The sequence below is a fragment of the Kogia breviceps genome, chromosome 2 (genome assembly GCF_026419965.1).
Source record: "Kogia breviceps isolate mKogBre1 chromosome 2, mKogBre1 haplotype 1, whole genome shotgun sequence".
Classification (NCBI taxonomy): Eukaryota; Metazoa; Chordata; class Mammalia; order Artiodactyla; family Physeteridae; genus Kogia; species Kogia breviceps.
Genome location: NC_081311.1, coordinates 174,943,679 through 175,517,309, shown reverse-complemented (window position 1 = coordinate 175,517,309; position 573,631 = coordinate 174,943,679). Strand labels below are relative to the sequence as shown.

Genomic DNA, 573,631 nt, shown 5'->3' with positions numbered 1-573,631 from the left:
TTTGTTTTGTTTTGTTTAAACTAAGGATAGAATTAACCACAGGTCCCTGCAGTGCAGGATGGAACTGGAGGTGGGAACTGAAGGAGGGCAGGCCACAATATCACCAAGGAGTCCAAGAATTACAACCTGGCCTTCCAAACTATTATGAAGCTATATTTGTCAAGGAAGTTCCAGAGTATATATTATGTAACAGTTTATTAGTTTGATAACTTTTAAGTACTTAAACTGATGATTAGTGGACCTCAATTTGAACTCTTGCCCCAGGCCTGCAAACATAGGGGAAGACCTGCTGAGAAAGGATAGAACTAAGACTTTTCAGGGACAGATCCTTAAGTTGCCCATAAATACTCCAACAAACACCAGAAATCCCTTGAACTTTTAAAAAACAGTAACAGGGCTTCCCTGGTGGCGCAGTGGTTGAGAGTCCGCCTGCCGATGCAGGATCCCACATGCCGCGGAGTGGCTGGGCCCGTAAGCCATGGCCTCTGAGCCTGCGCGTCCGGAGCCTGTGCTCCGCAACGGGAGAGGCCACAACAGTGAGAGGCCCGCATACCGCAAAACAAACAAACAAACAAAAAACCAAAAAAAAAAAAAGAATAAGGAGCAGGACAAAAGGCAGAGGAGGGATTTGTCACCAACAAAGCCCATTAACAATTCCCAGGAAACATAAGACAAAATCTAGGTGATAAGATAAGGTCTAACCTCTTCTTTTGTGCATAGACTGTTTTCACTTGCCTGCGCAGAGGCCTTGCACCTCACACGTTGAATTAGAGTTCCCAGCACAAAGCCGCTGCGCCTGACGCCTCCGCTTAGCGAGCCTGCACGGCTACTGCAATTCAAGATGGCGGCCGCGGGCTGCGTGCAGAGGCGTGGTGCTCGGCGCTGCCGTCTAGGTGAGCAGCACAGCTGTGCCCGCCCTGCAAGAACCCCGCCCCCTCCCACCTCCCGACCCCCGGCCCCAAGATTCGTATAAAGCAGCCCTGCCCATGGCCTGTTGGGGAGAGTAAGTGGTCTAGAGCGTGACCTCACACCTCTCCATTTTCTGATCGAAGAACAAAGTTTTTCTTTGCTTCTGAGCTGAACTTGGTCTCCATCTATTGGCACGAGCGACACCAGGTAGGATGACCCTTGCTGGGGCCTGACTGAAAGTTCGGTAACAAACAGACTCAGATACACAGAACAAACAGTTGGTTGCCAGAGGGGTGTGTGTGTCGGGGCGGGAAGGGTGCTTAATAGGTAAAAGGACTTAAGAGGTACAAACCTCCAATTACAAAATAAATAAATTACAGCGATGTAATATACAGCATAAGGAATATGGTCAATAATATTGTAATAGGGCTTCCCTCGTGGCGCAGTGGTTGAGAGTCCGCCTGCCGATACAGGGGACACGGGTTCGTGCCCGGGTCCGGGAAGATCCCACATGCCGCGGAGCGGCTGGGCCCGTGAGCCATGGCTGCTGAGCCTGCGCGTCCAGAGCCTGTGCTCCGCAACGGAAGAGGCCACGACAGTGAGAGGCCCGCGTACCGCGAAAAAATAATAATAATAATAATATTGTAATAACTTTTTATGGGGACAGATGATTACTAGATTTATGGTGGTGATTAGTTCATAATGGATGTAAATGTCAAGTCACTATGTAGTGCATCTGAAGCTACATAATATTGTTATGTCAACTATGTTTCAGTAAAGAAATAATAACAAATTCCTTTGTCAATAATCACATCGGTGACAAAGAAGAATTAAAGTAGCAAATAGGTTAGGCTTTTCTTTCTATCCTTGAAAAGACAAAAGAGGTTTTTCTTTTCCATTTTTTTTTTTTTTTTTTGGTATGCGGGCCTCTCACTGTTGTGGCCTCTCCCGTTGCGGAGCACAGGCTCCGGACGCGCAGGCCTAGCGGCCATGGCTCACGGGCTTAGTTGCTCCGCGGCACGTGGGATCTTCCCGGACTAGGGCACGAACCCGTATCTCCTGCATCGGCAGGCGGATTCTCAACCACTGCGCCACCAGGGAAGCCCTCCTTTCCAGTTTTATTTCTCCAACCTGTGAAGGAGAAAATCAACTCATCTTGTAATAGTCATTATATAGGGTGAGAAAAATGTACTGCTATAAGAATAATAGTAGATAATAATTTTTAGGTGGTACAATTTTACAAATCAATTTAAAAGCAATAAGTAAAAATATATTTGGGAAAATATTTTTATACTTTTAAAAAGTATATTAATGACAACTCATCTATAAAAGCATACATAGTGGCAATCATTTATTTAATACCAACTGGGAAAGTTTAATTGGAACTATAATTCAGCAGAAATGGCCAAACGGCAAACACATACTCACTCTTGCTTACTTTTCCACCTTCATCAGTTAGACTTTCTTAGGAAGAATCAGAGCATACCTTAAGGAGCAGGTGCTTTAAAGTCAGGCTTAGGTTTGAATCCTACTACTACCACTTCTGAGCTGTGTGACCATGGGGCAATTATTTGATCTTTGCAAGTCTCAAGTTTATCTTCTATAAAACGTCATTTACAAGGGCTGTTTTGTGAATTAAAATAAACTAAGAATGTGAATTATTTGGCATGTAGCAAGCACTCAAATATTTTTCTTCTCGGTTTCTTTACTACTCTCCTCTGGGTTTTTAATGAAGTATTGGATTAAATCTTTAATAACTCCCCACTGCCTAGGGGATAAAGTTCAAAGATTATCAAGACATATAAGGCCTTTTAGGAAATTTTTCAGTTTTTTATCCCGCTCTTTCTTCTTAATTACTCTTCTGCTGAATGGTACAGTGGGTAAGAGCAGACTTGGGTTTCAGTCTGTTCTGTCACATCCTAGATGGGTAACTGATTATACTATATATAAAATAGAATACTTAGGAAGCCCTGATGTAAGAATTAAATGAGACAACACAGATAAAGTGCCTATGTAAGGGTTGTTTATTGTAAGGACTAAATAAATGAAATCATGGCTTTTATTTTATCACCTCCTGAAATTGTTATGAAAATGCCTATTCGGAAAAATTATTTTACCTCTTCCAAGACTTTGCTCAAGTATCATTTCTTCCACTGACATTTCCTCACTTCATCTACTCACAAACACCCACCAATGTGTGCCTATAGCACCTTGTACCTATTATTATATTTATAATATAGCATAATTATTTGTTTACATCACAACATAGCCATGTCCCCAGAACCTAGAACAGTGCCTGACACATGGTTGGCACTAAATAAATATTAACACTTGTATCCTAAATGTTTAAGTGAGTAATATAACCAGTAAATACCCAATAAAAGTTTTGCAAATGTATTCATAAATTAATGAACATAGGAATGTATTAATAAATGAAAACTCCCACAATTATAGGTAAGATAACCCTGAAGTATGTATCTTCCTTCTAGAACTAGATGGCAAATGGGTACAAACTCTTTTCAATTGGTAGTGTTTGTCTAAAACACGTTTTTTGCCAGCATTATGTAGTTATGCCCAAATTTAATAGGAAAGAATGTTGTGCGTGATTAGAATTGAAAGAATTTTTGTGAATGTTATGAAGTCTGCCATAAGGTAGGATGGGGCAGCAGTAGCGTGCATGCCATGAACTTGCTGCTCCTGAGGGTGTAGGGGGTTTTCTTCATCAAATGAGTCTATTTCAGTAATGTTAAATATTATAAAGACAATATTGAACTGATCACTTTTTAAATTATTCATTTGGGCTCTGTTCTATCTAGACACATCAGTGAACAAAATATTTTAAAAAACCAGCGGTCCTCATGGATTTACATTCTGTTGATAGGGAAAAAATAAGTAACCAAATATATAAGTAAGTAGCATAGGAAGTTAGAAAGTGATGATGCTAGAAAGAAATATAAATTAAGGAAGATGGAATAGGGATCCCAAAGGGAAGAGGAGGGCTTGGGGCAGGAAAACCAGGGAAAGCCAGAGAAAGTTGAGAAAAAAACTCAGAATAATTTAACCCTGTGATTGCATGTCTTTTAATTCCAAAAACAGTTTCTTCTCTATAGCTAAGTAATCTAAATGATTCCTTTATTTCCCCTTACTAATATATGAGTTCAAAGTTTATCTGTCAAATTCCTTAAGCTGTAGTCCCTGAACAGTACATGGCAAATAAAATCTACCAGTATTAATCCAGTAAAATTAGTGCATTTCTGCAGTTGATTTTTTTTTTTTTTTTTTTTTCTGTATGCGGGCCTCTCACTGTTGTGGCCTCTCCCTTTGCGGAGCGCAGGCTCCAGATGTGCAGGCTCAGCGGCCATGGCTCACGGGCCCAGCCGCTCCGTGGTATGTGGGATCTTCCCAGACCGGGGCACGAACCCGTGTCCCCTGCATCGGCAGGCGGATTCTCAACCACTGCACCACCAGGGAAGCCCTGCAGTTGATTTTTGTATCAGTATTCCAAATTCAAGTTCCATTCGTTTTAACAAATAAAACACAATAAAACTTTATGCTATAAAATGTGCACACATACTCAAAGGGTTGAGAAAGATACCAAAATGTCATTAATGGTTATGTATAGACAGGTATAATTATGAGATTTTCCTCTGTTTGCATGTTTTCTTTATGTAGGCATTCTTGACTTTGCATAATTGGGGTTGTATTGCTTTTGTAATTAGCAACTAGAAACAAAATTAAAGTTTCTTTTGATTTTTAAATCACATAATAGTAGTACAACTAAAGGAAGACGCAGTAAAAAAAAAAAAAAAAATTTTTTTAAAGACCGATGTTTTGCTTGCAAAAAAAAGAAGTTTGCAAAGAAGTCTAGGTTTTAAAACAAATGTGTACCCAAATAAAAATTAAATAGATACTGAATGAAAACTTTCATACCATTACCAAATAACCCAGTTTTCATTCAGTTTGTTTATGGTAAAAAAAAAATTCTCCCATGATTTCAAACAACAGAATTTAAACTATTTCTGTTAAGAAGTACTTTATAAGAAGGCTCAAGTTTTCATTTATTTTGGAAACTATTGCTAAACAAGGCGGTCCTGGTTTGTTGGTTTCTTTGCTTAGCTTTTGCTCTCATGGTGTTTGTGCTATCCAAGATGAAGATAGAGCCAACTGTCAGATTTCTTCCAAGTAAAATGATTTGATTTGCCTTTTGCTTTGGTGGTTGGAAAGCTCAGAACAAATTTAATATATTTTACAATTCTCCCCATATAATTATTTTTTTCTTTACATCTTTTTACCTCAATTTTTACCTTTATTTTTAACTGCCCTATTGAAAATGCTTTTATTGTAAGCCATATCAAATCTGTTTGGAAAAATTGGTGATATAAACTATAATAACCATATTGATAGACTTTGTGGTTTCATCTTTCCAGATATAAACTTTATTTACTACCTATGAAAATCAACTTCCTGAATCAAATTTTAAAAAGATGATAAAATCATTCATAAGGTTTCCAGACATCAAGAATTTTCTACCAAATAATATTTGAATGAGTAACATATAACTAAATCAGAAAGATTTAATTTCCCTTGAAATTCACATGGTTTCAGACTAACAGTTTAACTCATTATTTGCTGAGTTTGCTAAACCCAGATAAAAAGAGAATTAGTTAAACTTTTCTAAACAGTCAAAATTCTCATTTTTTTCTGTTCCAACTGAAAAAAAAAATCAAAAGTGAGAAGTGTCATAATAATATAATAGAAAATATGAAGAACCTCAAGGGAGTAATGATGATAAAATGGACCTCTAATTGTGAGTTTCCTTCCTTCAGAGAAAAAACTGACATTTGAAAGTTCCTTTATAATAACCTGTAAGTAACCGAAATTGAAATTAAAATCCTATGACACTTCTTTCCTTGATTGTGGCACCATCACTTCCTCACGTATGTTATTTTTCTCTTGAACTTCTCTAAACTTGAATATAACCTAACATAATTGTACCTAACATAAACTTGTTTCCAGAGAGGCTTAGAGGTCAATCTTGTCATTTGATGAATTTCTGTACTTTATTAGAGAGGTTGTGGAGAACAAAGATCAGTTACACACATTGAAGACATTTTTCCAAACGGCAAACTCTTGATTCCTAAAGGAAGGGAAATTAAGTATTCATATCACATAGGTTTTCTCTTTTTTTTTTTTTTTTTTTTTTTTTTTTTGCGGTACGCGGGCCTCTCGCTGCTGTGGCCTCTCCCGGAGCGCAGGCTCCGGACACGCAGGCTCAGCAGCCATGGCTCACGGGCCCAGCCGCTGCGCGGCATGTGGGATCTTCCCCGACCGGGGCACGAATCCGTGCCCCCTGCATCGGCATGTGGACTCTCAACCACTGCGCCACCAGGGAAGCCCAGGTTTTCTCTTTGAAAAAAGGCTCTCTCCAAACCAGGAGAAGTTATCTTGGACTATGGATATTTTTTTCCAACTTATTGTAAAATCTGTAACTAATGTTTTTTTTCTCTTTGCTGTGATCTTTTGGACACATTTGCAACGCACCTCTAGCATCTGTGTAGGAAGGATTCTATGACACGCGTGTCTATGTATGAGTCTTTGAGGTTTGACTTTTGTACATCTTATTTTTTTGGACACTATTTGGTGACGTTCTTTAACCAATTCTTATATACTAACTTTTATTCTTTTTTGGTCTCCAGTCAGATTGCTGCTTCCAACACTTTTTGTGCTGTTACATACCAACTAACAGTTCCCCTTTGTCCAGCAATACTATCTGGGTTTGTGCAATGGATTGCACCTGTCTTTCTGAAATTATTTGAATATTTATTGCATTTTGTACATATTCTATAAAAATGAGTTCAAAACTGAAAACTGAAAGTGTTTATGATATTGATAAGAAGCATAGTTTCCATAAATTCAAAGCAAATCAACAAGGATGAAAACTATTATGTACACCAAAGCAGCAAATCAGCCTCAATTATTTACTCACATGTTGTTTGACTAGCTATTTAATTATGAAGTAAAAGAACAAAATTAAAGAAGTTTTATGAAATACTGGGAATGTATAATTAAATACTGTGACTAAAAGGTGAGGAGGATTCCCCTTATTATGTAAGTCTTTAGGTCCACACTTGCAATGCAGCTTTTCTACATACTTTATTACTATAAAGTATTATCTCTCTTGATTCACCTATTTTGCTTTCATTTTTCCTGTACCAAGTTTTCTTTTTTATAGCCTATTGAGTTTACTCTATTTGCTTTGATAAGCTTCCGCATCCTTTTTGGAATGAGATGGAATATACAATTATAAATTAAATATTTATTGAATAAATGATGGCTTGCTTACCATTTTATAAAGTGCTGAGGAAAGTAATTTGCATTTGTTTTGCTCTTTGAGCAGAGTGTTTTGATAGAAGGTTATGAGCTAAAAAGCCAGGAAGATTTAGATATGAGATTATAGGCAAGCCACTTAATCTTGCTGAATTTCTTTTTCTTTTTCTATAAAAACGGGGATAGAAACACCTTCCCAGGTATGGTGGGGATTAGACAGCCTGCACCCTAGGTGGCCTTGCCTGCATTTGCCATATTTAGTAGTTATTCTCTGTGTATATAGAGATAGATAGAGAGACGTATATACAGATATAGATGTATGAAATATATAATAAGTGTCAGTAATTATACATCAAATAATTGTCAGTAGTTAATATAAGCTTCTATGATGTGTGTGTATATATCTATATGTATATCTATATGTATCACAGCAAATATCTCTGATTTCTTCAGTTAACTTTTCTTTAAATATTTGTGGTGAGTTCTTTCTAAAAGATGCTTTCAGAATCTAATACAAAAGATACGAGGGAATGAACTATCATAGCTTTGACCCTGGCTTTTATTTGGTTGTCTGTCATCCTAAATATGCGTGTCACTATATTGACAGGGCTAAAATGATTCTGGAAAAGAAAATATAAGAATTGGCCTCTTAACAAATACCTAGAAAGTCATGAAAATGGCCTGCCTCCAAGGAGAAATTCGAGTTGGTCTCTAGTGACTCCCTGTGGAAAGAGAGCAGAACTGATGTGCAGGAAGCAGCAGGCAACTCGCGGAGAAGGTCATTGCAGTGAGCCAAGCCTTTGAAGAGGAGGAGAGGGGAAGTGGCATTAACTGTTTCCAAAAGTAGGATGAAAGCGCTTCTCCAAGGAAAAAGCCCCAATTTACGTAATTACTGACACTTACAATCTCACCTTGAAAGCTCCAATTATCTAAAGCAAAGGCATTGGTGTTTCCCTTTAACAAGTGCTGTTTTGGAAAGTGACAGCCATTAAATCACTTAAGAACTGTAGATGTTCTCTGTCAGGAAGACTCCTCTAATCCAATGCATATTCCATCAGACAGGGGACAAAGTTAACAGATGAAAGGCTCATTTTTCACAACTTCCAATCTCCTTGTCCATTTAACTCTACCACTCATGTTTTATGTAATGAGATGGAGAAAACTATATTGAGTAGAACTTTTCTGGGGAAGAACGTTGTATGTACTTTTAAGGAATGCTTTAATAGTCTGACTAAAAGTAACAAGAATGTTTTTACTACGTAAGAGTGACTGGAAAACTCTCTGTAAATGATGGAAGATTTGACCCAGGAAGGAAGATATTCAACAGAGAGCCTCTCCAAAGGAGAGTGGTGAGACTGAATCAAGCTGTTTCCTGCTTGCATCCAATCAATGCCAGCCCACTTAAAACACAGTTATTTTTGGACTATAATTCCTTGTTATCCTGCCTCCATGATATAAAAAGATAATGATGCCTATGCAGCTATACCACTGCCTCTATATTGTGGCATGTTACCTTTCTGCAAAAGTAATCAGTAAATCAAATACCAAAAAAACTTTTCTAAGGGGTTGTCTCACCTCCTCAATAGTCATTTTCTTCTTCATTGAAACTGACCAGCCAGTTAATTTCTAAAATCTGTTTGTGCATCACTTAGTCAATGACCCCTCCCCCATCACTGCCTTGTCATTTTCACCTGTTCAGCTAGCATGCTTTTATTAAAGTTATTTATGGAGTGTGGAGGATCATTTCTTCTTATATTCAGAATTTATTGTAGGATTATTTGGATGTGGCTTGTACAAAAGTACAAAAGCCTATCAAATTTTCTTTCGCAGAAAAAAAGTTAAAACATTCCTATAGGAATAACACCAGGTCACATTTTTTTCTAAAATTGTTTTAATCTCTAGCCAAATATTAAGGATGGGCTTCATTAGGTTGTGTATCTCTAATGTTTTATGTGTGTAATCTGAGTTACTCCAGGCTTCCTACCAGATTGTGGGAACAGATGGGCAGACAGTAACAGCAAAAAGCCAGATCTCACTAATGTTTCACTACCACCACCATAAGATAAAACCTCCAGGCTCCTACATAGGATACTCCCCTCAGCAAGTGTTCTGGGGGTCCTCAGGGTTGTTTTGCAGATGCACATGCACGTTCTTCCTGCCAAGCTTCACAACGGCCTTACCGAGCACCCAGTACAAACTGCGCCACACTTCAGCTTGGTGGCACCTGCTGGATGCTACCAAATCTGCTGTGCACTTGCCACTTTCCACAAGTACCCATCGGGCACCAGCATGTCTGGTGGACACTCACAGTTCGTCACTGTGCCTCTGCTGCATTTGGCCATGTCAGCTGGGCACCATCACCTCCTGCCCCTATTGAGTCATTGAAGTCTCTTAAGTTGTCAAAGAAACACGTTTTTCTTTTTAAAAGGAGTCGGTGTCATTCTTCCCTTATATTAAGTGCTATTGAAGAGTCCCTACACACTGCTACTGATATGGTCAATACTTTACAGTTTAAATGAAACCAAGTTTTGTTAAGGTATGATTTTATACCAGCCCCAGAACAGGGCACACATGAGGCACTTCCTGACTGTAAAATTTGTGCCCAAATGAAGAGGTGAGTAGTTGTTAGCCTATGCACTGTGGGCCAGCCCACTGGTGAGGTACTTCATCTCCTTGGAGGAGGAAGAGCCTTTTTTCTTCCCACAAAGGCTACATCATCTTGCTGAGCAACCAAGCCCTGTGCTCCTGGGACTGCATCTTCCCAAAGGAGGTGATTTTCCTAGTTGTACTAGGTAACATAACAGTGCCACAAGGGTGGACAGCACCCTAGGGCACGTGCATTCACTTAGTGGGGCTAGAGTGAGGAACCAAATCAAATGACAGGCACCATGCAGGATACAGAACCATCCTTATCTCCATCCCCTGAACCAAAAACCAAGGCTTTCTTACTTAGCCAAATGGATGGTGCACAACTCCATTTTTTCTCAATGAGTTACCCCAGAAGCTTCTAGGTCTTCATGCAAAGAAGCTTCTGGTGAGCCCTCTCACCTAACTTAAAGATGTGATTTAATAGTCCTGTGCAGTATCTGAATGTTTTGATGTAATTTTTCATAAAATCCTTTCTGAAATAATAATTTATATTTTGAATAACACCTTTCTCCATAATTGAAGTAAGAGTAAATAATAAATATGGCCAGATATGAACTATACTTCCAGGGTCCACATTCATCTTGGGTTGTATTCTCCTACCCCTAAGATGTGCCAGTCCTGATTCAGGGGTGGCAAAAAGCATGGAGCTACAACCTGTTCCTTTACAGGTAGTTAAGCAACATTTTCTGACTTAAAAAGCACTTTGATTTAGTCAGAGGAGCACTAAATTCAACATCAGAAAACTTGGGTTCTAATTGCCACTGGTTCTGGTCATGGCCAGTGTTTTAAGTCACAAAATTATGGCCAAACCAATTCTTCTTATTTCAGTTGGCTTTTGTGAACATTGAATGAAAATATTTGAGAAACTATAAAAGCACTAGATACATGTAAATTATTGTTATCCTCTTCTATCCACAAGGACATAGAAAATATTTTATAATGAAAGATTCTTCATATAGTGATGCTTAATTAAATGGGATATGTTAAAGTATACAAATAGAAAAAAATAGATATTGATAACATAGATTTAGATTTACATATAATCTCTCCATTATTGCAGCATATTTTCAAGAAGTACTTTTACTACAATTAAATTTCAAAGGATAATTATTCCTTTCATTAAAAAATTATTACACCACTTGCTAGTGTTGACAGTGTGTATGTATATGAGCAATTCATCTCCCAACCTCATGAAATAGTTGAAAAAAGCACTAAAGGAGGAGTTTGGCTGCCTGGATCCATTCCTGACCAGCTGCACGAATTTGAGCAGAGTCTGTCTCTTCAAATCTTTCCTTCTGAATCCTATGATTGTGAGAATTTAAATAAATAAATTCACCCAAACACTAGCACATAGTCTTGTGAACATATTAACAATGCATTGCCTTAAGAAAAGCTGGGCTCTTTCTTAGGACCTGCTGTAGATACCTTTCCCCATTTCTCCTTTAGGTGATTAATGAAACTATAGAGACAGAAATTATTCTGTGAAAGAGATACTCTGAGTTGAAGAGAGTTGAGCAGAGGCAGCCTGCTCTGGAAACAAGAAATAAGCTGACTCAAGTCAAATGCGCATGAGAGGTGGTAAAAAGATAAAGTTAATTACTGAAAAACCTAAACCAAGAGGGCCACAGAAGACCCAAAGTCAGGGTAAGTGACAGAGTACTCCTCATTTACCTCTAATGACATTTCAAAATCTGTACCTTACTTATGTATGAAAGTAATTCCTTTTGCTCCTGCACATAAACCTTTTTGTGTATCTTATGTATTAACTCTGAACTTCCAAAGAGTCAAGGCCAAAACAGAAGCAATGGAGTGCATCACTATCATCATCTGCTAAAAGAAGCATTAGCAATTCTTCTGCATAGAAACATATATTTTATGGAAAATCATGTCACAAGCATAGAAAAAAGGCTAGATAATGATGGGTTGATAAGACAACTTGTGGAAAGTTTTAAAAGTAATTTCCTAGCCTGTTAAATATCGGAGAGTCAATTGGAATACCTGTCAATTGTTTGTGTTACACAAGGCATGAAAACAGGAAGTCTTCTTTAAGTATTACTTTTAAATTTCATACCATTCTTCCCCCACAACCCACTATTTTATTTCTAAATTATGTGTCCATTGATTCCTGCAGTATTTTCGTTTGTTTTTTGTGTTTTTGGGAGAGCTAGCAGGACTTTTGTAAACTTTTAATTTCTGTATTTGCACATGAGGTTGCACATAAATATACAGGGAAGTGCCATGAATCCTTCATTCTTCCTCACCTAATACTGACATTTTGCATAACTACTGTACAATAACAAAACAAGGAAGTTGACATCAGTGCAATCCACAGAGCTTATTCAGATGTCACCAGTTATACATGCACTCGTGTGGGTGTGTGTGTGTATGCATGGTTCTGTGCAATTTTATCACATGTATAGCTTCATGTAACTACCACCACAATCAAACATAGAACTATTTCATAACCACAAGTTTCCCTCTTGCTACCCTTTATAGCCATACTCACCCTTTCCCCCAAACCCCTAACTCTTAATCTGTTCTCCATCTCTGTAATTGTGTTATTTGAAGAATGTCATAAAAATGAAATTTTTCACTCAAAATAGTTTTTCACTCAAAATAATTCCCTTGAGATCCCTCCAAGTTGTTGTGTATGAAATTGAGTTTTTAAAATCTAAATGAAGTCATCATTCTTCAGAAGTCTTATTTGAAAGTCAGTCCGTGTAGTTACAAGTGCTTGACCTCATTTGGAAGAAAAATAACTGATTTACTTTTAGGTGAGGCAACTATTTATCCAGAGTCATCCTACTATTCCTGTCTTATCTTAAGTAATACTGTTCCTTATCTGTTCAGATAATTATGCTGAAAACATTTGACTAGCTACCAAAAAAATCTTGTTCTTATATCAGCCTTCTAGGTTAATTAGATCATGTCTTACATTACAGTTCATTAGATCATTCAACTTCAATTTCTATTACCAAAAATCGATGCTTCATAAGGAAAATATAGATTACTTCATAAACATTTCATCTCCAGTTAATATAGCAATGATGGGCAGCAACATTCTTAAGACAGACAGCTTGTGGTAGAAGGAACACTTCTTAATCTCTTAAAGGAAAATGCACTGAACAGAGAGACAGAGAAAGTATATATCCTCAATCTCTTCAAGTTCCCTTCATCTTACTCAAACCAAAATTTGGCCTTTCCCTGCAAACTCTGCTCCTCCTGCAAGTGGGACCTGTTTACTTTCTGCACCTCCTATATACAAGGTCTGGAGATGAGTTGAGTCACTTCCAGAACATTCTTCTCTGCCCTAGAACGCTCCAGCTTTGAAGTTCCTGCCATCAAGCCATGTCAACTGCTGTCTCTCCTTGCTGTAATCATCTACGGGTCCCCAGATCACTCACCCTCACAAGTACCGAGGATTCAAATATACATGCAGATGATCTTCCAACATCCTGACCTCACAGTACCATGGCCTTTTCTACTCCAATGATCATGTCCTCTAATCTTACCTCAGCCACCTACTCATGCAGACATGCTCCTGGACATTGCCGTTCTCAGTAACTGCACACCCTCCAAAATCTCAAATTCAGACATCATAGCATTTCCTCACTTTCTACCTCACCCTCTTTAGCAGCTTGATCCGACATCTCTGCAAACCTCTGATCCCAGTTCCATTTGATTCCCCACTGCCCTTACATGTCCTTACTTCACAGTTTATCTGGCTTAGCTTCCATAGTCCATAATGATAATCACACCTCTACATACCTTTCCCCTTTTATCATCTGTAGTATTCCCACGCCAACCTCAATTTTGGTGAAATTCATTGTTCAGTCTATTGCGTGACACCTGCCCAGCTGACAGTGGCTGAGAAAACAGTGACTGAGCTCAATTTAAATGTATGACCTTACACACCCTTAATCTAGTACAACTATTACATTTCCCTCAGACATTTACTTTTTCACTCTAGTGGATGATTATTTCACACTTTCTCTTCTTCTCTCAGATCTCCAACACTTCCTGCCTCATCTCACTTTCAGAGGATGTCCTTGCTTTCTATTTCACTGAAAGAATAGAAGAAATTAGAAGACAGCTTTCATAAGTGCTCCCCTCATCTCTACTGGCTTACATGCCTCTCTGCTCATATAGTCCACCTTCCCTCCAGTTATTATGGAAAAGCTGGTTGTAGCCACTTTGCTCACTTGTGCGTGGATTCCATTCCCCCTTGCCTCCTCAAGGACATAGCTTCTACAATTCCTCCACCCCCCAGCACTGTTAATTTTCCCTCTCTACTTGTTCCTTTCCATCAATATACACACCTGTAATTTCTCCTGGGTATTAAAAAAAAAAAAAAAAAAAAAACACTCGACCTCACTGCCCTCTCTAGCTCTTCCCCCATCCTCTGCCCCTCTTCTCAGAGAAACTCTTTGCAAGCATTGTTTCCACTCACCAGCTTCAATTCCTCTCCTCTAATTCTTCTTCTTGAGCCCACTGGCCTTTCCCTTTCATCACTCCACCAAAACTCCTCTGATCAAGCAACAATTCACCCCCATTTCACAATTAAATTCTCAGTCCTTAAATTAACTGACCTATCAGTTGCATTTGACAAAATTGATCACTCTCTTCTCAAACACTTTCTTCAGAACTCTACTTTCTCCTGTTGTTGTTTCTTTATCTCCTGAAAGTTCTTTTATTTTCCAAACCTTAGATATCTGTTTTTCTCTTCATTCACTTCCTAGAGGATCCCATCCAGTCTCATTACTTTAAATACCATCTATATACTGATAACTCTCAGATCTATTCTCTAGCAGAGTTCTCTCCCCTGAACGCCAAGCTCACATATCTAAGTTCCTGGTGAACCTATTCTTTTGTATGTCTCATAGTTAGCTCAAACATAACATATCCAAAAATGAAATTCTTATTTCGCTTTCCAAAGCCTCTTCCTCACACAGTATTCCCCATCTCAGTGAAAAACCTTGGAATCTTCCTTGATTTGCCACTTCTTCACACTCCCAACATCCAGTCTATTAACACATCCTGTCTTCTCTGTCTTCAGCAGAGTCTCACATTCTAACTACTCCTCATTCCACTTGTACAGCTAGCAACCTGGTTTTCAAGCGACTCAACTAGATTATCGCAATAGCCTCAGAATTCACCTACCAGGTCTCAGCCTTATCCATCTTACAATCTGTTTTCTACAGCATAGCCACAATTATCCTCATAAATGAGATGATCTCACTCCCTGATCAAAACCCTCCATTTCTAGGTCACTTGGAGTAAAAGCCAACAAGCTTACGAAGTCCTATAAGGTCTCATGTTATCTGGCATCCACTACGTCTTTCACTTTATCCCTTAATCATTCTCCCTCTTTCACATTCTCTTCTAGCTATTCCAGTCCCCTTTCTGCTTCCTAAACATGATAAGCACATAAGGCCTTTACACCTGTTATTCCCCCACCTAGACAACTCTTCCACTAACTACATTCTTTTTTTTTTTTTTTTTTTTTTTTGTGGTACGCGGGCCTCTCCCGCCGCGGAGCGCAGGCTCCGGACGCGCAGGCCCAGCGGCCATGGCTCACGGGCCCAGCCGCTCCGCGGCACGTGGGATCCTCCCGGACCGGGGCACGAACCCGCATCCCCTGCATCGGCAGGCGGACTCCCAACCACTGCGCCACCAGGGAAGCCCGTGACTACATTCTTTGCTCACTCCTTTACTTTCCCTGATTCTCTCCTCAGATGAACCCTATCACCAACCCTAACCACCTGTCATTTTTGCTTCATGTGTCCCGTTAGACCTTATCATCTTCAGGTATGCCATCGTTTGCTTGTCTATTCTCAGCACTTTCCTTCCCTCACAGCTTATAAGCTCCATAAGGGCAGGAGCTATGTTCAGCACCTTGAACAGTGCCTAGCACAAAATAGGTTCTCAGCATTTGTTGGAAAATATTTATTTCAGATACAAAAATAGAAGAGTTGGCTATCCAAGTAATTTTTAAAGATGAATAAATATTTTTATTGTTCTTTTTTTTTTTTTTTGCCACACCAAGCGGCTTGTGGCATCTTAGTTGCCCAACCAGGGATTGAACCAGGACCCTCAGCAGTGAGAGCACAGAGTCCTAACCACTGGACAACCAGGGAATTCCCTAGGCATTATTTTCAACACAAAGAGTTGAAGGAAAGATTTTTAATTTTAAAAAATTTTATCGGGGCTTCCCTGGTGGCGCAGTGGTTTAGAGTCTGCCTGCTGATGCAGTGGACACGGGTTCATACCCCGGTCTGGGAAGATCCCACATGCCGCGGAGCAGCTGGGCCCGTGAGCCATGGCCACTGAGCCTGCGCGTCCGGAGCCTGTGCTCCGCAACAGGAGAGGCCACAACAGTGAGAGGCCCGCGTACCACAAACAAACAAACAAACAAAAGAACGAAGCCCCTTGTAGACAAACCTTTGGCTGAGTGGTTGTCACACGTGGGAATTAAAGGTGATTTTTTTAAAAAAAAAATTATCATTAAGCAATTAAACTCTTACAGAAAAGTTGCAAGAATAGTGCAAATAACTCCCATCTATCCTTCACTATGCTCATAACCATTAACGTTTTCTGTATTTACTTTATCATTCTCTCTCATGCACACACACAAAGCAATAAGTTGCAGACATCATGCTCCTTTATTCCTGAACACTGGCATACATTGCTCTGTACATACTGGCTTCTTAATATCTTCCAATTTCAAATAGAAATAATAAGTAAACTTTAAAAACCATAAGCTGACTAACATGGAACATTATAAGCCCACATGCAATTCTTTCTGGCTTTATGAATAATTAATATTATTTAAAAGACTTTATATACTGAGTTCTGACTCACTTACTTGATGAGCAACCTGTATTCTTTATATCATTCCTCTCAGAAGAGTGTATAGAAAAACCTAATAGTATAAAATAACTAGGTGAGCTTGGGCAATAAAAAAGATATGTTGTATAGAAAAAGTAACTTGAATTGGAGCTGTTTGTCTTATGCATTAATATTGCTACCAGAAAAACATACGTGCAGATAATATGTAACAAGTATAACAGGAGATGATCACAAAGCTCTAGGAAAAAAATTTCAGTGATAACAAGTCCTTATAGCAATTCCCAAGTAGAAGAGATTATGCTGAGTAGAGATAAAAGGGCTCAGAAAGGAAGAGGTATTTGAGCTAAGTGTTAAGGGTAGCTTGGCTTCCAATGAATAAGAAAAGAAAAGGAGGGAATACCTCCCCAGAACACAGGGCAAGGGCAAAGCCCCAGAGGTAAGAAAGGGAAATGTGTGCTCAGGGAGCAGCAAGAAAACCAGTCTTGTTGGAGTGGGAACGTATATGAAAGAGAGCAGCGCAAGAGAATGGTGGCAAGAGAGGTGGCTGGGACCTGATGGGGAAGGACCCTGCATATTGGCTTATGGGTTCTGAACAGACTGAAAGTGTTCCAGCAGAGAAATGAAATGGAAAACACTGAAGATATGTCAGCAGAAATTTACAGTGCTTAGAGTGGGACTCTAGGAATATGTTTAAAACAAGAGAAATTGAAAAATTCTTGGGAGAATATCACAGAGATCCAGTTGTACTAGAGCCATTGGGAAGGTAAACTATTAAGAACTTATTCAATGAATGAGAAGTGATTTATTATTTTAACCTTTTGGGCCTAGATATTGAAAAAATGGTAACAATATTGTAATTAGGAACTTCCTTAGAGGGAAATCTGATAAGAAAGTGAACCACAGCATCTTTGTTCACCCATGTATGTATCCCTAGTGGCTAGTATGGTACCTGGTGGTCATTCAGTACATATTTGTTGAAAAAATGAATAGATTCAGATAATGAATTAAAAGATCAGTTCAGGACAAATTAGATTGTTGAGAATGTGTTGAGATAACCAGTGGACAATAAGAAAGAAAGAACTGAACCTTGGGGGATTGTCAAATTGATTGTGAGAATCAATCTGTGAGATTGTTTTCAATTGATATAACACTTATTGGATCTTTTTAAATATACTAACACTCAAGATTTTTAAAAAAGAATAGTAAGATACTGTTCCTACCCTCGAGGTGCTAATGGTTTATTAGACTGGAAATTCATTTTTAGATTGTTTTTCTAGCTGGAAGTGATCATTTGATTAGATCTTCAAGGAAGGGAGTGCACAGAAAAAAGCCAGAAGTTTGATATTGGATTATTTAAGAGCACCTAATTAATGAGTGAGAGGAAGAATAGCTAAACAAGAGATAGACAAAGACTTCTCAGAGAGGTCAGGGGAGAATGGAGGGGATGTAATGTCACAAAAGCCAGCAGAAGTGAAGGTATCGGTGCATGTGATAGTGTTGAGAAATCAGGTTATTGAAAAGCAGGTTATTGGTGAGCCAGAAAATGTTAGCGGTAAAAACAGATGCTACAATGGAAAAAGGTTAAGAAATGCATCGGGAACTAGTGGCATGAATGTCAATTACCCTTTGAAGAAAGTTGGCACTGTAAGAAAAGACAGAAGAAAAGGGCAATTAAGAACAAAGGAGGGCTTCCCTGGTGGCGCAGTGGTTGGGGGTCCGCCTGCCGATGCAGGGGGCGCGGGTTCGTGCCCTGGTCCGGGAGGATCCCACATGCCGCGGAGCAACTAAGCCCGTGAGCCATGGCCGCTGGGCCTGCGCGTCCGGAGCCTGTGCTCCGCGGCGGGAGAGGCCACAGCAGTGAGAGGCCCGCATACCGCAAAAAAAAAAAAAAAAAAAGAACAAAGGAAAATCCATTGCCATTTAGGATATATAAAACTGACTTTTTTTTGGCATAGGAGGAACTGGGTACAGAAAAATTGACAATCACCTTCTTTTTTGCTACTTCCATGTTCTTTACATATTTCCCCATTGTCCAAATCACACCACAGTATAATTAGGTCTATTTTCTGTCTCCCCTTCTTGACTGAACCTCTTGAGTGTCTCTTTCTCCTTTGAAGACCTAGCACCTGACACATAGGAGACATTCAAGAGTTTGTAGAGCTTGAAGTGAAAGTTCAAGACCATAGAAGATAATTGAAGGAGCATGGTCCTGAAGGAAGTAGGCTAGTTTAAGGTGGAGGAGAAAGCTTTGAAAACAAAGCATGAAGACACTTCTGCCTTTGAGGCAAGGGATGAAAACTGGACCTGTGAAGTAGAGGCACATTGGGGTGTAGAGAGATGGAAAGCCGAGGAAATCCTGTCAGATGTAGTAGATCTGGTTAAGAAGAAGGTCAGTGCAGGACATTTGCAAGAGAGTTAGAGAAAAATGGGATAGGGAATTGTTCAGAGCCAAGCTAGAAGTGCTAACTTCATAATACTTAGCTCAGTTGTTCCCAACCCTGGATGCATATTAGAATCAACTGGGAAACATTTTTTAGAAAATAATTTATGGGGGACTTCCCTGGCAGTCCAGTGGTTAAGACTGTGCTGCCAATGCAGAGGGCACGAGTTCGATCCCTGGCCGGGGAACTAAGATCCCGCATACCACACGGCACAGCCAAAAAATAAATAAATAAAAATTTAAAAATAATTTATGTTCTTGCTTACAGAAATTTTGATTTAAGAGATCGGGAATTAGACCCTGGCTTTGTCATTTTTAAAATACCCATGTATTGCTAATGTGAAATAAGAACTTCTGACTTTGGTATTTAAACAGAGAGTGCTTAGAGTCAATTATTGGTGCTGTCTGGATTTCAAAGAGGGGAAAAACGACAGTAGACAGGTAACATCATGTCTATAAAGACAGTGAATGGGATAATTCTATATATTACAGTTCACTGACTCTCATCTCTGCTCTAACTACTTTGAAAGAAATTATCAATTATGGTGCTTGTTTTTCTCTACAGGCTCACTTCACTTTGTAAAGTGGTATCTTAACAGCATCTTTCTGTCTCTCTCTCTCCTTGAGAGAGGTTGGAGCCCCTCTGCTAGCCTGAATGCAGTTTGTTATTTTATGCAACTTAAAATGCAAAACATCATATGTTCCTGTTGAGTACCAGATAGCTCAGAGAGAACAATGGAAAGAGCTTGGTTTATTATTATATTTTTACTATCATCAGCAGCACAAATAAGATCACTTCACATAGTCCTGCTCCATAAAACTCTAATTCACATCGTCAGTGAATGGAAATGAGCCTGTATTTACTGATTAGAGGAGACAATGTAGTGTTAAGGATAATGTATCTGTGGCCTAAAAAAAAAGGGAAACACTGTAAATAAAACACCAGTCTCTACTTAGCTCTGTCATAATGGCAGAAGTTAGTTCACTATAAATAGAAATTTATAACATGTTTAAGGAAATTTTTATTTCTCTTTTATTTTGTTTCAGTTGCATATTTCACAAGCAATAAAAAAAAATCTGATACAATCCAATTATTAGTATTCTTTGAAAACTAATTATTGACACAAAGCAAATTTCTTTCATCCACATTTAGTGGGAAGAATAATTTTTAGCTTCCTATTACATGTCAGACACTGAGCTAAATGTATAATTTCATCTAATCCTTATAATATCACAAGATAACAGCTATTATTACTCCTATTTTACAGAAGAGGAAATTAACTTTCAGGAAAGAAAAACTTGCCCATGATCACAGAGCCTGTAAATGATAAAATCAGGGTTGAACGCAAATCTTTCAGCAAGCCCAAGTACTTACCCATGATGCTTTCAGAAATTAAGGCTGAAAGCAATTCCTAAGGGCAAGTCTCTAGATTATTCTAGGGTGTGGTTCTTTCTCTGGACAGTCTTGCTGAGAAAGAGTTCTGGATATTTTGTACAGAGCAAGAGAATGCTGATAATATGTGGGGTTTTGTTGTTGTTGGCTTTTTAAAATTTTTTTTTAAGTATGCATTTCAGCCCACTTGCATAAAAAGCTATTTGTAGGAATTACGAGACAAAAGGTTAAAGAAGTAGTCAACACAAGTATATTGAAGGACAAATGTTACATAAAACTACATAAAGTGCCTCTAGTGTTTAGATTTATGTTACTCTATTGCCATCTTCTGGTTTTGTTCTAAAATGCATTTCATAAATGTTAATCTGGTTGTGCAGATAGGTGAGAAATATTTTTATAGCGTTATGTATCACAGAATGTGAATTCTGAAGGTTGCAACAGACAGCATAACTTTAGACTAAGCTCTTCATTTTTATTTACTAGTTTACTTATTTGTTAATGCATTTATGAATTAAAGAAATATTAACGAATCTCGGACTCTGTGATAGGGATGGCCAAGATATGGTTCATTCCGTCAGGAAAAACTAGAGCCTTAAGGAAAGTAAAAGACGTATTCCAAGTCACCCAGATGTTCCACAGACATATGGTAGCCAGAGTTTAACTTCACATAGGTAAATGTATACATGTTATGTGAAGCACTTCAGTACTCTTTGAATAGTCATATAAAAGCAATACATGAAAACACCATCTTGCCCTTGTCTACACCCTTCCACTCTTATAGCCCACCATTCTTCCCTTTGAACTTAATGCCCAGCACTACTGAAACAACATAGCTGCACACAAAGCTGGAGAACACTGTCCATTATCATACTTAAAACATACTGAAAACTATAGCTATAATGCCATCCAATATACTTGAATGTATATATAGGGTAACAAGGCAAATCTAAAATCAAAACTTTTAATGCCTTAGAGTTAGCGTATGTATACTATAGAAGAAGAAGTAAATTGGTAACCCGCTAACTACAGTCCTACTTTGTTAGATATGCAGAGCGGGTTTCTTTTCAATTACTTACAAATATTCAAATATTTAGGGCATTTCATATAAAATTCTAATTTTTAACAATGTTTGAAAAATTGGAAGATCTGCAGTGGTGTGTATGTTACTGCATGGTAACGAGGAGCTAGGCTTGAGTAGAGGCTGTCCCATTTGGATGGGAATGGATTCCCAGTTTGCCTCAGTTGCTACCATATCTCCCCACATAATACATTTTATATGTAAAATTATTCTCTCTTCAATATAATATTAAGACATACAAATATATATAATTCTAGTTCATCCTTTTAACTCTAACATTGTATTCTATTGTAGGACTATGACAGAGTATTTATATACTCTTACATTATTTATCCTTTAAAATATTACATTATTTATTCATTATTTTATACTAATGAACATTTAGGATACTTCTAATTTTTCTACTATTATACAGAATTCTGCAATAAACATTCTTGTAGAAGTCTCTTTACAGACATAAGTGATTTTTCTCTAGGGTAGTGATCTCCAACGTTAGTGTGCATCAGAATTACATGGAGGGCTGGTTAAAAAAATGTTGATGGGGCCCACCCCAGGGTTTCTCCTAAGAGATGGGACCAATAATTTTCATTTCTAACAGTTCCTACAGTTACACTGAAGCTGCTGGTCACTTTGAGCACCTCTCCTTTACAATCTATACTAAGGAGTGGAATTGCTTCAAGATAAATGTATTTTATTTATTTTTCTTACTAGTTATCTATTTTACGCATATTAGTGTGTACATGTCAATCCCAATCGCCCAATTCTTCCCACCACCACCACTTTCCCCCTTGGAGTCCATACGTTTGTTCTCTACATCCATGTCTCAACTTCTGCCCTGCAAACCGGTTCATCTGTACCATTTTTCTAGGTTCCACATACATGTGTTAATGTACGATATTTGTTTTTCTCTTTCAGACTTACTTCATTCTGCATGACAGTCTCTAGATCCATACACGTCTCTACAAATGACCCAATTTTGTTCCTTTTTATGGCTGAGTAATATTCCATTATTATGGAATATATATATGGACCACATCTTCTTTATGCATTCATCTGTCGATGGGCATTTAGCTTGCTCCATGTCCTGGCTATTGTAAATAGTGTGGCAATGAACATTGGGGTGCATGTGTCTTTTTGAATTATAGTTTTCTCTGGGTATATGCCCAGTAGTGGCATTTCTGGATCATATGGTAATTCTATTTTTAGTTTTTTAAGGAACCTCCATACTGTTCTCCATACTGACTGTATCAATTTACATTCCCACCAACAGTGCAGGAGGGTTCCCTTTTCTCCGCACCCTCTCCAGCATTTGTTGTTTGTAGATTTTCTGATGATGCCCATTCTAACTGGTGTGAGGTGATACCTCATTGTAGTTTTGATTTGCATTTCTCTAATAATTAGTGATGTTCAGCAGCTTTTCATATGCTTCTTGGCCATCTGTATGTCTTCTTTGGAGAAATTTCTGTTTAGGTCTTCTGCCCATTTTTGGATTGGGTTGACTGTTTTGGGTTTTTTTGCGGTATGCGGGCCTCTTACTGCTGTGGCCTCTCCCGTTGCAGAGCACAGGCTCCAGACACGCAGGCTCAGCGGCCATGGCTCGTGGGGCCCAGCCACTCTGTGGCATGTGGGACCCTCCCAGACCGGGGCACAAACCCGTATCCCCTGCATTGGCAGGTGGACTCTCAACCACTGCGCCACCAGGGAAGCCCGGGTTGATTGCTTTTTAATACTGAGCTGCATGAGCTGTTTATATATTTTGGAAATTAATCCTTTGTCCATTGATTCGTTTGCGAATATTTTCTCCCATTCTGAGGGTTGTCTTTTCATCATTTGTAGTTTCCTTTCCTGTGCAAAAGCTTTGAAGTTTCATTAGGTCCCATTTGGTTGTTTTTTTGTTTTTATTTCCATTATTCTAGGAGATGGACAAAAAAAGATCTTGCTGTGATTTATGTCAAACAGTGTTCTTCCTATGTTTTCCTCTTAAGAGTTTTATAGTGTTCTGTCTTACATTTAGGCCTCTAATCGATTTTGAGTTTATTTTTGTTTATGGTGTTAGGAAGTGTTCCAATTTCATTCCTTTCCATGTAGCTGTCCACTTTTGCCACCACCACTTATTGAAGAGACTGCCTTTTCTCTATTGTATATCCTTGCCTCCTTTGTCACAAAGTAGTTGACCATAGGTGCGGGGGTTTATCTATGGGCTTTCTACCCTGTATCACTGATCTATATTTCTGTTTCTGTGCCAGTACCACATTGTCTTGATTACTGTAACTTTGTAATATAGTCTGAAGTCAGGGAGCCTGATTGCTACAGCTCCGTTTTTTTCCTTCAAGACCGCTTTGGCTATTTGGGGTCTTTTGTGTCTCCATACAAATTTTAAGATTTTTTGTTCTACTTCTTTAAAAAATGCCATTGGCAATTTGATAAGGATTGCAATTGAATCTGTAGTTTGCTTTGGGTTGTATAGTCATTTTCACAATATTGATTTTTCCAACCCAAGAACATGGTATATCTCTCCATCTGTTGGTATCATCTTTAATTTCTTTCATCAGTGTCTTTTTTTGTGTGTGTGTGTGTGTACAGTATGCAGGCCTCTCATTGTTGTGGTCTCTCCCATTGCGGAGCACAGGATCCGGATGCGCAGGCTCAGGGGCCATGGCTCACGGACCTAGCTGCTTCGCGGCATGTGGGATCTTCCCAGACTAGGGCATGAACCCATGTCCCCTGCATCGGCAGGCAGACTCTCAAACACTGCTCCACCAGGGAAGCCCTCATCAGTGTCTTATAGTTTTCTGCATACAGGTCTTTTGTCTGCCTAGTTAGGTTTATTCCTAGGTATTTTATTCTTTTTGTTGCAATGGTATATGGGAGTATTTCCTTAATTTCTCTTTCAGATTTTCATCATTAGTGTATAGGAATGCAAGAGATTTCTGTGCATTAATTTTCTATCCTACTACTTTACCAAATTCATTGATTAGCAATAGTAGTTTTCTGGTGACATCTTTAGGATTCTCTATGTATAGTATCATGTCATCTGCAAACAGTGACAGTTTTACTTCTGCTTTTCCAATTTGTATTCGTTTTATTTCTTTCTCTTCTCTGATTGCCGTGGCTAGTACTTCCAAAACTATGTTGAATAATAGTGGTGAGAGTGGACATCCTTGTCTTGTCCCTGATCTTACAGGAAATGCTTTCAATTTTTCACCATTGAGAATGATGTTTGCTGTGGGTTTGTCATATATGACCTTTATTATGTTGAGGTAAGTTCCCACTATGCCCACTTCCTACAGAGTATTTATCATAAATGGGTGTTGAATTTTGTCAAAAGCTTTTCCTGCATCTATTGAGATGATCATATGGTTTTTATTCTTCAGTTTCTTGATATGGTATATCACATTGATTGATTTGCATATATTGAAGAATCCTTGCATCCCTGGGATAAATCCTACTTGATCATGGTGTATGATCCTTTTAATGTGTTGTTGGATTCTGTTTGGTAGTATTTTGTTGAGGAGTTTTGCATCTATATTCATCAGTGATACTGGTCTGTAATTTTTTTTTTTGAAGTATCTTTGTCTGGTTTTGGTATCAGAGTGATGGTGGCCTCATAGAATGAGTTTGGGCATGTTCCTTCCTGTGCAATTTTTTAGAAGAGTTTGAGAAGGATGGGTGTTAGCTCTTCTCTAAATGTTTGATAGAATTCACCTGTGAAGCCATCTGGTCCTGGACTTTTATTTGTTGGAAGATTGTTAATCACAGTTTCAATTTCATTACCTGTGATTGGTGTGTTCATATTTTCTATTTCTTCCTGTTTCAGGCTTAGAAAGTTATACCTTTCTAAGAATTTGTCCATTTCTTCCAGGTTGTCCATTTTATTGGCATAGAGTTACTTTATTGGCATAGTAGTCTCTTAGGATACTTTGTACTTCTGCGGTGTCTGTTGTAACTTCTCCTTTTTCATTTCTAAATTTATTAATTTGAGTCTTCTCCCTCCTTTTCTTGATGAGTCCGCCTAATGGTTTATCAATTTTGTTTATCTTCTCAAAGAACCAGCTTTTAGTTTTATTGATCTTTGCTATGGATTTCTTTGTTTCTATTTCATTTATTTCTGCTCTGGTCTTTGTGATTTCATTCCTTCTACTAACTTTGGGTTTAATTTGTTCTTCTTTCTCTAGTTTCTTTAGGTGTAAGGTATGGTTATTTGAGATGTTTCTTGTTTCTTAGGGTAGGAGTGTATTGCTATAGACTTCCCTCTTACAAGTGCTTTTGCTGCATTCCATAAGTTTTGGGTCTTAGTGATTTCATTGTCATTTTTTTCTAGGTATTTTTTGATTTCCTCTTTGATTTCTTCAGTGATCTCTTGGTTATTAAGTAGTGTATTGTTTAGCCTCCATGTGTTTGTTTTTCTTTTTGCAGTACACAGTCCTCTCACTGCTGTGGCCTCTCCAGCTGCAGAGCACAGGCTCCAGACGCGCAGGCCCAGTGGCCATGGCCCACGGGCCCAGCCGCCCCGTGGCATGTGGGATCCTCCTGGACCGGGGCACGAACCCGCGTCCCCTGCATCGGCAGGCAGACTCTCAACCACTGCGCCACCAGGGAAGCCCCATGTGTTTGTATTTTTACAGTTTTTTTCCTGTAATAGATATCTAGTCTCATAGCGTTGTAGTCAGAACAGATACTTGATACGATTTCAGTTTTCTTAAATTTACCAAGGCTTGATTTGTGACCCAAGATATGATCTATCCTGGAGAATGTTCCGTGTGTACTTGAGAAGAAAGTGTAGTCTGTTGTTTTTGGATGGAATGTCCTATAAATATCAACTAAATCTATCTGGTCTATTGTGTCTTTTAAAGCTTGTGTTTCCTTATTAATTTTCTGTTTGGATGATCTGTGCATTGGTGTAAGTGAGGTGTTAAAGTCCCCCACTATTATTGTTACTATCTATTTCCTCTTTTATAGCTGTTAGCAGTTGCCTTATGTATTGAGGTACTCCTATGTTGGGTGCACATATATTTATAATCGTTATATCTTCTACTTGGATCGATCCCTTGATAATTATGTAGTGTTCTTCCTTGTCTCTTGTAACATTCTTTATTTTAAAGTCTATTTTATCTGATATGAGTATTGACACTCCAGCTTTCTTTTGATTTCCATTTGCATGGAATGTCTTTTTCCATCCCCTCTCTTTCAGTCTGTATGTGTCCCTAGGTCTGAAGTGGGTCTCTTGTAGACAGCATGTATATGGGTCTTGTTTTTGTATCCATTCAGCGAGCCTGTGTCTTTTGGTGAGAGCATTTAATCCATTCATGTTTAAGGTAATTATTAATATGTATGTTCCTATTACCATTCTCTTAGTTGTTTGGGGTTTGTTTTTGTAAGTCCTTTTCTTCTCTTGTGTTTCACACTTAGAGAAATTTCTTTAGCATTTGTTGTAGAGCTGGTTTGTTGGTGCTGAATTTTCTTAGCTTATGCTTGTCTGTAAAGCTTTTGATTTCTCCATCGAAACTGAATGAGAGCCTTGCTGGGTAGAGTAATCTGGGTTGTAGTTTCTTCCCTTTCATCATTTTAATTATATCATGCCACTCCCTTCTGGCTTGTAGAGTTTCTGCTGAGAAATCAGCTGTTAACCTTATGGCAGTTCCCTTGTACGTTATTTGTCATTATTCCCTTGCTGCTTTCAATAATTTTTCTTTGTCTTTAATTTTTGCCAATTTGATTACTATGTGTCTTGGCGTGTTTCATCTTGGGTTTATCCTGCCTGGAACTCTCTGTGCTTCCTGGACTTGGGTGGCTATTTCTTTTTCCATGTTAGGGAAATTTTCGACTATAGTGTCTTCAAATATTTTCTCGGGTCCTTTCTCTCTCTCTTCTCCTTCTGGGACCCCTATAATGTGAATGTTGTTGCATTTAATGTTGTCCCAGAGATCTCTTAGGCTGTCTTCATTTCTTTTCATTCTTCTTTCTTTATTCTGTTCCACAGCAGTGAATTCCACCATCCTGTCTTCCAGGTCACTTATCCATTCTGCTCAGTTATTCTGCTATTGATTCCTTCTTGTGTATTTTTCATTTAATTTATTGTATTATTCATCTCTGTTTGTTTGTTCTTTAATTCTTCTAGGTTTTTGTTCTTTAATTCTTCTGGGTCTTTGTTAAACATTTCTTGCATCTTCTCGATCTTAGCCTCCATTCTTTTGCCAAGGTCATGGATCATTTTCACTATCATTATTCTGCATTCTGGAAGGTTGCCTATCTCCACTTCATTTATTTGTTTTTCTGGGGTTTTAACTTGTTCCTTCATCTGGTACAAAGCCCTCTGCCTTTTCATCTTGTCTATCTTTCTGTGAATGTGGTTTCTGTTCCACAAGCTGCAGGATTGTAGCCAAGATAAATGTATTTTAAACTTAAGTATTGCCACTTTGCACTTCCAATGAGAGTGTAACAATTGAAATCTCACTATCAATTTTTGAAAATTATCTTTGTTCGGGATTTGGAAATGTCCTATTTATAATATTTGCCAATTTGTAGGGTTTTAAATATTATCACATTACAGTTTTAATTAGTAATTTTCTCATTACCGAAGAGTTTGACCATTTTTTAAGGTATTTATTGGTCATTTGGTTTTCTCTCCCCTATAAATTTCCTATTCATACCATTGTCTATTTTGGGGAGGGTTGTTTGACATTTTATTAGTGATTTGGGGGAGTATTTTTAATATTTTGGATAATAATTCAAATGTCTTTTATTACATAGAATATTTCAATTTTAACTTAATAAAACTTATCAATCCTTTCCTTTAAGTGTTTTTTAAAATGTTTTAAGAGAATCTACTTTGAGGCCATAATGGTATTCTTGTCATCTCTTCTAAATGTTTTATAACTTTTATGTACACCTGAAATTGATTTGGGAATGGTATGAGCTAAGAATTTATTTTTCCATATAGATAAGGAATTGTCCCAACACCACTTAAAGAACAATTCAGCCATTTTCACACTACTTTTTAATGCCATGTCTGTCATATATTAAGTTTCCATTAATAGAGGTATGTTTTGAATCTCTATAAGTTGTTCTATTGGCCAATTGATTGATCTCTTCATTAATAATTCACTTTCTTAATTTTTTAAAACATTTTTATTCAAATTTTTATTTAAAAATACAAATTTATTTTATTTTATTTTTATTTATTTATTTTTAACATCTTTATTGCAGTATAATTGCTTTACAGTGGTGTGTCTCTGCTTTATACCAAAATGAATCAGTTATACATACACATATATCCCCATATCTCTTCCCTCTTGCATCTACCGTTCTCCCACCCTCCCTATCCTACCCCTCTAGGTGGTCACGAAACAGAGCTGCTCTCCCTGTGCTATGTGGCTGCTTCCCACTAGTTATCTGTTTTACATTTGGTAGTGTATATATGTCCATGCCACTCTCTCTCACTTTGCCCCAGCTTACCCTACCACCTCCCCATATCCTCAAGTCCATTCTCTAGTAGGGCTGCGTCTTTATTCCTGGTTGCCCTCAGGTTCTTTATGACCATTTTTTTCTTAGATTCCATATATATGTGTTAGCACATGGTATTTGTTTTTCTCTTTCTGACTTACTTCACTATGTATGACAGACTCAATCCACCTTATTACAAATAACTCAATTTCTTTTATTTTTATGGCTGAGTAATATTCCATTGTATATATGTGCCACATCTTCTTTATCCATTCATCTCTTGATGGACACTTAGGTTGCTTCCATGTCCTGGCTATTGTAAATAGAGCTGCAATGAACATTGTGGTACATGACTATTTTTGAATTATGCTTTTCTCAGGGTATATACCCAGTAGTGGGATTGCTGGGTCGTATGGTAGTCCTAATTTTAGTTTTTTAAGGAACCTCCATAGTGGCTGTATCAATTTACATTCCCACCAACAGTGCAAGAGGGTTCCCTTTTCTCCACACCCTCTCCAGCATTTACTGTTTGTAGATTTTTTGATGGTCATTCTGACTGGTGAGAGATGATATCTCATTGTAGTAATGATTTGCATTTCTCTAATGATTAGTGATGTTGAGCATTCTTTCATGTGTTTGTTGGCAATCTGTATATCTTCTTTGGAGAAATGTCTATTTAGGTCTTCTGCCCATTTTTGGATTGGGTTGTTTGTTTTTTTGATATTGAGCTGCATGAGCTGCTTGTAAATTTTGGAGATGAATCCTTTGTCAGTTGCTTCATTTGCAACTATTTTCTTCCATTCTGAGGGTTGTCTTTTCATCTTGTTTATAGTTTCCTTTGCTGTGCAAAAGCTTTTAAGTTTCATGAGGTCCCGTTTGTTTATTTTTGTTTTTATTTCCATTTCTCTAGGAGGTGGGTGAAAAAGGATCTTGCTGTGATTTATGTCATAGAGTGTTGCTTGTAGTAATCTGTCATGATCTTTTGTATTTCTGCAGTGTCAGTTGTTTCTTCTCCTTTTTCATTTCTAATTCTATTGATTTGAGTCTTCTCCCTTTTTTTCTTGATAAGTCTGCCTAATGGTTTATCAATTTCCTTTATCTTCTCAAAGAACCAGCTTTTAGTTTTATCGATTTTTCTATCATTTCCTTCATTTATTTTTCATTTATTTTTGATCTGATCTTTATGATTTCTTTCCTTCTGCTATTTGGTGGTTTTTTGTTCATCTTTCTCAACTTGCTTTAGGTGTAAGGTAAGGTTGTTTATTTGAGATGTTTATTGTTTCTTAAGGTAGGATTGTATTGCTATAAACTTCCCTCTTAGAACTCCTTTTGCTGCATTCCATAAGTTTTGGGTCTTAGTGATTTCATTGTCATTTTTTTCAAGGTATTTTCTGATTTCCTCTTTGATTTCTTCAGTGATCTCTGGGTTATTAGTATCTCTTGGTTATTAGTAGTGTATTGTTTAGCCTCCATGTGTTTGTATTTTTTACAGTTTTTTTCCTGTAATAGATATCTAGTCTCATAGCGTTGTGGTCAGAAAAGATACTTGATATGATTTCAGTTTTCTTAAATTTACCAAGGCTTGATTTGTGATCCAAGATATGATCTATTCTGGAGAATGTTCCATGAGCACTCGAGAAGGAAATGTATTCTGTGGTTTTTAGATGGAATGTCGCTTAAATATGAATTAGGTCCATCTTGTTTAATGTCTCATTTAAAGCTTGTGTTTCCTTATTTATTTTCATTTTGGGTGATCTGTCCATTGGTGAAAGTGGGGTGTTAAAGTCCCCTACTATGATTGTGTTACTGTTGAGTTCCCCTTTTATGGCTGTCAGTATTTGCCTTATGTATTGAGGTGCTCCTATGTTGGGTGCATAAATATTTACAATTGTTGTATCTTCTTGGATTGATCCCTTGAACATTATGTAGTGCCCTTCTTTGTCTCTTGTAACAGTCTTTATTTTAAAGTGTATTTTCTCTGATAGGAGAATTGCTTTCTTTTGATTTCCATTTGCATGGAATATCTTTTTCCATCCCCTCACTTTCAGTCGGTATGTGTCCCTAGGTCTGAAGTGGTTCTCTTGTAGGCAATATATATACGGGTCTTGTTTTTGTATCCATTCAGCCAGTCTATGTGTTTTGGTTGGAGCATTTAATCCATTTACATTTAAGGTAATTATCGATATGTATGTTCCTATTACCATTTTCTTAATTGTTTTGGGTTTGTTTTTGTAGGTCCTTTTCTTCTCTTGTGTTTCCCACTTAGAGAAGTTCCTTTAGCATTTGTTGTAGAGCTGGTTTGGTGGTTCTGAATTCTCTTAGCTTTTGCTTGTCTGTAAAGCTTGTGATTTCTCCGTCAAATCTGAATGAGATCCTTGCTGCGTAATCTTTTTTGTACGTTTTTCCCTTCATCACTTTAAATATGTCCTGCCACTCCCTTCTGGCTTGGAGAGTTTCTACTGAAAGTTCAGTTGCTAACCTTGTGGGGATTCCCTTGTACATTATTTGTTGTTTTTCCCTTGCTGCTTTTAATATTTTTTCTCTGTATTTAATTTTTGATAATTTGATTAATATGTCCTGGCGTTTTTCTCTTTGGATTTATCCTGTATGGGACTTTCTGTGCTTCCTGGACTTGATTAACTATTTCCTTTCCCATATTAGGAAATTTTTCAACTATAATCTCTTCAAATATTTTCTCAGTCCCTTTCTTTTTCTCTTCTTCTTCTGGGACCCCTATAATTCGAATATTGGTGCATTTAATGTTCTCCCAGAAGTCTCTGAGACTGTCCTGAATTCTTTTCATTTTTTTTTTCTTTATTCTGCTCTGCAGTAGTTATCTCCACTATTTTAATCTTCCAGGTCACTTATCCATTCTTCTGCCTTAGTTATTCTGCTATTGATTCCTTCTAGAGAATTTTTAATTTCATTTATTGTGTTATTCATCACTTTTTTGTTTGTTCTTTAGTTCTTCTAGGACCTTGTTAAACATTTCTTATACTTTCTCCATTCCAGTTCCAATAGTTTGGATCATCTTTTGTATCATTATTCTGAATTGTTTTTCAGGTAGACTGCCTAGTTCCCCTTCATTTGTTAGGTCTGGTGGGTTTTTACCTTGTTCCTCTGTCTTCTCATTTTGCTTAACTTACTGTGTTTGGTGTCTCCTTTTCACAGGCTGCAGGTTTGTAGTTCCCGTTGTTTTTGGTGTCTGTCCCCAGTGGCTAAGGTTGTTTTAGTGGGTTGAGTAGGCTTCCTGGTGGAGGGGACTAGTGCCTGTGTTCTGGTGGAGGGGACTAGTGCCTGTGTTCTGGTGGATGAGGCTGAATCTTGTCTTTCTGGTGGGGAGGTCACCATCTGGTAGTGTGTTTTGAGATGTTTGTGGCCTTATTATGATTTTAGGCAGCCTCTCTGCTAATGGGTGGGGTTGTGTTCCTGTCTTGCTAGTTGTTTGGCATAGGGTGTCTAGCACTGGAGCTTGCTGGTCATTGAGTGGAGCTGGGTCTTGGCATTGAGATGGAGAACTCTGGGAGATTTTTGCTGTTTGATATTACATGGAACTGGGAGGTATCTTGTGGACCAATGTCCTGAACCTGGCTCTCCCAGCTCAGAGGCACAGCCCTGATGCCTGGCTGGAGTACCAAGAGCCTGGCATCCACATGGCTCAGAATAAGAGGGGGAAAAAAAACAAAGAAAGGAAGAAGAAGATAAAGTAAAATAAAATAAAATAAAGTTATTAAAATAAAATATAATTATTAAAAAAACATTTTTAAGTAATAAAAAAAAAGAAAGAGAGCAACCAAACCAAAAAACAAATCCACCAATGATAACAAGCACTAAAAACTATACTAAAAAAAAAAAAAAAAAAAAAAAAACGGACAGACAGAACCCTAGGACAAATGGTGAAAGCAAAGCTGTACAGACAAAATCACACACAGAAGCATACACATACACACTCACAAAAAGAGAAAAAGGGAAATATATATATATATATATATCGTTGCTCCCAATGTCTGCCTCCTCAATTTGGGATGATTCGTTGTCTCTTCAAGTATTCCACAGATTCAGGGTACATCAAGTTCATTATGGAGATTTAATCCGCTGCTCCTGAGAGTGCTGGGAGAGATTTTCCTTTCTCTTCTTTGTTCGCACAGCTCCTGGGGTTCAGCTTTGGATTTGGACCCACCTCTGCGTGTAGGTCACCTGAGGACGTCTGTTCTTCACTCAGACAGGATGGGATTGAAGGAGCCGCTGATTCCGGGGCTCTGGCTCACTCAGGCTGGGGGGAGGGAGGGGTATGTAGTGCGGGGAGAGCCTGCGGTGGCAGAGGCCGGTGTGACTTTGCAGCACCCTGATGCGCGCAGTGAGTTCTCCCGGGGAAGTTGACCCTGGCAGCGGCGGCCTGTACAGGCTCCCGGGGAGGGGGCGGTGTGGAGAGTGACATGTGCTTGCTCAGAGACTTCTTAGTGGCAGCAGCAGCAGCCTTAGTGTCTCATGCCCGTCTCTGGGATCCATGCTGATGGCCACGGCTCGCGCCCGTCTCTGGAGCTCCTTTCAGCAGTGCTCTTAATCCCCTCTCCTCGCACACCAGGAAACAAAGAGGCAAGAAGTCTCTTGTCTATTAGGCAGGTCCGGACATTTTCCCGGACTCCCTCCCTGCTAGCGGTGGTGCACTAGCCCCTTCAGGCTGTGTTCACGCCGCCAACCCCAGTCCTCTCCCGGCATCCGACCGAAGCACGAGCTTCAGCTCCCAGCCCCCGCCCATCCCGTCGGGTGAGCAGACAAGCCTCCCTGGCTGGTGAGTGCTGGTCGGCACCAATCCTCTGTGCGGGAATCTCTCTGCTTTGCCCTCCACACCCTGTTACCGCTCTCTCCTCCACAGCTCCGAAACTTCCCCCCTCCGCCACCCACAGTCTTCGCCCGCGAAGGGCCTTCCTGGTGTGTGGAAACCTTTCCTCCTTCACAGCTCCCTCCCACTGGTGCAGGTCCCGTCCCTATTCTTTGTCTCTGTTTTTTCTTTTTTCTTTTGCTCTACCCAGGTACATGGGGAGTTTCTTGCCTTTTGGGAGGTCTGAGGTCTTCTGCCAGCGTTCAGTAGGTGTTCTGTAGGAGTTGTTCCACATGTCGATGTATTTCTGATGTATCTCTGGGGAGGAAGGTGATCTCCACCTCTTACTCTTCTGCTATCTTGAAGCGCCTCCCACTTTCTTAATTAATATGATTTTTTAAGCCCCCCTCTACATCTTGTCCTTCTTCAGAACTGTCCTGGTTTTCTTGGTCCTTTGCTACATCGTATGTATTACAGAATTTTTGGTTTGATGGGAATTTTATTAAATTTACAAAATAATCTTGGAAAAAGAAACATTTTCTCTTCTCAACCAGCAGCAGTAGTCTTAGGTATGGACTGGCAATTAAATTCAGAAGAAATAATTGCCTTAATCTAGCACCAAATTTAGTTAACTGAAGAAAGAATATACAACAACCAACAATGCAGCATACATGACAACAGCATAGAGAAGTTTGGTGACTGCCAGGTCTGGCTTCCTACTTTCCAAAAATCACCATATGGGAGCCAAGTGGTCATGAAAGGCAAAACGGAGTATGCAAGAACAGTTCAGGTCAGTCAAGTCATCAGCACTGGAGTCCTTCAGGTTTCACTTGCTCTGGAAGCCTCAGGGTTATGTGACTAGCGCCTATTCTTCAGTGAAACTGCATCTCATCAACACTGATTACTCATCAGTTGCAGGTTACATAACAATGTCTTGACAGTGAAGACCAGGGCTTGGTCTTGTACACAGTCACCTCTTCCACATTCACATTTTCTCACTGTTGTTGATGTATAAGAAAGCAATTGAGTTTTTAATATTGATCTCATATACAGTAAACTTTATGAGATCTTATGTCTAATAATTTGCCCCAGTATTCTTTTGAATTTTTCCATATAGGCAATCTTTATCTGCTAGTAAAACAACTTTTGTACTTCCTATTAAGTCTTTATAACTTTTATTTCTTTTCCCAATTTTATCATTCTAATAACTGGAATTTAATTTTAGATAGAAGTGATATTAGAAAGGAAATTAAAGGAAATACTTGTGAGGTTTTGACATTTATTGTAGTATTTGGTGCAGATTATATTGTATATACCCTTCATTGGGTTTAAGATTTCCTCTTCTACTTCTGGGTTACTAAAAGTTTTTTTATCATGATTGGAATTGGATTCTATCAAATGAGCTTTTTATTCTTTTTCATTTTTTCCATTAATCTACTTTGTCTGATCTTGATATAGCTACATTGGCTTTCTACAGGTTTTTAGATATAGAATAACATTATCTGCAATTATTTTTCTCTTTCTTTTCAACTTTTATGTACAGTTTATATTTATTTTTCTCTTGACTCCAGTAAAATGTTAAATAATGTGGCGATAATGGACAGACTGGCCTTATTCTTTTAAATTATTGTCATTCTTCTGGGTGCGTATTTGAAACCTAACCCAAGTGAGGTCAGGCCAATTCTTATGAATCCTTAGGAGAGTATTTTTCCTGTACCCAGAGCCAAGGCTGAGATATATAAGCTTCCTGATCACCTACCTGCTTGTGCTTGTGGGCAAACTTTTATCCTTTTCTTTTTTTATTGAGATGTAATTACCATATAACATTGTATTAGTTTCAGGTGTACAACATAATGATTTGTTGTGTGTATATATTGCAAAATGATCACCACAATAAGCCTAGTTAACATCCATCACCACACAGTTACAAGTTCGTTTTTCTTGTGATAAGTTCTAAGATCTATTCTCTTAACAACAGCAGGCTTTTTCTTTGCCTTTTCACTTAACATGTAGCCCCTTAAGGGTTCCAATTTAATGCAGGATCTTAGTTTCTGCTCCCCACCTTTTGGATAACCACTTAAACTCAAGCCCTAAATTACCAAGATCAGGGATGCTCCCTTCCTGCTTCCAAAGGCAATGAAATTTCCAAGTCCTACTTATTGTTTGTTTCCCCTTCATTTTTGACAGCTGGCCTTTCACTGACTGTTTTGTAAACTCACTTATGAATTTTAACTTAACTTCGAAAATGTAATACATTGCTGTAGCATAATAAAATTTAAGTAAAAAATGAAAATTTTCTCTTACCCCAGTCCATCATCCACACAGTTTCCAACACTACCCTCTCCCCAGAAAAACCCACAGGTAACAACTATTGCTTCTTGTATATCTTGCCATATTTTCTTCATACCTTCAATCAAATATAAAATATATTCTAATTATCTCCCCCCTTGTTACTCAAAAGGTAGCGTACCACACACATTATCCTGTACCTTGCTTTTCTTTTTCACATAACAATATATCTTAGAGATCTTTCCATACATACATAGAGTGTATTCTCATTTTTATACAGCCATGTCGTATTAAATTGTATGACTGTACATAGCTTAGCTAATCAATTCCCTATATTTGTAATATTTATATTTTCTTCTACTACAAACTATGTTGCAAAGAATAATTTATATATAGATCACTTACCAGGTATGCAAGTATAGCTATAGGGTAAATTCCCCAAAATTGCATTACTGGGTCAAAAGGTATAGGCACTTGTGATTTTGATAGTTATTACTAAATTTTATTCCTTAGAGGTTGTAACAATTTGCACTTCCCACCAACAATGTATAATCTGCTTAGTGGTACTTCTGCTTACTTAGCAGAAGTCCATGGTAGAAAATTAACAGGAATAATTAGCTCTGAGTTTGGGCTCCTACAGATTTCAGTGCTCCTTACCAGTTTATGTACAACCATTAAAAGTTCAACTGGTTTCTCCTACTGCTAGTTCTGTAGGTTTCCTCTGCCTATGGTTGCTCCTCAGCTGCCTGCCCCACCTGTTGCTCTGCTCAACTTCCCCTGAGGGTAGAAATGGCTGCAGTTCACACTGACGTGCCACCCAGATCTCCTATCAGGTTCATCCCTCTCTGAAGTTCAGTTTACTTGTTCTTCTTTGTGTCTACAGCTCTTCAAAAGCTCTAAAGATAAATAGTATTGTTTACTTGTTTGTTTGTTTGTTTGTTTATCCAGGTTTTCTCATTAGAGATGTAGGAAGGGTATTGCCCTTACACATCTTACTTGAAAACTTTCTTGTCTTATTTTTAACATGAAATGCCTCTAGTCTTTCCTAATAATCATGATACTGATTTGGGAGCTGAAATAGAATATTTTATGATTTTGAGGAAGTAGTCATCAATTCCCATGTTACTGAGAATTTTTTTATTTATCAACGTTTGTTGCATTTTGTCAAAAAGTTATTAGTACATACAGAGAAAATAAGAAAAAATTTTAATATATGATATTAAGCATTCTTACAAGCTTATGTATTAATAAATTTCATCAGTGTTTCATGGACACTCAAAGAATATATGCACCATAGTACAAGATTTAATTTTGCTTTGTAAAGTATTCTGAAAATGTTTTTTCTAATTAGTAGATGAGGTAAGCCGATTTAAATATATGGATCAATTTATTTTTTTTTTCTAAGTTCTTTACTGTGTAAAAGTGATTTTTCTATACACTTACTTTGTTACCTAGAAAGTTTTATTTTTTGTTCTAGTAACTATCATTATAATTACACTACTGTGTAGGGAATTCCCTGGCAGTCCAGTGGTTAGGACTCCGTGCTCTCACTGCTGAGGGCCCAGGTTCAATCCCTAGTTGGGGAGCTAAAATCCCATAAGCCACACAATGTGGCATAAAATGAATGAAATAAAATAGAATAGAATAGAATAGAATAAAATAAAAATAAAACCATTAATCCTCTAGTAAGTCTCTTACAATGAAAAAATTAGCCTGTTTTCTCCACTTGTCCCCTAACCTCCTTCTTTCACCACTCAATTTTGGTCAATAATTTTATATTTCTAATTGTTTTCCTTTGTACTATTAAATATGATTCTCCAATCAAGATTTTATATGGCACAACAACCATTCATTACAAAAACTCTCCATAAACTAAGAATGTAGGTGAATTTTCTCAACCAGATAAAGAACATCTACCAAAAATCTACAACTAACATCATGCTTAACATTGAGAAACTCAAAGCGTTCCCACTAAGATCAAGAACTGGGCAAGGGTGTCCCCTCTTAACAGTCCTTTTCAACATTATACTGGAAATCCTAGCTATAGGAAAAGGAAATAAAAGGTATAGAGATTGAGAAGGAAGAAATAAAACTGTCTTGTTCACAGACACCTTGGTCATCTATATATAATATCCAAAAGAATCAACAAAGTCCTTGAACAATAAGCAATTACAGCAAGATACAAGATTAATGTACAAAAGTCAATTACAATGAACGTGAAAGACATGGAAGAACCCTATATGTATATTACTAAGTAAAAGGAGCTAATCTGCAAAGGCCCTATATGGTAAGATTCCAATATGACATTCTGGAAAAGGAATGGTTGCCAGGGGTCAGGACGTAGAGAGGAATGAATAGGCAGAGCACAGAGATTTTTAGAGTGGTGAAAATACTCTGTATGATACTGTAATGATGGATATGTGTCATTGTACATTTGTCAAAATCCACAGAATGTACATCAAGAGTGAATCCTAAGGTACACTCTGAACTTTGGGTGATAATGATGTATTAAAGTAGATTGATCAGTTGTAAAAAATACGCCATTCTGTTGCAGGATGCTGATAGTAGGGGAGGCTGTGTGTGGGAGTAGGACATAAGTGGGGACTCTGTGTACTGCTTGCTCAATTTTTCTATAAACGTAAAACTGCTCTAAAAAATGAAGTCCATTTTTAATGCAAATAAATAAATTGATTGATTGATTAAATATTTCATTCAGGCCTTCTGCCAACAGCCCAGCTGCCAATCCATTTTTGCAAGCAAGGAATATTGCCTTTGTAATTCAGAGTGAATCCCTCACCTTAGGAAGTGTATTTTTCCTGGGACTTTCTGAAATCTGTCACTGGGTACTCTATCTTCTGTGCTTTTTTCCACTATTGCCCATAAGCTTCCACTTGATTTCAACCTTACTCACACCATTTCCCACTCTATTTTTGCAAACAGAGGAGAGAGCTTTTACACTCAAGAGGGAGTTCCTTACTTTCAGGAAGCATACCTGTATGGGTTTTGCCCAATTGCATCCTGCACTTGGTTGGTTCCCATTTAGAAATATACTTCTGTAAGCAGCTACTTAGAGCCATCACTACTGAGCCCTCTCACCACGCTACGTACTTTTTCCACTTCTTTTTTTGAGGTTTCTATCAGATCACAGATGCTTTATAGAAGTTTTGGGGACTTCCCTGGCGGTCCAGTGGTTAAGACTCCGTGCTTCCACTGCAGGAGGCACGGGTTTGATCTCTGGTAGAGGAACTAAGATCCCACATGCCACGTGGCACAGCCAAAAATATATATATATGTTAAAGTCTGTAAAATATCCCCGTCTCCTAATTTATGAAATAAGTTTGTGGGTAGTTGTTCTCTTTGTGTTTTTGCATGATTTTCATGAGGGGAAAGAGAGAGAAACTGACTTATGTAGCCAGGTACGTACCAAGTATCTTACTGTGAATGCTAAGGATATTTTCAATACTTTATCTGGTATTTCTACATGCTTTATAGAAAGAGTAATGCATGCTGTGTACTGGCAAGATCCCCCCTTTAAGATGGAGGCTGTCATTCTCCAGCTTTTGAGAGTGTATAGATCTGACACCTTTCTGCCCCACTTTCAGTGGCAGCCCACATCCAACACCAGGTCGATGCGGCTCTATAAAGACCTGGCATCCTAGTCTCAATTCAGAACAACTTTGAAAGGTTGTCTCCACTGCAGATTTCCGCATGGGATTGGCTAAGGCCTTCGTTGCAACTGCATTACAGTTTAACTCCTACCTCTGCCCAATCTTATTTTCTTCATTCTTCACAGGTATTAATCCTAGAAGCACCCCAAAAACCTTCTACATGCTAATCTCCATCTCAAAATCTTTTCTAAGATATTCAACCTAAGACCTTTGGTTCCAGGTATAGACTCTAAAAACAAAGTAAAATGAGATTTTGAAGCTGGATCCCATGCCACCCAAGTGGCAATGAGGATCCCATCACTGGAGGGAGGAGAAGAATGAATATCCCCTGGCATGCTGTACCAGTGCAATTGTTTAAAATGTCATGAGTGGTGAACGAGGATGGAATATTGATTAAAGGGAGTATACTGCAAAGGACAAAATCTGAGGCATTTGTGGAATTCATGGGAAGTAGTAAATATTAAGCCTATAGACTTAGATGGTTTAGGGGGATGTATTCATTTGCTAGGGCTACTTTAACAAAGTACCACAAACGAGAAATTTTCCATCTCAGTTCTGGAGGCTAGAAGTCCAAGATCAAGGTATCACCAGGATTGGTTCCTTCTGAGGGCTGTGAGAGAAGACTTGTCCCACACCTCTGTCTAACTTCTGGTGGTTTGCTAGCAATCTTTGGTGTCCCCTGGCTTGTAGAAGCAGCACCTTGAAGTCTGCTTTCATCTTCACATGGTGTGAAGTGTTTTTGCATCCAAATTTCCCCTTCTTAAAAGGACACCAGTCTTAGTGAATTTGGGACCCACTCTATTCTTAACTAATTACATCAGCAAGGACCCTATTGACCCTATTTACAAATAAGGTAACATTCTGAAGTACTAGAGGTTAAGACTTCGAATATGGATTTTGGAGGGAAGAGGAACACAATTCACCCTACAGTAGTGGGGTTACCAAGCAGAAGCCTCTGAAATTGCCCCATCATGCTCCAGCCAAGATAGTAAATCAAAAACAGTATACAGGGCTTCCCTGGTGGCGCAGTGGTTGAGAATCCGCCTGCCGATGCAGGAGACACGGGTTCGTGCCCTGGTCCGGGAAGATCCCACATGCCGCGGAGCAAGTAAGCCCGTGAGCCTGTGCGTCCGGAGCCTGTGCTCCACAACGGGAGAGGCCACAACAGTGAGAGGCCCGCATACCGCAAAAAAAAAAAAAAAAAAAAAACAGTATACATCCCAGAACAATGACATGCCACCTTTAAAGACCTAAAGGGAGTGAGAGTAGTGGTCCTGTTACTGACCCTTTCGAGTCTGGCCCAAGCAAGCGTCCTCCCAGTGTCATTTGAGCCAATAGAATGAGACCGAGTTTGGTTCAGAAGCAAAGGAAACCCTCATTCTTTGATCAGAGAATGGACAGGAGTGTGCTCATGCTCTCTAGAGCAGGGGTCCCCAACTCCTGGGCTGTGGACCGGTACCGGCCCTCAGCCTGTTAGGAACTGGGCCACACAGCAGGAGGTGAGTGGCGGGCGAGCGAGCGAAGCTTCATCTGCTGCTCCCCATCGCTCCCCATCACCACGTTACTGCCTGAACCATCGCCCCTCACCCCCCAACCCCCCATCCGTGGAAAAATTGTCTTCCATGAATCTGGTCCCTGGTGCCAAAAAGGTTGGGGACTGCTGTTCTAGAGGACTCACTCTCCCCCAAAAGGCCCTCAACAGGGCTGCTTTACAGGGATATCGTCAGCAGGGAGGGGGCGGTGGGCGGGGCTGCACTGCTCATGCTCCAGATCGAAGTGCCAGGGACAGTGTCTCTGCACACAGCCTGCTGTCTTCATTTTATTTTATTTTATTTTGTTTTCATAAATTTACTTATTTTATTTATTTTTGGCTGCATTGGGTCTTTGTTGCTACACGCAAGCTTTCTCTAGTTGCAGCAAGAGGGGGCTACTCTTCGTTGCAGTACACAGGCTTCTCATTGCGGTGGCTTCTCTTGTTGCAGAGCACAGGCTCTAGGCACGCGAGCTCAGTTGTTGTGGCACGTGGGCTCAGTAGTTGTGGCTCGTGGGCTCTAGAGCGCAGGCTCAGTAGTTGTGGCGCATGGGCTCAGTTGCTCTGCGGCATGTGGGATCCTCCCGGACCAGGGCCTGAACCCATGTCCCCTGCATTGACAGGTGGATTCTTAACCACTGCACCACCAGGGAAGCCCCGTCTTCATTTTAAATTGCATTGTCAAGCCCAGTGGCCTGCCCAGCTTAGGTGTCATCGGTGTAGCCATTTCACACAAGGATCTCTGGGCTGAAGTGCTGGCTGCAAGGCCTCTGCATGTATCCCCCTATGAGCAAGTGAAACTAGACTAAGCACCAAAGAAAAGAAAAAAGGTTAGACTTTATTTTATTGTCCAGCTTTTATTTAATTGTTAATGGTCTTTGCCGGTGACAGTCCCAGGCATATCTCCATTTAATTTGCCAGTTTGGCCCCTACAAAATTCAGAAGAAAGATAGAGAATGACAGTGAACTACCAAAAACCTGGCACATTGTAGTAGCCTCAGCTGTATTGTACACAGCCAGTGATCTGGCCAGTTTTTCATTCCTATCCAGGACAATAATCAACAGTTTTCTTTCTCTTGGAACAGAATAATACACATTTTTGGTCTTACCTCAAGGCTATGTTAAGTCTCTCTTCTCTATCATAAGAGAGTCTGAAGGGACTTAGACAATCTGGATATTCCACACTGCGCTTTACTCTATAAAAATGACAGAATGTTAATCAGTCAGATGAGCAAGAAATGGCAAGTAAAACACATATGTCCCAGAGGGTGAGAGATAAAACTCTCCAAAGAGACATTGCATTCCAGCAATACTGTTCTGACTCATATACCAGTGACCAAAATAGCTGCCAACTTTGAGAGAGGCTAGAGAAAAAGGCTCTGCAGTAGGTCCAGGCTGTGGTGCAAGCAGTTCTGCCACTTAGGCTCTATGACTTAGCAGATCGAATGTTATTAGAAGTTTCAGTTTTGAGAAAAGATGCCATGTGGAGTTCATGGCAAGCCCCAATGGAGAATTGCACTAAATACTCCTGGAGTATGAATCCCAAGGGCGTTCCCCCATAAACTTCCTTCACACAATTCTCTGTCCCAAAATTAAAGTCTTCAGATGATCTAATCTCTAGAAGATCCTAAATACCTCCATCTGAAATTGTTCTCTAAATTGCTTACACTTAGGCAATATTTTAAAAAGATATATGTTTTTCTGTAATGAGACCGTCACCCCACCCATTAGCCCTAGGTTCATCGTCAGCAATCACTTTACTATACTGGGTGCCTGTATGACTTAATGAAAAATCTGGACTTCTGGACTGACCCACTGGCTCATGCAGTCTCTCCCCAGATTCCCTCCCTCCTTACTCTATCCTTTATATCTACCATCCCTGCATTAAATCCCTGGAGAGTTTATAACACAAGAGAATGGTATCCTTCCCATATGAAGGATACTACTACTAATCCCAGTAGCTGTTGTTTAAATAATGTCACATGTTATTTAAAAGAGTAGAATGATTCATTGAACCAGTCTCAAAAATGACAGACTTTTCCATATACTACTTCATTACTCTGAAGTGACCATATTTCCAACCTGCTAATGAGCCATATCTTCTATCAATATTCAGGTGAAATTGTTACTCCCACATCCAATCTGTTGATGCTATTGTCTAAATGTTCGTGTCCCCCCTCCACAATTCATATGTTGAAATCCTAATGCCTAATGTGATGGTATTAGGAGGTGGGGCCTTTGGGAGGTGCTTTGGTCAAGAGGGTGGAACCCTCATGAATGGGCTTACTGCCTTCATAATAGAGGCTCCAGAAAGATCACTCATCCCTTCCACCATGTGAGGATACAATGAGAAGTCTACAACCTGGAAGAAAGACCTCACCTGGCCATGCTGGCAACCTGATCTTGGATTTCCAACCTCCAGAACTGTGAGAAATAAATTTCTGCTGTGTATAAGCTACTCAGTCTATGGTATTTTGTTATAGCAACATGAATGGACTAAGACAGTTGGGAAGCCCTATCTATTCTATCTCAAAATGTATATGTATTGAGAATATATTCACTTCCTTCCATCTCCACTACCACATCTATTTCCAGGGACCACATCTCTCACCTAGAAAGCACAGTAACCTCCTAAGTGGGCTCCATAGAACCACTCACCAATCTCTTCTCCACAAACGAAAAATAATCATCCCCCTCCACTGCTTACAACCCCTTCGTGGCTTCTTTTCAGTGCTAAAATGAAATCACAAATCTTTATCCTGGGCTCCCGCACCCTGCATGGCCTGGCCCCACATGCATGCCTCCTCCCCATCCCCATGTCTCAGGCCACTCTCACACTCACTACAGTACACTGCAAACATGTCAAACTTTCAACCTGTTCTCCTTCCAGGACTTCCTTCCAGGCTTTGCACCTGCTCTTCTCTCTACCTGAAAGATAGAGATGATCCACAAAACAAGAAAACATCTGCTATTCCATTTTAAGGTCTCATACATCTTTTTACTTTAGCCAAGAAATAGTATATACATTAAGAATTCACTCAAAACTAATGGGGTAGGTAAGAAAGAAAAATGGGGGGAAATAATAGAGACAGTACTATATCACAGAATCCTAATGAGGATATATTTAGCATTGGCTGGGGGGTATGAGGAAAAAGTTAATAAGCCTCCACTCCTCTAGCCTCCTAATTTCCCCACTTGTGAGAGAATTAAGAGCCATAAACAACAAGGAAGTTCTCTCTGAACTAAAGTACTAACCAATACATGACTGTGCTTCCTCATTTACAAATTTAGACATTTAGAGCTGTCATATTTAATGCCACTTTCCTGTTAATATCAATAATTAGACCATTGATGGGACTTCTCTGGAGGTCTAGTGTTTAAGACTCCAAGCTTCCACTGCAGGGGGCACGGGTTCGATCCCTGGTTAGGGAACTAAGATCCCACATACTGCGCAGCATGGCCGCACACACACACACACACACACAAATAGACCATTGATATAATTGTAATGATTCTAGATGGAACAGGAAAACTGAATTACACATGAATGGGTTTTTCAAAATCATCCACCCTCCCTAAAAATATGTTTCAGGGAATTGAACTACTTAATCTTTATAAGCCTGACAGCTTTCAAAACAGGAATTCTCTAGGTTCGTATTCAGAAACAAAATTTATGTTATTTGCTTTCTACAGTCCTAACTGTTGCTTTACTCCATTTTGTTTAATTTATTTTTGTCAAGTATAGTGGATTTACAATGTTGTGTTAATTTCTGCTGTACAGCAAAGTGATTCCATTACACATATATATACATTATTGTTCATATTCTTTTCCATTATGGTTTATCACAGGATATTGAATATAGTTCCCTATGCTATACAGTAGGACCTTGTTTATCCATTCTACATATAATAGTATGCATCTGCTAATTCCTAACTCCCAATCCATCCCTCCCCCACCCCTCTCCCCCTTGACAACCACAAGTCTGTTCTCTGTGTCTTTGAGTCTGTTTTGTAGATAGCTGCTTTACTCTTGATTGAAGTCAAAAGAAAGACCATACAAGTGGGGCATATGAAATAAGAGGGCATAATCTTAGCCTGCCCAGCTCATTAGTTAAGTTCCAACTGACCATAAATGAAGAAAGTACCACCAGGATTCCAACAGAATTCTAAATTTTCAATATATATTAGGATTCTCCAGAGAAACAGAAAAATACATATATGTATGTATGAATATATATAAATATATATGATATAGATGGCTCATACGTTTATAGAATATAAGGAAACAATGGATTATAAGGAAAAGTTAATATGCACCCACTGTAGATAATCCATATTCATTCACTCATGTAATAACTATTCATTGAACACTTACCATATGCAAGACAAACGTGGCAGTGAATAAGACAAGAGGATGCTGCACTCATCAAAATTCTATTAAAAAGCATATAGTAAAAGTGCAATAGCTAGCATTCCTTTGCTACTGATTGTGTCAGAGCCTATGCTAAATGTTTTATTCACATGCATTTATCATTTATTCCCCAAAATCGAAATTAAACTTCATATTTTAAAAGTTATACATGAGGAAAATGTGATAGGCTAAATAATAGCTTTCCAAATATGTCTGTGTCCTAATTCAGAGAACCTGTGAATATGTTGATTTATATGATTTATGAGGGAACTTGATGACATGATTAAATTAAGGATTGTGGATTCTGGATTCCAGGTGGGTGAACATAATCATAAAGATCCTTATAAGAGAGAGGTAGGCAGATCAGAGTCATTAACAGATGTGAAGACAGAAGCAGAGGTTGGAGTGATTGAAGAGGGGCCATCAGTCAAGAAATGCAGGCCACCTTTAGAAGATGAAAAAGGCAAGGAAGGGTCTCAGGGGTTCTGCACGCTGGTATGGAGATGTGCCCTTCTGGGGGGCTTTTCTGCCCCTTGACAGGCTTTTGGAGTTGGAGTCACAGGAGCCAATAACTCATCACACCAGTACTTTGGAGGTTGCTGCTCTGCTGGGGACTCTGAGGAATGCTTCATCTCCCAAGCATTCAAAGTTGAGCAGGGCAATTTGGTTTTGATGCTGTGCCAGAAATCTTCTGACAGTGAGCTATTGGAACTTGGAGAAAAGGAACTGTGTGCAGTACCACAGGCATTTTCTGGTGGACAACAGTCTGTTTCATGAGCCTCAGTCAGGTTAATCAATCCAATTTAAGGGAAATCTGAGCATATGCCCAGTCTGGGTGAATCCTGATCAGATAGCTTATTCCAGTTTCCTCTGAATAATTGGTTGTGGGCAGGGATAGATGACGGGGAAATCACTTGAGACAGAAGGGGAATATCTGAGGCTGTCGGAGGAGGGTGAAACAGCCAGTCTGTATCAGACAGGACAGAGTCAGACCTACACAGACGGTCCATGCCACAGCCCTGCACACCCCAGACTGGGACGTGTGTGCCAGTGCACACGGGGGCTGAGAGCTGGAATGTGGGGATTGGAGAGCAAACCTGGGGGGAGGACTTCTGTTGGCTGCAAGGAGACAGCCTGAGGGGATGGGAGGGAGGAAATCTGCAACCAGGAATGCTTGTGGAGGAAACCATACTGCCACAGAAGCCAGGCACCACTGTTGAGTGATGTGCAGGGGGTGGAGCCACCATTGCAGCCTCTCTCCCACCATGCACCGGCCCTTGTCTCACCAGGCACTAGGAGAACCCTACAACAATGCTGGCTTTCACGCACCTGCCACCAGGTGCTAAAAAAAGCCCCCACCAAGGCTGATCTTCTCACACCCACCTCCAGGCGCTAGGAAAAGCTCACATTAGGGCTGGATCTCTTGCACCTGTGGCCACCAGCTTTCCCGTGCACCTGTCACCACCAGGCCCACCATGACCCAAGCAGTTGTGCCACTTCTGCGCCCTGTCCTCTTGGGGGCACACCCGAGTGCTCCAGGGCAGCATCAGGAGCAGACTCCTGTGGGTGGCCCACACTCAGAGGTGGGGCTAAAACCACAGCTGAGCTGCAGTGGAAGGTGACTAAGGAAGATGAACAAAAATCTTTCCATGCAGCTGCACAAATGACAGATTAAATTCCCATGATCAGCTTGGTAAGTCCTGCATTTATGGAATATCTGAATGGACACCAAGTGTTCCCAAAACTGAAACTGCTCTAGCTCTAGCAACTGTGGACGTTGGGGACTAGTACACGCAGGAGTTGGGCCAGGTCAGAGTCTGAGCTGCCCCCACAGAGGGACCAGAGACCTACCTAGAGGTTTTGGAGGCCTCCTGGGGAGGCAGAGGTTGGCTGTGACTCGTGGTGGGGGCAAGGACACTGACAGCTGAGACTCTGGGAAAATGTAATCATTACTATTTTTTAATGTTTTGTTCCGTTATTTTATTATCATTTGTTTTTTTATTTAGTTTTTTCATTTTTTAATACATTTTTAATTATTTTATATTTCTATTTCTACATTACTTTTTCTGTTTTTTCTTTGTTCTATTTTGTTTTTATCTTGCTTTCTTCTAGTTGTTCTTTTTTATCTTTTAAAATCATTTTGGTGGCTTTGTTTTGTTTTCTTTGCTTTTTCCTTCAGTTTGCATTCTGCTTTGTTTTATTTTTTGTTTTTGTTAGTGTTGTTTTTTAATTGTTTGATTTCATTTTAGGATTCTTTTGTTTGGTTCTCTTGTTTTTTGTTTTCTCTGTTTTTGTTTTTGTTTATTATTTTGTATGTGTGTGTGTTGTTTTTTTCGGTTTTATTTGTTTGGTTTTGCTTTTAGCATTTGTCTGGGCTTTTGTTCATTTGTTTGCTTGTTTTTAATTGTTGCTGTTGCTGTCTGCTTGCTTTTGTCTTTGCTATTTCTCTTGGATTTTGTATGTCTGTTTTCATTTGTTTTCTTCCTGCCCTTTTCTTTTCTTTTTCTCCCCCCTTTTCTGCTGAGCTGTGTGGCTTGCAGGGTCTTGGTTCCTAGGCCGGGGATCAGACCTGAGGCTCTGGGGTGGGACTGCTGAGTCCAGAACCTGGAACACCAGAGAATTCCTCGACCCAGGGAATAATAATTGGGTGACAGCTCTCCCAGAGGTCTCCATCTCAACTCCAAGACCTGGCTCCACCCAACTACCTGCAGGCTCCTGTGCGAAACGTCCCATGCCAAACAGCAAGCAAAACAGGAACACAAATCCACATATCAGGAGACAGGCTGCCTAAAATCATACTAAGCCCACAGACACCCCAAAACACTCCACTGGATGCAGCCCTGCCCATCAGAGGGAAAAGATCCAGCTCCACCCACAAGAGTGCAGGCACCAGTCCCTTCCACCAGGAAGCCTACACAGCACACTGAACCAACCTTACCCACTGGGGGCAGACACCAAAAACAACTGGAACTATGAATCTGCAGCCTGCAAAAGGAGACCCCAAACACAGTAAGTTAAGTAAAATGAGAAGACAGAAACAGCAGATGAAGGAGCAAGGTAAAAACCCACCAGACCAAACAAATGAAGAGGAAATAGGCAGTCTACCTGAAAAAGAATTCAGAATAATGATACTAAAGGTGATCCAAAATCTCGGAAATAGAATGGAGAAAATACAAGAAACGTTTAACAGGACCTAGAAGAACTAACAAGCAAACAAACAATGATGAACAACCCAATAAATGAAATTAAAACTTCTCTAGAAGGAATCAATAGTACAATAACTGAGGCAGAACAGATAAGTGACCTGGAAGATAAAATAGTGGAAATAACTACTGCAGAACAGAATAAAGAGAAAAGAATGAAAAGAATTGAGGACAGTCTCAGAGACTTCTAGGACAACATTAAATGCACCAACATTCAAATTATAGGGGTCCCAGAAGAAGAGGAGACAAAGAAAGGGACTGAGAAAATATTTGAAGAGACTATAGTTTAAAACTTCCTTAATATGGGAAAAGAAATAATCAACTCCAGGAAGTGCAGAGAGTCCCATACAGGATAAATCCAAGGAGAAGCACTCCAGGACACATTAATCAAACTATCAAAAATTAAATACAAAGAAAAAATATTAAAAGCAGCAAGGGAAAAACAACAAATAATGTACAAGGGAATCCCCATAAGGTTAGCAGCTGATCTTTCAGCAGAAACTCTACAGGCCAGAAGGGAGTGACAGGATATATTAAAAGTGATAAAAGGGAAAAACCTACAACCAAGATTACCCAGCAAGGATCTCATTCAGATTTGAAGGAGAAATCAAAATCTTTTACAGACAAGCAAAAGCTAAGACAATTCAGCACCACCAGACCAGCTTTGCAACAAATGCTAAAAGAACATCTCTATGCAGGAAACACAGAGAAGAAAAAGACCTACATAAACAAACCCCAAACAATTAATAAAATGGCAGTAGGAACATACATATTGATAATTACCTTAAATGTAAGTGGATTAAATGCTCCAACCAAAAGACACAGACTGGCTGAATGGATACAAAAACAAGACCTGTATATATGTTGTCTACAAGAAAACTACTTCAGACCTAGGGACACATACAGACTGAAAGTGAGGGGATGGAAAAAGATATCTCCATACAAATGGAGATCAAAAGAAAGCTGGAGTAGCAATTCTAAAAGTAGCAGAGTTTAGAATAAATACTGGCACAAGAGACAAGGAAGGACACTGCATAAGATCAAGAGATCAATCCAAGAAGAAGATATAACAATTGTAAATATTTATGCACCCAACATAGGAGCACCACAACACATAAGGCAAATGCTAACAGCCATAAAAGGGGAAAACAACAGTAACACAATAATGTTGGGGGACTTTAACACTCCACTTACACCAAAGGATAGGTCATCCAGACAGAAAATTAATTAGGAAACACAAGCCTCAAATGACACATTAGACCAGATAGACTTAATTGATATTTATAGGACATTCCATCCAAAAACAACAGAATACACGTTCTTCTCAAGTGCTCGTGGAACATTCGCCAGGATAGATCACATCTTGGGTCACAAATCAAGCCTTGGAAAATTTAAGAAAATTCAAATCATATCAAGTATCTTTTCTGACCACAACGATATGAGATTAGAAATCAATTACAGGAAAAAAAAACTGTACAAAACACAAACACATGGAGGCTAAACAGTATGCTACTAAATAACCAAGAGATCACTGAAGAAATCAAAGGAGGAATGAAAAAATACCTAAAAACAAATGACAACAAAAACCTATGGAATGCAGCAAAAGCAGTTCTAAGAGGGAAGTTTATAGCAATACAATCCTACCTCAAGAAACAAGAAAAATCTAAAATAACCTAACTTTACACCTAAAGCAACTAGAGAAAGAACAAACAAAACCCAAAGTTGGTAGAAGGAAAGAACTCATAAAGATCAGAGCAGAAATAAATGAAATAGAAACAAACAAACAAACAAAAACAATAGAAAAGATCAATAAGGCTGAAAGCTGGTTCTTTGAGAAGATAAACAAAATTGATAAACCTTTAGCCAGACTCATCAAGAAAAAAATGGAGAGGACTCAAATCAATAAAATTAGAAGTGAAAAAGGAGAAGTTACAATTGACAACTCAAAAATACAAAGGATCCTAATAGACCACTACAAGCAACTATATGCCAATGAAATGGACAACCTGGAAGAAATGCACCAATTCTTAGAAACATACAACATTCCAAAACTGAACCAGGAAGAAATAGAAAATATGAGCAGACCAAATACAAGCAATGAAATTGCAACTGTGATTAAAAATCTTCCAGCAAACACAAGTCCAAGACCAGATGGCTTCACAGGCAAATTCTATCAAATATTTAGAGAGGAGCTAACACCTACCCTTCTCAAACTCTTCCAAAAAATTGCAGAGGGAGGAACACTCCCAAACTCATTCTACAAGACCATCACCCTGATACCAAAACCAGAAAAAGGTATCAGAAAAAAAGAAAATTATAGGCCAATATCACTGATAAACATAGATGTAAAAATCCTAAACAAAATACTAGCAAACAGAATCCAAGAGCATATTCAAAGGATCATACACCATGATCAAGTGGAATTTATCCCAGGGATGCAAGGATTCTCAATATCCATAAATCAATCAATGTGATACACCATATTAACAAACTGAAGAATAAAAACCATATGATCATCTCAACTGATGCAGTAAAAGCTTTTGACAAAATTCAACATCCATTTATTATAAAAACTCTCCAGGAAGTGCTCACAGAGGGAACCTACCTCAACATAATAATGGTCATACATGACAGGCCCACAGCAAACATTATTCTCAATTGTAAAAAACTGAAAACATTTCCTCTAAAATCAGGAATAAGACAAGGGTGCCCACTCTTGCCGCTATTACTCAACATAGTATAGGAAGTCCTAGCTATGGCAATCAGAGAAGAAAAAATAAATAAAAGGAATCCAAATCATAAAAGAAGTAAAACTGTCACTGTTTGCAGATGACATGATACTGTACATAGAGAATCCTAAAGATGCCACCAGAAAACTACTAGAGTTAATCAATTAATATAGTAAAGTCACAGGATACAAAATTAATGCACAGAAATCTTTTGCATTCCTATACACTAACAACAAAAGATCAGAATGAGAAATTAAGAAAACAATCCCATTTAGCACTGCAACAAAATGAATAAAATATCTAGGAATAAACCTACCTAAAGAGGCAAAAGACCTGTACTCCGAAAACTATAAGATACTGATTAAAGAAATCAAAGATGACACAAATAGATGAAGAGATATACCATATTCTTGGATTGGAAGAATCAATATTGTGAAAATGACTCTAATACCCAAAGCAATCTACAGTTTCAGTGCAATCCCTATCAATTTACCAATGGCATTTTTCACAGAACTAGAACAAAAAATGATACAATTTGTGTGGAAACACAAAAGAACTCAAATCACAAAAGCAATGTTGAGAAAAAAAAAAAAAAATGGACCTGGAGGAATCAGACTCCCTGACTTTAGACTTCACTACAGGGCTGCAGTAATCAAGACAGTATTGTACTTGCAAAAACAGAGAAATATAGATCAATGGAACAAAATAGAAAGACCAGGGATAAACCCATGCACCTATGGTCAACTAATCTATGACAAAGGAGGCAAGAATATACAATGGAGAAAAGACAGCCTCTTCAATAAGTGGTGCTGGGAAAACTGGACAGCTACATGTAAAATAATGAAATTAGAACACTTCCTAACACCACACGGAAAAATAAACTCAAAATGGATTAAAGGCCTAAGTATAAGGCCAGACACTATAAAACTCTTATAGGAAAACACAGGCAGAACACTCTGCCATAAATCACAGCAAGACCTTTTTTGACCCACCTCCTAGAGTAATGATAATAAAAACAAAAATAAACAAATGGGACCTAATGAAACTTAAAAGCTTTTGCACAGCAAAGGAAATCATAACAAGATGAAAAGACAACTCTCAGAATGGGAGAAAATATTTATAAACGAAGCAACTAACAAAGGATTAATCTCCAAAATATACAAACAGCTTGTGCAGCTCAAGATCAAAAAAACAACCCAATCAAAAAATGTGCCGAAGACCTAAATAGACATTTCTCCAAAGAAGACATACACATGGCCAACAAACACATGAAAAAAATGCTCAACATCACTAATTATTGGAGAAATGCAAATCAAACCTACAATGAGATACCACCTCACACTGGTCAGAATGGCCATCATCACAAAATCTACAAACAATTAATGCTGGAGAGGGTGTGGAGAAAAGGGAACCCTCTTGCACTGTTGGTGGGAATGTAAATTGATACAGCCATTGTGAGAACAGTATGGAGGTTCCTTAAAAAAGTAAAAATAAAACTACCATGTGACCCAGCAATCCCACTACTGGGCATATACCCAGAGAAAACCATAATTCAAAAAGACACATGCACCGCAATGTTCATTGCAGCACTATTTACAATAGCCAGGATATGGAAACAACCTAAATGTCCACCAGCAGAGGAATGGATAAAGAAGATGTGGTACATATATACAATGGAATATTAATCAGCCATAAAAAGGAATGAAATTAGGTCATTTGTAGAGACGTGGATGGACCTAGAGACTGTCATACAGAGTGAAATAAGTCAGAAACAGAAAAACAAATATCATATATTAACGCATATCTGAGGAATCTGAACAAATTGGTATAGATGATCTTATTTCCAAAGCAGAAATAGAGACACAGACATAGAGAACAAACGTATGTATGCCAAGGGGGAAAGGTGGGGGTGGGGTGAATTGGGAGATTGGGATTGACATATATACACTATTGATACTATGTATAAAATAAATATCTAATGAGAACCTACTGTATAGCACAGGGAACTCTACTCAGTGCTCTGTGGTGACCTAAATGGGAAGGAAATCCAAAAAAGAGGGGCTATATCAATACATATAGCAGATTCATTTTGTTGTACAGTGGAAACTAACACAACATTGTAAAGCAACTACACTCCAATAAAAATTTAAAAATTTTTTTAAAAAGGCAAGGAAACAGATCCTTCCCTAGAGGCTCTAGAAGGAACACAGGCCTTCCAACACCTTTGACTTTAGCCCAATGAAACTTATTTCAGACTCCTAATCTCCAGAACTGTAAGGTAATAAATTTGTGTTGTTCTAAGCCACTAAATTTGTGGCAATTTCTTATACCAGCAGTAAGAAGCTAACATAGAAAGACAGCATTTTCAGAAGGTGGGTGCAGTAAACCACTGGCTCTCAATTAGGGCTCTACCTTCCAGTGAGTGATTTATGAAATCTGATATGGGAGCAGGCTATTTTTTTTAATGTTCCTCAAGAGTATCTAGTAGTAATAGTCAACTTACAGTTGGATGAAAGCTTTTGGTAGATAAATGAGAGACCAGAACTCTCTCTCTTAAAATTTCACACAGGAGGCAGAACTTCCAGGCAAATCTACATTTCATTGCATCATGGTGATTAGTTATAATTTTTTTAAGTTGCTAAATACCTCTGCCCTTTGAAGTTGAGTATTGTAACTAAATATGTTGTGTATGAGGTCAGAATCATAAAAAGTATAATCTTGTACTCACAGAAATTGTACTCATAAAAGTACAATTTTGTGAAGAGCATTTTATCTCTTCAAATATTTACCCCCTTCATAAATTACAGATGGAATCACTTTGCCAATGTTCTTTAAGACTTTTCAGCAATTTACCTTCGTACATGCCTAAAACCATCATTTAAACTTTTTGTATATTTTTTGATTGATATTTAATTATGATATTTAATTATTGATATTAATTATTTGATTGATATTTAATTATGATATTTAATTTAATTAATTTAATATAATTAAATTATATTTAATTTATGATATTTAATTATGATATTTAATTTAAATATATTTAAATATTTAATAATTAAATATTTAATAATTTAATTATTGATATTTAATTATAAATATTTATTTAATTAAATATCAATTATAAATTGATATTTAATTATGAAAACAAAAACCCTTTCTGTATAGGTCCCTCTACACTCTACCTCTATATATCTCAAATGTATTCATCTTTTCCCTTTTAGCTCACTTACTTATTGGTATTCACTCATCAAATAGAATTAAGTGTTTAGCATGTGCAAGACTCCCCTATACATTTCTTGTACTTGTGGAGACACACAGACAAATAAGTTATAGTCCCCACCATCAAAAAACTATTTCCTCTACTTTATTAGCAATTTGTAAGTACCTTTATAGCTGTGCCTTTTACATAAGATTTTGGTTGTTTATGTCTATGTCTCTCACACAACAGTGAGTTCTTGTAAGCAGTGAGCAGGTCATGTTCACCTTTGTGTCTGTGGAGTTCAATAAATGTGTATTTACACTTAAAGGAGAATAAAGTAAACACAGAGAAAATTCACTCTACAAATCAAATTTTTAAAATGAGAATATGGAAAATCGCATTCTTTGGGGAGGGTTTTACCAGATGGAGATGGAAGATATGGCAGAGTCAGTGCAATATGATCACCAATTATTTCTTTTTCCTCCGGAGCACAAAGGAAAAACATATTTTCCAGTCTCCTCAATCTAGCCAAGTAAGGCCACCTGGGATCATGTGACTAGTTATGACCCATGGAACGTGGGTCAAAAGAATGTTGGCTACTTCCAGCCCTGGCCCCTAAAGTCAGTCTCCCTTTAGACTTTCCCCTACAGTCTTTAGACTTTCCTATCTTTTCTTCTTTTTTGACAACCCGAGAGGCCACAAGTCAAGGATATTAGTGTTATAAAATAGAAAAGGTCTGGCTACCTAAAAATCTGCATGTAGTTAACCCCCTCTCCCCTACCCATTGCAAGAAGTGTGATAAAAGCAAACAATGAACTTTTATTGTATGAAGTCCCTAAAATGTTGAGGTTGTTTTTTACAGCACTTATGCCCTGGCTAATACAGAAGACGATGGCTTTCCAGGCAGAGGGCCACATGAACAAAAGTAGAAAGTCAGGAAAACACATTGAATGGATGGAAAACCTAAGTGAGACAAGAATCAGAAATCAACCCTGATGAAAAACTGAGAGCCAGATGCCAGGAAAGCCTTTATTGATGAAGTAATCTGAAGGAAAATGAAGAGCAATAATTTTCTAAAAGTGACACAATCAAAATATTTTTGAATATTTTAGGAATTTAATTTTAGTATATTAGGAAGTATAGCTTGGCAGAAATGTGATCTGGATAAAAATTTAAGTTCTTTTAATGGGATGAAATCCCAACCTAAGTTAGGTTATTAAAAAAAGATTTTTTTATCACTGACTCATGTAACTAAAAAGTCAGGCATAGTTGAATCCAGAGGTTCAACTCAGGACTCAGGACTCAGTCGCTCTCTCAGTTACTCAGCTTTCCCCTGTAATGGTTTTGTTATCAAGCCATGGTGATCCCAAGCAACTCTGATCTTGCTTTCCATTAGCATCAAGCCCAGCAGAAAGAGATTCTTTCCCAACTCTCAGAATTGAGCTTATTTTCATAGGACATGATTAACATGTGCAGCTCTGAAATAATCACTCTGCTCAGGTCCAGGTCACATGGTCTTGGATGCAAGAGAATAGTAAACCTGTTGTATTCATTACCCGTTTCTGTAACAAACAACCACAGAGCTTCAAGGTCATATAATGATAAGCATTTATTGCTCACAGGCCTGGGGTCTGTAGGGAGTTGGCTAGGAAGTCTCTAGTCCCTCTCATGGCTTTCCATGGATAGCAGGAATGCAAAAGAGGAAAGCTTCTTGAGGCCTTGATTCACTTTCACACAATTCTATTGGCCAAAGACATCACATCAGTCAGGGAAATAAATTCCAACTTTAAAAGAGAAACCCCAAAGGTACATACTAAAGCGTGTGATGCAGAGAGGGATGAAGAAATGGGACCATTTGATGCAAACAATCTACCACACCCATCAGAACTCCATGGGCAGAGTGGGAGAGGAATGTTTCTTTAAAGAAAACATACATCCTATTAATGGAAAAAGTGATGAATAGATTCTGGTTGGCAAAGTCAACAGATGGCTACTTCTAACAGACACATTACAGTGGAAAACAGTGTCTGAAAATAGATGCGATATTAGTTTCATAGGGCTACTGTAACAAATTACTATAAACTGGTTGGCTTCAAACAACAGAAATTTATTCTTTTACAGTTTTAAAGGCCAGAAGTCTGAAATCAAGGTGTCAGCCGGGCAATGCTCTCTTCAAAGGCTCTGGGGAGAATCCATTCTTTGCCTATTCCAGTTTCTGGTGGTTCCTGGCATTTCTTGGCCTGGGACTGCAGAACTCCAATGTATGTTTCCGTCGTCTCATGGTTTTCTCCTCTGTATGTCTTCTCCTTTTCTTATACAGTAAGCCCCCTACATATGAACGTTCAAGCTGCAAACTTTCAAAGATGCAAACATGTGTTCGCATGTCCAATCACATGTTAGTTCACGTGTCTGGCATACATTGTCACATGCATGCATCCTCTACAAGTGGTTGTGCTTTTGTGTACTTTACTGTACACTACTGTTTAGCATACAGTAATACAGTAACTTTATTTCAAGCCCAGGATGTCCGGAAGCAAGTGTAAAAGCAGTGGTGATGTAGCTGGTACTGCTAAGAAGTGCCAAGCGATAACAGTGGAAACAAAAGTGAAAATAATTGAGAGGGTGGAGCGAGGCAAAAAGATGGTAGACATCACTCATTCTTGTAACATGAATCGTTCAACCACTGGCACAATTCTAAAGAACAAGGACAAGATCATGGAACGTGTGAAGTCTGCTGTGCTGATGATTGTGATAATAATATCAAAGAAGCATGGAAAAGTGATGGAGGAGATGGAGAAACTTCTCAGTGTGTGGATGCAGGATCAGCATCAGCATCGAGTCCCGCTCAGCTTAATGCTGATGCAAGAGAAAGCTAAAAGCCTTTATGAAGACTTGAAGAAGAACCACGGTGAAGAATCAGAGGGCACATCTTTTTTTTTTTTTTTTTTTTTTTTTGTGGTACACGGGCCTCTCACTGTTGTGGCCCCTCCCCTTGCGGAGCGCAGGCTCCGGACGCACAGGCTCAGCGGCCATGGCCCACGGGCCCAGCCGCTCCGCAGCATGTGGGATCCTCCCAGACCGGGGCACGAACCCGCGTCCCCTGCATCGGCAGGCGGACTCCCAACCACTGCGCCACCAGGGAAGCCCCAGAGGGCACATCTTTTAATGCCAGCCATGGCTGGTTTCATCATTTCAAGGCTAGAGCCGACCTTCACAACATAAAAGTAAGTGGTGAGGCAGCAGATATGGTAGCTGCCTGGGAATTTCCTGAAAGTCATTGAGAAATTATTGATGAAGGCGCATATTTACCCAAGCAGGTTTTTAATGTGGATGAGACAGGACTGTATTGGAAGAGGATGCCAGACCAAAGTTACATCAGGAAGGATGTAAGGATGTTGATGCCAGGCTATAAAGCAGCAAAGGATAGGCTAACTGTTGTTTCGTGGCAATGCTTCTGGTGAATTGAAGCTGAAGCCTCTCTTAGTTTATCATTCAGAGAAGCCAAGAGCCCTTAAAAACATAGCCAAGTACTCTCTTCTTGTTGTGTGGAAGAGTAACCCTGAGTTACACAGGCCATTTTCCAGGACTGGTTTTTCCACCACATTATCCCATAGGTAGAGAAATACTGCTCAGAGAAGGACATCTCATTCAACTTTCTTTTGTTGGTCGACAATGCCCCGGGCCACCCCCATTCATGGATGACTTTCATCCCAATGTCAAAGTAGTGCATCTGCCACTGAATACTACGTCGCTCATCCAACCAATGGACCAGGGAGTTATAGCCACTCTCAAGAAATATTATTTACGTCACACTTTTCATCAGGCAGTAAAGGCGAGTGACGAATCAGGAACAACCTTGTGGCAATTTTGGAAGGGCTATAACATCTACAAGACCATAAGAAACATTGACTTTGCTTGCCGTGAGGCTATGGCCGTCACCACGAATGGGGTTTGGAAGAACCTTTGCCCACAGTTTGTTCATGATTTTCGTGGATTTGAGAAGGTGGTTGAGGAGTCCAAAGAGGTCTTCAGCAACTCCCCGAGAAGCTGGAGCCAGATCCAAAAGAGGACGACTTCATTGAACTCTTTGCTGTGCAACACAAAGAGCTTACTAATGAAGACCTGATGGAATTGGAGGCTCAGAGAAAGGACAAAGAGAGACAAGAGGAGGAAGAAATAACTGAAGAACAAAAGAGATTCACGACGCGGGAAATGGCAAGGGGATTTTCTTTATTTGAGGAGGCACTGTTAGTTTTTGAGGCACAGGACCCAAACGTAGAACGGTACACGAAGTTTGCAGCAGCTGTTCAGAATGCAATCCAGTGCTACTGTGTCATCTATGATGAGAAAAAAAAGGGCTACTACCCAGACGTCACTGGATCATTTTTTAAAGAGGGTAGATAGAATTGAATCCAGCAAGTAACCAGAACCTGTGTCATCAACGTGAGGTGTGAGTGAAATTGCAGCTTGCCCTCCGTCTCCTACTGCTGAGGATCCTTCAGCTCTACCATCTGCCACCTCCTCCCCCTCCTCCAGTCAGTAACTCTTCTTGCCTGTTTCCTCGATGCCAGCCCCTGTATGCCAGCTGTTGTACTGTACTGCTGTACTTCTCAAGGTACTCTATTGTGAGATTTAAAATGTTTTCTATATTTTTTGTGTTTGTTTTTATGTATTATTTGTGTGAAAAGTATTATAAACCTATTACAGTACAGTACTATATAGCCAGTTGTGTTAGTTGGGTACCTAGGCTAACTTTGTTGGACTTACAAATTGGACTTACAAACGTGCTCTCAGAATGGAGCTCGTTTGTATGTAGGGAACTTACTGTAAAGACACCTTTTTGAAAAATGAAAACGAAAACAATTCTTTAGAGCAGTTTTTAGGCTCACACAAAACTGAGAGAAAGGTACAAAGAAAAGTACATATACCCACTGCCCCCGCACATGCATACCCTCCTGCATTATCAAGAACCTGCACCAAAGCAGTACATTTGACAAACATACATTGACACATAATTACCCAAAGTCCATAGTTTATATTAGGGTTCACTCTTTTTTTTTTTTTATTGGATTACAGTTGATTTACAATGTTGCATTAGTTTCAGGTGTACAGCAAAGTGATTCAGTTATACATATACATATATTCATTCTTTTTCAGATTCTTTTCTCATATAGGTTATCATAGAATACTGAGTAGAGTTCCCTGTGCTATACAGTAGGTCCTTGTTAGTTATCTGTCATATGTATAGTAGTGTGTGTATGTTAATCCCAAGCTCCTGATTTATTGCCCCCCCCCCCACGTTACCCCTTTGGTAACCATAAGGTTGTTTTTGATATCTGTAAGTCTGTTTCTGCTTTGTAAATAAGTTCATTTGTATCATTTTTTAAAAATTAGATTCCACATATGAGTGATATCATATAATATTTGTCTTTCTCTGTCTGACTTACTTCACTTAGTATGATAATCTCTAGGTCCATCCATGTTGCTGCAAATGGCATTATTTCATTCTTTTTTATGGCTGAGTAATAGTCCATTGATTATGTATATATGTACTACATCTTCTTTATCCATTCCTCTGTTGATAGGCATTTAGGTTGCTTCCATGTCTTGGCTATTGTAAATAGTGCTGCAATGAACATTGGGGTGCATGTATCTTTTCAAATTATGGTTTTCTCCAGATGTATGCCTAGGAGGGGATTGCTGGATCATATGGTAGTTTATTTTTAGTTTTTTAAGGAACCTCCATACTCTTCTCCATAGTGGTTATACCACTTTACACTCTCACCAACAGTGTTGGAGGGTTCCCTTTTCTCCACACCCTCTCCAGCATTTACTGTTTGTAGATTTTTTGATGATGACCATTCAGACTGGTGTGAGGTGATACCTCATTGTAGTTTTGATTTTCATTTCGCTAGTAATTAGTGATGTTGAGCATCTTTTCATGTACTTTTTGGCCATCTGTATGTGTTCTTTGGAAAAATGTCTATTTAGATCTTCTGCCCATATTTTGATTGCGTTGTTTGTTTGTTTTTCTGACATAGAGCTGCATGACCTGTTTGTATATTTTGGAGATTAATCTCTTGTCAGTCACTTTGTTTGCAAATATTTTCTCCCATTCTGTGGCTTGTCTTTTCGTTTTGTTTATCGTTTCCTTTCCTATGCAGAAGATTTTCAGTTTAATTAGGTCCCATTTGTTTATTTTTGTTTTTATTTTCATTACTCTAGGAGGTGGATTTAAAAAGATATTGCTGCAGTTTATGTCAAAGAGTGTTCTGCCTATGTTTCTTTCTGAGTTTTACAGTGTCCAGCCTTACATTTACGTATTTGATCCATTTTGAGTTTATTTTTGTGTATGGTGTGGGAGAATGTTCTAATTTCACTCTTTTACATGTAGCTGTCCAGCTTTCCCAGCACCACTTATTGAAGAGACTGTCGTTTCTCCATTGTGTATTATTGCCTCCTTTGTCATAGATTAATTGACCATAGGTGCATGGGTTTATTTCTGGGCTTTCTGTCCTGTTCCATTGATCTATATTTCTGGTTTTGTGCAAGTACCATACTGTTTTGATTACTGTAGCTTTGTAGTATAGTCTGAAGTCAAGGAGTCTAGTTTCGCCAGCTCCGTTTTTCTTTCTCAGGATTGCTTTGGCTAGGGTTCACTCTTTTAAAAAATAAATAAATAAAATATTTTAAAAATTTATTTGTTTACTTGGCTGCACTGGGTCATAGTTGCGGTATGCAGGATCTTCATTGCTTCATGCAGGATCTTTGCTGTGGCATGCAGGGTCTTTTTTTTTTAGTTGCAGCATGCGGGATCTTTAGTTGCAGCAAGTGGAATCATAGTTGTGGCAAATGGGATCTAATTCCCTGACCAGGAATCGAACCTGGGCCCCCTGCATTGGGAGCATGGACTCTTAACTTCTGGACCACCAGGGAAGTCCCTAGGGTTTGCTCTTGATGTTAAACATTCCATGGGTTTGGACAAATGTATAATGACATGTTCATCATTACAGTATCATGCAGAATATTTTCACTGTCCTAAAAATCCTCTGTGCTCCACCTATTCATCTCTACTTCCTACCAATAATTACTTTTCTTGAGATCATATACTAGAAGAAAATGTTTTAAGGATAACATGAGCCAAGGGGTTTACAAACATTACATTTAGCTTCACAACAGTCCTCTGCAGCATCCCTATTTCACAGTAGAGAAATATGAAATCTGAGATAAGCAACTTGCCCGGGGTTGTACAAATAGTATTTGGTAGAGTAGATAGAGCCCATTCACTCTTCTATAGTAGCTCTTTATTTAACATACTCTCTGTCTCTTTCTCCGCAAGTTCCTCCCTCTGTCTTCCCCTCCCTACCCCTGCTCATCTTCTTTTCAAGATCAAAATTCAAAATAATTGGAACAGTGGATAATTCGCTCATGAACAGACACATGACTTATGTTCATTGCACTATCAGCACCTGACTTGTGTTTATTTATCTATTGTCTGCTTCCACAGACAAGCTCCACGGGGTCAAAAAACACAATTTGTTCACTTTTGTCTACAGCACCTGGAAAAGTGTCTGGCATGTAGGCAAGTATAAGGCTTCCCCCAAATATCTGCTGAATAAATGAATGAATGGATAAGCAGATGAATGGAACAGAAAGTCTAGAAATAGGTCTAGATATATTGGGTTGGCCGAAAGCCTTGTTCAGTTTTTTCCATGAGATGGCTCTAGTGGCATTTAGTTGTCTTTAACTTTATTCGAAACAATTTTGTTAGACTGTGACAGATTTCATATCAGTGTGCATTTAAAAAAAGACGTCAAAATTGGTGAATTTTTTGCAGCCATTTTAATATTGAAGACGGAAGAAAAAAATCAACATTTTCGGCATATTATGCTTTATTATTTCATGAAAGGTAAAAACACAACTGAAACGCAAAAACAAAAGATCTGTGCAGTGTATGGAGAAGGTGCTGTGACTGATCGAACATGTCAAAAGTGGTTTGCGAAGTTTCGTGCTGGAGATTTCTCACTGGACTATGCTCCATGGTTGGGTAGACCAGTTGAAGTTGATAACGATCAAATGGGGACATTAATTGAGAATAATCAATGTTATGCCACGTGGGAGATAGCCAAAATACTCAAAACATCCAAATCAAGCGTTGAAAATCATTTGCACCAGCTTGCTTATGGTAATTGCTCTGATGTTTGGGTTCCACATAAGTTAAATGAAAAAAACCTTCTTGATCATATTTCTGCTTGTGATTCTCCACTGAAACATAATGAAAACATTCCATTTTTAAAACAAATTATGACGGGCAATGAAAATGTATTATGCCATTCATTTATTGTATTATACTGTACAATAATATAGAACATTGGATTGTGGGGCCAGTGAAATGAACCACCACCAACCACACCAAGGCTGGTCTTCATCCAAAGAAGGTGAGGTTGTGTATATGGTGGGATTGGAAAGGAGTCATCTATAATGAGCTCCTCCCAGAAAAACAAACAATTAATTCCAACAAGTACTGCTCCTAATTAGACCAACTGAAAGCAGCATTCGACGAAAAGCATCCGGAATTAGTCAACAAAAAATACATAATCTTCCATCAGGATAACACAAGACCACGTGTTTCTTTGATGACCAGGCAAAAACTGCCACAGCTTGGCTGGGAAGTTCTGATTCATCCGCTGTATTCACCAGACATTGCACCTTTGGATTTCCATTTATTTAGGTCTTTACAAAATTCTCTTAATGGAAAAAATTTCAATTCCCTGGAAGACTGTAAAAGGCACCTGGGACAGTTATTTGCTCAAAAAGATAAAAAGTTTTGGGAAGATGGAATTATGAAGTTGCCTGAAAAATAGCAGAAGGTAGTGGAACAAAAGAGTGAATACATTGTTCAATAATGTTCCTGGTGAAAATGAAAAATGTGTAATTTATTTTTACTTAAAAACAGAAGGCACGTTTTGGCCAATCCAGTAATACATAGGGGAATGCAAATGATAGAAGTGGCATTTTAAATCAGTAGAACAAATGGATTATTCAATAAAATGTTGCTGGGAAAAATGGTTAGTCATCTGGAAAAAAAGATGTATCACTATACCAAAATAAGTTTCAGAGAGATCAAAGATTTATATATAAAAAAATGAACGGAAACAAGCATCTGGACAGGCTGACGAGCTCCAAGACGGAGTAAGTCCAACAGTGTGCACTGGGCAAACCTCTCTTTTGAGCATGAAGTGCTATTTGGGCATTTAGCCAATTGGTTCTGAGGTAGGAGATAGATGGGCCCCTGGGCAGGACAGCTGGTGTTTGTCAAGTGGAGTAAAATTGAAGCTTTGTTCTCACTCCAAGGGCAAAGCTAGTGGCAGAAGCTTAGCTCTACTGAAGTAAAGAGATAAGATACCCTCTCCTGAGGTCAAGGAAAACTTCCCTGTCTGCACATGCGTAGGAAGGCTCCTTGGGGCCAAAGAGGGAGGGGGTGCAACCCCATAATCAGTGCGGACATACACCCACAGGCCTGGGCCGTGGGGTCCATCTTAGCAAAAATTACACACGCGTGTTGGGGAGGGTCCTAGGACCCATCAGGTGTGAAAACAGAAACAAGATAATGGCCAAAGGTAAACAAAAAGCTGGAGGGACTATCCTATATAAGGAATTTAAATCATCTCTTTACTGCACTCCTCCTCATTAGGGGGGATGCCCATACCCCTTCTCTCTGGGTGTGTATTTCTGCCTTGCTTCTGTCTTAAATAAACAAACTGTTTCTCTGTGTGCTCTCCCATATGTTGTGCCTGTATTTTTTTTACAGTGTTTGCCTCCTTGAAACATTCTTGCTTTCAAATGGGGGAAAGAGTCAGGGCCGCTTTGCTTCTAGCCTCTAGCCCCTGGTGGTCTAGTGGCTAGGATTCCTGGCTTTCTTCAGGCTACCCAAGTTCAATTCCTGGGTAGGGAACTAAGATCTCTCTTCAGGACCACTCACTGCTGTCTCTCCGAGATCAGTTCTGATGTGTGTCTGCCAGTTGCCAGCATCCAAAATAAAGCAAATTTTCCTTACCACCAACCTTGCCTCTTTATTGGCTTTTGAGCAGTAAACAGCTAGACCCCATTTTTGGTTACAAGAGGACATATACACTTTTAATGAGCTGTGTACAAAATAGATATAAAAAACACAGCAACCCTAGAATATAAGTTTTATAATCCTCTTTACATTTAAGTGATGATTTATTGTTTAAAAATGTGTACAACTAATATTTTTATTATGAGTATGGCCTAGAGGAAAGCAAGTTAGAAGTAGGTCAGGGTTCAAAGCAAGGTTTAAACAAATCAATTTTTGGGCCTCCCTGGTGGCGCAGTGGTTGAGAGTCCGCCTGCTGATGCGGGGGACACGGGTTCGTGCCCCGGTCTGGGATGATCCCACGTGCCGCGGAGCGGTTGGGCCCGTGAGCCACGGCCGCTGAGCCTGCGCGTCCGGAGCCTGTGCTCCGCAGCGGGAGAGGCCACAGCGGTGAGAGGCCCGCGTACCACCAAAAAAAAAAAAGAACAAATCAATTTTTAATCCTGACAATTAGATTTTCTAATACTTAAATTGCTTTTTTTTTAAGAAAAATATTATGAAACATAAAACATCAACTAGTTTTGAAACTATTGTCCTCTGTAAGGAAAAAAAATTCAGACAAGTTTAGAAAAACAAATTCCAGATTAAGTTTTCTTAATGTGTCATCAAGATATTCTTCAAATCAAATAGCAAATAATAAAATAACAGTTCCCAATCACTCAGTTTTTGCACATTTATAAACAAATACGTAGTGACTACAGTTAGAGAAGCTGGCATTTTCATCAGTAAATAACATTTATTAACAGGTGTCAGAAGAGAAGCATAAGCAGCCCCTATCTTCAAACATTTACCCTCTAATTAAGAGGCATGGCACACAAAGACAACAGCTGTTAAACACACAAGGTAGTGTATCTTTGTATAATATAAAATAAGTACTATCAGAGTCAGAGAGGGAGTGCGAAATATGGTTAGAAGCTGTTTTTTCCTTCACATACTCCAATGTGTTACTCCAAGGATACTTATATTTCAGTTGGGGAACTAGGGATAATTTATCTTCTTCTTTGAACTTGAAGGTTTTTTTAAAATGTGTTTTTAAAAGTTGCTCTTCCTTTTTTGTACTCCAAAATAGGGATATTTCTGGGAATTCCCTGGTGGTCCAGTGGTTAGAACTCTGTACTTTCACTGCCAAGGGCGCAGGTTCAATCACTGGTTGGGGAACTAAGATCCTGCAAGTGCACGGCGTGGCCAAAAAAAAAAAAGGTGTGTGTGTGGGGGATATTTCTCAATGATAGCAATAATAATTACTATTTATTGAGTGCTTATAATTTTGTCATTGTTCTAACCATTTGACCCCCATTATCTGAAAAACTCCTCACAACAACGCCATGATATGAAACTTCTTCATTTACAGGTGAATAAATGGAGGTTCAGAGAGTTTATGTTGTAGCTATGAAGTCTGTACCTCCTAGTAGTTGGCCTGTTCCAATCAGTCTGTTGTGTACAAAGGGACCTTCAGAATATTCAGACAGCCAGAGTAGTTTCCCAACATTTGGCAGATTCCAGCTGAGCCCCGCCCTTGCCTCACCTTCCCTTTTCTTTGTTTTCCTTAACTTTCCTGTTGTCTGACATGTGACCCTGTGACACTGCCCTGTTCATCATCATAGCTAGATGAATGTTAAAGCTTCCAAAGATCTGGACAACTCTGTTCCTTCATGGTCTGGAATCATGTGCTCTCCTTTGAAGAATGAGTGCTCTGCCCTCACAGAGGTAAAGAAAGCTTAAAGTCTAACATTCGCAGAGATTGCTTATACTAGACCAGAACATTTAGCCAGAATTAATACTTAATTTTAGAATCTGGACAAATAAACTCTTTTGCACCTTAGCTTATATTGGTATTAGTTTAAAAAATCCCTAGTGTTGATTACAAACTCCTTGGAATGAAGGACAAGCAAGGACAACATTTTCTTAAAAGATATTAATCAAGTGTCTTTGCTTTCTTTAAAATGGGAAGAACACACTATTGAAAGAAATGAACAAAGAAGAGAGTTAAAGCTGACACTGGTAACCCTTCCTCACCCTGGGGGAAAACCACAACGCAAGGATGATATAAAGTGTCCAATAAAGATATTGGCATAAATATTGGGACCTAGAATGAGCAACTGCTGCAAATCCTTTTTTGAATCAATGACAGCTAACTAAATCTGTAGGATGCGTCAGGTTCTATGGGTTTTATTTGTTTCCCTGGCAATTCAGGAAACATATGGCCTCTCCTAAGAATTAAGGTAAGGAAAAATATTGAATAGTAGTAATGATGTTACTATATACTGGGCTCCTGTTGCTGCCAGACTGGATGCTTTACATATTTTGCCTTGTTTTAGCCTCACAATAACCCTGTGAGGTAGATCCTGTTAATATCTCCATTTTACAAATAAGGGAACAGAGATGTGGAGAGATTCAGTAACTCAAGAGAGAGGTTTCCAACCTTGGTCTTGGTCTGTGGAATTCTATAGCCCATGTTTTTTCCACTATTCCCTAAAAATAAAGTGGGAAAAAGAAGTAAATCAAGTTGGTCACCCGAAGTGTCACTTCCCTCCCTGGAGCTGCTCCTATGTTTATCATACTCTGTCTTGTATTTAAATCACCTCATACAAGTCTCATTTTCATAACTATATTTCAGTCCCTTTGAAAGGAGAGATTTTATCTTGTATGACATTGTATCCTCAATTTTAGGAGGAACTCAATAGGTATTTAAGAGATAAGAGAATGAATGAATGAATGAATGAATAAATTTCACTCTCCTAGGCTTTAAGAACTAAGAGTACTTTTATCTCTTACCATATCAAATCTAAATTCCCTGGTGTAATTTTTTTTTTTTTTTTTTTGCCACTCTGTGTGGCTTGTGGGATCTTAGTTCCCTGACCAGGGACTGAACCCTGGGCCTCGGCAGTGAAAGCATGGAGTCCTAACCACTGGACCGCCAGGGAATTCCCTCCCTGGTGTGATATTTAATAATAATAAAAATACTGGCCAATAATAACTGAATAGTTCCTAATTTTGTTTTATGTTCTTCTAGATCCAAGTTCAAGATATATGCATCAACTAGACAGGGCCCTGACTATTCTGGCCCTAACTGACCTTTCAGTTAATAATAGCATGCCTTGTAGAACTCTCAGTTAAAAGATGTGACTTATTCCTGCCAGGGAGATATAAATGGCTCAAAGAATTTGTGAAATTCTGGGTAATTTGCCTGAATTATCTCGGTAGTTTATTTAACCTTTCATGTCATTTTAGCCCACATCATTCTACATTCAGAAGCATATTTGTTCTTACTTCACAAAAGGAAACATAGTAACTTTACAACAGACAAATCTGGTGGACACCATCTTAATGAAATTAAGAAGTTAAAACGAAGGTGGTTCAAATTAACCTCCCCAAGAGCGGGATAATCTAGCATGAAGGACAGTCTGATGCGATGTACTGAGAGGGACATCATGTTACTGAAGTACCAATTCTCCTGTGAGGAAACCTCAAAAAACCCAAACTAAGTTATTCCTACAAAATACCTGGCTTTTACTCCAAACAATGTCAACGCTACGAATGATAAAGTCAGAAGGAACTGTGACAGGTTAAAGTATACTAGAGAGGGCTTCCCTGGTGGCGCAGTGGTTGAGAATCCGCCTGCCAATGCAGGAGACACGGGTTCGTGCCCTGGTCCGGGAAGATCCCACATGCCGCGGAGCAACTAAGCCCGTGAGCCATGGCCGCTAGGTCTGCGCGTCCGGAGCCTGTGCTCCGCAACGGGAGAGGCCACACAGTGAGAGGCCCGCGTACCGCACAAAAAAAAAAAAAAAAAAAAAAAAAAAAAAAAAAAAAAAAAAAAGTATACTAGAGAGACATGGGAACAAAAATCCTAGACTGGATTTGTCAAAAGTTCATAAACAGCCAAAGTAAAACCAGTTAATCACCAAAGCAGTAATTAGTAAAAGTTTATTGTGCACATACCAAAAAGACAGTTCTCGAACCAGGAGCATTCCAACCAAGATGGGGTGTGTTACTATAAGGCATCTCATATGGTTGTTACGGAATGTAAGTTTGTGTGCCCCACGCACAGTGCAGCCAAACAAACCTAAAACATCGGAGTTTGGAGCAGAGAAAGGTTTATTGTCCTGCTCGGTTTCACCATTCCTGCCTGCAGAGTCACTGGCATTATCTCAAGCCCTGGGCCCCAGAAGCTGCTGAGGATGACTGCTATGGACTACTGCCACATAGGCCAGAGGCTGCACTGAAATCCTAGGCAACTTCACCAAGGCCAGCTTTGATGCCATCTCCAAGATCTACAGTTATCTCACCTCACCACCTCTAGAAAGAGATCCTGTTCACCAAGTCTCCCTATCAGGAATTCACTGATGTTCTAGCAAAGTGCAGAGGACCCAGAAGACCCAGGCTCCAGCTGTGGCCACCACAGAGTATTTTTATGTGAGAAAAGTAAACTGAATTAATTAAGCCTAATTAAAAAGTCACTGGTGAGACATGTTAAGAATACAGAACCCTGGACCTCGTCATCAGATATTCTGATTCAACAAGTGGTGCTGCTGTAGTGATACTCAGACCACACTGAGGCACACCGAAGTAGTGTTGTATTATTATCCTCACTTTTCAGAGGCTCAGCAAGATCATGCAGAAAAGGGTCTCATGGCTCCATACTAGCAGGTTACTTGATCAGCTAATTACCATCTTGAAAAAACAAGTTTGGTCCCATGAAGCAAGTAAATACCCTGGCACAGACTGCTAATGGTTGAGGTGGCTTAAGAAGGCTGGCAAGTCCAGAATTCTAGCAAGTCTACATGGAGTCCTGTGCTTCCCCGGCCAACTAATAATATTCACATGCTTCTGTATGGAATTAAAACTTTCTTTTTTTAAAACTTCTTTATGCTGCATTCAGATAGTTAGTTCTTGATTTCTAACACAGATGTCTCTTTCACTTGTACCATTTCAGTCCCTTGATAACTGGCCTCGACTATTAGAATGGCCTTAATATTTTGCTTTACCTCCTTAGAAATCCACTCTGCAAACTCTTTAGAGTTCAAAAACTTTCACAGATTTCCTATTACCAAAAAACCAAATCCATAAATTTCAAAAGCTCAGATTTCATTAAATTGAAATGTAGATTATTAAACAGTATTTGATGACTTGAGGTAAAAGGAAATGGTAAGACATGAATTCAAATAAAATACTATTGGAGAACTGAACTAAAGTTTTTCATTTGCATACTGAATATATTTTAATTTTTTCCAGGAAATGGCTACTAATTTTTGCAAGAAAAAAATGATAACGCCACACTTCTTTGAAAATAGTATTTGCATATATGAAGTAAATCAATCTCCAGTGTTAGAAAATAAATTTTCATGGAAGAGTATGGAGGTTCCTTTAAAAACTAAAAGTAGAACTGCCATATGATCCAGCAATCCCATTCCTAGGCATATACCCGGAGAAAATCATAATTAGAAGAGATTCGTGCACCTCAATGTTCATTGCAGCACTGTTTACGATAGCCAAGACATGGAAGCAACCTAAATGTCCATCGACAGAAGAATGGATAAAGATGATGAAGTACATATATACAATGGAATATTACTCAGCCATAAAAAAGAAAGAAATAATGCTATTTGCAGCAATATGGATGGACCTAGAGATTATCATACTAAGTGAAATCAAAGACAAATATCATCACATATATGTGGAATCTAAAAAAATGGTACAAATGAACTTATTTACAAAACAGAAATAGAGTCACAGATGTAGAAAACAAACTTACCGGGGGGAAAGGGGAGAGGAAGGATAAATTGGGAGATTGGGATTGACATATACACACTACTATATATAAAATAGATAACTAAAGAGAATCTGCTGTATAGCACAGGGAACTCTACTCAATACTCTGTAATTACCTATATGGGAAATGAATCTAAAAAAAGAGTGGACATATATATGTATAACTGATTCACTTTGCTATACAGCAGAAACTCACACAACATTGTAAATCAACTATACTCCAATACAATTTCTTTTTATTGGAGTATAAGCTATACAACTTTTGAATTGGTATGTTTTTCACCTGCAGCTAATATTGTAAATCAACTATACTTCAATTTAAAAAAAATAAAGAACTCCACCCCCCCAAAAAAAATAAAAGAAACTTCATGTAAGTTTGTGCGTTTGTGTTTGGCTTCATTTTTGAGGCTCCATAGCTTAAACTCGTTCCTCAAAGCGGTTCAGAATTCTGAAAAGAGCAGTTACCAGACTCTTACACTCTGTCATGCAGCAACCATTGCAACATCTCTGAGCTTTCCCAAGCAGCATGCCTTGCTCCTTTTCCATACCATATACAGAAAGGTATGCATCCCACTGGAAACATGCAGATCCTACCCAATCAGCGGGTGACAGAAGTCCCTTGTTCTCTGGCTATAAAAACAGACAAGCAGGGTATATGCCCAGTAGTGGGATTGCTGGCTCGGATTAGCTCGCTGCTTTGTGACCACCTAGAGGGGTGGGATAGGGAGAGTGGGAGGGACAGAGACGGAAGGGGGGGGGATATGGGGATATATGTATATGTATAGCTGATTCACTTTGTTATACAGCAGAAACTAACACACCATTGTAAAGCAGTTATACTCCAATAAAGATGTTAAAACAAACAAACAAGCCAGACAAGCAACCCACTCTCAGGGTCGGCTTTCCCTGGCTACCAGTAAGTCGGCCAGGTGTTCTTGCAGCGACCCTTCTCTTTACTAAACTCTATCTTCCTCACAAAAAAAAAAAAAAAAAAAAAGAACAGCTTAGATATACAAAAACGCCGCAGGGAAAAGTTGAACCATTTTGCGTTTAGAATCTTTCCATTGGTAAGATTCTAGAGAGGGGCGTGTCCCCACGCTCGGCGACACTCCACCCGCCGGACCACAGGGGATCGCGGCTCCGGGCTCCGGAAGGGCGCCCAGGGCGCATTTACCAGGGCGGCTGCGCGACGTTTTTCCGGCGGTACTGCACGGAGGAAGGTCCTGGGGACAGTCTGCTGGCCCGGCGCCTCGCCTTGCGCGCTCAGAGTCACCGAGAAGACGAGTCCGTCCACCCTGCAGCCCCTCGTTGTCCCAGCCATGGCCACACGCCTCCTCCGCGGGGCCCTACGCTTGTGGGGCGGCCGCTGTGCGCCGAGCGTGCCGCCGGCCTCGAGGTGAGTGCCCGCCCCGCTCTAGCTGCGCCGGCCGGGAGGCTGCAGGGCCGGGCCGCGACACGCACACCGCTCCTGGGGGCTGGGAACCAGGCGGCGCGCGCTCGAGGGGCCGGCTGCATCGGCCCCCGGGGCTTGGGCTGAGCTGTTGGGGCGAGAGAGGGTGGGAGAAGGGGCTGGGCCTCGCCCCTTGGCTCTCAGAACCTGGATCGGACCCACTGGGGCGAGCGCAGGGGCACCGGACTAGCAGCTTCAACGCGGGGACAGCCGAAGGGTGGGGGGGCTTCCCTGAATTCTCCCTCTCTGGCCCCAATCCAACCCGTCTGGTTCCGAGGCCTGCGGTCGGCACCGTGAGTCTGCATTTCGAAGAGTTCCTGCGAGGCGAGGGCGGGGAGTCACCCCTTGGCCACAGTTGCACGAGTTCGAGCTACGACCTTTGGCCCAGTTAGATCTGTGGCAAAAAGGCACCGCCCCATAGTGAACTTGGGAGCTGGACTCCCACCGCCAACCAGATCTTGAGAAAAGCACTTGCAGCGACGCTGACCTAGAGAAGTGCCATGGAGAAGACATCCTGGGACAGGAAAGACCTGGCGATGGCCCGTTAGACAATGAAATTAACTTGATATTTAACAAATCCTTTAATTAAGTAAATGCAGAGGAATTAATGGAGAGAGTTTCTAAGTGGCTCAGTGACTATTAAGGTAGTGTTTATAAGATCAAAAGCTTCCTGTACCGTCTGACACCTCAAATACAGTCATTGGATAAACAATCTGGAAGCACCGAGGATTACCTGTTTAATGAGAGTGACAGGATGGATAAATTAGCTCATGGCGGACTTATGGTAACTCTAAGATGCTATGGGAGCGGGAAACAAAACTGCTGCTCCTGAGGAGGGCTGGGAAGGCTTCACCGAGGAGTGACTTTACATTCGGATACACATGCTTTTCTAAGCTCTTCCCCGAACTCCGTAAGACAGTGATGCTCAATTTTTTTGGTATCAGGACTCCTTTGTGCTGTTAAAATTAGACGACCTCCAAGATCTTTTGTTTACGTGAGTTTTATTTATGGACATTGATGTCAATAGATATCCACAAAACTGGGAAATTTTACAAATATTTAGTTTACGTAAAAGTAACTCATGACATATTAACATAAATAACATCTTTATGAAAAATAACTTTCCCCCCAAAAAGTGAGATGAGTGACATTGTTTTACATTTTTGTAGATCCCTTAATGTCTGGCTTAATAGAAGACAGTCTGATTTTCATACCTGCTTCTGCATTGTCAATTGTGATAAGTTATTTTGGTTGAAGTATAGGAAGTATATTGGAAAAAGGAGGACCTGAGGGACCCTCTGAATAGGTCAGAGACTCTAGTTTTATTATAACAGGCTTCTTAAACTGTAATGTGCATATGAATCACTTAGGAATGTTATTAAAATACAGTCGACCCTTGAACAGCATGTATTTGAATGATGAGGGTCCACTTACATGGGAATTTTTTTCCATCGTAAATACTACAGTACTATACAATCCATGGTTGGTTGAATCTGAGGATGCAGATTCCGTGCTCTGGAGGAAGCACAAATATGGAGGGCTGATGGTGGGTTATACATGGATTTTCAACTTCATGGAGGTTGGGCGTACCTAACCCCTGTGTGTTTCAAGGGTCAAATGTACAGACTGATTCATTTGGCCTGGAATGAGGCCCGAAATTGTGTATTTATAACCAGCTCCCTACCTGAAGGTGCTGGCAGAGACTGTCTCCCTTTTATAATGTAAATGAGGCTTTAAAAATAATGATAATAATAATAATTAGAGCCTAGCCTGTTAGATGAGTAGCAGTTTAATGCTTTAGGAAAACAATGGACAATTTACTCAGTACAGATTTCCTGGTTTTTATGGGGAGAAAAAGGCCGATTTATTTTGTATGGGTTCCTTAGTCTTGGCAAAAAATAGATATTCCAACAAACCTACTGCCAAGTGTTTTGATTTTTCTTCCCTCTACATGTTCCCTCTTGAAGACTTTTGACTGATCTGAAAATCTCTGTTCTTTCTGGCACTTCTTTCACTTTCCTGTGTCTTGGTGTGTTTTACTTAGAAATGTTCCAAAGATTTCTTTAATGTTACATGGGATATAAAATTTTAAGATCCAGGCAGACTTGGATATAAGTTCCACTCTATTATTTACTAATTATGTTGACAAATGATTCAGTGTCTTAGAGCTCCAGTTCCCTAGTCAGCACATTTTTTTCCTTGAGGAAAAATCCCAAGTATGGACCAATGTGTGCATTTTGAAAAAATTGGGAAGAGTCATTTCAATATAGGATGAAGTAGATTTTAGTCTCTTTTACTGTAACATTACAGTGGTGTGCAAGGCCCTTGCTCATTGTTGTATCCCAAGTTACCCAAACGGTTCCTAGTATATATTAGGCACTCAGAAAGTATTTGTTGGCTAAATGAATAAATAAGCTATTAAAAATGATAATTTGGCTGACAGAGTAGCAAACCAGAAAAATGTGAAGATAAAAGGCAGACCAGGTATAAAATGTAATATTAAAAGTTCTCAGCTAAAGGTTACCACTTAAAAGGCATTTCAGATTGTATTAACAAATAAAACTCAACTAAAAGTTGTATATAAAAGATAAGCCTAAAGCAAAATGACACAAAATACACATTAAGTGTATTAATCAGCTCAGGCTTCCATACCCAAATACTATAGACTGGATGGTTTAACAACAGAAATCTATTCCTCATAATTCTAGTGGCTGGATAGTCCAAGATCAAGGTGCTGGCCAGTTCATTTGCTGGTGAGAGCTCTCTTCCTGGCTTGTAGATGGCCCCCTTCTCCCTATGTCCTCACTAGGCCTTTCCTTGTTGTGTGCACACAGAGCTATATCTTTCTCTTCCCCTTCTTATAATGTAAGCCATGCCTCTTGGTTTAGGACTTCACACTTATGACCTCATTTAACTGTAATTACCTCCTCAAAGCCATATTTCCAAATACCATTACATTGGGAGTTTGAGCTTCAACATGAATTGGGTTGGAGGAGGGGGCGGGCACAATTCAGTCCATTGCATTAAGGAAAGGTATATAAACTGGAAAAAAATAATCCATTTCAGGGGAAAAAAGGTTGAAATAGCCTAATTGCCAATAAATAAAACTGGGTCTTTTCTGGACTAAGAAGAAGAAGAGGAAGAGAAAGAAAAGGGAAGGAAAGGACAGGATAGGATCAGATCAGGTCGGGGTCCAACTAAGGAAGAGAGAAACCCAAAACAATATGATGCAAAACAGAAAAACATCTTTTGGCGATATTTATATATATGATATAAAGTTTTTTTAGATGTGAGCTTAAAAATATACAAAGTGGTACACAGAGTTTCAAACTCTTTTCAGGCATACCCCCGGCCGGGGCAGGGGGCGATCTGAAGAACATTGAACAAAAGGAACTACAGAGCAGTCTCTTTTTAAGCTTAATATGGGGGGTTGGGGGGGTGCGGGGAGAGGAAAGGTCAGTTTCCAAAGATTTTGAATAATTCTGGACTAATCCCTACAGAGACTGGTGGGCACTTTGATTTTGCTTTACACCCAGATTGTAAAGTGGCAATAAAAGTCAACACACTTTGCATCCTATACACCTGCCATTTGAAATTGTATGATTCTGGATAAACTATTAATGGGAGGGGGTTCATTATTTTAAAAATTGTACATTACATGAAAACTTATCAGTATTATTCTGTTGTACTATTTGAATTTTACATTATTTAATCAGCATCACCATACATTACTATTCTACTTCAGCTCAAACATGTGATTAGTTCTAGGCATGACATCCTCTGTAGGGATTTGGAAGTGAAGACTGAGTTGAATAAGGGTAAACTACTTCTTAGTCTCATTCAGTCGCGATAGAACCTAAAGTGCTGCTGCTCAAATTTGAACCAGTTTGTCAAATTTCAGACTCTTCCTTTCATGTTGTTCAGTGACTTTAATTTGGATGTGAAGAGTAACAATTCACTTAATTTTCTTAATGTATGTATATTTTTAAGATGTTCTCATTCTGGAGGGGAGGAACGTCTAGAAACTCCTTCTGCTAAAAAATTAACAGATATAGGAATTAGAAGAATCTTCTCTTCAGAACATGACATTTTCCGGGAAAGTGTAAGGAAGTTTTTTCAAGAAGAAGTGATTCCTCATCATGCAGAGTAAGTTGCACATTTTCTTTGAAAGTAATGCACGTTAGAAGTCCAAGAAGGACCATTTCCTAGAATGCTTTTCATTGTTCTCTAGAAAAAGTACTGTGTTCAGAGCTTTATTAACATTTTACCACTCTTCAGTATAATACTGTAAGATTACGGGATTCTTAAACTAGTTCAAAGCTTCTTAAATGAGTTTTAAAATATACAGTTAAAAAGTATGTTGACCTAATCGACTGCCAGGTTTTCTCCCTCAAAAAATGGGTTTATGGTCCACAACCATGGTGATCTATGTGCAAGTTGCTGCTCAGAAAGGGAAGGAGAGCATTTTCATAGGAAAAAGAAGTTGGGAGGGCTAGAGTAAACAAGGAGTCCAAGGCTTTTCAATGACTGAGTCTTTGCTGGGAAAGAGGAATATTTCTTTTTCTTGTTGGACCCTGCTATTGTCACAGGGTGTCAGAGCAGCCCCTTTTTAATTACCTTAAATTAAGGGACCATACCTGAACAAAATCATTCATACATTCAAAATATGGCCATTTAAATAATATGAAAAACATTTTTCTGATTTTAAAATGCTTGTTATTTGCAGATGGGAGAAAGCTGGAGAAGTGAGTAGGGAGCTTTGGGAAAAAGCTGGAAAACAAGGACTGCTTGGTGTCAATATTGCAGAGCGTCATGGTGGCATTGGGGGGGACTTGTACTCGTCAGCTGTTGTTTGGGAGGAGCAGTAAGTATGGAGACATTTGAAGTTGAGTCTTGTTTTGTCAGTTCACTTTTCTGAGTGATGATTTTAAAATGTTTTCTAATCTTCTTATAAGATTGAAAATCCTCTTTTAAGTTGTTAAAATAGGTGCTTCATTTCTAATTGACCCATGTGTCTGTTTCATACATAAGAACAAATGAAGATTTCAGTTGATAAATGGGCAAAAGATTTGAACCAGCAATTCATCAAAAAAGAAATGAAAATAGGTTTTTTAGATGAAAAAAGTTTATCCTTACTACTAATCAGATGCAGATTAAATTAATCTGGAGGTATCATTTGAGTACAAAAGTTAGTGAAAATGAAAAATCATAATAACCAGTGTTGACAAGGTTGCAGTGAAAGTGACAAATTCATATACTCTTGGTGACATTATATATTGGAACAATAAATGCCTTGGACATTAAAAGCATGGATACATAAAAAATGAAAGTATTTCTGCTCTTAAATATTGGGTTGGCCAAAAAGTTTGTTTGGTTTTTTCCATAAGATGGCTCTTGTAGCACTTAGTTGCCTTCAGCTTCATTCAAAACAATTTTGTTAGATTATATTGTGACAGCTGTCATATTAGCACGCATTTAAAAAAAGACATTACAATTGGTGAATTTTTGTGTAGCCATTTTAATATTGAAGGTGGAAGAAAAGAAGCAACATTTTTAGCATATTATGCTTTATTATTTCATGAAAGGTAGAAATGCAACTGAAGCGCAAGAAAAAAAGATTTCTGCAGTGTATGGAGAAGGTGTTGTGACTGATCGAATGTGTCAAAAGTGGTTTGCAAAGTTTCATACTGGAGATTTCTTGCTGGACGATGCTCTGCTGTTGGATAGAGCAGTTGAAGTTGATAGCGATCAAATTGAGACATTAGTTGAGAACAATCAATGTTATACCACCTGGGAGATAGCCGACATACTCAAAACATCCACATAAAAGGTTGAAAGTCATTTGCACCAGATAGCCTCATCCACCAGAGGGCAGACAGCAGAAGAACTACAATCCTGCAGCCTGTGGATCAAAAACCACATTCACAGAAAGATAGACAAGATGAAAAGGCAGAGGGCTATGTACCAGATGAAGGAACAAGATGAAACCCCAGAAAAACAACTAAATGAAGTGGAAATAGGCAACCTTCCAGAAGAAGAATTCAGAATAATGATAGTGAAGATGATCCAGGACCTCGGAAAACCAATGGAGGCAAAGATAGAGAAGATGCAAGAAATGCTTAACAAAGACTTAGAAGAATTAAAGAACAAACAAACAGAGATGAACAATACAATAAATGAAATGAAAAATACACTAGAAGGAATCAATAGCAGAATAACTGAGGCAGAAGGATGGAAAAGTGCCCTGGAAGAAAAAATAGTGGAATTCACTGCTGCAGAACAGAATAAAGAAAAAAGAATGAAAAAAAATGAAGAGAGCCTAAGAGACCTCTGGGACAACATTAAACACTACAACATTTGCATTATAGGGGTCAGAGAAGGAGAAGAGAGAGAGAAAGGACCCGAGAAAATATTTGAAGAGATTACAGTTGAAAACTTCCCTAACATGGGAAAAGAAATAGCCACCCAAGTCCAGGAAGCACAGAGAGTCCCACACAGGATAAACCCAAGGAGAAACATGCTGAGACACATAGTAATCAAATCGGCAAAAATTAAAGACAAAGAAAAATCATTGAAAGCAGCAAGGGAAAAATGACAAATAACATACAAGGGAACTCCCATAAGGTTAACAGCTGATTTCTCAGCAGAAACTAGAAGCCAGAAGGGAGTGGCATGATATACTTAAAGTGATGAAAGGGAAGAAGCTACAACCAAGATTACTCTACCTGGCAAGGATCTCATTCAGATTTGATGGAGAAATCAAAGGCTTTATAGACAAGCAAAAGCTAAGAGAATTCAGCACCACCAAACCAGCTTTACAACAAATGCTAAAGGAACTTCTCTAAGTGGGAAACATAAGAGAGGAAAAGGACCTACAAAAACAAACCCCAAACAACTAAGAAAATGGTAATAGGAACATACATATTGATAATTACCTTAAACGTGAATGGATTAAATGCTCCAACCAAAAGACACAGGCTCTCTGAATGGATACAAAAACAAGACCCATATATATGCTGTCTACAAGAGACCCACTTCAGACCTAGGGACACATACAGACTGAAAGAGAGGGGATGGAAAAAGACATGCCATGCAAATGGAAATCAAAAGAAAGCTGGAGTATCAATACTCATATCAGATAAAATGGACTTTAAAATAAAGACTATTACAAGGGACAAAGAAAGACACTACATAATGATCAAGGCATCAATCCAAGAAGAAGATATAACAATTGTAAATATTTATGCACCCAACATAGGAGCACCTCAATACATAAGGCAACTTCTAAGAGCTCTAAAAGAGAAAATCGACAGTAACACAATAATAGTGGGGGACTTTAACACCTCACTTACACCAATAGACTAACCATCCAAACAGAAAATAAATAAGGAAACAGAAGCTTTAAATGACACAATAGATGAGATAGATTTAATTGATATTTATAGGATATTCCATCCAAAAACAGCAGGATTACACTTTCTTGTCAAGTGCACACAGAACATTCTCCAGGATAGATCACCTCTTAGTTCACAAATCAAGCCTCAGTATATTTAAGAAAATTGAAATCATATCAAGCATCTTTTCTGACCATAATGCTATGAGATTAGAAATGAATTACAGGGAAAAAAACCTACAAAGCACAAAGACATGGAGGCTAAACAATATATTACTAAATAGCCAAGAGATCACTGAAGAAATCAAAGAGGAAATCAAAAAATACCTAGAGACAAATGACAATGAAAACACGATGATCCAAAACCTATGGGATGCAGCAAAAGCAGTTCTAAGAGAGAAGTTTGTAGCTATAAAAGCCTACCTCAAGAAATAAGAAAAACCTCAAATAAACAATCTAACCTTCCACCTAAAGGAACTAGAGAAGAACAAACAAAACCCAAAGTTAGCAGAAGGAAAGAAATCATAAAGATCAGAGCAGAAATAAATGAAATAGAAACAAAGAAAACAATAGCAAAGATCAATAAAACTAAAAGCTAGTTCTTTGAGAAAACAAACAAAATTGATAAACCATTAGCCAGACTCATCAAGAAAAAGAGGGAGAGGACTCAAATCAATAAAATTAGAAATGAAAAAGGAGAAGTTACAACGGACACCGCAGAAATACAAAGCATCCTAAGAGACTACTACAAGCAACTCTGTGCCAATAAAATGGACAACCTGGAAGAAATGGGCAAATTCTTAGAAAGGTATAACCTTCCAAGACTGAACCAGGAAGAAATAGAAAATATGAACAGACTAATCACAAGTAATGAAATTGAAACTGTGATTAAAAATCTTCCAGCAAACAAAAGTCCAGGAGCAGATGGCTTCACAGGTGAATTCTATCAAACATTTAGAGAAGAGCTAACACACATCCTTCTCAAACTCCTCCAAAAAATTGTAGAGGAAGGAACACTCCCAAACTCATTCTATGAGGCCACCATCACTCTGATACCAAAACCAGACAAAGATACTACAAAAAAAGAAAATTACAGACCAATATCTCTGATGAATATTATGCAGAAATCCTCAACAAAATACTAGCAAACAGAATCCAACAATACATTAAAAGGATCATACACCATGATCAAGTGGGATTTATCCCAGGGATACAAGTATTCTTCAATATATGCAAATCAATCAATGTCGTACACCATATTAACAATTTGAAGAAGAAAAACCATGAGATCATCTCAATAGATGCAGAAAAAGCTTTTGACATAGTTCAACACCCATTTATGATAAAAACTCTCCAGAAAGTGGGCATAGAGGGAACTTGCCTCGACATAATAAAGGCCATATAGGACAAACCCACAGCCAACATCATTCTCAGTGGTGAAAACTTAAGACATTTGCTCTAAGATCAGGAACAAGACAAGGATGTCCACACTCACCACTATTATTCAACATAGTTTTGGAAGTCCTAGCCATGGCAATCAGAGAAGAAAAAGAAATAAAAGGAATACAAATTGGAAAAGAAGAAGTACAACTGTCACTGTTTGCAGATGTCATGATACTATACATAGAGAATCCAAAAGAGACCACCAGAAAACTACTAGAGCTAATCAATGAATTTGGTAAAGTAGCAGGATACAAAATTAATGCACAGAAATCTCTTGCATTCCTATACACTAATGATGAAACATCTGAAAGACAAATTAAGGAAACACTCCCATATACCATTGCAACAAGAAGAATAAAATACCTAGGTATAAACCTACCTGGGCAGACAAAAGACTTGTATGCAGAAAACTATAAGACACTGATGAAAGAAATTAAAGATGATACCAACAGATGGAGAGATATACCATGTTCTTGGATTGGAAGAATCAATATTGTGAAAATGACTATACTACCCAAAGCAATCTACAGATTCAATGCAATCCCTATCAAATTACCAATGGCATTTTTTACAGAAGTAGAACAAAAAATCTTAAAATTTGTATGGAGACACAAAAGACCCCGAATAGCCACAGCAATCTTGAGGGAAAAAAAACGGAGCTGTAGCAATCAGACTCCCTGACTTCAGACTATACTAGAAAGCTACAGTAATTAAGACAATATGATACTGCCACAAAAACAGAAACATAGATCAATGGAACAAGATAGAAAGCCCAGAGATAAACCCCTGCACCTATGGTCCACTAATCTATGACAAAGGAGGCAAGGATATAAAATGGAGAAAAGACAGTCTCTTCAATAAGTGGTGCCAGGAAAACTGGACAGCTACATGTAAAAGAATGAAATTAGAACACCATACACAAAAATAAACTCAAAATGGATTAGAGACCTACATGTAAGACTGGGCACTATCAAACTCTTAGAGGAAAACATAGGAAGAACACTCTTTGATATAAATCATAGCAAGATCCTTTTTGATCCACCTCCTAGAGTAATGGAAATTTTAAAAAAAATAAACAAATGGGACCTAATGAAACTTAAAATGTTTTGCATAGCAAAGGAAACCATAAACAAGATGAAAAGACAACCCTCAGAATGGGAGAAAATATTTGCAAATGAATCATCGGACAAAGGATTCATTTCTAAAATATATAAACAGCTCATACAGCTCAATATTAAAAAAACAAATAACCCAATCCAAAAATGGGTAGAAGACCTAAATAGACATTTCTCCAAAGAAGACATACAGATGGCCAAGACGCACATGAAAAGCTGCTCAACATCACTAATTATTAGAACAATGCAAATCAAAACTACAATGAGGTATCACCTCACACCAGTCAGAACGGCCATCATCAGAAAATCTACAAACAACAGATGCTGGAGAGGGTGTGGAGAAAAGGGAACCCTCCTGCACTGTTGGTGGGAATGTAAATTGATACAGCCACTATGGAGAACAGTATGGAGGGTCCTTAAAGAACTAAAAATAGAACTACCATATGACCCAGCAATCCCACTACTGGGGTGGTGGGATGAATTGGGCGATTGGGATTGATATGTATACACTAATGTGTATAAATGGATGACTAATAAGAAAAAAAATACATAAAAGTCAAGTGGAAATGTAAAGAAAATTCCTAGAAAAAAAAATCATTTGCACCAGCTTGCTTATGTTAATCACTTTGATGTTTGGGTTCCACATAAGTTAAGCGAAAAAATCCTTCTTGATCATATTTCTGCATGTGATTCTCTACTGAAACGTAATGAAAACATTCCATTTCCAAAACAAATTGTGACGGGTGATGAACAGTGGACACTGTACAATAATGTGGAACCGAATGATCATGGGGCAAGCGAAATGAACCACCACGAACCACACCAAAGGCCAGTCTTCATCCAAGGAAGGTGATGTTGTGTATATGGTGGGATTGGAAGGGAGTCATCTGTTATGAGCTCCTCCCGGAAAACGGAACGATTAATTCCTCCCAATTAGACCAACTGAAAGCAGCACTTGACAAAAAGTGTCCGGAATTAGTCAACAGAAAATGCATAATCTTCCATCAGGATAACACAAGACCGCGTGTTTCTTTGATGACCAGGCAGAAACTTTTACTGATTGGCTGGGAAGTTCTGATTCCTCCGCTGTATTCACCAGACATTGCACCTTCGATTTCCATTTATTTAGGTCTTTACAAAATTCTCTTAATGGAAAAAAATGTCAATTCCTTGGAAGACTGTAAAAGCACCTGGAACAGTTCTTTGCTCAAAAAGATAAAAAGTTTTGGGAAGATGGGATTATAAAGTTGCCTGAAAAATGGCAGAAGGTAATGGAACAAAAGGGTGAATAGGTTGTTCAACAGAGTTCATGGTGAAAATGAAAATTTTATCTTTTATTTTTACTTAAAAACCAAAGGAACCTTTTGCCAACCCAATATAAAAAATAATGTCTATGTACAAACATCATTGCCATGTTAGATCATAATCCCCCAAGTTTGGCAGCAATCTAAATGTCCAGCAGTAGGACAATGAAAAAGTATATTGTAGTACATAAGCAGTTTGTAATATTTTGCAGCTACTTATTGTGATAAATTTTGTAAGTACAAAATTTATACCATGACTGCAGTTATATTAGAATACGTATATCCTTATGGCAAAGATCATTTGCTAAAATGAAAATGGTTACTGTGTTAGGGTAATACAGTGATAGGTGGTAAATTTTTTAAAACATTTTGTCTTTTATTTCATTACATAAGTGATCATTGAGCTCTGCTAGAGCACTGTTACTATGTTAGAGCCAGAAATTAAAAGGTTAGTTAAAAAAAAAAAAAAAGAGAAAACCTTCAGAAACTTCATAGGTTTGCGGGGAGACAATCTATTACCACATAATGTGATAGGACCTTTCGTACTTTGTTGTTTTCTAATTGAGAAATCAAAGAGCTAAAAAGAACAAAATAACTATGTTGTGCCTTAAACTATCTTCTCTTTTTTCTTTCTAAGAGCATATTCGAATTGCACAGGCCCAGGTTTTAGTCTTCATTCGGATATTGTCATGCCCTATATTGCAAACTATGGCTCAGAAAAACAGATTAAGCACTTCATCCCCCAGATGACTGCAGGGAAATGTATTGGTGCCATAGCAATGACAGAGCCTGGGGCTGGAAGGTAAATCAACATTTGGTTGGTTTTGAAATGCTGGAAGCAATGCCTTAACAGCAAATGTTTTCTCAGTACCTGCTTTATACAGCACTCTCAGTGATATGTTAAGACAGATACAAAGATGAACACATTGTCATTTCCAACCTGAGGTAACTTCAAATTCCAGTAGGAAACTAAGGCCTTATCGTATACAAATAACAACACAGCAGATTGTATTTTATGTTGTATTTGAGATATCAACATAGTGTGATGTAAATAAAATGTTAGAATATGGGGCATATTGAATGTTGAATTTGGGGCATGTTGAATTTTAGATGTGGTGTGACATTTCACATGGAAATGTCCATCAGGCTATTAAAAATATGGATTTGGAAGTCTGGATACAGGCTGGGGGTGGCAATAGGCTTTAAAACCATTCATAGACAAGAAAGAATTGAAGCAAGGGAAATGAATAAATCATTTAGTCATCTGATGGTTACTTAATAAGTACCTTCCATGTGCCAGGTATACAGTGGTAATCAAACCAGATGTGGTCTCTGGGCTTATTGAGGAGAAAGACAAGAAACACGTAAACAAATATATTTAAATCATGAATAAGTACTGTGAAGGAAACAAGGTGCTGTGTTAGAGACTCAGGGTGCATTTGTGTTTGGTGGGGAAGGGAAAAACTCATATTTAGATATGACTGCTAGGGAAGGCCTATTAAAAGTGGTTATATTTAAACTGAGATCTGACAATTGAGAAATTTGCACAAACAGCCATGTGGTGGGACCTGATCCTCAAGGGGTAAAGTGAACGGATGAAAAGGAGACCAAGAAGAAAACCTGAGGCATTGCATTCCATTTGGAACTAACTGTACAAAAGATGTAGCGACAGAGACAGAAGGATTGAGTTTGAAGGAAATCTAGACAACTGCTATTTCATGAGCTCGAGGGGAAGTGAGTTTGAAAAGGCAGTAGGAGAGGAGTGAGAAGTTAGTAATGTCAAGGCCACAGAGTTGTTGAGAATTGAGAAAGAGTCATGGCAGCCAGTGGTGATCTTTTGATTGTGATTTCAGGAGAGTGGAGAGGCAGAAGTTACTTTCGAAGGGAGTGAGACGGGTATTGAGAAAACAGAGGCAGAAAAGAAGGACTGATTTTTTTCAGAGTTGTGTGTTATATGGCGAAAGAAAGTATAGAGAGGGGACAGTAATTTGACAAGCCAGCATGGTCAGGGAAATGGCTTATGTTGAAGAGAGCAGTGACTAACAGGCCAATGGGAAACAGGCAGTGCAGAGGAAGAACTTAAAAATGTGGCAGAAGCAGCAATTGAAAATTCAAGACTTGTTCCTGCAAGATCAGGCCCTGATATTTTAAATATTTTGTCAGTGCTGTTTATTTATTTATTTATATGGCTGCGGTGTGGCACGCAGGATCTCAGTTCCCTGACCAGGAATCAAACCTGCACCCCCTGCAGCGGAAGTGCAGAGTCTTAATCACTGGACTGCCAGGGAAGTCCCAGTGCTGCTTATTTTTAAATGTCTTAGTATGCCATAGTGTTACTTGGCAATTTGCTTAAATTGTACTTATCTTTCCCAAATATAAATCTAGAATTAAAGGCCAATATAGAAATTTAATTTTGCCAAGATAAAAAGGTTTTGTTGGCAATTCCCAGTGGTTAGGACTTGGAGCTCTCACTGCCAGCGGCCTGGGTTCAATCCCTGGTCAGGGAACTAAGATCCCACAAGCTGCACGGTGAGGCCAAAAAAAAAAAAAGTTGTGTTTACTTTTTTGCCTAGAATTGTGACCTAAAAGAAGTAGGAATTTAATCTTCTTCCTTTGCTTTTAAGATCACTCTCTAAGATAACTGGCCTAATGCCCAATATTCTGATTGCATCTCATTAGCTCACGATCAGTATGTTTTAGTTCCCACCCACTGTATGTCGGCTCTCACCTAGAAGCAAAAGCATCAGTGAGAGATCTTGATTTATCCCCAACTTAAACACCTACCCACAAAGGCTTGCTTGATTTGTGTTTTCTTGAAAATTCTCTGTGCTTCTGTAACAAATTACACAAATGGGTGGCTTAAAACAACAGAACTTTATTCTCTCACAGTTCTGAAGGCCGGAAGTCCAAACTTGGTATCAGTGGTCCCAAATCAAGGTATCAGCAAGGCCACAGTCCCTCCAGAGGTTCTAGGGGAGAATCCATTCCTTGATTCTCCCATCACCTGGGGGCTGCTGACATTCCTTGCTTTGTGGCCTCATGACTCCAATCTCTGCCTCTGTGGCCATGTTGTAATGTCCCTCTTTAGTCTGTGTCATCTCCCTCTGCCTCTGTCTCACAAGGACACTTGTGATTGCATTTAGGACCCATCTAGATAATCCGGAATGATCTTCCCATCTCAAAGTCCTAAATTAATCACATCTGCAAGACCCTTTTTCCATATAAGGTAACACTTAACAGGTTCCAGAGGTTAGGACCTGCTATCTCTAAAGGTCATTATTTAGCATGATACAGAGAGTGATAAAGTGCCATGGGATATATAATACAAAGTCCATGTACAAAAAGGAGAATCAGAAAATGTTCACAAAATAACTGATGTGGACTGTTTAATATATGATGCTGTTCATTGTAGGATATCTTTGAAAATTGGAAGTGGAAACTACCTAAGTCTTCAACAATAGCAGATTGCTGTAAAAGATTCATGATGAATCCAGTGCATTTGGTTTCAGGTCCCTTCCCTGATCTTTGGTCATGATTGAGTTTGTCAGTGTCCCCCTTAATTTCTAGTTTTAGAAATCATACTTTATTACTTTACAGTGTATAAGAGAAGGATATCAGATATCTACCCCCTTGAGTTCTAAGTGGTTGTATCACCATGGCATGAGGTCTAGAAAGGCATGAGGCAGTAGTCACAAATGGGGCAGTTCATGGGACCTATGGAAGCCCTGGAACGTGTTTAATTTGGTTAATCTATTTAATTTAAAAACAAACCTTGGATCAACTTTAAAAGCCAGAAAAATGCACATAAACATCCATATTCCTGGCTTTTCTTGAAAATTTGGAACATCTGACAATACTATGTTTTTCTTATTTCTGATTCCTTATTCCTATTGGCTGGGACATAGCCCTTTAGATGGGATATGAGTTCTCCAGTCTTTTAGATGCACCGCCACTTCCAGTTGTCTCCCTGAAACCATCTATTACTGAATCCTACCTGCTGGATTTCCTACTGTAAAGAAATCTCTCTTAAAAGATAAATGAAGAAGGCTGTCAATGTTTCCAAAAAGTGAGACGGAATACTTGTTTGTGGAAATAAAGAATGTTCTTGTGTGTTTAAAAATATATATCATAGGGCTTCCCTGGTGGCGCAGTGGTTGAGAGTCCGCCTGCCGATGCAGGGGACGCGGGTTCATGCCCCGGTCCGGGAAGATCCCACATGCCGTGGAGCGGCTGGGCCCGTGAACCATGGCCGCTGAGCCTGCGCGTCCGGAGCCTGTGCTTCGCAACGGGAGAGGCCACAACAGTGGGAGGCTTGCGTTAAAAAAAAAAATATATATATATATATATATATATATATATATATATATATAATAACAGTAATTCATATGATGAAATTCTATACTACCAATAAAAGTTTTCTTATAGAAAAACATTAGACATTATTAAAAGATCAGGATCATATGTATGGTTCCAATTTTATAAAAATACATATATGTGTGTATCTGTTTCCATAGAAAAATACTGGAAGGTTGTATTTTTAAAATGTTTATTACAGAAGGTAAAATTGTTTTTTTAATTTTTTCATTTTTCTTCTTTGTCTTGAATATTGCCTGTATTTTTCATATTTAAATTATGAATATTTGTTTAGTTTACAACTAGAAAAATAACCTATTCTACTTGTAGATCAGGCTTGTTAGAGGACATGGCATTTGAGACATATTTTTTCTCTTTTTGGCCATGCTGCCTGGCTTGTGGGATCTTAGTTCCCCTGACTAGGGATTGAACCTGGGCCCTCAGCAGTGGAAGCATTAAGTCCTAACCACTGGACCAGCAGGGAATTTCCGACATAGTCTTTTAAATAGCTAAGCTTTTGAACAGTAGAGATAGGGAAAGGAACCAAAGTAAACAGAGGCAGGCAAGGTACATGGGCAAACAATCTGAGGTATATAGTAGGCATTGAAATGTCTTCTTAGTCCAGTCTGAGGGTCTTGGATGCTAGCTGGGCCTTGTTATGCTCTATAAAATCTGGTTAGTCTCTGTAATCTCAATCAAATATTCATTTGTATAAATAGTTTAGCATATATCAGACATGACTTTTCAGTGCATTTGTGTGAACGTTCCTAATATTAGTTAAATGTCAATTTTTATAGTGGTGTAACCAGTTTGAATTATCACAATAGATACATACTTACATAACAACATTTGCATAGTTCATTTATTACCAATTAATGAATTTTTTATCGTCTCAATTATAGTGATTTGCAAGGAGTGAAAACAAATGCCAAAAAAGATGGAAGTGACTGGATTCTCAATGGAAGCAAGGTGTGTAAAGATGGGCTTCCATAGCCCTCCTCCCCGGAGTCATGCTGTGGGTAACAAAGCCTCAAAGACTACTCATCATTGAGTCTCTCAGATCTAGGGACTCACACAGGAATTGAGTTCACTTGAGTTGGCACAGGAATTGAACTGCTTTGTTTTGGAGACAGTAAGAATTGTACAACATTTATATTACGTGAGATCTATTCCTCTTCTACGTTCCTTTCGCATGCCCCCTCAATAATATGAAAAACGTTTTAGCTTCCAAACAGCCCTTATCAAACCAGAAAAGGAAAAGGTGAGGTTCACGTTGTCCAAATAGGGGACAAACAATAGTTAATAGTTAATGAATTTGATGTTGATAAGAAGTGGAGGAAAAGACTTATAAATAAATATCAAGAAGAGTTTCAAAGGATTTTAGGAAAGATATTTCTGATGGAATTTGAGAGCCCTTCAACCTTTCTGAGCCTCACATCAACCCACTGATAAGATTGGAGAGCACCTCTGATTAAGGTTACAGACAGGCTCAGAAGTAATTATATCCTTCAGAATCTAATATCACTGATGGCAGAGGTTTTCGTTTACCTAAAACTGTGTCTAGTATACACTCAGTAACTATTTGTGGTTGACTGAATTATTAAGTGAAGAAAAGATATTCATTGTCTACACTAAGGAAATCTTGCTAAAAATGTTTCAAAGCCTGGTGAAGAACTAATTTTTGTTTTTTATCCTTCAACGTTTAAAAAAATTTCTTATTAGTTTTAGACTAATACCTTTCCATTTGCAAAATCACAAGCTTGAATGTTGTGACACTTAAATTGCTATGAAATTTTCTAAACACTTTCTGTACTTACATTGTTAAAGACTAATAACAGTTTGTGGACTGACAAACTGTTCATCAGTCTGATGAATATGTTTTGAGTAGCCCAGTTCTAAAGACCATTCCATTATCTAGTTTCATAGTTATTATACAGAAAAACAATGTCTGTGGTGTCAAATAAATTTGGAAAACATGCTCTACTTCTCACTTTCTGAGAGGCTGATATGCATCATGAACTTCTAAGAGTTGGATATAGTATGTCTTTTGCCCTAGGAAATTCTTTTTATAGACTATCTTGAGTTACTGTTGTTTTTCAAATATACTTTATGAAATATTCATCTACATTATTCATACTAAGGATTATAATAAAGCACTAACTGTGATATATAGTCAATTAACTCTTTGCACACAGAAGGCTTGTTTTGACAGAAGAATAGGGTATTTGGTCAAAAGTGAAATGGGAACCACACTCTTCTATGACTCCAGCTTTCTAAGCAGGCCCAGTCTGCTCAATTAGACTCTTCAGTGGGAACCACCCAGGAAAGTACCTCTGATTTTCAAAAATTCTATTAGGAAAAACAAAAACTTTAGAGGAAGCAAAAGTAAAAGAATGAGTAAGTAAATATACTACATCAATAAGATGATCTAATATGCACCCATTAAAGCATCAACACAAAATTTTTAGTGGTATAGGAAAATAATTATATTAAGTGAAAAGATTATGCTAACAGTTAAGTGAAGTATGCATATAAAATGTAAATATAGAATAATTTCAACTATATTAAAAGAAAAAAAGACCAGAAAGGAAGTTCACAATGATATTTATATGATAGACTCATGGAAGATTTTTTTTTCCTTTTTCTTTATAACACTTTTTCTTTATGTACTATCTACACAACATCTACAAAGAGCGTATGGCATAGGCATTCAATACCAAAAAATAAAATAAAAATTAAAAAAATAATGACCTCACTAGGGTTAATCTCAGCCCTATTAAAAGTTTTGACTGTCGTAATTAGGAAAGAAATCAAGAAAGCCCTTTCTTACAAAGAGAATTCTCTTATAATTTTATTAGAAAAGAGGATCAGTCATGGTAGAAATACTCACATTAGATATTAGTAACATAAAGGTACTAATTCCTGGGTGCTCTGTGATTAAAAACAAACAAAAAAGCACTATTTCAGCAATTCAACTGTGGCAACTACACAAATGATCATTATTATCTTAGACAGTTAGGAAATGGGGAGACCTGAATGGTTTTTGAGGAAGGGAGTGGTGTAATGGAAAAACACTGTAGAAAAAATTTTTACCATGATTTTTTTTTTTTTTTTTTGGCCTGCTGTGTGGCATGTGGGTTCTTAGTTCCCTGATCATGGATAAAACCTGTGCCCCTGAAGTGGAAGTGCAGAGCCCTAACCACTGGACCTCCAGGGAATTCCCTAGAATTATTTTTGAGGAATATATTTTTCTCATTTATTCACCAAACATCCTTGAAGGCCTCCTATATGCCAAATACTACACTAAGCACTGGGGATAGATACATGAATAGGAAATAGTCCCCGCCCTCAAGGAGCTCCTAGTACAGAGAGATGTTGAGGGTCTTTTATTATTGTGTCACTTACAACCATACCATCATCACTGCCTTTATTTGCTGTCATGTAGATGACACTAACATCATTAGCCTGCTTCCCATTATTTGTAAGAATCAGTGCTCTGGATTTTAGAGCATAAATCTTATTATAAAGGACTTGGATGGTAGGTGATGAGAGTAAGCAACACCATTTTATACCTGTACTATTTCAAAGGGACAGAGACAAAATTAGATCATTTGAATATAGCTTGGAAAATGCTAATATGATGGTAAATTCAGGGTGCTATGGGGGCACTTAACCCAGCTTGGGGAATTTGGAAAGACTTTTTGTTTTTTTCAGCCACGCCGAGTGGCTTGCAGGATCTTAGTTCCCTGACCAGGGATTAACCTTTGCCCCCGGCAGTGAAAGCGTGGAGTCCTAACCACTGGACCGCCAGGGAATTCCCTGGAAAGACTTTTTGGAAGAGGTGATGTCTGAACTTTGTCCAGGATGAGTAGGATTCATTGTAGCAGAGTTGGGAAAGAGCCCCCCAGGTAGAGGAAACAAGATTTCCAAAGACCCATAGATGAGGAAGACCTTAGAATATGGGGGACAGCAAGTAATGCAGTAGAGCTTAACCTACAGAAAAGAAGTGAGGGGAAAATTGGATAAGAGATAAGGCAGGAATGTAAGCTAGTGCCAATTTGTGATGAGTTTTATATGCCCTGCTAAGATTTAGAATTTATCCTGAAGCTATGAGGAGGTATTCAAAAATTTTCAGATGTGAAAGTGGTATGATTAGATTGCTTTTTTTTTTTTTTTTTTTTTGCAGTACGTGGGCCTCTCACAGTTGTGGCCTCTCCCGTTGCGGAGCACAGGCTCCGGACACGCAGGCTCAGCGGCCATAGCTCACGGGCCCAGCCGCTCCGCGGCATGTGGGATCTTCCCGGACCGGGGCACGAACCCGTGTGCCCTGCATCGGTAGGCGGACTCTCAACCACTGCGCCACCAGGGAAGCCCTAGATTGCATTTTTGAAAGATTCCTCTGACATCATGATAGATAATAGAGTTGCACAGAGATCAGTTTTAGGAACTTAACCAGGAAATGATGAGGCCCAAAGTAAGGTAGTGGCAATAGAAGTGAAAGGAAGTGAATGGATTTTTAAAAAGTGTTGAAATGGGTTAGAGAGAACTAGATGTCAAATTGAATATGAAGCAGGATAATAATGTGATTTACTGACACCATTCACTGACACAGGGAAAATAGATTAATACTCAAGATTAAATAGGAGTAGGGGTGAGAAGGTATGTATTCCTTGAGTCATCAGGTGGAACTATCCAGAAGCAGGTGTGTATACAGGTCTGGAACCTAGCAAGAAATATGGCTTAGATAAAGATTTCGAGTCATCAGCATATGAATAGCAACTAAAGCCATGGAAAGTGGCTGAGAGGACCCAGGAAAGATACAGAGTGAAAAGATAATTATTCATATTTGCTCTGTGTATATTTGTTCTCTGAATAAATACTATCTGATAAACTAATATCTCTGTTATTTTATCCCTTCTCAATCAGCATCTTCCTTATTTAGGCCATTTGGAAAGAGGTAGGCCATCATCATGAAATCGAAACTATGCCTTTTCAAAAACTGATAAATCTGAAAGTACAAATACTTTAATAGTATCATGCCATTCAAAGGAGATTCCGTTTTCTCACCTGAAACTTCTTTCTAAAATATGGTTTATCATTTTTATAGACAATTTTGTTTTAATTGGAAAATAACATAATAATGTTAATTATTATTAATATTTACAATACTATTACTGGGAAGAAAATGAATAGAGTTCATTCTTTGAAGCATTGGATAATTTCCCCCTACTCTTTAATAACCTCATGTATGAATAATCAACACTGCAGATATTCAGAGAGAGTACAGAGAGAGGTATGAAGCATGTTTTGTCTGGTTTAGTCTTCTTGAGTATACTTTCCCCCGATCATGACTTACACACGGACCTGAGTTATTGTGGAGCATCACAGTATACTTGGGGTTTTTCAGGTATTCATCACTAATGGGTGGCTAAGTGACGTTGTGATCGTAGTGGCAGTCACAAATCGTGACGCTCGCTCTCCTGCCCATGGCATTAGCCTTTTTCTGGTGGAAAATGGAATGAAAGGATTTGTCAAGGGACGAAAGCTACATAAAATGGGACTAAAAGCCCAGGTAAGTCGTAATGTAAATTTGTTTTCATAATATAAATCATTTATAAATATAATTCATATTTATTATTTATAAATAATTGAGTTTACTCAATTATGCTTTATATATAGAACTACATATAGCACAATCATACCTTCCTTCCTATGCTGGATTCTTAAAATATGCTTTTCAGAAGTGATTATGGAAATTTATTCCACTGTTTATGCAACTATGGTCAGCAATGGAAGTGAATCAGGGTAGTTTGAAAATCTGCTTTAGCAAATTAACTGCATGACAATACCCTCTACTTTTGAAATTGAAGAAAATTATGAAATAAGAACAGAAAATATTTTTTCTACTATTTGGTAATTATTTGGTAATTTTTCATTACCAAAAAGAAAAACATGTTTTACTTGATATGCATTAGAAATCCTTAGTCCTCAATACCTGCAGAACTGGACAGTATTAGAGCTAGAATGACAGTGTATTGTAGTCGGAAAGCCGCTTTTGGAATCAGATAGACCTGGGTTTGAATCCCTGGTTTACCACTTACCAATTGTGATCACAGACCACTCCAACTTGGCTTCCAGTTTGTTTTGGTTTTGTTTTTTCAATGGAAATAATAATCACCTCATCAGGTTATTGGGAGATTTCAGTGAGATAATTCTGTACTCAGTTGTATGCTCTCTTAGGATACTGCAGAATTATTCTTTGAAGATGTACGTTTGCCAGCGCGTGCCCTACTTGGAGAAGAGAATAAAGGCTTCTATTACCTCATGCAAGAGCTTCCACAGGTCAGAAGTATTAAAGAGTCCGTCTTTTGATTAGATAATGGACTGGAATAGAATAATATAGAACTATATAAATCCATGCATACAAAACTTGTGAAATAGCCAGTCATTTGAGTACAACTTGAAGTTGTAAAAAAATATACACGACTTTTGTAGGCTGGACATGTGAATAACTGAACTCAGGGATATCCAGTCAAAGCTTATAAGTGAGTCAGGAAAATAAGATTTTCAGTTCTATGATTCTTTCTTGGAATGATTTTAGTGTCTTAACTACAAATCAAGAATTTTTAGCTCTTTGTAACGAAATATCAGCCAAAATATTTACCAGGGTTTTTTTGTTTTCTTTTTTAATAATACCTGGGAATCAAAGAAAGCTGTTAAGTTCAGACTAAAAAGTTTTAGCCACATAGGGTCAGCCCTCACTTCTGTGTTTTCTGGTGTGAGTGATTATTGAGCCTCAGATGTCAGCATAAGAGGATTCATCTGTCTGGTGACAACCACAGCATGCACTAAACATGAAATGGGACAGGGACTAGGAACCCTGGCACAGGATAGAATATGAAACTCACCAACAAGATGGAATTAAACTGACTATGGATACTTTGCACTAATTCACCCTATGCCCTTTAAAATGTTGACTTCCTCAGGTATATTACATGTGTGGTATGCAGAGATCAATAAATAAAAATCGACAACTGGAATTTCTTTTCCCATAAATGAGTAAAGAGAAGAGGAAAATAAATTACTTATATACCTATATAAAGACAGTCATTCATAAAAATAAAAGATTTTTTAAGAGACATATGTGTCAAGATAGTCTTAGAAATCTCAGTGGAAGTCTTTTCTTATAAAGAGTTAAGAAATAATCTTTAGGAGTTTTATAAAGATTATGCAATTTATTTTCATTGAAATCATGTGAAAGTCACTTGTGTAATTAGAATAATGTTCAAGACCTAATTTTGGGGTTATAGGAAAGGCTACTGATTGCTGACTTGGCAGTTTCAGCCAGTGAATTCATGTTTGAAGAAACCAGGAACTACGTTAGACAAAGAAAAGCTTTTGGGAAAACAGTTGCACATATACAGGTAAGCTTGTTATTAGTATTAGATAGTATCAATTTACTCATCTGAAATGGGTCTAGGCTAAACATGAATATGGAGTAATTTTCATACAGGTGGTATCGACTGAAAAAATATGCACAACTTAAAAGTTGAGAATTATGTTTTATTTGGTACACAGTAAGCATGCAAGCACGAAATACAGCCTCTCAGATAGCTCTGAGGGACTGCTCCAAAGAGGTAAGGGAGGAGCCAGGGTATATAGGAGTCTTGCAACAGAAACCAGGTAGTCGGAACATCAAAAGATCACTGTTAATTAAAGAAAACCAGGCTTCTCAAAGTAATGAATGTATCGCTTATCTATGTATGGGAAGATCCAGGAGTCTGGGCTCATTGAAATTACTCCTGTGATATGCACCTTAACTATCTAGGGCCAGTATCCTGCTTTTCTCCATCCTGACTCCCCTCAGGGTGCACATTTGGGGGCCGCTGCAGTGGCTGCTGGCTTGACGGCTGAAACATCCATTGTTTATCTATGTGGCAGGCAACATTTTTCATCCACGGTGACGTTAGAATCCATGGAAGTGGATGAGATCACTTAGGGAGAGAGTAGAGAGGATGAGATCACTTAGGGAGAGAGTAGAGACTAAGACAAAAGAGATCCTAGGACAGAGTCCTGAGAAAAAAATTACAAGATTTAAAGGTAGAACAGGAAATTAAGAGCGTACAAAGAAAACTGAGACAGCTAGAAAGGAGAAAGCAAATCAGGCAAGTATTGTTGTAGAAGCCAAGAGAAAAGAGGATTTCAAGTAGATGGAAGCTACTTAGAGGGAAAATGAGATGAAGGTCAAAGAGTGCCCATTGGACGTGATGATATGGAGGTTATTTCATAAGAGCCATTAATGGACTGGTGTGGTGCCAGACCCCAGTGAGTAGAGCAGTGAATGGAAATGAGGAAGTCAAGATACTGATGACTGGAACTCTTTCCTGAGTTTGGCTGTGAAGTAGCTGAGAGAAAGGATGGTAACTAGAAGGCAGGAAGAGGAGGGTGGGGAGGGAGTGAGGGAAATATTTGGAGATCAAGTGAAATATTTGGAGGTTATTAATTTTTGTTATTATTATTAGGATGAGAATGCTAGAGCATATTTTAACACCTAGACAAAGGATTTAGTAAAGAGGGAAAGATTGTACGTATGGAGAGCAAAATTAACTGCATATGATCTTTCTTTGAGACAGTGTTGAAGGTGTGGATGCCAAAGTTTCAATACATGGAAAGATAGGTCTTCCCATCCTGACAGGAGAGGAGTTTCCTCCACTGAAACAGGAAGGAAAGAGGAAAGGATGAGCAAGGGTTCAGCTCCGTTGGTAGAAAATTGCAAAAGCTCTCTTCCAGAGACTTCCGTACCTTTCCTTATCAATAGGGAAGAAAGAGATGTGAGTGAATGGGGCGTGGAGGTAAGGAAGGTTTGAAATACCTTCTTCAGAGTGAGAGACTGAACTAACTAGAGACACTTACAGTAAGCTTCCTGGCAGTATTGAGGACCCAAATCAGGTTAGTGGTCATGCACTTATAGTGGAACCTTCTGCTTTTTTGTGTATTAGCTTTACTAAAAGGGTTTTGCTCCCCATGTTCAAACACAGAGAAAGGTGGATGATTGTGTTTAAACTTCCTGGGTTTCGCCAAGAAGTTTAAGTTATTTGCAAAAGAACTCAGTATATGGTAGCTGTTGTCACTAAAATATCAATCAAATTTTAGACCCTCTAGTCTCTCCTTAAAATGAAGGAACAGCTTTCAAGTAATGCAGTCATCAAAAAAACTGGAGTTGGAAGTCTAATTGAAAATTTCTAACTGGACTATCTTGGCTGAAAGGTGTTGTGAAGGGAAAGGGAAAGATGAAATACTTTGGTAATATTTTAGGACAGCATTATAGAAGTTAAGTTCAGGTGTGGTTTAAATCCTAGTGCAGCTACTTAAGTCTCTGTGGTCTATGCAAGTTTTATTATCTCTCTCAGAAGTACTTTCTTATTGTTAAGATGTGAGTAATATGAGTAGCTACCTCATAGAGTTGTTATGAAGATTAGGTGAGATAATACGCTTCTAATAAAGTGCTTAGAATATTGCCTGGTAAAGCGCGCTTTCATTAAAGTTAGCTATTACAGTTGACCCTTAAACAACACAGGTTTGAACTGCACAGGTCCATTTACATGTGGATTTTTTTCAATAAATACATTGGAAAAACTTTTGGAGATTTGTGGCAACTTAAAATAGGCAGACGAAATGTATAGCCTAGAAATATCAAAAAAAAATTAAGAATAAAAGTATGGCACGAATGCATAAAATATGTGTAGATACTAGTCAATTTTATCATTTACTACCATAAAATATACAGAAATTTATTGTGAAAAGTTAAATTTATCAAAACTTATGCACACAAACACTTATAAATCATACGCAGAACCACTGATTACAGTAGGCTACCATAAAGCAATCATATTGCTGTTTCTTTGTTATCGATGCACGAATCTTTTTACCGATAAATAAATTACATTTCTTTTTCATGTAATCTTTTCATTTTGAGAAATGTTGATATACATGATTTGTTTCACTGAGCAAGTATGTATTGATTGCCTTCTGAAGGTTGTGTGTTCAAATGTAATTTGATAGGCATGACTCTGGAAATACACATTATAACCTCCTAGCAACACAAAGAAAGTGATACTACTCGGTATCACTCTGACTTTCCCAGCTGTATCCGAAGTGGAATTAATGTCATTTGCTTCTCAAAATGTTTATTAAAATACTCATGCCTTTAGCCCTATTCTGGATACTATAAAAAGTGAACCAGACAGACATATTTTTCCATCCCCTTGGTAATCTACACTTCCTGCATTTATGAACTTCATATAAAATTACAGCAAAAATGACTATAATATTACCGAGATTGCCTGTATAGCTCAGATCATTAAATGTTATTTGACATTTAACCATGAAAAAACTAGAAAATCGGTATAATATTTACCCATAGGAGAAAAAGTTTCTTCCAAAATATTTATTTTTTTAAATTTAATAATATATATGTGTATATATGTATTTTGATAGCAAAAAGAAAAGAAATATTCTTAATCCTTTTCAAAGTAAGTGCCATTTTATTGCTGCCTTCTTTCAAAGGTAGTTTACTAAAATTTCACTAGGTGGCAGTAGGATTCTGCTTCCACACGTATCTATAGCATTGGTGGGAGCCGTATTGTTTTCCAAGTAAACATGTGGTTCTGAGATTTCTGAGATATTTCTTCTAATCTTCTTGTTTATATAAATAAGTATCTTTGAATAATACTTTCATATTCAATCTAGATACGTATTCAGAGAAGATGAATAACCAATAAGTGCTTATACCTCCTGTCACAGAGCTGGATATACAATGGTTCCAGTATTAAATTGAAATAGGAGACCTTTAAATGTTATATTATATTTGGCCAAATCTCATTTTTATGACCATATAATGATTCAGTTTCCTTTTTCTTTGATATTCTTGAATTTTGAGACTTCTGACCACTTGGATGCATTTCACAAAATTTATTTTCTTTTTTAAAAATGTTTTTTAGTAGATCTTGAGTTTTTAACTTAATTGTGATGCTGTTTATTTATTTGTGGCTGCTTTGGGTCTTCATTGCTGTGCGTGGGCTTTCTCTAGTTGTAGCGAGCGGAGGCTACTCTTCTTTGTGGTGCGTGGGCTTCTTGTTGCCGTGGCTTCTCTTATTGCGGAGCACGGACTCTAGGCACGCGGGCTTCAGTAGTTGTGGCTAGTGGGCTCTACAGCGCAGGCTCAGTAGTTGTGGTGCGTGGGCTCTAGAGCGCAGGCTCAGTAGTTGTGGGTCACGGGCTTAGTTGCTCCGCAGCATGTGGAGTCTTCCCAGACTGGGGACCAAACCTGTGTCCCCTGTATTGGGAGGCAGATTCTTAACCACTGCGCCACCAGGGAAGTCCCTAAAATTTACTTTCTTTTTAGAATGGAGACCTACCATACTTAAGTTGCGATAGTTATAGGATTTTCATGTTGTCTCATCCATACTCTCTATAGCTGCTGTGAAGTCTCATGATTTTCTATGGAATGGACAATACAATAGTAAAATTCAGATATTACATAATGATAATGTCTGTCATTGATTGATGTTCCCTATATGCCAGGAACTGTGCCAAATGGATTGTCTTTTTTTTCTTCGCAACTTCATATAATAAATATTATATTTATCCTTATTTTACAGATAAGGATATTGAGGCATGGAGAGGTTAAATAACATGCCCAAGATTTTAAAAGTATTTGAACTCTGGAACCTACGCGGGCCTCTCACTGTTGCGGCCTCTCCCGTTGCGGGGCACAGGCTCCGGACGCGCAGGCTCAGCGGCCGTGGCTCACGGGCCCAGCCGCTCCGCGGCACGTGGGATCTTCCCGGCCCGGGGCACGAACCCGAGTCCCCTGCATCGGCAGGCGGACTCCCGACCACTGCGCCACCAGGGAAGTCCTGGAACCTACACTCTTAACCCATTCACAATTTTTACTACCCAGAAATCTAAGGTAGATAGACTTTTTCTTTTCTCACCTCTTTCACCCATGGACAATGAAGTGAAAATTCAGTGTTCTTTTCTAACACAAGCTTTAGTTATTTCTTGTGTGGTATGTGCTCTTGATTTTAAGGGGACAAGGTATTAGGAAAAAAATAGGAGAGGTAACAAATAACACTTCTTCTTTACATTTCTCCGAAAAGGGAATATTTAGTTCTTAGACCTTGAGTGTGGGGTTAATTAACTACAAAATCAGGTAGCAAACCTAAGTTTTGTAGTTTATACTTGAGTCGTAATATATTAGAGTACATCTAATGGTGATGTTTAAATGGAATCCTGGGCTCAATAACTTCTCCAAGGGGTCTTCCATTTCCATAATTCTATGATTCTAAGAACTGTGTTATTCAGAACTCTGAAAGAGATGCTATCTGATCCACTTTGCAACTTTAGGGAAATTTTTTTTAATGAAATGCTAGCTACACTGTTATCTATGAGGGACTTAATAAATGTTAAAAAATATTGCTGTGAGCATGCTGATCATTCACCAAAAGCACCTGCTAATAATGTGTGGTACAATTATTACCTACCATTCATTAGAGAACAATTTCTGAAAGCATGATGCAGTGTTTGCAGTGAAGAGCAAAGACTAAATCTGTTATTGGTAACACCCAACTCAATGCCAAGAGTATGTAAATATTTTATCTCTTATCCCCAAGAGAGTAACTTATGCACTCTTGGTGGCATTAATTCTGTCAAACCTGTGGACCTGAATGCACTGAAGCAAGAATTTTCTAAATGAGCCCATTCTGGTCTGAAATTTAACTTCAGCTTCTAGAAGCTCCTAGCATTTCCATAGAAACAGCTCTCTTATGAGATAATTGGGCTTAGAGATCTTGATTCTCTCATATTGTAAATAGTGAATAAGTTCTCAAATGTGCCATTGCAGGGTGGGGAGGTGGTGTGTAATAATATCTTGAGACTTGTCAGACTCCCTCTTATGTTCCAAATGAAGTGTCATGGGCAGTGTCATTGACCTACACCAAGAGTAAGCTAAGACCTCAGTTTCAGGGATTTTCATGGAATATATAGTCATCTATGTTCAATATATGGAAGGGTATTCCCCTGCTTTTTCGTTTCCTGTTGCATCTTCAAATTCTTCTGTGAGTACACTTGGATGTGTGGGGTGGGGGTGGGAAACTTTGTGATGATTAAAGTTTAGAGATTTGGCCTTATTAAATAGAAATGGATAGAAAGGGAGGTAGAAAAAGTAGGAGAAAGTATGAGAGAGGAAGAAAGTTTTGGTAAACCTGGCATGTTCTAAATTAGAGGCCAGGATGCAAGAGGTGGAAAAGTGTGGTGCCAGCCTCCCCACTGCTTGGCTTTAGAATCATTAGATGCCAGTCACATTGTCTATTTCTAGAACAGGATGGAGTAAGCCCAAGGGAAAGGCAGTCAGTTTGGGTTTTCCATCAGCGTAGTAGTTATGTTGGTACACATATGAGGAATCTGTCCCTCAGAGCTCCTTCTCCAGCTGACAACACCCTGGTCTTGCCTGTCCTGGGTCTTATTATACTCCTTTTCTACTCTTTTCCAGAAATGGTAAGAACCCAAACTGTCTCCACTACAATGATGCTTTTAAGGTTTTGGTTTTGTGGTTTGAGATTGCTGTAACAAGTAGCAAAGGCAGGTCAAACATCCTCTGAATATCTGGTCCAGGAAGCCTTCTTTTGAGAATGAAATCATGGCTTTGGACTTGCCATTGCGTACGTTGGGTGCATTCATAATTTCTAGTTTGAGATTCACTGTGCCACCAAGTTAGTGCCATTGTCATTAACTTCCATGCCTTTTATTAGCCACAGTGAAGGTCTCACTCATAAATTTCAAGCAGAATGATCAAAACTCTGTTCCTATCTGAATTTCCACAAGGAAGATAGAGCCAGCTGACCATAGCTAAGCCTTGAACTTGAGATCAACTAGAACGGGGTGTATTTCTGGAGGTTATCCAAAGTGGAAAGCCAGTAGTATTTCAAATTCAAGCCAGTTTCCTGAAGGTGGTTCAAGAGTTGGTGCCAAAGAGACCACATGAAAACTCAAGAGTTCAAGGTGTGAGAGCCAAGAGTCAGGAATGCAAGAAAATTTGACTGAAGTTAGAGCAATCAAGAACAATTGAGGATGGTCTAGATAGAATGATTTCCAAGAATACTATTGGTTGTCTGTGGCCAGCAGGAGGAGGTATATAGGTATGTTATCGTTGACAATTCCAGACCATTCACTTCAAGTTAGAGACTGTGCAAGCTATTGAGAGAGATAAGAGGGAGGGCGGGGAAAGGTGGAAGAGGTTGGAGGGTACTGGACTTTGATGTCTTGAGTGTTCTGATTCTGTTATTCTCCCATTGCATTCTACAGATCTAGATTAAATACTTTGCAATATAAAATAATAATGTCTAATAAATATTTTTGATGTCCCTCCAGCTTGTTATTTTATTACTTTACTCCAAAACAAAAAAGCAGAAAATGTGTATACTTAATTTCATTAATAGAGAAAAATTCTTCATGGATTTAGATTCTGGACAAAAATAAGTGTTTTCAACAGCTGTACCTAAAGGACTGTACCTCAAGATGGTGTTCACCCATTAAAGTCATGCTGTTTTTCGAAAAGTTCCCTAGGGGCTTCCCTGGTGGCGCAGTGGTTGAGAATCCGCCTGCCGATGCAGGGGACACGGGTTCGTGCCCCGGTCTGGGAAGATCCCACATGCCGCGGAGCGGCTGGGCCCGTGAGCCATGGCCGCTGAGCCTGAGCGTCCGGAGCCTGTTCTCCGCAATGGGAGAGGCCACAACAGTGAGGCCCACATACCACCAAAAAAAAAAAAAAAAAAAAAAAAAAAAGTTCCCTAGATGGTCTAAATTTTTTAACCTAAAACATGAAATGTTATTTATCTATTTATCTACTTTTGCATCTTATCTTTTAGTACAAGTTTTCTTAGCAATGAAATATAGTGGGTTTTTAATTTGAGCTGTTTAGTTAAAATATGCCTCTTTTTTGGAGAAAAAAACAGTAATTCCACTTTTGTTTTGCGCTAAAGATATTTTACTGTATAATTTTTGATATGCTAAGTGACTCAAAATATGCTCTTCTCCTATGCTCATCTTTTCCTTTCATTTCCTTTAAACTCAAGACAGTGCAGCATAAGCTAGCAGAATTAAAAACACACGTTTGTGTAACCAGAGCTTTTGTGGACAGCTGTCTCCAGCTGCATGAAATGAAACGTCTGGACTCTGCCACTGCTTCCATGGCGAAATATTGGTATGCATGCTACGGTAATTAAAATGTGGTGCTTGCACAGATTGTTATGGAAATCTTCCAACTTGAAACTCAACCTTGAGGGTCATAAAGGAAGAAGGCTAAGTAAATGAAAACTAGCAATAAGAACCACCTTTTTAAAAAATGCTGAAGGGCCCCATTAAACATATAAATTTATAATGTGCTAAAACTTACTCAAGTTGGTTTTTAACTTTTAGCTTGCCACTGAAAGTAAAATATTAAGAGACTAAAATAGGATGACTGATTAGTTCATTCAAGTAGTAGTTTAATCTCAAATTATCTGAAGAGTGGCAGTATAGTGAGATCACAAAATTACAGTAATACTTAGAGTCCCGAGACAGAGTCCCAATTCTTTCATTAAATAACTGCAATTAAATTAAATGATTTGGGGGCCAACATTTTGATATCTGTGAAATGAGTAGATTGGGCAGGATTTTTCTATTTAAGATGTTTTCTAGATCTAAGAAGAATTTCTGAATATTTGACTGTCCAATCAAAAGTTGTACATGCTCTATTAAGCAAAAGGAAAAAAAATGTCCTATAGAATGACTTTCATTTGTATTAAAGATGATTAGCAATGGTATTAAAGATGTGTTAATGAAAAAAGACCCCTATAAGGCTTTTGTGTATTTTAAGGTTTAAGAACATAGTTTAAATCAAATTCTGGAAATGGGTTTTGTTTCCTCTTTGAAAAACAAACATTCTCACATCTCATTAGCCCAAAAATAACCTGGAAAAAATTCCTGTCATTATTCATTAACTTGTGTTCAGTTCAGTCAGCAGTAGAATGGGGAAATATGCAGAATAGTGGTTTATGTAATGATTCCAAAATAATAAAGTTGCCAGGTTGAAAAGTCATGTGGAATTACTAGAAACTTGCACTTTTGGGGGAGACATTTTACCTTTACATTTATAGCAAGTTTTTTGACTAGTGGGAAAAAGAGTAAAAATATTTTAGATATTTTTGGAAAAAGAGATATTTGGATAGCTGTTGGCCTTATTGGTTTTTGAAAACACCAGGTTTATAGACATACTTGTATTTCATTTTGCAGCAGAGGGAACAAGTAGTTTCAACCCAGCAAATATTTTACTAAAATACTCGCCAATACAAAAATGTATAGAATTCCAAATATCACTGCCCCCTGAATCTTGTCTGTTAATCATTATATTGTTACTGTATTTCTCAGGAACATCCTGACCTGTCCTATGACTTGAGTTAAAAATTATTTTTTATAGGAAAATGTGTCTATGCTTACCTTTTCTTTATATTTCCCACTGTTGAAAGTAAGCAGAAAAGATTTTGAACTAACTTGTATTTTATGTTAAGATGAATAACGTTCCTACCAGTCATCTCATGGATTTTAACAATAGTTAAAATGGTTGTGATAAGATCAGAAAAGGGTATTTCTCAAGCACCTCATGTTAATATACATATACTTCAGGAATAATAATTCCAAAATAATCTTTAATAAATTTCCTATATGATAGTAGGTACTTTAATAGAGGTCTGCCCTCTTAGGTTTTCACTTTTACTTTCAGTTTATTTCTGAAAACAATTTTTTGTCAGTTACTAAAATTCAGAATTGCAACCTTTAGGTAGGAATTGACACATTTGAAGAAAAAAAAACACATATTACACAAGGCAGAAGAAAATAGATGACTGTATAATTATTCAGTTAACTTCTATCACATAGAGAATCTGCATAAATTAGACCAAATTCAAGTTTTTACTATATTCTTTTCAGGCTTAAGGTAGCCAACACCTAATAAATAGTCTAAGCTTTCTACATTTTGTTTCTAGACTTAACAAAAACCCAGCCAGAAGTATAATTGATGAAGAAAGTATTTGTTATATGAAAATTCTCTTGAGATATATATCACGTGGAATTTATATCAATCTTCTCTGGTTGGCTAATATGCCTAATTTTAATTGTTTGATAAATGTAAGCATTTAAACAATCATAAATAATTTGTTTCCTGGTTGTAAAGCATCTCATGAAAATTCATTTCAAATGTTCCTTTTCTGTTTTTTATTTTGGTCATCTAGGGCATCTGAGTTACAGAACAGTGTAGCTTATGACTGCGTGCAGCTGCATGGAGGTTGGGGATACATGTGGGAGTACCCAATTGCAAAGTGAGTATGCCTGTTGTGTTACACTCTTCTGGGTAACGTGAAGAGAAAGGAAAATTTCTTTAACTGTCCTTTGTCCATTGAGTACAAAGGGAAAGGAGGTGCAAAATCTTTGTATTTTCCAACTGACTATGGAGTGTGTTCAAGTAGATAGAAACAGCTTCATGCTATCAAATCACCACTAGGATTTTGTCATATTTTTTAAAAGTGAAGATGTAGTGCATTATACAATATACTACATATAAATGTAAATAAATATAAATATGTAATATACTAAAGCTTTATTTGAATCATTATACAGAGGGATTAATATCCCTATTTTATTGTTGAATAATATTTTATTATAAGTGATTATAGTTAATCATTCAGGTTTTTTCTAGTTTTCTACTGTGACAATGCCGCAATAAGCGCCTTCATACATTTATCTTAGATACGTGTGTGTTTGATTACAACAGGACAAAGTCCCAAAAGTAGTACTGCTAGTTCAAAAGTATGTATATTTTAAATTTTAATGCATTTCCAGATCATTTCCTCCAGTTTGAAGCAACTCATACTCAAATGAACAAAGTCCAAGGATGACTTCTCCTCCTAAGCTATGAATGTTATTGCCCTTTAAATTTTAAGTGAATCTAATGGGTAAAAAATAGGTTATTATTCTTCCTTTAATTTGCATTGACTATTAATTATTTTATTTTGTTTTATTTTATTTTATTTTATTTTACTGTAGTAAGAGCACTTAACATGAGATCTACCCTCTTCACAAAATGTTAAGTGTTCCATACAGTATTGCTAACTGTAGGCACAGTGCTGTACAGCAGGTCTCTAGAATTTATTCATCTTGCTTAACTGAAACTTTAGGCCCATTGATTAGTAACTCCCCATTTCCCCCTCCCCTTAGCCCCTGGCAGCCACCATTCCTCTTTGAGTCTATGAATATGACCATTTTAGATACCTAATATAGGTGGGATCATGTAGTATTTGTCTTTCTGTGACTGGCTTATTTCACTTAGAAGAATGTCCTCAAGGTTCATCCAGGTGGTGACATATTGCAGAATTTCCTTCTGTTTAAGGTTGAATAGTATTCCATTATATGTTATACTACAGTTTCTTTATCCATTCATCTGTCCGTGGACATACAGGTTGTTTCCACATCTCGGCTGTTGTGAGTAATACTGCATTGAACATGTGAGCGCTAGCATCACTTGGAGCTCTTGATTTCAATTCTTTCGAATAAATACCTAGAAGTGGGATTTCTGGATCATATGGTAGTTTTATTGAATTTTTGGATGAATTTCCATACTATTTTTCATAGCAGCTGAGATGCACCACTTTGCATTCCCTCTACCAGTGTGCCAGTATTGCAGTTTCTCCATATCCTCGACAACACTTGTCTTTAGGCTTTTTTGTTAATAGCCATCCTGACAGGTGTTAGATGATATTTCATTGTGGTTTTGATTTTCATTTCCCTGGTGATTAGTGACATTGAGCATTTTTTCATATACCTTTTGGTCGTTTGTATGTCTTCTTTCAAAATATCACTTTTTTAAAACTAAAAAAAAAAAATAGACATTATAGAAAAATTAATCTGCATATAAAAAGGATCTAAGTTGTCGTGTTTTAAATTTTTTATTGTCTATTTTGCTCTAAAAATAAATCAAAAGTATTATTTTTTTCTAAGTAGAATTTGTACTTCCTTCAACTTTAAAATAAATTAAATATAGCCTTTTTATTGTATTACATATGAATATTCTTGTTACCATTTCGAAGCAGTACCAGTTTGTCAGTAGGCAGCATCCTCTTCCATATTTCTTCCTCCATCTCCATAATTTCTTCTTTCCCTCTTCCTATAGTCTTTTGCCTCAGTAATCTCTCCATGGCATTTCTCCTCCTCATAGCAGAAGATATATTTTTCCTCTTATTTGGCAATATTTTCAGTTTATAAATTTTCTCAGGGAAGTTTTTTCTATATAGAGAGAAGTCCAATTTAGTTTTGAATCTGAGAATGAGAATGCTATGAGCTTCCAAAAACTTCTTATAATTTTAATCTAAATACAGAGTATCTAAAAGAGAAAAATTATCAAACTAGTATTCAAACTTACTTTCAAATTTATCATTTTGGCAAGCATAATTGAAAACATTTGATTTGCTTATAGTCCTTAATGAGGAAAATAAACATTTTATTCAAGTTACATTAAAAACAGAAGCTCCAGCATAGAGTTTCTGTTAGGTATAATTTACTAATTTTCTGTAGCCACTGGGCAGCTCAGAAAGCTTTAATCACAGGGTGTATATAATTTATAACCTTTTATAAAAACTCAGCAACAAGTAGGGTTTTTCCTTCCTTCAGAATGTAGGCATGAAGTAGCTAAATGATTTCCTTTACTTTATCAATCCTTGGACTTGGATTATTGGTATATCCTTCCAGAACTACTTCAAACAGGACTTAATCAAGAGCAGATTTATTTTTTTTAATCTTTGTATAGTCATGAAATCAAAGTAAACACTGAGTTATGCTAGCACAAATTAAATCACCTCTGGAATTTTTCCTGTGTGTTTTCATGTTTTAGTCATAATATTAATCCACCTTATTGACAATATTCAAAATGCTAAGGAAGTAAAATAATAATGGGTGTTTATATTTTTCGACTTAACTGTGCTATTATAACTGCTGCAGGGTGTGTAGACATGTCATGGCTCAGTGCTTGTCTAGTTTGGTTCGGTTCCTAAGAAAGGCATATTAGGTGAAGAGGAGTCAACCATCTACATGGTCCAAGATTAGAGCGTAGCAGAAGTCTTGGTCTCTGTTTTCTCAGAGGCAATTCCATGAGGTCAATAGCAAGCAGACATTTTAACTTGATGGCTTATTTGAAATCCCTAGTTTCAATCTGAGAGACTTACATTTCCTTTCAGGAATAATCATCCCCTTCTTGGCCAGCTGGTTGGTTTAAAGACTGTAGGAACTTTTAAACTAGACTGCTATTTCTCTCCCCAAAGACATAGGGAAGGAACTTTTCATAAGATAACGAGAGAGAGTAGTAGGATAATATCAAAAAAGCTAATTAGATACATTAGGCAGTATGTGGCTGAAGTGTACAGACTTTGATGAGATAGAAAAAAAAAATCATTCTAATTGTGTTTTTATATCCTAAGATTAAGCTATATTATTTGTGTGTGTGTGTGTGTGTGTGTGTTGCTGAGTCTTGGTTTCACAGATCAAAGAGGTGCTTTTTGCTTTTTGGTTTTGTTTCATTTATTTGTTTTCTGTTTGTTTAAAAATAACCAGCCTTAAGCATGGGAGTTTACTTCAGTCTTACTCTTTAGGCTTGGGCCTATGACAAGTGAGGCTTCAGTTTTGCCATTTCAAGAACTGTCTGCAGTGCTAGGAAGAGCAGCCTGAGACAGAGCGCTTCATCACTGTGGGGTTAAGCATTCCTTCTGCTGCCATTCTCTGTTAATTTTAGTTGATGACTGAATTTAATTAGTAACCTATAAAAGGGCTACTGATCTCTGTCAGTTACCTACTCCTCTGGAACTTCATTAATGTGAAAAAAAATATGCCCAACCTGATCCAAAAATGTCTAAAAGCACTGAGATGGCTGAAGTAGGCTGAAGTGCCAGGTAAGTCCTCTAAACGAAAGTGCTAGATTTTGTGGGCAACAGTGGGATCTGTTCAAAAGAAAAAATATATTTGAAAACACATATGTCTCTAGATTTCAAGTGTCATAAGAAAGTAGCTATTGAGATTCTAAAATTCCTTTGTAATATAGGAAATCAAATCAATAAATATTTACTGAGCGCTCAACAGTTTGTAAAGTACCATGGTGAACGTGGACAAGGAAAAGTTCAGAATCGGTCATGTTTCTAGAGAGCTTGCACATTTAATTTGTCTCAAATTAAATTAAAAAAAAATTTTAATGCTTGAAAAAAATGCCTTTGAATTTGTCTACTAGAAAAGTCCAAAGCTCAGTAACTAATCTTAACATTTCTGGGCCAATGAAAATGTTGAGATGTAATAAAAAAGATACTTGCCAGAGTGGCAGGATACCTACCTTTTCATTCCAGGCTGCCAATGATCTGTTATGTGACCATTAAATAGCAACCGTTAATTAGTATATGTATTAACTTTTCAGCATCTCAGTTCCTTTACCTGCAAAACAATAATAATATTTATCCTCCCTAATTCCAGAGCTGAGAGGATAAAATGAGATGAGAAAAGGTAAAACCAGCTATATAGTGTTATGGTTGCTGTCATCACTACCAAAAGTGAATTCCTTCCTGTTTTTGTATGTCAGTATACTCAGCCACTCAGTATTTCAACCTCATACATTACTGGAGTGACTGTTAATCATTTCCAAAAAATAAGTTACTTGTTAACTTTGTGAAGTAATATTTTCTGAAGCATCAGTTTATACTGCTGATGGCAGCAGTAGTGATGGGAATCTAAAGGATGTTAGAAAATATGTACTTTCTTTTCTCTTTTGTTTTTTATAAAACCAGTAGATTTCAGCTTTTGGGGGGAAACATTAAAGGTAACAAGATATTAAGACATTCCATCCATTTCTAAATTTACAACTGCCCTTTTTGGAATGTTATTATATGTGCTGAATTTTACAAAATTAAGTCAAAAGAAACATACTTAGAAATGTTATTTTGAATTTGTAATCTCTTCAGGCAGGCTAAAACAAAACTATTCAAATGATCAATATCTTAATAGAATTTTATAATTATGCCAATCTAGGGTGGATGCCATATGGAAAAATAAAATAATTTACGAAGAACTTCTCTTGTTTGGATTTCATTAAATGAACACTTTAAAGTAATTAATAGTTACCTGGTGAGACAAAATTTATAATTTCTAATATCTTTTGTTTGTTCATTCAATCATCTTCTTATTTATCCAGAGCTTATGTGGATGCCCGAGTTCAGCCAATCTATGGTGGTACCAATGAAATAATGAAGGAGCTAATTGCAAGAGAGATCGTCAGTGACAAGTAGACATCTGCCCACATCCTGGAATCCTATTACAACTAATCTGGTTTTAAATCTACTCAAGATAAAATACAACCTGGAAAGGGAGGGAACACTAAACATGTTTTTATATGCTCTCTCTACAGAGAAAGAAATCAAATACAAATACAAGATTAACACAGTGGGAGGAGAAATCTTTGAATCCAAACATCCTAAAGTTTTCCAATGTAAAGGTTGGTAGGATCCTAAACCTTTCCAATTAAAAGGTTTAACTTTTAATTTTTTATATAGCTAAAAGGCAAAGATTTTCTGATTCTAGAAGCCTTAATGTTTCATGTATCCTTAAAATTCTGAAAGAGCGTAGTCACTTAGATCTTTAAAATTGAGGCAGAAATAATTTTGTTATTATACTATAAAAATGGGATTAATATGCACAGCACATTGACTTTAAAAAGGAAAAATAAATATAATTTATAATGCAAAATACGTTTAGCTATCTCTTAGTCCAAATTCCCCGGAACAGTGGTTTCTACCACCCTATCCTAAACCTCTGTTTTTAAGTAATGAAACACTTTCTTCAAGCCAAAGCTTATGCCAAGTCCTTGTGAAATCCTGTTGTGTGAAGAACTGCTCTGGTTGAAGCAGGAAGCCTTCCTAACTTATGGCCTTAGAATCACTAGACTCAGCTAAGCAAATCCCCACTAGAGAATGCCAGTGGTTGCCTCGACCACTGACCCCTGGGCTTTCAACAGATGTCCATCCCAGTTTAATTTCTAGGAGAACACAGAATAATCCATCATCCTTTAGTTTCAAGATATTGATGTATTTATAGGTATCAAAACAGTGACTTTTATTTTGGAGCAGTGTAATTTTTTAATTAATTTAACAGACTTATACTTTGTGTCATCTATAAACTAGGCTGTTAAAAATATGATGAGAAATATGATTTTAAAAATTGGCAAGATCCCTGCTAATGAGTGAAGAAATAAGTTGTAATAAATAAGGTAAGAAGCAAGTAAATAAACAAAATAATTTCAAATAATGATAAAGGCAGTAAAGGAAATAAAGTAAGCATTTAAAGTAGGAAAGTGAGGAAACGACGTTTGGTTTGAGACTATTATCAAAAAATAAGCCATTGATTTGTAAACTGATAGCATCATTTTAGTACTTGTTTTTCTTTGCATATATTGCTGAGACAGTGAATAAAGTCGTTTCTAAATGGAAATAAATAGGTGTATTCTTGTTTAACTTAGAGAACCTAAACCTTTTATTTGGTGTTGTGGGTATTAAGCATTGTTTTTTAATGCAGTCTTTACAACTGGGTAGAGCAGAGAGTAGAGAAAATACTTTGATACCATTCTATCCTAGTCTTATATACCTTCAATTTGCTCTTGAGTTGAAGTTTGTATGATTGCCAACTTGAGTCCTTGCTCAGTAAATACCATGCAAAATTGGTTAAAATAAATTCTTATTAGATATTACTGTATTTGCCACTTTCACCTCACTTCTACTACCAGGAAACAATAGAGAATTAGACCAACTGCCCAGCCCCAGCCCCTTTCCCAGGTTTAAAGGAAACTAGATTTTAGGAATTAAACATCTGTAGGATAAACAGTAAAGTAACATAGTAGGAAATGCCTGCTACGTAGAGGTGGACAAACCTAGGTTTGAATGATGACTCTACCATTTAGCAGCCATTGGACCTTGGGCAAATTATTTAACTTCTCAGGATTCTTTCAGGTACAAATGACAAAGAAACCCAATTCAGACCATCCTAGGCAAAAACTTGTGTGCTAGCTAAAATGAATTGTGGAGTACCTCATACAATCTAAAGAACTGTAGGAGCTCGTGTCTCAAGGGCCTGATTGAGGTTCAGGACTGTCAGCACTTACACTATATCCGTTTATTTCTACTTTTCTTTGCAAATTGGCCTAATGCACACTGCAGAGAAATTTCATCACAGGGCCTGTAAAAATGACCTTGGGCTGCTCCAGGCCTACATCCTTCAGCACAATATCATTATAAGGTGGGGAAAGGTGCACTATAATTGACAATCTCATCAGGAGCACACAGACTGGGGGAAGCAGTTCCTGAAGCAGAGAGTGGTATTATCAAAAGAAAGGGAACAGAAGGTCTGCTGGGCAGCCCTTAATCACGCTCACACACACGCACAAAGTTATTACAAAGTTATTATTATAGGTTCCTGTAATTTTTATATATCAGAAAGTGAAAGGATTTCTAAGGTAGGATATTTTCTTGGAATGATCCCTGAGATCTCTTTTCTGTCTCTTCTAAGCTAGTCGTTTGGGTTTCCCTGGTGGCGCAGTGGTTGAGAGTCCGCCTGCTGATGCAGGGGACACGGGTTCGTGCCCTGGTCCGGGAAGATCCCACATGCCGCGGAGCACCTAAGCCCGTGAGCCATGGCCGCTGAGCCTGCGCGTCCGGAGCCTGTGCTCCGCAATGGGAGAGACCACAACAGTGAGAGGCCTGCGTACCGGGGGGGGAAAAAAAAAAAAAATATATATATATATATATATATATATATATATATATATATATATATATATATATATATATATATATATATATATATATATAAGCTAGTCGTTTATCTTGCAAATTCAGTCTTCTTTGCATCCTCAAAAGAAGCAAGTGTTGTAGCATGAGCTTACAGCAAAAAGCAAAACAGGGAGCTCAGAATGTGTTCCTTAACCTTCTATTTAGTTTTCATTTCTTAAATAGCTAATCTTCGTGTTTTGCTTGTATGGCTTTGATAGTTGTCCCCTAGGGAAGGAATTTATCATCTGTATCTCATGCAGTGCTAAGTGCTCAAGAAATGATAAATAATAATAATGCTCAAAGGAACAGACTGGGCCAACACAGCAAGAAAGCCACACTGGGTAAATAATTAATAAGAATCAAAAAGCCCGAGTAATTTTGGGTTTTGGCTGAGATTTTTAGAATCATAATTATTGCCTTAAAATTATTTTTGCCCTTTAGTTCTTTGATGTTGTCATTGAAAATGACAATATATAGAAGAAGCTGTTTTGATTTGCTGTTTTAAAAATCTAACTGCAAATCTTTACAGCAATCTAGTAATTTTAGTAGTTTATTGCTCAAGGTATAAAATTTCTAGGAGACTGGTTTTTTTTCATATGTCAGTATTATTTTTGGCACACACAGCATTTATTTATTTGGAGTCATTGGAAAGATTTGACATTGAGATGGAAGCCAACTGTAGGCCTATCATGTCTACTGCTTTATAATAAATGTTGAAAAGGAGTTTTACACTATTTTAAAAATCTCATTATCATGAGAAACTTTTTAAAAAATTACAGAAAAATTCAAACACACTCAAAAATAGTGAAGATAGTGTAATGAGCCTCTAGCTTCAACATTTGCCAGTGATCTCCCTCATGTTTTTTTCTCAATAATTTTGAAGCAAATCCCAAACATGATCCTATTTCATACACATATATATTTCAGAATATGTATCTAACTGATATATCTAACTGATGAAGGTTATTTTTGTAACCACAAGGTCATTATCATAATTTTAAAACTTAAATTTAAAATATAGTTCCAAATTAACAGTAAAGTTTTCTCAGTTGCGTCAAGAATGCCTTTTGTAGTTGGTTTGTTCAAATCAGGATCCAAGCAGGGTCCACAAATTGCATTTTTTGGTATTGTCTTCTATATATTTTATAACAGTCTTCCCTTCTCTCTTTTTCCTTCTCCCTTTCTTTTAAATTTTACTTTTTAAATGAACATACAGCAAATTTGCTTGTTTTGGGTATATATACATATGATAAAATTACCTTTTTTGGTACTCTGAATTTTAGCACATATATAGATTAGTGCAACCACCACAATCAGGATACAGAACAGTTTCATTAACCACAAAAACTACCTCATGCCCTTTATAGTCACATCATTTCTGCTTCTCTAACCACTGGCAACTACTGATATGTTCTCTGTTATTATATTTTTGTCATTTTGGAGCTCATTAAAATGGAATCATATAGTATGTAACCTTTTAAGAACAGCTTTCTCTTAGCAAAATGCATTTAAGATTCATTCATGTTGTGTGAATTAATAGCTCGTTCCTTTTTCAGTGCTAAATAGAGTCCAGTGTAGGGGTGTACCACAGTTTATTCATTCACCTTCTTAAGGATATTTTGATTGCTGAGATTAAATACCCAGGCAAGGAATTTTGGGGTCATAAAGGTAAATGTATGTTTAACTTTATAAGAAACTGTCAAGCTGTTTTTCCAGAATTCCTGTGCCATTTTGCCTTCCCACCAGCAATATGAGTTCCAACTGTTCTGCATCTTCTCTAGCACTTGTATTTTTTTTATTTTAGTCATTCTAATAGATATGTAGTGGTATCTCATTGCAGTTTTAATTTGCATTTCCCTAATGCCTAATGATATTGAACAGCTTCTCGTGTGATTATTTGCCCTTCACATATCATCTTTGGTGAATTATCTGTCCAGATCTTTTACCTATTTTTAGTTGGGTTGCTTGTTTTCTTAATATCGAGTTTTGAGAGTTTTTTACATATTTTAAACTGTCGAGCACAAGGCATATTCAGGCTGACAGATTCAGCCAGTAAAGAAACAACGAGCCCTTTATAGACTCAGTTTTTTGCTTACATAGGGAGTGCAAAGATGAGTAGCCAAAGGTGCCAGCCCTCTGTGGCCCTTGCACAGGATGACACAAACAAAAGAGGCCAGATGACTGCAACGAGAATTATGGGATAATCCTGCTGAGGATTTCATTCCATGATACTGCTAATCAGTTTTATAGCTGCAGATTTGCCTTAAGGATGGTGAGGCAGAAAGCCTCATACCCCACCAGAACCTGAAAACAATGAGAAACTGCCTAATGACAGCCCTGTGGGTAGATAGGGAAGCGAGTGAGAAATAGCATTGTAGCAGCACCTCGCGGGTCTCCCATGCTCTCCTGTCCCAGGAGGGTCACAAGGCATTCTGTCATTCTGTCAAGATTCAGCCGCCGTCCAAGCCTTGCCTATGTGGCCTGTGTGGAAACATGCAAGGTCGTCAGGCTCTGGCTGTTCCCCTAGAGATACAAGTCCTTTCTCCGATATGTGATTTGTAAGTATTTTCTCTCTATCTGTAGCTAGTTCCTTCATTCTTGTAACAGTGGGTTTCATAGAGCAAAAGTTTTTAATTTTGATGAATTTTGATTTATCAATTTTTTCTTTTATGGAGTACATATTTGGTATGTCTAAAAACTCTTGGCTCAAACTCAAATCATAAAGTTTTTCTCCTGTTTTCTTTTAGGAATCTTATATTTTGTGTTGTTCACTTAGATCTATGTTCCATTTAGTAATTTCTTTAGGGGTGAGATTTATGTCAAGGTGCATTTTTTTTTTTGCATATAGATGTATAGATATCTAATTCTTCTTATAGCACTTGTTGAAAAGAGTATCTTTTTTTCATTGAATTGCCTTTGTACTTTTGTCAAAAATCAATTGACCATATTGTGTGGATCTACTTCTGTACTCAGTTCTGTTTCATTGTGTATCTTCCTCTTTATCTTAGTTACAGTAGCTTTATAGAAAGTTTTAAAATCAGATAATGGGATTCCTCTAACTTTATTCTTTTTCAAAATTGTTTTGGCAATTCTGATTTCTTTAGCTTTCCAAGCAAGTTTTAAAATCAACTTATCTATATCTACAAAAAAAAAAATCCTGCTGGGTTTTGATTGGAATTGCAGCAAGTCTATAAATTTGGAGAGAATTGCCTTTATTTTATTTTTTTGCGGTACACGGGCCTCTCACTGTTGTGGCTTCTCCCGTTGCGGAGCACAGGCTCCGGACGCGCAGTTTCAGCGGCCATGGCTCATGGGCCCAGCCTCTCCGCGGCATGTGGGATCTTCCCAGACCGGGGCGCGAACCCGTGTCCCCTGCACCGGCAAGCGGACTCCCAACCACTGCGCCACCAGGGAGGCCCAAGAGAATTGCCATTTTTGCTATGCCGAATCTTCCAATCCTGGAATGGGAATGTCTGTTTATTTAGATCTTTGGTTTATTTCTTCAGTATTTTGTAGACTTCAACATAGAGATCCTATATGTGTTTTGTTATATTTATAATTAAGTATTTCATTTTGGGGGGGCAGCTACTGTAAATTGTATTAATGCTTAATTCTGGTTTACAATTGTTTATTGTCAATATAATTTACTGTTCTTTGTTGACCTTGAGTCCTATTGCCTACTAAACTCACTTATAAATTCTAGGAGTTTTTTTGTAGATTCCTTGGGATTTTCTACATAGACAATAATGTCATCCATGAATAGGGACAGTTTTATTTCTTTTTAATCTGTATACCCGTCTTTTTTTTTTTTTTGCGGTACGCGGGCCTCTCCCATTGCGGAGCACAGGCTCCGGACGCGCAGGCTCAGCAGCCATGGCTCACGGGCCCAGCCGCTCCACAGCATGTGGGATCTTCCCGGACCGGGGCACAAACCCACGTGCCCTGCATCGGCAGGCGGACTCTCAACCACTGCGCCACCAGGGAAGCCCTATACCCTTCATTTCTTTTTTCTTTCTTTCCTTCCTTCCTTCCTTCCTCCCTCCCTCCTTCTCTCTCTTCCTCTTTCTCTTTCTTTCTTCCTTTCTTTTTTTCCTTTCTTTCTCTTTCTTTCTTTCTTTCTTTCTTTCTTTCTTTCTTTCTTTCTTTCTTTCTTTCTTTCTTTCTTTCTTTCTTTCTTTCTTTCTTTAGAATGGACATGCTTGTTTGTTTCTGATCTTAGAAGGAAAACATTCAGGCTTTCACATTAAAAATGATTTCTTTAAAGTAGATTTTTAGTAGAAGATTAGATTAGATTGAAGAGATTCCATTCTGTTCCTAATTTGATGAGTTTTTATCATTAATGGATATTGAATTCTGTCAAATATTTACTACATCAATTGATATGATCATGTGGTTTTTTTTCTTTGGATTATTAATTTAGTGAATTACATTGATTGCATTTTGAATATTGATCCAACCTTGCATTCCTGGGATAAACCCCACCTGGTCATCATGTGTCCTAATTTTTACATATTACTTGGTTCTATTTGATATGGTTTATTGGGAATTTTTGCATCTGTCGTCATAAGAGATATTTGCCTATAATTTTCTTTTCTTGCACTGTCTCTGCCTGGTTTTGTTATCCTGATAATGCTGACCTCATAAAATGAGTTGGGGATTATTATTTTCTTTTTCCTCCATGCCATTGATTTGTTGGAAAAAACCTGGTCATTTATTTTATAGAATGTCCACCATTATTGATCTGACTGATTTCTCATGGTGATTTCTAATTTAATCCTCTATTCCCTGTGTTTCCTATAAACTGATAGTTAATGCTAGAGGCTTGATTACACTCAGGCTCAATATTTTCTGCCCTGGAAACTTAATATGCAGTGCTGTGAATATTCTATTGCATCACACCATGAGACATAATATCTAGTTGTCTCACTTTTAGACACACTGAGATTGATCAGTAGATTCAGACAGTATTAGTCTTATATCTTTGTAAAATTCCCTAAAAACGTTTTACCTAATGGTTTTAACATCCATTGATAGTTATTTACAAGATCTATTATTTAATTAGGAGTTGTAAAGGATGACTTTCTAATTTTCTAACTCCTTTTTGCATTTATCAACTTTCATGAAAAAGAACAATCAACTTTTTGAATAGCTGGGTACTCTGGGAATCAGAAGACACAGAAGTGCAGGAGGTTTGTTGAGAGGTAACATCTATCAAAGATGGACAGGGAAGGAAGTCATATTGGGCAGAGATAAATAATGGAGTCTTAGTCCATGAAGCAGATCTGACAAAATCTTGTCCAATCCAGGGAGGAGCTCTGGAGTAAAGGCTGCCCATTAAAGGAGTCCCACATTTGGCAGAAATGGTTAGTCCCTGGTTCTGCGCTGCTCAGTCATTGTCCAAGGACTGCCTGGGGAGGGGGTGGCCTTGGCTCAAAAGCTAATGTGAATTCTAAAGGTACTAACAGCTGGAGGCAAGTTGTTTCTTGAAGGGAGATCTGGGTGTTGCACCTACATGGCTGCCACATGCTGACATAGAATTTATAAATAAAAGGAAGAATAAATTCTAGATTTTTTTTTCCTTTTATCAATTTTAAGAGTAATGCATAGGTGCCCTAAGAACTTCTGATGGTAGTGATTTTTTTAGTATAAATAAGAACTCATGGATTTTGGAGATGTTGATACATTTTAATTACTACAGTCATTATTCTTTTGGGTACATAGATAGTTTCATCTTAGGTCAATAAGAACCTCTTCAAGTTTTTATATTTTTTTCCTTTTTATTATGGACAATGTCAACATACACAAAAGTACAGAGAATTGTATAATGAACCGCAATGTATATACATCACCTAGCTTTGACAATAATCAATTCATGACTAATCTTTAGTCATCTATATCCCTATATACCCTCTACTCTCATGGATTATTGTAAAACAAATGCCAGACGTCATGTAATCCTGAATCATTTCAACATGACACCTTTTTTTAAATGATAGTGTCCTTGCTCTCTGGCACAACAAAAATTTCCATACCCATTGTATACAATTTCTGCCCTAGAGTTGAAATCAGCCATTTTCCCAAAGATCCCTAGTTTATTTTAGTTGGGTTTTTCTAGTTTCAAGCTATTACTAAATTTATTTGTTTATTTTACATTCTGTTTCATGAAATTCCTCTTGAAATTATTTTGATTACTAAAAACTGTATTTCTTATTCAGTCTTTTTCTTAAATTTAAACTCACCAGAAGTTTATCTTACTATATCCCAAGAGAAGTTATGTTCCATTTTACAGTAGAAAAGTGTATAGATAGAATGTTTTCTGGTGTAAGAAACAGAAAACCTAAATCAAATTTGGCTTTAAAAATTGATGGAAGGGCTCACAAAACTAGAAAGCTCAGAGATAGGGCAGGCTCAAAGGTGGTTGACTGCACAGCTTAGCTTTTCACTAAAGACCCACTTTACCAGTTTATTTTCATCTTTGTGTTCTGTCATTTAGAGTGTAGGGCTAATTTTAAAACTGGCTTCTCTAATGGTGATGGGATGGACTTTCTTATTCATATCTAGAGTGACAGAATGTACTCCTGACCAGTCTTTTGGGCATAAGAGCTGAAATTCACTCTCATGGGGTTCGTTAGTTAGTCCCATGCCCATCTCTGAACCAATGATTGTGTGACAGGAAATGGAATGCCTTAATTGGCTTAAGGCAACTGGGGTCCACTTTGGGACATGGAGATAGTATTACATTCACTCAAAGCACATGAGCTGGGTGAAGAGCTGCATAACAGCATGAAAAACAGGAAAAATGTTAGGAAAGGGAAATTGTGGAATAGAAACTGAATTAGGCAACTAACAATACCTACTATAACAACTACAAACTAGACCTGGTTGTTAGGATCTGTGCCTGAAGACTGTCACATCTTTCAACATGACTTTTGTCGTAGAGTTTTAATATTAGCCCATGCACAGATCTCCTTTCTGGGCACGTGAGAAGTTTATATTTCCTGGTTCCCTTGTAATTGTGTGACTAGTCCTTGCCAATGGATTGTGGGTGGAAGTGTTGAACCCTGTGGCAGGAATTGTAGAGGTGTTTTGGGGGTAACATATGATCAAAGTATAGAATGTAGATTCAACTTATGGAAGACAAGCACTCTGGAAAGTTACCTGGACCTGCAACAGACTTTGTGTGAGAAAGAAAGTTTTTTGCGTGTTAATTCACTGTAATTTGGGGGGTTGTTTGTTACTGAATCATAACTTGATCCATCATGACTGATAAAACTTCCATACGTTCTTATACATGGTAAGTAATTGAGGAAATAGAACCGGTGTTACAATACATATGTAACGCCTTCAGCGACCCCAAGAAATTGCCCTGATATGCATACTTCGGATGAAATGAATCAGAATATTGGGACAGTTTTCTGACCAGTATTTCTGGATATGCCTGTTTAGGGTAAAGACCTATAGGAGTAGTGTCTGAAAACAACACTTTTATCATTTTACTTCCTTAATGCAAAACTCTTCAATGGTTCCACTATTACCTACAGAATAAACTTTACATTCCTTACTTAAACTTCCATATTTTGGTCCTAATCTACCTTTGTAGACTGCGTACCATTATTCTTTTTAATTGCATCCGTGTGTTCAGCAATCGTAACATCCGTGGGCACAGCCACAGAGCCTGAAAAGGGGAATGTAGTTCAGGAATCTCTTTTCTGGGTCTTTTCGTTTGACACTCTTCCCCGACACTGGGCTCCCCACCCCAACCAGTGTGCTACTTTTAGCTGACTCTGATTTTAGACGTTTTGCTTTGGAAACTGAAGACCATTGACTAACATCTATTTTCCCCTCCCCAATAATAATAATTCCAATATAGCAGAGGTGACAAGGTGTTCAAGTTAGCTGTATTTCCTAGTCTCCCTTGCAACTAGATGTATACACATAATCAAGCTGTAGACTTGTTGAGAGGGACATCAGGAGAGGTACTTTAAAAGGCCCTGTTTGCCTAGAATCCCTTTCTTGACTGCTGCTTGGGAAGTGGATATGATGGCTGGGGTTCCATTAGCCCTCTGGCAACATGAAGTCACTTTGAGAATGGAAGCCAGGGCTGAGAATGGCAGAAGAGAATAATAGGAAGGAGCCTGCATTCCTGGTTACCTTGTGGAGCTGATATATCAGCTCTGGGCTGTCTCTCAATTTTTTTTTTTAAACCACATTTCATTAACTCTTAAGATGCACCATTATCTATATATTATTAAGAAGAAAAAAAACCACTGCCAATCAAACTGATACAATGCTTTTTTATTGCATCCACACTGAGGTCACTCTGATTTCAGAACTGTTAAACTGTGAAAAAATGTGTCTTAGAATCAATAAAATATGTTATAGCAGAGAGTATTAACCCCTGTGTTTTAAGCCATCATTATTTGGGGCTTTCAAATGCATTTCACACAGACTATGTGCATCGTAACTGATGCAGACTAGTTTTTAATTTTTCTGCCTGTCTTCATTTTGGACTTAAAACTCCTTGAGATTTCTGAGTCACAACCTTCATCAGGGAGCCCTTGTTTTAAACATCAACTTCATTGAAGTATAATTCTCATACAATAACATGTAGCTGTTTTAAGTATACATTTTGATGAGTTTTGGCAAATGCATGTACCCATTTGACTTCCACCTTGATCAAGGTAGAGAGTATTTCCATTACCCCATATACCCTTCCCCCTCAATTCCCCATACTCCAAGCCTAAGCAACTGCTGCTCTCCTTTCTGTCATTATGGGTTAGATTTGTCTTTTTTAGAGTTTTATATAAATGGAATCATAAAATATTTCTTTTGTGTCTGACTTCTTTCACTCAGCATACTGTTTGAGACTCAACTACGTTGTCCTATGTACCAACAGTTTGTTTCTTTTTATTGCTGAGTAGCATTCCATTATATGGATGTACCACAATTGGTTTTTCACCATTTAATGGATCTTGGGTTGTTTCCAGTTTGGGGTTATTGTGAATAAAGGTGCTATGTATATTTGTATACACAGGGAGTCATTTTTTGGCCCCTCTAAAGTCATGGGCTTGTTCTGACTACTCTTGTATCCTTCCCTTGTTCTAAGAATCCTATAGCTCTTACTGTGTATCCCTACCTTTTGTCTGCTTGTCTGTTGATCCTGGCTAGTTAAAGCTAAATCTGTCCTGAATAGGAATTATCACCTTTAGCCCTGCTACTTTTCCTATTCCACTTTTTAAACATGATTATAAAAAGAAAGAATTAAATATACTAGAATATGACAGGGGAGGACAGTTGCCCTGGGTACGGAAATATAGAGGAATAATAATTCAGGCTTCCAAACTAGCTTTCTATTCTATGAGAGGTAGTGGGGAAAGAACTCTGGCTTTGGAGCCAGGCAGGTCTGTTTTTCAAATCCTAAATTTGGCCATTTTTTAGTGTGAGAATCGATATATTATCTAACCTCATTGAGTTTTTTTTTTTTTTCCACCTGGAAAATGAATATAACACTCACTTTGCAGAATGTGAGAATTAAATGCACATATTCATTTAACAAATATGTGTTGAAAACCTACATCTGTCAGGTCCTGTTCTGGGCTCTGGGGATATAGCAGTAAGCAAAACAGCAAAAGTGCCTGACCTCATGGAGCTTACATTCTGATTAGAAAGGCAAGACAACACAAACGAAAGAATCAAAATCTGTGTTACATTAGATGGTCATAAATCCCATAGAGAAAAACAGAGCAGAGAAGGGGGATAGAAAAGGCTGTACTTGTAACCTCTTCTTGGCTGTGAGCTACTTAAGACTAGGTATGATCTTTCTTCTGTATCACTAGCATTTATCATAATGTCAGCTGTATATTAAGTGCTGCACGCGTTTCCTGAGTGAAAGGAGTGACTGAATAAAAACCAGTGTTGAGGAGAGATTATCTCATGAAATCACTATAATACTGCTTACATGGACACTTTTAAATGCTTCCAGATAGGTAATAATTCTGTCAGCAAGAATGGTGCCCTTCCCTTCTCCTTGTTCTTGCTGGTTCTGGAAGTCTCCTAGCCAGTGTTATATTTTTTCTTGGAAATCAGATGCTTTGAATGTACCTTCTGAATAACAATATATCCTTGATGTTTAAAAATTAACTACATGCATTTTTCAGACTTTTGCTGAATGAATAATATAGAAAACAATTTGACAAAGTTCAGTATGTCAATTTTTCTATTAAGGAGCTTTGGTATTCTACAGTCTCTGGAAAACTGGCATGCATCTGCTATAAATATTGAAGTCATGCTTTAGAATAATATTCAGTGTCAAGGGACAATGTCCTTAATATGTGGTTAAATGGGGTAAAAAAAAATAGGGTATGCAGTGTCATTTCTTACACCTCTACTCAAACTCAAAGATACTATCTTCTGAACTATTGATGCCTTCCTTCTTTCACTGCCTAAAGTCCTTTAAATTACCCAGACCACATAAAATCTTTCTTTGAACTATCATAACACTTGCTTGACTTCTCAGATTGTTCATTAAAAAATTTTTTTAATGCCTTATTCATTTTTGTATTTCTGACCGCAGGGATACGACAGCCTTTCCTTTGAATATCCAATAAATATTTGTTGATTTAATTATTTTCACAACACATCATTCACTTACGATTTTTATTCCAATGATGGTAAATCGATTTCTGAAACACTTCCCTTATCCCATATGAAGGTGCGATTATTGTTCTGAGCAATTTTAAAAAAGTATTCTCTCCTATAAATGCAGCTTGTCATAAAAATCATTGCAGTTATGTCACAGTCTACTAAAAAGACCAAAAACAAGCCGGTTATTTTTCAATTCCAGTAATTTGCGTCATGTCTTATGTTTTGCTAAAACTCCAGTTCCTTGTTTTCCACGCCCCCTCCCCCAGATCTTATCCTATTAATAAGGGCAATTGTCTTTGCGGATCTAAAATTTTAGTGCGCTTCATTCCCTAAATGATTCCATGTGTAAATTAGTTGCTTAGGAAAGCCTGTAATCCGTCTACAGCCTAAGGAGCTATATTTAGTGCTCAGTTATTTAAACACACACACACAAATTGAGTGCGTGGCTGGGTAAATGCCTGGGTGTAGTTTCGTGGTGAGCGGAGCGCTGGGCCAGGTGCAAAACTCCCAGCGATGTTTTTCTGTGTCCCTGGCCAACTATCTCCGCGTAAAACTCCATCAATTTATTTGACTGCGCTACTGCAGAACGGAGTTAACTCCAACGCCACTCAAGCCAGCTTTGTACAGATTTTTTAAATGTTTGAGCTGACCCTTACTGATTTTTTTTACTATAAAACGACCCAGCTAGATCCAAGACAGATTTGCCATCCTCTTTCAGGGCCCCTCGGGGGTGGTACGGAATTACGACTTTGGATTTGAGCGCAGAGCCCAAAGAAATGCAAACGCACGGACACGTAGAGACTTGGCAACAGTGACAAAGCTTTGTTAAAACTTGCCCCTCCAGCGGCGGGGCGGGATGGTCTGGCCGCCAAGGAGTCGGCGCGGGCGGCAGGGCGTAAGGCAACCTGACTTTCCTCTCGCTTTGTTTTTGCTGTCAGGGTGGTACAGAAATAGCAAAGCAGGGGCGGGAAGTCGCCCGGGTGTGTGTGTGTTTTTCCCCGCTGGCACGGGGACCGCAGAAGGAGGAAGCAGGAGCAGCGCGGAACCCGCCCGCCCCCTATGCAGCAGCGTTTGGGCGCAGACCTCCAGCCGCTTCCAGAACGCTCAGTGCCGCTTCTGCGGGCCCCGCCCCCTGCCGGGGTTTCCCCGCCACCCGAGCTCATTTGCATGGGGCTGCCCCTCCCCCGCTGCTATTGGCCAGCGCCGCGCCCCGCCCACTGCCCCTCCATCACGGCAGGGTTCCGTCCCCGAGCCGCCCGGAGCTGCGGGCAGCTGGCGGACTGTTAAACCGCGGCGGCGGCGGCGGCGGCCGGGGCGGGAGCGGGACGCGCTCTGGATACCAGTCAGCGGCGCCCCGGGTTGGGGGAGGCGGGCGGGCAGCTAGAGATCACCTCAGCAGCCCCCACCACAGCCGGACCGAAGGTGCGGCGGCGGAGGGGAGCCAGGGCGCCCCAACAGGCGAGTGGCCGGCGTTTTAGCGGCGGGCTGAGCGGGGTGGGTCTGCTCAGCCGGGGACTGCGGCAGCGCGGGAGGGAAGAGCGGAGGAGACCGCTGGGTGGATTTGCGGGCCAGGCGACCGATCGGCAGCCCTTTCGCCCCCCACCCGAATCCTCTGAGCTGTTGGATTCTACGTCCCAGCACCGGATCGCGCTCTACGGCAGGGGTCGGACCGCAGCCAAATTTAAACGGCTAAACCTAACAGCTTTGGCAGAAGCTGAGGGGAGGGAAGGGGTGGAGGGAAGGGTGGGGGCGGATCTAAGCGCTGTCACGTGGGTCAGGGGCGGGGCTTGGCAAGTCTCCCTTTTGTTTTGGCTGGCGCGTGCGCAGAGGGCAGGACACGTGGTTTTTCTGGGCCCGCCCCTTGCCTCGCTGGCCGCGCCTTGCTGGCCGTGGTTGTGGTGTCGGTTCTTTGGGGGAGTCTCTGAGGCCGAGTTGTTTGCGTTAGATGGGACCTTTGTTTTACTTATTTATCTTCACTTTATTTCAGGCAAACGTTGATTTGGCCTTTAGAATTACGTGGGATGGAGGAGAATCTAGAGAATTGTTGAGGAATGGTGTTGCCTCGTTTGTACCGTTTCTCTGCGTGCTGAAGGGATTGATGTTGCCGGAAAATTTGAGGATACGTGGTGGTTGGTAGCAAGAAATACAAGACTATGTTCTGGTTATTAAAGAAACTACTGGAAAGGAAGAGGCTAGCTTTACAGCCGAGAGGGAAGGCACTGGCTGGATCTTGCGATGTTTTCTTACTCCGAGAGAATTAGTATTTGGTTCGTTCGCTGCCCGCTCTGCTCCGGGCAGGACCCACTTGTCCCCTTACCCTCGGATCAGCGGTCTGCGGGGATTGATTTTTTTTTTTTTTTTCTTTTTAAACTGTGGGGAGCACGTTACTTTTTGATTAACCCAAACTTTAGTCAACTGGCGAGATTTAAGAGGATTACTTTCTTCGTCTTTCCTTAACCAGTTTGCTTAACTTCGTGCTGAGTTTGGGTCAGTAGGATGTTATTTTAAATTCCGACCGGATGGGGCAGGTTTATCAGCAATAAAAGCTAAGTGAGATATTTACCAGTACTGCATGCAAAACCGACAGTGTTTTAGACTAGGAAAAAGTGGCTCAAAAACTAATTAAACATTAGCGAAAAACCTGGTGTTCTGGAATGCGGATTGTTTGAGAAAGGCTTAGCAGTGAGTGGTCTCGGCTGTTTCCAATTCTTACTGGCTGTTCTCTTGGTCAGGTTACAACCTCTCGGATCTCAATCTGTTTCCTCTTGTAAATAGTTTCATAATGCTGTCCTTGCCTTAAGAGGTTGTTATGAGAATCACATGTTTTGTGTTAGTAAAAGTGATTTATAATCTTTACCAGTACTACAAATACAGAAATTGACAATACGGTTTTATAACAAAAGTCCGTTGTTTTTTTAAGCCAGCATGCTGGAAGAATATAAACGATAAATGGATCATGAAATAGGATATATTTGAATATCTTCAAAATCTGTTGTAACTGTTATCTTTGATTCTCTGTTATTTTCAACTTTCTTAATCAGATCAATGTCAAGCTTGCTGCCATTTCCTCATAGTTTTAAACTAGATAGATTATCATTACTTCTCTTACCCAGCCCTTCTGGGTTAATTTTTTACATGAAATTTTTCTTAATCCAGGCCGATTTTGTCACACTGATTTTTTTTTTGTTTTTTACATTTACCATGTGTGTGTGTGATATATGCCTTTTCAAATAACAATTGCTTATTTTTAAATAATCTTATAATTTGGAAAATGAAGACGGGTGCAAATAAGAAAAACAAATAATTTGTATTTTTAACTATTTTCCTATGCATATTTGTGTATTTTTTCTAAAAGTATCATTTTAACTTTACCTCATAAACAGTCCCATGTCCTTAGTCATTGAAAAAATTATTTTTGGCAGCTCGATGTTATATAATGTAACTTTCATATTTAAAATTTTTCCTGTTGGCAGATGTTTGGGATGTTTCTAATGTTTTGCTGATGTAAATTTCACTACAGAGAATAGCCTTTTACATAAATCTTTGGAAAATTTTCCCCTAGATTTGTAAAAGAGGAATTACTGGGGGGGTGGGGTGTGTGTGTGTGTGTGTGTGTGTGTGTGTGTGTGTGTGTGTGTGTTTTAAGGCTTTTGCAACATCGCCAAATTACCTTCGAGTATTATATTGTTTAATACTCATCTAATGTATGAGCGTGCCTCACATTACATCTTTATTCATCATCTGGGATTAGCAGTAAAACAAAAAAAACCTTGCTTTCGTTAGCATAAATTTTTTTTTTCACGTGTGTCTGTGATACATGTGTTTTATTGTCTTAGAAGCTGCTTGAGGAAGATGAATATATTTATTTGATGTGCTGCAAATCACATAGTGGGTGCTCAATAAATACTTGCAAACTTGACCATTAATATTTATCTTTTTGACCTCTGAAAGGTCAGGAAATTATATCTTGCTTTTTTGTCTTACTCAGTTTAGGAGTACATTGTTGGCAGTATACTAATATTGTTCGATTCATTACTTTGAGTACTTCTCCATTCAGGTGGGGCCTCACTGACCTTACCACAGTTGTCTTCTAGTGACTTCCCATTGTCCAACTGCTGCATTATCCAATAACTCCATCCAGTTTTGATGCCATTTATCATAATAACTTGGATGAATGAATAAAGGAAATAGTCTATCTTGTGTAGAGTTCACTTACAAATTTCACTTTAATTGCTCCATATTCACTTGTAGCCTTTTCTGTGTTTGAAGGAAAAAAAGCCTACTGTCTAAAGTTACTTTGTTTCATTATTCAGATTGTTCTTGATAGCACAACTATTAATTACCTTTAACATCTTTTACTGCCTTTAACCTTACTTGTCATATGTAATTTTTACTTGTTCAGTTATTTATCACTCTTCCTGTCCTTTTACATTTGTCTGTGCTGTATTAGTAGTTGAAGGAGGCCGAAAGCTGTCTCTTTCAGGTTTAGAAGATTGTTTACTGATTGGGTTCCTCAAGTTATAAACAGCAAAGAATGAGACTGCTTGCACCTGAAGTGTCTGCTAATAGGAAATTAGCAACCCGTTTACTGACTTTAAAGCATACCGTCTATTATACCTCTATCGTTAAAGTCCTTACTATATCACAGGACTATAATGGAATACTGTACATAATGATGACCCTCAGTCATCAATACAATCCTACATTACTTTCAGTATGTTTGATTTAGAAAGGCAAGGAAGGTGTATTCATTTCCAAAAAATTTACTTTTTTTTTCCCTTTTAAATGTTCTGAAGAGATTGCACTGAACTGTGCTTGTTACTCTGTGTGGGATAAATAAACCAGCAAGTGTTAATAAAAATGGAATATTGCACTTGCTTGTAGACAGTCTGTAATGAAAATCTGAAAACGATTCATAATGAAAGTTTTTAAAAGTTGGTAATATTTTTAGGTTTTCAGGAACACTTTATTTCTATATGGATGTGACGGTTCTCTTGCAGAATTGGGAGAAAATGCTATCATTTGTAATATTAAGGCTTTGTTAATATCTCTAATGAATTTTTAATTGTTTATTTCTAATCCTATAAGATCAAGAATCTTCAAGCATGTTGTTTAAAGTAATTTAAAATTTTTTTTTTTTACTTGGTAGTAGATCATTAATCAGTGTTTAACCACGTGAAATTAAGTTGGAGCCAAAATGTATATAATGAGCAAATATGATAGTGTGAAATCTAAACGTAAATTTCTGGATCTAAGTTGATGTACACAGAAAAAAAATGACTCATATTCCTATGAGTCATGCATTTATAACTGAATAGTAATAATTCTGCTTGAAGTTTGAAGTATGATCTGTTTGATGTGTTATGTGGCCACCCAAGTGGCTTTATCTTTAATTAAATTCCTTTAGTCTTCAAAGAGAATTCCTTTTTAGGCATAGTTTTCAAAGTGGAAGGAGTTTTAGCTATAAACATTATTGAATAGAAAGTACTGAGCTAACTAGTAATTGGTCATGCCAATTACTACAGTGTTTTCTGCTGTAAATTGACAATGCCCATTTGTGGCATAAAGAGATCTTGAAAACACAACAGTGTATTTAGTATCTTCCAGTAATTCCTATATTTTTGGGGAATAAAATTATACGAATGTAAACTGTTTCTCATTACTTTCATTGACTTAATTGGTTTAATTGACTTAATTTAACTTTATGAGTTACAAATTAGAAACTTTTAGTTCCCTTATATTTCAGTAATGTTTGAAAGAGCTGCTCAAATTTTGCTAAAAGAATTTTTTTCCTGCTCCTTCTCTTTTATTATGATGGATCAGCTATCTGAAACACATTGAAATTGTAAGTGCAGAAATAATTTAATATTTGTCTCTGCCTCAGGGTTCTCCCCTCTCTCAAAATGCTGCTGGTAGTCTTTTCACTTTCTTTTAACTTAAGGATGAATCTGCCTTTTTTATGATACTTTTATTCCTGATTTGTTACTGCATTGAAGAGAATTGGGATTATCCAGATTTCAATTGAAAGAGTTAATTTAATGTTCAGAGGGTAGGTATTGATTTGATATTCCCCATGGACTATATGGAATATACATGTGCATACTAGAATGTAAGTCATAATCAAATCTGAAGTAGTATTTTAGGGGATGGAAAATCAGATTTGGTTTTTAATTTTTAATGTTCATTCTCAGGAGGAAGGGTGGTTCTTATTTATAATTGTCTAGATTCTTAGTTTCAGCTCTGAGGATAGACTAGATTAGCTAACTTTTGATTTTCTTCAGACCGTATGCCAAAAATTATTTGGTATATGTGACCTGCACAGTAATTGTAAAGACCTGGTTACTAGTGTTGGGATCAATTCAATAATTATTGTTATCATAATGATCTCACTGTAAATGCAGCGAGGGATGACATGATGGTATTTACTATATCTCATGATGTCCAAGGGACCAGATTACAGTTAATTAATGCTAAATTCATAAATACATATGATTTCTAAATCTTAAAGATTAAGTCAATAGTGGAAGCATTTTGGAGACAACAGGGCAAGGCTCCTTATTTTTAGTAATGTAATATCAGAATAACTAATTTCTTCCTTAATTCACAGTGAATGTTCTTTGGATTAAATTGTAGACCCCAAATTAGAATTTGTAGTATAGACTTGACTTTACAATTCCCCCATTTTTCTGAATTTGATTTTTATTTATAATAATGAAATTTAATATAGCCAAAAAGAAAAAAACTGTTTTGATTCTTTGTAGTTTTTAAATGCTTGTAATTTAAATGAATAAACTTTGGCTTGTGTTACTGAAATTTTCTCTCTGGTTGGTAGTTTTTTAAGATACTTCTAAGAAAATGTATATATGTTGAAATCTGGACTTTTTGCTATAGGGTTGTTTACTTGGTGGATTACCTGTAATAGTTTTATAATGGATTGGTTTTGGGTGGGGTTTTTTTTTGGGGGGGGTTGGCCACCTCTAAAATTTCTGGGCTGTGGATGTGCTAAGGAATTATTATTATTTATTTATTTTTACTTAAATTGGAATGCAGGTTGAAAACTCTGTTGTACAACATGAAAGTGAAGTTCATGCCCAGGAAATATAATTGATTTTTGGATTATCTAGAACTATTGCCTCTTAACAGATAATCAGAATAATCTATCTGGTTGCTTTCTTTGAAAGGGTGATATGATTTCTTGCAGTTTTGCTTCTTAAATCCTGTTGTTAGCTTACTATTTTCGTTTCTGTGTGTTGTGGTTAAGGAAGTTTAGTTGTTTTTTTCTCAGTTTTATTCTTTCCAGTTTCTTTAAAGTCCTATATCATGGACTGACTAAATTCTTTTTAGAGAAGGGACCTATTTTCGTTGAGTATCTTGGGTGTATATAAAATAAATAATCATCAAATATGATAGTGGTGCCGAGAGTAAATAGAATACAGTGTTTTAGCAGCTAGAAAGAAATTTCTTAGATTTAGGGAAGATCCAAATACTTTTTTTCGACCCAATATGTGCATAATTAGAAACCAAATAATTAGAAACCAGAATAACTGGAAACAATATTCATAAGAAGAACAAGATGCTTAGAAAACTGTTTGAGGATTTGCTTTTTTCACATTCTTTTTGTATAACCTAAGCATAGGTGTCTAAAAATACTAAATGGTATATTTGGCTGAGAACTTTGGGACTGAAATATTTTAGTTAATGGTTGATTCCTGTTTACTTTAGGGGTACAGTATACTTTATACTGTCCAGTACAGTAATCCTTAACCACATATGACTATTGAGCACTTGAAATGCAACTAGTCCAAATTGACTTGTGCTAAATGTAGACTAAACACTGTATTTTGAGACTTTAGCACACATAAAAAAAATATCTCAAAGATATTTTTATCCTGATTACAGGTTGGAGTCATATTTTATATTTTCTATATAATGGGTACAATGAAATTCAAATTTCATATGTTTCTTTTTACTTTTTAAAATATGTCTAGTAGCAAATTTAAAATTACATATTTAGCTCACATCATATTTCTATTGGACAGCAATGTTCTATACTAATATTTCCTAGCCTTAAGACCCCTTTCACAATAAAATATCTTATGAGTACTTTTCCTTGAAATTTTTTAATGATTTTATTATTTTGGATGGTATTTATTGAGGAAATATTTATTAAGGGCCTACTATGTACCCAAAAATATTTTAGGATACAGCAGTGAATGAAAATATTCAGATCCTGCCTCCATGCAGCTTTCATTCTAATGGGAAAAATGTATGATAAATAATTTTTAGTAAAAAATAATTTAATGAACTATTATTTGTTATAAGCATACTATTGGCTATTATATATAATTTCATGTAATATAATTTTAATACAGTACTTCATTTATTGAATGACATATGCTATTTAATTTGACATTTATCTTGCTTTGTGTTCTCTCCATTTCCTGGATCTGTGACTTGATGTCTGACATTAATTTGGAGGAATTCTCAGTCATTATTTCTTCAAATATTTCTTCTCTCTTCACCTTCAGTATTCACATTACATGTATGTTAACACTGTTTGTAGTTGACCCACAATTCTTGGATATTCTGTTCCTTTTTTTTCAGTCTTTTTCCTCTTCGCTTTTCATTTTGGAAGTTTCTATTGACATACCCTCAAGCTCAGAGATTCTTTTCTCAGCCATGTCCAATCTACTAATGAACCTATCAAAGGCATTCTCATTTCAGTTATGGTGTTATTGGTCTACAGCATTTCTTCTTGATTCTTTCTTAGAATTTCCATATCTTTGCTTACATTATGCATCTGTTATTGCATGTTGTTTACTTTTTCCATTAGAGCCCTTAGAAAATCATAATTTGTTGTTTAAGTTCTTTTAAAGCCACAGTCTGATAATTCCAACATTCCTCTCATATCTGAATCTGGTTCTGATGCTTGCTCTATCTCTTCAAACTGTGTTTTTTGTATTTTAGTATGCCTTGTAATTTCCTGTTGAAAGAGGGGACATGATATACCTAGTAAAAAGAACTTTAGTAAATAGGTTTTTGTAAGATGTGAGGTATAGAGGAAGCATTCTATAGTCTGATGATTAAGTCTGTCTTTTAGGGAGGCTGTGCCCCAACTTCACAAATGCTTCACAGATTTTTCCACCTCTTAGGTGGCATAGGATGGCTAGATGGGCCTGGGGTTAGGTATTTCCCTTCCCCCACATGGAAGGCTAGTAAAAGCTGGAGTGGGGTATGTCTTTAATTTACTTTTAAGAAAAAGCAAGACTCTTCAACAGATTTCTTAGAAAGTAATATATCATCTATCACTTCTTTATCTTCATATTATTTGACCTCACTATGGCATTTGATAGAGCTGCCCATGTCTTTTTAACATACTTTTGAACACTTTGGAATCTCAATTACATACACTCCCTTTTCTCTCACTAACTGTACTTTCTTTTTTCTTTTTTTTTTTTTTGGTTTTTGGGGTTTTTTAATGTTTTAATGAATGGAAGTGTGCATTTAAAAATATTATTAGGCTTCCCTGGTGGCGCAGTGGTTGAGAGTCCGCCTGCCGATGCAGGGGACGCGGGTTCGTGCCCCGGTCCAGGAAGATCCCACATGCCGCGGAGCGGCTGGGCCCGTGAGCCATGGCTGCTGAGCCTGCGCGTCCGGAGCTTGTGCTCCGCAACGGGAGAGGCCACAACAGTGAGAGGCCTGTGTACAGCAAAAAAAAAAAAAAAAAAAAAAAAAAAAATATTATTTATTTTTTGGCCACACCGTGCAGCATGCAGGATCTTAGTTCCCTGACCCGGGATCAAACCTGTGCCCCCTGCATTGGGACCTCAGAGTCTTAACCACTGACTGCCAGGGAAGTCCCACTAACTGGACTTTCTAAGTCTCCTCTTAGGCCTTTCCTCCTTTGTAACAACACCTCTTCCTTTGTTCAGATAAATGTGAGTGAACCCCCTGGCTTGATCCTAAACTCCTTTCTCTCTCTGGCTCATTATGTCTAGAAAAGTTTGTAATTTTTGTTCCACAAACACACCGAATTTATTCCTGCTTTGCAGCTTTCTATTAATTGTCTTTTTTCCTTGGAAAGCTCTTACCCCAAACCTTGGTTAGCTTGTTATTGTCATTTAAAGTCTCAGAGCAGATGTCACCAACACAGAAGTCTTCCTTCATCTACAAATCTAAATTAGCTCCTACTGCAGTGTAGTTATGCTCTATTACTCTACTTTGTATAATTTTTATAAAAACACTATGAGACCGCTATTTACTTCTGATCTTTTTGTTTTCTTGTTTGTATATTCTCTATCTACCATTTGCTAGATAGAATGTAGGCTCTGTGAGAATAGAAACCTTATTTGTCATGCTCTCTACAATCTTTCTAGTACCTAGGGTAGTGTCTCTTACATACTTCTCAATAAATATGTGTTAACTGAACTGTTGAATGTTTGATCTTAGATCAAATATATGTTAAATGGAGTTTAAAATCCAGCTTCTACCAAAAATAGACAAAACTACATTTATGTCTTAATGTTGGCCGTTTCTTCATTTTCTGCTTTTGAAAAGTCAACTGGTTAATTTCCATATTTTTGGAAAATTTTTATTTGTTTTGTTTTTAAAAGATGAAATAGGTTTACAGCTGTCATTCACAAGCACTTCTCTATAAATAACTTGTTGTGGTATAGATGGATTTATACCCAAATGAAAACCAGATGGTCAGTCTTGTGGTTAGTTATTCTCACTGTCTTAAATTGGCCTCTGAAATACTGGAGATACCTTTTAGATGCTATAAAATAATTTTGATCATTAGTTATGGAACTAATGGAGATATCGTCAGGTGAATTTGCAGAATTATTATTTTATGCTCTCAGATCAGTATTCCTTATGCATTCTGCCTCTAACCAGTTGTCTATTATGTGTAAAAATGAAATACCATTGAAAATAATTGCAATTTAAAACTGTATAATGGTCAAAACCATTATTCAGAGTTAACCTGAATGGTAAATTCAGTGACTTTCAGGAGTTTTGCACGTCTGATTTCCACTAATTCCTAGACATATTATCTTCTGTATGTGTATGTCAAAGGCTCCTCAATTGTTATGTTTTAAATAGTTGTTAAATGTTTAATTTATTGTTTATTTTAATTTTGAGGAAGTGCAAGTTAACCAATTTTTTTCTCGTATGAATAATGTTTTTTGTGTCATAGCTAAAAAATATATTTGCCCAACCCAATATCACAAAGATCTCCTATTTTTTAATAGACATTTTATGGTTTTTTTTTCTTTTTTTCGGTACGCTGGCCTCTCACTGTTGTGGCCTCTCCCGTTGCGGAGCACAGGCTCGGACGCGCAGGCTCAGCGGCCATGGCTCATGGGCCTAGCTGCTCCGCGGCATGTGGGATCTTCCCAGAGCGGGGCACAAACCCGTGTCCCCTGCATCGGCAGGCGGACTCTCAACCACTGCGCCACCAGGGAAGTCCCATTTTATGGTTTTAAGTTTTACATTTAGGTCTATGATCCATTCTGATGGATATGACTGTTTTTGTATAAGGTATGAGGTGTGGATTAAGGCTCAGGATTTTGCATATGGATGCCTTACTGTTCCAGAATCATTTGTTTAAAAATAACTAAGTCTTTCTGCACTGAATTGCCATTACATCTTTGCCAAAAATCAATTGACCATATACGTGTGGGTCTATTTCAGAGCTCTCTATTTTTTCCATTGATCTATCTGTCCATTCTTTTGCCAATCCATGTTCATTTTGACTACTGTAAATAGATAGGTAGTATGAGTCCTTCAGCTTTGTTCTTTTTCTTGTTTTGGCTATTCGATTTGCTTTCCCTTTCCATACAAATTTATGAATCAACTTGTTGATATTAGCAAAAATTCTGCCAAGATTTTGATTGGGATTGTGTTAAATCTATAGATCCGTTTAAGGAGAATTAACATTGTAACAATATTGAATAATTAATCCATGAACACAATGTGTCAGTCCATTTATTTAGATCTTACTTGATTGTTTTTCATTGGTGGTGGTTTTTTTCAGTGTGTAGATCCTGCACATTTTTTGTTAGATTTATACCTAAGTATTTCATATTTTTAAGCTATTGGAATTAATACTATTTTAAAAATTTCTATTTCTTGTTTTTTTCATTTCCAGTATCTAGAAATATAAATGATATTTGTATCTTGACCTTATGTCTGCTACCCTAGTAAACTCATTAGATCTAGGAGCTTTTTTTTATAGATCCCTTGGGATTTTCTGTGTAGAAAATCATGTCATCAATGAATAGACACAGTTTTACTTTTTATTTTCCAGATTTCTATGCATTTTGTTTCTCTTCTTCTGTTCCACTGGCTAGGACCTCTAATGTGATGATGAATAGGAGTGATGAGAACAGACACCTTGCCTCATTCCCAATCTTATAGTAAAAGCATTCAGTCTTTCATCATTAACCATGAAGCGGTCTCTAGACTTTTGTGTAGATACTCTTTTTCAGGTTAAGCAATTTCCCTCCTTTTCCTAATTTACTGAGTTCTTTTTTTTTTTTTTTCTAATTATGAACAGATACTGGATTTTGTTAGATGCTTTTTATTTGTTTTTTTTTCTTTAGTCTTTTGATATGGTGAATTTCAATGATTAAATTTTTTTAAATGTTGAACCAGTCTTACATTCATGGAATAAGCCATACTTGGTTGTGACTTATTATTCTTTTTATACATTGCTGTGTTTGTAACATTTATTTTAAAAATAGTAACTGAAATAGGTGTTGTTACTACTTTTACTACTTAAGTTCTGGAATACCTTTAAAAATCATGACTCTTGTCTGTTTGTTTATTAATTCAGCCAACAAATATCTGACAGTTGTGTGCTAGACATTGTTTTAAGTGCTGAAGATTAGAACATTGAACAAAATTGAGTTCTGCCCTTAGACTATATTACTTTCTAGAATGTAATATAAAGTCAGGTTCTGACATTAGCACCCCAAGGAACAATAAAACAGCGTAGGGGAATGGAGAATCATGAAGTGAGGGGCTAAAGCTATTATAAATAATTAGTCAAGGCAGGACTCTCTGAGGAGATGGCTGTAGAGCAGAAACATGAATGAAGTGAGGGAGCTAGCTATCTTATTTGTGGAAAATTGTTCCAGCAAATAAGAAGTCCGGAAGTAAGGACTTGTTTGGTGTGTTTCAAGAATAACACAGAGGCTAGTGTTTATGGAGTGCAGTAACCCATAGAGATAGTTACAGGAGGCTAAGTAGTCAGGGGCTTGATAGTGTAGAACTTTGTAGGCCATGGTAAGAAAAACTTTGGATTTTAAGTATAATGGCAACCACTTATTTTTCACCAAGTATTAATTCAGTATCTGCTATATGTTAGATACTTTTGCATCTTGACAACATAGTAGTTAACAAAATAGTGAAAAATCCAAGCAGTTGTAGATCTTAAAAATATTAGTAATAAGTGTAGTTGTTTATGTTAATATGGAGGTAGTCAGAAGTGGTAGAGTTTAGAATGATCAGTAAGCATTGTTTATACACAGTGATTACATATTTAGGTATTTTAAAAAATTGGAATAAATGGACTTGAGGTTTATGCTAAAACTATATGAACATAATTTAACCTTTTTTAATAATAGGAGACAGTTATTTTTGTGAGTTTCTTTTGGTTGCAAAGTAGAGAGACTTTCAGGCTAGGGTTTTTTATTAAGGATAGAGTCGGGAATAGAGTACAGAAGAACTTCATGGAAATCCTAGAATAGGAACTGTGATATGGCTGGGCCTTCCAGAGTCCAGAATCCCCAAATCTTTATATCCAAGTGTTTTAATTATTTATTGCTATGTAACACATTACTCCAAAAGTTAATGGCTTAAAACATTTATTTCACAGCTTCTGGGGGTCAGGAATCTAGACATGGCTTAGCTGGGTGCCTCTGGCTCAAGGTTTCTCACAAGGCTGCAATCAAAGTGTTGGTTGGAGCTGCAGGCATCTGAAGGCTTGACTGAAGAAGGATCTGCTTCTCAGATCACTCACATGGCTGGTTGGCAGGCTTTAGGTCATTGCTGTCTGTTGGCTGAAGACAATAGTTCTTTGCCCTAATGGTCTTCCCAGCTGACATCATGGCAGCTGGTGCTCCTGAATGAGAGGGGTGACAAGATGGAAGCCACAGTATCTTTGTAACCTAATGTTAAAAGTGGCATCCCATTATCTCTGCTGTATTCTGTTTGCTAGAAGCAAATCACTAAATCCAGTCCACACTTGAGAGGAGAGGATTACACGAAGGCATGAATACCAGGAGATGGGGATTATTAAGATCACTTTAGAAGCTGCCTATCATACCAAGTAAGCCCTAGAGATCTTACCAGAGTTTTTATGTGTATGTTTTATTCTAGTTCTCTACCATAAAGGTTCCTTAGCCACTCTCAATGTCTACATTTCTTTCCCTTCTCTTTTTTCTACCAACTCCATTTCTTATCTATTAATCTAGTATCTTTTTTCGGCTTCTTATTTTTAGTTTCCCCTTATCTTTAGTTTATCCAGGGCCTAAGATGAACTCCACTGCTTCTTCTTATTTCACCTTCTGCCCCTGCTGCTAGCCACTTTGATTATATCCTTAGCACCCTGTTCAAATTTTTGAAAGAGAGAAGGTGAGTAAGGAGGGGATAGAGTATAGTATCTTTTGAATATGATTACCTCAGAGAGAACTGTGATTAGGGCAGTTTCCCTCAAAGAGCCAATGTAGTTATTTAAATACTATTGTAAATGTTTATAAATTAGAAGTTATAGGTCATTGAGTTGATCAAGTGACAGACTGCATCTTGAAAAAAAAATTTCCCAACGCTAGCTTGTTTTATAATTATTTTTCTATTTCTCATAAAAGTAGAGTGCAAAATATATTTTTTAAAAGAAAACCCAATATTATGGTTATTTTTGTTTTCCTATTTGTTTTGGACTTAGAATAAATGAAAATCTGTTACATATAAGATTTATTATTTTTGAGGCACTATATAAAAGTGTATAAATTTTGAGATAGAAAATTACACAGAAATCTACATTTTTTGGAGACATTATACAGTAAAAAAAAAAGCAAACATTTATTTTTATCACAGAATTAACAACGGTATATTTCATTTAATCTTTTTCCCCCAAGTAATAAAATATCGTAGTTAAAATTCAGCTCCTCTTAAAACACCATTCTTAGTTCTGTTTCATGGAACTTACCTGATGCAACTACTGTTACAACTTTGGTGGGTATTTTTCTGGTTTGTTTTTTATTCTTGTAAACACATAAACATACACATGTATATGTACATAAATATGGTATGTTTTTCTGTTTGTGTTTTATTTATATGGTACCATACTATATATATTCTGCATCATTTCTTTTTTTTTTAAACTTTATTCTGTTTTTGAGGTTTTTCCATATTGATACATACAGATCTAGGTCATTTTTTTTTAACTGCTATTCTAGTATTCCATCATGTTTTAATATCCATTCTCTCACTGTTAGATATCTAGGTTGCTTTGGAAGAGCGTTTTGCTCATACAAACACTGGTCTCTTGTGTACCTGTGACAAACACATTTTCCACATTATTGTCAAATTATAGAATCAATTCATAGTTCAAATAGATGTGAGAAATCTTATTTACCCATGTTCCCATGGTAAGTGATATTTTCAGACTTAAAACCCTCTTTTCAATTTGGTGATTAGAAAACTTGTCTCTTGCATTATTAATCTGCATTTCATTTATTACTGGTAAAGTTGAGTATATGTTTAATGACCATTTGGAGGTCATCATCCTTGAAGTGTCCGACTGTTGTAACCTTTGCCTGTTTCTAGGAGTTCTTAATATATTCTGGATACTAATCCTTTGTCTAATGATATATGATGTAGTTATCTTCTAGTCTATCACTTGCTCTTAACCCTGTGTGTAGATTTTTATTTTAATTGCATAGAAGTTTTTGTGCCTTTTGTTCCTTTTGATCATTCTTATTAGTCTTTGCAAAGAATCAGTTTTTGGTTGTGTGTTTTTAAACAAGAATGAAGGGTCTAGAGTTACAGCTACCTCCTGGGGACATACAGTATGGGAGTGTGGCCATTTAAATGGCTATTAACTGTCATGTGCATTGAAACAAAAATTATGGAGTATCATAGTTCCACAGTATCTTCAAAAACTTGTAATTGTTAATGAAGAAAATGTTTTTCACTAACTCTTCGATCATAATTTTTAATAGTACTAGATTAACATTTTTATGAGTCAGAATATATGGTTTTATACTTTTTCTTTTGATAAAATACAATAAATATTGTTTAATTATGGGATTAATCTTTAGTGTCATCTGTTACATTCCCCCCTATTTTTTCAGGCAGGAGTAAGAGCTTCTATAATGATAATTGGTGACTATCCATTTGTGAAAAGGAAAATAATGATTGCAGATGCTCTTTCAGAAAAAAAATTTTGCACACTGCAGATTAGGCTAGTTTTTACTACCACATTATTTTTAGCACCTGTGAAATTATATACTTTTTTTTTTTTTTCTGTGCTGTGAGGCTTGTGGGATCTTAGTTCCCCGACCAGGGATTGAACCCTTACCCTGACAATGAAAGTGCAGAGTCCTAACCACTGGACCACCAGGGAGTTCCCAATTATATACTTTTTTTGTAGTTCAGTTCATTTATATCTTATTACCGTATTTCCTACATTTTAGTTATTATTATTAATACTGTTCAGATTGTGAAGTTTAAATTGAGAAATGAAGGTTTTGAGCAATTTATTATATTTTATAAAAATAATACTTTTGGCTGAAAGTGTGGGATTGAGTCACATTTTCAAGTATGAATCCCAGTTTGGATTTTTCTTTTAAGTCTCACCAAACATTGTCCAAAAAATGGAATCCTGAGATGGAATTGCATTCACAAATATTTGTCTAACTCTTAAATACTAGGCACTGTGCAACTTTCACTGGAGTTTTGGGTATTAGGCCCACAGTCAGAATGAAGAATAGTCCTTATTGAATTCCTTATGTGCTAGCAAAGAGCAGAGATAATGTTAGGAGTTGGGGAATAGAGGAGGAATTTAGTTCCATTCACTTTTTAATCAGAGACATTGAAAGTGTTGCCCTTGGGGAAAGTATAAGCATAAAACTTTTTTCTTGATATTTGATCATTTATTTTTACATTATTTTAGGTTTGCAGTAATTATCTGCAGGATTCGCCATGACCCCAGCTCTGAGGGAGGCAGCAACAAAGGGTATCTGCTTTTCATCTTTACCAAGTACCATGGAGTCGGACAAGATGCTATGCATGGAAGGTCCAAGAACTGTAGATGAAAAGCTAAAAGGAGACACTTTCTCTCAGATGCTGGGATTTCCAACTCCTGAACCTACTCTTAGCACTAATTTTGTGAATTTAAAACATTTTGGCTCCCCTCAGTCTTCAAAACATTACCAGACTGTTCTTTTAATGAGTTCTAATGCTACATTAAATAAATACAGTGAGAATTATAAACAAAAGAAATTAGGGGAACCCCACTGCAATAAGCTGAAAAACATAGTGTGTAATGGTAGCAACATTCAGCTCAGTAAAATCTGTCATTCTCCTTCTGAAGAGTTCATCAAAAAGGAACCTCTGTCAGATACCACAAGTCAGTGCATGACAGATGTACAAACTATTTTGGATTCAGATATAACCAAAGACACTAATGTAGATAAAGGACAACTGAAAAACTGTAAGTGGTACCAAAAGAATGCACTTTTGGGTAAAGATAGTGACGCTGAGATTAAAAAGGGTTTATTGCACTGTGCTCAAAACAAAATTGGGCCTGACCACTCAAACGTGCCTATTAGTTCCTCAACTGCTGGAAAAGAGGAGGAAGTGAATGCTCGTTTACTTCATTGTGTAAGCAAACAGAAAATTTTACTTAGCCAGGCTAGAAGAACTCAGAAACATTTGCAGATGCTCCTGGCAAAGCATGTTGTTAAGCACTGTGGTCAGCAAATGAAATTTTCTATGGAACATCAACTCCCCAAAATGAAGACTTTTCATGAACCTACCACAATTTTGGATAACAGTTTACCTAAATGCACTGAAATTAAACCAGACATCAACTTATTGACTGCAGAGAATAAATTGTGGAATGATACAAAAAATGGCTTTGCACGGTGTACAGCTGCAGAAATCCAAAGATTTGCACTGTCTGCTACAGGGCTGTTGTCTCATGTTGAAGAGGGTCTGGATTCTGATGCAACTGATAGCAGCTCTGATGACGATTTGGATGAATATACCATTAGAAAAAATGTGTCAGTGTAAGTGCCAAATTATTATTAGACCTTTTACTGTTATGTATATAGCAGCAATTTTGTCTTGCTTTCAATATATGTTGAAAAGAAATAGATTTTCTAAAATCTTAATGCCATAATCTTTAAGTTATAAAACTTTGGTGAATTTTTAAAATGTTTCTTTTGTTAAAAATGACGGTCTGTGAATATATACATACTATTTAAAAATAAGTTATCCAACTGCTCTATCTAGGAAAAAAAACCCAGATAGGAATAATGAAAAATAATTAGCTATAAATATATATTTTTCCTGTTCTTGAATAGAATAGGCTGTGGACAGGGCTTAGAATTTTGCTTAAGTTATCTAGCCAAAATGTATAGCTAGAAAAATTTAAAGTCTGTGTAGGTAGCCCTCACTGGAGTTTATCAGTTGGCAGTACATATATATTGACCTGCTACTTAAAAAAATTTTTTTTAACTATTTATATGCTCATATTCACAGCTTTCAGCTCTGGTCTTTACCAATTTAGACAATTTTTGCTAGATTAATGTAACCAAAACAAAATTATAATGTCAGCTCTTAGATACCTATTGAATGCTTATTATGTGCTGGACCCTAGAGATTCAGTGATAGGCAAAATATTCACATCCTCTATCCTCTTGGGAATCTGCTTCAAAGAGAGATACCTAGATATTTTATAAAACAAAACAAAACAGAAGCACAGAGAAAAATAGTTTTACTTATCATACCATTTTAATACTCCAGAACAGCTCTGATAGAAGTTTCTGGGATGATGGAAATGTTCTATATCTGTGTTATCCAGTAGGCACTAGCCTCATGTGGCTATTGAGCACTTGCAATGTGGCCAGTACAATTGAAGAACTGAATTTTTTTTAAATTTATTAATTATTTATTTATCTTTGGCTGCATTGGGTTTTCATTGCTGCACACAGTCTTTCTCTAGTTGCGGCGAGCGGGGGCTACTCTTTCATTGCGGTGCACAGGCTTCTCATTGTGGTGGCTTCTCTTGTTGGAGAGCACAGGCTCTAGGCACGTGGGCTTCAGTAGTTGTGGCACATGGGCTCAGTAGTTGTGGCTCACAGACTCTAGAGCGCAGGCTCAATAGTTGTGGCACATGGGCTCAGTTGCTCTGCGGCATGTGGGATCCTCCCAGACCAGGGCCTGAACCCATGTCCCCTGCATTGGCAGGCGGATTCTTAACCACTGTGCCACCAGGGAAGCCCAGAACTGAATTTTTAATTTTATTTAATTTGAATTAATTTTATTTTAAACAGCCAGCTAGAATATAGTTTCTAATCTATCAGAGAATCTGTTAATGTCCCTAAATTGATGCAAAATACTGTGTATATATGTGGTATTTGGGGAGGAAGAAGTTCATCATTTTTATCAAATTCTCAAAGATAAGTGAGAATCATTATAGAATTAGAAGTGGAATACATTAATTTTTACTAATAAATAGAAGGTCAGTATATTAATTTTTATAGTGAGGAGTAAAATATAAAACAAATTGAGCATTCCAGGCTTTTGGTGTTCTGTTATCACTATATTTGAAATGGATTTGAACGAGAGCTAATAGTTATTGAGGACATACTTTTCTAACTGGCATTGTGCTATTTACTTTACATTTGATATATTATTTAATCCTTTCAACAACCATGGGAGGTAATTGTTGTTATCTTTATTTCGCTTAATAAGAAAAAGGCTCAGCATGGCTAAGTGACTTTCCTGTGGTGAAAAAGCCAGATAAGTGGTGGAACTAGGCTTCTTGCCCATGTATGTGAAACTTTAAACCTATGCACTTTCTGTTGGACCATCCAACTTTGTCAACATTATATCAATGATTCTTATACATTATTAAGCAAATGTGTTCTATAAGAAGTCCAGAAATTTATCAGGTTTTCTATTTATAATGTTTTTGAAGTAATTCAATTTAATAACATTTAGTAGGTAAATGCTGTAAGTTATTTACATTTTGTTGTTGAGAAGAGCTAATGGGCAGGGTTTTTTATTATTGAAATATAATTGATGTACAATATTATGTTAGTTTTGGGTATGCTGTGTAGTGATTTGACATTTACATGCATTTTGAAGTAATCACCACAGTAAGTTTAGTAACCATCTGTCCCCATACAAAGTTATTACAATATTATCAACCATATTCCTTATGCTGTATATTACATCTCCGTGCTTTATTTATTTTATAAATGGAGGTATATACCTTTTTAATCCCCTTCACTTCTTTCCCCCACCACCCCACACCCTCCCCCTCTGGCAACCACCTTTTTATTCTCTGTATTTATTAGTCTGTTTTTGTTTTGTCCTGCTTGTCTTGTTTTTTAGATTCCATATATGAGATCATATGATATTCATCTGATTATTTCACTTAGTATAATAACCTCTAGAGTCATCCATATTGTTGCAAATAGCAAGATTTCATTTTTTATGGCTGAATAATATTCCATTGTATGTATATATGTATATATATTTTAAAAAAACTTCTCCATTCACCTATGGATGGACACTTAGGTTGCTTCCATGTCTTGGCTCTTGTAAATAATGCTGCAATGAAAATGGGAGTGCACATATCTTTTCGAGTTAGTGTTTTCATTTTCTTTGGATAAATACCAGGGAATGGATTGCTGGATCATAAGGTAGTTCTATCATTAATTTTTTGAGGAACCTCCATACTGTTTTCCATAGTGGCTGCACAAATTTACATTCCTAACAACAGAGCACAAGGGTCCTTTTTCTCTGCATCCTCATCAACACGTCATTTCTTGTCTTTTTGATAATAACTATTCTAATGGTGTGAAGTGATAGCTCATTGTGATTTTGATTTGCAGTTCTCTGATGATTAGTGATGCTGAGCACTTTTTCATGTGCCTATTGGCTATCTGTATGTCTTCTTTGGAAAAATGTCTATTCAGGTCCTCTGCTCAGTTTTTAATCAGGTTGTTTGTTTTGATGTTGAGTTGTATTAGTTCTTTGTATATTTTGGATATTAACCCTTTATCAGATGTATCATTTGCAAATATATTTTTCCATTTAGTATTCAGCCTTTTGATTTTTTGATAGCTTCCTTTGCTATTCAACTTAATTTTAAGCAACTTAAAGGCAAGTACTACTTTTTCTGTCATTGTATACCCAGTTCCTAGCACTGTCTGCTTTTTAGTGGTTGTTTGGTGTTTGTTGAGTAAATGAATGAATTTTTCTGTTTTTGTGTATGTAGCTGTAAAGGTACAAATATTGAGGTTGGCAGTCTGTAAAATTTTCTCTTTCTATATGTTTTATTTTTTCTTCTTCCATTCTGCAGTATATCTTTACTTGATTTTTCCCTCCTTTCTTCCTTGGTCTCTAGTAAGAAACTGGTCACAGGATGTATCTTATACATCTTAGAACATGCATGAGTGTGTGTTGGATGAATGAATGAATAAAATATGCCAAAATATGGACATTTGAAAGTCATTCTTTTATTCTAATATTTAAAATTTTAATTTTGATAAGCAAAATTGATATGTGTATTATGTTTATCTTAAAAATCTTAGATTATATGATAACTAATGTCTCTCTTTTTTTTTTAGTTTATAGCTCATATAAGAAAAACAAATTCCTTCACTCCATCACTCTCATCAGGAAATTTACCTGTGAAGGAATATGATGGTTTTAAGAAATTGGAAAGTACTCACATTAGCCATTACTAGTTATTTAAAATATATATTTATGTGTAGACAGTAGATTAATTTATAATGACATTACTGATACACTTTAAACATAACTTTTGGCTGAAAGACTAGTGTGCATTAGACACTTTTAAAAAAAGTCAATTTACTTTGCAAAGCAAAACAGGAGGACTTTATATTTTTTGTAGGTTTGAGATATAATCCTTATAATATGAATGGAATCTCCCCCCTCCATGTTCTGTCCCTTTGTTGAAGGAGCACAAGTTCTGGACATACTTGTGTTACAGTTGTGGCTTGCTCTGTGACTCTGAGCAATGGTTAGGTTATTCTTAACCCACTGAATCAGATTCCTCTTTTTTGGTCTACCTTAAAGAGTTCTGGAGATGATTAGATGAAATAATAAATATAAAGTACCTATGCCTAATAAGGCACTGATTTGATAGCCAATAAAGAGTGCCTTATTAAGCAGTTTGTGGTTGTAGAAGACTGGAGCTTAATATCCCATGGAAAACTTGGGGAACCAGTGTAAAATACATGCCTGAGTTAATCATTTGAGAGGTGAAGAAGCTGGAGTATTTGTACATCAAATCCCATCAGTTACTGGGTGAAGACTACTCCTGTCCCTGGTTTTATTAATTCCCTGGCAGTTCTGTCCTGCCACTTGAGTGACAAAGAATGCTTAAGCACCAACACCAAAAAGCCCTCAAAGAAATGCATGTTCTGGCAGTTGGAAGTCAGGTCTGTATCTGCTGAACTGGTATGTGTGAAGGGATGTGGGTGGGTTCGACATACTGTGCTACAATTATGTTACCTCTCATCTGGTGGTAAGGCCTTAGAGTTCTAGCTTTTATTTATTTGTTTTTTCTTCTCTTCTGGGAAATGATGATTAGTTACTTTCTTCCAGGATGCATGTGGGAAAACTCATAGATTTTAACAAAGGCATGTTCTGATCCTTCAATGTTGTAAGAAAAAGGAAGAAACGTGGCTTCTTGTCTTATTTGAGGAAATCTGCCAGTATCTTCCAGATCACTCAACCATCTTGGATGTTTGGAGAAAAATCTGTTCTTTTTTCCAAATTAGTTTCCATGTATTCAAATTTTCTTTTTAGTTTTTACTTCAGTGTGTAAATTGGCTGTCTTGATAAGGAAATTCTTTTAAACAAAATCAGATATTTACTAAGAAAGAAGGGAGAGTTGTTTAATTATAAGCTGTGAGGTGACTCTGGATTGAAAGACGGGAAAGAGCTAAGTAAATAGTTTCTTGCAGAGCTGCAGAAATGAATACTCAGTTTTCTATATAAACACTTCCTGTTTTGCCAGTAGAAAGAAAAAAAACAGGTGATGAATTTCCCTTTGAGAAATTTGATAAATAGGAGTATGAGCTCAGTGTGACATTCAGAGAGTAAAGAGACAAATAACATTATATTAATAAATTGCAAATAAGAGTACTTTTATACCTGTGTAATATCAAGTTGACCAATTGTTTTGTATTTATCACCTTTTAAATTCTCTACACTTCATAACTAGATGGGGGAAGTCTTATTTTATTTGTTTTATTTTACTTGTTGGGAAACAGAAAAAGTAGAATGGAAAACAGTCCTTGAGAAATTGCAATGATAGTTGAGTGACAATTTGTGACGAAAGGGAAGTGAAGAGCAGAAATTCAAAAATGTTATTGTGAAACAGATTAATAGCTACAAAATAGTAAAGAAATATATTGTGGCATAGGTACATTGCTGAGGAAAGTAATACTTCAATTAAAATAAGCTCATTGTTTTATTTTTTTTTAACTAGTAAAATTTATTTTAGAGCAGTTTTAGGTTCACAGCAATATTAAGCAGAAAGTACAGATAGTTCCCATATAACCCTTTCCCCCTCAACTCATACAAACTCCTCCCACTATCAACATCCCCCACCATAGTGGTACTATTTGTTTCAATCAGTGAACCTCCATAGACACATCATTATTACCCAAAGTCCATAGTTTACATTAGGGTTTACTCTTGGTATTGTACATTCTATGGGTTTGGACAAATGTACAATAACATGTACCTACCATTGTAGTATCACACAGAATAGTTTCACTGCCCTGTAAGTCCTCTGTGTTCTGCCTGTTCATCCTTTCCTCCCTCATAACCCCTGACAACCACTAATCTTACTATCTCCTTAGTTTTATCTTTTACAGAAAGTCATATAGTTGGAATCATACAGTATGTAGCCTTTTTAGATTGGCTTCTTTACTTAGTACTATGCATTTAAGTTTTTCCCTTGTCTTTTTCCTGGCTTGATAGCTCATTACTTTCTAGCACTGAATAATATTCCATTGTCTGCCTGTAACCACAGTTTATCCAGTCACTTGTTGAAAGGTGTCTTGGTTGCTTCTAGGTTTTGGAAATTATGAATAAAGTTGCTATAAATATCTGCATGCTAGTTTTTGTGTGGACATACATTTTCAATTCATTTGGGTAGATGCCAAGGAGTCCAATTGCTGGATTATATGGTAAGAGTATGTTTAGTTTTGTAAGGAACTGCCAAACTGTCTTCCAAAGTAGCTATACTATTTTGCATTCCAGCCAACAATGAATGACAATTCCTGTTGCTCCACATCTTTGCCAGCATTTGGTGTTGTCAGTGTTTTGGATTTTGGCTATTATAACAGATGTGTAGTGGTATCTTATTGTTGTTTTAATTTGCAATTCCCAAATGACATATGATGTTGAACATCTTTTCATATGCTTACTTGCCATATATATATATATATATATATATATATATATATCTTCTTTGGTGATGTGTCTGTTCAAGTCTTTTGCCTGTTTTTTAATTGGATTGAGTTTTAAGAGTTCTTTGTAGATTTCAGATAATAGTCCTTTATTATATATATCTTTTGCAAGTGTTTTCTCCCAGTCTGTGGCTTGCCTTCTCATTCTCTTTCAAGTGTCCTTTACAGAGGAGAAGTTTTTAATTTTAATGAAGTCTAGCTTGTCAATTATTTCTTTCATGGATCATGCCTTTGTTTTGTCTAAAGTGTCATCACCATATGCAAGGTCACCTAGATTTTCTCCTATGTTATCTTTTTTGGAATTTTATAGTTTTGTGTTTTTACATTTAGTTCTATGATCATTTTTGAGTTAATTCTTGGGAAGAGTGTGAGGTCTATGTCTAGATACTTTTTTTTTTTTTTTACGTGTAGATGTCTAGTTTTTCCAACACTATATGTTGAAAAGACTGCCCTTTCTCCACTGTATTGCTTTCACATCTTTGTCAAAAACCAGTTGACCATATTTTTGTGAATTTATTTGGGGGCTTTATATCTTTTATTTGGGGGGTTTATATGTGTCTGTTCTTTTGTGAATACCACATTGTCTTGATTGCTGTAGCTTTATACTAAGTCTTGAATATGGATAGTGTCAATCCTCTGACTTTGCTGTTCTCCTTCAGTATTGTATTGGCTATCATGGGTCTTTTGCCTCTCCATATAAACTTTAGAATCATTTTGTTTATTTCCACAAAACAGCTTGCTGGCATTTTGATTGGCATTGCATTGAATCTATAGATGCAGTTGGGAAAAACTGGTGTACAGACAATACTGAATCTTCTATCCATGAATATGGAATATCTCTCTAATTTTTTAATTCTTTGATATCTTTAATGTTTTAGTTCTTCTTTGATATCTATTTCATTTTTGGGGGTGGTAATGTGCTTTTAATTCAAATTCTGCTTTTTAACTGCTGGTATATGGGAAAGCAGTTGACTTTTGTGTATCAACTTTGTATCCTGCAACCTTGCTATAATTGCTTATTAATTGTAGGCTTTTAAAAAATGATTCTTTTGGATTCTTCCCATAGATAATCATGTCATCTGTGAACAGTTTTATTTCTTCCTTACAAACTTGTATATCTTTTATTTCCTTTTCTTGTCTTATTGCTTTAGCTACGATTTCCAGTACAATGTTGAAAAGGAGAGATGAGGGGATATCTTGTCTTGTTCCTGATCTTAGTGGGAAAGGTTCTACTCTCTTACAATTAAGTATGATGTAGCTGTAAGTTTTTGGTAGATAATCTTTATCAGGTTGAGGAAATTCCCTCTTTTTCTAGTTTACTTTTTTTTTTTAGACTCTATTTTTTTTTTTTTTTTTCGGTATGCAGGCCTCTCACTGTTGTGACCTCTCCCGTTGTGGAGCACAGGCTCCGGACGTGCAGGCTCAGCGGCCATGGCTCACAGGCCCAGCCACTCCGCGGCATGTGGGATCTTCCCGGACTGGGGTACAAACCCGTGTCCCCTGTATCGGCAGGCGGACTCTCAACCACTGCACCACCAGGGAAGGCCCCTAAGAGTTTTTATTGTGAGTGTGTGTTGTACTTTGTGAAATGGTCTTTGTGCACCTACTGGTATGGTCATGTGATTGTTTTCTCTTTGATGTGATATAATGTAATGATGTGATATTGATATGATAATATGATGCCTGTTGATATGATGGATCACATTAATTGATTTTGAATGTTGAACCAGCTTTGCATACCTAGGATAAATCCCACTTGGTTATGGTATGTAAGTCTTTTTATACATTTTAAAATTCAATTTGCTAACATTTTGTGGTTCTTTGTGTCTATCTTCATAAGATTGTATTTTTCTTGTAATAGCTTTATCTGGTTTTGATATTAGGGTAATGTGACCTCATAGATGAGTTAGGAAGTAGTCACTCTCCTTCTCTCTTCTGAAAGAGATTCTAGAGAATTTGTAAAATTTCTTCTTTAAATTTTTGGTAGAATTTATCAGTGAACCCATTTGGGCCTGCTGCTTTCTGTTTTGGAAGGTTACTAATTATTGATTTAATTTCTTTAACAGATACAGGCCTATTCAGATTGTTTATTTCTTCTTGTTTGAGATTTCGCAGATTTTACCTTTCAAGGAATTGGCCCATTTCCTCTACATTATCAAATTAGTGAACTTACAGTTGTTCATGATACTCCTTTTTTATCTGTTTAGGGTTCATAGGATCTGTGGTGAAGTCTCCTCTTCCATTTCTGATATCAGTAATTTCTGTCATCTCTCTTTAATTCTAGTTATCCTGGACAAAGGTTTATTGACTTCACCGATCTTTTCAAAGAACCATTTTTTGGTTTTGTTGATTATTCTCAGTTGATTTCATGTTTTCAGTCTCATTGATTTCTGCTCAGATTTTTATTTTCTTCTACTTACTTTGGATTTAACTTGCACTTCTTTTTCTAGTTTCCTAAAGTGGAGCTTAGATGGTTGATTTTTAGATCTCTTATTTTCTAATGTATGAATTCAATGCTGTAAATTCTGTTCTTTCTCTTATGCTTTTCCCTGTAAGCACAGTTTCCACTGTATCCCACAAATTTTGAGACTTGTATTTGCATTTTCCTTTCATTCATAGTATTTTAAAATTTCTCCTGAGATTTCTTCTTCACCCCATGTATTAATTAAAAGTGTGTTGTTTAATCTCCCAAGTATTTTGGGATTTTCCGGTTAACCTCTCTGTTAATGATTTCTAATTTAATTCCATTGTGGCCTGAGAGCAGACATTATATAATTTCTGTTTTTTAAAACTTGTTGAAGTGTGTTTTATGGCCCAGAATATGGTCTCTTTTGGTGAATGTTTAATGTTAGCTTGAGAAAAATGTGTAATCTGCTGTTGTTGGGTGAAGTAGGCTATAGGTGTCAAATATATCCAGCTGATTACTGGTGCTGTTGAGTTCATCTCTGTCTTTACTGATTTTCTGCCTGTTGGATCTGCACATTTCTGACAGAGGGAATGTTAAAGTCTCCAGTATAATAGTGGATTCATCTATTTCTTCTTGCAGTCATCAATCAGTTTTGCCTTACATAGTTTGATGCTCTTTGTTAGATGCATACACATTAAGGATTGTTATCTTCTTGAAGTGTTGACCCTTTCATTATTATGTAATACCCCTCTTTATCCATGATAACTTTTCTTGCTGTGAAGTTTGCTCTGCCTGAAATTAACATACCTACACCCACTTTCTTTTGATTAGTGTTAGCATGGCCTAACTTTCTCTGTCTCTTCAGTTTAGTTTTTTTTTCTTTTTTTTTAAGTATAGTAGTTATTTATTAGTGAGATTAATGGTTACAGTTCTCCCTCTGGACCTGTTAGCCTTGTACATTAAAAAATTATTATTTTTTTTAATTGAAGTATAGTTAATTTACAATGTTGTGTTACCTTCAAGTGTACAGCAAAGTGATTGAGTCATATATATATTTATGTATATATTAGGTTATTTTCCATTATAGGTTATTACAAGATATTAAGTATAGTTCCCTGTGCTATACAGTAGGTCCTTGTTGTTTACCTATTTTGTATATAGTAGTGTGTATATGTTAATCCCAAACTCCTAGTTTATCTCTCCCCCTCCCTTTTGGTAACCATAAAATTGTTTTCTGTGTCTGTGAGTCTGTTTCTTTTCTGTAAGTAAGTTCATTTGTATCATATTTTAAGATTCCACATATAAGTGACATCATATGATATTTGTCTTAACTCTGTCTGACTTACTTCACTTAATATGATAATCTCTAGGTCCATTCATGTTGCTGCAAATGGCATTATTTTATTCTTTTTTTATGGCTGGGTGATATTCCATTGTGTATATATATACCATATCTTCTTTATCCATTCATCTGTTGATGTTGCTTCCATGTCTTGGCTATTGTAAATAGTGCTGCTATGAACACTGGGTGCATATATCTTTTCAAATTAAAGTTTTCTCTGGATATATGCCCAGGAGTGGGATTGCAGGATCATATGGTAACTCTATTTTTAGTTTTTTAAGGAACTTACATACTGTTCTCCATAGTGACTGCACCAATTTACTTTCCCACCAACACTATAGGAGAGCTCCTGTTTCTCCACACCCTCTCCAAGATTTATTGTTTGTAGAGTTTTTAATGATGGCTCTGACTGATGTGAGGTGATACTTCATTGTAGTTTTGGTTTGCATTGATCTAATAATTAGTGATGTTGAGCATCTTTTCATGTTCCTGTTAGCCATCTGTATGTCTTCTTTGGAGAAATGTCTATTTAGGTCTTCTGCCTATTTTCCAGTTGGGTCGTTTGTTTTACTGGCATTAAGCTGTATGAGGTGTTCATGTATTTTGGAAATTAATCCCTTGTTGGTAGCATCGTTTGCAAATATTTTCTCCCAGTCTGTAGGTTGTCTTTTTGTTTTGTTTATGGTTTCCTTTGGTATGCAAAAGCTTTTAAGTTTCATTAGGTCCCATTTGTTTATTTTGTTTTTATTTCCATTACTCTAGGAGACAGATTGAAAAAGATATTGCTGCAATTTATGTCAAAGCGTGTTTTGCCTATATTTTCCTCTAAGAGTTTTATAGTATCTGGTCTTACATTTAGGTCTTTAATCCATTTTGAGTTTATTTTTGTATATGGTGTTAGACAATTTTCTGATTTCATTCTTTTACGTGTAGCTGTCCAGTTTTCCCAGCATCACTTATTGAAGGGACTGTCTTTTCCCCATTTTATATTTTTGCCTCCTTTGTTGTCAATTAATTGACCATAAGTGTGTGGGTTCATTTCTGTGCTTTCTCTCCTGTTCCATTGATCTATGTGTCTGTTTTTGTGCCAGTACTATAGTATTTTGATTACTGTAGCTTTGTAGTTTAGTCTGAAGTCAGGGCGCCTGATTCCTTCAGCTCCATTCTTCTTTCTCAAGATAGTTTTGGCTATTTGGGGTCTTTGTGTTTCCATACAAATTTCAAAGTTTTTTTGCTCTAGTTCTGTGAAAAGTGCCATTGTTAATTTGCTAAGGATTGCATTGAATCTGTAGATTGTCTTGGGTAGTATGGTCATTTTAACAGTATTGATTCTTCCAATCCAAGAACATGGTATATCTTTCCATCTGTTTGTGTCATCTTCAATTTCTTTCATCAGAATATTATGGTTGTTTCCTTACTTTCTCTTTTAGAGTATAAAAATGCAACATATTTCTGTATATTAATTTTGTATCCTGCAGCTTTACCAGATTCATTGATGAGCTCTAGTAGTTTTCTGGTAGTGTCTTTAGAATTTTCTGTGTATAGCATTGTGTCATCTGCAAACAGCGACAGTTTTATTTCTTACTTTCCAATTTGGATTCCTTTCATTTCTTTTTCTTCTCTGATTGCTGTGACTAGGACTTCCAAAACTTTGTTAAATAAGAGTGGTGAGAGTGGGCAGTCTAGTCTTGTTCCCGATCTTAGCGGAAATGCTTTCAGTTTTTCATCATTGAGTATGATGTTAGCTGTGGGTTTGTCATATATGGCCTTTATTATGTTGAAGTCAGTTGCCTCTGCCTGGTTACTGAAGAGTGTTTATCATAAATGAATGTTGAATTTTGTCAAAAACTTTTTCTGCATCTATTGAAATGATCATGTGGTTCTTATGCTTCAATTTTTTAATGTGGTGTGTCAGATTCAGTTATTTGCAGATATTGAAAAATCCTTGCATCACTGGGATAAATCCCACTGGATCATGGTGTATGATCCTTTTAATGTATTGTTGGGTTTGGTTTGCTAGTATTTTGCTGAGGATTTTTCATCTATTTTTATCAGTGATATTGGCCTATAATTTTCTTTTTTTGTGATATCTTTGTCTAGGTTTGGTGTCAGGATGATAGTGGCCTCATAGAGTGAGTTTGGAAGTGTTCTTTCCTTTGCAGTTTCAGGAATAGTTTGAGAATGATAGATGTTAACTCTTCTCTAAATATTTGGTAGAATTCACCTGTGAAGCCATCTGTTCCTGACTTTTGCTTGGTGGGAGTTTTTAATTACTGATTCAATTTTGTAACTGGTAATTGGTCTGTTCATATTTTCTGTGTCTTTCTGGTTCAGTTTTGGGAGATTGTACCTTTCTAAGAATTTATCCATTTCTTCTAGGTTGTCCATTTTATTGATGTATAGTTGTTTATTGTAGTATCTTATGATCCACTCTATTTCTGTGGTGTCAGTTGTAATTTCCTCTTTTTTCATTTCTGATTTTATTAATTTGGACCCTCTGTCTTTTTTCCCTGATGAGTCTGGTTAACAGTTTATCAATTTTGTTTACCTTTTCAAAGAACCAGCTTTTAGGTTCATTGATCTTTTCTGTTTTTTATTTTAGTATCTATTTCATTTCTCTCTGGTCTGATCTTTATGATTTCTTCTACTAGCTTTGGGTTTTGTTCTTCTTTCTCTGGTTTCTTTAGGTGTAAGATTAGGTTGTTTATTTGAGATTTTTCTTGTTTCCCGAGGTACGGTTGTATTGCTAAAAACTACCCTCTTAGAGCTGCTTTTGCTGCATACCATAGGTTTTAGATTGTCATGTTTTCATTTTCATTTGTCTCTAAGTATTTTTTGATTTCCTCTTTGATTTCTTCAATGATCCATTGGTTGTTTAGTTAAACATATTGTTTAGCCTCCATGTATTTGTGGGTTTTTTTCTTGTAGTTGATTACTAGCCTCATAGTGTTGTGGTCCAAAAAGATGTTTGATGTGATTTCAGTTTTCTTAAATTTACCAAGGCTTGCTTTGTGGCCCAGGGTGTTATCTATCCTGGAGAATGTTCCATGTGCACTTGAAAGAAAATGTGTATTCTGCTGCTTTCAGATGGAATGCTCTCTAAATATCAATTAAGTCCATCTGGTCTAATGGGTCATTTAAGGCTTGCCTTTCCTTATTAAGTTTCTGTGTGGATGATCTGTCCATTGATGTAAGTGAGGTGTTACTATCACGCCACTATTATTGTGTTACTATCAATTTCTCCTTTTATGTCTGTTAACATTTACCTTATCTATTGAGGTGCTGTTATGTTGGGTACATATATAGATTTCCAATTGTTATATCTTCTTCTTGGATTGATCCTTTGATCATTATGTAGTGTCCTTCTTTGTCTTGTGACAGTCTTTATTTTAAAGTCAACTTTTTATGATATAAGTATTGCTACTCTGGCTTTCCTTTGATTTCCATTTGCGTGGAATACCTTTTTCCATGCTCTCACTTTCATTCTGTATGTGTCTCTAGATCTGAAGTGAGTCTCTTGTAGGCAGCAAATATATGGGCCTTGTTTTTGTATCCATTTAGCCACTCTGTGTCTTTTGGCTGGATCATTTAGTCCATTTACATTTAAGGTAATTAATAATATGTATGTTCCTATTCTCATTTTGTTAATTATTTTGGATTTGTAGGTCTTTTTCCCCCCTTTCTTCTTTTACTCTCTTTTCTTGTGATTTGATGATTGTCTTTTGTGTTATGTTTGGATTCCTTTTTCTTTTTTGTGAGTATAGCTACTATAGATTTCGTTTTGTGGTTATCATGAGGTTTTTGTATAGCAGTGTATATTTTTATGTGCTATTTTAAGTTGCTGATCTCTTAATTTCAAACTCATTTTAGATACCCTGCATTTGAACTGTTCTCCCTTTATGATTATTGTTTTTGATATATTTTATATCTAATGTTTTTGTATATCCCTTAACTGCTTATTGTGGATACAAATAATTTTACTACTTTTGTCTTTTAACTTCCCTACTAGCTTTGTGCATGGATTATTTCCTACCTTTATTCTATGTTGGTCTTTACCAGTGAGCTTTTCCAGTTTCTAATTTTCTTGTTTCTAGTTGTGACCATTTCTTTTTTGCCTAGAGGAGTTCCTTTAGCATTTGCTATAAAGTTGGTTTGGTGGTCCTGAATTCTTTTAGCTTTTGATTGTTTGTAAACCTTTTGATTTCTCCATCAAATCTGAATGAGAGTCTTGTTGGGTAGAGTATTCTTGGTTGTAGGTTTTTCTCTTTCATCACTTTAAGTATATCATGTCACTCCCTTCTGGCCTGCAGAGTTTCTGCTGAAAAATCAGCTGATAGCCTTATTGGAGTTCCCTTGTATGTTATTTGTTGCTTTTCCCTTGTTGCTTTTAATATCCTCTCTTTATCTTTAATTTTTGTCATTTTGATTACAATGTGTTGTGGTGTATTCCTCTGTGGGTTAATTCTGCATGGGATGCTGCACTTCCTAGACTTGGGTGATTGTTTCCAACCCCAGGATAGGGAAGTTTACAGCTATTATCTCTTCAAATAGTTTCTGAGGCCCGTTCTCTTTCTCTTCTCCTTCTAGGATCCCTATAATGCGAATATTAGCATGCTTCGTGTTGTCTCAGAGGTCTCTTAAACTGTCCTCATTTCTTTCCATTCTTTTTTATTTCTATTTAGCGGCAGTGATTTCCACTACTCTGTCTTCCATCTCACTGATCTGTCCTTCTGCCTCATTTAGTCTACTCTTGATTCATTCTAGTGTATTTTTCATTTCAGTTATTCTTCAATTTTTTTTTTTTTTTTTGGCCACACTGTGCAGCATGTGGGAATCTTCGTTCCCTGACCAGGGGTTGAACCCGTGCCCTCTGCATTGGTAGCACACAGTCTTAACCACTGGACCACCAGGGAAGTCCCGTATTTTACAATTCTGTTTCATTCTTTATATTTTCTAACTCTTCATTAAAAACTTCTAATTTCTTGCTCTATGCATCCATTCTCCTCCCAAGTTCTTTGATCATATTTATGATCATTACTGTCAACTCTTTCTCAGGGAGACTGCCTCTCTCCATGTCACTTTGTTCTTCTTTTGTGGTTTAATCTTATTCCTTTGGCTGAAGCATATTACTCTGTCGTGTAATTTTGTGTAAATTGCTATTTGTATTTTTATGTATGTGGTAGGTTGGTTACATTTCTTGATTGTGGAGAAGAAGCCCTCTATAGGAAACATTCTATTCATCCCAGGAGTGCACTTCCCTGTAGACAGCCAAGGTCCAGGAGCCAGCTGGTCCCAGGCTAATGTCTGGCCTGCATTTGGGTGGAGCTGGGTTTTGGTCCTCTGGTGTACAGGGCTATATTTAGGGACATATCTAGATGTGGCTGTGAGCTTAGGAAGTCTTTAGGTAGCCTGGCTGCTGATTGGTGGGGCTGTGTTCCCGCCCAGTTTGTTGTTTGGTCTGAGGCATCCCAGCTCTGGAGCCTGCAGGCTGTTGGGTGGGGTCAGGTCTTGGTGCCACAATGCCAGCCTCCTAGAGAGCTCACTTGCTGATGAATGCTCCGTGATATATCCACCACCAGTGTCTATGACCCTGGAGTGGGCCACAGCCACCCCCTACCTCCCCAGGAGACCATCCAAAACCAACAGGTAGGTCTGGCCCAGGCTCCCATCAAATTACTGCTTTTGCCCTTAGTCTTGGTGTGTGTGAGATTTTGTGTGTGCCCTTTAAGAGTGAAGTCTTTATTTCCCCCAAGCCTGTGGAACTCCTGCAATCAAGCCCCACTGACCTTCAAAACTAAATGCTCTGGGGGCTCCTCTTCCTGGTGCCAGGCCCCTAGATAGGGGGGACTCACATGGGGCTCAGAACTCCCCTGTGGGAGAACTCTGTAATATAGTTATTCTCCAGTTTGTGGGTCACCCACCAGTGGTATGGGATTTGATGATATCACGAGTCTGCCCCTCCTACAAGTCTTGTTGTGTTTCCGTCTTTATGTCTTTAGTTGTAGAGGGTGGTTGTTCTGCAGATTGTTGTGATTTTGGTGTTCTCACCAAAGGAGCTTAGGGTCCTTCTACTTTGCCCTCTTACTTTTAACCTATATGTGTCTTTATATTTAAAGTGGGTTTCTTGTAGACAACATTTAGTTAGGTCTTGTGTTTTGATCCACTCTGACAATCTTTGTCTTTTAATGAGTGTATTTAGACCATTGATGTTTAAAATGATTATTGATGTAGTAGCTTAATATCTACCATATTTGTCACTGTTTTCTATTTGTTGCTCATGTTTTCTCCTATTTTTGTCTTCAATATATTTTCTGGCTTTTGTAGTTTTTTGCCTTTTACAATTTTAATTGAACATTTTATATAATTCTACTTTCTTTCCTATCTTATCATATCAGTTATACTTCTTATTTATTTTTTTAGTTGTTACCCTAAAGTTTGCAATGTATTTTTATAGCTAATCCACCTTTACTTTCAAATAATACTATAACTCTTCCCAGTTACTGCAAGTACCTTATAATAACAAAAAATCCTGTTGTCTTTGTCCCTTGTATCACTCCTTTCATTCATTTCATTTATACTTATAAGCATATGTAGGCATTTATAAGCACACACACATGTGCATACCTAATTGGTTACATTGTTGCTTGTTATTTTGAACAAATAAATCCATTATCTGTTAGATCCATTAAGAATAAGAAAAATAACTTATTTTACCCTTAGTTATTCTCCAGTGTACTTCTTCTCTTTATGTATATCTAAGTTTCTGACTTAATTTTTCAGAGAAGGAAAATCGTTTTCTTTTAACATTTGGCATACAGGGGAATGATGTCAATAATATGTGGAATTCAGCTTGGATTTTTTTCCCTCAAACAAGTTCGAACCTGTTATTGTTTAGGAAATATCAGGGGCAAGCTTTTTCACAACTAAAGAGAAAGCGTTAGTAGTATAAGAAAAATGCTGAATATTCTGTAAAAGTAACCTTTTATAATACAATAAGGTGCTGGTTTATTGGCACCTTAACAATTTTAACAAAAAATTGCTGTATATTCTACTATGTTAAAAGATCTGAGGAAGTTACAAGTTTCGTTGAAGAAGTTGTAAAGATAGCCTTATCAATCAATTTCTTTTTAATACAAAGGAACTATCTCCAGATGATATTTTTAATTTTTATTAAACTGGTCTCTATTAGAAGTGAATGTCTTCAAGGACCCACATCAAAGGAAAAAACGAGCTCCAGGAAATGAAGCTTTAAAGGATGGATTGACTTACTCTTAATACAAATGCCAGTAGAAACTCAACTGTACTCATATTTTTATATGGCTTGTTATTGTTTTGTTAGGACTCCATAGTCCTTAATTCCATAGATTTTGAGTCCTCTCACTCCAATTCTACTTTTTCCATAGGTTTAGCTCTTTTTATTTTACAGAACATGGAGTTATTCAGGAATGCATATATGCTGTTATAGCATAAATGCCTGCACTCAATTCTGAGTTAGTGGTAGCCATCTTTTTGAGTAACAAGGGTAGTCTAATCCTCTTTTATCTCATTTATTTTCAGTGCTTATTATAGTGGCTGGCAGGGCTATCCCAAGCCCTTTTGTGTGCAGTAGAAAAAAGTGATCCTTCCTCTGAGTAGATTTAGATTTGTAATTGCAGAGCTTGGAGTACAAAACTCTTGCTGAATTCCTGCTTGCCCTTTCAGCCACGCCCGTATTCAGTGTATAGTTTGGAAGCACTATACCATGTCCTGGCTTCCTGAACAAAAGAGTCATGCACACATATAAACGCATGTACACACACACACACACACACACACACACACACACACACAGTGCTTGTTGAACTGATGATGTGCATGACTTCAGACTGTTCTTTTAGCAAATATATTTTGATTAGTTTGGAAATCATTTATTTCCTTTATTTGTATGTCCCTAATTGTTAATTTTGATGTTATGTGAGGATTTTTAAAATACAGGTAAGACAATTTAACAGACTATTAACTTTCAAAATTCTTTTCATACAAGAGAAACGGGGGTCGGTATTGATAGAATGTATAAGTATTCCCCAACCTCTCCATTTTTTCTTTCTCTCTTCCTTTCTTTGAAGGGGAGGGAGTGATAGATGGTAGGAGAGCAAGACCATATATGCCAATCTAATGTATGAATTCTTTAAACTAATACTGAAAATTTCAGTTTAGATAGATGACAAACTGGGTTTTGCCAGATTTCTAGGCAGTATTGCACAATATATTAAGATTGTGACTCAAAGCCACATTCAACAGGTGGTGTAAAGTCCTCTCTTTCGGTTCCAGATGTGGTTCCTTATATATGGTAACCTATAAACCCACAGACAACTTTTCTAATGTTCTTGCCTTGTTTCTTGTATGTATGTTGAAGTAGGGACAGGAAAGCTACTATAAAACTCCTACTGGGAAGAGAAAAGGATGGGATACACATGAAAGTTCCTGGTCCTTACAATAATTAATAAGACTTCTTGCTTTGGAAGTGGAGTAAGGTCTTGATAGGATCCTAATTCTGCTTTCTGAGAGAAGTTCCATTGTCCTTTGTTTTCCATAGTCCCTGACTTTGCTTTTTTGGGAATTATTCCTTATCTATCATCCTTTGTGTCTATATTGGAAATGGGTGTTGGAGAACATACCCTTATGTGAGGATGCACTGGATTCTCACCCTGTGTCCTGTCAGTGCAAACTTGGGCTCCCTGGGTAAAGCATGCTAGGCTTGTGGTATTTTTTGCTAATAGAGTTGCCTCAAAAATGTAGGTTTCGGGCTTCCCTGGTGGCGCAGTGGTTGAGAATCCGCCTGCCGATGCAGGGGACACGGGTTCGTGCCCCAGTCTGGGAAGATCCCACATGCCGCGGAGCGGCTGGGCCCGTGAGCCACGGCTGCTGAGCCTGCGCGTCCGGAGCCTGTGCTCCGCAAAGGGAGAGGCCACAACAGTGAGAGGCCCGCCTACCACAAAAAAAAAAAAAAAAAAAAAAAAAATGTAGGTTTCAATTCTGTTTGCCTCCAGTCAGCTATATGTGAAAATACCAGTACCAAAGATCTCACTTGGTCATAATTGTTAAGCCTACAAACTAGTAACTTTACTAGTTATTTTCCTCAGACCATCCAACTCTCCCTTAACTTAATAACATACCTTGTGGCCACTTGAAACAGTACATTTGGGTAGGGGTTAATCTGACTTTTGCTCCTAGGCAGGCTCTCGTTATGTAGCTTAGAACTCTTAAGAGAGATTGTTGGAATACAGTTTTTTTGTTGTTAGCTGTAGAGAAGCAACTGGCTTTTCTATTCCTTCAAGGTATCCTGTATTATTGGATTATCCATTAAGTTAGAAGTAGGCTGTAGTCAGAGAGAGCCTTCCTAAGCAGAGTTGTATTCTTTTTTTCTCTGCCTGTAAATGAACTAATTCTTGCCTAAATTCATTCATTTATCAGGCCTAAAACAACAAGTAATAGTCAATTCATTACAATATTATGACTTTTTCTAGCTGCTTCTGCTAGAACTATAGTCTTGGTAGGCACTTGGTTTCTCTTTTAACTGGTCATATTTTGCTAGTATAATGTATATAGTATAGTATAGTTTAGAAAGGATCACCAACCTATGTCTCTTTCCTATCTGCTTTCTGTCTTACCCCTAAGTTAATAGAAATGCTTTGGATTTATCTTATAACCCACTCTATTGGTCCTAAGAATTTCTATAACATTTAGCATAAAGGCTAAGTTGTAAAAAAGAGACTTAAAACTATAGTGGCTCAAACATAAATTAACTGTTTTTCTTATAGAACAGTTGAAAGGTGGATAGATGTGTGATATAAGATGGATAAACATCTCTGCTTTCATGAAATAGTCCAGGAACACCCAAAAAAGGAATCCATGAAGCACTTTCAATTGTTGTTGTTGTTGTTGTTAAGATTCTGGTCTTAAACTGCAACTGTAGTTTTTTTTTAAAAGGCAGTGAAATTTTGAATGTGAAATATTTGAAAGAAAATAGAAACATTTTTGAGAGATCATACATACAAACACATATAAAAGTTCTTTGATTTCTAACCATAATGGAGTGGAATCACTGGTGCTGTTCTTTCTCTTTGGCTGTAAATATCTAGACAGAAATATATGAAACAGTCATTATTTTCAGAAAATGGCAGCAAAGGTCAGAGGTTCAGTGATTCCTGAGAAAAGAGAAACAGATGAGGTGAGCCCTGTGATTGCCCTGGTTTTCTGCCTGGAGGCACTTTCAGATATCTGGTGCAGGGAGAGGAAAGCCAAGTAGAGCACAATGGTCCTGCTTGATTGAAATAAAGATTAGATTTGGGGAGGATGATATAGCTGGAATCGTTAGATCAGAATACTAAAAAAGGGACCTATGTATGCAAAGAAAGAGCATCATAAATCTTCATGTGGTCGCCTTGAAACCTTCGTTAAAGCTGTGTGTGTGTAGGTGAAACTCCATAAGAGCACACAAAAAGTTATTAGGAAATGTAATCTGAACAACTTCCAATGCTCATACAAGGTTAAGAGATGTTTGAGTTCTGAATAAGCAGAGTGGAGAGACTTTGTTGAACATCTGGAGCATTCAGTAGAGACCCCAGATTGGGCACACCTCAAAGAGTAAGGCTGAGTCTGACCTGATGACTAATGGCTACTCTGTACGTGCTCTAACAAATCTTAGAAGGAAGCTGAAAAGAATGAAGTTGAACATTAAGTAATTTAATAACCTGTTGAAACAAAATTTATCACTCTTTAAAGGAAGGCCATAAAATCCAGAAATTCAACAATATCGTATTCATAGTGTCCATAATAAATGTGTGTGTATTTACATACATACATACACATATGTATAAATACACACGAACTACTAGACATACAAAGGAGGAGAATAATCATCAATAGAAACAGACAGGAATGACAGAGATGAGATTAGTTGGCAAAGACTTTAAAATATCTCAAATATGGTAAGTATGCTCAAGGACTTAAAAGGAAAAATCATAAAATTACAGATCTAAGAATTCCAATAAATCACAAGCAGGATTACAAACAAAACCACACCACCGTGTATTGTAGTCAAATCACCAAGTTCTAGTGATATAGAAAACAATCTTAAAAGCATTAAGAGGAGGAAAAAAACCATTTTATATAGGGAAGCAAAGAAAAAAAAAATGACTGCTGACTTCTCATCAGAAGGTAAGCAAGCTAGAAAACAGTGGAATGATATATTTAAAGGGCTGAAAGGAAAAAAAAAAAATCAACCTAAAATTATTTTAAAAAACAAAAGCAAAATAATATTTCCAAATAAGCAAAGTGAGAAAATTTCCTGTCAGTATACCTATATTATAAGAAATCTTAAAATGATCTTCAGGGTGAAAGAAAATAATACTGAGTGAGAAAACTCAGTTCTACACAATGGAAAAAAGAAGTAGTAGGAAATGGCAAATATTTATGTCTAAAAATATATGGAAATTAAACTCTACATTTCCAAGTAATGCTTAGATCAAAGAAAAAATCACAAGAGAATCTATAAAGTGTTCTTAATGGAATGATAATGAAAATACAGCATATCAAATTTTGTGCGATGCAATGCTTACATGAAAATTTATGGTTATAAATGCTTATATTAGCAAAGAAGGAAGGTGTAAAGTTTATGGCATAAGCCTCCCTCTTAAGAAGCTGCAAAAAATGAGCAACTTGAATCCAAAGCAAGAAGGAAAAACTGATAAGTGAAATCAATGAATATAAAACACAAAAGCAACAGAGAAAAATCAGTGAAACCAAAGCTGGTTCTTTTAAAAGATTAAGTTGATAAATATCCAGCTAGATCAACCAGGAAAAAAATTACCAATAGCAGGAAAGAAAAGCATCACTGTAGATATTATAGGCATTAATAGAATAACTGGGGAATAGTATGAACAATTTCCTACCAGTAAGTTCAATAACTTAGATGGACTAAGTGCTTGAAAGACACAAATTACCAAAACTGACAGAAGAAGAAATAGAAAACTTGAAAAACCTTATGTCAATTAGATAAATTAATAATTAAAAACTTTCCATATAGGAAACTCCAAGCCAAGATGGCTTCACTGATTAATTTTATTGAAACTTAAGGAGTAAACAATTACAATCTTATACAAACTCCTTCAAAAAATAGAGGAGGGAACACTTCTTGACTCATTTTATGAGGTCAGCATTAGCTTGATTTTAAAATCAGATAAAGACATTACAGGAAGATAGATCAATATCTCTTTTGACTGTAGATGCAAAATATCCCTAATGAAATAGCATACAGACTCTAGCAAAACATATTACAAAATGCATCATGACCAAAGGGGTTTATGCCAGGAAGCAATGTTGATTTTAACATTTAAAACCAATCGGAGAAAAAAGGAGAAACAGCATATGATAATTTCCAGAGATACCAAAAAATGTTTTGACAAAATTCGAACCTACTCATGGTAAAAATTCACAACAAACCCAGAATAGACAGAAACTTCTTCAATCTGATAAAGGACATTTATAAAAAGTATACAGCTAACATTACATTTAATGATGAAAGACTGAATGCTTTCTCTGTAAGATTAGGAAGAAGGTAAGGATGTCCATTCACATAGCTTATAATTAATGTTATACTGGAATTCATAGCCAGTGCAGTAAGATAAAAATAATAAAAAGAATCCAGATTAAAAATAAATCAAACTGTCTTTATTTGCAGTTGACATGATAATATACATAGAAAATCCTAAGGACTTTGTTATGAGGAAGCTACTAAAACTCCTAAGTGAATTTAACAAGGTCAAAGTATATAAGGCCACCACATAAAAATCAACTGTATTTTTATATACTATCATCCAAACAATTTATGAATGCTATATACTAGCTTCCATAAACATGAAATACATAGAGATAAATTTTCAGAACTCTACAAAACATAGCTGAGAGAAATTACCAGTACATAAATACACAGAGAAATAATACCTTATATGTTGATTAGGAGATTCAGTGTTGTGTTAATTATCCACCAATAGATCCATGGATGCAATGAAATCCTTATCAAAATGCTCTTTTTTTTTAAGAGATTGACAAGCTGATTCTCAAATTTAGAATTGTCAAAACAATATTGAGAAATAACAAAGTTGAAGAATTTACTGGATTTTAAGAATTACTCTAAACTACAATAATAGTGTCATATTGGGTCATGGTGTTGACATCAGTAGGTAGATAGATGATAGATATCCTAAGTGCTCTCTGTGTGTATGTAAGTGTATATACAACATGTAGTATTTGTATAGTCTTTTATCTATTCATGGATAGTTTTTTTTTTCTATTAAAGGATTATAGAATCTTTTCAACAAATGGTTCAGGGACTAGATATCCTATAGAAAATAATGAATCTGGACCCTTACCTGGACCAATACACAGAGCTTGGCTTGAATTGGATTATAGATCTAAAAGTAAAAACTCTAAAACTTTTTCATATTTTAGAAACATGAATAAATCTTTATGACTTCATGTTAAGCAAATATTTCTTAGGACATAAAAAGAACTATCTATAAAAGGGAGGTTTGAAAAATTGGGCTTCATCAAAATTAGAATCTTTTACTGCTCAAAAGACACCTTTAGGAAAATGAAAGGCCAGCTACAGATTGGGAGCTATAAGTATTTCCAATACATACAGTCTGACAGTCTTATATGAACAAGAAGGTAGCCAATTAAATATGAGCAAAAGATTTAAAAAGACACTTCATTAAAGGAAGTCATAATCCCTTGAGAAGCATAGGAAGCATATGAAAACATGTCCCACATCAGGAATTGGAAAACTATGGCCCATGGACCAAATCTGGCCTATTGTCTGTTTTTGTAGACAAAGTTTTATTGAAACATAATTACACCCATTCATTTATGACTGCTCTCATGCTATAACAGGAGAGTTGAGTAGTTATTAAAGAGACCCTGTGGCCACAAAACAAATATTTCCTGTCTGCCTCCTTACAGAAAAATTTGCTATCCCCTGGTCTAAAGGAATCAAATTCCAGGGAAGGCTAAGCTCGTACTATGTGAGCAAACACCAGTGGAGAAGTTTGGCCTAATTTAATGTAGTTTTCCCCAGGATAAAACTTATTTTTCTTGGAATTATAATTTTTTACAGTTGGATCTTATTTTTTATTTTTTAAATCATAGTTAATTCATTTTTATTACTAAGCTAACAAACTCTATTAAAGGCAAAATTATATGTTTTTCTTTAAGTCTTGGTAACTTAAGGTGTACATTAGAAAGCTCTGTCTTATTCTGAGGAACAAACTACACTTCAAGGTTAAAACAGTGATGTAGAGAGAGAACAAAACAAACAAAACAACAACAACAACAAAACAGTGATGTAGATTCATGATGTTGACCAGAAGTTAGTACCAAGGGAAATTGTACTGAAAACCACTTGGTTTAAACAGCTTGTACTTATTTCCATCAGTAAGTTAAGTGGTGACTCCAAACAAGTAAGGATGAGGATCGAAGGCATGTGCTGCCTTTCTGAGGACTGACTAGTCTCACTGCCCAGGTGCTCTCCACTCATAGATGTATTTTCCCTGATCTTCACTAGAAGTAGGGGCTCCTGTTTCCAGTGAAGATCAGGGAATGTGTTGGTCTTTGATCAGTTCAACACACTCCAGAGAGATGTAGGGAGTAAATCTTCTTAGTGGCCTGGCAGGCCAGGCTTATATGCTAACTGAGGAGTCTAGACACTCTGGGTTTGCCTCAGATTCTTATTAGTTTGTTGTTGCATCAGCTGTGTTCTGATTGGTTACACTCTAAGATATAAGCCATTACATCATTGGTTATATAAATTGTTTACATAAAACGTTTTGTGTTTGGGGTACAACAGGTGTCAGTCTCCTTTGAATGAGCCATATACTTATCTGTAACATGTTTACAACCATAGGTATTTTTTAGAAAGACATTTTTTCAAGCAAGAGAACATTTTTTTTTTTTTTTTTTTTTTTGCTGTATGCGGGCCTCTCACTGCTGTTGCCTCTCCCGTTGCGGGGCACAGGCTCCGGACGCGCAGGCCCAGTGGCCATGGCTCACGGGCTTAGTTGCTCCGCAGCATGTGGGACCTTCCCGGACCAGGGCACGAACCCGTGACCCCTGCATCGGCAGGCGGACTCTCAACCACTGCGCCACCAGGGAAGCCCAAGAGAACATTTTTGATGGAAAAGATTGGTTACCATTTTTAAGCATAGTGAACAGATTTTACTCCTGTTAAAATGTAGAATAAGGTATCCTTTACAGAAAATTCATTTCATTTATTACAAAGCCCCAGTATTATTTAGTTTACTTAAATCTGATATTACTACTTTTTCTATATTCGGATAATTTAATGTCACATATGAACATAAAAATGATTTTGTAAGCTTAGTTTCAGTATCAGTATTTTTACTAGAAGTACAATAACATTAACCTCCATAAACTTTTATTTTTCTCTATTTCCATGAGCTGATAATCAGTTTGACAACCCAGCAAAGTTGCATGTTATAGGGAAATTTTCTGACTGGAGCAAAATTTAATGAAACAATGTTTAAGGTCATCTTTGATTTCTGCATGCTTACTTCCACATCATACTTCTTCAAGTCCTATCTACTTTTTTTTTTTTTTTTTTTTTTTTTTTTTTTAGCGGTATGCGGGCCTCTCACTGCTGTGGCCTCTCCCGCTGCGGAGCACAGGCTCCGGACGCGCAGGCCTAGCGGCCATGGCTCACGGGCTTTGTTGCTCCGCGGCATGTGGGATCTTCCCGGACCAGGGCACGAACTCGTGTCCCCTGCATCGGCAGGCGGACTCTCAACCACTGCGCCACCAGGGAAGCCCAGTCCTATCTACTTTAAAGTCAACCTTGAGTCCATCCTCTTTATCTCTTCTTTATCTCCCACCCTATTTCCAGTCCAGGCCATTTTCATCTTTTATTCATTGTTTTAGTCACAGTAAGCTCTAGAGTAACACATTAACCTTCTAATCTCAGTAATTTTGCACAGCAAAGGTTTACTGTGGCTTACATAAAGTCCAGTGTGGTTTGAGCTGTGATCCTCTTCCATCTTGTAGCTATAATATCTGCACAGTGGCTTTGAAGTTGGTCAGGTGGACTAGAAATGACTTTATCACTTTTGCTCACAGCCTGTTGGCCAGAGCTAGTCACATGGCTCCAACTTAAGTGAAGTGAAGGCTGGGAAATGTAGGACAGCACATGAAATATTTAGACATCACAGTTATCTGTAGCACATTTAGATTATTATAGATGCATCCTAATTGATTTCCTTATTTACTCTCACGTTCCACTACAGTGCTTTCTCTACCTACTAGCTAGATTGCTTGGAAAAAAAAAAATTGATACTATCTCGCCAATAACTTCCTTTTTGCATAAAATCCAACACTTTGCCCTTATCTGTGCAACTACTGCATGATATGGTCCTTGCCTTCTTCACTAATTTCATGATTGGCAGTTAGTATTGTTATCTGTGAATAGTGTATTTTGAATAGGCATTTTTTATTTTGTCCATAGTTATGAAAATGTGATTTAAAATAGTGTCACGTTTACAAAATTACAATAATAACTATAAACTGAATAATAATACCAAGAGAAGTCCTAATTTCAGTCTCTGCAGTCACATTGTATGTAATTAGAATCTGAAAAAAAAAGCCTTTTGAGAACATTGACATAAAATCTGTTATAAGAATAAATTCTGTGTATTAGAGTTACAATAATTGTTTCTCTGACAACAAATGTTCTCTTAGCATACATGTTTTCTTTGGCTAAAGTTTATATGAAAGATATTTCATTATGGTTAAATGTGTAAAAATTAATAAAGTTTATTTTTTAGAGCAGTTTTAGGTTTACAACAAAATTGAGTGGAAATTACAGAGTTCCTATATATCCCCTGTCCCTACACAGATATGACTTCCCCCACTATCAACATACTGCACAAAGGTAGTGAATTTGTAAATGATCTATGAACCTACATTGATACATCATTATCACTCAAAGTCCATAGTTTACATTAGGTAGGGTTCACTTTCAGCGTTGTGCATTCTATGGGTTTTGACAATAAATGCAATTTTTAGACAAGTTTTTCATGAAGTTTGTGTTTTGCAAGTAAGTAGTTACTTCCCTTCAGTTGTACTTTCAATTTCTTCTGTTATGCCTTCTTCAATTTCTTTCTTAGCAGTATGAAGCTCCTAATTAATTATCCCAAACACCACACACACACAAATACTCTCTCTCTCTTTCTGTGTCTGTCTCTCTCTCCCTCTCCTCCCCACCTCACTCTAAGTGATTGTTTTCTAGTTGGAGTGGTTGAAATATTTTCTTCAGGTAATTAATTTTTAATCTCACAAACTGTGGATTAGAGCAGTGCCCTTGCCAAAAGATAGAGGAACTAATTAAGGTTCAACCCCTATTTTCAAATATGCATGAAAGAAAGGCTGTATATAAATTCTTTCTCATCTCTGAGCTGTGAATCCTAGGAATAAAGTTTTTAACAAACTTTATCTTAATAAACATCTCAGGATTTATATATTTGATATGTTTATTGAAATGTAGCAGAGCATTCATATTTTTGATAATTTTTGACATTAAAAAATTGATTCCTGTTCTAGCAAATGAAAATTACATTTAGTAAAATTGAGTGCTCTATGGTTTGTTACATGGATTTAGATCTAGCACAGTTCAAATGACTTGTCCTATACTTGACATCTACTTACATATGAAAGGCTCATGTAACAGTTTTTACATGGTGTTAGTATTGTCATTCTTGTTTCTTTTCCTTTGCTGGCCTACTTCTGTTTCAGCCCTTAACCATTAATAAAGTATTAAATAGCAAGGAGATTATCCTACTACTGGGTACACAATATTGAATAAAAACAGGTGTTTGTGGGATAGAAAGATAAGGAAATCAAATCTTTGAGAAGTTGATATACCTTTCTTCTTTCATATAATTAGATGTTTTATAAAGTAATTTGGGATTGTATGACAAGAGTCAAGGAAGCTATTAAGCAATCTCTGTGAGAACTTGATTGTGTTTGTGCTTTGACTAACTGTGTTTGTCTTGTTCACAGTAACTGTAGTACTGAATGGAAGTGGCTTGTAGACAGAGCAAGAGTTGGCAGCCGTTGGACGTGGCTTCAAGCCCAGATTTCAGAGCTAGAATACAAAATCCAACAACTAACAGATGTTCACAGGCAGATTCGTGCCTCCAAGGTATTGTGTGTGCTCTTCTATTTAAAAAAATATTATTAGTTTTAGTTTCTTCTCATCTCTCCACACAAAATAATTGTTATTAGGCTTTATAAAAATGTAGTTAATGTTAAGATTTTGATATATTAATTCTGTAAGTTGAAACTATTTTTGTAACTTATCACAAACATTTTATCATATTGAGCAGTTAAGAATTTCTTTATTGGATTCCAGTTAATAGAAATGATAAATATTTTTTATAAACCTCTATTTTGTTGGCATTTATTTGAACATATGTGAGAAATTCTGAGTGTATCTTATTGGAATCTCTTTAGAGTTTTTTGTTTGTTTTAAGAAAAATTGTAAACACATAAAAATGTTCTAGAAAGCAATATAATGAATACCTGTGTACCCACCCCCAAATTTATCAAATATTAAATTTTTACTAGTTTGGGTTTTGTTTTTAGAATAATAAAGCATTACCTTACAATTGAAGTACTTGTATAATCCTTCTTGATCCCGTTCCCTTTCCCTATGCCACTGATTCCAACATATTTTAAAAGATTTTTATTTTACATTGGTGTATAGTTGATTAACAATGCTGTGTTAGTTTCAGGTGTATAACAAAGTGATTCAGTTATATATATACATGTATCTATTCTTTTTCAAATTCTTTTCCCATTTAGGTTATTACAGAGTATTAAGTAGGGTTCCTTGTGCTATACAGTAGGTCCTTGTTGGTTATATTATTTTAAACATAGCAGTGTGTACATGTCATTCCAAAACTCCCAATCTATTCCTCACCCTCCCCCTTCCACCGGTAACCATAAGTTTGTTCTCTAAGTCTGTGAGTCTGTTTCTGTTTTGTAAATAGGTTTATTTGTATCATTTTTTTAGATTCCTCATATAAATGATATCATAGGATATTTGTCTTTCTCTGTCTGATTTACTTCACTTAGTATGGTAATCTCCAAGTCCATCCATGTTGCTGCAAATGGCATTATTTCATTCTTTTTAATGGCTGAGTAATATTCCATCATATATATGTTCCACATCTTCTTTATCCATTCCTCTGTTGGTGGACATTTTGGTTGCTTCCATGTCTTAGCCATTGTAAACAGTGCTGCAATGAACACTGGGGTGCATGTGTACTTTTGGATTATGGTTTTCTCCAGATATATGCCCAGGAGTGTGATTGCTGGATCATATGGTAGTTCTGTTTTTAAAGGAACATCCATGCTGTTCCATGAAGTTTATGTTTGTTCTTATTGCCATTTTGTTTTGGATTTGTTTGTGTAGGTGTTTTTTCTTCCCTTCATCTTTTTTTCTCTTCTCTTGTGATTTAATGACTAACTATAGTATTGTGTTTGGATTCGTTTTTCTATTTTCTGTGTGTATCTATTGTAGATTTTCAGTTTGTGATTCCCATGAGATTTTGATATAGCAGTCTATATATAAACAAGATTGTTTTAAGTTGCTGGTCTTTTAATTTCAAATGCATTTCCAATACCCTACATTTGTGCTCTCCTCTTACAGTTGCTGGTTTTGATTTGTGTGCAGGTAATTTCCTACCTTTACTGTATGTTTGCCTTTATTGGTGAGCTTTTCCATTCATAATTTTCTTGTTGCTAGTTGCAGCCTTTTCTTTTCCACTTAGAGACATTCCTTTAGCATTTGTTGCAAAGCTGATCTGGTGGTGCTGAATTCTCTTAGCTTTTGCTTATCTGTAGAGCTTTTGATTTCTCCATTGAATCTGAATGAGAGCCTTGCTGCATAGAGTATTCTTGGTTGTAGGTGTTCTTCCCTTCATCACTTTAAATATATCATTGCACTCCCTTCTGGCCTGCAGAGTTTCTGCTGAGAAATCAGCTGATAACCTTATGGGAGTTTCCTTGTAAGTTATTTATTGCTTTTCCCTTGTTGCTTTTAATATTTTTTCTTTGTCTTTAATTTTTGTCAATTTGATTACTATGTGTCTCAGCATTTTCCTCCTTGGGACTCTCTGTGCTTCCTGGACTTGGGTGATGCTTTCCTTTCCTTAGAGATGTCCTCTTTTCTTTTCATCCGTTTTTTCTTTATTCTGTTCTGCAGCAGTGATTTCCACCATTCTGTCTTCCAGGCCCCTTATCCATTCTTCCACCTCAGTTATTCTGCTATTGATTCCTTCTAGTGTATTTTTCATGTCATTTATTGTATTGTTCATCTCTGTTTGTTCTTTAGTTCTTCTAGGTCTTTATTAAACATTTCTTGTATCTTCTTGATCTTTGCCTCCATCCTTTTTCCAAGATCCTGGATTGTCTTCATTATCATCATTCTGAACTTTTTTTTCCCAGAAGGTTGCTTATCTCCACTTCACTCAGTTGTTTTTTCTGGGGTTTTATGTTGTTCCTTCATCTGAGACATAATCCTCTGCCGTCTCATTTTGTGTAACTTTCTGTGATTATGGTTTCCGTTTTTCAGGCTACAGGTTTGTAGTTCTTGCTTCTGCTGTCTGCCTCCTGGTGGATGAGGCTGTCTAAGAAGCTTGTGCAGGCTTCCTGATGGGAGAGACTGGTAGCTGCCCACTGGTGGGTGGAACTGGGTCTTGTCCCTCTGGTGGGCAGGGCTGTGTCAGGGCGTGTGTTTATTGGGCAGCTCTTTACTCAGAAAGACTTTAAGCAGCCTGTCTGCTGATGGGTGGAGCTGTGTTCCCATCCTGTTGGTTGTTTGGCCTGAGGCATCCCAGAACTGGAGACTCCAGGCTGTTGGGTGGGTCCAGGTCTTGATGAGAAAATTGTGGCCTCCAAAAGGGATCATGCCAACGAGTACTCCCCAAAACTGCTGCCGCCAGCATCCTTATCACTGCAGTGAGCCACAGCTGCCCCCCACCTCTGCAGGAGACCCTCCAATACTAGCAGGTAAGTCTGGCCCAGTCTCTTATGAAGTCACCACTTTTTCCCCTGGGTCCTAGTGTGCTCTAGGCCCTGTGTGCACCCTCCCAAGAGTAGAGTTTCTGTTTCCCCCAGTCCTTTGGCATTTCTATGATCAAACCCTGCTGGCATTCAAAGCCAGATTCTCTGGGGGATCCTCCTCCCATTGCCAGACTGCCAGGCTGGGGAGCTAGATGTGGGGCTCAGAACTGTCACTCCTGTGGGAGAACTTCTGTGGTATAATTATTTTCCTGTTTGTGTGTAGCCCACCTGGTGTGTATGGGATTTGATTTGATCATGATTGCTCCCCTCCTATTGTCTCCTTGTGTCTTCTTCTTTGTCTTTGGATGTAGGGTATCTTTTTTGATAGGTTCCAGCATTTTTTTGTCAGTGGTTGTTCAGTAGTTAACTGTGATTTTGGTGTTTCCATAAGAAGGGGTGAGCTCAGATCCTTCTACTCCGCCATCTTCTCTGCTCCTCCTCCCTGACTCCAACATGTATTGATAGGTGCTATTTTTATGAATATTTATTGGCCCATAGGTATTTATCTGTATCTATAAATAAAATTTGTTTTTCATGCTTTTAAAGTCTATATAAGTGATATTTATACTACAAACTCTTTTGCAACTTGCTTGTTTTTGCTCAGCATAATTTTTATACATATTTATACTTCCTGTATGACATTTAATTGTATGAATGGAATGGAATTTTATAAATACAGTGGATGTTTATCTCTTCTCCTATTTTCTATTAATAGACATGCACATTGTTTCAGTACTTATGCCAGTAAAAACAATACATCAGTGACTGTCTTTTATGTGTTTTTTGGTGAACCTATGGAGAGCTTTTCTTGGGTATATGCCTAAAAGTGGAAATGCTTGATCTTAGTCATGGCTTTATATGCTTTCCTATGCCACTTATGTGATTGGGTTATCAATATTCCCACTGGCAGTGCATGAGAGCTCCTGGTTTTCCACATCCTTGTGAACTTTTTGAATTTTTTTGTGTCTTAATTTTTGCGGTATAATAAGAGTGAAATATTATTACTGTTTTAATTTAATTGTTCCCAAATATAATGAGATTGGGCCTCAGTTTAATTAACCATCAAATTTTGTTGTTTTATTTTTTAGATTCCACATATAAGTGATATCAAACAATATTTGTCTTTCTCTGTGTGACTTATTTCACTTAGTCTAACATCCTCCAAGTCCATCCATGTTGTTGCAAGTGGAAAAATTTTATTCTGTTTTATGAATAAGTCGTATTTCATTGTGTGCTTGTGTATGTATGTGTGTGTGTGTATCTCACATCTTCTTTATCCATTCATCTGTTGATGGACACTTAGTTTGCTTCCATGTCTTGGCAATTGTAAACAATGCTGCTATGAACATTGGGGTGTATGTATCTTTTTGAATTAAATTTTTTTTCAGATATATACCCAGGAGTGGAATTCCTGGGTCATATGGTAGTTCTATTTTTAGTTTTTTGAGAAACATTCATACTGTTTTCCACAATGGCTGCACCAAAAATATGTACATATACATTCCCATCAAAAATGTATGAGGGTTCCCTTTTCTCCACATCCTTGGCAACATTTATTATTTGTGTTCTTTTTAATGATGGCCATTCAGACAGGTGTGAGGTGATATCTCATTGTGGTTTTAATTTACATTCTCTGACGATTAACAGTGTTGAACATTTCTTCATGTGCCTATTGGCCACATGTATATCTTCTTTGGAAAATTTTCTGTTTAGGTCTTTTGCCCGTTTTTTTGATTGGGTTGTTTAGGTTTTTTTGCTGTTGAGTTGTATGAGCTGTTTATAAATTTTGGATATTAACCCCTTACTGGTCATATCATTTGCAAATATTTTCTCCCATTCACTCAGTTGTCTTTTCATTTTGTTGATGGTTTCCTTTGCTGTACAAGAGACTGTAAGTGTAATTAGGTCCTATTTTTTTATTTTTGCTTTTATTTCCTTTGCTTTTGGAGACAGATCCAAAAAAATATGTTACAATTTATTTCAAAGGGTGTTTTGCCTATGTTTTCTTCTAGGAGTTTTATGGTTTCCAGTCTTACATTTAAGTCTTTAATCCATTTTTAGTTTATTTTTGTATATGATGTTGGAGAATTTTCTAATATCATTCTTTTACATGTAGCTGTCTAGTTTTCCCAGTACCACTTAATAAAGAGCCTGTCTTTTCTCCATTGTATATTTTTGCCTCCTTTTTTATAGATTAATTGACTATAACTGCATGTATTTATTTCTGGGCTCTCTAGTCTATTCCATTGATCTATGTGTCTGTTTTGTGCCAGTACCATACTGCTTTGATTATTGTAGCTTTGTAGTATAGTCTGAAGTCAGGGAGTGTCATTCCTCTAGCTCTGTTACTCTTTTTTAAGATTGTTTTGGCTATTTGGGGTCTTTTTTATTTCCATACAAATTTTAAAAGTTTTCATTCTAGTACTGTGGAAAATGCCCTTGGTATTGTATTTTGATAGGGATTGCATTGAATCTGTAGATTGTCCTGGATAGTATGGTCATTTTAACAATATTAATTCTTCTTCTTCTTGTTTTCTTTTCTTTTTTTTCTTTCTTTTTTTTTGCTGCACTGCATGGCATGCAGGATCTTAGTTCCCCGACCAGGGATTGAACCCATGTCCCCTGCAGTGGGAGTGCAGATTCTTTTTTTTTTTTTTTTTTTGCGGTATGCGGGCCTCTCACTGTTGTGGCCTCTCCCGTTGCGGAGCACAGGCTCCGGACGCGCAGGCCTAGCGGCCATGGCTCACGGGCTTTGTTGCTCCGCGGCATGTGGGATCTTCCCGGACCAGGGCACGAACCCGTGTCTCCTGCATCGGCAGGCGGATTCTCAACCAGTGCGCCACCAGGGAAGCCCCTGGAAATTTTTCTTGTTTCATTAGGTAAACTTGTATAGCTATGAACTTGTCTCTTAGAACTGCTTTTGCTGCATCCCTTAGATTTTGGATCATTGTATTTTTGTTTTCATTTGTCTCCAGGTATTTTTTTGATTTCCTCTTTGATTTATTCAGTGATCCAGTGGTTGTTTAGTATCCTGTTGTTTAGCTTCCATGTGTTTGTGGGGTTTTTTTCTTGTAATTAATTCCTAGTCTTATTGCATTGTGGTCGGGAAAGATGCTTCATATGATTTCAATGTTCTTAAATTTACCACGGCTTGTTTTGTGGCCTAGCATGTTATCTATCCTGGAGAATGTTCCATGTACACTTCAAAATCATGTGTACTCTGTTGATTTTGGATGGAATGTTCTATCTATCTATCTATCTATGTATATTAAGTCTCTGGTCTAATATGTCATTTAAGGTTAGTGTTTCCTTATTGATTTTCTGTCTTGATGATTCATCCATTTATATGAGTGGGATGTTAAAGTGTCTACTATTACTGTGTTACTGTTGAGGCCTCCCTTTATGTTTGTTAGTATTTGCTTTATGTATTTAGGTGCTACTATTTTGGGTGCATATATATTTACAATTGTTATATCTTCTTCTTGGATTGATCCCTTGATCATTATGTAATATCCTTCTTTGTCTCCTGTAACAGTCTTTATTTTAAAGTCTATTTTGTCTGATATAAGTATCCCTACCCCAGCTTTTTTTGATGTCCAGTTGTATAGAATACGTTTTTCTATCCCCTCACTTTCAGTATGTGTGTATGTTTAGATCTGAAGTGAGTGTCTTTTAGACAGCATATATACAGGTCTTTTTTTGTATCCATTCAGTCACTCTGTGTCTTTTAACTCGCCTTATAACTCTGTTGTCAGCTCATGTTTAAATATTACTTTGAGTGCATAGCATGTATTTAATTCTCTCATTGTTCTGTTCTTAATATGGTTTAATTTCCAATGTGATTACCTTTTTTCCATGATCTATTATTTTTTATTTTATTTTTTAAAAAAATTTTTAGCACTTTTAAAAACATGTTTATTGGAGTATAATTGCTTTACAATGGTGTGTTTGTTTCTGCTTTACAACAAAATGAATCAGTTATACATATACATATGTTCCCATATCTCCTCCCTCTTACATCTCCCTCCCTCCCACCTTCCCTATCCCACGCCTCTAGGTGATCACAAACCACCTAGCTGATCTCCCTGTGCCATGCCGCCGCTTCAAACTAGCTATCCACCATACGTTTGGTAGTGTATATATGTCCATGCCACTCTCTCACTTTGTCACAGCTTACCCTTCCCCCTCCCCATATCCTCAAGTCCATGCTCTAGTAGGTCTGTGTTTTATTCCCATCTTACCACTAGTCTCTTCATGACATTTTTTTTTCTTAGATTCCATATATATGTGTTAGCATACGGTATTTGTTTTTCTCCTTCTGACTTACTTCACTCTGTATGACAGACTCCAGGTCTATCCACCTCATTACAAATAACTCAGTTTCTTTTCTTTTTATGGCTGAGTAATATTCCATTGTATATATGTGCCACATCTTCTTTATCCATTTGTCTGTTGATGGGCATTTAGGTTGCTTCCATGTCCTGGCTATTGTAAATAGAGCTGCAATGAACATTTTGGTACATGACTCTTTTTGAATTATGGTTTTCTCAGCATATATCCCCAGTAGTGGGATTGCTGGGTCGTATGGTAGTTCTATTTGTAGTTTTTTAATGAACCTCCATACTGTTCTCCATAGTGGTTGTATCAATTTACATTCCCACCAGCAGTGCAAGAGTGTTCCCTTTTCTCCACACCCTCTCCAGCATTTACTGTGTCTAGATTTTTTGATGATGGCCATTCTGACTGGTGTGAGATGATATCTCATTGTAGTTTTGATTTGCATTTCTCTAATGATTAGTGATGTTGAGCATCCTTTCGTGTGTGTTGGCAATCTGTATATCTTCTTTGGAGAAATGTCTATTTAGGTCTTCTGCCCATTTTTGGATTGGGTTGTTTGTTTTTTTGATATTGAGCTGCATGAGCTGCTTTTAAATTTTGGAGATGAATCCTTTGTTAGTTGTTTCATTTGCAACTATCTTCTCCCATTCTGAGGGTTGTCTTTTGGTCTTGTTTATGGTATCCTTTGCTGTGCAAAAGCTTTGAAGTTTCATTAGGTCCCATTTGTTTATTTTTGGTTTTATTTCCATTACTCCACGAGGTGGGTCATAAAGGATCTTGCTGTGATTTATATCACAGAGTGTTCTGCTTATGTTTTCCTCTAAGAGTTTGATAGTGTCTGGCCTTACATGTAGGTCTTTAACCCATTTTGACTTTATTTTTGTGTATGGTGTTAGGGAGTGTTCTAATTTCATACTTTTACATGTACCTGTCCAGTTTTCCCAGCACCACTTACTGAAGAGGCTATCTTTTCTCCACTGTATATTCTTGCCTCCTTTATCAAAGATAAGGTGACCATATGTGTGTAGGTTTATCTGTGGGCTTTCTATCCTGTTCCATTGATCTCTATTTCTGTTTTTGTGCCAGTACCATACTGTCTTGATTACTATAGCTTTGTAGTATAGTCTGAAGTCAGGGAGCCTGATTCCTCCTGCTCCATCTTTCGTTCTCAAGATTGCTTTGGCTATTTGGGGTCATCTGTGTTTCCATACAGATTGTGAAATTTTTTGTTCTAGTTCTGTAAAAACTGCCAGTGGTAGTTTGATAGGGATTGCATTGAATCTGTAGATTGCTTTCGGTAGTAGAGTCATTTTCACAATGTTGATTCTTCCAATCCAAGAACATGGTATATCTCTCCATCTATTTGTATCATCTTTAATTTCTTTCATCAGTGTCTTATAATTTTCTGCATACATGACTTTTGTCTCCTTAGGTGGGTTTATTCCTAGATATTTTATTCTTTTTGTTGCAGTGGTAAATGGGAGTGTTTTCTTCATTTCACTCTCAAATTTTTCATCATTAGTGTATAAGAATGCCAGAGATTTCTGTGCATTAATTTTGTATCCTGGTACTTTACCAAACTCATTGATTAGCTCTAGTAGTTTTCTGGTAGCATCCTTAGGATTCTCTATGTATAGTATCATGTCATCTGCAAACAGTGACAGCTTTACTTTTTCTTTTCCTATTTGGATTCCTTTTATTTCTTTTTCTTCTCTGATTGCTGTGGCTAGAACTTCCAAAACTATGTTGAATAAGAGTAGTGAGAGTGGGCCACCTTGTCTTTTTCCTGATCTTAGTGGAAATGGTTTCAGTTTTTCACCATTGATGACAATGTTGGCTGTGGGTTTTTCATATATGGCCTTTATTATGTTGAGGAAAGTTCCCTCTATGCCTACTTTCTGCAGGGTTTTTATCATAAATGGGTATTAAATTTTGTCAAAAGCTTGCTCTGCATCTGTTGAGATGATCTAATGTTTTTTCTCCTTCAGTTTTTTGATATGGTGTATCATGTTGATTGATTTGCATATATGAAGAATCCTTGCATGCCTGGAATAAACCCCACTTGATCATGGTTTATGATCCTTTTAATGTGTTGTTGGATTCTGTTTGCTCGTATTTTGTTGAGGATTTTTGCATCTATGTTCATCAGTGATATTGGCCTGTAGTTTTCTCTCTTTGTGACGTCTTTGTCTGGTTTTGGTATCAGGGTTATAGTGGCCTCGTAGAATGAGTTTGGGAGTGTTCCTCCCTCTGCTATCTTTTGGAACAGTTTGAGAAGGATAGATGTTAGCTCTTCTCTAAATGTTTGATAGAATTCGCCTGTGAAGCCATCTGGTCCTGGGCTTTTGTTTGTTGGAGGATTTTTAATCACAGTTTCAATTTCAGTGCTTGTGATTGATCTGTTCATATTTTCTATTTCTTCCTGTTCAGTCTCGGCAGGTTGTGCATTTCTAAGAATTTGTCCATTTCTTCCAGGCTGTCCATTTTATTGGCATACAGTTGCATTTAGTAATCTCTAATAATCTTTTGTATTTCTGCAGTGTCAGTTGTTACTTCTCCTTTTTCATTTCTAATTCTATTGATTTGAGTCTTCTCCCTTTTTTTCTTGATGAGTCTGGCTAATGGTTTATCAATTTTATTTATCTTCTGAAATAACCAGCTTTTAGTTTTATTGATCTTTGCTATCATTTCCTTCATTTCTTTTTCATTTATTTCTGATCTGATCTTATGATTTCTTTCCTTCTGCTAAATTTGAGGGGTTTTCGTTGTTCTTTCTCTAATTGCTTTAAGTGCAAAGTTAGGTTGTTTATTTGAGATGTTTCCTGTTTCTTAAGATATGATTGTATTGCTATAAACTTCCCTCTTAGAACTGCTTTTGCTGTATCCCATAGGTTTTGGGTTGTCATGTCTCCATTGTCATTTGTTTCTAAGTATTTTTTGATTTCCTCTTTGATTTCTTCAGTGATCACTTCGTTATTAAGTAGTGTATTGTTTAGCCTCCATGTGTTTGTATTTTTTAGAGATCTTTTCCTGTAATAGATATCTAGTCTCATAGCGTTGTGGTCAGAAAAGATACTTGATACGATTTCAATTTTCTTAAATTTGCCAAGGCTAGATTTGTGAACCAAGATATGATCTATCCTGGAGAATGTTTCATGAGCCCTTGAGAAAAATGTGTATTCTGTTGTTTTTGGATGGAATGTCCTATAAATATCAATTAAGTCCATCTTGTGTAATGAAATGTATCATTTAAAGCTTGTGTTTCCTTATTTATTTTCATTTTGGATGTTCTGTCCATTGGTGAAAATGGGGTGTTAAAGTCCCCTACTATGATTGTGTTACTGTCGATTTCCCCTTTTAAGGCTGTTAGTATTTGCCTTATGTATTGAGGTGCTTCTATGTTGGGTGCATAAATATTTACAATTGTTATATCTTCTTCATGGATTGATCCCTTGATCATTATGTAGTGTCCTTCTTTGTCTTTTGTAATAGTCTTTATTTTAAAGTCTATTTTGTCTGATATGAGAATTGCTACTCCAGCTTTCTTCTGATTTACATTTGCATGGAATATCTTTTTCCATCCCCTCACTTTCAGTCTGTGTGTGTCCTTAGGTCTGAAGTGGGTCTCTTGTAGACAGCATATATATGGGTCTTGTTTTTGTATCCATTCAGCCAGTCTGTGTCTTTGGGTGGGAGCATTTAATCCAATTACATTTAAGGTAATTATTGATATGTATATTCCTATTTACCATTTACTTAATTGTTTCAAATTTGTTATTGTAGGTCTTTTCCTTCTCTTGTGTTTCTTGCCTAGAGAAGTTCCTTTAGCATTTGTTGTAGAGCTGGTTTGGTGGTGCTGAACTCTGTCAGCTTTTGCTTGTCTCTAAAGGTTTTAATTTCTCCATCAAATCTGAATGGGATCCTTGCTGGGTAGAGTAATCTTGGTTATAGGTTTTTCTCCTTCATCACTTTAAATATGTCCTGCCACTCCCTTCTGGCTTGCAGAGTTTCTGCTGAAAGATCAGCTGTTAACCTTATGGGGATTCCCTTGTGTGTTATTTGTTGTTTTTCCCTTGCTGCTTTTAATATGTTTTCTTTGTATTTAATTTTTGACAGTTTGATTATTATGTGTCTTGGCATGTTTATCCTTGGGTTTATCCTGTGTGGGACTCTCTGTGCTTCCTGGAATTGATTGACTATTTCCTTTCCTATATTAGGGAAGTTTTCAACTATAATCTCTTCAAATATTTTCTCAGTCCCTTTCTTTTTCTCTTCTTCTTCTGGGACCCCTATAATTCGAATGTTGATGCATTTAATGTTGTCCCAGAGGTCTCTGAGACTGTCCTCAATTCTTTTCATTATTTTTTCTTTATTCTGCTCTGCAGTAGTTATTTCCACTATTTTGTCTTCCAAATCACTTATCCGTTCTTTTGCCTCAGTTATTCTGCTGTTGATCCCATCTAGAGTGTTTTTAATTTCATTTATTGTGTTGCTCATCATTGCTTGCTTCCTCTTTATTTCTTCTAGGTCCTTGTTAAATGTTTCTTGCATTTTTTCTATTCTATTTTCAAGACTTCGGATCATCTTTACTATCATTATTCTCAATTCTTTTTCACGTAGACTTCCTGTTTCCTCTTCATTTGTTAGGTTTGGTGGGTTTTTACCTTGCTTCTTCATCTGCTGTGTGTCTTTTCATTCTGTGTGCTGTCTTTTCATTTTGCTTATCTTAGTGTGTTTGGGGTCTCCTTTTTGCAGGCTGCAGGTTCATAGTTACCATTGTTTTTGGTGTCTGTCCCCAGTGGTTAAGGTTGGTTCAGTGGGTTGAGTAGGTTTCCTGGTTGAGGGCACTAGTGCCTGTGTTCTGGTGGATGAGGCTGGATCTTGTCTTTCTGGTGGGCAGGTCCATGTCTGGTGGTGTGTTTTGTGGTGTCTGTAGCCTTATTATGATTTTAGGCAGCCTCTCTGCTAATGGATGGGGCTGTAGTCCTGTCTTGCTAGTTGTTGTGCATAGGGTGTCCTGCACTGTAGCTTGCTGGTCATTGAGTGAAGTTATGTCTTGGTGTTGAGATGGAGATCTCTGGGGGATTTTCGCCATTTGGTATTACGTGGAGCTGGGAGGTCTCTTGTGGACCAGTGTCCTGAACTTGGCTCTCCCACCTCAGAGACACAGCCCTGACGCCTGGCTGGAGCACCCAGAGCCTTTAATCCACACGGCTCAGAATAAAAGGGATAAAAAATAGAAAGGAAAGAAAGGAAGGAAGGAAGAAAGGAAGGGAGGGAGGGAGGAAGGGAGGGAGGAAGGGAGAGAGGAAGGGAGAGAGGAAGAAAGAAGATAAAATAAGGTAGGATGAAATAAAGTTATTAAATTAAAAAATAATTATTAAGAAGAAAAATTTTTTTAAGCAAAAAAAAAAAGCGGGACAGTCAGAACCCTAGGAGAAATGGTGAAAGCAAAGCTATGCAGACAAAATCTCACACAGCAGCACACACATTCACACTCACAAAAAGAGAAAATGCGGAAAATAATAATATATCTTGCTCCCAAAGTCCACCTCCTCAACTTGGGATGATTTGCTGTCTATTCCGGTATTCCACAGACGCAGGGCACTTCAAGTTGATTGTGGAGCTTTAATCTGCTGCTTCTGATGCTGCTAGGAGAGACCTCCTCCTCTCCTCTTTGTTTGCACTGGCTCCTGGGATTCAGCTTTGGACTTGGCCTTGCCTCTGCACGTAGGTCGCCCGAAGGCGTCTGCTCTTTGTTCAGACAGGATGGGGTTAAAAGAGCAGCTGATTCGGGGGCTCTGGCTCAGGCTGGGGGACGGGAGGGGTAAGGATGCGGGGCGAGCCTGCGGCGGCAGAGGCCAGCAAGACGTTGCACCAGCCTGTGGGGTGCCGTGCGTTTTCCCAGGAAAGTTGTCCTTGGATCCCGGGACCCTGGCAGTGGTGGGAGGTGTGGAGAGTGACCTGTGCTCGCACACGGGCTTCTTGGTGGCAGCAGCAGCAGCCTTAGTGTCTCATGCCCATCTCTGGGGTCCGCGCTGATAGCCACGGCTCACGCCCGTCTCTGGAGCTCCTTTAAGCAGCGCGCTTAATCCCCTCTCCTCGCACCCCAGGAAGCAAAGAGGGAAGAAAAGGTCTCTTGCCTCTTCAGCAGCTCCACACTTCTCCTGGACTCCCTCCCGGCTAGCCGTGGTGCACTAACCCCTTCAGGCTGTGTTCACGCTGCCAACCCCAGTCCTCTCCCTGGGATCTGACCTCTGAAGCCCGAGCGTCAGCTCCCAGCCCCTGTCTGTCCTGTTGGGTGAGCAGACAAGCCTCTCGGGCTGGTGAGTGCTGGTTGGCACCGATCCTCTGTGCAGGAATCTCCCCGCTTTGCCCTCTGCACCCTGTTACTGCACTCTCTTCCATGTCTCTGAAGCTTCCCCCTCCACCAACCTCAGTCTCCGCCCATGAAGGGACTTCTAGTGTGTGGGAACCTTTCCTCCTTCACAGCTCCCTCCCATTGGTGCAGGTCCCGTCCCTATTCTTTTGTCTGTGTTTATTCTTTTTTCTTTTGCCCTACCCAGGTATGTGGGGAGTTTCTTGCCTTTTGGGAGGTCTGAGGTCTTCTGCCAGTGTTCAGTGGGTGTTCTGTAGGAGCAGTTCTGTGTGTAGATGTATTTCTAATGTATCTGTGGGGAGGAAGTTGATCTCTACATCTTACTCTTCTGCCATTTTCTCTCGCCCCTTCTGTGATTACCTTTTTAACCTGAATTATTTAATAAAACATCTTTATGTTCCTGAACTCATGAATCCTTTTTTTGTTTGTTTTTTTGATATTTTGTCATTTAAGTGCATTGTAATCTGTGAACTGATTATCTTTATGGATTTCATTCTTCATGACCAACTACTAATCAAATTTTGCAAATGCTCAATGTATAGTAGAAATAATGTATATGCTTTATTTGTTGATTATAGAATTCTCTATTAAACTTGTTGACTTTGTTGTATACATCTGCTATATCTTCATATTTCTAGATCTTTCAATTCTAATATATATATTTGATATATATTTTTTAATATTTGTCATCATTTTGAATTTTTCAGTTTCTCCTAGTAATTCTGTTTTTGCTTCTTACACTTTGAAATACTAATGCTATTTGGTAGATACAATTTTTTTTTCTTCCAGGTGTTTGTTTTATAAGGTACATTTAGCTAGGTTTTTTAAATCCACTCCGAGTAGTTTTAATTTTCATTTTCTTTTATTTTCCTCTCTTTGTGTTTTGTTTTTCACTTGTCTTTCTTTGGATTGATGGAACTTGCTTTACTCATTTCTTCTCTCTCTGCTCTTCTGAAGGCTATACATTATAGTCTTATTCTTTGTCATTACTCCTAGTTTGTAACATACTTTCTTAAGAGCAAATAATTCTAACAATGACTAAAAGTACTCAGTATTTTTATATATTTTTTTTCTTATGTTATGGATCTTAATGCTATTTAACTATGCATTATATATATCTGCTTCAATCTAGTTACTTATTTTACAGTTAGTAATTACATTTCTAACAGATTTCATTAAAAATATGCTTACTATTTTTTTTGTATTCTGTCTATAAAATTAGGTTACAGAGTAAGTTTCTTTAACAAAGTAACTCACAAATATAATGGCTTTATAAAGATACATAATGCTTCAAAAATAAAGAGTGAGCACATGCTGGTAGAGCAACTTGGTTGAACAGGGTCATTCAGGGACTCAGGTTCCTTCTGTCTTGCTTCTTTGACATACTCTCAGGTGTGTTGACTGCACTTTTGAACAGGGTTGTAGTCTTCTCATTTGTGCTCTCGGGAAGTGCAAAGAGAAGTGTGGTGTAGTTTGTCTTTAAGTTGGATGTGACTTGGAAGTTGCACTACTTTGTTTCACACTCCATTAGCCCAAACTTAGCCACATGAGTACAGCATGAGTACACTCCATGTGCAGGAGTGAAAGCTGAATAATACTGTCTTTCACTGAGAAGTTGTATGCGTAGCTACAACTCTGGTAGGGATGGGGTCTTGAAAAGAGGGGGAAAATGGGTACTGGGAAGAGTATGCAATATCTGGTACTTTATCTTTTCTCTCTTGGTTTGCTTCTTGCTGAAGTAAATTCTTTAGTATTTTTTGATATTAATCTCTGAACATTTAAACTCTCTTTGTATTTGTATGTCTCAAAATACTTTTATACTACCCTCACTCTTCAATGATATTTTAGGTTGATAGAAAATTCTGATTTGATAGTTATTTTCCCTTAGGCATTTAAAGATAGTATTTCATTGTTTTCTTTATAATGATGAGCAGTTTACTCTCAGTGTAATTGTTTTTCCTATGTAAGTAGTCTGTCCTTTCTAGCTGGTAACTTAAAATTTTTCTTGTTTATTTGATTTTCTACATTTTTTAAACTAACAGGTGTTTAATTATGGATTTATCTTTCTTTATCTTGTTTTCAGAGTATATCTTTTTAACTGTACAATTTGCTGAATTTGACAAATATATAGTTGTGTAAACATCACCATGATCTACTCTCTTAATAATTGAACTGCTGTTTCCAGGAAAGGACAAAAAGTGCTTATTTTATAGGGAATTTGACAAAAATAAGCTAACTTTCTCACACATTGATTTGCAAGTTCTGTCAGATGTTCATGTTGAGATGTCCTGATAGAGTTAGAAATATGAGATTTGGAGAAGGCAGGTTTATAAGAAGATGTAGATGTAGAAATGGCAATTAAAGCTATGCTATTATAGCAGTTTTTAAAATAAAATTTTTTCATCTCTCTTTCCTTCCTTGTTTTCTATCTTTCCTCCTCCTTTCCTTCCTTCTTTCCCTTCTTTCCTTTCACACACAGTTATTAGGTGCCTAATATGTGCTTAGGGTATACAGTGATGAATAGATCAACAGAATTCTTATATTTTTAGGGTTTAGTCTTATGGGGGAAAAATTGAGCAGATGATTACAGAAATAAATACTGTTTTATTTCCCATCAGGGGAAATTTAACACGAAATTTCCCTAGCTTAAGCATATATTGTTTCCCCCAAATTATAGGCTGTTTACTTGGAACTTGAAGTATATTTTCCCATAGAAGTAACAATATAAAGAGTTCTTATGCAATCCCATAAGTCCTATTTAGTCTAAATATTGCTAAATATCTCTTTCTATCTTTTTTTGAAAGTTAATGCAATTTTTTATTGAAGTATAGTTGATTTTAGTATTGTGTTAGTTTCAGGTGTGCAGCATAGTGATTTAGTATTTCTGCAGATTATATTCCATTACAGGTTATTACAAGAGATTGGGTATAATTCCCTGTGTTATATAGTAAATCCTTGTTGCTTATCTATTTTATGTATAGTAGTTTGTATCTACTAATCCTATACCTCGAATCTGTCCCTCCCCACACCCTCTTCCCTGTGGTAACCATAGGTTTGTTTTCTATGTCTGTGAGTCTGTTTCTGTTTTGTATATACATTCATTTGTATTACTTTTTAGATTTTACATAAAAGGGATATCATATATATTTGTCTTTGTCTGACTTCACTAAGCATAATATTCTCTAGATTCATCTATGTTTTTGCAAATGGCAATATTTCATTCTTTTTTATGGCTGAGTAGTATTCCATTGTGTATATATACATATATACATATGTATATATACACTGCATCTTCTTTATTCAGTCGTTTGTTGATGGGCTCTTGGGTTGCTTCCATGTCTTGGCTATTGTAAATAATGCTTCTATGAACATTGGTGTGCATGTATCTTTTAAAATTAGTTGGTTTGCTTTTTATGGATATATACCCAGGAGTGTGATTGTTGGATCATATGGTAACTCTATTTTTAGTCTTTTAAGGAACCTCCATGCTGTTTTCCACAGTGGCTGCACCAATTTAGATTCCCACCAACAGTGTACCAGGGCTCCCTTTTTTCCACATTCTCTCCAACACTTATTTGTTATTTATAGACTTTTTGATGGTAACCTTTCTGACAGGTGTGAGGTCATATTTCATTGTGGTTTTGATTTTCATTTCTCTAATAATTAGTGATGTTGAGCATCTTTTCATGTGCCTGTTAGCAATCTTTATGTCTTCTTTGGGAAAATGTCTATTCAAGTCTTCTGCCAATTTTTTGATTGGATTATTTGTTTGATATTGAGCTTTATGAGCTGTGTGTGTGTGTGTGTATTTATACACACAGATATATATTTTATTCAAGTATAGTTGATTTATAATGTGTGAGTTTCAGATGTACAGCAAAGTGATTCAGTTATACATACATGTATATCTAGTGTTTTCAGATTCTTTTTCCTTATAGGTTATTACAAAATATTCAGTATAGTTCCCCGTGCTATACAGTAGGTCCTTGTTGGTTATCTATTTTATATATAGTAGTGTATATATGTTAATCCTAAACTCTTAATGTATCCTTCTCTCTCTTTCCCCTTTGGTAACCATAAGTTGGTTTTCTATGTCTGTGGGTCTGTTTCTGTTTTGTATATAAGTTCATTTGTATCATTTTGATGAATGATAATGAAAAAATGCCATTTGCAGCAACATGGATGGACCTAGAGATTCTCATACTAAGTGAAGTAAGCCAAATATCATATGATATCACTTATATGTGGAATATAAAAACAAAAAAATTTCTACCTTTGTTTTTGTGAGAAACTGTATTCTACATGGTGAAACCGTGGACATAATGGAGATAATATTATAAGGTTGATGGTGACTGGTCTGAAATGAAATAACTGAGAAGGGAAGGAATTAGAGTCCTCAACCCATGTAGTTAGCCTAACCCCACCTAGGGTCTGCATATCCATAAAGATTAGTGAATTTTAAATTCTGTCTATCATGAGTTTATATTCTGGTAGGGGAGATAGAGCATGTAAATATCATTGATTACAATATAATGCAATATGTGGAATGATATGTGTTTTTAATAAGATATAGATGTGTGGCATAGAGAGAATGTTTCACTCTGTCATTAGGGGTTTGCAGATCAGAGAATACATCAGTAAAGAGGTGGTGCCTCAGTATGACTTTGGAGGATAAATAGTAGTTTGCTTAATGAACCTATGAAACTGGAAAAGGGATTCCTTAAATTTTGAAGGCATACAACATGATCTGTTTTAGGAATGACGTATTAGTATGTATTCAGAGGAGCAGAAACTTGGAGCTGTGCAGGGATGGGAGAAGAAGCTAGGAAGTCATGAATATTGTTTAATGCTTTGTAAAATTTGGTTGTGATGTCTGTAGGAAGGTGGATAGAAACATAGACATAGAACCTTAGGCTTACCCATTCTGTCTGTTGGATTTGAGGCAACTATGTTCAGGAATAGTTTCCTGGTGGAAGTTTCCTATTCAGTTACTCTTTCTCCTTTTTAACTGTCTTCACCTGGGCCTTAAGTTGTAGTGATCTCCCAATCTTCTCAAGATAACCAGATAGTTTTATTTGGTGATTTTGTTTGAAAGATGTCACAAGTAGTTTTTATAGCCAGTAGAGTTCTAAGAACAAATCAAGTTTAAAGCAATTTGGAAATTTCCAAGAAAGTGGGTTCCTAGTTGAATTGATAACTAAGTTTTATATTTGAATCTAGGCAGTCTGGTTCATTTTGCTTTGACTTGAGAAAGGGTGTTTTAATAGTCTCTGTGTTCTAAGCAATGCTTTATACTTGTTGTTTAAACATTTTTTGAAGTTTGATTATATCTTTATATAATATCTATTTGTAATAAATTATTTTAAGGAAATAAATCTTTCCAGCAATTATTTATGTAGCCTTACATTTTTTCTTGGTTCAGGCTAGATGTGATTCTGGCCCTTTGTTCCCTTAAGAGTCATATTATGTTTATTTTATGGAAGATATCATTATAATTATGCTAGCAAAATATAATATTTCTTTACTTTTATAGCTTCTGCTTACCTTTCTTAGAAATTAATCCAGATGTTTAATTGCTTATTTATGTGCAGTTTAGTTGAGTTATTGTATTGAATAGGGAAAACAACACTTTTTTCTCTAATACCTTCTTGAATTATTGTAATTTAAAAATTGAGAAGAGTGGTTTAATGCATTTTAAGTGAGACAGAACTTTTTATTTAATGTATCTTGAAATGAAAAAAGAAACTTTTCCTCTCAGTTAAATTAGAGATAAGGAAAGGGGAAAGAAATTGAGATGCTCTTTTATAAATAGCCTTTTAAAATAAGTGCTACTTTTGTGTCTCTGGTCGGGAAACACACAGTGTTTTAGTAGTGTAAACTAAGGGACAAATGACCTAAAGTGTGTCATTTGCCCCTTCTTTGACACACTCCAGGTGGTCTAAATTTTGCTTAAATTCTTAGAAGAAAGCAGGTATTAGCAACATCCCTTCCTTGTTCTTGCAGCAGCTTTGTCAACACGCTACAACTGCCATATTTCTCTTTTTCTCTGCTCCAGCTTTTACTGAGACAACAGCTTCTTCTCACTTTCAGAAGAAAATTTAAAATAGTTTTTCTTAGTTGGAGAGGCTGGCTATCCTATATTAAATGATTTCCCCTTTAGATTTCTTTTGTTATCCTATAATAGGGTCTTCCACATCTTAAATTGTACATTTTGTTTGTTTTAAAGTTTTCATTTAAGTTTTTGCTTAAAATTAGTTTTGATGACTTTATATAAATAATAAATATGTTGCTGATGAAACCATGCATCTCAGATGGGACTTGAACCCATTGGCCGGGACTTGAACCCAGGCAGAACCCAGATTGGGACTTGCACTCACATGCTGGGACTCGAACCCAGCCAGAACCCAGACTGGGACTTGAACCCACGGGCTGGGACCCGAACCCAGCCAGAACCCAGATTAGGACTTGAACCCATGGGCTAGGACTCAAACCTGGCCAGAACCCAGATTGGGACTAGAACCCATGGTCTTTTAATTGAGAGCACACTTGGTCTCAGGACTTAGTTAACCTCAGGTTCTCGTCTCATTGCAGAAAGAATTCAGTGAGAGACAAAGTGATAGATAAGAAGTGGATTTATTTAGAGAGAAACACACTCCACAGACAGAGTGTGGGCCATCTCAGAAGGTGAGAGTCCCCGAAATGCAGCATGGTTAGTTTTTATGGGCTGGGTAATTTCATAGGCTAATGTGGGTGGGTTATTCCAACTATTTCAGAGAAGGGGCGAAGATTTCCAGGAATAGGGCCACTGTCCACTTTTTGACCTGTTATGGTTGGCCTCAAAACTGTCATGACACTAGTGGGTGTGTCATTTAGCATGCTAATGTATTGAAAAGAGCTATGATGAGGCTCAAGGTCCACCGGAGGTCGAATATTCTACCATCTTGGACCTAGCTGGTTCTAACCAGTTTTTGTCATGTCCTATGGCTATGTCATTCTTATTTATTTATTTATTTATTTATTTATTTTTGTGGTATGCGGGCCTCTCACTGTTATGACCTCTCCTGTTGTGGAGCACAGGCTCCAGAGGCGCAGGCTCAGCGGCCATGGCCCACGGGCCTAGCCTCTCTGCAGCATGTGGGATCTTCCCGGACCAGGTCACGAACCCATGTCCCCTGCATCAGCAGGCGGACTCTCAACCACTGCGCCACCAGGGAAGCCCAGCTATGTCATTTTCCTGAAGGTTGTGCCCTTCCCCCTTATCTCCTGTTTCACTGAGGCAATTGTTTATTTTTTCACACTATGTCATCTCTATGAGGACCCTGGGAGTGGAGGTGGGGATCTCTCTAGTGTTATTATTGGGAATAGTTGTCTTCTCTGAGCAGCTGATTTGTTTTCATCTTCATCTATGCTAAGGTTTTCACTTGTTTCAGTTAACATAACTCATCCTTCTAAAAAAATTTTATGTCTTTGTTATTTACTTTATTTTATCTATCATTAGACTACTTTCCTGATCTTTTAAAGAATTCAGATTAATTTAGTTATAATTAACAAAACTGTATAATATACATCATGGTGACCCAACACATGTATATTCTTTTCCTGATTTTTTATTTATCTTTTTAACATCTTTATTGGAGTATAATTGCTTTACAATGGTGTGTTCGTTTCTGCTTTACGACAAAGTGAATCAGTTATACATATACATATGTTCCCATATCTCTTCCCTCTTGCGTCTCCCTTCCTCTCACCCTCCCTATCCCACCCCTCAATGTGGTCACAAAGCACCGAGCTGATCTCCCTGTGCTATGCAGCTGCTTCCCACTAACTATCTATTTTACATTTGGTAGTGTATATATGTCCATTGCCACTCTCTCACTTCGTCACAGCTTACCCTTCCCCCTCCCCATATCCTCAAGTCCATGCTCTAGTAGGTCTGTGTTTTATTCCCATCTTACCACTAGTCTCTTCATGACATTTTTTTTTCTTAGATTCCATATATATGTGTTAGCATACGGTATTTGTTTTTCTCCTTCTGACTTACTTCACTCTGTATGACAGACTCCAGGTCTATCCACCTCATTACAAATAACTCAGTTTCTTTTCTTTTTATGGCTGAGTAATATTCCATTGTATATATGTGCCACATCTTCTTTATCCATTCATCTCTTGATGGACACTTAGGTTGCTTCCATGTCCTGGCTATTGTAAATAGAGCTGCAATGAACATTTTGGTACATGACTCTTTTTGAATCATGGTTTTCTCAGGGTATATGCCCAGTAGTGTGATTGCAGGGTCGTATGGTAGTTCTATTTGTAGTTTTTTAATGAACCTCCATACTGTTCTCCATAGTGGCTGTATCAATTTACATTCCCACCAGCAGTGCAAGAGTGTTCCCTTTTCTCCACACCCTCTCCAACATTTATTGTTTGTAGATTTTTTGATGATGGCCATTCTGACCGGTGTGAGATGATGTCTTATTGTAGTTTTGATTTGCATTTCTCTAATGATTAATGATGTTGAGCATTCTTTCATGTGTTTGTTGGCAATCTGTATATCTTCTTTGGAGAAATGTCTATTTAGGTCTTCTGCCCATTTTTGGATTGGGTTGTTTGTTTTTTTGTTATTGAGCTGCATGAGTTGCTTATAAATTTTGGAGATTAATCCTTTGTCAGTTGCTTCATTTGCAAATATTTTCTCCTGTTCTGACGGTTGTCTTTTGGTCTTGTTTTCTTTTCCTGATTTTTAAGAAGAGGAATTATTTCTGCAGTGTCTCCAGAGGATTTAATCTTCTTCCCTTTCTCCTCTATTCTCAATTATGGCAAAGAAAAATCATGGGCCATTCTTACATTGTGAGAGTTTTGTCCAGGGTAACAGTTTAAAAGAACAAAATAGGTTATGAAGTTGACTATGAGTGTCTCCCCTGTTGAATCTTTAAAATATTATTCTTCAATGAATTAACTATAGCAGGCCTCCTACTTATAAAAAGTATTCTTATACTATCTTTTTGAAATTCAGAATCAATTTTTTCATAGAAACAATATTATAAGTAGGGATTATGAAATCAGGGTAATTCACAGAAGCCTGGCACATAATATAAACTGTAATCAAGCCAAATAGAATTTATAATTAATATAATAAAAACTTATATTCTTTTGTATATAGATACTTGTGAAAAACCTACTAGAGACTTGTACAAATTTTGGGTAGATATTTCAGATACTTTCAAGAGCTTTTGGATTGATGATACTGTCTTTCAAGTCTAATTTAATTTTTAAAATATCAAGTGAAACAGAAACTTCTTTTAAATGTATTTCTTCAGATTTCTTGACAGCCGTATTTGTGCATTCTATGAACATAGTCATTTACATGGGATCAACAGTTGGGTCCTTATATCTTTGTAAAAGTTAGTAGTGCTGTTACAAGTATAGGTAAAAAAGAAAATGTTACTTTTTCTTCAAGCATCATTTGTAATATATTACTATAAAATAATAAAATGTATGTTTAATACAATATCTGAATATGTTAATTCTAAAGTGATATATTCTCTAAATTATAGAGTAAACTAAGACTGCTTATATATAACATATAATCTATAGGTGGTTTCCATCCTATGTATAGTACTTATACATGATGCAAACTAGCCCACAGCAATTATATAATTTGTCCCATCTTGAAATACTCTGTTTATATTAATGTTTCAGTCTATTTTTCATTCAAGAATATAATTTTTTTAGCCACATTAGGCATTTAATACCTTTCCAACTAGCCTATAGGAACTTACTGACATTTTACCCCCAAAAAAGTATGTAGGTATGTGTGTGTGTGTGTGTGTGTGTGTGTGTGTGTGTATATACATATATATATATATGTATATATACACACACACACACATATATTTAATACTAATATGTATTATTCTTTGCAGGGGAAGTGTAGTAAAAGGGGTAGGAAGGGAAGAAATTTTATGATGAGAACTGTGAAACCATTAAGATCATATCTGTGCAATCCTTTTTCCCCTTTCTCTCCTGTTTACATTACCTCTGAGGGACTTAAGGGTGAGGACAGTTGGAGTGAAGAAGCTAGGGAATGTGGGGAAAGTTCAGCAAGCCAGTTGAGGAATGTATATGTGTGAATGGTAGGCAGGGAGTACAGAGGCAGCTAGATCCCTATTCATTTCTCCAGTTATTTACATTTCAGAAAATACTCCATCAAAGTTGAAAACCTGTGTCTTTATTAATAACTCATCTACTCTGTAAGCAATGAGAACTTTGGCCTAGAGAGTACTTTTTCTCAGTGGTGCAGTCCTGCCAACCCTGGCTGGCAGCAACAGGGTTGGGCTTCTTTAGAGTGCTCTGAAAGAAGTTAATATAAAGTTAGATTACTGTTTGGATGTTTGTAACTGATATTTTGATTTATGAAATTAGGAGTGCTTAAATACAGAACTCAAGTGGGAATGCTAGTGACCAAAATATCAGAAGGTTATATCTGATAATGTTCTAAATTTTAGTCAGAAATGTTCATATTCTGCATATAAGCCTTTTACTTTATTCTAAATGTATCATGCTTTTAATGCTAATAACTAAAACCAATAAGAAAAATAACTTCTTATATGTAATTTATGACTATTTTGCAAGCCTAACCCATCAAATATACATTATTTTATCTGCACATGTTTTAAATCAGTGACTTTTTTACAGAGTTAAACTGTACTTCCAAATGTCTATTTTCTGATTTCCAAGGAATAATAAAAAGCACGGTTCGAGAACATTGTAATGTTAAAGTTCATCTAACAGTCAATTTGTTTTCATTGCAACTCTTTAATTGCTATTTATCTAGGGGATAGTGATCCTAGAAGAATGTCGACTTCCAAAAGACATTTTGAAAAAGCAGATCCAATTCACAGACCAAGCTGCTTCATTGAACACTACAGGGAGTCCCCAGATTCCTCAGGAGTGTCAAGATCCTTTACCAGAGCAAGATTTTGAAATGTCACCAAGTAGCCCTACACTACTTCTTCGCAATATAGAAAAACAGGTAATGTGAAGTAAGAGTAAAGTGTGAGTGGCATCAAAATGACTTTTAATTGATTTTATAAACTCTTCAAATAAACGTGTCTCTGTTTAAGATATTGGTTATTAAAGTTGGCTGTTTGACGTTAAATACAATTAAAATATTTAGTATACATAGTCTCTATTATAATATTGATATAATTAAGGTTATTTAGATATAATATGTGGGACTTCCCCAATGATGCAGTGGTTGAGACTCCACGCTCCCAATGTGGGGGCCTGGGTTTGATCCCTGGTCAGGGAACTAGATCCCACATGCATGCCACAACTGAGGAGCCCACGTGCCACAACTAAGGAGCCTGCCAGCAGCAGCTAAGACCCTACACAACCAAATAATAAATACATTTTAAAAATATTAAAATAAATAAATAAATATAATATGTAAAGTGTTGGTACATAGCTATAGGGTGATAACTCATTTATACTAGGGTTGGAAAATCTTGTTTTCTAACAAAATAGCTCATCATTGGACTTTTCTCATGGGGAAAGAACAGTGGTACCACTTAATCGATCTGAATGGGGTGTTTGATTAGTTTATTGATAGAAAGTTTTAGTGAAAGATAACTTTAGAATATGGATTCTTTCATTAAAAAATGATTGTGGAAATAGAGAGTCTAATAAACTCCTAATAAACTACTTTGATTCCAAAGCTTTTCCTGGTATTTAAATCCTCTTATGGATGACTCCAGAAGTTTAATTATTCTGTCCTATATTTATCCTTTGAAATCAAAACAGTTTTTTGCAAGATTAATATTTAAAATTTATTTCATATTATTTATAAAATTTAAATGAAGAAGAGGTTACATATATAATAGCCAAAATATCAAATGTATAGAAATAGACATGAAATATTGAAGGTATTTTATTAAAAAATAAATATCAACTGCATTACATAAAATAAGAATAATTGAGTCATAACTTGTACTTGAATAGGAAAACACATCACTGAAAATCACAGTAAATTTATTAGCCCAATGTGAACTTAATAAAAAATAGCAGTAAGACTTTTTTGAAAGCTGATTATGTTGATAATAATATCTACAAAATATTAAATGTGCAAAAACTTAGATACATTTAAAATACTGAATGTAATATAAATCAAATATTTTATTTGGTAAGCAGAGTAATCGAAAAACTAAGGAAATAGAAAAAATATAAGCCATTTATTTTAATTTAGACTTCGTTGGCTCTTAAACAAACCTGGCTTTCTAAGAGTTTGTTAACTTGCAACCAGATTGAATCTGCCAGAATATACTCAGTTGGGACCACAGCTGCATGATTACATTATTCCAGTGGGTAATATGTATTCTCATCCCTGCCCACATTTAATTTTTCTGTTGTTGTTGTTTTTCTGACATACATTGTGAAGTAATTTAGTACCAGATTACTACTGTCTTGATCCTGGTAAGTCAGAATGTGGGGTAACTTCTCCCACCCCATATTTGTTAAGTTTGCAATTGCCTAGAGTTTTTCTTAATTTTCCAATTTCCAATGCATTGTCAAAATACTATTATGAATATTTTATAATTCAGAAAGTTATTTTGTAATTATCTGGTGTTAAACTGGAATGCACTTTACCATAGAAGTGGTGTTTTAAATCAATACTGGTTATATTCCTCTTCCTTCCTTTTTTTTCCCTCCCCTCATCCCTTAGGATCAGTACCTTTTCAGTTTGATCCTAGTTATTTCACACAGAATAACGTGAGCACTTGATCAGTCAGACCTTTGACTCTTTTTACCTGTAGGTCTCTACTTATCCTTTGGAAAGAGGTTTCTTGTATTTTTTCTTTCTTTTTGTTTAATATTTATTTGTTTTATTTAGGTATTTATTTTTTTGGCTGTGTCAGGTCTTAGTTGCGGCTCGCGGGGTCTTCGTTGAGGCACGCAGGATCTTTCGATGTGGCACGCAGTTTCTTCCTTGCGGCGCTTGCTTCTCTCTAGTTGTGGCGTGCAGGTTTTTTTTTTTTCTGTAGTTGCAGGGCATGGGCTCCAGGGTGCATGAGCTCTGTAGTTGTGGCCCATGGGCTCCAGAGTGCATGGGCTCTGTAGCTTGTGGCAGGTGGGCTCTCTCGTTGAGGTATGTGAGCTCAGTAGTTGTGGTGCGCAGGCTTAGTTACTCCCCAACATGTGGGATCTTAGTTCCCCCACCAGGGATTGAACCCACTTCCCCTGCATTGTGAGTAGGATTCTTTACCACTTGAACCACCAGGGAAGTCCCTCTTGTATTTTTTCTTTCTCCTTGGTAGCACCAGTTTGTTTGGTTGGACCTGGGTTCACATCAGAACTGGCTAGTTTGCTGGGCCCAGGGCAAAATGAAATCACACAGCCCTTTGTTAAAAACAGTTTTAAGTTTTAAGCCAGTGACAGCAGAGCATTAACCAAACATAGGATCCTTCTGAGTGCAGCCCCATGTTACTGCACAAGTTGCTCACCTATGAAGGTGGCCTTGGGTATCATGTTCATTTTAAGTCCCATTGCTGACAGGAGTGTCAGAGGCTTTGGGAGGGAAAGGAACCAGGAGTTGTGAGAATACTAATGGCTCTAGACATGGAGAGGAAAAGGATGCAGAAAGGGGCAGCACCAATCACTTATAGAGGTCATTTATAAATTACCTGTGAACAGGTAATGTGCTCTTGAAATATATGCTAATAATGGTTTTGTAGGTCAATTAAAAATTAAGTTGTTTTCAAATACTCATTGAAGAAGACAGTCTAGGGCTTCCCTGGTGGCGCACTGGTTGAGAGGCCCCCTGCCAATGCAGGGGACGTGGGTTCGTGCCCCGGTCCGGGAGGATCCCACCCCGTGAGTCATGGCCGCTGGGCCTGCGCGTCCAGAGCCTGTGCACCGCAGCAGTAGAGGCCACAACAGTGAGAGGCCCACGTACCAAAAAAAAAAAAAAAAAGAAGAAGAAGATAGTCTAGGGGTGAGTAAATGGAAGAAAGAGTGGCAAGCGTGGTATTACACATGTTTTTTAAAATATAATCTATTGGTATATAACTGTTTGCCTGCCACAGTGGAACTTGTAGATAGATCAGGTAATCCTTTGACTTGATTAAATTTACTGTTAGAGGAATGTTTTGCTTACCAAACTTATTTATGTTCCTCAAAAACAAGTAAAGAGTTGGCAGTTAAGATATAAAGGCACTATTGGGTTGTAGACTGATATGTGTTTTAAAAAATAACATTGACTCATAGTATTAATGCATACTTCCATTATTAGATAATATATTTTGTTCATAAATTGAAAGGTGACATTATTTTAGAACTTCAGATAATTTAAAATAAATTTCACACTGGTATATTTACATTAGAAACCTCATTATAAATAGCTAGTAAGTGTTTTGACTTTTAAAATTGATTTTTTTTCAGAGTTCAAATTATGCCTCTCCTAATTTTACTTTTATATTCATTTTTACCGTGAATTTTCTATCCCAAATATGGACTCAAGTATATGAGGTTTTATTGGGCAGGGGTGGGGTGGTTGTTAGGGTAAAGCTGGAGGTTGGTTGTGATGCTGGCACTCTGGACCAATTATTCACACGTACTGATGAGTGACCTCCAATGGCTAAGAAGATTTTTAGATATTTTTGGAGGTGGAACAATGAGAAGAGTGTACTCTATAAATTTCTTTGTATGACCAAATTAATGAATACTTGATAGATGGATAAAGAATGTATTGGTGATTTTGAAAACTAAGTTTAATCTAAAAATGTGTAATAATTTTAAAATAAAGTCATTAGATATGTATTATTTTTCAAGAAAATAAGTGGTGAAATCATTTCAGGGTCTTTTTCATGGAAGACTTTGAAGAGTTCAAATATTATATTTAGCTCTATCATATTCTTTAGTCTCATTTCTAATAGCATGTTATTTGTTTCATACAAATAGTTTCAAAATAATTATTCCATACGCCCTTGTATTTTAGAATAGAATATCTTTCAGTTAATAAAACAGTGAAATATGTCTATATATTTTAAAAATGTAGTCACACTATATTAAGTAAGAAAACCAGATTTTAAAAAATTGATGCAGCATAATTTACTTAAACGGATGTGTGTGTGCATGTGTGCATGTTGTACATACACTCATGCTCGCATGAATTCAAAATAACAAGTTTTTTCTTGGGGTATGGATCTATACCAAGATATTAGCAATGGTTTTCTCTGTGAAATATGATTACAGGTTATTTACTTTTCATTTTTGAAACCCCTTCATACTTTCCCTTTTTCCTACAATGAACTACGATGGATTGCATGTGTAATGAAAAGTGTTGTCATTCTTTTGTAGAAGTGTACTGTTTTCCATTGATGTGGCTTATGCTTATTATAATTGTTGTATGTGACTGTTTTGAGAATAATATAATATTTATTGTATATTACAAATATCTTACATATAAGTTTGGGATAAGGGTCAATGAAAGTTTGGGGTACCTGAAAAAACTGGTATATTCGAATTAGGAAAAATATTGAGAAGCAGTATGGTATAGGATTCAAGCCTAAGTTTGAATTCTAGCTCCATTTCTTACCAATTTTATAATCCATGATCAAGCTGCTTAATCTGTCTTTGCTTCAGCTTCCTCATCTGTAATTGATTTTAATAACAGTAGTATCAGTAGTACTAATATTATCTACTTTGCAGGTTGTAAAGATTAGAAATATTCTATGCTTAGTGCTTAGTATAGTGCCTGGCACATAGTGAGCACTTAATAAATTATAGCTATGAGTTTGTTATTATTAATTTGGCTGCCTCAAAGAAAATATTTATGTAGATTCTATCAGCTGAGATTAAATGTTTTACTCTAATTTTTTTTTTTTTTTTTGCGGTACGTGGGCCTCTCACTGTTGTGGCCTCTCCCGTTGCGGAGCACAGTCTCCAGACGCTCAGGCTCAGCGGCCATGGCTCACGGGCCTAGCCGCTCTGCGGCATGTGGGATCCTCCCAGACCAGGGCACGAACCTGTGTCCCCTGCATTGGCAGGCAGACTCTCAACCACTGCACCACCAGGGAAGCCCAAATGTTTTAGAGGATAGGATGAGTAGACAAAAGAACTGAAGCAAAAAACGATATGGAAAAAAAAGGAGTACTTTAAAATGTAGATTTATTTATAATAATGGAAAAATCAGTAATGGTGTAAATTGTCTTTGTAGAGTAAAATATTTACTAAAACATAAACATTTACTTGTTTCATGAGAAGTTAAACTTTAATAGGCACTAAAGTTCTGAGATTTAACCATATTCCTTACTTAGCAGTAGTAAAAGATTTACTGTTTTCTTGCAGAGCGCACAGTTGACTGAGATCATCAGCAGTTTGATTGCCCCTCTCAACTTCTCTCCAACGTCATCACCCCTCTCCTCTAAATCCTGTAGCCATAAATGTCTGGCTAATGGCATTTCCAGGAGGTAGGTGTCAGTGGGATAGTTTTGCTTCTAAATTTGGCTTTGCTTATTTTGTTTTTATTTTGTTTTGATCTTTTAAGTATTATAGCTTCTTTTTTCTTCTTAAGCATTATTAGAGTATAATCAATAAATCATGGATACATTTTTAGATAACATCGAACTTTTATAACTAAGGGAACTATAAACCTGAGAATGAGGGAAAAAGCTTTCCAGGAAGTTTTATAATGTTTCTAAAAATGAAAAACAGTGATACCATTTGCTATAGAAGTACTGCCATATTTAATATACCTTCCATTTTATACATTTTATAGTCTTCAGCTCCATACTGCCCTTGCAATACATTTTAAGAGTGAAAGACCCTACATATAGTTTGGGCATGGAAGATTGATTGGTAGATATCATCCATAAAATTCAGCTTAACTTTTACTCATGTTGTAAATGAGTCATTTTGGTGGTTTTTTTTTTTTTTTTTTTGGCCGCACTGCATGGCATCTGGAATCTTAGTTCCCTGACCAGGGATCAAACCTGCGCCCCCTACAGTGGGAGCAGGGAGTCTCACCCACTGGACCGCTAGGGAAGTTCCCCTAAATGAGTCATTTTGTATCTCAGCTTTTATAAGGTAAAGTTTTTACTAAATGTAATTAATATAATAATTCCTATAATCCTTAGCAATTTATTATATCATGTTAGCAAAAAATATAGATATTACAAATCCTCTTTTGGGAATAGCATTTGTTTTCTTCATTTTGCTTACATTTCTCTTTGAATCTTCCTTTTAAAAGATGCAGTTAGAATTTAAAAGCTATTAGAATATTATTTTGTGTGTGCATCTAATTTTTTTTTCAAATAAAATTGCAGTGAGGGCTTCTTTGCTTTAAGTACCATAAAACGACTAAGTGTAATTTAGTATCAGAAATATTTATATTAATAATTATATGATTTATTATTAAATTAAAAAATAAAACAAGAAAGAAAGATTCATACCATGGTGAAAATTATGCGAAGTAGCTATCACCTTCTTAATGAGACTAGTGGATATAAACTAAGTCTTAAAATAAAACTGCTGTTATTTTATTTTTATTTCGAATTTATTATTTTGAAAGTCTAATTTTTAATACTTTTACAGTTTTGTTTGTGCTGGGTCATGTTTACATTGTTCTATTATGGAAACAGTTATTCTACTGGTTTTGCTTTATTTTTGTTAACTTTATATTCATTCCTTATAACACTGATGATTCACTTTGAAAGGAAAGATTCTCATATGTTATATAGGATAACTATAATATCTTCATTAATGAGAACATTTCCTCATTAAGAAAGTCATAGTTACAAGTTGAGCCATTAAACACCATCAGATTGTGATTTGGGGCTAAATCAATTTTAGGTAATATTTTGTTTACCTGACTAGGCATTACACTATTATACATATACGTGTGTGTGTGTGTGTGTGTGTGTGTGTGTGTGTGTGTGTGTGTACTAATTTTCATTTTAATGTACTTACCTATATTTTTGGTCATTTATTCACAAAGTATTTATTGCATAACTGTTTGCTGTATGCCATATAGTCAGAGTCCTAGGAATACAATGATGAAGAGAAAATCTCCACTTTTAAATAGCTTACAGTCTAGTCGATGAAACATGTCATTGTTTAAACTAACATATAATAATGATGGAATTGTGTACAGTTGTTTGAATGTTTGGTTTAAATAACTGTCATAATTGAAAAACATACCTCATAAAGATATATAAATCCAAATGAGAGGCCAGAACCAAGATGGCGGAGTAGAAGGACGTGCTCTCACTCCCTCTTGCGAGAACACCAGAATCACAACTAGCTGCTGGACAGGAACACACTGGAACTCACCAAAAAAGATACCCCACATCCAAAGACAAAGGAGAAACTACAATGAGACGGCAGGAGGGGCACAATCACAATAAAATCAAATCCCATAACTGGTGGGTGGGTGACTCACAGAACGGCGAACACTTATACCACAGAAGTCCACACACTGGAGTGCAGGTTCTGAGCCCCACGTCAGGCTTCCCAACCTGGGGATCTGGCAACGAGACGAGTAATTCCTAGAGAATCAGACTTTGAAGCCTAGTGGGAATTGATTGCAGGACTTCGACAGGACTGAGGGAAGCAGAGACTCCACTCTTGGAGGGCACACACAAAGTAGTGTGTGCATCGGGACCCAGAGGAAGGAGCAGTGACCCCAGGGGAGACTGAACAAGACCTACCTGCTAGTGTTGGAGGGTCTCTTGCAGAGGTGGGGGGTGGCTGTGGCTCACCATGGGGACAAGGAAACTGGCAGCAGAAGTTCTGGGAAGTACTCCTTGGCGTGAGCCCTCCCAGAGTCTGTCATTAGCCCCACCAAAGAGCCCAGGTAGGCTCCAGTGTTGAGTTGCCTCAGGCCAAACAACCAACAAGGAGAGAATCCAGCACCACCCATCAGCACTCAAGCGGATTAAAGTTTTACTGAGCTCTGCCCACCAGAGCAACACCCAGCTCTACCCACCACCAGCCCCTCCCATTAGGAAACCTACACAAGCCTCTTAGATAGCCTCATCCACCAGAGGGCAGACAACAGATGCAAGAAGAACTACAATCCTGCACCCTGTGGATCAAAAACCACATTCACAGAAAGATAGACAAGATGAAAAGGCAGAGAGCTATGTACCAGGTGAAGGAACAAGCTAAAACCCCAGAAAAACAACTAAATGTAGTGGAGATAGGCAACATTCCAGAAAAAGAATTCAGAATAATGATAGTGAATTGATCCAGGACCTCGGAAAAAGAATAGATGCAAAGATCGAGAAGATGCAAGAAATGTTTAACAAAGACCTAGAAGAATTAAACAACAAACAAACAGAGATGAACAATACAATAACTGAAATGAAAACTACACTATAAGGAAAGAATAGCAGAATAACTGAGGCAGAAGAACGGATAAGTGACCTGGAAGACAGAATGGTGGAATTCACTGCTATGGAACAGAATAAAGAAAAAAGAATGAAAAGAAATGAAGACAGCCTAAGAGACCTCTGGGACAACATTAAATGCAACAACATTCACATTACAGGGGTCCCAGAATGAGAAGAGAGAGAGAAAGGACCCAAGAAAATATTTGAAGAGATTATAGTTGAAAACATCCCTAACATGGGAAAGGAAATAGCCACCCAAGTCGAGGAAGCACAGTGAGTCCCATACAGGATAAACCCAAGGAGAAACATGCTGAGACACAGTAATCAAACTGGCAAAAATTAAAGACAAAGGAACATTATTGAAAGCAGCAAGGTAAAAACAACAAATAATATACAAGGGAACACCCACAAGGTTAACAGCTGATTTCTCAGCAGAAACTTTACAAGCCAGAAGGGAGTGCCATGATATACTTAAAGTGATGAAAGGGAAGAAGCTACAACCCAGATGACTCTACCCAGCAAGGATCTCATTCAGATTTGATGGAGAAATCAAAAGCTTTACAGACAAGCAAAAGCTAAGAGAATTCAGCACGACCAAACCAGCTCTACAACAAATGCTAAAGGAACTTTTCTAAGTGGGGAAACACAAGAGAAGAAAAAGACCTACAAAAACAAACCCAAAACAATTAAGAAAATGGTCTTAGGAATATACTTATCGATAATTACCTTAAACGTGAATGGATTAAATGCTCCAACCAAAAGCCACAGGCTTCCTGAATGGATACAAAAACAAGACCCATATATATGCTGTCTACAAGAGACCCACTTCAGACCTAGGGACACATACAGACTGAAAGTGAGGGGATGGAAAATTATATTCCATGCAAATGGAAATCAAAAGAAAGCTGGAGTAGCAATTCTCCTATTTGGTAAAATAGACTTTAAAATAAAGAATATTATAAGAGACAAGGAAGGACACTACATAATGATCAAGGGATCAATCCAAGAAGATGATATAACAATTATAAATATATATGCACCCAACATAGGAGCACCTCGATAAATAAGGCAACTACTAACAGCTCTAAAAGAGAAAATTGACAGTAACCCAATAATAGTTGGGGACCCTAACACCTCACTTACACCAATGGACAGATCATCCAGAATGAAAATAAGGAAACAGAAGCTTTAAATGACACAATAGACCAGATAGATTTAATTGATATTTGTAGCACGTTCCATCCAAAAACAACAGGATTACACTTTATTCTCAAGTGCGCACAGAACATTCTCCAGGATAGATCACATCTTGGGTCACAAATCAAGCCTCAGTAAATTTAAGAAAATTGGAATCATATCAAGCATCTTTTCTGACCAAAATACTATGAGATTAGAAATCAATTACAGAGAAAAAAACTTAAAAAAAACAAACACATGGAGGCTAAACAATACGTTACTAAATAACCAAGAGATCACTGAAGAAATCAAAGAGGAAATCAAAAAATACTTAGAGACAAATGACAATGAAAACACGACGATCCAAAACCTATGGGATGCAGCAAAAGCAGTTCTAAGAGGGAAGTTTTTAGCTATACAAGCCTACCTCAAGAAACAAGAAAAATCTCAAACAATCTAACATTAGACCTAAAGTAACTAGAGAAAGAAGAACAAACGTAAACCCACAGTTAGCAGAAGGAAAGAAATCACAAAGATCAGAGCAGAAATAAATGAAATAGAGCAAAGAAAACAATAACAAAGATCAACAAAACTAAAACTTGGTTCTTTGAGAAGATAAACAAAATTGATAAACTATTAGCCAGACTCATCAAGAAAAAGAGGGAGAGGACTCAAATCAATAAAATTAGAAATGAAGGGCTTCACTGGTGGCGCTGTGGTTGAGAGTCCGCCTGCTGATGCAGGGGACATGGGTTCGTGCTCCGGTCCAGGAAGATCCCACATGCCGCAGAGCGGCCAGGCCTGTGAGCCATGGCCACTGAGCCTGTGCATCCGGAGCCTGTGCTCCACAATGGGAGAGGCCACAACAGAGGGAGGCCTGCGTACCACAAAAAAAAAAAAAAAAAAAAAAAAAGAAAAAGAAAATGGAGAAGTTACAACGGACACCACAGAAATACAAAGCATCCTAAGAGACTACTAAAAGAACTCTGTGGCAATAAAATGGACAACCGGGAAGAAATGGACAAATTCTTAGAAAGGTATAACTTTCCAATACTGAATCAGGAAGAAATAGAAAATATGAACAGACCAATCAAAAGTAATGAAACTGAAACTGTGATTAAAAATCTTCCAACAAACAAAAGTCCAGGACCAGATGGCTTCACAGGTGAATTCTATCAAACATTTAGAGAAGAGCTAACACACATCCTTCTCAAACTCTTCCATAAAATTGCAGAAGAAGGAAAACTCCCAAACTCATTCTATGAGGCCACCATCACACTGATACCAAAACCAGACAAAGATACAACAAAAAAAGAAAATTACACACCAATATCACTGATGAATATAGATGCAAAAATCCTCAGCAAAATACTAGCAAACAGAATCCAACAGCACATTAAAAGGATCATACACCATGATCAAGTGGGGTTTATCCCAGGGATGCAAGGATTCTTCAATATATGCAAATCAATCAATGTGATACACCATATTAACAAATTGAAGAATGAACCATATGATCATCTCAATAGATGCAGGAAAAGCTTTTGACAAAATTCAACACTCATTTATGATAAAAACTCTCTAGAAAGTGGGCATAGTGGGAACCTACTTCAACATAATAAAGGCCATATATGACAAACCCACAACAAACATCATTCTCAATGGTGAAAAACTGAAAGCATTTCCTCTAAGATCAGGAACAAGACAAGGATGTCCACTCTCACCACTATTATTCAGCATAGTTTTGGAAGTCCTAGCCACGGCAATCAGAGAAGAAAAAGAAATAAAATGAATAGAAATTGGAAAAGAAGAAGTAAAAGTGTCACTGTTTGCAGATGCCATGATACTATACATAGAGGTTCCAAAAAATGCCACCAGAAAACTACTAGAGCTGATCAATGAATTTGGTAAAGTTGCAGGATACAAAATTAATGCACAGAAATCTCTTGCATTCCTTTACACTAATGATGAAAAATCTGAAAGATAAATTAAGGAAACACTCCCATTTACCATTGCAACAAAAAGAATAAAATACCTAGGAATAAACCTACCTAGGGAGACAAAAGACCTATATGCAGAAAACTATAAGACACTGATGAAAGAAATTAAAGATGATACCAACAGATGGAGAGATTTACCGTGTTCTTGGAGTGGAAGAATCAATATTGTGAAAATGACTATACTACCCAATGCAATCTACAGATTCAATGCAATCCCTATCAAATTACCAATGAAATTTTTTACGGATCTAGTACAAAAAAATCTTAAAATTTGTATGGAGACACAAAAGACTACGAACAGCCAAAGCAATCTTGAGGGAAAAAAATGGAGCTGGAGAAATCAGACTCCCTGACTTCAGACTATACTACAAAGCTACAGTAATCAAGACAGTAGGGTACTGGTGCAAAAACAGAAACATAGATAAATGGAACAAGATAGAAAGCCCAAAGATAAACCCACACATCTATGGTTAACTAATCTATGACAAAGGAGGCAAGGATATACAATGGGGAAAAGACAGGCACTTCAGTAAGTGGTGCTGGGAAAACTGGACAGCTACATGTAAAAGAATGAAATTAGAACACTCCCGGGGCTTCCCTGGTGGCGCAGTGGTTGAGAATCCGCCTGCCGATGCAGGGGACACGGGTTCGTGCCCCGGTCCGGGAAGATCCCACATGCCGCAGAGCGGCTGGGCCCATGAGCCGTGGCCACTGAGCTTGTGCATCTGGAGCCTGTGCTCCGCAACGGGAGAGGCCACAACAGTGAGAGGCCCGCGTACCAAAAAAAAAAAACAAAAAAAACAAAAAAAACAAAAAAGAACACTCCCTAACACCATACACAAAAATAAACTCAAAATGGATTTGAGACCTAAATGTAAGACTGAACACTATAAAACTCTTAGAGGAAAACGTAGGAAGAACACTCTTTGACATAAATCACAGCAAGATATTCTTTGATCCACCTCCTAGAGTTATGGAAATAAAAACAAAAATAAACAAATGGGACCTAATGAAACTTCAAAGCTTTTGCACAGCAAAGGAAACCATAAACAAGACAGAAAGACAACCTCAGAATGGGAGAAAATATTTGCAAATGAATCAATGGACAAAGGATTAATCTCCAAAATATATAAACAGCTCATGCAGCTCAATATTAAAGAAGCAAACAACCCAATCCAAAAATGGGCAGAAGACCTAAATAGACATTTCTTCAAAGAAGAAATACAGATGGAACAGAAGTACATGAAAAGCTGCTCAACATCACTAATTATTAGAGCAATACAAATCAAAGCTTCAATGAGGTATCACCTCCCCCCAGTTAGAATGGGCATCATCAGAAAATCTACAAACAACAAATGCTGGAGAGGGTGTGGAGAAACGGGAACCTTCTTGCACTGTTGGTAGGAATGTAAATTGATACAGCCACTATGGAGAACAGTATGGAGGTTCCTTAAAAAACCAAAAATAGAATTACCATATGATCCAGCAGTGCCACTACTGGGCCTATACCCAGAGGAAACTATAATTCAGAAAGACACATGCACCCCAGTGTTCATTGCAGCACTATTTACAATAGCCAGGTCATGCAATCAACCTAAATGCCCATCAGATGAATGGATAAAGACAGATGAATAGGTAAATATGTGGTTCATATATACAATGGAATATTACTCAGCCATAAAAGGGAACAAAATTGGGTCATTTGTTGAGATGTGGATGGATCTGGAGACTGTCATACAGAGTGAAGTAAGTCAGAAAGAGATAAACAAATATCATATATTAACACATGTAATGGAACCTACAGGAATGGTACAGATGAACTGGTTTGCAGGGCAGAAGTTTAGACACAGATGTAGAAAACAAACGTATGGACAGCAAGGCGAAAAAGCCGTGGGGCGATGGGGATGGCGGTGTGATGAATTGGGCTATTGGTGTTGACATGTATACACTGATGTGTATAAAATTGATGACTAATAAGAACCTGCTGTATAAAAAAAAATAAAATTAAACTTAAAAATTAAAAACAAAAGAATCCAAATGAAAGAAATGTACCATTGGCTGTATTTACTAAATTATTATACTTTTTCAGTCCTATCTACTAATAGTCAAAGGTTCTTGTTGAAATCAGCTAGTAACTGCCATCTTTCCTGATGTTAAGTAGTTGTTCGTACAAACTAATTTGGAAGTTTATAACAGGTTCAAAACCTACTAAAATTCTTTGATAGAGTTAAGCACAGATAATAATTCATCCTCCAGTTTTTTGAAATGTGCTGACCTATGTGTTTTAATTAATTTTATTTATTTCACTAATGTATTTATTTTTGACAACAGTCAACATTTTTTACAAATCCTTTGTACATAACATGAATTTTTTTCAAAAAGCACTTATTTTCACATTTGCTATCAAAATATAATATTTCCCTCGAAGGAAAGATTGTATTTATTTTCTAACATTTGCTAGAAAATGTAATACAGCTACCATTCATCAACTTGGAGAGGTGAGAAAATGTAGAGTGTTAGAGTTTTTTTAGTGTATAATTGATCTTTAAGTTTAATAAGTCTTGGTACCAGATAATAACCAAGCTGTTATGTGTAACAAAAGATTTGGTGGCTATTCCAGGTCTCATTAAAATTTTTGTAAAAAATTGTATTTATGATAATATATAACATAATATACAAATATATTTAACCAGGAACCTAGAAACTGGAATATATTACAGATAAGAGAGTAATAACACTGAAGGAAAAGTAGAAATTTTTGAAGATATGTGGTCGTTGTGTCTGATGTCAAAGAGAGGTACTAAAAAATATCTCTTGGTTTTGTCAGTTATAAGTTGAGACCTTAGCAAGAATGTGTAGCTGCATGACAGAGATGAGAGTGGGTTAAGGGAATGGGAGATGAAATAGAGAGGAGTCAAGATTATATTTTTAAGGCTGCTGACTGTAAAGGCTGTAATAAAATGTACGTACAAAGTCAAGGAAGGTATTTTTTGCTTTTAAGATGGAAGAAATGTAAGCATCTTTATTAAAATAAAGAGAAGGGAAAGAGCTAGAGATGGGAAATGTAGAGATACATACCACAAAATATGGAGGGACCTTATGACAGGAGAAACCTACTTGTTCCTTGAAAGTAGAGTGAAAGAGATTAAAATGGATACAGATGCAGTTGTTTATAAAGTGACTATAGCTAAATTAAAAGTAGGAAAGGGGGCTGAAGGAGTTTGGTAAAGTTTCCTATAGACATTGACAAGTAAAACATAGCCCCTTCCCTGTGTTTTCCTCTATTCCCTTACTTATTCAGTAGCAGAGAAGCCTACCCCTGAAGAAGGATGGTATGTGGTTTCTAAGGGGTTTTTTGGTTTTTTTTTTTTTTTAGTATCTTAACTATATTGTGAAAAGTATGTGTATTTGTAAAACTATTAAAGTATTATTTAATTGAATTTTTAATAAAATAAATGCATAGTAGTGAAGTTCTATAAATTTAACAGATTATTTTACATTACTCATATTTAAGAATGTTACTATAGATTTTGAAAATTAATAGGATATATAATTTCACATTATAGTAATATATGAAAAAGTTTTGACTTAGAGGTATCTGTATTGAAGCAGTGTGAAATTTATTTATTTATGAACCTTCTGACTCTGGGAGTAAAATGGCAAATGAGGCCTAGTTTTATTTCTTGTCTCCTTCTGTTTTTCCAATATTATTGTTATTTTTTTTTCTTTACATATAGTTTTATATGAACGAAACATCTTTCAAACTTAAAGCTTTTCAGGAGTAAGGGCTTAGTCTAATTAATGTTATTCAAGCTTGACACTTAACCACAAAGCACTTTCTGAAGATATCCTATTAAGCATATAAATAGTATTCATTTTATGTATTTAAGTAAATGTGAAGGTAAGAAAATTCATCATTTGAGTAAGAATTTTAAAAATTCTGGTAAAATGTACATACCATAAAATTTATCATTTTAACCATTTTTAAGTTTAGTGGCATTAAATAATTCACATTTTTGTCAATAGTTGCCATCATCCATCTCCAGAACTTTTTTCATCTTCCTGAATTGAAACTCTATATCCATTACATAATACCTCCACATTCTTCCTTCTTCCCAGTTTTTAGCAACCACCATTTTACTTTATATCTCTATGAATTCGACTACTCCAGGTACCTCATATAAGTGAAATCATACAGTATTTATCCTTCTGTGACTGCCTTATTTCACTTAGCATAAAGTTGTCAAGTTTCATCCGTATTGTAGCTTGTGTCAACATTCCCTTTTTAAAGGAATAAAATTCTGTTTTATGTATAGACCTTTTTTTTAAACTTTAAATCAGTTTATTGACATAGTAACACAACACACTTGCCTCTCTGACCCCCCCATCTCCCTCACCCAATCTAGATCTCTCCCACTTCCTTCTCCCTTAGAACAAGCTGTTCAGTGAAAACAGAAAAGGGCAAACCACTTCTGCATCCCCAGTCCCATGCCTAAGCCCTGTGGAGCAGGTCTCAGGCACTACTCAGAACCTGTTAGGGAGGGAGGGGGAAAGTTAGCACTAGACTCAGGCAGAGGCATCCAATCCCTAAGAACAGATTCCCCCACAGCACCCAGGCCCTGAGTTGCTATTTTATTGGGACCAATTTTGTTTATCCATTGATCCTTGTATGAACATTTGGGTTGCTTCCTCCACCTTTTGGCTAGTGTGAATAATGCTTCTATGAACATGGGTATACAAATATTTGTTGGAGTTCCAGCTTTTTTTGGGGGGGGTATGTACCCAGAAGGGGAATTGGGGGATTGAATAAGAGTTTTTTAAATTGTTTACTTAGAAAATGAGAAATTATTGAATGTCATTAATGATATTTCTAAGCCAAAAGCTAAAAAAAAGCAAGAACCCAGAAAAGTAAACAAAGCACAGCAATCTACTTTGTCTGAGGCCAAATTCTGTCAAAATTAAGTTGAGGTTTTGATAGCTTTCTGGGGAAAGAGAAAAATCAAAGCCAAATCCAGGAAGATCAAGTGAAATTTTAATAGCTTATGGGGTTAGAGGATGATAAATCAAAGCCCATGGCCTTGCCTATAGTAGGGCGATAAAATGAAATCCTGCCTATATTTAGCTGAGATCACCTTTCTCCAGGAGCTACACCTTCACAGTAGAGGTAAACAAGAAAGAAAACTGATTCCCTTTCCCGAACCCTCCTACACTGTTGGTGGGAATATAAATTGGTGCAGCCACTATGGAAAACAGTATGGAGTTTCCTTAAAAAACTAAAAATAGAGTTGCCATATAACCCAGCAATCCCACTCCTGGGCATATATCCAGAGAAAAACTATTCTGAAAAGATTCATGCACCTCAGCATTCATAGCAGCACTATTTACAATACACGTAATACAAATACAAGCCAAAACATGGAAGCAACTTAAATTCCCATCAGTAGATGAATGGATATGTTTACAATATCCAGGACATGGAAGCAACCTAAGTGTCCACCAACAGATAATGGATAAAGAAGATTTGGCATGTGTATACAATGAAATATTACTCAGCCATTAAAAGAAATGAAATTGAGTTATTTGTGGTGAGGTGGATGAACCTAGAGTCTGTCATACAGAGTGAAGTAAGTCAGATAGAGAAAAACAAATACCATATACTAACACATATATATGGAATTTTTTTTTTTAATGGTCATGAAGAACCTAGGGACAAGACTGGAATAAAGATACAGACCTACTAGAGAATGGACTTGGGATACAGGGAGGGGGAAGGGTAAGCTGGGACAAAGTGAGAGAGTGGCATGGACATATATACACTACCAAACGTAAAATAGATAGCTAGAGGGAAGCAGCCACATAGCACAGGGAGATCAGCTCAGTTCTTTGTGACCATCTAGGGGGTGTGATAGGGAGGGTGGGAGGGAGGGAGACACAAAAGGGAAGAGATCTGGGGACATATGTATATGTATAAGTGATTCACTTTGTTATAAATCAGAAACTAACACACCATTGTAAAGCAATTATACTCCAATAGAGATGTTAAAAAAAATAGACTAATGGGTAAAGAAGATGTAGTATGTGTGTATATATGTATATATATATGTGTGTGTATATGTATATATACACAGTGGAATGCTACTCAGCCATTAAAGAATGAAATAATGCTATTTATGGCAACAAGGATGGACCTAGAGATTATTATACTAAGTGAAGTAAGTCAGACAGAAAGACAAATACCATATGTCATCATTTTTATGTGGGATCTAAAATATGATACAAATTAACTTATTTACAAAACAGAAACAGACTCACAAACACAGAAGGCAAACTTATGGTTACCAAAGGGGAAAGGGGTGGGAAAGAGCTAAATTAGGAGTTTGGGATTAGTAGATACAAACTACTATATATAAAATAGATAAACAACAAGATCCTACTGTATAGCCCAGGGAACTATATTCAATATCCTGTAATAAACCATAAGAGAAAAGAATATGGAAAAGAATATATATTCATATTCTTTTTCATATCCTTTGCTGTACACCAGAAACTAACAACCTTGTAAATCAACTATACTTCAATTAAAAAAAAAACTGTTTCCCTTTTCTCATTCCTGGGGCACCATGGGGAGAGTTGCATTGGTGCTGAGCATAGCAGAATATAAAATTTTAAAAGCAAACCTACTTTGAGATAGTGTGACCATGGTGGGAACTTTGACATGGATTTTCAGTCCAAATTTGTATCAATGAGTCATCCAAGGAATGCCTAGTTTAAAATGGTTCTAGAATGGATGACACTATAAGATAGATGGCAGAGGCAAATGCACATTCTCTCTAGAGGAAGGCACCTTCTTTCTTAGGCCCAGGAAATCCTCATGAATAATTTTTCAAGAGCAGTGATCAGCACACAATCAAATATAATCAAACATGAGGATACAGGGCAATGACAGTAAGAATTAGGAGAAAATAACAGCAAAAACAGATCATAAAGTTTTCAGATATCCGAATTATCAAAAGCTGATTATTTAAAAAACAGTGCTTACTCTGATTTTAGAAATAAAAGAGGCTTAAATATACCTGCAGAGAAGAATCTATAAAAGAGACTAGCACATTTGAAAAGGTCCAAAACTTCTGAAAAATGCTGAAATTAAAAACCAAGTGAGTTTGGCAGCACTGTGGACACACTTGGAGACAGAATTCGTAATGTAAAAGATAGATTAGAAGAAAAGTTCCAGAATGTAGGAAAAGAGACAAAACAATGGAAAATAAAAGAGTCATTTAAAAATGTGGAGAACATGGACTTCCCTTGTGGTCCCGTGGTTAAGACTCCCTGTTTCCACTGCAGGGGGCATGAGTTCAATTCCTGGTCGGGGAACTAAGATCCCACATGCTACCAGGTGCAGCCAAAAAAAACCCAAAATGTGGAGAATATATTGAGCAGGTCTAATATGAGACTTAGAGACCTGGAAGATGAGGTAGAGACTAGAGCAGAAGCAATAGTTGAGGAGGTATTGGATGAAAAGTTACCTGATCTGATGAAAGACATCAAATTCAGGAAGTCAAACACAGGTTTCTGAGCAGGACAAATAAAAAGAAGTATACCCCTAGAAATAGAGAGGAAATGTGGGGAAAAAAAGCAAAAGCAGAAACAAATGGAATATCTAAAAGCAACAGTCGGGGCAGCAAAGGAGGAAGACATTACCTTAATTTAAGCCAGAGTTCAGCTGACAGCTGACTTCTCAAGAGTAGTAATAGGAGCCAGAGTACAGTGAAATGATATTTTCATTGTGTTGAAAGAAAATAACTATCTATCTAGAAATTCTATACCCAGAGAAAACATCTTTCAAGTCTGACCTTGAAACACAAATGTTTTCAGACAAAGCAAAACTGAGAGTTTCTCACCAGTAGACTTTAATTAATGATTACCATAAAGGGAGTGTTTCAGGCAGTGGAAAGTGATGATCCTTTTGAGAGATGCGAGAAGGGATGAAGAACAAATAAAATGATAATAACTATATGGTTATATGTGAACAAACAGTAGAAAATATGTCTAGTAGGGTTAAAAAAATTCCATGGCAACAACAGCATATAGGTCAGGAGGAAGGTAGGTGGGTTTAAATTGTTCTCAGGAGGCTGGTAAAGGTACCGAAGTTCCTTGACTTACAATGGTCAGACTTACAGTTTTTCAACTTTATGATGGTGCGAAAGTGATATGCATTCAGTAGAAACTGTATGTCAAATTTTGAATTTGGATCTTTTCCTGGTCTAGTAATATGTGGCATGATAATCTCTTGTAATGCTGGGTAGTGGCAACAAGCTGCAGCTCCCAGGCAGCCACAGAATCATGAGGGTAAACAGCCAATATACTTACTTTCTGCACCCATGCAACTATTCCATTTTTCACTTTCAGTACAGTATTCAATAAATTACATGAGGTATTCAACATTTTATTATAAAATAGGCTTTGTGTTAGGTGATTTTACCTCACTGTAGGCTAATATCAGTATCCTGAGCATGTTTAAGGTAGTCTAGGCTAAGCTATGATGTTTGGGATTATATGCATTTTTGACTTAAAATATTTTCAATTTACAATGGGTTTATCAGGATGTAACCCCATCATAATTTGAGAAAGATCTGTACTGATTTAACTTGTGATGTTTCTACATTAAGTATGATGGAGAGGTCCACATGTGGCAGGGGTTTCTTAGGTGCTGATAATGTTCCTTTTCTTGACCTGAGTGGTAATTATGGGACAGTGGAGGAGTAGGTGAGGTATTGCTTCATATTTACAAGTTATACATACCTTCTCAAAAGATAAATGTTTTATGTACTTAACTATAGGTATCTCATATCTTACAATAAAAAAGTTAAAATAAGATAAAAATTGTACATTTCAAAAAGGATAAATAGAAAATACAATTTTTAGTCCCACGTTATTAAAATTATAACCATAAAATACCAAAATTTTAAGGTAGAAGTAGGAATGTGATATTTAATTTGTTGAAAGTGAAACAAAGATAATTAAATCTCACTTCAATGTTACCTTAAAATTTGCTGGTAGAGACTGATCCAGTTATTGGTTTCATTATGGTATCTAAATATTGATATTCTCTTGCTTCTAAAAATTTTGTAAAGTCTTAACCAACATTTGACAGTCATTAAGTCTATACTCTAACCCAGTTTCTACAATTCTATCATCTTAAATGGCACGTTTTATCTACTAAAATGTAGTATATCACTCAACATGTCATCAACTAAGAGTTTTAAGTATGTCTTGCAGTAAACATACCAGCTACTGGGAGACAGTATATAATATATATTAAAATTGTGGATATATTTCTTTCAAATCCTTAGCAGCGTACTGGTCATTGATTTAGAACTATTCTTACTCTTTTAAAGAAGTACTTCAAAGTGGCCTGAGTTACGATAAGTATTTGAGGGCATATGTAAAGGCTTATAGGCCAGCTATTACTGAAGACACCTGTCACATAGGTACTAGGAGTCACTGAGGTTCTATTTTTCCGTTATATCTCTTGGGAAGATAAAAAGTTGCTGACTTGTTTTTGGTCTACCTAATTTGTTTGGGACTCCGTAATTAAACCAAGTACTCTTAAACCCAGGTAAACACACTGTTGGATTTTATTCTCATTACACTAAACATACCTTCTCAAAAGACCATCTTGGGACATTTAACCTCCTTTTTCCCCACCAGAAGGTTTTAACTTTTGTTAATTCTTAATTGTAGTGGTTTGTTGGTTTGTTTGGTTTTTTTTTTTTTTTGGCTATAGTGGTTTTTAATTTAGTGGTTTGTGGGTTACTTGAGATTTTGGAAGTATACACTTTTTACATATACTTTCTGTTTTGACATTTTGTGACCTTGGGCAAGTCAGTTCATCTCTTTACATCTCAGTTTTTTTATCCTAACTTTAATTGAATTCTTCAATTAAATGCTTATTTGTAAGGAATTCCATTTTTTCAAACAAATTAAAAATAAAAACAAAAAGGTCTCAATACAGCCTAAAATGTAGACTTTTTGTAACATCACTATTGTGCTTTGCTTTTGATGTTTTATGTTAGCTTAAATCTAGAGATTTAGTGAATAAAGCGAAATTACTATACTCAACATACCTTAGTAACTTTAAAGGATAATCTAGAAGTTATTATAGAAAGAAGTACCCAAGACAATAGGAGAAATGATAATTCTATTCATATGTTAAAAACTTTCACATAAGCCATTTGGGAAGAATTGTTTAAGTAAAATTTATTACACATTGCCTTTCTTGGATGATACTGAACTTAATTCAGTTTTTCTTTGATAGCTGAAGCTCATCACTATGATCACATCCTCAGAGGCTATTGAGATTAATAATTGTTTATCTATAAAAGAATTCACTTAATAGTCAACAAATACCTACTGAGTGATGGCAGTGTGCCAGGCTTTGGATTGGATTGGAATATGATGTTGAACAAAACCAGGTGTGATCTCTGACCTTATGGTATAGAGTCTAATTGGGTAAAAATGACATCAACCGAATAATCACATAAATAAATATGAAATTAAAAATCCTGATCAAATGCTATGAAGAAAACTCACTGCATTGTTAAGATCGTTTTGGAATCAGATGGGTCTGAGATCAGTCCTAACTCTGAAACTTGGTAGCATTGTGATTTTAGGCAACTTTCTAAATCACAGTTGAAATGAGAATAGTTTGCTTCCGGGGTTGTTGTGAGGATCAAATGAGATGACAAGTGTGATACAATTTTGTTATTTTTTTTTTTTACTTGTTTATTATCTGTCTCCTCCTGGATGAGAATGTAAACTCCATGAGAGTAGGAATTTTTTTGGTCTGTCTTATTAACTGCTATATTCCTAGCATCTAGATCAGTGAGTCATAACATGGACACGAATAAATATTTTTTGAATGAATGGAATGACTTTTAAGATTTCTTTCAGGTAATCAGCATTCCAAAAAAAAAATTTTGTACTTATTTTCTTTTTCTCTGCCATAGTCAGATTGGTATTTCCGTTGTTGGTCTCATGGCTGTCTCCTGAAATTCTGCTTCCTCTCATCAGATTTAACTCTGGACTAGAAAATCAGATAACCAAAGTTAGAGTGGTAGAAGTACCTGTACTATAATAAGAGACATTCTGTAGTTAGAGAGAAGGCCTCTCTCTTAACAGTAACAGGAGTGAGCTTTCATACATGGACTTACTAAGATCTTCTTTGGTTATTTAAAAGGGTTTTGCAATTTCAGCTGTATTCTGTATATTTGGACTTAACCAGATAAGTAAACTCATAAATGCTTCTAATAAAGCATTCTCATTCTAGCTTTATATCACATTATATCATAAGTTTTGTATATAGTTAGGTTGGAAGAAATTTAAATTTTGAATTTTTAAAATTTGGTTACCTATTCTATGTATTAATTTTTAGTGGACCATGTAGAACTTAATGCTTGATATAATTTTTAAAAAATATTTAAGGTAATTTTTATAATATCCTAATGATCTTTTTCTTTCAATGTCTAAAGTAAATTCACTTGGTTAATTATTTTTCAGGGCAGCTGTTTTGTCCACTTTTTATTCATTGATTCCCAACCCCAATCTCTTATTTAATGGCAGTATCTCCCAGAACTCAGAATTGTTTTCTTAGCTTTATTAATCTTGGCAGCAGGGTTTAAGATGAGTCACCAGGAACTGAGCAGCTGAAAAGATTGAGTCTTCAAACAAATGAAGCATTACATTTTACCACCATAGAGACAGCTATTGGTTTTTAGATCTCATACTCTAAAATGAAGATAAAATGTTGTAAATGCATCCTTATTTACCCCATGGGGTATTATCTCTGGGAAAGTGAATTTCTACTTGAAATAATGGCTAGATTTTTGTTGTTGTTTGTTTTTGCTTTAATGAATCCCAGAATATGATATGAAATTAAATTCCAATTAATCATTGTCATGCTATTTAATTCCACTAATGATAATTATCTCACAAAATGCAACGATTCTTTCTAATTGGACATCACAATTGAAAAACTGTCACTAAACTGGTAAACTAATAACATATAAAGTAATTCTTTTACCCTCATAATATTTTCAATAGTCACTTCTCAGTTATGAGAAAACATTTTCAGCAGCAAATTCCAGGCTGAAGTTTTCAACATAATTTTGGGTTTCTATGAGTGTCATTAACTATTGTATTAGCTAGATGTACAACATCAATAAGGTACTAAAACTTCTCCTGCTGTGTTTTTAAAATAATACCAGTAGGAATTATTTTCTTTTGTAAAAACTTTACTTTTCTCTTTTAACCTCTATTAATATAAGTCTAAAACTTAATGTTATAGGAAATGTTTAAATAAATTGTGATACAACCACTGGAAGGCATATCATTTAACTATTAAAAAATTATGTGTATAGAAGGGATGTAGTCATATAGGAACATACTTCCTTTGGAATGTTAGGTGGAAAAATCAGGATGCCAAAATCATTGTACAGTATGATTTCATAGGAAAAAAAAAGATTTGGAAGATAAATATTAAATTTTTTATTAAAGCTATATTTGTGTTTAGATGATGAGATTTTGAAAAATATTTTAGCTTTTATTTTTTTCAACTTCTATTTGCAAATTTTCCTTTAAAATGAAAAATAATATTAGTAAAATAGAAAGTCTCAATTTCAAACTGTATCTTCTATGTCAGAAAAACAGCTCACAGATTATATTGAAGAATCTGAACTGTACTCCCAAACTATAGATTAGCTAGAAATGTTTGGCAAATTTTATGTTACAATACTCAGAAAAATATAGCTATCATATTGGCTTCCTAGTCCCTTTGCCTTTATACTTTATAATTTTTAGTCCCACTTGAAGTTAAGAGCCAGAGATAAGAATGGCAAATAACACTGCAATAGTCGGTCTCTTTTCCTCTCAACCTTTATTATGAAAAGCTTTAACATATAGAAATCATAGCAAAGTGAATCACCTTATTCCCAGCTTTAACAGTTGTCAAGATTTTACTACTCATTTCAGCTATTTCCCTTCCTGACACATTTTTTTTCCTATGCTTTTAAAAAATAAATTCTATTGATTGTTATTTTAACTGTAAATACTTCTGTATATTTCTCTGATAAGCTTTTTTCAATATACCCACCATGTTATCATCTGCTTTTTAATTCTTATATTAGTCATAATTTATCACTATCATGAAATTCTCTATATTCATATTTTCCCAGTTGTCTCAAAATCATCTTTTTATAATTTTGTTAGAATAATTTGTTATTCTAACAAATTTGTTTGTTACAATTTTGTTAGGATAATTTGTTAGAATCAGAACCCAAACAAAATCCATATTACATTTGGTTGTTATGTTACATTTTAAAATGTAAATATTAGAAATTCCTAATGCCAAAAAAAAAAGACTGCAATTTTGGATGACATTTTTGTTTTCTTCTTATAAAATTATATAAGTTCATTGTATGAAAAGTTAAAAATTCATAAAATACTAAGAAGAAAGTGGAAATCACTTATATTGCTCAGAGTATATTTCCTTCCTATCATTTTTTACATTATTTTCATAGTTGAGATCTATTGGAAGCAGTTTTATATCTTATTTCAAAGTATATCTGAAGCTTCCTATACTTAAAATATTTTTTTCCATTTTCATGGCTGCATTAAGATGTACCTTAATTTTTTAGAACAGGTAAGTACCTTAAATTTTTTTAGGGGCCATATCTAATTTAGAATGCCATTTTACAGTGTACTCCAACACATTTTCTTGTTGCTACAGTTGAAGAGACTCGTATTTTTGAGTAAGGGGTCTAATTGTCCTACTTAATTCCTAGAGTAGGTGAAATGGGCTGGTCAATGCACTGTTTTCTCTATATGTAGCAGGTAATGCCTGGATCTTGGTCCATTGGCCGTTTGAGAGAGATATTTGTTTTTGCCATGTGGAGGACAAGTAATGCCCCTAGTGGGCCATTTTAGTAAGTTTATATAAAGTCCAGTTTTATATAATTTCTTTAAAATATCATTGAATATATCTGAGTATATGATGCATTAATTTCTCCAAACATTATCAAGGGAAAGAAAGGTATTAAATTCAACTATTGGCAGGACTTTGGGCATCAGGGAAAGTTTGGAAAAGGTTGCACCTACCTTAGCTGATATAGGTTGAAGTCATCAAAGAACTCCAAAAGATCAAAGGAGACTTGAAATAGACATAAGTTATGCAAAAATAGTGATTCTTAGGTGTGTACTTTTATGAATATATCCATTTTGTAGGGGTGTTATAACAAATCACCACTAAGTGTGTGGCTTAATATAACAGATATTTATTCTTTCACAATTCTGGAGGCTAGATGTTCTTAAAATCAAGGTGTCAGGCAGGGCCATGCTCTCTCTGAAGGTTTCTGGGAAGAATCCATCCTTGCCTTTTCCTGCTTTCTGGCAGTTCCCGGCAGTCCTTGGTGTTTTTGGCTTCTCTCCTCTGTCTTCACATGGCATTATTCCCTGGGTGGATCTCTTCCTTAATTCTGTGTCTCTTCTTATAAGGACATCAGTGATTGGATATAGGACCCACCCTAATCCAGTATGACCTCATTTTACCTAATTACATCTGCAAAGACTATATTTCCAAGTAAGGTCACAATCTGAGGTTCCTGGTGGATGTAAATATTGTGAGGACTCTGTTCAGCCCAGTATAGCAGGTGTGGGTATTTGTGTATATGAGTAGATTGGGAACTGGGGTCTATCATAAGTTCTTAGATAATACACATTCTAATTCTCTTCTCCATTGTTAATTTCTGCTTTTTCTTAAGTGTGTTTAGTATAAGAATACATGAATGTGGAGGAAATGTTGAAAACAGTACTAAAACAGTAATTTAAAATTCTGTGTTGAATAATTATTCTCTGTTGCTGTTCCTTGAGATTAAAAGATAAAAACAATTTCATGAAGTCTTGTCTATTTTTTTATGGTTTTAGCATCCTGAATTTATAACCAGGACCCAAAGTTTCTTATTTACTAAAAGCATTTGAGCAGAGCATTATAATAATTATTCCAGTCCTTGTAAGAAAATAATTTGGCTTAGGCAAAAGGTTATGAAATACTTGAATAATTTACTAAAAATTCTAGATATCTTTCACTGAGTTTATGAAAAAATAGATTGAAATTAGACTGTTCTTCCATATTCATCCACCATTATCACCACCCGCAAGATGACACCAAGAAGTTAGCTAATATATGTCCCCATAAACCCATATTTTTAGATTGTTTTATTAATTTTGATACAAGTACATAATGTTTGCAGAAATTGATTTTTGTAGGGATTTATAATAAAATATCAGTTAAAAGATTAATTGCCTCATTTCTGGGCCTTTGGTTTCTGTAGTAATCAGAGTATAGTAAAATTTTTATTTAAAAAATTCACTTGAAGTTTTCCATTTATACTCTGTAAAAGCAAATTGAATGCCTATTGTTATCCATAAATATCTTAACTGCTAAGATTTTCTAAGATCGTAATAGAAAACCAGTTATATCAGAAAGTTATTAAGTAACTGTTAGAGAAATTTAACTATGTTAATACAACATGAATTTATGACTTTTGGCTTATTTTCTTAGATAATGCTCTCGGTCATTTTGCACTTTTTAAATTAAAAGAAAAATTTTAAACTTTATCCATGCCTTCTCTTTTACAAATCAAAACATCTTGTAGCTTTCATCTGCTTATTATTCTTGTAAATTTATAATGGGCATATATGATTATGAGGTAAAATAAGGTACATCATATCTTACTATCAGAAACTAACTTTTGTAAACCAAAGTTAGAGATTTAGAATGGAGCTCAAGGCAGTGTAAATATGTAACTTATTTTTCTAAAAGGTCTCTTGTAGCCTTCTGTGTAGAGCTTCTTTTGGGTCTTAAACTAGAATGTTCCATGTTTACTCATTCACTAAACTATTTAGGTGTAGTATGTGGTGTTATACATGCACTGTGCAAAGCACTGAGCTGGAGTGGGTAAATCTTCAAATATATATGTTTATATTTCTCCATTCAGTAAATATTTATTGAGTATTTGCTGTATGCAAGGTACAATATCAGGAACTTCTGATACAAAGTTAAACAAAACAGACACAGTCTTTGTACTACTTACAGTCTTAGAAAAGGAGAAAGACATTAATCAGATATAATACAAATAAATGTAAACTTATCACTATGAAAAATACTATGAAGAAAAGGTGAATGGTACTGTCAGATCTCATAAGGGAGTTTGACTTAGTCTTTGGAGGGGCTATGCAAGGGCTCAAAGACTTACTGAGGAAATGACTTTTGAACTGAGAGCCAGATGATTATTGGAAATTATGTAAGTGAAGGAGGATGTGAGAAAATTCCAGGAAGCAGAAATTATATATAATAATGAGTAGTGAGTGCGAGTTATTTGAAATGAAAGGAGGCAGTGCAGCTGGAACACAGGGAACCAAACGGAGTGTGATGCACGATACAGCAGGAGAGCCAGCGGCAGGGGCCAGACCAATTTCCCTATACTGGTCTGGCCAGTAAGTACATACTCAACTTTATTTATATGTAGTCACCAAATTCCATATTTTATTTTGGTTTCACCAACATAAGCCATTTAGGTACCTTTATTTCTGGTTTCTTATTACTATGTAAAGTGTTCTTGAATTACTTGCTTTATCTACAAGATAATAAAATATAGCAGCCGTAATATTCAAAACCAGTGATACTGCTATAGAAAAACCATATCTTATGTTTACCATTAAACACTGATTCTACTTGAACCAAATAGCACATTTAGAATTCATATGTTGATTAGCAGTATCATGTACAGCAGTTCCACTTGTTGATCTTAGAATGCTAAGTTGACTAACTTTCGTCTTATATAAATAAGGTTGAAACTTGTATATTATAGTGCCCCAAAAGCTGAGTATTTTATATATAATATACTGGTATAAATGAATTTAAATTTATGTGGTGACAAGCATTAACTTCCTCCTGATGTTCTGATGTTTTAAAATATTTAAATAAATGTTTAAAAATTAATATGAAGAATGATTATAAAATTATGCTTATTTCATGTGTAGTTTGTATGATCTGTTTTAATATTTTATAGTTTGTGGCTTCTGTGTCATCAGAAGTTTAAAAAGATTCTTAAAATGTAGTCGGATTGCATCTTTGTTTCGAAATTCACTGAAATGATATGTAATGCTTAGGTAAGAGCAGCTAATGCTGTATTGATGAGATTTTTGCCCTTTTAAAACCTGTAATACTGTATAATTTTACCCTTATTCAAAAAGAATTTGATGTAAATAGTTTCAACACTGTGTAATATTCATGAATTATTGATTTACAGTGAACATTTACATTGTACTAGTGAACTCATGTAAGCATCTCTAACCTATGGGATATTTGTTTTGCAGGAGAAAATAGAAATTCTATATTCACAACTTGAAATGTAATTTCCCATTAATATTCTTTCATCGATTGTTACCACAAAATTGGCTAAAATTAATACTCTTCTGTCATAATAGATCAAGGTGATTTACATTTAGTTTTCTTTGTCTTTTTTGTTTGTTTTGTTTTATTCCCTCCACTCCCATTTATTTCATGGCATATCAGTGCTTCAGAGAATTTAGATGGGCTCTCTTCCTCCAGTAGCTGGTTACTTAACCAGAAGCACAGTAAGAAAAGGAGAAAAGACAGGACAAGATTGAAATCTCCATCCTTGACTGTCATGAGTACAGCAGCTCGAACAAGGCCACTTCAGAGTTTCCACAAACGAAAACTCTACAGATTGAGCCCCACTTTTTATTGGACTCCGCAGGTAAGGTCGCCTTTGGGAAAACATGAAGAAAGATTTTACTGTCAATATATTTCACAAGTTAGAGGATATGAACTGTACAGTTGTTTAGAATAAGTGGGATTTAATAATTTTTAAACATAGCAGTGTATTCTGAAACTTCTCACATTTCCATTTTTTAAAATCACTATTATGCTTAAACTAGTTTGAAAGAAATGTACATATCAAGTTGATTTTAAAATTTTACTGGTAAGGGTAACAAGGAAAACACAAGTGTATTATATATTTGCCTTTTGCTTAATAAAGAAAAAAGTAACAGTCTGCAGGGCTGTCAGTTATTTTGGAGGAAGTGACATTGCTCTCCCTTTTATGTTTGGTATTTGTTAAACCTGGTGAGCACTCCTTTTTCATATAAGCAATGAAGTTTTAGATGACCATGCTTACCCTTTTTGCAAATAAAATATGCTTCATTAAAAGCGTTCATTTTGAAAAGCATATTTTTCATTTGTTAACAACATGTTAGGTTTATATCTTTCAGTGCATTTCTAAATAAGCTGTGATGGAGGGCAAAATAAGTTATCTCTAGTTCTTATGGTATAACGTGCTTTTTTTCTTTTATTTTTTTATATGCCAATATTAAATATTTATTGTGGGAATGAATAATAATGGTGATGATTTGGGAAAATCTGGGAAATGTTTGATCAAGTTTTTATTTATTTATTTATTTTTGCCTTATTTTACTATATATATATTTTTTTAACATCTTTATTGGAGTATAATTGCTTTACAATGGTGTGTTAGTTTCTGCTTTATAGCAAAGTGAATCAGTTATATATATACATATGTTCCCATATCTCTTCCCTCTTGCGTCTTCCACCCTCCCTATCCCACCCCTATAGGTGGTCACAAACCACCTAGCTGATCTCCCTGTGCTATGCGGCTACTTCCCACTAGTTATCTATTTTAAATAATATGTCAAAGGAAAGAAATTATCCTTGATTTAATATTGTTTTTGATTATTACTACATTAACTATTTTAAAATATATTTCTATAAAAAATCAAAATGCTTTGTTTCATTAGGAACCAATTTCAAATTTGGTTTTATAGGATCCTTTTATAAATAGGAAAGTGAATTTTGAGAAATTAATTTTTATTAATAGATTGATTTTTGCCATTTAGTAGTTCAGGTATTAGTATGCTTTCCCAACTTGAAATTTTTAAGAAAGTTTTATTGAGAATTTTAAGAAAATTTACATATTTAATTAACCTAATAGGAAAATATTTTATTTAAAGTTTTTATATAAGAAATTATATTTTATTTAATAATTTTTACTTAAAGTTACTACAAGCAATAGAGAAATAATATATTTGAAAATGATTTCATAATTTCATAGTTATAAATAGAATTGTCTATCAAAAATATTTCACATATGAATATGCCTTAATATTCTGACTGGAAGGAATCTATCTGAATAATTTAGGGGATTTGCTCAATATTACTAAAGTACTGCATATGCCTTGATAATATAAAGATTGGCCTGGAAAAGTGTGAACAAATTTAAAACTTTCAGCAAACAAAGGAAGAAACAAGTCTAACATTGTTACTAATAGACCATATAATTTACCATATTCCAGTCATAATTCTAAGCATTTTCAGTACATTATTTTATTTATTCCTCAAACATAAAGCTATGAGGCATTATCAATCTCACCTTTAGATGCAGAAATTGAAGTTTAGGGAGATTAAGTAACTTTCCCAAGGTCATACAGCTAGTAAACAATAAGTCTGATTCCAAAGCCATGTTCTTATCCATTAGTACATTGATAACAACAAAAATAAACCAAATTTTTTTAAATCAATATTTTTATTGAAGTTGATCTACAGTATTGTGTTAATTTCCACTGTACAGCAAAGTGATTCAGTTTTATATATATATATACATATATATATATATATATATATACAAACTCTTTTTTAAAATATTCTTTTCCATTATGGTTGTCATAGGATATTAAATATAGTTCTCTGTGCTATATACTAGGACCTTTGTTGTTTATCCGTTCTCTATATAAAAGCTTACATCTACTAACCCCAACCTCCCACTCCATACCTACCCCAACCCCCTCCCCCTTGGCAACCACCAGTCTGTTCTCTATGTCCATGATTCCATTTCTGTTTTCATAGAGAGGTTCATCTGTGTCATATTTTAGATTCCACATGTAAGTGATATCATGGTATTTGTCTTTCTCTTTCTGACTTACTTCACTTGGTATGATTATCTCTAGTTGCATCCATGTTGCTGCAAATGGCATTATTTCATTCTCTTTTATGTATGAGTAGTATTCCCTTGTATATATGTACCACATCTTCTTTATCCATTCATCTGTTGACAGATATTTAGGTTGTTTCCATGTCTTGGCTATTGTGAATAGCGCTGCTGTGAACACAAGGGTGCATGTATCTTTGTTTTTCTTTTTTTTTTTTTGGTGGTACGCAGGCCTCTCACTGTTGTGGCCTCTTCCGTTGCGGAGCACAGGCTCCGGATGCCCAGGCTCAGCAGCCATGGCTCACGGGCCTAGCCACTCCATGGCATGTGGGATCTTCCCGGACCGGGGCACGAACCCGTGTTCCCTGCATCGTCAGGCGGACTCTCAACCACTGCGCCACCAGGGAAGCCCCATGTATCTTTTTGAATTATAGTTTTGTCTGGATATATGCCCATGAGTGGGATTGCTGGATCATATGGTAATTCAATTTTTAGTTTTCTGAGGAATGTCCATACTGTTTTCCACAGTGGCTAAACCAAATATTTTATGTGCTTGAAATCAGTAAAGACTATATTTGGGAATTGGCGAAGGGGCTTTATCTGGTTAGAGGCATTTAGAAATGCACCATAAAAGTTGGGTTTTGAAAGATAAACAGAATATTGAAAGGGTTTGGGGGAGATAAAAAAAGCACTTTAGTCATTGTAACAGAGGTGGAAAAAATGATGGAGAACAGCAAATGGCCCCACCCCCAACTTATCCCCCAAATTTCCAAGGTAATAATTATTTACCTTTCTAAATTTAATAAATGTCATTTCTCTCAGGAAGCCTTCCTTGATATTCCCACTATGGGGTATATAATGATGTAGCACCCTGTGTTATAATAATAATCCATTATTTTATAATAATGTCCCACTTATTTTTCTGTCTTCTCATTACATTGTAAGTTTTTTGAGAACAGGAACTATATATTTCTGAACCTACAGGGCCTTGAACAGTAACTGTCCAATAGTATATGCTCAGTAAATAATTAATATGTGAAAGAATGATTGTAGTGGAATGTAGAAAGATATTTAAAAGGCAATGGAGAGTGAGAATGTGTGTGTGTGTGTGTGTGTGTGTGTGTTTCCTTGATTTGCTTTGTGAAAGGGTCTAGAACAGTAATGTGCAATAGAACTTTATGTAATGACAAAAATGCTCTATAAATTGCTGTCCAATATGGTAGCTACTAAATACATGTAACTATTGACCACATGAAATGTGACTAGTGCAGCTGAGGAACTGAATTTTTATTTTTATTAATTTTGACTTAAATGGCCACATTTGGATAATGGCTACCAAATTGGATATGACAAGTCTAGACTCAAACTTACCATGATAGCAGTGAGAACACGTGGCACTCATTCTTGTTTTCTAATACTATTCCTTACTGAAAAGAAATATAGATCTTTGGAGAAGTGTCTGACCTCCAGGGTTGGGGAAGAGGGGCTATAAAATGGGCCTGGAATGTCTTATTGTTACCAGAAGGCCAGGAAGTGTTTAAAAAAATGATGGGGGCATGTCAAAAATAAAAATACCCAAGAGCTTGTTTGAAGAGGCTTCCACTTGCCAAATCTGAGGCTCTTTGAGCATTGAAATAGCTAAGGACAGTAATGAACCCAGTGAAAAGATAGGTAGCCGTGAATGTATCCTGACTATAGAGAGAGAGAGATTAAAAGGGGAAAGGGAAGACTTTTGCATAGAGTAGGATACTGATTAAGTGCGCAGTCAAATTAGAGAATCATTGCAAGAATCATAGTAAAGATTGACTGGGTAAGAATCATCAATGCATGAAAATTCTGGGGTCAGGATTGAGGAAAAGTTTGATGAGGAGCAGGATATTGATATTGTCTTAATTATATGGTAGAGAACCAGACAATAGTCATGCCTGAGTGATCAAAACTAACGTAGCCTATGTCTGTTCAGAGAACAGTGACCTCTGGGTCCCAGGGTCCCTGTGGCACAGGCTATGCTGTGCAGGGGCTAGAGGAGAGGGCCCTAGTTGTGTGAGTTTGCCCTGGACTCAGCGTGAGGTAGTAGAGGTCAGCACCAAACAGGCTGTGCTGAAGCAGCGGCAGGATGGGGGAGGAGCCAGCACTCCTGAGACCCACCAAGGCCCTGAATGACACTGATGTGAGAAACACAGCAACCAAAGACAGTGTGTGGACTTCATTTGGGTCTTGATTTCAACAAGAACCCTGAAAAGACATTTTTGAGATCATTGGGAAAAATTGACTGCAGCTGATGATTAGATGATGTTCAGGAATAATTGATAATTTTGTTGGTGTGATAATGATATTGTGGTTATGTGAGGAAAAGGCCTTATTTTTAAGAGATACATTCAGTAGTGAAATGGGTAACATGACAGTGTTAAGAATTTACTTGGAAATATCAGAGCAAAGCAATGAAGTGAAGGAAGGAGAGGGAGAAGAGGATGGATGAAGTGAGAGCAGTAAAAGGTTGATTTGGAGAGGTAGGTACACAAGGGGTCACTGTATTATTCTCCCTGCTTTTGCATATGTTTAAAAACTTGAACAATAAGAAAACTTAAAAAAAAAAACAACTAATGTAGCCTATTAGAAGGATACAATATCACTATGTAGTATTCTGACCAGACATACATAACCTGAATTTAATCATGAGGAAACATCAGACAAAGCCAAAATCAGAAACATGCTATTAAGAAATGAAAACTGGCCTGTATACTTTAAACAAAAAAAAGCCAATGTAATAAAAGCCAAGAAAGCCTGAGGAACTGCTTCAGATTGAAAGAGAGACTTAGATATATGACAACTGAATGAATATATGATCCAGATCATAGTTCTTTTGGAGGGAAAATATGGGGACAATTGACAAAACTGGACTATTGATGCTAGATTATATTAAAATATTGTATCAATGTTGAATTTCCTGAGTGTGATATTTTGCAGTTATGTAAGAAAATATACTTATTCTAGGAAATACACATTGAAATATTAAGGGGTAAAATGGCTAAGGCATCCATTTTATGTAGTAAACTAACTGCTATGCATCTGGAATGGTACTAGCTATGTAACATCCTTGGCAGAATTTAGAAAATAATTATTTAAATCATTTTCTATAGTTTAACTCTCTAGGGTACTGGTTGAGAACAGCTTATATAAGGGCAATGGAGAGAGGTGGCAGTCTTCCGCTACTAGGTAGCATATAGTAGATAGTTGGCCGATCAATATTCTCACTGCAATAACTACATGTATAAGTTACCAAAAAAAAAAATCATCATACTATTAAAGACATTAGGGAGATTCTGGTTTCAGCTCCAAATGTAAAGAGCTTGGAAGTTGTCACTACTGTCCTTACAGTGAGAAAAAGGTGAACAAACTGAAAATCAGTGCCTTTTCATGAACCCATCAGATAATTGAGGTTGCAGAGCAAACCGCCAACCCGAAATGTGGAGAGACAGGCAAATCCAAAGAGTCACAGCCAAGATCTGCTTACCTGGAGCAGAAACCGTAGCAATCATAAACTAACTGGTAGGAACACTTAAATGGTAATTTTGATGAATTGCTTGAGGCTGAGTGTGGACTAGTCTGAGAGTGAAAAACTCCTGGGGACTACAGCCTAAGGGAACCCCACACCTCACACTTCCATGGGCTTTACCTCTAGGCACCCAACTAAGTTCCCAGAATGAAGAGCCTAAAAGGATCCCTAGTGGCTCTGGAATGGAAGGGGAAGAGTAATCTTTATGAAATAAGCCTAGAGCATTATCTATTACAAGGTTTACTCTTCAGGGAAAAAAAACTTTACCAGAGCCTTATTCCACCTGAGAGAAGATCATTTTTCCCACTCCTGCCCTCTGTAGCCTTTCTGTCTCACCTAAGAGAGAATGGGGATGGAAAATAAGAAACACTTGTTAAAGACACAGACCCACCAAAAGACTGAGATTTAATTGTAAGATTATAGTAGGTTATGCTACTATAGTAGATATCCTTTCTCTCCCCCATTCTTTACCACAGCACCAACAGAACTCCAGTATAATAACAGTGGGTTACAGCTGCAAAATATATAGTCTCTCTGAGGAGAACTATTTAACAGGGGAGACAAAAACAAGGACACTGGAGGAATTCGAGGCCTCTGGCACCTACAACTATAACTGGTATTAAACACAGTCCCACTCAGACTCTTAGATTAACATAACATCTCACAATAAAGGCCTGTTTACCTCAGATCCTATGACATTATGTTCAGCTTTCAACAAAAACTTACAGGGCATGTTAGGGAAAAGAAAAAAAACTCTGAAAAGACAAAGAATTCATCAGAACCAGGCTCAAATATGACAAAGGTATTGGAATTCTCTTAAATAACTAATATGTTAAAGTCTTTAATGGGTAAAGTAGAAAACATGCAAGAACAGATAGGTAATGTAAGCAGAGAGATGGAAACTCTTAAGAAGAATCAAAAGTAAATGCTAGAAACAAAAAAAACCTGTAACCTAAATGAAGCATGCTTTTCATGGGCTCATCAGTAGATTGAACATGGCTGAGGAAACAATCAGCAAGCTTATATAGGTCAATAGAAACTTCACAAACTGAAATGCAAAAAGAAAAGGGAATGAATAACACAGAACAGCACATCCAGGAATTTGGGGGCAATTTCAGGTGATGTTTCAGATAAGTGATTGGAATACCAAGAAGAGAAAGAGAACAGAGCAAAAAAAAAAAATATTTGAAGTAACAATACATGAGAATTTTCCAAAGTTAATGACAGCACCAAACCACACATTCACGAAACTGAAGCAGGAGAACATCAAGCAGGATAAATACCAAAAAATAAATACTTAGGCATAATATTCAAAATGCAGAAGACCAAAGATACAGAAAATCTTAAAAAATAGCAGAGAAAAACTGCTATAGAAGAACAAGGATAAGAATTACAGCTAACTTCTCAGAAACCATGCAGGCAAAAAGAGTGGAATGAAATATTCAAAGTGTTGAAAGAAAAAAAAAGCAAACAACTATACTGGGCAAAATATTTATACCAGCCCCCGAAAAAAGGTTATGTCCACAGTCTAACTCCTGGTACTTATGAATGTGACTGTTCTGAGTTGAATTGTGTTCCCAAGAACTCATATATTGAAGTCCTAACCCCTAGTACCTTAGACTGTGAGCTTATTTGGCTATAAGTTTGATGCAGATGTAATTAGTTAAAATGAGGTGATTAGGGTAGACCCTAACCCAATATGGCAGGTGTCCTTATAAAAAGGGAAATTTGAACACATGCATACATACAGAGTGAATGCCATGTGAAAATGAAGATTGAGATCAGACTTATACTTTTACAGACCAAGGAACACCAAAGATTGGCAGCAAAAACAGAAGCTGGAGAGAGGGATGGAATAGGTTCTTCCTCACAGTCTTTAAAAGAAACCAATCTTGCTGAAACATTGATCTGACCTCTAGCCTCCAAAACGATGAAAGAGTGAACTTCTGTTGTTAAAACCCTCAGTTGTGGTACTTAGTTGTTATAGAACTAGCAAACTAATACAGTGACCTTATTTGGAAATAGTCTTTGTAGATATAATTAAGTTGAGGATCTGGAGATAAGATGATTTGGGGGTTAGGATAGGCACTAAATCCTGTGACTGGTCTGCTTATAGGAGAAGGGAGAGAAAGATCTGAGACACAGAGATACATCAAAGAAGGCTTTGTAAAGACAGAAACAGAGAGTACAGTTATGCTACTACAAGCCGGGGAACATCAGGAGCCATCAAAAGTGGAAAGATGCAAGGAACGGTTCTCCCCTAGAGCCTTCAGAGGAAGCTTAGCCCTACTAACACCTCAGTTTTGGACTTTGGGCCTCCAGAACTATGAGAAAATTAATTTCTGTGATTTTAAGCCACCTAATTTATGGCAGATTGTTATGGCAGCCCTAGAAAACTAATACAGACTTTGGTACCAGGAAGTAGGATACTGTTTTAATAGATACTTAAAATTGTAGAAGTCATTTGGAGTTAGGTAATTGGGTACAGTCTGGAAGAATTTTGAGGTGTGTGATTTTAAAAAAAAGCCTAAATTCCAATGAAAGCTAAGAAGGAAGTGAGGAGCATAGAAGACAAAGGTGCTATCATCTTAGAGAATAGATATATTTCAAGAACAGGATGTTACTAGAAAGAAATATGAACGTCTAAGGTGAATTCTGGTAAGATTTCAGAAGGAAATGTTAAAAACTGGAAGAAGGGCTTCCCTGGTGGCGCAGTGGTTGAGAATCCGCCTGCCGATGCAGGAGACACGGGTTCGTGCCCTGGTCCGGGAAGATCCCACATGCCGCGGAGCGGGTGGGCCCGTGAGCCATGGCCGCTGAGCCTGCGCGTCCGGAGCCTGTGCTTCGCAACGGGAGAGGCCACAACAGTGAGAGGCCCGCATATATATCACAAAAAAAAAAAAAAAAAAAAAAAAAAAAAAACTGGAAGAAAAGTGATCTTTATTATAAAGTGGTAGAAGTTGGCTGAATAATATTCTACTGCTGAGTGGAAAATAGAACTTGTAAGCATTGAACTCTTGGATATGTAACTGAGCAGATTAACAAGATTAACAAGCAAAGTGTGGAATTTCGATCTGGTTTCTCCTTACTGTATATTATTTTATTTTTTTAAAACATCTTTATTGGAGTATAATTGTTTTACAATGGTGTGTTAGTTTTTGCTTTATAACAAAGTGAATCAGCTATACGTATACATATATCCCCATATCTCTTCCCTCTCGTATCTCCCTCCCACCATCCCTATCCCACCCCTCCAGGTGGTCACAAAGCACCGAGCAGATCTCCCTGTGCTATGTGGCTGCTTCCCACTAGCTATCTATTTTACATTTGGTAGTGTATATATGTCCATGCCACTCTCTCACTTCGTCCCAGCATACACTTGCCCCTCCCCATGTCCATTCTCTACATCTGCATCTTTATTCCTGTCCTGCCCTTAGGTTTTCCAGAACCATTATTATTAATATTTTTTTTAGATTCCATACATATGTGTTAGCATACGGTTTTTGTTTTTCTCTTTCTGACTTACTTCACTCTCTATGACAGACTCTGGGTCCGTCCACCTGACTACAAATAACTCAATTTTGTTTCTTTTTAAGGCTGAGTAATATTCCATTGTGTATATGTGCCACATCTTCTTTATCCATTCATCTGTTGATGGACACTTAGGTTGCTTCCATGTCCTGGCTATTGTAAATAGAGCTGCAGTGAACATTGTGGTACATGACTCTTTTTGAATTATGGTTTTCTCAGGGTACATGCCCAGTAGTGGGATTTTGCTGGGTCATATAGTAGTTCTATTTTTAGTTTTTTAAGGAACCTCCCTACTGTTCTCCACAGTGGCTGTATCAGTTTACATTCCCACCAACAGTGCAAGAGTGTTCCCTTTTCTCCACACCGTCTCCAGCATTTATTGTTTATAGATTGTTTGGCGATGGCCATTCTCACTGGTGTGAGGTGATACCTCATTGTAATTTTGATTTGCATTTCTCTAATGATTAGTGATGTTGAGCATCCTTTCATGTGTGTGTTGGCAATCTGTATATCTTCTTTGGAGAAGTGTCTATTTAGGTCTTCTACCCATTTTTGGATTGGGTTCTTTGTTTTTTTGATATTGAGCTGCATGAGCTGCTTATAAATTTGGGGGATTAATCCAATGTCAGCTGCTTCATTTTCAAAAACTTTCTTCCATTCTGAGGGTTGTTTTTTCGTCTTCCTTATGGTTTCCTTTGCTATTCAAAAGCTTTTACATTTCATTAGGTCCCAGTTGTTTATTTTTGTTTTTATTTCCATTTCTCTAGGAGGTGGGTCAAAAAGGGTCTTGCTGTGATTTATGTCATAGAGTGTTCTGCCTATGTTTTCCTCTAAGAATTTTATAGTGTCTGGCCTTACATTTAGGTCTTTAATCCATTTTAAGTTTATTTTTGTGTATGGTGTTAGGGAATGTTCTAATTTCATTCTTTTACATGTAGCTGTCCAGTTTTACCAGCACACTTATTGAAGTGCCTGTCTTTTCTCCATTGTATATTCTTGCATCATTTATCAAAAATAAGATAAACATATGTGCATGGGTTTATCTCTGGGCTTTCTATACTGTTCCATTGATCTATATTTCTGTTTTTGTGCCAATACCATACTGTCTTGATTACTGTAGCTTTGTAGTGTAGTCTGAAGTCAGGAAGCCTGATTCCTCCAGCTCCGTTTTTCTTTCTCAAGATTGCATGGGCTATTCGGGGTCTTTTGTGTTTCCATATAAATTGTGAAAATTTTTGCCCTAGTTCTGTGAAAAATGCCATTGGTAGTTTGATAGGGATTGCATTGAATCTGTAGATTGCTTTCGGTAGTATAGTCATTTTCACAATGTTGATTCTTCCAATCCAGGAACATGGTATAGCTCTCCATCTGTTTGTATCATCTTTAATTTCTGCCATCAGTGTCTTATAGTTTTCTGCATACAGGTCTTTTGTCTCCTTAGGTAGGTTTATTCCTAGGTATTTTATTCTTTTTGTTGCAGTGGTTAATGGGAGTGTTTCCTTAATTTCTCTTTCAGATTTTTCATCATAAGTGTATAGGAATGCCAGAGATTGCTGTGCATTAATTTTGTATCCTGCAACTTTACCAAGTTCATTGATTAACTCTAGCAGTTTTCTGGTATAGTCTTTAGGATTCTCTGTGTATAGTATCTTGTCATCTGCAGACAGTGACAGCTTTACTTCTTCTTTCCCGATTTGGATTCCTTTTATTTCTTTTTCTTCTCTGATTGCTGTGGCTAAAACTTCCAAAAGTATGTTGAATAATAGTGGTGAGAGTGGACAACCTTGTCTTGTTCCTGGTCTTAGAGGAAATGGTTTCAGTTTTTCACCATTGAGAACGATGTTGGCTCTGGGTTTGTAATATATGCCCTTTATTATGTTGAGGTAAGTTTCATCTGTGCCTGCTTTCTGGAGGGTTTTTTCATAAATGGGTGTTGAATTTTGTTGAAAGCTTTTTCTGCATCTATTGAGATGATCATATGGTTTTTATCCTTCAATTTGTTAATATGGTGTATCATGTTGATTGATTTGCATATATTGAAGAATCCTTGCATTCCTGGAATAAACCCCACTTGATCATGGTGTATGATCCTTTTAATGTGCTGTTGGATTCTATTTGCTGGTATTTTGTTGAGGATTTTTGCATCTATGTTCATCAGTGATATTGGCCTGTAGTTTTCTTTCTTTGTAACATCTTTGTCTGGTTTTGGTATCAGGGTGATGGTGACCTCATAGAATGAGTTTGGGAGTGTTCCTCCCTCTGCTGTATTTTGGAACAGTTTGAGAAGGATGGGTGTTAGCTCTTCTGTAAATGTTTGATAGAATTCACCTGACAAGCCATCTGGTCCTGGGTTTTTGTTTGTTGGAAGATTTTTAATCACAGTCTCAATTTTCAGTGTTCGTGATTGGTCTGTTTATATTTTCTATTTCTTCCTGGTTCAATCTCAGAAGGTTGTGCTTTTCTAAAAATTTGTCCATTTCTCCCAGGTTGTCCATTTTATTGGCGTATAATTGCTTGTAGTAATCTCTCATGATCCCTTATATTTCTGCAGTCTCGGTTGTTACTTCTCGTTTTTACATTTGTAATTCTACTGATTTGAGTCTTCTCCCTTTTTTTCTTGATGAATCTGACTTATGGTTTACCAATTTTGTTTATGTTCTCAAAGAACCAGCTTTTAGTTTTCTTGATCTTTGCTATTGTTTCCTTCATTTCTTTTTCATTTATTTCTGATCTGATCTTTATGATTTCTTTCCTTCTGCTAACTTTGGGGCTTTTTTGTTCTCTTTCTCTAATTGCTTTAGGTGTAAGTTTAGGTTGTTTATTTGAGATGTTTCTTGTTTCTTGATGTAGTTTTGTATTGCTATAAACTTCCCTCTTAGAATTGCTTTTGCTGCATCCCATAGGTTTTAGGTCACCATTTTTCATTGTCTTTTGTTTCTATGTTATTTTTTATTTCCTCTTTGATTTCTTCAGTGACCTCTTCATTATTAAGTTGTGTATTGTTTAGCCTCCATGTGTTCGTATTTTTTACAGATTTTTTCCTCTAATTCATATCTAATCTCACAGCATTGTGATCAGAAAAGATACTATTTCAAAGTCTTAAATTTACTGAGGCTTGATTTGTGACCCAAGATATGATCTCTCCTGGAGAATGTTCCATGAGCAGTTGAGAAAAATGTGTATTCTGTTGTTTTTGGATGGAATGTCCTATACATATCGATTAAGTCTATCTTGTTTAATGTATCATTTAAAGCTTGTGTTTCCTTATTTATTTTCATTTTGGTTGATCTATCCACTGGTGAAAGTGGGGTGTTGAAGTCCCCTACTGTGATTGTGTTACTGTCGATTTCCTCTTTTATAGCTGTTAGCATTTGCCTCATTTATTGAGGTGTTCCTATGTTGGGTGCATAAATATTTACAATTGTTATATCTTCTTCTTTATGGATCCCTTGATCATTATGTAGTGTCCTTCTATGTCTCTTGTAGTAGTCTTTATTTATTTTTTATTTTATTTTTATTTTTTTGTGGTACGCAGGCCTCTCACTGTTGTGGCCACTCCCGTTGCGGAGCACAGGCTCCAGACACGCAGGCTCAATGGCCATGGCTCACGGGCCTAGCCAGTCCGCGGCATGTGGGATCTTCCCGGACCGGAACACGAACCCGTGTCCCGTGCATCAGCAGGCAGACTCTCAACCACTGTGCCACCAGGGAAGCCCAGTAGTCTTTATTTTAAAGTCTATTTTTTCTGATTTGAGAATTGCTACTCTAGCTTTCTTTTGATTTCCATTTACATGAAATATCTTTTTCTATCCCCTCACTTTCAGTCTGTATGTGTCCCTAGGTCTGAAGTGGGTCTCTTGTAGACAGCATACATACAGTCTTGTTTTTGTATCCATTCATCCAGTCTATGTGTTTTAGTTGGAGCATTTAATCCATTTACATTTAAGGTAATTATCAATATGTATGTTCCTACTACCATTTTCTTAATTGTCTTGGGTTTGTTATTGTAGGTCTTTTCCTTCTCTTGTGTTTCCTACCTAGAGAAGTTCCTTTATCATTTGTTGTAAAGCTGGTTTGGTGTTGCTAAATTCTCTTAGCTTTTGCTTGTCTGTAAAGGTTTTAATTTCTTTGTTGAATCTGAATGAGATTCTTGCTGGGTAGAGTCATCTTAGTTGTAGGTTTTTCCCTTTCATCACTTTAAATATGTCCTGCCACTCCCTTCTGGCTTGCAGAGTTTCTGCTGAAAGATCAGCTGTTAACCTTATGGGGATTCCCTTGTATGTTATTTGTTGGTTTTCCCCTTGCTGTTTTTAATATTTTTTCTCTGTATGTAATTTTTGATAATTTGATTAAAATGTGTCTTGATTTGTTTCTCTTTGGATTTATCCTGTCTGGGACTATCTGTGCTTCCTGCACTTGATTAACTATGCCCCTTCCCATATTAGGGAAGTTTTCGACTATAACATCTTCAAATATTTTCTCAGCCCCTTTTTTCTTCTCTTCTTCTTTAGGAATCCCTATCATTCAGATGTTAGTGCATTTAATGTTGTCTCAGAGGTCTCTGAGACTGTCCTCAATTCTTTTCATTCTTTTTTCTTTATTCTGCTCTGCAGAATAAAGTGGAATATTTAAAATTAAAATATTTAAAATGAAAACAGTAGAATATTTCCACTGTTTTATCTTCCAGGTCACTTATCCATTCTTCTGCCTCAGTTATTCTGCTATTGATTCCTTCTAGAGAATTTTTAATTTCATTTGTTGTGTTGTTCATCATTGTTTGCTCTTTAGTTCTTCTAGGTCATTGCTAAACGTTTCTTGTATTTTCTTCATTCTGTTTCCAAGATTCTGGATCATCTTTACTATCATTACTCTGAATTCTTTTTCAGGTAGACTGTCTATTTCCTCTTCATTTGTTTGGCCTGCTGGGTTTTTACCTTGCTTCTTCATCTGTGTGTTTCTCTGTCTTCTCATTTTTCTTAACTTACTGTGTTTGGGGTCTCCTTTTCACAGTTTGCCGGTTTGTACTTCCCGTTGTTTTCGGTGCCTGCCCCCAGTGGCTAAGGTTGGTTCAGTGGGTCGTGTAGGCTTCCTGGTGGAGGGGACTAGTGCCTTTGTTCTGGTGGATGAGTCTGGATCTTGTCTTTGTGGTGGGCAGGACTGCATACAGTGATGTGTGTTGGGTCGTCTGTGACCTTATGATTGTAGGCAGCCTGTCTCCTAATGAGTGGGGTTTGTTCTTGTCTTGCTAGTTGTTTGGCATAGGGTGTCCAGCACTGTAGCTTGCTCGTCATTGAGTGGTGCTGGGTCTTAGCATTGAGATGGAGATCTCTGGGGGAGCTTTTGCTGATATTACATGGAGTCTGGAGGTCTCTGGTGGACCAATGACCTGAACTCAGCTCTCCCACCTCAGTGGCACTGGCCTGATACCTGGCCGGAGCACCAAGACTGTGTTAGCCAGATGGCTCAGAAGAAAAGGGAGAAGGAAAGGGAGAGGGAAAGCAAGAGCGAGAGGGAGAGGGAGAGGGAGGGAGGGAGAAAGAGAGAGAGAAAAGAAAGAAAGAAAAAGAAAGAAGGAAGGAAAGGAAAGAAAGAAAGAAAGAAAGAAAAAAGGAAGGAAAGAAAGAAAGAAAAAAGAAGGAAGGAAGGAAAGGAAAGAAAGAGAGAAAAAGAAAAAAAAAACAGGCAGAACTCTAGGACAAGTGGTGAAAGCAAAACTATACAGACAAACTCACTCAAAGAAGCATACACATACACATTCACAAAAAGAGAAAAAGGAAAAAAATATATATTTATATATAATTTCTCCCAAAGTCCACTGCCTCAGTTTCAGGATGATTCATTGTCTATTCAGGTATTCCACAGATGCAGGGTACATCATGTTGATTGTGGAGATTTAATCCTCTGCTCCTGAGGCTGCTGGGAGACATTTCCCTTTCTCTTCTTTGTTCTCACAGCTCCTGGGGTTCAGCTTCGGATTTGGCCCCACCTCTGCATGTAGGTCACCTGAGGGCATCTGTTCATTGCTCAGAGAGGATGGGGTTAAAGTAGCAGCTGATTAGGGGGCTCTGGCTCACTCAGGCCATGGGGAGGGAGGGGTACGGAATGAGGGGAGAGCCTGCAGCAGCAGAGGCCAACATGACGTTGCAGCAGCCTGAGGTGCGCTCTGTTCTCCCGGGGAAGTTGTCCTTGGATCACGGGACCCTGGCAGTGGCGGGCTGCACAGGCTCCTGGGAGGGGTCGTGTGGCTAGCGACCTGGGCTTGCACACAGGCATCTTAGTGGCTGCAGCAGCAGGCTTAGCATTTCATGCCCATCTCTGTGGTTCGCGCTGATAGCCACGGCTTGCTCCCATCTCTGGAGCTCGTTTAGGTGGTGCTCTGAATCTCCTCTCCTCACTCACCCTGAAATAATGGTCTCTTACCTCTTAGGTCCAGACTTTTTCCTGGACTCCTTTCCGGCTAGCTGTGGCACACTAGCCCCCTTCAGACTGTGTTCACACAGCCAATCTCAGTCTTATTCCTGAGATCTGACCTCCAAAGCCCGAGCCTCAGCTCCCAGCCCACACCTGCCCCAGATGGTGAGCAGACAAGCCTCTCAGGCTGTTGAGTGCTGGTCGGCACCCATCCTCTGTGCAGGAATCTCTCCACTCTGCCCTCTGCACCCCTGTTGCTGTGCTCTCCTCCATGGCCCCGAAGCTTACCCCCCACCATCCCCCGTCTCCGCCAGTGAAGAGCCTTCCTAGTGTGTGGAAACTTTTCCTCCTTCACAGCTCCCTCCCAGTGGTGCAGGTCCCGTCCCTATTCTTTTGTCTCTGTTTTTTCTTTTGCCCTACCCAGGTAGGTGGGGAGTTTCTTGCCTTTTGGGAAGTCTGGTATCTTCTGCCAGCATTCAGTAGTTGTTCTGTAGGAGTTGTTCCACATGTATATGTATTTCTGATGTATTTGTGGGGAGGAAGGTGATTTCCACGTCTTACTCTTCTGCCATCTTAAAGGTCTCTCTCCTCTCTTTACTGTTTATAATAAAATATGGGAGGATATAGATAACTTGAGGAAGAAATTATTAAGCAAAAAGGAACCAGAACTTGATAATTTGGGAAATTTTCATCCTACTGCTAAAAATTATATAGCATGCTCTGGAGAGAAACCAAGGGTGTGGCTGGACAAATTTTTGCTGTAGAGATTAAGTATGTGACTCAGGGATTCAATCAACCATCTTAGCTGGAGCCAGGAAATAGAGATGGGGTTATCCAGAAAAGATCTAGGGAGAACCTTCTTGTCTAATGACATGGATCCTCTTGACATACAGGGGAGACCCACCAGGTTTTTGAGAGTGTTTTATCAATAGAAACACTACCAGCTTAGACTGAAAGGGGCAGAACTGCACAAAATGAAGGAAAGTTGATTGACCCTCAAAATTTTACAGGCAGGGGCTTCCCTGGTGGTGCAGTGGTTGAGGGTCCACCTGCCGGTGCAGGGCACATGAGTTCGTGCCCCGGTCCGGGAGGATCCTGCATGCTGCAGAGCAGCTGGGCCCATGAGCCATGGCCATTGAGCCTGTGCGTCCAGAGCCTGTGCTCTGCAATGGGAGAGACCACAACAGTGAGAGGTCCGTGTACCGCAAAAAAAAAAAAAAAAAAAATTTTACAGGCAGGCAATGCACTGATAGAGCTACTCAGCTACAAACATGTACTAACCTTCAAGAAAAAGGAAGGTGAATCATAGACCTAAATGTGAAAGGAAAACAATAAAGCTAGATGAAAACATAGGAGAATACCTTCATGTCTTTGGGGGTAGTCAGCTTCTTAAACAGAACATAAACAATACTAATCATAAAATAAAAATTGTTAATCTGGGCTTTGTTAAAATTATGAACCTATTTCCATTAAAGACGGCATTAAGAATGTCAATAAAGTATATACACTGAGTCAAGACATTTGCTATATGTATATATTTGTATGTATATATACATATATATCCAAAAAAGATGTATCCTGTATATATATATATATATATATATATATATATATATTCCTACCTGTGTATATATATATATATATCCCTAAGAAAAACAAGAAAATAGCAAACAATCCAATTAAAAAGAGGCATTAAAAAAAAAAAAAGAGGCATAACACAGAGTTGCACCCTTTATTTTTATTTATTTGTTTGTTTGTTTGTTTTGGCTGCACCAGGTCTTAGTTGTGGCATACGGGATCTTTGTTGCAGCATGCGTGATCTTTTAATTGTGGCATGTGGACTTCTTAGCTGCAGCATGTGGGCTTCTTAGTTGTGGCATGTGGACTCCTAGTTGCAGCATGCAAACTCTTAGTTGTGGCATGCATGCATGATCTAGTTCCCCAACCAGGGATTGAACCTGGGCCCCCTGTGTTGAGAGTGTGGAGTCTTACCCACTGGACACCAGGGAAGTCCCAAGAACTTCTTTTAAATAAAAAAATAGAAATAAGATGTGAACAGATCTTTCATAAAGGAGGTTATCCAAATGGACAATAAGTAGATGAAAATGTGTTTAAAATTATTACTCATCAAGGAAATGCAATTAAAACTACAATAAAATATACTGCATTCATCTATCCTTATGATTCAGCAGTTCCACTGTTAGGAACTTTCCCAGGAGAAATGAATACATCTGTACACAAAAAGACTTGTGTAAGAATTATTATAATAGCTTTATTTGTTAAAGTTGGAAACATAAAGCAATCTAAATGTCTATCAGCAGGAGAATTGTGGTATATAATACAGCAGTAAAAAGGATAGACTACTGATACAATAACTTAGATATATTTCCCAGAGTTATGTTGACTTAAAGAAAAGAGTACATATTCTATAATAAATATAGGTAAAAGTTGGAAGTGTCAAAAGTTAGAATTGTGGTTACTTCAATGCAAGGGGTGGGAGTTGACCAGGAAAGGGTACAACCAGGGTTTCTGGGTGGTTGGAACTGTTTTGTATGTTGGTCATGGTGGTGGATACTACGTGTATACATATGCAAAGATTCATCATATATATATATATATCTTCTTTGCTATAGAAGTCGGTATTGGTACATGCTACACAGTCAGAGTTAGCCCATCCTTCTTATTTTGGTCATCTATTTTTACATAATGAACCATCCCAAAATTTAGTGGTTTAAAAACAATTTATTATTATCTTTCATGATTCTGTGAATTACCTGAGTGGTTCTTCCAGTCTTGCCTAAGATCTCTCATAAAGTTACAATAAGATGGTAACTGGGGCTGGAGTCATCTGGGGTCTTGAATGGTTTAGAATACTTGGGTTTCATTCTCTCTCCATGTAGTCTCAGAGGTTTTCTATGGAGCTTCTCCACAGGGTTTCTTTAGCAGGGTAGTTTTACATGGTGACCCAGATTCTCAAAAATGTAAACATGAAAACTCCAGTGCTTCTTAAGACATAGTTGTAGAATTAGTGCCATGCCTTTCCATTGAATTTATTGGTTAAAGTGAATCAATTGGTTAAAGTGAATCAGCGTAGGATTTAGTGCAGGAGGGACAATTCAAGGGCAAGAATCCTTGAAGGATTCTTCAATTCAAGGGCAAGAATCCTTAGGTTTAGCTCCTCAAGTATGATTTCCCTGGATGGAAAGATTTGTGAACTAATGTTATTAGTCATTTGCTCTAGACATACCCAACATATAATAGTGAGACAAGGATAATCAGAATAAACACCGCTCAGATGGGGGAAATGGGAAAATATAGCAGTTCTGAAATACACAATCAGACACATGTTGCACATTTGTTAATGTGGGCCTGTTCCTCTGGAAACGGTTCTTTGTAGCTGTTAGCTCTGCCCGGTGGACTCTTGACTGCATTCTCTGTCACCTTTCCTTTTCCATAAAAAAAGCACCTTTTTAAATAGTCCTTAGTTTTCTCAGCATGCTTTCTGACTGTAAAAGGCCGAAGGCCCATAGGTCTTGTCATTTTGAGCTATTTCTGTCTTAGTCCAAGTTCAAGTCTTTAAATCTTTGTGGACTTCCTGTGTATCACATTGAAATAAACTCTGTTAGACAAAAGTCATATCTGCGCATCTCTTCAACACAGACCATTCTTGATTTTGGACTTTGTGTGAGGCTGCTGTGGGACAATACCCTGAAGATACTTAATGGCATTTTTTGTGTAGCAGAGAAGATCAGAACACATCTTTAAGATTTTTAGAAGCCGTCTTGTCTAGATGTGAGGATCTACCAACATGTCTCAAATCTTTCTAAGGTCTTAATAAAGGGTTTTCCAGTCTCACCCCTGAGATCTTGACACTGAGGCCACAATTTTACTGGCAGTTCCCTGGATTTGATCTTTGTACTAATGTCATTTCTTACTGTGTGAACCTTTTGCTGTCTGGAGTGGCTGGAAATGAGAAAGTCTTATTTTTCAACCCAGCAAGCCTTGGTTCCGTATTTCCTCTAAATTCTGCTTGAAAACTTATTACCTTCTTCTGAAGCTCACTACTCCATCCATACTTTATCATAGGCAATTAAGTGAACAATTGGCACTTTAAAAATTCTGCCTAGAAACCTCCTTAGCCAGATCTATGAATTCATTATGTACCTTTTTTATCTTCCACATTTCTACAGGCAATTGTTACACTAGTGGTTCCTTCCGAGCAATAAGATAAAAGAAATAGAGGTAAAAGGATTAGAATAATTATTTAGAATCATCATTTGCAGAGGTTATAATCCCTTTGCTGGGCAAAATTAATAAAAAGCATAAATTAGTATGCACTTTTACTTGATTTTGCCCTTTTTACAATACTAATCTCTAACAAGAATGTCAAATAATATTTGCTAATATTTATTAAGCAATTATGTACTAGAGACTGTTTCAACTTATGAATACTTTATATGTATTTCTTTGGTACGCGGGCCTCTCACTGTTGTGGCCTCTCCCATCGCGGAGCATAGGCTCCGGACGCGCAGGCTCAGCGGCCATGGCTCACGGGCCCAGCCGCTCCGCGGCATGTGGGATCTTCCCAGACCGGGGCACGAACCCGTGTCCCCTGCATCGGCAGGCAGATTCTCAACCACTGCGCCACCAGGGAAGCCCCTATATGTATTTCTTATTTAATATTCATTCCCCATTTTATATGGGAAACTGAAGCATAAAGTGGGATGAAAAGATACACTCTTTACATAAATGTAAGTAAGTACGAGTTTGTAGTTTTAAGTGTTAATGCTGAGTCATAACACTACTTCTTTGATGAGCTTGTGTAAAACATCTGAATTGAATGTTGTGTGAATTGTTTCAGACTGTTTCTCCCTATGAAATTTCAGCCCATATCAACAATTGTTAAAACTCCAGGTAATTTCTAAAGCTATTTTAATTTTTTGGCTTTCTTATCTTCTAGCTGAATTATATATTTTGCTGTCTTATTCATTACTGTTCATACATACATTACTTACTTATTCATTATTAAAATACTTTAGTTTATTCATGGACAGTCTATGCCTTTTTTATGCTTGGTACAATATTGCTTAATCTACTGAAATATAGAGTTCTCTTTAGAATCAGGAAAACACATTGGCAGACATAGATGAGATATGAATATGTTTTCCAGAATAGTATTCTACTATATGTATTAAAATGTAATTCTGGCTAATACCTTTTTTTAAAGCACAATTTCATTTGCAATTAAGAATTAAAGCAAAAGTTTCTATTTGGCCATAATATACTTCTTCAGCTCTTGCTTGATAGGAGTATAAACCACTGTGCAATCTTAGGCCCTACCCTGTTCATGTCTCAGCTTAGACAACAGGAGCCACCACCCTGACTGCCTACTGGCAGAGGGAGTTCTCTGTCCCACTGGAACAAGAGGACAGAGGCTTCTGGCATCCAAGGATACAATTCTGGATACAGTTTTCTAGAGAAACACATTGTGGGTAATTGGGCATGCCCAGTTAGGATGCTAATCATAACAATAATTTTTATTTTTTTATTTTTTTTGTGGTACGCGGGCCTCTCACTGTTGTGGCCTCTCCCATCGCGGAGTATAGGCTCCGGATGCGCAGGCTCAGCGGCCATGGCTCACGGGCCCAGCCGCTCCGCGGCATGTGGGATCTTCCCAGACCGGGGCACGAACCCGTGTCCCCTGCATCGGCAGGCGGATTCTCAACCACTGCGCCACCAGGGAAGCACACAATAATTATATTTTAAGTTAGAGTAGTGATTTTATTTTAAGATTTTTAGTTAATTAACATAAGTGTTTGAGCAAGAATAAGCCCAGAAATGTATTCAGTGAGTAAGACCAGAGATCAGAATATTTAATATTTTATATGAAATTGATAAAAGTATAGATGGTTTGGCTATGAGTGGGGAAAGGAAGTGGGAAAAAGCCCAGAGTCTCATTTGGTCATGCTCCCCACCACCTTCCTCCATACTGGGGGGGGTGGCCATCATGGTGTCTATTTCTTCCCTATTAATACTTGTAGCCCCTGAATATAAGTTTTAAATCACCTGTACTATAAATATCAAGAATTAACCCAGGCAAAATTTTTAAATAAATGAAACTTTATTTGCAGGACCCTTACTTGTCTTTTATTATCCTTTTTCCTCATGATGTCTCACATCCTCTCTGCTATCTAGTGTTTTTTTTTTTTTTTTTTTTTTTTGCGGTATGCGGGCCTCTCACTGTTGTGGCCTCTCCCGTTGCGGAGCACAGGCTCCGGACGCGCAGGCCTAGCGGCCATGGCTCACGGGCTTAGTTGCTCCGCGGCATGTGGGATCTTCCCGGACCGGGGCACGAACCCGTGTCTCCTGCATCGGCAGGCGGATTCTCAACCACTGCGCCACCAGGGAAGCCCGCTATCTAGTGTTTTTATGCAAGCTTTCTGCTTTCCCATAGTATTCTTTAAATTCCCTAACTTATTTTTTTTCTTTTCCTCTCCTTGCTTTTATGTAAACATAACAACCTGTGTTGTCTCTAGGAGACCCTGCTGATCTCTGTTAAACTATTTACCAATGATACTGTCACTCTGAAGAATGCTATTTGCATTTTGTAAAGTCCTACAGAAGTAGTAAATTAAATTAAAATAGTCACATTAGACTATTCACTATGGAATACTGGGTAGGAAACTATTTTGAGCAGGAGAATTTTTTCATTCATAAGTTTTAGCATGTAATCCAAGAGCCATTTCATGTATATTTTTAACAGTTGTTATATCACATATTTTAAATTAAAATTTACAACTGAGAATAAATATTATAACCCTTATAAAATAAGGTAGACTTATTCCTGTTTTAAACTCTGTTCTTCTGTGTTGTTTTTATATTTCCCAAGACAAATTTGCAAAAGTAGTGTTTTTTTGTGTTCAGTAGTCAATCTCATCATTGTTATTTCATAGATTATTAAATCATAAAGCTGGTTGGTTTAATAAAATAATCCAGTTATGGAAGTTAAGTTATATATTTAAAAATTCCATTTTAAGGTTTTCACTTACTTTTTCAAATGTAAAATGATTAGATTTGTACACTTTATGTGCATGCATGCTACTTTTGTGAGCAAATAATTTAAAAATTTTTAAGAAAAATAACGACATGCATGGCCTTACAGAAATTTAAATTCCTCTTGGGGAAACAAGGCAGAAACATGTGCAAATTTAATTGCAACACAAGCGATAAATATTGGCAGTCCCAGATAATATTCTTTTCTACACTGAGGTCTAGGAGAAGAAATATCTGAATTGAGCTAGCAAATAATGACTCTGAAATAGAAAATAGGTTAATTCCATGGTATAGGAGGTGTCTGATTAAATGGAGAAGGGGAAATGACTTAAGAGCCTGTATGTATTCTTATTCTACTGGGAAGCCAACTCTCTTTTCCATGCCACACTGACTTCAGCTCCACCAGTTGGAGAATCTGCTCTAGAGAGTGGAAGTATCTTGGTTGAGGGTTTTCTCACTTTGCTGCAACAATTCTGTACTGCAGGGACTTTTATGGGTTGACTAGTAGAGACAAATTTATAGTATATATAACATTTCATTGAGAAATTATGCTTTATGTAATTATAGATAAATCTGGAAGTTAGCAAATTTCTAAGCCTAAAAAATCATTTCCTATTGGGGTCTATTTGAATAAAGACTTGATTGAAGTAAGGAGGGAGCAGACCCATACAAAGATCTAGAGGTGAAGCACTGTAGTATATCCAGATCATTAAACATAGGAGGAAAAGACAGCAATGAGAAAGGCCAAAAGAGTAGCTAACATTGGTGAAAATAGATAATTCAAAGGACAGAAAATAACTTCAAGAATAGCCTGTTGTAATAAAGAAGCAATTGTAGAACAAAAAGCTGCCTTTATAAATTATAAATAAATTGCTGGAATTAAAATTTCATATAAGAATTAGGAGATAAAGTGAAGAAATCTCCCATAACACAGAGAAAAATTATACATGAACATTTCCCATAGTTTAAAAAAAGACATGGTGTTTTCAGTTTAAGATACTGTTGAGCATTAAAAATTAAAATAAATAGCCCACACCTAAACATATTCTTTGAAATTTCTGAATATCTAGAGCACAAGATCTGAAAGCTTTTGAAGGGAAAACAAAACTAACAACAAAAGCAACACATAATCTTAATGGATAAGAACGGAACTGCTATTGAAATTCTCATTAGCAATTCTAGATGCTAGAGTACAATGGAAGTGTCTCCAAAGTTCCAAAGGAAGATTATTTTGAGCCTAGAGATGAGATAAAACTGTCATTTTCAGATTGAATAATTACATAGAAAATCCAATAGAATCAATAAATTATTAGAATGAATACCATTTCTGCACTTAAATAATAACCAATTAAAAATACAATAAAAAACAAGATACATTCCCACAAGCAGACTGTCAATTATCTAAGAATTAACACAGAATATGACATAAAAATGCTGTAACAATAGGTTTAAAGCTATTACAGGATATGAAATATCTTAGTAAAGACTTTCAAGTTTCTTGAATTAAAGGTGATTGCAATCAATTTTAGCTGCATTTTTGAGAGGTAATAACTTTTTCAAAAATGTATATCCATAAATAGATAAGTATAATTCAAAAAAAGAGGGTGGGGGGTAGAGAGTTGGTAGGACTATTAGGTACTGATTTACAGTAATACAGTATATGGGCTGGCACAACTATAGACAGATGGATCCAGAGTAAGATCTCTAGCACAATACTATTTATGTACACTTAAATGTTAAAATTATAATTACAGTGTGTTCTATAGTAATGCATACAAAAAAAAAAATCCAGATCAAATACATTAGAATGGAGATGAGAGGAAATAACAGTGGGGAATGAGTATTAAAAGGGAATATAAAACATAATAGTATTTCCTTGTGTGTCTGTATCACAATTTTTTATCCATTCATCAGCTCTTAGACACTTGGGCTATTTCTGTTTTTAGCTACTATTAATAAAGCTGCTGTAAACACACAACTTTTGTGTCATTGTTTTGGGATAGTATCATTTTACATTACTACCAGCAATGTATGAGAATTCCAGTTGTTCCCTGTTTTTGCTATAACAATATTATCAGTCCTTTTAATTTTAGCTATTCCACTGAGTGTGTGGTGGTATCCTAAGTAAATGATGCCTACTTTGGATTTAATTTGCCTCCCTCTCTTTTTTTAACTTCTTAAGGTAGAAATTTTAAAAATCAATTTTCACTCTTCTAATATAACCATAGAAGCTATAATTTTCCTTTTCAGCACTGTTTAACATCCCACAAATTTTAACATATTGTGTTTTCAGTTGAGAATATTTTTTGACTTGTCATATGATTTCTTCTTTGACCCTGGGTAGTTTAGAATTATGTTTAATTTCCAAATATATGGGGATATTCCAAATATCACTCTAATTTCTAATTTAATTCCATTGTGATTATTAAACATACTTTGTATGATTTTAGTCCTTTTATTGAGATTTGTTTTATGGCCCATCATATAGTCTATCTAGATGCATACTTGAAAAGAGTGTATATTTTCCTGTTTTTTTGATGGGGTTTTCTTTAAGTGTTTTTTAGTTTCATTTGGTTGATAATACTGATCAAGACTTTTATATACTTATTGATTTCCATCTTGTGTTAAAATCTCTATAAGTGTGGATTTTTCCATTTCTCTTTATATGTGTTTCAGTTTTTGCTTCATGTAATTTGAAGTTTGGTTAGTACCTGCATAGATGTTTAGTTTTCTTTTTATATGTTTATGACTTGACCCTTTTATCATTATAATATGTTGGTTCCTATCCCTGAAATCTGCTTTCACTGATGCTAATATATCTACTCCAGCAATTTAATGATTAGTGCTAAGGTGGCATATCCACTTTCATACTTTTATTTGTATCTTATCTATGATTTTATATTTAATGTGGTTTACTTGTAGACATTATATATTTAGGTCTTTTTTATTCAGTCTGAAAGTTTCTGACTTTTAATTGGAGTATTTAGCCCATTTATATTTAATGTAATTATGATATAATTAGGGTTTTTTTTCACTTTTTGTCTAGTTTATTTCACTTACCATAATGTCTTCAAGGTTCATAGTCTTGTAGCATGTATCAGAATTTCATTCCTTTTTAATGCTGAATAATAACACATTGTTTTTATATGTCACAGTTTATTTATCCATTCCATTGTTGATGGACATGGGTTTTTATAACCTTTTGGCTATTGTGAGTAATGCTTATTTAGTATACGAATATCTGTTTGTGTCTCTGTTCTCAGTTCTTTTGGGGCATAAACATAGAAGTGGAATTGCTGGATCACATAGTAATTCTATGTTTAATTTTTTGAGGAACCATCATACTGTTTTATACAGTGGCTGCACCATTGTACATTCCTACCAGTAATGTACAATGTTTCTAATTTCTCCTTATCCTCTCCAACACTTGTTATTTTCTGTTTTTTTAAACTTTTTATTTTATATTATAGTATAGTTGATTAACAATGTTTAGGTGATAGTTTCAGGTGTACAGCAAAATGATTCATTTATACATATACATGTATCTATTCTTTTTCAAATTCTTTTCCCATTTAGGTTGTTACATAATATTGAGTAGTTCCCTGTGCTATACAGTAGTTCCTTGTTGGTTATCCATTTAAAATATAGCAGTGTGTACATGTCAATCCCAAACTCCCTAACTATCCCTTCCCCCCATCCTCCCACCCAGTAACCATAAGTTCGCTCTCTAAGTCTGTGAGTCTGTTTCTGTTTTGTAAATAAGTTCGTTTGTATCATTTCTTTTTAGATTCCGCATATAAGCTATACTATATGATATTTCTCTTTGTCTGACTTACTTCACTCAGTATGACAATCTCTAGGTCCATCCATGTTGCTGCAAATGGCGTTATTTCATTCTTTTTAATGGCTGAGTAATATTCCATTGTATATATGTACCACATCTTCTTTATCCATTTCTCTGTTGATGAACATTGACATTGCTTCTGTGTCTTGGCTATTGTAAATAGTGCTGCAATGAACATTGGGGTGCATGTGTCCTTTCAGACCATGTTTTTCTCCAGATATAAGCTCAGGAGTGGGATTGCAGGATCATATGGTAGCTCTGTTTTTAGTTTTTTAAGAACCCCCCCTATGTTCTCCATAGTGGCTGTGCCAATTTACATTCCCACCAACAGCATAGAAGGGTTCCCTTCTCTCCACACCCTCTCCAACATTTATTTTGTGGATTTTTTTGATGATAGCCATTTTGACTGGTGTGAGATGATATTTCATTGCAGTTTTGATTTGCATTTATCTAATAATTAACAATGTTGAACATCTTTTCATGGGCCTCTTGGCCATCTGTATGTCTTCTTTGGAGAAATGTATATTTAGGTCTTCTGCCCATTTTTTCATTGGATTGTTTGTTTTGATGATATTAAGCTGCATGAGCTGTTTGTAAATTTTAGAGATTAATCCCTTGTCAGTCACATCATCGCAAATATTTCCTCCCAATCTGTGGGTTGTCTTTTCATTTTGTTTATGGTTTCCTTTGCTATGCAACAGCTTTTGAGTTTAATTAGGTTGCATTTGTTTATTTTTGTTTTTATTTCCATTACTCTGAGAGATGGGTCATAAAAAGATATTGCTGCGATTTATGTCAGAGAGTGTTTTTCCTATGTTTTCCTCTAATAATTTTATAGTGTTTGGTCTCACATTTAGGTCTTTAATACATTTTGAGTTTGTTTTTTTGTATGGTGTTATGTAGTGTTCCAATTTCATTCTTTTACATGTAGCTGTCCAGTTTCCCCAGCACCACTTACTGAAGAGGCTGTCTTTTCTCCATTGTATATTCTTGCCTCCTTTATCAAAGATAAGGTGACCCTCTGTGCATGGGTTTATCTCTGGACTTTCTGTCCTGTTCCATTGATCTATATTTCTGTTTTTGTGCAAGTACCATACTGTATTGATTATTATAGCTTTGTAGTATAGTGTGACGTCAGGGAGCCTGATTCCTCCAGCTCCATTTTTCTTTCTTAAGATTGCTTTGACTATTCAGGGTCTTTTGTGTCTTCATACAAATGTTAAGATGTTTTTGTTCTAGTTCTGTGAAAAATGCCATTGATAATTTGATAGGGATTGCATTGAATCTGTAGATTGCCTTGGGTAGTATAGTCATTTTGACAATATTGATTCTTCTAATACAAAAACATAGTATATCTTTCCATCTGTATGTGTCATCTTTGATTTCTTTCATCAGCATCTTATAGTTTTTGGAGTACAGGTCTTTTGCCTCCTTAGGTTTATTCCTAGGTATTTTATTCTTTTTGATGTGATGGTAAATGGGATTGTTTCTTGAATTTCTCTTTCTGATAGTTCATTGTTAGTGTATAGAAATGAAACAGATTTCTATATATTAATTTTGTATCGTGCAACTTTACTGAATTCGTTGATGAGCTCTGGTAGTTTTCTGGTATCATTTGCATTTGCCTCTAGGTATTTTTTTTATTTCCTCTTTGATTTCTTCAGTGATCCATTGGTTGTTTAGTAGCATAGTATTTAGCCTCCACGTGTTTGTGTTTTTTACAGTTTTTTTCTTGTAGTTTATTTCTAATCTCATAGTGTTGTGGTCGGAACAGATGCTTGATATTATTTCAGTTTTCTTAAGTTTATTGATGCTTCCTTTGTGTCCCAGCATGTGGTCAATCCTGGAGAATGTTCCCTGTGCACTTGAGAAGAGTGTGAATTCTGCTGCTTTTGGATGGAATGCTCTATAAATATCAATTAAGTCCTTCTGGTCTAATGTGTCATTTAAAGCCTATGTTTCCTTACTGATTTTCTGTCTGTATGATTTGTCCACTGAAGAAAATGGGGTGTTAAAGTCCCCCACTATTATAGTGTTACTGTCGACTTCTCACTTTAAGCCTGTAAGTATTTACCTTATACATTGAGGTGGTCCTCTGTTGGGTGCATAAATATTTACAATTGTTATGTCTTCTTCTTGGATTGATCCGTTGATCGTTATGTAGTGTCCTTCTTTGTCTCTTGTAGTAGCCTTTATTTTAAAGTCTATTTCGTCTGATGAGTATTGCTGCTGCAGCTTTCTTTTGATTTCCATTTGCATGGAATACCTTCATCTATCCCCTCACTTTCAGTCGGTATGTGTCCCTGGGTCTGAAGTGGGTCTCTTGTAGATAGCATATATACAAGTCTTGTTTTTGTATCCATTCAGCTAGTCTATGTCTTTTGGTTGGAGCATTTAATCCATTTACATTTAAGGTAATTATCGATTTGTATGTTCCTACTTCCATTTTCTTAATTGCTTTGGGTTTGTTTTTGTAGGTCTTTTTTCCTCCCTTCCTCTTTTGTTCTCTTCTCTTGTGGTTTGATGACCACCTTTAGTGTTCTGTTTGGGTTGCTTTTTCTTTTTTTGTGTGTGTATCTATTGTAGTTTTGAGGTTTGCTGTTCCCATGAGATTTTGATATAGCAGTCTGTATACGTACAAGGTTGTTTTAAGTTGCTGGTCGCTTTCCCACCTACAAGAGTTCCTGTAAAATTTGATGCAAAGCTGGTCTGGTGGTGCTGAATTCTCTTAGCTTTTGTTTGTCTGTAAAGATTTTGATTTTTCTGTCAAATCTGAATGAGAGCCTTGCTGGGTAGAGTATTCTTGGTTGTAGGTTCCTCCCTTTCATCACTTTAAATATATCGTGCCACTCCCTTCATGCAGGCAGAGTTTCTGCTGAGAAATCAGCTGATAACATTATGGGAATTCCCTTATATATTATTTGTCATTTTTCCCTTGTTGCTTTTTTAAAAAATTTTTATTTACTTTTTTGTACAGTAGGTTCTTATTAGTCATCATTTTTATACACATCAGTGTATACATGTCAATCCCAATAGCCCAATTCATCACACCACCACCACCACCCCCGGCCCCTTTCCCCCCTTGGTGTTCGTATGTTTGTTCTCTACATCTGTGTCTCAATTTCTGCCCTGAAAACCAGTTCATCTGTACCATTTTTCTAGGTTCCACATATATGCATTAATATACGATATTTGTTATTCTCTTTCTGACTTAACTTCACTCTGTATGACAGTCTCTAGATCCATCCACATCTCAACAAATGACCCAATTTTGTTCCTTTTTATGGCTGAGTAATATTCCATTGTATATATATACCACAACTACTTTTTTTTTTAAACATATTTATGGAGTAAAATTCTTTACAATCGTGTGTTAGTTTCTCTTTATAACAAAGTGAATCAGTTATACATATACATATACATATGTCCCCATATCTCTTCCCTCTTGTGTCTCCCTCCTTCCCACCCTCCCTATCCCACCCCCTAGGTGGTCACAAAGCACTGAGCTGATCTCCCTGTGCTATGCAGCTGCTTCCCACTAGCTATCTATTTTACATATGGTAGTGCATATATGTCCATGCCATTCTCTCACTTTGTCCCAGCTTACCCTTCCCCCTCCCCATATCCTGAAGTCCATTCTCTAATAGATCTGTGTCTTTATTCCTGTCTTGCACCTAGGTTCTTCTTGACCATTTTTTTTAATAGATTCCATATATATGTGTTAGCATACAGTGTTTGTTTTTCCCTTTCTGACTTACTTCACTGTATGACAGACTCTAGGTCCATCCACCTCTCTACAAATAACTCAATTTCGTTTCTTTCTTTTTTTTTTTTTTTTTTTGTGGTGCACGGGCCTCTCACTGTTGTGGCCTCTCCCATTGCGGAGCACAGGCTCTGGACGCGCAGGCTCAGCGGCCGTGGCTCACGGGCCCAGCCGCTCTGCAGCATGTGGGATCTTCCTGGACCAGGGTACAAACCCATGTCCCCTTCATCAGCAGGTGGATTCTCAACCACTGCGCCACCAGGGAAGCCCTTGTTTCTTTTTATGGCTGAGTAATATTCCATTGTATATATGTGTGCCACATCTTCTTTATCCATTCTTCTGTTGATGGACACTTAGGTTGCTTCCATGTTCTGGCTATTGTAAATACAGCTGCAGTGAACATTGTGGTACATGAATCTTTTTGAATTCTGGTTTTCTCAGGGTATATGCCCAGTAGTGGGATTGCTGCATCATATGGTAGTTCTATTTGTAGTTTTTTAAGGAACCTCCATACTGTTCTCCATAGTGGCTGTATCAATTTACATTCCCAACAACAGTGCAAGAGGGTTCCCTTTTCTCCACACCCTCTCCAACATTTATTGTTTGTAGATTTTTTGATGATGGCCCTTCTGACCGTTGTGAGATGATATCTCATTGTAGTTTTGATTTGCATTTCTCTAATGATTAATGATGTTGTTTTTATTTCCATTTCCCTAGGAGGTGGGTCAAAAAGGATCTTGCTGTGTTTTATGTCATGGAGTGTTCTGCCTACGTTTTTCTCTAAGAGTTTCTGGCCTTACATTTAGGTCTTTAATCGATTTTTAGTTTATTTTCGTGTATGGTGTTAGGGAATGTTCTAATTTCATTCTTTTACATGTAGCTGTCCAGTTTTCCCAGCACCACTTATTGAAGAGGCTGTCTTTTCTCCACTGTATATTCTTTCCTCCTTTATCAAAGATAAGGTGACCATATGTGCGTGGGTTTATCTCTGAGCTTTCTATCCTGATCCATTGAGCTATATTTCTGTTTTTTTGCCAGTACCATACTGTCTTCATTACTGTACCTTTGTAGTATAGTCTGAAGTCAGGGAGCCCGATTCCTCCAGCTCCATTTTTCTTTCTCAGTATTGCTTTGGCTATTCGGGATCTTTTGTGTTTCCATACAAATTGTGAGATTTTTTTGTTCTAGTTCTGTGAAAAATGCCAGTGGTAGTTTGATAGGGATTGAATTGAATCTGTAGATTGCTTTGGGTAGTAGAGTCATTTTCACAATGTTGATTCTTCCAATCCAAGAACATGATATATCTAATGCTTTTGTTGATTTTTGCTGAACTCTTGCATCACCAGCCAACCTATGCTTGCAATTCCGTCATGATTTGGGAGTATCAGACTCAGGGTTCCTATAATTGACTCTAGAGACCGCCATGAGAGGCCCCACCCCCACAAGGACCTGTACCACAACTTCTTTATCCATTCATCTGTCAATGGGCATTTAGGTTCCTTCCATAACCTGTCTATTGTAAATAGTGCTGCAATGAACATTGGGGTTCATGTGTCTTTTTGAATTATGGTTTTCTCTGGTATATGCCCAGTAGTGGGATTGCTGGATCATATGGTAATTCTATTTTTAGTTTTTTTAAGGAACCTCCATACTGTTCTCCATAGTGGCTGTATCAATTTACATTCCCACCAACAGTGGAAGAGGGTTCCCTTTTCTCCACATACTCTCCAGCATTTGTTGTTTGTAGATTTTCTGATGATGCCCATTCTAATGGATGTGAGGTGATACCTCATTGTAGTTTTGATTTGCATTACTCTAATAATTAGTGATGTTGAGCAGCTTTTCATGTGCTTCTTGTCCATCTGTATGTCTTCTTTGGAGAAATGTCTGTTTAGGTCTTCTGCCCATTTTTGGATTGGCTTGTTTGTTTTTTTAATATTGAGCTGCATAAGCTGTTTATATATTTTGGAGATTAATCCTTTGTCCGTTGATTCATTTGCAAATATTTTAATATTTTTTTGTCTTTAATTTTTGTCAATTTGGTTACTCTGTGTCTTGGCATGTTTCTCCTTGGCTCAACCTACCTGGCACTCTGTGCTTCCTGGACTTGGGTGACTCTTTCCTTTCCCATGTTAGGCAAGTTTTCAGCTATTATCTCTTCAATTATTTTCTCAGGTCCTTTCTCTCTCTCTTCTCCTTCTGGGGCCTCTATAATGTGAACGTTGGTGCATTTAATGTTGTCCCAGTGGTCTCTTAGACTGTCTTCATTTATTTCCGTTCTTTTTTCTTTATTCTGTTCTGCAGCAGCAATTTCCACCATTCTGTTTTCCAGATCACTTATCCATTCTTCTGCTTCAGTTATTCTGCTGTTGTTACCTTCTAGTGTATTTTTCATGTAAGTTATTGTGTTGTTCATCTCTGTTTGTTTGGCCTTTAGTTCTTCTAGGTCTTTGTTAAACATTTCTTGCACCTTCTTGATTCTTGCCTCCATTCTTTTTCTGAGATCCTGGATTATCTTCACTATCATTTTTCTGAATTGTTTTCCAGAAGGTTTCCTATCTCCACTTCACTTAGTTGTTTTTCTGGGGTTTTATGTTGTTCCTTCATCTGGGACATAATCCTCTGCCATTTCATCTTGTCTAACTTTCTGTGATTGTGGTTTTCATTCCACAGGCTGTAGGATTGTAGTTCTTCTTGCATCTGCTGTCAGCCCTCTCCTGGATGAGACTATTTAAGAGGCTTGTGCAAGCTTCCTGATGGGAGGGACTGGTAGTAGGTAGAGGTAGGTCTTGTCCCTCTGGTAGGCAGGGCCATGCTCAGTAAAACTTTAATCCACTTGTCTTCTCTGCTGATGGATGGAGCTGTGTTCTCTCCCTGTTGGTTGTTTGCCCTGAGCCTACAGCACTGGAGCCTACAGCCTGTTTGGTGGGGCTAATGGTGGCTGCTGGAAGGGCTTACACTAATTGGTACTTCCCAGAACTGCTGCTGCCAGTGTCTTTGTCCCCACAGTGAGCCACAGCCACCCCCCACCTCTGCAGGGGACCCTCCCATACCAGCAGGTAGGTCTGGCCCAGTCTCTTATGGGGTCACTGCTTTTTTCCCCTGGGTCCTGGTAAACACAAGACTTTGTGTGTTGCCTCCAAGAGTGGAGTTTCTGTTTCTCCCAGACCTGTGGAAGTCCTGCAATCTAATTCCACTTGACTTCAAAGCCAGATTCTCTGTGGTCTCCTTTTCCCATTGCTGGATCCCCAGGTTCAGAAGCCTGATGTGGGGTTCAGAACTTTCACTCCAGTGGGGGAGCTTCTGTGGTATAATTGTTTTCCAGTTTGTGGGTTGCCCACCTGGCAGGTATGAGATTTGATTTTATTGCAATTGCATCCCTCCTACCCTCTCTTTGTGGCTTCTCCTTTGTCTTTGGATGTAGGGTATCTTTTTTGGTATGTTTGAGAGGTTTTTGTTAATGGTTGTTCAGCAGTTAGGTGTGATACCAGTGTTCTTGTAAAAAGGGGTGAACACACATCCTTCTACTCTGCCATTTTGAGCTAATCCCCTATAGTTAGGTTTAAATCTATCATTTTGATTTTGTTTTTTTATTTCTCTCATATATTATTTGGTTTTTTTTTCCTGCCTTTTTTCTTTCCCTTGAAATTAAATGACCTTAGACTGGCCTTTGTTGTTTCATTCTATGCATGTGTAGATTGTTATTTGACAAAAGAATGAAATGTGCCCTATGGAATTTCTGGAGCCCTTTCTCTGAAAAGCTTCCTTTTTTTAATGGCAGTCTCCTCTATAAGTTGTAGCCATCTTTTTCTCCCCAAAGTTTAACATCTGTGTCTTAAAGTCTTCTAGACTGCCACACTCTACTTGGACCCCCATCCTTGTGCAAAAAGCTGGTAGATTTATCAGATCATCTCATTTGTTTTTCTTCTCTCAGGGATAAGTCATATGCTACCTGTTGTCCAAGTGCTGAAAACAGTTGTTTGATATAAGTCCCATAGGTGTACTTCTCTTTTTTAATTGAAGTATAGTTGATTTGCAATATTATATTAGTTTCTGGTGTATGAGATAGTTATTCAATATTTTTATAGATTATACTCCATTCAAAATTATTACAAGATAATGGCTATATTTCCCTGTACTGTACATTGTATCGTTATTGCTTATTTATTCTATACACAGTAGTTTGTCTCTTAATCCCATACCCCTATCTCACCCCTACTTCCTTCCCTCTCCCCACTGGTAACCACTAGTGGAATTGCTGGATCATATGGTAGTTGTATCTTTAGTTTTTTTAAGAAACACCATACCGTTTTCCATAGTGCCTGTACCAGTTTACAGTCCCACCAACAGTGTGCAAGTGTTCCATTTCCTCCACATCCTCACCAACATTTGTTATTTGTAGACTCTGTGGCCTTTCTGACAGGTGTGAGGGGATATCTCATTGTGGTTTTGATTTGTATTTCTCTGATGATTAGTGATGAGCATTTTTTCATGTGCCTATAGCCATCTGTATGTCTTCTTTGGAAAAATGTCTATTTAGGTCTTCTGCCCATTGTTTGATTGGGTTGTTTATTTTTTTGCTGTTGCATTGTATGAGTGGTTTATAAATTTTGGATATTAACCCCTTATCAGTCATATCATTTGCAAATATTTTCTCCTATTCACTGGTAGGTTGTCTTTTCATTTTGTCAGTGGTTTCCTTTGCTGTGCAAAAGCTTTTAAGTTTAATTAGGTCCCATTTGTTTATTACTTCATGGACAGAAATGGAATTGCTTTTTCTACTTTCAAAACTGATTTCTTAATAACATATCCCATTTAGCTATTGCTTAATCTCTCCTCCACAACAAAATTGAAAGTGCCTGTATTTATCTCTGTTACATGTTGGGTTCCCTGAGAAGCACTGCAATGTCATAATGTTATTTTACTCTTCACCCTGCTGTAGTATGGTGTCCAACAAAAGCATTTTATTAAAACAGTTTTTAAAGGTCAAAGTGACTTTTTAATTAGGTCACTTAGCCAGATCCAATGCTGAACTTTTGATTCCAGTAATGTGGTGGGATAAATATCTTAGGAAAGCTTCTGGATACAAAGTATTAAATGTAAAGTATAAAGAATTTTTTTTGAATTTTAAATAACTTTATTATCATTTGTTAAAGTATGCAAGACATTTTCATATAAAGTAAAAATATATTGCTTATGAAAAAGTGAACAATTTAATGAAAGGTATCGACTACATCATGAGTTGAAAAAATGCTACACAAATTTCTTTTCTTTGTTGTAAATGATACAATGTATATTATGACTACTCCTTTAACCAATTTTAATGGAAAAATTCATTACTGCTATAAAACTATAGAAAAAGGGTTACCTCACTTTTGCTGGGCTTTTAGAGAATCTAAAAGTTTATTTTAAAAACTATCTTTTTCCATTGAGAAATTGCATTTGAGGAAATTGCTTTAAACTTTTTGCTAAGCTTAGTGAAATTAAATTCACAATTAAGTTGGTCTTTTGAATTAAGTTTGCTTATTATTCCCTCCTTCTTTCAACAAATAATTTCTGAATGTCTACTGTGTGTAAAGGTACTCTGTTAAGGGCTGTGAAGGAGGCAGAGGTGATTATGTCATAAGAATATTTTTTACAGTGGATGCCTAACCTGGCTCAAAAAATGGAAATCCTCAGAATTAAAAAGGAAGGAAAGAAAAGAGAAAGAGGAGTAGAAATTTTTGTTTAATAGTCTTGATAGAGACTGGAGACAAAGCCTAGAATCTGGGAGATGTGAGGAGACATATTAAGAAATCCTGCATAACCAAGAGCCTTCAATGCTACTCACTTTGTGAGTGCATGAACTAGAACTCAGACCTGCTGAACAGTGATGCAAAGAACTTGCCTTTCTTTGCCTTCGACTCTGGCTGAAAAATGGAAAATAGATTTTCTGCATAGAATTTGTAATGACAAGTCAGGCCTTTTACATATTGAAAGTCTGAAATCATTCTACCTAAGAGTTTTACTTAAAAAGGCAAGAATTGCAGGCTTCCCTGGTGGTGCAGTGGTTAAGAATCTGGCTGCCAATGCGGGGACCACGGGTTTGAGCCCTGGCCCAGGAAGATGCCCACATGCTGCAGAGTGGCTGAACCTGTGTGCCACGGCTACTGAGCCTGCCCTTTAGAGCCTGCGAGCCACAACTACTGAGCCCACATGCCACAACTACTGAAGCCCACGCTCCTGGAGCCCGTGCTCCACAACAGGAGAGGCCACGAAAATGAGAAGCCCATGCACCGCAACAAAGAGTAGGCCCTGCTTGCAGCAACTAGAGAAAGCCCATGCACAGCAATGAAGACCCAACACAGCCAGAAATAAACAAACAAATTAAGTAATTAATTTTTTTTAAAAAGACAAGAATTGCATTTTTAAATGGTTAGCTGGTGTTCCAGATGGCTGGCAGAAATAAATGTATATCCTTTCTAGGGGAATGAACTCTCAATAGAAACTTTCCAGGATTCCCCTGAATAAAATTTCAATAAATGTGAATTCCTAATTTTAAAAAAATATGAAAACAGACACAGGGGGGCTTCCCTGGTGGCGCAGTGGTTGAGAGTCCGCCTGCTGATGCAGGGGGACACGGGTTTGTGCCCCAAAACCAGGAAGATCCCACATGCCGCGGAGTGGCTGGGCCCGCAAGCCATGGCCACTGAGCCTGTGCGTCCGGAGCCTGTGCTCCGCAATGGGAGAGGCCACAACAGTGAGAGGCCCACGTACTGCAAAAAAATAAATAAATAAACACAGCAACAAAGCAACATCAGGAAAGTCAGCAAAAACAAACTCCCACCCCCACACACACACATCCTTACAAAAATAACTTCAGCTACTGCAGTTATCATATACAGAATGCAAAATTAAGTAAGTTTATATGTTTAAGGAAAATAAATCAGAAAATTAGTAATATGATTAAGAAATAGGTAGATAAAACTAAATAGAATTGGCAGTTAGAAAATAGATCTGAATGAAATTATGCAAAATGAAATACAGAGAGAAAAAAGAATTGGACGATATGAAGAGAAATGAATAAATATAAAGGTTAGAGGATAAGATGTCGCATATGTCTTCAGAGAGGGAAACACCTAGAATAGCTGGCTTCTGCAACCACTTTTGCCCTGGAGCTTTGGCAGAAATTTTCAAATTTGGTTCAGATGCTAATAGATGATAGGTATGGGGGATATTGTTGGCTGTGTTTTGGGAGACCTGAAGCACATGGTCATTTTTCACTTCAGAGCATTTTTGACCAATGTTTTCGTCATAACATTTGCTAAATACCTGGGCTTCAGAGAATAGGAGGCTTAAGAAAAACATCAATGACAAAAACCCCTTTAAAGCAGTGTGGCACTCCTCAGTATACTCTTAAGATTTTTTTTTCTTAAGGTCTGAATGATCAGGGGAAATTCTGTAAAATAGACCAAACACTTAGCTGAAAACCTTGAAGGGCCAGGAACAAATCAGATATAGAAAACCACAATAGGGTGGTAACCCAAGCTTAACTGAGTGCACTCCCTGAATAGATGAAAGGAGAGAAACCTGCAGTTTATCTGCTTAGCAGTAGGGAAAGAGAACCCTCTATGGAGAAAGATTATATCATTTGGAGCCTTTATTATTTTTTTAAAAATATGATCTGGCAATCAATCAAAAATTACTAGGCATCCCAAAAGACAGGACCATATGACCAGCCTTCAAGAGAGAAAAACAGACGATAGTGACAAACCATCAAGTGATTCTGATAATTGGATTTTTTTTTTTTTTTTTTTTTTTTTTTTCTGTATGCGGGCCTCTCACTGCTGTGGCCTCTCCCGTTGCGGAGCACAGGCTCCGGACGCGCAGGCGCAGCGACCACGGCTCACGCGCTTAGTTGCTCCGCGGCATGTGGGATCTTCCCGGACCAGGTCACGAACCCGTGACCCCTGCATCGGCAGGCGGATTCTCAACCACTGCGCCACCAGGGAAGCCCTGATAATTGGATTTAATAGCCAAGATATTTTAAATGGCTGTGATTAATATGTTGAAAAAATAGAGAACAGGGGGCTTCCCTGGTGGCGCAGTGGTTGAGAATCTGCCTGCCAATTCAGGGGACACGGGTTCGAGCCCTGGTCTGGGAAGATCCCACATGCCATAGAGCAGCTAGGGCTATGAGCCACAATTACTGAGACTGCACGTCTGGAGCCTGTGCTCCACAACAGGAGAGGCCGTGACAGTGAGAGGCCCATGCACCATAATGAAGAGTGGCCCCCGCTTGCCACAACTAGAGAAAGCCCTTGCACAGAAACGAAGACCCAACACAGCCATAAACAAAATAAAAATAGAGGACAAGTGGAAGAAACCAGATTATTTTACCAGATATTTGGAATCTATTTTTTAAAAGAGTCATATGAACATTCTCAAACTCAAAATATAACATGTGAAATTAATACTTTGCCAGATGATGAGTTTAACTACAAATTAGATGAAGCATAAGATATGATTAATGAACTAAAAGACATTAATATAAAATACTCAAGTAGAAGCACAGAGATAAAACGGAATTTTAAAAATACAGAAACAGAATTAGAGAACTGTAAATCAGTGAAAAAAATTAACCATATATGTTATTAGACTCTAGAAGAAAGAATAGGACAGAAATAACATTTGAACAGATAATAATAGAGAGTATTTCCTAAACTAAAACAGGACATCAACCCATAGGTTCAAGAAGTTATGTGAACCTCAAAAATAACAAATACATAGAAATTACATCAAGACATATTATAGCAAGCCTGCTAAAAAGTGAAGACACGGAAAATATTAAAAGCAGTCAGGGTAAAAAAGACACATTACCTTCAAACGAGGGCAACCATAAGACTTAACTACTCAATAGAAACAATGGAAACCAGATAAAAATGCAAATATTCTTAAAATGCTGAAAGAAAAAAAAATGCTAGAATTCTATATCCACAAAAATATCCTTCAAAATGATGATATACAAAGGTTTCAGATAAATAAAAATGGAAAGAATTTGTTGACAGCAAATCTACACTAATAATAATAGCAAAGGGAGAAGGAACATGATTCCAGATGGAAACAGAATTGTAGAAAGAAGCTAAGAACAATGGAAAAAATAAATATATGGGTAATTTAAATGTTGACAATGAAAATAATTAATATGCCTTACAACCATAACAAAGAAAGAGGAGAGTAAATGGAGTTAAAGTCTTCTAATGTCCCATTGTTTTCAGGGAAGTGGTAAAAGGAATAATTTGTTTTATACTCTAAAAGCCATAAGTTAAGGATTCATTGTAATTTCTAGGAAAACCACTAAAAGAATAGAAAAGAATGTATAAGTTTAAGTTAACTGAGGGGAAAAATATGACAAAATATCGATCCTAATAAACAATAGGAATCAGTGAAACATAGAAACATACATATGCAATAAATTTCCATATATTGATACAATATAGAAAATAAATCTAGTTGCTGGTTCTTTGCAAAGAAATTGATAAACCCCTAGCATTTTCCTCAAGAAGAATTGAAGGTTGCTTTGACATTTAAAAATTTGTTAATGTAATAACCACATAATTAGATTAAAGAAGAAAAGCCAAGTAATCATTTCAATAGGTTCACAAAAGGTGTATGATTAAGTTCAACATACTTAAAAGAATACTTTTGGCAAAGTAGGCATATATCCTGATAAAGAATATACCAAAAAAACTACAATCATTCTTAACCCTTATTATTCTTAATTATAAAAAATTTAAAGCATTTCCTTTATAAGAAGGGACAAAACAATATGTCCTTTGGTCATTTCTATTCATTATTGAACTGGTGAGCCTATCTAGCATGGTTGGAAACTTATAAATAATAATAAATTAAGGTTTTAGGACTGAATGAGAGAAACTAAACTGTCATGACTTTTAGATAATATGTTTGGTTAATAGAAAACTAAAAGAAACAACACATAATATTATTTGAATAAGAAAGTTTAGCAGAGTTGTGGGACATGTTCAGTATATGCCAATTGTATTTTTAAATTCCTTTTACCTGAAACAATAAATATTATGGTACCTAGGAATACATCTAACAAAATATGTGAAGACTTTTAGAGAAGAAATTTACAAAGTTTTATTGAAAGAAATTAAAGGCCTAAATAAATGAAGAGATACACCATATTCATGGATGGATGACCTTTAATCATACCAAAATTTTTTAAATCTCAAAAATCTTCCAATTGGAGATATCATCTCACACTGGTCAGAATGGCCATCATCAAAAAATCTAGAAACAATAAATGCTGGAGAGGGTGTGGAGAAAAGGGAACACTCTTGCACTGCTGGTGGGAATGTAAATTGATACAGCCACTATGGAGAACAGTATGGAGGTTCCTTATAAAACTACAAATAGAACTACCAAACGACCCAGAAATCCCACTACTGGGCATATACCCTGAGAAAACCATAATTCAAGAAGAGTCATGTACCACAATGTTCATTGCAGCACTATTTACAATAGCCAGGACATGGAAGCAACCTAAGTGTCCATCAACAGATGAATGGATAAAGAAGATGTGGCACATATATACAATGGAATATTACTCAGCCATAAAAAGAAACGAAATTGAGTTATTTTTAGTGAGGTGGATGGACCTGGAGTATGTCATACAGAGTGAAGTAAGTCAGAAGGAGAAAAACAAATACCATATGCTAACACATTTATATGGAATCTAAGAAAAAAAAATGTCATGAAGAGCCTAGGGGTAGGACGGGAATAAAACACAGACCTACTAGAGCATGGACTTGAGGATATGGGGAGGGGGAAGGGTAAGCTGTGATGAAGTGAGAGAGTGGCATGGACATATATACACTACCAAACGTAGGGTGGATAGCTAGTGGGAAGCAGCCGCATGGCACAGAGAGATCAGCTAGGTTGTTTGTGACCACCTAGAGGGGTGGGATAGGGAGGGTGGGAGGGAGGGAGACACAAGAGGGAAGAGATATGGGAACATATGTATATGTATAACTGATTCACTTTGTTGTAAAGCAGAAACTAACACACCATTGTAAAGCAATTATACTCCAATAAAGATGTTTTTTAAAAAATCTTCCAATTGATTTACAAATTAAGTGTATTTTTAAAGAAAATTCTACAGATTTTTGATGGAAATTAAGCTGCTTTTAAAAATTATTTAGAAGATGAAGTACAGTCTTTAAAAACTGTGTGAATCACTAGGTTGTACATCTGAAACTTATATAATATTATAAATCAACTACACCTCAATAAAAAAAATATACAGAGGAGTGAAAACCAAGAATAACAGCCAAGACACCCCTGCAGAACAAGGTGGAGAAACTTACACTATCAAATGTCAAGATTTATTTAAAAGATGCAGTATTTAAGGCATTGGTTATTAACACAGACACAAATGGTAGAGTGTTAGAGATCCCTGAAACAGTCCCAGACATGTATGGAATGTGGTATATAACAGGCAGCATTGTAGATTGGTTGGGAGAGGATGAACTCACTTTTCAGTAAAAGGCGTTAAGTCAATTGTGATCCATTTAGAGAAAAAAAAAAAAAAAGAGTTTGGATGCCTATCTCACATCTTGCACAAAGAAATCAATTTTAAACAAAGACCTTATTGCAAAAGGCAAAACAATAAAACTCTTTTTAAAAAAAAGTGGAAGAATATCTTTATGACTTAAAGGTAGGGTTTCCTCATCAAGATTCAAAAGATTTCCTCATCAAGATACAAAGAAGTGCAAACTATATAAAGGAAACATTTAAGTTAAGAATGTCTGTGGATCAAAAGACACAAAAAAAGTGCAAAGAGAAGCTCAGACAGGGAGCAATACATAGAACCTACAAAGGATTCGTAACTTTCAAGAGTGTATAAAGAGAACTTTAAAAATCAATAAGAAAAAGACATCTCAATAGAAAAATCATCAAAACATGTATTCCCCAAAAGAAGGAAAATTGACTGGCCAATTATAGGTATGAAAATGAGGTCAACTTAAACAGTAAACAGAGCAATACAGATTTCAACCATGAGATATTTGTATGGTCTAAAATTGGCAAAAATAAGAATTCTGACAGTACCCTTGTTGGTATGAATCTGAAGCAGTGAGAACTAAAACCTGCTCTGTTGGAGTGTAAATTAGTTGTAACTACTTAGTAATACAATATATTATCTAGTGAAGTTGAGTATGTGTGTTCATGCGTTTGTATAACCCAGCAATTCCATTTCTAGCAGTGTACTCTAGAGAATATCTTACACCCATGTGCCAGGAGACAAATATAATAATATCCATATTATCATTGTTCATAATGGTAAAACACTAGAAACAATCTAGACATTTATATACAGTAGAATGATTAATTGCATGCACATAATATTGAGTAATAAAGCAGGAAAACACATCTAGCATTATTCTGTGTATTTACATTTTTAAAGCATATGAATTTAAATAGTAAATTATATAGGATTACAAATCCTTTTGTAGAAAAAGTATAAAGAAAAAACAAGGAAATGATAAAATTAAAATTCAGGATAGCAGTTACTCGTGGAAACGTGAGAGAAAAATATGACCGAGGAGGCACATTGTATTAGTTAAGGTATAAGTTTAGCTGCATTTGACAGAAATCCCAAATAGTGATGTAAGCAAGATGTAAGTTTATTTCTTTGTTTTGAAACAGACTGAAAATATTCTAGGCATGACAACCATGGTCTACATGGTTATCTAGGAACCAGGCTCCTGCTGCCTTTTTGTTTAATCTTTTGAGCATTACCCTCACTCACAAGATTGTGATGGCTCACCATCACAGGGGGAAGTATTGAGGGCTAAGTGACCTTCTTAAGGTCAGTTTCTAAATGTTGTACACATGACTTCTTCTCATGGTGTTCTGGCTAGAATTTAGTAATTTTTAGATGCAAGGAAGCTTGAGAAATGTGCACAGCTGAAAATCAGGAGTTTTAGAACAGGGAGGAGGAGAGCACAGATATTGGGAGGAAAGTAGCAATCTCTGCCACAGGCTCATGGGGCCTGGATAGCAAGAGAAGTCATCAAAGGTATTGGTATTGTTCTGTTTCTTAAAGTAGGATGGTGAGTATAGGTGCTTTTTAAACATTATTTTGTACCTTCCTTATAAATTATATACTCTTTTGTATATATGAAATGTTTCATTATTAAAGTTTCATGTAATGGATACTTTTCAGGCTTTACTTTGCTTGAATCTTATGCAGCATATGGTATTGTTGATCACACCCTCTAGACATTTGAATTTTTATTGGCAAGAATCTCCAGGTTTTTCTCTTATTTCTCCATCCATTCCTTTTCAGCCTCCTGGGCTTCACTTTCTCTGCAGGGGAAAAAAGGCCTTTTCCTAGATGCCCCTCACTTGTCTCCATAATTATTTAGGATAGTTTCAAATTGGCTAATGGGTTTCCTGGATTTGGAAAAATTGCAAGAGAAAACTAATTATATGGTAAATATTCAGATTTTATCAACTTTTATTCATAATGTTCTAGCCATACATGAAAAAAGAGAGGTTAGCACATTTTCTTTGTAATTTTATATAATTGTTCCTTATATCTTTTTGAACTACATCACAAAAGAACAAATAATTCTAGAGTGAGTCAAAAGTACCAGTGCATCTTGTAAAGGTAAGAAACAGCAACTGTTCCCATAGATATATACATATAACATCATTAGAATAAATCTTGGAAATAACTCACATCTTTATAATCATGTACCACGTGTTATATCTTCTTATAAAATCATCAATTTACTTGATATCCGGCATAATGACTGCATTTCCTAGCCTTCCTTGCAGCTGGGTATGACTAGCTGACATAAGTCTTGGCCAGTGGAATATAAAAAGAAGTCATTACATGATAAATTTTAGCATATATTAACAGGGACTATTTTTTCCCCAATGAAATAGTCTCAGGCACACATGTATTTGAAAAGTTCTATTCACTTAAATTTGTTAAAAGCAAATGAGATAAAATTCATTTGGTCAGCATTCAAGTTTCAACCATATGTTAGGGACTGTGTCAGGTTCCAGGAACACAGGATGGAACAAATTATAGTCCAACCTTCAAGGAGCTCACGGTCCAGAGGAAATCTAGTTAAATGCTATGGCAGATGTGGCTATGCCCAAGGTGCTGTGGAAACACAGAAAATGCCAGTTAGCCAGGAAACTCAAACTCAAGAAAGTGATAAACTTAATGTAAGTTTATAAAATATTTTTTTTTAAATAGCATCCAAAATTCTCAGTTATTATAAGCATTTTAAATATAACTTCCATTTAAAAAAATGACTCCTAATGTTATTGTTGTAGGTGTAGGTAAGAATGCCAGAAGGAACACAAGTGAACTCCATTAACTTTTAAAGTATTTTCTCTATTTTATAGATTTTTTACATTGGTTGTATACTAATCTTATAGCCAGAAAAAAATAATTTAAAAATCCAATATTTAAACAGAATATGTATTTTTTAAATGTAGCAACATAATTTTTTGATTTAGCAACATGGTTTTCATGAGATTTCTGGATTGAAATCTTTATCTTAAACTCATGTAACATATTGCATATTTTATACATATCTTTTTTAATATTTTAAATTCAATTTTACTTAATGTAAATATGTGATACATATGTCTTCATAGTACTTCACTGTTATTGCAGTGTAGATATTGTCTCACATTATAATTTAATGCAGACTCTAGTTTCACTCATTGGTTATAACAGATTAGAAGGAGGAAAACAGTACAGTTGACCCTGGAACAAGGTGAGGGTTAGGGGTGTCAACCCCTACTCAGTAAAAAATCCATGTATAACTTTACAGTCAGTTGGCCTTCCTCCCTATCTATGGTTCAGCATCTGAGGATTCAGCCAACCACAGATCATGTTACTATACTATAGTACCTATTTAGTGAAAGAAACCCGCTTATAAGTGGACCTGCACAGTTCAAACCTCTGTTTAAGGGTCAACTGTATGCACAGTTCTTAATCATAACATAGTACCTGCTCACTGTCATATTTTTCACTAATCTGGAGTGTAACCATTTTCTTGTGACCTAAAGTTGTTCAAACTCATTTCTCTTTTTTGTGATTTCTTAAGATGGGAGAAAGACCCATTTTCACAGACTTTGCTCTTCATTTTGAAGAACTGAAAAGGGACTAGTCAAATCTCATCACACTCATGGCCTTCTATATCTTTGCTTCTATCACTTAGTCTAGGTCATTGTAAAGCACTCTCCCCAAGGTGATTTAGTAATCCAGGACTTCTTGCTGGTGTCATTCAGATACTGTACTATAACTGTTATATTCTCTCTGATTAGCTTTTCAACAAAAATGAAGTCTTTATTTTTTTTTCCTTGCAGACTTTGCCTTCAAAAGAAACAAGGTTTTTAAATACTACACAAATGCCTTGCCTGCAATCATCTTCAATTTGGAGCAGCTGTGAACACAATTCAAAGTCTCAAATATTAACAGAACATGTATCAGAGTTAGATTCTGCTTTCCATTCCGTTCTATCATTGCCATCAGGTAAGATTCCTTTTTTTTTGTTTTTTTTTGTTTTCGCGGTACGCGGGCCTCTCACTGTTGTGGCCTCTCCCGTTGCGGAGCACAGGCTCCGGACGTGCAGGCTCAGCGGCCATGGCTCACGGGCCCAGCCGCTCCGCGGCACGTGGGATCTTCCCGGACCGGGGCACGAACCCACGTCCCCTGCATCGGCAGGCGGACTCTCAACCACTGCACCACCAGGGAAGCCCTAAGATTCGTTTTAAAAATTTTCTAAGTAACTGAATTTTTTATGGTGAAATCTAATCCTGTAAATACAAGGAATCTGATAAACTTTTATCAGTTGTCACTGGATATTAGAGCTAAACAGTTTTCATAGAGAAATTAATCTAGTCACATGCTGAACTAATGTTCTTTCTTTAGGTCGGTTTTTTAATTCCTTGGAAACCATTTTGACTTACTTTGGGAAATTCTTCGCTTTTGATCTCCTTTTGATGTTAAATTTTTAGCATTTTATTGATAACATGGCTATGCTGTTGAAATGTTTCTCAGTTAAGTCAGGGTTCTTTTTCTAATGTGTTGTTTTGAATGGAGTTTTCTCTACCCTGCCATGTAGTATTCCTCCATCTGTAATCAGCAGTGAATTTCTCTGAGAGAAGAAAATTGTCAATCTTTAGACATAGTCAACTTTTGAACCTCAAAAATATCTGTAATATACAACCGAACAGATGAGGCATTGCATCCCTATATCCCTAAGATGGCTTTAAGTTTCTTTCCAGTTCTTGTCTTCTGTTCAGATGTTCCCAATCTTACCTACATTGGAACTGAATTAAATATTTAGGGTGAAAAAGGAAACATTCTTCACACTGGTTATCTCAGGTTCCTCTCTTTATGGGAAGATATCTCCAATGGGCTTTTGTTTCCTTTTCAGCTTTTGGTTCGAATCATCCAGGGACTGCTCCTCTTTGTAAAGTACTATTTCTTGTACCTGTTCCTACTGTGAATCTTAGTTTGGTTTTTACCAGTATTACAGTGGTTTCTTAGCTACACACCATACTTTGAAATAAGTTCCTGGTGGGAACTATTTTACTCCATTCTTGAGGAAGCCTTAATAATAGAAAGAAAAAATAATATATATAACAATAACAGCTAACATTTGGTCTTAGCATACACTGGGTCCTATAAGCACATTATATTTTCTTGTTTGATGCTTGCAGCAACGCCATGAGGATAGATATTGTTGTCCTCTTTATCTTACATATAAGAACATTGAGGCTTAGAGATGTTAAATTACTCATCCGTTGTACACAGCTAGTAAATGATGGAGACAGGATTTGATCTGAGGTGGTCATTCTCCAGAGCCACACTCCTAACCATACGCTTTACTGCCTTTCTGTTTTCTTATTAGTAAATTTGTTTCTCTGATAACAAAAATCTAAGAGCTGGCATAAATAATCTTTCATCCTTCTATGTCACGTCTAATAAGTTAAGATTAACTTCCTTACCTACCACTTAGGGTTATCCATTTCTTCTTGTGTTCATTTAATAAAAATCAGAATACCTGCTGTATACTACGTACTAAGTAGGTGGTAGGAGTATAAATACAAATAAATCCCTCAAGGTACTTGCATTCTAGTTTGACAACTGAAATATCAACTAATAAGTGTAATAAAGTGTTATGAAATTTTAATAAAAAGCCCACAGGTCACAGTGTGGGTTCTAAGGAAGGTATATGGGTAGACCAAGCGCCTTCCCTAGTTATGTCTTGTTTTCCCACAACTCAAGAAGAGCAGTGGTAGAATAGGCGATACTCCATATAAAAGTTAAGTGATATTTCTTTGGAAAAACTTATGTTTTGATAATTGGAAATATCAGAATCCTGAATGTTTAAGTAGCATATTTAATTTATATTCTTATTTTCATTTTGTCATATAGTTTTCTTATGGTCATAGTATAGTGATAGCGTGAAATCCATCTTACATCTGACCCTTGGGAGAGTCTCCAAGTGATACTTATGAACCCATTTTTTTGTGTGCATATTTTTCCACACTTGAGTATGGATCTGCCATTAAAATACATCTTTTGATGGAGAGATGCTTGTTTAAAATTGAGACCCTTCCTGGGTCTATCCTGATTTATGCATTCATAATTAGTTTTCTTAAAAATGAATACCTAAAAAAAAAAAATGAATACCTTCTTTCTGTAGCAAAACTTTGAATAAATCAACTGCTTTATAAAATATTTCTTTATGTTTCTTAGGAAAAAGTTTAGGTGTCTCTGTTGAATGCTTTTAAAAATGATTGTTTTTGCATTGTTGATTGAAGAAAACACCCTTTAGTTAATAAATGTGAAGCACATCTGTTTTATTTATTTAGCTCCTCTTTTGGTTTTGAGTATGGAATATAAACATAGTGAATTGAATGACTCTCCTAAGTCTCTGTTTAAAAGAAGAGAACTAGTTGGTCAATACATTTTGATCTTTGTAAAAGTAGATTTCATTTTGTGATTCATAATACTAGTAAACTAAGGGAATGTGAAACAGCATTTTCATAAAAGGTTGCATCTGAATTATAGTGGTTTTTCCCTCAAGTAATTAAAATCGTGTAATTATGTCTTTTGGAAACTTTATTTCAAATGCAGAGTTTGTAGGGGTGGGGTGGAATGGATTTAGAGTCAGGCAGGTTTGGCTGTATATTTTATTAAAGACCTTTTGGGAGCATTTGTTTCATCTGCAAATAGTATTTAATATTTATATTTGTTCATCTTATGTACTATTTTAGTTTATGAAATTGTTCATTGTTAGTGTTTATTTTACATATAATCAGTAATTTCCAAAATACTGCTAACAACACGCTTGGAAAGAATAGTTTGCCACTTCTAATAGTTATGACTTTTCAAGCTTTGGCTTATTTTTCTAAGTCTTAATATTGGAGTCTCTAAAGAGTGATTTCACTGAAAATACTTTTTTTTTGCTTTATTTTTCTAGATGTGCCTCTTCGTTTTCACTTTGAAACATTGTTTAAAAAGACTGAAATAAAAGGAGATCTTTCTGAAAATAAATTTGTAGGAGACTATATCATATCTCCATCACCTGGTATGTCATTTAAAAATCTTGGTACTTTATACACCTTTTACATCTTTCATATACTTATTACTTTTACTAAGGAAGTAAAATTTATCAAAGGAATGAATGTAAATCCTTAATTTTTAATATTCACGTTTCACAAATCACACACACACACATACAAATAGAAAATACACAGGAGTAATCCTAACAGGATACTTATTGAATGAGAATTATGAAATATTGATAAATATAAAAGGAAATTTAAATAAACATGGGGAAACAGCACTGCTGGATGGTAAGAATAATTAGGATATCAGTTCTGCCTTTTGGTTTATGTTTAATGCAACGTTCAATGTAACTTGAAGTTCTAAAAGAATTTGGTTAACATAAAATAATTGTAAAGCCCATTGGGAAGAATTAATGGGAAAATGTGAAAGGAATTGCTGGAAAAAATATTGAATCTAGCCCAACCACATATGGAAACATGACAAAAATCTATAATCATTAGCATGGATTCTATTTTGCTTACATTTAGGAAAGTAGATCCATGAAACAGACTACATAGCTTATTCTTTATTATATAAAGGAAGAACTGTAAATCAATAAGAAAGTAGAGAATGAGCAGTAATGTTAGTCTTTTGGGGGAAAAGTTTGTTTATACACTCATTTTATATCATGTATCAGAATAAATTCTACTTGGTTCCAAGAATTTTAAATAAAACACTAAAATTACAAACTAAAACTGGAAAAATTATAATGAAACTGTGAATGGGGGGTGGAGACATTGTCTATGCTTGGAAGAAATCAGAAAAAGAAAATACATCAGCATATTTTCACTATCTACAAAGCTAAAATCTCAACATCAAAACGTCACACAAGATAAATTATTTCCAGATGAAATCATCATCTCCCTCAAAAACTCAAGAATCAACTGAATGCCTGTTAGAATTAGAGTTCTGAAAGGTAGCAGATTTTTAAATAAACTTATAAAAATAAGCAGCCTTTATAAATACCAGTAATAACCTATTAGAATTTGTAAAAGAATAAATTATCCTAGACATATTGACAATGAAAATATAAAATATCTAGGATTAAAACCAACAAGGAATTACATGAAGAAAACTTCAAAAGTTTACAGAGGAACATGAGTATATGCTTATATGGAGAGAAATACCCTGTTCCTGTCAGAATATGGTAGCTTAAGATGTCATTTTTTCCAAATTAACTTATAATGTAATTCTTTTTTCTAAATTTTATTTATTTATTTATTTTTATACAGCAGGTTCTTATTAGTTATCTATTTTATACATATTAGTGTATAAATGTCAATCCCAATCTCCCAATCATCACACCACCTCCACCCCCAGCTTTCCCCCCTTGGTGTCCATACATTTGTTCTCTACATCTTTGTCTCTATTTCTGCCCTGCAAACTGGTTCATCTGTACCATTTTTCTAGATTCCACATATATGTGTTAATATACGATATTTGTTTTTCTCTTTCTGACTTACTTCACTCCGTATGACAGTCTCTAGGTCCATCCATGTCTCAACAAATAACCCAATTTCATTCCTTTTTATGGCTGAGTAATATTCCATTGTATATATGTACCACATCTTCTTTATCCATTTGTCTGTCGATGGGCATTTCAGTTGCTTCCATGACCTGGCTTTTGTAAATAGTGCTGCAATGAACATTGGGGTGCCTGTGTCTTTTTGAATTGTGGTTTTCTCAGGGTATATGCCCAGTACTTAAAATGTAATTTTTTTAAACATCTTTATTGGAGTATTATTGCTTTACATTATTGTATTAGTTGCTGCTGTTTAACAGAGTGAATCAGCTATACGTATACATATATCCCCATATCTCCTCCCTCTTGCGTCTCCCTCCCACCCTCCCTATCTCACCCCTCCAGGTGGTCACAACACACTGAGCTGATTTCCCTGTGCTATGTGGCTGCTTCCCACTAGCTATCTATTTTACATCTGGTAGTGTATATATATGTCAGTGCCACTCTCTCAGTTCGTCTCAGCTTACCCTTCCCCCTCCCCGTGTCCTCAAGTCCATTCTCTACGTCTGCATCTTTATCCCTGTCCTGCCCTTAGGTTCCTCAGAACCATTTTTTTTTTTTCAGATTCCATATATATGTGTTAGCATATGGTATTTGTTTTTCTCTTTCTGACTTACTTCTCTGTATGACAGTCTCTAGGTCCATCCACCTCACTACAAATAACTCAATTTCATTTCTTTTTATGGCTGAGTGATATTCCATTGTATATATGTGCCACGTCTTCTTTATCCATTCATCTGTCGATAGACACTTAGGTTGCTTCCATGTCCTGGCTATTGTAAATAGTGCTGCAATGAACATTGTGGTACATGTCTCTTTTTGAATTATGGCCCAGTAGTGTGATTGCTGGGTCATATGGTAGTTCTTTTTTTAGTTTTTTTAAGGAACCTCCATACTGTTCTCCATAGTGGCTGTACCAATTTACATTCCCACCAACAGTGCAAGAGGGTTCCCTTTTCTCCACATCCTCTCCAGCATTTATTGTTTGTAGATTTTTTTCATGATGGCCATTCTGACCCGTGTGAGGTGATACCTCATTGTAGTTTTGATTTGCATTTATTTAATAATTAATGATGTTGAGCATCCTTTCATGTGTTTGTTGGCAATCTGTATATATTCTTTGGAGAACTTATAATGTAATTCTAATCAGAATCCCAGAATCATTCTTCTTTTGGAACAAAGTTATTCTAACGTTTATCTCAGAATGAAAATGTTGAATAGCCAATAACATTTTTTAAAAGATCAATAAGGAGGTGTCAGATATCGAAATATAAAGGTATAATCATTAAAACATTGTGATGCCCATGGAAGCCAAGGGAACTAAATTTTGAAAGCCTAGAGACAAACCCAAGGATTCATTATACGATAAGAGTGATATTTCCTATTAGTGTGGAAAAGATAGCCTAGCCAATAAATAACAATAAACAATTCTTATGAAGCATTCCTTATATGCCAGTACCATACTAGTTGAAGGGCTTTGTATGTGTAAATTGTTTTAATCTGTACAAGCCTGTAAGGTAGGTATTATGGTTATTTTCTCCTTGACTAGCTTTTCCCAAATCACAGTTGAGTAGTAGAGGCAGGATTCAAATCCAAGTAGTCTCTCTCAGAGCGAATGCTTTAAACAGTGAAGTTTGTCCTGTGATCAGTGGCATTAAGTAATGACTTTTTGGAAAAATAAAATGAGATCTGTCCTCATATAGCACATTAAAACAAATTTAAGATGGATGAACATAAATACATTCCAGATAGATTAAAGAGGTAAATGTTAAAAATGGTATCTTAGGGCTTCTCCTGGTGGCGCAGTGGTTGAGAGTCCACCTGCCAATGCAGGGGACACGGGTTCGTGCCCCGGTCCCGGAGGATCCCACATGCCGCGGAGCGGCTGGGCCCGTGAGCCATGGCCGCTGAGCCTGCGTGTCCGGAGCCTGTGCTCTGCAACGGGAGAGGCCCCAACAGTGAGAGGCCCGCGTACCCCTCCCCCCCACACACACACAGTATCTTAAAAGAATTAGGAGAAAAACTAGGTGTAGTCAATGATAATAATGAAAATGCTAACAATCGCTAACATGTACTTGAGCACTTATGTGCCAGTCACTGTGCTAAATGTTTCTCCTTTTTCCAATTACATTAATATTAGGCATTTTAATCATCAGTTCTGGCAAGACTGTGTAGTAAAAACAGGACCCTAAAATATTTCAGGTGCAATTAATTGATACAGGCCTTTTGGGGAGTACTGTGAAATGCATTACAAGGCCTTTAAACTACGTACTTTTTTATAAGCTCATTGCGGAAAAAAAGAAAAAAACTTGTGTACTTGTTCACAATAAATGTTTGCTAAACTGTTAACTCTGTACTCTGATCCAACAGATCCATTTCCAAGAACCTAGTCTAATCCTAAATATGAAACCACCTTTATTCACAAATATATTTATCTTAACATTATTTGTGGTAATGAAAAATTAAAGACGAAGAGAACAGAACAGTAGGAATGTGGTTAACTGCCTATCACAGTGGAATATACAGCTTTTTAAAGGATCATAAAAGTTCATCTAAGGATGGAAACATTTATCAAAGAATGATAAGTGATATTAAAGGACAAATGTTTTACTTCTATGTATGGTACAATTATAAGCATGTAAAAATATTTATACTTGTATCAGCCAAATGCAATGTACTGGCCTCTTGGAGATCCTGATTTGAACAACTCGGCCGTACACACACACACAATTTTTGAGATAGAGAAATTTGAACGTGGACTGGCTGTTGCATATTAATTATTGTGTTAGATGTAATAATGCATGTGGTTACATAACTACACATTTTATCTGTTAGTTTATTAGAGATTCAAGCTGACACATAATGTAGATAAGATATGATGTCTGGGATGTGTTTTAAAATACTACAGAAAAAAAAAAGCTTGTGGGAGAGAGAGAAAACAAGATTGGTCACCAGCATTTGTGATGCTGAATGATAGGTACAGGGGAGTTCATTATTCCATTTTCCATTTGTGTTTCTTGAAATTTTTCCACAGTCAAAAGTTAGAGAAAGAAAAAAAATGAAAGCACTAAGGCAAGAAAAAATTGCCTATGCTTAGGAAAAAACACTAAAAAAATACAGGAAAATATAGGTTATGTTTAGGTACTTTTCATGGTTTAATTCTACTTGGCAGTTATCCTGAGACTAAAATTTTTTTATTTAAAAATTGTGTGCATGAAGATGATTATTTTAAGACTGTCCGTAATACAAATAATATCATGATGATAACAAGTAGCTCCAACAGCTAGGGAATAGTTAAATGATACTGTCTCTAATCAGGAATGTTAGGTGACCATCTGAAAACATAACAATGATGAGTGAGTTACCAGATTTAAAAAAATAGTTATACATATATCCAAATAAAATCATTACATTTGAAATATTAATATGAAATATATGTAGATGACTGAAAGGGAATATGCAAAAACAAAGGTAATTATATTTCTTCTAATGTTGCTCTATTATTTATCTGACTTTAAAACGTGGGGCAGTGTACAGGAGTTCCCTGGTGGGCTAGTGGTTATGATTCCAGTCTTTCACTGCAGTGGCCTGGGTTCAATCCTTGGTCAGGGAACTGAGATCCCACAAGCTGTGAAACCAAAAAAAAGGGGGGGGGGAGTGTAAATGTTAGGTGCAAAATTATTAGTGAATTATCAATAATGTAGTGACATATTAGTAATGGAAAATTTAAAGCTAGGAAATGGAAGACATTTGAATTGAATGCTACAGTAACATTAGGCACATCAGTGAAGTATTTTTTTGTATACCAATCTCTCCTCCCCTATTTTCCTCATTCCCTACCACTCCCAATCCAAATAATTAAGTATTAATTAGGTTTCATCCTATATCCGTCTTAAACAGCTGGCCATTAATTTTTCTTTTCTACCGAATTAAGTAAAACTAGAGTCCAACATTTATTGAGCATCTACTCTGTGCCAGGTAGACGATTCAGTGCTAAAAAATCAAAGGCGAGTCACAGGAAATTAAAGAAATTATAACATGATGGGGAAGCAGACACACAAATGACTATTAAATGATGTTAAGGGTACAGACGTGACAAAAATATTCTTTAAAAAGGGGGGAGGGGAGTGTATAACTCTGCCTAGCAGAAGGTAGAGGAAGAGGAAGAGAAGTTAAGGGTGATGGGAAAAGGGCAAAAAGAGGAACTTCAGAAAGATGGGGACGCCAAGTATAGCTTTAAATACTTAACTGGAATTAAGAGGAAGAATCCAATTTTCCAAATCATTGTTTCTCAAGTTTTAATGTGCAAATTACTTTGGTGATATAGTTAGAATGCAGATTCTGATTCAGAAAGTTTGGAATGGGGTCTGAGATTCTATATTTGTAATAAGATCCCTGGTGGTTCAAATACTATTGGCCCATATTAAAATGGAAAAAAAATCACGTAACTTGTCATGGAGCCATGAAACAATGTGATGTGTTCAAGTATATACAAATAGCCTGGTATTCCTGTAGGGCAAATTGTGTGAAAGTAAATAGATGTTTTTGTGCTTTACCTCAGAGCTTGGATTTATCCTATACTGTCCTTTAGAGTTAGCGATTATGACAGAACTGCTGACTTCAGGTAACAAGAAAGTAGGGAAAAGACAAACTGAAGAATTGATTAGTTGCCAATTGTGAGGAGATACCAAAGCCAACTTAAGGGCCTATACTCATCAAAATATTCAAAGTCATGAAAGACAAGATAATGGAACTATTTCAGATATGAGAAGACTTTAAAGAGACCTGCCAACTGAATGGAGAGTGATCAGGATTTTCTGTAAAGAACATCATAGGACTAATTGGTGAAATTTGAATGAAGTCTATAGTTAGCTAATAGTTAATTATTAACTTCTTGGTTTTGATAGTTGTGTGGCTATGTAAGAGAATGCCCTTGTTTTTGAAAAATACATATTGACATTTAGAGTAGAGAAGTATCATGTCAGTATCTCATTGGCATTCAGAAAGATGAAGCCAGGGTGGTAAAATGTTAACATCTGGGGGATCTGAGTAAAAAATATATGGGACAACTCCAAGTTTTCTTGGAGTTTCTGAAATTATGTCAAAATAAAGTTTTATTTTTTAGAGTGCACAGAGAGAGGAATAGCACCACAACCCACGCAAGTCAGAACCCTAAGGCTCAGCCTTCTTCACCCACACTTCCTTGTATCTAAACCCCATTATCAGTGTGATCTTATGCTTCAAACTGGCTTCTCTATATTTCTACCAATTTCAGTCTAACTTAATGATCCTTTCTCTATACTGCTGAAATAGCCTAATCAACTTTATTTCCCTTCAATCCCTGCAGCAATTTATATTTTCAAAACATGAATCTAATTATGTCATACCTGCTCCCCATCCCCATCCTTTAGAATATTTGACAGAGGGAATACTCTTTAATAGAGTACCCCTAAAGCCCTACTTTCATAGGCTGGTGCCTACCTGTTCGTGGTTTTCACTGTGCTTCCTTACTCTATACTACCTGGCTGCTGTTCACTTGCCAAATTTTTCCTGTTCCCTGGTGCCTTGGGCCCTTCTACCATTCTCTCTTCCTTGCCCTTACTATCCATCAGCTGTTTCTGTTCATATTTTGTAATCTAACACTTTATCTGGGAAGCCTTTCCTAGAGCTCTCTTACTAGTTATACTCAGTATCTCCCATCAATAGTACTTCTGTTTTCTACCACACATTACTTGCAGTTTTTGAGAATGCCTATAAACTACATCAGGGCCATGGTCCATGCCTGTTCTTGCTCACCACTGTGTCCCCAAGTTATAACACAGTGCCTGGCATGTAACTGGCTCTCTATAAAGTTATCAAATGTATAAATGAAAGGGAAGGCAGGAGACAGGAGAGATGCTGGGCCAAGATGTATCTTAATATGAAATTTAGGAGAAGATCTGGGTAAGTGAGAACTGAAAGACTGGGAGGGTTATCATCAGGACAGGTGAAGAGAAGGTGTGAGTTACACTCTGAATTGCCATGCATCAAGAGTCCACTACAACCTTACAAGACACCAAGAGTAAAAGGGAGAAAGTGTAAAGAAAACTTTTGAGTAAAATTAAATAAAAAGCATCACTTTATTGAAGGTTAAGGTTTCTGATGTGCTTTTACAAGGCAACGGGGGTGGTGAGTTCCTTTTAGAAGAGATGGGTTGAAATTTGCCTGGAATTTGCTTTAAAATACTCTAGAAAACGAGTGGACACTATTGTACACCAACACATGCCAGGTATGTATACATTTTAAAACCTAACAATTCTAGCTACCCCTTTGTAGAAATGAGTTTAGAACTGTCTGCCATCTTATTTTACTATTTAACATCTTTCTCTGCATTCTTTTTCTTGGGTGGCAAGAAATCATGAGGGCTGCCTTAGAATTGTTTACCGTTTTTCATGAGGGCTTTAAAAAGTTGCCATTGTTTTTTCCTGCATCTGCTTTTGCTTTCTGGCAATCGGATTCTCATTCCTTTGCAGTAATTTTTCCCTTCTCTGGTAACTTTTAGGATGTCTTAATACTTATGTGCTATATTTTTTTTCATTTGCTTTGATGCTCAAGTGAGTTACTGAAATATGAGTTAATATCACTGTGTAAAAAATTGTGGCTATCATTTCTTCAAACATTACATCCCATTGATTGTATTCAATCCTTTGTTAACCTATTTTGGTTTGTCCTTTTTTTCATATTTCCATCACTCTATTCCTTTGAGTTGTGGAATTACTCTTCCAATCCAATGATCTTGACTTTTAGATATGACCATTCTGTTATTCAGGGCAGTGAGCAATGATTTTGTTTCTCAGTTTCAACAATTATACTTCCCATTTCTGAAGTCTTTTGGCCTTTTGCCTCTTTCTCTTGGCAATATTAGTTATTTTGAAAACCTGTAAATCTGTATTCTGTGAACCCATTAACTATTTCTTGAGATGGTTCTTCCATTTGTTGTTTGCACTTTTTCTTTGTTTTACGCTACTGGTATTCAGATTTTTGGAGTCTTGTGTTCTCCCCTTTAAAGTTGATATTCACCGTTACAACTTCTGCCACTGCTTTTTATGGGATCCTTCTCATGGAAGAGGTAGAAATTTGCACTCTATACTGTTTTCAGAGGCAGTTATGGATGGGCAGGACATGTTTCAAACAAAGTGGGGCACCTGGGCGTTGCCTTATCTACCCACCCATCCATTTCTCTACTGAAGCCTCAAGGACCCTGATGGAGGTGTTGGCAGGTTGGCAAGTGTAGTCATTCTATTAGTTACTGCAGGTAATTCTTTCCTCCAGGTCTGGAGCTCCTTTGATTTTGATCACATTTTTGCGGCAGTACTTTCCCATGTGCTTTTGCAGTTTGCTTTTCAAATTTTGTAAGATATTAGGCTTTCAGAGATTGCTCACAAATTCCGCTCTACTTAAAAGTTCCTTTTTTTGCATGCTAATGTGGATGTAAATGTGCCGATCTGTGCATCTATGTATAAAAATTTTGTCTATCATTTTTAGGGTGCTTTGCCATCTTGAAATCTGAGTCCCAGTCACTGTTGGTAGGCCATACTCTTTTTCTCAGTGTTGGTGAGAATTTGGCACTTAGGCCTTCATATTTTTTCCCTATCTTTTCCACATCTCCAAACATTTCAAAAGAAGAAGCCAATTTAGTTATTAATCCAGTACTGGAAATATGGGGTTCAAACAGAACAGTCATGGTGAAACTAACATTTATTGCCTACTTATGCCAGATATCCTTCTAATGACTATTACAGGAATTTATTTAATCCTCACAATCCCACAATAGCTGCTATTATCCCTATTTTACAGATAAGGCAACTGAGGCACAGAGATATTAAGTGACTTAAAGTTTTTTAAAAATTCATTGCTTTAAAAAAGTGAAAGAATGGTGCTAGGCACTGTCAGGAGACTGATGAAATCTGTTTATTGCTCTCAAGAGACCCCAGTCTGCTGTATTCTATAACCTTACTTAGTCCTGAGCTGTTCCCAGATTTAAGGTAAGCAGGAACTAACTTAAGGATTCAGATCATATTCAGCTAAGATTTACAGATCTGAACAAATCTTCTCTGTAAAATTCTGTAATTTAGAACACTGTGAGAGCAGATCACCTTTCCTCTTCATCCTCTTAAAATAATGGAGCAACTATAGGAAATTGGGCACTTCCTGAAGATGTTTTTATGAATCTTACCTTGGTTATTTTCAGCTTAGGAGTATTTCATCTTCGTATGTAAGTATTTACTTCATTATATATAATTTTGAACTGGTATATTAATACTCTGCAATGTTACAAAGTAAAAAGAGGTTAACATGCTCATTATGTTTGTGTTAAGAACTAAAACTTCACATTTTTCTTTCCTTTTCAGTACATAATACTTCCCTGAATCAATGGAGAAATGGATATTCTCCTATATGCAAGCCTCAAATGAGGTCAGAATCTTCTGCACAGCTATTACAGGGAAGAAAGAAAAGACACTTGAGTGAAACAGCATTAGGTAGGTTAAAATGAGGACAGGAGCACTAGTACTAAAAACTGAAAATAAAAAATTCTGATCTCCAAAGAACCTCTGCCTCATGGGAGTTATAATCTAGAACAGTCACTAATTACACAAAACATCCATGGTTCTATGAACATTAAACAGCATATTCATGTAGTCAATTCAGAATTATTTGTGGACTGGGAATCCATCCACTTTATGAGTTAAGGATTTCCTTCCTATGTTTCCTAACTAGTTATCTTCTACTAACTGTCCTCCTGGACAGTAGTCTCCAACATTGTGTTCTGGACTCAAAATATGTCAGTACAAGGTTGCCTTTTAGATATTTATTACCATTTCTGGTACCTATTGTGGAGATGTTGATTTCACTGAAGCTTCCTCAGAATTTTGATAAACTGGGTGAGATTCAACTGCCAGACTGAATTCCCCTTAGGAACATACAGTTCCAAGATGAATAGAGACATCTCTGAAACCAGAACTCTGCTAGTAATACAAGGTGGGTGGGTTTGTTATGGGGATTTGGGACAAGATAGTTTCAATGGTTGGTATTAGAATTTGTTTTCCTAGTTTGGTAACATGTTTCTTGATTGTTTAGATTTTATTTTTTTAAATTCATGTATCAAAAATGAAAAAAATTAAGGAAATTTTACAAAAATCTTAGCCACAATTTCCATTTTCTGGGGTCTTGACAGTTTTTATCCAGCATATCTTTCTTTAATCTCCCTTTACTCTGTTCATGTTTTCTGTAACTTATTCAGAGGTTGAACTTCTAAGACTTACCTCTTAATTTTCTTATCTATTCTCTCATTTTTTCGTATCGTTTTGTTCTACTTTTGGGGAGATTTCCTTAACTTGATCTTCTGACTACTGATTTCTGAAAATGTTTCTATTATAACATCCTATTTCAGGAATGAAGTTTCTTTTCTCTCAGAATATTGGTAACAAGGTTGTTTACTTCCAACTTTATTTTCTGTCTCTTCCACGTTCCTTTTCTCCATTTGTTTTGTGTCTATTAGTGAGTATGTTTATTTTCTTACTGGCCTTGTTTATTTTACTTTAGTACAGATCTTGAAAAATATTTTCCTGTGTAATATAAAATTTAATACACAGTTCATATTTATATTATTCCAGTTGTTTAAAAATGTCCTTTCTGGCTAGTTGTTTCTTCAAATCAGTATCCATATATTGAAAATGGTTGTTGTCTAGAGAGCTGTCTAGTTACTACTTTGTAGTATAGCATTTTACTCATTCTATTCCTGTGTTCCCATCTAGCTCAAAGTTAGATCAATACAAGTAAAACAGTTTACATCTTAGGTAATGTGTATTTTTTCATAATGCACCTTTATATTAAGAGATACAGGCTTTCCTATATTTTGGCAAAGATGTATGAAAGTTCTTCAAAAGCTAGATGACTGTTGGTTATCTTAAGGTTAAGGCACCAGAAAAGTATAACGATATCTCTGAATGTGGGTGGGAGTTTAATTTTGTTCCACACTAGTTGATCAGGTAGTGTGATATTAGGTAGTGCCTTTGGTCTGTTATGGTGGGATTCCTAGAGGCCATACTGATAAATATGTTAAAGCCACCATGTATAATTACAGTTAAGTACATCTTGGATGTAAATAGTTTCTAACTTATTGGGTGTATTGACATACTATACCTCGGACATACTTGTCTAATGTATATAGTGTTAGCTCCACTGGAACAATGAATAAGAACCAATAGAGTATACAGATAACTTGTTATTTAATACACATCTTTCCAGTTAAGTTTTATTTTTTATCATTATTTTTTATCAGTTACACTTAATGTATGACATTCTCAATGGTTCTTTCCATGGCAGAAGAAAGAACTAGATTTGAAGAGTTTGCTATTCAACGCACAGAACCAGGATCCCAGAGCAATTTTACTGCAGTTACTAATGTCAATGTTATATCAAGAGCCCAGAATTCATCATCACAAGTAGGTTTTTATACAGTGAACTTTAAAGTAGCTTTATGACCTTTAAACCTGGCAGATCTGGTGAGGGGAGGGGAACTTGTTGTAGATATTTTTGTTAATCTATAACAGCCTTATTTGCTAGCACATAATTAGCATATTCAGAATTACCTTACCAAGAAGCAATAAATTTGTTTAAACTTTTTTTACAAGGGAGCTAACTGTACATTAATCCTTGGTTATGGCTTTTTTCGTATGTTAAAAACTTTAAACTTTATCATAACCATCCCTACTTCTTGACATGATGCTAAGTATAATCTTGCTAATAAGAATCCAGCACTGTGTTCTTACTTTGTTCTGTTTCATTACCTGGTAGGGAGTAGAGGTTAAAACGTGGGAGGATTTAGAGAAAACAGCATGAAGCTCAGGGACCCAGGAACACATAAATGAAGATTGTAAAAATGATCTTTATTAAATGGCTCACCAAACATTTCATAGCCTTTCCTAGTAAAAAATGAGTTTGTTAAAAGATCATTTCACTGACATTTAGGGTCTTTTATGGTACACTTTTCTGGTAAGTTTTGTATTTTAAGGCATTCATATTTTTAATGGTCTTAAAAATAGGTCTGAATGTGTCCACACACAAATGTACTGGTTCATAGAAGATACATATGCTTTCTTGTTTTTCTTAACATTTTATACTCAGACTTCATAACAATGTATAAAACTTAAAGGCACTGCCATGTTACTTTATGTAACTCGTAAAAGGAGAGTATCATTACAGGTAACCAAATACTACTGTAAAACTACTGCAATCCTATCTTACAGAATACTGCACGACGACGATTGCGAAGTGAGAGCTCTTATGATATAGATAACATTGTGATTCCCATGTCATTAGTGGCCCCAGCTAAATTAGAGAAACTCCAATATAAGGAAATAGTTACTCCAAGGTATGTATACTTACATTCTTTAATTTTCCTTCTTTTTTGAAAAAACTTAAATTTTCAGTGAAGTTAAAATTTTATTTAATGAAAGGAAGATGCTCCTTTCTGCCTTCCTCCCACTTATATGGTTACATGGAGGGAAAATGGTGAAAGAAACTTTTACATTACTCATGCTGAAAAAAAGTGCCATATAGTAGTACAACTTTAATTCTCAGGTTTTATTAAGAAATGGAAATTCCTAATACTTCAGCACTTTTAGAGTGTTTTTTCATTCAATATTTAGTTTTCTATTATGTATATGGTACTAAAAGGTACTTTAGGGATGTAAATAATTACAGTAACAGATAATCCTTGCTCTTTAAAATAGAGATATGCACGAGGCTTCAGAGATCAAAGAAAGCAACTACCTTTGCATAGAGTATTCGCAGTGTAAGAGAACACCTGTGACAACCAGTGCAAGGCTATGCCCGCCAGAGACTGAGGTTTTGTAAAGGGTGATAAAGGAAATGAAGGCTCCAAAAGAAGTTGTCACGAGATTGTGGATGTCCTTGAATGCCACACACAGATCTGTTTCCTGCTGGCAGCAAACTGTCAGACTTTTTAGCCATGATGAAAGAGGTTTAAGATTATTAATCTGGCACCAAGAAGCAGAAATAGAAAAGGATGGAAACAGAGACAAGAGCTGGTTGACAATTATAGTAATTCCTACCTATGTCTATTCTAACTAATTTGATTCTCTTATTCATAATTGCTTTGAGGCACTGAGAGAACTCTTAATACTCTAGGAGGTATTATGAGAATTTCTGCAGAGAATCTGTCGACATGTTCTACATTAAGTAAAGAAATAACATTTGTGCTTAGATGTTCTATAGCAACAATGTTTTCAATTTACACTGGTAGGCTGGAGCAGGCTGGCTGACCAGGTTGTTTAGTAAGTAGGGCTTCTGTGATGCAGCTGTTAAACTCACAGGAGGCCACGATGGGAGTCTACACACAAAGAAATGGGCAAATGCTAAAAATCAGAGCTTTTTTTTCCTCTTTATTTTCTGAGCCAGTTTGTCAGCATACCACTAACTTATTTCAAAATTAGTACATTCTTAGGTATAAAATGCAACTATGTAGAAGAGACTGTTTATTGTAAGGCCAAAAGTAAAGCCTGTCCTCTTCTCATAATACAAACATATTGTCTCTTTTAAAAGATAAAGTACTAAGATACAACCATTTGAATTATGGAAATCCCAAAGAAAGAAAACACTACTATAATAGCTGTGCTTACAGAATAAAACTGCTACATTTAGATAGTTTAACAAAAGCTGTTTGAAATTCGTTTGTATCTTCAACAGCTGGAGGATGGTTGTTCTTCAGCCTCTGGATGCATATAATTTGGGTGAAGAAGAGGTAAGCTGCCTTTCACTTACTGCACTTAATATATTATGAAGCCTGCCTAATTTTTTTTTTCCACGTGCTTAATTTGGTATTTGAGGAACATACACTGATTTTTTTAATTTTCAAAACTTATGAAAAGAAAGTTCCCCTTTAAGGATATTAATTTGACTAGGAAAGTGTTTTGTGCAAATTTGACTACAAAGACAAAACGTATAAAGAATAAAGAAAAGCAAAAACAAAACACACCATTTCCTTACATGAGTTGTTGAAATACTGAATTTATGTGAATATATTCAATTCCCAGTATTAGTCATATTTTTCTGCATATTTAAATAGTCAAGCCTACAATTCCATATGCAAAATCTTGTGAACAATTGCTTTTGAATTTGGAAAATTTTGGATTTTAGAAAGTAATGTACATATATCATGTAATACATGTAGAGAGTCTAGGACAGTTCTCATAATCAAATATTAATGTTTCTATAGTGAAATATTAATAGAAAGTAGAATAGCCTCACATCATTTCAGATAAGATTGTGTCCCCAAATGAATTATGAAAACTTGTTTTTTCAGATTTTTGGAATTACAGGAAAGGGACTGTGGACCTGTATGGATAAAACTTATAGTAAGACAAGAAAAATTAAAGGGAAAGATACTATATAACCAAACTAATTCAAAGTGATAGTCTGAAGAAGCAGATATTATATAAAAGACATTGTTTCCATTAGTCTTTCTGTGCCAACTGATGGTGTTTTTCAACTACCAAAATTTACTTTTTAATGCCCTTCCCTTTTATAATGCACCCTTCCCTAGTTCAGGATGACCCCAGCCAGAAACACAACCGAAGCCTTAGAACTCCAGATAAGTTAACTCATTAAACTAATTCTCATTTACCTCAGACAGTTTTACTTTCTTTGATATTAATATGTTCCACGAACAGTATATTCCGTAAGGGGCAATCAATACAAAGTTTTGGATGAATAAAGCATTAAGGATATTTTATGTAAGTGGAAAGCACTGTGAACCTATATGTACTCAAGGTACTATAAGTATTCTAGGTAAGTCTTCAAACATGACCCAACAGCAAAAAAATTTTAAACCCCCTCTTTTTAGGAATTTGAACCTCCTCTCATAACATTTGTTCTCTGACTTAGACTGCATTTATTTTAGAGTTTTCTTCCTATTGTTCTCTTGATGAGGAACTGACACCTGTTCTCATATTTCAAAATGTTTCTGATAAAAAGCAAAACTTTTCATTTCTAATTCCAGATAGAAGACCTCTCTGATGCAGTCTTCTCCCTAAGACACAAAAAATATGAAGAGAAAGAGCAAGCCAGATGGTCACTATGGGAGCAAAGCAAGTGGCATAGAAGAAACAGCAGGCAGGTGTTGTAAATTTAAACCCCAAAACCATGGAATCCATGTGAAATCTCCAATAATTCTGCATAATAACGAGGGAGACCACGGAAAATGAAGAGAACATACTATATAACATCTGCTGTTTGTGCCCTAGAAGTGAAACAAACACTGCTTATACTGAGTTTACATTCAAAATATATTCAGGCTAATTACATAATGATGAAAGGAGTTTTATATTTTACTCTACTTCTCATGCTAATTGTCAGCCTCAGTAATAGATTTAACTGAGCAAACAATATGAAAAATTCTCCATCAATAGGTCATTTCAGTGTACTGTAATGGTGGACCTAACACTAGGGATTAGAATCTGGGTAATCTGTAACAAAGCCACTTCAGAAATGTTTTTCTTAAAAAGAAACAAACCCCAAAAAACCCTCAAGAAACCTATCCAGGGTAAAAAAGCAAATCGCCTAAAATACTTGGAACATGACTTTGAGGGAAGGGGGGATAAATCCTAACAACATAATCCGTAGTCATGTATTTGAGAAAATCCTGAGTATTTTATATTTAATTGGACTATTTTTTAATATAGCCAAAACTCAAAATGCAAGACCATGCTGAAATCTGATAGTCACTTTAGTGTGGAGCATCTCTCATTTATTATTTATAAAACACATTTCTCTGTTTAGGTCTCAAGACACCCAGATTTGTTGTAGAGCCTTATTCTAAGAGTTATCCTAACATACATGAGATTCTGTTCTCAACTTTCTCCACATTCCAGAGATACAGTTTTCCAGAAGTACAGAGGAAAATGTGAATCGAGTCCTTCATGGACGACATTACAATAATCATAGATACTCTGGGAACTCAGACTGTAAGAGTCCAGTAACTGTCTTTTCCTGTTTTCTGGAAAAAAACAAACCAACCCCCCAAACTGTAACAAAACAAAACCACTATAATAATTTGGCAAAAGATTTCATAAAATACTATTCAAGTCTTTGAGATGTGAGGATAATAACATCAGGAAGATCAGCAGATGAATTTTTTTAAATCTTTTGGGCAGAGCTGTTTAAAGAAAAGCTACCAAGTTCAATTGACTTTATGAACAATACCTTAGGTTGTTCATAAAATGTTAAGACATCAACAAATATTTTCTTGATTTTCTTGCTAGAGCTTACAGTAAAAATGCTGAAGGACAGGACTTGCTTTTGAAAGAATACCCTAATGACTTCAGTGGGGGGCAACACTGCGCTGCTGAGGGTCCCGCCGAGCCCGCTTCCGAGAGCCAGGATCCCAGTGCACACGCCTCACCTTCAGTAGGTCAGAGTCAAGAGACCAAGGTAGGAGTGTTATACATAACTAGTTAAACCTCCTTTTAATTGACTTTTAAAAACTTGTTTATAGAATTGCTTGCTGATAATTAAGGAGTCATCATTACATAACAAGTTCAGTACGACAGTCCAGTACAGAATGCTGGGTGTAGAAATCAGAGGCTCTGTGTTCCAGCGTTCTAGTTCCATCACTAACTACAGATACTTCCCTGACTTTTTATGTAACACGTCAGTACCTAATTCCACCTGTTCACTTCTATCAGAATTTCATTAACAAACCAAATCGGATTAAACAGAATGACACCTGGCACATAGTAAATGTTAGATATTTCTCTTCCCCTTATAAAAGATTTTTACTTGTCTCCCCATTTCTCCAGTTTTAACCCCAATGGGAGTGTTTTCTAGCACTACATCTATAAAGTTCTTGTACTTTTCTTCATCAGCAGGTGTTGGAAAAGAAGAACCATATCTAGAATCAAGAGAATGGAGACAATAGAAATTAATAGGCAAGTCATAGAAAGCACAGAGATAGAAAAGTCAATAGGCGTCTGGAATAATGATGGGATGAAAATGGAGATACTGAGGAAGACGAGCCAAACACTTTTAAAGGGCCTTCCCCAAAGTGCTCCTAGGCTGAAAATGAAGACCAGTGCCCTAATGGCAGCGTGTCCCTCTCCGTGGAAGAGGCAAAGTGAAAAATATAATTCCCAAAGATCCCTAAGTAATCCTTAGTACGTTCCATTTTGAGTTGCTAGATACTCAGGACCAAATGAGAATTTGTACTTTTATGTGCTAAAGAACAGAACAATGGTTATTAGAAAACTGACATCTACAGATTGAGACATGAACTTAAATTAGTTGAAACTTAACTGAAACCGTTTTCTCTTTCAGTCTTTGGGGTGGGAACGACGGGCTTTTCCGCTGAAAGACGAAGACATAGCAGCCTTATTATGCCAAGATGAAAAAAATGATCAGATTGAAAGATCAAGCCCACCTTTCCATGGTGAAGTCTTCTGTACCAGTGCACCAGAGAACGGCCACCATCCACAAAGGCAGGCGGATGGAATGGAGGAACACAAAACCCTTGGTCTAGGACTTACTCACGTTAAGAAGAATCAGTGACAGGGAACAGGTTAAGAAAACTATGTAACTGAATGGGAAAACAGGAGAAAAAATAAGCCCTGTTCCCCCACCCCCTCCACAGTTACAATTCCAGAGTAACAGCATGTAGTGCAGGTGCATGTATTAATCTTTTGTGCTGTTTATCAAACAGGCAAGTTACCTCTCATTTTCCTTCCTGAACCACAGGAGTAACTAGCTTTTTTCACCTACAGACAAGTGCTAGTCATTTGTGTTTGATGCAGATCACAAGCACCAGAAAATTAACTGCTGCAATTTGACGTCAAATCACATTACTGGGTAAATAATAATTTTTAAACAACTTATACCCACACCCACATATACCTATGCATCAAATGACAGCTCTTCTTTTTCTATACACGTGATTATTCTTTAAATTGCCTCAGAAATATATTAAGAATATAAAATACATGTGTATAGAGTATACATGCATACATACACACACATATAGTTTTAAAAAACACTGGCAAGTGACCACTCCACTTGAAAATGCACGTATGAACTACCCCATGAAATATCAGCTGAACCATAAATAAAGAAACACAGATTTCCAATGGTGTCGAACACCTATAAGCCTTGACTATGGAGAAGGAATTTTTTTTAAAAAAACACGTTTAACCAATAGCAGTTATTTATGGAAAGTTCTATACCAGATAACACAATACTCCTTTATTTGAAATCACTGATATCCTGTTGGGTTAAACACAGGTTATTTTCTGTTCACTCCTAACAGAATAAGAAAAGCAAAGTAGTTAAATATTGTTGTATTTTAAAACTACCACACCTTTTAAAACTCAGCTTGAGTTTTATCTATTTTATGTATCTCATGAAGAGAAAACACCCAACTTAAAATGAACAGACAGGAAATTCCTGTTAGTATATTATTGTACTTTTAGTTATTTTGGTCGTTCCCTACCATTCCTTACTCTATTCAAATAAGCGTCTATCCTAGAGTGAGAAAATTCTTAAAAGGTTAATGTTTCAATATTGGATACTGGAGTGTACATTAGGTAAAATTCCTTTTGACACTATTACATCATTTTTTTATACGTAAAAATTGAGGACAATTTATATGAATCACTTTTTCTCATGTAAAAAAGGTTATTCAAGTTGTAGTACCCATATAACTGACAATCCTAGCCAACTGGCCTAATCTGGGGGATCTGACACTAAGTTTTTGTTAGGGATTAGAAATTGTACTAATCCCTTTAAAGAAGAAGAAAAAAATTTCCAGTTTAATGCTGACAAATTTTTGCTTGTAGTTTTACCGTACATTTGTATTTTAAAAAAGAAAACAAAAGCCAGAACAATCCCAAGTTGTCCAGGCAAATAAACTCAGATTTTTTTTTGTCATGACTGATATTATAATCTTCTATGTAAGTTTTTTTAATTAAAGTTATTTCTATATGCCTTGTGTTGTCTGATTTGATTAAATGTCACCTATCTGTGTGGCACAAGCCTTTCCTAAGCCAAAAACAGTAAGAAATAAATTTTTACCTTGTAACACAGAAGAAACCAGGCAAGCTCTATTCTATGCTTAAGTGTTAACATTCTTATTTTCCAAAACTCATTTCTCAAAACTCACTCATAGTAGCCTGAAAAAAATTTAATGACACTGGTCCTGTTATTTCTTGCCATGTGTATTACACAGCAAGAGTATTTACAAGAACGAAGTAGCTAATATGTATCTTTTGTCAAAGTGTAATTTGGGACACAATCATAAATATTTAGTTTACGGATTAACTCTGTACCTTGCCATATATTAGCCTACCTGGTCTTTCTTGGATTAATAAAATACGTATCCTTGGAGTCAAAATCCATAGTTGCAGAATATTCTCAGCCATCTGGTTTTGCTACAGGGTAAAGCTAGACTGGAAATAAGAGAATGTTGAGTAAAAGAAGCTTCCTTTGCTTAATCCACCTCCCAAGAGCTCCATCTGTAAAAAGAGTACAGACCAGAAATCCTATTCTTTACTGGATCCTTTCCATGGTACCAGCCTGTTGAGCTTTATTTAGTATCTTCATTTTTTAAATGGAGACAAACATACCTGTCTTACCATTCGTAGGACTGATTTGTGGGTTTAATGAGATTATATCATCAACATACTTTATAATCTACAAAGCATACATTCATATAATGATAGCTACTTTGTATTGAGCATCCTCAAATTCTACTACCCTACAATTCTAGGAATAGTAGTGGAAGCTTTACGTATATAATAGTATCTCTTAATCCTCAACACAACCCCCAATGTTGTTATGATTACATTCAATATATAAATCAGTTAATAATCAGCTCAAAGAGGTTGGTTGGATTGGTTTGCTAAGGTCAAACAAATAGAAAGGGGAAGAGAGTCAGGATTCAACTTAATATTACTTCCAAATAGAGGTCTTCCTTTCCTTTTAGCATAGAGCTAGGAAAACATTTTATGTCCTTCAGAATAGCGGGTGTGATTAAGAAAAAGGGGAAATGGGCTTGGTGGAGGGTGGGTAGGGGGTGGGGGAAGAACCACTGAATAACCTGCCGCTATAGCAAAGCTAACAAAGAAAACACCCTGATAAAACTTGTGCTTGCGTTTTATAACAGACCACCTGAAAATCCCTGGACTTCATAATACACTTTTCTTATGTATCAAATATAAGGTGCAAAGTAAAAAATAGATGTTTTCGAAGCTAGAAGAGCCATCCATCCCAGCCAGATCCAAACTTAGTTACCACGCAAATACACAAATCAAAACTGACACAAAACAGGAAAAACAGGACTTCCTTTGCTTTCAGAAAAGCCAAGAAGCAAAGAAAACTTTTTAGAAATTCAGAAAAAAAAAAAATTTTCATAGTAGCTAATATGCCTTCCTTAGGCATTAAGACACATTTCTGTTCATAACCTTGATACAGCTATATTTTTACTGTTTATAAAAATCAAGTCTCCCAGTAAAAATGGTACTTTACCACACTAATCTTTAAATTCCATCACTGAAAACGTAATACACACCAATTTCTAACCTCTTGGAACATTCTGCAAAATGGATTTTAGTCACTGGAATGAATAATTGCTCAGCAAAGCAGCACTGCCTCAACTGTGGTACGATTTGGTAGTCAATATTCTTGTTTTCCAGTAAAAAGGAGATCTCACAAGCAGAAACACTGGACTCCTTGTGGTTTCATCGATCGAGAGAACGCTTCTGGGCAGCTTCTGAGCAAACATTTCTTAACAGGTTGATCACAGATCTGGGGTCTTCACTCCTCATAATGGCACTGCCAGATACAATCATGTTAGCTCCTGCCTGGAAGAAGTAAACACTTAAGGTTATGCCTCAAAGGAAGATGCAGAAAAACCTAAAACAATGCCTGGACTAGAGTTTCTTCTGCCCTTGCAGCTGGCAGTCAGCACTTTAACTGTACAAAAGCCACTTCAAGATGAACATACTTAAGCAGCTAGTTCAATGAAAAAAGAAAATGCTTTAATGAGGAAGTGAAATTATTTTTAAATGCGTCTAAGAAACCACTGACTTTTTGGTAACCCCCTCTAGATAAACTACGCTGCATCTTTACTAATAAACCTTTAATCCTTAAATCTATTAAGGTCTTCCCCCTGTATACCAATTCCCCCACAGCTCCTAAAAAAAATCAACCTTTTCATCTCTGAATTATGTATAAGAATCGGTAGGTAGTCTAAAAGGACAATTATTGCTAAAATGTGAAAGAATCCATAAAACAGGGCAACATTAAATTATTTCTCATTGTGAGGCCAGAAGGAATGGAACTTCTTATACGTGCTTCACTGCATTCCAGAGTGCTTTTGAGGTGGCTTAAAAAAGATTTTCAAGATGTTTTTCAATATGAAAGCAAAGAAGTCAGAGTAAAACCAAGTAAGATGAGTCCAAATTTATCTCTGAGATTCCTAGGATTTGACTCAAGGAGGGAAATCCAATCTATTACGTGATTCAGTGCTAAAAGGAAGGGAGGACTATTGGGAGAGCCACCGATGCTAAGGAAAGCTTCTCCAATTAGAAACACTCACCCTATGATACAGCACACCACAGCTCTAACAACAGTCCTCATAAAAAAAGAAAAAATACTAGTTTTATATGGTTACAACCTAACATGTCTCGTAATGTAAGCAAGAACAGCATTAATGACAAAGCACAGTTCAGTAAAAAAGAATTCCACAAGGGGTCAAAGGATACAAGCTCACTAATCGTCTGGCCAGCGCCTCCTCCATATTGATCACAGTCAAGCTTTTGATAAGTATCGAGCAGGAAAGTGTGGCATTTATACAAAACACTGAAAGTGCAGATTAGACCATGCTGTTTAATAAAAGCAGGTCACATAAACTTTAAACACCTGCAATGCTACAGGGAGGGCTGGTATCCTTTTATGAAGTTCAGGAGCCTAACTCAGCCTAGCTAGCCACTTGGAAAAAAAAAAGTCATCCCACTTCTACAGAGGGACAGATTTAGTAGCTTGCAAGGGACAAATCAGTAGCTAATACACCTAAGTTCTACAGAATAACATTCTTTTTCCCCTTTACAAGCAGGTATGTTTTCCTTCCCTATTTTGGAAAACTGTCTCAAAGGCCCTGGAACTTTTCAATGATATTCAACAGGCTGGCATTCAGCTTATTCCTTTCCAAAGAATTTTTCCATCATTACTGAGATAACCAGGACTTACTATTTAATGATTATGCGGTTTCAGAATACTCACTTATCGCTCTTTATTTTCCTGGTTTTACATTTAAACAAAAAAATACTTTTCTAAGAACGAAAGACTATTTAGGAAGTCTCTTTGGCAGACAAGACCTGTCCTGGCATTAATTTGATAGGAAATTGGTCTAGGTTGCAGTCAAGCAGTCTCACCTCTGCGCATTTAACGATGGTGTCAGGACCTACTCCACCATCAACCTCAATGTCCAAAGACGGGAACTGGGTCCTCAACCAGTGAACCTAGTTATACACAAGGAAATAAGTGACTAAGTGGATAGGTAGAGGGAAAAACACCAAATAAAAAAATCACATAGCTGATATTAGCCATTAAAATATGACTCCAAATGTCTCAAACAATATGTCAATACAAATTATGACTGGGGAAAACCACCTTTTAATGTACTGTAACAAACTAAGTTTTATAAAAGCAAGCTTTGTTCTGTTTGGCAAATGGCATTCAATTTGTCACGGCTTTGCAGAAAATATACTTCACAGAAACAAGACAAAGACAAAATCCTCCATATTCAATGAAAACTCCCCAAGAGATCTCAAGGTTACAGAGATAACGGTTTTGAAAAAAATTTTCAAGACTAAGATGTAGTATCTTTTATGATCTCCAAACCTAAATCTCTTGGGGCATTTCTCATACTGTATTCCAATGATATATAGGCATCCTCATCTCCCCACCTTCAGAACAGTACAGGTCTAAACATACAAGTAGTCCAATAAATGCTTACTGAATGAACTTACAGAATAAAAGCCTTACCCCAGAACCAAATACTTCTTTTACCTTTGGCATCATATCTTCCATGAATTTCTGCCCTCCAAACCCAGGTTCCACTGTCATGACCAAGGCCATATCTATCTGATTAGCCCATGGTGCCAAATACTCAACTGTAGTTCCTGGTTTGATAGCAAGGCCAACCTGTAACAGAGACAAATTTGCTATATCACATCAATAATTATTTCCGTATTACATTACTGTTGCATACCAGGCCCAGTAGAAAGGTCTATTCTTTTTTTTTTTTTTTAATTAATTAATTTATTCATTTATTTAATTTTTGGCTGCATTGGGTCTTCGCTGCTGCACGCGGGCTTTCTCTAGTTGCAGTGAGCGGGGGCTACTCTTAGTTGCGGGGCGCAGGCGTTTCATTGTGGTGGCTTCTCTTGTTGCGGAGCACAGGCTCTAGGCACGCAGGCTTCAGTAGTTGTGGCACACAGGCTTCAGTAGTTGTGGCTCGCGGGCTCTAGAGCGCAGGCTCAGTAGTTGTGGCGCACGGACTTAGTTGCTCCGCGGCATGTGGGATCTTCCCGGACCAGGGCTCGAACCCGTGTCCCCTGCATTGCCAGGCGGATTCTTAACCACTGTGCCACCAGGGAAGCCCAGGTCTATTCTTAAAGTATAGAATACATACATAAATGGAATACATAAACTGTTCAGACTGTAATTACTTTTTTAAAAAAAGTCAACAAGGCTGTCAAAAGTAAATGTTTCTAAAAGGTAGAAACTTTCAGAAAACATTAGTGGAATGTATTAATCTTATCTGAGAAACAAGTTATACTTAAACTCTATCTTGAAACCTGATGAACAGCTGCCTAAGTCCAGTCTTCTCCACCTATCATTTCAGGTCTTCCACCAAATCTTCCCAACTCTGAGAATAAATAGTATAAAACATTACCATCGGGCTTCCCTGGGGGCGCTGGGGTTGAGAATCCACCTGCCACACAGGTTTGAGCCCTGGTCCGGGAAGATCCCACATGCCGCGGAGCAACCAAGCCCGTGCGCCACAACTACTGAGCCTGCACTCTAGAGCCCGCGAGCTACAATGACTGAGCCCGCGTGCCTGTGCTCCGCAACAACAGAAGACACGGCAATGAGAAGCCCGCGCACCACAATGAAGAGTAGCCCCTGCTCGCCACAAGTAGAGAAAGCCCACGCACAGCAACGAAGACCCAACACAGCTAAAAATAAATAAATAAATTTATTTTTAAAAAAAAAACATTACCATCACTGTTGAGCTCTCACCTTCATTCCATTCTCCCGAATGTCTTTGATCAAAGCCCCCGGGTTCTCAGTAGCCTCGAGATGAAAAGTATATTGATTGGCTCCTGCTACAGCCATTGGTTTTACCCACTGTTCTGGCCTGGACACCATCATGTGCATGTCTGGAAAGAAAAGACGTATCCCCTAAGTATCACTATAAGGAAAATAGCTGGCTCATATTATTGAAGCCAGCCTGGAGTTTTTGCTATTTCAGATATGAACTCTTCTGGCATCATGATAATTGTTAAAATATACAGAAGTTACACTTCTGTATAGATAACCTCCCTTCATCCTGAAGATAAGGCTTTGGTTAAACTCATTTACCAAAACACCCCCCATTTTTCCACAAAAAGCCTATGGCGCTATTTATGATAATAACTAGATATCAGGAAATCTAGGTCCAGGGCCAGGAAATATCCCATTCTAAAAAACTTAAAGAAGTCATGTTATCTATGTGGACTGGCTTCCTCATTTACAAAATAAGAAAGCTAAATTAAGTGATTCTCCCCACCAATATTTTATTGAGCACTTGCCACACCATTAACTTTTCTAGGCCTCAGGCGTACAGCAAAAAACAAACAAAAATCTCTGCAATCACAGGGATTACATTCTTAGTGGGAGAGACAAATAGAAGGAGTGAAGACAACACACACTAGGTTGGTAGTAAATAAGGCCAGTGTGGCTGGGGCCGGGGTCGCACTGGGGAGAGAAGATGAGGTCAGAGAAGCACCAGCTGCGAGTACAGAGCTCTGCAGCCCACCAGGTTTTATTCTGAATGACGTGGAACAAACACTACAGGATTTTGAGTCATGTGACAAGATCTGACTTAGAAGGCCAAGGCAAAAAATCCAGCGACTGAGGATGGGGTGCAACGGTAGGGATTCTGGGTATGTTCGGGGGGCAGGGACAACAAGGGCTGCTGTGGATCAGAAGTGCAGAGTGAAAGTGTCCATCGACAGACGAACGGATAAAGAAGATGTGGCACATATATACAATGGAATATTACTTAGCCATAAAAAGAAATGAAACTGAGTTATTTGTAGTGAGGTGGATGGACCTAGAGGCTGTCATACAGAGTGAAGTTAATCAGAAAGAGAAAAACAAATACCATATGCTAACACATATATATGGAATCTAAAAAAACAAAAAAAAAACAAAAATGGTTCTGAAGAACCTAGGGGCAGGACAGGAATAAATACCCAGACGTAGAGAATGGACTTGAGGATATGGGGAGGGGGAAGGGTAAGCTGGGACAAAGTGAGAGTGGCATGGGCATACATACACTACCAAACGTAGGGTGGATAGCTAGTGGGAAGCAGCCGCATAGCACAGGGAGATCAGCTTGGTGCTCTGTGACCACCTAGAGGGGTGGGAGGGTGACGCAAGAGGGAGGAGATATGGGAACATATGTATATGTATAACTGATTCACTTTGTTATACAGCAGAAACCAACACACCATTGTAAAGCAATTACTTTCCAATAAAGATGTTAAAAAAAAAAAAAAAAAAGAAGTGCAGAGTGAGAGGAGAGTCAGATGGTGCAAGGATTTGGCCTGAGGAGCTAGAAGAGAAGTGCTGTCAACTGAGAGGCAGTCAGCTACAAGAAAAGGAACAGACTGAGAGGGAAGAACACGTTAACCTGAGAAGCCTGCCCCGTGTCCTGATTCTAAAGCTCAAATCATATGAGTATATGTCTGGGAAGAAATGAGCATGGCCTTCTTAAAGATCTTGACTTAAAACATAATAGCATTTCATGAGGAGAGGGCAGCTTAAAAGAAGTGAAAACAAGAAATAATGCTGGGAAGAAGAAAACAGTAAACACTCCTGCGCCAGACAGATGGCAGTGAGGAGAGTTTTGAGCTTTTTGTTTTGTTAGAGGGAGCACATTGCTGATACAGCAAAGCTATATTAAAGAAAAAAATTCTAGTATTCCAGAACTCAGTAACTAAGATTATAAAAGGCAACAAGGCTTTGAAAAATGTCAGGAAAACAGAGTATACAGCCTGATTAATGAAGCCAAGACTACCATTTATATTTTTAAACTAATAAAAGTAAAAAAATAGAACATATTTTAATAGGCAAAATCTTGTTTGTAAAAGATAAACTCGGGCTTCCCTGGTGGCGCAGTGGTTGAGAGTCCTCCTGCTGATGCAGGGGACGCGGGTTCGTGCCCCGGTCCGGGAAGATCCCATGTGCCGTGGAGCGGCTGGGCCCGTGAGCCATGGCCGCTGAGCCTGCGCGTCCGGAGCCTGTGCTCCGCAACGGGAGAGGCCAAAACAGAGGCCCACATACCGCAAAAACAAAACGAAACAAAACAAAACAAAAAAGATAAACTCAATTTGGTGCTTTTTCCCCTTCATATTATAAACAAGAAAAAAAAATTCAATCTGGTTTAGAAGATCAAGTTTACTCTTTCTTAAGTTAGCAGACTGCTAAATCATCCCTGTTTCATCTCTAGCACGCAGTCACTACTAGCAACCCTCACTGGACATCCTCTAGTATTTGGGGAATTGATGGCTCAGCTAATCTGCCTATAATTAAGATACAGTTCTCAAATATTCTATTATCAGACTCCCTCTGCACTCTTAAAAATTACTGAAGCCCTCCCCCCAAAATATTGTTGATGTGGGTTATATTCATCAATATTTAAAGTATTAGAAATGCAAACTAAAAAAATTTTAGTGTCTACTTATTAATTCATTAAAAAATAATAATGATAATAAAAATAAATCCATTACACGTTACTGTAAGAGTGGCACTATTTTACATTTTTGCGAGTCGCTAATGTCTGCCTTAAGAGAAGACATCTATATTCTCACACCTGCTCTGCATTCAATCTCCTGCAATCTGCTGTTTTATATGACGGGAAAAAAGTGCATAGAAAAGGAAGGAGTACCTACATCCACAGCCTTTTCTCTCAAGTGTGGATATTCTATTTCTACCCCAAAACTCAACAAGTGGTACTTTTTTTAGAAAGGTTAGTGGCAACGTGGAATCCATAAACCCCACCAGTGACCTTTTTGTACTTTGTTACACTCAAACCCATTAGTCTACATTTCGAATGGCTCTTTTAAGTACTATTGGTTCACTGAGTTACACAGATCTTCCAAATAGTGACACATCTCATTATATACTATCCAAACCCGCGTTTGTTAATGATATTACAGATCTTGCCAGAAAAGCTGTGAGTACTGGGAAGCTGTCAAGCTCAGAGGCAGATATAAGTTTCCTAAAATTCCAACTTTCACTTGCAAACTCTATCGGTGGCAATGAAAACTGATAAGCCACCTTCCTTGGAGTGACAGGTTCACTTAGTTAATTTTAAAGAAAATGTCAGTAAAATATCCAAGTCTGATCACCACAGTTCATCTGTCAGTTGTTCTTTCAAGGGAAAATGGTATTCACGACTAGCACTTTCAGTTCACAGCTTAAAACAATGGCACAAGTAGTTTTCTTCGAGGAAACTATCATCCTCCAGGATTTAATAGAAGTGTTTTATATGTACTTTCCACTTTGTCACACAAAATACTAATGAGACATGCACTCACGGATCAAGATTTACTACATCAATCACTTGTACCAATTCATCAAGGATACTTGTTATAAAGGATACTATGAATGTATGGCAAATAAGAACAGCGCGACTACCTGTATAGCTCAGTATCACTGCCTTGTCTCAGGCTAAGGCATCAGCAGACTAATTCACCACTGCTTTTGCACCATCAGCATAAATAATGGCAAGTAATATCAGTACAAGTAATTTACAAATCAAACAACATATAGTTTTGATGTCATGGACCATGTGAAAAGGACTCCCACGGGTCCTCAGACCATACTTGAAGACCACTGATTTAGCTAAGAACAAAACGACTTTTCCCTACGACTTTACTTCTCAGACGGTAAATTCTACTCAATACTGAGACTGAAGAGTTAAAAGCTTAGCAGTTATACATACAACTTGAGATCTAACTCCTAGGATATATCATGTATCAATTATCCAACAACCAGTATCCAAGGATTAAACAAACAAAAACATATAATACAAAAAACAAAGGTCACGGGCTTCCCTGGTGGCGCAGCGGTTGAGAGTCCGCCTGCCGATGCAGGGGACGCGGGCTCGTGCTCCGGTCTGGGAAGATCCCACATGCCGCGGAGCGTGTGGGCCTGTGAGCCATGGCCGCTGAGCCTGCGCGTCCGGAGCCCGGAAAGGGGAGAGGCCGCAGCAGTGAGAGGCCTGCTTACCGCAAAAAAAAAAAAAAAAAAAGTCACAAAACCCAAACACTAAAGCATATTAAATCCATTCATCTTTCCTTGAGATTCACCTCTGGAAAGACTGATTAGCAAGTTTATCAGCAAATAACAGCAAATAACAAAGTAAAAACAGAAAGGCAAAGCAGATTGTGTGGGGTGGTGGCAGTTGAGTCGGTAAGAGAAGAGGTACAGAGATAGGAGGGGAGTCAAACAGCAGTGAGAAGTAACACTTGGAGACAAACTAAAAGGGAGAGAAACGGAAAAATACATACATATTTTCAATCCACACAAAGCCACAGTGGGGAATTCTGTGGCCACTGTACAAGCCAGGGAAGATGGGGGGACAAAGAATGCTACTTATTTCATCCAACTCTGACAGTCATAAGAACGAATTTACCCTGGAAAATTCATTTTCCAAAATGTAGTTAAAAAAAAAAAAGTTCAGATAATCAAGAGGATTATATTCCATCATATGGAAATTTCAAAATAGTGAACATGTTGGTGGAACCATTGTTTCCCTCATGCCACATAAATCAGGTGATAATGTACATTTCCTTTGGTACATTCAAAGTGGATGGAGCTTACAGAGGCTCTAACAGCCTCCTGCAATGCTGGCAGTGTTTCATAACTGCACTGGACGGTACAGTAGTCACAAGCCACACGTGGCTACTGAGAACCTGCAATGTGATTAATGCCACTAAGAAACTAGTTTTAATTTTATTTAATTTTAACTTTTTTTTTTTTTTTTTTTTTGTGGTACGTGGGCCTCTCACTGTTGTGGCCTCTTCCGTTGCGGAGCACAGGCTCCGGACGCACAGGCTCAGCGGCCATGGCTCACGGGCCCAGCCGCTCCGCGGTATGTGGGATCTTCCCGGACCGGGGCACAAACCCGTGTCCCCTGCATCGGCAGGCGGATTCTCAACCACTGCGCCACCAGGGAAGCCAAAATTTTAACTAATTTAAATAGCTACATGTGGCTAGTGGCTACCATACCTTCATAAAAGTGGCCCGCAGGGACTTCCCTGGTGGTACAGTGGTTAAGAATCCGCCTGCCAATCGAACCAGGGACACGGGTTTGATCCCTGGTCTGGGAAGATACCACATGCCAAGGAGCAACTAAGCCCATGGGCCACACCTACTAAGCCTACGCTCTAGAGCCCGTGAGCCACAACTACTTAGCCTATGTGCCACAACTACTGAAGCCTGCATGCCTAGAGCCCGTGCTCCACAGCAAGAGAAGCCACAATGAGAAAAGCCTGTGCACCACAACGAAGAGTAGCCCCCGCTTACTGCAACTAGAGGAAGTCCACGCAGCAACAGAGACCCAAGGCAGACAAAAAAATAAAATTTATTTTAAAAATTTAAAAAACTAGCCCACAATATTTCAATTTTTAAAATCTAAGTTTTACTAAATTTATGTAATGATCACATAAGAACACATATTTACAAGAACTCACCAAATGTCTTATTACCAGAGATCTGGAAAGTGAGTCACTGCTAACTTAGTTTAAAACAACAGCAGCAGCAATAAGGATATGTGGACTGAATCTATATTCCATAAAAAGTAGCTTCTAGGTCACTGATCTTAAAAATCCTTAACTCACATTATCCTACAATGCTGGGAGTGGAGCATACATAGACCCCACTTGTAGAAAGCTCCAATTTCCATGAACTGGCTTCAAATATAGACCATAAGTCAATCAATTCACAAATCCATTTAACAATTACATTGAGCCCCAGCTGTGTCTGTGCTAAGCTCTAGGAAAACTGCAGCAAACAAAGTGGATGAAATCCTGCCCTTAAGGCGTTTAGAGTCTGATAAAAGTAATCTCAGATTGAAAGAAATTCTAAGAAGAAAATCAACAAGGTGATGTAACTGGGAAAGGTTAATTTAAGACAGGGCTCTCTGAAGAAACAACAAAGGATCTGAGGTGCAAAGATGAGGCAGCACTGGTCAAGAGAACACAGCTTTCTAGGCAAAGAGATTAGCCAAAGTGCCCAGGCCCTGAAGCGGGTAAGAGTTTGGCTTCTTACAGGCAGTCAGTGAAACCCCAGCACAGGGAGGAGGGAAGGGGGTACAAGATGAAACTGGAGGTTGAGAAATCAACCAGCTACTTTCCCTTTTCCTGAGCAACACACCCAGCTTCAGACGGTGTAATACCCACTTACCAAAGAAAGGGTCCTGGCCTAGCTGCTTTCGGAGGCTTTCTACCACAGGGTGACCAAAGGTGATGTTGGGAACAAAATGCCTACAAGACAAACAAAATCTTGCTCTGAAAATGTTCTCGATTCAGTTTCTGTATTTTTCTCAATATGTATTCTGATGGGAGTAGAGGAGAGACTATGTGTGGTTGCAAATATTTTTCAATAACATCATCAGTATTAAACAACACTAAAAATACCTGTATAATTTCAGTTCACAGAGCAGTTATCTCCTTGATATTTCAGCAAATCATAACAACGTCACATGATTTGCTCTATTTAACTCTGTAATTCAAAATCCCTGGCAAGTAGAAATGAAAGGATGACAAAACCAAAACCCCAAAAGTTATATGACTTGCCCAAGTCACACACTAGTTAGGAAGTTCAGGACTGATATGGGTCTCTCAAATCAACTAATCACAGGCTGCCTGTGGCTACTTCTAACCCACCTCTATCACGGGGCACAAAATGTCAGTTTAGCGAAACTTTCTTAAAGATTATCAATAAAGACACTTAATGCAGACTAATAACCACCACTTACTGAGAGTTTACAACATACCAGATATCGCACCTTAATTCATTTCATCTTCACAACAGCCCTATGAAGTAGATGCTGTTATTATCCCCATTTGAAGAGCACAGGATACATAACTTCCTTAAGTCATCCAGTTAATAATTTTGCTGGGCGGGGTTCAAATTAAGGCTTCCTGATATCAGACACAGAGTAGTTAAGCATTATCCTACTCCATTAGTCCTTTTGTTCTATCTCGAGCTCACGTCAATATTTAAAAAAAAACCTCCTATATGTAAGTCCCAGGCTGAGTGCTTCAGAGAGTACTGTATTTTATAAAGAAACATGTGAATGTTCCCGCTCACCCCAGAAAAGTTTACAATCTCACTGTTAACAGACGACTAATGACTCACCGGAATTCGTCACCGACTGTTACCGCGCACTTGTCGGTAGGAAGCCAGCTCAGCCGAGGACCACACTTCCCAACTCCCTTTACATCTAGTGGCCCGTGTAACTCGTTCTCACCATCGGACCCTGAGTTTAAGTGATGTGCGCCACTACGGAGCCCAGGAGGTTGAGTGGTATCCCCGTTCTGCTCTCACTTTATCCTTCTGCCAGTAAAGAGCCCCTTAAGGAATGACAGCGCCACGGGATGGAAGGGGACTAGGTTCCCCCACTTCTGCACGGACACACATTTCACACCAAACTATCACATGAATGAGAAACTTCATAACATTCAGCCACTGAAATGTGGGCTTTCCCTGTTCAAGTAGTAGGCATTACCCTGCATGAGGACTGTTAAGAAAAGCTACACAGTAACAGGTAGGCAATATTAAGGTAAAACAGTTCCAGAGGCAAGTAGAATAGCACTTTTTAAAAAGGGGTAAGATCTTGAGATTTACAGAACAAACAGAATTTGTAAAAATGGGGAAGGAAATGAAGCAAAGGCAGAATAACTAAGTTAAGTTCAAAGAAGGGGGAGATGGTATTGCCCACCCTGGCTAGTATGAAAAAGGCAGGAGGCATGGGCTTCCCTGGTGACGCAGTGGTTGAGAATCCGCCTGCCGATGCAGGGGATACGGGTTCGTGCCCCGGTCCGGGTAGATCCCACATGCCGTGGAGCAGCTGGGCCCGTGAGCCATGGCCGCTGAGCCTGCGCGTCCGGAGCCTGTGCTCCGCAACGGGAAAGGCCACAACAGTGAGAGGCCCGCGTACCACAAAAAAAAAAAAAAAGGCAGGAGGCAGACTGTGTCACATGAAGTGCATCAAATGCAAGGCTCACTGTTTTGACTTTATCCTGATCAAGTGAGGTTTTAAAGGAGAGACACAAATGAAAAATAAGATGGAAATAATACAGTAGGCAGACAGACTGGGCAGTAAATTGGAAGAAGGGAGGCAAGAGGTGCTGCTAAATGGCAAGAAACAGTATGAATGGAAACAAGGACAGCAGGTGATAGGATCTCCTAAGTGATAAGATGCGGGGGAGGGGGAAGGTCGAAGAGAGAGAATAAACCATGTCCAAAGTCTTGAGCTTAAGATGACAGGCAGGCAGAATGTTAATAAAAAATTAAAACATATACAGGCCAAGCACAATTCTGAACCATTCCAATATATTAACTCATTAAAACCTCACAACAGGGACTTTCTGGGCGATCCAGTGGTTAAGACTCCGTGCTGCCAATGCAAAGGATGTGGGTTCGATCCCTGGTCAGGGAACTAAGATCCTACGTGCTGTGCAGCCAAAAAAACAAAACCAAAACCAACCAACCAACCAACCCTCTCAACAATTTAGTGAGACAGGTATCACTGTTACCTGTATTTTACAGATGAGAAAATAAGAGGCCCAAGCTCACACAACCAGTAAGTGCTGGAGGCAGGAGTTAAACACAGGCAATCTAGCTCCAAAGTTCAGGCTCTTAACTACCAGGCCTGTCTGCTCCTCCACTGACAGCTAATAACTAACAGAAGAAGAAAGTCCAAGGGAGGAGGACAGCCTTAAGACAGAGAGGTCAGGACATACCTGAGAGGGATGGGTACGGTGGATGGGTACAGACCCTTTTACTCTCCAGCACCCTGGTCCTTGGAGGTTGGATTTCTAGTATTTTGGAAATCATTCTACCATTCGCCTAAGAGCAGTAACTGCCAGGGTTATGGATAAGATGCTTATTATATTTACTTAGAATTTGGAGGTAAGAGTCACATAAGCAGGCAGCAAGGACTACTACAATCTGAGATTGAAAGATCTGGAATTCATTCACTGTTTTTTTCTGTGTGCCCTCAGAAGTATTTTTGTTGTCTCAACCTTAGGCTTCGTTTATCATGAAAATAAACACAATAACCACATCTTGAGAAAATATGAGAATAAAACAAATACACTTTTACTTCACTGGGAAACAGAAGCTATAATGCCATTTTGGAGTAAAGACTGCCAAAATTAAAATGCAATTAATTAAAAAGTGTCCTTTTCTCCCAAAGAACTTATGAGTTTAAGCTATAATCGCTTAGAATATCAGAATAAGGGATACGATTATTTTGATCCCCCATCACATGTATAATTTTCACACAAAGCCAAACCTCTACCAGATCTCCCAACAAGGCAAAGAGGAGGATCAAGGTTGATATAAAATTCAGCAAGACTGTAACCAAACAACACTTCCTGTGAATAAGGAATCACACCTATGCCTATGGTCGGGGGTAGGCTGGCAGGTAACGTGGAGGAGTGACACAGGGCAGATGGAGACGGGAAAAATGAAGAACATCTGGCCCGGCTAATGGTGGCCTTGTGACACTGTGGGCCCAGTACTGAAGTCAGTCAGGTCTAGTAGTAACGTGAAATCTCCCTGGCTTCGAAATCTTCCTAATTTAGAAACTGAATATCTGCTCAGTTCCTACACTTACGACCAACACATTTTCAGTCACTGTCCTGTCATGACACATTTATATTTACATGCTTTCCAATTTTCTTTTCCAGAAAATCCATTTGTCCTTTACTTCAAATATCCAACCATACTAGTGTTCCACCCACCAGTGTTTCCAGAACTTGTTCCTGAATTTCAAAATGAAGACGTTCAGTTTTAATCAGAAGTGTGGGCTTCAAGAGAAGAGAGGGGACTAGAAAACAAGGGCATGCAAGCTCAGTGTTAACAGTGGAGATTTTTCAGGGGACCAGGAAAAGAAGCATGGAGGCAATACCTAGAGGGAAGGTAAATTGGGACTGGCTGCCTTGGGAAAGGGAGTCCACAGCCCCTCTTTCATACCCTGGGCCCAGGAGGTACTGCAGCTCAGCCAGGCCCTGCCTCTTCGGTGGGACACTTGGGAAGGGGATGAACCTCCCCAATCTGGTTTCCTCCTTTGCAAAAGGGGAATAAAAATAGCTCTTAGCTCAGAAAGTTGTGAAACTTAACAGAGAAAGCATTTTTAAAATGGTGTATGCAGAATTTAGTTTTTTCAAACCAAGATGTTTCCTGGTAAAGGGGGAAAGGAGTCAATAAAAAACAAATACTTTATCTTAATAAGCTCAGGGTCTGCCATAGGGCTGGGAGGGGCAAAAGAGATTCCTTAGAGACCTCTCCCTTATGATAAAGCCATTCATCCAACCAATTATAATTTAAGCTTGCTGTGGTGCTTTTCCTGCAAAGAATACAGAGGTGAGCCAAAGAAACAGTCTCTGCTTTCAGGGAGCTTTTACGGTGCAGTAGGAGAGATATGAAATAAATATCAAAAAATATAGTTGTTCTTTGAAAACAGAGAATATCTTAATCATTCTCTGTAAGCCTAACACCCACAGAAGACAGTTTCAATGACAAAACAAGCTGCTGCATGCTTCCAATCCTGGCTCCACCATTTCTTAGCTACGAGGTGACTTTAATCTCTTTCTGTAGATGCCGATAACAGCACCAAGCTCATAGTGTGAAATGATTCACAAAAAGTATCAGACCAGAAATAGTCAAGTGCTTGTAAATATTAGCTATTGTTGTTGTCACTGATATTCTCTGATTGGTAAACTGGAACAAACTATTTTCTCCATTTGCTCACTCAAACATTGGACAAGACTTATTTACAACCAAGCTGCTCCCTGTGACAAACACACTACACACATATCCTCGTAGTCTGTTCTATCCTGAGACCCTCAAGTGTCTCAGAAACAAAATTTTGTTTGTACAAAAATGTACCTACCCATCTGTGAGGTACACATTCCAGTAATATTACCTGTGAAAGTTCAGGGCTTTCAAGCAAAGGTATCAAAAAAATATACAGAAGTAGAAATATATGTGTTTACCCAAACTAAAAATCAAGGTTTTGTAAGAGGTAAGATTTACTAATCTTCTTTGCCATTATCAGTTAGGCACGGTGTTGAGGTAACTGAGTGGAATACAAAAGAGAAACAGCAGATTTAACCAGACAGAACAAAGAAGACAAAGCTGTCATAAGAGGAGTGACATTAAAATGACGAGGAAGTGACTGGTCATCTTTCGTAAAAAACATGAATTTGCAGATTTGCATGAGAGTACACAGAGATTTTACCTATCTCCAGTAAATTTACTTTTCTACCCCAAGCCAAGGTAATGGCTGTTTTGATCTTATGGCCTGTTATCAGTGGGGCTCAGAGAACCACCTGGCAAACACAAGATCCAAGCTGCAACTCTGTCACAATGTGTGTAACGTTGAGAGAGTCTTAACTGTTTTCTCTATGATTTTTCCTCACTTTATAACCAACTTAAGAAACTAGCATCATTCTGATTTCAAACAATACTGATTACGGGCTGTAACTACAGTGCTTAAAAATTACTTACAAAAAACTGACCTCCCTGAAGAGCAGGGTGCCTGAAGAGAAAATAGACAGGAAAATCATAATTTGAACAATGATACAACAACTAACAATTACAGAGAATTTACTATATGCCAGGCACTGTAAACTACGTGTATGAGGTCATTTCATCTTCCAAAGATGCCGAAGCTGTAGTGTTATTACTCCCATTTTTCACATAATGAAACTGAAGCTCAATGAGGTTAAATGGCTTGTCCCAAGTAACCCAGCAAGTGGCAGAAGTCGGGCGTTCTCACTCCAGGTGCCAAGCTCGTCATCCTTACACAAGTCTTTCTCCCCAGCTTTGCCACTAACTAGCTATATGAGCTTGGGCAAGTCATGCCTATCCCCTTGGGCCTCAGTTTCTCCAACTGAACATGAGACGGGTCCTGGAGATTTAAGGTCGCTTCCAGGCACTAAGTGCTAGAAGACCACACGTTACGTGGGGGGAGGGGAGATGGCTGAGGTTTGGGACACGGTCGCAGCCCAGGATGCCGACTCAGGTCCCCTCCAAGCAGGGCCTCCAGGGCTCCCACCGCAGGCCCCTTCTCAGTACCGCGTTCAGAGTGAGGCGATCCGCGGTACAGGGACGCCGTGCACCCAACAGGCACTCAATAAAGGTGCGCCTATCCCGCCCCGCGCGGCAACCCAGACCCGAGCCCCGCGGAGAGTTACCCGTCCATTACATCCAGGTGCAGATAATCGGCCCCAGAGTCCAGCATCCGAAGGCACTCGGCCCCTAAACTGGCCAGGTCGCTGTTGAGGATGGACGGGCCAATCTTGCAGCCTGACGCCATGGTGCTAGGTCTCTAAAGCAAGTTATCCAGCGAGATCCCCGGCAAGATGAAGGCGTCGCGCCCCGATTGGCCTCACAGTTTTGGCCCCGCCTCTTCCCAGTAGAGTCTTCCGGACTCCACCGGCAGCAGCTGCCTTGAGGGGGGAAGTCCCGCCTCCCCTAGCGGGAGGGGGGGCCCCTCTAAGGGCTTAGGGGCGGGGCCTCGGCGTGAGGCACCTTCCTCCTTCCTCTGACCTTTGCTTTTAAAACAAGCCTTTCAGGTTTCTCAGTCCTCTGAGGAGTTTCTTAATCTTTTTTAGTTTTACTTCCCCTGCAGTTCCCTCTCAGCTCTTGCCCTCTTATCACTTTTCTGTTTCTCCATCGTTTGCATATGCGTTCCTTTCCTCTCCATCCCTGTACTTGTAGAAGAACAAAAAAAAACACCCTTCTTCTATTTCTCTTTGAATCCTTCTCAAGAGCGGTGGGAGTCTGATTTAGGGCGGAATCCTGGTTCTACCAGATACTAGATGGGTGACCTGGCAAGTCACTTCTCCCTGCCTCCAATTTTCTCATCTGTTAAGACAGGGCTCAACGTTTAACATTTGTGAATCAAGTATGTGCCCAGGACCGGATGCCTGGTGCTCAGTTTAAAATGGTGGTGGTTATTATTACTCTCCTCTGCTTCTGGCCCTCATCCTTACCTTCTCTCACAAGACTGCTTATTGACAAATTGCAATACATTTATTTACTGTTCAGACAAAATCCAGAACAGGGTAAGAGTGGCTATTTCTTTGCCAAATGTGTCTAGGATCATTGGGTGGGGGAAATAACCGTAGTAAAACTGTAAGCAGATGAGGTGGGGGAGGAGGGGTCTCTGGAGAAAGAAAACCAGGCATGGCTTTCTTAATGTAAGAGAAGGCATTTTTGGCCTAAGCTATTGTCATCTAAGCCTGGCCACAATGTTTGCCCTTGAACAGGTCTCAGTAATTATTATTATTATTTTTTTTTACAGTTCACAATGATCATTATTCACTTCATTTTCATTTAAAAATTAAAATTTCAAAGGATTGAGAATTCTAAGTAATATATGTGGTTAGAGGTACCAGATATAATAATAGAAATACGCTATGTATTGGGGTAAGAAAAGGTATAAGCTATGGAGATGTCTTTGTTAAGGAAGAAGAAAGTGATTTTGTCCTAAAGGTGGTCATTTTGTTTTTATTGAAGTATAGTTGATTTACAATGTTGTGTTACTTCCTGATGTACAGCAAAGTGATTCAGTTTTATATATATATGTATATAGTTATATATAGTTCTATATTCGGGTGTATATATACATATATGTATTCTTTTTCAGATTCTTTTGTATAGTAATTACTGATCTTAAGGGGACAAACAATGCAGAAACAAATGCCTGTTATCAGGCAAGAGAAGTAACAATAGCGAAGATAGTGTATCAGTTGTAAATTCAACCAGTTCTTTTCAATGGAGATGATTAGCCTAAAGCCTCAACCACCAGATCAACAGGAATTTAAGAGATGACATGTTGACTTTTTCTGACCCTTATGACTTCAATCCACTAAATCTTGGACTCTGTCCACAGCCCAAGCCCCTTCATCAATACGCATGTACCCTTAGCATAAAACTTACCCAAGTTTCCTGTTGGGAAGACACTGCTTTGGGAGAGATCCCTCGTGTTCTCCTTTCTTGCTGCAAGTAGTAGGTCCTTCTCCTGCTCTTTGGCTTGGTTGTGTCTTTTGGCTCGACTCGCACCAAGAGAGGAACACAGTTTTTCAGGTAACAAATTCAAGGGAGGGAAAAAAAAAAAAAGGATTTAGCAAGAGCATAACTTAAGAGGGTAAGAATAGAGCACTTTGTATAAAAGAACTGGTAGTAAACATGTATCCCACAGTGGTTCTGGCCACATTCAGCGCATAACCTGGTCCTTAACATTCCTCCCAGGAAATCTACCAGTCATTCCGGACGGTCATACCTGGGCAGAGAAGTCACACTGGGGAACTTGTCTCCCAATATGCGCATTCTGCTTTATTTTGAAAGTTAGGGATGGAAAGCATGAGTAGAATGGAGCTCATCTGGAATAGGAGGAAGGAATTGGAGGTGTCCAGTTGACGAGTGACCTCAGGCCGGACTATGAGGGTTGAGGAGAGATGTCAAGGTGAGCTCCAGGGATCCAAAATGAAAGCACACCGCAGGGATCTAAAATGAACACTTTCCTGAATGAGTTAACCTATTCCCTATGTTGAAAAATGAGAACCAAAACTCAATCAGGCATCTTAAATGTTTTTAGATTTATTTTATTATATGTGCATATTCAAACACAGAAGTCTTATCTTTCATAAATATCTTTCATAAACATTTCAGTATTTATTCATATGCATTTTTTCCATGCTCTTTGGTCATTCAGTATTCATAACAAACTTTATAGTCATCTGAGGGACATTGGCTGTGTAGTCAATCTTTTGTTTTTACCTATAAAATGGCTAATAAAGGATTTTCATCCTGCAGTCACAGTGACTTTTGAAAAATATGGAGGTACATTGATCTGTAATCCTAAATGATCCAAAAATAACATAAGAAAATTTGTCTTAAGTTTTTCCAGATACATTCTGCCCTAAACTTGTTTTTATTCTCCTGAGTGTCAAACCAAACTTTGTTTCTGAAATGCTGCAGTTAGGACCCACTGAAGTAAATGAGGAGGTGGGACTTTCTATTCACTGCCAAGACAGGCGGTGGAATTGGAAGTGTGAGGTCACAGGGCAACAGCATGGGGCAACAGCATGACTCGGTGTGATCGCAGCAAATTCCAGAGACTATTAGTCTCATGTATAACTTGAGGAAGGATATTTAATGTCTATTTTGGACTGTCATTCTATTTATGACCCTTTCTTCCCTGTAGGTCCCTATATATACTCTATTCCTATCTCAGATACTCTCAGAGCTGGACAGCAGACTGGAGAATGTTTTTCATTGACTAGAGGGACAGATAACTAAAGAAGGAGGAGATATCATCCTGCCTAAGGTATTCTTGGAGGCTTGAAATAGCAAATCAGTTACCTCCAGCCTACTCAACAGGCCCTAATCAGACCCCGAAACTCCTCCAGCATTGCTATGCCCATTTATGCCTGTTGACACTGTAGTTCTCAGTGCCTTGCCCCAATGCACTCAATAACTCAGTTTCCTTTTTGGAAAAAAACAACTTATCTAATAGAATTACAGAAAGCAGCACACACTGAAAAATGAAAGTAAAATGTTTTGCTGTATAAAAAGCTGTATCCAGAATTTGAACTGCTTTAATTGAATATGAGTAAATCTATACCCACTCTCGTGGATGATACATGCTTATTCTAAGGTCTCTCAAAAGTTAATTTCAGAAGAAGCAACCTCTTGGTTGAGTCCAATTTTTTATACATGGGAAGTAGGTATCTGTTTTAATTTTCCTCTGAACAAGATAAATATTAAGAATCATAGCTTAATAAATGATCTATTACCAATACTATATTTATCATATGTAATGAACTTTTAGTCATATACTCAATAATATTTTGAATTACAAAATATTGTTACTTATCTTGAACTTTGTCTAATCTTGCCCGACTTTTTCTTGTTTTTTTAAATAATTATTCCTTCAAACTCCAGGTAACAGTATTCCTGAGAATACATCTTGTGACAATCTTATGCACATACATATAGATATTTTATCAATTACACATAAACATTTAACACATTACATTCAACACGTTTAAGGGCACCTTAAATGGAACAGATGTGCACATCTGCAAAATCTCCATAGTCCCAGTATGAAAACATTCCCACTCTATAAGGCCCTGTTTGTCAGAGTGGAGACTTTTTTGCAAGGTACAACATTACTTAGCTTATTGAAAAAGTTTCCAGTAGACTTCCATAACACTAGAGTGAAGGAATCAGGTTAAAAGGCAGACAGGCCAGCATAGTCATGTTCAAAACACCCCAATACTTTTAAAATATATATAAAGGTATATAGGATTCTGGTCAGATATTTAATAATCTTCTTTGACCCTTTTACTTTTTAAATATTTGATACGATTATACATAGAGAATTTGAGTCAAGAATCAAGAAACTGGAACAAAACACGCACATATATAGACTCATATAGCACAGACACTTGTAATTACCAAACATAAGGCCTCTAACACTAAGGGAGCAGCATAATTTTTAACAGGCGAAACATATCAGCTTAGAAAGAATCATAAAACCACTTATATATGTATATTTCTGCATTTGAGTATTCAGCATTAAGTGTAAATGTCCTGAAAATATTGTAAAACATAGATGAGGCCATTTACCACCTCTGTTTTCTGAAGTTTTAGATTTGCAATTTTTAGTTTTGTCCTTTAACTCACAGATATCTTTCATTCTATTAGTGAATAAGACCAAAACCCCAATTATATTTGAAAGTATATATCACATTAAAAACAATGCCTGTTTAATAAGCAATTCTAAGAGAAAAATAAGTTTCCTTTGTGAGTTGGGTGGGTTTAGTAGGTCTCCTTTATATATACATATACCATATCATAGCCAATGTAGTCAAAATTTAAGTGTACAGAATGGGTTCCAAATTCACTGCAATGTAATCACAGTCTAAACTTTAGCTTGAGGACTAGAAAACACACACACACACCCCACCACCATACCAATTTACATATATATATAATATGAGTTTTTATACACTTAGAAGTTATGTAACAGTTTTCTAATGTAAACTGTTAAAGTTTTGAAATTTAATTTTGAACTACATGATGCCAAGCCCTGCTACAGGATCAATAACACACTAGATATAGCCTCACAAGCCAGGTTTTATACTTTTCTTGAAGTAACTGAACTTCAAGTTAAAGTAAAATATACAAGCTCTGTCTATAGAGAAATTGCTCACTTTATATTTTTTCTTCATAAACTTAATATCTAAAGGATATGAATATTGTTAACACTGAGAAAGAGTTATTTCATTGAACCAATTCTAACAACACTAACCTTAATATAATATCTGAAAATATGCCATCAAGGGCAGGCACAGGACACTGTAAGGGAAAGTAATCACATTTCCCAACATCTCCCAATCTCGGCATTGATGTAGTCAGGACTAGAAGTAGGAATACCATCTCTTTTTAGCTATTATATTTACATTTAATTTTTATTATAGTATAGGCTATTTAGGTTCTTCTTAGTTCAGAATTATGTCTGATGATTTCTAGAATATTCTCTAATGTGTTATGAAATGGAATGATCTTATGGCATTAGCATTTTGATTTACAATATGCAATGAAAATGACAGTTAAAAAATAAATATTGAAAAATCCACAGCTCTAAAAATAGTATTTTTTCTTCTTCTAAATGGCTGTATTGTTGATCAAAAAAAAAAAAAAATGACTGCAGGCTTCTTTGCTATCAAGTTTCCCAAAACTAATATTTTCCTTATTGATTACTTTTATGTAAATTGCTACTTGTACAGCCACCTGATTTAATGATTTTGAAATTAGAAAAATAAACATTTGCATGAGATGTATAATGTAACCTCAAAAAATTGCTTTCTCTTTTTAGAACACATTATTTGTTAATATTCCTAAGTAAGCAGCTCTGTAACAGTATACATTTTCAACTGCTCAAGGCTTCTTGAATCATAAACAATGTGCAGTGAAATGGCTTTTTCCCTTTATTCCTCCCTAGATTTTATGGTCTTCACACAACCAAACCATCTTAGCCATTGATTTTTAAAAGATGTTTATGAAACAATATGCACATCGACAGCAAAATCCACTGGATTTGTGCTACCTATTGAGTGTAAAGTGCTATGTTTTCATCTTTTCCAAGTGCAAGTTTTCAACTTTTAGCAAAGTGATCCCTTCCACATCTTGTCTACACCTACAACTCTTAAAAGGTACAGAATTAAACATGAGACTCATCTAGGTCTACCTCAGTCTCCCCTAGCTCAGTGGGAGTAAAAGGGAACTGACTAGACAGGAGGGGGTTCTCCATGCCATTTTCCTCACTGATGTGAAGGACAGTGTCTCCGTGCTGTAGGAGGATGGATGTCTCAAGGCCTGTGAAGTCATCAGGGTCTGAGAGTTGAGTAGAGAGGGGACTATGTGCTGTAGCACCTTGTGTTTCTGTGTCCTCCTTCTTTTCTCCTTCTTCAGCTGGGAGGCTTTCACCCTGTGACCAAAAGGATCACAACATCATGGAAAGGTAGGATGGGTACTAGGGAAAAGGATCAAGGAATGTTTGTTGTACAGCTGTAACTGGACAAGGAATCCCAAGGGTGAACCCAGCTTTAGCCTTTGGTATATGTGAGACCTCATATAGGCCCTTCCAACTTTCTAAGCCTCAGTTTTCTAATCTGTTGCATGAGCATAATATTTTGCCCCACTTATCCTATAGACTGTGAGGATAAAAATGAGACAATGGTATTACAATGCTCTTTAACCATTAAAGACTTTACAAACGTATATAGTATATTGCCCCTTAGCTTTCTTTAAACACCACATGAGAAGAAAGTGGAACCTATGGGAATTTAATGATAAAAATCAAAAGCAGGGAAAAAGGGACTTCCCTGGTGGCGCAGTGGTTAAGAATCCGCCTGCCGATGCAGGGGACATGGGTTTGAGCCCTGGACGGGAAGATCCCACATGCCGCGGAGCAACTAAGCCCATGTGCCACAGCTACTGAGCCTGCTCTGTAGAGCCCATGAGCCACAACTACTGAGCCCGTGTGCCACAACTACTGAAGCCCACGCACGCCTAGAGCCCATGCTCCACAAGAGAAGCCACCACAATGAGAAGTCCGCACACCGCAATGAAGAGTAGCCCCGGGTCACCGCAACTAGAGAAAGCCCGCGCAGCAACAAAGACCCAACACAACCAAAAAGAAATAAATAAGATAAATAAATTTTTTTTTGAAAAGCAGGGAAAAAAAAATCAAAACAACAAGAAAATATCAAAACGACGAAAAAGCTCAAAACAACGACGAAAAAGATCAAAACAACTTCCTCTCACAGGATTCAGAAGGTTCTATATTTAAAGGTTTCATCTAAATTGGTAACTTTATATATTTTTTTGACTTCAACTGTCAATCATGTATTATATGCTGGTTTTCAATGGTTCTTTTAACTATGAAATATTTCTTAGGTTTTTCATAACAAAGAGTATGAAGATTTCTCTTATGCCTTCTTAAGGAGATGTATTCTTGGCCATAGACTTTACAGTTTGGTTTTTTTTCATGATGACAGGACCAGTGTCTGTCTAACAAAACATTACAGACCCAGGCTTAAGTTATATGGATGACATCTGCATATCCCAATGGTTCCCAGACAGAAGTATGCAAGGAGCAAGACTTGCCTGTTTCTCCAGTGGCCTCACCTGCTTGGGAGACAGGCTGTGAAGGTCAGCAACAACAATGGCCGGGGAAGACGTGAGCACTGGTTTGTCCATTCCATCTGGTTTCCTGGATGGGGCTTGGCTGCAGCCCTGTGGCTGGCCTGTGGCAGGAAGCATGTCTGTTGGGGCACCGGCTGGCTCTGCCTGAGCCTCGGTGAAGGTCACAGATCGTTTCTGATCCACTGTAGGTCAGAAGTAGAGCAGTAAATAGGAATAGGAGGAAAGTAGGTTGCCAGTGCTTAATAATTAGTTTTAACAAGTGTCTCCTGACTTTTCTTAGTAAAGACATTGCTGTTTTATCAGTAAACTGAGAGCATATTAGACTATTATGTATATGTATTGATTTCACCTTCTTACAAAGACTAGGACTTGAGTACAAAAATCATTTTTGCATAAAATAGCCTTTTCAGGGACTTCCCTGGTGGCGCAGCGGTCAAGAATCCGCCTGCCAATGTAGGGGACATGGGTTTGAGCCCTGGTCCGGGAAGAACCCACATGCCACGGAGCAGCTAAGCCCATGCGCCACAACTACTGAAGCCCACACGCCTAGGGCCCATGCTACGCAACAAAAGAAGCCACCGCAAGGAGAAGCCCGCGCACTGCAACAAACAGTAGCCCCTGCTCGCCTCAACTAGAGAAAGCCTGCGTGCAGCAACAAAGATCCAACACAGCCAAAAATAAATAGTATAAATTTAAAAATAAATTTATTAAAAAAATTTTTTTTAAATAGCCTTTTCACATAAACAGTTTTTACATTAAAAAAATTGGCATAGGTCATTAAGGGAACTTGGTCATTGCTCATAACAAGTGCCAACAAGATTTAAAAGTCCCTATTATTTATCATTCCTTTGTCCTCAGTAAGACATATAACAAACCCAGTTCCTGGCTTGGGTAAATGAAACACAACCGTCTATCATCAAATTTCATAGCATTTGTGGTTTACCTTGGACTGTTCCATTTCCCAGGTGCATGAGGGGAGGGATGGAATTGGGAAAGGTGAGCGAAAAAAAGGCACTCAAGTTTCCTGGGAAATTTCGTCCCTTTTCCTAGTGGCTCCCCAAAAGTGTGCTTATCTGCATGAGCTCAGTCTCTGCAGGCCTTCCTGGCTGTGTGGCAGGGCAGTGTGTCAATGTGTAGTCAGAAGGGACACAGGAGGCCTCACCGGATGGCTTCGTTTTCGGTTGAATGCTCCTGCGGGTGGTCGACAGCCGAGCCCCGTGGCGGTTTCTGGGTTCAGTCTGAGTCTTCTGACGTGATAGTAGAGGACGTCTTAGCTAAAGAGAACAGGCAGAAGAAAGCTAGCGAGAAGGGTCTAACTGCCTGGGAGGAAAGACTGAGCTCAGAGGATTCTGACTGTGGTTTGTTCCCTTCTTTGTGGGTCTTATGGTTGTTCCTTAACATTCATAGCCAATCAAATAAACTTCTTTCTGCATATTTAAATACAAGTACGTATTTGATTCTGGCATCCCCTTAGCCACTCCTGTCTTACTGTTATTACTCCTTTATATATCCTAAGAACATTCACATAATTTGAAATAGTCACAGTGAGAATTTCAGTGAATTTAAGGATACAAAACTAACAATGATTGCTTACCAATCAGCCTTTGCTCATCTGAAAGCTGTAGCTGAACATATGCTAACTCTCAAGGGGAGGTTGATGAAAAACACCTCAGGTACGGGGAAAACGTCTGGTCTCCGAATCAGTGCTGGGATGCCCCCATCAAAGCAACAGCACAAAGCCTCATTTAGATTTTTATTTAGACAGTAACATAAAGGAACCCCACCTAGGGAAATTTATAAAGATGATCTTTACTTCGATTTCAGTTTTCAATTGAATTATTAATCTTGAAACGAGGAAGAAAGGATGACTGTCTCTGCCTCTCTACAGAAACAGGCCTTAAATCAACCTTATAACGAGTCTTCCATTGTCAGCAGTTTGGCTGGCAAAGGTTTCTGCATAGGGAGCAAATAACAATACAGGCCCACTTGTTTTACCAAGTAATCAGCTTTGCTAATAAGAAGATTTAGAGCTAAAAATAGAAGCCCCAAACTCTCCACTTGCCCAAGCACTTACCATGTTTTAAAGGTGCTCTGCACTGCTTATTTCAGGTGGGAAGAAGGTAAAATATAGTCTTAATATACATGGGCATTAAAAACTGTGTAGACCTTCCATTTCACAGGATGACTCTCCTGCCCTTCCAGGGTCTGCTTACCTGCCTCAGGCCCCTCTTCCTCCCCAGCGGCTGCTGAGTGTGGAGGTTCTGTTGGCCAGGTTCACTCTGCACACTTGCCACCCTGTTGAGAGTATCCACAGTGTTAGTGTGCCCTGGAGCAAAGCACACAAGACCATTGTCTGGTGGGTGTTAGTCAAAATCACTTACAGGAAACAGTCACTTCAAAGATACTGTTATCTTTGAAGGAAGGTTGGGAAAGAATCCTGGGATGGGAGTTTTCAAAGGTTTAGGAGGGAAGAGGCCTTGTAGCCCCAAGCTGCCAAAATTGAGATTCTGTTTTCAATCACTGATGCCAGGATCCACCATTCAGCAAAACATCACACCCCTGGTTTGGAAGCCACCAAAAGGCTTAAGATGTTATATGCTAATCTCAATTTTTTTTTTCAAGGGTAAGGAGAAAGGTGGTGACAAACAAACATGTACAACTCTATCACATGGATGGGAACACCTTTTAAAAATTTCCGATTTAAATGAAAATAAGATGAACAAATATCAAACACATCAGACACAGAATCCATTTGGGTGAAGGGTCACATTCAACACATGTTTGCAGCCTGAAGTCTCTGTGACTGAGTAAACGAATAGTCAGCATGGATAGACAATTAAATGTCTTGTAAAAATGATTTTAGATTTAAAAGGCTGATTTAAAAGTAATTAAGCTGTCATTACAACTTAGAAGTTTAATTAATATCGAATAGCTGCACCCAAACGTAATACACAATTTATAAAAGCAACAACCTGCTCCCCCCAAATTTACTGTGTATGTGTCTTTTTCATATGCAAAAATGACTGCTGGCAGTGGTCCCTATTTTAGTGTTGGGTGAAGCTGAAAACACTGTCATGGACCCATGATCCTTTTTCATTCTTCATGCATCTATAATAGGAATTTATAATGGAAGTGGAGGTGAAAAAAAGAAATGTACCCCAGAGAACACTGTAACCCTGTAGATGATGCCAATGTGATTATTTGGTTAATGGGTAATTAATTTCTGCTTTGCATTTGCAAAAGGAGAGTCATCTGCAAGTAGCTTTGACAGTAAAATATTCCACAGAGGAATGCAGAGTCAGCAACTGTCTACGAAAAGGAAAGACTGTATGCATTCATTGCTATTTTTAAAAAATGAGCTACCTAAATACAGTCTCCCTGCAGGTGGCAGGATGGACAATCAGATGTTTCCCCTGTTGTATTAACAACTAGTTAATCATCACATGTTTGACACAGTCACATGTGTCATTTTTGAAAAGTCTTACTCATATTTCCACTAAAAGAGAATCAATGATTCCCAAATGGAGTTTATCATAGTTTTTCTGAAATAAGGATGCAATTATATTGTAATTAGACCATTTGGGATACACAATACAAAATTACATAAAGAGTTTTAAAAACAGATGATTTTTAAACTTTCTTGTTCTCCTGAATATCAAGTTCAAAAGGTCAATGTACATTATTTTTATACATATATGGCCTTGTACCATAGATGATCTTTCTATGAAGATGGAAAATTACCGCAAAGGAACAGTGCAATAAATTCTGATAAGCAATCCAGACTAAGCTGCTGGCATGTTTGAAATGACATCTCCTTATTAATTATACATTTTAACGTGTCTTAAATTGGAAAGAGTATTCAATTACCATATGCACAAAAGTAGAAACAAGTTTCTCCCAAGTACCAAGCAAAGCTTTCACTGGAATGGATTCTTCATTGACATCTAAATGTTACCTCAGTTCCCTTGGCCGTAAAGGGAGGTTAATACTTACCACCTACCTCCCATTAAGGTAGAGAAGAGAAGTTAGTTGATGTAAAATGATTTGAATATGAAAAGTGATGTAACACAGTATGCTTCCTTGTTTTACACTTGTAATGAATTTATTGCCTCTAGACCACTAGAAGGAAGTAGGTAATAAAATTTCTTAAAAATATTTGGGCAGAGAAAATGAAATAGAGGCAGTCCGCTTGTCTCATTTTATTCAGTAATCTGAGATTGTGAGGAAAAAAAATGGTGCAAGAAAAGAGTCGCTCAGGAGGTGTTAAATGTCAAAACAATGGAAATTTCATCATGATTATTCCAAGGGAGGATCAAAAGCATCAAAATTTTCTCTATGGATAGAGACGCTTATATCTAAGAAATGGATCAAGTTTATAGCTTTAGTAATTAGCTGTTCTATGTAAATGATATAATATTTCATCAATGGAATGCACATATAAATGATTAATTTATAGGATGTGTTCTTGGAAATACAGCTTAGTTAATATATATATATATTCTCCCTGAGAATGTGATGCTGACATGTTTATATTTGGAACATCAAAGTCTGGCTTAACTGCATGCAGAGGATATGTTAATAATAAACAGCCAGAGAAATTAATAACTGAAGTTATTTATGCAGAAGTAATTTCGGGTCTATATCAAATTAGAGTTGCATGTAAAAAGTGGTCTCAATTTACCTTCTCCCCATGTCATGTAGTATTTCCGTCATGTGTAGGATTTGTGATGTGTGGACCATCAGGTGTGCAATATAACACCAACCAGAAGACCATGGTGTTTGCCTGAAGCATCTCTCTGGGGAAAACTGATTCCCTAAAAATTTTTTTTTTTTTTTTTTTAAATTTTTATTTTGTGTGTGTGTGTGTGTGTGTGTGTGTGTGTGTGTGTGTGTGGTACGCGGGCCTCTCACTGTTGTGGCCTCTCCAGTTGCGGAGCACAGGCTCCGGCCGCGCAGGCTCAGAGGCCACGGCTCACGGGCCCAGCCGCTCCGCGGCACGTGGGATCTTCCCGGACCGGGGCACGAACCTGCGTCCCCTGCATCGGCAGGCGGACTCTCAACCACTGCGCCACCAGGGAAGCCCACCTAAAAATTTTAATCTTGGGAATGAGAATGGCTGATTTCCACTGTTTTGCCAAATAAAAAGGCAAAACCATAAGTATAAAAGCAAATAAAACTTTCTAAATGGAAGTTAAAATCATCCTTTGTATTTTTTTTGTTTTTGTAAGATGTTGGGGGTAAGAGTTTATTTATTTTTGCTGTGTTGGGTCTTTGTTTCTGTGCGAGGGCTTTCTCTAGTTGTGGCAAGTGGGGGCCACTCTTCATCGCGGTGCGCAGGCCTCTCACTATCGCGGCCTCTCTTGTTGCGGAGCACAGGCTCCAGACACGCAGGCTCAGTAGTTGTGACTCACGGGCCCAGTTGCTCCGCGGCATGTGGGATCTTCCCAGACCAGGGCTTGAACCCGTGTCCCCTGCATCGGCAGGCAGATTCTCAACCACTGCGCCACCAGGGAAGCCCCCCATCCTTTGTATTTTTGAGTCACTAAACAACATTACTATGGCAAACGATCTGGATTTTAGAGAAGTAAATATACTCGGGTCTTGGCAGAACTGATGTGACTCAACTTTCTGCAAAAACCAGAAACACCTTACTCAAAATGCAAGGAAGTAATTTACAAGCTAGGGAAATTTAGACAATGTTAGAAGACAATTCTGGCACAAATGACCTCTTTTCTCCTCTTTCAGCATGAAGACTTGGATTGGAGTGTATAAACACATATGTATCTCCTAATGGAATATATAACTAATGGTATTTCTTAAAGGATAGGGGAACAAAGGCCCATTCAGTAATACAACAAAAATTTATATCACTCATCTCAAAGTACAAAAAAAGTGTATTTCAATCTAGAAATAGATTTCATAAATAAAAATTTTAAGTAGAAGTACTGGGTGAGACTAGTATAGAGAAAATGAATTTGTATTTTCATTACTTTTATCTGTACTTTTAGTTTCAATTTTAATATGGTTAGAGAAATCTGTAGGGGGCGTACAAAGCACACAGTGTAGCCATTTTCCCTGAGTGCTTGCCTTGTGATGGGAATGCATAAAGCCAGAGCTGGGGCTTCCTCGGTGGCGCAGTGGTTGAGAGTCTGCCTGCTGATGCAGGGGACACGGATTCGTGCCCCGGTTCGGGAAGATCCCACATGCCGCGGAGCGGCTGGGCCCGTGAGCCATGGCCGCTGAGCCTGTGCTCTGCAATGGGAGAGGCCACAACAGTGAGAGGCCTGCAAAAAGCCAGAGCTGAAGGAGCCATAAAGCATTTATAGAGGACAGAGACATAAACAGTGGACAAAATCCTACTTTTCCCTTTCCCAGTAAAAGATTATCATTTAAAATTTACTTAGCCTCCACAACATCCAAGAAAATGTATTTTGAATGCCACAGAATTTAGAGATTAGAGACTGGAATCAGATAAAAAGGGGGAAAAATCTGGATCTCAGTTATCCTATAAGAACTGATTTAGCATTGGCAAAGTACACTTCTCTCGGTATCACAACACACATTTTCTTAGCTATTAATTCTCAGCTACATAAAAAGTTTGTTTTAATCTTTTCTTTGTAATTTGAGAGTACTTGCCAAGTTTGCATACTTTGAAAAAAATGTGGATGATCATGAGATGGATAGGTTATTTTTATTTTGTTTCACCCAGACTGTATATCTTGTTCAAACTTGAGCCACATTCTTATTTTCCACTGCAATTAAAATTACCTTTACAGAATCAAATAGTGTTGTAATCTCTCTCTCTTTTTTTTAAGCTAGATTTGGTTGTCATTTCCTGCCTTTCAAAATGTTCTAACGTGTCCAAACAAAATTTAACTCTCAAGTATAAACTTCTAGGCTTAAGCGCTTGAATAACTTTTTGTATGTCTATATTCTTCTGGAGAGAAAATATGGTCCATGGTGTGTGTACTTGGGTGTTGGTACAGGCAGGGAAGAACTACTGAAGTTTCTGTACTTCTAAGAGCAACACTCTTAAAGAAGAGAATTCTTCCATGAAATATTATTGCAGTTTATTAATTTCCAAAAGACAGAATTTTTTCTCAGCATAGTGATTCTAACAGGCTTATACTTCTTGCCATGAATCTTTATAAGAAACCAGTTAGCACAGGTTAAAGAAAAATCCTAGAAGAAATTTTCTAAAGGTCTGCAAAACGTTTATTGGTTTCCACCTATTCATCAGGTTATACTATTATCCTGGTCTCTTCCTCATTTAGCCCTCAGACGAACTTGCCTATTTTGCCTAAAACAAGTCTCTTTCAAAAGCAAATCCCCAGAAAGTTTATCAAAATGTGGGGTTGGGAGGAGGAACAGGATTTATTACTTTCCGTTAGGCATGCTTGCTTGCTGATATTCTTTAAGCTTTGGAGTAAGGTTTTCCTTAGGATTCCTTTGGGTGTCTTTTAGGTCCTGATTGCTCAGGTGTGTGTTATATGTAATTTACATTGTTAATGTCTTACTGCTTCTTTAGGATTTTAAGAGTCTGCAGCATAAAGAAGTTTCATGCCAAAAATAAGAAAGCCTGGAAACCAAATATAAAAAATATATATCCTATTTTATAAACCCACCTCTTAGTAAATGCCAAAAGTTCCTCTCCTCCAAAGAGAACTTGGTCACCTGATGGAATTCAAGAGATATGATTTGCAGTGTATGGCAAAGGTGGACGTGCTACGGGCTGTTGGAATGCCTCTGCATTTACAGAATTATTTAGAATCCAAAGTGAGTGCCTCATTTTCTGGTTTCTTAATGACCACAAATGAATCCAGGTGACTGACACACAGAACTCAAACACACCAGTTACAGGAGTAACAGATCAACAACAGTTGACCTAAAACAGTCATCAGTGTCCTCCCATGAGCGACTAATTCAACTGTAGATAAAACCTAGAGCTTTGGCTCTGAACCACCCTCAGATAGCAAGAACTTTGGGTTTATTCCTATCAACACTGGACCCAGAGCAGATTGGATTGGTTTAGACAACTCCAGATCAGTCAGAACCCTTAAGCCTGCCAGAGAGGGCCAAATTCTTGGGAGAATTTATAAAAATCAACTCAAACTCCTGCCTTCTCTCACCAACCCCAGACTAGCATTTTACTCAGCAAGAATAGAATTTGGCCTAATTAGAGAAGGCCCGGGACAAAGTCCGCCAAATGGAAGTCTAATTTAATACTTTCTACTCTCAACAGGACATTGAAATCATCTTCCTAACTAGGTTCTCCTGTCTTGTATGCAACATTCAGCATTAAACAAATGAATGCTTTGAAACCAGTGGTCACGGTGCCAGGCTTGGTTCAGAGCTCTTCCAACACTGTGAACAATGAAGGGAAACCTCCCTGAGGACTGTTCCATTCTTCCTCATCCCCAAAGCTCTCGGTAATGGAATTACGCCTGCACTCTGCAGCATTTCCACATTTACCACCAATAAGAGACTGACCTGTCCAGGCAGGGGCTCGCAAACACAAATGAATGTCATGAATTATGGGGCCAGTTAAAAAAAAAAAAGATACACCGGATGATGGAATAAATTTCCCATTTTCAATTGTGGAAGAAAATGTGAAATCTGAACAAGATGCAAAGAAAACAAAGGACACCTTTCACAGGAATGGCCTCTCAACATTTCCTCGTCTTTGTGATAAAGCAATAAACACAGGTGCAACTCACTATATAATGCAAACCTGAAAGGGAATATTTTATCTTGAGACGGAACAAAGGCACTCTTAGCATGAACAAGAAGCATTACCCCTAATGAGGATTAGTTGAGAGGTGTGAATCAACAGCACAAAATTAGGAATGTTTGCCGTGGTTTAACTGAGTGTTAAAGGTGCAGTCCCCCTTTCTGAAGCTTTAAACCAATAGCTAAGCCATTATATTGTTTGCATCATGAGACTTCTCTCACCAAGAAATGTTTGTGTCTGCTATTTCATGGCAAATTTGGTGGTCATCTTAGTGGTGGGACAGACATTCTTTATGTGTTGTTTGAACAAGCTACTATAATAGCCTGTCATGCTGCATGCATCAAAGAGAGGGAATTATATAAATCGTACTGACATTGGTACTCTTATTATAGCATCACTGTTTTCTTATCATCCATGGTATTAGCTGAAAGATCTGTCTGGACTGAGGCTTCCTAATGATGGGGAGTTGTATTAAAAGGCTTCTGAAAAAAATGTTTCTTAAGGAATATCAGCATGGGAGAAAATGATTAGGTGGGATAAATTTAACATTTTGCATATCAAACTCCTGAGACAGTCCATGGGATAAGCCCCTAGGAGAACTCCAGGTTTTTTTTTTTAAAGTTAACTTTTTAGGCCATCTCTGATTGAGCTCTGAAGCTGAAAATAAAGGAGGCTACACCTTTGACTTCCAGGCTTGTGTGTTTATGAGCAACAAAGGGCAAGGGATGGAAATCGATATCAAGATGGGGCGAGAGGAGACAGAGAGACAGAGGAGACAGGGTACAGCTCATTTCCCAGCACAGACACCAATACACAGGTAGCGTTGACACTGTACCTAGAGAGGCTGCCCTCGGCGGCCAGGCCCTGGGAGTCATCGAGGACATTAGGTTCACTGCAGGAGGGGTAGGGAGATGAAGCATTTAGGGAAAGAAAATGCAAACAAATAAAAGAAAAAGAAAAAAAGCATGCACTTTTCTGATTCCAAGAACCAAAAATAAATAAATAAATTTAACAGAACAAGGAAGAAAAAGGAGACAGTCAACCATCTCACCTTGTGCTGGGTTTGTCAAGACCTAGGACTCAAGGCAACGGGGAGGAGGGGCTTTGGGTGGATACAACTCTCAGAGGAGTGAGTGATCTATTTATTGGTCAAGAGTTGGGACTTAAAACGAGCTCCAAATGAACACGGGAGCTCTGGAACGCACTACAGAACGAATCTGTAGAAGACAAAACTATCATTCCATTGGTAACCATCTGGCTGGGTGGTTATGATTTTTCACCTGTCATATGTACAGATCTTTCATTGATTAGGATCCTGCTTCTTTCTTGTGCGTTATGACATGATCACACAGAAACCACTTACCATGAACTGCCACAACCCAACTCTTGGAACTGATGCCATTAAGAAAAGCAAAGAAAGAACCTGACTTCACCTGCTAATTTTACTTGCAATGCAAGTAAACAAGTGGAAGGAAGATAGCCCTGGAAAATACACATGGAACTCGCATTTATGTCCTCACTCCATCCTCTAGTGACTGAATTGTAAATGTCAAAAGAAGAAACCTGTCAGGTTGGTGAAAGAATAATTAGTTTATTGATTTATTTGAATCACACTGATTTGGGAATTTGTGAACAGAAACTGTGTTATACTTTCTCTCCCTTTCCTTCAGTGCCTAGCATTGAGCTAAGTACTCACGAGGCACTCAATAAATAGTTGTTAAAATGGATGGAATTAAACAATTTAGAAAACTGGAGTGCCTGCCTCTAGAGAATTGTTGTTCACCTAATTGCATGCTGTAAAAATAGCAACCATCCCCAGAAAGAGGCTTTCCCTAACACACAGAGACATCATTACCTTCCCTAGCCCAGAGGGTTTAACTATCTTATTTTTCTGGATTTCTAGTATATCCGTAATAGAACAAATTTTCTCCCCAGAAATGAGATAGCTCCTTAACGGATTATGTACAAAGGAAATTGATGGCCTAGTTACTTTAGGTAAATAACCAAAAAAACTCTTTACTTAAAATTCCCTAATTTAAACTTTTAAACAGACTGCTAGATAGTTTTCGTTTATTCTTGATAGAACTTTGCACATTTCTAGCAATTAAAGATAAATCACTACTTACCAGTATTAACTGCTTGTATGACTTTACATCTTTTTTTGGATATTTTATAGTTTGGCTCTGATTTTGTTCATATATTTTATTTATAAGACTTCCTTTTCAAAGATAAATTACCAAATGGTAGGTAAAGCAATCTCTTACAATGATAGTAATCCTTATATACTACCAATTTTTGTAATAACTCAATAGTACATAAATAATGCTTTCTTTTTAAGTATGCAATTTACTTATTAATCTCTTATCATTTCCCCCTATTTTTTCAATATTCTCCAAAGTTTGGCTTTATTTCACAAATTTTACTTCATCCGTACAGTTCAGGAATGATTTGCTAAAGGATATAGGTCTAGGGTAATTATTTCTGCGTGTAAACTAATTTTATCTGAGCATTAGAATGTGCCCTGATTGTTCTTATTCTCCATGTATAAGTTTTACCACAATGAATCTATAGGTAATAAGAATAAACAACAAACTAGATAAAAACACATAAGACTGATTCTTTGAAAGAATTCAGTTTCTGAAGTAAAAATACTGCCTCTGAAATAGATAATGTTTTATTTCTTATGTCAGATCATTTCCTATATAACCATATATATGGTAAACTATATATATAAAGTTTTAAATCTATATTCTAAGAGGGCAGAGAACACCAAAGAAAATGTTTTAAAGAGTTTAGCTATGGAAACATAAAACTCTCTAGGTAGAGAAGTTACCTTAAAGATCAACTTTAGCTAACCTCTCATTTCACAGAGGAGTAAACAGTGGGCTCCGTTAATTGACCTGCCCAACGTCACACATAGTGGCATAGGTCTTTTTCTGCTTGGTTAAGCATCACTACCTCCAACTAAATACTGACGATACACCAGAAGTCTAAACTACCACATATATCAAGCTAGTCCTATACACTTGCCAGGTACTCATTGTTAGCTTAGCTGATGTTATAGCTGAAATACAAGAATGTCATCTGAAAGAAGACCATGAAAGAAGACCATATATCTGTTTATAGAAAAATTTTAAGGAGAAACAATGTTTGGATTAGAAATTGAGATCCCTTCTACTGGCCTGGCTTAGAAAACTCTCTGCAAGTTGTTGCCTGTGCAACCCTCGTTGAAAAGTTGTTTGAATGGTCTACTTAACAACATTGATTGTTTGCTTCTCTTTAGTCCTTTTTTAGAATAACAGGAGTGAGTTTTCAGAAATTCTACCTTTGCCCCCAAAGGCAGAGTATAACATATCCGTGGCTCTTTACCTTTGGCTGGGTAACATGCCCACCTCAGCCTGAGGTGCAGACATGCTGGAGACATGGCTGGAGAACCGCCTCCTTCCAATGGCACTCAGGAGGTAAGCTTCTTGTTCACTTACCACACTGGGCATGCTGACAGAGTCATCTGAAAGGGCCAGAGAGGGGGTGTTAGGAAACTGTGATGTGGACCAGAAAACCCAGACCAGCTTTGTACTTGGGTTCCATCCTTGGCTTGTATGCAAACTTAGGGCAGTATCTAAAGCTAAATTATCATTTGTTCCTTTGTACAGATTCAAAACTAAGACCTTTGGGGCCTTAAGAAACATCTTCACTATTTTTATAAAACCAGAGACTTTAACAGCTGAGCCTACAGGGTTACTGAACAGTGTCATTTTGAGAATACAAACAGAATTTTGAGTTAAAGTGACTGGTTACTTCATTTGGGTGAGGGAAACAGCTTCAGTAAAACTTCAGGAATGTATCTCCATCTTGAAAAAAAAAAGACCTTTGGGGGCTTGGTTTATAATCTGCAAAAAGGGATGAAGGATAATTCTTCCCATCTACACATCTCCAACCCTCAAATAGCCTTCATGAAATATATGTAAACTTCTTGTCCATTTCTACAAGTAGGATATTTGTAAAAATCAAGGGGCATCTGAAAATTAAAGATTTCAGAAAAGCTGGACTATAATTTTTAAACATTCCAGAAATAGTTCAGTAAGGGACTTTGTTATTGAACAAATCAAGCATTTTTGACATTCAAACACTACATTCAGTACATTTCATGATTTTTAGACTGTTGAGGGAAAGACTATTTCAGGTATTTTTTGGAAAAATATTTAAAAACCTATAAAGTTCAGAAACAAGTGCTTATTTTAACCTAAATTTAAAGTTTGAAGCAGTCTTGCTTTCTCCATAGAAGCTGAAATTAATGTATTCAAATCCATATGAAAACTAACTTTAGCACAATATTTGTGACAAGGAGACCTCATTCTAAATGAGCAAATATTGTTTGTAACTGAACAGAAAACACATCTTGACTGACATAGAATTTTGGTGAACTTATGCTACCATGTAAGGTTGTCTGACATCATTTATTTAAAATACCCCAAGTGGTCATATTTCTAGTGAAATTTATTTCAAACCAAAGAGGTGAATACGAAAAGTGCTAAAATTTTGAATTTGCTATATAACTGACTTGAAGTTGATTCTTGTTATAGAATGGTATTTACTTTTTAGATGTGTTCATAGAGAAGAGAATAATCAAATGTGCCCTAAAAAACGTGGTAGGGTAGATTGAGCTATTTCTACTAAGACCTTTCTGAAATTCCATTGACTTTTTTCTCTCTTATCCAAACTCATATATCACTTAACACTCCTTCAATATTTGTTTGGTGATTAATCATGTGCTGCCTTCCATTCTTTTTTTTTTTTTTTTTTTTTTTTTGCGGTACGCGGGCCTCTCACTGTTGTGGCCTCTCCCGTTGTGGAGCACAGGCTCCGGACGCTCAGGCTCAGCGGCCATGGCTCACGGGCCAAGCCGCTCCGCGGCATGTGGGATCTTCCCAGACCGGGGCACGAACCCACATCCCCTGAATCGGCAGGCGGACTCTCAACCACTGCGCCACCAGGGAAGCCCCATTCTTTTTTTAAAAATTTATTTATTTTATTGAAGTACAGTTGATTTACAATGTTGTGTCATTTACTTTATTTTTAAGACTTTTTTGATGTGGATCATTTTTAAAGTCTGTATTGAATTTGTTACAATATTGCTTCTGTTTTATGTTTTGGTTTTTTTGGCCTTGAGGCATGTGGGATCTTAGCTCCCCGACCAGGGATTGAACCCACATCCCCTGCATTGGAAGGCGAAGTCTTAACCACTGGACCACCAGCGAAGTCCCTCATTTACGCTTTTGTTAAGTGTTCTTTATCAAAAATGTCTGTCATCTCCTCTACAAGACTATATCTAAGATTTTAGAGAACAGAGAATATATCTTTCTCATACTTTCTTATTCCTCATCTTGTTCCTGCTAGGTCTTAATACAGGTTTGATGATTCAATAGAAAAAAAAAATTTTTTTCATTAATTAATTTATTTACTTTTTGGCTGTGTTGGGTCTTTGTTTCTGTGCAAGGGCTTTCTCTAGTTGCGGCAAGTGGGGGCCACTCTTCATTGAGGTGCGTCAGCCCTCCCTATCACGGCCTCTCTTGTTGCGGAGCACAGGCTCCAGACGCCCAGGCTTAGTAGTTGTGGCTCACGGGCCTAGTTGCTCCGCGGCATGTGGGATCTTCCCAGACCAGGGCTCGAACCCGTGTCCCCTGCATTAGCAGGCAGATTCTCAACCACTGCGCCACCAGGGAAGCCCCCCAAAATTTTTTAATTCAAAGGTGTCAACCCTCTAGCTTTCATACCCCACCTTATAAATTAATACACACCCACATCACAATCACACCACATTGTGTGTTAGCAACCCTGTTGTCACTGGATGGTTGTGATGTTTGAGAGCAGAGATACTAGCAAAAACTTGCATACTTGTAAGTGTATCACATTGCTGTCTCTGTTTATGTCTTCTCTACTTTTCTTCTCTACTTCCTTCCTACTGGCTTGGTCATCCTCTAATTCATAAGGTTACTTGCAAAATATATTTAACTCTATTAAAGAGAGGTTATCATTTGCCATATTTAAAAATTTTTCTGGGAGAGACTACTTCAACCATTAAAGAAAAATAGATATTACTTTAAGTTCTGGACGATTACTAGGACTTATATTGAATATTCGAACGGCTGATCCTTATCTCTCTCTTTTTTTTTTTTTTTGGTCAAGGTCTTTCATGATTTCTCTAATTATAATTTTAGGATTATTTCCATGAGCAATGATTTCAAAACAAATATGTCTGTAGGTCTGGTGAAGAACAGTATGATTATCACTTTGTTATCTACTTAACCCTGAAACTAAATCTGGAAATATTACTTATGTGTGCTTTTTAAAAAATTTTTTTAATTAATTAATTTATTTTTATTTTTGGCTGCCCTGGGTCTTTGTTGCTGCGCTCCAGCTTTTCTCTAGTTGCGGCGAGCTGGGGCTACTCTTTGTTGCGATTCGCAGGCTTCTCATTGGGCGGCTTCTCTTGTTGCAGGGCACAAGTCCTAGGTGCATGGGCTTCAGTAGTTGTGGCACTCGGGCTCAGTAGTTGTGGCTTGTGGGCTCTAGAGCGCAGGCTCAGTAGTTGTGGCACACAGGCTTAGTTGCTCGGCGGCATGTGGGATCTTCCAGGACCAGGGCTCGAACCCGGGAGCCCTGCATTGGCAGGTGGATTCTTAACCACTGCACCACCAGGGAAGTCCACTGATGCGTGCTTTGACAAAGCAGTTATTTCTTTCCTTCTCCTACACATCCAGCTGTAGTAGGGTATTAAAATATTTTCATTCATCTTAATTAAAATTCTAGCCTCAACTCTATTTAATTCAGTTCAGAGTGCGGTTTTTAAAAATTTATTTATTTATTTTTGGCTGTGTTGGGTCTTCGTTGCTGCACACAGGTTTTCTCTGGTTGCGGTGAGCGGGGACTACTCTTTGTTGCTGTGTGCGGGCTTCTCCTTGCAGTGGCTTCTCTTGTTGTGGAGCACGAGCTCTAGGCACACGGGGTTCAGTAGTTGCAGCACATGGGCTCAGTAGTTGTGGCTCGCGGGCTCTAGAGCACAGGCTCAGTCGTTGTGGCACATGGGCTTAGTTGCTCCGTGGCATGTGGGATTCTCCCCGACCTGGGCTTGAACCCGTGTCCCCTGCATTGGCAGGCGGATTCTTAACCACTGCACCACCAGGGAAGTTCCCGAGTGTGGCTTTTTGTTGTTGTTTGGTACAGAGGGGCTCTGAGTGAAGATCTAGATTTTGTTTTCATAAGGCATTGACAGTACACTTTGCTCTAAATGTTATATCAGAGTGTCTTTGAAACACAACTGGAAAATAATCAATACAGTTAAAAGAACATTAAATGACAGGGGTATTTATGAAAACTTTCACCTTTTACTTTTTAAAACTATTATGTATATGGAAGCATGTTCTTAACTGGATTTTCCCTCATTTCACCAAATCTTTAGAAGCTCCTGGCTGCCTCAGTTACTGGGGACACTCTTAACTCAATTTGGCTTGTATGCCCTCGAGACAGTCTGCTGCTGTACGTTCTAGATAATATAGCTGGCTGGTCTTTTCTGAGTCATAAGCATATGCAGTGCTCACTTTTCCTTGCCCAATCGGGTCAGGTAAGTACTGAGTGATCTTCTAAGCAAGATGGCCAGGAGAAAGGGGAATAAACGCTCCCCTTAGTTAGTTAACCACAATTTAAATGAGTTAGTGAAAAGGTTGAATACATAAGCTCAAAGAAAACTTAGGGGTCACTAAAGATATACTTTTTGCCTGAACTCCTACCAAATGACCAAGGATATCAAGGAATTTATAGCAAAGCAGGCATTAGAAGTCATGGGATCAGTCACAATTCCTTTGTAAATCCCTTTTGTAAAAACGACCAGAGGATCAGAACTGAAAAAGTTCAGGAAGGTAGAAATCCTTCCCAAGCCCTCATGCACACGGCCAAGCTGGGTCACACATGACCTCCCACCTCTCACTGCCCTGGATTCTGCAGGGTGACCTACTTTCCTCATCCTCCTCATCAGTCCGACTCAGGGTGTCCTGTGAAGCCTGCTGGGACAGTTCACTGTCCTGCTTCCAGACCGTGCCAGTGCCTGTGTTGGAGCGTGACATGGTGGCCAGGCTCAGGCGGTAAGCAGAGGTGGAGGTACCCACGGTGCTGATGGATGTCTTCCCTTGGTAGGCTAGCGGGGTTGAAAGACCAAAGAAAATCCATGGTGAGGATCTTGAAAGAAAACAACTGCTAGCTTCAAACTCCTCCCAGACAACTTATATATTTTTAAGGAAAGGTCATTCAAATAGTATGTCCCAGCGAGCCAGCGAGATGATCTTTAGGACAAAGTAGCAAATGGAACTGAAAATGGTGGGAAGAAAAAAAAAAATAAAAAAGAGAATTGGGCACTGATGTACTTATAACTGAATAATTTCCTTGGGGGAGCATAGTATCTCTAACAATATAAAATGTTTTGATGTTGCTTCCTCTGTCATTGTTTTTCAGTTTTATTTTCCAAGGCTGGCAGAATGCAAATTCATTTTTTCACTGAGAAATGTACGTTACCTGACACAAGCATACAGAAGTAATAAATACATTGTCTGAAAGGAACCTTATAATCAAAATTAGAATACGTAATTAAAACTGTGTTCTTATTCCCTTTTCCTGGAGATTACAATTTATAAAACAGCCCCTTGGTTCTATGTCATATTATTTTATTATAAAGCAGAACATTTGAATCGCCCTGAGTAGATTTCACCAAGATTGTATTTGGCAGTTTTTTTGTCTTTAATACATTGAGAACAACACTAAAAGTTTTAGAAAGAAAAAAAAGCCACATGGATGACAGTCTTCTACTTATGGGTAATGACTGCCCTCTAATGGCAGATAATGATTTATTTTCCTTCCTTAATGACCTGCAATTAATATAATTATAAAAGTAAACAATGCATTCCCAAAGAAAATCTTTTGAATAATGTAAACTAGCCTGCCAGTTTTTATTCACCCCTCTCTCCCTCCAATTTGTGAATTTTATCATCAATCAGACAGACCCAGTTTTAAGTCCCCTCATTGGTGTCACTGTCTTTGTGTGTAAGTTATTTAACCTCTATTGAGTCTCAGTTTCTTCATTCTATAAGCAGACTTTCAGTTATGCGTCTTGCAGGTATTTGTGTGGATTAAATGAAATAACAGCTATGAAATAATCTATCATACAACAGATGCTCAATGAATGTGAGTTCCCTTCTCCTTTTCAAAACGGAAATGAAGGAAAGAATTTAAATAGGTTGTTTTTTTTTTTTTCCACAGCTAAATATTCAAGAAAAAGCTGACCTACTGAAATAAAGATTGAAAATAAAATAGTCAGAAAAGGAATAAAATTAAACTCTTCTGATACCCCCCTTGATTTGTTTTGTTGTTCACAAGGATCACAGGGTCAAATCTACCAGTTGTACCAAAATGGCTAATGCATACTTGGTTCCAAAAAGAGCAGTGACCTGGAAAAAGAGGCATTCTTTGTAGGTTGTAAGTTCCATGAGTAAAACAAGTTGAAAATACCCCTTGCAAACTTACCTGATCCACTGTGAACTGCCTCTTTTAGAATTTTTAGTTCACTGTTGAACTCAGCAATGAGGGAGCTCTTACACAGAGGGCGTGGAATGAAACGCCGTTCCAGCTGGTCAGCGATATGTTGTCGGACGGAAAGCTCTTCATGGTTCTCTGCTGGTTGAGCCAGAAGCTGAAAGGAAGGCATAGATTCTCAGGTCCTCAATTTTCTCATCTGTAAAATGAGCTAATTATTGCATCTATTTCACAGTTGGTGGTGAAGATTAAATAAGGTAACGCATACAAAGTTCTTAGAACAGTGCTTAGGAAGTGCTTAATCAATATGTTGTTTTGAATCACAGCGCCCGGAAATCGAGGCATGAAAAGAATAAGAGGAGATGAATACTGAGGGTCTCAGAGGAAAAGCATGCTTTAACTATCTCATTTTCCCCATGTTTATTTAAAATCAGATCTCCGTCATGCCCCTGAAGACAAGAGACCATTCTTCAGATCATTCTATCCGGTCAATCTTTGTTTCTTGGGGGGTCGGTAAATGGGGAGAGGGCGAAGTTGCACTGACGTTAATCAAGCTCTTACTGTGAAGGTACTTCTAACGTGAAATTTTATCCTCTGGGATACCTGTTTGGGCTGATTTCTCGTCAAGCGTGGTATTAACACGTCCTCCTGACTGGCTATATAGCACAGGCCCCGAGACTGCTGCTGTCATCCTGCCCTAATCTGGAAAGCAGCACGTTCACGGGGCTTGTCACTTCCTGGAGGAGAAGCACACCTTGCACTGGATGAAAGGGCGCAAGAGCACGAAGATGGGGATGCGGGTCCGCACGATGAAGTCGAGGAAGTCCCACAGGGCCAGGCCGCCGACCTTCCGCAGGGCCATCTCCTTCACCTGGAGGCTCAGCCAGTACCACTGGCTGCCGAGCTGCCTCTCAAAGCAGACGAGAATCACCTTCAGCGCTTCACACCGGGAAAAGACACAAGTGAGCCTGCAGACTTGTGCTTCGGGGGAACCCTGCCCACATCCAGCTGCCCACACCCACAGCCTTTTTACACATCTAATTTCTCAATGTCTAAACTCCCTCTCTGTTTCCAAAAACTTCAGCGTACTCCCAAGTGACAATGTTCTGACATCAAGACGGAAATTTCTATGGTAAACATGCTTTGATTCTGATTAAGAGAACACATATATCTTTCTTAAGTGCCTTTAACCACTGTTTTGGAAAATACAAACCGAAGAGGTTCACAGAATTGAAAGGGAAATGTGGTATAAACATGATGTGTGGCTAATATTTTGCTTTCCAGAAGTTTTGTCATAGTGGCTTCATGGTAATACCAGCATATTACTGACATCTGAAACTAAAACATGGGTGTTTTAAAATATTTTTCTTTCAAGCTTAAAAATAATATATTCCTGCTAATAAAAGCAAAATCAAAACTGTGCAGAAATGCATAAAGTTTAAAAAAGTAGTCCTTCCCCTTCCTACTCCCTTCCTGATTCCACCCTAAACTGTTGCCCAGAGTAACCAGTATCTCCTTCCAGAAAAGAAAACACTATCCTCCCTCCTCCACCTCTTAGGATGTCTCTTGCTAAACTGTATTGGATCTCTTTAACAATATCTCTTTCCTTCCAGATTCTGGCAGCCTTGTCACAATCTACATTTTAAAATTTATTTTCAGGAAGCAGATTTCCCAAACAGTGTGTCAGGACAAACCAGAATATTGTAAAAACGTCAGAGATTATGGTGAGGGCTTCCCCTACCACCCAGCTCTCCCCACAGGGGCAGTCAAGGGAACCTGGGCCTTCTTCATCACGTCTTAAGGCCCGTCTCAGCATCTAGAAGACACATAGAAATCCAATTCCCTAAAGCCCTCAAGAGTCACCGACACCTTTACCATCTATTTAGGGTACCTCCAGGGGAAAACCAGGTCATATAACACAGAGAGAGATGTAAGACTCTTCCTTCCACATCTACTTACCTCTATTCCTCTCCCTCATCATAACAAACATATGAACAAAAAGCAGCACTCCTCTAACCCCACCCTGATCCTGGTGACATTTCTACCTGTTATGTGCCTGTTGGCCTTCTTTGGGCTTCTGCCTTTCTGCTTTCCACCTTCACCAGCAACAGCCCAACACACAAACAGGATAGCAAAGGGCTCAGGGATTCTGGTGCTGGATGGATTTGATTTGAAATTTGGCTCTGCCACTTATTGACAGTGTGACTTTAGGTAAGTTATTCAACCTTTCTGGGGCTTAGCCTCTTCCTTCCTAAAGTGAGAATATGTACTTCTTGGAGTTGTTTTGAGGTTTCAAAGTGATGATAATATAAAATATAGAAAACACTCGTTAGTGCACATTAAATGCTCAAAATAAAGGTAAAAATAAATTTAAAATAGAGGTCCAGTAGCCTGGCCAAGTAACCAAAGGATTCACCTTCATTAAAAAAGCAGAAAATAGAAAAAAAAAAAAAAAAAAAAAACCCATCAAAAAATGGGCAGAAGATCTACATAGACATTTCTCCAAAGAAGACATACAGATGACCAAAAGGTACATGAAAAGATGCTCAACATCACTAATTAGCGAAATGCAAATCAAAACTACGAGGTGTCACCTCACACCAGTTGGAATGGCTATCGTCAACAAGTCTACAAATAAATGCTGGAGAGGGTGTGGAAAAAAACGAACCCTCCTACATTGTTGGTGGGAATGTTAGTTGATACAGCCACTATGGAGAACAGTACAGAGTTTCCTTAAAAAACTAAAAACAGAGCTACCATATGATCCTGCAATCCCACTACTGGGCATATATCTGGAGAAAACCATAAATCGAAAAGACACATGCACCCCAATGTTCATAGCAGCACTATTTACAATAGCCAAGACATAGAAGCAACCTAAATGTCCATCGACAGATGAATGGATAAAGAAGATGAGGTATATTTATACAATGGAATATTACGCAGCCATAAAAAGAATGAAATAATGCCATTTGCAGCAGCATGGATGGAGCTAGAGATTATCATACTAAGTGAAGTAAGTCAGAGAAAGACAAATATATGATATCACTTATATGCGTGGAATCTAAAAAAAAATGATACAAATAAACTTATATACAAAACAGATAGACCCAAAGCCATAGAAAACAAACTTATGGTTACCAGAGGGGGAGGGGGGAGGGATGAATTAGGAGTTTGGGATTAACCTATACAAATCACTATACATAAAAGAGATAACAAGGAAGGACCTACTTTATAGCACAAGGAACTATACTCAATATTTCATAATAACCTATAAGGGAAAAGAATCTGAAAAAAAAAGTTATGTATGTATGTATGTATGTATGATTGAATAATTTTGCTACACACTTGAAACTAACACAACACTGTAAATCAACTATACTTCAATTTTTAAGAAAGGGCAGAAAGTGGAGAGAACTGAAGATAGTTACCCGTTAAGTGTTTTCTCCTATCCCTGTCTTACATGCTAAGGCCTCTTTTCCCACCATCCTCTGTACAGTCCTAAACCTCATGCAGGGCTCTGTGCCAGAATCTAGATTTTATCTGAACCCTACAACCTCATGTCTCTGGCAACCATGCCCCACATGGGCAAGTCCTATGCACATTCAGCCTTGTTTCTTTTTTTCCTTTTTCATTCTCATTGTCAATCACATCATTTTCAAATACATTCCTCAGTAATGCAGTCCAAACACCCCCCCCCCCGCCACACACACACACACACACACACTCTCTCTCTCTCTCTCTCTCTCTCTCTCCCTCCCTCCCTCCCTCTCTCTCCCTCTCTCTCTCTCTCTCTCTCTCTCTCTCTCTCTCTCTCTCTCTCTCTCTCTCTCCCTCCCTCCCTCCCTCCCTCCCTCCCTCTCCCTCTCCCTCTTCCTCTCTCTCTCCCTACCTACCTACCTACCTACCTATCTAGAGAAGTACCCACCCAAGTATGCTGCTTGGCTGGTGGACTCTGCCAGCCCTTCCCTGCGCAAGTCTTTGCCGGCATCCCCGGGGGTGGAGCAGTGGGCGGGGGAGCTCTCCAACATGAAGTTCTTGCTCCTGGACGTGCTGATGATCCGTGGAGGCAGGAGCACATTAATGACTGTCTGCAGTAGCAGCTGTACCTCAGGCTGCTCCAGCCATGGGCTATCTGCCGGGCAGAGTTTGTAAGGAGGAAGTGGAAAGAAAAGCAAGTCACAAGGTAGACTTTCCACATTAGACACAGAAAAATTCAGCTCTTTCTCCACCTCCAAACTAGAACACCCTAGAAATTCAAGTGCCTTCCCCACCAAGTACAGCTTCTCCTATGGACAGAAGCAGTGCTCCTGGTACTGGGTGTCTCCTCCGTAGTCAGCACCCAAGGGTCCCTGCTCTTAGCCAAATCTCCCGCTTACCATTTCAATCTCCTTTCTTTCTTTTTTTTTTTTTTTTTCTGCTCAAATACTCATAATGCACTGTCTTTATGTTTGAGATAAACTTTTCCTAAAAGAAAAAATCCCCCAAGAAGTAAGAGTAATGAAAACATATTGGAATTTAGTGACAGTGGCAGGATTTACACTAAACCTAGTGTCAGTAGGTTATCCAGTCCATTCTCTGTCAATGCACATCACGCTGTACTTGAGTTAATACCATTTTCTTAATTGAAACAATGCTCTCCTGATTTTTGCTGTACTGCAATGATTTTAAACAGGATGTGTCTTCTAAGTGGAGCAGAGATAGTCTTGACCAAGGGCAGCTAAACTGAAAAGAAAGAAAAACTCTATTTCCTAACATAACCTTGTTTGAATCATTCAGATCAACTTCAATAATGGCCTTCATGGGAAAAGGAGGAAATAACAGCCTGACACTTAAGAAAACACAACAACAATGATAAATTTCCTTTAGTTAAATTAATCAGACCTTTGCTTCCAGATCCTACTGTGAGTACAAATGGGATGAGCAGATTTAAAAGCATCCCCTCCCTTCGCTCTTGATTGGTGAACGGGGAGATCACATGGCTTAAAGGAAAATCTTCTTTTAAAGCCTGTGCAGCAATAATAGAAAAAAAGATTAATTGACCCCCTCACCCATTGAGTCCGTTTGTTTTTACACAGCATGGCGGAGACGGGGACTCCCTGATGGCTGCACCTGCAAACTAGGAGTTCAATTGTCATCTGTGCAGCATACATGATTCACCCCAAACTGATACTTTACCATTTGTTTGACATAACTGAGAGCTATATACCTAAAAAACAGCAACATCTTGAATATCAAATGAAAAATCATGATACTTATAGTCTGGTACAAAAACAACCGCATTTCCCCATTCATTTCCCCCATGTGTCCACCAAGAAATATTTTAGCAACCAAAGAAAAGGAAGAAACGGAGAACTTGCCACCTGCTCCATTGGGGAGTGATTTAAAAATCCTCTCCCCTGTATAAGACCATCTTCAAGCCAGAAAGCAATAGACAATATAAAAAGAAATAAATGATCTCTGTATACGTGTTGTCAAAATGTATCACTTAGGGTTGTCTTTATTTCCCTTCTGCCTGGTAGCCACGGCTCTTGCTTAATCTCTTTTCCATCATCTAACCATTCTCTGGATGATGGACCATCAAGCTTGGTTGTCAGATAATGGATGGGTCGGTTATCCATTAACAGCCATTGTATACTTCCCATTGGTCAGAGAGCTTTCTGGTGATTTATCACTCTTTAAAGTTAGGTGACACACAGAAATAGGCGGGGAAATTGGCATTCTATACTTTTTTGCTTTGGGAATGATTATTTTAATTTTAGGAAATAAGAGAAGTGGGAGAAAAATGATTTTAAAAAGCACCCACAATATTCAGCCCACAACCATTAAAGAAAATTAAGATATTCAAAGTCTAGTAATAATATTTGAATTTTTTTCACTGCAATTCTTTCTGCAAATCACTTAAAACCAGACTTTGAACATCACTGCCTCTTTTAGTCAACAATTGTGAGCTGATTATCTGTGAACCATTAGTTTCCTAAGGTACTGACACACGTTTTAAACGACGGAAGCGGCTCCTGAGGTTGTGGCAGGACTCAATGACTCTGCTATTTTTGAGATCTCAAGAAGAATTACAGAAGCACAACTTTAGGACCAAGCTCAGGGCTGAAGCTCCAAAACTGTAAAAGTCTGGAGATGTTTACACTTCTGTTTCACAGATTTTGCCCAGCCTTTGCAGAAAAGTAAAAGAGAACACCATGATCAGGTGCCTCAACCAGCAACGTAAAGAGCGTGACAAACAGGTAAGGCAGTCACACCTGTATCTGCAATGCTACAAGCCGGACAACAGCTGTGCTGAAGGGCAGAGGTGGTGAGAGATAAGGGCTGAGATGAAGAAGGGGTAATCCATCAGCAACACTGGAGGGTCCTACCACTCCCATCACCTGAAATACAAACAGAGCACATGACCAGCCTTGACTACTGCAATTTCATGCAACTGTAGTAAGGGAGTCTCAGTCAATAATAAAAATAATAATGATAATAAAAAATTTGAAGGTTGGGCATGTTACTTTTAATCTGTTCGTGTTGCCTTCTTTTGAAGGCATGTAATGTCTGGAGTCAGATCAAACGATTACACTGGATTCAGCCAAGGTTTTGTAGAATGTTGCTTATAACTAACTATGTAAATAATGAGAGATGAACCCAAAATTATTCTAAGCAGGAGACTGGATATACTTACTTGGGGACTCAAAGGAATGCAAAAGGAATGCAGTCAACATTCTTTGATGAAGTAAATACTGACAACAATGATGATGGCAAGAGCTCTACTTGCGCTAGGCATTCCAGCTACGGATTTATTGCTCAACTAGCTAAGCAGCACATTCTATTCAATGAAATGCTCTACCACGGTTTCCACATTGTACAAAACCTTGTCAGGACCAGACTCTAGATATTACATAACTGATAAAAAATTTTTTGTTTTCATGTAAATCCTAGACTGGCCAACCCATAATGTGATTTTGCACTAAAAAAGAAAAAAAAAAATCCTGTTTGCATTTTAATCTCCCCCACCCCAGACTACTTCAACTTCTAGCCAATTGTGCAGTCTCCCACCACCCCACTCTCCAACTGGCAGCCCTCAACTCTCAGCGCAACTTGAAGAGGTAAATTGTCAAAGTAGCGCGTGGGAAGCAGCACACCAAAATCCCATCTGTAGAGGGACGGGCCCCTTGATCTCCCCACACACTACCTTGAAATGTACCTCACTATTTTCAGTGTCACCTGAGCCGTCTGTTTTCATGGGTAGGTGTGTAGGTAGGTAGGTTGACCTGTAAATCTTCAGTTCAGAGAAGTCAATAGCAGAGTTAAATTTTGTAAAGTTTCATAAGATTGCCACTTGGCTACTCACCAGATTGACACAGACATTGATCAGTGACCTAAGGTGAGGCAGGAAGGATATGATTGGCTGCCTCTGAAGTGTCAAACAAACCCCTTCAATCAAATTGCTGGCAGGCTCCCACTCAACCTGTCGCCTGGAATACAATATAGGAGCCATTAGCAGCGTGGCTCCCTTCTGGAGACTGTCTGAAACGAGTGAATGAGACAGTGATTCTGACGCCATCTAAGACAGGATGGGTGTCTGAGACAACAAAATGCTTCAGAGGGGAGGAAGTTTACCCACGTTGTTCCAAAGGTACAGAGCACATTAGGAAGGGAAGAGGATACTGAAAACGTAGCAGAGGCACTCCTGCCCCACTCGACTAATGAGACAAAATCTATTGAAGAAAAAACAGAGATGATGAATGGGTGGCATTTCAAGTTTCCTGGTTTTAACTATGAGAGAGGGTATGAGGCTGCCATTTTAGGAAACCCATCATAGGAGTCATTACTCCCAGTAGAACTAATTTGACTATAGGCTGTGTTTCTGAAACGTTTTTATCAGACTACAGTTGATCTCATCAGCTTTTATACCAGACTGCAACTAATTAGATTTATATGGCTTAACTCTTGCCCAAAAGATGGCATTAGAGGAAAACCGTCTATTTAAAAAGTGTTCTTTCTTTGCCTCCTAAAAAATGATATTTGGGGGCTACATTCTATGGTAGTATAAACGGTGGCATACATAACCCAATTAGGTGAATATGAGATTTCCTGTAATAGAAAACAATCTGGTCTGTAATTGTCTCAGTACTGAAGAGCCATTTCTGTGGCCCCCTAAATAAACAAGTTGGGCTTTACTGAGATCAACGCTATTTCCTGGAAATAATTTCTAAGCTTATATTGCCTACCAAATTGAAATCTCTACAATGACAAAATGGAAATGTTTATACATGAGGATATGTTGACATTCCTGATGCTCAAGTAACCCACAGGTTAGGTTCAGTCAACATTTCTCTTGTTGAACTGAGATCAGCTGAAGAAATTAAATCCAAGGCAACCCCAAATTCACAGCATGCACACCAAGAATATTGCCTACAATTAATCAAGTCTATGAATTAATCCAGAAGTCTACTTTTAGGAAACTGCTGTTCTTTACAATGGGTTTAGTTATATGACAAATGAGTTAGCCTATGGAGATGTTAACATCTTTAGAAGAAAAGTTATTTTAACACACCCTTGTGAGATTTATAAGACTGGCCATTTGCCAATAGGCACGGATGTTCCACTGGGACCACTAAAGAAAACAGGAGTGCTTGAAGGATACTCATTTCTATGCTACTAAAATAAATAACAGATAGGCATCCATCATCATGGTAGAAAAGAATATAGGATCAAACTGTCAATTATTAGAATAAAATCTTTCAATTTCTTTTAAATAAATTCAGCAGCTTCTGATGGCTGCATAAATGAAGAAGAGCACAGGATAAAACCTGGAAAAGTTCTGACAAATTGAACAATAAGTGCTACAGATTCTTGGGCAAGAGTTGCATTGATTTGGGGTTTAGTTTTAATAGGACAGAAAATGGTCTCACTAACCCAAACTGGAAATTTCCAAACTAGTGGGTTTATTAGCATTTATCAATCGATCTATCTGCTCAGGTTTCCAAACTGGGCTCAGAACTCCAGGTAGCCTGGTTCGGAGGCATCTGCTCATAGAAACGCTACCAGCTGATCTTTCAGGCCACTGAGTGGAGCGCAAGTGGCAATAACATTGATTTAGTACCACCTGAATTAGGTGAAAAGGTGAAAATTAGGTATCTGTTATCAACCCTGAGACCTCTTTAGATGCTGCTTCGCTGATTATTGTAAAGCTTGGCATTTCTATAGACTGGTACCTAAAATACTATGTTAAATACACATTTCTGAACATCAAGTTAATTTTTCTTCTCTCCTTAGTTGTTTAATTTATAAGGCATACCTTGCCTTACTTTAAAAGGAATTGAAGGATACACATTGAATTTCTTATGTGTGTCGGATAAGGAACGTGATGATAGCTAAGAAATGAATCGATTTTTCAAGACAAATATCTATTTTTGAAGAATATGTTAATTCCTCAAAATATAGACCCTGCTACTTATGCATTCATATATCTGATTAGCTCTGCACATATAACCAACCAAACACTTTTGAGCCATTCATTCAACTCCGGATTGATCCACCACCTTCAAAAATGACAAACGTGAAGACTGCAGCTTGTAATACCAACAGCTGACTAGGAGGCCTCCTCACCTCAAGGTAGGCATCTTATGAATTTTGTTGAACATCCTATCCAATCTCTTTAAAATGAGGATAAGGGCCGGCCTCACTGCTTCAGCTGTCCAGTCGGTGATGGGGAGCATCTCCGTGATGTAGCGTCGAAGCCCACGGCTCTCCATTGTCTGGGTGTCGTATGGCGCCAACTTCAGAAGGGAGTGTGCAATTTCCGCCAACCTAAAATGTTTTGTTTTGTTGTTAAAGCTTAGAAAGCCACCAGGAGAATTTTCCCACACAGCATCGTGCCAATCACCCTCCTTCCAGCACACTGACTCCCTAAACTATGAACATTCTGGCACATTATCTCATAACTTGTAAATAAACGTTTTAAAAAACAAATCTGGTGCTTCCCTGGTGGTGCAGTGGTTGAGAATCCGCCTGCCGATGCAGTGGACACGGGTTCGTGCCCCGGTCCGGGAGGATCCCACATACCGCGGAGCGGCTGGGCCCGTGAGCCATGGCCGCTGAGCCTGCGCGTCCGGAGCCTGTGCTCCGCAACGGGAAAGGCCACAACAACCGCAAAAAAAAAAAAAAAAAAAAAACAAATCTGGACAAAATAAGGCCCATATATTTCAGTCGGTTGGTATATCTCTTAAGTCTTCAATTTGTAGGTTCCCCCTCTTCTGCTCTTGTTTTGACATCTAGTAATTTATTTGTTGGAGAAATTAGCTGTTGGTCCTGTAGCATTTCCTGCACGCTGGATTTTGCTGATTGAATCTCCATGGTGTCATTTAATTTATCCTATTGCTCCTGTATTTAATTCAATTGGTAGTTAGATCCAGGGGCTAGATCAGATGAGGTTCTGATTTTCTGGTATGTGTCCTTCACAGGCGATGTGTATTTTCCTCAGGACGTATGTGATTCCTGGCTGTCACTCTTCATGATGTCAGTGGCTATTAGTGATCACTGCACAGATTCCTCAACTCATTAGAAGTAGTACAATGGTAATATTGTACCGTTCCTTTTTTTCATGTTTTAACTATAGCATTTTAATAAGAAGTCCTTTTGATTACTCCAAGAGAGACAGGACAAATGCTTAAAAAGAACTACAGTTTAAGAGCACCCCAGGCGATTCTGACAGGCACTCTGGTATAGGAATCAGAGCTAGGCCCTTGCCCCTCTAACACATGGATTGTTCTACAATTGCTCTGTCTGACGAGTGCCATGGAGGGAGGATTCACCACTGCGTAAGGGAGCTCATTCCATCTTTGGACATGCACACTGTGAAAAGCTCTCCTCATATTAGGTCCCCAAATTCCCTCAATTTTTTTCCTACGAGGCTTCATCTGGAAGCATGAGTTCAATCCATCTTCTCCATGGCAACCCTTCACTATCAACAGTCATTGTCTCGTCATCCCCACTCATACTCTCTCCAGACTGAACATACACATTGTCCTTCTGGAAATTGTGAGTGTGTGTGTTTTAAAGAAATCGTTTTAAACAGTCTTCACACTCTTTTGTTTATCTCTTTCTTGCAAATGTGCCATGCAGAAAATAATTCTTTACTTTTCAGGTCGTTTGATTGACAGATAAAAGTATATCTATATACACATATTTCTTTTTTAAATGGGTTTTTTTCTTTTCCTCCCAGCTTTATTGAGATATAATTGACACACAGCACTGTATAAGTCCAAGGTGTACAGCACAATGATTTGACACATACATCATGAAGTGACCACCACAACAAATCTAGTATATACACATATTTCTTTTCCCTTGTTATTTTGTAGGTAATCTTAAGAAATGCTAGAGAAATAACTGATCTAGTTTGAGCTTGAAAACAATAATTAGAGTTGGATTTGTGTCATTTTATGGATTATTAACTGAATTTCTCTCATCTCTGGTCATGTTACAAAATGAATATGCTTCGAGCATAAAACAAAAATTTCCTTTAATACAGTCTTTGCTGTACTATCACATGAATAATCTCAAGAACACAAGGGAGAGACGGAGGGGGAGAAAGGAAAGAGGGAGAGTTGGAGAGAGGTGGGAGAGGGGGGAGAGAGAGAAAAATTAGTTTGCAGAGCTTCTGCTGCTTTGGCAGCTTTGGTCTGGGAAAATGAGGTAATAAATTCCTTTAGGGTAGAAACTCTATCTAATCAAGAATGTTTTACTTGAGAGCCTTGCAGCCAATCATAACTTCTGCAAATGCAGGGGTAGAGATTGCCTCAACACTCCTTCTTAGCTCTTTGATTAAAATCAAGAACCTCTTGCAATTATCTCCTCTTTTATATCGTCCCATTTCTTTTAAAAAAAAATCAACCTTCTCTCCTTGATGGATACTATCTATTCTTAGGACTTTAAATACTACCTATAGGTCCCCAATTCTAAAATTTATATATTTAGCTCTGACTTTGACATACAGCCAAATGTGTACTTAATTTACAAAAGAAAACCTGAACTATACCCTTTGCTCTGGTGTAGGGTCAAAACATGTGGAACTCAGCAAACTCTGTTTGGCCAGAGAACACGACGGGTCCATTTTTATTGAGAGCTGGTGTGAAATAGCATGAACAGAGGGGATGTCGTCTAAATAGTCCCTGGCATTAAAAAATTCTGCCTACCTTCCTATAGATCCAGGCCATGAAATAACTGTGCTCATACAGGTTACTCTTGCTGAATTGCATTGTGATGTTTTGCAGCTTTCAGTACTGCCAGGCATCCAGTCAGGTAAGACTGGCCCTTTACCTGGGTGGGACGTTGGTGAGGCTGCTGGCCGTCACTCTGCTCTTTCCTTTTAACATGCCTCAACCAGGAGATACTTCTTGTTCTTCATATTTTTTTTTTTTTTTTTCGGTACGAAGGCCTCTCACCGCTGTGGCCTCTCCCGTTGCGGAGCACAGGCTCTGGACGCGCAGGCTCAGCGGCCATGGCTCACGGACACAGCCGCTCCGCGGCATGTGGGATCTTCCTGGACCGGGGCACGAACCCGCGTCCCCTGCATCGGCAGGCAGACTCTCAACCACTGTGCCACCAGGGAAGCTCCGTGTTCTTCATATTTTTAAAAGGGGATTTTGCTTTACCAAAAAAAAAAACCTAGTTGTGTGTTTTATCTTACTGACACTTTTTTGTTTCTTTTGCGGTATGCGGGTCTCTCACTGTTGTGGCCTCTCCCGTTGCGGAGCACAGGCTGCGGACGCACAGGCTCAGCGACCGTGGCTAACGGGCCCAGCCGCTCCGCGGCATGTGGGGTCTTCCCGGCCCGGGGCACGAACCCGTGTTCCCTGCATCGGCAGGCGGACTCGCAACCACTGCGCCACCAGGGAAGCCCGACACTATGGTTTTATAATCAGCCATTTCTCCCTGTTGTTTTGATAACTCAGAAGCCCAAAGTCAAATTTACAGTTCATCAGTAGTATCTAATATGATAAAATCACGTAGATTTCCCATGCTAATCTTATCACAAACTAAATTATTTCCCTGCTAATTTTTCACATTGTTTCGACTCTCTAATTTGTAAATTGTATCCCTTTGCATCATATAATTTTCTGAGTTGCCTGAAGTACTTGGTAAAATAATAAACACATAAATACATGTGATATATAGTCCTTGCAACACCACATTCTGTATTCTTATGTGTGCCTCACGTATTGACTGTAATCATGTCGAGGACTAGGGCTTTATTTTACATCCCCAGTGTCTAGGATAGCATGTGGATCTTTCTCATTAGTGTTAGCGTATATTGAGCCCTAGATCTGTGCCAGGCACAGAGCTAATCATTTGAACTCCTAGAGCTCATTTAACCTTTAATAGGGTTTGACCTCTAGAGGGAGCTCCAGGCCTCTCTAACGCATGCTCTCCCCTCTCTCCAAACGCCTTGAGTGTAGATACAGATATGCGTAGGACAGTTACTAACACATTATCATGATCTCTCCCCTCCCCGCCCCCCTTTTCACTCGCTCTCCCATCTTTTAGGAATCTTTTCCCCTTTCTCCCACAAAATGTCTGTCGATAGTAGTGATTCTCTGACTCTAGGAATGTGATGTACAATTACTCAGGTCAGCTAGCCATTATCAGTAGGAAAGGAGACGAGATGGCCTGAATGGAGCGAGGCGTTACTTTGGCAACAGAAGCCTAACACTTCAAACTTTCCTCGCCCTTCCCAGTGCAGGAGCTGAAATTCTTAGTGCAAAATAAGCTCTTCCCCATCACAGCACAGCAGGGAGTGTGAACACATGTGACGCTCTAGAGTTCTGGATGTGTGCCAGCAACTCAGAGAATGTGAAATCAGTCTGGAGGATAAAGAGCCTGTGTCCTCCATACATTTCTGGTTTCTCACTTTCCCTCACTTAGTACTTTCTAAATTTTTCGAGGAATCATTTTAAGAAAAAAAAGAGTCGATAATCAGGAAATTGCTGTTTTGCCAAATTGCAATGTTATTTCTGAAAGGCTAGAGTTTAAGCCTACCTTTAGTTTTACAGATATACTAATCTTTCCAAGTGAATATTTTGTTACCAATGGAATTTTCCTTTCAAGGAATTTTTATGATGCTTTAAAAACTGTTACGAATCTAAATAGAAGATCATCTGGAATTATGTTCCTTTTAAGAATCTGAAAATACAGACACAGCCTTTATAGTTTGAAGCAACAAGTGAAATGACATCTCCTAAGGAAGAAGGAAACACGCATGCACAGAGATATAATTCTGGGGGCTCTCCCTGACATACCAGGAGTACAAATTTTTAGATGACTGGCCTCATCTAGTGCAGAATTTTTACCAGGACACTTTTTCGAAACATTGGAAGGCTATCATTCACAATATGTGTAAAAGGGATCTCAGACTCAGCCAAAGTGTGGCTCCGAGTTAAAACTGCTCCTTCCCTTCAGGCCCCTCACTGAGTCCTCAGCGTAGCGGCAGAGCAAGTCCTCAAGCAGAAAGTAGCTGTGCATTTTTGTGTGTAAAATAAGAGACAGGAGACATTGGATTCTTGTGAAAAATTAGAATTTGGGCAGTAAAGAGCATGTGGAAGAAATCTATTTCCCTATGAATTCAATTGATGCAATCTCCCTTTCACTCTCTTTTATTAAGGAGCAAATATATCAACTGGGCTTTTCTGTCTTTAAGGACATTTCCCCCTGCCCATGCTAAGATCCTTTTCCACGGACTTAACATCTGTTTTCCCAGAGGGCCCTGTTTGATGTGCATCCAAGCTACAGGAGACCAATCAATTTCAGTCAGTTTCAAGTTTTTATCCTGCCCCACATTTATCCCCCACCCCCTGCACATACACACCCAACCCCCTCCAGACATCCAGCCCAAGCCGAGTGCACACTCAGAGGCAGAGAAAATGAGGACAGTACCTCATGTGGGACTTCACGTCCAACAACTCCAGGGCAGTGACCCGCGGTTCCCCGGCCAGGTTTTGCAAGATCTTCAGCCTGGGCCCGCAGTGCTTGTAGAACTCGGTGCAGATGTTCAGCAATGACTCCCGGGGCCTTCTGAACTCCTCCCGAGCAATCCGTTCATCTAGTTCCTCTCTGGGAAGGCCCTGCCCTTCCTCCAGTAAGTGCAGGTTTTCTCTGGGGGAATTATAAAAGTTTAACTGGGGGTCTGGGAAGGTGTATGGGGGGCAACTATGAGAGGAAGGTATCACACTGAAGAAAAATATGATGCCTTATATTATATGCAAGTTAATGAAGCAGCAGGGAGGGGCCTAGGAGAACCTTATTGAAAGGATCAAGAAAGTTCATTATCCTGTAAGATACTGTCTCCCAAACTGTAGTGGCTTTACATTAGCCACTTCCTGAGGATTTATGCAGAAGTAGGATGCCATGCCTGAATGAAAACAAAGCTGACGGAACCATAACCCAGATCACAAGGCAAACTATCACAAGATGACAGAATTAGTACAAAATTAGGTTGTCTTTCTGTACCTGATAAAATGCAGTTTGGCGCCTTGTTCCTGGTACCTGGGAGTCAGAAAAACAGTCTGTGTAACTATCAGAGTAAGAACAGGGGCCCTGTGGTGGGGCCTCTAAACGACTTTTTCTTATGAGAAGCCTTGAAGTTACACATTTTGGTAAGCTCCCTAATACACACATACTAATCCTAAAATATAAAATCTTGATCTTTCATTTGCTTACCACATATCCTGCAATTATAGCTGCCATGAAAGCTGTTCCATTGCCAGATAATTTGCAGAAAGACAGATACTCTAAAGGCACACACAAACTCATGGAATGTGGTCAAATGAAGGAAATTTTTGAAAACTTTAAAGGTGAGGTGAATCTAAGTTGCAGTTTTAACATCATGTGCTATATTTTAGGAAGAAATATGGCTGACTTCCTTTCAGTTCTAGAGACTTCTTGCTTTATGAGTGATGGGTAACAAGACTTTAGAAGCCCTCTTTCTCTGGGCACCTTTCATCTAGCGTGGAACATAGCTCAGTAAGCTTAGAGAAACCCCTAAATATCACTTAAACTCATTACTCAAAACCCATATAAATTATTTTCCCGTAATGTGAGAAATTGAGGTAACACTATCACATCAGATAATTTATATCTGATGTGATAGTTTGGAACTTATTTCATTCTTAACATAAATATGTGATAAGCAGGGAATTTACATAAATAATGATATACACTTCAAAATGTGCTTCAGAGGAAATAGAAAATTATTCAGTTTTTCCTTATAATCTCTGTGCTAATTACTCCATACTGGGAAAAGAGAACTTTCTCCCTAGCTGATTTTGGGTTTGCTCTGTCTTAAATCTTCCTTGCAGGAGGAAGCTAGTTAAACTTTTATTTTTGTCTCAGAGTGTTTAGAGGTTAACCCAGGCAGAATGAAGTAAAGTATTAACTAGTGCAGCCAGTGTCTGAGCTGCACCGAAAGAGGGAAGGTGATTAAGTCAACAACTGTGAACGCATCAGTTAAGGGACTAAGTCAAAGCTTGGATGAAATGTCTGTAGAAAATCTGTCCAGATGAAAGAAAGGTGACTCTGCACAACTGCTCTGGAATGAGAAGCCACCTACTGATTATTGTTTCCTTTGCCTTTTTCTTGGAGGCAAGTGAAACAACACTGGAATAGTTCAAAGACCACCCAGGAGGCAGAGAGCATCTTGCATGGTCACACAAACAAATGGACATAAACGCCAGTTTCTGAAGGTGGCTTACTTCTCTTCATTTACAAAGGTGACAATTGCAAAAAAAAAAAAGCCTAGGTGTTTTCCTGTAACTCTCAACTCTCACCTTCTCTTCTCCTTGGAGATTTTCACGCTCAGTATCGACTATTTTCAGGATTCCTTTCACTCGCAACAGCTGCGATTCAGGTTGTACGACATTGAGAGACCACAGAAGAATAAAGCCAGTGAATTACCTGGTAGTCACCCCAGACGACATGGTGTGGTTGGCCGTGGTGGCCCCTTTATGACCCTGGTCACACCTGCTCATCTGGGGAGCCGTCATGGGCCTGCAACAACAGTAACAAAACCGCAGAAGTGGAGACACTTACGAAGCCCTCAAGTTCCTGCAGCTCACACAAGCTTGAAGCTAGAAGCTTATAAAGACTTTGGCCTTTTCAGTCACACTCCTCTGCTGAGTCTGTCCTGGAAGACACTTTAAAGGGAACACTGATTCCCAAGGGTCTATAAGCCCACCATGATTTTAAGGCCTTTCATTTCTTGGTCCTGAGTAATGAACAAGTACTCTTCAAACCAGACATTCAGGAAATCAGACTTCTAAGTCTGTGCTGACTGAGAGTTAAGAATTCATTTTTTTTCAATTCTACAGGTACCAGGAACTTAGCCATTCTAGACAGTAAGAACAAGATACGGGTGTACCTATCATTTAGGCCACCTGCTCCGTAACCAACCACTCTGTTTTTCTGAGAAATTATCAAACAAGGAAAGAATCTTTCTAGTCAAAGTTAGACCTAAGTCTGTGTCTTTATTCCTGTCGTAGAGAATGGACTTGAGGACACGGGGAGGGGGAAGGGTAAGCTGGGACAAAGTGAGAGAGTGGCATGGACATATATACACTACCAAATGTAAAATAGATAGCTAGTAGGAAGCAGCCACATAGCACAGGGAGATCAGCTTGGTGCTTTGTGGCCACCTAGAGGGGTGGGATGGGGGGTTGGGAGGGAGACGCAAGAGGGAGGAGATATTGGGATATATCTATATGCATAGCTGATTCACTTTGTTATAAAGCAGAAACTAATACACCGTTGTAAAGCAGTTATACTCCAATAAAGATGTTAAAAAAATTATACCTAAGACTACCCAGGGAAGTGAGTAAATTAGTATCTATTGTTAAGTCAGTAATTTATTATAGATGCTAAGAAATAGGTTCAAATCAGCTCATATATAGGTAAACTGCCTCTGTGTCATCTGTGACATGGAAAGGAAGATAAGGCTTTTCAAAGCAATTGCTTACATGAACTCTTTAAAGCTTGCTTTTGGTATGCTCATTTTCTGTATGCTGGTTGTGGCTGGAGAGTAACCCTTTAAAAATCGCCCCAGACCGTCTCTTCGGTGCCTTTGCTGTAGGGGGCAGAATTTAAAGCTAGCCCCAAGACCTTCCCCCCACTGCCCCACTGCTGTTACTCCCGTTATCAGGCTACATCATATGGTAAGAGGGAAATGATCTGGGTAGGCCTAATCTCATCACCGGCCCTTAAAAAGCAGAAAGTTTCTCTTGGGAGGGGCAGACAAATTTGAAGTCTGAGAAGGATGCAAGCCATCACTGCTGGCTGGACGACTGGGGGGGCCGTGTAAGAAGGAACAGAGGTGTCTTCCAACAGCAGAGAGTGGCCCCTGGCTGACGGTCAGGAAGGAAAGGGGACCTCAGACCTAAAGCTGCCTGGCGCTGGATTCTGCCAAAACCCTGAATGAGCTGAGAAGTGGATTTTTCCCCAGATCGTTCCAGTAAGAGCCCAGACCAATTGACATCTTGATTTTGGCCTTGCAAGACCCTGAGCGGACAGATCAGCTGAGCCTGCTCAGATTTCCGGCCTACAGAACCATGCGATGATAATAAATGCGTTCAGTTTTAAGCCTCTCAGTTTGTGGTAATGTGTTATGCAACAATGGAAAACTAATACTGATACACTTGTAATATACTTGTTTCTGTGTTACTACCCACAGAACGGTTAATTTTTTTTTGAGCAACGTACATGAGGACTGTGGAAGTGAAGTGGTATTCTTCTCATTTGCTTTTTGTAAAAACAATGAAGCCAATTTTGTTGTGAATGATTACAGCCAACCAATAAGGCTAGTCTTCCACTCCATCAAAAGAATATTAAATGCACTGGAATATCTAAGGCCACAGAATTTCAAATGTCAGAGCTCCATCCATAACTCTGTGGAATTTTTGGTAAGTCAGTTTTGGAGAAGTTAATTGACTTATCCTTATCAAAGGGAATAGAAAGCATCAACATTGTGCACTGTAAAGAGAAAGAATCAAGGGGCTCTTGAAGGAAACTGACTGCTCTTCTCTCCTCTAGACACAGGAAGGCACTAGTGACATAACCAGTGGGTGCAGAAGAAAGAGTGTAAGTCATGTGTTTCTCCTTGTGATGTTCTTCCCCCCCCCACCCCCCAGACTTTCAGGAATGCATCATCAAAGCACTGGGGGCCGCTTCTCATTGGCAGTTTGTCACTGCTTCCTGTTCCACTGCTTCCCACCCCTCAGATTAGACGCATGCGTGCACTTCAGCAGAGTCTGCGCAAGGCTTTGGGCCATGTTCTGCTTGCCTCGGTTGGCAATGTAGTGCAAGATTAGGAACTAAACACAGATTGAACTTAATGAATAACAATCTCACTCCCCCTCTCCCTTGCTGGTGCACGCTGGAAAAGTCCTCCCTGGACTGAGGGGTTTCAGCGAGTCCCCTCACCAACTGAGCGAGATGGGGCTGGAGAAGTTGGTGCCTGTGATGGGAGTAAACCATAGAATTTTAGGCTAACAATATGGCCAAATGGGATGGAGGAGCAAAGACATCAACGCAGAAAGAAGGCTTCCCCACCTCCACCCGTGGGGAGGAACGTCTCCTTCCAGTTGATTTTAGATGACAATGGAAAAGGAAAGCCTATCACTATATAGTGTCCTGCATCTACCATCCCCACTCGTTCTATCCTTGGTACACAGACATCCCCCCGCCGCCAGCCCCGCTAATGCCCCCACCCGCCAACCCCCGCCCAGGCCTCATCAACCCAGCCCTTCCCTGACACAGGGCAGCTCAATTCCTCTGCTTCTGTATCCAAGAATCTGGTGACAGGGCTAACTTCTTGGAACTTTGTTTAGGGCTGAACCCTGGTGTCAACTGACCTTTCCATTCCTAAATCCCTCAGTCCCCTCTCTCAGCACTCGAGTCCTGTCCGACAGAGAATCTATCAATTCTAGCATTAGAATAAAATTTCGTAGTTTTTGTTTGTTATGTAGCTTCTGAAATTATAGTAAAAATAAACCCAGCTCTTTACAAACAGGAAAATAGTAAAAGAATGCTTAGGTGAAATTGCAGACATTTCAAGTCTCATAAAATAAGAGCTAATAAAAACATGGATCACATTTTCATATTCACTAAGTTAGCCCTTTTACAAAAGATTTGTTTACTGCTGGGTTAAAACTGCCACAGGAGCTCGGCAAGCTACATGTAAATGTGTGTTTAGCAATCATGGTAGAATAATAATACTAACAATTATTATTATTATTGTCATCATCATTATTATTATTCAGAGTACTGAGCACTATTTATCTAAACAACTTAGGGAATGTTTGCAGTTTCAGCTGAGTTTGGATAAGTTATCTGTAAATAAAACCTGGGTTTTAGATATTTTTAGCCACCACCTTCATCTTTTTGGTGGACACATATAGTTTATGGCTGTGGCTATTTCTGCCGATGGGATTACCTGGTGAGGACCTCTACACTGTATAAAAGGGCCTGCAGGGATGTCGCAAGAGCAGCCATGGCGGCGATCTCCTCTCGGGCAGCGGGTCCTGTCTCCACTTGTGACGTCTGCCTCTTTAGCTTTTGTAGGTAACATGGCACCAAAGCTTCCAAGACCATCAGCATCTGAAGACTTTAATCAACAGACAGAAAACCAAATCACGTTTTTACATCCTACTTGACATTTTGGAGAATGGAGAAATGAAAAGCCTCTAGAGAGTTGGAAAATTCTGAATCCCCTTCCCACTCCACCCAAGTCAAGAGTAATTAAAGCTGCTGGAAATATCTACCAACACTAATTAATTAGTTAATTAAGCACCAGATAAAAGGTGACAAAATTCTGCATTTAGGAAGAATATTATCTGCTTGGGAGAGTTGGCATATATACCATTTGTTGAAAGAACAATAGAATGGTAACAGGTAGAGCTATTCAGTCAATCAGAGAAACAAGCTTCACAATCAGCAACAAAGCTTCCATTCAGTAATTTGCAACAAATCTGAGACAAAATAAAACCCTTCTTTAGGAGGCTGGCTTCTTAAAGTTTAAGCAGTTTCACAGCAAGACTCTGGTCTGGAAACAGTCATTGTGATGCAGGTGTGAAAATGGCTGCTTACTAGTGTGAATAATTTAAAAATTCAGCTATTTTTTGCTATCAAGAGACATTAAATATAAGTATATAGAAATGTTGAAGGTGAAAGTAAGAGCAAACACCAAAAGAATGCTGATGTAACTATTATGTCAGACAAAACAGACTTCAAGGTAAGTTAAAGATGGAAATTTCATAATTGTAAAAAGACATATTATCAGACATCAGACTTTTTATAAAACTATCATAATTAAGACAGTATAATATTGGTGCAAGGATAGACAAATAGATATATGCAACAGAATAAGGAGTCCAAAACAAATCCACAGATACTTGATTTATAACAAAGATGACACTGCAATGCAATGGGGAAAGACTAGTGTTTTCTATAAATGGTGCTGGGTCTATCGCCTATTAGATACCTCTGTGGGAAAAATAAACTTTGACCCTTACTTTACACCATACCAAAATTAATTCCAGATGGCTTGTTAATCTAAATTTTAAGATAAAAACAAAAAAGCACCTAGCATATAAGGGGATATATTCATAACCTTGGGTTAGCCAAGATTTCATAAGAGGACACAGAAAGCACTAAAAAATAGGAAAAAGGTGATACCTTGGACTATATGAAAATGAAGAGCTCTGTTCATCAAAAGACAACCTTAGGGGAGTAAAATTATAAGCCACAGAGTAAGAGATGTTATTTGAAATACAAGTAGCCAGTGGTGTGCTGGAATGGCTAAATAACCAGTCAAAGAAGGCCTACTGGACAACCCTCAGGATGGGAGAAAATAGTTGCAACTGTAGCAACTGACAAAGGATTAATCTCCAAAATACACAAACAGCTCATGCAGCTCAAGATCAAAAAAACAAACAACCCAATCAAAAAATGGGTGGAAGACCTAAACAGACATTTCTCCAAAGAAGATATAGAGATGGCCAAGAAGCACATGAAAAGCTGCTCAACATCACTAATAATTAGAGAAATGCAAACCAAAACTACAATGCAGTATCACCTGACACCTGTCAGAATGGCCATCATCAAAATATCCACAAACAACAAATGCTGGAGAGGGTGTGGAGAAAAGGGAACTCTCTTACACTGTTGGTGGGAATGTAAACTGATGCAGCCACTATGGAGAACAGTATGGAGGTTCCTTAAAAAACTAAAAATAAAACTACCATATGACCCAGCAATCCCACTACTGGGCATATACCCAGAGAAAACCATAATTCAAAAAGATACATGCACCACAAGGTTCACTGCAGAACTATTTACAATAGTCAGGACATGGAAGCAACCTAATTGTCCATCAACAGAGGAATGGATAAAGATGATGTGGTACATATATACATTGGAATATTATTCAGCCATAAAAAGGAATGAAATTGGATCATTTGCAGAGATGTGGACGGACTTAGAGACTGTAAGACTTCACTTCATACAGAGTGAAGTGAGATAGAGAAAAACAAATATTTATATTAATGCATATGTGGAATCTAGAAAAATGGTATAGATGATCTTATTTGCAAAGCAGAAATAGAGACACAGACATAGAGAACAAACGTATGGATACCAAGGGGGAAGGGGGGGATAGGATGAACTTGGAGATTGGGATGGGATTAACATATATACACTACTGATATTATGTGTAAAATAGATAACTAATGAGGACCTACTCTGTAGCACAGGGAACTCTACTCAATGCTCTGTGGTGACCTAAATGGGAAGGCAATCCAAAAAAGAGGAGGTATGTGTATAGCTGATTCACTTCGCTTTACAGCAGAAACTAACACAACATCGTAAAGCAACTATACTCCAATAAAAATTAATTTTTAAAAAAAGGCCTACTGTAAGCATCTCTTTCCAACACCACATTCAATGATGTCATTCTGGTATTTTGTACTCAGCAATTGCTACATATTGGCAAACCGGCAATGCTACAGATCAGAAACTATTTCCCCCAGAGAGTTGGTTGTTAAATGTTTACCAGCATACCACTCTATATAAGTTAAAATGTACTTATATCAGATTCTTAAAAAAAAATTCTATATATCAAATAAAAATGATTGATAATCTCATTTTAAAATGGGTAGAATACTTCAATAGGCCCTTTGCAAAAGTAGATATCCAAATTCCAGTAAACAATCTGAAAGGCTTCCAAACCTTTTAATTTGCTGGAGGGAAATGGAAATTAAAACCACAATGAGATATCACTATAAGCCAACAAAAACAGCTAAAATAAAAAAGACTGACAATACAAAGTTTTGACGAGGCTGTAGAGTACTGGAACACTTATACACTGCTGGTGGGATTGAAAACTGATACCAGCACTCTGGAAAACTTTTTGGTAGTATCTACTAAAGCAAAACATATACATACTCCATGATCTAGCAGAGCATTTCTACCCACAGAGACGCATATATATGTGCACACAAAGACATATACAAAAATGTTCACTGCAGCATTACTGCTAACAGCTTCAAACTGGACACAACACAAATGTCTGTCAACAAAAGAAGAAATACACAAATTGCAGCATAGCCATACAATAGAATACTATAGACAAATGAAAAACTATTGTTATACACGATTGTGTGGATGAATCTCATGAAATAATACTGAATAACAGAAGTCAGACATTAAAAAATACCTACCATATTATTTCATTGTAGTTGAGTTCAGAAACAGACAAAGCTGATTTGTGATGTTGGAAATCAGGAGAGTGGTTCTTTTATCTGATTTTTCAATTTGAGTGGTAGTTACACTGATGTGTTAACTTTGTATACATTCATTAAACTATAAAATTACAATACGTAAAACCTTTCTTGTATGAATATTTAAATAAAATACATTATTTTTTAAAAAATTTAAGCACAACAGGGACTTGGTATTGAAAACGTTGAAGTCTTGTAAGAATTGAATTTACTCCCATGAAACATATCCTAGGGAACAACTACTTAAGAGATCCTGGCTCCATCCAGGAATTAAGAACAGCTCTGGCTTAAACAGCAGAATAAGGTATTAGGGAGGTTTTTAAAAAAAATTTTAATTTAGCTGAACAGTATTGGACTCTGGCTTTTAACTCACAATGACAAGAGAATTTGATTGTGAACTCTAATTCCTTTTGATTTCAATGTGTTTGGATTTTAACTTGAAAGTGTCTTTCATATCTCATTGGGAATTTGATAATGTGAAGATTTTTTAGTCAAATTTAGGGCTTCTCTATGCTGTTAGCATTTTAATATTAGAGAATCTTTATACATTTTATCATTGCAGTGTCTTCATGTTATCACTTTATCGCACTGCAGAATCTCTGATACACCCTAATAACATGGTACTGGGTATGCTTGGAGTGGAAAATAGAAGAGGGGGTATTTTGACACTTAGGAATCGAGTGGACTTGGAGTTAAGTTAATGCAAGGTTTTGATCCATTTTTGAACCTTTTATGGAGCTGTGATATTGTAGGAGGAGCCTAAGGAAAGTAGGATGAGGATTGTCCTGATAGAGGGTAGATTTGCCCTCCTGAGGCAGGGTTGACCAGGGGCACAGTGTTTAGTCCCCATTGCTTAAGACAAAATAAGGTGGGAAAGTTGGGGATGGGGTGGCATATTTTACTCATTCCTCATGTTTCCTTCCAGCAGAGAGAGTTCAGTCAATATCAATCCCGGCTCCTCTTTGCCCTTTTACTCATTCTGTTCTGGAGAAGACAAAGACTTACCTGAGGGGCAAATTGATATAGACATACTGGGCAAAATCAGCTCAGCTCTTTTCTTTTTCCTGGAAAAGCCTGCCAACAGGGCTTCTGTCCTCTGCTGTGGGTTCTCAGGGCCGTCCTGTTTCAAGCCTGATTCCCCTACTTCATCTTTCTCAGTAGTAAAGGTGACATTTCAACCTCCCTTCTGCCTTCCTCCATGCCTGCCTTCATTTATTTAGAACATGGGCAAGAAAGAAGTCACTCTTCACTGAATCCTTCCAGAAACTTCAACTCTTATGACTGACACCGTTTCAGGAGTTTCTGAGAAAGGATAAAGAGGACCCTCAAGATGGCTGTGATATTCAGCTCAGGCAAGGAGAGCAGAGATTTACACCAGAGGCTGTGGTAAGAATAAACCAGATGCATTTTCTTCAGGTGGCTCCTTATGTTTACAGACTTGGGTGGTAAGAGGCAGGATGAGGTAAGGTGACTTGGCTCAGCGCCTCAAGATGGCTGAGCAACGGATTTCATAAGGGAAAACTTCAAAATAAATTGCTCTGGGACCGGAGGCAGAAGAGATGATTTGCAGTGGGGGGACTGGGAAGTGCACTGTGGAGATGGGGCGGAGGTCACCCCGCTTGTCAGCAGGATGTTCTGACCCTACCATTTGCTCTCTCTGTCCCAGCAGTGTGTGAGGAGATGGTACATAATGAACAAACTGATGGAAGAATATTAAATAATGGTATTACACTCTAAGATTAATCCTGAATAATAAAGCAGTCTGGGAATATCTGACCAGTTGTCTGCTGCTTTTTTCATTGATTACTTTAAATATATAAATTCCCAGTCTTTTATCCAATTCATAATAACTATTCTGAAAGAATTTGTGACATAAAATGAAACTGACAATTGTTAAAATACCACTGAGTAGAATTTGTTATTTAATGAACATCTTGCTTCAGATGTTTATTCTACATTAAGAAACTACATCTTATGGGCACCATTGAAATTTGACTTGGGGAAACTATGCAGTAATGATCAAAACCTGAAACACAAAAGCTCAAAATGACAGAAACTCTAATAAGCAAAGTTTGATACAGACCAAGATAAAATAAGTCCTCCCCCAAAACTTAATCAATGAATGTAAACTTTATTATAAATTTTACATAGAAAGAAAATAATTTCAATGAAAAGAACTTTGATAAAATAAAAATGAAAAGTTGAAAGTGGCTTATTTGCAACATGAAATGACTGATTGAGGAATTAAACTGGCATAGATAAATTAGAAAATAATCCCTTAATGAAAATGTATAAGTATAATTATGATTAAGATGTTTGTATTTATAAAATCATAGTCAAAATATCCCTGGGGTCAAAATATCCACTGGGTTAAAATAGTAGAGTTGCAATAGTTGGGTCAATATTTTTCTACACTAATTGAAAACCAGAAGTAGATTTAAGGAGGGATATGAGAAACTGATAAGGAGATTTGATCAAACAGAGAGAATTAAGAATTTTAAGTAATGTGGAAATGTGTTAAGCCCCAAGCAATCTTTATATCCCAAGTAGATCACTATGCTTTACTTTCAGATCAGTTATACATCTCTATCTAGTGTTCCATAAATCCCCCGATCTATAGATGTTTCAGGATAGGCTTGACTATTAGGTTAGAACTGGACTGGTATGAATGGACAAGTGCTAATTTTGTTTCACCAGGAGAATGACGAGTCATCTTCCCTTTCACTTCAAACCTGAGTCAGAGTCACAACTCACCCAGAGCACATGAGCTCAACAGCTGGTCCGAGGAGGTAGGACCAATGCGGGTGACTCTGGGTTAGATCAGAGCCAGCATCCTTGAGTTGAGATAACACTCAGGTAAGATTTATATTTTATTCCTTGTGTGACAGGAGTTTGTAGTCTCAGTTCTTTGAATTTACATCAGAAAGGTGATAACCTACCTAGATCAGGCAGTCTTAACAGAGGAGCAATACCCTGGAATGATTTATTAGCCATCCTTCTCTCAAAAGAAAGTTGAGGCAAAAACTGTGATATGCTTATGACTAATCCATATTTTTATTTTCAAACTATTTTCTCACCACAAAGGCCTATGCAAGAAGAATTACAAATGAGAGAAATAGGAACATGGAAACAGTTGGCTGTTGTCTGATTCATTCATTTGATAAACGTATATTGTTATATCATCTATGGAATACAGCACTATATTGGGCATTGGAAGATATATCACATATACTAAGAATATGGTAGAATACAATCTAACGCTTTGTTTATGGGTTAGATATTACAAGAAAAAATCAAAATAGATTGAGAAACTAAGAGGGAGAGATCTCCTAATGTTGAATTGAGGAAGAGGAGGGAAGGCCATAGGGTTGGTTAAGCCAGAATTATGGAACATTTGGAAGGAATACAGCTCTAATCTTTAAGCATGTACATTACATAAAAAGGGGCTATCCATAATTCATTTGACTTACTGTCTCTGCCTTTTAGAATACCTATTTTAATAGAGAGATGAGACTGATTTTCATTTCACATATTATATATATATAATATATATATGTAAATAAAATCATGTCAGAGCCAACATCCTAGAACTGGAAATAACACTCTCCATGGTTATTTGGATTGCTTGAACTTGGCAAAATGACAGGCAAGATTTCTCTTCCTGCTCTTTGTGTGACAGAAGTTCTTATTGCTCCTTGAAAGGAGTTTTCTTAAATAGCTTAAATGTCTTTTCTGAAATTTTATTTGCTATTGATTTCTGTTACTTGTGAGGATATTCCCTAAACAAGACTAAAACATCTTAGCCACTTCACAATTTCCAAATTAGGGGATTTCAAATTGATGAAGATTTATTATATTTTTCATAACCTCTGCTATGACAAGTTCCCTCAATTTAGTTTCTGAAAACGTACTTACCAGAACATTACAGGCTAATATTAGCAAACATAACCTTTGTAGTCACTCAATTTTATTTCCTTTGCCATACTTACTTATTACAAGGCACAGAATAAAAGGCTGCAGTTACCTTCTGAATGACTCAGGAGCATATGCCACCACAGTAACACAGAGCTTAATGGCTTCACTTATAGAGAAAGTCAGGTCTTCGTTTCCATAGCAGAAATCTGAAGGGACAGAAGGTCAAGGCACACAATCAGAGTGGATTCCACCAGGGATAAAGAAGAATTTATTACTCTTAACACTTTCTTTCCAGTTACATTTTGTAGGCATTTCTTTGTTAGACTTTATTCCTAAACTGTGAACACTTAATATCCTCATCTAAAGGGACTAAAAATTCTGTTCTATTTTTGAATAATCAGATGACAAATAAAAGTGCTTTTTTTGGTAGTTTAAAAACACTCATCTAATGGAAGGATATTTGGATGCTCTAAGGTAAGACATGAGACTTCATCTTTGACTACCTCTAATTGTACACATTCCATGATAATAAAAGCCTGTCTTAAAGGGTTATTCACTTAGAATTGCCCAGGAAAACCCAATTTTCTGAAAACTACAGTGGTCTATTGAGCCCCCCTTTTAATACAATTTTCATGGCAGAGAATCCTTTACATTTTAAGATTGACAAAAAATTTAAGAAAAACAGGAGATAGGAAAATATACTCATTTAATTTATACCACCGTTCTACTTATTTTTGCTGTTTTGATTTAGTTCAAAATATTCAGTATAAGGTCGTTTAAAAAAAGAAAGATTACAAAAAGAAAAAGAATGTCAAGGCAAGTTTTGCTTTTACCTAATGACTTAAGAGGCTTCTCAGCTTTGACCAGCTCTAAGATGTCTAGGATGTCAGTGGTCTCCCCCTCCAGCGACTGCAGCAAGTCAAACAGGCACTGAGCTGACACGCCTTTGCTGGACCCAGTATTGGCAGCATCCTGTACAAAGAAAAGCCATTTTAGCCATCATTAAAAAGTCTACAAATAACAAATTCTGGAGAGGGTGTGGAGAAAAGGGAACCCTCATACCCTGTTGGTGGGAATGTAAGTTGGTGCAGCCACTGTGGAAAACAGAATGGAGGTTCCTAAAAAAAACTAAAAATAGAGTTGCCATATGATCCAGCAATCCCACTCGTGGGCATATACCCAGAGAAAACTCTAACTCAAAATGACACATGCACCCATATGTTCATAGCATCACTATTCACAGTAGCCAAAACATGGAAACAACCTAAATGTCCATCGACAGATGAATAGATAAAGAAGATGTGGTATATATATATACAATGGAATCCTACTCAGCCATAAAAATAATGAAATAATGCCATTTGCAGCAACATGGCTGGACCTAGAGATTATCATACTAAGTGAAGTTAGAAAGATAAATACCATATGATATCACTTATATGCGGAATCTAAAATATGACACAAATGAACTTATCTATGAAATAGACTCACAGCCACAGAACAGAATTGTGGTTGCCAAGGAGGGTGAAGGAGGATGGATTGGGAGTTTGGGATTAGCAGATGCAAACTATTATATATAGAATGGATAAACAACAAGGTCCTACTGCATAGCATAGGGAACTATATTCAATATCCTGTGATAAACCATAATGGAAAAGAATATAAAAAGATGTATACATATACATATAACTGAATCATTTTGCTGTACAGCAGAAATTAACACATTGTAAGTCAACTATACTTCAATTAAAAACAAAAGAAAAGCCATTTTCGTTTATTCATTCCTACATCAGTACTAACATGGTTTGATCAGGAATACAAGTTTCATAAACACTGCCATTGGGCTTCCCTGGTAGCGCAGTGGTTGAGAGTCCGCCTGCCGATGCAGGGGACACGGGTTCATGCCCCGGTCCGGGAAGATCCCACGTGCCGCGGAGCAGCTGGGCTCGTGAGCCATGGCCACTGAGCCTGCGTGTCCGGAGTCTGTGCTCCGCAACGGGAGAGGCCACAGCAGTGAGAGGACCGTATACCACAAAAAAATAAATAAATAAATAAATAAAATAAAAATAAACACTGCCATTGATAACAGTATCTAGGCAGTATTCAGCTTACAGAATTCTGCATCCAACCATGCTACTGTATGGAGTGAACACCTGACTTTTAAGGGATCTATTAAATGCTAATCTAGTACAAAAGAGATATTTGGAAACTCATAAAAATACAGCAACATGCGAACTGCCAGTAAAGTTCATGCCTATGTTTTCTCTGGTCTATGATAGTGGGACTCAGCATCCCCCCCCGCCAAATTTCCATAATGGATTGGTTGAATACATCACATATGTTTGAGAAACAGATGAATTTTTTGATAACCCTGGGAATTTTACAGGTCTTATTTGATAATCTATCTCCAGAATAGAGATACTTACCATCTCAAATCTCTGTAAAATGACTTTGATTCATTCATTAAAACCACAAATCCTCCTGGGCATATATTCAGAGAAAACTCTAATTCAAAAAGATATGTGCACCTCAATGTTCATTGCAGCACTATTTACAATAGCCAGGACATGGAAGCAACCTAAATGCCCATCAACAAAGGAATGAATAAAGAAGATGTGGTATATACATACAATGGAATATTACTCAGCCATAAAAAGAATGAAATAATGCCATTTGCAGCAACATGGATGGATCTAGAGATTATCAAACCAAATGAAGTAAGTCAGAAAGAGAAAAACAAATATCATATGTTAATGCATATATGTGGAATCTAGAAAAACGGTATAGATGATCTTATTTGCAAAGCAGAAATAGACACACAGATGTAGAGAACAAATGTATGGATACTAAGGGGGAAGGGGTGGTGGTAGGATGAATTGGGAGATTGGGATTGGCCTATACTACGTACAAAATAGATAACTAATGAGAATCTACTATATAGCACAGGGAACTCTACTCAATGCTCTGTGGTGACCTAAATGGGAAGGAAATCCAAAAATGAGGGGATATATGTATACATATAGCTGATTCACTTTGCTCTACAACAGAAACTAACACAACATTGTAAAGCAACTATACTCCAATAAAAATTAATTTTAAAAAAACTCATTAAATTCCTACTATGTGCCAGGCACCATTTTGTGCACTGCAGTTATAGCAAAAAACAAAAACAAATAAACAAACAAAACAACAACTAAAAACACGCAAAAGGCAAGCAAAAACCAGACAAATGTCTCATTTTAACGGAGCTCAAATTCTATTGTGGGGTGTGGTAAAGATACATATTAGTGAAACAAATACATATATATGACATGTGATATGGTATAAATGCTCTGCAGAAAAATAAAAATAAAGCAGGGTAAGTGCTAGAGAGTGACAGAAAAAAATGAGAATCAGGAACTCTTCCTTTTATCATTTTCCATTTTCCATCCTTTCATTAACTGAGTATAAAAAACCAGAGAGTTGATCTATTTACATCCTAGGGGCCGAAATGAGGGTTGAAGAGAAACGTTGAAGAGAGAAGATTTTCTTGTTGAAAGAGAAATAATTTTTGGTATTTATATTCCATTGCTTGCATAAAGAGAGCTGAGAGACTGATTATACAAATGGACAATGACCAGGCCATACATAAATATAGAACTCTGATCTACAATCTGTAGTAACCAGCCCAGGAATCGCTTGCTGTAGTAAGCTCCGAATAAAGAGACTTTGCTTTCCTCATTGGGTTGGTCTTCCTTTACTTCCACAGAGCTTACTCACAGGAAACTCCAGGAGAGGGGCCACACTTGCAAACAGCTGGAGCACAAAGGGCTTCCGGTGTAGAATGTAGAACTGATGGCAGGCGAATTCAATGGCTTGACGCAACTGGGGATTGCTTTCATAGTCAGAGTACACCTATGGAAAAATGTCACCATATTCAGAAAATCCTTAACAGCCTACTAGAGTTGTGTTTGCTTTTAAAACTCATAGCCATGGGAAGCATGGACGGAAATGACTAATTTCATAAACTGATGGAGGGGAGTGTAAAATGGTATATACTTTCTTGAGAGAGATCTGGCAATATACATAAAAATCCTAAAAATATAAATATGTTATATATATATTTATATACTTATATACTCATATACTTACATATATAAGTATATTTATATTTAATCCTAAAAATATAAATATACTTTTTTCTCAGGAAGTTTGTGACTAGTGATTTATCTTAAGAAAACAGACAAATGTACAAAGATATATGTACAATAATGACTGCTGCAAGGTTGCTTAAAATAGAAAATTTGAAACTTCAATTATTCATAAATTGGGGTTAAGTGTATTATGTATATGCATTCAATACAATACTATCAGTTATTTTTTAAAAGATGCTATATAGTACTACAGGGAAAATTCCCACAATATTCTTAGTGTCACATTACAAAAGGTAGGTAACAAACGAATATATGGTATGATTCAACTTCTGTTTTAGGAAAAGTAGGAGAGAGTACCAAGATTTTCGAGATGTGTAAACGATGGTTATCTAGGAGGAGGATTATAGGTGATCTTTATTTTCTTCTTTAAACTTTTCTTTATCTTTTGAATTTTTTAAAAAAATTATTTAATCATTTTTGGCTGTGTTGGGTCTTTGTTGCTGCACATGGGCTTTCTCTAGTTGCAGTGAGCAGGGGCTACTCTTCGTTGTGGTGCGTGGGCTACTCACTGCAGTGGCTTCTCTTATTGCAGAGCACGGGCTCTAGGTGAGCAGGCTTAGTAGTTGTGGCACACGGGCTTAGTTGCTCCGTGGCATGTGGGATCTTCCTGGACTGGGGCTCGAATCCGTGTCCCCTACCTTGGCAGGCAGATTCTTAACCTCTGTGCCACCAGGGAAGTCCCTCTTTTGAATTTTATAATGAGCATTTATTGTTTTTGATAATTATTTTAAAAGTTATAGAGGAAATTCCAACTATCTAAAAATAGGACAGAGCGCCCTGATATTAAAAGTCAATTTCTTGCCCCTGTAGGTTGAGCAAACGCCACTTTACACAAGCATGTATTACTTCCATAATTTTATTAAAATTTCCATAAAAATGAGAACTAGGATGAGCCCTCCAGGCCCCTTCCGAACTTTATTCAGTACTTCTAACTGTAGCCACGCACACACACTAGACATGACTAAGTGAAAACTGTTCCTGCTACATTCACCTCCTCCCACTTTGTCATACCAAATTTAAGGGCAAGGAAAATCTCTTTGCAGGTAGAGATTGGAGACTCTCTTGGAAGAAACATCAACTGAATGCTTGCCATACATTTGAATAATGGTTCTCAAGCTTCCTAGGGCATCAAAACCACCTGGAGGTCTTGTAAAAATGCAGATTACTGGGCCCTGACCCCAGACTTTCTGATTAAGTAGCACTGGGATGCAACCCAAGAATGTGCATTTCTAACAAATCCCAGGTGATGCTGCTGCTTCTGCTGCTAGCAGCTCCAGAGACTGGAGTGGTTCTCAGCACTCTGAGAACCACTGGCCCAGAAGAAATGGGAAAGCAAGCATAGCTCAGGTCTGGGAGATCTCAGAATAGAATGGAATATTATGACCTCTTGGAAGTTTCTAGCGGGGTTTCATTTGGTGCTTTCCGGGGTCATAAAAGAAGATAATTCCATCATTAAAAGTTTTGGTACAGATCTTGTTGACCTGTTCCATGGGGAGGAGAGGAGAGCCTGTGCACCTGCAACATGGTGGGTAGAATCCACTGGTAGCCGCTGAGCGAGAAGAGGTGATTGAAGTGCACAGCGCTGTTGATGACGGTGGCCGCATACTGCCTGAGCAGGGCACTGTCTTCTGGGTGCAGGATCAGAGCTCCGTTAAAAACGTTGAGGAAAAGCATGATTTCATCTCCCCAGGGAAACTCGCTCGGCATGCCCAGGAACATCTCCTCCAGGAGCTGGATCCACAAGCTTTTATGAAGAGTGTCGAGGCCAAACAGCTCCTTCCCAGCTGTGAAACATGAAACAGCAGTGACAGAATTAGCCCCACGCCAATCCTGTCAGTGTGGAGGGCAATCAAACCCCAGGGCGCTGCTGTTTCCAGCTCAGGGACATGAAGATCTACGGCTGATACGCTTCCCAGAACAATACTGCAGCCATTGCTGTGATACCTCCTAGCCCTCCAAGTACTTTCTTCATCACCTCTTTGATTCAACTCTGTGGGCAAGACAGGGCAGGCAGGTGCAGTGTGTTGCTGCTGCATAAGCTGTGGCTTTGAGAAAAAATACGTTGTTAAGAAAATGGCAGGGCTGGGACTTGTTATGGGTCTTTGAACTCATGGTCAGACTAGAGCTCTGTCTACTATTTCTCTGGAGCTTCTGGAGGAAGATGTAGAGCATAGGGATGCTGATTTAAGTAAACTGTCCCAAATTAATAACTGAGTAACAGAGCATGGTTTCAGAATGGGTCTCTTTCAATTTCTCTGTCTCAGTCTCTCTCTCTCTCTCTCTCTCTCTCTCTCTCTCTCTCTCTCTCTCTCAATTTGAATAATGGTTCTCAAGCTTCCTAGGGCATCAAAACCTCCTGGAGGTCTTGTAAAAACACAGATTACTGGGCCCTGACTCCAGACTTTCTAATTCAGAAGGTATAATTTAGACAGAGTAAAAGGCACAGATCATAAATGTAGAATTCAATGAATTTTGACAAAAATACCCACTCATGTAACCAACACGCCAATCAATATATAGACCATTTGCATCACCTGAGAAAGTCCTCTCATACCCCTTTCTGGGAAATCCATTCCCCCCAGTCCAGAGGTAACTACTGTTCTGATTTCTGTCACTGTGGATTTATTTTACCTCCTCTTGAATTTCACATAAATATCTGTTCTTCACTTAATCAAGTACTCTCCTAACAATACCACACTACCTCCTTCAATTGCTTACGATTAGCTTAGAGCAGTGGTCTCAGGATTTGGTCCTTGGAACAGAAGCGCCAGCCTCACCTGGGAGCTTGTCAGGAATGCAAGTTCCCCAGCCCCATTCCAGAGCTACTGAATCAGAAACTCGGGGTTGGAGGGTGGGACCCAGCAACCTGTGTTTATCAAGTTCTCCAGGTGATTCTGGTGCCCACTCAAGAGCTGAGAGCCACTAGCTTAGAGGACTGTCTGCCGATTAAGATAGAGATGTCCTCTAGCTGAGGACAAAAGAAGGGCAGGAGAAGAAGCCCAAGAGAGGAAATGGTTCTTTCTTGATACCTTGAGGATCACTGAAGAGTGAAAACTCCGCATCAATAGCACTTCGAGGGAATGAGGGCAGTCGGAGGAGGTCTTCCTGGAGCATGGAGACGTGGGACTGCTTGTGGGCTGTGGGGATCTTCTGGGTGAGGGAGATGAGAAACAAAACCCTCCCCACTTCCTCCAGCTTCCGAGTGAATACCTACCGGCAGACAAAGGCAGGAGCAGATGAAAAGTAGAATTGGCAACTCTGAAATTACCAAGAGTGAAGAAACTGAAGTGCAAACCTTAATGGCAAACTGGACTGATTAAAAATGGAAAGATGGGGACAGTGAAATGAGAGAGAAATATTTTTTCTCTACCACATAGAAAGAGCAAACAATACTAAATTGACTCTCACTTCCTGCATCTGTCTCTTCTACAGAAGGAAGTGTTGCTTATGGAGTTTGCCAGCTAGAGGAGAAGCACAGGGCAAGCATTGTCAAGAACAGTTCAGAATTACATACAGCCCATTTGTTTGGATGTCATAATATAGAAGACCTTCTCCAACAGGGGCCAGTCAGTTCCAATTGCTTCTATCATTTCTACTGATGCCTTACGCTGTTTCTGGGTTTGCCTCTTAAAGACTGAAATGGGCTCCAGGAAAAACCTATCTTGGAACAAAAGCTAATAGGACCTAGATTGGTGGTCCTTTAGCCCTTAGTTTAGATGACGTGAACATGGGTCTTTTGGTCTTTCTCTTAGTGCCTTTTCTGTTGCTGATCAGCGGGATGTGACTAGAAAGATGATAAGCAGTGAGCAGCTGTTGAGGAGACTTCAGAGCCGGAACCACAGGTCTGTCTATTATTATCTCCCTGAGGAAATTAGAAAGAAGTCTTAAGATCCCAACTTGGAGTATAAATAGAGTAAGGGCCCCGTTTTATGTTATTCTCTTAAAATGTGTTCTTAAACATGATTTTAAAAACACACACGTGGGCTTCCCTGATGGCGCAGTGGTTGAGAGTCCGCCTGCCGATGCAGGGGACGTGGGTTCGTGCCCCGGTCCGGGAAGATCCCACATGCTGTGGAGCGGCTGGGCCCGTGAGCCATGGCCGCTGAGCCTGCGCGTCCGGAGCCTGTGCTCCTCAACAGTGAGAGGCCCGCGTACCGCAAAAACAAACAAACAAACAAAAAAAACACACTCGTGAAGTGCAGTTATTGATTATGGTTTTCATTATTTTGCTGCCAAGATCAGAGGCTGGGATAATTTGTGGGGAATTGTTTTAGAAATTATTTATATTTAAGGTCTTACAGTTTTTCCCAACACCTCACACTTTGTAATACATTTACTATTTTCTTTCTTCTAAATGCAATTTAGGTAGTTAATACTAACTATGTTTTTTTTTTTTTTTTTTTTTTGCGGTATGCAGTCCTCTCACTGTTGTGGCCTCTAGACGCGCAGGCCCAGTCCAGTGGCCATGGCTCACAGCAGCCCAGCCACTCCGCGGCATGTGGGATCTTCCCGGACAAGGGCCCGAACCCGTGTCCCCTGCATCGGCAGGTGGATTCTCAACCACTGCGCCACCAGGGAAGCCCCTAACTATGTTTTTAATTACTTAAGTGGTCAGATTCTATGCCATCTCCTGAAGATATTTTTGAATAGCATCCTTGCTACGTGCAGAAAAATTGAAATAATAGTTTCTTGTTTCAACATTTTATTAAAAATAAATGAATATAACACATAGACCAAATTAAAATTGTATCATTATTAGAATTATGTACTACAGCTATATTTCGCTTGCAAAATAGTGAATTTCCTTAAGCTCAAAGTCTGATTAATGATGAGATGTGTAAACGTTATTCTGTTCTTCAATCTTAAATCTAAGTACAGCTGCTTAATTTTATTTCCTCCTATTTTAAGAGAAGTTAGTAACATGTCCAAGGTCAGATCACTGGTCAGTGGCAGAGCTGGGACTGAGTCCAGATCTCTGGACCTTGGTGCAGGGCCTTTTTCAGGCACACTACATTGACCTCTTTTATTTTTTTCCAGCTAGCATAAATTTCTGGGACAACCTTCTTATAGCTACACTATGTGTACTTCCAATCCTGCTTTACAAAAATGTGGAGTGAAAATCCAAACTTAGAAACTAGTAGGTAAGTAAATTAGAAGATTTCTGCTATTTTTTTTTTTTTTTTTTTTTTTTTTTGCGGTACACGGGCCTCTCACTGCTGTGGCCTCTCCCGTTGCGGAGCGAAGGCTCCGGAAGTGCAGGCTCAGCGGCCATGGCTCACGGGCCCAGCCGCTCCGCGGCATGTGGGATCTTCCCGGACCGGGGCACGAACCCGTGTCCCCTGCACCGGCAGGCGGACTCCCAACCACTGCGCCACCAGGGAAGCCCAGAAGATTTCTGCTATTTATACCTCATTGATTTCTCATAGCATTTTCCAAGTGAGTGTTTCATAATACCTTTACATTATTCATCCAATTTATAAAACTTAGTTAACACACTATTTGGGGGAACTATCTATTGACCAAGGGCCCATCATTCTCTCTCTAGAGAGGATCATAACAGAATCACAGAATCTCAGGGCTGGCAACCGTTTACAGATCATCTATCCCAATGACATGACAAAACAGAATCAAACTGTGGTGGTCAGGCACCTGTTTCTGAATGAGCTCCTGTCCTTTCTCTGGATGCATATGTACAAGGTTCAGCTGTGGAGACACGGATCTCCTAAAAGGGTAAATATCCCGAACATAGGTCTGTGGTGGGATAACACAAAGACAAAAAAAGAGTTCAAATAATTAAATTCTGACTCTCATTTCCTCTTTCCCCAAAGGTCAGACAAACATGTTATGTATTTTCTGATGGTTTAGATTCTTACTACTTTACGCTCCCCAATTCTACAAAATCCTAGGGAAGATAAACACCCTCCTCGGGAAAGCTTCAATCTCCCCAGGCTGAGTATGCTTTCCAAAGTCCAGGATGCCCTGTCAGGAGCAAAGGAGCCAGAGGCCATTTACTAAAACCCATTCTGAAGAAGAAAAGAAAAGCCCTGTAAAGTGATGTCAGTTGTGTTCCTGAGGTTTCCTTGGTTCATTAGATCACGTTACCACAATCATGCTTAATGTAGTAGAAAGCAGCACGAGAACACTAACATTCCAAATAAACACGTGTACTTACAATATGGGCAACTTAAATGTCCATCTAGATGTAATAATGATGAGTGACAAAGTGCCTTACTTATCTACTTTAATTATTACAACGACCCTAAAGTAGCTACTATCATCACCTTCCCTTTCCAGACGAGGAAACTGAAGGGTACAAAGGTAAAGTGGCCAGTCCAAAGCTAATACATCAACAGTGAGGTGGCGTGAGCCAAGCGGCCATACCCTCACCTCTAAACAGCGACGCCCCCCGAGTGCAGCTGCCCTCGGGAAAGGCAGCTTTTGACACAGCTCTCCATGAGTGTCATCACAGCAGTCTCACCTTATTGTAGTGGATCAGGTTCCAGCGTTTATCCATGAGAAAGTAATGTGTAGACTGGGATTCTGGGATATTAAAAAACTCCAGACACTCCTAGAACAACAGCAATTTTTAATAAACATTTATTGAGATCATATTATGAGCCAAACAGTAAGCTGAAAGATAAAAATGTCATAAAACAAGGTAACTTTCTATAAGGAATATATATGTATTTATATCTTACACACATTTTATATATTATATGTGTGCATATATATGTGTGTGTATATATATTATATACACACACATATATATGAACATTTACATGCACACAGCTATACAAAAATACGACAGCATAAAGACTGATTGTGTAAGGTACTGCAAGATAGGGGTAGGGGATTAAGACGTGCAAACTACTATACATAAAATAAATAAGCTACAAGGATATATTGTACAACACAGAATATAGCCAATATTTTAGAATAACTATAAATGGAATATGACCTTTAAAAATTGTGAATCACTATGCTGTATACCTGAAATGTGTATAATATTATATATCAACTATATCTCAATTTAAAAAAAGACTGATAGTGTAATACAAACTATCGGCTCTGTTGTCATAGAGCTAGAAGAGGTACAATTACAATGTAGACGTGAGTGATGAACTGTGAAGGCACAGTGGCATCTACTGGTCTCAATATCAGGAAGAAAGCATGTTTAGTAGCAACATTAAGAATAATAGGAACCACAGTGATGGAGCACTTATTATCTACTATATTCTATGCTCAATGCTTTCAATGTAGAGAACTTGTATAACCTGCACTAATAATCGAGCACTGTTGAAAAGGAAACTGAGACTAGAGAGAGCCTGTCGTTTGACTTACTTAGATAACACTGGTTGTGGTGGAGCCTGGGTTTGAACTCACTGTCTGCCTTCACGCTGTCCTACCATCCAAAGTGAGTAGGAAAATGAAGTAGCTGTTGACGTTTGCTTCACTGGGCCTGAGAGACTCTGGAGATGAAGGAGTGAGGCCTGGAGGAGGCTTAACAACCCCTTCTACTGAAATAAAATACACAGGCTTGCAAAACTGAATTTCTCAGAGGTCTTTTCTGGGCCAAAAGTTTGGGCCCCAGATAAATAGGGAATCACTGCACTAGTGTACTTACTACTTTCCCTTAACAGCCCTACAGGCATGGGTTACAATGGACTGCATATCTCTTAAGGGGAGTAATTGTCATAACCATTAAAAATACTTCCGTGATTCACTTATTTTATTCTAAGGTATATATTTTCTGCCTCTCCAATCATTTCTGTCAGTGGCAAATCAAGACTGTGTATTGTTCAACTCGATGCCACAAAAAGCGTCTCTGGCATGGACTGTCACCTGACCCCTAGAGTCTGTCCCAGTGCCCTTGGCATGCAAACCCAGGGCGGCTCCAGAACTGCCACAAGTGAGGCCAGGATACTCCTAAGCAGGATTCACAGCGTCTCAAGAGGAGTGTCACATGGCTGCTGTAGCTGAGAGGGAGCCGGCATGATCCTGCCTACATCCATGTGGGGAAAATTATGCAAGGAAATAGAGGAAGTACACAAGAGTGGGGCAGATTCTAGAAGAGGTAAATAAATGCATATATTCATTTGAAGATAGAGCAAGGCCATTTAATGCAAAACCGGATGATCAGTGAAGTAGCCATAGCCATTGTGCATTAAAAAAAAATCACTTCTGTCAAAAGCCATCCCTACCTTTAACAGGGCTTCAAATTGAGTATCTTCATGGACTGGTAACTGGGTTGGGATATCACACTCATTCTGTCCATGAACTACCAAGGTTTTGGTACCTACAGAAGGTAAAAATCATAATAAACTGACTTCTACTATAAGGAAGTTTATAGATAAAGCACAAATTATTAAAATATTATCAATAAGCTGATGTTTTTATTATTATGATGATTACTACTCGTGAGGGTTTAATGCGACTATGCATTGTACTAACTGCACTCCTTTGTTTCTAGTTAAATATATATTTTAAATATGTTTCCTTATTATTTTAAAATCATAGCTACCGTTTCTTTTGGCTTTTTTATTTTTGGCGGTAGGCAGGCCTCTCACTGTGGTGGCCTCTCCCGTTGAGGAGCACAGGCTCCGGACGCGCAGGCTCAGCGGCCATGGCTCACGGGCCCAGCCGCTCCACGGCATGTGGGATCTTCCCGGACCGGGGCACGAACCCGTGTCCCCTGCATCGGCAGGCGGACTCTCAACCACTGCGCCACCAGGGAAGCCCCATAGCTACCGTTTATGGAGTTCCCCATACTTTTAAATGGTTTTATGTGCATAATCATATTTAAATCTCATAGCAACTCTATGATATGGGTATTATTATTTTCACACTACAAATGAAGAAACAGAGAGAACTTATTCTTATAAATAAGAACTTATAAGTAACTTGTCAAGAACACATTTATTTAGTGGAAGGGTCAGAATTCAAACCTTAAGCATTCCAACAAATAATCTATTCCTTTATTTTAAATGAGATGATGAGGTAATAATGGTTGAGAAGATACAAACAGAGTTATTAGCAAAAGCTAAACAAGTACCTGAAAGGTAGTTTAAATTTACATTTTCTGTATTCTGCTTGGCTGGTGAGACAGTGAATATTATGATATATCTTGCTCTATAATGAGTTGTTTTTAAGTATATGCCTGACAATATGTTTCTTTGCTGTAATAAAAGCTATTCTCTTTGTTGAGAGACACATAAATATACCATCACCACTTACTGAATGCTTACCATGTGTCAGGTATGGCAGCTAGTATTTTACAAACCTAAACTCATTCCTCACAATTATGAAGTATGAATCATACTCCCATTGTACGTGTGAGTAAAGAAAGCTTTAAAAGTGATGTACTTTTTCATAGCTAATATTAATTATAAAGATGATAAATGGCAGTGCTCTGATTTTAACATAGGCCTCTTTGCTGCCAGAACCTGTATTCTTATTTATATATAATTTTGTCTTTTTATTTCAATACATGTATTATCTCACATTTTCTTAGACATTGCACAAGGATAAAGACTTGGCAAAATTTTACCTCCAAGAAAGGCAAGCTATCCAAAGTGAAAAGGAATTGTATCTAGAGTTTATATCACACTGCATGTTTTTTTGTAATTTTCCTTCCTGCTTTTCCCTTTTCCAATTTTTCATAAAGCCATCTCTCAGTGAGCTTACAAAAGCCTGGGGTCCCTGCCATGCAAACAATAGTATTCTCCTTGCAGTGCCAAAAATTCATTCAAAAAGGCTCTCAGTTCAGCTGGCCCTCTGCAATAGACTTAAATAAATCTTTAACCTTGGCAGTCCTTCAAGTACTGATTCACGCGGATCTCAGTTCTGATGTCTCCCTTTTCATCTGGCAATTGCTGACTTTTAAAGGGCCTATTGTATTTCTTCAGATTGTATTCAACAAAAATTCTTTGAAGCACTCAATCCCAGGGTCAGAAAATTTTCTCATGAATGAAAGAGACACTTGGTCTGTAAAAGGGTTATTTATACTCCTAAAAAAGTTATGTCTTCCAAAAGCAGTACCTGGCATTGAAGCGGTCACCAGGAGCTTGACCTCACATTGCTCCTTCTTCATGGTCTGCTTCAGATCCTTGAAGAACAGGCCTTCTACATAACCGACCACCTCCCACAGGAAAGTCAGAGTGGCTGAAATGGCATCCATCCCCCACTCGCAGGGGGTCCGCACAAAGTACATGATTAATCCTACCTATAAGTCAGAACAGGAAGTGGTCACAAAGTCATAGTAATTCTGAGCTTACCTTCTCATTTCCTTGGCTTTTCATTTTCTTAATTAAATATTGGTTTTTTTGCCTTTGAATTCTCTGTTCAAATGCTTCTCTAACACTTTCAGTGGCAGTAAGCAGAAGAAGGGATAAGTGGAAAACTGGCCTGAACAGGTTGCCATATATTTTTGTTATCACTAAAACACTTACTGCTATATTTTTTTAACCTCTTTACTGGAGTACAATTGCTTTACAACGTTGTGTTAGTTTCTGCTGTATAACAAAGTGAATCAGCTATATGTCTACGTATATCCCCATATCCCCTCCCTCTTGCATCTCTCTCCCACCCTCCCTATCCTACCCCTCTAGGTCATCACAAAGCACCGAGCTGATCTCTGTGTGATGCAGCTGCTTCCCACTAGCTATCTATTTTACATTTGCTAGTGTACATATGTCAGTGCTACTCTCTCACTTCATCCCAGCTTACCCTTCCCCCTCCCCATGTCCTCAAGTCCATTCTCTACATCTGTGTCTTTATTCCTGTCCTTCCCCTAGGTTCATCAGAACCATTTGTTTTTTTAGATTCCATATATATGTGTTAGCATACCCTGAGAAAACCATAATTTAAAAAGAGTCATGTACCAAAATGTTCATTGCAGCGCTGTTTACAATAGTCAGGACATGGAAGCTACCTAAGTGTCCATCGACAGATGAATGGATAAAGAAGATGTGGCACATATATACAATGGAATATTACTCAGCCATAAAAAGAAATGAAATTGAGTTATTTGTAGTGAGCTGGATGGACCTAGAGACTGTCATACAGAGTGAAGTAAGTCAGAAAGAGGAAAACAAATACTGTATGCTAACAGACATATGTGGTATCTAAAAAAAAAAAATGGTTCTGAAGAACCTAGGGGCAGGACAGGAATAAAGATGCAGACATAAAGAATGGACTTGAGGACATGGGGAAGTGGAAGGGGAAGCTGGGATGAAGTGAGAGAGCAGCATTGACATAGATACGCTACAAAATGTATTTTACCAAATGTAAAATAGATAGCTAGTGGGAAGCAGCTGCATCACACAGAGAGATCAGCTTGGTGCTTTGTGGCCACCTAGAGGGGTGGGAGGGAGATGCAAGAGGGAGGGGATATGAGGATATACGTATATGTATAGCTGATTCACTTTGTTATAAAGCAGAAACTAACATACCATTGTAAAGCAATTATACTCCAATAAAGGTGTTAAAAGAAAAAAGAATTTTTAAAAAATGACATATACATTTTTTCAGCAGAAAACTAAAATTAAGGACCGACATGAGAAAGTTCTATAATGCCAAAGGGAGACACAGAGGAAAAAGACATTTATTGAGTGCTCATCGCATGCCAAGGATTATGCCAGGAGGGGCTTCCCCATACAAACAGTGGTAAATTCAGCTGACCATGATTCACCTTCAGTCATATAATTAATGGGAATTTATTGAAAAAAAAAATCTCCTAAGATCTTTTTCTCTTATTGTTGCTTCCTACTTGGAAATGAACATTTATAACCTACTGGAGGTGAAACTCACCAAGTAGTTGAATAGGATGTGAGAGGTCTGAGCAGGAAAGTCTCCGATATTCAGGAGAAGTTTGCGCAGCATGTACATTAACTCATCCTGAAAGAACAACAGAATTTCTAGGTCTCATTCAGATGCCAAGCTGTAGGAAATAAAATTAACTTCTTGAAAAGCAAGGTGGGGGATTTTTCTTACTTTTGCCCACATGTTGATTTCCCTTATGTTCAGCATTTTAATATAGTATGTGTGATACTTGTTAAATAGCATTTAAGCCAACTGTAACACCATCTCCTAGAAGCTAATATATGAAATTACTAAGCAGTAGTCAAATTTTTAAATAAAAATTTAGACTGTGTCTATAGGTCACAGGCAAATCACAGGAAAGCTGTACATTTAGTCATCTCTATTTGCTGTGGCTTCCAGGTGTGATGGAAATGTGAGGAGGATCTATCTTAAGAAACCATTGAACAGGGGCTTCCCTGGTGGCGCAGTGGTTGAGAATCTGCCTGCCAATGCAGGGAACACGGGTTTGAGCCCTGGTCCGGGAAGATCCCACATGCCGCGGAGCAACTGGGCCCGTGAGCCACAACTACTGAGCCTGTGCATCTGGAACCTGTGCTCCGGAACAAGAGAGGCCGTGACAGTGAGAGGCCTGCACACCGCAGTGAAGAGTGGCCCCCGCTTGCCACAACTAGAGAAAGCCCTCGCACAGAAACGAAGACCGAACACAGTCAAAAATAAATAAATACATTTATTTTTTTTTTAAAAAAGAAACCATTAAACAAACTAGTTTATTGAACTTCATAGTTCTGCTTCCTACATTTCAAGTCGAAGAGATAAAGCTGGGCCAAAAGAGGATAAATTGAGGTGTTTATAATTAATCTTCCTTTCAGAAACGTAATCTTCCAGTGAACAGGACCATAACACAGGAATAAAGAAGTAATTCGTAATCATCAGTGTATTTTGCCATTGCTCAGAAAATGACTTTTATTTGGCATAATCTTCTCACAGGGTGACCTGATAAATTAGATTTTTTGATTAATAGAGAGTTTCAACATACTCTAATAATACTACCTGCACCACATACTACCAACCAGTCAGAATTCAGTAAATGTACTGAACACTGAAAACATTAAACTAAATTTAATCTTTGTTTAAAAGACAGGATCTTTCAGCATCTTAGGGTCATTACTAGCAGTGTACCATATACATACGGAGACATCAGTTAATGGAGAAATTAAAAAGAAAACAGCCACATTTAATTTGTTCATCACTATCATCATCCAAAGTACTTCTCGGCTATGTGTCAGAGGACACCAATGTTGCATGCATGTCACTATAAAGTCCACTGCTTGTTTTTAACCATGTTCACACACATAGCTACATAACTACACTATAAAGAAAGAGGAATTTACTTGTCTATTGCTGATGGTCAGTTTTTCCAGGAAATGTCGAAGAACTGTTGATGGATCTTCAATTAGACAATTCCATAAGACTTGCTGGGCCACAGCACTCACTTTAGAAGAGAAAGGAAATTGAATATTCATCTTAAATGGAGATAAATCTATTAGATAAAGTATTCAAATAATTTACTAAACTTTAATAGGTCTCTCTCAAATTTCTGCCTTACAGAAGTTCTGTGAACTCTTTGTCTATTGAAAGGCAGGTATCTGTTCTTTTTGTTGTTGTTTCTGAACATTTTAACCTATAAGGAAAATGTGACAAGAGTATAGGATGCCCTTTAAATATTAGCATTGCTTTTGTTAAAAATGCATTTGTGATATTCAATGCAGTATCATTTAGCCATAAAAAAGGAAATCCTCCCATTTGTGACAATATGGATGGACTTTGAGGGTGTTATGCAAAGTGAAAGAAGTCAGACACAGAAAGAAAAATGTATGATCTCACTTACATGTGGAATCTAAGAAAACCCCAAAGTCATAGATACATAGGACAGATTGGTTACCAGAGGTGAGGGGGGTGGGTACTGGGGGGAGGGAAGGTGGTCAAAGGTTACAAACTTCCAGTTATAAGATAAATAAATCATGGGGATATAATGTACAGCATGGTGACTATCGTTAACAATACTGTATTGTATACTTGAAAGCTGTTAAGACAGTAGTTAATAAAAGGCCTCATCAGGACTTCCCTGGTGGCACAGTGGTTAAGAATCCGCCTGCCAATGCAGGGGACAAAGGTTTGAGCCCTGCTCTGGGAAGACCCCACATGCTGCGAAGCAACTAAGCCCGAGCGCCACAGCTACTGAGTTTGCACTCTAGAGCACACGCGCCACAACTACTGAGCCCGTGTGACACAACTACTGAAGCCCAAGTGCCTAGAGCTCGTGCTCCATAGGAGAAGCCACTGCAATTCGATGTCCGCGCACCACGATGAAGAATAGCCCCCGCTCGCCGCAGCTAGAGAAAGCCCACGTGCAGCCACGAAGACCCAAAGCAGGCAAAAATTAAAAAAAAAAAAAGTTCCCATCATAAAAAAAATTGTAGCTATGTATGGTGATGGATGTTAACTAAACTTATTGTGGTAATCATTTTGTAATGCATATATATATATATCAAATATTTATGTTGTATACCTAAAACTAGCACAATGTTATATGTGAATTACATTTTAATAAAAAAAGAATACATTTATGAATCTTTGTTTTGGAAATTACCCTAATGTTAACAGTGGTAAGTATTTATTAAAGTCCCACTTCATTGTTTATTGTATGCAGAAATTCCTAAAGTAATTATTTGGTTTAGAAAATATGCTTTGTTTAGAATGCACATGAATTAGACATGACCTTTTATTGTTCACATGAATGTTTTAAATAATAACTCCCACAGCAAGATGACAGAGTTGAGCCAGTAACAGTTAGGGTTCCCACTTCTAATGAGGGTGTCTAAGGAATAAATAATTATTCCTAATGTGAAAGAGAGTGCTACTTCTTTGGGAAAAATGGTCAGGCTAAGATTGCCTGGAAGTGCCCAGGCTAAGAAAGCAGGTGGATAAAAGTGAGTAGGGGGTAAGCATTAGATGATCTTCAGTTTAAATGGTTTAGTTTAGTTTTCTAAACTAGGAATATAGAGTTTAGCATAAATTTATTTTTCAGCCTATATTTAAAATAAATTATACCATTTTTTTTGCTTCAGAAGCTAACCATCCAATTAAAATTGAGCTATATAAATAAATAATTTAACGAGATATGTAATTATAAGCTTTAGCTTTCATGTATCTTTATAAATAATTAAAATAGATGTGGGTTTTTGTTAAGTTGAAATTGGTTGCAAAACTATCTTTATAACACTATTTTTATTCTAATTGCTAAGGACGGCAATTTAATGCTTAAAACATGAGAAATACAGAAAAAGACAAAGAGGAGAATAAGGCTGATAAGTCTACCAATCACCAAAACAACTATAAACATTTTGGAGTATATTCTTTCATATACATGAAATATATACATTTACATGTATCTTTAAATAATATCATATAGAAAATACTCTCTGGTACTCAACATTTTTAATTATAAATTGAACACTTTTTTGTTAATATTTTTCTAATGTGCAGAGAAAGCTGTCATATGGAGGTACCATGATTAACTAATTGCCTATTGTTGGACATTTAAACTCTTTTCAAATATTTGTTATTTTAAAACTGTACAAGGTACAGCATTCTCTGTAAACCTTAATTCACCCCCTCATTACTGCCTTAGGAAATTGCTAGATACCAAAATCTGTGTCAAAGGGTGTACACAATTTTAAGGCTTATGGTGCATACTGTGAAACTGTTTCAGAATGCTTGCATTAAATTTTTACTGCTGTCAGCAAGGTGTGAAGATAATCTTTTCACTGAATCTTTACCAGCTATGCATAATTTCTTTTGAAATAATCCTTGCAATTTTTTATATGAAATGTAAGATTTCACTGTTGTTTTAAACAACAGTGTTATTTACAGATTTAACTGGCTGTTAGAGTGTGTGTTTATATTCTTTGTCCATTTCTCTACTGGGGTATAAAAATGTCATTATTGAGTTATAAAGGTTTTTTTTTTAAAAAAATAACATCAAGAATATTAACCTGTTATCTGTGACAAATGTAACTCGTCTTTACCCCTAGTTTATCACTTCATTTTTCAATTATTTTCTTTACATATTACCTCTGGAAAGGAAATCAAGTGAGAAAGATGGCAGTAATGATGTCAAGACAATGGCTAAGATTTCTAAGGTGGCCAAAATCACTATTTGATTTCTCCGAGGCCAAATGAGGGTTGGTCTGTTCCCCAGTCCTAAACAACGCTCCTGGAAAAAACTGCCTATTTTAAGTGCAATATCTTGGTCATAAAGTTTGTGGGAGGAAAAGGTGGAGAAAGTGGTAGTGTTAGTTCAGTGTACTACAAATCGGTCATTACAGTATGTCCATAAAACAACTCCACACGTGGCCAGTGGTTCATGGCTTCGAGGGCACCCTACTGCTCTTTACCAGATGAACGCTTTCAGTACTTATTAGAGTTACTGACGGTTTTGACTAGTCAAAACTATATCTGGGCTTCCCTGGTGGCGCAGTGGTTGAGAGTCCGCCTGCTGATGCAGGGGACGCGGGTTCGTGCCCCGGTCCGGGAAGATGCCACGTGCCGCGGAGCGGCTGGGCCCGTGAGCCATGGCCGCTGAGCCTGCGCGTCCGGAGCCTGTGCTCCGCAACGGGAGAGGCCCCAACAGTGAGAGGCCCGCGTACCGCAAAAAAAAAAAAAACCAAAACCACAAAACTGTACCTGCTACTCCATCTTCCCGCACCTCACCATCCTCCATCAGATGGACAATTGGAAGCACTGCTGCACAGATGCATGCCGGGAACACAGCCTGAGGGGGCTGAGGCACATGGGGGCTGGGCGTGTGTTCGGTGGCGTGCTCCTCATCTGAAGAGGGAGACAGAATGGCCGTGCTTTTCTCAGTTCCAGACCTACTTATGGAACATTTTTTTTCTGTGCAGATATCTAGTTGTGCCAGCATCATCTGTTGGAAAGACTATACTTTCCCCCATTGAAGTGTCACGGCACCCTTTTCAAACTTGAAATCAACATACATGTAATGGTTTACTTCCGGTTCCAATCTAGTCCGTGGATGTGTATATCAACCCTCAAGTCCATACTGCACAATCTTGGTTACTGCAGCTCCGTAGTCAGTTTTGAAATGGGGAAATGTAAGTTTTCCAACTTTGCTCTTCATTTCTAAGATTACTGGGCCTATGCAAGGGTGTGGAACAATTGGAACCCTTGTGCGTTTTGGTCGGAATGTGAAACGATACAGACACTTTTGAAAATAGCTTGGCAGTTTTCCTCACAAAACTTATACATAACGGTTCATAAGAGTGTAATTTATAATAACCAAAGGGTGGAAACAACCCCAAAGTCCACTCTAACTGGTGAACGGATAAACAAAATGTGGTGTACCCATATAATGGAACATTATCTTGTAATAAGAAGGAATGAAGAACTGATACATGTGGCAGTATGGATCGACCTTGAAAGTATGCTGAGTGAAAGGATCCAGTCACAAAAGGCCACATATTCTATGATTCCATTCATATGAGATGTGCAGAATAGGCAAATGCACAGAAATAGAAAGTAGATTATTTCTTGTCAGGAGTTGGGGGGAGTGGTGGATGAGGCGTGACTACTAATGGGTATAGGGTCTCTTTGGGGGATAATGAAAATATCCTAAAATTAAGTAAGGTTGATGGTTGCACACTCTACAAATATACTAACAACCGCTGCATTATGTACTTGAAAAGGGTGAATTTGAGTATGTGAATTATATCTCAATAAAGGTGTTAGAAAAAATATAGATATGCCTTGGGCTGCTGTGATTAATTAGCATTGGTCATTTTTGAAGTTTTCCAGGGTTGTGCAGTGAAGTGTTGAGAACCACTAGTTTCTGTACAACTTTTTGATGACTTTATAAATCGTGATGAAACCTGTATAATCATGAAGGAGCGAGTCCCCAGACAGTTATTTATCACTAGAGAAGTGTTGTCTTTAAATTCTTAGAACTGAAGAGTATCACATTTCTCCCCCGGAATCAGATTTCACTACAGGACTGGCACGAACTTTGTTCTTCCTTTGATAAATTATTCCAGAACAGCATCCTAAAGCATCCTACTGAGTCTTAGCTATGCACTGGAATCACCTGAGAAGATGTTAAAAACAGAGGTGCTTGAGTCCCACCCTTAGAGATTCTGATTTGGTCTTGGGTATGACCTGGGCATTTTTAAAAGCTCCCTGGTTGATTGTAATGTGTAGCCAGTGTTGAAAACTGTTAACTGCCTAGAATGATGTTTTATTGAACCCTCAGCAATATGATGACATGCAATGTAATTAAAATAGAACCAACTTATCAAGGACATTTGCTGGGTTAAATCAACAATTTTTTCTAGAACACCACTCATCTAATATACATTTTTAAACTTTAAGATCATGAGACAGGTTAGTTAATGAAGACAGTGTAATGAAGTGAGATAATCATATCAAATAAAAATTGTTTCAAAACACACAAGTCATGAGGAATAAAGGACACATTTGTAAGAGGACACACCTTCAGCACTGACGGCTGAACGCACTGACCAGACTGACCCTCGGCGGAAGGAATAATTCCGGTGGGAAGTGCTGGAGGTACAGGATGGACTCACAGACAGTCGACGGGATGCCAGATTGGTGACTTCTTCTACTGGCAAAGAAAATGGGGAACGTGAACTTTGGTTTTGTAACAAAAAAGTTATCATCACTATTATAGTTGTACTTACATCAAAGTGTATATAGCTCTCATAGCATAAGGCTTAAGTAATTTAGAGTGTACTTTGGTGAGGAAAAAACACCTACAGAAAGGGAGACAGGGAATTTCTCCCAAAGATTTCACAAAAGTGGGGCAGAGAATCGCTGAATTTAGAATGGTTCAGAAATCATTTTTCTGATACCGACCAAAAAACTGTCTGCACTTGTGAAGGCTGAAAGTAGTTAATGGACTAACCCCATTTTTAATGATGAAAGATTGACTGCATATGTTTTAGCACACACTCTGGATTCAGCTGTTGCCTGAATCATAGTCACTGCTTGGTCCATTATCATATTGGTTCATTCAGTGTGGCTAATGTCCTCCTCTGTAAACAAGCCAGCTCTAAACATTTAGAAAAAGACAATTTTTTCTCTTTTTTAGATAGTGTCAGGAGGTAAGAGAGAGGGATAGAGAGAGGGATAGAGAGAGGGATAGAGAGGGATAGAGAGAGGGATAGAGGGAGCATATCACCTCATGTCACATGAAATCGTCAATGTTTATTTCAAAGCAAGTCCTTTCCCTTTTGTGTGACTCAGCCCCCCCACCCCCCCCACCAAGAAGTCCAGTGTGTAGAGGGCACCTTCTTCTTCTGGCTCTGAGTTGGGTGTGCAGGTGGGCTCGTAGCAAGCCTCCTGGGTGATGGGGATGGCGGTGATGAGGCTGGCTTCTCGACCAAGACGTTTCTTCTCTTCCTCCTGTTGCAAGTTCTTTAAGATGTGTTCTGCCCTTTGATGGGAGCGGGACACAGCCCGGGCTGAAAAGGATTTCTACGGAGACATGAAGGCAAGTTTATTTACTAGCAACTCTTCTGCAAGGTCACATGTATAAAGAGTGTTCTACTGAATGACACAGATGTGGTACTTTGTTCTCAGGAAATGTTAGGGCACCCATAATCTAGTTTCATGGAGATTTATTTGTTTGCTTCTTTTTCTACCAAGTTTCCAGGCTGTGTACAACTAAGACATGCCTTTTCGTTCAATATGGATAATTCTTCAAGGATGTTTGTAATTTCGGGAAAGAAAAAATGTTATTTTACTTAATCTTATTTTAGAATAAAATATCAATGATCCACTCTTTAAACACAATGAATAAACATTTTTAATGCTCTATTTCCTTCCAAAATTTCTTGAACTAGTTTTAAATGAAGGACATTTACTTCATTAGGTTAATAAAAGAGAAAGTCAGAACCATGGGAAGGAGGAGGAAAGATCTCTTTCATGTAAAACAATTGATTATGTGATTTATTTCATTTTTGTATCTTAAGTACCTACCACACTGCAAATACTTAATATTTAGAAATATTAATGTTAAATAATAATAAATATAAATAATAGAAAAGACAGTGGCACACTGTAAACACTTAACAATATTTATAGAAACAAAGCTACTGAATGGATATTATGAGAGTTGGTAGTGTTACTCTGGTTGAATGTAAAATCTGACTGTTTACCAGCAGCTAAAGCATAACAGATAAGAAACAATAAAGGAGAAAAGATTCACTTTGCAAAAGGGCCATTCTATTTTTGCCTTAATCATGATGCTTACGCTGAGATAAATTCCAAGTGCTCTGGGGATGAAGTCATCGGTCTCAGAGCAGGGAAGTGATCACTGACGTTCTTCACTACCAATTTGAAGTAATGTCTATGTATAGTAGAAATTCTACATCTTTGTTGGCCAGTGGTCACATAGGATTAGAGACAGACAAGGGGTGTTGGTCACTCTTCTAAAGGACAGCAGTCATCGAAGCTCCCTTTATACAGGGTCTTAACATAAGACTAAAGGTTTCCAATAGTGGATGACATAACAGCAATTAAGGGCATTTGATGGGCCACATGGCAATTCATTTTCAGAGCCAGGGGTTAAGCTGGTTTATTATAATAAGATAAGGGAAAGATTACTGGATGTAGAATTAGGGGCTTTGGCTTGAAATTCACTGTGAAATTGGGAAGAGATTGTACTTGACTCAAATGAATCTATCACATGTATGAGAAAAAAACCAAGGATCTTTATACCAGTGGTTCAGATGCTGGAGGGAAGAACCAAGCGCGCCTTTGTCTTTGGCACAAAACCATCAGATGTGAAGGTAGTGTATGCAGAAAAATTAAAATAAAAATATTCTGATGGGTAAAGAGTTCAAACAAACAGTTCAAAGAAAACTACAAATGCCTAGAAAATATATGTATGACATGCAAAAATGTTCAACGTCACTTCATATATTCAACGAACTTTTTAAAGATGTGTGAATAAAAAGGCCAATAACTTTGTTTTTTGCCATTCAATGTGGCATTAAAAAATAAGACTAGTTAATTTGAATAAGAAGACATTTTCCTATTGTGTTGTATAAGGGTAAAATGGTACAATTATCCTGGGGATATTTTGTGAGATATATCAGAAATCTTTAATATTCACATACCAATTGCCCTAAATCCTGTGGGAAATTATGCAAGGAAATAATCATGAATTTGTGTATAGAGATGTGTTCTTTTTCTATATTTGCTTTATTTTCCAAATTTTCTACATTGTCTTGTAATTTAGGAAAATGCTATGCAACAGGTGAAAAAGGCATATTTTGAAGATTCATTTTTTCAAAAGGCACATATTCTTGGTGCTTGTTTATAAACAGACTGGGTTCTAAACTTAACTGTTTATAAATTATATTACATAGAGCAGTAATGTATTAGAATAGCATAAGACCTGAGCTCTTAGCGTGATGTTTCTGATGATGATACTGATGATCAATAAGGTAAACAACAGACTAAGGTCCAAACAAGGACAGCAAGAGCAGGCAACTCAGTTCTTTTTCTTATTCATCCAGAGTCAATTTCACTAACTTTGGGGTAGCTTATGTAGGTTAAATGAATTGTTTGTTTTATAATAAAGAGAGGCAAAAGCACTACCTTTGGCTAAGAAATCAATGCCTAATGCTTTTAGTATATAATGCTTTTATTATAAGGTGGCTGCTTCTATGATTACAGAACAAAACTGTTTTGGCTTTTGGAGGTCTGCAAATGCTCACCCCAGATGTTAGCTCCTTCTATCTCACAAGAACTAAAGACCTTTTGTGGTTGATTTTCTGTGCTGTTATTACATTCTTATGACAATTGTCTCACACATCCATTGTTCTCTTACATGTATACCATGGAGCCCGGAGATATTAGAAAGGAAGTGCCTGTTACTCACAGACTGGTCTTCATTAATGGGGTCCTGGACACTCCCGCTGCACTGAGGGACCCAAGGAGGGTCAAACATCGGGACAGATGGCATTCCAAGCACTGGGGAGGGCAGGGTGAAGTTTATACTGGGAGGCGGAATCTGTTAGTTGATATCAGAAGAATGAAGTGAGTAAGATGGAAAATAAGCTAGAATGAGTCTGAAGCAAAATTATGACATAATCGTTTAGAGCACAGGATGTTATAAGGTACATGAAGAACGTCTCTGGGCCTCAGTTTACTCATTAATAAAATGAAGGGTTTCAACTATATGATTTCTATTTGTGTTAATCACCCCATCCTCCAAAGAACATCCGTGTTTATATAGTAAAATGTATGTAAGATTACACCCCAAACTTCTATGTGCTTACCTCTGGGGATGGTGCTGAAATCTTGAGGTTTATAGAAACTTGATTTTCTTACTCTACATTCTTATATTTCAATTTGTTTTAAGGACAAGAATTCACTCATAAATGAGTTAGGTTTACTTATGTAATCAGAGAGGGAAAAAAAGAAGCATCTCTTGGGACATACACTGTGGATTTTAGGCTCAAGGACTGAAATGAACCTTGGGCTGTGTTTGTTAATCTAATACCCATGTGGGATGTATCCCTCACCTTAAAAATCTGCTGTGCTCCATCCTCCATCCGGGGCCAGACCTGATAGCGAAACCTCCAAAGTGTGTGGAACTTAAGGACAGCGTTCAGCCGCTGCACGGTCTCTGGGTGGTGGAACTCTGATGTCAGCATATCAGACACGGCCTCGGGGACTTTCACCGCACACAACAGGAACATGGCCGCTAAAGACAGTCAACAATTCATCAGCTATGCATCTCTTAATTTTGAATGATTCCTGGGGATAGGGAGAAGGGGGAAACTGCTTCTGTCTCTTGAAAATGACTACTGAGCTACAGAGCCAGGCCACAAGCACTGGCAAAAGCAAAGCCTGTTTCAACACGTGGAAAGCAGACTTCATCCTTTGTGCCTCCCACAATCTTCCAATATCTGATGCAAGGGCAGTGACAGCATGACATTTCAGTAGAAAAACTCATTCTAAGCAAAGTTTCTAATGGCTCACAATGAAAAGTGAATGCCAGAGGAAGCAAATGAAGAAAGGAAATTACATGCTGAAATATACTTCTTAGGAAATGGCTAGAGTCATCTCAGAGTAACCCTAGGACAGTACATAAAAATGTCCATTTAAAACTGTCTCAGTTCCATTAGTTATATTAAAAATAACATTCATCATCTGGTGAGTGGGCGCCACTGGGAAACTCTGAGGGCGCAGAAGTGGCTGACGTGTGGTGGCTTGAGGAAAGGAAGACGAAGGCCAAAAAGAGCCTGTCATGTGGCTGAAAGAGTCTTGGTGCTCCGTCCAGGTGTCAGGCCTGAGCCAAGTAGGTGGGAGAGCCGAGTTCAGGACACTGGACTACCAGAGACCTCCCAACCCCATGTAATATCAAATGGCAAAAGCTCTCCCAGAGATCTAAATCTCAATGCTAAGACCCAGCTCCCCTCAACGGCCAGCAAACTCCAGTGCTGGATACCCTACGCCAAACAATTAGCAAGACAGGAACACAACCCCACCCATTAGTAGAGAGGCTGCCTAAAATCATAATGACTTCACAGACATCCCAAAACACTCCACCAGATGCGGTCCTTCACACCAGAATGACAAGATCCAGCCTCATCCACCAGAACACAGGCACCAGTCCCCTTCACCAGGAAGCCTACACAACCCACTAAACCAACCTTACACACAGCAGGCAGATGCCAAAAACAACGGGAACTATGAACCTGCAGCCTGCAAAAAGGAGACACCAAATGCAGTAGGTCAAGCAAAATGAGAAGACAGAGAAAGGCACAGCAGATGAAAGAGCAAGGTAAAAACCCACCAGACCAAACAAATGAAGAGGAAATAGGCAGTCTACCTGATAAAGAATTCAGAGTAATGATAGTAAAGATGATCCAGAATCTTGGAAATAGAATAGAGAAAATACAAGAAACGTTTAACAAGGACCTAGAAGAACTAAAGAGCAAACAAACAATGATGAACAACACAAGAAATGAAATTAAAAATTATCTAGAAGCAATCAATAGCAGAATAACTGAAGCAGAAGAACGGATAAGTGACCAGGAAGATAAAATAGTGGAAATAACTACTGCAGAGCAGAAAAAAGGAAAAAGAATGAAAAGAATTGACAACAGTCTCAGAGACCTCTGGGACAACATTAAACGCAACAACATTTGAATTATAGGGGTGGCAGAAGAAGAAGAGAAAAAGAAAGGGACTGAGAAAATATATGAAGAAATTATAGTTGAAAAATTCCATAATATGGGAAAGGAAATAGTCACTCCAGTCTAGGAAGTGCAGAGAGTCCCATACAGGATAAATCCAAGGAGAAAAATGACAAGACACATATTAATCAAACTATCAAAAATTAAATACAAAGAAAAAATATTAAAAGCAGCAAGGGAAAAATAACAAATAACATACAAGGGAATCCCCATAAGGTTAACAGCTGATCTTTCAGCAGAAATTCTGCAAGCCAGAAGGGAGTGGCAGGACATATTTAAAGTGATGAAAGGGAAAAACCTACAACCAAGATGACTCCACCCAGCAAGGATCTCATTCAGATTTGACAGAGAAATTAAAACCTTTACAGACAAGCAAAAGCTAAGAGAATTCAGCACTACCAAACCAGCTTTATAACAAATGCTAAAGGAACTTCTCAAGGCAGGAAACACAAGAGAAGAAGACCTACAATAACAAACCTGAAACAATTAAGAAAATGGTAATAGGAACATACATATTGATAACTACCCTAAATGTAAATGGATTAAATGCTCCAACCAAAAGACATAGACTGGCTGAATGGATACAGAAACAAGACCCGTATATATGCTGTCTACAAGAGACCCACTTCAGACCTAGGGACACATACAGATTGAAAGTGAGGGGATGGAAAAAGGTAATCCATACAAATGGAAATCAAAAGAAAGCTGGAGTAGCAATTTTCATATCAGACAAAATAGACTTTAAAACTAAGACTATTATAAGAGACAAAGAAGGACACTACATAATGATCAAGGGTTCAATCCAAGAAGATATAACAATTGTACATATTTATGCACCCAATATAGGAGCACCTCAATACATAAGAAAAATGCTAACAGCCATAAAAGGGCAATCAACAGTAACACAATCGTAGTAGGGGATTTAAGACTGCACTTTCAGCAATGGACAGAAGATCCAAAATTTAAAAAAAGAAGGAAACACAAGCTTTAAATGATACATTAAACAAGATGGACTTAATTGATATTTATAGGACATTCCATCCAAAAACAACAGAATACACTTTCTTCTCAAGTGCTCATGGAACATTCTCCAGGATAGATCAAATCTTGGGTCACAAAGCAAGCCTTGTTAAATATAAGAAAACTGAAATCGTATCACATATCTTCTCTGGCCACAACGCTATAAGACCAGTCATCAGGGCTTCCCTGGTGGTGCGGTGGTTGGGAGTCCGCCTGCCAACGGGGGGGACGCTGGTTCGGGCCCTGGTCCGGGAGGATCCCACGTGCCGCGGGGCAGCTGGGCCCGTGCGTCACAACTACTGAGCCTGTGCGTCTGGAGCCTGTGCTCTGCAACAAGAGAGGCCCGCACACCGCGATGAAGAGTGGCCCCCGCTTGCCACAACTAGAGAAAGCCCTCACACACAAAAAAAGACGAAGACCCAACACAGCCAAAAATAAATATATAAAAATACATAAATTTAAAAAAAAAAAATTCTCCTTTTCAGTGTTTCTACTTTTGATTTTTCCTAATGGCCAAAATGAACATTTTAAGTTATTCATTAAAAAAAAAAAAAAAAGACCAGTCATCAATTACAGGAATAAATCTGTAAAAAATACAAAGACATGGAGGCTACTACTAAATACAAAATACACTACTAAATAACCAAGAGATCACAGAAGAAATCAAAGAACACCTAGAAGCAAATGACAATGAAAACACAAAGACCCAAAACCTATGGGATGCAGCAAAAGCAGTTCTAAGAGGGAAGTTTATAGCAATACAATCCTACATCAAGAAACAAGAAACATCTCAAATAAACAACCTAACCTTACACCTAAAGCAGTTAGAGAAAGAGAACAAAAAAAACCCCAAAGTTAGCAGAAGGAAAGAAATCATAAAGATCAGATCAGAAATAAATGAAAAAGAAATGAAGGAAATGATAGCAAAGATCAATAAAACTAAAAGCTGGTTCATGGAAAAGATAAACAAAATTGATAAACCATTAGCCAGACTCATCAAGAAAAAACGGTAGAAGACTCAAATCAATAGAATTAGAAATGAAACAGAGAAGTAACAACTGACACTGCAGAAATACAAAGGATCACGAGAGATTACTACAAGCAACTATATGCCAATAAAATGGACAAGCTGGAAGAAATGGACAAATTCTTAGAAAAGCACAACCTTCTGAGACTGAACCAGGAAGAAACAGAAAATATAAACAGACCAATCACAAGCACTGAAATTGAGACTGTGATTAAAAATCTTCCAACAAACAAAAGCCCAGGATCAGATGGCTTCTCAGGCGAATTCTATCAAACATTTAGAGAAGAGCTAACACCTATTCTTCTCAAACTATTCCAAAATATAGCAGAGGGAGGAACACTCCCAAACTAATTCTATGAGGCCACCATCACCTTGATACCAAAACCAGACAAAGATGTCACAAAAAAAGAAAACTACAGGCTAATATCTCTGATGAACATAGATGCAAAAATCCTCAACAAAATACTAGCAAACAGAATCCAACAGCACTTTAAAAGGAACATACACCATGATCAAGTGGGGTTTTTCCCAGGAATGCAAGGTTTCTTCAATATATGCAAATCAATCTATGTGATAAATCATATTTACAAACTGAAGGAGAAAAAAACATATGATCATCTCAATAGATGCAGAAAAAGCTTTTCACAAAGTTCAACACCCATTTATGATAAAAACCCTCCAAAAAGTAGGCATAGATGGAACTTACTTCAACATAATAAAGGCCATATATGACAAACCCACAGCCACCACTGTTCTCAAGGGTGAAAAACTGAAACCATTTCCACTAAGATCAGGAACAAGACAAGGTTGCCCACTCTCACCACTCTTATTCAACATAGTTTTAGGAGTTCTAGATACAGCAGAGAAGAAAAAGAAATAAAAGAATTCCAAACTGGAAAAGAAGAAGTAAAGCTGTCACTGTTTGCAGATGACATGATACTATATGTATAGAATCCTAATGATGCCACCAGGAAACTACTAGATCTAATCAATGAATGTGGCAAAGTAGCAGCATACAAAATTAATGCGCAGAAATGTCTTGCATTCCTGTACAATAATGATGAAAAATCGGAAAGAGAAATTAAGGAAATACTCCCATTTACCACTGCAACAACAACAACAAAATACCTAGGAATAAATCTACCTAAGGAGACAAAAGACCTGTATGCAGAAAACTATAAGACACTGATGAAATAAATTAAAGATGATACAAACAGATGGAGAGATATACCATGTTCTTGGATCGGAAGAATCAACATTGTGAAAATGACTATACTACCCAAAGCAATCTACAGATTCAATGCAATCCCTATCAAACTACCAATGGCATTTTTCAGAGAACTAGAAAAAAAAAAATTCACAATTTATATGGAAACACAAAAGACCCCAAATAGCCAAAGCAATCTTGAGAAAGCAAAACGGAGCTGGAGGAATCAGGCTCCCTGACATCAGACTATACTACAAAAGTGTGGTAATGAAGACAGTATGGTATTTGTACAAAAACAGAAATATAGATCAATGGAACAGGATAGAAAGCCCAGAGATAAACCCATGCACATATGGTCATCTTATCTTTGATGAAGGAGGCAAGAATATACAATGGAGAAAAGACAGCCTCTTCTATAAGTGGTGCTGGGAAAACTGGACTGCTACATATAAAAGAATGAAATTAGAACACTCCCTAACACCATATACAAAAATAAACTCAAAATGGATTAAAGACCTAAATGTAAGGCGAGACACTATAAAACTCTTAGAGGAAAACATAGGCAGAACACTGTATGACATAACTCACAGCAAGATCCTTTTGGACCTGCCTCCTAGAGAAATAGAAATAAAAACAAAAATAAACAAATGGGACCTAATGAAACTTAAAAGCTGTTGCACAGCAAAGGAAACCATAAAAAAGATGAAAAAACAACCCTCAGAATGGGAGAAAATATTTGTAAATGAACCAATTGACAAAGGGTTAATCTCCAAAATATACATGCAGCTCATGCAGCTCAATTGCAAAAGAACAACCAACGCAATCCAAAAATGGGCAGAAGACCTAAATTGACATTTCTCCAAAGAAGATAAACAGATTGCCAACAAACACATGAAAGGATGCTCAACAGCACTAATTATTAGAGAAATGCAAATGAAAACTACAATGAGGTATCACCTCACACCAGTCAGAATGGCCATCATCAAAAATCTACAAACAAAACAGTTATACTCCAATAAAGATGTTAAAAAAAAAAAAATCTACAAACAGGGTTTCCCGGGTGGCACAGTGGTTGAGAGTTCTCCTGCCGATGCAGGGGACGTGGGTTTGTGCCCCGGTCCGGAAAGATTCCACATGCCGTGGAGAGGCTGGGCCCGTGAGCCATGGCTGCTGAGCCTGCATGTCTGGAGCCTGTGCTCCGCAATGGGAGAGGCCACAACAGTGAGAGGCCCGCGTATCAAAAAAAACAAAAAAATCTACAAACAATAAATGCTGGAGAGAGTGTGGAGAAAAGGGAACCCTCTTGCTCTGTTGGTGGGAATGTAAACTGATACAGCCACTATTGCGCTTCCTTAAAAAACTACAGATAGGACTACCATATGACCCAGCAATCCCACTAATGGGCATATACCCTGAGAAAACCATAATTCAAAAAAGTCATGTACCACAATGTTCATTGCAGCTCTATTTACAATAGCCAGGACACGGAAGCAACCTAAATGTCCATCAACAGATGAATGGATAAAGAAGATGTGGTACATGTATACAATGGAATATTACTCAGCCATAAAAATAAAAGAAATTGAGTTATTTGTAGTAAGGTGGATGGACCTAGAGTCTGTCATACAGAGTGAAGTAAGTCAGAAAAAGAAAAACAAATACTGTATGCTAACACATATATATGGAATCTAAAAAAAAAAAACAAACCCAACTGTTTCTGAAGACCCTAGGGGCAGGACAGGAATAAAGACGCAGACATAGAGAATGGACTTGAGGACACAGGGAAGGGGAAGCAGCCGCACAGCACAGGGAGATCAGCTCAGTGCTTTGTGACCACCTAGAGGGGTGGGATAGGGAGGGTGGGAGGGAGGGAGACGCAAGAGGGAGGAGATATGGGGATATATGTATACGTATAGCTGATTCAATTTTTTATACAGCAGCAACTAAAATAACATTGTAAAGCAATTATAGTCCAACAAAGATGTTAAAAATTTTTTAAATAATAAAAATAACATTCATAAGGTAGACTCTATTAGAAACATCTACCTTTCCAAGAGGTAGAAGAGATTGAGAAACCAAAAGAGATTTCATGAACCATAATACCATTGTTGTTTTTTAATTTGGGGAAAGCCAAATATGAATAAGAGAAAGATCAGTGCTCTTATAAGTTATGAAGTCAATGAACAATGAGGAAAAGAAATACACTCTGTAGCATAGATGGAGGAGCCAGCGTTGATCATAAAAATATAATTTAAAAACTCTCTTGTGCTTTTTCCCAGATCCTCAAAACATGCTCAGGCAACTGTTAGAACCACTGGGGTTGAATCCCAGCTCTGAAACTTCTCTCCTATTGATCTTGGCCAAGCCTCTTAACTTCTTAACCTTTGTTTCTCTGTTGGTAAAAATGTCAATGATGATGATGGAAGAGGATGCTGCTGATAGCTGCCTCCAAATTTGTTGTTAGAATAAAATAATGTATGAGAAAGTGCTTTGCGACCTGAAAAGTACTACAGAATTCTAAAGCATATTTTATTTTTTAGAGGCAATGTGGTATGTGGAAAGGGCATCTACTTGTAGTCAAAAGATTTAGGTTTGATTTCCTGGCTCTGCTAATTCTGAGCTGCCTGCACTTGGTTAAAAGTCCTTTCAACCTTCTGAATTGTATTTTGCTCATTTATAAAATCATTGTTATGAGGATCAAGTAAGATAGTATGTATGATATAGTTCTACAACAAACGTGAGCTACTGTCATCAGTAGCTTTTGATAATCTGTTTCTTAATCCTACCACCTCCTTAAATTTCCACTTTTTCTCCTTTCTTTATTTTTCTTTAAAGTGTACTCTGTCTCAATTTTTAAACACCATCATCACTCTCTAAGTCATTGCAGTTGGAGTTCTACCTCAATCTCTTTACTGAAACACTTTTCTTGTAATGCTCACTAATCAGCAGATCCAGTGGTATTTTTACAGCATTTCTTTTCTTTCAGTTTTTAACACTTTCATAACAATCTCCTTGAAAAGGATCTTCCTCTACTTCCATGGTTTGAGATTACTTAAGTTCTACTTTTCTGGTCATTTTTCTGGGTTTTGCTGGTCAGCTCTTCTCCCTGTCCTTTGAAGGTAGAGAAGGCCAATGGCTTAGTGTTCATTCCTCAGCCCTCTCCTCTATACCGAGAAATCATCCTCCCCTGGAATCATTTCTGCCCTGGAATCTCATTGCTTCAGATGCCACATACATCAAGTTTTCCCAAGTTTCTCTCTAGCTATGGCCTTTCTCATTAGCTTTAGTGTCATATCACCACTGATATGTCTTCTCATCATCTAAAAATCACTGTTTCTAAAACCAAGCCACTCCACTCATTGCTACCACATTAAACTTGGTAATAATTCAACACTATAGACAACGTTACTCTTTGGCTTGGAACCCGAGTGGTTTCCCACAGTTCAGTGGAAAGTCCACACTCCTAACCCTGTTGTTCAAGGTCTGTTACAATGTGAGACCTGCTCACTTGCCTAATATTACAGACTAGCAACCTCTTTACAGAAGCCACCCCAGTCTCAATTCCTCCTCAGGCTTTCCAAATCAACCCAGTGCATTTCCACACCCCACGTGGCTTTGCATACACCATTTCCTCTTCCTTCTAGTTCTTCTTAAAGCTCAGTCCCCCTGTTCATAACTTCCATGAAAATGTCCATGGCTGTCCCATATTTAGGGAGCATGCCCTTCTCTCTGAGAAATACTTGATAGAGAAGCAAAAGTCTGAGACTTAATGTGAACAAAGATATTTTACAAAGACATTTGATGCAGCATGGTATGAAAAAAGCAAAAGGCAAGAATCAACTAAAATTTCCAGGTTAAATAAATTATGTTGTATCTATTCATTCAATGGAATATTTGGTAGCCATTACAAAGAATAGGTAAACTTATACACTGATATTGAAAATGGTCTCCTAGAGAGAACTCCTAACCACTTCTTGTTTGGCATTTCTCAATTCAACTTGATTTTTGTTCCAATTTTTAATATGCCTCAGTTTACCTTTTAACAGTCCTGGTGTCAGAAGAGGGAACCAAAGGAGACCCCGCTGCAACAGCCCACAGGAGCGATGAGTAACCCGGCATAGGTATCTGTTGAGACCTTGAGCTTGCTACTTTCTCGCTGCCTCTGGAGGTCATGGGTAAGTCCCTCTCAAATCCTAGCACTGAAGTTTTTGTGTGATGAGCGTGCAGACTTTATTTGAGCCTTTCTTTTTCATGCTGGGTCCAGAAACCGGCTGGAGTTGGAATGAGTCAGACTTAAAAACCAGACTGGGCTCAAGAATGGACTGGTTCCAATTGAGAAACCAGACTGGATCCAGGGTCAGACTGGGTCTGACTTAAAACTGGACTGAGTCTAGTGTGAGGTCTCAGGTGAACAGAATTTTTTTTTTTTTTTAAGGCTGAACAAGTAGGTTAACTATACCAAAGGTAATCTTGAATTACATTGGCCACAGTGGAGAACTTTAAACCATCTTAGATAAGCCTATCCATTTATGAGTTATCCTAGAGGAAAAAGTATTTCAGCCAGGCACTCACTATTAAGGGTAGAGGGAAAATTATTTCTCCTCCTTTACAGTTACTGGTAACCAGGATGAGACCCACTGGAATGCCTCCCTCACTCTGGAGCCTGAGGACAGCATCCTGGGAAAACTGGCAGAAGCTGGCAAAGAGTAAGAAGTTTTACTAAAGTCAGCTCCCCCAGACCTCTACCTGTGGTGCCTGGTTGAGAGAAGAAGGTAAAATTTCATATTGCTGCTTCCTTTCCAAGTTACCAAAAAAAAAAGGTTATTTATCCTTTCTCTCCCGGGGACAGCTATTGCCTTCTTGTCCATCTCATTTTTTATCCTGAGAACTTAGCTTGGTAATTATCAGGTTGGGGAACTCAAAAATATAGCCAGGCAGAAATGTGGGTTACATTCCATCTGTGGCTAGTGTCCTACCATTGCCAGGTTTGTCTCACTCAAACCTGACAAGATATTTGAAAAAAAAAAATTTTTTTTAATTAGCTCTATAGTCAGAAGTTGACCAAATTGGAAGCTGATATGCAGAGCCTGATAGGAACTATTTTGGGGGCCTTCTCCCCTAACCTAAAATAAAACTATGTACCCAGAGGGAAAGAAAAACATCCTGAATCCATTGTAGAAGGATTTACTGAAGCGTTCCAAAGACACGCAGCTCTAGAACGCAGGAATCTTTTGATTTCCATCTTAGAGCTCTTCTCTCTGATATAAAGAAGGAAACTAAGAATAACGTAGTTGGATGGTTGGGTCAGCATCTTGATATTCAGGCTGCAACCCAATCTTTCAAGGAATTAAAAACAACTGTCTAACACACTAAGTTTTTGTAAGAACAGAAATGTGGCTCTAGAAACAGCTCAAAGCCCACCTATCCATTTTACCTATCCCCAAATTTCCCCTATTTATCTCAAAAGGCTTGCAGATATTGTTTAAAAAAAACCACTGGGTTTAGGAAACAAAAGCCTTTCTTGGAGAAATGTATATCTTTTCTCTGTGCCTTTGAGATATAAACGTTCTACCTGGTCTTCTCTAGGAACCCAAAGTCATCTCTGGAAATGTAAACTTCAGGAAAGTAATTCTTATCAGAAAAAGAAGGGAGCTGTTTTGGAAAATTAAGTGAATGAAAAATCTTAAAAGTCTTTTCCACAAATATGAGTAAAAGTTTTAGCTATCTGAGCAGGTAAACTTAACTTATTTTATCTGCCAGAAACACAATTTAGATCCAACTGTTCTTTTATAAACTAGTCAGTTTTGCATTATCATACCTGGTCTCATGGCTAAAATTTTAAAACTAAAGTTATAAGATCTCTGCATCTGTCTGTATGTTTATGTATGTCTCTGTTCGTATGTTGTAGATGTGTGATATTTTTCTACCTTGGATGGTATTGCCAAAATTCATGTGTAAAGAGCTCTATTAATTGGCTTAAAGGCAAACAAGCATTTACATAAATCAAGTATACTCTCAGAAATCCAGAAACTAACCGAAATTTTTTTCAAGTTCATTTGATCTAGCATAATCTTCAGTAAATAAAAGGTGGTTTAAGTTTGTTGGTTTAATCAAAATAGGTATGTCTTTAGAGTTATTAGCATTAAATGTCATACTTTTATCCTACCTAGGTTTACTAAAAGTCAAATAAACTCATGTTATAGAATTTGTCAGAAAGAAAAATAACTTAAAATGATGGTAAGCTGTTTAATGTCTCACAAAATTTTCATGAATATTCTAAACATAATTGTTAGGAACAAAGAAATTAAACAGATGTAAATAAAAGTTTACTTTTTAAAAAAGTAAAAAGTTTATAATTTTTTCAACATTATGCCTTATGGTATGTCTACTTAAAAATAGTTTCTCAAATCTTTTTGGTAACTTGAAACCTTAAAGTTATGTTGAGATAAGTTAAATGATGGATATTCATTGAATATCTAGATCATTTCCAAATAAGATACAATACTGAAACATTAATTACTGAACATAGCTTTATCTACTTTTGGCTTACTTTACAGAGGCACTAAAGATATTTGGGTTTATTACTAAACACGTTTTGTGCCACAATGAAAAATTTACTGAGAAAGAATATACTTCCAGAAATCGTGAAATGTATTTATAAATTTGCCAACCCACAGAATGCTAGTGTAACAGACACTCCACAATTGCTTACATCTTAGTTTCACTAGGAAAAAATGGTTCTAAGTATTAAGAATTCTAATCAATATATACAATTAAAACTACTTAGAAAACTTCATGGAATTGAACCTTGGGTCCACATCCCTCAGTTAAAAAGGTCTTCTCCAAACTCTTGGAACTGCATACCAGCTGGAGACCTAAAATTAAAATTGACTAAGGAGGTCCTTACCCAGAGGCAGATGGCATCTTGTGGTAGACAGCTGTCTCCCAAGATTGCAGATCAAGGTCTTTAACACCAATATGAAAGGTTTATTCCTTTTGCCTTTTCACTACTTGCTTTTTTACTCTGTTAATGCATAGGAAGATAATGCTCCTTAACTCTGGCAACTGTTGAAGAATCTACTGCTAAGGCCGTAGCTGAACAACCCAAGTCCCAAGATTTTCTTGCTAAGGTAAATTTAGATAATAGAATTGCTTTAGATTAGTTATTGGCTGAACATGTGCCATAGCAAATGTCTCTTGCTGTGCCTTGATCAATATCTCTAGCATTGTAGCAAATACAGAAAATTAACAAACAAGCCACTTGGTTAAACAGGTACATCCTTTGATTTATTTGATACCAGCTAGTTTGGTTCACTGGGGCCCTGGCTAAGCAGTACACTTTAGTCTCTTGATATTATCCTCCTAATAGTTATCACTGTGGTCTCTGTGGTGTGCTATATTCTCTCAAAGGTCTTAAATGCATGTTCACAGCCATCAGCAGTACATTAGATGGTCTTACTGTGCTTGGAGAAACAGAAACAAGATGAACAACGAGATGAACAGCAAAACAATTCTTCCACGGACATGACATCATAACCTATGAGTTTCACAATGAGACAAGAGAAACTTTAACTCTGATGGTGACAAAGAGTGGGATTAATACTAAATTTTTGGTCAATTTTTCACACACGAGAGGATGACCAAAAGGGGGGAATTGTTAAGTTGTTTTAAAAGGAGACCATTAGACTGAGGTGGCTCTAACGCCATGGCAGCTTACATAAGCAAACCAAAATCTATGCCTATAAACACCTCAAGGTTACAAATCAAAATGCTAAGGATAACCAATCACAAATAGCCAACTAGGCTTTACGCTACAGACAATCAATAATTGCCTTTCTTTGCTTCTGCCTTTTCTCTATAAAAGTCTCTCCCTGAGCTACTCTTGGTGGAGTGCTCCTAACCACTTCTAGCTTGGCACTGCCTGACTAGAATCAATTTTTGCTCAAATAAACTCTTAAAAAAGTCTCCTAGATAAAAATGCAAAATGCAGAAGTCTTTATGGTATGTCCTATTTGTGTGAAAAAGGAAACGTAATATGTACATACATAGGTGTGTATATATATATATATATATATGCATAGTTTACCCTAGAGGTTTCCTGGGAAATTTAAAAATTATCACCTCTGAGAAAGAGGACTGGGAGTCATGGGAAAGAGGGTGATACTTTTCAACTTCATACACTTTTACATTATTTGAATTTTAACCATGTGCATTTCCAATTAAAATAACTATAAAATAAAGGAATATGCACAAAAAGTGGAAAACGATGAAGAATCCAGATTTTACCTCTACCATTTGTTAGCTATGTGGCTTTGGACACGTCACTTAAATTTCACAAATGTATTTTGATATTGTGATTTGAACACAGACTATTACTCACATACGATTTAATAAAATTAATGATGGTCGTTCACGGTCAATCTGGGAAATCACAATGCACAAAAAAGATTTTATCTTTTGTGAAATGTAGTGAAAATGTAGGTTCTGGGGGAAATCATTCTCTATGATTTGGTAACATCTTGGGAGAGACATGTTGCCCTTGTGCAAACTATACAGTGACATGAAAAGGGCGCACACAGAGCCTAGGCCTGTTTCTGTCTAGAGGTCCAGCCATTGCTAGCAATCTGACCTAAGGGTGAAAATGGAATGAATGTGCCTGTCTCTTGTTTAGACGCTGGGATGAGTGACAGCAGGACCAGAGTCCCAGGTGGTCTTTCTTTACCTGCTGCCCCCGCCATGTGCTCATCCATGCTGAGCAGGAGCTCCCAGGCAGCTGGCTGGATGTCTCCATACATCTCCTCCGTCAGAATTGGTGCTGCCTTGATTAGCAGAGATAAGGGAGCAGGCGACAGGCTCATCACCTGGGAAAAGATGGAAATGATGTCGTAAAATCTTTGAAGACACTGATTGCTGTACTCCTCTAGAGTGTTAAGTGTCACTTCCCCTCTCTCTGCTTTCCTTAAATGACCTTAAAATACGTTCTAAAGATGGAGCATATTTATTGGCATGATGTATAATAAGCTGTATACCCTATTAGTTGATGTATAATTACCCCCAAATCATATTAATTTTATAATACTTTCACCACAAAAATTAATTTGTAACAGCCTAGGGAATACACTGTGGAATAAGTATAGCTCTGTGAGAAAGAAGGACTCCAGCCAATATATCTTTGTGTTTAAAGTCCCGGTGGACTTTCATAGCATCTTATCTTCCTTCCTGTTAGAAGCTGATTTCCACTAGAAACTGTGATCAGCCTCTAATTTATAAAGGAGTTCCAGTCAGAAAGTTAGTTTTCTAAGCCAGTGAACCTGGATGGCATTTTCCCTTCAAAACATTATACATTGTGGTTATTGCTCCAGGTTAGCCAACAAAATCCCATTTAATCCATTATTTCAAATAATTTTGGTGATAAATGTAGGTCTGGGGCAAGTCTAGGTCTTTAACCATCATTTAAAACACTTTCTAGAAGAACATGAAACTTTTTTTTTCTCTTCCCCTGGGAAATGTATTATGATTTAGAGTTTAGGTTCTAATAACAATATACCTGTGTCAAGCACTGGATAAGTAGCTACATTTACTATCTTTTTTAATCCATGCAATCATTCTTTGAGATGGGTCTAGTGTTAAAATCCCCATTTTAGAGATTAGGCAACTAAAACTGAGAAAAATTTAAGTTAACTTGCCCAAGGTCCCAGAACCAGAGCAGCAGGTATAGGATTTGAACCCCGACTGTCTCATTCCAAGACCTATGAGCATCGCTACCACACATTGGTGGGAAGCTGGCTCCATTAGAGTGGAAAGAGTGGGAATAGGCATGGTTCTAGCCAAGCTCCCCAAGCCTTGTCTCTATGGAAGTTGGCTGTCCAGCAAGAAGGGATTTTTCCTTGCATACTTGGTAGCACTCTTGCTCACCAAATTAGAGGGGCCTTTCTGCCAACACTGTGCCAGTTGGCATTGTATGTCCCAAACGTTAGTAAACAGGATATCTGGAGTTCCCTCCTTATTACTGGTCTGTAAACATTTCTGATCCATGCATCAATACCTGTAGTCTGATGTATTTCAGCATTCCAGAGTCCTTTTTCCCCTCTAGGTTGGCATGTGAAACTCTCTTTTTCAGAGAAGGTGTCCTCAGGCATGATTTATCTGAGCACTGGAAAGAAAATAAGATAGGTGACGAAGAGTGTTGTGTCCTCTCCTGTTTCCCTCCAAGTTCTCCAAACAACCAACTGGTTCTAATGCAACAGATTATTTCATTAAGGACTTTTTATGGGCCTGCACTTTCTGCAAGTGATAAAAGCAGTTAATTTTGTAATAAAAAGGTAGCTTAGGGGTCTTTAGCAACAAACTCCTCTTTTACCACTGAGGAGACCAGGACCCAGAGAGGTGGAGTAGCTTGACCAAATTGCAAAGCTGGTTATTAGTAGAATAAGGAAAGGACAGGATCTCCTGATTTCCATTTCAGGCCTAACTATATTCCACCAAGCTGTTAAAAACACAAATCTTTTAAAATATTGCCAGTTAAAAGCCACTCTCTCTAAATAATCCCTTTAAACGGTTGGATGTTACAAGTTGATTATTTGGAAGAGAAAATGTTTCACAGAGGAGTGTTAGGAAGTGAAAGATAAAAGACTCATCAACGAAGTAGGAGTTCATAGCATCCGTCATCCAGGTAAAGTGTTTTTTTTTTTTAAAAAAAAAAAACAAAAACGTATTCGTCTATTGGAGGCAGCAGCTCTTCTTTCAAATTGTCCCCTCAACCAGGGTCCAGAATAGGCCTGACATCTGCATATACACGGAGGAGACATTTTCTTCCCCTGATTCTCTAAGTGCCAAGGAATGGAGTGGACAGAGCAGCTGTGAGAATGATTGCTCCAGTGGTGGTAGGCCCTTGTTTATTTATCCTGAGTCCTGATGCCTCCATTTTTGCACTCCAGGCTGTGCAAACAGGGAATCCATCCCTTTGCACAGTATAAATGCTCATTTGTTTTTCCAGTGACATGTCAATGAAACACTCTCTCCCTCAGTGCCAAGGGAAAACAACTGAGCTCCTTAAGAATTTCTGAACAGAGCTTCACAGTGTTATAGATGGAGATATTTTGAAAGAAAAAGCAAATCTGAAAAGTACATGCGTGTTCCAAGAAAGTCTTTCAAAACTCTGACAAAGAGACCCAAGACAATGCATCTGTTATGTGACCAGTATGGAGTGAACTTTTAAACGAATCTACTTGGAAACAAATGAATCAGAGCTCTTGCTGTGTTTTCTAAAGATTAAAAAAAAAAAAAAAAAAAAGCGGAGGCACATACTTGGGAACACATATCATTTGGGGAGAGAAATCCTGCTTGGAAATAAATATCATCTGGGAAGAGAAATCCTGCAATGCTATTTTTTTCCCCTGTGAATTTGTAAAAGCAAAATATAGCATAAATATCATGCCTATTTTATATAATTTGAAAACTTCTAAAATCATATATGGCAATCATTTTCCATATAAATATAGGGGTGTATCTGAGTTTGTAAAAAATCAAGGTATTTAAAAAGTGGCATCTTTCTGCTTTTATTCTTTCTATTTATTAAAAAAAATGTAAATTGCAGAATACCTGGAAAATACAAAAAAAACTATGAAGAAGAAAATAAAAATCCTTATAATACTTAACTCAGTGATGGCCATTATTTGGTTCCTTTCAGCCTTTTGTCCCCCTATGCATCTTAGCAAAGCTGTGATGATGCTATATATGTGGTACACAGTTTTATACATTTCATTTCACTGTGATTTTATGATGAATATTCCCCAGGTCGTTAGAGTTATTTTAAAATTGATTTTTAAATTTTTAAAATATTTTATTGCTTCCTCCTTTGGCTGGACATTTTATCTTTTCAGGGTTACTTTTGAACAATACTTTTGATTAATTTATAGGAATTGTAAGCAAGCAGATACAGAAAAAATACTCAGAGGAAAAAGGACAAACATTTATGTCTGTTTCTCACACTCTGTGAGATGTAGGCTTCTGTTTAATCCTGTCGGCTAGGGACAGAAGGTATAAGTCAAGCTCCTCAAATATCAAATATTTAATATCCTGGCATGCTTCCTTAAGAAGCCTGGTGTGTTCTGCTGGCTTCAAGATAATTAGGATGTTTGATTTAGTGGAAAGGGAAGGGAATTGGAAAGGCTTTTACACTAGGGTGATGGGCTAGGAACTCTTCTTGAGTGACTCGTTCAGGCCTGAAAACAGGTATTAAAGATGTGTACACGTGTGATGGGCACTTGGTTACCCTAAGTGAGGTGCCTAAAGTCCTCTACTGGTGTGACCCTGACTCAGACTAACAACATTATCATCAGTTACTTTTTGCTTTGGTAACGTGGTGTAAAACTTGGCTAAAAGAGAGTAAGAAAATGGATGGAGTCGGAGGCTGGTTCTGAAGGCATTTATTGGTTATTAGTGGTTCCTGAAGAGTTAGAAATTTCACTGGACTGTGAGATGTAGGTGGTGGTTGGAAATACACATCAAGCAGGGACTGCAAAGAAAACCAAAACTAGTAACCTAAGACTGAAGGACAGAATTTATCACTAATAGAGGATGTCATTCATTGCTGAGTCGATCTACCAGAGGCAGCTATGGTCAGTGGGAGGACGTTATACAGTCCCAAGAGCTGGCAGGGATATTGGGACATGCTTGCTATGGGATGGTGTGGAACTTGGACTACTGTAATTTTCTTCTATTGGTATATCTTGGACATATTCATTGTAATTGGCTCCCTCTTTCTTGTCCTCATCCTGACCACTACGGATAAAATCTGTAGTGCAAAACCAATCCTTTAACTGTCCAGGGAATTATCACTTGTGGTGTTTGGATCAGAAAGAGGAAGGGTTGGTCCCATCAAATTCCTGTCCTAGGGAATTAGGGGACCGAGTCTGATTCATTTAGTGATGGTTACTGGGGCTGAGAAATGATGATGCAACCTTGAGACTTCAGTCTAAGTACAAGATGAATAAAGCAGGGGTTGCTGGTCAGGGGACAGAGATGAGTCAACAGACAGAGATGATGCAGAAAGAAGCAGAGATGAGAGACTCTGTCCACCCTGAGATGGACAGCAGCTTTGGATCTCATTCCTTTGAGGCTTGACTGTGTTTCCCACCTGTCCTAGGTTTCATGAGATTCTGCTATATCCTTTGAAGAAACTCTAATTATTTGAACAAATTTCAATGGGTTTCTATTACTTACAACAAAATATTATTGACAACGGAGGCATAATATGTAATAGTTTAAGTAGTTTAAGTAAAATTTTAATTATTAAGAATTCAAGTATGTTTATTAAGAATTAACTATATGCCGGGAACAGGGCTAACTTCTGAGGATATGCTGAGGAGTAAAAGCCCCATGATACTGGCCCTTCTGGAGAGTGTATCTTACCAGGAGAGACAGCTAGCAAACAAATGAAAATTCAAGATAAGTAGAAGAGGAGATACAGGTCATAAATGATGATGACACTGTGGAAATAATGAGGTATTTAAAATTTCGGAAAATTGTAGTCAGCCTACTGGGTTCTTTGGGAAAGGGATTGCCTCATGTTTCTGGAAAGAAACATGTCAATAGAAGTACAGTATTTCCCCAGAGGTAACCCAGACCCTTTGTGTCTCATACATCTTTGACATAGGAGTTATGTGTGTCATAGTGAAGAGTAATTCTGACCCATGAAATCAAGACCTAGGGCTTGGTCTTGGCCTCACAGCTGTGTTTCCCGTAGCTTTAGAAAAATATTAGTCCTGCAGGAAATCAGGTGGCCTCTTGCCGTTTACACTGGCTTCACAAAATATGTGGTCACTATGCCCTTTCTTTATTTGGGTACATATAACCTTTTATTTACCTCTCCTTTTTGGCTGAAAGGAAAAAATGTTTTATCCACCCATTTCCATCAGCAAGCACTAATTGCACATTACTATGTTTAGAACATAGCATTAGACAAGGTACAGACATACAGGAAAAATCAGAGAATTCTTTGGTGAATTCACCTTTTGGTGAAGGTGATATATATATAATGATAGCTTATCTAAACCTCTCGAATTTGGAAGTGCACTAAAACAGACTAACAGAATGTACAGTGAGTCTCTGAGCACTGAAATGTAGATTAACAGATTGATAAGAGTTAGATGGGTTACAAAATGAACTAGCTGCCACAAATATATTCTGCCATAAAAACCAATTAAAAAGGAAACACGAATGAAATACCAATTGCTTATAAGTCTTGATTTTAATCAGAATCACTGCTTTTATTCTTGATTTATTGCCTACTCTGTTTTCATTTGGGCTCTGAAAATGTGGGCATTGTTCATTTATGTAACAGATTCAGAACAGGCAAATGGAAACATCATGAGAGAATAAAAAAGAAGCTTGAACAGGAGGCTGGCATTTTGGAAATAAAATGTTTATCACAGAAGACTCAATACATCTTTTCAGCTCTGCACCTGCATGGTTAATTTAAATGTGTTAGGGTTAGGGAACACTTATACTCTTGCTTTACTTTCCCTTTCCCTTTCAAAAATGTAAGCAACATATAAGGTTGGTAACCTTTTCTGCTGCTTCAGGCCAGTGTCCTGGATGGGCCAGAGGTGAAAGGCACTCATGGAACACCATAGAACTCTATAGCCCACTCACTCATTCAATATTATAGTCCCTCTGCCATAGTGAGGTACTCGGTTAGGTACCACACAGGACACAAAACGTTATACCCAACAAAGTATGGACTCGGCATGGTCCAGAATCTCTTTAAAATTTGCTGAATAGACACATGGATGGATGGATCAATGAATGAAGGAATAATTGAATGAAGGATGTGAAAAGCACAAGTAAACCATCATTGTAATTTAGAGGAAGAAGGAACAGAAAATGTCATTAATCATCCACCTGCAGTATGCCCTGTGGTAAACGTTAGGGAGATCAGAAAAGAAGGAGGTGGCCCTTGAGTTGGATCTTGAAGGATGTTTGGGTTCAGCCATGTATAGATTACAGGTGAAGATACAGCTGGAGCAAAGGTATGGAAGTAAGAAATCTCAGCGTGTGTACGGTGAACAATGAACATTAGGTTGGCGAATTTTTACAATTTTCAACATATATGGTTTTCATCTAAAGCTAAGGGCGCTTTTATATGAAGGAGAACTTACCTAAATAAAAATAGGTTTTCTTTGTATGTAGTGTCATTTATGTTTGAGATACATGTATCTCAAACATAAATGCATGTCTATGTACATACATACACATACAAACATATATACACATACATATATCTCAAACATATATGTATCTCAAACATAAATGTATACATGTATCTCAAACATAAATGCATGTCGGGCTTCCCTGGTGGCGCAGTGGTTGAGAGTCCGCCTGCCAATGCAGGGGACACGGGTTCGTGCCCCGGTCCGGGAAGATCCCACATGCCGCGGAGAGGCTGGGCCCGTGAGCCATGGCTGCTGAGCCTGCGCGTCTGGAGCCTGTGCTCCACAACGGGAGAGGCCACAGCAGTGAGAGGTCCGCGTACCGCAAAAAAACCCCAACAAAACATAAATGCATGCCTATGTACATGCATACACATGAAAACATATATACACATACATATTTTTATTTTTACGTCATAATTTAGCAGTTCATGTAGTTTCCCCACCTGATTTCCCCTCAGAATTTGTGTAGTTTGAATACCAGGAGATGCAATAGAGTCTAGTTGAAAAAGCCCTGACTTTGAAATTCCATGTTTATAAATTAAAGTCTAGCTGTTCTAGATGTGAACTGTGGACAATCCCATCTTTCTGAACCTCAACATTTTCATCTGTAAAATGTGATGAAGAGTATCTCCTGCACAAGATTTGCAAGAATCAAAAAGTACTTTGTCAATGATGTACACCTACCTTATACTCTCATACATGCTTTGAAAAAATACTAAAAGGTCATATTCCAGAAGGCAAATTAGCACACTTATGATATGCATGAGATACATATTTTTTTTCTTTAGGATCTCTTTAGGAGCTCTTGTATTAGCCAAAATTTCTTCCATATACCCATATTGCTTTCATAATTTTAAAAATCATAATTAAATAAATCCCTTTTGTGAGTGCTAAAGCATTACAGATTGATATACAACTCAACTGTGCATTTTTTGTTATTGCTTATATTCTCTGGCTTGATTTGTATTTTACTGCCATCCTCCCACCCCACCAAACCTGGTTCACAAACTCTTTAGTATCAACAGAAATATCCTCTACTCCTGCTTAATTATTTTTTATTTCTCCAAGAATATCTGGCCTCATATTGTGCCAACAGCAGGTGCACAATGAATGCTCATCTAAATGAATAGGGATTATATAAAAATCTCTTGGCAGATCCACTTGTGAGAAGCAGCTGCAGGGGCGGCCAGCAGCATGCAGTGGAGCATCTTGGCCATCACGCCTGTTCAGGGGCAGATGGGTAACTCAGGGCTTCCCTGGCAGAAGCACGGCAGCCCTGGTTACTATCTTTATCTTCTGCCAGCTCAGCTGTTCAGTTTTCAGGAAAGTGCAGCTGAATGCTTAGAAAATGTAATAGTTTCTTGAAGAAGTTTCCTTTAGTCTGATTTGACTCTATTATTTATCAGTGAACAGTTGGGCCATTTATTGCTTATTTCTTAAGCTATAACTGTATCAGTTTCCTATTACTGCTGTAATGAATCACTAAAATCTTCCTGGCAAAAAAATAACACAAATTTATTATCTTAACAGTTCTCTAGGTCAGAAGTCTAAAATGAATTGGCAGGGCTGTGTTCCTTCTGGAGGCTCTAGGGAATCATCCATTTCCTTGCCCTTTCCAGCTTCTAGAGGCTGCCTGGACTCACTGCCCTGCATCATTCTGACCTCTGCTTCTGTCATCACATCTCCATCTCCACCTCTGATTATGTTCAGCCCACTTGGCTAATCCAGGATAATCTCCCCATTATAAGATACTTAACTTACTCACATAGGCAAAATCCCTTTTGCCAGGTGAGGTAGCATATTCACAGGTTCCAGGGATTAGAAATTGGACATCTTTGGGGGGACATTATTCTTCCTACCACAGCAACCTACTTATCACCAGTGCCCCTTTGAGTTCATACTTATTTGTAGAAATAAGCCCGGGAAAAAAGTTGAGCCCATGTTTGCTCATGGACATGAAGACAAAGCACTTGCCTTTTTTTTTTTTTTTTGGCACTTGTCTTTTTTGTACCCGTCTTCTAATTTTGCTGGAAATCACACAGATCTGTCGCCTGGTTTATGCAACTGCAGTGGGCTGAAGTTTGCATTTCCAGAGAAAAGATTGTTAGGACATCATTCTTCCTCTCATTGGTACATTATCATGTGGTCATTCGCTCACCTCTTTCTGCTTCTTGCCCCGGAGAGCCACATTGCTGACACTGCTGCTCTCTCGGAGGGAGTCCACGGAGTCTCCATAGAGCAGCTTAATGGCCCTGACAAGCCGGGCACAGGAGCGGCTGTGGTGCAGGTAGCAGTGAGGGTGGCAGTAGTCAACATGGGTGCAGATGAAGCTTTGCTGATTGCACAGCAAGATCATGACCTGGAACACAGACATCACTGAAGCTCAACCAGGCAACCAGGGTACAGACCAACTGTGAGCAACGATGTGAAGTGGAAGATGAAAAGTCAGAATGTCAACTTTCTTTAATGGGTCTTAAAATCACAAGAATTCCACAGAGAATAATAATTCCCACAAGAGAACAAAGCGTTACAAGCTTTTATGTACTTGGTTTCTTTTGCTCCCTGGATTCACACTTGATAGAAAGTTCTTTTTGAAATAATACAAGGTTAAGTGCTCTTCAAAAATTGAAACAATTATCAGGAAGTGTCTGATTGCCAAATATTTTCAAATGAAGATTCTGAAATTAAAATGTATTATTTTTTCAGCTCTTATGTTGTAGAAGGAGCCAGGAGAAGAGCAGAAACTAATGAGAAGTTCCATCCCAAAGGATATGGCTGGCCTTTGACAGCTGTGGGGTGTCTTTAACTCCAGCCCACCTACATGGATCTTGAAAACATTTCTGCATCTTCCACCCTGGCCTCTAACCTTCAACTGGGCCTTGAAACCCACTGTAGCACTTCATTTCCCTCTCTACAAACTAATTTGTTTTCAGCTTTTGGGCTATTCTAGCTCTTCACCTGTGGCTTGATCTGGCTCACATCCTCCTGTCTTCTAGACTTCCCAAGTAGTATTCCAGAAAAGAACTCAGTTGATTTAAATGATATGGTTATTTTAAGAAAGAAATGAAGGGCCTTGAGATGATAACTTCTTAAGTTGCCTTCCTAAAAAGGCAGTAGCATTCCTAGAGCTGCAAGTTAAGTCAAATCTGCACAGAGTAATCTTCTGAATGATTCTATCCTTCATGAAACTAGTTCCCACCCCAACACCTAACCTGTGCGAGACCATGTGCCACATTGGATGGAGAACATAAAGTAAGTCTACACAGATAAGACCAATCGAACCTCTAGGCAGGGCTGCATGCATTTCCTTGGGAATGAGAGGCCCTGCTTAATCTGAGACAAATGTAAATAACAGTAACAATGCACCCCTCTCAAACTTGTCTAACAATACCTCATAGTCTTCAAAGTTTTCAAAAAAAAAAATAGGTGTTGTCTGAACAGAATATCCAGATCTCTCTCAAGATTCATTGAAGATCCCTGATATTCCTGTTTATACTAATATGAGTCAGGGCACAAATAAGAACTCTAAACCTCCCCTTGTTATACTTGAATCTGGCCCCAAAATGGTTCTTTGACTAATAAAACTGACAAACTTCTAGCAAGACTGATCAAAAAAAGAGAAAGGAAAGATAAAACCTACCAATATCAGAAATGAGAAAGGCACATTACTATAGATCTCATGAAATTTAAGATGATCTTAAGAAAATATTATAGAGCGTCTCCCCACAACTAGGGCACCTGCCGCCCACTAGTGGGGGATCCTGATGCCCAAGGAGACAGGAGGAACCCCCAAAGTGAACCGGTAGGATGTGGGGGGACAAAGGGGGCAAGGAGAAGTGGAGGCCAGACAGGATAGGTGTCCCTGTCCCTGAGGCCAGGGAGATCAGGAGAGGCAGGCGGGAGGGGCCCTCCAGGAGGAGCCGGAGAGGAGCAGAAGGTGACTGCTCCACCCACGTGGGCCTGGGGAACCTACTGAGCTCCCAGGCCAGTCCTCTGCCCTTCAAGGCCCCCTCCAGGCCACATGGGTCCTTGGAGGCATAGGAGGGAGGCTGGGGAGATCAGGAGAGGCAGGCAGGAGGGTCCCTCCAGGACAGGAGGAGCAGGAGAGGAGAGGAGGGCATTTACCCCAAGCACTCGAGCCCAGAAAGCCTGCTGGGCTCCAAGGTGAGGTCCTCTACCTTCTGACACCGGGGTGGGGGGCATGTCCGGCCTCTTCTCTTCCTTGAGCCTAAGCACCACCACACCCAGCTCCCAGGGCCTTTTCTAGCCCTGTGGGTCCTAAACATAGGCCCTGCCCCCCACCCAAACCTCACCCTTACTTAGGCCCCACCCTCCACAGCCAAGGCCTTACCCCCTTTTATTCTATTTCTTTCTTTTTTCTTTTCTTTTTTGTTTTTCTCTTTTCCCTCCTCCTCTTTCTTACTATTGTGGTACTGTTCTACCTTCTGGCTGTTGATTCACCTATATTTTTATTTTTATATTCTTTCTAACATATCTGTTAGTTTCCTAGTCTAATTATATTTTTTACTTTGTAATTGTTCTCTCTTTTTTTTTTTTTTTTTTTTTTTTTTTTGCCATCCCACATGGCTTGTGGGATCCTGGTTCATAAGCTGGGGGTTGGGCCAAAGCTCCTGCTGTGGAAGCTCTGAGTCTGAACCACTGTACTAACAGAGAACCTCATACCCCAGGGAATATTCATCAGAGTGAGGTCTCATGGAGGTCCTCATTTCAGCACCAAGACCCAGCTCTACCCAACAGCCTACAAACTCCAGTGCTGGAAGCCTCAGGCCAAACAACCAGTAAGACAGGAACACAATCCCACTCTTTAAAAAAAAAGGGGGGGGGATGGCAAGAAATATGTCACAAATGAAGGAGCAATGTAAAAACCTGCAAGACCAAGTAAATGAAGAGGAAACAGGCAATCTACCTGAAAAAGAATTCAGAGTAATGATTGTAAAGATGATCCAGAATCTTGGAAAGAAAAGGGAAGCACACATTGAGAAAATACAAGTGTTTAACAAAGATCTAGAAGAACTAAAGAACAAATGGAGATGAACAACACAATAACTGAAATGAAAAATACACTAGAAGGAATCAATAACAGAATAAGTGAGGCAGAAGAATGAATAAGTGAGCTGGAAGACAAAAGGGTTGAAATAACCACCAAGGAGCAGAATAAAGAAAAAAGTATGAAAAGAATTGAAGACAACCTCAGAGACCTCTGGGATAACACTAAACACACCAACATTCGAATTACAGGGGACCCAGAAGAAGAAGAGAAAAAGAAAGTGTCTGAGAAAATATTTGAAGAGATTAGAGTTGAAAACTTCCCTAACATGGGAAAGGAAATAGTCACCCAAGTCCAGGAAGCACAGGGAGTCCCGTACAGGATAAACCCTAGGAAAAACACACCAAGACACATAGTAATCAAACTAACAAAAATTAAATTCAAACTAAAAATATTTAAAGCAGCAAGGGAAAAACAAATATAACATATAAAGAAAACCTCATAAGGCTATCAACTGATTTTTCAGCAGAAACTTTGCAGGCCAGAAGGGAGTGGCAGGATATACTTAAAGTGATGAAAGAAGAAAACCTACAACCAAGATTACTCTACCCAGCAAGGATCTCATTCAGATTTGATGGAGAAATCAAAAGCTTTTCAGACAAGCAAAACCTAAGAGAATTCAGCACCAACAAACCAGCTTTACAACAAATGCTAAAGAAACTTCTCTAGGTGGGAAACACAAGAGAAGAAAAAAAAACCCAAACCAATTAATAAAATGGTAACAGGAACATACATGTTGATAATAACCTTGAATGTAAATGGATTAAAGGCCTCAACCAAAAGACACAGACTGGCTGAATGGATAAAAAACAAGACCCAGATATATGCTGTCTACAAGAGATTCACTTCAGACCTAGGGGCATATACAAACTAAAAGTGAAGGAATGGAAAAAGACATTCCACGAAAATGGAAGCCAAAAGAAAGCTGGAGGAGCAATACTTGTATCAGATAAAATAGACTTTAAAATAAAGGCTACTACAAGAGACAAAGAAGGACACTATGTAATGATCAAAGGATCAGTCCAAGAAGAAGATATAACAATTATAAATGTTTATACACCCAGCATAGGAGCACCTCAATACATAAGGCAAATATTAACAACCATGAAAGGAGAAATCGACAGTAACACAATAACAGTGGGGATTTTAACACACCACTTACATGAATGGACAGATCATCCAAACAGAAAATAAAAAAGGAAACACAATCTTTAAATGACACAATAGACCAGATAGATTTAATTGATATTTACAGAACATTCCACCCAAAAGAGGCAGAATACAATTTCTGCTCAAGTGCATATGGAACATTCTCCCAGATAGATCACATCTTGGGTCACAAATCAAGCCTTGGAAAATTTAAGAAAATTTAAATCATGTCAAGCATCTTTTTGGACCACAACGCTATGATACTGGAAATCAATTACAGGAAAAAAACTGTACAAAACACAAATACAGGAGGCTAAACAGTGCACTACTAAATAACCAAGAGATCACTGAAGAAATCAAAGAAGAAATAAAAAAATACATAGAAACAAATGACAATGAAAACATGATGATCCAAAATCTATGGGACAAAGCAAAGGCCGTTCTAAGAGGGAAGTTTATAGCAATTCAATCTCACCTCAAGAGACAAGAAAAATCTCATATAAAAAATCTAATCTTACACTTACAACAACTAGAGAAAGAAGAACAAAAAAAATCCAAAGCCAGAAGGAAAAAAAGCATAAATATCAAAGCAGAAATAAATGAAACAGAAACAAAGAAAACAATAGCAAAGGTCAATAAAACTAAAAGCTGGTTTTTTGAGAAGATAAACAAAATTGGTAAACTCTTAGCCAGACTCATTGGGAAAAAAGGGGAGAGGATGCAAATCAATAAAATTAGAAATGAAAAAGGAGAAATCACAACTGATACCACAGAAATACAAAGGATTATAAGAGACTACTACAAATAACTATATGAAAATAAAGTGGATAACCACAAAGAAATGGACAAATTCTTGGAAAGGTACAATCTTCCCACACTGAAACAGGAAGAATTAGAAAAGATCAACAGACCTATCACAGTAATGAAATTGAAACTGTAATTAAAAATCTTCCAACAAACAAAAGTCCAGGACCAGACAGCTTCACAGGCGAATTCTATCAAACATTTAGAGAAGAGTTAACACCTATCCTTCTCAAACTCTTCCAAAAAATTGCAGAGGGAGAAACACTCCCAAATTCATTCTACGAAGGCACCATCACCCTGATACAAAAACCAGAAAAAGATATCACAAAACAAGGAAATTATAGACCAATATCACTGATGAACATAGATGCAAAAATCCTGAACAAAATACTAGCTAACAGAATCCAGCAACACATTAAAAGGATCATACACCACGATCTAATGGGATTTATACCAGGGATACAGGATTCTTCAAATTATGTAAATCAATGTGATACACCACTTTAACTAATTAAGGAATTAAAACCATATTGATCATCTCAACAGATGCAGAACTAACTTTTGACAAAATTCAACACTCATTTATGATAAAAACTCTCCAGAAAATGGGCATAGAGGGAACCTACCTCAACATAATAAAGGCCATATATGACAAACCCAAAGCAAGCAGCATAATCAATGGTGAAAAACTGAAAGCATTTCCACTAAGATTAGGAACAAGACAAGGATGTCCACTCTCGCCACTCTTATTCAACATAGTTTTGGAAGTCCTAGCCATGGCAATCAGAGAAGAAAAAGAAATAAAGGAATACAAATTGGAAAAGAAGAAGTAAAACTGTCACTGTTTGCAGATGACATGACACTACACATAGAAAATCCTAAAGATGACACCAGAAAACTACTAGAACTAATCAATGAATTTGGTAAGGTTGCAGGATACAAAATTAATGCACAGAAATATCCGGCATTCTTATACACCACCAACAAAAAATCAGAAAGAGAAATTAAAGAAACAATCCCATTCACCATCGCAACAAAAAGAATTAAAATACCTAGGAATAAACCTGCCTAAGGAGGTGAAAGACTTGTACTCAGAAAATTGTAAGACACTGATGAAAGAAATCAAAGATGACATAAACAGATGGAGAGATATACCATGTTCTTGGATTAGAAGAATCAACATTGTGAAAATGACTATACTACCCAAAGCAATCTACAGATTCAAGGCAATCCCTATCAAACTACCAATGGCATTCTTCACAGAATTAGACAAAAAATTTTACAATTTGTATGGAAACACAAAAGACCCCAAATAGCCAAAGCAACCTTGAGAAAGAAAAATGGAGTTGGAAGAATCAGGCTCCCTGACTTCAAACTATACCACAAAGCTACAGTAATCACGACAGTATGGTACTGGCACAAAAACAGAAATATAGATCAATGATACAGGATAGAATGCCCAGAGATAAACCCATACACACATGGTCATCTAATTTACGACAAGGGAGGCAAGAACATACTGTGGAGAAAGGACAGCCTCTTCAATAAGTGGTGCTGGAAAAACTGGAGAGACACATGTAAAAGAATGAAATTAGAACACTAACACCAAACACAAAAATAAACTCAAAATGGATTAAAGACCTAAATGTAAGACCAGATACTATAAAACTCTTAGAGGAAAACATAGGAAAAACACTCTTTGACATAAACCACAGCAAGATCTTTTTTGACCCACCTCCTAGAGTAACAGAAATTAAAAAAAAAAATAAAGAAATGGGACTTAATTAAACTTAAAAATTTTGCACAGCAAAGGAAACCCATAAACATGACAAAAAGACAACCCGCAGAATGGGAGAAAATATTTGCAAATGGAACAACAAAGGATTAATCTCAAAATATACAAATAGCTCATGGAGCTCAATATCAAAAAAACAAACAATCCAATTAAAAAATGGGCAGAAGACCTAAATAGACATTTCACCAAGGAACACATACAGATGGGCTAGAAGTACATGAAAAGATGCTCAACATCACTAATCACTAGAGAAATGCAAATCAAAACTACAACAAGGTATCACCTCACAGTGGTCAGAATGGCTATTACGAAAAAATCTAGAAACAGTAAATGGTGGAAAGGATGTGGTGAAAAGGGAACCCTCCTGCACTGTTGGTGGGAATGTAAATTGATACAACCACTATGGAAAACGGTATGGAGGTTCCTTAAAAAACTAAAAATAGAACTACCATATGACCCAGTGATCCCACTACTGGGCATATACCCTGAGAAAACCATAATTCAAAAAGAGACTTGTACCAAAATGTTCATTGCAGCTCTATTTATAATAGCCAGGACATGGAAGCAACCTAAGTGTCCTTCAACAGATGAATGGATAAAGAAGATGTGGCACATATATACAATGGAATATTACTCAGCCATAAAAAGAAATGAAATTGAGTTATTTGTAGTGAGGTGGATGGACCTAGACTCTGTCATACAGAGTAAAGTAAGTCAGAAAGAGGAAAACAAATACTGTATGCTAATACATATATATGGAATCTAAAAAAAAATGGTACTGATGAACCTAGTTGCAGGGCAAGAATAAAGAGGCAGACATAGAGAATGGACTTGAGGATATGGGAGGGGGAAGGGTAAGATGTGACAAAGTGAGAGAGTGGTATGGACATATATACACTACTGAATGTAAAATAGATAGCTAGTGGGAAGCAGCTGCATAGCACAGGGAGATCAGCTCAGTGCTCTGCGATGACCTAGAGGGGTGGGATAGGGAGGCTGGGAAGGAGGCTCAAGAAGAAGGGGATATGGGGACATATGTATGCACATGGCTGATTCACTTTGTTGTGCAGCAGAAATTAACACAGTATTGTGAAGCAGTTATACGTCAATAAAGATCTATTTAAAAAATAAATAAATAAAATATTTGAAATCAGCAATGTTCAGAGAAGCTTATGACAGCTGACCAAGCAGAAAGGACTTCGGAAATCTCTTTGCCTCTGCTCTGTGATCCCATTGTCCAATTCTCCTCTTGTGAAGAAAGAATTTAACCTTCAGGAAGGATGGTCTGGAAATTTTCTCTGCATCTTATTGGTGATTTCACCAGATGCGGTCTTGCCTCCCTTACTTGTTAAATGAATGGCAGGATATACAGTTTTTATGTGTATCTGAGGGCTCCAAGGAGGGTCCTGAATACTCTCAATGTAAGTAAAGAATAGACAGTGATGGCCCCCTCGTTCTGGGGTGGGAGAGCTGCCCCAAGATGCTCTCATGACTGATCTAATTTGCATGGCTGCCTCCTGCCTCTTAGGAGAAGCACCTGAAGGCCTCCTGGGCTGTCAGGGAGGGAATTTGATCATAAACTCTCTGATGACTTGAGAGACTGAACTGTTTGTATACTTACTGGCTAATGGCACATTATCTTCTACATAGTGCCTGTTCAGATCTTGCCTATTTTTTGACTGGTTTGTGTTTTTCAGAGAGTGTCTCTTGTACAAGGGTCAGAAAGCCTGCTGACCAGCTGCCTATTTTTGTAAATAACATTGAATCAAAAGGTTCCTGTTAAGAACTCTCCTACACTGTTGGTGGGAATGTAAATTGGTGCAGCCACTATGGAAAATAGTATGGAGGTTCCTTAAAAAACTAAAAATAGAGTTGCCATACGATCCAGCAATCCTGTTCCTGTGCATGTATCTGGATAAAACTATAATTCAAAAAGATTCATGCACCTCAGTGTTCATAGCAGCACTATTTACAATAGCTAAGACATGGGAGCAACCTATGTCCACTGACAGATGAATGGATAAAGATGTGGTGTGTGTATATATATATATATATATATATACATACATACACACACACACACACACACACACAATGGAATATTACTCAGCCATAAAAAGAATGAAATAATGCCACTTGCAGCAACATAGATGGGCCTCAAGATTTTCATACTAAGTGAAGTAAGCCAGCCAGAGAAAGACAATACCATATGATATCACTTATATATGGAACCTAAAACATGACACAAATGAACTTATCTACGAAACAGAAAGAGACTCAAAGACATAGAGAACAGACTTGTCATTGCCAAAGGGTAGGGGATGTGGGGGAGGGATGGACTGGGAGTTTGGGATTAACAGATGCAAACTATTATAAATAGAATAGATAAACAACAAGGTTCTACTGTATAGCACAGGGAACTATAGTCAATATCCTGTGATAAACCATGATGAAAAAGAATATGAAAAGGAAAATTATGTATATATGTATGACTGAATCACTGCTGTAGAGTAGAAATTAACACAACATTGTAAATCAGCTATACTTCAATAAATTAAAAAAAGAATATTATAAACATCTTTTTGTTAATAAATGTGAATATTTGGATTAAATTAACAAATTCCTAGGAAAAAAAATTAATTTGCCCAATCTGCTCCCAGAAGAAATCTTAATCATATTACATAAATTAAATCTGTAATTAAAAACCTTCTTACAAAGAAATTTTTAGATCTAGAAGGTTCTACCAGTGATCCCTTCTAAATATTTAAAAAATAAGTAACTCTGGTCTTACACAAACACTTCCAGAGGGTTAACACTACACAAAACTAAAAAGCATTACTGAATAAAATTGAAGAGATCCTAAATGAATGATGGGACACAAATTAATGGAGGATAGACCATTTTATACATTAGAAGACTTATAAAAGATTTTAATTCCTCAGTTTTAACGATCTTTGTATTCAAAGTAAGGCTGCTGTGGAAGCTTTCTTATGGAAAATAACAAGGTGATCCTAATAGAAAGGAATACAGCCAAGAATAGAACAGGCCATCCTGAAGAAGAAGAACAAAGCTGGAGGATTTACACTTATGTGAAAAAGAGAAATCAGACACAATAGAGTACCCAGCATATGTCACCAATTATATGCATTTCAGAAACAGACAAAATAATTTTTGGCTTTAGAAGTTAGAATGGCAGTGACCAACAGGGGAGAGTAGTGGCTGGTCGAGGGCCCGGGTAGGGCTTCTAAGGTACTACTAATGTTCTTCTTGAACTGGTGGTGGTTACACAGATGTGTCCACTTTGTGAAAATTTATTGAGCAGTACACATAGGTTTTGTATGCTTTTTAATATGTAGGTTGGACTTCACTAAAAAGTTTACTTTAAAAATAGCTGCCTCAGAGATTCCCCAAATCAGCCAGTTCTGGGGATCAACCAGTTCCAAGGGCATAGCACTGTAAACACTGAGCGTGATGTACCAGGCAGCCCTTTATCTGACCCTACTAGGAAGTCAGATTAAAATCAGAGGAGATGGAGACATTCCATATCTAAGATCAATAATAGTGCTGGCCTGTTCAATAAGTGGTGCTGGGAAAACTGGACAGCTACATGTAAAAGAATGAAATTAGAACACTCCTTAACACCATACACAAAAATAAACTCGAGATGGATTAAAGACCTAAATGTAGGGCCAGACACTATAAAACTCTTAGAGGAAAACATAGGCAGAACACTCTATGACATAACTCACAGCAAGATCCTTTCTGACCCATCTCCTAGAGAAATGGAAATAAAAACAAAAATAAACAAATGGGACCTCATGAAACTTAAAAGCTTTTGCACAGCAAAGGAAAACATAAACAAGACAAAAAGACCACCCTCAGAATGGGAGAAAATATTTGCTAATGAAGCAACTGACAAAGGATTAATCTCCAAAACTTACAGGCAGCTCATGCCGCTCAATATCAAAAAACCAAACAACCCAATCCAAAAATGGGCAGAAGACCTAAATAGACATTTCTCCAAAGAAGATACACAGGTTGCCAACAAACACATGAAAGGATGCTCAACTTCACTAATCATTAGAGAAATGCAAATCAAAACTACAATGAGGTATCACCTCACACCAGTCAGAATGGCCATCATCAAAAAACCTAGAAACAATAAATGCTGGCGAGGGTGTGGAGAAAAGGGAACACTCTTGCACCGTTGGCAGGAATGTAAATTGATACAGCCACTATGGAGAACAGCATGGAGGGTCCTTAAAAAACTAAAAATAGAACTACCACATGACCCAGCAATCCCACTACTGGGCATATACCCTGAGAAAACCATAATTCAAAAAGAGTCATGCACCACAATGTTCATTGCAGCTCTATTTACTACAGCCAGGACATGGAAGCAACCTAAGTGTCCATCATCGGATGAATGGATAAAGAAGATGTGGCACATATATACAATGGAATATTACTCAGCTATAAAAAGAAATGAAATTGAGTTATTTGCAGTGATGTGGATGGACCTAGAGTTTGTCATACAGCGTGAAGTAAGTCAGAAAGAGAAAAACAAATACCGTATGCTAACACATATATATGGACTCTAAAAAAAAAAAAAAAAAAAAAAGGTTCTGAAGAACCTAGGGGCAGGACAGGAATAAAGATGCAGATGCAGAGAATGGACTTGATGACACAGGGAGGGGGAAGGGTAAGCTGGGACGAAATGAGAGAGTGGCATGGACATATTATACACTCCCAAATGTAAAATAGATAGCTAGTGGGAAGCAGCCGCATAGCACAGGGAGATCACCTCTGTGCTCTGTGACCACCTAGAGGGGTGAGATAGGGAGGTTGGGAGGGAGATGCAAGAGGGAGGAGATATGGAGATATATGCATATATATAGCTGATTCACTTTGTTATAAAGCAGAAACTAACACACCATTGTAAAGCAATTATACTCCAATAAAGATGTTAAAAAATAAAAATAATCATGCTGGCAGTACCCTGCCAACTACGGATCTCACATCGTGCTTCCGGACCTTTCTTTTCCTTTCCTTACACCCAGGTCAAACCTTGAACTGTAATCTGTGCCTGGGATTCCCTCCTGCCTGTGCCCTCTGGAGAGCCCTTTGAGGTGTGACCTTCATCATCTTAGAATCCCCACGTCCTAGTTTACAATTTGATCTAATACAGACTCAAGACTGACACCATGACCTTGCTCTCAGCATTTGTGGTGATCTGTATAAAACTGATCGTGATGCCTTGCCTTGAGTCACTCAGGCTCTCTTGACCACCAACCTGGCCTGATCCCTCAGGGTTTTTTTTCCCTTACTTACATTGACTCACAAGCTAACTATAACAAAGCACCCTTGGTCTTAGATAAGCTTCAAATGAATATAATCCAGCAGAAGACCAATCTTAGTGAGTATCCAGAGGTTCAGCTGAAATAAAAGCCTATCATTCTTCTAATAGGCTGAAATGATGGATGTTTTTAGTATAGTCTTTCATCCTACCTCCACAGATCTTCCCCAATGCCCAAAGAAATTGATCTCAGGGCTCTTTCTGAGATTCCTACTTACATGAAGCCATGACATGTTCCTGTGGTAATTTTCCTCCGTGCCGGCTGTACTCATTCCCTCTGGCTCAATGCTGGGCTCACTTGCACTCCAAGGACTCCCTTCTTCAAAAGAAAAATACCAAGAAAGGTTATATTGTTCTGTCTCCCTGGAGAGCATGTTGCTATGGTATAGTGGTCCATGCTTTTGAATCCTAGGGCAGACTACCATGGCCAATGGGTTACAGGGCATAGCATCAGCTTTAGTGGAGTAATATTAATAGGAGCTGTTCCCTTCACCACCAGTTGAGCTGGCAATTACAAAGACATTTATGATCTCTGTTATGGTGGCTTCCATTTTGAGATATGGGAGCAGAGAAAAAGAACAGAGTCAAGTCCTTGAATTGCTGAGATGAGCAAGTTATTGGTTGAGTGTGCCCAAATCCATTCCAGACTGCCCAGACCCCACAGGCGTAGTTAAGTAGGGACACCAACCAACCTGCAGTGGCCACAAAGGGTGCTGCTACCTCCCCTGCTGCTGTGACTACGACTAGTCCACTGCTTTTAACACCACCTGGCTTTGCTATCAGAGCTATTTCAAAGATGGGTGGTGCCTTGGAAAAACTAAGGGAATTTGGAAGTAACTGTGCCCAGCTGTGGACAACCCTTTGTCCACACTCGTCTCTGTAGGAAACTGTGAAGGAGACATGTCACAGGAATTCTCTACTGAGTATACTAGATAACAAAGCTCAAATCTACAAGCTTTTCTGGGTATTTTCTATGACAAAACTATGCTTCTAGTTTGGATAGTTTGCCTTAATTGGCTAGGCTACATTGATCAATTTAAATAATTAATTGAAATAATATTTTCCCCCAAACTAACTGATGATACTCTTACAGCTCACATCTGTAACAAAAGATATCATAAGGTTTTTTTCTATTGTCTCCTTAAAAAAATAAGCTGAATCTTAACTAATGCATAAATTAACTATTTTCAAAGGCAAGGGTGGGTAGGTGTAGAAACACTTTCTATTTTAAACTCTCTTTGATTAAATATACTCAGCTTCTGTTTCAGCAGGCTAGATTGATAATTTATCCACATTTCCTGACTGACTTCTGAAACAACTTACTTAGAAAGAAGAGTTTCACACTTTGGTTTTCATATAGGGACTGAAAGGCAAAGAATATGCACTTCAATTTTTAACCTAACAATTAAATTCTAGGCAGCTGGTGAGTCCTATCGGCAAGGCTGCTTAATCTTTTTCTTGTCTACTAAGATGATGATGAGAGCCCATAGGACTAACACATTTTGGGATTCAGAGTCTCTTTGGGTCCTATAGAGACAATCTACAACTCTGATTGTATATAAAGCTTATTCTCAGGAGTTTAACATACTTTACAATCATCCCTAATTTATCTTTAGAGCATCCTTTCACAATAGGCAAGGAGTACACAGAATTATTCTCATTGGGTAGCTGGGGTAAACAAATCCCTGAGAAGTTAAGTGACTTGCTGAAGGTCACTAATTGTTAGATGTAGACAATCTTTCCTTTCTGAAATTTTGGTTGTTTTTACTGGGAAATAGAGACCTTAGTTCATAGAAGACTTTGAGCCAGCTATTCCCAAGGGAATCTCTACATTTCGCTTTAAAGGTCTTGAGCAGAAGAATAAAGGCACAAAGATCTAGATTTCAAAAAACTGTCCTTGTCATGAAAATGTTTTCTTTCCCTACTGTAGACTCCATATGCTCCCTGCTCAAGCTGTGGTCCTTGAAGAAGCAGCAGCATCAACTTTACCAGGAAGCTTGTTAAAAGCGTAGAATCTCAGGCTCCCATCCCGGAGATGCTGAATCAGGATCTGCGTTTTAACAAGCTCCCAGCTGACCCTGTGCACAGTAAGGCTGGAGCAGCCCTGCTCTGGAGGGCACCATAGCTTATGGACTAAACGAGTCCTCTAACCTATGACTCTGCCCTCCATCTACCGCTGTATAAGAAAGTAGACTTGAGCTGCTTGGGGATTTGCGCTCTGTCTTCCTACCCCCCACGTCCCTGCGCAGCCCGCTCCTCTATGTTACCTAGGTCAGTGACAGTGTCCCTGCTCTGGGACAGCTGCAGCTCCTCAGCCTCAGACTCTGAGTCCTGCCGTGATAACTTGCTGCTCTTTAAGCTGCCGACCCGGCGAATGCTGGACAAGGAACCCCCCTTCTTCACCTGGAAACTGCGGGTTCCTTTAATCTGGAGCAGGCGGGAACCTCCTATCCTGATCTTCCTGCTGGGAACTGTATTAAAAGAATAAAATAGGGCTTTTTCCCCCTTAGTTCTCCCCAGCCAGCGTTAGAGCCAAGCTCTCCCCAACTTGTCCCTGAACAGCCTCCTCTCTGCTGGCCAGGATGAGCAGCATGTCTGGACAAGGAGCTTCTCCCAAGCCCCAAGTCAGGCGGCTTTGTTAGGCGGGCAGGAGGCTGGGTCCACCACGAAGGGCTGGTGCAGCTTCTTTCTTGGACACACAGCTCATCAGTGCTGGGAACAACCTGCTCTCTCTCTGGCCCAGAATTCACAAGCATGAGCGCGCCCTCGCCACGGAGTCCTCCGGGACTGTGAGTACGTTCACACAGCATCATTGCTTGATTCAGCAGAACCACCAACCATTTGTTTTTGTTTTTCTTTTGAAATGGGACTGACAGACTTATGTGAGTTAGGGAAACCCCTTCATTTGGGAATACCTCATTAAGAAATAAAAACAAGAAGCGCTTCTCTCTCCAACAGTCAGCAGTGGGCTCCGCTCAGCTCCTCAGCAAAGTCACTAAAAGATGTTTGCAGTGGGGTGCTTTGGGTGAACATGAGTGTGAAATGGTTCCATTTTCAATGCACCTAATGATTTCATAGCATCCTCCTCTCAGTCAAAAGGTTGGGTGAGATATGAGTCCAAAAGTTGCAACACCCTGAATCAACCTTACAGTCTACATGAACCAAAAAGAACATGCATTACTCCTCTTTAGTGTTCTGGAAGAAACAGTCATCAGTGAGGAAAACAAAAGGGTAAACGAAACACGTTCAACTGGAAACCTACATTTTAACCAAAAGCACCCATATTTCCCATAGTCATATCCACACCTCCTTCTTTTTCTTTTGAGGACTTGGTGTTGTCACACATTGATATTGTAAGGGTGATTTTGAAAGTTTTTAGGGCTTCAAGTGATTATCAGGAAGCGGCTGTTTTTGTAAGGCTTCCTTCTTAAGATATGAACAAGATTTCTTACTAATTATTTAAGGCACAGCTATTAATATTTTAGTGCCAATCAGGAAGACTGCATTTTAGTGTCAAGTTTCTCACTCACAGGAGAGTTAGTCTGTGATAGAACTCATACAGCTCCATAAAATGTTAATTAGTGCCATATAAAGGAGCCTAGATTCCTGTTGAATAATGTGAAATGTTTAATCTCTGATTTACTCTTATGACTGAGAAAGACTAAAATTATCGCCACTCAGCTGGCAAAGGCTTCATGGAGCTCCGTGAACACACCTGGATAGAATTTCACATCTAGACAGAAATTCTCACAGCACAGTTGAATACATCCCACAAAGACCGTAATGCTCTATTTTAGTTATAACGCAAAACTCATCCACTGTATTTTTCAATGTTATTTTTAGGTATATTTGAGACTTTATGACTTATCTGAAATGCATTTGAAACCAAATATACTTATCATTTTTAAAGACTATTAATACAATTTATGTCAAAATAGATTGGGGAGTAGAGAAAAAGATTAAAGAAATAATTTAAAAATTTTTACAGAGGCACACTTTGGCATTCTTTTCCTGATTTCATGATATTTTTCAGCCTACAAGTACAGCAAAATAACCCCAGATTAATATGACATGAAAAAAAATTTAATTTTGAGAAACTGTTCTATCACCGAAGATAACTGGAGACATTTTATAGCACTGAAAAAAATAATGTTCAGAATTATGGCATTGGTTATTTACAAAGGACATAATATAGTTAGAATTCAGATTTGGTTAAGTACATGAAAGACATCAGTTGAGATTCTACACCACTGAAGTTTATCCTTTATCTCCATGACAACGAGAACTAGTATGAAAGTAAAACAAATTCATCTAAATTAGATAAAACACCTCTTTTTCCTTTTCTCTTACACTGCATATATCCATCAGCAAGTCCTGCTGATTCAACACTTCAAAATAGCATAGGATTTTGAAAAGCCCAGTCACCTATTCCCTACACTAATAAAACTACCAAACTGCTTGCTCTTACCCCCACTCCAACAGTTTGACTCATCTTTTAAATACATAAATCATAAATACAAATATTATATCACTTTTCTGGTCAAAACCTGACAACAACTCTCAGACACATTTAAATAGATTTAAATTTCGAACCATATCTACAGACCCTATTTATTTGCCCTTTGCCTGACCCTCTCTCCTACTGTTCTTCCCGCAACTCATTCTGTTGCAACCTTGTTGTCCTTTTTGCCCTTCTTCACATGCTCCAAGTTCATTCCTGCATTGGAGCCTTGTTCTCACTGCTGTCTCTGTTTGGAAGACTCTTCTCTCAGCCCTTCAAATGACTGGATCCTTAACATCACGCAAGTCTCAGCTCAATGTCACTTAGAACTACAATCCTTCCTACTTCAGGTCACTACCAATTCTCTGACCCTAACTTGTTTTCTTCATACTACTTATCCCTGCTTGAAAGTCCAGAATTTAATGTTATTCACTATTAAGTTATTAACTATTAGCTAATATAAACTAAAATACATGTGGGAAATTTTCCCTGTTCATTGTTGTATTCTAGGAACCTGTAATAGCACCTGGTATACAACAGGTCCTCAATATATGACTGTTGAGTGATCACACATGTCTCTGTGTCTGTACTCTGGAATGCCTGTCTTAGTTTCTATCTGGAATATGGGTAAAATGATCTGACAGATCTTGCTTGGAGATTTTAGGCAGATATTTTTAGTTCTAAGGATTATTTCATGTTAGTTTTCCTTTGTAGAATCCAAATTGTCCTCAAGTTGTTTATTTCAAGAACTGACATTTTTAGATGTTATACAAACAGATGGTATGAAATTTTAAATAAAATTTTAATAATCTGAGTTAGCAGGGACCCTGTGGTCCCCATTTTCACATCGGCTTTAGCATTTGGTATCAGCTTATTAAAAGGATTAAGGAATATTTAGGAATCTTCAGGAAGTTTCTTGCCAACTGGTAAAGGACATTTTATGAATATGTTCTCATTTTATCTATACTTTTAGTTTTCTGCTCCTAATTTATTAAATAACTTTCATGTAATTACATACCCTTTCTATGAGGAGAAAAATTATTAAGTATTTGTGAGTTTGAATATTAAAGGCAATTTACATAAATAATCATGAAATTAAAGTGTTTTTAAAAATTAATCTGAGGTTTTATTTGTTTTAATGATGTAGAATTTATTCTGCTGAAATTTGACCATGTCAGTATTAGCAATTTTTATTTCAACTACTTTAAATAATAACTAACATAATAATTTTGAATGGGAGAAAATCCCTGTGGGATATGTTTAAAAGATGGGAGTTTCACAGAATCATGGACATAGAGAACAGAATGGTGGTTGCCAAGGGGGAGAGGGTTGGAGGAGGGATGGAGTGGGAGGCTGGGGTTAGCAGATGTAAGCTTTTATATATAGAATGGATAAACAACAAGGTCCTACCGTATAGCACAGAGAACTATACTCAATATCCTATAATAAACTATAATGGAAAAGACTATAAAAAAGAATGTACATATATGTATAACTGAACCGCTTTGCTGTACAGCAAAAATTAATACAATATTGTAAATCAACTACACTTCAATTTTTAAAATATTGATAAAAAAGAAGGACGTTTCTCATCATATGCAGTCATCCTTGTCAGAAGTAGTAGTATTTGAACAAACCTTGACTTGATACCTCTTCATACTCAGAAACTGCTAAAATTTGGCTAATCCTTCCTGCAACATGGCTTCTGTTCACCATAAATTCAACACAATATAATAATTATTTGCATTTTTAAAATGTTGTGACAACAATCTGATCTTGAAATATTAGAAAGTTTTTTTCAGAATGTATCCATTCCTTACAAAATTTTAAATATTTTAAATATGTTGTGTTTTCTTTATCTAGGGCTATTCCTTTTTTAAAAAACATATATATATTCTTTTTCAGATTATTTTCCATTATTGGTTATTACAAGATATTGAGTTTCTTCCTTGTGCTACATAGTAGGTCCTTGTTGTTTACCTCTTCTATATATAGTAGTGTGTATATATTAATCCCAAACTCTTAATTTGTCTCTCCGCCCCACCCCCACCATCCGCTGTGGTAACCACAAGTTTGTTTTTCTATGTCTGTGAGTCTATTTCTGCTTTGTGAATAAGTTTATTTGTATCATATTTTAAGATTCTACATATAAGTGATATCATATGATATTTGTCTTTCTCTGTCTTCACTTAATATGATAATCTCTAGGTCCATCTATGTTGCTGCAAAAAGCATGTCATTCTTTTTTATGGCCAAGTAATATTCCATTGTTTGTATATGCATATATATACATATGTATACACACACACACACCCCACATCTTCTTTATCCATTCATCTGTTGATGAACATTTAGGTTGCATCCATGTCTCGGCTATTGTAAATAGTGCTGCTATGAACATTGGGGTGTATGTATCTTTTCTAATTAGTTTTCTCCAGATATATGCCCAGGAATGGGATTGCTGGATCATATGGTAATTATTTTTAGTTGTTCAAGGAACCTCCATACTGTTCTTCATAGTGGCCACACCAATTTACATTCCCACCAACAATGTAGGAAGGTTCCTTTTTCTCCACACCCTCTTCAGCATTTATTATTTGTAGACTTTTTAACAATGGCCATTCTGACTTGTGTGAGATAATACCTCACTGCAGTTTTGATATGCATTTATCTAATAATTAGTGATATTGAGCATCTTTTTATGTGCCTGTTGGCCATGACTTCTTTGGAGAAATGTCTATTTAAGTCTTCTGTAGGGCTATGTCTTTTGAGAATCATGCATTCCTTAAACTACCAAACATTTATGGAGTCACTGTCTGCAGAAAATATACCAATGGATAAAACTGTCTTTGACACTTTTTACAAATACGCTGTTTTCTAATGGAATTCTTTAGAAAAACATTGAAGGGTAATGAAACTTAAGAAAATAGAAAAATCAGGTAGAGAAGTTAACAGTTTAAAGGAGCCTTTAAAGAGCAACTTAACTTTGCAATCTGTAACTCATATTTAGGATTTTCTGCATGGATTTTAATCTATATGCTCATGATACAAATTAAAAAAAACAATGATGACAATTATTTATTGTGTCCTTATTAGGTATTTGGTACTGAGTTTATGTTTTACTTGTGTTGTCTCTTTTAAAGCTTTCAACATTCCAATGTGGTAGGTGTTATTAATCTAATTTTACAGGGAAGAAAACTGGCTTAGAAGGTAAGCAACTTGAACAACGTCACATAACTACTTTATTTCACCATTTTAAGATGCACTGTTTTTTACATGTGAACATCTCTGAAATTGAGATTTGGCTTACAACTGATGACATCTTAAGATCACTAGAGCCAGGTGGCAGTTGTGACACATTTGCTATTACTTGTGTTCATGTGAATATCTAAAGCACCAGCAACAAAATGTACAAAATGGGTGCCAGTGTTTTTCAAGTCCCAGGAACCAAATGATAGTTGGGTGGAGGAGTGGGTGGGATGGTAAGTCAGATGTGTTTGGGAACATTCCTGAAGCAGGGACTGAAGGTAGGCTAGCTTCACACAGTTGCACGTTGGCTTGTGTAACTATCACCAATAGCTTTACTTCTTTTACAGATTCATTTAAAAAATGATGTATTACTAACACAGAGGACATTATCATATACAAAAACACAGACACTGACAATTCTGAGTTGAAAAGTGATTAAGAATTTGAACTCTGAATTGAAGACGGTTTAGAAAACCTTTAACCAGTTTACCTGGATGCACAAAGAATGATATAGACCGATAATAAAAATCTACATCTAATTACGTCTGAAAGTCCTCTTTCAGCAAGAATAAAGCACAAATTAAGTGATAAGAAAGTAGTGCATAAGAGCTGAATGGGGAGTAGTTTTCCTTTCTTATTGGCATATACGATAATGGTTCATCTTACAACTGACGCCATCTTAGATTCAGTGCGATATGGAGAATTGCTGAGCTGGAATTAGAGTCTCTCTGATGGCAGAGTCCAACTCCTAACTAGCATGATTGCCTACCTCATTGAGTCAACACTGTTAGTACTGTACAGAGCCAACAGTTTTGGACTTCTTTCAGTGCACAATTCTGCAGTTTAGACCCGAGACCAAATATCCCATGAGAAACCCTGAAATGTGAATTATTTTTTGCTTATCCATACCTTTCTTCTCCTCAACACCTGCATCTGATTTGAGGGTGTGGCTACTACTGTGAAGGGAATCTTTTGAGTCTTCATTTTCGTCCAGGACACCAGCAAAGCTGATCTTCCTCTCGTATCTGTGCCGGTCCAACTCAGGATCCAAACGAAGTCTGCAGCTCTCCAAGTCCTGAAATGTCAGTGAGGGGCACATGAATGCTGGCATCTCCCCAGCACTGCATTGGTCTTCTGGCAAACCTCCCTCCGTTTTAAGCTGCACACAACAGCATTTAAACAGCCAAATTTCCCCCTGTCTAATGCCAGGGTTAGACTGGGGTCATGAAAATGTTTTCCTTAAGCCACAGGTTAAGGATTCAGTCTCACAAGACTGTCCCCACTTCAGACATCAGTTGTAAGCCCAAGTTGTTACCTATGCTTCTAACCAACTGGTTGTAAATTGAAGGTTCCAACAACACCCCTCCTCAGGTTCAATTAATTTGCTAGGGGGGCTCACAGAACTCAGAGAAATATTTTGCTTACTAGATCACTGGTTTATCATAAAAGGATATAATCAGCAACAGCTAGATGGAAGACATACACAGGCCAAGGTATGGGGTAATGGTGCCAAGCTTCCATGCCCTCTTCAAGGGCAGCGCACTCCCCAGTCTTCACGTGTTCACCAACCAGAAGCTCTCCAAACCCTGTTCTTTTGGGTCCTTATGGAGGCTTCATTACATAGGCATGATTGATTAAATCATTGTCACCTGGAGGTGAGGGGGTGGGACTGAAAGTTTCAATTTTCTAATTATTTGCTTGGTTCATCTGGTGACCAGCTGATCCTTAGGTAATCTAGAGGCATTCTACAAGTCACCTCTTAACATAACAAAAGACACCTTGGTCACCCTCCTTACTCAAGAAATTCCAAGGATTTTAGGAGCACTGTGCCAGAAACAGGGATGAAGACCAAACATATATTTTTATCATAAATCACAATATTACACAACAGAAGTAGAAAATGAATACCAAGGTGATGTTGGAGTTAAATCCTGAGGATTAAGTAAAGTTAGCTCGGCAAACTGGTAGGGAAAGGCAGTTCAGGCTTAAGAAACCTCAGGTATAATGGCCAGAGGCTCAAAACAGGATCATGCATTGGAGGAATCTCTCACTCTCTCTTAGGAAGACTTCATGATCCCATAACTGAAAATAAGCCTTGGGGAGTGTAAGTATTTAGTAGGAGTTTGTCCTGTAAGGCCCCAGTGTGAACATTTGACCTGTTCTGTAAATGGAGACTTGCTCACGCTGAAGATCATAATTAATCATTAATCTATGAAGCACTTTCAGACTTGATAAATGAAAAATATATAAAATGCTAACTTTATTTTTATACAGCATTTTTTCTAATTATGACATAATAATCCCTCAGATTCAAATAGTCTGAAAAACAAAAAATACTTTGAAAAACCCAGTTTGTACCAAGATTAAAATCTTATGCTTTTAACTATTATTAATAAATGAAACTTTAGACTCTACATATTGTTTCTTCTTTTCCCTTTGAATTAAGGACAGAAGTTATACTTTGGTACTCAGAAAATTATATCACATCTAGAAAAATAAGGAACCACATGGAGTCTATTCAACATTGTCAAGAAATGTTCTAGGAATATAATTGTTTCTCTGAAATTAATCCCTTTTAGGAAAAAAAATAACCTAACTACTTTCCATTGTGGTAGCCAAATGTAATTAAATAAGTTTCTTAGGTGGGACAAAAAGTAATAAAATAACAATTCTGATTCTCAAATGTAGTTACTTCTTCCAACTTCTTGTATCTACTAGTCAAAATCCTACTTATCTTTCAAAGTTACATTCAAATGTGATCTCATCCAGGAAGGTTCTTCAGATTTTTCCAGTCCCTTCTTTGGCCAACCCTGGCCCTCTGTTCCTTTCTTAAGTGTGTTGTTTATGTGTTGGTTCTCCTGTTACAATATAGTCATCTCTGCATCAACCCCACTCCCACCTTTGCATCCATCACACCACCTTGCTCACAGCCTTACTCTCAAATATTCATCAGTCTACTCTGCATATATGTGAACTGTACTTTGCTTCTGAACTTTAACTTTAGGAGCATTTGGAATCCAGCAGTATATTCTTTATAACCTGACTTGTTAAATCCAGTTGATACAGTTGGTACAGCTTCTAGCACAATCTTGTACAAAAGCATCCAATATGTTGTTTTCCCTAATGAGTGAATACAGATGTACAGAGCCTTCCTTACGGCCTTTTACTTTATTATTATGGACTCGTCTTGGCGTTGGATGGGAATTAATTTGTTTAATTCCATGTTGCTTGGTCATCAGTTATTGGTTTTACTAATTCAACAGGAAAACATTTTAATAGAGCAGCAATTTTATAGACAAAATTCTCTAAAAAATATTTGTTTTCAAGTTTGGAAGTTAACAATCAGAGGAAAATTGATTGTTATGCTTTTTATGATAAATCTTATAAAAATGCTTTTTCCTTTTTTAGATATTATTTATCTGTATGGTTCACAGAGAGTGAATAAAAATGCTACCAGAAGTTGTTTTTTTGGGGGGAAAAACACGTTAAGTTGCATCTAGGGATCTATCTGGGAAACAATTTGTTAAGTTGGTAAAAATACATTTTTAGCAACATTTTAAACCCTTTTGATATCATTTTTCCTTTTCTCTTACCATCATTCCCCACCAAACCAGTGAGTGGTCTCCTGAGATTTCCTGACCCTATCAAATTAACCTTTAATTATTGTATTTCAGGTTCTTTTACTTTCTCTTCCACACTTTGGATATAACTAGGACTTTTTCAAGCAAACAACTATTTCACAGGGCAATCTCTTTTATCTTGGAAATGGCCTTATGACATTTCTATCAGAAAGACTTTTTCTTGGTAGAAAGTTTATGTTTCCTATCTTCTCCTATCCTTAAATCTCAGATCCCAGAATATTTATAGCTTCTAATGTGATTATTTTTCTGGCTTATACTTTTCTTATTCTGTACATTAGGGTAGCTATTTATTTTTACTGCTATTAAAAATGTTACTGAATTAATAAAACATCCCAAAGATCTATAAATACTCTTACAGCAAGTGCTTTGTTAAAACTTTAGAATATTTCATTTTGATGGTATTTATGCTTAGCCTGTTAGATTCACCATTTAGTACAATTTCTTAAAAAAACTATTTCAAGCATTTATAGCTTCTGTGTTGGCAAAACAGTCTTATGATACTGTTTTTTCTACAATAGTTAAAAAATGTGATTTGACTTTTCTTTATCATCAACTGTAGTTAGATAGGTTAAACATGAGAAAGCATCTTTCCCATTTATTTTATAAAGGTCACATCCCAATACAATATATGAACCTATACTTGACAATGAAAATCCTAGCTTAATGAATAAAAGATTTGTGAGACCTAGTTAAAGGCAGTGAAAAATTTCCTCTTATTAACTGAATGACTGCAGCCTCTGTTTTAGTTTAATTTCTTGGCATTTTCTCTGAGACAGCCAGCTGATTATACAGTCATTTTTAAAAGATTTGATTAATTTTTTTAAAAATGAAATTTGTTATAATAATAAGGGATATTAAACTATAGTTTTATAGTGTTGAAAGAAAGAACAAAAATAAGTGACTCAAACTTCAAGATTCTTACTTTTTAAATCATAATAGGTCAAAATGGTGACCGTTAAAAATCTGTAAATTTAAAAGTAGATGTGTTTCTATGCTTTTATGAAGACTTTGGTATAATTAGAATGTTGATAGAATAACACCGACAGAGGCCTACAGATCAGACTTGACTTTAAACTAAACACGTGTTAAGTGGCAGCCTTGATTTGATTTTATAGAATAGTCTCAATATAATAGTGAAGGTGACAATTAAGAAAAATCAAGGTTCAGGATAACATGAAATTAAATAAGGGAAGAAGAACTCTCTTTTTCAGTATTTAAAGGGTGCAGTTTCACAGCCCATATGTCTGTATGTTTCTCTTGAAAACATATTTTACCTATAAATATTTCCATTCTATGTTTTAGAGTGTGAGGAAACAGGCTGTCCAGACATTGGAAAATCAGAGCTAGAGGCACTGCTCAGGAATACCAGAGTACTGACTTTTTTGTCCCGTTCCCTCCCCTACCTGCCCTCAGGAACTAGGTTATGGCCTTGCTCGTGCTGAGTTTGGTCAAAAAAGCAGGAGAGCTGGTGGATTGTAAAATTCACCTAAATGGAACCATGCAGATTGTTAGTGTACCAATTTTTCTGGTAGAATAGTGTAAATCTGTGTAAAGGGGGAAAAAAGAGAATTTGGTTCCTCAGATCTGGCTGGATAATGCCTATGACAAAAGAACCACCAGAAACTTGGTGCCTGTTAGGGAACAAAGCGCCAAGGAAAATGGGCTCTGAGGTGTGCCTCTGTCCCAAATGCTGTGATGACTCCTGGCTCTTGTTAGAATTTGTATCCTAAGTTAAATAAATCAGACCCTGATGGTACAGGAGTGTGTGTGTATGTGTGTGTGCCTGTGTCTGTGTGTTTCCATGTGCACGTGTGTGTGTGCATGCACACATGTTCTTTCTCTGCCTATCCATATCCACAAGAAATGCTGCAGAAATAAAATAAATGTTCAGAGACATTTACATGCTAAAGACTTGAGTCTTTTCGCCCTTAGTTTAAATGAGAAAATTCATTGGAGGCACATGAATTTATGAGTTGTTAGTATGAAAAAAAAATCTATCAGTGATTCTCAGAAAATGCTGGCCATAAAACTCATAGTTTGCAGGGTAAAGGAACCTGGAGGTTCTCAGACATTCCTAGGTTAACTGACAGTGATCAATCAAACATTTTACCCATTGGTACTATCTTTAGTGATTTCAAGGTCAATTTTAGTTCTCTTTTTTTTAAATAGATAAGGGATTGTCTTTTATATATGAAAATCCCTTGGTTGAATTTTTAAACTATGTGATACGTCTGGTCATTTGGTATTTGAGGAAACTGTGAATACTCGAAATCTAGCCACATGGTTGGACTCTCCAAGTAGCCTCATTATTAATATGTTTTACGTACCATCAGAGGCTCAGTGCGTGGTCTGGGCAGGCAAGAAAAGGTCTCTCGCAGGAAGGTGGTAATCTCCAGGAGAAGCTGGCATGCTGCCATCTTCAAGGCAAAGGGGCAGCCACATTTAGAGGGGTTCACAGTACCTATGGAATGAAAGAGTTCTTTTACAAGCAAACCAACCAATAAAAAATAGAGAGGCACAGTTTGATGGACATAGCTACACATGTGTAAAATCAAATTGCATATGAGAATGTTACCTATACATGTCCAAAATGAAACTGCAAATGAGGATGTTTCCTATACACATTCAACTTACCTGGTCCCTTTAGCATACTCTATGTATTACAATACACCTCTCTTTTTCTCCATCTTGCAATTCTATAATGAATGCCTCAGTATTAAAATGTCAATCAATAAGAATTAAATTATTCTCCTCAAGGCATCATAGAGTAACAAAATGCAGCTCCACTGGACTGGAAAGCCTTTTAATGAAAACAGAAACAGAAAGCAGTCCTGCCAGATTTTCATATCGTTATTCAATCAGATTTAGACAAGGTACAGAGCCGTGAACTAGATTTGGAACTACAAAAGTGCTGTCAGCTCACTTTGTGAGAGACGTCTGTTTTGATGTTCTTAGAGCAGTGAAGTTGTTTCAGCTTTAGCCCAGATGTGTTTCTGTAGCATAAACTAGGATTACTTACTTGGTCACCTATATTATACTGTTTATACAAGTTAGCCTGTCATATTAAGGAACAGCTACACTAGAATACCCAAATATTCTCCTTTGCTTTGAAGACCACCAGTCTTTGAATGAGTAAAAACCTTGCATCCACCATAGATCAACAAATGGATTTTGCTCTAAAGGCAGATAATGGCCAAGGTGACAACAGAGATTTTTAAATCCTCAGGATGAGGTCTCAGATACACGATATCACAAATCATGGAGAAATATATTGATTACTTATCAGTGTTCAGAAAAGAAGACCAAAGTCATGCCTCTCATAAAAGAAACAAAATAGTTATCTATTTCCAATGAATCAACTTATCACCAATCACCAATATTACTACATATTAACCTTCCTAAAAATCTCTCTAAAATACTTCCTGTGTATTTGGCTTTCTTAATTGAATATAATATAATTCATGGTTTATATTGATAGTAGGTAGAATTATGGTCTTTCTGAAGATATCTGGCTAGTTCTTCTCCATGAAAACCTTTATATTTTCTACAGAGGTAAAACGTGGCTGGGGACATTGCCTCTTATTAAGAATGAAAACAACAAACTCCTCTAGAATTTCCAGACTGATACTTGCTTATACCATAATTATTTTTAAAATGCAAAATGAGCTATGTATTGACTTGAAAGTGGAACTAAAGCAGACATTCCAATCTTATATTCAGTGGAGGCTACATGACTCTAGAAATTGCCTAGATTGCAACTATTTTTTAAAAATAATTGAACACTAGATATTTAGTATAAACTTCCAGATCTGTCCTTGCAATCCTGAGGATATCATTTAGATTCTTCTTGTCAGTCCTATAGACGATGAGCTGGTTTTAGTCCAGGCTCTCTCATAACTATCATCTGAAATATTCTGTTACAATGAACAAGTATTGACTTATAAATAACCTCACCAAAAAACTAATATACCATGCATACCATATTGGCCAATGATACTTATGTGGTCTCATGGAGATTTGAGATCATTTTGGCCTATGAAGATACATCCATCTAAGGTTGCTTTGGCTCTTCTCTGTTCTGAAGGACCCCTAGGAGATCCATGGCAGTTTGGGGATATCTCCTGGCAGGCCTAAACTAGGTTCTGTGATTTCTGGATAATCTTCAAGTCCTCTTACAAATCAGACCCAATAAATATGAGTCATTCCAGGATAGCCTAGACTCTTGTGAACTTGAGGGAATCTTTGGGGCCAACTTTCATCATTAGGCTAAAAGACTAATGTCAGAATTTGGTATTTTGTCAACAGCTAAGTCAAGAAGATTTCTCTGATTTGATATGGGCTGAGGAAGAGCAAAATGATGAAAAAATGCAAAAACAAATTACTGGTATGAAAGTGGAAAAGAAGACAATATGTTTTCTGTTACTATTATTTACTTCTGTCCAATGTTATATTCTAGCCATCCTTTCACATTTCATGCCTATAAGGTTGAAGTAGGTTTGGCATCACTTAACTAAGGACAATCCATAAGACATCATCAGGGAGTCTGAACTTCAAACCACTAAGGAAGGTCAAAAGGAAGAGGCTTCAATGTCTTCATCAGATAACAATACTAATTCCAAAACTGTACTGACATTTGATATTCCATAAAAGGCAGTGGTACACACACACACAAGCTTGTATGGTATAGAATACACATATGCACAAAATGGTGTTGAGAAGGATGTTCAGGAATCTCTTTGTCTCTATTCTTCTATGATGGGACTCACTTATACTTTTAATAAATAAGTACAATACATCAAACATTCACAGTTCTAATAATCTGAATCTTAATATTTTAATTTCATGTTAAATATTATAATATACTCTGATTAAATATTTCAATATTTTAGCAATTTGAGAAGCTTTTCACATTTAATTTTATTTGCTCTAATACTTTTTAACTATATTTATTTAACATCTTTATTGGAGTATAATTACTTTACAATGGTGTGTTAGTTTCTGCTTTATAACAAAGTGAATCAGCTATACATATACATACACTCCCATATCTCCTCCCTCTTGCATCTCCCTCCCACCCTCCCTATCCCACCCCTCGAGGTGGTCAAAAAGCACCGAGCTGATCTCCCTGTGCTATGCGGCTGCTTCCCACTAGCTATCTATTTTACACTTGGTAGTGTATATATGTCCATGCCACTATCTCACTTCAAGCCAGCTTACACTTCCCTCCACCCTGTGACCTCAAGTCCATTCTCTACATCTGGGTATTTATTCCTGTCCTGCCCCTAGGTTCTTCAGAACATTGTTTTTTTTTTTTTTTGTGTGGTACGGGGGCCTCTCACTGTTTGGGGCCTCTTCCGTTGCGGAGCACAGGCTCCGGACGCGCAGGCTCAGCGGCCATGGCTCACGGGCCGAACCGCTCCACTGCATGTGGGATCTTCCCAGACCGGGGCACGAACCCGCGTCCCCCGCATCAGCAGGCGGACTCTCAACCACTGCGCCACCAGGGAAGCCCTTTTTTAATTTTTTTTTAGATTCCATATATATGTGTTAACATATGGTATTTGTTTTTCTCTTTCTGACTTACTTCACTCTGTATAACAGATTCCAGGTCCATCCAGCTCACTACAAATAACTCAATTTCGTTTCTTTTTATGGCTGAGTAATATTCCATTGTATATATGTACCACATCTTCTTTATCCATTCATCTCTTAATGGAAATTTAGGTTGCTTCCATGTCCTGGTTATTGTAAACAGAGCTGCAATGAACATTGTCATACATGACTCTTCTTGAATTATAGTTTTCTCAGGATATATGCCCTGTAGTGGCATTGCTGTATCCTATGGTAGTTCTATTTTTAGTTTTTTAAGGAACCTCCATATTGTTCTCCATACTGGTTGCATCAATTTACATTCCCACCAACAGTGCAAGAGGGTTCCCTTTTCTCCACACCCTCTCCAGCATTTATTGTTTCTAGATTTTTTGATGAGGCCATTCTGACTGGTGTAAGGTGATACCACATTGTAGTTTTGATTTGCTTATCTCTGATGATTAGTGATGTGAGCATCCTTTCATGTGTTTGTTGGCAATCTGTATATCTTCTTTGGAGAAATGTCTGTTTAGGTCTTCTGACCATTTTTGGATATGGTTGTTTGCTTTTTGGATATTGAGCTGCATGAGCTGCTTGTAAATTTTGGAGATTAGTCCTTTGTCAGTTGCTTCATTTGCAAATATTTTCTCCCATTCTGAGGGTTGTCTTTTCGTCTTGTTTATGGTTTCTTTTGCTGTGCAAAAGCTTTTAAGTTTCATGAGGTCCCATTTGTTTATTTTTGTTTTTATTTCCATTTCTCTAGGAGGTGGGTCAAAAAGGATCTTGCTGTGATTTATGTCAGAGTGTTCTGCCTATCTTTTCTTCTAAGAGTTTGATACTGTCTGGTCTTACATTTAGGTCTTTCATCCATTTTGAGTTTACTTTTGTGTATGGTGTTAGGGAGTGTTCCAATTTCATTCTTTTAAAAGTAGCTGTCCAGTTTTCCCGGCACCACTTATTGAAGAGGCTGTTCATTCTCCATGGCATGTTCTTGTTTCCCATGTCGTAAATTAGATGACCATATGTGCGCGGGTTTATCTCTGGGCATTCTATCCTGTTCCATTGATCTACATTTCTGTTTTTCTGCCACTACCATACTGTCTTGATTACTGTAGCTTTGTGGTATAGTTTGAAGTCAGGGAGCCTGATTCTTCCAACTCCATTTTTCTTTCACAAGGTTGCTTTGGCTATTCAGGGTCTTTTGTGTTTCCATACGAATTGTAAAATTTTTTGTTCTAATTCTGTGAAGAATGCCATTGGTAGTTTGACAGGGATTGTCCTGAATCTATAGATTGCTTAGGGTAGTATAATCATTTTCAAAATGTTGATTCTTCCAATCCAAGAACATGGTATATCTCTCCATCTGTTTGTATGAGCTTTAATTTCTTTCACCAGTGTCTTATAGTTCTCTGCATATAGGTCTTTTGTCTCCTTAGATAGGTTTATTCTTAGGTATTTTATTCTGTTAGTTGCAATGGTAAATGGGAGTGTTTCCTTAATTTCTCTTTCAGATTTTTCATCATTATTGTACAGGAATGCAAGACATTTCTGCGCATTAATTTTGTATGCTGCTACTTTACCAAATTCCTTGATTAGCTCTAGTAGGTTTCTGTTGGCATCTTTAGGATTCTCTATGTATAGTATCATGTCATCTGCAAACAGTGACAGCTTTACTTCTTCTTTTCCGATTTGGATTCCTTTTATTTCTTCTTTTTCTCTGATTGCTGTGGCTAAAACTTCCAAAATGATGTTGAATAATAGTGGTGAGAGTGGACAACCCTGTCTTGTTCCTGATCTTAGAGTAAATGGTTTCAGTTTTTCACCATTGAGAATGATGTTAACTGTGGCTTTGTTATTTATGGCCTTTATTATATTGATATAAGTTTCCTCTATGCCTATTTCTGGAGGGTTTTTATCATAAATCGCTGTTGAATTTTGTTGAAAACTTTTTCTGCATCTATTGAGATGATCATATAGTTTTTCTCCTTCAATTTGTTAATATGGTGTATCACATTGATTGATTTGAGTATACTGAAGAATCTTTGCATTCCTGGGATAAACCCCACTTGATCATGGTGTTATTATCCTTTTAATGTGCTGTTGGATTCTATTTGCTAGTATTTTGTTGAGGATTTTTGCATCTATGTTCATCAGAGATATTGGTCTGTAGTTTTCTTTCTTTGTGACATCTTTGTCTGGTTTTGGTATCACGGTGATGGTGGCCTCATTGAATGAGTTTGGGAGTGTTCCTCCCTCTGCTATATTTTGGAAGAGTTTGAGAAGGATAGGTGTTAGCTCTTCTCTAAATGTTTGATAGAATTCGCCTGACAAGCCGTCTGATCCTGGGCTTTTGTTTGTTGGAAGATTTTTAATCACAGTCTCAATTTCAGTGCTTGTGATTGGTCTGTTTATATTTTCTGTTTCTTCCTGGTTCAGTCTCAGAAGGTTGTGCTTTTCTAAGAATTTGTCCATTTCTTCCAGCTTGTCCATTTTATTGGCATATAGTTGCTTGTAGTAATCTCTCATGATCCTTTGTATTTCTGCAGTGTCAGTTGTTACTTCTCCTTTTTCATTTCTAATTCTGTTGATTTGAGTCTTCTCCCTTTTTTCTTGATGAGTCTGGCTAATGGTTTATCAATTTTGTTTATCTTTTCAGGGAACCAGCTTTTAGTTTTATTGATCTTTGCTATCATTTCCTTCATTCCTTTTTCATTTATTTCTGATCTGATCTTTATGATTTCTTTCCTTCTGCTAACTTTGGGGGTTTTTTGCTCTTCTTTCTCTAATTGCTTTAGGTGTAATGTTAGGTTCTTTATTTGAGGTGTTTCTTGTTTCTTGAGGTAGGATTGTATTGCTACAAACTTCCCTCTTAGAACTGCTTTTGCTGCATCCCATAGGTTTTGGGTCATCGTGTTTTCATTGTCATTTGCTTCTATGTATTTTCTGATTTCCTCTTTGATTTCTTCAGTGATCTCTTCGTCATTAAGTAGTGTATTGTTTAACCTCCATGTGTTTGTATTTTTTTAAGTTTTTTTTTCCTGTAATTGATATCTAGTCTCACAGCGTTGTGGTTGGAAAAGGTATGTGATACGATTCCAATTTTCTTATATTTACCAAGGTTTGTTTTATGACCCAAGATATGATATATCCTGAAGAATGTTCCATGAGTACTTGAGCAGAAATATATTCTGTTGGTTTTGGATAGAATGTCCTATAAATATCAATTAAGACCATCTTGTGTAATGTATCATTTAAAGCTTGTGTTTCCTTATTTATTTTCATTTTGGATGATCTGTCCATTGGTTAAAGTGGGGTGTTAAAGTCCCCTAATATGATTATGTTACTGTCAATTTCCCCTTTTGATGGCTGTTAGCATTTGCCTTATGTATGGAGGTGCTCGTATGTTGGGTGCATAAGTATTTACAATTGTTATATCTTCTTCTTAGATTGATCCCTTGATCATTATGTAGTGTCCTTTGTCTTTTGTAATAGTCTTTATTTTAAAGTCTGTTTTGTCTGATATGAGCATTGCTATTCCAGCTTTCTTTTGTTTTCCAGTTGCATGGAATACCTTTTTCCATCCCCTCACTTTCAGTCTGTATGTGTCCCTAGGTCTGAAGTGGGTCTCTTGTAGACAGCATATATACAGGTCTTGTTTTTGTATCCATTCAGCCAGTCTATATCTTTTGGTTAGAGAATTTAATCCATTTACATTTAAGGTAGTTATCGATATGTATGTTTTTATTACCATTTTCTTAATTATTCTGAGTTTGTTATTGTAGCTCTTTTCCTTCTCTTGTGTTTCCTGCTTAGAAAAGTTCCTTTAGCATTCACTGTAAAGCTGGTTTGGTGGTGCTACATTTTCTTAGCTTTTCTTATCTGTAAAGGTTTTAATTTCTCTGTCAAAACTGAATGAGATCCTTGCTGGGTAGAGTAATCTTGGTTGTAGGTTTTTTCCTTTCATCACATTAAATATGTCCTGACACTCCATTCTGGCTTGCAGAGTTTCTGCTGAAAGATCAGTTATTAACCTTATGGGAATTCCCTTGTATGTTTTTTATTGTTTTTCCCTTGATGCTTTTAATATTTTTTCTTTATATTTAATTTTTGATAGTTTGATTAATATGTGTCTTGGTGTGTTTCTCCTTGTTTTTATCCTGTATGGTACTCCCTGTGCTTCCTGGACTTGATTGACTTTCCTTTTCCATATTAGGGAACTTTTCAACTATCATCTCTTCAAATATTTTCTCAGTCCCTTTCTTTTTCTCTTCTTCTTCTTCGACCCCTATAATTTGAATATTGGTGCATTTAATGTTGTCCCAGAGGTCTCTGAGACTCTCCTCAATTCTTTTCATTCTTTTTTCTTTATTCTCCTCTGCAGTAGTTATTTCCACTATTTTATCTTCCAGGTCACTCATCCGTTCTTCTGCTTCAGTTATTCTGCTATTGATTCCTTCTAGAGAATTTTTAAGTTCATTTATTGTGTTGTTCATCATTGTTTGCTCTTTAGTTCTGAGATCCTTTTTAAATGTTTCTTGTATTTTCCCCATTCAATTTCCAATATTTTATATCATTTTTATTTATTTTATTTTATTTATTTTTTTTTTTTGTGGTATGCGGGCCTCTCACTGTTGTGGCCTCTCCCGTTGCGGGGCACAGGCTCCGGATGCGCAGGCCCAGCGGCCATGGCTCACGGGCCCAGCCTCTCCGCGGCATGTGGGATCTTCCCAGACCGGGGCACGAACCTGTATCCCCTGCATTGGCAGGCGGATTCTCAACCACTGCGCCACCAGGGAAGCCCTATATCATCTTTAGTATCATTACTCTAAATTCTTTTTCAGGTAGACTGCCTATTTCCTCTTCTTTTTTTTGGTCTGGTGGGTTTTTACCTTGCTCCTTCATCTGCTGTGTGTTTCTCTGTCTTCTCATTTTGCTTAACTTACTGTGTTTGGGGTATCCTTTTCACAGACTGCAGGTTCATATTTCCCATTATTTTTGGTGTCTGCCCCCAGTGGCTAAGGTTTGTTCAGTGGGTTGTGTAGGCTTCCTTGTGGAGGGGACTAGAGCCTGTTTTCTGGTGGATGAGGCTGGATCTTGTATTTCTGGTGGGCAGTTCTGTGTCCAGTGGTTTGTTTTAGGGTTTCTGAGACCTTATTATGATTTTAGGCAGCCTCTCTCCTAATGGGTGGAGTTGTGTTACCATCTTGCTAGTTGTTTGGCATAGGGTGTCCAGCACTGTAGCTTGCTGGTCGTTGAGTGGAGCTGGGTCTTAGCATTGAGATGGAGATCTCTGGGAGAGCTTTCGCTATTTGATATTACGTGGAGCTGGGAGGTCTCTTGTGGACCAATATCCTGAACCTTATTCAGGTGTTCCAGAGATGCAGGGTACATCAAGTTGATTGTAGAGATTTAATCCACTGCTCCTGAGGCTGCACAGAGAAATTTCCCTTTCTCTTCTTTGTTCGCACAGCTCCTGGGGTTCAGCTTTGGATTTGACCTTGCCTCTGCATGTAGCTCGCCTGAGGGCATCTGTTCTTCACTCATACAGGGTGGGGTTAATATACCAGATGATTATGGGGCTCTAGGTCACTCAGGCAGCGGGGAGGGAGTTGTACAGAATGCAGTGTGATCCTGCAGCGGCAGAGGCTGATATGACGTTGCAACAGCCTGAGGCGCACCATACGTTCTCCCAGGGAAGTTGTCCCTGTATCACAGGACCCTGGCAGTGGCGGGTTGCACAGGCTTCTAGGAGGGGAGATGTGGATAGTGACCTATGCTTGCACACAGGCTTCTTGGTGGCTGCAGCAGCAGTGTTAGTGTTTCATGCCCGTCTCTGGGGTCCGCGCTGATAGCCATGGCTCACGCCCATCTCTGGAGCTCATTTAGGTGGTGCTCTGAATCCCCTCTCCTCATGCACCCCAAAACAATGGTCTCTTGTCTCTTCGGCAGCTCCAGACCTTTTCCCGGACTCCCTCCCAGCTAGCTGTGGCACACTAGCCTCTTCAGGCTGTGTCCACGCAGCCAACCCCAGTCCTCTCCCTGGGATCTGACCTCTGAAGCCTGAGCCTCAGCTTCCAGCCCCCGCCTGTCCTGGTGAGTGAGCAGACAAGCCTCTCGGGCTGGTGGATGCTGGTCGGCACTGATCCTCTTTGCGGGAATCTCTCCACTTTCCCCTCCGCAACCCTGTTGTTGCACTCTCCTCCATGGGTCTGAAGCTTCCCCCATGCCCACCCCTGCCTCCGCCAGTGAAGGGGCTTCTAGTGTGTGGAAACCTTTCCTCCTTCACAGCTCCCTCCCACTGGTGCAGGTCCCGTCCCTATTCTTTTGTCTCTGTTTATTCTTTTTTCTTCTGCCCTACCCAGGTATGTGGGGAGTTTCTTGCCTTTTGGGAAGTCTGAGGTCTTCTGCCAGTGTTCAGTAGGTGTTCTGTAGGAGCTTTTCCACATGTAGATGTATTTCTGATGTATTTGTGGGGAGGAAGGTGATCTCCACCTCTTACTCCTCTGCCATCTTGAAGGTCTCCCTCAGGTCTAACCCTTTTTTAAAACTCCCAAAGCAGTAATAAAACACAAACCCTGACCAGCCCTCTTCTGGGGCAACACAACTATGTTTTCTCAAGGAGGCCTAAAACTGATCTTCGTATTTACAATATTAAGAGTCAGAGACTACAAAGCAATGAGTGCTCCATATTGCCAACTCTTTGCCCCTGTCTACAGTCTTCTCCTTCCAGTTCCTGCTCTCTCTTTGTGTGGCTTTATGCACATGCTCACATCCATGCAAAGGGAATAGGGGAGAAGGTGCAGTGGGAGACATGGGAAGGTGGTAAGAATGTGAAAGAGGAAAGAGAAATATTACGTGCTCCTAAAGCAGAGGTTCTTACAAGCAGGGGTTCTTGTAGTAAAGGGAGTCTCCTTACTGTCATCTAAAAAGTCTTCCTCCTCATCCTCCTTTCTCAGTCTCCTCTTGGTCTCCTCATCATAAATGAGACCCAGCAGGTTGGCTGGGCTCTCACTTTCCCCATGGCACAGCTCATTCAACCGGACGCCAATTGCCTACCATGAAGAGAAAAAGAATGAAACAGCATGAGATACGTCAGACTGTAAAATAGGCTCTCACATTACAGAGGTCACCAGCAACCAATTGATGGGAATTATTTTCAGCATAAGCCTCCTCTGTCTGCCATGGTGTTGTTACCACCATGTTTCATTTCCCAATGTGGGAACACAGAGAGCGAAGGCACTGATGTTATCTCTAAGGTCACTGTGTCTAAAGACTTTTAGGAAATGGCATGGCATGTTTTATTCTCATACAAAACATATTCTGAAAATATTTCTATTTCCTCAAAGGTCATCTATTTTATAGGTTTCACATAGGGAGTATGCAGTTGTTTTTTGTTGTGTTTGTTGTTTCTGTTTTTTGTCATTTTTGTCTGTTTTGCAGTTGTTTCTAATGGAGGATTTTGCTGCAGTAAAAAATAAAAAGTCACAGTTCTTCAGAGTGTTTCTGATTATGCTGCTTTATGAGAAAGGCACTATCATGCTAATGAGCTTGGAGATTGGCATGAATTCTGGAACTGCAATTTTATTTGTATCTGTTATCATATATGCAATCAATGTCTTTCTTATAGACTTTGTTCCCCCCCCTCCATGATACACTATGAATGAGAAAGAAATACTATTCTTTTGATAGTGTACCCAACATCAACATTAGAAATATGATTTTTAATAAGTCAGCACATGGGCAATATTGGCTCTTACAAGGTATTCATAAAACCAATACTTACTATCTGTTCTTCTGAATAATCATGTACTATTGTCTGATTTACTAAAAGGAATTTTCCATAAGAAAAGACAATATATGCTACCTCTATCTAATTCCTTTTACATTCCAATGACAAATTGTATGCAACAAAAGAGGAGATGCATGCTTAAGAAAGAGAGTCAAAAAGCTAAAATGAGCACTGAACCTAGAATTTGACAGTTTGGTTACTCTGTGCATTAATAAGAACAAAATTCCAGCTACTTTTCTTTTTTCTTCCTATATCATCCTTTTCAAATATTCAGAAAAGTTACTACATTCTGGGCATGCAAGAGATTAGACTCACTACCGGAAACTGACAAAGATATGTTCAGACACTTTAAATAAAAACACAAGTTGTTTGAACGTCTTGGCTATCTGAAAACAAAGGGGTCTGCTTAAACTCTGGAATTAAGTGGGGAGTAATAAAAACCACAAAAAGGAGAAAGAAAGCAGTGTAGAAAAATATCACAGCATCCTAAAATCTTAGCTGCTAACCTGAGAAGTTTTAAGCAAACAAAACAAAACATAAAAGCAAAAACCACCACCTCAACAAAAAGCCTTGTCCTGATGCTACTCTTTTGGAAATCCTCTCTAAGGAAGGAGATGTGGAATTATGAGTCTGGAGTGGAGACAGCAGACTGAATAGTGAGATTCACAGGGGAAAAAAATCTACATCGATCCTCCCAGGATGCTGAAGCCAAGTCATTTAAGTTAAACACACAGTTCATAAAGCTTAAAAGGTTGCTCAAAAAATGAACTTGTCTGGGATAATACGAAATACCTAAATAATAATTTAGAGCTCTGTGTCTCTTCTAAGACCAGAAAAGTGCCTTGGGAATATGTTTATTCCTTTTTCATTCATCAAATATTTATTAGGTGAGGTAATTTGTTACGTATTAAATAAAAATAAAGTTGAATAAATTGTTATAGTACATCAGTATCTTTGTTTAATGTGCCCTAGTAGATTATAAACCTTCATAAAGAAGGATCATTGTTTGGCAATTAGGAAAGTTAGGTTGAAAGACTTGCTCTAGATTGCTCAGCAACCTTGAACTTGGATTCAAATAGGGTATCTGACTCGAGTGTGTCTTGCTCTTTACTTCAATGAGCTTACAGTCTATTGGGGAGATAATAACATACCAAAATAACAGTCGTGTAAAAGACTGAAAGCACTTTATTTATTAGAATATGGAGAAATCAGATTCATTTCAGAGAATCATACAAAGTTTCATTCCTGTAGATTCTGAAGAATTGCTGTGTAGGCTAATGGGGAAGGGGAAAAGTGGATATTTTGGATGGAGAGTTTCAAAAGATCCGTATTCAGGGAAATGCACTGACATGTTCAGAGACTGACAAATAAGCCAACTGGTTGAAGTACCATTTTGTGAGAGGAAATAATGTGCCTGAGGGCTTGGAAAGGTAGATTGTGACTAGATCCTAGAGTTCATGAAGCTGGACTTCATTTTGCATTCTGAAGAAGGACGAAAGGTACTTTCTGAGTGGGGGAGAAATTTATCACTCATTCGAGGGACACTGTGATAGCTGCCTAACAATGCACAGAAAAATCATATACCCTGCTTTCAAGAATTAATATAATAACATTATTATTGAACACCTCTTAGATGCAAAGCATTGAGATAAATGTTCTTTAGATACATTAGCTCATTTGCTTTATCATCCATAATCTTGGTGTGATTTGAACAAAGGTTGTGGCGAGAGCAGCAATGCCAGGCTAAGCAATTTGGGTTTTATCCCAAGGGAAAAGGAGGGCCACTGAAGCACTATAATGTGACTTGCATTTTAGCCTAAGCACTCTGACAGCAGTTTGAAGAATGAATTGGAGGGAGCAAGTCTGGAGGCTGGGAGATAAGTATGAACGTTCTGCTTTTAGATGAGCTATGCCAAAGGGAGATGATTTCACTGGCAGTGTGTAGGATGGGTCAGATGAGGGGAGATTGTGGGAGGAGACTAAATAGGAAAATACTTTAGTCATATAGATAAGAAGTAATGAAGTTCTGACCTAAAAGGGCATCAGTGACATGGAAGGGGTGGAATCAATGAGAGAAGAAGGTTTGGAATATGTTCAAGGCTGTCTTCTTAGATGATGGTGGTACTATCAATAAGAATAGACAATTCAAGAGGGGTTGCAGATGGGGGTGTGTTTAAATGGAGAGAAGGGTTTTATTTTGGTCAGATTGAGTTTCAGGACATTGAGTGAATGCCTCCAAAGTACAGTTGGTGATGTCGGTTGGGGATCCAAAGAGTGCTATGGATAGAGAAGTGTGTGCCCCAGCATACAGCTAACAGTTGAAAATATAGGAATAAATGTAATCCTGGCACAGATTATACAGGAAAAAATTATAAGAGATGCTGAGAATGTTTACATTTATAGGAAGGAAAGAGGCAGAGGACCAGGAAAAGAGACAGAAGAGATAATAATGTCTAACTTTGTAGATTTACTGGGAAGATTAAATGAATTACATTTATTTTCCCCTGAAATGTTTTGTTCAGTGCCTGGTACATAACGGATACTCAATAAATCGTCTCCCAAACAAATGAACAAACATAATCAAAAAACTTCTTCACTTCACTCAACCTAATTTTTATAGAAGAAAATCAAAAGCTCACGTCTCCCCATTGGTAGAAGAGCTTGGCAGCGTTCCACTGCAGCTTCTGGTTTCGCTTGTTGCCCACAGTGGGAGACCGTCCCCTGGAAAGGCCTTTCTTGGTGATATTCACATGATGCCCTTTCATCCACTCTGGCCAGTTGCCACGGTTGCAGCGGTAAACAAAACGGGCACACTCCAGGAACAGCGCAGCTCTGGCTACTACAGGCGCTTCCTGAGTAGGGTTGTTAAGGAAAGAGTAATGTAGGATTAACAAACAATGAAGGTGAACTTAAACTGAATGACTATGTACTCTTAGTTTATTTTCGTCTCTGTATTTTGATTTAGTTTAGCCATATTTCCCAGGGTAATGTTAGCATGGTTACAATAGTAGTGGGAAATCTGGAAGACGAATCCATGAAGGCAAATTTGGGTATTGAAAAATTAGACATTCTAAGTAGGTTTCTGAGTTTAGTTTTCTCCTTTTGGAGAATCTCAAGTAATTTCATGACTCTTTGCATATTTCAGAGACAGCTGGGATTTAAGTGTGAAATAATTTTTAATCAGAAGGTTTTAAATATGATTTTTTTTAAAACCTAAAATTAACATGATGCAAACACATATTCAATTTCTAGAACTAGTCGTATGTTAACCAAGGGTGTCAGTAGGGATTTTGTTATCTAGGACCATCCACAAGCTCCAAGGAAGTGCAATTGCTCCCTCATTTTGGCTAGTAAGAAAAGGAAGAGCTTACTACATTAGGCTGAGTTGTGAGAGAAAACAGAGAATAAAATGGGGCCTGAAATGGAAAACAAACAAATAAATAAATTAGATTTAGTCTCTTTCCCCAATTTTTCATAAACAACAGACCAAATTCTGCTTAAATAGGCATGGTTTCAATTGAAAATGTTTGACAAAGAGGAAATTGCTTAATTGATAAATGGAAAATAGAGCATTTCTTCAGGAAAATAAAAATATGGCTCCATCTTTTCAAGACGTGCTTGAAAAAATAAAAGAAACAGCTTGTAGTTGATACCCAGAAACTGGTAATAGTGAGATATCTACTGAACTCTTTATAAGCCAAAAAAATAAAAATAAATAATGATAATAATAAGGGAAGGAGTGTGAAGTTTCCCATAGGTCAACAGGTCGCAAAAAGTACATACATCAAAAATTCATTCGTGCCAGTTAAAAAAATATACATCACAATATTAGCTATCACCTCAGTTACCTAATAACCATAGGTTGCTTAGTAAGCACATGTTTTCAAATTGAAACCGTTTTCATCATTCAAGCAATAGCATTCTTAACAATGCATCGATCCATAATGTTAAAATAGGGGCTAACATACAGAGAATATCAATATGTGCCAATTAGTTTTTATAAATTGTAATTCTTAATTATCAAAACAACCCTATGAAACAATATCTTCATTTTAATATTTTTTTAAAATGAGGTATAATTTTTCCACTATTATATAGCTGGGAAGAAGTCGACACAGGATTCAATCTCAGGTCTCTCTCATGCCCAGATCTGTACTAGTTCCTCTTTGGTATCTACATTGTCTTAATTTATACTCATATAAGCCTTGGGAAAAGATGATTTCTAGAATGCATGTAGAAAGTCACTGTTTACAGATGGGACAATTGGGACTTCCCTGGTGGTCCAGTGGTTAAGACTCTGCGCTCCCAATGTAGGGGGTGCAGATTCGATCCCTGATTGCGAACTAAGATCCCACAGGCCGTGTGGCATAGCCAAAAAATTTTTTAAAAAAGGGGGGGACAATAATGTCATATAATGTTATTTACTAAAACACAAATGTATAATCACATCATTTTCCCATTTAAAATATATTATAGGCTCAATCTACCTCAGTCATCAATGAATAAAGATAACTGACACTTGTTATCTGGTTCACCTCTCTCTCTATCCCCATCTCAAGTGCTCTGTGGTCCAATTATGTCAAACTGGTTAGTCTCCCAGATATGACATCTCATATGTTTCCATGTGTTGTTTCCATGACTTGCAGAGCCTTTAAGCCCCTTTTCCATCTGGCAAATTCCCACTTTAAGCTTCAGTTTAGTTACCTCCTCCAAGAAGCCTTCCTTAATCCCTTCCTTCTTCAGGCAGAGTTGGCTACTTTATACTGTTGCGTACCACACTATCTCAAATACCCTGGATGATTCAAGTAAGTTAGCCCATTAAGCATTTTCTCATTGTCTAAAACTTAAATGAAACCATCAAGAATTCTAATAAGAAATGTATTCATGTTGGGACTTAATTTTACAAAGCATATGTTGTATTGCCATGACAAAGTTAATCTATGTGAAGACGCAGAATACAAGATAAACACAATGGTGAGACTCTATCATTAATAAAAGGTGCACACTGATGATGAGAAACTATCGTCAACTGCACTGGCGCCAAGACTTGGCAGCAGGTCACAGGGATAGAAAGACTTTAGATTGCAAAGGGTCAGATGACTTTCTGTATCAAACCTATCATTACTGTGGTGCCATAATATACCGACTAAATATCTATACTCTTTTTGTATTAAATATTCATTTTACTAAACATCTTAGATATGCTAATCTGCATCTGGAAAAGGCTGGAACATCTACCTCTAAAAATGAATGCCAGTCTGGAGGGCAAAGCGAGTGATACAAATTTATTTTTAGCCTGTCACATTTTGACACATTTCCAATTAAAAGCAATGGGATTCATTGTTTTATGACGGGAAGACAGAAACAACACTGCTGGAATAGCATTATGTTATGAACCCTGGTTCCTTCATGATGAACAAGGGTAAAACTTAACCTAACTCAAATGTATGGGGCAGAGGTGGGTTGTTGTTTCTTTCTTTTAATTGCTCTTGACTATTCGATGGCACTGAGAGGACTAACAGAAGCTGAATAAAAAACCCAAATTGTGCTATGTAAGGTTTCCTATGTCGATTGGCTTGCCTTCTTTAGAAAATATGTTTTTATTTGGTTAGGAAGCTCAAGGCATTTTGAATGAAAAGCAATTTTAATTATCTGCTCTGAAAAGCTTCTTATGATAAAACCCAGACATCATCAGTTATAGGCCCTAGGAAATCCTAATGTAAGTTGGGAAATAGAATTGAGATCATTATCAAAATAATTCCCATTAATTAACCATACAGCACAACACTAAAGGGAGGGTTGGTTATTATCTGATAAATTTGATCCATGTAAATTGGATCAAACCCAGTAACTTTTGGAAATGTCACTGTTTGAATTAAGGGATGATGACATAGCGTGACTTAAATATTGCCTTCTTATTATAAGCCTCATAAACTTGTTAGGTGAAAGCACACTTGGGATGGCACTGAGTACTGCCAATTTCTGGGGTATTGTAGTGTGTATATTACTGTAGAGAAAATGGAGGAACTGTTGTGGTACAAAGCTAAGTACTCAACTATGCATCCTAGTAGAAGATACTTAGCAACAAGTATCAACTTCACACAGTGTGTGAAAGAGTATTCAAGGCAGTCTAGTGTGGGTGTGGCTATGGGGAATTATTTTCCTTATTAAGTTCCTTTCAAAGTGTAAGAAAGTATTGATTTTAGGAGCAGGGTTATAGAATACCTTAGACAAAGGATTCTTCCTGGACTTAAAGGAAATTCAAGGTTCCCTCTTTTGATGGAGCTAACCTCTTACGGCTCAGTGCAATCTGCAGAAGCAGTGAAAAATGGAGGCATGACAGAATGGATAGGGATGGATTCACATCACAGAGAAAGACAGCACAAATGGAGAAAAATGAATCAGAAGAATGCTGCATGGATGAAAAGAACCGTATCAGAGTATCAGAGGCATAGTTAAAAGTGAACATCTAAACAAAATTTGATACCATCTGTATAACAATTTTGCTGGTGGTCCTAAATGAAAAGTAGGCATATTTAAATTCTTTTTTATTAATATGTCTGCCAGATCACCTTTTTATGTTCCATAGCACCACAGAGTGGCTTCAATTCCATTATGTCATAACTTCATAGTTCCCAGACAAGCAAGAATCAATTTTAACTAGGAAGATAAAATGTTAGGTTGAACCTTATGGAATTTCTAAGTTTGAAGGTCAAAAATATTAGAATATCATCAATTTCATATGGTTCAGTTTTATATAAGGTGTTCTCTGCAATGGCTACAGAACTGTCTAGTTAAAATTACAAAATGTCATGCATTATGCAGTATGGATTTCTCTAACATTCTACAGCTAGAAAACTTCAAGCATCAAGCTATTTTTCTTTGACTTCCTTTGGCATTTTCCTGTGCTTTATAAGGTCGTTATGTATATTGAATGTTTCCTTTATGAAAGTAAAGAAGAGAACTAGAATAGTAATTCAAACAGCTGTGCTTTATTTTGTCTGGGGACCTAGAAAATATTGTTACCAAGATATGATGGTTAATTGAAGGTTATAATTGCAATACATTCCTTTCCCTGAAGGACTGTATCTAAACTTATTACGTGAGAAGAAGCACTGACTGATCCTGAAAACTCATAACACAGAACAGGAACTAACTGGTTTTAAAAAGTGAATATTTTATGTTGGTCCCTGGGGAATTATATAATATTTGTATTGCCTTATAATAAAATATAAAGCTCTTGCTCATGCAAGATATCTATCTATTTAAAAACACTGGGAATAAGCAGTTATTGTGGTTCTTCGTGTACACTGGAACCTCGTTTGCTAGAGGGCATGTGCTTGTGACTCAGTATTTATTACTTGGCTTGTTTTGAATTCTCTGCCTGACTGAGATAATTAAGTAACTGACAGGCTGTCTCTGCCCCTGCCCATTTCTGCAGTAGCTGCGGGCAACAGAAATGATTCAGATGTCAGGCTAGAGGCAGGCATTATTGTTTAGTACACAGTCTGGTGGGGTAGTCATTTTAACACTTACTCAGATCATGCTAATATCTTAGGTAAGTGTTTTAAAAACCAAATGAGGACTCCTGTTTCTGACAATATGACGTATTAGGTGTGAAGACAAATATCTTTTGGTTTAGACACCTAAAAATGCTAGATAAAATACTCCAATTTTTTTCACTTTGTTTTTGCTTTTGTTTCTAACATGAGATGATAGACCATTGGAGAGCAGAAATTACAAGAAAGTGCAATTCTGGGGTGAAGGTAGGGAGAAAGGTGTGAACTAGTGTAGGAATATATGCCCCAAGGGTTTCTACTGACTATGGCAAGACCAGAGTATGGGTTTTCAATGGGCCACAAATAAAATGTCTGGGTCCAAAGTGGAGTGTGACATCAGGCCATACACTCCTATATAAAGCCAATATCCCAGGTGGGTGTCACTTTCATTGCATGAAAAATAAAATGATCTACCCCACAGAAGTAAGCTTGCATGGCTAGTCTTGGCTCTGGGTAGAAAAGGAAAAGAAAAAAAAGAAGTCTTAAATGAGAACTTCTAATCAAAATTCCACATTTTCATATAAGTTTGGACTAGAATGGGCACCACTTTCATGCTCCTTGCACCCAAAAAGTAGTTAAAAAATGATCTTAGGTTGGTGATGTTTCAAGGTGCCTGAGGAAAAGAAATGGAAATCCTCTCTGGAGGAATACTTTAAACTAGTGCTTCTCAAATCTTCAAACTTAAGTATGTATAAGAGTCACTTGAGTATGCATAAGAGAATATGGTTAAAATAGATTCTTTGGGCCCACCCCCAGAGATTCTGATGCAGATGTTGCAGGGCCTGAAAATCTGCATTTCTAACATACTCACAGATGTTGCTAAAACTGCTGGTCCACTGAATAACACTGCTTCTAACACAGGTCTTAAAGAATCAGCACAGACAACGTTTCAAGGAGTTAAGCTTATTAAAAATATGTTTTTAAAAATTCACCATGAGTAAGAGTAGGAAGAAACAGCAAAGTGTAGAATCAGACCCTTTACAAAGACTGCGGTCATAGGAATCATAATGTATCAAATACATCTACAGAGTAATGTGGGTATTAAAAGTAGAAGGAATTAGATTATCAAAGTTGATCATGTAGTTTTAAAACAAGAAGTAAATAGAACTTTTACAAATAAAAAATGTAGTACTTGAAATTTAAAGCTCAATGGCTAGATTAAAACAAAAATTAGATCAGTTTTTTTCAACTTCAGCATTATTGGCCATTTTGGCCAGATAATTCTTTTTTTGTGAAGTGTGCACTATGTATTATGAGATGTTTATCAGCATCTTTATCAACTACCAACTAGATGCAAATAGCAATTCCCAAGTCGTGACAACCAAAAATTCCTCCAAACATTGCCAAATGTCCCCTGGTGGGCAAAGTTACCCCTGGTTAAGAACCATGAAATTAGACACAGCTGAAAAAGAAAAAGTGAAATGGAAGAGAATTAGCCAGAATACAGCATAGAAAGAGGTGAAGAAATGAAAAATATGAAAGAAGTTGTCAAAAACAGAAGATAAACTGAGAAGCTCTATCATGCATCTTTTCAGTTTATAGAAGGAAAAATTAGAGAAAATGTGAAAGACACAATCTTTGAAGAAATAACAGTTGGAAAATTTCCAGAATAGACATAATATGCCAATTACATGATTCACAGGCTTAATGAAATACGAAATATAGGCTAGAAACTTTTTAGTGAAAGTGCAAAAGATCAACAATAAAGAGAAGGTATTAAAAGCAACTGGGAGAAGGAATTGGGGGAGACACATTACCTACAAAAGAATTTCAATTAAGCCAGAAGAGAAGGGGCTAATATCTTTGAAGTACAGAAGGAAAAGGTTAGCCTATGATTCTAATTCTGTCAAAAGTATCTTTCAAGAATGAGACCAAAATAAAGACATTTTCAATTAAACTGTAGCTGAGAGAGCTACTGCCAGTTGATCATCACCAAAGAAATGTCTGAAAGGTTTCCTTCAGGAAGATATAGATCTTAGAAAGGAATGTCTGAGATGCAAGGAGAAATGGTGAGCAAAGACTATGCTAAGGTTTTGGGCAAATTTAAAAATCATTTTCCTAACAATCAATAAAAATAATGTCTACTTTATCAATGTTAAAACAAAAATAAGAGAGAACTAAATCTTGAACAATAACTGGGGTTAAAACCCTCTACAGTCTTTTACTGTTTGAAAGAAGAGTAAAGATATTCATTAAATTTAGACTTTGTTGAGTTAAATATGCATGCAATTTTTAAAAATATAAATAGAATAATTTTCAAACTGATAAAGAAAAATGAATAAAACAAAGCTAAACCAAACCAAAGCAAGAGAAATAAAACAAAATTCAACACTATTTGAAAGAAGACATGAAATAATATACAATGAAATAATGAAAAATGAAATAATGAAACATATACAATAGAATAATGAAAAAATGTGGTAAGTAGGCAGAAGAAGACAGAAGTGAATCTATATAAGTAATCATAATCTGTGCAAATGTACTAAATTTTCTAGGGAAGAAAGGTCACTAAAATGTTATAAAAATTCAAATACTTGCTTTTTAAAAGACACATACCTAAAACGCAAAGATGTAGAAAAGTTGAAAGGAAAGGACTGGCAAAAAGACCAGACCAATGCTAATAAAATTGTTTCAGCTGTATTATTATCAAAGAAAAATATATCTTATATATGCTAGAAATAAACTGGGTCACTAGATAGTGATAAAAGGTTCATAGCACCAGATACTTGTCATACTTTGAAATGATCTGCCTCTAAATCAATAAAACAAATTGCTGGAACTACAAAATAAATGTACAAGATTGTCATCATAGAGGAGATTTTAACACAACTTAGTGTTTGACAGATCAAGTAGTGAGGGGTAAAAATAAGAATATAGAAGACTTGAATATAAAACACTGCACCCTGATGGACCTAGAGGGTATTATGCTAAGTGAAATAAGTTAGACGGAAAAATCTGTATGATTTTACTGATATGTGGAATCTATAAAACAAAAAAAATGAACAAACAAAGCGAAACAGACTCACAGATACAGAGAATAAGCTAGTGGTTGCCAGAGGTGGGGATGGGAGGTTGAGGGGGTAACAGGGTTTGGGTAAAATAAGTGAAGGGGATTAAAAGTTTCACACTTCCAGTTATAAAATAAATAAGTCACTGGGATATGATATACAGTATAGGGAATAGTCAATAATATTATAATAACTTTGTATGACAAAGTTGACAGATAGTTGCTAGACTTACCGTGATCAATTCATAATGTATATAAATGCCAAATCACTGTGTTGTACACCTGAAATTAATATAATATTGTATGTCAACTATACTTCAATTTTAAAAAAAGGAAAGAAAAGCCTCTATGTTGTGCCCAACAACTGGAGAATGCACATTCTTTTCAACTACACATGGAACACTTACAAAAATTAATAATGCTCTAGTTCATGAAGCAAGTTTAAATTAATTCCAAAGAATCAGTATCTGAAAATGAAGTTAGAAATCAATAACAAATGGATACCTAACAAAACTCTGAAATTTATAAAATTGAAACACACACACTTGTACATATTTACATAACCCATGGAAAAGGAAACCATTAAATAAATTTAAAAGGACTTAAAAATAAATTGTAACATAAATACTACTTGTCAAAATTTATGGCGTAATTGAAGGAGTACTTAGAGGGAAATGAATAGCTAAATGCTCAGTTTTTGAACAGAAAAAAATAAAAGTATGAGCTAAGCAATCAACTAATAAGCTAAAATAATAATACAATGAATTCAAAGCAAGAAGGAGGAAAGAATAAAAATAAGGGCAGGATATACTCAATATTTTGTAAAAACCTATAAAGGAAAAGAATCTGAAAAAGAATATTATATATATATGAGTATGTATAACTGGAGCACTTTGCTGTACACCTAAAACTACCACAACATTGTAAATCAACTATACTTCAATAAAAACAATAAGGGCAAGAATTAATGAATTAGAGAACGAGATAAAATAGAATCTCTATTGTACCATTAAAAAAGACTAATGAAATTGATAAATATCTGGCAAGCCTAATCAAGAAAAGAAAAGGAAACAATTTTAGGAATAAAAATAGAAAAAATAATTACAGATGTTGCAAAGATCAAAAACTAATAAGAAAATGTTATGATCAATTTTAATCCAACAAATATGAAAATGGAGGTAAAACTGACAAATTGCTAAAAAAATTAAAAGTACTTAAATGGACTCAGAAAGAAATAGAACTTTTGAATTATCAATTCAGATCTGAATTTCAATTTGAATTTTAATTATATCTAAATTTATCTGTGGACTTAATGTAATTCCAAGAATAAATCAAAAGATTTTCATAGAAACTGACAAGCTAATTATAAAACTCACATGGAAGAGCAAAGAGCCAAGAACAACCTAGGTGATGTTCAAAGTTCAAGCTATTAAGACAGAGTAGATTAACTCAGAGCACACATGGAATGGAACAGAAAAAAAACCTCAGACTTACACCCATGCATGCATAGAAGCCTGACACATGATTAAGATGCTGTTGCACATCAGATAATAAAGTATGAATTAGTCAATATATTATGCTAGGATAATTTTTTTTTCATGTGAAAAGAAAAGAAAGAAAAAAAATCCTGTTTTATACACACAATAAATTCTAGTTAAAGACCTAACTGTGAAATGCAGACTTTAAAACTTTTAGAGGAAAATGTAATATGTACTTATTACTACCTTGGAATTTCTTTAAAAAGACATTAAAATGCTAACCACTAAAGAAAATTGTTATAAATTAAATTACATTAAAAATTTCATTAAAAATACAGCATAAGGAAACAAAACAAAATGATATATTCTCTAGGGATACAAGTTCATGTGGTAAAATAAAGCAAGCACAGGGAAGATTAAAACAAAGTTCAAGACAGCAGTGTCTTCTAGGAGGTAGGGGTGAGTAATTAGGGAAGGAGATACAGGGGACTTTAAAGAAAGTAGAAATGTCCTATTTTTTAAGATATGTGGTGGATATGTGACATTCAAATTTTTTCTTTAAACTCTACATATATATGATATACATCCTTTTTATGCTACATTTCATAGAATGTTTTCAAACATTCAGTATAGGAATACCACTAGAATAAAGTGAATAATTTGACCATTTAGTTTTGGTTATTACTGGATTATTTCAACTTTCCTTATGATTCAAAAGAGGACACAATATTATTTTGCTTTGATAGTTCCTAGTCTGCATATATTCCTAACTCCTTGAAAAAAGCTAATTTCCATTCATCACCAAGTAGTTTTATGATGAAACCCCAATGTGGATTACATTTGTTGCAGTGAACCTGAAAGTATGACTATATGGTAACCAAATGTTTCATTTTCCTCAAGAGTTCTAGTTTATGTCTAACTGGTATAATTACTGATAGCACTCCATTTCACTCTCAAAAGTGTCCCAATTTGGATAAAAATTATATAACCAGTCCTCTTAAAACTATCTATGAAGCTATTATAATTTAACATGAATTAGGTTTTCTCTGTCCACAGACTAAGGAGAAAACTACGATCCCATTGACTCTCTTATATTCATGAAACCGTTCCTAAAGCAAACTGACATTATTATGTGTTATTTATGCTAATAAATTACCAGTAAATTAGAAATCACTAGGTCTGTACATGTTATATATTCAACTGGGTAAAAAAGGATAGATAATTTCACCTGAAATATACAAAAATAGACAGAAGTGCCTTTTATTTGAACTATTTTTGTGCTTGTAGATTATATGAACATAAAGATAAAATGAGTCCTTTATAAAACATATCTTTTAACAAATGCTTTAGAGTTGCATTTATTAAATTTACACTAAAGAGGAAGAGTGTGAGGAGGAGCTGTGCTGGACTAAAAACTGATCCAATTATCCCTTTGTAGTCATAGCAATAATGACAAGAGGACTGTTTAAAACAAAAACCTTCAGATTGGCAAGACTTTGAACATTGACATTTCTAGTACTTCCTTCATTTAATAATACTTTTTAATTCTGAAGAAAACTGGAAACGTGAAAAAAAATCACATTTAAATTCTATTATGAAGGCAACGAAACAATGAAAACTGTTCCAAAATAAAATTACATCATAATGTAAACACTCTATTTAAGCTGCACTTTAAAAAATGAATGCAACATCCAACAAAAGCAAACAATAAAAGAGATGGGAGAAAGTGAAGGACTGAAAAGCGATGATGAACTGAACACATTCATTTTCCCCTCCTCTCCCAAATCCTATCTGATGAAATGGTAGAATCTATACCTATGTATAAATCTATATATCTACACCTATATCTGCATCTACATATCTATATGACATCTATATCTATCTATCATCAATCTATCCATCTGTGTCATTTATATCTACATCTATATATATTTCAATATTCATATTTCTATCTCTATATATTTATACACACATATATGTATATGACTAAAACCACAAATGCATTGGAAAACATGTAGAATAAAAATTTTAAAATATCTTTATTGGAGTATAATTGCTTTACAGAGTTGTGTTAGTTTCTGCTATATAACAAAGTGAATCAGCTATACATAAACATATATCCCATATCCCCTCCCTCTTGCGTCTCCCTCCCACTCCCCCTATCCCACCCACTAGGTGGTCACAAAGCACTGAGCTGATCTCCCTATGTGATGCAGCTGCTTCACACTAGCTATCTATTTTACATTTGGTAGTATATATATGTCAATGTTACTCTCTCACTTCGTCCCGGCTTACCCTTCCCCCTCCCCGTGACCTCAAGTCCATTCTCTATGTCTGCCTCTTTATTCCTGCCCTGCAACTAGGTTCATCTACCTTTTTTTTTTTTTTAGATTCCATATATATGTGTTAGCATACGGTATTTGTTTTTCTCTTTCTGACTTACTTCATTCTGTATGACAGACTCTATGTCCATCCACCTCACTACAAATAACTCAATTTCATTTCTTTTTATGGCTGAGTAATATTCAATTGTATATATGTGCCACATCTTCTTTATCCATTCATGCCAATGGACATTTAGGTTGCTTCCATGTCCTGGCTATTGTATAGAGTACCGCAATGAACATTGAGTACATGTTTCTTTTTGAATTATGGTTTTCTCAGGCTATTTGGGGTCATTTGTGTTTCCATATGAACTGTAAAATTTTTTGTTCTAATTCTGTGAAGAATGCCATTGGTAGTTTGATAGGGATTGCCTTGAATCTGTAGATTGCTTTGGGTAGTATAGTCATTTTCACAATACTCATTCTTCCAATACAAGAACATGGTATATTTCTTCATCTGTTTATGTCATCTTTGATTTCTTTCATCAGTGTCTTACAGTTTTCTGAGTACAAGTCTTTCGCCTCCGTAGGCAGGTTTATTCCTAGGTATTTTATTCTTTTTGTTGTGATGGTGAATGGGATTGTTTCCTTAATTTCTCTTTCTGATTTTTTATTGGTGGTGTATAGGAATGCCAGATATTTCTGTGCATTAATTTTGTATCCTGCAACCTTACCAAATTCATTGATTCGTTCTAGGAGTTTTCTGGTGGCCTCTTTAGGATTTTCTATGTATAGTATCATGTCATCTGCAAACAGTGACAGTTTTACTTCTTCTTTTCCAATTTGTATTCCTTTATTTCTTTTTCTTCTCTGATTGCCATGTTTAGGACTTCCAAAACTATGTTGAATAAGAGTGGCGAGAGTGGACATCCTTTCTTGTTCCTGATCTTAGTGGAAATGCTTTCAATTTTTCACCGTTGGGTATGATGTTTGCTGTGGGTTTGTCATATATGACCTTTATTATGTTGAGGTAGGTTCCCTCTATGACAATTTTCTGGAGAGTTTTTAATCATAAATGAATGTTGAATTCTGTCAAAAGCTTTTTTGGCATCTATTGAGCTGATCATATGTTCTTTATCCTTCAATTTGTTAATATGGTTTATCACATCGATTGATTTGCATATATTGAAGAATCCTTGCATCCCTGGGATAAACCCCACTTGATCAGGGTGTATGAGCCTTTTAATATGTTGTTAGATTCTGTTTGCTAGTATTTTGTTCAGGATTTTTGCATCTATGTTCATCAATGATATTGGTCTATAATTTCCTTTTTTTGTGATATCTTTTTCTGGCTTTGGTATCAGGGTGATGGTAGCCTACAATCAAGATTACTCTACCCAGCAAGGATCTTATTCAGATTCAACAGAGAAATCAAAAGCTTTTCAGAGAAGCAAAATATAAGAGAATTCAGCACCACAAAACCAGCTTTACAACAAATGCTAAAGAAACTTCTCTAGGTAGGAAACACAAGAGAAGAAAAAGATCCACAAAGACAAACCCAAAACAATTAAGAAAAGAGTAATAGGAACATTCATGTCAATAATAACCTTGAATGTGAATGGATTAAATGACACAACCAAAAGACATAGACTGGCTGAATGGATACAAAAATAAGACCCAAATATATGCTGTCTACAAGATAACCTCTTCAGACCTAGGGGTACAAACAGATTGAAGGTGAATTGATGGGAAAAGATATTCCATGCAAATGGAAATCAAAAGAAAGCTGGAATAGCAATACTCATATCAGATAAAATAGACTTTAAACTGAAGACTGTTACAAGAGATAAGGGCACTACATAATGATCAAGGGATCAATCCAAGTAGAAGATATAACAATTATAAATGTTTATGCACCCAGCATAGAAGCACCTCAATACATAAGGCAAATGCTAACAACAATGAAAGGGGAAATCAACAGTAACACAATAATAGTAAGGGACTTTAACACCCCACTTACACCAATGGATAGATCATCCAAACAGAAAATAAATAAGGAAACAAAGTCTTTAAATGACACAATAGACCAGATAGACTTAATTGATATTTATAGGACATGCCACTGGAAAGTGGCACAATACACTTTCTGCTCAAGTGCACATGGAACATTCTCCAGGATAGATCACATCTTGGGTCACAAATCAAGCCTTGGAAAATTTAAGAAAATTGAAATTGTATCAAGCATCCTTTCTGACCACAATGCTCTGAGGTTGGAAATCAATTACAGGAAAAAAACCTGTAAAAACACAAATACATGGAGGCTAAACAGTGTGCTACTAAATAACCAAGAGATCACTGAAGAAATCAAAGTAGAAATTAAAAAATACATAGAAACAAATGACAATGAAAACACGATGACCCAAAACCTATGGGATGCAACAAAAGCAGTTCTAAGAGGGAAGTTTATAGCAATTCAATATCACCTCAAGAAACAAGAAAAATCTCAAATAAACAATCTAAGCTTACAGCTAAAGCAACTAGAGAAAGAACAAAAAACCCAAAGTCAGTAGAAGGAAAGAAATCATAAAAATCAGAGCAGAAATTAATGAAAGAGAAATGAAGAAAACAATAGCAAAGATCCATAAAACTAAAAGCTGGTTCTTTGAGAAGATAAATTAAATTGATAAACCCTTAGCCAGACTCATCAAGAAAAAAAGGGAGAGGATGCAAATCAATAAAATTAGAAATGAAAAAGAAGAAATTACAACTGACACCACAGAAATACAAAGGATTATAAAAAACTACTACAAATAACTATATTCCAATAAAGTGGACAACCATGAAGAAATGGACAAATTCTTGGAAAGGTACAATTTTCCCAGACTGAACCAGGAAGAATTAGAAAATATAAACAGACCTATCACAAGTAATGAAATTGAAACTGTAATTAAAATCTTCCAACAAACAAAAGTCCAGGACCAGATGGCTTCACAGATGAATTCTACCAAACATTTAGAGAAGAGCTAACACTGATCCTTCTCAAACTCTACCAAAAAATTGCAGAGGGAGGAACACTCCCAAATTCATTCTAGAACATATTTAAAAGTGAGGGAGGAACACTCCCCAAATTCATTCTAGAACATATTTAAAAGTGAAGCATTTCTGAAAGTCAGCAAGAAGATGAGATCAGATATTAAGTGAAACCAAACACAGAGGATACAAAAGTTAATAATACATTTACGTTACAGTAATTTCAAGGGTCTCCTAACCCAAACAGACAGGTATGAACAACTGCAATTGCCACACTTGCACAATGATGGTAAAAACAGGATGTTACCATGATTCAAACATATTGGACATGCAGCTATATTTTCCTTCCTCTCAGTCCTCTTGCCAGTACTCACCAGTGACTTCAATTCCTTCACTTTTCTGTACCTGAGAAACTGAAGTTGAATGTACCCTCATTTGGGGACCATGTCCTGGCTTAACCCTTTCCTCTTATATCAACAAATAAGACAATGAATGTGAAGGTGCTTTATTAACTATGACATACAATGAAAATGTTACTTTTGTTAACTTCTACCACCACCTCTCTCACCACTGCTGCCACCACCACACAACCACCACGACTACCAACCAAACAGGTCTACCTGGATTCTGTCTCTGTTTCCTTTAAACCGTGACTGATTCTGACCTCTGGACACTCCTTGGCCTTGACCTAGAATCAAAGATTCTCAGATACGAAAGAAACGCATACTAACCACCCCCTTCTTGAGTCTCCCTGTACTTCCCCATTGAGTCCAGTGTAGTGACAAAGAGCTAATTACTTCTCAATGTATCTACTTCACCACTGGACATCTATAATGATCAGAAAATGCTTCTTTACTTTGAAGATTGAAGACACCACTTATAAGTATCAAACCCCCTTTATTTTATTTATTACCATGAGATTAATAAGATTGAGAAGGTCAAGTAAGGCCAGAGTTGGTGCAACAGGAAGGGAAGAAAGGAGAATCTAGTGATCTGATAACTGCCTAGCCATAGTCTTATTTGGAGGAAGTAAAATAAATTTAAAATGTTTTCTGGAATTCAGCCATGAATTAAATCTCCTTGAAAACTCTAAGCATTATAGAAGCTGGAAATCATATAGGTATGGAACCATCTGATGTGAGGGAATGAAATTCCAGCATCCAAGAGACTGATTATTTTAAGAAGAATATTGATGAATACGTTTATAATCTCCATTCAGAAGCCAGTATTAATTTGTTTGATTGGGATTATATTTTTTAAAAGAACCTATTGATAACACGATTTTATTTATTACTTTTAAAATAACTTTATTTACTTATTTATTTTTGGCTGCTTTGGGTCTTCATTGCTGTGTGTGGGCTTTCTCTAGTTGCAGCAAGCAGGAGCTACTCTTTGTTGCAGTGCACGGGCTTCTCATTGCGGTAGCTTGTCTTGTTGCAGAGCACAGGCTCTACGTGCGTGAGCTTCCGTAATTGTGGCTTGCGGGCTCTAGAGCACAGGATCAGTAGTTGTGGTGCACGGGCTTAGTTGTTCCAGGGCATGTGGGACCTTCCTAGACCAGGGCTCAAACCCGTGTCCCCTCAATTGGCAGGAGGATTCTTAACCACTGCGCCATCAGGGAAAGCCCTCGACTGGGATTATTTTTTAAACTTTCAAATGTATCACTCTCTTTGTGACGAGGCTCCTGTTTCTCCCATGACCACATATCTTATAAAGCTTAAAAGCTTTTTATGTAGGAAGCAGTTATTCCTTCTGTTCTTACACCATCAATGTTAATAAAATCATTCCAATTACTTTATTAAAGAGTTTCTCTTTGCCAATGATAATACACTGAGATTGTGTTCTTCCCATATTTTGTTTCATGGGTGGGTTTTGGGGGAGTTCATGAACCTTCTGATATTACAGGCTGAATTTTGTCTGTAAGCGTAATTCTCTCCATAGCTTTCATTCAGGTCTTAAAGAGTTTATGTCTCCAAAATGTTAAGAATCAGTGGTTTAGTGGGTGAATGTGTAGTGTGAATCTTTAAAGTTGAAAATCTCCTATATGTTCCTATTATAAATTCATCATGTATTCACATGATCATTTTTTTTTAAAAAAGATTCAATTGCTTTTGGACCATTAGAAATCATCTGCCATCTTCTTTATTATGGAGACCATATACATTTAAGTACATTTTCAGTGTATCAAGAGACACTCTTTCTGATTTATCTAAATAACTTTTTTTTAACAGAGAAAGTATACGGTATTGCTAAGAGTCCTGAATAGAATCAGAAGGTTCTGCTTTGAGCCCAGTTTTCACTTTGACTGGCTTATATGACCTTGAGCAAAGTCACCTTAGCTCTTGGGACTTTTGTTCTCTCATGTGGAAAATGCGTGAATGAAAAGAGTGGCTTGGAGTCCAGTACATGATATGCATTCATGTGGAGACTTCACTTAGGATCTCTGAAAGAGTTGTGGGTGTGGGGCTGAGGCTTTCCAGAAGAGGGAAGGACAAGCCATTCTCTCTGTCATCAGGTGCTTATTTTACTGACTGTTGTCCAAATGCTATTATCCTATCATTGTCCAATTTGTATGGCCAGCTGTGCCTCTATCTTTATCTTTCAACAGTAAGTTGAAGTAACATGATTCATTATTATCATTTTCCTTACACTCAGACAGTTGCTGGAGAAATTTGATGTCTCACTTGTCTAAAAATTTTCCAAAGTATCTGTGACTTTAGGGTTGAGACAAAGATGGACATAATAGTATATCTGGAACACTGTAGCATAAACTACCCATAAAGTTCTAATGCACCATTGTTATTGTGTATTTAACCATTGTTCAACTATTTTGTATCATCCTCACTTTCTTAATCACATTTAAACTATCAGATTTAAAATACAGAATTTCTTATTTTTCACATTTTAAAGTTCCTATAGTGATCTCACATAAGTTGTTTTTTTGTTTTGTTTTGTTTTTTGTGTGGTACGCGGGCCTCTCACCGTTGCAGCCTCTCCCGTTGCGGAGCACACGCTCCGGACGCGCCAGCCCAGCAGCCATGGCTCATGGGCCCAGCCGCTCCACGGCACGTGGGATCCCCCCGGACTGAGGCACGAACCCGTGCCCCCTGCAACGGCAGACAGACGCCCAACCACTGCGCCACCAGGGAAGCCCATCACATAATTTTTCAATGAGAGAGTCAGCATAGTATTGTACCAAATATAAGGTCTGTTCTAATCTGGCTCTATCCTTTCCTGGCTTTGAACCCTGGCCAGTTGGTGATTAAGAAGAACCATGCATGACTCAAAAGAGTGGCAGGCTGGTTTCCTCTCTCCCACTTAGAAAACAAGAAATTGGCTCTTTGCCTTGTCAGCTCTCTTGCTTTAGACAGGCATCTCATTGTTCTTTGATTGTCTGCCACCTGCCTCAACTCTCCTGGAGACCTGTGACTTTCTACATTTTACAGTCATCATAGCATATATCAGTAAACATTAAACACTTTGGAATTTAAAAAAATATATTTTCAAAGACCAATGTCCAGAAATCAGAAACTGACTGAAAAATCTTAAATAACCACAGGTCATCATTCTGGGTAATTACAGTGGTAATTGCATTTTCAGCTTAAGTGAAGCTATATACCTTGCTGGTTACTAAATATCATGAGAGCAAAAGCTATTAATGTCACAGAAAAATGTCATGAATTATATTAAAAGGTTTGGACTATTTTCCAATGTAAAATATGAGTGGCCAGTGGTTACATATTCATGTGTTATAAAAAGGGATCATTTATAAGCAGGTTAAAGGGTTTTTGTTGTAAAAATGTCTATTTTGGTTTTTCTTTTTAAAATGTGAATACAGAAGACTTTTATCTCTTGATATTTACTTGGAATTTTGTACCCAGTATTTATATAGCATATGAAAAATTTATTAAACCAGAAGATAAAGGAAGATGAAAGATTGTGTTCAAAACTCATATCTGGGTCTCGTTTATTTGACAAAAATACTTTCTAAACAAGATCCACATTATACTCGTGAATCTCTTACATGTGTATAAGGCTACACAATGTTCAAGGTGCTTCTGTGCAATTAATTTCAATTGATCCTTGCTTCATATTTTCCCTCAATTAATATGCAATTAAACCAAGACAGAGTTTAAAGGACTAATACATGACAGACATGACTAATAATGTAATAATAATAATGACCTACTTTACTGAGCAATTGCTATGTTTCAGGCATTATGAGGACTTTACATCTAATATCTCATTTAATCCTCACACTAACCCTAGGAGGTAGGCATAATATTATTATTACTCTTAATCTCATTTTACAGGGTTTAGCTGATAAATGTCAGAATGATTTTAACCCAGGCAGTCTCATTCCAGAACCCTCATATACATTTAATCATGATGCTGTACAGAATATATTTACTAAGATTTTTTTCCCCTTTCTTTTCTTCTTTCACCTTACTACCCTTTTCCCTCCTCTTGCCACTAATGCTGAGGAAAAAAAAAAAAAGACCAAAAACGTAACCCCATAGTTAGGCTTTGGAGTAGGGATTCATGCTTTCCTCCATTAGCAGAATTAACTGGAATGGGGTACAGGGTGAGAAAATTCTTCCAACAACTTACAAGATCCAAGGCGGCTGCCAAGATCGATGCATCAGGAATTGTCCCTGGCTCACAGCAGTTTAACAGAAATTGAAAGCGCTTCATGCCTTGTCGGATTGCTCCAAGATTCACCACGTTTTTGCTTTTTCCGCCGTCTTGGTTGGAAGACAGATGGTCATCAAAACTGTGGCAACCTGTAGGGGTTTTCCCGTGTTGGAGGAATGAAGGAGAGAGAGTGTAATGGTTGTAGATTAAAAAAGAGTTTTGAAGTTTCAACAATGCATATTCTGTAGTGTTGGCCTAAGAACTTTTTCCTGAACTACACTTCCCTCCTCTCTATCTAATGCTTGATCTGGACACCGTGATTTTTAGGAATCTGATGACACATAGCATATGTAAATAAGGGGTCTTATATAACTATTTTAATATAGGGTCTGATCCACAGAGAACAGACTTGTGGTTGCCAAGTGGGAGGGGTGGGTGAGGGAGGGATGGATTGGGAGTTAGGGATTAGCAGATGCAAACTATTATATATAGAATGGATAAACAACAAGGTCCTACTGTTCAATATCCTGTGATAAACCATAATGGAAAAGAATGAAAAAGAATGTATATATATACATATATATGTATATATATGTATGAATGTATATATATATGAATCACTTTGCCGTATAGCAGAAATTAACACATTGTAAATCAACTATGCATTAATAAAATAAATTTTAAAAATTAAAAATTAAAAAAATAGATAAATATAGGGTCGATCATTTTGCTTTCAGGTCTCTTCTCTAATACTGCTAAGAGAATTATTTAAGATGATTCTGCCTGTAACTAACTTCTGTTTTTATGGAAGATGCAAAATCATTGTGAAATTTCAGATCTGTTACAAAAAACTGATAATCAAAGACAGTATCTTGATATCTTAGTTACAATGCAAAGAATCATTGATTATTAGAGTTGTAAAGGACTTGAGAGGTTGGTCATTTAATGCCAGGATTTCCAAACCTGCCTGTGTATCAGAATTATCTGGGCAGTTTTTGAATCTTATTCAGAAGTTCAGAACCAGAGTCTCTGAAAGAGGAGTGTAAGAATGTGTGCTTTGTAAAGCCTCACAGATGATAAGGATGCAGCCAGCCTGACCCCACACGGTGGTCAGAGGTTTAGGAACCACTGATTCATCCTCACTTATTTTTCCATAGTTAAACTGCATATGAATGAGAATCAGTCTAGAGCTTCTTAAAATGCAGACTATCAGATCTCATCACTAGAGACTTGGATTCCATAGGTCTGCAGGCTATGTATATTTTTAACAAACATGCCACATGATTTTAATACAGAAAGTCTAAGGATCACACATTAAGGAAGAATAATGCAAAGCATTGTTTTTCATTTTTTTAACCCCAGGTATGTTTTTAAAAACATAAGTATGTCATAGCTTTTCTATAGCTTCTAGTATATATATATATATATATATATATATATATATATATATATATATATATATATATATACACACATATAAATATAATATTTAGTTTCTTTTATATAATGCTATAATATTGAATATAGTTTTAAACACCAAGCCCAAATTACTTCCCATGACTCTGAAATGTACTTTCAGCACATAAGAATATACCCCGATTTAGTGCTTGGCTTAACATGTGCTGACACCATTCATTTGCGATGTTGCCAACTCCAGGTCCTCACTAAGTCACAGATCCCATTACAGGAAACGGCTTTCTCACCTCTTCTGTCAAAAATACCTTGATACCTCCCACCCACTGCCCCACTTTCCCACTTGCTGCCTCAACACAAAAAAAGTAGCCCTCATAGCCTTTGCTCTCAACTAAGGTGCCCAATACGCAAGCAGGTCATGATTGGTGGTTGCAGATGTATGGTGAATAATTTGTTCCTATTAATAAACACTAATGTTCACAAATTTGCATTTAAAAATCAGATCCAGAGTTGGATGTACCCCTTTAATAACTTGCATACTTTGTAAATAAAAGGGCGATATTTACAATTATGAGCTTAGTTTACCATGAGAGTGTGTACTAGTGGAAAAAGGTGAGCACCTGTTCTTTTAGAAAACACATCCTTTATAAGCAGTTCAAACTTGGGGAAAAGATTCCTTTGTACTTTATTACCACAAGATAAAAAATTATGGCATGGGGCCTGAACCAAGATGGCAGAGTAGAAAGATGTGCTCTCACTCCCTCTTGTGAGAACACCAGAATCACAACTAGCTGCTGGACAGTCATCGACAGGAAGACACTGGAACTCACCAAAAGAGATACCCCACATCCAAAGACAAAGGAGAAGCCACAATGAGACAACAGGAGGGGCACAATCACAGCAAAATCAAATCCCAAAACTGCTGGGTGGGTGACTCACAGACTGGAGAACACTTATACCACAGAAGTGAAGTTTCACAGAAGTTTCACAGAAGTGAACCTTCATAGGAGTGAAGGTTCTGAGCGCCACGTCAGGCTTCCCAACCTGGGGGTCTGGCAACGGGAGGAGGAATTCCTAGAGAATCAGACTTTGAAGCCTAGTGGGATATGACTGCAGAACTTCTACAGGACTGGGGGAAACAGAGACTCCACTCTTGTAGGGCACACACAAAGTAGTGCGTGCACTGGGACCCAGGGAGAAGGAGCAGTGACTCCAGGGGAGACTGAACCAGACCTACCTACTAGTGTTGGAGGGTCTCCTGCAGAGGCGGGGGGTGGCTGTTGCTCACCGTGGGGACAAGAACACTGGCAGTAGAAGTTCTGGAAAGTACTCCTTGGCGTGAGCCCTCCCAGAGTCTGCCATTATCCCCACCAAAGCGCTCAGGTAGGCTCCAGTGTTGGGTTGCCTCAGGCCAAACAACCAACAGGAAGGGAACACAGCCCCACCCATCAGCAGACAAGTGGATTAAAATTTTACTGAGCTCTGCCCACCAGAGCAAGACCCAGCTCTACCCACCACCAGTCCCTCCCATCAGGAAACCTGCACAAGCCTCTTAGATAGCCTCATCCACCAGAGGGCAGACACCAGATGTAAGAACTACAATCCTGCAGCCTGTGGAACAAAAACCATATTCACAGAAAGATAGACAAGATGAAAAGGCAGAGAGCTATGTACCAGGTGAAGGAACAAGATAAAACCCCAGGAAAACAACAAAATGAAGTGGAGATAGGCAACCTTCCAGAAAAAGAATTCAGTATAATGATAGTGAAGATGATCCAGGACCTTGGACAAACAATGGAGGCAAAGATCGACAAGATGCAAGAAATGTTTAACAAAGACCTAGAAGAATTACAGACCAAACAAACAGAGATGAACAATACAATAACTGAAATGAAAACTACACTATAAGGAAAGAATAGCAGAATAACTGAGGCAGAAGAACGATAAGTGACCTGGAAGACAGAATGGTTGAATTCACTGCTCCAGAACAGAATAAAGAAAAAAGAATGCAAGGAAATGAAGACAGCCTAAGAGACCTCTGGAACAACATTAAATGCAACAACATTCGCATTATAGGAATCCCAGAAGGAGAAGAGAGAGAGAAAGGACCCGAGAAAATATTTGAAGAGATTATAGTCGAAAACTTCCCTAACATGGGAAATGAAAAAACCACCCAAGTCCAGGAAGTGCAGCAAGTCCCATACAGGATAAACCCAAGGAGAAACACGCCAAGACACATAGTAATCAAATGGGCAAAAATTAAAGACAAAGAAAAATTATTGAAAGCAGCAAGGGAAAAATGGCAAATAACATATGAGGGAACTCCCATAAGGTTAACAGCTGATTTCTCAGCAGAAACACTACAAGCCAGAAGGTAAAGTGATGAAAGGGAAGAATCTACAACTAAGATTACTCTAACAGGCAAGGATCTCATTCAGATTCGATGGAGAAATAAAATGCTTTACAGACAAACAAAAGCTAAGAGAATTCAGCACCACCAAACCAGCTCTACAACAAATGCTAAAGGAACTTCTCTAAGTGGGAAACACAAGAGAGGAAAAGGACCTACAAAAACAAACCCAAAACAATTAAGAAAATGGTCATAGGAACAAACATATAATTACCTTAAACATGAATGGATTAAATGCTCCAACCAAAAGACACAGGCTTGCTGAATGGATACAAAAACAAGACCCATATATATGCTGTCTACAAGAGACCCACTTCAGACCTAGGGACACATACAGACTGAAAGTGAGGGGATGGAAAAAGGTATTCCATGCAACTGGAAAACAAAAGAAAGCTGGAATAGCAATGCTCATATCAGACAAAATAGACTTTAAAATAAAGACTATTACAAAAGACAAAGGAGGACACTACATAATGATCAAGGGATCAATCTAAGAAGAAGATATAACAATTGTAAATACTTATGCACCCAACATACGAGCACCTCCATACATAAGGCAAATGCTAACAGCCATCAAAAGGGGAAATTGACAGTAACATAATCATATTAGGGGACTTTAACACCCCACTTACACCAATGGACAGATCATCCAAAATGAAACTAAATAAGGAAACAGAAGCTTTAAATGACACAATAGACCATATACATTTAATTGATATTTATAGGACATTCCATCCAAAAACAGCAGATTACACTTTCTTCTCAAGTGCGCACAGAACATTCTCCAGAATAGATCACATCTTGGGTCACAAATCAAGCCTCAGTAAATTTAAGAAAACTGAAATCATATCAAGCATCTTTTCTGACCACAACGCTATGAGACTAGATATCAATTACAGGGGAAAAAACGTAAAAAACACAAACACATGAAGGCTAAGCAACACATTACTAAATAACCAAGAGATCACTGAATAAATCAGAGAGGAAATCAAAAAATACCTAGAGACAAATGACAATGAAAACAAAACAATCCAAAACCTATGGGATACAGTAAAAGAAATTCTAAGAGGGAAGTTCATAGCTATACAAGTCTACCTCAAGAAACAAGAAAAATTTCAAGTAAACAATCTAACTTTACAACTAAAGTAACTAGAGAAAGAAGAACAAAGAAAACCCAAAGTTAGCAGAAGGAAAGAAATCATAAAGATCAGAGCAGAAATAAATGAAACAGAAACAAAGAAAACAATAGCAAAGATTAATAAAACCAAAAGCTGGTTCATTGAGAAGACAGACAAAACTGATAACCATTAGCCAGACTCATCAAGAAAAAGAGAGAGAGGACTCAAATCAATAAAATTAGAAATGAAAAAGGAGAAGTTACAATGGACACCACAGAAATACAAAGTTTCCTAAGAGACTACTACAAGTAACTCTATACCAATAAAATGGACAAGGAGGAAGAAATAGAAAAATTCTTAGAAAGGTATAACCTTGCATGACTGAACCAGGAAGAAATAGAAAATATGAACAGACCAATCACAAGTAATGAAATTCATACTGTGATTAAAAATCTTCCAACAAACAAAAGTCCAGGAGCAGATGGCTTCACAGGTGAATTCTATCAAACACTTAAGAGAAGAGCTAACACCCATCCTTCTCAAACTCTTCCAAAAAATTGCAGAGGGAGAAACACTCTCAAATTCATTCTACGAAGGTACCATCACCCTGATACAAAAACCAGACAAAGATACTACAAAAAAGAAAATTACAGACCAATATCACTGATGAATATAGATGCAAAATTCCTCAACAAAATACTAGCAAACAGAATCCAACAACATATTAAAGGGATCATACACAATGATCAAGTGGGATTTATCCCAGGGATGCAAGGATTGTTCAATATATGCAAATCAATCAAGGTGATACACCATATCAAGAAACTGAAGAATAAAAACCATATTATCAACTTAATAGATGTAGAAAAAGCTTTCAACAAAATTCAACACCTATTTATGATAAAAACTCTCCAAAAAGTGGATATAGAGGGAACCTACCTCAACATAATAAAGGCCATGTATGACAAACCCACAGGAAACATCATTCTCAATGGTGAAAAACTGAAAGCATTTCCTCTAAGATCAGGAACAAGATAAGGATGTCCACTCTCACTGCTATTATTCAACATGGTTTTGGAAGGCCTAGCCTCAGCAATCAGAGAAGAAAAAGAAATAAAAGGAATACAAACTGGAAAAGAAGAAGTAAAACTGTCACTGTTTGCAGATGATATGATACTATACGTAGAGAATCCTAAAGATGCCAACAGAAAACTACTAGAGCTAATCAATGAATTTGGTAAAGTTTCAGGATACAAAATTAATGCACAGAGATCTCTTGCATTCCTATACACTAATGATGAAAAATCTGAAAGAGAAATTAAGGAAACACTCCCATTTCCCATTGCAACAAAAAGAATAAAATACCTAGGAATAAACCTACCTAGGGAGACAAAAGACTTGTATGCAGAAAACTATAAGACACTGATGAAAGAAATTAAAGATGATACCAACAGATGGAGAGATATACAATGTTCTTGGATTGGAAGAATCAATATTGTGAAAATGACTATACTACCCAAAGCAATCTACAGATTCAATGCAATCCCTATCAAATTACCAATGGCATTTTTTACGGAACTAGAACAAAAAATCTTAAAATTTGTATGGAGACACAAAAGACCCTGAATAGCCAAAGCAGTCTTGAGGGGAAAAAAACAGTGGTGGAAGAATCAGACTCCCTGACTTCAGACTATACTACAAAGCTACAGTAATCAAGACAATATGGTACTGGCACAAAAACAGAAACATAGATCAATGGAACAAGACAGAAAGCCCAGAGGTAAACTCACACACCTATGGTCAACTAATCTATGACAAAGGAGGCAAGGATATACAATGGAGAGAAGACAGTCTCTTCAATAAGTGGTGCTGGAAAAACTGGACAGCTACATGTAAAAGAATGAAATTAGAACACTCCCTAACACCATACATGAGAATAAACTCAAAATGGATTAGAGACCTAAATGTAAGACCAAATGTAAGACACTGTAAAACTCTTAGAGGAAAACATAGGAAGCACAGTCTTTGACATAAATCACAGCAAGATCTTTTTTGATCCACCTCCTAGAGTAATGGAAATAAAAGCAAAAATAAACAAATGGGACCTAATGAAACTTAAACGCTTTTGCACAGCAAAGGAAACCATAAACAAGACGAAAAGATAACCCTTAGAATGGGAGAAAATATTTACAAATGAATCAACAGACAAAGGATTAATCTCCAAAATATATAAACAGCACATGCAGCTCAATATCCAAAAAACAAACAACCATATCCAAAAGTGGGCAGAAGACCTAAATAGACATTTCTCCAAAGAAGATATAGAGATGGCCAAGAAGCACATGAAAAGCTGCTCAACATCACTAATAATTAGAGAAATGCAAATCAAAACTACAATGAGGTATCACCTCACACCAGTTAGAATGGGCTTCATCAGAAAATCTACAAACAACAAATGCTGGAGAGGGTGTGGAGAAAAGGGAACCCTCTTGCACTGTTGGTGGGAATGTAAATTGATACAGCCACTATGGAGAACAGTATGGAGGTTCCTTAAAAAACTAAAAATAGAATTACCATATGATCCAGCAATCCCACTACTCAGCCTATACCCAGAGAAAACCACAATTCAAAAAGACACAGGCACCCCAGTGTTCATTGCAGCACAATTTACAATAGCCAGGTCATGCAAGCAACCTAAATGCCCATTGACAGACAAATGGATAAATAAGATGTGGTACGTGTATACAATGGAATATTACTAAGCCATAAAAAGGAATGAAACTGGATCATCTGTTGAGACGTGGATGGATCTAGAGACTGTCATACAGAGTGAAGTAAGTCAGAAGGAGAAAAACAAATATCGTATATTAACGCATATATTTGGAAAGTAGAAAAATGGTACAGATGAACCAGTTTGCAGGGCAGAAATTGAGACACAGATGTAGAGAACAAACGTATAGACACCAAGGGCAGAAAGCTGCAGGGGTGTGGGGGTGGTCGTGTGATGAATTGGGCGATTGGGATTGACATGTATACACTGATGTGTATAAAACTGATGACTAATAAGAACTTGCTGTACAAGAAAAGAAGAGAAAACCTATTAATTAGGTTTATAGAAGTGTGCAATTAACAAAAAACACACACTACTGTTACCTTGAAAAAAAAGACTATACATTTTCCTGTAAGCACAGCTTTAGTCACATCCAAGTTTTGGTATGTAATATTTTTATTATCATTCTGTTCAAATTATTTTCTCACGCCAATTGTGATTTGTTTTTGGGGGGGTTACTTAGAAGTAGTGTATTTCATAACTTCTATTTACTTTTTTGTTACTGATTGGTAGCTTAACTACAAGTCAAGAAACACACTTTGTATAATTTTAATACTTTGAAGTTTGTTAAAATTTGCCTTAGAGCACAATATGGTCAGTTTTTAAAATGTTCCAAGTGTGCTTGAGAATAATTTGTAATTTAAAGTTTTGGAGTATAGTGACTATATATCTGCTTGTTGAATCAAATTTGCTGCTTACATTATTTAAGTTTTTTATATCCTTACTAACTTTTGGGGGGGGAGGTGTCTACTGGTTCTGAAAGAGGTATCCTCTATCAGTGAATGACAGCAGTATGTTAAATCTCCTATTATGACAGTGAATTTGTCTATTTTTTCCTTGTAGCTCTGTTGCTCTATATGATTTGAAGTTAAGTGCATACAAATTTAAAACTTCCTGGTAAATTGAAAAAAAAAATTATGGCATGGCATGAAAATAATTACCAATTCCTGGTCAACTACTTTTAAAATGTTTCAGCATCATACTGAAATATGTAGGTGTGAAATGGTATGGTGTCTGGAATTTGTTCCATAACACATTAAAGAAAAATAAGATGAAGCAAGTTGGAAAAAATGTTTTATCATTATTGCAAGTAGGCGATGGATATTTGGTATCCCTTGGGTGCTTTTTACTCTTTGTCTATGTTTGAAAATTTTCATAAGCACAAAAATAGCTCAGGGGCTTCCCTGGTGGCACAGTGGTTAAGAATCTGTCTGCCACTGCAGGGCACATGGGTTCGAGCCCTGGTCCAGGAAGATCCCACAGGCCGCGGAGCAACTAATCCGCTGTGCCACGACTACTGAGCCTGTGCTCTAGAGCCCGTAAGCTACAGCTACTGAAGCCCGCACGCCTAGAGCCCGTGCTCTGCAACAGAGAAGCCACCACAATGAGAAGCCCACGCACCGCAATGAAGAGTAGCCCCCACTTGCCACAACTAAAGAAAGCCCATGTGCAGCAACAAAGACCCAGTGCAGACAAAAATGAAATAAACTAAGTAATTTTGAAAAAAAACACAAGGTCCTACTCTATAGCACAGGGAACTATATTCAATATCCTGTGATAAACCCATAATGGAAAAGAATATGAAAAAGAATGTATATGTATGTATAACTGAATCACTTTGTTGTACAGCAGAAATTAACACAACATTGTAAATCAACTATACTTCAACAAAATAAATATTTTTTAAAAGGCTCAGATTATAATTAAAATATTATTATCAACATTTCCCATATTTTATTCCTTATGGGTACATTTCCTTTTCAGGTACAAATATTCCATATTGAAAATTCTATATTCAACAACTTCAGTATTTTTTTCCATTTAGTATAGCATATTTTGTATTAAATGCAAAAGGAAGTAGCACCAGAAGAATCTAAAGGTGGAAAAAATTTAGAAAACAGAATTTCAAATGGTATACAGAAGGTAAAGTTAGAAACTACAAATAAGAAACAAACGTTTCTTGGACAGTGCTGTTTCCAGACAGCTGCCTTTCAAAATACTACTCTATTTACTCACTAGACATTACCAAAGCTCTCAGAACAGGTAACTCTTGTTATTTTTCCTATCTATACATCACTTTATTAATCATTTATATATAGCCGTTTGATAGATACACATATCACAGGAAATCTCATCCATTAAAACAAATTATAACCTTGATAGTACCTAAACTTCAACCTGGAATTTAAGATAGGTCCCAAGTAATATTTTTCTTTTCAGTAAATCTAGCTGTTTCATTATTTCATACTATAATTAAGATTTAAGATATATTAAGTGATATCTCTAAAATTTGTAATAGAACTAATATATAAGACAGGATGGATGGTAAAAATATTTATTCTTATTTAATAATTAAAAACAGTTGTCATCATTTTATTAAAGGAAGCATTAAGAATAAGTATCCCACCATTTTTTCCAATATTTTTGACAAGCTAATTAATTCTAAAAGAAATGTATTCAATATTACTAAAGAAAGTGTCATTTTGATTGAAAGAACTTCAGAAACAATGCAATTAAAGAGTATAAATAAAATAATTAAGAGAAAAGTGATCAAAACAATCTTTGTCAGCAAGAACCTATTCTGTGAAGAATCATTCACAGAATGATGTACACTTATTACAGGTAAGATCAGCAGAATCTTACGAGCCCAGGACATAAGGATCACGCTGTAAGTAAAAGCTATTTACAATGGAAAATTTCCATTGTATCTACATAGCATTAATAGATAACAATATATTTACTAACCTTTTGAGCACTTAGTATGTGCCAAGTACTATATGAAATATTTTATAATTTATTAAAAATATTTTTTAACAGTCATGTAAGATAGATCTTTAAAGATAATTAAAAAGAGAGAGAGAGAATGAGAGAGAATAGAGACAGAAAGATAAAGAGAAAAGGGACAGGTTAAGTAGCTTAGTCTAAGTTCATGCAACAGAAAGTGATGAAGTCAGAATTCAAATCCAAACCTAGTGACAACCAGCCTGTACTCTTACCACTCTGCCACACTGTGTTTCTAGAATACCTGAATGTTTATGTTGAAAGAGTTCAGACCTTTACATACTGCTGAAGGTAGTGATTATGTCAGGAAAACTACTGTAATAAATAAATCAGCACTGTACATGTTACAAACTGATTGTCAAGTTGTACCCTGCTGACATTTCATATTGTAATACTGAAAGAAGTGTTGAAAAGTAATTTGCCTATAAAAGGTACCTCTTCTCGGACTTCCCTGGTGGCGCAGTGGTTGAGAGTCCGCCTGCCGATGCAGGGGACGTGGGTTCGTGCCCTGGTGCGGGAAGATCCCACATGCCGCGGAGCGGCTGGGCCCGTGAGCCATGGCCGCTGAGCCTGCGTGTCCAGAGCCTGTGCTCCGCAACGGGAGAGGCCACAACAGTGGGAGGCCCGCGTACCGCAAAAAAAAAAAAAAAAAAAAGTACCTCTAATATATCAATCTCTTATATAAACTTACTAGAATGTAAGGATGCCTCTTGGCTTCCTTGGCCATGATTAATTTTTTAGTCTCAGTACGTTTTAGTTGCATTTATTTACTATTTTTTAACATTAAATTTACTGAGGTATGATTTACATAGAATGCATTTTTTAAAAGCTGTTAAATCCCAAAGGGGCATTTCAAAATCTAGTATTTCTTTAAGCAGCATTTTCCATACAGTTTATGGCAGAGCTGAGCACAAAGAAGATATTCAGTAAGTTTTGCTGATTAGCTGGAAAAAAAAAAAAAACATTGCTTTAGTTAATGAAATATCTTCCCTCAGATAGACACATCATGATTTCTAAAACAAAATATTCTTAGTGAATAGAAAAATACAGAAGAAAAAGATAGCTGGTCTATGAGTGTAATTTCAGTTCTGTTAAATGTTCAGCAGATATACATTTCATTTGTTGAATAATTTTTTAGATTGAAAAAAATCCTATCATCTATTGCATTTTATCTTAGCTCAGTGAAGTTCAGGTACTACATTGAAACTGAGGGTAAGAACATTTCATACTTGCTTTAACAACTTTAAAGAAAGAAACAGAAAATATGCAATTAAATGAAAATAATTTAAATGAGAAGGAAAAAAGACAATGCATCTATAATGGATGCATGAGGATAATTTATTCACAGATTGCAAAGTAAAAAAGAAAGAAAGAAATAAGCAAAAGCAGGCTCAAAGTTAGAAAGATGTTCACAAGGTCAAGGATGGTAGTTGTTGCAAAAATGCAATGTTCTTAGATTAGCAGATAGTGAATGTTCTTTTGGTTTTTTAGAATAGCTGGGGATACATGTCTTTTGCGAGAGATTCTGAAAGAGTTAACTCACAGAATACCTTTTATAAGTTTTAACAAGCCAGAGATCATGGACAAAGAATGATGATGTACAAGCCATCTACTTTTGCCAGTCCAAAGCACATAAAATATTCCAAAATCAGGCGCAAATTTTATCATTTTGTCTTCTAGACACACAGGAAGAGACTGTCTGTATTACAGGTATTGTTGACACAAACTCATCCTAGACTCAGGCTGTATGAATATTCTGTATCAGGTCTTTTCTATTTGTGAATGGAATATAAAAACTATGTGAAAAAATAGTTGAAATATGTAAGAATAGTGGATGAGAAAAACTCAAAATGCAGAACGAGGGCTTCCCTGGTGGCGCAATGGTTGAGAGCCCGCCTGCCGATGCAGGGGACACGGGTTCGTGCCCCAGTCTGGGAAGATCCCACATGCCGCAGAGCGGCTGGGCCCGTGAGCCATGGCCGCTGAGCCTGCGCGTCCAGAGCCTGTGCTCCGCAACGGGTGAGGCCACAACGGTGAGAGGCCTGCGTACCGCAAAAAAAAAGAAAAAAAATCCAGAATGAACTAAGTGTTATGAAACAATAATGATAACATATTTGGAACAAGAGTAAGAGTAAAAATATTGACCTATTACTTGAAGAAGGGAGTGTAAGGAAATCAAAGGAGGGTAAACAACTCAACTATGCTTTCATCCTTTCTACTAAGGACAAAAATTCACAGATGGGAAAGTACAGAAAAGCTTCATTAAAAAGGCACCAAATGTGAAAGACCCTAGTTTCTGAGTTTAAGCCTCAGTTCCATCAAATTACACTCCAGTGAACAGAAATGACCCGGAGATGAGATCACAGTACTAGTCAAATGACATCCAGCTAACACAGCACATACCTAGAGAACATACTTTATTTCCACACTTAATTCTCAAAGAACCACCACAAAAATGTCTTCATAATACCGACAGTTTTGAACACTAGATGTATCTCTAAAATATCATGAGTGGAAAGAGTGCAAGAGGATTGAAAATGACAAAGATCCCAATTATTAGGAAGATTCTTGAAATCATAGACTAATAAGCCTGATGTGTGTCCTAGCCAAATTCTGTAAGAGAGAATTGGATAGGGAGGAACATTAAAAAAAAAAACACAACAACACAGAAGTAATCATAGACACCACTGTAGTTTACTGAAGAAGACAGCATGTTGAACTGTTACATTCCTCCTCCTTTTGACAGAGTTACAAAGATATCAGTGAGATAATTTTTTAGTAAAGTCTAATGATGTTATTTGTATAAAGTAGGAAAGTGCTTGCTTATCACTGGTAAATTAAATGTATGGTTGGCTGAAAAACTGTACCCACAAATTGTTAATCAATAAAAGTCAACTACATGTGCTCTAGGAGCTATTTCTTTGTATTTGTCCTACTTTGTGAGAATATCAACAACTTGGATGAAAATAGGGAAATGTGTATGTCTCTGATGATGGATTTTTATAGCACAATTGTAGAGAAGAAAAGATTCAGAATTCCTGGACAAGTGACTTAACTACCCCCCAAGTTAATGAAACAATACATTTTATTTATTTTGAGATGAAGAATGAATAAGGGCTACCTCAAAGTAATGCATAATATTTGTTCATGTGAAGGACAGGTGGCAAAAGTTAATCCAAAATTCAATACAAACCAACTCTGTGATGTGAAAACAGATAATGCAGTCTTAAATTGTGTTCAGCCACTGGCTGTATCCCTGGAGCTTAACAGTTACACTATCTATTACACTGATTAAAGTCAAATATAGTGCATTGCATTCCATCAGAAGCACCACATTTTGTAAAGCATGTCATCTAATTAGAGTACATAGTAAAATGAAATCAGGTTGGTGATGGACCTAGAGACTCTTCTATGTAATGAAAACAAAAGGAATCAACAATATTTAATGAGCAGAAGTGAGATCAAAAGAGAGAACATGAAACAGATAATAGGTGAAACTGGCATTAAGTGTGTATGAGTGTGCATGTGTGTGGGGCTACAGATATCATGACTAGGACTAGTGAGTCAAATTTATGGATAAGTATATTTTCAGCACATAAGGAAAGACTTTCTCACAATGAAAGCTGTCTAGTTCTGGAACAGGTTGCTTTGTAAAGTAATAAACTTGCCCTCAGTGGAAGTTTTCAGAGGGTGGCCGGCCATATATCCTCTGGGATATAATGTGCAGAATTCCTAAGTAGATAGGTGGGTGGATAAAAGGATACCTGGAGGTTTTTTTTAGAACTCTCAGATTTTAATAAAGGACAGAACAGCAGAAGAAAAGGCTGTGTCTTATTCTTTGCACACCCAGGGCCCACTAGGGAATGAGGAACATGGTAGGACTTCCACAAATGTTGCACCAAATTGATAACAAATAGAGAAGCTATAAATAGTAGTACAAACAACACACATGAGAAAGAAATGAATAAGAAATCAATGGAAATAGAAAGTAGATCATTTTATCTAATCAAATGTTTGTTCTGTGTAATGAAAGTTGCATGTAATTCTTAGGCCAAGTGACATTTACCAAGACGCTTGAAGAAATTCTCCTCTTCATCTCTCCCGTTTTCCATTCCACTCCCTGGTCCACCTTCAGAAAGCTTTACAGCACTGGTGAATTTGACCTGAGTAAAAAAAGGACAGTAGTCAGATAACTCAATTCAAAGGAAATTCTTTGTGTTTATACTAACCTTTACCTTGAAAAATAAGTTGTTTAGAATATAAAGGTCACTTCATTTCTTTTGGCTTCCACATCTGGTTAGCTAGTCTGTAGAGTCTGTATAGATGTGCCAAAAAAGACATCACTTATAACTATAACTTGAAGGAGAGTCTTGGTCATAGATTGAAAGTAAAATGATCAGGCACTATGAAAATAATTTAGTGAACAATTGAGATACTCTTAGAGCTTAATTCTGACAAAGTTCAAACTCAAATTTATGAACAAGTCATATTCATCCTTTACAAACAACACCACAACTGAGAATCAGATGATAGCAAAAGATAGCCAAATAGAAGATTTCAAATCTCTATGAAAGAACCAGTATAAATGAATTTATAACGTGTACTATAACTAAAGTGCAATAATATGTTTTTTTCCTAACACTTAAAATGTGTTTGTTTACAGCAAAGCAAGGAAGCTATGGACCTCACAGACTCTCAAATACTTGGCCAAATTTTAGTAAAAAGAATATGAAGGAGGACTTACAAATATATCTTCTAAATGTCTTATAAGGTTGCTATAATCTTTTTATAATTCCAAAATATTACTTTAAAAAGAGATAGAAGAAAACTGGTTTTAGTGAGATTCAAAGAAGAAAGAGTATAAGCAAATAATCTGTATATAAAGAAATGTAACTCCTATTACATGCTGAAAATTACAGCGACCAGGTCACCAATCAGCCACAGGGAAGACTCTTATCAGAAATGGATTTCACTAAGAATCACGACCTTTTCCAAACTGCATGCTACTACAAATGCTTAACAGAAGAAGCACTTAGTGGGAAAAATTATCCTGAGCTGCTTTATCCTTTTCAAAGGGGAGAATGGTTCAGATGGTAGGAAAAGTAGGGAAGGAAAATAAATGGGGTACGTGTGTGTGTGTGTGTGTGTGTGTGTGTGTAAAAGAAATCACTATACAATTATGAGTCCTTGGATAGGAGCTTGAGATGTTAGGATTTCATACATATATTAAAAGTAGCTGGGAATTAATACCTACATACCTCTCTATATCTGCATTACAATTGTATTTATAGTTTTTGTCACTTTTTTCCTTTCTATGATTGCCTCATACTAAGACGTCTTAGTTTCCATAGTTCACTTAAGTTTCCAAAACTTACTTACCTTGAAGAGAATTTCTTCAGCTCCTCCTTATTTGGCCCCTCCAGGTGTTTAGCAGTTCTCAGCCCTGACATTTTTCTATCAGCGACTCCAACATTCTCTTACGTAAGTAATGTCCTGTTTACCTTGGAGCTTTGCCTGATGAAAGAGAGGCGATCCACAGAGCTGATGTCCAGGAGGTCCTCCACACCATCTGCCAGGCCTGAGAGGGAGGATCGTTTCAGCCAGTTTCCTAGTTAATAATTTTAAAAAAATTAGACCATTATAGCGTTTTCTCCCAAATGGATTAAACAGAAAAGTTGGCATGTGCCCAACAAGCAATGAAAGTTACATGACTTGATGTAAATAAAAGTGAAAACAAATTGTCTTTGAAATGTACATGCTTTGAACTTTGAAACATTTAAAAACATTCAGTGTTGGACTATAAAATTACATGACTAAATCAGAACAAAAAGAACCCAGGCCTCTTGCATGATTAAAACCATAATCCATACAGTTCTCTTTGACAACTTTCACATCTTCTGTTAAGTCCTGTTGATTTTACCTCCTAAGTATCTTTCAAATATGGCTACTTCTCTCCATCTACACAGTCACCACGCAGTCTAAGCTACCATTACTTATACCTGGAGCACAAGGGCAGCTTTCTATCTGGTCCCCCATATCCACTCATGCTCCCTCCAATGTGTTTTTCATGCAGTGATCTTTTAGAAAAAAAGTTTACCTGCTCATGTTACCCCCTTTTCAACATCCCACCTCGGCTCTGTAGGGCTGTAGGATGAAGAGCCAACCTGACCTGCAAGGCCCACACGCTCTGGTCCCTATAGCTTCACCATAGTCATGCAGCCACTCTTGTCTCAGTTCTTCCATGTCCCTCCCTCCTAATACCTTTGCACATTGTACTGCTACCACCTGGAGTGCTGTCCTTCCTCCTTCTCCCAAGTACTCTGCAGATCTTAAGGTCTCTTCCTTCAGGAAGCCTTCCCTGATTCCTGCCTCTCCTCCCCCTCATTTAGGTTAGGTCTCATCCTTGCATGCTTTTAGGGCACTACATATACTGCCCTCATAAAATTGATAGCTTGGCGACTTCCCTGGTGGCACAGTGGTTAAGAATCTCCTGCCAATGCAGGGGACACAGGTTCGATCCCTGGCCTGGGAAGATCCCACATGCCGCAGAGCAACTAAGCCCATGCACCGCAACTACTAAGCCTGTGCTCTAGGGCCCGGTGCCACAACTACTGAGCCCACATGCTGCAACTACTGAAGCCCATGCGCCTAGAGCCCGTGCTCCACAGAAGGAGAAGCCACCGCAGTGAGAAGCCTTAGCACTGCAAAGAAGACCCAATGCAACCAAAAAAAAAAAAAATTCATAGTTTGCAACTCCGCTTAGTAGTATGATTATCTGCTTTAGTGATTGTCACCCCTAATAGATTGTAAGTTCAGCAAAGTCAGGCATTGTGAAATTCTGCTCACCATTTAATCCCTGAATCCTAGCACAGTGTTTGCACACCATAGAAGCTCATAGGAAAGGTTTGAGAAATATCTGCCGAAAAAAATGAATGAATGAATGAGTAAATGAAGGAGTCAGCCTAGGCTTTGTGGCTTGAAAGCTTTCCCTTTCTCTACCTTCCCATGAGTTGCTCTGTTTTGATTGTGAGTTGGTTTGAGGACATGGCAGGGAATAAGAGAATCCATAAAATAAATACAGACATACTTTTACCTATGGGGAGTTTAAGCTTCTTTCGGAGGGAAATTCTACGTGACCGTGAGCGGGTGCGCCGGTCAGAGGTGGTCCCCGAGTGAGCAGTGGTGCATTCTGAAGTGTCCTGCTCAGACTGGCTGCTGGTGTCACTCGCCGCACTCTGGGATTTGAACATCTTGCGCCAGAAATCTTTCCGCCCCATGTTGCCCCCTTGCATTTGTTCGTCGCTGAAAGCAAGCAGAGGAGAGGGTTAAACGTCTGAACACATGTGAAATTCTCATAAATTTCTTTCAACCTCCTGCCAATGACACTGTGGCAAATCATGCAGGATGATCTTTGATGGGCTGGGATTTAGGAAGAGGCAGAGTAGGTGTGGAAGGAGGGAGATCAAGCTTGACTCTCTGAGCTCTTCTTGAAAATAGCCATGTCGGACTTCCCTGGTGGCGCAGTGGTTGGGAGTCCGCCTGCCGATGGAAGGGACATGGGTTCGTGCCCCGGTCCGGGAAGATCCCACATGCCGCGGAGCGGCTGGGCCCGTGAGCCATGGCTGCTGAGCCTGCGCGTCCAACAGGCTCCGCAGTGGGAGAGGCCACAACAGTGAGAGGCCCGCGTACCACAAAAAAAAAAAAAAAAAAAAAAATTAGCCATGTCTCAGCTGTCAAGTTGAGGAAATTTTCAGCCACAATATAAGACTAAATTTTATTGCAGGTAATCGTCTGCAAGTGTGAGTCATAAAAACTGAAGCACTTACAGTGTCAGTAAATATTTAACTTTTTTTTTTTTTAAGTTCCCTGGGGGGTGTGCAGTATCGTATCTTATTCCCCACCCCTACCCCAGGACAGTATAATTCTTGCCCCTAAATAAACTCACAAAAATACTTGAACGAATGAATAAATACAATGCAATCACCACACCCAGGGGATGCATCATCTCACAGTTTTTCACTAAGTAATTTTCATAGTGCCTGATTATTTAGCTTTCTTAAGTAAAAGAAACTTAAGGTTTAAAAGTAAAAAAAAAAAAAAAAAAAATTAGCCTGACTCAATAAGACAAATGGGAACATTTCTCCAAAGGGATTTTTGACTAGGGCATTCCACAAGAGGAAAAAGACAAGTGGCCAATGGTATGCAGAGTTTAATCTCACTAGGAATTTTTTTTAAAAGGCTAGTTGAAATGAGATCCCTATTTTCACTCATTAAATAGGCAAAGATTAAGGTGGGGTGGGCTGGGAGGGGAAGAAAGCAATGATACTATCATACTGCCATGATGAGAGAATGATTCAAATTTTCTAGAGGGTAATTTTGTAAGATGTTATCCAAGCCTATGTCTACATCCATGACAAAGAACTTCAATATCCAGGAAGTTATCCCAAGGAAATGATGGGACAATATACTAAGATGTAGATACAAGAAAGTCAAATGCTCACTGAGGTTTTTGGGTCAATGTTAAAAAATTGGAAATAATCTAAATGTTTACCTCTAGGGAAAGAGCTGAATAAATTATGTGACTTCCATATGATGGCATTCTCTGTAGTCATTAAAATCCTATTTTCAGAAGACTAGGGATATGGGGTATGTTGATGATATATCGCAAAGTTAAAAGGCACTGATAAAATAGCTTAAGCAGGATATCACCAGGTTAATAAAAAAAAGTGCACGTGTATGTGTCTTTGTGCAAGCTTGTGTGTACACATGCTCAAATATGTACCCAACATAATACACCAAAAGTTTACTGTGGTTATCTCTAATTGAAGGTATTTAAACATTTTTTTTCTCTATGCTTTTCTGTGTTTTCCACATTTGGCAACTTGAAGAACACATATTATTATACTTTAGTAATTTGGAAAAAAAAGGTTATAGAGAACACTCTAGTAACATGTGATGAAATTTTGGGGCGGGGGTTTGGGTAATGATCTGTTTATAAGCTTTGGGGTTAAATCTGGGATCTACCTAAAATTTGACAATACTGTGTAAACCAGTCATTTTCTGGGGATATTTACATGGGGATGCAGACTTTTTCTCTCAAAATCTCATTAGAGTACTAAATACCTTTAATTATTATTTTAATTCAGGACATTCTGTTTATCAAATATGGTGTGAATTTAAATCAGTGTTTTAGAATTTGACTTCCTTGTTATTTTTATCAAATGATCACAGTGTTTGAAGCATTTCTTACCTTTGGGGAATGTGCAACACAGTGATGAGTATTTGACTACGTGGCCTGAGTGGGGAAATATCCAGGGAGACTATAATTGATCAGCTTTACAATCAAATGCCACATCAGCGTTGTCCAATGGGTGTGTATCAATCATGAGTTTCAGAGAAATGGGCAAATAAAACTGCTTTTAATATTACTCAGTTAATGTGATTTTTATTTAAAAGGGAAAAAGGAGAAGCAAAGGGCATGAGGGGGGTTGGGGGAAGAGGAAGTTCTATGTCTTCTGGCAGAGGAGGAGCCATAATCACCCACCCACCTTTCTCCAGTGCTAAACAGAGGACATGTGGCGTACTCATCTCCTGGGCCCACTTGGACCAGGGAAAAGTCCCATGTTTGACATTCTATTACATCCCTCCAAGTGGAAAGTTTTATGTAGAGGCATATTAATACATGTATCTTCATTCAAGGGAAAGAACAGACATGTGCTAAGTGCTGAGAAATCAGGTGGTGTTTACAGAACACTGCAGCTAAAGAGTCTTTTGCAATCTAGAAAACTAAAACACCTATCAATGTAGACAGTTTTATGTTTAAATCTAGTTTACCTATTAAACCATTCTTATTATTCAGCTTAGCTCAATAGTTATTAGTGTTATTTTGGGAAAAAAAGTCCTCTCTCCTTTTTTGGACAGATTCTGTATGTAAGGACTTTTAACTAGTCTTGTGGTTGGTTATTCAGCTACAGACAGACCTTTGCCTTTCACATTAATTTTTTTCCCCTTAGAGCTTATGTTTGGATTTTTATTACATCCTTAAAGACGTCCTGAAAGGAAAAACTAAACCTCAGTTTTGAGAATGGAAGTTAAAGAAGACAAAGGCTAAATGGTAATTTGGCAAGTCCATTGTTTCATTGACTGACTGTCATTCATTCTTAAAATTAAGTGCCTACGACACGCCAAGCCCCGTCTAGGCATTGGGTCTGTAATGGTAAGTAAAAACTCACTTGGTCCCTGCACCCATGGGGTTGATTTACCTTCTCCTTACTTTTCTCCACCCATTTTAGGGGTAGTTTCTAAGATTTTGAAGGCCTACAAAAACTGTGCAGGATTTTTGTTCCTTAAAGGTTTTGTTTGCTTGTTGTGGATTACCAAGTTCCTATTTCATGACTGTGATTTCCTTGACTATAGAGAGGGGATCCCATAAAATCTGGAATACCCTGCAGAATTTCTGGAAGGATAATCATTTACTACTAAATCAGGGTTTTGGGAAGTAGAATGGTATACCTAAAATATTCATATTTTAAATATTGATCACACCACTTGTTGGTAAATAGGTCTCAAAAGAAGAATGAATACAAGTGAGCCTTGCATAGAACTAGACTATATATTTGGTGTCTACAGTAATCCTCACATTTTCTGAGGGCGCTATTTTTACGATGCTTTTGATTTTGTTATTATGAAAAGTAGAGATAAACTGATATCCGAGGGCATTGGAAAGGATCTCAAGAGAGAACCAAGGTGAAAAGGAGAAGAGTCGATGTTTCAGCTAACACTGGACAGGAGAGCAGATTATCTTACTTATTTTTGGAAAAGCTTCATTGATTACATTGACAGTCGTAAGTGATTTATAAGTGATTTTAAGCAAGAAAGTGGATGCCATCCCCAGCCCACCTGATACACATGCTATTTTTCAAGATTAATCTGCAGGATTGTGCATGAAAGGCAGAAGTGGGGTAGAGACGGCGATGGGAAAGGTAGTGAGGGAGGCTTCCTGGAAGCACGAGGTTGGTTATTTGTGATTTGGGCCTGTAGAGATTAGTGGCTTTGGGAATGCAAAATAAAGGGCAGAAGCAAGGAGAAGTTCAACAGAAATGAAAAACAAACAAACAGCAACTTGGAAAACAGAATTTCTTCCAGTGGGAAGTGCTCAACCCACTCCATGGGAGACAAAACCAATGCTACTTACTGCTCTGGAGTCTGTGAGGGGCGACCGGACATGAAGCTGCGACATTCCTCAGGTGCAGAGGTCACCTGGCCTTTATCCACAATGCTTCCTGCCTCTGACCTATGCAAATGGTACATTCCACCAATCACAACATAGCAGGACACCACCTCCCAATACTTCATATACTTCATAAAGCAAAACACTTTGTTATAGACAACCTAAATGCCCTGCAAACCCTATACCATCATGAGTCTATGTCGGTATGGAATATATCCTACCATTTGAGTCATGACCTAGCTACCTTATTGCCTAAGGATACCACCATCCTTGCAGACAGAGCCATTAACTACTGGCAGGATTTTAAGTTTAGGTATTTTTTTTAAATCTTCGTAAGTGGCATTTCTTATATAATAGGCATACAATAAATTCCTATTTATTAGAAGAGAAAATAATTGGGCATTGCTCAGCAATTTGTCTTTTGCCATGTTAAAAATATTACTTGCTGAACCGGATGATATGGTATCAGTAATTGTTTTTCCTTTCTGGATAAGAATGTAAGTTAGCTATAGAAGGGACCAAAACACAGATAACATTTTACCATGTAATTAAGAACTATGAGGTGTGGTTCAACTGTATGAAAGTTTGGGATCAACTGAGCTCTGATTCATACAAAGGCAGCATTTATTTGACGGTAAACACATTCCTTTTCTAATCTGTTGCTGGGTCACCACCAGTGATATCACTCGTACAAAAAATTATAGTTCCCCCATCCCTGTACTGGAGTTACACACCATGTAGGAACCACATGGACAGTACAACAGAAGATTATATTCTACAGACATAGGCAAACCCTCATATTCAGAGAGCTCAAGCTTCCAACCTTTTACCACCTCCAGGCTTAGATTCCGGTTCATTTTCCTCCACCTTTTTCCCTGGTGCCAACTTCTCAGCACTATCAAGCAAAGCACTGAGGGCCACTCTCCTGAAGACATTCCCATGGGCCTCTTTGATAAACTGGACCAGCTGACGGATGTCACAATACAGCCCCTGTTTGGAGGCCAGAAGGAAAGTGCAGGGAAAGATAGCTGTGATTGAATAGTATTCACAGAAAGAGGGGTAGAAGGTAATTCCTTGGATTTAGATGAGCATTGGAATCATAAAAGGAAAACATATTATTACAGTGAAACCAATGGTATCCTGTCCCTCCATTGTTCCTATGGTAACATTACCAAGAAACTTGCCCATCATCCTTAGTATGAAAAAAGATGGTTACCATGCTTCATATTCAGAAAGTTGGCTGTATCATTAGAAAGACATCAATTTACACTTTTAACCACTGGATTCCCAAGCTTTTAATTTTCTCTCTTAATTGTGACTTCTGAAGAGATGCCTGCAAAAAAAAGGCAATCAGAATTTTGTCTAGACTAGAGATTTCAGTCTCTGTTCAGCTTCTCCAAATTTTCTGCATCATTGTGATAAAATATGCTAAGTCCTCTAGACACTTCCAACAGAGCCTGATAGTCAAGGATGATCCATTTTGCTTCACAGATTTAACAAATAATATGTATGTTGTAGCCCATTTGAGCATGAGCTTGACTATGGACTTAAGATGATACAGGGCTATTAAAACCAACTTATTAGTGATTCATCTTTTAATGCAGGACTTTTATTTTATTTTCAAGATATTAAGCTTTGCATTCAGCATTTCCCCCACTCTCTTCTCTCTTTAAGAAGGTAGTTACTATATTCTTTGTCTTAGGAAAAGTTCATGACAAAGCAGAACACAGAAGCCTATAAAACACTTACCTTATAACCCTTTTGGGTTTCAAAACCTACGACCACTGGGACAATTATGCCTATGATGTTTAGAAAGCAGAAGGAAGAACTACCAAGGAAAACATAGAATGTCCTTTGGGTCCTGTGGGCAGCAAGGCGCTATGCTCTCACTCTGCAGTTTGGTGGCTCCTCCATGGAAGGCAAGGACCCAGAAAGCAAGGGTTCCAAACTCACCAGAGAGCCCATCCCTAAGCAGCACAGAGCACTACGTGAATAGGCATGACTGATGATTGAAACCCGCAGAGCCTCACCAGGCGCTGGGTCCTACCTAAGACTTTGGGATTTTTGCACTACTCTGTGAGGTGGGGAGACCCATGAATGACTGAGGTTCAACTTCCAGCCATTCTGGTGGAATGGGGGTCCAAAGCCAAACTTCAGTTGATTTAAAGAAAATTAAGAAATATAGTATTTCTTCTATACACGAGTTTGTAGGTTAAGACTTATAAGAGCTTGCATATACTATAATCAACTTGTCAAATTACTTCTTGCCGTGATCAAACTGAACACATGGATGGTACCAAGTTACTCACAAGCTCCAAGAACCTTGCTAGGATGGTTTCAACAATCAGCAAAATTAAATTCCTTTTCATTGGGGGTTTTGTTCTGTTTATCTCAAGTTAAGTGAATACATAGTTTCAGTGGTTTAGAGGAGCTTAAGACCATTTCTTTGATTTAGGTAGATTAGCAGATAGTGTCCATATGTGTAAATGGGCTGATTTCTGCATAGGAGTCATTGTATCTAACAGATTGGTAAGATAGAGAAATGCTTCTTTATTCCTGGGAGAGACCTGAATTCATCTAGTCATATCTGATGTCTCAGTCTTCATCCACTTTTTACTATCCCAAACTACAATCTCCTTAGTAGCAATTAAACACTAACCTTTTATAGCCTGGCTCTCTGTACCTATGGCTTCAGTGCTTTAATTAACACAGTCTTTTTGAAGAGTAGCTAAAAGATTACAGTGTTCGATAAAGGAAGACAAAACCCATTTCAGCAGCATATCTGCATTAATTTTTAAAGTAAGCGTGGTTTCAAACAAAAGCTTGGTATAACTTTCTTTAATATTTCATGAGCCAACACACTGGGCTCTAGCACCTTCTCTCTGAAGGGCTCTAAGTACCTAGCAACTATCTCAGCAACTACCACAGAACCTCTGAGATGGAAGAGACAAGCCACTTTGCAGGTAAGATAACAAGTAATAGAGGAGAAATGTATTGCTGAGTTTCTACTGTGAGTTACTGGTAACACTGAGAAAATAGATATTTTAACTTCAAAAGTTTTAGACTTCAACTTCTCTTTCCCAAGGCCACGGCACGAGACTGAGAACTCCTTTGGGAAGAAGAGGTGAGCTTCTCACCAGATTCTCAGGGCTGTGCAATTCATGCGTAGTTGAAGCGCAGCGTGTGATGAGGGATTTAAACATGGCGCTGACGATGATGCCTTCCACGTTTTGGGCTGTGGATTTGTTGTCCACCGTGGTGAAGTTATTTCCAAACCCAGCCTTGTCTGGAATGCAAAGGCACCAATTAAAGGCAGTGTTTCCATTCAGCTACATAGTTTAAAGAAGTAATGAAGTACTCCAGGAGTTACTGAAGGGCTACACAAAACACAGAAACAGAGGATTGAGGATACTCCCAGGCTGATCATCTCTATGAGGACTTAAAGAGAAACAACTCATAGTCTCCTTCAGAGTCTTTACTATGACATACTCCATCACTTTGAGAAATGTTTTAATTGATAAATCAGCAACACAAAGACGATCAACTGTTGACCCTAAGAAAGTCTTTTAAACCGAAGTAGTTTTTAAATAGGTGATCCCATAAAAAAATATATGATTTACTAAATGGTCCCTCGGTGGAGACAGACTTAATTTGATTTGGCTTTTCTGGTGGTGAAGAATGCTGGCTTCTCAGTGGAAATTGTTCAGTCTGTGAGATGTGGAGTGAGGTTGGGCTCCCAGGTGAGCCGGCAGGGGGAGAAGAGGGGGACAGGGCCCTGACATGACAGGGGAAGTCATACCAGCACTGGAAACAGAAAAGACTCAGTCTGGCCAAGAGCTGCACAAGACTTCTAGCAGCTTCTTCCTTCCAGAGACTCCATGGCCACATGAATTGGAAAAATCTACAACCTCCCTTGGATCCACCTCCTTATAACTCATTCACACATGAAACGCCAGTGGACCGAGGCCATCACCCTATGTGGCATTTTATGCCAGTTTTTCACATTTCCGTGGACACATTCTGTGGCCTTGCCATACTTGCAAGCCACCTGTGGACTGTAGGGGCAGGATATGTGCACCTCCAAGACTGATCAGATAGGGACGTGTGTCCCTGGCTGGCTGATTCACTGTGAGCCACTTTAACTTCTCAAGAATTCCAGGGGGAATTCATCACTTTAAAGTAACAGACTTTATTACCAACCTCTCACTGTCTGTGTCAATGGGCCGTAGATTATCTTTAGATTTTACATTACAGAAAGAAAGGTTTTAGTCGATTCTTATAGCTTCTATCTCAAATAGGTTAAAAGAGAGGAAAAAAAAAGTTTGTAATCAAGAATTTCTCTTGCAGTACCTCAACTACAATTCTCACTTCATTGTTTTATAAATTTGTTATGTGCTTGGCTTAAAACAACTTCAGTAACATAGATTATTTCAGGGATACTATAGGGAACAATATTTGCCTTTAATGTGAAAACCAAACAATAAAGCCTGGGGTACAAACAGAAAAACTGTTTCTAAATCCATCACAAATAAAAGGGGGAGTGGGATAAATTGGGAGATTGGAACTGACATATACACACTACTATGTATAAAATAGATAACCAATGAGAACCTCCTGTACAGCACAGGGAACTCTACTCAGTGCTCTGTGGTGACCTAACTGGGAAGGAAATCCAACAAAGAGGGGATGTCTGTATACATATAGCTGATTCACTTTGCTGTACAGTGGAAATTAATACAACATTGTAAAGCAGCTATACTCCAATCAAAATTTAAAAGAAAAAAAGATTACGAAAGCAGGAAAAAAAAATAAATCCATCAAATATAGCTCCATTATAAATTAATCAACCGCTATCACACATATACTATATAAACAATAAAAGCCTATACTAAGAAGTTATTTCTTCTCAGTCTCTAGTTAAAATGTATATTTTACTCAGTCAGCCTTCATACATCACCTTCATTTCATTAGTGCATTTGCATTCAAGTGGTATTGGAGGTGTTCATTTATTATGGATGCCATTTGTGTTCACTGGTTGTGCCCTGTAATATAGGTCTCTATACTGGAGTTTTCCTAAAGCCATGAAGCTATAGTTTATGAGCCTATCTATAGATCCCTTTGTCCTGTGTATACCAAAATTATGTTACTACTATGTTTATTGTAGTCTTTTTTTCCTTTCCTATTTTATTTTGTGAAAAAAATCACCAAGCACTATGCCTGCCTCATTTCATATTTGTTGAACTAGTGAATATATTCCTTTGTTCCTTGATCCTTGCCTCAGCAGTCATACAACAGAAATTCACATGAGAGAGAGGAGTGCCATGAGTAGAGTGTAAGGATCGAGGGACTACAGGAGAGGATGCCACGGCTTTACCAAATTCCCATTTGCTGAGCTAAGTTGTCCTCAGAAAGCCTCCAAAATGTGTCAGAGATGATGTACAAGCTTCTCGTGTTTATATTTTATCACACACACGATGCACACACAAACAGATATCTTTTCCTCTCCATTCTATCCCTAGAAATTCAGGGTATCTCTGAAGCGCTACCTGCTTCACCTCCCAGCGAGTTCTCCTAGAAGTTGGTGCAGCTTTACTTACTGTCAGTGATCGGCTCCATACAAAATCCTAGCAAAGCATGCAAGAAGTCCACTACGTTATTGAGAGAGTCCTTGTCCACATAGTCCCTCATGGTTTGTCGGAACTGCATCTTATCTAGCTTGTATAACTTAGTGAGGCACTTCTGGGCCTGCAAGGAAGGAAGAAAAGTGAAGAAGTCACAGGTACCAGCTTAAACTAGGGATACCAGTGGTCTGCAACAGAAGCCCTCAAAAGGCAAAAATTTCCATCCATCCCTGCTGGCTGGTGCCCACCAACCCTGCCAGCCCCTCTCATCTGAGAATGCAGTGGGCAGAGACCGGCTGAGCAGTACTCGGTAGATGACTTTGAGAAGGGCTGCTCCTCAGGAAAAACCCCAAACTAAGGGCTAATGCTGTCCCAGAAAGAGCTCAGTAGTTTTGCCAAGATCAAGATTTTAAGATCTCAATGAAAAAACTTAAAGTGTAAAATTTAGGTAGGGGATAGGATTGGTCATCGAGGTTTAGAAAACCTCAAAGGGTTTGTGCCATGGGAAGGAGCAGACCACTCCCATGCTCAGCTGTCTTGAATTTAAGTAGATTTAATGGATGGTGTGAGGGGCTGTAGGAAGTGCTTGTCCAGAATCCTCTTATATGGTCAGGAGGGAAGGATCTTTGAAACATGAAAGAGGCATAAAATAAAGGCACGTCTAGCTTGTTCATTTTTGTGTCTGTTTCTGAATGTGGAAGTTTGATATTTAAATAGAAGTTGGTCTTCAGGATATGAAAAGCAACTGACCATTCACTAGGCCCTGCTACTCAAAAATATATTTCTTATGATCCAGCAAATAATTTTGCCATCTAGCAAAGAAAAAGGAAGTAATCCCCACCATCAGAACAAATAAAATCACATTCATTGGTTGGAGAAGGCCACAGACAGAATGCGCTAATACTATCTGAGACCCTTAGAGGGCTCCCTAACCCTCTCTTACTATTGAGAGAAAAATCACATTTGTGCAGCGCTTTGCTGTTTAAAATGTGTTTCTTGCTTGTAAGTGCATAACGACATTTGACTTTCACACCTTCTCTGTGATTTGAAGAGTTTCCCTATATTACAGTGGAAGAAACTGAGACTCAAAGAAGTCAAGGACTTTGCCCAAGTTGATACACCAAGTTTTACCGCAGAGCCAAAATTAGAAGCCAGGGTCTTACCTCCTCATAGTGGTTATTTCTCCTATGATATAATAGTCACATGAATAGTTTAGATAGTGATTGTTGCGGAAAATGTATCTAGATAACACCTACTTTGAAAAAAGATTTAAGATGACCAATAAAAGAGATTAGTTGATATCTTGTGGAGAACAAGATCATCATAAAAAAGAAAGTCCTTAACAATGGAATGAAATGGGAAAATGATAAGAGAGAACTCTAGGTTGAGGGGAAAAAGCTAAAGATCAAGATGGGAGGGGACTTCCCTGGTGGCACAGTGGTTAAGAATCCGCTTGCCAATGCAGGGGACACGGGTTCAAGCCCTGGTCTGGGAAGATCTCACATACCGTGGAGCAACTAAGCCCGTGCGCCACAACTACTGAGCCTGCACTCTTGAGCCTGCGAGCCACAACTACTGAGCCTGCATGCCACAACTACTGAAGCCCACGTGCTTGGAGTCCGTGCTCTGCAACAAGAGAAGCCACCGCAATGAGAAGCCTGCGCACCACAACGAAGAGTAGCCCCTGCTCACCGCAACTAGAGAAAGCCCACGGGCAGCAACGAAGACCCAATGCAGACAAAAATAAATAAAATAAATTAAAAAAAAAAAAAAAACGGGAGGGGTGGCTTGGTGAGGACAACCTTAAAGGAGGATAGAGAAATTTGGACAATCAGACAGAAGCAAGGAAGCTAGATCCCTGAGAAAGCAGTCCCTGAGAATTGGGACTTATTGATGGGCCTTAATGGTGGCTCAGAAGAAAATTTAAGTTACATGACCATTTTGACAAATCAAGGCCCAGAGAAAGATTCTTGGAAAACTCGAGAGGAAAAAGGAAGTTTATAAAAGGTTGAAACTTGTAATTAGCCATAGGCATCCTGGTGTGACCTTGTTATAGTCTCTCCATCTGTATCACAAAGTCAGGTGGACTGATTTTTTTTTTTCCATTTTTCCTTTACTCGGTCATAGAAGATTGGGAAATTAGGTGTTAACCAGAAGTTACTGGTTGCTAGCTCTAAAGCAAGCTTCTTTTCTTATAAAATAAATGATTCTTGCTATAAAATGAAGCCTATAAAGTACTTCTTGCTTCTCTGTAAAATACACCAAAAAAGGCATTGTTTCAAATCTGCTCTCTAGAGGCTAATAGGACGTCTGAATGAGTTCAATCAGAAGTTCAAGCAAGAATCAGAATATCAAACCATAAGTATTTTGATTCTGAATGAATATTTTAAACTTCTCCAAGAGATATAAAGAGTGAATTTCCCTTTCAATAATTTGGGACTAGAAGCTAATGATTAGACTATTCCAGGAAACACGCTCGAATTGCTAGGCACTTTGATGAACATCATTGCAGTACTCATCTGTTTATTAAAAAATAAAAGTATAGAGGACCTGATCTGGTAGAGGTAAGAAATACCTTTAATATATTAAAAGTTAAGTAACTTCTGACAATCCAATGCCAGAGAGATCTGGAAATATCTAGCTTCTTGAATTAGACATTCCCAGGGAAAATTGCTCAAATTTCTCTCTCGGACAACATGTTTACTAAGCATGGACAAGTAAGTATAATCCCTATAGTGAGTACTGAACTGGGCTACTAGAGAGCGGAGGTATTGCCACGTAAATCAACAAAGTTGAGAAGGCAGGTAGAAAACTGGACATCCTGCCAGGAACTATTCAGTACTCTTGAGAAAAGAACACATGGTGATTAAGCAGGAACAACAGCCTCTCAAGTGGTCTCTGATCCAACTAGCCCTACCTTCTCCAATTCTAGAAAGACAGGTTCTGATGACAGAACGAGTTTATACCTCCAACTACAGCATGACACTTCCTTTTATATTTTGATGTTTGATTTCATAGAATTAGTCTTCTGCATGAGGAGTGATGTGGTTTTAGCCTTGAAGGCATTTATTCAGACTGTGATAGAATAAAAATCAAAGATCAAAAATCACATACACATGTGCAGATGTGGGGGCAATGTCAGCTTTCTACTGCCTTATTACTTATTATTTTGATTTCTTAAAATTTGGGGCCTCAAAATCTAGATCTTGGTCAAAGTTTTCAAGTTTCAGAATTTAGAAGTTAATTACTATGAATAAAACTCCCACATGCAAATAATTAATATAATATAACACAATAGAATATAAACGAAAGAGAATGATATACAGATGGATAGATAGGTAGATGATAGATTAGCAAAGTAACCCAGCATGCTAAGGCTGTGTGAACATTTCACGACAAAACCTAACACCAAGGAAAAATGGGCTGGCATTAGACTTTGACATGATCCCAAAACTCTGCTAAGATATGCCAAAAGGTTTCCTGGTCTCAAATTTGCATCGACCCCTTATTTTTAAGGGAATATTTTCTTATTATTTCAGTTCAAAAGTATGTATGGGGGCAACGGTTGCAGTTTGGACTTGTTGTGGAGGTGGGTTATTGCTCAAGTCTTAAGTGTAGTCATCAGTGGAGGCAAATGAAAATGAGCTGGAATTACATTTCCATGTTCCATTACAGAATTATGCTTTGCAAGCCTGAGCACAGAGTTTCAAGTTTCACACAGTTCAAAGGGATATGACCTCAGATATTTAGTAGTCAAGGTTCATTCTCAAACAAAGCAGCCAGAAAATGACTGGCTACTTTTGTAGTCCTATTTTGTCCCAATAAGGGCCATTTCCCATATCTAAGAACAACAAACCAAGTCCGAAACTTTGATCCCTTTTTCTAACATAACATATGCTTCCATAGTACCCAGGTAGGTGATTAAAAAGTTATTTGCCACGGACTATCAGAAGCTTGCTACATGTACTCATCTTTGCAATGTTCCTTCAAACTCTAATTCACATGTTCCAATTATACACTCTTTTACCAGTTGGGAGTTGGCCTGCCCAGGCAGGAGGCAGAAGTGGTTTTCCCAATTAAACTTTCCTAAGCCTGGGTTTTAGATGTCTTGAGATATCTTGTGGGAATCCTCCCACCTTAAGACAGAATTAATTACCCTTACAAAACACAGTATTCTTCAGGGAACACTGACCCTCATTGCCAAAGGACTCATTCCTAATTTGGAGGGAGGGAAGAGGAAGAGCAAATGGAATCTACTTTAGTTCTCTTACATTCTCCCGGAATACCTGGTGTCTCAGACGATCCCCGGAGAGCCCTCGGTGTCCTTCTCCGCAACCATAGGCACATCCCAGAGACTTCACTATTTTGATGAGCATGGTTAGAGCAAGCCTATGGTTGCTTACAGGCGTACTTTCATCCTAGCACCCATGAACGAGAAAGAAAGAAGATTCGGTTCATTTAGCCACTAGGATTCTTTTGGTGTTAAGACTCTATTCGATTATTAAACCAAGTTTATATGTTTTGCAGCAAGCCCCTGCAATATGGGAAGTAGAATTGTCAAGGGCTTAACAGGCAAGCTAACTTTTCAAAACTCTAGAACGGACTTACGAGAAATAAAATGTTTATGCATTTTGAACACCCTCTAGTGCTACAGGACATGAATGCAGACCTCTTTATCAGAAGCCATGCTTTCACATCCTCGTTAGACTATCAGAATAACTGTCTAGAGAGAGAGACAGTGTGGACTATCAGTGATGAAGGCAAGTAGCTTTTTCCAGAAGGTATCCTCAGCAGCAGGCTTCTGTTAATATCACCAAGCAAGGATTATTGCTAAATTTCTGGAACTGATCAAAGTCTGAAACTATGAAATCATGTGGCAATTTCTGACATTTTCAAAGGATTTTTCTAATTTTATACCTTAGCTATATTGTAATATTCATGCACAAGCAAAGAGAGAATATATTTAACAATTCGTAAATATTCAGCATGGTTCTTTGTTTGAGGCTAAATCGGAAGCCCTCCTGAGGTGAATTGTGAGAAGTGTCATCATCCTCTCTCTTGACTCATTTAATCCTTGCTCTTAGTGAAGAACATAGCTTCCAGAAAAATGAACTCCCTTGAATTATTTCCAAAGAAGCATAAGGAAGCTGTTGCTAAGGAATGATGTAGATCCCAGCGTGGGAGTGCCATTACCTTCAGGAAGCTCCAACATTCCTCAGTCCTTCTAGCTACTTTCTGCTGTCAGCACAGCCACTGGCGGACCTGAGAGTCCAGCTCTCGTTCCTTAACTGCATATGACATTAGGTAAATGAACTAATCTCTCTCTGCTTTAGTTTTCTCACCTGTGAATCGAGGATCCTAATAACTTCCCTTCCTACTTCCTCAGCTTACTGTGCCAGACAAATGAAATAATGGATAAGAACTGCTCTGTAAATTGTGAAGGCCTTTTCCATCTTCATATGCTCAGGTTGATACATAAACTTTGGGGCCACCCGCATAGAAAGCATACTCAAATGCAGGGAGGGTGTAAAAGGGATGGGGGTTATCTAGACATCATGTGCTGTTCATTATGTGATGGGGTAGGCTCTCTGCTCCCCTAATGTTATATAGTTGGTCCTTTTTTTCTAACCAAATGCTCATGTAGTGGATGTGGTGCTGGACTCCGGATGCACCCTTCAGAACTGAACATTCATTCTCTGAGCTGCTGGGAGTATTGATGGATGGTAGCTCTCAAGTGAGTCCCTCTCCAGGCATTGCCCTTAGCTAAAGAGACCTGCCTTGACCCAGGTTATGCTCTCCTCCTGGAAGCAGTCTGCCTCCAATGGCTGGTCAAGAGCATAAAGAGTGTGTGTGGGGAGGTGTGTGTGAAATAAAGTGGGCTCCCTTACTTCACCTGGGGATTACTTTGAAGAGCCATCCCATCTCTGGAGCTCCCTGTGTGATGGGCTGAAGTCTCTGTTACAACTACACTGCAATTCAACTTCTCTCTCTGCCCCATCCTGCTTCCTTTACACCCCACAGACGTTGATCCTGAGCAGACACCCCAGGAAACCTCCTGTGCACATATCTCCTTGTCTGAGTCTGTTTCTTGCGAACTCTACAGCTCAGATGCTTGTAAATGGAAGACTCAAACACACATACATACAAACATACACACACAGAGATACATACATTTATTTATTTATACATGCATACATACATACATATCAAATTCAAAACTGTTTTAAATTCAAATCTAAGCTCCATAACCTTTGGCAAGCTACTTAACCACTCTGTGCCCTACAAAATAGGAACCATAAAAATAGGTATTTCACAGAGTTTGTGAGGCAAAACATGGAAGGCATGTAATAATAGCAAAACCAGTGTTAATTATTATTTCTAGGTGTGGGGCACTGCTAGCCATTGGGGGCAACATTGTGCAAATTAGAAAAGGCACTTCTCTGGGTGGATGAATTAGAAAAAGGTGAATCCTCTCAGTAGATGCAGCCCTTGGGTAAACAGCTTGGTGAGCAGAGCTCAGACTGGATTTCAGTCCTGTCTGGACTCCTTAGCCGAGAGCCCTTGTGGAGTACACAGCCTGCACAGCCAAAGGTCCCCCTGGGTAAGGGCTGATTTGGAAGATTGACTTACATATATTTAAAAACTATTGATATCATATATTCCTTTAAAGCAAATTCCTAGCTCCAAAAGCTTTTTGCAAATATCTATTTGTATTTCTTTGGACCTTCAGATGTCCTTGGGATTTGGGCTCCTCTAGTAGAAGACATTCAGAAAGTTGTATCCAACTACAGGCAGAAATCAGGACAGATATTAAATAACATTTCAAGCTCTCAGTACCAGTTAGTGGCAAACACAGAAATAGAAATTAGATCTTCCTTTCTGAATTAATCAATTCCCACATGCTCCTGGCATTACTAGGTTGCAAAATTAGATAAACCTCCTGATTCCACTGAAAATAACAGATGGGATAGAGGCAGAACAGACCTGTGTGACTCCCAAGTACAATGCATCTGACCTACTGTCAGGTATGATTTTATAAATTCTCTGTATTACAAAGAATATTATTTTGTAGAACTAACTACAAAACATTTGTATCTTTGGTGGCTGTTCTGGAGAACACATTATCTGACTTTGTAAAATCCCATCCTGATCAAGTGATAGTTTTGGTTAAAGTAGCATTTATATTATCAAATTTCTAGTATGATATCTAGATTTTAAATAGGCAAGAGATTTGCAGGTCTTTAATAAGAAACTAGATGAAAACACTACTTGAGGGACTTCCCTGCTAGCACAGTGGATAAGACTCCATGCTCCCAATGCAAGGGGCTTGGGTTCGATCCCTGGTTGGGAAACTAGATCCCACATGCATGCCACAACTAAGAGTTTGTATGCTGCAACTAAGGAGGCCTGGGAGCTGCAACTAAGGAGCATGCCTGCCACAACTAAGACCTGGTGCAACCAAATAAATAAATATTTTTTTTACTTTTTTTTTTTTTTTTTTTTTTTCGGTACGCGGGCCTCTCACCACTGTGGCCTCTCCCGTTGCGGAGCACAGGCTCTGGATGCGCAGGCTCAGCGGCCATGGCTCACGGAGCCAGCCGCTCCGCGGCATGTGGGATCTTCCCGGACCGGGGCACGAACTCGTGTCCCCTGCATCGGCAGGCGGAATCTCAACCACTGCGCCACCAGGGAAGCCCCAAATAAATAAATATTAAAAAACAAAACCAAAAACAATCCCCACTACTTGGGTGAAATTTTTGAACTAAAAACAAAAACAAAACAGAAACAAAATTCTAATAATGAACTTCAGAGATCCTCATAAACATAACAAAGCCCTCGTCAATTTAGGGAATATATAAGCTTTACTGATAAGAGCTTATCAAAATTTCGCAACTTTAATTTTTTTCTTTCTATTTTCCCCTGAATATTATGATGTAATGACATAGCACTGTTCTCTCTGAGTGGCCACCGAAATTGACAGGTAAAAAAGTTGAAAATTTAAGAATCTCACTGTTTGCTGTGTTTATAAATTTGGTCCTTATAACTTGTATTTGTTTGCTAATTCCTACATAACTGTTGATTGAATAACTCCTTAGATCTTAGGATTCAATATCAAATCCCTTGTGATCTATATCACCATTTAGATAATTTTCATCTGCAGTGAGATCTGAGGATCCTTGGATTGTCCTCAGTGATGTTTGGGAATGTAAGAAGTTAGGGACCTTAAGTACCAGAAGATTCTATTAGAATTGGAAAACATATACATGATTGAGGCAGGAGAAGAAATCCTAAAGAAAAGCTTAGGTTCAGGAACCTAAGAATATTGGGGCAGGAATAATTAGATCAGAGTCCACAAATATTGGGAAAAATGAGAGTAGACAATCAGGGAAGAAACAGAGATGATTAAATGCACATTAAACATGCATTGGGGGCTTCCCTGGTGGCACAGTGGTTGAGAGTCCACTTGCCGATGCAGAGGACACAGGCTCGTGCCCAGGTCTGGGAGGATCCCACATGCTGCAGAGCGGCTGGGCCTGTGAGCCATGGTCACTGAGCCTGCGCGTCCGGAGCCTGGGAGAGGCCACAACAGTGAGAGGCCTGCGTACCGCAAAAAAAATAATAATAAAAATAAATAAATAAAAATAAACATGCATCGGGTAGGACTGGAAAGAGATGGAGAAAAAAATATAACAGAAGAAAGAGCACTGGAGCACTTATTCAGATGTAAAACCTGATAGTCTACAAGAAAATAACAGTTTATATTCTAGATAATATGTAGGTGGTAGAACTCTGTACAGTGAAATCTTATACTTCTAAACACTTGGCCTGATGTGTCACCTGTTAGAGATTCAAATCTCTTGTTGATTTCAATTCCTTAATAGCATTTTCCAACTAAAACCCCAAATTGAAATCAGCATAAATTATATGAGTTTAAGCTGCAGTAGTTCTTATTTAAAATTCAAATTAAAAGAGAAAACTAACTACTGACGTTAAGCGCTGAGATCATAAATCAGGTGTTGTCAAGTCAAAGGGAATTAAATTCAGGAACAATCAGGAATAAGAAAGCTAAAGACACCTGGAAGTGACACACTGAGACATAAGAGAACCAAGGCTAGTCTTCCCAACCAACACCAACAAACCAACTAACTAAACAAACATTTTCCCTTTCTTTCCCTCTACCTGTGATTGAAGTAGGCTACCTAAACATGTGTTCCTTAAATCAAGAGAAAGAACTTTATTTAAATTTTATCAGGAAAATTATACTGCTTATTATGGACTAAATGTTTGCGCCTCCCCCAAATTCATATGTTGAAGCCCTAACCCGCCAGGGTGATGTCATTTGGAGATGTGGCCTTTGGGAAGTAAATTTTAGGGTTAAATGAGGTCATGAGAGTGGAGTCCTGGTACAATAGGATTAGTGCCCTTATAAGAAGAGACACTGGAGAACTTGCTCTCTCTTTCTCTGCGTGCACATGGAAAAAAGATGTCATGGGAGCACATAGCAAAATGGCAGCCACCTACAAGCCAAGAGAAGATGCTTTAGAATGAAATCTACCTTGCTGGCACCTTGATCTTGGACTTCTCAGCATCCAGAACTGTGAGAAATAAATTTCTGTCGTTTAAGTCAACCAATCTATTGTATTTTGTTTTGGCAGCCTGAGAAGACTAGAATGCCACTCCATTAGGTCAGACCCTGAAAGTTTTGAGAAAGAGACTGCTGTTGGCAGACTGAGAATTATGGCAATGTAGTGTATCTAAGATATTCTCTTGCAGAATTAACATGACCAGGGAATTAGTTCTAACACTGCTTGGATGGCAACGGCTTTTGAATGTAGGATACAATTTCACATAACTGTTTTTTACTAATGCCTGCTGAGAACCTAATGAAGAGATTTCTAGACTCACCACTTTCTTGCTCTAGTGACTAGCTGCTATCCTGAGTCAACAAATTGCTGGCAAGCAAGAATTGGAGAGAAATCAGGAACAACATTTCAAGAGGACACAAAAGGTGGTTCAGTCATACCTTCTCTTGGTTCTTATCGTTCTTCTCATAGGGGCCTCCTCCTCCTCCTCCACCTCCACCTCCATCACCTCCTCCACCTCCTCCATTACCACCTCTTCCTTCTTCTCCTCCTCCATCTCCAGCTCCACTAACTGAAGGGCCCCCAAATCCACAGGTGGAACTTCCAGACACTCCTTTGAACTGGAACGTTCCCTCACTTGGTCTTTTTTCCACAGTCACATTTTCCTTGTTTTCACTCTTCTTTCTGTTCTTTTCTACACAGGGCACCACACCAAGTTGAAGCAAGCATTCCACAATGTTCAGTGCCACATCACAGATGCGAGAACTGACGTCATGGTTAAGGACAAGATAAACAGCCTTCAGAACCACCTGGGGGAAGACAAAAGTAAACTGAGAGTGATTAAGTTACTTGAATTACCTCTTCCTAAATAGATTTGGTTATTCCATTTAATACATTTCCTTTAGGCTGTTCTATGCACTTAAGCATAAATAATTTAGGTAATTTTCAGATGATCTTATTAAGCTGCATTGTGACCTTGTGTATGTGCTTAATATAGAGTACAAATCACCCAAGGAATTAAAAATGTATAAGTGTGTTATCTCACTTAAGGACTCTAAGACCTGCCATAATATAGACAGTTAATGGAGATAACGAAACATAATGAATTAATGGGAGAGTAATTATCTGTCCAAATGGAAACTTGTTCAACTGATTTTTAAAATCAAAGTGTTTTAATTCCCTGCCAATAATGCTGTCTACTAACAATGGGTGAAGAGAAATGGTTTCCTTACACACATAATAGAGGAAAATTTGCACGTTCGCAATTGCATCATTATCTACATTCAATTTTAAAAGCAAAATATTTGCATGTTTAAATTATGTCCTTTTATTGATTTTAATATTTTAAATTATTTGCTGAGCCAGGTTCCCTAATGTGAAATAAAATATTGTGTGACATATATTTGTAAAATATAACCCTTTCATTTGCTAATAACCGTAATCAAGACAGGCATTCTTGAGAATGCAGGTTTAAATGTTTTAATGGACTTCTATTCATTTTCTCCTGATATATGGGTGGTTTATAGTCATGCTGCTTATATAACAAAAGGAAACAAACAGAATTTTTTACTTCCATTTTAGGAAAGAAAGACAGCGCGCATGCACACACACACACACACACACACACACACATTTACTACGTGTATTCAGGATTCACTAATGTTTTTAGATTATAAAAATATTCTGAGATCAGATCAAATCTAATGTAATGCTTAAGAAAAAAAAGAAAATGTGCCTCTAAGATGGGTGATACACCTGTGAAATTTTTTTTTTAAAGGGTAGCTTTTTCAGGGACTTCCCTGGTGGCACAGTGGTTAAGACTCCACACTCCCAATGCAGGGGGCTGGGGTTCGATCCCTAGTCAGGGAACTAGATCCCACGTGTATGCCAAAACTAAGGAGGCCATGTGCCTCAACTAAGGAGCTGGCGAGCCGCAATTAAGGAGCCTGCCTGCCGCAACTAAGACCCAGCACAACCAAATAAATAAATAAATATATATTTTTTAAGGGTAGCTTTTTCATTTAAAGGCTCAACATTTCTAAGAATTTATATGCACATTTTATCCAACATTGTAAAAACTGGGCCAAAGATGCAATATCTTTCAAGCTTCAGTAAGAAAAATTCTTGCTCCTTACAGAAAGATCAAGCATGCCATTCTTGTGGACAAAGTTATTGGTCCCATCAATATGTTCTGTGTCTTCCAAGTAGCTGTAGTTTATGCAGGAGTCTGTGAGGCTTCGAGGCAGGTTTGCACATGCCAGGGGTTCATGTTGCATCTCAGGTATAGGCACCTGGTTGCAGAGCTTCCTCATATGCTCACTGAAAAAGTCTGCATAGCCTACATTGAATGACGCCAATGTGGTATTGAAGGTTGCAACTGTGATAGTGGAGATCTGCGATCGCACTAAACAAAGGAAAGCAAAGACTTAGTTTTCCCCACATTAACCTACGACATCATGTTAGACAGTTATAATACTATTTAAATCATGACCACGATCACAGCATTAGCAGATATTTGACTAATAGTCTCAAAGCTATTCTCAACTCCCATGATGTTAAGTCATGTAATATCTGATAAACAATGAAGGCTATAGAAAATGTGAATTCTTAACTGGCTTCCTTGAGACCCAGGCTAGAATTTTTTTGTCTAACAGGTGCATTTTACTCACTGTTAGATGACAGACCCTATTGGTATAGTTAAACTAGTTTGGTTGAAGTATTCCCCACAAGTAAATAGCTGTTAAAATATTTGGTTTTATCTAGTATATTTAGGTAACAGCAAACAAGAAAATATTCTTTTTCTCCTTTGCTTAAGAATAATGGAACATAAATGTGTGGTGGTAACTAATAGATGTCATCAAATACTTGAAGTACAGTCCAGGGAAAAGAGGGACTACATTTATGCTCATAGGTTAAGAACACAGAATGAGAAACCCGCATCTCGGATCCCGTCCAGAGACACACATTTGCTCCACATAAAGCACAAAATAGCAGCTGTCTGGAAAGGGAATAGGTGGCCTTGGAAGGCAGGGACTTTCCTCCCACAGAAAGTGGAGAAGCCCTTCAGAGGGACATCATAGAGGCCCTCAAGTTTCTCCAAGCCCTGTAGGTCTATGCTCCTTTGAAAACAACCATGAATGGCTTGCCCTTGCTTTCCCTGAGAGGCATGGGGTTCATAGTGTGCTATCCAATAGCTCTTGCTACTAAGGAAATTTTAAGAACGGCTCACAAGTAAATTATCAAGCAATATAATACACGAGTGCAATTTTTCAAAAAGCACACAGAGCCAGATTACAATGAAAACAGAACATGGAGTAAAAACAGGAACCGGAACCTGGACGCCCACCTGCAGCGGCCGCCTCCAACCCACCTTCCTTGACGGTGTTTTCCCCATGGCTGTTGGAGTGGTCTGGCAGGTCGCTCACCAGCGTGTGATGAGAGTGGGAGTGCCTGCCACTCAGGCTCTCCATCTCAGTGGCCGCGTCCGAGCTGCCCCGCCGGGTAAATTTCCCTGAGATGGACAAGAGCACCACAAGAGGGTTTGAAAATCTGAAAGATTCTCTGCCAAGATTTTGTCTGTCCAAAGGACAGCGGTGATAGTGAAGGGATATTAGGCGGCAGTATGTGAGGCTCAGCCAACGAGCTTGCCTTGGGAACATTCAGGGTCCAGATGATTGATGACACTGCCTGTGATAAGGTCAGCCCCAATCTAAGCCAAATGTCAGAAACCATCTGTTAGGCCCCCGCTAGCTGTCAGCTCTTGCTTTTAAGCTGGCCTTCTTAATATGACATCCTGAAAGGAAAAAAAAAAAAAAAGCTCCTTTTCCTTTTCGTTACATCTTCCTTTTTTAATATCTGAGTTAAAGGGAAGTCTGTCTTTGGATTCACAATGAAAGTGAAGGCACAGAACCCTCTAAGGTCATGTGTCCACATCAAGGATGATCTAATACAGAGAACAAACTTGCGGTTGCCAAGGTGGAGGGGGGTGGGGTAGAGGAGAGAAGGAACGGGAACTGGGGATGAGCAGAGGCAAACTATTATATATAAGACGGATAAGCAACATCCTACTGTACAGCACAGGGAACTATAGTCAATATCCTGTGACAAATCATAGTGGAAAAGAATATGAAAAAGAATATATATATATATATATATATATCTGAGTCACTTTGCTGTACAGAAGAAATTAACACAATATTGTATGTTAACTATACTTCAATGAAATAAAATCATTGAACTATAGAATGATCTAAGAAATAAGGCTATGACCTGTCTAATTATACAGGATTGCTGCATAATTCAATTATCTGCATTTCTTTGGCTATGAAGACGCAGCATTATTTTGGTCCTGGGGAGCCTGTGTTTGGGCCCAAATTCCTTGACTAAACTGTTCAAGAAAGATCCCGATTTCCCTGGGAGCCCTAGATCCAGATTTCTAAACAGGTCACTGAAGCTCTGCCCTACTTTGGAAGGTCCTTGTGGTCACCTAAAATGGTGGTTTGCCAGCCTCCTTTTTCCATGCCTCGCCTGTCTTCTCCAAGCCCGGAGAAGCTTCCGAAGGAGAATGCGCTGCAGGTGGGGGACACATCCAGGTGGTCCTCGTGCAGCAGGAACGGCACTCCCATTCTCCGAGGCCGTCTCTTCCCCGCGTGGTGGAATGGGATGGAACCTTTTCTCTCTCTGTCTTCTTTGCGGCTCTTGAACTACAGAAATGAGAGATGAAGGGTCAGGCACAGGGCAAAGGCAAGGTTACAGTTTGTTTCCCAAAAGGCTCCATGATCTGGGGTAAAATACAGGAAATGTTTCAGGAAAAGGAGACCTGGAAAGTCACTGAATGTCATCCAATAGAGATGGAAGAAATTTCTACAATGTATCAAAAGAGTGAAAGAAACTAAGGAAAAGATAATGTATTTCCTGAGGGCTTTTTTGCTCCCTTGGGTTTGAGGAATGCTTCTCAAAGTGTAGTTCCTAGACCAGCAGCACCAGTGCCTGGGAAACTGTCAGAAATGCAAAATTTCAGGTTCAACCCCAGACATACTGGATCAGAAACCCAAAACGGGAAGCCGGCAATGTGTTTTAATAAGCCCTGTAGGTGATTCTGATGCTTGGTAAAACTTGAGAAATCCTCTGTTAGAGTATAGGATCCCTGAGTCATCACTTGGATCAGTCAGTCTTTTTCTGTTCCATTTCTCCAGACTGAGATACATTGTTTCAGCCACACAACTTCAAATGTGTGCCTCTGTCCATAAGGAGAGGCAACGCTATTACTCCTACCAGTCAAATAAGTTCAAGGTCCAGTATAACTAAGAGTTTAGAATTGCTTGAAAATCTTTTAAAATATATTGATGGGGGCTTCCCTGGTGGCACAGTGGTTGAGAATCTGCCGGCCGATGCAGGGGACGCGGGTTCGTGCCCCGGTCCGGGAAGATCCCACAGGCCGCGGAGCGGCTGGGCCCGTGAACCATGGCCGCTGAGCCTGTGCATCCAGAGCCTGTGCTCCGCAACGGGAGAGGCCACAATAGTGAGAGGCCTGCGTACCACAGGAAAAAAAAAAAAAAGTAAAATATATTGATGTCTGGGCCTAACCTTCAGCAATTGTGACTTAATAGGTCTGGGGTCAGGCCTGGGCACTTGAATTTTTTTTAAGTTCTGCAGAGATTCTCATGTGCAACCAGTATGGAAAAGCTCTCTTGCCCCCACTGAATGACATTTTTAGAAAAACTACAGCCATTGCTTATTACTGCATCATCAATGCAGGCAGAGGACTACTTGTATGGCAACACTCTGAGTTCATAGATAGGTTGTTAATTCCGTGTTATTCATTGACATAAACCAGTCATTTTGCAAAAGAGAAAAATAAGCCATCACACATATATTATTCTACACATATTATTTTCTATTTGATTAGCTCCATTCACTTATAAAATAGAGAGGTGAAGTATGGATTCATAAGAGCATGAATTATTTAGTTAGAAGACCTAGTTTTGAGTTTGGACTCAACCTTTCAAAAACTACATAAAATTTTTAAGACTCAATCTCATTTCATTTCTTTTTTTTTTTTTTTTTTGAGAATAATAATTAACATTTATTGAGTACTTGCTAAGTACCAGGCACAATAAAGACTTTACATGCATTATCTCAATCCTCATAAGCTTCTGAGGTAAGTATATTATGTACCCATTTATAGATGAAGAAACCAATATCATTTTGCCAATATCACATGGGTAGAAAGTGGTAGGCCTGGAATTTGAACCCCAGTCAACTGACTCCCAAGTCAGCTTATTTGCACAAAGACTCCACCTTTAATTTCCCACCTTTATGGTTCTAGCTTCTTCTGGACGTTCAATAAATATTTGTTGAATGGAAACCTACACTGTCATTCACAACAAGAAGTGATGGTCGTAAACCTAGGAGTCAGTTATAAGGATTTACTACTTTATCAACAAAACTTGGTTTGTCCGTTGCCTTTAAAACAGATGACTTCAAGAATAAATGTTCCGTGATGATCCCATCGCTTTAAGAACTGCAGTAAGACTCAGTTTCTTAGGTGTAAATTGTGGAGAATAAAAATCTCACTGGAGGATTTCCCTGGTGGTACAGTGGTTAAGCATCCGCCTGCCAATGCAGGGGACACGGGTGCGAGCCCTGGTCCAGGAAGATACCACATGCCGCGGAGCAACTAAGCCCGTGCGCCACAACTACTGAGCCTGCGCTCTAGAGCCCGTGAGCCACAACTACTGAGCCTGTGTGCCACAACTACTGAAGCCCATGCACCTAGAGCCCGTGCTCTGCCACAAGAGAAGCCACTGCGATGAGAAGCCTGAGCACTGCAACAACGAGTAGCCCCCGCTCGCCACAACTACAGAAAGCCCGCGCGCAGCAATGAAGACCCAACGCAGCCTTAAATAAATAAATAAATAAATAATTAATAAATTTTTAAAAAACAAAACGGGCCTTAGAAAAAGAAATCTCATTGGATTAAATGAGAATTATTTATATAAAGTGCTAGGTAAAATGAGAATGAGCCATACAAATGTAAGTTACCATTACTGCTACTACACCCATGTCCATAACCACACTACTAAAAGCACTTTACACACATCATCAGGATTGAGTTCTGTAACAACCCCACATAACATGTAGAATGGGAAATACTCATGCACAAGGAGGGAATTGCCCTAGGTCATGCTGCCCGCCAGTGCTATAATTGGGAGTGGATCTCTGTTCTCAAGTCCCTTCCCCTTGCCACCCAACTCTGCAACATGATGAGAAGCACCTCATGCCCCACTGTGTATTTTTTTTTTTATTACCAAAATGCAAAGAACATAAATGGTTCTACTCACCTTCTTAAAAATGTTCATGCCAAGGTCTGAAGAAAGATCCGGGACTGCAGACCTACGTAGGTTGGTCAATGAAACTTTGGAAAAAGCCTCAGAGCTGAGAGATTTTTCCTCTTCATTACACTTCATGGTGAGATCCTTAATAGACAATAAAGGTAGATTAATGATCAAGGACTTAGAGATATATTTCATATTAATTGTAACTTCTGTTTGGAGTTTCAACAGTGAGACTACAAAGCTCCAGATTTAGGAAAGCTAAGAAAATAAGGAGGGGACAGGTATCTCTTTTTCTCTATTAAAAAGAAAAAAGTGTTTTTACATTTAATGATTCACCAGAGGAGATATTCACTTTGGGCAGAATCATCTATTACTAAAACAGAGCATATTTCCTTTTCATTTTGATATTGCTCCTGTTTATTTTCAGAATATGCAGACATCTTTTAGACACAGCCACATCACATTTCAGTAAGCCCAAACAACTGGAACGCACAGTGAATCGTACTTTTCTCTACATAGTCAATATGTGGTATTGATGAAAAAGATGAAAAGAACAAGTATTCAAGCTGGTATTAGGACTTTCATTAATCAAAAAGTGATTTTCAGGGGGATGTCATCAGTGCACATTCAGTTTATTCCTCCAAATATCTATAATAAATAGCAAGACTCTATATCAAAAATGATATTGCTAATGATGCATTGAGGCACTGGAAAATGTTGAGCTATGCAAAAGGAGGTTACATCACGTTCAGTAAAATGCTAGTGTCATGCATTTTATAATATCATTAATTGACACTTATATGTGAAAACTCTCAATTAACTAGCATTTTGATTAGCCAGAGGATCCATTTTCCATTATTCTGGATCAACAGAGGCTTATCTAGATAACTGTGTGTAAGAGGGATTTAGATAGCACCTCTTTGAATTGTCAGTTGTATGCTAAAGAACAGCAAAAGGGTCCAGCAGTAAAAGATGGAAAATAGCATCAGAGTAACCCACCAATCCAACAGTCAGCACTGGGATAAATAAGAGTTGGATGCACAGAAGAGAAAAAGAATCTGTTATGGCTGAAGTTGTTGGTTCAAATGATAATGGACCAAGTTTCTCTTACTTGGGTTTTGTGTGTGTTCACTAGTGAGGGAGCTGCCGCCACCATGGAGCTACTTCTGGGTCTGGGCAGGAGAGGAATATCTGGCTCTGTGGGCTTTTCTGGCTTCTCTTCCAACATGTGTCTCAGCCTTTGTAGATAGTACATCAGAGACCACTGAGTGCCCTCCTCAGACCAATGGGGCTGGAGTAGGCAGCGAAGAACAGCAATGTCAAAGTAGGTGGCATAGCGGGACCTTTGGCATGGAGGAATCACGAGAGAGACCCTGTTCCCAATGGCAGAAAGAACATGATTATCCTGGCAGTCATACATTCCAAGGGGAGGCACAATGTAGCTTATAGCTCTGCTTTTCTCATTTGGTCATTTATTCATTCACTTATCTCTTGTCTGGTTTACTCTACTGTCCTCCTAACTGGTCTCACTCATTTTGCTTTTGCTAGATACTACCTAGAAGTAGAGACATTTGAGAGAGTTTTGAAGGATAGGTAGCAATTACACAGACAAAGCTGAGGATGGGTCAGAAGACTGGATCAACATTTCAATCAGAGGGAACAATGCCTACGAAGGCGTGGATTTTTTTTTTAAATCATGAGTTTTAAGTCGGTGGTGGAGAATCATGCAGTTGGTATATTTGGCGAGTAATTTGGGTGGTGGACCCTGATGAGAGTCTATAAAAACAGATGAGGTTCAGATCATGATGTTTCTTTTATGCTAAGCTATCATGTTGACTTAAACCTTGATAGAAATGGGCATAATATTTGTGTACTTCATTGGGATATTTTAATTTCAGTTTGATAATATTATGTAAAGGAGCCAAGGAAACTGCAAAGTACTAAACACACAGAAGTTATAGTCTGAGGAAAATGAAATCATTTTGAAAATTCTAAAGTCATATATCCATATAAGACAGCAAAACTAATTTTTAAAAAATCTCAGAATTCTGGAATTCTATTATTCAGTTTAAACACACAATATATTCATTATTTAATGTTCAACTTAATTGCACTACAAATTAGTTTTAAGCAATTACTCAGCATCTCAGGTATCTTAGGGGATATGAAGGTAAGTAAGTTCAACTTCCTCACCTTGAGAAAAGTATGGTCTGGTGAGAATGATAGACAATACACGACAAATTATAAACTTAGAACTTCTGGAATCCAAAGATGGAATCTTAAATCTAAAATCTGAAATTAACCCCCAGCATAATTTCTTCATGAATTAAATGATACAAAAGAGAAAATTTTATACCCTGCTATCAACTAGCAAATGGTGCCACCCACACATGAAGAGTTTCAGAAAAAAAATATATATATATATGTATAACTGATTCACTTTGTTGTAAAGCAGAAACTAACACATCATTGTAAAGCAATTATACTCCAATAAAGATGTTAAAAAAGTTGATAAGAAAAAAAAAATGCAGCCACTGAGAGTGAGAAGGAGAGGTTCTCCTTAATTTACTAGGCACATATTTTTTGAATTGGAGGTTATGTCTCATTACTGGTTCAAGAAATTAATTCAAAAGGATATGACTATTATTAAAATGTTAACTAGAATAAAAACTATCAAAATGCAACAAAGGATTTATATGGTTGGTGATACTTCTGTTTCACTTTACATACTTACCGTGAGTCAGGAATAAAATATATTTCTTACTGTGGGTGCAGTAAAAAGTTCAGATATACAAACCCCAACCAGGTCTGGTGCCCTGTGAATCATTTTCATAGCCTTTCTACGCCTCTACCAAAGCACGTGATGCCCTTTCTCCTCTCTACTCTCATTAGCATTGCCTGGCATGTAGAGGATGGTTATGACCGTCGATGCTTTCCTGTAGTCTAATATTCTTGAATATTTTAATGGAAGTACCAAACTAAGTATAAGTTACAATTCAACCACATAAGTTGCTACGATACTAATTATTTAACCGAGTGGGCAGTCAACTGATTGTAGAAAGCGTTTCTTCATATAAGTTCCTATGTATGGAATGTTAAGAGTTTATCCCTCTTACAGGGAGCTAGAATACGCTTTGGACATCAACAGCATGGCAACTTTTAATCCATCAGGAAGTCCCATAGATTCTCCTTCCAACCAATTTCATCAGCTCCACAGACCCCAACATGTCCCATTAGGCTTTACTGCAATTACTTCTTCCTAGTATCATTGCTTCTTCTCGTTTCTCCACTCCTCTGCTCAAACCCCTCCAAAAGATTTTTAAATAAAAATCTTAAAATAAAATGCAAGCTGTTTACAGTGGCCAACATGGCCTGCATAATCTGGCTGTGTCTATCACTCTAACCTCATTATCATGCTTGCACTGGTGTGTCAGTTACTTATTTTTCCCTCTTAACTCCAAATTCATCTTTTTTGCTTGCTCTGTGAAAATGGATTCGGGTCCTTTTAATATTTTTCTGTTGACAGCTGACACAATGTTAAGCGTTGTCAGTAGAGGGAATGGAAGAGGTATTGCAAGAGGAAAGAATTTTGCTTCCTGGTTCTGATGGACTTGCTTGGCACATCCCTGCACTGTGTGCCGCTTCTCCAGTACCAGGCTCCCGTCGCGTCTGTGCATGTCCAGTGCTGAGCTCCTGCAGTGCACACAGCTTCCCCAGTGTGCAGCGTCTGCAGCCTGGGTGTTTTTTTCTAGCACCGGGCTCCTGCCGCACTCACAGCTCTTCCTGTGCCCAGCTCCTACCATGATCAGTGGCCAGCAGCACCCAGTGGCCAACAGCTCCCCGGCACATCCCGTTTCAGGAAGTTCTGTAGCAAAGTGTCTCTACTAAGAGGCCCCCCCATAAACAGCTTTCCCTAGCACCCTAGAGAGTGGATTTCTGACAAGTTCCAGAGGGCAGATTTCCAGCAAGTTCCCCTGATACAGCACCACGCTGACTGCTCTGCCATTCAGTGAGGTGTGACTCTGTCCTCTCCAACAAGGTCTGGATCTCAGTCCTGGAGGGGCTTCTTCCTTAGGTGTTGTGTCTGAGCTTCAAAGTTGGTGACTTCTCCATTATATCTGCTATTTCTATATGCTTTAGAATTCTCTTTAGCTGGTCTCTCATTACCCCAATAGCCCAATCCTCTGTTATACTTAATAATTCACTAGATTAAACTTGCCCTGTTCAAATTACTGTGTGGTTTCTCCTTCCTGATTGGACCCATCTGGATACATCTGGTAGCTGTGCTCCACTCACACTGACCTTCTTACTACCCCTGAATACATCAAGCTTTTGCCTGCTTCAGAGCTTTCTCTATGTGGAAGTTTCTATCCTTATGACCTAAGCTTTATCTGGGTTCTGTTCCAACATCATCTTTTCAGAGAGGTCTTTCTTAACCATTATGGGAAATGGCTTCACTCTCCCACTATTCATCTCTTCATCTTGTTCTAATTTTCTTCATAGCACAGGGCATGACTTGAAATTATATTCTATTTTGTTTACATGCTTATTGCCTGTCTTCATTTATTTGAATAAACTGATAAACTTCAGAAATGGATTCAAAACAAAGATGGTGAAATCAATGTCTTTTGTACATAAAATAAACATTTTGAAAATGTAAATAAGAAAGGCCTCTTCAGGATTTCCCTGGTGGCACAGTGGTTAAGAATCTGCCTGAAAATTCAGGGGAAGCGGGTTTGATCCCTGGTTCGGGAAGATCCCACATGCCACGGAGCAACTAAGCCTATACGCCACAACTACTGAGCCTGCATGCCACAACTACTGAAGCTTGCACGCTCTAGGGACCACGTGCCACAACTACTGAGCCCACATGCTGCAACTACTCAAGCCTGTGCACCTAGAGCCCGTGTTCCGCAACAAGAGAAGCCACTGCAATGAGAAGCCCACGTATATAACTTATTAATACATTTAAATTTAAATAATATTTGACCTAACAAACTGAAGATAAACATCCATCCACTCCAAAAAGTAAGGGAAAGAAAGATCAATTTAACATCAATTGGTATCAGTTTAGGTAGGGAATATCTAACACTCAACATAAGATTTGATCATTGTCCTATATTATGGTTTACAAACCACTGAAAAAAAATAATCAGTATCAGGATATATTAGGAAAGATTGCACAGGCACTAAACAAGTTAGCCTAGAACATCAACCCACAAACTAAAAGAGAATGGTAATACAAGAAGTTGGCGACACTTGGAAACCACTTTAGACAGTACTATAGAACATTTTAAAAAATCTTAATAAACAAAAAGACAAACTATAATCATTGGAATAAATACTCAATTCTATAAAGATTTCCACTCTTTATAGGTGGAATCCATAAGTTTGACGTAATTATCTTTTGTGTTCTGTACCCAGTTTCAGTGTGTGGAGGTAGGAAGGGAGTGTTTCCCACATCACCAACAATTCTCTGGACACCGACTGGATGTCCTACAATATAACTCAATTCTGACACCTCCTACCTGGAGATAATGTCAGCTTCTACAGTTTAAGGGTTCAGTGCTACAAGACTGCTCCCACTCCACTTCAGACACCAGTCACAAGTCCAGGTTGTTACCAGTGCTTCTGACCTACTAGCTATAGATGGAGGTTCCCACAACCCCTGCCCCAGGACTTCAGCTTCCAGCTACAAGTCCAGGTTGTTACCTGTACTTCTGAATGACTGGCTACAAATCAGATGTTCCCATGGTCCCCTCCTTGGGTTTAATTAATTCACTAGAGAGGCTAACAGCATTCAGGAAACTCATGTACTCACTAGATTATCAGATTATAAAAGGATATAACTCAAGAACAGCCAGACAGAAGAGATGCATAAAGCAAGGTATGGGGAAAGGGCACGGAGCTTTCATGCCTTCTCTAGGCTCGTCACTGTCCCAGCACTTCCATGTGTTCACCAGCCTGGAAGCTCTCTGAACCCTCTCTTTGGGGTTTTTATGGAGGCTTCATTACATAGGCACGATTGATTAAATCACTGGCCATTGGCAACTAATTCAACCTCCAGTCTGTCTCCCCTTTAGGGAGGTCAGGGGTGAGGCTAAACTTTCCAACCCTCTAATCATGTGATTAGTTCTCCTGGCAGCCAGCCCTTAACCTTAGACGCTGTCCAAAATTCACCTCATTAACATAACAAAAGACACATTTGCTCCTCTCATCACTTAGGAAACTCTAAGGGTTGTAGGATCTTTGTACCGGAAACAAGGACAAAGACCAAATAGCATATATTCCTTTTTATAAATCACAATATCACAAATTCTAACCAAAATTCTAAAGGGATTTATCTTTTATAAATCAATAAGACTGTTCTGAAATTTAACTGGATGGATGAAAAAAAGTTTGGGAGTAATCAAGAAAGGTTTAACAGGAAGTATAAAGAGTATAAATTGCCAGATATTAACCTGTGTTTTACAACAATAATATTTAGCCAAGAGTTTAAACAAAAGTTCAGTGGTATAAAATATGGAGCTACAAAAGATTCAAATATTTACAAGAATTTAATATATAAAAAGGGTCATGAATCAAATTAGTTCAAAGAATATATTAGTCAATAATATTGGCATAATTGACTTACTCCTCAGAAAAATATTTAATTTAACCTTTCTTAATTAGCATATTTTATCACCAAATAAAATCAAGATAGATTAAGATTTAAATGCAAAAATATAAAACTATAATAATACTAGAAAATATTTAGGCTATTTTTTTTTGTAATCTTGCAGTGGAGAAGGACTTTATAAGAATGTAATTGCCCCAAACTTAAAACAACACAAATGTATATCAACAGGTGAGTGGATAAGCAAACTGTGGTATATCCATTGGACAGAATATTACTCAGCAATAAAAAGAAGAGAACTATTAATATATTCAATAATTACACTGAGTAAAAAGAGTATGTTTTCACTAATATGAAATTCTGGAAAACTGCAAACTAATCTATAGTGACAGAAAGCAGATCAGTGGTTGCCTATGAATGAGGAAAGAGTGGGGTACAGAAGGGGAAAAATTACAAAAGGCACAAAGAAACCTTAAAGGGTGAGGGGTATTTTCATTATCTTGATTTTGGTGATGTTTTCACAAGTGTATATAACAATATATAATAAGGCAGAGTTGAAACATTGGGATTTTATTTAATTCTGACTTTCAATAGATAAATATCCATGTTACACTTTTAATGGTAGCCATATAATAGAAAATTTCCTTCCAATAGAAGAAAAAAGGAGATTAAAGAAAACTCAATCAGTTAACAGGCAGAGCAGAAGAGAAAAAAGAAACATAAAAAGAGTATATAAAAAGCACAAAATAAAATAAAATGGAAAATATAAATCCAAAATGGCAGTTATCAAAATAAATACTGAATACATTCATGGGATAGAAGACAAGAATGTTCACACTGGATTTAAAAAACAAGGTTCAGTCACATGCTAATTACAAAAGAAAATCCTAAAAGTTGAGGGCACAGAAATTTAGGAAGGGAGAGAATGGGTATAGATATGCAAATATAACTAAAAGGAAGTTGGTATAGCAATAATAAAAAATAAACTTTGAGGTAAAAGTATCATTAGATATAAAGACTGTCACCATAACGTTAAAAGAAAAACTTAGGAAGCTATGCTAATTCTAAACATGTATTGTACATACCTAACAAGAATGTTACCAAATGCTTAAAGCAAAACCTGAGAGACTTGTAAGGGGAAAATAGACAAATAATAGTAGCAGTATTTTAACACACATTTTCTAGCAAATAGTAGATCAAGCATGCAAAGATTATAAGAATATAGGAGATCTGAATAACACACTTAACATTATTTTCTTGTACCTTGCAGTGTTTACAAATGAAGTCTCAAAAGAAACTGAAAACTCAACATCTCACATAAACCTAGTACTCTAACCATAGGTGAATTCCAGTAGAAACTAATAGCAAAAAGAAAAGCTCTAATCAGTTAGCAAATTTAGAAATACACTTTGAAATAACTCATGGGTCAAAGAAAAAGTTACAATTAGAATTTGTAAAATATTACATGGAATGATAATGATTCCACATATGAAAACATGTGAGACACAGATAAAGTGGAATGAGAGGAACATTTAGAGATCTACATGCTTATAGCAGGATAAAGGAAACATAATGAAGTGAAAAATAATGAAGTAAGCATCTACTTCAATAGGTTAAAAAAAAAAAGTCAATAAACCCCCAAATAGTACAGAATAAAAAAAAGATAAAATAGGAACATATACTAATGAAATATTAAATAAAGATAGATAGGATTAACAAAAACAAATGTTATTTCTTTGATAAAACTAATAAAAATTAATCAAGAAATGTAGTAAAAAGTATGATCAAAATACTATCACAGAAAAAGCAGACATAACTAGATATGGTGATGGTTTCAGAAATGAGGGAAAACACTATGAACAATGGAATTAAAAGTTTGAATACCTGGATGAACATATATTTATCCAACCAAACTGATTCAAGAAGAAATTAAAACCTAAATAGACCCACCACTTTTAAAAACTGAACTGTGGTAAATAAAATTTATTTTAAAAATATATCAAGCCCAGAAGATTTACAGCCAAATTTCATTAAACATTAAGGAAACAAGTATTTCTAGTTTTGTACAAAGTGTTCCAAAGACAGAAAAAAGAGGGAACATTCTTTTCATGAGACTATTATAAATTTGCTACTGAAACCAGACAAGAACAGAACAGGAAAGGAAAACCAAAAGCCACACTCATTTATGAGCACAATGTAAAAATAATAAAATATTAACAAACTACATCCAGCAATGCACCAATTGGGTTTTCCCCAGGAATTTGATGATTTATTATTAGAAAATCTATTAATTTACTACCTAAAAAGATTATAGGAGAACATGTCCACATGATTTTCTTAATAGATGCATAAAACCTTTTATTAAATTTATTATTAATTTATTGAAGTCAATAACAAAAATGAGAAAAGAGCTATAATAATAAGACTTTAGAATATGGGTAGAGTCAGGCAAACAGGGAGATGCAACAGAATGGAGAGTCCCAAAATCATACACTCACATATGTGGATACTGACACTGATACTCAATAAAGTTACAAATCTGCAGGAAAGTAACTGTTTAAGAAATGCTGAGGGAAATAATGAGTCATTCATGTGGAGAAACCAAAACCCTATTTCATACCACCATGTATCAAAAAAAGCCAACTTTAGATGAACTGGAGACATAGCAAAGGCAAAACAGAAGAAAACTATGGAGAAAATATTTATAACCAATATGAAAGGATTCTTAAAGAAGATAACATCCCCAACTGTTTTAAGAGAGTATTGATAAATTTGACTATTTCAAATGTAAAACTTCTATTAAAAAACATAAAGTGAAAAGTCTACAACAGATAAAAGATAATTGCAATGTATTTAGCCTACAAAGGATTATTCTTCTCATTAATAAAGAATGCTTATAAATCAGTAAGAAAAAGACAAATAACTCAAATGGAGCAAAGGGTATGGAAGGAAATTTCACCAGAAAGAAAACCTAACGAGAGAATAAACATAAAGAGATATTCTACTTCATGAAAAATCAGGGAAATGTAGACTTAGACCACAATGAGATATCACCTCACACCCATCAGCTCTGTGAGACTATAAAAGCCTGAAGACAGTAAGAAATGTTGAGGGTGCAAATACACGGGAACGCTCATACACTGCTGGTAAACCCTTTCAGGGTGCAATTTGGTGATATCTAGTAAATTTTACAGTGTCCCTGCCTTATGATTCAGAAATTCTATCTTAGAGAAACCCTTGTACACAAGGAGACATGCACAAGAATGTTCATTGTAGCAATCTCATTACAGTAAAAACCTAGAGAACATTCTCAAAGTCAGCCAAAGGAGAATAGGCAAATAAATGCTAGTATGTATATTCATTTAACAAAAATTAATTAGGTGTTATATGATCTACCAGGCTGGGGTGCTTGTAATGTTCTTTTTTATCTGGGTGCTGATTACTCTAGTGTATTCACCTGTGAAAATACATAAAACTAACCACTTGGGTGTTGTGTACTTTTCTCTGTGTTTCTTTAGAGAATTTTAGCCAACTAAGATCTTGAACTTTATCAATATAGACTAAATATCCACTATTTATATATACAGAAACTCTATCCATATGTACACTATTTTATATAATATACATATATATTTATACAGAACTCTGTACATCCATTATATATAACAAATATATAATGTAAATACTTATATATGTAATTCATATTATTTATATATATAGTTTTATACAAATGTCTCATCATCCTCTGGATGATGTGTTAGACTGTTCTTTCAAAGTACTTTATTATCTAACTTTTCATTATGTAATCATTTTATTTAAAAGGTTGAGTCTCAGAATTGTGAATTGCTGAATTTTCATAAGAAGTATGAGGGTTAGATTCAAAATTAAGGTTCTCATCTTGGGCAGGATATTTCTTATTTGCCTCCAACCCCTGCTCCCCAACCCCATCCACTTTCCACCCTTCTCTACCTCCATGTCCAGAAAGACTGGTCTGTATAGACTCTATAGAAGGCTCCCATGCCTTTGGCTCCAGGGTGAATTCTGCAAAAGGAGGCACCCATAGGAGACGGGAAGGAAGAAGGACAATGATTTTCTCCCTAAGACTCCTCCCTCCCAGAGATCTGCTGAGGGCTCACACTGTGGCCTAGGACCGATGTGACCACGGTAGGTCACAGATCTTATTAATCACTCTCTCCCCTGCGGTTCTCCACAGCTGTTCCCTCCCATTGCTCCCTCAGACTTGGAGCCTCCTGGTGGGCTTCCTGATGGCACTCTCCCTGGAGTACTGTACTAGCTCTTGTGGTTTTGCTACATCCTATCTAAACCTTTGTAAATAGCCCTTTTTAATCTCTTCTCAAATTACCAGTCTATCTCTTGTTTCCTCCCGAGACCCTGACTGGTTATGTCCCCAAGCCCAGTTTGAGGGACAGTAACAACCTTGATTCTCATTTCTACCATTTTCCTAAGAGGCCTTCACCACTCTTCCCTCCCACCCACCCCACTCCATTTCTCATGTTTTAAAAAGCATGGATAAACCCACCCCTCTCAACCTACCGTTCATACCGAGAATAAGAGGATTTTTTTTTCAGTGCTGTACTCTTGGATTTATAAAGAATAGACAAAGTATGAGGTTGGCTTGGCTACCAGCTGGGTAATTTTAGGTCCTCAAGCATTTGTAACAGTCATTTGACTTTTTATAAGAGCCTGTTGTTTTCCTGACTAGGCTCTGGTGATGAAGGCAGACATTAGTAGTTCAACAGATTTCCATCCTCCCCCTTTGGACTAGCTATCTTTACGCTTTACCTTTTGCCCCACACCACAGTGTCCCCAAATATTTCTGGTTAGTAAATTAGTTCAGGAAGTTCCATAAATAATTTCAAATCCCTAGAGCAGTGTTCTATATAGTGATATGTCAATGTACTGCTTCTGTGAGAATTTGCAGACTCCCAAGTCTTATCCCAAACTTAACTAAACCAGAATTGCTGGTGATAGAACCCAGGAATCTTTTTTAAACAATATCTCCAGGTAATCTTTTTTTTCTTATTGAAGTATAGTTGATTTACAATATTGCATTAGTTTCAGGTGTATAGCAAAGTGATTCAGTTTTGTATATCTATATATTTTTGCAGATTATTTTTCGTTAGAGGTTATTACAAGATATTGAATATAATTCTCTGTGCTATATAGTAAATCCTTGTCACTTATCTATTGTATATATAGTAATTTGGATCTGTTCATCCCATATTCTTAATTTCTCCAGGTAATTCTTAAACATTCTTAATAGGATTGGAGGGCAACTGCCCTAGAGAACAAATAATGCATGACTTTTGTACTTTTAAACAACATCCAAAACAATTCCTATATGGAAACACTAACTGCAATGATATGTTGGTAGTTTTGTCCCTGAGGGTGCCAGATGACTATATTTCTGTCTTTACACACAAAATTTATTTGACTGAAAGTAATTACTACTGTACAGTTGAGTCTCATAGTCATTAACTACTTCCTAACAGATCAGTTCTGCTGATAATCAGATCTTCAACAGCAAGACTCCACCATATACGGCTGCAATCAGAGACTAAAAATGAGTCTATAACTTAGGCAATCAAAATTTAAGTAGGGCTTCCCTGGTGGCACAGTGGTTAAGAATCCACTTGCCAATGCAGGGGACATGGGTTCGATCCCTGGTCCGGGAAGATCCCACATGCCGTGGAGCAACTAAGCCCCTGTGCCACAGCTACTGAGCCTGTACTCTAGAGCCCGTGAGCCACAACCACTGAAGCCTGCATGCCTAGAGCCTGTGCTCTGCAACAAGAGAAGCCACCGCAATGAGAAGCCTGCACACCGCAACGAAGAGTAGCCCCCGCTCATCACAACTAGAGAAAACCCGAGCAGCAATGAGGATTCAGTGCAGCCAAAAATAAATAAATAATTTTTTAAAAAAAATTGTTAAGTAAATTCACATTTCAGTTGCTTAATATTTAAAGAGACACTGAAACAAGAATGAAGTTAACAGGCCATTCTATAGCAAATATTTATATCATGAAGTACCTTCATTTTATCAAGTACAAGTTTATTTGGCTTAAAAGTATGAGCTACACTGGGGTGAGTAGTCAATAAAAGGCAAGAATAATCAATCATTTTTTTTCATTTAGGACAGGATTATCAGACAATCAACTTGTCACTAAGTAACCAATAAAAGTCATTTTATTTAACTAATCAACTATCTACCTAATTAAATGTGAGAAAAAATTTACATAAGTGAATAAAGATGGTATGGGGACAGCTCATTGTATTGATATGATAGGAAAGTTATTTCCAACTCTAATATTCTATGATTCTGTAAGTTATTTTGCAGAAAAAAGTGAAAATTTTATGAAAGTATGAATACAAGTTTTATTCCAAATGGTATATATAAAAGTAATGATGAGAAGTATATACACAAAAAAAATGTTTATATCTACCTGATGAGCTCATGGATAATTTTCAATTTTTTAAAGATATTTTATACCTTTAAATTTTTTTCTATAATTAGCACATACTTCTTTGATTTGTGTAGAATACATTATGACCAAAAAAGACCGTCAAAAAAAAGGTAGGAATTGCTTTAGTGAATTTTCCAAGCAACTATGGCTTTAAGGAAACCAAGTTATTTTTAATTAGGGTCGGGAGATGCTAGTAGAATGCATCTGAAGCAAAAAAAAAAACACTTTGGAAATAACCGACAATCTATGGAGGAAGAGAACTGTGGAAATTAGTCCTGACCCTATGCAGTATTTAATGAAGCAGAAATTAAGTCTATGCATATGGTAATTAAAGATGAAATCTGACATTAATTTTTAAAAACTAGCTACCTGTTCTCTGATTGCAGAGTTCCAGGAAGAGTGATGTTCGTTTCAGTCAAGGTCAGGGCAACAGAGATGGTAAATTGTATTTCTTTCATATAAGAGGACAGCTTTTGTTCCTAGTATTTGCATTGTTTCATTATTAAAGTTTTCTTTATTTCTGATTAATACATGAACTCCTCCAATGCAGACACATTAACATTAGCATTTTCTGAAAGGTCTACCTTGTGCCTCATTTCCATGGCAACCAGTCCCTGCAGCTAGGCAAAGAGAAGACATAATTCATTTTTTCTGAAGCGCCACTGAGTTCATATCTAATTCACACGTGTAGGTTTATGTGTGCTATGGGTGACTGTGTGCATATATGTGTCGATGAATGCATATACACATAGATGACTGACTGTGGCAATATCAGAGAATGGAAAAAAACAATGTCCTTCCACAAAGAGGAAACCCTGGACATTATAGTTGGCTTTGTCTTTACAGGCAAATCAGAATAAAGCCATTAACACTGAGATTTGGCAGAGGAAAGAAAGATCATTTGTTATTTATATTTGCAAATTTCCAATGCTTACTATGGTTGAGAAAAATTATGTAAGAAATATAAGTTCCTGGGTATTTTATGACCTCAATATTTCACCATAACACTGTTTTTCACAATTGTTTAAAGTCAGGCAGAAGTATAGTATTTGAGGTAAGAAATCACTTACATTTAAATTAAATTAAACTCCTTGGAATGTGTGTAGAACAGCACTAGTAAAGAAGAAATATGAGGATACTTAATGACTGATATAAAGAAAATACAGATATATAGTCATAATAATTATATATAAAATGATGGTGACATTGTAATCATTATTATTTACTGTAATTAGCCTCCAAAATAGCCCCCAATGATCCCTGCCTCCTGGTATTCACACACTTGTGGAGTCTCCTCTCACACTGTACTAGGGTTGGTTCGTGTGATACACAGAATATAGCAGAAGTGATGGCATGCCACCTCCGTGATTAGGTTATAAAAGACACTGAAGATTCCATCTGGATATTAGGTTATAAGAGACAGTGAGACTTCCATCTTGGTTCCTCACCCTCTTTCCTGGGTAACTTGTTTTGGGGGAAGCCAACCGCCAGGTCATGAGGAACTCTATGAGGAGGCCCAGATGTTGAAGAACTGAACTGTTTGGTCAACAGCCATGAGTGACCTTGAAAGTAGACACTCCAGCCCATTCAAGTCTTCAGATGACTGCAGCTCTGGTCAGTATCTTGATCAGAGACCCTGAGCCACAATCACTTAACTAAGCTGTTTCTGGATTCGTGATTCTCAGAAACTATGTGAGATAGTAAATTTCTTTCATTTTAAGCTACTAAGAAATTTGGGTAACTTGTTGTACAGCAATTGTAGCGAATACAGATTTTGGTACCAAAAATAAACATGAAAAAGAAGTGGCAAGAGAGAAGTGGGGAAAGGTAAGCTTGGTCACAAATGATCATGAAGACTTAACATATGCTGACCAAGGAGTTTGAAACGTTATCCTAAAAACTATGGGTAGCCACTGAAGATTTGTTAGCAAGGGAATAGAATGATCAGATATGTATTTTAAATTACTTTTGTAACATTATATAGATAATGGTTTAGAAGGAGGCAACACTGAATGTAGAGATACCAGTTATGATCACTTGCAGAAATCCAAATAAGAGATAATAAGGATCTGAACTAAAGCAGTGACTATGAGGTTGGAGAGAAGGAGAAGATTTGAGAGACATTAATAAGGCAGAATGTAAAGGACTTGGAGTGGAGTAAACCTCATATTTTTGACTAAGATGTGTGGGTTGATAGTGGTGCCATCTACTGAAATAAGGAAGATAGGAGAATGCATTTGGTTTTAGACAGGCTGAGTTTGAGGTGCAGAAAGCTTTCTATCACCCTCTTGATTACATGGGTTTGGAGCCTAAAAGAGTTGTCTAGATGGGATATCTAGGGTCATCATCACATTGTGAGTCACTGAAACTATGGCAGTGAATAAGATCACTCAGAGGGAGAATGTGGGAGGAGAGGGAAACACCAACAGTAAGAGGAGGGCCATGGAGGAGAAGGCAAAGAAAAAGTCTATAAAGATTCCATTTGAAAGGTAAGGAAAACAACAACAACAGAGTATAACATAAAAAAAGTCAAGGAGGAAGTGTCAGGAAGTGTAGCATGGCCACCGGGGTTAAAGTGTTAAAAGACCCAATTAGATAAGGACCAAATAGGAACTGAGTTTCAGACCTGTTGGGAGAGGTCAGGGGAAGGTGATGCTAAGCATTTGTTCCTGACAATGACTAGTTTTGGCAAACAACCACAACACTTTCTCCTTTAACGAGGGATCAAGAAGAAAAGAGGCTTCCATAAAAACATAATTAAGGAGATGGGTAGCTTGCTATAGGAACCCCACTGTGCTCCCCCTAAAGGCCTACCTTCTCATGGAAGAGGAGCGAAGAGTGTGGACTGTGTAACTGTCTAGACTGGGCTCAGATCTAGCTCTTCTACTTTCTAGCTGTGTGTCCTTGAGCGAGTCATTTAATCTAAGCTTCAGTTCCTCATCTTTAGAAGAGAAACAATGGCTTCTTTGCATGGCTGTTGTGAAGATTAAACTCCTCCGCTTATTCAGTGCCCTTAACTAGGCCATGTGCCAGGCACTAGAGATATAGAGCAATGAGTAAAAGAGACTTGCTCCCTCTGTTCATGGATTTTACAGTCTAGTGCAGGAGACAGCTAATCACACAGGTCTTTAAATTACAATTGCCATTTGTACCGTAAGAGAAAACAGGGAGTTCTGTGATTGTATTTAAAATCTGCCAAAGCCTCCCTAGGAAGTAAGGAAATGCTATTTAAATTGAGTCTTGAAGAATGAGGATCTGGTTAAGTAAAGAGAGATGGAAGAACCATCCAGGCAGATGGAATAACATACTCCAAATCTCAGAGCTAAGAGGAAGTACGATGCATGTGAAGAACTCAGAAGATGTTGGAATCTAGTGATGTGAATGTGAGTAATTACACAATGTTAGATAGGAGAACTAGACAGCAGCTAGATAATGTGGAGCTTTGAGGGGGTATTTCAAGGATTTTGAATTTTATCTTGATAGCAGTGGGCAGCCTTTGAAAAAGTTAAAGTGTAGGAGTGGCATGATTAATTTTTTTCATGACTCTGTATGTCCTTTAATGGGTGGTGACAAGAGTGAATAAGAGAAGATTAATAAGTAGGCTGTTGCAAGACTCCAGGCAGGAGGTGATGAATGGCTTGAATAATGGTGGAGGCCATAGAGGCAGGTGGAAGTAACCAGATTCAGAATATTTTTATATGTGATTTTTCTCAGTCTTCCTTATATCATAAATTTAATAACTACTCATAGAGTTCCTCAAGCCCAAAACCTAAGTTATGCTTGATTATTTTATTTTTCTCACTCTTCACATCCAGTCATGTCAACCCTACCTTAAATATATCTCAACTGTAACCTCATCTCAGCCCTTCCACCCCTGCTACCACCATCCTAACCAAGCCACATCCTCTCTCACCTGGACCGTTGCAAATGTCTGCTAACTAATCTCTGTGTCTACTTCTGCTTTCCAAGCCTATTTTCATAAACCATCTGGAGTGATATTTTAAAAGTATAATTCAGTTAATGTCACTCCACTGCTCACACAACTCCAATGACTTTTCATCACACCTGGAACAAAATTCAAACTTCTTACTATGGCTTCCTGGCTCCTCTGTGATATGACCCCTAATAACCACTTTGGTTTGATTCCCTACACCTTACCCCCCTGTTGACCACTACTAGTCCCTGCTCACACTGGCCTCCCTTCCATTCCTGGAACACACTGAGCTTATTCCCACTTCAAAGCCTTTAGACTTGTTTCCTCTGCCTGGATTGCTCTTCCCAGATCTTCCTGAGGCTCTCCTTCATATCATTTAGGTCTCTATGGAAAACAGCCAATTTCCCATCCCTTTGCTTTGGTTTTGCCTTCTTAGTCCTAGAGTAACCTGAAAATATTTTTGCCTATTTATGCATTTACTCTCTTTTATCTGTCTAGCTTTTCAGAAAATGAGCTTTTTGAGGATAAGAACTTTGACCCTGAAGCAACCCTAGTATCTATAATACACTTAAAAGATATAGAAAAGAATGAATAAATGAAAATTTAGACAAAACTATGAATGTAAAGACTCTAGTTCTGTTTTTTGGCACACAGGAGACATCCAACAACAGGTAGTTCCTGTTGTTATTCTCTTTAGTCTGTGTAGTAAGGAGCTACTTTTCCCCCAGATATGATTAAATTATACCATTGATAACTTTGTTAGTGAGTTATTGTCACCAAATAAAATGAGAGGCTTGGTGTGTGGAGGGATCATCATAGTGGTTACTTTTGAATAAGTGGAACAGTAATATGAGAAGAGTCTGCATGTACTCAAAAGGACTGTGATGGATACACTTTGGGGAGCCACCCCTGCTTCCCACCTGATGGTGGTCACACCCTTTATAATCCTCTTTTCTTGAGTTTGGGCAAGGCCTGTGACTTTCATATAACCTACAGAATAGGGCAAAAATAATGGCATGTCAACTCCTGTGATTAGGTTATTTTATATGACAATGCTAATGAGATGTCACTCCTGTGATTATGTTATATTATAAAGACTGTATAGGCAGATTGGAATTAGAGAGGACTTCTCTCCCTTGCTGGTTTTAAAGAAGTAAGCTGCCATGTTGTGAGGTAGCCTGTGGAGAGGCCACATAGCAATGAATTGTGGGCAGCCTCTAGGAACGGAGAGCAGCCCCAAAATAATAGCCAGCAAGGAAACAGGGCCCTCAGTCCTGCACCCACAGGAAATGAATTCTGTCAACAACCTGAAAAGGCTTGTAAGTGGATCTTTCCTGAGTCAGGCCTGTGATGCAACTGTAGTCCATCATGACACCTGGATTTCAGTCTGGTAAGACCCTGAAGCAGAGAGTCCAGCTAAACTGTGCCTGGATTTCTGACGTACAGAAATTTTGAAATAATAAATGTGTGCTGTTTTAAGCCAGTAAGTTTGTTGTAATTTATTACATAGCAATAGAAAACTAATACAAGAACCATATACAGAAACTAAAGAAAAGCAAAATGTAGTCAAATATAAAAAGGACATGCCAAATACATATATATGTATGTATAACAATCACTTTGCTGTAAATCAACTATACTTCAATTCTTTAAAAAGGCCATTAAATAGAGTTATCTAAAAATGAAATGAGTTTCATCTGAGAGTACTAATTTCTCATTGCTGAAAGTGTTCAAGTGGTTAAAATGTGGTTAGTTTATCAGCAAGGAGACAGGTGATTGGATTGGTTATCCTCACAGGGTTCCTACCACATTAAAAATGATATGATTTTACCATTAGCCAGACTCATCAAGAAAAAAAGGGAGAAGACTCAAATCAATAGAAGTAGAAATGAAAAAGGAGATGTAACAACTGACACTGCAGAAATACAAAAGATTATTAGAGATTACTACAAGCAACTCTATGCCAATAAAATGGACAACCTGGAAGAAATGGACAAATTCTTAGAAATGCACAAGCTGCCGAGACTGAACCAGGAAGAAATAGAAAATATGAACAGACCGATCACAAGCACTGAAATTGAAACTGTGATTAAAAATCTTCCAACAAACAAAAGCCCAGGACCAGATGGCTTCACAGGCGAATTCTATCAAACATTTAGAGAAGAGCTAACACCTATTCTCCTCAAAATCTTCCAAAAGATAGCAGAGGGAGGAACACTCCCAAACTCATTCTATGAGGTCACCATCACCCTGATACCAAAACCAGACAAAGATGTCACAAAGAAAGAAAACTACAGGCTAATATCACTGATGAACGTAGATGCAAAAATCCTCAACAAAATACTAGCAAACAGAATCCAACAGCACATTAAAAGGATCATACATCATCATCAAGTGGGGTTTATCCCAGGAATGCAAGGATTCTTCAATATACGCAAATCAATCAACGTGATACACCATATCAACAAAACTGAAGGAGAAAAACCATATGATCATCTCAATAGATGCAGAGAAAGCTTTTGACAAAATTCAACACCCATTTATGATAAAAAAAAAACCCCTGCAGAAAGTAGGCATAGAGGGAACTTTCCTCAACATAATAAAGGCCATATATGACAAACCCACAGCCAGCATTGTTCTCAATGCTGAAAAACTGAAACCATTTCCACTAAGATCAGGAACAAGACAAGGTTGACCACTCTCACCACTCTTATTCAACCTAGTTTTGGAAGTTCTAGCCACAGCAATCAGAGAAAAAAAAAGAAATAAAAAGAATCCAAATAGGAAAAGAAGTAAAGCTGTCACTGTTTGCAGATGACATGATACTATACATAGAGAATCCTAAGGATGCTACCAGAAAACTACCAGAGCTAATCAATGAATTTGGTAAAGTAGCATGATACAAAATTAATGCACAGAAATCTCTGGCATTCTTATACACTAATGATGAAAAATCTGAAAGTGAAATTAAGAAAACACTCCCATTTACCACTGCAACAAAAAGAATAAAATATCTAGGAATAAATCTACCTAAGGAGACAAAAGACCTGTATGCAGAAAACTATAAGACACTGATGAAAGAAATTAAAGATATACCATGTTCTTGGATTGGAAGAATCAACATTGTGAAAATGACTCTATTACCCAAAGCAATCTACAGATTCAATGCTATCCCTATCAAATTACCACTGGCATTTTTTACAGAACTAGAACAAAAAATTTCACAATTTGTATGGAAACACAAAAGACCCCGAATAGCCAAAGCAATATTGAGAACGAAAAATGGAGCAGGAGGAATCAGGCTCCCTAACTTCAGACTATACTACAAGGCTACAGTAATCAAGACAGTATGGTACTGGCACAAAAACAGAAATATAGATCAATGAAACAGGATAGAAAGCCCAGAGATAAACCCACACACATATGGTCACCTTATCTTTGATAAAGGAGGGAAGGAGAAAAGACAGCCTTTTCAATAAGTGGTGCTGGGAAAACTGGACAGCTACCTGTAAAAGTATGAAATTAGAACACTCCCTAACACCACACACAAAAATAAACTCGAAATGGGTTAAAGACCTAAATGTAAGGCCAGACACTATCAAACTTTTAGAGGAAAACATAGGCAGAATACTCTATTTCATAAATCACAGCAAGATCCTTTTTGACCCATCTCCTAGAGAAATGGAAATAAAAACAAAAATAAACAAATGGGACCTAATGAAACTTAAAAGCTTTTGCACAGCAAAGGATACCATAAACAAGACCAAAAGACAACCCTCAGAATGGGAGAAAATATTTGCAAATGAAGCAACTGACAAAGGATTAATATCCAAAATTTATAAGCAACTCATGCAGCTCAATAACAAAAAAACAAACAACTCAATCCAAAAATGGGTAGAAGACCTAAATAGACATTTCTCCAAAGAAGATATACAGATTGCCAACAAACACATGAAAGGATGCTCAACATCATTAATCATTAGAGAAATGCAAATCAAAACTACAATGAGATATCACCTCACACCGGTCAGATTGGCCATCATCAAAAACTCTAGAAACAATAAATGCTGGAGAGGGTGTGGAGAAAAGGGAACACTCTTGCACTGCTGGTGGGAATGTAAATTGATACAGCCACTATGGAGAACAGTATGGAGGTTCCTTAAAAAACTACAAATAGAACTACCATATGACCCCACAATCCCACCACTAGGCATATACCCTGAGAAAACCATAATTCAAAAAGAGTCATGTACCAAAATGTTTATTGCAGCTCTATTTATGATAGCCAGGACATGGAAGCAACCTAAGTGTCATCAACAGATGAATGGATAAAGAAGATGTGGCACATATATACAATGGAATATTACTCAGCCATAAAAAGAAATGAAACTGAGTTATTTGTAATGAGGTGGATAGACCTGGAGTCTGTCATACCGAGTGAAGTAAGTCAGAAGGAGAAAAACAAACACCGTATGCTAACACATATATATGGAATCTAAGAAAAAAAAATGTCATGAAGAGATTAGTGGTAGGACGGGAATAAAACACAGACCTACTAGAGCATGGACCTGAGGATATGGGGAGGGGGAAGGGTAAGCTGTGCCGATGTGAGAGAGTGGCAGGGACAAATACACACTACCAAATGTAAATTAGATAGCTAGTGGGAAGCTGCAGCATAGCACAGGGAGTTCACCTCTGCTTTGTGACCACCTAGAGGGGTGGGATAGGGAGGGTGGGAGGGAGGGTGACACAAGAGGGAAGAGATATGGGAACATATGTATATGTATAACTGATTCACTTTGTTGTAAAGGAGAAACTAACACACTATTGTAAAACAGTTATACTCAAATAAAGATGTTTAAAAAAAAGATATGATTTTAAGGATGAATTATCACCATTGACCTGGCACAGTAAATCCTGTGGATAAACACAAACAATTCCTGCTTACACAACTAAAGTTGCTGTCAAAATTTCATATTCCCAACCAGCAAAAGCTTATTCAATGGAGCCACTTCCTCTTAAAGTCCAAAATAAAGATACATAAGTAAACTCTTTTCATTTTGCTTTTTGTAAGCACAACATAGTGTTTTGGTTAAAAAGCAATTATATTCATTTGGTTCCATGCTTTCAACGATTCTAAGAAATCTTAAAAAAAAACAAAAACACTATACTCGGGGAGGGGGAAGGGTAAGCTTGGATGAAGTGAGAGAGTGGCATGGACATATATGCACTACCAAATGTAAACTAGTTAGCTAGTGGGAAGCAGCCGCATAGCACAAGGAGATCAGCTTTGTGACCACCTAGAGGGGTGAGATAGGGAGGTGGGAGGGAGACGCAAGAGGGGGGGATATGGGGATATATATATATATGTATAGCTGATTCACTTTGTTTTAAAGCAGAAACTAACACACCATTGTAAAGTAATTATACTCCAATAAAGATGTTAAATAAATAAAACACTATACCCATGTGGCCTGGTTCTGGTGCCAAAAGGTGGTAGATCATTTTAAAATTACCTACAAAAAGGCAAGTTAATACTGAGAGCAAATATCTGTCAATCTTTTCTCTGGGGGTGAGGGGGGTATAAGGACTTGTATCCAGAATACATTAAAAACTCCTACAATTCAATAAGAAGACAAACAACTCAGTTAAAACTTGGGCAATGGTTTGAATAGGTATTTCACCAAAGAAGATATTCAGATAGCTAACAAAGACATGAAAATATACTTAACATCATTAGGCATTAGGGAAATGTAAATTAAAGCCACAATCAGATCCCACGTCACACCCACTAGAGTGGCTATAATAAAAAGACAACAACGAGTTCTGCCAAAGATATAGACAAAAATGAACCCTCATACATTTCTGGTGGGAATGTAAAATGGTGCAGCCATTTTGGAAAACAGTTTGATAGTTCTTTAAAAAATTAAACATAAATTTACCATACAACACAGCAATTCCACTCCTAGGTATCTACCCAACAGAAAGAAAAACATTTACCCATCCAAAAAACTTATACGTGAATGTTCATTGAAGCATTATTCACAATAGGCAAAGAGTTAGAAACAACCTAAACATCTATCAACTAATGAATGGATAAACAAAATGTAATACATCCATACAACAGAATACTATTCAGCAACAAATAGGAATAAACTGTTTGTACATGCTATGATCTAAAACACTGTGCTGAAGGAAAGAAGTCAGATGCAAAAGACTGCAGATGGTATGATTCCACTTATTTGAAGTATCCAGAATTGCAACTATATAGAGACAAAAAGCATACTAAGCAATCAGTGTTTGAAATGGGCAGAGGGGATGTTTTTGGGTGATAGAAAATGTTCTGAAATTGAATTGTGTTGATAATTGTACAATTTTGTAAATTTGCTAAAAATCATAAAATTGTACACCTAAAATGGGTTAATTTTATGGTATGCAAATTAAACCTCAATAAAACGATTTTTAAAATACCTCCTTTTAAAATACTATCTACTAGACAATAATGTCATTTGAAAACAGGGATATACAAATGGTCTCAGGGACCCTCCCCTCCTAGGTGGAGTTTATAGATGGGTACAGAGGCAAACCTTATGAATCCAGGCTTTCATAATTTTATCAGGGAGTAGGAAGAAATGGATTAATGTTTGTCCCTAGGGAAGGCGTCAGTAAGTAAAGTCACTATGACACAAGCTAAAAGAGGCAGCCTTGGAATATTTACAAAGAACAGACTTTGGAATTCCCTGTGAGTACTTTAGAAGCACTCATTTTTTAATACAAGGATCTGCTGGTATAAAGTATTTTTATACATTAGAGCAGATCATTTCACACTCCTGCAACATAATCTTTTGATAGCATTTGTTTCTGCATCGAAATATTTAAAATATTATTCAGTTCAGACATCTCATTGAATCAGACATGTCTTTCTATGTCTACCCGAGTGTGTTTAAATGAGCTATTCATAGCTCATTTCTGGAATTATTAATCTAATTATATTTTGACCAAGAATATGTACATATATATCATGCACTTACACATTTTAAGGGACAGAGGCTATATAAGTAGCTAGAAATGTATATTTCATTTTGGGGAGCTGGGGATACATTTTTGACCCAACATTGCAATTGTGTACCTGGAATGCGATGGTCCTCTTTCCTGGGAAGTCTGGGAGGACAGACTTCCATCAAGGGAGTTTCCTCGGTGGCAGCCTGAAATGGTGGCCTTGGGTGAGATGGAATCTGACTGGAACGTTTCAGAGACCACCTGGAGTCCCTTTTAGGGGTGGAGATAGTAGATTAGTGCTTTTTTTCCCTTTAGGCATATCCTCTAGAATTATCTATCATATTACATAGTTTTTTAAATTAAAAAAATATGCACCATAGTTAAGTATCATGTCATAGACAAAGGGATTTTGTCTTTATTTAAGAGGGAATGGAAACCGGCTTCTAAGTACTTTCATGTCCTTTATTTCACTTTGCCCTTGATTCTTTTCTTTTTCACCTCCATGTCCAAAATCTACAGAAGAAGAGCTAAAAACCAACAATTCATCAAAGATACACCAATACTGAGGTGAACTGAATAGAGACATGAGGCAGAAAACAAGGGTCAGGTTAGAAAGAGCTAATCAAATCAAAGACAAAACATAAGAATGAAAGTGCAAGGTTCAGGTTTTTCCATTACGCATCAGGGGGGCATGTAATACATTCTTCCAATTGGATACAATTACCTTTACTTGTAAGTACAAATTCATTTCACTTTATTTACAGAGTAGTTTAATTACATTTAGCTAAATGTAATAAATGTAATTCTGCCCAGGTAATGTGAGCTATTTTTCCATCAGTATTACAGATAAAATTCTTTGCTAAAAGATAAAGACCCTCAAAAACTGATCATAGCATTTTAGCCCTTACAATTTCTATTTTCATATGTAAAATAAGAAAGCATTGTTCAAACATGATGCATAGAGTGACAAATACAGCTAGAAATTTGACGAAATAAATCTTCTGAATTTGATCAAAGATTCCTTCCGCATGAACATATTATGTGTGTTTCGTGTTAGATTTTTGGAGATAAAAAAATATTGGATGAACCTGAACCTTGAAATCCAGAGCTTACAGTTTAGTTTTAAGAGAGGTAAATACAGGTTACAGCAGCACATCTGATAGAAGTATAATGCAAGCCCCATATAGGAGACACACACCTAACTTTTAAAGTAGTCAAAAGAAATAGGCAAAATTAAAATTTTAATTATATAGTCTGTGTAATCCCAAACTTTCATTTCAACATGTCATCAATATAAGTGTTACTAATAAGTACTTACATTTTTTATACTAAGTTTTCAAAATCTGGTATACATTTTATACTTAACATCAATTCAGACTCTTCAATCAATTCAAACTAATCATATTTCAAGTGCTCAATAGCCAAATGGGCCTGGTGGCTATCATATTGGACAGTGTAGGTTTAGAGTAATTAGACAAGAGCTCATGGGGAGTCAAGATCTAAATTCATCCCTAAAAGAAAGATACAATTTAGATAGACAACAGGGAGGAGGAAACAGTCTGAGGAAAGACCCAGAGGCTAAGACTGCATGCTCTGCCCACTGACAGCAGAGCTTACCTAACTGAAGGGATAATCAGAGTCACCTAAGAAGGATGCTGTCAAGTGGTGGAATGCACAGAGAGCCAGGGAGAGGAGTGTGGTCTTGAGCTGATGCTTGATGGGATCCACTAAAGGCTCCTAAGGAGGAAGGGATATAATAAAAGGCTGGCACCTTGTATATAATCAGCCTCTGTGGAATGATGAGTTAATAAATAAATGATGCATTAGGAAGATCAGTCAGGCATTATGAACTGATATTTATGTGAAGCAGGAGAGGCTAGAGGTAGAAAATCCAATCTGTGGTTCCAGCTGCAATCTAGTTACAAGGACCTGGATTTAGCGGGGTAACAGTGCACACCTGAGGAACAGGATGAAAAGAAAACAATATGACTCAAGAAATCAAATGGAAAGGATTAAAGAGACTGAAATGTGGGATTTATGTATTTCATTGTATCTAAGATGTCTTCAAGTTATAAGATGCACCATTATTTTATGTATGATTAAGAAAAAATTTCTATTCAATTAGGACACTTCTTATCAGTGAGAACTTTTTAAATTTTATACTTATTTAAAAGGTCTACCTTAGCCTTATTTATGCAGAGCTTTTGATTATATATCAATCCCATGTATATGTAAAAAGGAAACTATAAGTGAAATAAATTTGTGTAGGTATTCCTAAAATTCTTTCACATTTAGCAATTTCAACTCAAAGCTGTTGATATATATTTTTCCATAGAATAACTTTCTGTGTCAAGAGTGTTATTTCTTAAAAGAGTGCTTCACTATCTCCTCTGACATACTCTTCTAAGCCACTGACCCTGATTCTGCAAACCTAGATGCTGAAAATGACCAAATTTATGCTGCAAGAATGATAATCGTATCAAGACTTCTACCAGGCAGGGAGATGGTAAAAGGCCAAAGATCATGAAATACACTAGGTTTCAAATATGTTAAAAGTGAAAAAAATGTACATCTTAGAATAGATGAAATACAGCATATAAATCACAGTGTCTATACTTAGCAATTGCTCAGTAGGAGATATACTAGGACTCCAAAATTTCTAGTTTCGAGGGTGAAAAGGATGATGCTACTCCTGGCAATAATGCATGAGTTGGAAAGAGGATCCAATTTTGATGGAAAGCAGTAAACTGTATTTTTCACATGCTGAACTGGAGGTGAAAGCAGGTCATCTAACACATATTAAGTTAATGACAGTATACATTTCTATGTGGCTTTGAACTACCCTGGTCTTCATCTCTCTTCTGAATCAAATAGTGCAGGATGAATTTACATTAAATTATATTGTTTTATTATGCATCTTCTGTTTTATGTGGATTGGTCTTGATTCCTCATTAAACTTTAGTTTCCTTAAAGGATGCTGTAGCTTAAGCCTCCTTTCCTTCCCCACTGCTGCAGTACTACTGTACCTACATTAGGTTTGCCTAGCAAATATTAGGAGATTCAATAATTGAGAACAAGATGGTACTTGAGTTAATGCAGGATAAATAATGATAACTAACATTTATTGTTACATGCTAGTCATTGAGATAAAGCACTGGTCAAGTCTTACCCTTCACACTACATAATGTTCAAAGAATGACCACCTTTCTTCTCATGATTATAATATACTCACCTCTCGGTGTCTTATGTCTTGATTTGGTGATTCACAGGTCTGACTTTGACTGTTGATGGGAGAGCTTCTCTTAGCTGCAAAGATGGATGAAATCCCACCACAAATTTTATAAGTTTACATGTTATATAAGGTATTTTATTTCCTCAGTTCATTCCACTTTCAAATCAAAAACCTATTTTAATAGATCATTAAAACCTTGAAAGAAGACATTTAATAGCATATGTTGTAAGAGAAATCACATAACCTAATTCAAAAATCTTAGCATTTCTAGGTTATCAATATAGATTTCTTCATATATTCAGTATGACTCAATAGGTTAAGGTGCTAAAAATTGGCCATACTAAAAATTATAACAGTTAACATCTACCTAGTACCTAATATCTGTCAAGTCCTGTTCTGAGCATTTTACATATATCAACTGATTTAACACTTACAATAACCCTGTAATAACTTATGGTATACTTCCAGACCCATTTTACACATGAAGATACTAAGGAACAGGGAATTTAACTTGCCCAAGGTCACTGACCCTTACAAAAAGTTTCCAGCCCAGGCTACCTGGCTCCAGGTGCTTTATTCAACACATTAAGCTGCCCCTGAGGTAAGATTCAAACCAGTCACATCTTTAGTGGAGGATCAATGGGAAGCCAAAACGACAGGCCCCATTTGAATTGGAATACTTTGGTGCTGAGAGGCAAAGTGATTTACCAAATCACAAAGCAAGAGATCAGAGGGGTGTCACTCATGTGCCATTGTTTTTCTTCTGGCCATGCTAAGTTGAGTTTAATTTTCCCTCAGTGGACAGCATTTCAAGTCCACAGGCATCAAGCAGAGGGTAAGGAACCCACTGTGAATATCACTGAGAAGCAAAAGGAGGGGGGAAGTGAATAGCTCAGCTGCTCTCACGGAGGGACATGATTCCTTAGTTTTTATACAAGTGTTAACCTCATTCCATCCATGGATTCTGAAGTAGATCACTTCTGACTATGGCATCTTTACTTAGTTCCTTGATATCTGAATATTATGATAGACTGTTACTCTTTAATTTACAATTTATTTCAATAGTTAATGGTTATATACATGTAAATTGAGGTATTAGTCTACTTTTACTGTATGAAAAATTTCATCTTTTGAATGGCTAAATAAGCATGATTTGTCACTATAAGCATCTTATCACATATATGAATAATATGCAACTCCTTAGTTTGCAAAATCCCTTAACATGCTATGAACCTTGCAAGTTTGTGTTAAGTTATAGGGGAAAATAAAGCGTGTAAGAACTTGTTTATGGTTTCCTTCCCTTTACAGAGCTCTTTTCCATTCAAAATCCTCCATTGTCTGCAGAGAAACCTTATAAAGATAACTATATATATCTATATATGTGTACATATATATACTTCTGTATATACTTCAGTGTGTGCATATATAAACACACACACACAAACACTTCTGTAGATTTCCCACATAATTTATCTCTTTTTAAATTTTGTTATTGATGCTGAAAGTTGGGCTGGGAATAGAAGTATGTAATTAAGCACTCTATAAAATGGGCACTTTATATGCATTCTTACTGACTCCTCACTATGAAGCCATATAAGGTGTTGTTGTTGTTTTTTTTTTTTGTGCTAGGCGGGCCTCTCACTGTTGTGGCCTCTCGCGTTGCGGAGCACAGGCTCCAGACGCGCAGGCTCAGTGGCCATGGCTCACGGACCCAGCCGCTCCGCGGCATGTGGGATCTTCCCGGACCGGGGCACAAACACGTGTCCCCTGCATCGTCAGGCGGATTCTCAATCACTGCGCCACCAGGGAAGCCCTAAGGTGGTATTTTTATCTCCATTTTAAAGAAATAGAAATGCTCAGGGAGGTTGGGTTACATATATGGTAAGAGATAGATCTGGGGTGGAGCATGAACTTTTCAGGCACTTTTCAAGCTATCATGTTATACTCTTTCTACAATTCGACAGTAGGACTACTGCATTGGACAATTCCTGTAGTGAAATGCCTTGATAAAAAAAAAAAAAAAAACAACCCTCTAAGGAGAGACTGTTAAGGAGTTGCTACTCCATTTACCATAATGATGAAATAATAATGGCTACCACTTATTCACTTACTATGTGCCTGGCTTTCTTCTAAGTAATGTTACATATATTAACTCATTTATTCCCCATAACAACCCTGTAAGTACTTGTAATAGTGTGTTTTGACCCCTACCCTATTTTACAGATGAGGAAACACAGGCACAGGAAGTTTAAATGACTTACCCAAAGTCATACAACTCAACAGCATGTGCTCCTGGTTTAGAGTTTCTCATCATGTAAATGAGCCCCGTACCTGGGGCACCTAGATAACTCCCTGAAGTTTTCTTCTTCTTGTTTTCTTAAGAGCACATCATCCCATCGCCCTCACTATGTATGCTGACACTGTCCCACTGGGCGTCTAAGTCACAAACCTGTAATGATGTTCCTGATGGGCTTCACCAGTGCTGTGAAGCCAGAGACTTCAGGCTGTCTGTGCTCCCACATGGGCTGCCATATAACAAGCCCACTCGCCAGTCGGAACGTGAGGTCAGATTCCTGGGAGAAGAGAAGATCTATATCCAAGAACTGGCTGAAGGGACCAGTCAATGCAATGGTTAACATCATTCACCCAATAGTTTGTGGCACAAACTACTGGGTGTAAGACAGGCTCGAGGATGTATTGTACAACATGGGGAATATAGCCAATATTTTGTAATAACTATAAATGGAAAGTAACCTTCTAAAATTGTATAAAAAAAGAACATCATTCACACGATTATTTTCAAAGTAGGCTGATCTTCAAGACCTTCCTTCATCACTCTGATGAGTGTTTCTAGGGTAAACCAATAGCCTTAAATTATCATCATAATTACAACAGAAATCACAGTGGTCTGCTTTAGGCAAAATGAATAATTAATTAAGATGCAGCTTTGGGCAGATCATGAAACACACAATTATTGTTTTCTGTTAGCAGTGATTGAGGCCTTTTTATTTCAAGGGTCTTGGCAGATATCTTTACTTATGGTTATTGTTATTATTCCTCTTAATGATTTAATTGTCCTTCTTTCTCCCTCATAAGGCAATATCCTCAGATGCTATTTTAACTTTCTATTCTCCAGTCCACCTCTTGTTCTTGCATTTCACGGAATCAGGAACATATAGTTAGACCCTTCTTAGTATGTTATTTTATATTGTTGCCTTCTCAACGATCTTTAATTCCCTGAGGGTAGTCACAGGCCCTGTCATCATCACAATGCTAAAAACAGCATTAGGAATTGGGTGAATGATAGGTACTTGCTGAATTGTACTTACTTTACAAGCCATACTCATTCGGTTATCTACAATTGAAGGTCTCTTCCAGGGAGTACATTCTCTGCTTCACCATTACATCATTTTGAGTGGCTGAGATGTTTAAAATGCAATTGTATAAGTACAAATGTATGACATTCTGAGGTTACATTTTCAACAACTCGGCCTCTCAAAACAACATAGAGATGGAAGCAGAGAGAGTGATTGCAGATTAATGAACATAACTGAGACCAGGAATTCACAGGGTGGTGATTTGCAACCTGGCTTGTATATTATAATCACCTGGGGAGCTTTTCAAACCTAGGAGGTCCAGGCCCTGCTTCCTCCCCTAACCAGACCAATTAAATTAGAATCACTGTGAGGTTTTCTTGAGTTGCCCCTGGTGACTCTCTTGTGTAGCTATGGTTGAAAATCACTGATCTAGAAGGATGAGAGCTAGAAAGAAATTGGAAAAAAGGAAAAAAATTGATTCTGCAAATGGTGAATCAATGTAGCTCAAAGGAAGCTTCAACTGGAAAGGCTAGATGAAATCCCTGAATAAATCTCCATGTTGGTAAAGAGGGGACTCTTCCGCAAGCTATAGGCCAAGATCCTGGCACCACAGCAGTACCCATGATGGAAAAGCATCTAGTGTCAGTATTGAAAAAGCATTTGGTCAAATTCATGCCACTTTCATTCTACAAATATTTATAGACCACCTACTGTGTACCTGGTCCTATTCTAGGTTCTGGGACACAACGGTGGACAAAGCATACAAAAATCCCTGCTCTCCAGGGATGCTCTCCTGCAAAGGGAGAAGTAAAGCAGGGAAAGGGAAGTGTCAGACAAGGTGCTGATGTTTTAGACAGGAAGGCCAGGGAAGCCTTTCTTGTGCAGATGACTTTTGAATAAGGATCTGAATGAAATGAAGGAGGTGCCATGTAGATATTTTAAGAAAAAGCGTTTTGTGAAAAGGAATCAGCACGGGCAAAGGTCCTAAGTATATCTTGTGTGTCAAGAAACAGCCAAGAGACTGCTGGCCTGGAGTCAAGCGAATGACAGAAGAGTAGAAAAAAATAAGATTGGAGACGTTTTTGAATTCCAAATAATATAGGGCCTGATACGTCATAGTAAGGACTTCAATTACTGAGTAACATGAGAAGTCACTGGAGGGTTTTGAATAGTGGAATGACATGACTCGATGTATGTTTTGAGGACCACTCAGGCTATTGAGAATACTTTGAGAAAGGGCAAGGGAGGAAAGAGACTACGGAGCTATTATTATCAACTAGGTGAAAGATCATTAGACTAGGGGTATCAGTAGAGGGCAAAATGAGAAGCTGTAGATTCTGGATACATTTTGAAGATACAGCTTATAGAATTTGTTAATTGACTAGAGGTAGAGTGTAGGAAAAAGATGTCAAAGATTTTTTGGCTTTGCCACTGATAAATACGGGCAAGATGCAGGAGGAACAGGTTTGGGGATATCAGGAGCCTAGTTTTAGACATGTTAAGTTTGAGAGGCCTGTTAGACATTCAACTAGATACACTGAGTAAACAACTAGATAGATCCAAAGTTAAGGGGAAAGCAACCCCTCTCCCTTGAAATGGACATGGGGAAGTCTGCATGGTATCATGTGTGGTATTAGATCCAGCAATCAGGGAATTAACCATGTGCAAAGTATATCAGATTTGTCTCCAGAAATGCAGAATGCTAAATCACAATGGATCTGGTTTGGACAATTTCTTAGTTTCAGAGATTGGTCCTTTTCCACATTTCTTCTAAGTAATCTTGGCACAAATAAAACTCCGATGGACATTGCAACAGGAAGTGGGCTCTCTTAAACTGACATCCTGGCCTTTAACCTCTGCTCTATCCACTCAGTGACAGTTACTGTCATCATTTTGTTTTGTTTGATATACCCCCAACTAGACTGTATATTTCTTGAAGACAAGTTGAGATCTCCTTCTGTGCATTTTTCCTTGAACATCAATACATAATTGTTGATTAATTGAGCATATGTTACAATCTCCAAATAACACCAAATAAATCTGATCATTCTTTAGACCTGAACACCTTCAGAACGGATGGCCAGTTCTTATGTCGATATGCTCCTTTGTAAGTCCTCTTAAGTTGGCTGAATGTATAAACTCTGGGTCACTAATTCCTCTTATTGAATCCTCTTTCATGGGTCACCCAGTGTGATATATACACATATGCACACATGAACAGAAACTCTGTAGCTGGAGAAGGTACTCTATCATTCAAACAGCTGTGGGGTGGGTGGTCTAGAAAGGTTCTGAGAAAAACCAGAAGGCGTAAAAATTCAAAGAATCAACATTTCCACAATGTTACTTGCAATGAAAGCCTGTTTCCATGATGACATGAAGCAATTCTAAATGTGTTTACTAGTAGCTTAGAGACATCTACTTAAACAACTATTATTTAAAATTCTGTTTTAAAGTTGTTTACTTCAGACATACAAATTTTATAAAAATCTCCTTGAGGGCTTGGATTTTGTTTTATCCCCTGTTGTTTCGCCAGCACTCTGAACAGTGCCTAGCATGTAGTAGGCACTCAATAAATATTTATTGAGGGAATAAGTGATTAGGATCAAATCAAGAAAATGTTGGCAGCACACTTAAAGTAGATTCCTTAGTTGTAACAAGTGTTCATTAAAAAATTAAATTTGGTCTAAAATTAATAATATATTTGACAGAATATTGATTTCATGTAAAATATTTGAGCTAGTTATAAAGTAAAAGCATAGAAATATATTGAATTATACACTGTCTTACAAAAGGATGTCACTTAGATTATTTGCTAATTAGTAAACTAATTCATTCAATAAATATCAATTAAATGCCTACAAAACACAGACACTACATTAGCTACCCAAGATACAATGATAATTCCTATTCTCAAACCATCTGCAATCTAGTAGAATTGGACAGATAAAGAGATAATGATAATAAGAAGCTAAAAATAATAATAAAAATATGTCTAATATATTATAGAGATAGAGAAGAAGGGAGGATAGATCTTCAATGAAGTCATAAATGATGAGCAAGAATTTTCTAGGCAGAAGGGTAAGGTAGGAGGGTATTCCAGGTGACATGACCAGCATGAAATAGACCTGGAAAAAAGCATGTTATGTTCTTAGGGAGACTCCAAGCATTTGGAGCTCATAGGCAGGAGAGGTAGCCACGCAGGTCATGGAGGCCCCAGTTACCACAAAGGAGAGCTAGAGTTTCATCCTCTGTATAATGAGAAATCAACAAATTACTTTAAGTATGTTCATGGTATGTTCAGATCTGCATTTTAGAGAGATCACTTGGGTGTTGAGGTTGGATTTTATGAGACAAGCCAGGAGACTGTAAATCCAGTTAGAAAGTGGCCCAAGTAAGAGGCCCAAGCCATGGATGATGAAATCTTGGGTTAAGGAGGATAATAGGGATGAAGAAAATTAGGTAAATCTGAGAAATATTTAAGAGACAAAATGAGTAGAACTCTGTGATTCATGGAATGTGTAGGTAAGGATGAAGGAGTACTCAAAGGAAGCACCTAGGTTTTGAGTTTATGTGAATGGGTCCATCACCTGAAATACAGAACATCAGGACAATGGCTCATTCCAGGGGAAATCTGAAATGCCCTTAGATTATCTATCTGGAGAAGCTAGTTGACAAATTGGTCTAGAGGTTAGGAAAGGGGACTACTTTAGACATATAAAATTAGGTGACCTCAGCCTATTAAGACACAAATGGTAAATGAAGCAGGAGAGGAGGTCTCCAAAGAGAAGACAAAGTGAGAAGTGCAAAGGGTCTAGGTTGCATCTCTGGAGAACCACAATGTTAGAGGGGCAGGCAAAGAAGATGAGCTGTCAAAGGAGATAGAGCAGAAGCAGCCAGGGATGCAAGGAGAACTAGCAGAGTGTGGTGCTACCAAAGGGATAAGAAACTTCAAGAAGGTTTGTAAGTTCAAACGCAGCTAAATTTCAGGGAAATGAAGACAGCAAAATAAAGATTAGGTTCAATAGCTCAAGGTTGTTCATGACCTTGATGAGAAGAGTTCCAGCACAGAAACAAAAGAAACAATATAGTTTTGGAGAAAGTCAGATGGAATTGGGTTTGAATCCCACCTCGGTTACTTAATGAGCTTGATGATTATTACCTCTCTGGACCTCAGTTTCCTCTTTGGTAAAATGAAGACAAAGATATCCACCTTCCTGTGGGTGTTTGTAAAAATTAGAAATGATATGTGAAAACTTCTGTTACCTAATAGAGGAAAGCAGAGCAGGTGGAAGGAATTGAGTAGGTGTGGAAGTGGAGGCACAGGCTCATGCCTAGACTGGATTCCAGCCCTTCATGCCTCCTGCAGTACTATGTCCTATAAGAGCCTCAACATAAAACATAGTCTATGTGAGCACAGAGTGGGGACTTGAGGGAATCAAGACAAGGACTGACAAGTGGGGCAGCACACAGAGCTTGAGACCACAATTTGTAGCAACAACAGACTGGATTGCTGTCTGGTTTTACCCCAGGAGCACGCAGATCTCTGGGGCTGGGATAGAAAAGGTAGCTTTAGGTCTTGATCTGGGGCTGGAGTTCTGAAGGACAAATGCAAAGGAAGAATAGGGAGAAAAGGCCATTAAAGGTGCTGGTGAGGAGCATTTGACATGGGTACAGTACGGATAAGGAAGGTAGGGCCTGATAACTAGCACACAGATAAAAGATCTAGGTCAGTGGATCTCAATCAGGGGCAATTCTCTCCCCTCCCCACCCCTTTAGGACATCTGGCAATGTCTAGAATCATTTGTGGTTGTAACAATTCGGAAGAAGGAGGTACTACTGGCATCTAGTGGGTAGAAGCCAGAGATGTCAGTAAATATCCTACAAAGCACAGGACAAAGAATTATCTGGCCCCAAATGCCAATGGTGCCAAGACTGAGAAACCCTGATCAAGGGGTTGCACGTTCCTCACTACGCTGATAAAAGCAAAGCCCTTGCTCAGATGAAAAAAAGCCTTGCAGTGAAATTTATTGACTCATTAATATTTTTTGTGCCCTATGGCATCTAGAACAATATTTCTCTCATAGCAATAATAAAATGATAAAACAATAATGCTAGTAATAATAGCCAACAGTAATTGTTACAGTACAATACTACGTATTGATCACTGTGCCGTGTTTCATAGGCATTGTTTTACTTCCTTACAAATACTCCAATCCCAGGCCATAGGTAAAACTTGGGGACGTTGCGCCAGCTTTCCTCACTATCTGTGTGGTCTCCCCTGAAGGAAGATCTGGCTCCCCTTCTACTAATAATTCATAATGTCAATAGCAATAAAATGCCAACACTAAAATCTACCATTTGTTAATGACGTTTTGTATGTCAGGTTGAGCACTTTAATTTGTTTAATCCTCACAATGCTCCATAAAATTATTCTTATGTTCAATTTATACTTGAGAAAACTGAGGCTTAAAGAATTTAATTGCTCAATGTCTTTCCTCCATAGAATAGGAAGCAGCAAGCACTGGATTCTAACATACGCCTATCTGTTTCCAAATCTTGGACTCTCAGCATGTTTTCAAATAAAATTATAGCCATTCCAGCCACTCCTATACTTCCACATTTTTTAATCCAGAGGATCTCTCTCTACAAATAGACATGTTATAGGCTATCTTTTTTTTTTTTTTAAGGAGCTTTCTTTCTTGCCCTTTCTGTTTTGGGGACTAGGTACCTATGTATAATTGCTACTTTTAGCATCTGGATCAGCTTCTGTTAATAACTTGGGTTTATTTAGTGACAGTCATTACATATTTATTGATTGCCTCATATATGACAGACACTATTTTAGACACTATCAGTTAGAGTTGTGACCTGGACAGGCAGTGTCCCTTTGCTCAAGAACCTCTGTTCTGGTGGGGGTGATGGGTGATAAACATGTAAACAAACACATAAAATAATTTCAGGTACTGATAGGTGCTAAGAAGGAAACAACAAAAAATGTAGAGTCATGTCCTAGTGGCACTAAAGTAACCAGGGAAATACTTTGAGTTGGTAACATTTGAGTTGTGGGTAAATTGATGAAAAGAACATGGCCATGTGAAAATCTAGGGTGGAAGGTGGCAGTAAATGTTTCAGATAGAAGGAAAAACCAGTGCAAAGGCCTGAAAGCAAAAACAAATTGTGTTGAGTTTGAGGATAAGTCTCTGGGAAGCCTGCAACTTAGTGAACAAGAGAGAGGCCAGTGAGATGGAGGTAGCGGGGCAGGAGCCAGATCCTGCAGACCCCACAGGTCAGGGGGACCGTCTCATTTAAAGTAATGCTTTCCATTAAGTGTAACCTTTATCAAAGACTTTTAAAACTAAAAAGTGCAATGCTTTTAAAGCAGCCATTTAATTTAACAACATTTAATATCTTTTGATAATTTTGATAGACAATGTGGCCAGTCATGGGAAGCATTTTGGGGATTTACAGGTAGTTTCAATTCTAGTCCTACCAGCCATGGAACAGAGTCAATTAGATTAAGATCCTAATATTTTATTAAAGAAAAGTTGAGCATATTAATTCCTTCTTATCTCTTTTCAGAGCACTTAGATGGAATATTGTAATTTATTCATTCACAGAAGTAACAAATAGTTCTTGATTTCTTTCCATGTACTTGATTTTTTTCTACATACTTTCCATGTATTATGTCTTCATATATATTCACCCTGTGTTTGAATATCCACGATTTTATGCAATGGAGGATCCAAGAGGTTACATAATATCAACAAGATCACACAGCTAGAAAGTGGTAGCACTATGATTTAAAATAATCTTGGTCTCTTTCAGACCCAAGGGGTACATGTATATAATTGTATTTTAATACAATTTGTTTCCATGTAATACTATGTTTTGTACTTTATGCATTTAAGAGTATTTTGAAAAGCAGTTCTTAGATTGTATACCAAAATATCAAAAAGTCCACCGTAAAAACTTCTGTTCCAGATCTTGCATTATAATAGAAGTAGCTACAACATGCTGTAGACATACAAAGGAGATGGTGACTAAACCTACATGGGGAAGGTCAGAGGAAAAGCTTCATGGAAATGATGACACTAAAGTTGAAGTTTGAAGAACCATGAAGGGAACAGAGGAGGGCAGAGAAAACAGCAAGGGCATATTCAGGGAATGGTTCACAAGGCTCCCAGAACTGGATCATGAGGTGGCCAGCAGGGATCGGCAGTTCATCAGTTAAGACAGGATTTAAGCCCCAGATCACAGTTGACTCTATATGCCATGTTTAATATATTGGGTATTATCTTGGGGTAGATGGAGAACAACTGAAGGCTTTTGAGTAGGACAATTGTGGTTTTGAAATAACGTTCAATAGTTTAGTATAGAAACAAAGCTCTCCATGTCTTGGCTTGCTATAAGATCATACAAAGACATGGATGCCAAATACAGAAATATCATTTGAAGCAAACCCTCATCTGACTTCTAGTTCCCCTTAGCCCTCACCAGCTTTCTGCTTACCTTGATTCTGTGAACCAGAGGAGCAAACAGAAACACAAAGAGCTCCACAGTAGCCATGGAGTTCTGGAAGATCTTCCATCGGTTGTTTTCTTCTTCATCATTGGAGTTGTTTTGGCAAGGCTGTCCTCGAGAACCCTGGTTTTCAGCCTGGTGGATGAAAGCACTGCTGCTGCCACCCCAGCTGGAGCCTCGGTCTGTGCCCCCAAAACGCTCGCTGTTACAGTCCTGGGGGGCCTCCAGGAGCATCCAGTGCAGGGTATGAAGGAGCTTTGTCTCAGCAACACCCAGTTTATCCTGGTGGCCTGCATGGGATAACAACACAGCTAGGTTAAGGCAAACTCCGTGACCAGAACAACGGGTGTCAACCTTGGGTGTGGGAAGAACATCCTTGCTTTCTTCTGTGGCTTGATTTCCTGGGAGATGCTAGCATTTCTCTACACCACTTACAGCCACTGCTGAAAGGGTTCACTCTTGCTTTGGAACTTTCTAACTGGATGCAATCTCTGCAGATATGCTGACACAGGGAAAGAAACTGCATGCATCACATCTCTTCAGTCAGATACCCACATATATTTCCAAATAAGCAGCATAGTAGTTAAGAGTATGGGCTTTGAGGATAACAGCTACTCCATTTTAGACAGTGTGATTAGGAAAGGCCCCTCTATAAAGGTAACATTTGAGCAGAGACCCAAATGAGGGGAAGGAACTGGATGGAGAAGACCTTAGGGCTGATGGCTAGGACATAATGCCATGTGGGAAAAGAAATCTGCAAAATAATCTAAACAAGAAAAATAATATGTATATGCATGCATGCACACATACACATAACACCACGAAGTTGGGAAAAGATCTGGAGGAGAATATGACAAATTCATGAAGGTGGTTGCTTTAGGCGTTGGGAGGACAAAGGGACAATCTGATTAGAACTCATCTTGAACAGGTGAGAGAGAGACTTTAGCTTCTCTATAACATTCTAATGTTTAAAAGGAGAATACATTCACATATTCTTGTAAAGTTAAAAAGTTAAAAGAAAGAGAGCTAGTTCCCTCATTGGTAAAATGGAGATAACAATGACACCAACGTGAGGGAGACTTTGTCAGAATTAAATGAGAATGTGTGCCCAGTGCCTGGAAAAATAGTCAGTTATACAGGTTGTTATTGTGAGTGTTATGATGAGTTACCATGAGTGAGGACAATGGTATGTCATGAAGAAGGAATGTAGGAGCACCAACCTAGCTTGTTTCTGTTCGACAGCAGGGTTGCAGTGCAGTGGAGGACATGAGGCAAAGCAGCTTGTACCAGTTCCCATCTGGAAATGCTCTGGATGGCTTCAGACAGGGCCGGAGAGAGGCCATGCAGCTTGTTTTCTACCAACACTCGTTCAAAGGACTGTCGATACCAAAAAAAAAAAAAAAGTAAAATAAGAAATTAGAGATCCTGATGGGTGAAAAAATAGACAACACAGTACTGTATACCCCAAAAGATACATATCACTAGACCAAATTCTTTAGAGAATTTACATTGCATTTCATTGTATATGTTGACATGAAATGAGTCAGTGACAATTTCCAATTATCTACCCATTTTCACGTTTTTGATCCAAAGTATATGGCTTGAATTATTAAATGATCTTTATTTCCACCAAAATAAGCTCCCATCAAAAAGAGTACAACAACACATTTAGCTGTATGAGGTTTTGGACGTAATATTTTATAAAATGATGCTGTGTCATTGAAAGGAGCTATCACAACTGCAGACCAAGGTGAAATGTCTTTTGTGAAAGTGTCTTGAGGTACAGAATTTATGTGAATGGGCAACAAGTGTTAAATAAGATCCAACTGTTTCAAGAGATCTGATTTTGGGGTCTCTGAGTTATTCCATGTCCCTAGCAATGATCCGGCACAGGACACTCCTTACATAACGCCTAGAACCATAAAGACTGTTCATCTAACTGTTGAATAAAGTGAGAAAAGGAGGGAAAGAAGAAAGGAGGGAGGGAGGAGGGAAATAAGCCATTTTTGCTTTGGGGGTTTATTAAATCTTCTATCCTGGCCAGGGATACTTTCAGCAAGTGAAGCACCCCACCCCCAAGCCCCAGAGCAAGTTGACCTACTGAGTTGTTTTTTCTCTTTGAAGGTGGAGGAGGATATCACCATAAGGTGTTGGGGAAAGTGCAGCTACCAAATATCAGAATAAATTTAATAAACATTTGACTTGTATGAACAGAACCTGCTTGCTACTTGATGTCCCAAATGGTCTAGAGAACTGTGTTCTCCCCGAGTGGTCATAATACAGTCCCAAGTGCTCAAGCTGTGTTATTGGAATTATTAGGATATCTGAGAAAAAATATGGCTTAATACAGAGATTCTGCAAAGAAAACTATTTACCTTTGATTCAAGAAAAGAAAATACATTCACCTTCATAATGAAAGGCATGCTGAGGTTTGGCAAGGAGTTCAATCAGAGATGTAGTCTTTGGGGTTTTCTTAAAGAAACCAGATAAAGGCAGATCCAAATACTTTTAAATTCCTCAGCCCTCAGGTATCTAAGTATTCATTAAGTAAAGGGTGAGTACATTAGATATTAAAATATTATAAAGAATTTATACAGTCTGATGAATATACTTTCAGAGGATGAGTTATATATTTTATAATCTCAGGAAGCTTTAGATACTTAACGCCATTTTCTTCTTAAATATTACTAACATAACTTTTTGTAATTTTAAACCCTGGAAATTGTTTTTTATACTTACATCACTCTCTATCTATCTATCTGTATCTATGAATGGGACTTACTTGATATTGTGTGACAACATTAAAATGTCAGACTTATCTTTGCCAAGAACAAAATCAGGGTTATTTTAAGCTAGTATAACTGTAAGCATGATTTGAGGAAGGCTCAGAGATTTCAGGTGTCAAATTACTTTAACTTGTGCTAAGTACAACAAATTCCATTAAAAGGTCCTTATTAAAAAGTTAGTTAGTTTTAAAAAAATATCTGTGACAAATTTGAAGGGCAGGAAATACAACAGAAAAAAATTCTTATTTGAGTGTGTGCTGTGCACATATGTGTGTGTATGGGGAGAGGTGTTTAATTTTCCAATTGGCGTCCATAGTAGTGTGTGACCCTAACACATTTCAGAGCTCTTTACTAGAAGGTCATTTATCATCTATCAAGTCATTTGCAAATATCATGGCAATATCCATATGGGTAGGTTTCCACTTTTAGGTTATAATATATGCAATGTAAAGACCTTTATGTGAGCTCCAGGTTTTAATGAAGTCTTTGAAAAGCCCATTTTAATTTTGCTTCACATTTTTGTGTCTTCTCAATTTGTAAAAAGACAATTTGTAAGTCATAGGATTCCCTTAGAATCTCAGGACAAGTGCACCATATTTTGCATAAATATTAACAGCATTATTTTCATAATTATTTCATATTGTCCATTTCAGACTTGCACAAAAAATGGAAGACATAAAAGTTCAGAATTGCATACTACTTTGAGTAGGTCATAGGTTCTCATTTTATGAGCTTCCACTATATAACAGTTTTGATTTGTTGATTAAGGATTTGACTTATTATACTTGTCCTTATTCTGTTATCTTTGCACACTCTCTTCTACTGCTCTACCCCTCCCCACTTAGGGCCTTTAGACTTGCTTTCCCTCTGCTCTGCCCTCAGCTATTTCTCCCTCCCTTCCTTCAAATCTTTGCCCAAGGGTCACATTAGCAGGCAAACCTTATCTATCCACTACTTCTAACATGAAACCTCTACCCTAGTGCCCCTTAATGTCCTTTCTTGCTTAATTTTTCTCCGTAGCGCATATCAACATCTGGCCGGCTATGTATTTTACTCATTTGAGTGGCCTATCCCCCTCCCAGTAGAATACAAACTCTATATTTGTTTTGATTACTGCTCTGTCTCATCATCTAGAACTGTGCCTGGCACATAGTAGGTGCTCAATAATATTTGCTGAGTGAATTAATGTATACAGTATAATTTAAATTCTTTCTTTCAAATTAACACATAGTATATGCAAGTAGTCATTAAATGGTGAATATCACGTACCACACAAGAGGCTTCATATTGCTTCCCCAGTTTAGGCCTCAAAAATGCACTGAAAAATTAATAGAAATAATTGTTTTAAACACAAGTAAAATTATTACTAGAGCATCCTTATGACATATTTTCAACAAATAAGACAGTGCTATGAAACAAATTTCACGCCTCCCTATGGCTTGTTAATGAGCAGGTATTAAACAGCTGACGACATTTGCTTTTATATGTGTAATTACATATATGAAAAAGCTGCGGATTTCTACGTTTTCTGTATCCAGTCTTATTCTGAAGACTTTTTATCTAATCGGATTCTAAATCACCAATGGTCAGAAGCGTTACATTACTCATGTGTACTGTCATTTCAAAAACTGAAAACTGAACACAGCTTGTGGCATATGATTTTCAGAATCTAATTTCTTATCTGATAAATCTCTAAAATAATAATAATAATAATGGAAACCTTGTTTCCCATTTATGGAAATAGGTTTCAGGTTTTTCCAAGAAAAAAAAATTTCGTATCAAAAATGATTCTTCTCAGAGGCTTTAACCAGGAAGATTACACTAGCTGAATCCGAGCAAAAATGGTTAACAAGTGGGCATAGCAGACATTCAACAAACAGGAGCTGGAAAAACAACAGGTCACCGGGCTGGAATTACAGCAGGAGATGGAGGGGGAATTGGACACAGGAGCATAACCAGTCGTAATTATCTTCCCTAATTCCCCGCCCCCTCTCCCTAGGCTCTCTGCCGTCTCACCCCCTGAATAATGTATATATTTATTCTATAGCTGCCAACCTGCTTGCCGTCAAACTTCACCGAAATATTTTTTAAATGCGTGTTTTTAAGCGGGTGCAGAAGGCTTGATTTCCAGCCCCAGAGAGGGAGCTGCAGGCTGTGGCGCGGCCTCGGCGGCAGCGGCAGCGGCAGCGGCGACGACGACCCAGGCGGCCCCAGGAGCGCTCCCAGCCCAGGGCGGCCCACGGCGCGCCCTCTGCGCCCCTCACCTGGTTTGCCGCCACAGGAAGGTCTGGATAGGCAAGGGGATGCCGCGGCCGCTGTCTTGCTCTGGGCCCTCGGAGCTCTTCCTCTTCACCATGATGGTGGCTCCTGGGAGTTCGACTGCAGGACCCAGCGCTGGCTCCTCGCTAGCCGCCGCCGCCGCCTCCCCCCAACTCTCATCCCCTCCTTCCCTGAGGCAGAGCAGACTCTCTCCGCCCTGATCCCCCGTCCCTCTCCCCTTCCCCAGCCCCTCCCCGCGCGTGGAACATGGCTGCGGGAGGAGGGGAGGGCTGGAGGAACCGAGGAGCGAGGACGGAGGCGCTCGGAGAAGCTGTCCGCCTCGCCGCCCCCGCGCCCTCTCCTTGCTTTCAGCACCTCCCACTGTGGACAGCGGCCCGCGCCGGACGGACCGGCGGGAGACAGGAGCAGGGGTCAGGTTGCGCAGCCGTGGGGTGGCCAAAAGGGTCCAAGCTTGGCACCGCACGCAGGTCCCCTGCGTGGCCTCTTTAGCCCCCAGAATTCGGCTTCCTCCCCTCGGAGCTGCACCTCAGGAGTGTCCCCTGTCCTGCTTCCCAACCTTGGCAGCTGAAGAACTGTCACGTTCTGGGGAGGAGGAGCTTTGGGGAACCGCAGAGCAGTCACTAACCCTGGCATCCTTCGTACCTCTAGCAAGGAGGTCAGGAGTCCACCCTCGGGATTCAGCAGAAGAGCACATGAAAATTATTAGAAGTGTAAACCAGGAAGGAAGCAAGTTTTGGCAAAACAGAAAGCTTGAAAGTTCTCTGATGTGAGAATTTATTGTAAAAGGGTAACCACAAGAAAGTAACCAAGCTTGTTTTGCCAAAGCAGAAATATTGCCAAACTAACCAGTTGTGGGTATCAGTTAATTACAACTTGAGAAAGAACATTTGAATCATGCTGGTAGAAAATGAAGTTTATTATAGTCCATTAGTGCACTTGGATGATCCTGTTTATTCCGTTGATATCTGCCATTTTACTTGAGTTGTCATAGTCAAAGCCCTGTACTATAGTTTATAAGTAGATTATTGTTAGATGTTTTATCTGGCAGTAAAACAAGCGGTGGGCGGGGTCAACAGTGAAGCAGTGTGAGTAAAACACCATTGCTGTGGATCCAAATACTTGCAAATGAACATAGTCATACACCATTTTGAGCAAAGGTATTGGTGTGATCCACAAAATGGAGAATCAGACACCCCAGGGCCTAATCTCAACAGATAGAATATCTTCTATTAACTACATGTGTGTCTACACCATATAGAGAGAACTATATGGTATGTATTGGTATTTTCAGTCACAGAAATAAATTCTTCATCTAATTTCTTAAAGGTTTTTCTTCCTTTTTAACCATTGGACAAAGAATCTTATAATTAGTATCAGCAGCTCTCTGAGGAGGAAAAAAGATAACAATGATGTTTTATAACATCAATGAGTAACTTCATTTCTTAGAATTATGTGATAGTCATTTATATTTTTTTCAGTTATTCATAGATACTTTCCATTGCTTAAGATGATAAATATTTAGGGCTAGGACACACAAAGGAAACAGAGATAGTCCACTCCTATTTCCAAATCTTACTGATGAGGCCTAGGGTTATGAGGTGACTTCCTAGCTGGTTAATGGTTAGGATCCAAAGGAGAAGCAAGTCCTTATGATTCTCATCACAGAGCTCTTTTCTTTTATAGTCTATATGATAAATAGATTTTCTCTCTCATGCCAACTCAGATCAATTTGTAGGGCCTGGCTGTTGAGAAAGACTGTGGAGATAAGGCCCAGGTACTTCAAGAAAAGATTGCTGTTATTGATTAGTGCTGTCTGCTATGTGAACAGCATAGAGGAAATTGCACACATTTGTTACTTCTCAAAGGTATTCTTTATACATGATCTTTGAGCCTAACTTTCAATATTTCTTCTGCCTCACTTGTAGCTGCCATCACTCACTATGTTACTTAATGTTGTCAAAGGTATTCTACCCTAAGAGAGGTAATATGTCTCAGTGTACCAAACTTAGATTTGATCATTAGGAAATATGTCATTCTTAGTTTGGATCTTCATTGGGTTTTCTGGAGCTGTTTCTCATTTCTCATGTTGCTAAACATCTTGGGCTTCTGCATTATTATGACGTGACCTATCTGACTAGGATCTCAAAGCTACCAGGGCAGGGCTAAATCTGTGAGTACAGGCTGACTCCAGTTTTGCTCCTCTTGAAGTCATCTTTTAATATGAATCTTGAAACAAAGAAAGATAGATTCTAAATAGTTTATTCATATTTACTGAGTCCATTTTTTATGCCAAGCACTAATCTATATAGATTCCTGCTCATAAGAAACTCACAGTATTGAAGGGAAGACAGATAGGTAAAGAAAGGGGTACAATGGGAGACATGATACAAATTTACTTATGAACAAAGGGACAAGGCAGAAAATGTGGGCAAGAATCAGATGGAGAAAGACTTTGTATGGCAGGCTACAAAGTTTGGATAGGAAGATTTTAAGCAGGGCTGTAAACACTTCATTTCCATTAGAAAGTGATGATATGACTGGAATGTAGAAGTTATTTGAAATAGGCAAGAGTTGTATGTAGGAACCTAAGTCTGGAGATTAGAAAAATATCCTATGAGATCCTGAGCTAAGGACATGACAACAGAGCTAGAGATAAGGAGATGAGTTTGAGTGGACTTGCAGAGGCAGAATAGATAGGACTTGATAACAAAGCGGGCATGGGGAAAGAAAAATAGCACAGTGGTTAAAAGCTTAGGTGTTGAGCCAGACAGTTTTGACTCTAGCCCTACCTCGTATTAGATATAACACTCTGGGAAAGGTTCTTCACTATGGTTTTCAAGTAACAGTATTGATACTTTCTCCATAGAGATGTTGTGAAGATTAATGTTAATACTTGTAAAGAATTTAAGAGAGTCCCTGATCTATACTAAGCCTTCAGTAAACATCAGCTGAAGCTCTAAATTTTCTATTTTGAGCAACTGAGTAATGATGATCTCATTCAAAGAGAGAAAAAGTTGGCAAGGAGAATCATGTTCTTATTTTATGAGTGTATATGGGAGAATTAATTAGTTTTCCTTGAGTAGCTATTGGAAATTCCAATGGATACCATGAAGAGGCAGGTAGAAATATGGATGTGGAGCACAGAAGAGTTAATGGGGTAGGATAGATTGATTAACCCTGTATAAAAGATAGTGAAACCATGGAAGTAGATAAAGTAATTCAGCTGAACATATGGAAAGAGAAAAAAAAGAGCCCAATTTGGAAGTATAGGGAACAACGACTTTAGTCTTTTGTCATAAAATATGTTTTTGAGAGGTGACAGCATAGGATAGGATAGTGGGGTAGGCAAAACTCTAAGATGGCCCCCAAGATTCCTGCCCCCTGCTAAACATACACATCTTCTCCAAGTTATTAATAAAAAACATACTAACCTAGGTGCTGCGGTGAAACAATTTATATAAACTTTAAGATTTTTTTAAAAAAATTATTATTAATAGACTTTATTTCTAAGAGCAGTTTTGGTTTAAAGAAAGAATACACAGGCAGTTCTCATATATTCTCTCTTTTCCAACCCACAATTTCTCCTTTTAACAACTTGCATTGGTATGGTACATTTGTTATTATTGATGAGCCAATTTGATACATTATTAACTAAATCCATAGTTTACATTAGTGTTCACTCTTTATGTTGTAGAGTTGTATAGGTTTTTCCAAATAATGTCATTTATCCATCATTATGATATACAGAGTAGTTTCATGCTTTAAAAGTTTTCTCTGCTCCACCTAATTCCTCCCTGCTCCTCCTCAGCCCCTGGCAACCACTAATCTTTTCACTGTCTCTATAGTTTTACCTTTCCCAGAATGTAATATAGTTGGAATAATACAGTATGTAGTTTTTTCAGACTGGCTTCTTTCACTTAGCATTTAAGTTTCCTTCATGTCTTTTTGTAACTTGATAGCTTATTTCTTTTTATCGCTAAGTAATATTCCATTTGTATGGCTGTACCACAGTTTATTTATCCATTCATCTTTTTTTTTTTTGGACATGCCGCATGGCTTGTGGGATCTTAGTCACCCCACCAGGGTTCAAACCTGGGTCCTTGGCAGTGAAAGCATGGAGTCCTAACCACTGAACCGCCAGGGAATTCCCTATCCACTCGTCTACTGAAGGACACCTTGGTTGCTTCCAATCCTTGGCAATTATGAGTAAAGATGCTACAAACATTTTGTGTGCAGGTTTTTGTGTAGATGTAAGTTTTCAACACATTTGGTAAAATACCTAGGAGTGCAATTGCTGGACGATATTTTAAGACTGATTAGCTTTGTAAGAAAATGTCAAACTGTCATCCAAAGTGTCTGTACCATGGAATTAAAAAAAAAAAAAATTTGGACATATTTATGGGCCAGAATTAAAGGGTCATTTTAGAAGGAAATGTTAAGCATATTTAAGAGAGAGAATAATTAATTAACCAGGTTCTGGAGCACAGCTGGATTTATCATTCTTTGGTGGAAAAATAATTCCTAGGATGGGAGATAAAAAGGAAGAATGGTTGGGGCTTCCCTGGTGGCGCAGTGGTTGAGAATCCGCCTGCCGATGCAGGAGACACGGGTTCGTGCCCTGGTCCGGGAAGATCCCACATGCCGCGGAGCAACTGAGCCCGTGAGCCATGGCCGCTGGGCCTGCGCGTCCGGAGCCTGTGCTCCGCAACGGGAGAGGCCACAACAGTGAGAGGCCCGCATACCGCAAAAAAAAAAAAAAAAAAAAAGGAAGAATGGTAGAGTCTAAGTTAGAAGGAAAAGAGGAAGAATGAGAATATGAGAGTGTTCAGGCTTGATGGCCTATGTAAGCTGTGAAGTAATCAATAAGGTCTTTTTTTTTTTTTTTTTTTTTTTTTTCGGTATGCGGGCCTCTCACTGTTGTGGCCTCTCCCGTTGCGGAGCACAGGCTCCGGACGCGCAGGCCTAGCGGCCATGGCTCACAGGCTTAGTTGCTCCACGGCATGTGGGATCTTCCCGGACCAGGGCACGAACCCGTGTCTCCTGCATCGGCAGGCGGACTCTCAACCACTGCGCCACCAGGGAAGCCCAATAAGGTCATTTTTAATGAGTGATATTTAATAGATAAAAGTAGGGTATTTGTCAGAAAAATATTAATAACAGGCAGCATATATTGAGTACTCGTTATATGTCAAGGTCTGTTTTAAATGTATCCAAAAAACTCTGCTGTCATAACTTAAAGTAGAGAAAACGGAGCCACCGAAAGGTTATATAACCTGCCTGAGGTTACACAGGCAGTAAGTGCTAAAAGAAACTGTGAAGTCTGGCTTCAAAGTTATACCCTAACTTTCTATTACAATACTGAGTATTGTGAAGTTGTGAGGGTTTGGAAGAAGTGCTATGAATCATGTAAATGAGAGCTACTTAAGGACATACGAAAGAACTTCTCTGTTAATGGTAGAAGATGAAGAAGAGCTAATGATCCTTTCCATTTCCAAATCTCCGTAAGGCAAAGAGTCATATGGGGGTGGGAAAAAAATCTATAATAAGCACTGTAAAGATCTGTTTTCAAAATAACATTTTAGTGGAGAATTAAGATTACCATGATGGTTCACTTCTCATACCTCACTGAAAACCTCCGTATACCTTTTACCTTTGGGGAAGAAACCTGCCTTCCCTAAATGCTTTCCTCTACACTGCCTTCTTTAATACATATCGTTTTCAATTCAGATGAACACTGTTGGAGGAAAGTTAAGAACTGAGTTAATCTGTCAATCATAGCACCAGGGTTAATAAACCAGTCCATGATAATCACTGCATATCATCATCTCACTGTGCAACACACTGAATTGGATGTGGAGCTTTCCCAATGTTGGCACTCAGTGATTGAGTGGCTTTGGGTCAGAAGAGGAAACTGGCTACTGGGCTTTAGGAAGCATGTGAAAGGAAATTGCAAGAAGATCCACACAGATGTAACTAAATATATGTCAGCTTTGAAGGTTATCCTCTCTTTTAAATGGAAGGGTGAATTTTGATAGTGGCCAGGAGCCAAGTTGCCAGATGAGTATATAAATAAACATTCTTTGCAAATAAACTGAGCAGAGGAGAACTCTGTCTGGATTTTGGAAAAGATTGCTTTAGTAAGCAGAATCCAGAATGCTGTGTTAGTATATGAAGAGCTTGTAGTAATATAAACACTCACAGTAATTAATAAAAACAGTTTTGGCAAGAGCCCACTGTTACTCTACAGCAACCCACTAGAATTTGAAGATGAAGCAAAATTGCTGTTGTCTTGTGTCTATCAGTCAAAGTGTACAATGAAAACACTGACGCTGTAGTTTTGGAGTTTGAGGGGAGAAGCCACACCCATTATGCAGGAGTGGATATATCCCATGTGTCTTGGGTATCCTTAGCCTAAATAGCTGATATCTCTAAGGACAGCAGTCTCAGTGGTCCCTCAGTGAGAAGAACAAAGCTCCAAATCCCAAGTTCATACTCATCTGAGCTCCTTACTCTGGTTTGCAAGGTTCTCCATGATTGATTTCATTACATACGACTCTTACCACTCTACTTTGCTCTAGATACTGTCTTCCTCCATATCTTTACAAGGCTGGTACCTTTTCACCATTCAGGTCTCAGTCCAAATATAACCTTGTCATATAAGACTGTTTATTAACCTGCTTTTAATTGTCTTCCCTATCCTGTTCCAGAAATGTTATTATTTCCCCCTGTTTTTTACTTCATAAAATTTATCATTCTCTGAATATCATATTTACTTGTTTTAATGTTTGTTCAGTCTAGAGAATAGCAAGAGAATCTATAAAATAGAATAAATCTAACAAAACATTTAATACCATTGTGGAAAAAACACCATAAATTGTTTAGAGTCATAGAGACTGGCAAAAATACCATGTTTCTAGGTAGGGAGAGTCATTTTCTTAAAGCTATCTTGAATTTAATCAACAAAGTATTAGGATCCATAATATATTAAGATTTATTGCAAAATCAATAAGCAAAGACAAAAAATTTGAAAAATGAGAATATATTCATATCTCATCAGTGGTCCCAACAGTCAATATGCTCTGTCTCTGAATAACCTGGGAAATGTAAATAAAAACAATTTTATTTCTCTCCAAATCCATAAAGTTAAAAAACTTTAAAAGTCTGATAACTTTTAGCTAATGCAATGAAACAAGGAAATAAAATGTATACACATTGAGAAGGAAGAAAAAAATAAAATTTTATTGACAAATGACATGATCATCTGTAGAGAAATTTCAAAAGAATTGACAAAAAAAAAAAACTCCTCTGGAAAAATGATTATAGCAAGGCTGCAGGATGCAAGGTCAATATACAAAAGTCAATCACTTCCCTACACACTAGCAATGAGCAAGTGGAATTTGAAATTAAAAACACAATACCAAGTATGTTAACACCCCTCAAAATGAAATACTCAGGTATAAATCTAAAAGAATATGTACAAGAACTATATGAAAAAAGTACAAAACTCTAATAAATGAAATCAAAGAAGAACTAAAAAATGGAGAGATATTCCATATTCATGGATAGGAAGACTCAATATTATCAGGACGTCTGTTCTTCCCAAATTGATCTATAGATTCAATGCAATCCCAATAAAAACACCAGCAAGTTATTTTATGGATAGTGACAACCTGACTTTAAAATTTGTATGGAGACCCACAATAGCCATCACAATATTAAAGAGAAACAAAGTTGGAGGACTGAAACTACCCAACTTTAAGACTTACTATAAAGCTACAGTAATCAAGACAATGTGGTATTGGAGAAACAATAGACAAATAGATCAATGGAACAGAATAAAGATCCTAGAAATATATCCACATAAATATAGTCATTGATCTTTGAAAACGAGTAAAGGCAATACAAGGAGCAAAGACAATTTCTTCAGCAAATGGACTTCCACATGCAAAGAAATGGATCTTGACACAGACCTTACATCTTTTTTTTTTTTTTTTTTTTTTTTTTTTTTTTTTTTTTTTTTTTTTTTTTTTTTTTTTGTGGTATGCGGGCCTCACTGTTGTGGCCTCTCCCGTTGTGGAGCACAGGCTCCGGACGCTCAGGCCCAGCGGCCATGGCTCACGGGCCCAGCCGCTCCGCGGCATGTGGGATCCTCCCAGACCGGGGCACGAACCCGTGTCCCCTGCATCGGCAGGCGGACTCTCAACCACTGCGCCACCAGGGAAGCCCAGACCTTACATCTTTTTAAAAAATTAGTTCAAAATGGATCAAAGACCTAAATGTAAAACACAGAAGTATAAAACTCTTAGAAAATAACATAGAGGAAAACCTTGATAACCTGTAATATCGCAATAAAAACCATTATTTTGTGTGTGGCATAAAATGTTGTTTTAGATAAAACACCAAAGGCACAATCCATGAAAGAAATAAACTGGACTTCATCAAAATTAAAAACTTCTGCTCTGTGAAATGCAATGTCAAGAGAATGAGAAGATGAGTCACAAACTGGAAGGAAATATTTGCAAGACACATCTGATAGAGGACTGTTATCCAAAACATACAAAGAACTGTTAAAATTCAACAATAAGACAACAAACAACCCCATTTAAGAATGTGCCAACGACCTTAACAGAACCTCACCAAAAAGACAGACAGATGTCAAATAACATATTAAAAGATGTTTCACATTATATGTCATCAAGGAAATGCAAACTAAAATGTCACTACACACCTTAATAGGCCCAGATCCAGAACACCGGCAACACTAAACGCTGGTGAGGATGTAGAGCAACAGAAACTTGAAACATTGCTGGTGGGAATGCAAAATGATACAGCCACTTTGGAAGACAGATTGGCAATTTCTTAGAAAATGAAACATATTCTTACTATAAGATTCAGCAGTCACACTCCTTGGTATTTAACACAGATGAACTGAAAATTTGTGCCCACACAAAAATCTGCATGTAGATAATTTTGGCAGTTTTGTTCATAATGTCCAAAACCTGGAAGCAACCGAGTTATCTTTCCATAGGTGAATGGATAAGCTGCAGTACATCCAGAAAATGAAGTACTATGCAGCATTTTTTAAAAATGAGCTATCAAGCTATGAAAAGACATGGAATAGCTTAAATACGTATTATTAATTGAAAGAAGCCAATCTGAAAAGGCTAGAAACTGTAAGATTCCAACTATATGACATTCTGGAAAAGGCAAGACTATGGAGACAGTAAAAAGATCAGCTGCTGACAGAGGTTGGTGAGGGAGGAGAGGTGAATACGTAGAACACAGAGGATTTTCAAACAGTGAAAATACTCCATATGATACTATAATGATGAATGTATGTCATTATACATTTATCCAAACCCATAGAATGTACAACATCAAGAGTGAACCGTGGGGATTCCCTGGTGGTGCAGTGGATAAGAATCCGCCTGCCAATGCAGAGGACACGGGTTCAAGCCCTGGTCCGGGAAGATCCCACATGCTGCAGAGCAGCTAAGCCCGTGAGCCACAACTACTGAAGCACGCATGCCTAGAGCCCGTGCTCTGCAACAAGAGAAGCCACCGAAATGAGAAGCCTGCGTACCGCAATGAAGAGTAGCCCCCACTCGCGGCAACTAGAGATAAACCCCGTGCACAGCAATAAAGACCCAACTCAGACACAAATAAATAAATTTATATTTTTTAAAAAAAGAGTGAACTGTGAGATAAACTATGGATTTTGGGTGACCATGATGTGTCAATGTAGGTTCATTACTTTAACAAATGTCCCACTCTAGTGGGACAATATGGGGGATATAGCTAATGGGAAAGGCTATGCTGGTGTGTGGGCAGGGGATAAATGAGAAATCTCTGTACCTTTCTCTCGATTTTGTTGCAAACTTAAAACTGTTCTAAAAATAAAGTCTTCTACAAAGTCTGGTCATACCAAGTTTTGTCAAGAATAGAACTGCCAGCAATAACTTAATTTATAAAATAATTTTGGAGACTAATGTGGCAATATCTAGGAAAACTGAAATATGTGTATATTTCAACAACTCCTAAAGTAGACTTTGGAGGATTTATCACATATATGCACAAAAAGATAACAATAATTACTCATGACAACATTTTAGTGAATTCTAAGCATCCTACGCATATCCATATATAGGAGAATGGATAAATTATCTGTGACACATTCACACATTGGAATAATATATAGCAACTACCATGTATGAATTAGAGCTCCATGTATCAACATGGGAAATTTTCCAAAATACAGTGTTGATTGAACAACTTGCAGAATTATCGTACGGTACAATAACATTTACTTTAAAAGTTTAAAATACACAAAACAATGCTATATATGTTATGTATATTTAGGCATAATAATGTAATGAAAATATGTTTGGCTATTATACTGACCCGAGCTTCCCAGGAAACGTGGGATTGAAACAATGGCTTACATGTTACTTCTTCTTACAGAGTGCAATTCAAGGGGGTGGAAGTGAACTAAAAATAGATTAGGTAGGGAAGGAGGCAAAGCTAATAGGATGGTGCATTACCAAGCTCAGTACTACTTCGTATCAAAAGAAATTGCTTAACACCTATCCTTCTCAAACTCTTCCAAACTACAGCTGAGGGAGGAACACTCCTAAACTCATTCTATGAGGCCACCATCACCCTGATACCAAAACCAGACAAAGATGTCACAAAGAAAGAAAACTACAGGCCAATATCACTGATGAACATAGATGCAAAAATCCTCAACAAAATACTAGCAAACAGAATTCAATAGCACATTAAAAGGATCATACACCATCATCAAGTGGGCTTTACCCCAGGAGTGCAAGGATTCTTCAATATACACAAATCAATCAATGTGATACACCATATTAACAACCTGAAGGAGAAAAACCAGATGATCATCTCAATAGATGCAGAGAAAGCTTTCGACAAAATTCAACACCTATTTATGATAAAAACCCTCCAGAAAGTAGGCATAGAGGGAACTTACATCAACATAATAGAGGCCATATATGACAAACACACAGCCAATATCGTCCTCAATGGTGAAAAACTGAAACCATTTCCACTAAGATCAGGAACAAGACAAGGTTGACCACTCTCACCACTCTTATTCAACATAGTTTTGGAAGTTCTAGGCACAGCAATCAGAGAAGAGAAAGAAATAAAAGGAATCCAAATCAGAAAAGAACAGGTAAAGCTGTCACTCTTTGCAGATGACATGATACTATACATAGAGAATCCTAAGGATGCTACCAGAAAACTACTAGAGCTAATCAATGAATTTGGTAAAGTTGCAGGATACAAAATTAATGCACAGAAATCTCTTGCATTCCTACATACTAATGATGAAAAATCTGAAAGTGAAATTAAGAAAACACTCCCATTGCAACAAAAAGAATAAAATACTTAGGAATAAACCTACCTAAGGAGACAAAAGGCCAGTATGCAGAAAATTATAAGACACTGAAGAAAGAAATTAAAGATGATACAAATAGATGGAGACATATACCATGTTCTTGGATTGGAAGAATCAACATTGTGAAAATGACTCTATTACCCAAAGCAATCTACAGGTTCCATGCAATCCCTATCAAACTATCACTGGCATTTTTCACAGAAATAGAACAAAACATTTCACAATTTGTATGGAAACACAAAAGACCCCGAATAGCCAAAGCAATCTTGAGAAAGAAAAACGGAGCTGGAGGAATCAAGCTCCCTGACTTCAGACTATACTACAAGGCTACAGTAATCAAGACAGTATGATATGGGCACAAAAACAGAAATATAGATCAATGGAACAGGATAGAAAGCCCATATATAAACCAATGCACATATGGTCACCTTATCTTTGATAAAGCAGGCAAGAATATACTATGGAGAAAAGACAGCCTCTTCAATAAGTGTGCTGGGAAAACTGGACAGCTACATGTAAAAGAATGAAATTAGAACACTCCCTAACACCACACACAAAAGTAAACTCAAAATGGATTAAAGACCTAAATGTAAGGCCAGACACTATCAAACTCTTAGAGGAAAGCATAGGCAGAACACTCTATGACATAAATCACAGCAAGATCCTTTTTGACCTACCTCTTAGAGCAATGGAAATAAAAACAAAGATAAATAAATGGAACCTAATGAAACTTAAAAGCTTTTGCACAGCAAAGGAAACCATAAACAAGATGAAAAGAAAACCCTCAGAATGAGAGAAAATATTTGCAAATGAAGCAACTGACAAAGGATTAATCTCCAAAATCTACAAGCAGCTCATGCCACTCAATATCAAAAAAACAACCCAATCCAAAAATGGGCAGAAGACCTAAATAGACATTTCTCCAAAGAAAATATACAGATTGCCAACAAACACATGAAAGGATGCTCAACATCACTAATCATTAGAGAAATGCAAATCAAAACTACAATGAGGTATCACCTCACACCACTCAGAATGGCCATCATCAAAAATCTACAAACAATAAATGCTGGAGAGGGTGTGAAGAAAAGGGAACCCTCTTGCACTGTTGGTAGGAATGTAAATTGATACAGTCACTATGGAGAACAGTACGGAGGTTCCTTAAAAAACTACAAATATAACTACCATACCACCCAGCAATCCCACTACTGGGCATATACCCTGAGAAAACCATAATTCAAAAAGTCATGTACCACAATGTTCATTGCAGCTCTGTTTACAATAGCCAGGACATGGAAGCAACCTAAGTGTCTATTGACAGACAAATGGATAAAGATGTGGCACATATGTACAATGGAATATTACTCAGCCATAAAAAGAAATGAAATTGAGTTATTTGGAGTGAGGTGGATGGACCTAGAGTTTGTCATACAGAGTGAAGTAATCAGAAAGAGAAAAAGAAATACCATATGCTAACACATATATATGGAATCTAAAAAAAAAAACAAAAGTCATGAAGAACCTAGGGGCAAGACGGGAATAAAGACACAGACTTACTAGAGAATGGACTTGAGGACATGGGGAGGGGGAAGGGTAAGCTGGGACAAAGTGAGGGAGTGACATTGACATATATACACTATCAAATGTAAAATAGATCGCTAGTGGGAAGCAGCCGCATAGCACAGGGAGATCAGCTCGGTGCTTTGTGACCACCTAGAGAGGTGGGATAGGGAGGGTGGGAGGGAGGGAGACTCAAGAGGGAAGAGATATGGAGATATATGTATATGTCTAACTGATTCACTTTGTTATAAAGCAGAAACTAACACACCACTGTAAAGCAATTATACTCCAATAAAGAGGTTAAAAAAAAAAAAAAAAAGCAATTGCTTGCTTGATCTGGGAACTGTTCTTTGAGAACCTGCTTCTCAGAATAAGTGCTCCTCCAGAGAGTGTACCTACAGAAGGAAGCGAGTAAAGAGTACCTAGAGGTTTGGTTTGCTCTATGGAGTATCAGTTCCTTCGTAATAGGGAAGAACAAATCTGACTCCATACTAGATCTGTTTCTTTTAGTTTAACCTTTGTATTCTATTTCTTTTGCTTCAAGTTAAGAATGGCACCTATAGCCTGAAATATACACGATAGCCATTCTCAAGGCTCTGACCTTTAAGGGTATAACATTTCTCCATTCAGATAGAGATTAAAAGTTGCAGAACAGACAATAACATTTGTCCTGTTGGAGGTTTACAGGAACATCGTGACCTGACCTACATGGACAGCTGCAAGAAGGAAGGATTGCGACCCCAAGAGGTTTGCACCAACCAACCATGCCCCTCCCTCAGCTTGCCTTTAAAAATGCTTTGCTGAAATCCTTCAGAAAGTTCAGGGTTTTGGGGGCATGAGCCACCTATCTCCTTGCATGGCCCTGTAAGAAACCTTTCTCTGCTCCAAACTCCAGTGTTTCAGTTTGTTTGGCCTCATTGTGTGTTTGGCACACAAATTTGCATTCAGTAACACATTCACACACTCCCTGGACACATACGTGTGGGTGCAGAGAGGGTCCTGCAGCATCTCATCTCAAAACAGATTTCTGGGTTACTAGTAGCGTATGTGGCAGAGGCATCAGGCAAGGTGAAGTTGGCAAGAGTCCGCACAGTATTGGTTTCCGTAGAAGTGCTGGAGGTTGAACAAGTGGTCACTGACTCCAAAAACAGAT

At 37.7% G+C, this 573,631-nt stretch overlaps 4 protein-coding genes across 41 annotated transcripts; 2 read left to right on the top strand and 2 right to left on the bottom strand.

Moving 5' to 3' along the window:
- The first annotated feature begins 71,496 nt into the window (after positions 1–71,496).
- ACADL (acyl-CoA dehydrogenase long chain) lies at positions 71,497–111,750 on the top strand. Its single transcript, XM_059053762.2, has 11 exons — positions 71,497–72,228; positions 76,273–76,428; positions 77,009–77,146; positions 84,175–84,339; positions 88,793–88,859; positions 93,298–93,462; positions 94,131–94,232; positions 95,201–95,314; positions 103,025–103,152; positions 105,218–105,304; positions 110,203–111,750. The coding sequence occupies exons 1-11, from the start codon at positions 72,152–72,154 to the stop codon at positions 110,294–110,296; spliced, it is 1,293 nt and encodes a 430-aa protein (XP_058909745.1). The 5' UTR covers positions 71,497–72,151; the 3' UTR covers positions 110,297–111,750.
- A 12,941-nt stretch (positions 111,751–124,691) lies between these two features.
- Positions 124,692–292,877, top strand: KANSL1L (KAT8 regulatory NSL complex subunit 1 like). Of its 9 annotated transcripts, none has more exons than XM_067026793.1 (16): positions 124,732–124,930; positions 125,460–125,959; positions 140,655–141,771; positions 170,082–170,223; positions 194,705–194,902; positions 200,215–200,336; positions 224,064–224,268; positions 270,070–270,235; positions 273,198–273,305; positions 283,238–283,366; positions 285,213–285,331; positions 286,136–286,260; positions 287,598–287,652; positions 288,910–289,022; positions 290,171–290,339; positions 291,222–292,877. In XM_067026793.1, the coding sequence occupies exons 3-16, from the start codon at positions 140,684–140,686 to the stop codon at positions 291,450–291,452; spliced, it is 2,970 nt and encodes a 989-aa protein (XP_066882894.1). In that variant the 5' UTR covers positions 124,732–124,930; positions 125,460–125,959; positions 140,655–140,683; the 3' UTR covers positions 291,453–292,877. The 9 variants fall into 9 exon arrangements, with proteins under 9 accessions (XP_058909740.1, XP_066882898.1, XP_058909743.1 ...); XM_059053759.2 differs by lacking the exon at positions 124,732–124,930 and adding an exon at positions 137,697–137,807; XM_059053757.2 differs by lacking the exon at positions 125,460–125,959 and having other exon boundaries at positions 124,692–124,930.
- RPE (ribulose-5-phosphate-3-epimerase) lies at positions 290,349–310,853 on the bottom strand. 13 transcript variants are annotated; one of them, XR_010839195.1, is made up of 8 exons: positions 310,675–310,852; positions 309,986–310,005; positions 304,638–304,717; positions 298,200–298,339; positions 296,940–297,098; positions 296,327–296,413; positions 294,463–294,754; positions 293,242–293,341 (listed from the first exon to the last, which is right to left on the bottom strand). XR_010839195.1 is itself a non-coding variant. In XM_067026801.1 (7 exons), exons 1-7 carry the CDS (start codon positions 310,783–310,785, stop codon positions 294,632–294,634), a joined length of 696 nt encoding a protein of 231 aa, XP_066882902.1. In that variant the 5' UTR covers positions 310,786–310,852; the 3' UTR covers positions 292,325–294,631. The 13 variants fall into 13 exon arrangements, 11 of the variants coding, with proteins under 11 accessions (XP_058909751.1, XP_066882905.1, XP_066882904.1 ...); XR_010839196.1 differs by lacking the exon at positions 309,986–310,005 and adding an exon at positions 290,349–290,799 and having other exon boundaries at positions 291,201–294,754; positions 296,964–297,098; positions 310,664–310,852; XM_067026801.1 differs by having other exon boundaries at positions 292,325–294,754; positions 296,964–297,098.
- Positions 310,854–313,051: 2,198 nt separating this feature from the next.
- Positions 313,052–560,058, bottom strand: UNC80 (unc-80 homolog, NALCN channel complex subunit). Of its 18 annotated transcripts, none has more exons than XM_067026776.1 (65): positions 559,481–560,058; positions 558,486–558,534; positions 555,651–555,807; positions 554,419–554,720; positions 546,042–546,165; positions 543,593–543,666; positions 540,491–540,630; positions 517,438–517,699; positions 516,333–516,467; positions 513,476–513,692; positions 512,336–512,500; positions 511,125–511,393; positions 509,430–509,798; positions 503,677–503,823; positions 499,382–499,529; positions 496,922–497,070; positions 494,608–494,774; positions 493,749–493,847; positions 489,642–489,856; positions 488,056–488,162; positions 486,621–486,717; positions 471,979–472,151; positions 452,609–452,821; positions 449,061–449,232; positions 438,919–439,052; positions 433,860–434,025; positions 427,468–427,671; positions 425,419–425,519; positions 413,187–413,387; positions 405,859–405,966; positions 404,536–404,674; positions 390,880–391,061; positions 390,234–390,365; positions 387,634–387,820; positions 386,817–386,948; positions 384,998–385,141; positions 381,643–381,743; positions 380,240–380,326; positions 378,470–378,653; positions 376,633–376,727; positions 374,910–374,999; positions 374,081–374,182; positions 371,461–371,641; positions 369,947–370,215; positions 367,998–368,132; positions 365,072–365,210; positions 364,348–364,444; positions 356,981–357,151; positions 353,452–353,544; positions 352,009–352,044; positions 351,436–351,654; positions 346,111–346,311; positions 343,850–343,973; positions 342,759–342,884; positions 341,386–341,509; positions 340,430–340,636; positions 337,256–337,440; positions 336,493–336,658; positions 334,934–335,113; positions 330,292–330,430; positions 327,758–327,814; positions 320,405–320,486; positions 319,354–319,465; positions 318,174–318,373; positions 313,052–316,971 (listed from the first exon to the last, which is right to left on the bottom strand). In XM_067026776.1, the coding sequence occupies exons 1-65, from the start codon at positions 559,570–559,572 to the stop codon at positions 316,705–316,707; spliced, it is 10,041 nt and encodes a 3,346-aa protein (XP_066882877.1). In that variant the 5' UTR covers positions 559,573–560,058; the 3' UTR covers positions 313,052–316,704. The 18 variants fall into 18 exon arrangements, with proteins under 18 accessions (XP_066882877.1, XP_066882878.1, XP_066882882.1 ...); XM_067026777.1 differs by having other exon boundaries at positions 386,817–386,945; XM_067026781.1 differs by having other exon boundaries at positions 449,097–449,232.
- Positions 560,059–573,631: the final 13,573 nt, after the last annotated feature.

Coding starts and splice junctions, on each gene's coding strand:
- ACADL (XM_059053762.2), top strand. CDS start 72,152: ATGGCCACACGCCTCCTCCGCGGGGCCCTACGCTTGTGGGGCGGCCGC. Junction 77,147..84,174: donor GCTGTTGTTTGGGAGGAGCA/GTAAGTATGGAG, acceptor TTTCTTTCTAAG/AGCATATTCGAATTGCACAG. Junction 84,340..88,792: donor ACAGAGCCTGGGGCTGGAAG/GTAAATCAACAT, acceptor TCTCAATTATAG/TGATTTGCAAGGAGTGAAAA.
- UNC80 (XM_067026776.1), bottom strand. CDS start 559,572: ATGGTGAAGAGGAAGAGCTCCGAGGGCCCAGAGCAAGACAGCGGCCGC. Junction 503,824..509,429: donor ACGATAAGAACCAAGAGAAG/GTATGACTGAAC, acceptor CATGGGTGCTAG/GATGAAAGTACGCCTGTAAG. Junction 330,431..334,933: donor TGATGAGGAGGATGAGGAAA/GTAGGTCACCCT, acceptor TGGCCCTTTCAG/ATGACTCTGTCAGCATGCCC.
- RPE (XM_067026800.1), bottom strand. CDS start 310,785: ATGGCGTCAGGCTGCAAGATTGGCCCGTCCATCCTCAACAGCGACCTG. Junction 310,006..310,674: donor CCGATTATCTGCACCTGGAT/GTAATGGACGGG, acceptor TTTTCTCTTCAG/GCACCCTGCTCTTCAGGGAG. Junction 297,099..298,199: donor TTCGGGAGAATGGAATGAAG/GTGAGAGCTCAA, acceptor TCTCTGTTACAG/GTTGGCCTTGCTATCAAACC.
- KANSL1L (XM_059053757.2), top strand. CDS start 140,684: ATGACCCCAGCTCTGAGGGAGGCAGCAACAAAGGGTATCTGCTTTTCA. Junction 224,269..270,069: donor CTTTTTATTGGACTCCGCAG/GTAAGGTCGCCT, acceptor TTTTCCTTGCAG/ACTTTGCCTTCAAAAGAAAC. Junction 286,261..287,597: donor AAGGAAATAGTTACTCCAAG/GTATGTATACTT, acceptor TATCTTCAACAG/CTGGAGGATGGTTGTTCTTC.